This window comes from Filicampus tigris, chromosome 8 (genome assembly GCF_054856515.1).
Source record: "Filicampus tigris isolate MCC_2025a chromosome 8, RoL_Ftig_1.0, whole genome shotgun sequence".
In the NCBI taxonomy this organism is placed as follows: domain Eukaryota; kingdom Metazoa; phylum Chordata; class Actinopteri; order Syngnathiformes; family Syngnathidae; genus Filicampus; species Filicampus tigris.
The window spans coordinates 7,147,426-7,602,419 of record NC_141224.1 but is presented as its reverse complement, the minus strand read 5'-3'; the positions used below and the strand labels follow the sequence as shown (position 1 = coordinate 7,602,419).

General features: G+C 42.8%; 9 protein-coding genes and 1 long non-coding RNA gene across 26 annotated transcripts; 5 read left to right on the top strand and 5 right to left on the bottom strand.

Moving 5' to 3' along the window:
* The first annotated feature begins 3,852 nt into the window (after positions 1-3,852).
* On the top strand, positions 3,853-34,879 carry LOC147143296 (cell adhesion molecule CEACAM6-like). Its single transcript, XM_086038458.1, has 6 exons — positions 3,853-3,939; positions 5,189-5,512; positions 7,661-7,936; positions 32,908-33,150; positions 33,241-33,333; positions 34,628-34,879. Exons 1-5 carry the CDS (start codon positions 3,891-3,893, stop codon positions 33,312-33,314), a joined length of 966 nt encoding a protein of 321 aa, XP_085894584.1. The 5' UTR covers positions 3,853-3,890; the 3' UTR covers positions 33,315-33,333; positions 34,628-34,879.
* A 2,428-nt stretch (positions 34,880-37,307) lies between these two features.
* On the top strand, positions 37,308-42,232 carry LOC147143295 (uncharacterized). The gene is made up of 4 exons (XM_086039367.1): positions 37,308-37,398; positions 39,913-40,251; positions 40,837-40,942; positions 41,034-42,232. Exons 1-4 carry the CDS (start codon positions 37,308-37,310, stop codon positions 41,113-41,115), a joined length of 618 nt encoding a protein of 205 aa, XP_085895493.1. The 3' UTR covers positions 41,116-42,232.
* Positions 41,504-176,244, bottom strand: grik5 (glutamate receptor, ionotropic, kainate 5). Of its 3 annotated transcripts, XM_086039363.1 has the most exons (22): positions 175,859-176,244; positions 175,624-175,695; positions 167,484-168,742; positions 96,024-96,188; positions 92,562-92,726; positions 86,864-86,961; positions 85,254-85,419; positions 80,697-80,875; positions 79,234-79,287; positions 75,936-76,094; positions 75,049-75,201; positions 71,795-71,899; positions 69,278-69,385; positions 63,599-63,802; positions 62,039-62,152; positions 60,657-60,766; positions 60,374-60,547; positions 58,218-58,383; positions 55,198-55,423; positions 53,686-53,814; positions 52,870-53,036; positions 41,504-48,691 (listed from the first exon to the last, which is right to left on the bottom strand). In XM_086039363.1, the coding sequence occupies exons 4-22, from the start codon at positions 96,136-96,138 to the stop codon at positions 48,068-48,070; spliced, it is 3,216 nt and encodes a 1,071-aa protein (XP_085895489.1). In that variant the 5' UTR covers positions 96,139-96,188; positions 167,484-168,742; positions 175,624-175,695; positions 175,859-176,244; the 3' UTR covers positions 41,504-48,067. The 3 variants fall into 3 exon arrangements, with proteins under 3 accessions (XP_085895489.1, XP_085895488.1, XP_085895487.1); XM_086039362.1 differs by having other exon boundaries at positions 175,624-176,244; XM_086039361.1 differs by lacking the exon at positions 175,624-175,695.
* Positions 176,245-189,998: 13,754 nt separating this feature from the next.
* On the bottom strand, positions 189,999-208,755 carry znf574 (zinc finger protein 574). Of its 3 annotated transcripts, none has more exons than XM_086039365.1 (10): positions 208,596-208,755; positions 205,733-205,894; positions 200,229-201,354; positions 199,609-199,823; positions 199,344-199,523; positions 198,379-198,473; positions 196,930-197,024; positions 194,170-194,318; positions 192,664-192,951; positions 189,999-191,753 (listed from the first exon to the last, which is right to left on the bottom strand). In XM_086039365.1, the coding sequence occupies exons 2-10, from the start codon at positions 205,886-205,888 to the stop codon at positions 191,133-191,135; spliced, it is 2,925 nt and encodes a 974-aa protein (XP_085895491.1). In that variant the 5' UTR covers positions 205,889-205,894; positions 208,596-208,755; the 3' UTR covers positions 189,999-191,132. The 3 variants fall into 3 exon arrangements, with proteins under 3 accessions (XP_085895491.1, XP_085895492.1, XP_085895490.1); XM_086039366.1 differs by lacking the exon at positions 208,596-208,755 and adding an exon at positions 205,987-208,432; XM_086039364.1 differs by lacking the exon at positions 208,596-208,755 and having other exon boundaries at positions 205,733-208,432.
* Positions 208,756-217,279: 8,524 nt separating this feature from the next.
* On the bottom strand, positions 217,280-229,575 carry gsk3ab (glycogen synthase kinase 3 alpha b). Of its 2 annotated transcripts, none has more exons than XM_086039350.1 (12): positions 229,468-229,575; positions 228,033-228,178; positions 227,732-227,917; positions 224,197-224,384; positions 224,004-224,087; positions 223,050-223,160; positions 221,633-221,763; positions 219,531-219,735; positions 219,327-219,422; positions 218,831-219,017; positions 218,674-218,751; positions 217,280-217,481 (listed from the first exon to the last, which is right to left on the bottom strand). In XM_086039350.1, exons 3-12 carry the CDS (start codon positions 227,904-227,906, stop codon positions 217,414-217,416), a joined length of 1,323 nt encoding a protein of 440 aa, XP_085895476.1. In that variant the 5' UTR covers positions 227,907-227,917; positions 228,033-228,178; positions 229,468-229,575; the 3' UTR covers positions 217,280-217,413. The 2 variants fall into 2 exon arrangements, with proteins under 2 accessions (XP_085895476.1, XP_085895477.1); XM_086039351.1 differs by lacking the exon at positions 229,468-229,575 and adding an exon at positions 228,201-228,449 and having other exon boundaries at positions 228,033-228,112.
* On the top strand, positions 228,744-235,686 carry znf526 (zinc finger protein 526). The gene is made up of 8 exons (XM_086039349.1): positions 228,744-229,031; positions 230,860-231,193; positions 231,832-231,995; positions 232,084-232,179; positions 232,359-233,041; positions 233,111-233,258; positions 233,371-234,795; positions 235,151-235,686. The coding sequence occupies exons 2-8, from the start codon at positions 230,914-230,916 to the stop codon at positions 235,295-235,297; spliced, it is 2,943 nt and encodes a 980-aa protein (XP_085895475.1). The 5' UTR covers positions 228,744-229,031; positions 230,860-230,913; the 3' UTR covers positions 235,298-235,686.
* Positions 235,687-235,691: 5 nt separating this feature from the next.
* cicb (capicua transcriptional repressor b) lies at positions 235,692-283,488 on the bottom strand. 5 transcript variants are annotated; one of them, XM_086039343.1, is made up of 21 exons: positions 283,250-283,488; positions 269,364-273,155; positions 250,475-250,624; positions 249,470-249,638; positions 248,917-249,028; positions 247,549-247,731; positions 246,380-246,512; positions 246,131-246,300; positions 245,617-245,755; positions 244,773-244,870; positions 243,226-244,102; positions 242,491-242,630; positions 242,251-242,414; positions 241,316-241,521; positions 240,235-240,726; positions 239,399-239,703; positions 239,154-239,311; positions 238,914-239,074; positions 238,171-238,305; positions 237,296-237,430; positions 235,692-237,077 (listed from the first exon to the last, which is right to left on the bottom strand). In XM_086039343.1, the coding sequence occupies exons 2-21, from the start codon at positions 273,064-273,066 to the stop codon at positions 236,818-236,820; spliced, it is 7,890 nt and encodes a 2,629-aa protein (XP_085895469.1). In that variant the 5' UTR covers positions 273,067-273,155; positions 283,250-283,488; the 3' UTR covers positions 235,692-236,817. The 5 variants fall into 5 exon arrangements, with proteins under 5 accessions (XP_085895469.1, XP_085895471.1, XP_085895472.1 ...); XM_086039345.1 differs by having other exon boundaries at positions 238,914-239,065; XM_086039346.1 differs by having other exon boundaries at positions 240,235-240,690.
* Positions 283,489-283,993: 505 nt separating this feature from the next.
* LOC147143289 (uncharacterized) lies at positions 283,994-292,933 on the top strand. The gene is made up of 4 exons (XR_015087983.1): positions 283,994-284,125; positions 284,268-284,363; positions 291,836-291,957; positions 292,301-292,933. It is a non-coding gene; the product is annotated as an uncharacterized LOC147143289 (long non-coding RNA).
* Positions 292,934-303,943: 11,010 nt separating this feature from the next.
* On the top strand, positions 303,944-361,516 carry erfl3 (Ets2 repressor factor like 3). Of its 2 annotated transcripts, none has more exons than XM_086038868.1 (5): positions 303,944-304,604; positions 343,540-343,774; positions 354,990-355,105; positions 355,244-356,358; positions 357,418-361,516. In XM_086038868.1, exons 1-5 carry the CDS (start codon positions 304,583-304,585, stop codon positions 358,063-358,065), a joined length of 2,136 nt encoding a protein of 711 aa, XP_085894994.1. In that variant the 5' UTR covers positions 303,944-304,582; the 3' UTR covers positions 358,066-361,516. The 2 variants fall into 2 exon arrangements, with proteins under 2 accessions (XP_085894994.1, XP_085894995.1); XM_086038869.1 differs by lacking the exon at positions 303,944-304,604 and adding an exon at positions 342,943-343,251.
* A 1,102-nt stretch (positions 361,517-362,618) lies between these two features.
* On the bottom strand, positions 362,619-454,386 carry pou2f2b (POU class 2 homeobox 2b). Of its 7 annotated transcripts, none has more exons than XR_015087896.1 (17): positions 425,929-426,968; positions 380,543-380,605; positions 380,076-380,110; positions 378,731-378,787; positions 377,947-378,066; positions 377,275-377,625; positions 376,483-376,588; positions 376,325-376,416; positions 374,911-375,063; positions 374,697-374,838; positions 374,448-374,596; positions 373,693-373,890; positions 372,622-372,848; positions 371,775-371,843; positions 371,076-371,149; positions 366,468-368,787; positions 362,619-363,016 (listed from the first exon to the last, which is right to left on the bottom strand). XR_015087896.1 is itself a non-coding variant. In XM_086038594.1 (17 exons), the coding sequence occupies exons 2-17, from the start codon at positions 426,026-426,028 to the stop codon at positions 368,465-368,467; spliced, it is 2,259 nt and encodes a 752-aa protein (XP_085894720.1). In that variant the 5' UTR covers positions 426,029-426,228; positions 426,785-426,968; the 3' UTR covers positions 363,027-368,464. The 7 variants fall into 7 exon arrangements, 5 of the variants coding, with proteins under 5 accessions (XP_085894720.1, XP_085894721.1, XP_085894722.1 ...); XR_015087897.1 differs by lacking the exon at positions 362,619-363,016 and adding an exon at positions 363,027-366,230; XM_086038594.1 differs by lacking the exon at positions 362,619-363,016 and having other exon boundaries at positions 363,027-368,787; positions 425,929-426,228; positions 426,785-426,968.
* Positions 454,387-454,994: the final 608 nt, after the last annotated feature.

Genomic DNA, 454,994 nt, shown 5'->3' with positions numbered 1-454,994 from the left:
AATGTTCTCTGTTGTGTACATATTGTATTTGTGAATATATTAAATGTTTATTACCTAAATGTTATTGTACTTTGCTCATCTACGTCCAGTTGGCAGTAAAATGATAATAAATGCAATGTGTCTTCATATTTGAACGTGTGTGTGTGTGTGTGTGTGTTGCGTGTTTGTGTCTGCTGCAACGTGTATCACAGTTGGGCAGGTCGCTGCTTCCACTTTATCTTCATCACTATTGTCCGACCCGCTTCAAGGTAATCACAGTATGCGAGTTGTGTTTTAATCATACAATAAAAAAACAAGTGGACAGTAAAACCTTTATTAGGCTTCATGTTGAATCTGTTCTTATCTTTAAAGTGCATAAATCAGGTGAGAAGAGTGAGGTATAAAAAGAGATGAGCTCCATTAACTGTGGTGCATATCGTTATTTTCCTAGTTATTAGGTTGGATTGCAGGTTTGCTGCTATTTAGACTTAAAAAGGAAGTGGAACATTTATTTTGATTTTCCAAATACAATGTTTTTTCCCCCTGATGAATAGTATGCAGAGCGGTGTCACTGAGGTCAGAATGGTGACTATTTTTATGAGGCTTGTTGTGTCGAACTAAACGGACTTTGCCTGTGATTGATAAGACGGCCGCCCTGCAGCTCTTCTTGTCTCGCTCGCCGCCGCATCAGCATCACTTGAACGATATTAACAAGCGGATACTCTGACCCGTCGTCACTTGAGAGACCTTATCTGCTATTATATTAATGTTAAACTGATATTTCAACACAAATCAATAATTAAACTTCAGGGTTCAAGCAGATGATGCCAATGACAAAATAAATGGATATTTCCATCATGGAAGGGAATGAAATCCCTCCAAAAACACATTGAATGTGAATGTTTGTCATAAAATTAAAACATATTTCTATTAACAATAATTAAAAAAAAAAAAAAAAACAATGTACACATGATACCAATCAAAAAAGCTACATTTAGTCCAATAATTACAGTATTATTTACAGTAGTCTAAATAAAGATTTTTTTCTTCAAATGGTATGATGCAAAACCAATATTCACTTTATATGTGTATATTTTCACATTTTATTGTAATATTCACTTTTTTCCAAAAAGTGAGGGTAGATTTGTTTGTTTGTATATTTGTCTTTTTTACTAATTTTTGTTTTTGTTTTCTCTGCTTTGCTTTTGAATGTCATTAACTGTTGTAGGTGTTGTGTCTTTGTGTGAAGCACATTGATTTGCCTTGTGGGTGAAATGTACTACATATAGAAGTAAAACAGCCTTGCCTTGCCTTTTACATAAAGAAGCTTGTGATCGCAGCCTGGCTACTGTCCTGTTGATTTCAAGATGTAATGTGGTGTCAAGAAAAAGGAATTTTATCCAACGACTCTCAAAATTGTGTCACCCAATAAAAATAAAAGCCTCATTCATACTGATGCCTCATATTTTACATAAAGAAAACATAATGTATTGCCTCAGTTCATAGATGCTATTCACACATTGATGTGTGATAGTGGCTGAGCTCATTGCTAACCAAAACAGCAGCACCTGTTAAGGCATCAAATTCTTATGTGAAGTCTGCATTGATTTATAGCAGTCTGCTTTGTTTTTTGTTGTTGTTTTTTTTAACTTCACTTGACATTATGGCAAATTTTATAGTTAATACTTATTTAAATGTGTTCCTGGGACTTTAGTGAATCTTAAAACTTGGGCGGGTAATACTACACAGTATTTCTGAGAAGAACAGCAGTAACTGTAAAGGTGTGAAAATCATAAACAATAATTTCAAAGATGAATGAAAAACAGTTGCAAACAGTTCTAAATCATTTAATGCAAATTATTGTACTTAAAAGTTAAATACAACTGATCTGTATTTAACAAATGTATTGTACTATATACATATATTTGTTAAAGTTTACGCCACTCTCACATTGTGCAGTCTGAGCATTTAATTAACTGATTCTTTTCTGTACCACTAGAGGGAGCTTCTGTACCACACTTTGAAAATCACTGCCCCGGGAGTCAGCTAAGCACAACTGCTGGAATTTTCCTAAAATGGCTGTTTTAAACCAAAATGGCTGACTTCCAATTCAGTGCAGGGCATGGATCCCTGATGAAATTTGTAAATTTTTAGTCAAAGAGACCCCAAAAAGATTTTGTTGGAAGAGTAACAATAAGCGCAACAACGACTAAATGGCCTAATACAAATTTTTAAAAAGTAAATATGACAATTATAGACAAAATCCCTTCAAGCAGGTGTGGCCCTGAAACTGTTGAGTCACTTTGTATTTGCATTTGAGTGTCTCTGACAGAGACACATTGTTACTTACCCGGTGTCCACATGTTGTAAAAAAGCCATTGTGTCATCTCGGACCGCAGTTTCACCTCCCTTGCTGTGTTCATGTGGCTCCATTTACGATTCATTGAAATTCCTATCGGAATGACTTGTGCTCATAAAGGATGCCTGTGCGTCTTCCTCGAGTCTTTGATCATCCTACCGTCAAGGAGCGAAACGGCTGACTGCTGCTGCTCAAACACGACCCCTCCCGAAAGCACTCACTAAAAAGTTTGAAAACAGCGATGCGCAAAGACTCGCAAAAGTGCCCCAAACGTGACGCCGTCTTCGGCATTTCCTATTCATTGTGTAAAATGGCAAAAAAAATTGACATTTGCTGTGAGGCACGGTTATTATTTTTGATTTTTTTTTTTTTTTTTTTTTTTTTTTACATTATTGTTCCTTTTTATTTCGTTTTGACTTTTTTTGTTGTTCAAATTCTTTCTGTTTTAATTACTTTTCGGAACAGGTAAATTCATTTTTATTTTTTCAAAAATGCTTCATTTTAGTTTTTGTTAGCTTTAGTATTGGTTTCAGTTTTTATTTAATACATGGAGTATTAGTCAAACGCAAGATGAAATGAAAAAAGGTCACTGATAAAGAAAAGTAAACTACAATTCTCAAATGACTACAGCAATACCAAAATAAATACATTTAAAGTCAACCCTGACAGCTGAAAGCACATTTTCGCTCTGAATATAGTTTGTTAGTTAGCTTTATAAACGTAAGATATAGTTTTTGTTTTTTAATATTTAATTAGACATTTTATTTCATTACTGAAAAATGTCAATTTTGTTCATTTTCATTACCTATAAGAATCCGATTTGGTGAGAGGAATGAGATGCTGTGTTCACTAGGGTTGCCCAAGTCCGGTCCTCGAGGGCCCCTATCCTGCATGCTTTTGTTTGTTTCCCTCCTCCAACACACCTGATTCAAATGATCCGCTCATCAGCAAGCTCTGTAGAAGCCTGATATCAATCTTGATCATTTGAATCGCAGGTGTGTTGGAGGAGGGAGGCATCGAAAACACGCCCTCCAGTACCGGTCTCGGGCAACCCTGGTGTACACCTTGGCTTCGTCGACAGTCGATCAGGTCACATCTCGGCAAACGTTACGTCCACACAGTCTGACATTTTTTTGGAATGTGAGAGGAAGTCCAGAGAAAATGTGCAAACTCCACACTGGAAGGCCGAGATTTGAACCGTGAACCCGAAAACTGCGAGGCAGACGTGCGGACCACTGTGCATCCCGTAACATACGTGCAAACGTTTTATTTGAATTTCATGTGAGTTTTTAAATCCAATTTTCAGGATGATCTGTTCGAACCGTTTTCCTCAAGTTGTACTGGTGAAGGCACACCATGCACCGTGTGTGTGCTTGCCGTCACTGTGTGTGGGGGTGTGTGTGTTGTTTGACATGGAGTATATTTACACTCCCCTCTAAATTGTGTTGCCTTTGCAGCGTTTTTTTTTGTGAGAAGGGGGGAGCTTGTTGAGCATAAAAGAGAAGGAAGCGAGCGGCCTCTTCTTGTTTGTGGCTTGACTTAACGAGCGGCCATGGACAGCAGGCTGCTGTGGAGCGCCTCCGTCGTCTTGCTTCTAGCAGGTACACTTCACTTCAGGTGCTCTCTTTACACCTTCCTCCTTTTTCTGCAGTTCTGGGAAGTAATAAGGTATACATCTTTTAATACTGTGCTGAAGTAGGTTTTTCAGGTATCTGTATTTTAATCTGTACATTTGAGAACAAATACCAGTGCTTACTTTTGTCAAAATAGACTCGTCACTTTTTCAAAATCCGTGGATGACGATACAACGTAAAAATGACGTAAAAAAAAAAGAGAGAGAGAGGTTAAGTTAATTATAGTTGAGATCTTGATTTGAGTGATTGATTAACTGATTGATTGAGGTGTTGTGGACTTGTAAGTCAGACAAAACAACAACTCTACGAACATGAACCGACCGAGATGCAATAATACATCCAGAGATTTAAGATATTCCTCATCCGTGGCTTTATTTAAGAGGATTGTTGGTGAATGTGTTAAACTCAAACCAGCTTCTACCATTCAGAAATTATGATAATAATAATAATAAATCTTTATTTGACAGGGACAATGTAGTCAAATATTGACACAAACTTGCAGCTGATGTGATGCATGTAGAGGTTATAGCTAATGTTAGTTCTCAACTCCAGTCCCCAGTTGGGCTCTTCCACAACATTGCAGTACAGTTTAGGACATCAATGATACATTAATTAGCAAAACAGACAACTCAATAACCAACAATCAAATATCGAGATTACAGTATATAACATAAAACCTTCACATAAAATAAATAGGAGCAAAAACGAAGCGGGGGGTCTATTCCAAAAGAGAGAAGAAATATTTGGCTAAACAGAAAAATACCTACATTCAAATAAACAGAAAGAAAATAATATGAAAAACAGAACCAAAAAAATACACTGATAAACAGAGTACACCACAGAGAATAGTGTCGTTATAAAATTTGAATAATGAAAAAACTCCCCCTCTATATGCACGCACTCTCGGCTAACAACGAGGCACTCTGAAGCAGCCATTTCGGCGGACTATCCGAAGGGAAGATGTATTTTCAGGGTGAAGCTATCGATGTTATAATAGTTTTCGATTTTCTCTTATAGTTAGTTGTTATTTTGTTTTCTCTTTTTTTTTATTTTTTTAATTCAGGTAGTTTTAATTAGTTTTTAGCGCTCGTTTGTTAGTTTTGACTGTTTCGAAAATGCTTCATTTTAGTTTCGTTTTTATTTACATTCGTAGTAGTTTGAGTTTCTTGGTGAAGTATCTGTACTTGTAAGTCAAGTGCTTTCATGGTTGTGTCAGGCCCGTGCAGGGCGCAGAACGTACTCCCACCGGGCCCGTTGAGCGGCGCCGTGTCCGGCAGCGTCACTTTCAGCACCACCCTGCAACCTCCGGAGCGGCCCTTCCTCTCCGTCAGCTGGACCTTCAAAGGCGCCAACGTGATCACCTCCACCGCCAATGAAGACCTGCCCGGGCAGGGTTACGGCGAACGGATCAGCCTGGACCGGACCACCGGAAGCCTGCAGCTCAGGAGGCTGACGGCGACCGACAGCGGCGAGTACGTGGTCACCGTCATCCCGCAGGGGGAGAGTCAGAAACAGGGGAAGATCCTACTCGATGTTTATGGTGGGTACTCGGACGTCGGGCGAAGAAACTTTACGCTAACTTGAATGTGCTGTACTCGGGTTTAGCTTCAACGTTAGCGGAAGGCTACAGAAAACCATCGCGTGTGTCTGAAATGTTCCGGGATTGGATGACTTTTTTTCTCATGACATTACACTTTTATTTCTTCCAAAAAATATGACTGGTACCGTCATACTATAACATTTTTAAAGGCAACTTTTTAATTCCTTTTTTATTCCTACTTAAGACTTTAAGACTTTATCTTGGAAAAAATACAACTTCTTACGGCACACTCTTGAGATTTTATCTTGAAAGATGCTACTATATTCTTGTAGGATTCTGACATTTATCTTGACAAAATCTTTGTTCGCAACTTTTTTCTTCAAAAATAGGATTGATATCGTTACATTAGGACATTTCTTTAACACTAAAAATAGGAAAGTTACATTTTTAAGGAATAATACTGTATTATGACTTCATCTTGAAAAAAATCTGACTTTATTGTGTAATATTATGACTTTTTATCCCAACAAAATATATTTCATCTCTTTCAACTTTTTCTTAAAACAAGACTGATATCATACTACGATGATTTTTTTAAAACTTAAAATTAGCCGACTTTAATTCTTATGGAATATTATTTTGACTTCATCTTGGGGAAAAATCAGCTATGGCTATCTTTCCTCTTGTAGTGATTGTGACTTTTTTCCTTAAAATAATATCATTGATATCATATTATTCAGACTTTTTAATTCTTATGGCATAAAATTATGATTTTATCTTGGAAGAATGTGGTTTGATTTTTGTAGGATTATGACTTTATTTTCCATCAAAATAAATATTTTCTATTGTAACTATTATGCCTTTTTTTTCTAAAAAAAAATGGTAACGGCTAAAATACAATTCGGACTTTTTCCCCCTAAAAAAATTGGCAGCTTTTAAATTCTTATGTCATAATATTCTGACTTTACACTGGAAACATATGAATTTATTCTTTTAGGATTATAACTTTTTAATCTCAGAAAATTTGTCTTTGCTGTTGTAATGTGATGTGATGTGTGGCTTTTTTCCCCCTTCAAAACAATGTCAGTTTGTTACGGAAACATTGTTACTTGTTTTTTCTAAAAACAAAACAAAAAAAGAAAATAGACACTTGAATGCCTGTGGCATCAAGGTAAGGCTGCTCGATTACGCGATTTTGAACCGTAACCGAATTTTCTGGCTAGAACGATGTTAAAAACAATCAGATCGGCATGTTCGATTTGATTGTTTTTGGTGTATCTAATCCACTGTAGTTTTTTCTGCATTTCCGCGTCCTCCCACGAGCGCGCAGTCCGAAAACAACAACAACAATAGCATCCATGGCTACCTACCGGCTCAGGAAAGTGAGTGTTTGGTTAATAAATCGGTCAAAAATAGATCTGTAGTGTAGTGTGTGCCCCGCATGTACAATACAACCCATGAGCAAGTAACTCAATGCCTGAAAGTCGTCCCTTTATTTTCTCCTCTACAACGGACCTCTGGTCCAGCCGGACTTAAGCTTGACAGTTCATTGTATTATTGAGTGAAAGTTTTGCACTAATCATTGATTTATGTTTAAGTACGACCAGGGAGAAAGGTGAAAGGCTAGTCACTAGCTGGTTGGCAAAAGGACTTGCTGACAGACTGTTTGGTTTACAGACTTGACTGTCTACCTTCTCTCATGTTGATGATTTTGTTTCAGATGGTATATGCACTTTCTTATTTCATTATTGGTTTAATTAAGAACAGATCTGAAACCTATTGTGTAAGTAAAATGCTGTTAATCACAATGGATTGTTCTGTGTGTATTAAGTGAAATTGACTGGCATTTTGAGTTCAAAGAAAGAAAAATTAAGTTTAAATAAAAGCCATTCGAAATACTTCATTTTTCATTATTTTTTAGTTTACAAAGAAATCCTAATCGTAAAATCGGGTTCAAGAGAAAATAATTGTGATTTTCTTATTAGGCGAAATCGAACAGCCCTACATGAAGGTGTACGTAATATTTGACTGGTGTTCGGATTTTGCAAGGTGCTCCTGTATAAAGGGTCCTTGGACTCAATAAGATGGCGAAGGCCCAAATCTACCCCCATCCCGCCTTTAAAAGCATCACTTGCTGTGTTCTGCCAGTGCCGGTCTCAGGCGTGACCGTGCGAGGTCCGGCGACCACCCTGATTGAAGACCAGCACTCGGCGAGCCTCACGTGCGAGGCGTCGGGCTCGGTCAGCGGCCGAGCGTGGACCAAGGACGGGCGCCCGGTCCATGCCGGGCCCACCGTCAGCTTGTCGCCGGACAACGTGACCGTCTCCATTCAACCTGTCCGCAGCCACGACGGCGGTGATTACCGCTGTCGGGTCAGCAACCCCATCAGCGCCGTTACGGCCGCCTTCAACCTCACCGTCAACTGTGAGTACATCCCACCGCCTCGGAAGGGACCATTTTGATGCCCCTTGGGAAATAATTTCTCCACAGAACTGTGACTCACTTGATGCCCATCTATCACAGCAGGATGGTCTTCTAAACCCTAACACTAGTTTGAAACACTACTACTGAAACCTAACCCTAGTTTGAAGCCCGACTTCCAAACCCTAAACCTAATTTGAAACCATACTTCTAAACCCTAATCCTAGTTTTGAAAACTATAACCCCAGTTTGAAACCATACTTCTAAACCCACAAACTAGTTTGAAACCGTACTTCTAAACCCTAACACTAGTTTGAAACCCTACTGCTAAACCCTAACCCTAATTTTGAAACCCTAATCCCGGTTTAAAACCATATTTCTAAACCCTAGATCTGGTTTGAAACCCTACTTCTAAACCCTAAATCTAGTTTGAAACCCTAACTCTGGTTTAAAAGCCTACTTCTAAAACCTAACCCTAGTTTTGAAACCCTACTTCTAAACCCTAACACTAGTTTGAAACCCTACTTCTAAAACCCTAACCCTAGTTTTAAAACACTAACCCCAGTTTGAAACCATACTTCTCAACCCTAACACTAGTTTGAAACCCTACTTCTAAACCCTAACACTAGTTTGAAACCCTACTTCTAAAACCCTAACCCTAGTTTTAAAACACTAACCCCAGTTTGAAACCATACATCTCAACCCTAACACTAGTTTGAAATCCTACTTCTAAAACCTAACCCTAGTTTGAAACCCTACTTCTAAACCCTAACACTAGTTTGAAACCCTACTTCTAAACCCTAACCCTAGTTTTAAAACACTAACCCCAGTTTGAAACCATACTTCTAAACGCTAACTCTGGCGTGAAACCCTACTTCTAAACCCGAATTCTAGTTTGAAACCCTAGCTGGAAACCCTAACCCTAGTTTGAAACCCTAGTTGCAAACATTAACCCTAACCTAAACCCTAGTTTGAAACCCTAACCCTAGTTTGAAACCCTAACCCTAGTTTGAAACCCTAGTTGCAAACCCTAACCCTAGTTTGAAACCCTAACCCAAGTCTGAAAACCTAACCCTAAATTTGAAACCCTAGCTGTAAACCCTAACCCTAATTTGAAACCCTAACCCTAGTTTGAAACCCTAGTTTGAAACCCTAACCCTAGTTTGAAACACTAACCCTAGTTTTGAAACCCTAGTTTGAAAACCTAACCCTAGTTTGGAACCCTAACCCTAGTTTGAAACCCTAATTTGAAACCCTATCTGAAAACCCTAACCCTAGTTTGAAACCCTAACCCTAGTTAGAAACCCTAGTTGCAAACCCTAACCCTAGTTTGAAACCCGAGTTTGAAACCCTAAACCTAGTTTGAAACCCTAAATCTTGTTTGAAACCCTAGCTGGAAACCCTAACCCTAGTTTGAAACCCTAACCCTAGTTTGAAACCCTAACCCAAGTAGCTAACCCTAGTTTGAAACCCTAGCTGGAAACCCTAACCCTAATTTGAAAACCATACCCTAGTTTGAATCCCTAGTTTGAAACCCTAACCCTATTTTGTAACCCGAACCCTAGTTTGAAACTCTAGTTTGAAACCCTAACCCTAGTTTGAAACCCCAGTTTGAAACCCAAACCCTAGTTTGAAAACCTAGCTGGAAACCCTAACCCTAGTTTGAAACCCACACCCTTTCAAATTAGGGTTAGGGTTTCAAACTAGGGTAAGGGCTTTGAACTAGCGTTTCAAACTAGGGTTAGGGTTTCAAACTAGGGTTAGGGTTTGCAACTAGGGTTTCAAACTAGGGTTAGGGTTTCCAGCTAGGGTTTCAAACTAGGGTTAGGGTTTCAAACTAGGGTTTCAAACTAGGGTTAGGGTTTCAAACTAGGGTTTCAAACTAGGGTTAGGGTTTCTAACTAGGGTTTCAAACTAGGGTTAGGGTTTCAAACTAGGGTTTCGAACTAGGGTTAGGGTTTCCAGCTAGGGTTTCAAACTAGGGTTAGGGTTTCAAACTAGGGTTAGGGTTTGCAACTAGGGTTTTAAACTAGGGTTAGGGTTTGCAACTAGGGTTAGGGTTTGCAACTAGGGTTAGGGTTTCCAGCTAGGGTTTCAAACTAGGGTTAGGGTTTCAAACTAGGGTTTCAAACCAGGGTTAGGGTTTAAAACTAGGGTTAGGGTTTGCAACTAGGGTTTCAAATTAGAGTTAGGGTTTCAAATTAGGGTTAGGGTTTCAAACTAGGGTTTCAAACTAGGGTTAGGGTTTCAAACTAGGGTTAGGGTTTGCAACTAGGGTTTCAAAATAGGGCTAGGGTTTGCAACCAGGGTTAGGGTTTGCAACTATGGTTAGGGTTTCCAGCTAGGGTTTCAAACTAGGGTTAGGGTTTCAAACTAGGATTAGGGTTTCAAACTAGGGTTAGGGTTTCCAGCTAGGGTTTCAAACTAGGGTTAGGGTTTGCAACTAGGGTTTCAAACTAGGGTTAGGGTTTCCAGCTAGGGTTTCAAACTAGGGTTAGGGTTACAAACTGGGGTAGGGGTTTGCAACTAGGGTTTCAAACTAGGGTTAGGGTTTCCAGCTAGGGTTTCAAACTAGGGTTAGGGTTTCAAACTAGGGTTAGGGTTTCAAACTAGGGTTAGGGTTTCCAGCTAGGGTTTAAAACTAGGGTTAGGGTTTCAAACTAGGGTTAGGGTTTGCAACTAGGGTTTCAAACTAGGGTTAGGGTTTGCAACTAGGGTTTCAAACTAGGGTTAGGGTTTCGAACTAGGGTTTCAAACTAGGGTTAGGGTTTCGAACTAGGGTTAGGGTTTCAAACTAGGGTTAGGGTTTCAAACTAAGGTTTGAAACTAGGGTTAGGTTTTCTAACTAGGGTTTCAAACTAAAGTTAGGGTTTCAAACTAGGGTTAGGGTGTCAAACTAGGGTTTGCAGCAAGGGTTAGGGTTTCAAACTAGGGTTAGGGTTTGCAACTAGGGTTTCAAACTAGGGTTAGGGTTTGCAACTAGGGTTAGGGTTTCAAACTAGGGTTAGGGTTTCCAGCTAGGGTTTCAAACTAGGGTTAGGGTTTCCAGCTAGGGTTTCAAACTAGGGTTAGGGTTTCAAACTAAGATTTCAAACTAGGATTAGGTTTTCTAACTAGGGTTTCACACTAGAGTTAGGGTTTAAAACTAGGGTTAGGGTGTCAAACTAGGGTTTGCAACTAGGGTTAGGGTTTCAAACTAGGGTTAGGGTTTTGAACTAGGGTTTCAAACTAGGGTTAGGTTTTCAAACTAGGGTTAGGGTTTGCAACTAGGGTTTCAAACTAGGGTTAGGGTTTGCAACTAGGGTTTCAAACTAGGGTTAGGAATTCGAACTAGGGTTTCAAACTAGGGTTAGGGTTTCCAGCTAGGGTTTCAAACTAGGGTTAGGGTTTCAAACTAGGGTTAGGGTTTGCAACTAGGGTTTCAAACTAGGGTTAGGGTTTGCAACTAGGGTTAGGGTTTCAAACTAGGGTTAGGGTTTCCAGCTAGGGTTTCAAACTAGGGTTAGGGTTTTAAACTAGGGTTAGGGTTTCAAACTAGGGTTTGGGTTTCCAGGGTTTGCAACTAGGGTTAGGGTTTGCAACTAGGATTTCAAACTAGGGTTAGGGTTTCCAGCTAGGGTTTCAAACTAGGGTTAGGGTTTCAAACTAGGGTTAGGTTTTCTAACTAGGGTTTCAAACTAGAGTTAGGGTTTCAAACTAGGGTTAGGGTGTCAAACTAGGGTTTGCAACTAGGGTTAGGGTTTCAAACTAGAGTTAGGGTTTGCAACTACGGTTTCAAACTAGGGTTAGGGTTTCCAGCTAGGGTTTCAAACTAGGGTTAGGGTTTCCAGCTAGGGTTTCAAACTAGGGTTAGGGTTTCAAACTAAGGTTTCAAACTAGGATTAGGTTTTCTAACTAGGGTTTCAAACTAGAGTTAGGGTTTGCAACTACGGTTTCAAACTAGGGTTAGGGTTTTGAACTAGGGTTTCAAAATAGGGTTAGGTTTTCAAACTAGGGTTAGGGTTTCAAACTAGGGTTAGGGTTTCCAGCTAGGGTTTCAAAATAGGGTTAGGGTTTCAAACTACGGTTAGGGTTTGCAACTAGGGTTTCAAACTAGGGTTAGGGTTTCCAGCTAGGGTTTCAAACTAGGGTTAGGGTTTCAAACTAGGGTTAGGGTTTCCAGCAAGTGTTTCAAACTAGGGTTAGGGTTTGCAACTAGGGTTAGGGTTTCCAGCTAGGGTTTCAAACTAGGGTTAGGGTTTGCAACTAGGGTTTCAAACTAGGGTTAGATTTTCCAGCTAGGGTTTCAAACTAGGGTTAGGGTTTCGAACTAGGGTTTCAAACTAGGGTTAGGTTTTCTAACTAGGGTTTCAAACAAGAGTTAGGGTTTCAAACTAGGGTTAGCGTGTCAAACTAGGGTTTGCAACTAGGGTTAGGGTTTCAAACTAGGGTTTGCAACTAGGGTTAGGGTTTAAAACTAGGGTTAGGGTTTGCAACTAGGATTTCAAACTAGGGTTAGGGTTTGCAACTAGGGTTAGGGTTTTGAACTAGGGTTAGGGTTTCCAGCTAGGGTTTCAAACTAGGGTTAGGGTTTCGAACTAGGGTTTCAAACTAGGGTTGGGGTTTCAAAGTAGGGTTAAGGTTTGCAACTAGGGTTTCAAACTACGGTTAGGGTTTCGAACTAGGGTTTCAAACTAGGGTTAGGTTTTCCAGCTAGGGTTTCAAACTAGGGTTAGGGTTTCAAACTAGGGTTTGCAGCAAGGGTTAGGGTTTCAAACTAGGGTTAGGGTTTGCAACCAGGGTTTCAAACTATGTTTAGGGTTTCGACCTAGGGTTAGGGTTTGCAACTAGGGTTTCAAACTAGGGTTAGGGTTTCGAACTAGGGTTTCAAACTAGGGTTAGGGTTTCCAGCTAGGGTTTCAAACTAGGGTTAGGGTTTTGAACTACGGTTTCAAACTAGGGATAGGGTTTCAAACTAGGGTTAGGATTTCCAGCTAGGGTTTCAAACTAGGGTTAGGGTTTCAAACTAAGGTTTCAAACTAGGGTTAGGGTTTCCAGCTAGGGTTTCAAACTAGGGTAAGGGTTTTGAACTACGGTTTCAAACTAGGGATAGGGTTTTAAACTAGGGTTAGGATTTCCAGCTAGGGTTTCAAACTAGGGTTAGGGTGTCAAACTAGGGTTTGCAACTAGGGTTAGGGTTTCAAACTAGAGTTAGGGTTTGCAACTACGGTTTCAAACTAGGGTTAGGGTTTGCAACTAGGGTTTCAAACTAGGGTTAGAATTTCAAATTAGTGTTAGGGTTTGCAACTAAGGTTTCATACTAGAGTTAGGGTTTCAAACTAGGATTCAGGTTTACAGCTAGGGTTTCAAACTAGGGTTAGGGTTTCAAACTAGGGTTTCAAACTAGGGTTAGGGTTTCAAACTAGGGTTTCAAACTAGGGTTAGGGTTTCCAGCTAGGGTTTCAAACTAGGGTTAGGGTTTCGAACTAGGGTTTCAAACTAGGGTTAGGGTTTCGAACTAGGGTTAGGGTTTCAAACTAGGGTTAGGGTTTCAAACTAAGGTTTGAAACTAGGGTTAGATTTTCTAACTAGATTTTCAAACTAAAGTTAGGGTTTCAAACTAGGGTTAGGGTGTCAAAGTAGGGTTTGCAGCAAGGGTTAGGGTTTCAAACTAGGGTTAGGGTTTGCAACTAGGGTTTGAAACTAGGGTTAGGGTTTGCAACTAGGGTTAGGGTTTCCAGCTAGGGTTTCAAACTATGTTTAGGGTTTCGAACTAGGGTTAGGGTTTGCAACTAGGGTTTCAAACTAGGGTTAGGGTTTGCAACTAGGGTTAGGGTTTCCAGCTAGGGTTTCAAACTAGGGTTAGGGTTTCAAACTAGGGTTAGGGTTTCAAACTAGGGTTTGGGTTTCCAGGGTTTGCAATTAGGGTTAGGGTTTCAACTAGGGTTAGGGTTTGCAACTAGGATTTCAAACTAGGGTTAGGGTTTCCAGCTAGGGTTTCAAACTAGGGTTAGGGTTTCAAACTAGGGTTAGGGTTTGCAACTAGGGTTTCAAACTAGGGTTAGGGTTTCCAGCTAGGGTTTCAAACTAGGGTTAGGCTTTCCAGCTAGGGTTTCAAACTAGGGTTAGGGTTTCCAGCTAGGGTTTCAAACTAGGGTTAGGGTTTCCAGCTAGGCTTTCAAACTAGGGTTAGGGTTTCAAACTAAGGTTTCAAACAAGGGTTAGGTTTTCTAACTAGGGTTTCAAACTAGAGTTAGGGTTTCAAACTAGGGTTAGGGTGTCAAACTAGGGTTTGCAACTAGGGTTAGGGTTTCAAACTAGGGTTAGGGTTTTGAACTAGGGTTTCAAACTAAGGTTAGGGTTTCAAACTAGGGTTAGGGTTTCAAACTAGGGTTAGGGTTTCCAGCTAGGGTTTCAAACTAGGGTTAGGGTTTCAAACTAGGGTTAGGGTTTGCAACTAGGGTTTCAAACTAGGGTTAGGGTTTCCAGCTAGGGTTTCAAACTAGGGTTAGGGTTTCCAGCTAGGCTTTCAAACTAGGGTTAGGGTTTCAAACTAAGGTTTCAAACAAGGGTTAGGTTTTCTAACTAGGGTTTCAAACTAGAGTTAGGGTTTCAAATTAGGGTTAGGGTGTCAAACTAGGGTTTGCAACTAGGGTTAGGGTTTCAAACTAGGGTTAGGGTTTTGAACTAGGGTTTCAAACTAAGGTTAGGGTTTCAAACTAGGGTTAGGGTTTCAAACTAGGGTAAGGGTTTACAGCTAGGGTTTCAAACTAGGGTTAGGGTTTCCAGCTAGGGTTTGCAACTAGGGTTAGGGTTTCCAGCTAGGGTTTCAAACGAGGGGTTAGGGTTTCAAACTAGGGTTAGGGTTTCCAGCTAGGGTTTCAAACTAGGGTTTCAAACTAGGGTTAGGGTTTCAAACTAGAGTTAGGGTGTCAAACTAGGGTTTGCAACTAGGGTTAGGGTTTCTAAATAGGGTTTCAAACTAGGGTTAGGGTATCAAACTAGGGTTAGGGTTTCCAGCTAGGGTTTCAAACTAGGGTTAGTGTTTCAAACTAGGGTTTCAAACTAGGGTTAGGGTTTCTAACTAGGGTTTCAAACTAGGGTTAGGGTTTCAAACTAGAGTTAGGGTGTCAAACTAGGGTTTGCAACTAGGGTTAGGGTTTCTAACTAGGGTTTCAAACTAGGGTTAGGGTTTCAAACTAGAGTTAGGGTGTCAAACTAGGGTTTGCAACTAGGGTTAGGGTTTCTAACTAGGGTTTCAAACTAGGGTTAGGGTTTCAAACTAGGGTTAGGGTTTCAAACTAGGGTTAGGGTTTGCAACTAGGGTTTCAAACTAGGGTTAGGGTTTGCAACTAGGGTTAGGGTTTCAAACTAGGGTTAGGGTTTCCAGCTAGGGTTTCAAACTAGGGTTAGGGTTTCAAACTAGGGTTAGGGTTTGCAACTAGGGTTTCAAACTAGGGTTAGGGTTTGCAACTAGGGTTAGGGTTTCAAACTAGGGTTAGGGTTTCCAGCTAGGGTTTTAAACTAGGGTTAGGGTTTCAAACAAGGGTTAGGGTTTCCAGCTAGGGTTTCAAACTAGGGTTAGGGTTTCCAGCTAGGGTTTCAAACTAGGGTTAGGGTTTCCAGCTAGGGTTTCAAACTAGGGTTAGGGTTTCAAACTAGGGTTAAGGTTTCCAGCTAGGGTTTCAAACTAGGGTTAGGGTTTCAAACTAGGGTTTCAAACTAGGGTTAGGGTTTCCAGCTAGGGTATCAAACTAGGGTTAGGGTTTCGAACTAGGGTTTCAACCTAGGGTTAGGGTTTCGAACTAGGGTTAGGGTTTCAAACTAGGGTTAGGGTTTCAAACTAAGGTTTGAAACAAGGGGTTAGGTTTTCTAACTAGGGTTTCAAACTAGGGTTAGGGTGTCAAACTAGGGTTTGCAGCAAGGGTTAGGGTTTCAAACTAGGGTTAGGGTTTGCAACTAGGGTTTCAAACTAGGGTTAGGGTTTGCAATTAGGGTTAGGGTTTCAAACTAGGGTTAGGGTTTCCAGCTAGGGTTTCAAACTAGGGTTAGGGTTACGAACTATGGTTTCAAACTAGGGTTAGGGTTTCAAACTAGGGTTAGGGTTACGAACTAGGGTTTCAAACTAGGGTTAGGGTTTCAAACTAGGGTTAGGGTTTCCAGCTAGGGTTTCAAACTATGTTTAGGGTTTCGAACTAGGGTTAGGGTTTGCAACTAGGGTTTCAAACTAGGGTTAGGGTTTGCAACTAGGGTTAGGGTTTCCAGCTAGGGTTTCAAACTAGGGTTAGGGTTTCCAGCTAGGGTTTCAAACTAGGGTTAGGGTTTGCAACTAGGGTTAGGGTTTCCAGCTAGGGTTTCAAACTAGGGTTAGGGTTTGCAACTAGGGTTAGGGTTTCAAACTAGGGTTAGGGTTTCCAGCTAGGGTTTCAAACTAGGGTTAGGGTTTCAAACTAGGGTTAGGGTTTCCGGGTAGGGTTTCAAACTAGGGTTAGGGTTTCAAACAAGGGTTAGGGTTTCAATCTACGGTTAGGTTTTCCAGCTAGGGTTTCAAACTAGGGTTAGGGTTTCAAACTAGGGTTAGGGTTTGCAACTAGGGTTTCAAACTAGGGTTAGGGTTTCAAACTAGGGTTAGGGTTTGCAACTAGGGTTTAAAAACTAGGGTTAGGGTTTCAAACTAGGGTTAAGGTTTCCAGCTAGGGTTTCAAACTAGGGTTAGGGTTTCAAACTGGGGCTAAGGTTTCAAACTAGGGTTTCAAACTAGGGTTAGGGTTTCAAACTAGGGTTAGGGTTTCCAGCTAGGGTTTCAAACTAGGGTTAGCGTTTCAAACTAGGGTTAGGGTTTGCAACTAGGGTTTCAAATTAGGGTTAGGGTTTCCAGCTAGGGTTTCCAACTAGGGTTAGGGTTTCAAACTAGGGTTATGGTTTCAAACTAGGGTTAGGGTTTCCAGCAAGGGTTTCAAACTAGGGTTAGGGTATCCAGCTAGGGTTTCAAACTAGGGGTAGGGTTTCAAACTAGGGTTAGGGTTTGCAACTAGGGTTTCAAACTAGGGTTAGGGTATCCAGCTAGGGTTTCAAACTGGGGTTAGGGTTTCAAACTAGGGTTTCAAACTTGGGTTAGGGTTTCAGACCAGGGTTTCAAACTAGGGTTAGGTTTTCTAACTAGGGTTAGGGTTTGCAACTAGGGTTTCAAACTAGGGTTAGGGTTTCAAACTAGGGTTTCAAACTAGGGTTGAGGTTTCAAACTAGGGATAGGGTTTCAAACTAGGGTTATGGTTTCAAACTAGGGTTAGGGTTTCCAGCTAGGGTTTCAAACTAGGGTTAGGGTTTCAAACTAGGGTTAGGGTTTGCAACTAGGGTTTCAAACTAGGGTTAGGGTTTCAAATTAGGGTTGGGGTTTCAAACTAGGGTTAGGGTTTGCAACTAGGGTTTCAAAATAGGGTTAAGGTTTCAAACTAGGGTTTCAAATTAGGGTTAGGGTTTCAAACTAGGGTTTGCAACTAGGGTTAGGGTTTCAAACTAGGGTTAGGGTTTCCAGCTAGGGTTTCAAACGAGGGGTTAGGGTTTCAAACTAGGGTTAGGGTTTCCAGCTAGGGTTTCAAACTAGGGTTTCAAACTAGGGTTAGGGTTTCAAACTAGAGTTAGGGTGTCAAACTAGGGTTTGCAACTAGGGTTAGGGTTTCTAAATAGGGTTTCAAACTAGGGTTAGGGTATCAAACTAGGGTTAGGGTTTCCAGCTAGGGTTTCAAACTAGGGTTAGGGTTTCAAACTAGGGTTTCAAACTAGGGTTAGGGTTTCTAACTAGGGTTTCAAACTAGGGTTAGGGTTTCAAACTAGAGTAAGGGTGTCAAACTAGGGTTTGCAACTAGGGTTAGGGTTTCTAACTAGGGTTTCAAACTAGGGTTAGGGTTTCAAACTAGAGTTAGGGTGTCAAACTAGGGTTTGCAACTAGGGTTAGGTTTTCAAACTAGGGTTAGGGTTTCAAACTAGGGTTTCAAACTAGGGTTAGGGTTTGCAACTAGTGTTAGGGTTTCAAACTAGGGTTAGGGTTTGCAACTAGTGTTAGGGTTTCAAACTAGGGTTAGGGTTTGCAACTAGTGTTAGGGTTTCAAACTAGGGTTAGGGTTTCCAGCTAGGGTTTCAAACTAGGGTTAGGGTTTCAAACTAGGGTTAGGGTTTCCAGCTAGGGTTTCAAACTAGGGTTAGGGTTTCCAGCTAGGGTTTCAAACTAGGGTTAGGGTTTCAAACTAGGGTTAGGGTTTGCAACTAGGGTTTCAAACTAGGGTTAGGTTTTGCAACTAGGGTTAGGGTTTCCAGCTAGGGTTTCAAACTAGGGTTAGGGTTTCAAACTAGGGTTAGGGTTTGCAACTAGGGTTTCAAACTAGGGTTAGGTTTTGCAACTAGGGTTAGGGTTTCGAACTAGGGTTAGGGTTTCCAGCTAGGGTTTCAAACTAGGGTTAGGGTTTCAAACTAGGGTTAAGGTTTCCAGCTAGGGTTTCAAACTAGGGTTAGGGTTTCAAACTAGGGTTAGGGTTTCCAGCTAGGGTTTCAAACTAGGGTTAGGGTTTCAAACTAGGGTTATGGTTTGCAACTAGGGTTTCAAACTAGGGTTAGGGTTTCCAGCTAGGGTTTCAAACTAGGGTTAGGGTTTCAAACTAGGGTTTCAAACTAGGGTTAGGGTTTCAAACTAGGGTTTAAAATTAGAGTTAGGGTTTCAAACTAGGGTTTCAAACTAGGGTTAGGGTTTCAAACTAGGGTTAGGGTTTGCAACTAGGGTTTCAAACTAGGGTTAGGGTTTGCAACTAGGGTTAGGGTTTCAAACTAGGGTTAGGGTTTCCAGCTAGGGTTTCAAACTAGGGTTAGGGTTTCAAACTAGGGTTAGGGTTTGCAACTAGGGTTTCAAACTAGGGTTAGGGTTTGCAACTAGGGTTAGGGTTTCAAACTAGGGTTAGGGTTTCCAGCTAGGGTTTTAAACTAGGGTTAGGGTTTCAAACAAGGGTTAGGGTTTCCAGCTAGGGTTTCAAACTAGGGTTAGGGTTTCCAGCTAGGGTTTCAAACTAGGGTTAGGGTTCCCAGCTAGGGTTTCAAACTAGGGTTAGGGTTTCAGACTAGGGTTAAAGTTTCCAGCTAGGGTTTCAAACTAGGGTTAGGGTTTCAAACTAGGGTTTCAAACTAGGGTTAGGGTTTCCAGCTAGGGTATCAAACTAGGGTTAGGGTTTCGAACTAGGGTTTCGAACTAGGGTTAGGGTTTCGAACTAGGGTTAGGGTTTCAAACTAGGGTTAGGGTTTCAAACTAAGGTTTGAAACAAGGGGTTAGGTTTTCTAACTAGGGTTTCAAACTAGGGTTAGGGTGTCAAACTAGGGTTTGCAGCAAGGGTTAGGGTTTCAAACTAGGGTTAGGGTTTGCAACTAGGGTTTCAAACTAGGGTTAGGGTTTGCAACTAGGGTTAGGGTTTCAAACTAGGGTTAGGGTTTCCAGCTAGGGTTTCAAACTAGGGTTAGGGTTACGAACTAGGGTTTCAAACTAGGGTTAGGGTTTCAAACTAGGGTTAGGGTTACGAACTAGGGTTTCAAACTAGGGTTAGGGTTTCAAACTAGGGTTAGGGTTTCCAGCTAGGGTTTCAAACTATGTTTAGGGTTTCGAACTAGGGTTAGGGTTTGCAACTAGGGTTTCAAACTAGGGTTAGGGTTTGCAACTAGGGTTAGGGTTTCCAGCTAGGGTTTCAAACTAGGGTTAGGGTTTCCAGCTAGGGTTTCAAACTAGGGTTAGGGTTTGCAACTAGGGTTAGGGTTTCCAGCTAGGGTTTCAAACTAGGGTTAGGGTTTGCAACTAGGGTTAGGGTTTCAAACTAGGGTTAGGGTTTCCAGCTAGGGTTTCAAACTAGGGTTAGGGTTTCAAACTAGGGTTAGGGTTTCCGGGTAGGGTTTCAAACTAGGGTTAGGGTTTCAAACAAGGGTTAGGGTTTCAATCTACGGTTAGGTTTTCCAGCTAGGGTTTCAAACTAGGGTTAGGGTTTCAAACTAGGGTTAGGGTTTGCAACTAGGGTTTCAAACTAGTGTTAGGGTTTCAAACTAGGGTTAGGGTTTGCAACTAGGGTTTAAAAACTAGGGTTAGGGTTTCAAACTAGGGTTAAGGTTTCCAGCTAGGGTTTCAAACTAGGGTTAGGGTTTCAAACTGGGGCTAAGGTTTCAAACTAGGGTTTCAAACTAGGGTTAGGGTTTCAAACTAGGGTTAGGGTTTCCAGCTAGGGTTTCAAACTAGGGTTAGGGTTTCAAACTAGGGTTAGGGTTTGCAACTAGGGTTTCAAATTAGGGTTAGGGTTTCCAGCTAGGGTTTCAAACTAGGGTTAGGGTTTCAAACTAGGGTTATGGTTTCAAACTAGGGTTAGGGTTTCCAGCAAGGGTTTCAAACTAGGGTTAGGGTATCCAGCTAGGGTTTCAAACTAGGGGTAGGGTTTCAAACTAGGGTTAGGGTTTGCAACTAGGGTTTCAAACTAGGGTTAGGGTTTCCAGCTAGGGTTTCAAACTAGGGTTAGGGTTTCAAACTAGGGTTAGGGTTTCCAGCTAGGGTTTCAAACTAGGGTTAGGGTTTCCAGCAAGGGTTTCAAACTAGGGTTAGGGTATCCAGCTAGGGTTTCAAACTAGGGGTAGGGTTTCAAACTAGGGTTAGGGTTTGCAACTAGGGTTTCAAACTAGGGTTAGGGTTTCCAGCTAGGGTTTCAAACTAGGGTTAGGGTTTCAAACTAGGGTTAGGGTTTCCAGCTAGGGTTTCAAACTAGGGTTAGGGTTTGCAACTAGGGTTTCAAACTAGGGTTAGGGTTTCAGACCAGGGTTTCAAACTAGGGTTAGGTTTTCTAACTAGGGTTAGGGTTTGCAACTAGGGTTTCAAACTAGGGTTAGGGTTTCAAACTAGGGTTTCAAACTAGGGTTGGGGTTTCAAACTAGGGTTAGGTTTTGCAATTAGGGTTTCAAAATAGGGTTAAGGTTTCAAACTAGGGTTTCAAATTAGGGTTAGGGTTTCAAACTAGGGTTTCAAACTAGGGTTAGGGTTTCAAACTAGGGATAGGGTTTCAAACTAGGGTTATGGTTTCAAACTAGGGTTAGGGTTTCCAGCTAGGGTTTCAAACTAGGGTTAGGGTTTCAAACTAGGGTTAGGGTTTGCAACTAGGGTTTCAAACTAGGGTTAGGGTTTCAAATTAGGGTTGGGGTTTCAAACTAGGGTTAGGGTTTGCAACTAGGGTTTCAAAATAGGGTTAAGGTTTCAAACTAGGGTTTCAAATTAGGGTTAGGGTTTCAAACTAGGGTTTGCAACTAGGGTTAGGGTTTCAAACTAGGGTTAGGTTTTGCAACTAGGGTTTCAAAATAGGGTTAAGGTTTCAAACTAGGGTTTCAAATTAGGGTTAGGGTTTCAAACTAGGGTTTCAAACTAGGGTTAGGGTTTCAAACTAGGGATAGGGTTTCAAACTAGGGTTATGGTTTCAAACTAGGGTTAGGGTTTCCAGCTAGGGTTTCAAACTAGGGTTAGGGTTTCAAACTAGGGTTAGGGTTTGCAACTAGGGTTTCAAACTAGGGTTAGGGTTTCAAATTAGGGTTGGGGTTTCAAACTAGGGTTAGGGTTTGCAACTAGGGTTTCAAAATAGGGTTAAGGTTTCAAACTAGGGTTTCAAATTAGGGTTAGGGTTTCAAACTAGGGTTTGCAACTAGGGTAAGGGTTTCAAACTAGGGTTAGGGTTTGCAACTAGGTTTTCAAACTAGGGTTAGGATTTGCAACTAGGGTTACGGTTTGCAACAAGGGTTAGGGTTTCCAGCTAGGGTTTCGAACTAGGGTTAGGGTTTCAAAATAGGGTTAGGGTTTCAAACTAGGGTTAGGGTTTGCAACTAGGGTTTCAAACTAGGGTTAGGGTTTGCAACTAGGGTTAGGGTTTGCAACTAGGGTCTCAAACTAGGGTTAGGGTTTCAAACTAGGGTTAGGGTTTCCAGCTAGGGTTTCAAACTAGGGTTAGGGTTTCCAGCTAGGGTTTCAAACTAGGGTTAGGTTTTTTAACTAGGGTTTCAAACTAGAGTTAGGGTTTCAAACTAGGGTTAGGGTGTCAAACTAGGGTTTGCAACTAGGGTTAGGGTTTCAAACTAGGGTTAGGGTTTGCAACTACGGTTTCAAACTAGGGTTAGGGTTTGCAACTAGGGTTAGGGTTTCAAACTAGGGTTAGGGTTTCCAGCTAGGGTTTCAAACCAGAGTTAGGGTTTAGAAGTAAGGTTTCAAACTAGGGTTTCAAATTGAATTAGGGTTTCATTTTAGGGTTTCAAACTAGGTTTAGGGTTTCAGACTTGGGTTAGGGTTTCAAATTGGTGGTAGGGTTTGCAACTAGGGTTTCATACTAGAGTAAGGGTTTCAAATTAGGCTTTGGGTTTCCAGCTAGGGTTTCAAACTAGGGCTTGGGTTTCAAACTAGGCTTAGGGTTTCAAACTAGGGGTTCAAACTTGGGTTAGGGTTTCATATTGGAGTTAGGGTTTAAAACTAGGGTTGCAAACTAGGGTTGAGGTTTCAAATTAAGGTTCGGGTTACGAGCAATTGTTTCAAACGAGGGTTAGGGTTTGCAACTAGGGGTTCTAACTAGGGTTTGGGTTTCAAACTAGTTTGAAACCCTAGTTGAAAACCGTAAGCCTAATTTGAAGCCCTAACTCTAGTTTGAAACCCTAGTTATAAACCCTAACCCTAGTTTGAAAACCTAACCCTAGTTTGAAATCCTCGCTGGAAACCTTAACTCTAGTTTGATATCCTAGTTGCAAACCCTAACCCTAGTTTGAAACAATAGTTTGAAATCCTAACACTTTTTTCAAACCCTAATTTGAAACCCTAACCCTAGTTTGAAATCCTAGTTTAAAACACTAGCCCTAGTTTGAAACGCTAACCCTAGTTTGAAACCCTAACCCTAGTTTGAAACCCTAGCTGGAAACCCTTACCCTAGTTTGAAACCCTAATCCTAGTTTGAAACCCTAGCTGGAAACCCTAACCCTAGTTTGAAACCCTAGTTGCAAACCCTAACCCTAGTTTGAAACCCTAGTTCAAAACCCTAACCCTAGTTTGAAACCCTAGCTGGAAACCCTAACCCTAGTTTGAAACCCTAACCCTAGCTGGAAACCCTAACCCTAGTTTGAAACCCTAGCTGGAAACCCTTACCCTAGTTTGAAACCCTAATCCTAGTTTGAAACCCTAGCTGGAAACCCTAACCCTAGTTTGAAACCCTAGTTGCAAACCCTAACCCTAGTTTGAAACCCTAGTTCAAAACCCTAACCCTAGTTTGAAACCCTAGCTGGAAACCCTAACCCTAGTTTGAAACCCTAACCCTAGCTGGAAACCCTAACCCTAGTTTGAAACCCTAGCTGTAAACCCTAACCCTAGTTTGAAACCCTAACCCTAGTTGCAAACCCTAACCCTAGTTTGAAACCCTAGTTGCAAACCCTAACCCTAGTTTGAAACCCTAACCCTAGTTGCAAACCCTAGTTTGACACCCTAACCCTAGTTTGAAACCCTAACCCTAGTTGCAAACCCTAATTAGAAAACCTAACCCTAGTTTGAAACCTTAGTTTGAAACCCTAACCCTAGTTTGAAACCCTAGTTGAAAACCCTAACCCTAGTTTGAAACCCTAGTTGCAAACCCTAACCCTAGTTTGAAACCCTAACCCTAGTTGCAAACCCTAGTTTGACACCCTAACCCTAGTTTGAAACCCTAACTCTAGTTTGAAACCCTAGTTAGAAAACCTAACCCTAGTTTGAAACCCTAGCTAGAAACCCTAACCCTAATTTGAAACCCTAGCTGGAAACCCTAACCCTAGTTTGAAACCCTAACCCTAGTTTGAAACCCTAGTTCGAAACCCTAACCCTAGTTTGAAACCCTAGTTGCAAACCCTAACCCTAGTTTGAAACCCTAACCCTAGTTTGAAACCCTAGCTGGAAACCCTAACCCTAGTTTGAAACCCTAACCCTAGTTGCAAACCCTAACCCTAGTTTGAAACCCTAGTTGCAAACCCTAACCCTAGTTTGAAACCCTAACCCTAGTTGCAAACCCTAGTTTGACACCCTAACCCTAGTTTGAAACCCTAACTCTAGTTTGAAACCCTAGTTAGAAAACCTAACCCTAGTTTGAAACCCTAGCTGGAAACCCTAACCCTAGTTTGAAACCCTAGCTGGAAACCCTAACCCTAGTTAGAAACCTTAGCTGGAAACCCTAACCCTAGTTTGAAACCCTAGTTGCAAACCCTAACCCTAGTTGCAAACCCTAACCCTAGTTGCAAACCCTAACCCTAGTTTGAAACCCTATTTCGAAACCCTAACCCTAGTTTGAAACCCTAGCTGGAAACCCTAACCCTAGTTTGAAACCCTATTTGCAAACCCTAACCCTAGTTTGAAACCCTAACCCTAGTTTGAAACCCTAGCTGGAAACCCTAACCCTAGTTGCAAACCCTAACCCTAGTTTGAAACCCTAGTTGCAAACCCTAACCCTAGTTTGAAACCCTAGTTTGAAACCCTAACCCTAATTTGAAACCCTAGTTTGAAACCCTAACCCTAATTTGAAACCCTAGTTGCAAACCCTATCCCTTGTTTGAAACCCTAACCCTAGTTTGAAACCCTAGCTGGAAACCCTAACCCTAGTTTGAAACCCTAGTTTGAAACCCTAGCCCTAGTTTGAAACCCTAGCTGGAAACCCTAACCCTAGTTGCAAACCCTAACCCTAGTTTGAAACCCTAGTTGCAAACCCTAACCCTAGTTTGAAACCCTAGCTGGAAACCCTAACCCTAGTTTGAAACCCTAGTTGCAAACCCTAACCCTAGTTTGAAACCCTAACCCTAGTTTGAAACCCTAGTTCAAAACCCTAACCCTAGTTTCAAACCCTAGCTGGAAACCCTAACCCTAGTTTGAAACCCTAACCCTAGTTGCAAACCCTAACCCTAGTTTGAAACCGTAGTTGCAAACCCTAACCCTAGTTTGAAACCCTAACCCTAGTTGCAAACCCTAGTTAGAAACCCTAACCCTAGTTTGAAACCCTAGCTGGATACCCTAACCCTAGTTCGAAACCCTAACCCTAGTTTGAAACCGTAGTTGCAAACCCTAACCCTAGTTTGAAACCCTAACCCTAGTTGCAAACCCTAGTTCGAAACCCTAACCCTAGTTTGAAACCCTAACCCTAGTTGCAAATCCTAGTTCGAAACCCTAACCCTTGTTTGAAACCCTAGCTGGAAACCCTAACCCTAGTTCGAAACCCTAACCCTAGTTTGAAACCCTAGCTGGAAACCCTAACCCTAGTTTGAAACCCTAGCTGGAAACCCTAACCCTAGTTTGAAACCCTAACCCTAGTTGTAAACCCTAACCCTAGTTTGAAACCCTAGTTGCAAACCCTAACCCTAGTTTGAAACCCTAACCCTAGTTGCAAACCCTAGTTTGACACCCTAACCCTAGTTAGAAACCCTAACCCTAGTTTGAAACCCTAGTTGCAAACCCTAACCCTAGTTTGAAACCCTAGTTCAAAACCCTAACCCTAGTTTGAAACCCTAGCTGGAAACCCTAACCCTAGTTTGAAACCCTAACCCTAGTTGCAAACCCTAACCCTAGTTTGAAACCGTAGTTGCAAACCCTAACCCTAGTTTGAAACCCTAACCCTAGTTGCAAACCCTAGTTCGAAACCCTAACCCTAGTTTGAAACCCTAGCTGGATACCCGAACCCTAGTTTGAAACCCTAGTTGCAAACCCTAACCCTAATTTGAAACCCTAACCCTAGTTTGAAACCCTAGCTGGAAACCCTTACCCTAGTTTGAAACCCTAATCCTAGTTTGAAACCCTGGTTTGAAACCCTAACCCTAGTTTGAAACCCTAGTTTGAAACCCTAACCCTAGTTTGAAACCCTAGCTGGAAACCCTAACCCTAGTTTGAAACCCTAGTTGCAAACCCTAACCCTAGTTTGAAACCCTACCCCTAGTTTGAAACCCTAGCTGGAAACCCTAACCCTAGTTTGAAACCCTAACCCTAGTTGCAAACCCTAACCCTAGTTTGAAACCCTAACCCTAGTTGCAAACCCTAGTTTGACACCCTAACCCTAGTTTGAAACCCTAACCCTAGTTTGAAACCCTAATTAGAAAATCTAACCCTAGTTTGAAACCTTAGTTTGAAACTCTAACCCTAGTTTGAAACCCTAGCTGGAAACCCTAACCCTAGTTGTAAACCCTAATTGCAAACCCTAACCCTAGTTTGAAACCCTAGTTCGAAACCCTAACCCTAGTTTGAAACCCTAGTTGCAAACCCTAACCCTAGTTTGAAACCCTAACCCTAGTTTGAAACCCTAGCTGGAAACCCTAACCCTAGTTTGAAACCCTAACCCTAGTTGCAAACCCTAACCCTAGTTTGAAACCCTAGTTGCAAACCCTAACCCTAGTTTGAAACCCTAACCCTAGTTGCAAACCCTAGTTTGACACCCTAACCCTAGTTTGAAACCCTAACTCTAGTTTGAAACCCTAGTTAGAAAACCTAACCCTAGTTCGAAACCCTAGCTGGAAACCCTAACCCTAGTTTGAAACCCTAGCTGGAAACCCTAACCCTAGTTAGAAACCTTAGCTGGAAACCCTAACCCTAGTTTGAAACCCTAGTTGCAAACCCTAACCCTAGTTGCAAACCCTAACCCTAGTTGCAAACCCTAACCCTAGTTTGAAACCCTATTTCGAAACCCTAACCCTAGTTTGAAACCCTAGCTGGAAACCCTAACCCTAGTTTGAAACCCTATTTGCAAACCCTAACCCTAGTTTGAAACCCTAACCCTAGTTTGAAACCCTAGCTGGAAACCCTAACCCTAGTTGCAAACCCTAACCCTAGTTTGAAACCCTAGTTGCAAACCCTAACCCTAGTTTGAAACCCTAGTTTGAAACCCTAACCCTAATTTGAAACCCTAGTTTGAAACCCTAACCCTAATTTGAAACCCTAGTTGCAAACCCTATCCCTTGTTTGAAACCCTAACCCTAGTTTGAAACCCTAGCTGGAAACCCTAACCCTAGTTTGAAACCCTAGTTTGAAACCCTAGCCCTAGTTTGAAACCCTAGCTGGAAACCCTAACCCTAGTTTGAAACCCTAACCCTAGTTTGAAACCCTAGTTTGAAACCCTAGCCCTAGTTTGAAACCCTAGTTTGAAACCCTAACCCTAGTTTGAAACCCTAGCTGGAAAACCTAACCGTAGTTTGAAACCCTAACCCTTGTTTGAAACCCTAACCCTAGTTTGAAACCCTAGTTGCAAACCCTAACCCTAGTTTGAAACCCTAACCCTAGTTTGAAACCCTAGCTGGAAACCCTAACCCTAGTTTGAAACCCTAACTCTAGTTTGAAACCTTAGCTGGAAACCCTAACCCTAGTTTAAAACCCTAACCCTAGTTGCAAACCCTAACCCTAGTTTGAAACCCTAACCCTAGTTTGAAACCCTAATCAGAAAACCTAACCCTAGTTTGAAACCTTAGTTTGAAACCCTAACCCTAGTTTGAAACCCTAGCTGGAAACCCTAACCCTAGTTTGAAACCCTAGTTGCAAACCCTAACGCTAGTTTGAAACCGTAACCCTAGTTTGAAACCCTAGTTCGAAACCCTAACCCTAGTTTGAAACCCTAGCTGGAAACCCTAACCCTAGTTTGAAACCCTAACCCTAGTTGCAAACCCTAACCCTAGTTTGAAACCGTAGTTGCAAACCCTAACCCTAGTTTGAAACCCTAACCCTAGTTGCAAACCCTAGTTCGAAACCCTAACCCTAGTTTGAAACCCTAGCTGGATACCCGAACCCTAGTTTGAAACCCTAGTTGCAAACCCTAACCCTAATTTGAAACCCTAACCCTAGTTTGAAACCCTAGCTGGAAACCCTTACCCTAGTTTGAAACCCTAATCCTAGTTTGAAACCCTGGTTTGAAACCCTAACCCTAGTTTGAAACCCTAGTTTGAAACCCTAACCCTAGTTTGAAACCCTAGCTGGAAACCCTAACCCTAGTTTGAAACCCTAGTTGCAAACCCTAACCCTAGTTTGAAACCCTAACCCTAGTTTGAAACCCTAGCTGGAAACCCTAACCCTAGTTTGAAACCCTAGTTGCAAACCCTAACCCTAGTTTGAAACCCTACCCCTAGTTTGAAACCCTAGCTGGAAACCCTAACCCTAGTTTGACACCCTAACCCTAGTTTGAAACCCTAACCCTAGTTTGAAACCCTAATTAGAAAATCTAACCCTAGTTTGAAACCTTAGTTTGAAACTCTAACCCTAGTTTGAAACCCTAGCTGGAAACCCTAACCCTAGTTTGAAACCCTAATTGCAAACCCTAACCCTAGTTTGAAACCCTAGTTCGAAACCCTAACCCTAGTTTGAAACCCTAGTTGCAAACCCTAACCCTAGTTTGAAACCCTAACCCTAGTTTTAAACCCTAGCTGGAAACCCTAACCCTAGTTTGAAACCCTAACCCTAGTTGCAAACCCTAACCCTAGTTTGAAACCCTAGTTGCAAACCCTAACCCTAGTTTGAAACCCTAACCCTAGTTGCAAACCCTAGTTTGACACCCTAACCCTAGTTTGAAACCCTAACTCTAGTTTGAAACCCTAGTTAGAAAACCTAACCCTAGTTTGAAACCCTAGCTGGAAACCCTAACCCTAGTTTGAAACCCTAGCTGGAAACCCTAACCCTAGTTAGAAACCTTAGCTGGAAACCCTAACCCTAGTTTGAAACCCTAGTTGCAAACCCTAACCCTAGTTGCAAACCCTAACCCTAGTTGCAAACCCTAACCCTAGTTTGAAACCCTATTTCGAAACCTTAACCCTAGTTTGAAACCCTAGCTGGAAACCCTAACCCTAGTTTGAAACCCTATTTGCAAACCCTAACCCTAGTTTGAAACCCTAACCCTAGTTTGAAACCCTAGCTGGAAACCCTAACCCTAGTTGCAAACCCTAACCCTAGTTTGAAACCCTAGTTGCAAACCCTAACCCTAGTTTGAAACCCTAGTTTGAAACCCTAACCCTAATTTGAAACCCTAGTTTGAAACCCTAACCCTAATTTGAAACCCTAGTTGCAAACCCTATCCCTTGTTTGAAACCCTAACCCTAGTTTGAAACCCTAGCTGGAAACCCTAACCCTAGTTTGAAACCCTAGTTTGAAACCCTAGCCCTAGTTTGAAACCCTAGCTGGAAACCCTAACCCTAGTTGCAAACCCTAACCCTAGTTTGAAACCCTAGTTGCAAACCCTAACCCTAGTTTGAAACCCTAGCTGGAAACCCTAACCCTAGTTTGAAACCCTAGTTGCAAACCCTAACCCTAGTTTGAAACCCTAACCCTAGTTTGAAACCCTAGTTCAAAACCCTAACCCTAGTTTCAAACCCTAGCTGGAAACCCTAACCCTAGTTTGAAACCCTAACCCTAGTTGCAAACCCTAACCCTAGTTTGAAACCGTAGTTGCAAACCCTAACCCTAGTTTGAAACCCTAACCCTAGTTGCAAACCCTAGTTAGAAACCCTAACCCTAGTTTGAAACCCTAGCTGGATACCCTAACCCTAGTTCGAAACCCTAACCCTAGTTTGAAACCGTAGTTGCAAACCCTAACCCTAGTTTGAAACCCTAACCCTAGTTGCAAACCCTAGTTCGAAACCCTAACCCTAGTTTGAAACCCTAACCCTAGTTGCAAATCCTAGTTCGAAACCCTAACCCTTGTTTGAAACCCTAGCTGGAAACCCTAACCCTAGTTCGAAACCCTAACCCTAGTTTGAAACCCTAGCTGGAAACCCTAACCCTAGTTTGAAACCCTAGCTGGAAACCCTAACCCTAGTTTGAAACCCTAACCCTAGTTGTAAACCCTAACCCTAGTTTGAAACCCTAGTTGCAAACCCTAACCCTAGTTTGAAACCCTAACCCTAGTTGCAAACCCTAGTTTGACACCCTAACCCTAGTTTGAAACCCTAACTATAGTTTGAAACCCTAGTTAGAAACCCTAACCCTAGTTTGAAACCCTAGTTGCAAACCCTAACCCTAGTTTGAAACCCTAGTTCAAAACCCTAACCCTAGTTTGAAACCCTAGCTGGAAACCCTAACCCTAGTTTGAAACCCTAACCCTAGTTGCAAACCCTAACCCTAGTTTGAAACCGTAGTTGCAAACCCTAACCCTAGTTTGAAACCCTAACCCTAGTTGCAAACCCTAGTTCGAAACCCTAACCCTAGTTTGAAACCCTAGCTGGATACCCGAACCCTAGTTTGAAACCCTAGTTGCAAACCCTAACCCTAATTTGAAACCCTAACCCTAGTTTGAAACCCTAGCTGGAAACCCTTACCCTAGTTTGAAACCCTAATCCTAGTTTGAAACCCTGGTTTGAAACCCTAACCCTAGTTTGAAACCCTAGTTTGAAACCCTAACCCTAGTTTGAAACCCTAGCTGGAAACCCTAACCCTAGTTTGAAACCCTAGTTGCAAACCCTAACCCTAGTTTGAAACCCTACCCCTAGTTTGAAACCCTAGCTGGAAACCCTAACCCTAGTTTGAAACCCTAACCCTAGTTGCAAACCCTAACCCTAGTTTGAAACCCTAACCCTAGTTGCAAACCCTAGTTTGACACCCTAACCCTAGTTTGAAACCCTAACCCTAGTTTGAAACCCTAATTAGAAAATCTAACCCTAGTTTGAAACCTTAGTTTGAAACTCTAACCCTAGTTTGAAACCCTAGCTGGAAACCCTAACCCTAGTTTGAAACCCTAATTGCAAACCCTAACCCTAGTTTGAAACCCTAGTTCGAAACCCTAACCCTAGTTTGAAACCCTAGTTGCAAACCCTAACCCTAGTTTGAAACCCTAACCCTAGTTTGAAACCCTAGCTGGAAACCCTAACCCTAGTTTGAAACCCTAACCCTAGTTGCAAACCCTAACCCTAGTTTGAAACCCTAGTTGCAAACCCTAACCCTAGTTTGAAACCCTAACCCTAGTTGCAAACCCTAGTTTGACACCCTAACCCTAGTTTGAAACCCTAACTCTAGTTTGAAACCCTAGTTAGAAAACCTAACCCTAGTTCGAAACCCTAGCTGGAAACCCTAACCCTAGTTTGAAACCCTAGCTGGAAACCCTAACCCTAGTTAGAAACCTTAGCTGGAAACCCTAACCCTAGTTTGAAACCCTAGTTGCAAACCCTAACCCTAGTTGCAAACCCTAACCCTAGTTGCAAACCCTAACCCTAGTTTGAAACCCTATTTCGAAACCCTAACCCTAGTTTGAAACCCTAGCTGGAAACCCTAACCCTAGTTTGAAACCCTATTTGCAAACCCTAACCCTAGTTTGAAACCCTAACCCTAGTTTGAAACCCTAGCTGGAAACCCTAACCCTAGTTGCAAACCCTAACCCTAGTTTGAAACCCTAGTTGCAAACCCTAACCCTAGTTTGAAACCCTAGTTTGAAACCCTAACCCTAATTTGAAACCCTAGTTTGAAACCCTAACCCTAATTTGAAACCCTAGTTGCAAACCCTATCCCTTGTTTGAAACCCTAACCCTAGTTTGAAACCCTAGCTGGAAACCCTAACCCTAGTTTGAAACCCTAGTTTGAAACCCTAGCCCTAGTTTGAAACCCTAGCTGGAAACCCTAACCCTAGTTTGAAACCCTAACCCTAGTTTGAAACCCTAGTTTGAAACCCTAGCCCTAGTTTGAAACCCTAGTTTGAAACCCTAACCCTAGTTTGAAACCCTAGCTGGAAAACCTAACCGTAGTTTGAAACCCTAACCCTTGTTTGAAACCCTAACCCTAGTTTGAAACCCTAGTTGCAAACCCTAACCCTAGTTTGAAACCCTAACCCTAGTTTGAAACCCTAGCTGGAAACCCTAACCCTAGTTTGAAACCCTAACTCTAGTTTGAAACCTTAGCTGGAAACCCTAACCCTAGTTTAAAACCCTAACCCTAGTTGCAAACCCTAACCCTAGTTTGAAACCCTAACCCTAGTTTGAAACCCTAATCAGAAAACCTAACCCTAGTTTGAAACCTTAGTTTGAAACCCTAACCCTAGTTTGAAACCCTAGCTGGAAACCCTAACCCTAGTTTGAAACCCTAGTTGCAAACCCTAACGCTAGTTTGAAACCGTAACCCTAGTTTGAAACCCTAGTTCGAAACCCTAACCCTAGTTTGAAACCCTAGCTGGAAACCCTAACCCTAGTTTGAAACCCTAGTTGCAAACCCTAACCCTAGTTTGAAACCCTAACCCTAGTTTGAAACCCTAGCTGGAAACCCTTACCCTAGTTTGAAACCCTAACCCTAGTTTGAAACCCTAGTTTGAAACCCTAACCCTAGTTTGAAACCCTAACCCTAGTTTGAAACCCTAGCTGGAAACCCTAACTCTAGTTTGAAACCCTAGTTGCAAACCCTAACCCTAGTTTGAAACCCTAACCCTAGTTTGAAACCCTAGTTTGAAACCCTAGCTGGAAACCCGAACCCCAGTTTGAAACCCTTACTCTAGAATGAAACCCTAGTTGCAAACCCTAACACTAATTTGAAACCCTAACCCTAGTTTGAAACCTTAACCCCAGTTTGAAACCCTAATTTGAAACCTTAGCTGGAAACCCTAACCCTAGTTTGATACCCTAACCCCAGTTGAAAACCCTAACCCTAGTTTGAAACCCTAGTTGGAAATCCTAACCTTAGTTGGAAACCCTAACCCTAATTTAAAAGCCGCCTTTCAAACGTTAGTTTTAAACGCTAGTTTCTAACCCTAACCCTAGTTTTAAACCCTTGTTGGACACCCTAACCCTAAATAAAAACCGTAACCCTAGTTTAAAAGCCTACTTTGAAATCCTAAACTCAGATTAAAACACTAATTTGAAATCGTTACGCTAAATATATATTGAAATTGAATATAATTCGACTGTCGTAGATTTGTGTAGTCAGAGAGCCGTTTTCGCGTCTGTACCGTGGGACCGCCACCCCATTCTCACACAGGATTAGCGCTATCGAAAATGATTCTCTTCTTCTGACTGCGCAGTTGGACCACATAACGTATCGATCACGGGACCCTCGGCAGCTCCGCTGGGGCGCATGGTGACGCTGCGGTGCTCGGCGCACTCTTTGCCACCGGCCGACTTCGGCTGGGAGTTCAATGGCACCAGCGTCAACGGCTCCTCGTTCGTAGTCCAACGCCTGGATGAGCAAAGCGAGGGCAACTACACGTGCACGGCCAGAAATGCGGTGACCCGGCGTGAAGAGTCGACCGTTCTTTACCTGAGAGGTACCAGTCAACTTGCAGCGGCGCTTGTGAAAATATGAAATTCTCTTTCCTGATGTTTCCCATTGTTGCTCTTTTGCTGATGTCATGAAGCGTCCTGCGTCGCCCCCTGCTGGTCGTTTTCAGCGCTAGTGATGAGTGCAACCAGCCTCAGGTGGTTTTCGTAGCGTAAAAGAAGTTGACGAGGTGAGTTAGAACTACGGCCCCACCGATTAATTGGCCAGCCAATTTAATTGACTCATATTAGCCCTTGGAAAATTCTGCCGTCTTCCACCTATTTTTTTTTCTGCCCAAAAAACTTTTTTTCTCTCTGTTGTAGCGTTTAAAAAATATGACAGGACAAAGTACTGTCATGTAAAAGGGTCAAATCGTCTGCCTGTAATTCGTATCGTTATTGTTGTAAGCGTTAATAGACCAAAGATTTAAAATTATTTTCTGCATTTGATATTTTCTCAATTAATCGGTTATTGGAATTTTCTGCTGCCAAATAGCGAACTTGGCCTAAAATAAATCCATATCAGTCAGACCCTAGTTAGAACACTGGATTCTGTCAATAATAACAATATTCATACTCATATAACGATGATGATTATGCAGGGGTGCAACTTGTATCTCATATCATCTTTCGCTATTGAAATAAACAGAAATTCCACTCATGGGTTCCGGGCCCTCATAAAACACCAATTAAAAAAATATATATGTTTTTCATTCAAAAATGACAATCCACAATCAACTACGGTATTGTACTTAATACAAGACATCTGTCATAACATAATTACATAGAATGTAAAGAATGAAACAATTTGGTATGAATTCTTTGTGGCCCCTTCTTGTGTGCACACCCTGTTCGCCAGGGGGCAGTATAACACAGACACACATCATGCAAAGAAGCATACAAGTGCTGCAGTAATATTACAGTAGTCATTTCTCACAGAGAAAGATAACTGTTGCTTAATTGGTTGTAACACGACAACAGCTATGCTATTCGCTAGCCCGTCAATGGCGTTTTGCATTGTGTGTTAGCATTAAGCTTGCAGACTCTCCTGGGGGAAAGCTGTGTGTGTGTTTTGTGCGTGTATGTTTAAACAATTTATTTTTGTTGAATAAGATTTACTTGTTTTTCTGGCGGAAAACACCCCGATCTGTATACAAGTAATTAAAAAAATACAATTTATATTTGTCTCATTTAAATACACCACACATAGACACAAACAAACAAGACAACATTGCTGTCTTTTAGGAATTGGACCTAACACATGTGCAAAATACAATCACATTAAATCAGCTGATAGCAAGTCAATGTTCCATTTTTGGTGTGATGATCAGGTTGATTGATTCATGTAAAACCTGCAAGCTATGAAAACTATGGACACATTCATATCTGAAAAGATCTTCAAATAAGCTCGAGGCCAGACTGCCTCAAAATCACAGTCAAAAAAAACAATTCTTCAATAAGATTGTCTGTTTTTTTCTCTCCTAGAACCAGACAGGTGGTTTGTCAAGGTTCCCATTCTCTTCCTAATGCGGCGGCTTAGGACGGAGGAGCCTTATTAAAAAGACTTTGCACAAGTGTCGCCATGGAGACGCAATTAAAGCATTTAAACAATCAAAAGTCCTGCAAACGTTGACTCAAGGATTCATATGCACCATCGTGAATATCAGTTGCCTCTAACGCTGTGTTTATTAATCCTGCCTCAACACTCACTGAAATAAATGTGCTGATTATGCACGCAAGAAATATGTTTCTGTGATTCTTCTGGAAATGAATCCCCCCCGCGTTGGGCTGTTACTACACACCTCTTACCCTCAATGTCCAAAACATTAGGTACACCTGTACTGTCATGAGCTCCAACACAACAGGTTCATATTGATGCATTTTCTGTCAAAACTCAGAGCTACAATCAATCACCTTTTGTTGGACTTTGGCAGAATTTCATTTAAAATGTGGTCATTATATAGTGTTAGAATAATAGTAGTTAGTCATAGTAGTAGTTAGTCATAGGCCCCTCATTTTTTGTCCCTCTAGGAAAAAAAAAACCCTCTTTGATTACTATTAGTTGAAGTTCAATTTTGCACCTCACCCCAAATGAACCGTTTTTCAATTCACTTGGATAAATGGACACCTCACCTCAAATAGATGCCTTATTTTCACCTCAGAAAGACTTTTACATGGACCTTTAAGGAAACAAATGCTTGTATTACTATTAGTCGTTTATTATACAAATATGCTTCCAATATCTTACGACGACAAATTGATCTTTGTGTGTCATTCACAAGAATAAGTCAATGCCACACCTCTAATAGATGCCTCATTTTCGAAAACCCACTTTCGTCCTTGCTTAGTCTGGCCTTTTTGGAAAAAAAAAAAAAAAAAAAAAAACCTTCTCGTCCTCCATCCTCAAAAGGGACGGACGGACGGAGCGTTCCGTCCCTGGGACGGAATGCCCATCTCTGCTAATAGCTACATTATTTTTTTCTTACCTTCAAGTCAAACAATGCTTTAAAAAAAATCACTATTAGTTGTTTAATAAATAAATGTGTTTGTAACACCTTACCCCATATCAATCTCTGTATGTCATTCATTTGAATAAATCAATGCCACACCTAAAATAGATACCTAATTTCCCCCCTCAGAAAAAGACTTATACCCACCAGTTGATTGATACATGAATGCATTTTTAACACCTTACCCTGAATGAATTGTTGTGTGGGTCGTTCATTTTAATGAATAGCTGGCACACCTCAAAAAGATGCTTCATTTTTTCCGCCACTAAGGAAATTTTTTCTTTTATTACAATTACTTGATATCATGAGAATACATTTGTAAATTAATTTCCTCATGTGTCGTTCACTTGAATAAATAAACGCCGCAACCCAAATATATGCATTATTCTTTTTGGCTCGGGGGAAAAATAATTTTATGATCATTATATAAATGTAATTGTTACACCTTATTTCTGTAATTCGTTCGCTTGGATAAATTAACGCCACACTTCAAATAGACTGAGCATACAGTATCTGATAGTGATTAGGAATAACGTTACAGAAATACATTTGCATTAAAGTCACCCCCTGACTGTGCCAAATGCCACACGAGTTGTTATTCCCGTCAAGCCTTTTTACACCAGCGATTTACACGCGGGGCAACAAGCTGATTGGAAGCAAATGAAAGGCTTTGCATCACTGACCTGATTAGCTGGGTCGACACCTGCGGCTCTTTTAGCCAGGCAGATAATTATTTAGCGGCGCGTTTCCCTCAGGGGGGAGGAAGCTTAACGGCGGCCCACTGGTGAGAAGAGGCTTTAAATAAATGCGCCGTATTGCTCCTTTTGCGGTTGTCTTCACACAACTCCAGTAGTTACGTCAAAGTGTGGGAGTCATTCAACTGGATGCTTAGTGTCATGATATGGAGACCACTACAGGACTTTTCCATCTTCTTACTGCGCAATGAGCGCAGGTGTACAGAGAAGCGGCTAGCAAAACAATCGGCGTGAGGAAAATGGTCCCAGGGGAAGAGAGCAGAGCAGATCGAAGGAGAGAGGATTATTATTATTATTTTTTTTTTTAAATCAAATCTGTTATTAAATTTTGATTCATGTTATGTGGAAAGAAGAATAACACTATTGTATAAAACATAAAAAGAGAATGTAAAGAAGTAGACTGTTTTTCACTATACTGTAGCATTCTTGTGTTGGATGTGAATTAAAGGGGCGTGTCCTAGAGAGTGACATTATTAACTGGAGTCAAGTGGACCGTAGTGTCTGTCGGTCTGTCTGTGTAAGGGTATACCCAAAGCCTTCCTAACGGCCCCTCATACTCGACCATCAACCTCTCCACTTGACCGCACAGTGTCGCTGTTGCACAAGTAGAAATGACTAGAACGCGCGCACGCACACACGTCACTCAACACGTGTTTGACTTCCTGTTTTTTTTGCCGTGTCTTTCACCAGTTTCAATGAAGTGATTAAAATAAGATTAACATTTTTTATTTTGTTTAATTTTGCTCCACCTCCACCAAAACAACTCACTAAAAAAAGTAAAAAATAAATAAATACAATAAAAAAAAAAAAAAAATTAAAAAAGTAATTCTCCCTCCAATATATGATTACTATTTTATACTGTTTGTATTACTTCCTGTTTATGGTCTTACTGGAAACGTGATGCCGCTTGCGTCTTTTAGTTCTCCTTCTATAACAATGACGGGCAAGTTAAACCCTGCTCTGCTGTGGCTCCTTTGCATCTCAACCTGGGGTGAGTATTTGTTTGTTTGTTTGTTTGTTTTTTTGTTTGTTTGTTTGTTTGTTTCACAAATTATTTAAGTTGTGTCATTCCCCTAAATTACTGTCAAAAATGCTGTGGGACACAGAGGTTTGTCTTTCTAGCAGGAAATCGGAGAAATTGTATAGAGCAGGGGTGCAAGGTGCCGCCTTGTGATGACAATTGTTGTCTGACTTGGAACATGTTGATTTGGGTGGTTTTTTTTGTGGGTTTTTTTTAACTTCTGCTTCAGCCATGTAACGATATTTCGTTCTATATACTCAGGATATTTGAATGACAATAAAGGAAGTCTAGGTCTAAGTCTAATTAGGGTAATGAGTCGCATGCTGCTTCACCGGGATATTTGAATGATAGTTAAAGGACATCTAAGTCTAATTTGGGTAATGAGTCACATGCTGCTTCACTAAGACATGAGCTAATGTAGAAGCTCTGGTAAACTTAGTTTTTTTCCCCCAGCAAAAAATAGAATAGAAAGAAATTCATCCCATTTTTAACTTGATAAGTTTCACCTTTCACCTTGATAACTTCTCTTCTCGTGTTAAAACGTGAAACTTCTCACTTTATAACATATGTTTGACTTCCACATTATGTAAAACAAAATGAAGCAATTTCTTCCCGGTCAGGCCACTGGCGGAGTCCCTTTTGTGTCTTGTCTAGCTATAAAACAGCTGCTCTTCTATGATAGTGTTATTAAAAAAAAAAAAAGGCAAATTGTTTACAAAGATTAAGATTTATGTAAGAGACACATACCTACAAAGGGTTCCACCAGCGAACTCAACAGGAAGGAACGGCTTCGCTTTGTTTTGCCGAATGCTGCAGTCAAATTTATCGCAATTTTAATGTGAATCATATCACATTACATCATGTAACTCAACACCTTAAAATGTGAAATTTTTCACCTTAAAATGAGATGAAATTGATCGCATTCAAACGTAAAATTGATCAGGTTGAAATGTGAAATTTATGATGTTATAGTGAGAAAGATATCACATTAAAATGTGAACTTTATCACATTAGAACATGAAAATTGTTATAGTGCGAAATGTATTACTTTAAAATGTGAAATTTATCATGTTATAATGTGAAATTAATCCCATTCAAAAGTAAAATTTATCACATTATAAAAAGAAATTCATAATTTTAATGTCAAATTTATTATCTTATAATGTAAAAGATATCACATTAGAATGTGAAATCTATTATGTTCAAACATGAAACTTATCAAGTTATAACGTAAAATTTGACATGTTAAAATGTGAAGCGTATCACGTTCATGTGATATTGAAGTTTGTTTTTCTGGTGCGGCAGCAATACACTTTTGCAGTTCCAGCCACAAACAGTGTGATAAAGATAAAAGACGATCAAAGTAAAATAAGGGAATCACTGTTGATCATTTGAATAGAGTCACGTCACTTCCTGTCAAAGTACTTTATAATTAGTTAGCTAAGTGTTAAATGTGCTGACAGCTTTCAAATTTAGCCTCGCAATTGGCGCCTCCAAGGCAATATGCGAGAATTCATTCTCACTCTGTCATGTGCTCCGTAAAATAAAAGTCCCGGTTGGTTCAGCTGGCGTTTGAGGGACATGACCTGAAAATGCGCAAGCGAGTAGAAGGACACCGCCATCCGGCACATCTAGAAAAATGCACACTTGCTGCTTCAACTCTTCTAAAGCTAGGCCATGTGTTTAATTCACCCATTCCCGTAGTGGAATGATTGTTCTAGAACGCTCATGCGCTTGTTTTTTAAGGCTGAGCACGCAATTTTTAGCACACTAACCCAATGCTCCCCTATCGGAAGTGCTCTGGAGCCAACACTGCCAATTTCATCTCAAAGACAAGAATTTTCTATTTGACTTTTTGTAAAAGGAGTTAGCCCAATTTAGCTCTGAGTGGTTCCATTTAGTGTTGTACACTTGAGACCCATCTTGGTCTTGAGATAACATTTTGAAGGTCTAGGTCTGGTCTTGGACTCAGCTCCCAAAAGCCTTTGTCTTGTCTCGCTCTCGGACTGGCCGGACTCAAAATTTTTGGTTAAGACCAGCACTGATCTGCAATTCTTCAACCACATGAATGTGATAAATAAGCTGCGCTCAAATCGGTGGTGGCCCCAATTGGGAGTCGAGTGGGCGTGGAAAAGAGATCAGCGAATTATCATATTGGAATGACAACTGATGATCCGAATGAATCGTAGAAAATATACTACTTCATGATAAGAGTTGCAACTGCTTCGACGCCACATTTGCTTAAAAAATACAAAATATGTCACGGTTTTTAGCCTGTGTTTATGATTGACACCATTTTGACTTACTGCGCATAGCTTCTGCGCATGTGTACTGTTTAGTTCTGCTCTAAAAACGAATTAAAACTAACATGATTTTTAAAAAAAAAAGTCAAAACAAAATTAAAACAAAGTATAATGAAAAATCCAAAACGATTCCAACCCTGGTGTACACATGAGAGCATTTCTTCTTATCTTTTGCCCCCAGGTTGTTGTGAGTTGATTGAACATCGGAACGTGAGGGTGCCCGTGGGTCAAGACGTGACACTGGTGTGTCGGCAGCCAGACCATTTTAAGAAATGTTACCCGATAGACACCCTTTGGATCATCAAGGGAGCAGCCGCAGCGGCAAATTCGAAGACCTTGTTGAGCGTTGGCATGTTGGAGGTTAGGAGCAATATTCCTTTGAGCGGCCGCTTGGAGGTGACAGAAAAACGATTGGTCGTCATGGACATGAAGATGTCCGATTCGGGGATTTACAACTGCAATTTAAAACAGTTGAAATTTGGAAGCTCTTTCATTACCATCACAAAGCTTGATGTCTATGGTGAGTGTTGTTAAAGGGGCAAAACGGGACTGACGGACCGTTCTGTCACTGGGGCAGAATGCTCATCTCTGCAAGAGACCACTTTGCGCAGGAAAACAGTATTTTGGTTATCTCGTTTGCTTCAAACCTGTTTTTTTGTTGTTGCATTATTTTTGTCATACATGGTTAGGACGTGCGTGGTCCTATGTGGGCCCTCAGTAGCACTGAGGAAAAATTGTGCCCCTCTCTAATTGTCAATTGTCCATCCCTGACCTACTGTATCCATTTTCTATAGCAGTTCTTTCTGGTCACAGCTGAGCTGAAGTCTAATTCTTGCTGAGTTGGGGCGAGATGCAGCTCAGAGGACAAGCGTTATAGAACATGGATGACTGGATGGAAAATTTCACTGTGCTCCAATGCTATGAACTCATTCACTGCCATTGACGAATGTATTTGTCTTTTCACAGTTCAGCCATTCAGTCCCAGGAACTTATATTTTTTCAAATTCTTTCAAACGTTAGGGTAAAAGAGGGTCTGAAAATGTCTGGCAGTGAATGAGTTAAGAACTCACTTTAACTGTAAAGTGCTAGCGTGTCTCCTTTCCAGATCCCACATACGTGGACATAATGCCACAGATGATCGCTCTGGGCCTCTTCCTGCTCATCATGGCAGTCATGGCGGTCACCACCTACCTCAGTATTCTACGAATAAGGTCGCACCTTTCAAAATCACGCTTCCGCCAAGCGGAGGGTTCACAATAAAGCAGAAGTGACAATTCTGTTTTGTTTCCCCTTTTTTCTCAGGTGTGAGGCGTTCAAAGTCAAGTACAGCGTTACCACAAGTGAGAAAGAGACACATGTGCCGGCGGTTGATTTGACAAGCTAAGAAAATAGTTGATCATCATTATTATCATCATCATTATCATCATTATTAGTAGTCGTTTTAGTAACAACCACCGCAATAATAATAATTCATCATAATTTAATGTATGAAGTGACAAATCAATTTAACTTGATTTGAACCCTTCCTGTGGATGCCCGGGTTGGCCAAATCTTGGCCTGCCTAATGATAAGGTTTTTCACTGGGAGAATATGATAAAACATGAATCAAAGATTCGTTTTTATGTGAAAGATTAGACCGTATCAATGTTGCCTTTCACAAACTAAGCGTTTGTTAAAAACAACAATTTCGAGCTATTTGCCCTTCATTCTCAATCTTCACAGTCCTTACAAACATCAAGTGTGCATGTTTCAAGCGACAAGACGTGTGGTGCTGGCGTCTGTTTCAATGTTTTTATTCCAAAACAAGTTTGATCTGTCTAGGAGTTTTGCACAACAGGGTGACCGGACTCCCTCTTCCCTGCCGCCATCACCCACACGCACAGTAAATTTCCTCTTGTTCAGCAACAGGAATAATAGCAACAATGTAATCAGAATATTTATGACGGTGTTTCAATAATCCATTTAGCACTAGTTTAGAAATATGAAAATAGTCCACCCAAAAGAAAGGAACAAAAAAAAAAGCACCCCAAACCCCCCGCACATACACACACACACACACACACACTTTTTGCGTGAGTGACCACTCGAGATTGGGTTTTGTGACCCTCCCTTCCCATTGATTTTCACACCGAGAACTTAGTTCACAGACAGTGTATGTTTCATCTTCTTGATAGCCTCATAATTAGGGATGTGTATTGATAAGATTTGATTGATTCTATTACTCTTAATGATACTGCTTATCAATCCGGTGCCTTAACGATATTCTTGTCTGCAACCTTTTTTATTATTTAGAAAAACACCAAAACAAAAATATTGGCACTCACACTGCTTTTTTTTTTTTAATACACGTACTTGTCTTGCAACTACAATGACTTTAATGTGAAATAAATAAATAAAAAGAAATGGTTTGAACAAATCACTATTCTACTGTTAAACGTTATATAAACAATTATTTTGTGTGAAATTAAAGTTGTGTAGAGCAGCAAGGCTGGAAAATGCTGTTCGGCTGCAAAAAGCACTTCTGTGAGGTGAGATGCACATTTTCCTATATGTTTGTTAAGAGTGCTCGTGTTTCCTCCTGACATTTTAATAATTGATTGCACATGTGACAATTTGGATTGCGCAGCGATGTTGCGATGTCATCGCTCCGCCCCTCTCCAGTCACATGAGGCACAACCAATTAAACTAAGAATAACCAAACTTTTATGTTAGTGTAACGGTTGCATTGAGTGAAAATCGATTAGTCATGCCTAGAGTGAAACACTCAACTGCTACGTTCCTAGTAGCAGAGCCAACCCAATGTAAATGTCGCCAGCTTGCGCTGCCTAAGTGTATGTTATTAAAACCTCATTCCTCGGAAAGCCGCTGACATAAAGCGGAAGTCAACCCAAACATATATATATTTTTTTTAGGAATATGTTTCTTTGCAGGCTCACTAATTGAAACACAGCATTCTGATTAATATTGTGTTTGTGGAATATAAATTAAGCAACTAAATCCACACGTTTTTAGCCATCTCTGGAGGTGGCTATTTTGTCACTTGTGTTGCCTGAAAATGACATCTCACACCCTCAGATAATGACCAATCATAGCTCAGCTTCAGAAAACAGTCGTCATTTTGTCATTTTCAGTCGACAGAAGTGACAACATGGCCACCCGCTGAGATGGCTAAAAACAGGTGAATTTTGCTGCTCAACTCATATTTCACATTAATCAGAAGGTCTTGATTCAAATAGTGGGCCTGCATAGAATATATTCTTGAAAAAATATGTTTGGGTTGACTTCCCTTGTAAAAGCCCTTATCCCACTGAGTGGTGAACATTTGCGAGTGTTGGCGAAGGGAGCAAAAAGTGCCTTCACGTCAGGGTTCATTAGGGTTCGTTCAACGCAAAACGTATGCCTACAGTTTAGTGGTTTTTCTTAGGAATGTTCAAAATTCCCTTGCGAAATACAGGCAAACGTCTGGCGACCGTTTGTGAACATTTGCGACCTTGAACGAACCCTGACGAGAACGCAACATATCGTTTTACTGCCATTAAGCAACTTTGAGGAGGATGGGAGCAACCCTGACACACAAAAAAATACAAATATCCTGAATTGCTTTACGGCATACTCACTTCCTCCTTTCGCTATAAAGTCGATTCGAACGTCTACGCGCTGTTACTAGTGTCATGGCAGAAGCCCCAAAACAAAAAACAAAAGTATTGTTTAAACAAAATTAGATTCAGTACCTCATCGCTATTCATCTTTCACACAGCCACTGGAAATAGAAATGTAATTCAGTCCAACTTGCGGGCCAGCCAGAGCTCAGGATTTCACAACACTATGTTCTGCCGCGCTTGGGAAATGTGGTTGACTTTTGTCAAAACATTACCACTTTTGTCCACATGGCGCCGACATAATTAACAAAAACTGACATATGACAGTGTTGCTTTAAAAACTAAGACCTGGGGCGAGTTTAGTATTGGTGCTCGGGACCCATCCCTACTCATATTGGTGTTGGTCTGAAATGGAAATGGCATAGAAATGGAAAGAAGAAAAAAAAAGTCAACAAACCTACACAAAGAACACTGTGTACAAAATGCTCTTGGACAAAACACGTTTGATCGCAGACTGCTGAGAGTTCGGATAATGGTTTGTTTTGCCTTTTTTTTTTTTTCCAATCACCTGCTGAACTTGACGCTCGGATTATGCCTGCCGTTAAAGCGGGGTACACAGAATCTGACTTTTAACACCTGACATCACTGACTGACACAATGAGAAAAAAAAATGTCATGTGCTTAGAACACTGTTAGCATATAGTGTACTCAAGAGGAGCAACACAGCAGACCACATGCAGAATGATGGTTGTAGTACCAAGACCAACCTGTGAAAGGCAGCACAGTGCCACAGGGCATCCAAATTGCCAGAAAATAAAAAGAAGAGTAATAGTATTATCAGCAGCAGGAGTAGAGGAAAGGTAAAAAGGCTAACTGTTAGCATATGTCAATTACGGTGTCCGTGGCTCGGCCCAACTCGGCGTGAATCGCATGCATAAGGCTTTTAGATCGTAAATACCAAACTTGTTTAAGATTTACGATTATTGGATGTGTCCTTTCTCCGAACAGAACTGGCAGGATTAGCCACTTTTAACACAGAGCACATTCTGGATTGGGATAATCTTTCAGAGACATCCAACAATTGGGCCTTTGCTGATTTTGCTGAAGGCAAAACATTGAAATTATAATCAATTTTTAAGTATGTGTTTGCTCCGCTTTAGCCATCTAGATTAGGGAGGAATAATCACTAACACCCACACCCACACACCACACCACACCACACCACAGGATAAATCACTCAGAACAATCTTTCAGAGACATCTGGGATTCTGGCCTTTGATCTCAAAGGTGGGAAAAGGCTGAAATTTGGTCCGGTTGTCAGTATGTGTGCACCCCGCTTTAACAAAATCTCTTTCTTGTATCATTGGAAAGTGCTTAGCCATCAGCAGAGCAAAAAAAAAGGAAACTGGTGGCTGTCGCAGTGTTACATTCATAAGCAATAGCGTCAACAACTTCAAAGACAAGACACAAACGAACATGAATGCCGAACAAGTGAGCCGGGAATTTTACAACATCCAACAATTGCCTTCATTTAGTTTCCTCTCGGCAATCCGCTGGGAATATCTCAGGAGCTAATTAGGGACTGAAATGAAGGGCGAACCAGACATCGATGTTGTTTCCACTGACCTCAACATGGCCGGACTTAAATGTTCCGTCCATATTCTTGACTGCTACAAGATTCCAAGTAGAGGGGCGCACCTCCCGTAAGACGGCTAAATTAAGATAGAAGCTTGTTGTCACAGTCAATCAAGGGTTAAGGCTTGGAGTTGAATTGAGGAGGCTTCAAAAAAGGTTTTAGGGGGTTAGCGGTGGTCAGGTTGTTAAAGTGGCACTAAATTTTAGTGCTTAGGGCCGATCTCACTGGCCTGGAGATTAATTGGTGACCTGACGGCAACTCGAGTCAGCGTTAGTTGCAGAGACATCTCCACGATGTCTCCTGAAGACTAGCCGGTTCAACAGGGAGTCATGGTAAATATAAACATGTTCGATTTTTTTCTGAGACCTTGTGGACAGTCTTCTCAAGTGCCCAGAAGATCTCGGAGACGTCGCGGGGACTAATTCTGTCCGCAACTGGGGAGACGTCTCTGCGAGGTCCCCGAGACCCGCTGGCGACCAAGGAAACATCGATTAGGTGTCTTTGCCACTTCATGACGATGACTACGCGACAATGTTTGACCCGCTCAACCACATGACTGAGCCGGGCGCTGGCCTGCTATAATAATCGAGAATAATCAAACCTTCACTCGGGTGCAGGATCTCTACACGATGTTGCCTTAACGATTCAGTGATGTTGGTCTCTGCGAGATGTCGCCCTGGTGAGAGCGCAAGCGATATTTTGGTCTCCTGAGTCGCCGGGACGTATTTGACACGGTGACATCGTCGCCAGTGAGCGAGGCTTTTTAGGGTTCATGTTATGGATTCAGGATTTTGGCAGTGAAGGTTCATGATCAAAGGATTCATTGATAAAGTGTTTAGGCCAAGTGGTTTAAGAGTACTTGTGGTCAAGGTTTAGGCAATCTGGGGATTAAGGGGGTAGCGGTTACAAGGATTGGTGACAAGGATTAAAATGTAATAGATATGGATTAACGTTAATAACGTGGAAGTGAATGGGGTTAAGGTTGAAGGGTGTTGGTGCTGGTTATGATGGTGCTTAGGGGTTTAGGTTTCCTGTACAGGTCAAGGAGTTGAGTGCTTTAGGATTTAAGACTGTTTGTGATCAAGGTTCAGATGTTTGAGGGTCAACAAAGGGGTGTTTATTCATCGCAATCAAGTGACCGACACTGTGCTAAAGCTAAAGCAAACAATATTGCCGTCTTGCTAAGTTCAACAGGTGTAAAAAACAAAAGAAAGATTGTAAAAACGTCGCAGGTCTCCCAAGCTCCTCGCCGGCGGTTATCCAAGCCTGGGCTCTTTTTTTCTTGTCCCGGTAGCTGGCTGTGTCATATAGCTTGGGAATGTCCACAAACCGCAACGATAATCTTTTCCTCCATTTTGCAGTCTCCACACAAACCCCGCCGAGTGTACAGGACGCCTTGTGTGACGTAGTACTCGCTGAAGCTGATTGGCTGCCGTGAGGCGAAGAGGGGAAAAAAGTTCATCTGTTTTAACCGCGACGAATGGACGGATTTTCAGTGCTTCGCTCCGCGTCCCACCGCTCCGAACGCATCATCAGCGCCGCCCCGCACGCGCAATCTACATTGACTTCAATTGAATCTCGCCCCCAGAAACGCCCTCAACGGATTTGGTGTGAATGCAGTTTAAGACTATTTGGGGTTACAGTGTTTTGTCAGTGCACAGTTTTAAACCATTTCTAGTTATGTTTTGTAGATGACCGGTTAACCCCAACGTTTAAACCAGCAGGGACATCAGCGACCATGGCAACTGCACATCCATTTAGCAAATTAAAAAAAAAAAAACACAATTTGAAAAGTGGACATTGACAGATGTTAAAAATGTCACCGCTACTGAAAGTCAAGCTGAGCAGATTGATTTTCATGGGCTGAATTGGGGACAAGGCCGTTATGCTTTGAACCATCGACCGGGCGTTCACGTCAGTCACAAACTTTCAAGCGCATCGACCGCTTGAGTGTTTTGCTCGAAACGACGGGGGCCCCTAACATTAACGACTTGCAATTAAAACATGAGATAGTCGTTTTGCCCGAGCGAAAAACATGTATTTCCTCTCAGTCCAGTCATTGGTATGCCATCAACGTGCTCAGTTCCAAAGCGCTTCACCCTCGGCCAGGAGAAGGGAGTAATTAGGCAATCAAAAGCTTGAGACAGTATTGACGAGGCTGTGTTGAGTCTATCATTCTGGCGGAAGGCCTTCGTGCCGGACAGCCAAGTCTGTAGCTGCAGTCACAACTTGCTGGCGCATCAACAAACCCCTTTAAAAAGATGCCCAGAATTAAAGGATCGGGACCCATCTAATCACAGAGGATAAAGTCCTCACTGCTTTTTTTTTTTTTTTAGTTTCTTTCTGCCATATCTTCTATCTCCCGGGGAAGGGAGCCGGATAACGAGGGACATTCATTCCTGCCTCCCGCTAGACTGTAATAGAAGGGTGCTGTGCTGCCCGCCACGGGTTCTGCTCACTTGGAATCCTCGCACTTTTTAAATACACACGCACATACACACATATTGGTAAGAATGAACTACAGACCAGACTCTTGCAACTGTTTGCACAATGTTGACTTGCATCCTTTCAATAGCCACAAAGGGAGGGACACAAAACTCTTAAACACAATTAGCCGCGGTCAGGTTTTCTCGTTGTCGTAATCCACCACAATTGTCACAGAAGGCTTTTGATTGAACTCCCACAATGGTAACAAATGGTAACAAAACAAGACAAAAAAATGAATAAAACATGTAATAATCCTCGGGAAGTCTTTCGGTTCGATTTAAAACAGCATACAGGTACAACATGTCCTCCAGCTAGCGGGATTGCGAGCTTCCAGGAAGTGTCTGCTGAAGAAATAAGATGAAAAAAAAAAAGCCTCACTCACATAGAGAAGGGAAAGAATCAAAAGCACGGTCTGGCCATGAGCACTTCCATCAGTTTTTGTCCAATCGGGAGTGTTCAAAAGCGCATGCGAGGAAGGCTTCAAAGTCACCCGAACGATGGGTTCAAGTTTCCGTGTTTTTGTATCCGCTTGTTTGTTTTTTTTTAAATTCCTTTATCTACCCGTCCTTTTTTCCCCCCCTGTTTCAGGATCAAGTAGTACCTTGGCTCCACTCTTAGGCCTGGTCCCCCAGTAAGTCCGCTTTGTTCAGGTTCTGTTGAAGAGGAATGGGCCGGGTGGTGTGGTGCGGGGGACTGTGCAGCCGCCTGGGGCTGGGACCCCCTCCGCCCTCGCTGTCCGTGTTGGACGAGGACGGCGGAGGAGGCGGGGGCAGCCGTGGCAGGGGCGCCGACGACGGCGGTATCCTCGTGATGGTCGAACCCAAACTGCTGTCCGATCTCAGGCTCTGGATGCGGCGGCACTCCTGGCAGATCCTCACGTGGGTGCAACTGCGGCTGGGCAGCATCACCGGGGTGGGCGCTGGCGGAGGTGGGGTGGCGTTAGCTCCAAGGGGATCTTCGAGGAGCCGCTGGGGACCCGGGCCCAGATCGGGCGGCCCCGCGCCTCCTCCACCTCCGGCCCCGCCGGTGAGAGGGCCGGCTCCACTGTAGAGTTTGCCATTGCTCAGGCGCATCTCTCGGACCAGGCGCAAGGGCCGCGGGGCGCCCAGGGCGATGCGGTTGGGGTGGCGCAGTGCCGCTGAGGAGCTGCTGAGCGGGCGGCGGCGGCGCAGGCGGGCGCTCTTCTTACAGGAGACGGCGTTTCGGAATTCGGTGATCATCTCCTGACAGACAGACACCTAAAAGGACACCCAGGAAGGAGGGCGAGGAGTAGGAAGGGAGGGCGGGGAAGTAAAGACGAGAGGGAGGGAAAAGAAAGACAAAGAGTAGGCAAGCGGCGGAACGAGACACCACATGGATGGGAAAAGCAACAAAAAAACGGTGGAAGCGAGGCCCAAAGGAATGGACACAATGCAAAAAAAAGGGTAGCGGCGGAGGTGGAAAGACAGGAATGAGGGGGAAATGGATTTCGGGATGGGAAGAGTTTCCAAAAAGCAGAGAGAGTTATTACAATCCAGAGACACGGCAACACCCAATGTCGTTAAGTTCAGCGGTCCCCAACCTTTTTTGCACCACAAACCGGTTTCATAAAAGCAGTATTTTGACAGGCCATCACAGAAACGAGTCAAACTAGAGGGAAACCACTTTGATTGCGGGGCATACGTTCCAGGTGAAAAGCCACGATCGAGAGATTGTATTTAAAAAACAAACAAACATTTTTGTAGTTTTACAAACATAGTAAAACACTTCATAAACACATTGTGAATGTATTTGAACACACAAAAAAACTCGAAGCATAAAATGTATAGAACATACTGTCCGTATGGTTGTGTCTGGTTACATGCACGTGACTTTAAGAGGCGGGCCCTGGTGGAGTGCCATGTGACGTTGGCGAGTCTGCGTGTGGGTGTCTGGGAGAGAGCTGTGGCTGACAGCAGCTCCTATGTGAGAGGGCTTATTGTGCTTTACTGTTGTACCGGTGTTCAATCAACAGCTGAAAAGTGCATCACCGACTCTGGTTGGATTTCAGTTAACGAATATAAACTTACAACGATGAAGGTTTCCCCTTTTCTCCTTGAAAATAACTGAATAATCTATGTGAGTTTACCACATTTTCATCATGTGCAACCAACGTACATTTTGGACGATTTGTGGTGTACAAGATGATGACATTTCATGGTTTATTATGTAGCTTTTGGGTCGTTCCATGGGAAATGACCCAGTGGGTTTAAAGAAGCAGATTTTAATTTCAATGATTTGTTGAGTTCCCTTTCCAACAATACATGTTTTGTAAGGATCAACCCAGTAGTTCCTGAGATACAAGTGTTCAAAGGAAGGTGGCCACACCCCTTTTTGCAGAAAATATTAAAATTCGGCGGGTTGAAGCTCCCAAACCCCTGCGCCGATTGACCGAAAATTTGAGATTTTGTGTTGTGCCATCACTATCAACAAGTACACCAAGTTTCATTAGAGCCAAAATCTGCTTGGTTAAAATATGCAACTTTGTTTAGGTGATTTGGCAAGGAATGGCCGTTTTGTTCTTGTCATGAAATCAAATACATATCTTGTCGTTGATGAATATTTACCAACTGTGGTGGTTTTCTTAGTAAAGAAAGCAGACAGGAATTGGTTGATTGGTTGAGAGTCAAAAGACCTGGTGGTGGCAAGCTGGTCCCATTTTAAGGTAATGGGCGATAGGACTCTAATCTTGTTTTGGTCACTGTCATCCCGCGTCACAAAGATCGGAACTGGAAGCAAGGCATACACTTTTTTTAAACACATTCACTGGCAGATATTTCAGACACTCTTTTACTGAAAAAAATTGAAAAAAAAAAATCAAAATAAATTCCGCGATTGAAGGTCTGAACTGTGAAAAGACAAATAAATACGTCAACGGCAGTGAATGAGTTAAGGCTGTTTTGAAGGCTTCATTGCTGATTTGCATGCCTGGCGCCGCATATTATGCAAAACAGGCTTGGTGCGTTGGAATCGTCTAAGTGACGGTTTGAGACTGAAAACTTGGACCGTTTTCATATCGTATCACTAGATCGAGTATGACGTGTGTACACAGGCTCAGGTCGAGGAGCCTGATTTTCAAAAATAAAACTTCTTTCAGGGTCTGCCGATTAAAAAATGTCTTTTGGTTCAGTCTCTTTGCGCGACCCGGTACCAAATGGCCCCCCACAGAATGGTACCGGTCCATGGTTGAGTGGTTGGGGACCGCTGGTTTAGTTTATGGACACTTCATCATGGCAACATGGACGTTCAGGCAGGCCAGCAACACACACGCTTCTCATCCAAACGACTAGACTACAAACAGCATTCAAAAGAAAAGGTCATGGCTCACATAAACAGAAACAGTACTCTTTGTCAGAGAACGCAGACTGATGGACAGATGATGGACAGAGAAAGAGAGAGAGAGAGAGAGAGAGAGTGAGTGAGGGAAGGACAGCAACAGTGAGATGGGGGAGAAGAAGAAGAAGAGGAAGAAGTAATCCAAAAGATGGAAGACGAAGAATACCAGCGTAACATGAGGCGGGGCTCCTCAAACTTTTGGGGTGCGGGGACACCTTACAGAGGACACATTTTTCCAAGGACTACCTCATAATCCTAACAGCATTTGAACAACAATCATGCACTCCCCTTAATAATCAAATTAATTCAAAAGTTGCCAATTTTTGAGAAAAAAAAAAAAGTTTTAGTGTCACAATGGAAAAAAAAAAAAAGTCATATTTTGTTGATATGTCACAATCATATCAGAGATTTTAATAGGCCCAAAGATGAGGTCTTATTGGTTTAGAACGTTTGTTTTATGAGCGTGCTGGTCCGCGCGTGCACCGAAGGTGCACACTTTTTTAAAACGATATGACATAACATTTGATGTCAAATCATTTTGCAAACCCTAGAGCATCGGCTCACGAAACCCTGGGGGTCCACGGACGCCAGTTTTGGAACCCTCTACGCGAAGCGTGTAAAAGGAGATACATTGTGACATTAAATGTCAGATCACAACGCTGCATTATGCAAGCAAATATTGACATTTCACAATATTGCTTCTCCATACCGGTGCATTTAGTACACAAACTCTACATCACTGACATTTACGCTCAACACTCAGAGGTGCACACTGACCTTATAAGCAGGCAAGACATGCAAAATGGATGTAAAGTGTCATTGGTAGTGGAGGAGCTGCTGCTGTTAGCAGTTTACCGACTCATCAAAAATCAAACCCGACTACACTGAAAGAAATAAAAGCTGACAACAGGGCATGATAGGAAGATTCTGATCAATTTAGCCTTTATGTTGCTATTTGGTATATATCTTGTCAATTGGTAGCACGTTAGCAGTGGATCAAGTCTCATTAGCCTTTTGAAATAGCACTCTGCTTCAGGGGGATGGTGTCCAGTCAAATTAGCATTTTGGAATAGTGCCTTACTGGTATTACTCGGCATGAAAAAAACAATCTTACCAATCTGCCCAACTAATGATGTGTTAAAGTTGCTATCTGGATATATGTTAGCGTTTTGTCCAGTTTAGCTTTCTGAAAAACAGGTAGTACACATGGCAACCGGGCATGACGGTCAGTTTGTAAGGTTGCATCTTGCTATACATGAGCATTCCAACTCATTATCACATTATTAATATTTTAATGTAAGCATTAGTAATATCTGAAATAAAACCAGACTGCAGTACATGATGTAAAATTCGTATCAATGCGCCTTAGTGTTTTGTGTACTCAAGTTGCTAAATGATAAGGCCTTTTCACACTGCACTTAGCAACGCGCATGGTCCGCCGCCCATTTATTATCTATGTGCTGCCAGGGTGTGAGCACGGAACTCCAAGGATGGGCGCATTTCCTGATACACAACGTGCCCAGGAGTTGAAAAATGTTCAATCCGACAGCGGCGTCGCGGTGATGTCAGAAGGTGCATCCAATAGGAGAGAGGGATTTCAGTGTGCTAACAGCAAGACCAACCGGTGAGAAAAGCCTCCCTTTTACTTCCTGTTTGGTTGCTATGTTAGCACTTCCAAATGTGGGCAAGGTTGCACCAGGGCGCAGTTGTCCTTGCGCGCTGCCCCGCGGCGAACCCCAAGTGCATTGTGACAATGCCTTCGCTCATCTGCCTCAGCATTTTCTATACTCAGGCTGCTTATCTTGTCCTATGCTAGCATACCAGCTGGTAGGATGTTAGCCTTCTATCTCGGCAGGTTTTAGTACCTTATCCTTATATACCTCTGGGTTGTGCGACTTGAATATCTTCTCGGAACGTAACAGACATGAAACCCAAATAAAGTGGTACAGCACGCACAAATGGAGACAAAACCAGAAGACAATCGAACCAATCTCACCTACAAGCACACGCACACACAAGAAAAAAACGGAAAAAGGGTTGGCGGGGCGCCATGGGAACCTACTGGGGTGTGTCTGTGGGTTCGGCGAGGGCAGGTATGGGGGCATACCTCATCTGTCTCTGCCGAGCGGCGCGTCGACCATACAAACTCCATAATGGCCACAAACACAGCAATGATCAGGCCACAGATGAGCACCACAAAGATGCCCCCGATGTTCTCCATACCCAGACCTGACACACACACACAGAGGAGCCACAATTCAAGGATTCAATAAAAGAACAAAGATGTAATTTTATAAGAATTAACTTGACTATGACATTCATTATTCAACATATCGCTGTCGTGGCGGCTGATTGAACACTAGATTCTTTTTTTCTCAACCTTTATTGAGCCAAGGCACATATTTCACATCGGAAAAATCTCCCGGCACACCGCCTGGCAAATCGATTCACAAAAAGTGGATACACAGGTTGATTATGTCCCTTCTGTCATCTACACTAGATTGTGGTGGAAGAGCATGTGTTTGTTCTACCTGTTGCTATACGTGGTCGGCATAGATAAATAAACAAAAAAAAGAATAATTTCCTGCTGCATAACAGATGATCTCTCACGGCACACTGGTTGAAATTCACTCCTCTAGTTTGTCCCAAAGTGTGATTGTTGAATGGTTATTATGGCCATTTTCAACACTTTAGATTGTTCAATAACTTGTTAAAATAACACCCAGACATGGATTGACCAATATAATAGTATAGATTGTGAAAAAAAAATATGAAATTGATCTAATTGTTTTTGGTTTTTGCCCGATATCGGCGTTATATGGCATATGATTATAATGACTCCAGCCGAAGTGCACAGGGTGATCAAGAGTGGACTGACCTTTAGCCCGGTGGTCCTCCTCTTTCGGACACTGTCCTCCCTCCCACCACCTTCTTTTCAGGATCTCCAGCCGGTTGTTCTCCTGGAGCTGGAGGATGGCCAGTGTGATCTCATCTCGAAATGGTGAACCTGGAGGAGGACGAGGAGCCAAGTGATGAGTGAAGAGAAGAGGAAGGATGCGTGTTTGTCGTTGTCATACGATGAAAATAAAAGGAGGATTGATGGCAGATTAAGAGGATGATTACAGACGAACTAAAGCAGCTGACACAGAAGCTGGGCTTACAACTGAATTGCATATCAAAAGGCTGGGGGCGTTTACGATACGAATCTTGGGGGAGGTGTCTATTAGAGGGAGCTGTTCATATACATATACATATATACATATACACACATACATATACACACATATATATATATATATATATATATATATATATATATATATATATATATATATATATATATATATATATATACATATATATATACACATATACATATACACATATACATATACACATATACATATACACATACACATATACACATATACATATACACATACACATATATATATATATATATATATATATATATATATACAAGATCACTTTTCTCTTCTGCGATACCACAGCGCCGCCTAACTGACTGGGCAACACTCAAGAGCAGGCCTTAAACACAAGATCAATAGAGGCTGGACCGAAGAGCAGACAGGACCCCCAGGTGCAGGCTGTGCAAAGAAGCCTCAGAGACGGTGCAGCATATCTCAGCAGTGTGTAAGATGCTGGCGGGCAAGGTATATATACATGGAGCGGCATAAACCAGGTAGCAGGACTAGTGAACCGGAACATGAAAATCTGTCCCAAATATGGACTACAGGTGCCAGAATCAAGATGGCAGACACGTCCAAAGGTGGTTGATCACAACCAGGTCAAGATCTTGTGTGTGAGCTATATGTTTATATGTTGGGTTGGGTCAGTCAATCAGTCATCACTGACCAACCGGGATCCAAACTGTGGACTAGATGATGGCAGTACCTCAGTTCTGGATAAGTGAGTGCAAGCAATATGAATATCCAGTATATCAATCAAAATGAAAATATTTGGCAAAATGACCACATCTGCAGGACCCACAATGTCAGTATAAACAAGGATCCAGAGGATGTAATCACTCCTATACAAATCACCAAAATATCAATCCCCAGATTTTATCTCAGCCATAAAACTTTAAATTACTCTCCTGTAAAAAGACAAAAATGGAGTTAACCCACTCCAGTTCTTCGTGACTCAATTATGTTCAAACACTAGATGGAAAAATAAATTGGCGGCGCGGTGTTAATTAAAAACGCGAGCGCCTATTCGGTATATTGGAACACTTGAAGATTCTTTTTGTTGATTAAGATTCGTGCGTGCAGATAAATGGATCTGGAGCGCACAGGCGATAAGCTGACCTACTTTGCTCACTACGCTGTAACAAGTGCAGCACGAATGAGGAAGCCGGTGTAGCACGTACCCAGCGGCATGCCGATGCCGTATCCCTTGGTATCCAGCAGGCCTCCGATCTGCGTCAGGTTGCAGTTGAGGCCGCGGTGGTACTCGTTCATGGTGCTCTCCATCAGGAAGGCGTACTTGGAATTGACCACGCGGGCGATGCCCTCCTCAGTGCTCTTGACGAACACGCTGGGCTGCTTGGAGTTCATGTAGTTCCACATGCGCTGGTACGTCTGGTAGCGAGAGTTCTGCGGGGGGAACCGGGGTGGGTTGGAAAGGGTGGGGACACACCGGGGGTGGGGTGGTTGATAGGAGCAAATGGGATCATGGGCACCCAAGGGGGGTAGAGAGAGGAGACAGTGGATACAGAAAGTGAACAAGGTCCCTCTTGGAATTGTAGCTTTTATGATGTATAAATAAATAATTGAATAAATGAATGAATGGACAAATAAATAAATAAATAAAATACTTTTAAAAGTGTTCTTAAAAGAATGAAAGAAAGAAATGAAAATAAATAAATATATACCAATGGTGGAAAAAAGTTCTAAAACAATTTTTTCTTGGTTTCATTTTTCCTTTAATATCACCCCAAATTTAAGCCGATCCCTGCTACACCCTGAACTGGTTGCCAGCCAATCGCAGGAGACAAACAAACATACACACCCACAATCACACCTAGGAGCAATTTAGAGTGATCAATCAGCATACCATGCATGTTTTTTGGAATGTGGGAGGAAACCCGAGTACCCGTAGAAAACCCACGCAGGGGAGAACATGCAAACTCCACGCAGGAGGACCGGGGCCGGAATTAAACCCACGACCTATGAACTGTGAGGCGGACATGCTAACCAGTCCACCACATATGTATGCAGAAAATAAATTGATGCTTTACTTCCATATATAGGCAGTGTCCTTTTAATGTGTGTTTGCTTTCTGATTATTTGCCGAATTCCTGAACATTTGCGCAGTTTCTGCGACAGATTAAGGCATTATCGGTTCACGTCGTTGAAATATAACTGTGACAACAAAAGCATTGTGAATCTTGAAAAGGACTAAAAGACACGCGGGCTAAGATAGGGAAAGACATCAAGCGATAAGAAAAGAGGGAAAAAGATGCACAGTGGATAAACGGGGAGGATAGAATGCAAGCCTGTGTGTGCAGATGAAAATCCAGTGTGAATAATGACACGGTGACATCAGTGCCAACTAGACGGGAGGAGCAAGAAAAAGCGAGGTGACTCGAGGGAACACATTATGCGGCGGTGGCGTCGAGCCGATGCATCATCAGTCGCGCTACGGGTGGGCGGGGCTCGAGGAGAGCGCACGCGAGCGGTGGCTCAGCATTTAGGAAAAACACGGCAAGAGGATTAAGTGTCTGGAATGCGCCATTACATATTTTATCAGGGTGCATTGTGGGCTGTGAGGAAGAGCAAATGCTGTGTATTATGTAGCAGCGGCAAACACCATTAGTTATACGCTTGTGTTTGCAATAATAGGCTGGCGTGTCGTAAAAAAAAAAAAAAGAAAGAGAGTAAAGCTCAAAATGCTGAGAATGGCTTAGATTTCCATCGGCGCAAACGCATTGGGAACACCGCATGTTCTTTCCTGAATCACAACCTGAAGGATAAATTGAGCAAATGTTTTAATGCTGCGATGTTATTGGACTCCATGCAACACAGATGTCAAGCAGCTTTATATTTTCCAAACCAATAGGTGGACAAGAACTGATCAAATGTGTTATATGTTAATGTGTCTTGCGAAGTTACTGGTCTCCATTTTGGCAACTCCAAATCAAAACATGCAAGAAAAACTTGCTTATCCTGTGAAGCCGTTGCACACTATGGAACACAGACGTGAAGCAAGTCTTCATTCCAAAATAAAACAAAAATTGCTCTGCTGTGATTCCTGTCTGTCAGTGGACTCCATGTAACACAGATGTGAAGCAGTTGCTTTTACCAAATCAAAACAAAATTGATGGAGTCCATGCAACAGAGATATGAAGCAGTCGACGATTCCAAATCGAAACACACGGGTCATTTGACCGGTTATGTTATACCTCTGAAGATGATGTAATACAGGTGAAAAACAGTTCAGTGTGTTACAGCTTTTACGATGGATGACTTCATGCAAAAAAGAATAGAGAACTGTTTCATATCTGCATTACATGGAATGCGCCAAGTTCACAGGATTAACTCATTTGATATTTTTTTCTTTCACGGTTTGTAATTTGGAATAGGATGAATGATTAATCAGTGTTTTTTAAATATTTGTTTTTATAAATAGAGAACTGCATCTGCATTGCATGGTGTGCACTAAGGTCACAATAATAACATAATAAAAGATCTTTATTTGCTTTCATGTTTTGATTTTGAATAAAGAACCGCTTCACCTCTGTGTTGTTTTGAGCCGACCAATTCCAAAGCAATAACACATTGGAACAACCACTTCAAATATGTGTTGCAGGATGTCAACCAACTTCACAGAAACAACACATTTGATTAAAAAAAAAAATCTTTCATGTTTTCTTTTGGAATAGAATGAGCAGAGTTCCCATTGTAATGGTGTGTATGTAACTTCTTCACATCCGTGTTGCATGTCATCCCAAAAAACTACTGTAATGATTCTGACCCCCCCTTTTTTTTTTTTTTAAACACTCTCTATTATTCTCAATGCAACTATGATCAATAATACCATGGGAATACAAACGCTCACAAACGTGACCATACCCTCGCAAATAAACAAATACGCTCACCTACTCACATTCCCATACGTAAACACACCTACACGGAAAAACACAACATGCGCACACACGCGCACACTCGAGTTGCGCAAACACAGATGCCAACACAGATGCCCCGAGGCGCTCTTGTAAGCAAACAAAGGCAGTCATCCCGCCACCTAAATGCATGCCACAGCAATGGAGATAAAGTGGCAGATGTGAGGATAAACATTAAGACAAATGTATCACGGTGCATTACACCAAGCGTCAAGAGAGTACAAACAAAACAAAACAAAACAAAAAAAAAAAAACAACACACATACCATGAAGAAAGTCATTGTGCTGCCCCCGTGGATGGTCCCATATTCGATGTTGGTCTGGTCGGCCAAGTCGTCGGGGGACTCGATGGGGACTTCCATCCTCTGCACGGTCAGGAAGGCGGCCAGGTTGGCCGTGTAGGACGAGATGATGATGAGGGTGAACGCCCACCTGGACCACGGCGGGAGGAACGGCTATCAGGTTGTACAAAATGGCTGATTTGTGCCCTTTGAAGCCTCTTGGGACACAATTGTGCATCTGTCACTACGGTGGGCAGCTATTAGAAAGCCGTTTGTTTTTCAAAATGCATGAGTCTTTATTTTCAGTTTGGGCATCAATCATTAGAGTGGACAGCTATTCACTATACGCTTAGTTTCCTGTCAAAGTTGCAATTAGAATTTTTTGGGGAACTGTAATGAAATGTTTTTTCATCTTGGTACTTTTCGACAATGATTGGCTACCTTGTTGTGAGTTGTATGGCATCAATTCCCAGTGAAGTTACCGAACAGTGTTCCTCCAATCTTTGTCTAAAATATCAGTTTCAGCTCCTAGCAATGATTAGCTCAGCACATAACTCCCAGTCCTTCTACAGCCTCAGGAATGCCCTCGGATGAGGTTTCCTGTGAGCGTGCATCTAACTGTTAGACTTGAATCTTGCGGCAAGGGAAGAGGAGTGAGCCACACGTCAGCTGAAAGACTAAATCTATACGATCTGCTCTCACAATCTAATCCCGGTCCTCGAATTTGTTTGGAGGATTTGTGGATTAATAATTCATGTTACGGGAAGAGGAACAATCTTTTAATATCCCACAAAGGGGAAATTAGATTTTACACTCCGTTTGTAATTTACATGTAATCAAAATGCACACGTTTAATCTTAGAGCTAATGATATGCACCCTAGTCTATGCCAGAATGTGCAGCCTTGTCTGCGTGAGTTTGGTAGTTTTGGTCTGTCTTGAATTTCCTTGTCCCTATCAAAAGCACCCACGACTACTAACCTGTTTTAGAGCTATCTAGTTAGTTATTTAGTTATTCAAATCAGATATCTAGTTACTCGTCAGTCAGTCAGTTAGTTAATGTCTACCTTGGAACTTACTTGAAACCTACAAAAAGCATCCACAACCCCGAGCTAGCTAGCTAACTAACCACTTATGGCACCAGGATTAACAAGTATTGTTTCTATCTATTCAGTCAGTCAGTCACTTAGCTTCGCTTCATCTTGAACTTCCTTCCCGCCAAACAAACACATCTATGACACCTAACTAGCAAACTAACTCTAGTTATTAACTTAAAAGCCAGTAAATCTCTCAGATACCAGTAAAGGTACTTAAAGGCAAAGCTAATATTGCTATTACTAACTAACCAACTTGCTCGCGAGCCAGTTGGTTAAAACTCATTTTATCATGCTTTTTGCTCAACTGGCTTGTGAGCAAGTTAGTTAGTTAGCTGGCTACATTGAGACTGCAGGCAAATGTGACTCAAATCAGATTTTTTTTGCCAAAATGTTAACTGTCTCTGATTTTATTATGGAAGTCTGAACAGCTCAATTCAGATTTTTCCAAATCCATCCTGGGCCATATGTATCTAAATCGGATACATATCCGATTCTTTGCAACGCAACCTCAGTCTGAACGGCAAGGTGGCACTTGGGAGGGAGACAGGCAATTTTCCATGAATCTGCAAAGTTGTTTTGAGTAACAGTTTTGACTTTATAATTGACTTTAATTTAATCACACAAGCATAAAGTGGACATTTGTGATGATGGTAATAATTCAGCCATGCAGTTCGTTTATTACGCGCGTCAATTATGTGACGTCATTTTTATCTTTCTTAGCTTACATTTTCGCGCAGATCCGGATAAATGCTGCCAGTGAATATTGTCTTTCAATTCAATTCAATTTTAGTTTTATAAATGTCTCAAAGGGCTTCACAGGAACTAATACCAAAAGCCTCAAAACACCATAACAACAAAGCAGCAAACTCATAATCTATGTATAGCAGATAACAAAACCCTAATGAAACATGCATAGAACATTAATATTAAATTAGGCTACACAAGCTGACAGAAACTGCATGAAGTTCGTTTCATTTGACAACATCCTATGGTCTAAACCCTCGCTGTTAGCTTCTGTTTGCATGGTGCCAAGCGGGGCCACTCACCACACTCCACTGACGCATCTGGTGGACAAGGCCCTCGGCATTATTTCGGATCCCTGCTGCATGAAGCCGCCGACGGGGAACCACAAGCTGTTGCCCAATGTGTACTGGTTCTCAAGCATGTCCCGGCGCTCTCGCAGACACGGGTGAGGGTTGTACCACTCGTAAGGGCTCAGCCTGGTAGCGAGAACACAAATCACTACAGGGGTCCGGCGTTTGATCGATCGATGCAACGAGGCCAAATGCGCCAGCAAGTGACCCATGCTAATGTAATGCAGTGAGCGACCTTGCAGCCAGGAAGAGCACACAGCTCACAGCCAGGTAGGCGAGCAGCATGAAGAGCCAGACGGCCGGCGAGAAAGGGTCCAGGAAGGAGAAGTAACCCGGCTTGCGACCCTGAAGAGGAAATTGATCAGCGTGGTACAGACAGACGGGGAGGTACAAAAAGAGGTCACGTCTCAGCAGTTTGAGAGAAAACTCGCAGCATGCAACACAGCGGGAGCGCTACCCTGTTCTACGCCTCCATCCATACTTGTTCCGTTTCGCAATGTTTACCGCTCATAAGCTCATTAGCAATGTAAAGATGGTAAGTTAGAGCGGTACACAGCATGTGACTGTTTAAGACTAATTACACTAGCAATAGCGCAAGACTCAAATTAGGTTTTTCATTTGATATGATAAATTATATGAAATGATAAAAAAAAAAAAAGATCATATGTACTGGCACACTGAAAAGACAAAAACAAAACCCTAAAAGAATAAAGTCAGAGAAAGACAAAAAAAATCCCCCCCAAAGAGTATTAATTATGAGAAAAAAGTCCAAATATTACCAAACTCACAAAATTGCAGGCATTAGTGACAGGTACAAGTCCTGCGTGGCGTAACTGCACGGAGGCGGGTTTGACTCCATGTAGGTAATTTAACATACAAGGGAGGGCTGCGCCACTGTGGCAGTGGTCACAACCAACTTCAATTATGTTAATCAAAACGGCTGCTTTAATTCCCTTTCAATGCACCACATTAGAGTTTTTGACATAGCAGAAGCCAATCTACCCCGTGAAGGCACTGGAACACTGCCTCTCCAACCCTGAATGTGTGCTACCCCAATAGATGTGCCGCCCAGAGGGATGATTTGAAAAATACATTAATTCAATTCTAAAATCGGCAAACGCGCAGCGAGCCTTGCACTGATATGAAAACCAGGATCTGCTAGCATTTGCGCCACAAAAATAGAGCCTGGAATGTTACAAGAGAAATCGAATACATCATTTACAAGACAAAAGTGTACTTTTACTAGAATAGAAAATAGAATCGAAAAAAATGCAATTTACAATTCATATCCTCGTAACATTGTGACTTTTTTCCCATGTCTTTACATTCTATTGTGACACTACTACTCTTTTGTTATTGCCAAAACTTCAGCATAATCATTTAAATTCACGAGGAACACAAGCATATGTTGGAAATTTCACAACTTCAAATTGCCTGAAGAGACACCTGTTTGGGATCCGTATAAAACTGTGAGCTGTGTTCTGATTTCTCCGTTCTCAGCAATGATGTCTTTTATTCTCTCACGGCCTGTAATCTTTCAAAAGGCTTAAAAGCATGGCGCACACACACAAAAAAAAAAAAATCCAAGATGAGATGTGCCCCGAAAAACATCCTTACTAGATGAACCCTGTACAGGATGCTGATCCCCAAGGTCATGAAAGGCTTGGAGAAGTCGATCACTTTCTCTCGCTCCGACGTGATGGTGAAACCCGCCACGGCCAGGTCGGCTTTCTGCGGGGACGGATGAAAATAGATCAAATATGGAGGATGGAGAGCGGCATACGGAGGAGAAGAAAAGAGGAAAAAAAAAAAAAATCAAAGCAACACAAGTGTTCAGGTGGATGCGAAAAATAGAACCGCACGCACTCGATGGCAACGGCATAGCGGCCACAAGTGGTCCAATGCACTTGAAGAGACATTTGGAGAAAAGTAAAAAAAAAAAAGATACAAATGTGCTTCCCTTTCCCGCATTCTATCCATCAATTAAATGAGGCTAATTGCGAGGAAGCACAGGCTTGGCAGGGCTTTCCACCTGTGTACCCCCCACCCCCCCGACGCAGGCCTGCTCCCCCTGCATCCTCCATTAGAAGCTAATTGATGAACATGGGCTGCTAATTACAGCCGACTGATCAGGCAATAGTGGTGCCGGTTGGTGATAGAGAGTGGAGAGCCAGCGGGGGCACCAGCGTGGCAGACCCCACAAGGGGACAGCAGTTTGGTAATTGAAGTGTACCGTACTGTAATTAAGCTGACCGAGGTTGGCTGTCATATGCTTCCAAGGCGTGAACGGGGGGTTTCGGGGGTGGGCAGAGGGTGGTTATATATTTTTAAAAAGACAACATGGACAATTTTGGCCAATGTAAGCATTGACTTTGATGGAACTATTAAGTCAGCGTGTGTCCCAGATAAGCCCCCCCCCCATCTCAGGAAATGAGAAGAAACGGCAGAGTTGGGCCACAGCTTGCACGTGTGGATGTGTGTGTTCAACTCCTTATGCATACAGTGAAATGAAGAAGCTATGCTGTGAAACACACACGTGGCACTGGGCCATTTTGGTTTAAAGATCTGTTGCAAATTGAATTCAGAGGTTTGCGTCAATGCATTTGACACGTTTGAAGGTAATTGCTGAAAAAGTGTAGAGACAAACAATCATGCAGTACTCAGTTGTGGAGATATAAGGTTTAACTGTTTTTCAAAATTTCAGCTTTCCCGAAAGTAATGCCCAGTGGCGCTGAACAAAATCCTCCTAGGGACTTTCAACCAATCGCTACCAGATTAGAAACGGGTGAACTAGACAGATTGGGGATGCGAAATGCACAGTTGCAATCGTAGGGTGTGGACCGAGCTTGGAAGCTCCGATGTTGACCAAAAGTGCTAAGGAAGAAGAAAGTCCCACTATATGAGGAGATTCATCCATCAGGTTCCATAACCTGCCACTGCGCAATCTAGTTATTATATTACACTTACTCCAAAATATTGGTCGACATCCCAGCAACAGACAGCCACATTTGTTTGTTAGGCAGTTTGCTGCAATTCTCCACTCACTGCACTGCATAACAACGAAGCTGTTCTGAAAATTTATAGCTAGTTCCATGGCTTTATTTATAGCTCCACTGTGGCCGGGCATTGTAAAAAATGTTTCCAAATCCAAACAGAGGGTGCTATACAAGGACTCACCCTGTTTATAAGCTCTCCAACCATGCCCGTCCAGGAGCCGTTGGGCTCGGGGGCGCCGTACAGCCCGTCGTCCACCAGCTTGATCTTGAAGGAGAACTTCAGGATGTCCGCCAGCTCCCTCAACATGTCCACGCAGAAGCCCTCGTACTGGTCGTTGCCCTGGAAGTCCTGGTAGTTGTCCTTGCGCATCACATACGGGTTTTCCTGAACGGAAGAGACAAATAGACAATGTGAGGGGGGTTGCATCCAACTATTTAGAATTTACACACGAGAACGTAAAGAATGAAACAGTACGCACATCATGATTCAATGCTGCAGTCCAATTCATTGTGCTGCTCCTTGTGGTGTGTCTGAATTGGCCATTGGGAGGCAGTGTAATACAATCATGCAGACAAACAAGAATAATACGACTTCTACTCCTACACTAAGTGAGTCTGTAAACTGCTATAACAGAATTTTTTTCACAGTGGATAAAGAATTATATGCCTGTGAGTATTGCTAGAGTAGCTGTCTAAACGTGTTGCTCCAATATTTCAAATAAGTTCAAATATGCGTTGCTTCAGTGCATCCGTTAGCATGTCAGTGGCGTTTTGCATTATTTGTTAGCATTAAAGACGGTAGTCAACCCAAACATTTTTTTTTTTCAAGAATATTTGCTATGCAGGCCCACTAGTTGAAACCAGGCATTCTGATGAATATTGCGGTTGTGGAATATCAGTTAAGCAGCAAATCCACCCGTTTTTAGCCATCTCAGGGGGCGACCATTTTGTCACTGTCGACTGAGCATCACAGTTGCTCAGGGATCAGATAACGATGGCTCAGCTTCAGAAAACAGGTCAGCCGTGATTGGTCCTTACCTGAGCCCTCAGCATTTGTAACCTAAATTTTCAGTAGACAGAAGTGACAAAATGGCCGCCCCGTGAGATGGCTAATAACGGGTGAATTTTGCTATATTCCATAAACGCAATATTAATCAGAATCGACTAGTGGGCCTGCATAGAACATGTTGTTGACTAAAATGTTTGGATTGACTTCCACTTTAAGATAAGCGGGCTTTCCTTAGGCTGTGTGGTTGTTTTAAATATACCATGTGTATTTTATGTATGTGTTCTGTTGAGGATTTAGGGGTTCTCTTAAACACGATCAATAGCAAAAACGTACAAAAAAAATAGCCCTCAACATTAGTATCACTGATAAGAATAAGACCTGGTGGACATATTTCAACTCAATTCAACTCAAATGTATCATTAGAGGACACATGAGAAAGTATCATGATCCCATTCCCAGAATTCAAATGGAAGTCAGCCATTTTGATCTGAAGCTGCCATTTAGGCCGAATTTCAAGGCTTTGACAACCACCCCCAAGGGAGTCTGGCCAAATGAGATCATAAGCAGGCATCCGAAACAGATGAACGACGATAAATTGCCAAGCTTTTTGTCCAAGCCTGATCATTTGAATGGAGTATGGAGTCAAAGTTTGAAGAATATCTATTTTCAAAGATCTGCCGTGAAAACGGGACGCCTGCTTGACTTCAGCTGTCCCATTAGAATATGCAAGCGTACCCAATGTGACCCGTTATAGCTCCTGTAATCGCGTAACATCTTAAACGCCCTCACAAGTGTACTTCCAGTAAACGTTAACACTTGTGCTGTGTCTGACAGGCCTCCTACACTTATGCAACTTGTCAGCGTGGATGTAGAAGAAAGTCAAATCAATGTTAGTTTGTGTATATTTGACACCATGACTAAAATAAGATGGAGTTTATCTAAAGGGGAAATACGCAACTTCCGCATAGTTGGCACACAAATGCTCTTTGTTGTGTGGCGTCTGCGTCTCATCACGTCAAGCTCCTCTGGGCTTGTTTTTTCTTTCCCTTCTTGTTTTGAATGACTGCAGGTTCCTTGGCAGCTTCTTTCCCTGTTCGACTTCCACTTGGGAACGGTTTTGTGTAATCCTCCAGAGAGACAGAAACAAGAGCTTGTGGAAGCTCCCACATCGCATTACGGTCTCTTCCAAAGACAAAAATCACAAGTTTTTTGTATATTTGACCCAAATAAAAGTTACTTTCTAGGTTTGGGATGCTGCAATCTACTATTAGACTAGGCGGAATGATCAAGTCACACACAACCACAGTTCACAGTATACTGAAATGCCAATCGCTGCTAAAGGTTGTTTTTCCCTCCTAATGTCATGAATTCATTCTCTTATTTACTCAGCACACTATTCTTCTACTTTTTATGAGGTCATTGTTTAATTTATTCTTGGAAAAAAAAAATTATTAAGTGGCACATCCTTTACTAAACATCGAGACCTTTACACATGTTCAAAAAAAAACAATTCCAGGAAGCAACAATTCTTGGAAGCCTGAAGACGATCAAAACAATGAGGGAAGTTATTCTCCTAAAAGGAAATTCACTGTGTAAAATGCGTTAGTATAACTGGGCCTAAGTGATGTTAACCTCTGCTGGGGGTTCACCTCAGTTCCTACTAACATAGTGTCTCAAATTATCTTTCCCCATTGAAATGAACGGAATTGCCATTAATCCGTACCAGCCTCCAGAAAAACAAAAACATTTGTATGGCTTTTTAAAATATATTTTTTTTAAATCCACCCACACCCTCTCAAAACTATGACGATTAACACTGCAACTTAATCCTTGTTATGTTACGTTAGCTTTTTTTGTAACAAATTACGACTCTCGACATCTTGACTTTTTGTGTTTGTGTGCGTGAGACCTTTTCTTGGAATATTTTCCGAACCCAGAACCTCCTGTGAGGCAGACGTACTAACCACCACCAATTCACTGTGCTGCCATATTGTTCTGTCTGATTCCAAAAATGCATTTGTAAGGCTTAGAAACAGCTGTTCCTATGATGCAGTAGTCAGCACGGCAAACTACAAGCACACTAATAGAAATGACCAAATTAATACTACTTGCAATTATTCCATTTGTGAAGGCAGCAGTTTTGACACTGCTCATATTGTCCTCCAGTGACCCCGACAAATATTTTTAAGCTATAGGGCCAATGAATCTGATGATGTGGTGGTGAGTATTTGCAAGATACATCTGGTGCTTGTTGGGCCGCCGCATAACACATTTGCATCTCTCTCCCAAGAGATCCTCCCAGCCTGACTCGACTCCAATAGCCAATTAGCCTTTTGTTTTGTTTTGGTGTTTTTTTTTTTTTTTTTAAAGGAAAGAAAATGGCAAGGCTGATGCATTCTGGCTGCAGTTGCAAGCTAGAACATAAAATCATTTGCATTCCAAACAGGTAGAAGTAGTAAAAAAGCTTTTCCACAGTGGGAGGACAAGCTGCATGAGTACACAAACAGCAAACCAAGGACAAACAGCTAGCATCAACAGTCTACTTAAATGATTTTAAGTGTGTGTGTGTGTGTGCTTTTTTAAAGTGTAGTATTTTCAACACGCAGTCTACTTGGCACTCAGAATCGGGGGCAAGAGGTACCCCTGGGAACGCAAGGAATTCATCTGAACGAGCGCTGCCGGAGTAACTTTAGCGCAGACCGTAAAGGACGCACACTGCAGTGGCAAACGTCACTGAGGTAGCTGTACGCTGTCAAAATCGCGACTCCCCGGCGAGAGCTGTTAAAAGTGCGGTTACAGTGATCACAGTGCTTTGTAAGCACCTTACAAAACACCCTATCAAAGCACTCTGCCACGCATCACAAGTGCAAGTCAAAGCTTTCCAGGGAGCATTTGATTTAATGCCGCAACAGCAAGACATTTTTTTTTTTAAAGTTTTAATCCACGTCCACTTCAAACTATGGTAGACTATTTGTCTTTTAGACAACATGTTATTCCTAAGTAACATACTGTACAATGGCACAACTGAGCATATGCCCGTATAAAATGTTCCAAATCTCCATGGCTCGTTTGTTGGAACTACTTTGATCGACTTGCGACCACTCCAGGAGTTAAATGCCATCCCACAGCTCGGTTTGGCTAGGCTGGTGTATGGCCAGTGTGTTACGACCGTGTAGGGTTCTTACCCCAACATTTTCAGACCCTCTTTTACCCTAACGTTTGAAAGAATTCGAAAAAAGTTGAATTGGGATTGAACGGCTGAACTGTGAAAAGACAAGTAAATTCGTCAATGGCAGTGAATGAGTTCATGTTTGTTTTTTTATTGAAACACTGGACAATAAAATTGACAATATGTTCTTTCTTCCATGTCAGTGATAAGATTGTATTCATCCAGTCCTCTAAGATGACAAGACTCAACCCCGACAGAGTTGTGTCAGAGACTTCCTCCATATTTTTGGTAGTAGTCCAAATGATGCCCTGACTTCAACTCAAATGAACATTTATGGGACTGGCTTTTGTGTGTGGTAGGTGGTAAAGTGAGCAATCCAAACACGTTGGTCAACTTGCAACGACTGCTGGAGTGGAACGTCATCCCACAGCACTGTGTGACCAAGCTATTGTGGCTGCGGATGCTTCTTTCACACGCTACTGAGGCTCCTGACTGTTAATTGCAAAACGGTTTCTTTCAGCCAAGAACAGCAAACAAAAGTCGATAGCTACTGCAGAATAAGTTGGCAAAGGCAGTGAAGATTTGGCACGTTTGCAATTGTGCTGCTCATCGCACAAAAAATACTTTGCTTACGAATTTGGCCATCATTTCGGAAGCAAATAACTGGCTTTCCAATAGTATGGAATATACTGGCAAGAAAAGCTGTTACAACAGACAGTAAAGCTACCGAAAACACATTTCCACAATTTTACATGGGGACACCTGCTTGTACAAGGAGAGCTAGTAAGATACATCTAGTTTATGAAAGCACACATGTGGTTGTGTGTGTGCATATGTGTGTGTGCTGTTAACTTCATATCCGTTCTACTTGACACTAGGTGGGTGTCTTGCTAGGTGGGCGCACTAAGGTGTTGAATGTACCGTCACTATTCTATTCCTGTAAACATTTCTCAGTATTTTAAACTGTCAGAACTGGCATTTATTAGGCTTTTGTTCCAGACAAAGTGAATGGGGAGGTGAGTTCTGGTAGCAAATGGACATACACTACTTCTAACACACATGATAATCAACAATAAGAGCACATATGCGATTTTAAATGAACTGTGACAAATTACAACCAGAATTGATTAGATAGATTGGATTAGATATATTACAGTAAATTGACTCGTAAATAAAACAAAGTAGTTGGATCTCTGGAGTGTTTGCTCAAACATCAATGATATTAAACAACAAAGTCAATCTTTTGTTAGCCACTTAGTTACGTAAATGTGTCTGTGAGCGAGCCCAACCAAATTTTGCGGGATTCTGCCTCCCTGAGTAAAAACACAATCAATGTTTTTACTTGCACCCCAAGTTGTAATGGTAACGAAAGCTGCACTCGGCATTAGCCCTGCTGCAACGTGCGGGGCAGGGTGAGCAGTGGCTCACTTGCATGAGATGGGACCAGCCCCTCAAAACAGGCTGATTTTAGCGAGGCTAGTATTCTAGTTTGTTCCACGCATCCACAAAATAATCACAACAATGGAAATAATGTATTATTGCTATGTCAATACTGTCACTCCTAAAACACCAGCTCAAGCGATAAGTGAAAAGCAGGATCCAAGGACGCAAAAGATATACACCCAGACTCACACACAAACGCACACTGTGTTGCTGCCCCCTGAAGGAAAGTGTGACCTTACCAGAATGGTGGTGACAATGAGGGTCTTGTTGGCGAGCGTCTCCGACACGTTAATATCCAGGCTGGTGGAGTTCATCGCCAGGGTGTTGTTGGAGTACCAGATCCCAATCTAATCAGAAGAGACGAGAGAGAGAAAATGTCCTTCGTGCTTCATGAGCAAAACAATGCTCGCCCTGGAGAAATATGATTCAATTGTAGAAGGTTACATCCACCATTTCAATGTGACACAAGAAAATCATAGAAAATAAAGGGAGAGAGGACAATGAGATTCAAGGTGCAGCATTGTTCCTGTAAAGCTGGCTGGCATTTGAATCACATGGACATTTTGGATATAAAAATTGCTGAGGTCAGAAGTAAGCAAGCAAGTACAAATACTTGGTTACTGTACATGCGTTGATTTCTTTTTAGGAATTTGCATTTTGCTGGAGTATTTATTTTTCTGACCACTTTTTATTTTTACTTCCACATTTTAAAAAACGACTGTACTTCCAACTCCTTTGTCAAAAATTTCCAATCTCTTGCCAGCTTATAACGCAGAAAAGAAAACAGACAGCAATTATTTTAAGGAACACGAACCAGGGATTATGAACAAGAATGTCAACATATTTGGAGAATTCCAGCAATCCCATCAGTGGGCTAATTTAATTGCTTGACAAGAATGATTTGAGGCGAATGTATTGTCTTGTGCTCTTAAAAACCACCAGCTTTTGACATTCACATTTGTTTCTATTACTATGTTGATTTAGCTTTTTTTTTTTCCCGAGCCTACGGTCAAGTTGGACTTTAAAAAAAAATAAAATGTAAAAACAAAAGTAAATCCTCATTACTCGCTCCTCCATCTTTTTCTGCATGTCAAGAACTTACTTACAGACAACACCCAGGATCTCCAAAGCAGCCACGCCAGTGGACCATACGAACATACCAAAAGGTTGAATTGTGGTGTGAATCTAGTAGGAAACATCAATAGTAGCCTACACTGACTCTATTGGGCTATTAAACAGAGAACCTTTGCAATGCTAACCACTTATAAACAGTACGTACCTTAATTGAACCCAACGGGGGCCTCCGCCAAACATGCAGCTACACGGCATTGTTTCATTATAAACAAATCAATTCATGGGCAGAAATGTATTTTTCTTCATGAGCATCTTTCTGTGTATTTCACTTTTATGTGACACTGAAGTCACTTAAGTACATAAGTGTGCCATTACATACTAACTGGCTCTACCGGTGTGCAATGGCGGCAAACAAAAGCTATTGTTTTTGCGATATATCAACCGGTCGCACAACGACTCCTTGCAAAAAAAAAAAAAAAAAAAAAAAAAAAAAAAATTGACTTTTTCTCTGTTCATCCCACTCTGCCATTTTATCCAGCCGCGGAGCTGGAAAGTTAATTATAACAAGTGAGACGCCAAATTAAAGAACAGCGCCGTTTTATCAGCTGGCATTTGGCGCTAAACGCGGGGGCGCCTCGTAAATGAGCGGCCCCATCGAGGGGGAGAGAGAGCAAGCGGCCTCATCCAGTCAATGAAGCGCGCATCCATGTGTGCGCTCGGGCTTCATTTAATCCCGCCTTTGAAAGGACATGGATGGTCAGTTTCGCGGCACAGTGGCTTGACAAATATATTTTGGGCTCCCGACCAGTTGATCAAACATTCATAAAAACAAGCTCTTTTATTGAAGGTCATGGGGATTATCCATTAAAAAAAACATACACAAACAAAATACATAAACATTCACACAAGTAGGGGAGTGGATGATAATGATTATTCTGATTTATGAGCCAGCCCTGAATGCAGCTCCAGCTCATCCTCAGCTCCCTAAAGTCATTAGTGAAATGAAGAAACTGCAGGGAATTGTTACAAAAGAGTTGCATGATAAAAATCCCCTCAATGTAATGAAATAGCTTTCGCAATGGCCTTTTGTCCAGAAAGAAGTGAGACAGTTCAAAGGCAAACCTAAAATTGCTTCCTTTCTTCACCGTTATTATTCTTAAGCCAAATATATCGCCAAAATTTAAAGGGACAATCATCTCGGTGAAGATCAATGTCAGGTAGGAGCTGTAGAGCGCTCCTTGGAATTTTCTGAAAATCCAGCCCGTGGAGCCAGTTTCACTTAGCGACAAGAAATTTAATAGACATGTCCATCGTGAGTAGACTCACAAAACAGTCTCAGGAAAGTAAATAAATAAATACACATTTTAGAAATGTAGCATTAAACAGTTTTTAAAAGATATATGCATTGTTATTCTAACTTTAGATGTCAAAAAAGATTTGTGGCACCCCATGTTTTTGTTTTTTTTGTTCGGTGGTAGAAATGGCTCCTTGAGTATTTAAGGTTGCCGACCCCTGCACGTTTACATGCTGGATGCATTTTTCTATAAAGTCTACATAAAGTAACTCCTGTAGCATTTTGGAAAGTACACAGGTGACCTGCAAATCCCCGCCAAAGAGCCGGCGGGGCACAGTGACCTGACGGCGGCGTGACAAAAAAAAATAAAAAGCAGCAGACTGCTGACCTCCTTGTGGCCTCCTCGGTGTTTCTCCAGGATCCGCAGGGTGTAGTTGGTCCTCTGACCTTTGCTGTTGAACTCCACGTGCCCCGTCAGGCCGTCGTACTCCACCTGGCAGAGACAAGACCATGGCAGAGGAAAAGAAACGAAAACCAAGAAAATGTTCTTTCAGCCAGTGGTGATTCCGCATTAAGGGAAAACGGTGCTGTTTTTGCTTGTTTTTTAAATGTTATATTTAATACAGAGCAGTGATTTAATTGCAAAATAAATGGAAAACAAACATGGGAGGGCGCAACATTTTACCCCTTGATTTTTTTCATTGATGTATAAATGCTTGCACTGCCTGAATTCTGCCCAGCAAAAAGGGGCAAACTGTTTTTTTGGGCAATTTTAGAAGGATGTCCCTTACGTTTGCAAATTAAAAAAAAAAACTTACATTTACTATATCCATCCATCCATTATCCAAACCGCTTTTCCTCACAAGGGTCACGGGCGTGCTGGAGCCTATCCCAGCTGTCTTCGGGCAGTAGGCGGGGGACACCCTGAATTGGTTGCCAGCCAATCGCAGAGCACACAGAGACAAACATCCATACTCACAATCACACCGATGGGCAATAAAGAGTGGCCAATTAACCTACCATGCATATTTTTGGAATGTGAGAGGAAACTGGAGTACCCGGAGAAAACCGACGCAGGCACGGGGAGAACATGCAAACTCCACACAGGAAGGCGAGGGCCAGATTCAAACCCACGACCTCTGCACTGTGAGGTGGATGTGCTAACCAGTGGACCACCATGCCGCTGGTAACGCAACCAGGAAAACATATTTTGCGGCATTTAAAAAAAAAAAATTTAAAAATGGAATTAAATTGTAGCAAAGTAGAAATATAAATTAACATGGTTTATGGCATTTTTTTCCCCCAAACCTCACTTGTTTTCATTGCTTCACAAATGAAAGTTGCTGTACAAATTCTGGCCAGCAACAGGAGGCCTTATGTGACTCGACCGTGAATTTTATTTTTAGAAGAAATATTTTCCTCTACAATATCTTGCTGTGTTCACTAGACAGATCAAATTGTACTTCAATTGTTATACTGTACTGCAAATAAAAAACTCAAATAGTTGTTTCACTGGTATGTGGCCTTACTTTCTCCATACAAAAACACCTCAAATGGCTGCAAATGCAGACATCGCCGTGACTATCAGGGTTTGAATTCACTCGTGTAAACAAGGCAATGTGTTTATAATAGCATCTTAATACAAGCATCAATATTTGGCTCCAGTACATCAATAGCTTATCAAGGGAAGAATTATCATGATGGAGTATCGATATTTTGTCCCGTCCTTTGAGAGTGAAAAAGCAAAGAGTGAACAGACAGCGATGGATCTGGGACATGGATGGGCAGCTTCACAGCAACGAGGAGAAACTGCCAGATTAGATAGAGCGGCGCACCTCCCGCGTATGAACGTCAATGCCCGGGAATTGTATGAGGAACGTTGAGGATGGAGCTCACCGTGATGTTGACTAACATGGACAGATGTCTGGCCGGTGGGGAGGAGGCAATGAGGGATGGCGCCCCAGCCGCTTTGACAACACGCCGTCGATCTCTCATACACACACACACACACACACACAGACACACACACACACACACACGAGGCCGAGGCCACATGCAACATGAGATGAGGATGATAACGAAGCTGCCATTCATTCTCATTAATCAGCCAGCAAGAGACAAGTGGTCAGAAATCATCATCATCATGACAGCATGCAACATGTTAATGGGAAATGTACAAAAAAAAAAAATGGATACAGTTTTACTGTTTTCCATCTGGAACACTCCCGGCAATCATGGCAGACCATTATTTTTTGCCCTCGCCCAAAAAAAAACAACATGCATCTTTTAAATGGACACACTCAATATTGTGGAACAACCACGAGTCAGTCTACAGGAATGCAACTCATCGAAGACATGGTGAGATTCCACACTGTAAGTCATATGAGGGACTCTTCACGTGCTGCTTTTTGGTTAGCCACAGTGTTAAAAGTTAATGCTGCGATGTCCGCGTGTGAACGGAGGTAATCGGGGGTGTGAGACCTTGGACTTGGCAGTCAAGTATGATTTTTATTCACTTTATACATACATCTGCATCTTTGAATGAAGCTTTGTAGGAAGTGTGCGGTAAGGTTGGAAACCACTGACATAGGCAGAGGCAGTCTTTCAGGAAAGATTGGCAACCGGTGAAATAAACAGTACAGGTCATTTTGGGGAAGGGTTGAAAACAACGGAATAGACAGACGGACAGTCATTTTGGGATAGGCTGGGACATAGTGAAAGGGAAGGATTGGGTCATTGTAGAAAAGTATGGGAACCACTGAAAGAGAGAGACAAGGTGATTTGGGGAAAGGTTGGGAACCGAACCTCTGCAATAAATGGACTGGGTCGTTTTGGGAAAGGTTGGGAACCACTAATGTAGACCGATGGGGTCATTTTAAGAAGCTTAGCAACCAATGAAATAAACAGACTGGGTCATTTTGGATAATTTGGGGAATTAGTGAACTAGAATGGGAAGGTTTTTTTAGGAAAGGTTGGGTAAAATGGACAGATTGGCTAATTTTGGGTACGGGAACTCTCGAAATAGACTGACTGGGTTATTTTGGGAAGGGTTGGAAGCAAGTGAAATAGACAAAGGGGCTCTTTAGGAGAGGGCTTGAAAAGAAATTAAGCAGACAGATGAGGTGATTTGGCGAAAGGTTGGGATGTGGTGAAATAGACAGACTGGGTCATTCTGGCGAAGGTTGGGAACTACTGATATTGACCAATGGGTTAATTTGAAGAAGGTTAGCAACCAATGAAATAGACTGGGTCATACTGGAGAATTTTGGGAATCAGTGAACTGGAATGGGCCATTTTAGGAAAGGTTGGGCAAAATTGAAAAAAGTGAAATTGTCCGATTGGGTCACGTTGGGAAAGGTGTGGAAGCAATGCAATAGACGGGGGTCCTTTTCTGCGGTGGACTGTTCCATTCACTCTACTGTGACTAAAACTGTCAAGTACAAATAATCGGTTTAGTCGTATACGTGTTTTGCTGCTACCTCAAAGATTTTTCAAGTTCTATGATGTGCAGTGCATTGATTTTCACATCAAATCCTACTAAATCCCCAGGAACATTTTCTCTTTGGCGCCATCCACATGAAGCAACTCCCACACGTGCATAATATGAGAATGCATGTTCACACAGCGCACCCGTGTGCGTACCATGCGCAGGTAGTTCATAAGACTGGTCCCGTGTTGCCAGATCTGAGGCGAGGTACAGCTGAGCGGCTTCACTCCTATTTCCTGGCTGCGGTTGAGTTCCCTCACCGCCCCCACCACCACGTGCACCGCATCAAACATCAGCGCTGACGACAGCTGCAGAAGCAAGAGTGGGAGTACGGGAAAACGGGAAAGCGGGAAGGGGGGGGGGTCGTAGGTTGGAGAGCGGGGGGGGGGGGATTGGAGTGAAGTCGTCAGGGGAGAAAACGGATGGATGAGAGGAATACAGATTGTTAGATCAATAGGCATTACACACAAGTCAAAGATGTTACGTGGCATGTTTGCATCATCATGAAACACAATGTCTTTATCGGCTGTTAATTAGCTTGGGTTAGACTGTTTTTCCAGGTGTGTGCAGCGGGAGAGGCGGTGCGCCAACTCTGTCAGAATGTTGAAGATGATGCATGGGTGTGCAAAAACTTAGAATAATACGAAACTAGTATGAATTGAATATGAATGCTTAGTGCTGAAGGGAGCTTAAAGGGGAAGTCAACCCAAACATATTTTTTTCAAGAGTATGTTCTATGCAGGCCGACTAGTTGAAACAAGGCGATATGATTAAAAGGAAATAAGCATTAAGCAGCAAAATCCACCCGTTTTTAGCCATCCCATTTTGTCACTTCTGTCGACTGAAAATGACATCGCAGACTCTCGGGGCTCAGATAACGACCAATCACGGCTCACCTGTTTTCCGAAGCTGAGCTATGATTGGTCGTTATCTAAACCCTGAGGGTGTGTGACGGCGCTAATGTAGATCTGACAGGGTGCAAAGACCTGGAGTTGAGAAAAAAAAAAAAAAAAAAAATCAATTTTTGTACAAATTCACTGACCGCTGGGCCGGGGTAGGACAGGTGGCAGCCCTCGTTCCACGACAGGTTGAGGCTGCGGATGAACTCCAGGTAGAAGGGATGAGTAGTGTTGAACATGGAGAAGCCCACCACGTTGGACTGCTCGTCCACGATGTCGTCCAGCCTCATGAGAGGGAAGTCCTATGAGAAGCCAGTGACAGTTTCAAGTGACGGTGGTGACTGCGCACCATGTGGCGGTGGAGGAGTAAAATATAGTGTAGAGTCAAGTGTGATGAGGAAGGGAGCGAGTGACAGCATCTAATCTTAGAAGAAGCTTGACAACAAGGAGAGGAGCAGAGTAGCAACTGAATGAGACAACAACTCCAGTTGCTTACTCATACCGTGTTATTATATTCTCAAACAGACACTATCTTTGTTATTTGAACAGGCTTTTTGACAGTAGCCGTTCTGATATTAGCTGGGCCAGCGGTAGGGAACTCCGGTCCTCGAGGGCCAGTCTCCTGCCTGTTTTAGATGTGTCCCTCCTACAACACACTTGATTCAAACGATCAGCTCAACAGCAAGCTCCGCAGGAGCCTGATAACGATCCTGATGATTTGAGTCAAGTGTGTTGGAGGACAGAAACATCTAAAACATGTAGGATAGCGGCCCTCAAGGACCGGAGTTTTAGCGGTAAGGAATTACACTTTGTCACTAGGTTAATTTTAATACTTAAGTACAGCAGAGGTCAGATACTTTTGAAGCGGAAATCAACCCAAACACTTTTTTTTTCCCAAGAATATGTCCCCAGCAGGCCCACTAGTTGAAACACGGCATTCTGATTGATATTGTGTTTGTGGAATAAGAGTTAATTCACCCGTTTTTAGCCATTCCGGGGGCGGCCATTTTGTCACTTCTGTCAACTGAAAATGACATCACAGTCGCTCATGGCTCAGGTAACGACCAATCCCGGCTCACCTGTTTTCTGGAGCTGAGCCGTGATTGGTCGTTACCTGAGCCCTGAGCAGTTGTGATGTCATTTTCAGTCGACAGAAGTGACAAAATGGTCCACGATGTCATCCAGCCTCATGAGAGGGAAGTCCTACGGGAAGCCAGTGACAGTTTCAAGTGACGGTGGTGACAGCGCACCATGTGGCGGTGGAGGAGTAAAATATAGTGCAGAGTCAAGTGTAATGAGTGAGATGGCTGGATTTTGCTGCTCAACTCATACTCCACAAACACAATATCAATCAGAATGCCGTGTTTCAACTAGTGGGCCTGCTGGGAACATATTCTTGAAAAAAAAAAGTGTTTGGGTTGATTTCCGCTCTAAGACTTTTACTCAATTAATCGTAAGCATGGTGACTTTAACTTTTACCAAAGTTATTTTCTGTGATGACACTTGCACTTTTATCCAAGTATCGCTTTCAGGTGCTTTATGCAAGACTGGTTAGATGCCATCAAGTGCACATCCTGAAATTCATGTTCATTGTTTGAGTTACTGTGATATTCACGGAACAGTCCGCCCCCCCAGAATCACCACCTAACTGTTAAAATATAACTTTAAAAAATTGCCTGTACATGAGCGGTTTAGAGGGTTTAGCGACCCTGGAACCCAATTGAAACATCAACAAAAATGGAGGTTGACCAGCATCTGTAACAGATCTGCCTTTTGAAGTTTTCGTTATAGACTTCACGGTGTACGATTGTCATAGCTCTGCATCGTCATAGCTTTGCATCTTAATAGTGACTTTTGCACAGCGCCGCATGTAAACATCTAAATAGCATGTGAGGCACGTACGGAGGGCGGACGGGGTAGGGAATGAAAAGAGGCGGCGAAGTGAAGGCTGCATGAAGCGACACATTAATCGAAATGCTGAAAAGGGGGGGAGGCGTCAGCGCGGCTTTGCTCGTCCTCTGCACACTTTTCCCCAAAGCGTGCTTCGCACCGCTTTATCTTTTTTTTGTGCATTCGTAAAGGGTCTGAGAAGAAGAATAGCATTTATTGTCCTTGCAGTGCACAACAAAATTGGAATGGAAACATAAGCAAGGATGAGGTGCAAAAGAAAATAAGGTGTGTTTTGTACAATTGTTTCAAAAATGTAAACAATAAATATTGAATGAACTGAAATTATATGGTACGGTCCAGAGCAATCAGTAGTGCTCTTGTAATCTTATACTCTCGCGAGCAATGCTAATATATTTGCGCCATTATGGTAATATTGCAGTTGTGTAATTGTACATGTCAAAATTGCACTTGGGGTATTGCACTCGTAATATGATTAGAGGTAATATGAATTACATGAATAATGCGCTAGGGAGTTATTGCACTTGACTTTAAAGTCTCTGTAAAGTGAAAATAAGTCTTCTAATTTTGACACACCACAGAGAAAAGTTAACATTTCAGCTACATTTGAAAGATGTAAAAAAAAAAAAAAAAAAAAAAAAAGCCAAGTATATTAAATGAAGCTTCAGAATAGACTAAATCCAGCCGTTCACTATGCGCTGAGGGCACTTAAACCACGGCCCGCTCACCAGGCAACTGCCAATCAAACAACTCTACCACGACCTGGAAAAATTATGGTTCGTAGTCTAGCATTTTTCTTATGCCTGTACATAACTGCATGATTGATCTGCGAAAGTATTCAGTTGAAAGCTTCCGGTGGCTGGACTGTATTCCACCGATTCATCGCAGGGGGTTTCCACGCGGCTACAACCAGTCGCTCTAAAGCAGTCAGACCAGCGCAAAGTCTCAGTCTACAAAATGTCTGTCCAGCTATACTTTTTAAAATAAACTGTTCGCCGATGCCTTACTATTCTTCTTTCTTTGTGTAACATGCGCACACTTGCGTGGCGCTCTAAAGCTGCGCAACATCCTGGTCTACTTGCTACCTGTCAAGTCAGATATTTATTTCTTTTTCCCCAATCCTCCATCTTTCTCTGCATGGCATGCAGACAACGTCATTGTCATTGTAGAGAACGGGACACCTTAAAGCAGACAAGACAGGCGTATTTTTTGAGTGCAAGGATAACTTTATTAGCTAACTGCGCTTCACAGTTGGGCCGGATAACTGCTGATGCAAATAAAGGTGCTCTAGTCCTTCTCGTTGGGGGAGAGGGCGACCCATGCCGGACTACAAAATAGTCATGGGCCCTGTTTTAGCAAATCAAAAAAACTGAAACACATCTCTAAATTCACTTTACAGCGTCTTTAATTCTTAGTTTTTTTTTGTCAGGAGTTATTTTTAGGCTGTGACAGGCTTCAGCTCACCCAGTAGCGAGCCGAATGAGGACAAGCGCTATGGAAAATAGACATAAAAAGAAGAGTCTCTACTCTTACCATGGTGGTGAGGATGTACTTGTAGAACGGTGATGTCATCCCCAGCTCAGACGCCTGCGGCACAAAAGGAGAAAAAAAGACAATGACAAAGTGACAGGTGGGTGCAAAGAGGGGACTTCGGGGCAAGAGGAAGTGATGTTGGCGGACAAGGCAGGAGAGGATGTGGAGTAGGGAGTGTACGTTAATCATTATTTTGCATCACGGGAAAAATACGGCCCCGCCCGAGGGCGCAATGGCTCTCCTGTGTACCCCGAGTGAGTCCTCATGGAGCTCCGGAACAATTCCCGCTCGGATTATTCTCGGAGTATTGTGTGTCCACGCGAGGATGCCCCGTTGTCGCTATTGTCCCTCACGTGTGCCCCGCAGGGGGGCCTGCCAAGGTAAAAATAGACCTCCGTCGGCTTACTGGGGCAAGCATGTAGCCCGTGGAAGTTTGCAAGGAATTAAAAAGTTTGACCATTCTGTGGATAAAAAACTCACTTGAGGATGTGGCATTCCCACTGAGGAGACAAACACATACCCACACACGTACACGCACACACAAAAGAGGAAATAAAACCACTCCCGCAGTATTGTTGTGTAAGACAGATAAGCTTTAAACACTGTACAGATACTTACAGAACCTTTTATGACATCCCATTCAAAATGTGTTGAAAACTGTCAATAAAATGTTCTGAATAAACACAAAAGACTTCAATAAGATCAAGTGCTTACACAACATACAAAAGTATTGGGACACCTACAGGGAGCTGAAATCGAATGAAAGCTGCAAGTGGGTGATGGGGCACTTTTCAACTGTCCAAAACAGGTGTCAGGAAGCACACTCACACAGAAGCTGCTGTGAGACACAGCCTACACACAGACACTCACACCAAGATTCTCTGATGTCACAGTACCCCCCCCCCCCCCACACACACACACCTCTTAAAGGCACACCTATGTACAGAACAAGGGCACTATAATATAGCTTCAGTATTTTCTACACATTTTAGGGTCGTCATTTTTTTTCACATGTTCAGATATGTTTACAATGACTTTAAAAAGTGTTTTGAAATGAGTTTAAAAGAGTGGTGCACCTATTCAGTGTGTGTTAAAATGTTTATACAATCTCTGTGCAGCACACTTTTTTTTTTTATTTATGGAGGCAAAGCACTACATTAGCTCAGAGCTCCTCAACTAACATCAATATAGTCCCTTGGTACCAAGATGCCACAAGATGGTGGCAAATCATTACATGAAGCTCCTCAACTCATTTCAATATAGTTCCTTGGAATCAAGATCCCACAAGATGGCACCAAATCAATACTTTTATCGCTTTGTCCTGAGCGCAATACGTTTTTAGTGTGTCCTCCCCCCTCCCCGAGTTTTTATTTACAAGTGTAAAACCAAGCCTGTCCAAAAGTCTGCAATGAAAAGCGTCAATAATGTACAGTCTGCGCGCGAGCGTGTGCGTACTCTCTGACCTTCTTGAGGATGAGGTAGGAGAGGGAGGCGTTGGCGTCGATGATGATGGTGGCGACTTTGTCGTCACGGATCTCCTTCAGCAGCGGGGTCGGGTCCAGGTTGTCATCCAGCATCCTGACTGACAGCGTCTCGCGGGAGATGAGGAAGCGCCGCACCAGTTCCTCCAATCTCAGCAGGCCTGAGGCAGAGCGACACGGCGTGTCAGGCTGCATATCAATGTCTCTATCAGCGCACGCCAGGCAGACTGGTGGCTGCCTCGCAGGGACCGTTCAAATGGTGAAATATCACTGGGCTAAGGGCTTATGTGTGTTCAAACCTCCGCTCAGTAAAAATAATTGTTTGTTGGTGTCAGCACCGGAAACAGATTTGTGAGCTACTGAGAAAAGTACCGGTAGTCAATATTTTATTCCTCTTGAAGGATTTATTTGAGACGAGGATTTAGTTTTCATTGTTTTATTTTGGTTGTTTCTTGTTGCCAAGTGTAACCGTAGGGATCTGGAGTCGCCATGGCAACGGCAGAGATGCCAGGAATTATAAAGTGGAAGGGAAAAAAAAAAGGCTAGTTTAATGCGACACATTACTGAACTATTGACTTTAATATGTGTTTAAAAAAAACAACAGTTTTGTAACCACAGGACTCTTAATTAAAAATAAAATTAAAAGTCGGGTCGCTTGTATCTCAAGGCACCACTGTATTAGAATATGCGTCCTACACACCGGGAAGTACGCGCAGAGAATCAAACCCAGATCTCCCGACTGCAAGGCAGAAGCGCAAACCACAACGGCTGCGCGCGGCTTAGTTTCATGTACAACATTCTTATGAGAGAGTGTAATGCATCAGTACAAGTCCTTTTGACTCAAGCCAGCGCAAATGAGCCTTTCACTTTAACATTCTCTTTACAGAGAACATGGTATATGATGGCAACAGTTTCCAGTTCCATTATTTCCAATGGGAGAAAAAAAAATACTGCAGTTAATCTTGAAGGAGGCCTTTAGGCCTAGTGCAATTCACTGTTTGTGTCACAGCGCAATTACAGTCTCCGTTCCTCTGAGCACCGCTATGATTATTATTTTTGAAAGGCAAATGTGCAAATGAAAGGCGAGTATAAGAAAGGAGGAGAAAGACGGAAATTCATGCACTTGAGCTGATTCTCCCTCTTCACGCAAACTTCTTGGTTTGGGTAATGAGCATAACCATTGGCAGTCGAGGCTCACTTGACACTGCGCGTGGAGTGAGCCTTGACTGGAACGTCGACTGCCGCCGCCTAATTGTAACGCTATAGTAAAGCACCCCCCCCAGCTATGTAAATAAGCGGCAGTGGGGATGGCGGGGGCGTCATCATGCATCTGGATGGAGAGGTAGCGGATAGGCCCTTCAGCGGGAGAAAGCCTCTGTAAGGTAGAGGGGTAATCACTGAAGCAGGCCAAAACTTTAATTAGTTTGAGCATGGAGGGGAGAAAAATCAATGCACTTTACAGCTTCCTCTCTTCCTTCACTCTGCTTGTGTCACATATTTTTCTCAGCTGTCTTTCAGCCTCTTTTCTCCCTTCTGTTCTTTCTTTTTTTTTTTTTTTGCATTCAACACCTCACTCTCTCGCCGTCCTCCACCTCATCCATCCGCTGACGACTTCTTAATGGAATTAGTCTCACGGTGGCGCGTCGTTAGCCGGCCACGGAGAGAGAAAAGATGCGTCGGAAATGACCCGAAAATTGTCAACGGCTCTCGCTCGCGTTTGACGAAGCAAGCGGGGATTAATTTATGTTGGTGGTAAAAAGGAGCACAATGGCTCAAATGACTGTAATGGTTACTGGGATGGCTAAGAAGGATGATGAAATGATAACCATAACAATAGAACAAAAAATGGGCATCAGTGTTGGCCAAGAGGAAAATGTCAAATTCAGAGACCAGGTCATGAAAACCACCAACAGCAAATGGGAAAATGTAATCATAACCATAGAACAGGAAATGCGTAAAGGAAAATGAGATTATTACCATAGGACAGGCGATTGGTAAAGGAAATTATGATGGCGACCGTAAAATAGGAAATGGGAACAGGAAATGTGACAACCATGGAACAGGAAATGGCAAAAAAAAAATGTGATAACCATAAAAATGGTGAAAGGTAAAAATGTGATGCTACCATAGAAGAGGAAATGGTGATGAAAAAAGTGAAATGTGATAACCACAGATCATGAAATGGTGCAGGAAATGTGATGGAAAACATAGAAGACAAAATGGTGAGGACAAAAATATGATGATTCCCCATGGGGAAATTTGATGATAACCATGGAACAGGAATGTCAAAAAAACAAAAATGTGACAATAACCATAGATCAAGGAATGCAACCAAGTAACAGCAAAGAGGGGAAATGTGATGCTAACCAGACAACAGGAATTGGGAAAATGGTAACAATATGATGATAACCATGAAACAAGAAATGGCAAAAAAAAAAAAAAGAAAGCAAAATGTGATGGTAACCATAGAACATGAAACCTTAAAATGACACAACAAGTCATCAGCGCAATGTCAACGTCGCTCTTGTTCTCATTTGAAGACGCTCACTCTTGTTTGTCAGAGCGAGGACGATTAATGGTCCTCGTCAGCGTTAATAACCGCCTCCTGCCAAAAAAGGGGCCCCGCCCCTCCTAGCTCAAATAACTCACATGTCAGCCTAACAAACGGCCAAAGACACTCTCATTCAAAGTGCCACCCCGCAGTAGACCTAAACAACACATGCACACACACACGGAAAACAAAATGGATGATAGCCATGTCGCCATAAAGGGAAACTTGGGCATCCCTCGCCAGCCAATCACAGGGCAGACGTGCACAAGCAACCAATTACACTCACAATCGAACCCAGAACGTGACTGCAAGGCAGGTGTGTTAACCACTAGGCCACCCTATGTCTCGTGTCCATTTTCTACGATCCACGTCCTCATTAGGGCAACCTAGATTCTGACCACAACAGGATGAAAACAAGTGGTTGTCTGGATTGCGCCTGCGCACAGTTGCACACACGTGTGTGCGTGTATGTGTGAGTCCTAACACAGAGCAAAGAGAGCAAGGAACCAAACAAACAAACAAATAGTGCAGCACGCAACAGGACAATGAAAGCGCACGCACGCCCACGCGGCATTTGCACTAGTGTGGAGCAAGCTGGCTAACACCACCCTTCGCGTTCATGTTTTTGGAATGTGAGAGGAAGGCGGGATACTCAGCAAAAACTCACATAGGCACAGGGAGGACATTCAAACAGAGACTCAAACCCTGAACCTTAGAACTGAGAGGCCGACGTGTTAACTGCTACACGTCCGTGCTGCCCTCGTTCTATTTCATGTGACTTATAACAAGTGGTTCAACCTGTGTTTACGCTACCATTCGGCAGGGCTGTAGTCAAGTCCACCTTTATCGAGTCCAAGTCAAGTCTGAGTCACAAAGGTCCGAGTCCAAGTCAAATCAGAGTCCAAAAGGTCCGAGCCCAAGTCCAGATGAGACCAAGAGTAAACCTTAAGAGAGCGAAATATTATTTTCATGACCAGAAAATTTGAGAAATATCATTATGAGCAACACTCCTTCCTTTGTTAACCATGTGTGCAGATAAACAACAAAAACGCTAACCTGTTTTTGTGGTGCCTCTCTAAGTGTTAAACAAAGTTCGACGTGGTGCCGTATGTGTGACCAATCACATGGCTATTTTGATAATCTGAAAAAAATCATTTCAAGTTTCTTTGGAAGGAGGACGTTAATTGTCAGGAGTAAAAAGATAGTTGGACTCGGGTGAGTTGAAAAGAATATTTTGCCAGTCCAATGGCTGAGTTTGAGAGAAGTCCGAGTCAAATGCCAAGGAGTCTGAGTCAAGACTGTGACAACCGAAAAAAAAAAAAACTTTCGGAAGTCAATGAAGCGACGAATCCGATAAGGAACCCGAAAAAGTCACGGGGTGGCCCCGTGGCTCGCTCAATCCCGAGGATAATGATCGGCTCTGTGTGACGCTTTTGTTTGCACTTGCACGAGACCTCCAAAGACTTCTGTGGGCGCCCCCGCACCACAGCATGTGACATCCATCCTTGAATTCCTCTGCCTCCCAATAAGCCACTGCATAATCAATCAATAATGTGCTCTTTCAAAAAGGAAAATAAGGGGGCATAATGAATTCCCTGATGTTGTCTGAGAGCCTCGACATTTTTTCCTTCCAAAAAACTGCAAAGCATTCCAATATCATTGTTATTATTAGATGAGTGCAGCCTGACAAGCCTCCCATGAGGATGTGCGCGCGAATATAATAAATAAAAGAGGGGGGAAAAAAAAGCCTGCAGCGTGAGCGTAACTTTATGATCGCTGTCCAAACCGTAAAAAGCAGTCGAAAACACACGCGTTTTAAAAATCAATCACACGCTGCATTGACAACACAACTGTACGACAGTACGGCAGCCAAAGTGTAACCTGCTAGTCCTTTAAAGACGAAACAAAACACGAATCTGAGTCCCGCTCTGCCCCTCTATTGTATGGTGTTCCACAGGGTTCTATTTTGGGGCCATTGCTGTACTCACATTCGGCCTTGGCACAGACCAGGCTGGCCGAGGGGTAGCTGAACGAGCGTAGGATGGCCCCGATGGCCAGGCTCAGGTCCTCGTTGCTGGGGTACAAGGTGACAGAGGCAAAGCGGAGGTACGGCAGGCGGGGTGTCTCTTCCGGACCGATTTTCACATGCGGGATCTGCAAGGAGGAAGAGGAGGAGGAGCTTAGAGGAGCTTAGAGTAATGAAGACCAATTCAAGAGCCCGTGCAATGAAAAGAAAGACAGACTTTCTGGTCAAGTTTCAGGTTGAACGTAAAATGAACAAAAACCTTAACAGGCTAACTTAACTTTTTAATGCATGTGTCCAACTGTTCAGTGTTTCGGTTCATTTTGCAACAACTTTCTCTTTTCTAACAAGTAGCTAAATGGCAACGCTCACAACAGGTCTTTCAACCATGTATCAAGCAATGGTGCAATCCAGGTTCATGAATTTACACCGTCATCATGACATCAAGATGACACAGTCACCGGTACCTTGAAAAAGGATGTTGTTAGAGAGAGAGAGAGACTGGCAGTTAAAACTGGCCTGCTTTACATGGAGTTTTGTATTCTGATTTGAATTGGATTAGAAGTCCAAACTCAATGAAAATGTTCCATATTAACACCTTAATCAAAATTAAACAGGCCAAAACTGGAATGGAATGGAATTTCATTTGGTTTCACAGAGGTGAATTATTATTCTTGTTGCCAAAGCAATCAGAAGCAATTTGTTGACATGTGAATGGTGAATCACAATGTTGTCAGGCTGCGCTCTATCTACGCCTGCTGTCTTGACCTGAATGTGCGCAGTGGCATTGTCTTTTTTGTAGCATTTACAGCATTTAAATTCATATTGAGTTCTTAAAATCATGTAAGCACATTTAGAAACATAATACATTAAAAGAGAGCGAGAGCAATGGATATACCAAAAGTGTACTGATCCCTCTGTGTTTACATTAAACAAATCCAGTGTTTGCCAAACTAACAAAGGTAACATCTCACAAAAGGCATCAACAATCTTGCCCCAAGATGTACATTATAAAATGAACCGACAGCAGTCACTTTGTCGGTGAAAAAAAGCAGGATTGAAGTGGATTTGACATTTAATCTAAAGAATAAATAGAGTAAACCATTTTTAATCTTTAGTCAAATTTAGTGTCAAACTAAATGATGTGTCACCGTCTAGTGGTCGACAGTGGAATTACACTGAAAAATAAATGGGAGGTAGAACAGAATAGTTATGAACTGTGCAAAACGAAATCTGCGAAATAGCGGAACTGCAGACCTGCAATGGTGGCGGGTTTATTGTAGTGACACATAGGAATAGATCACGTCACATGTAAACAGCTCAATGGAAGAGTCACAAAAAGGCATAGAGGTGGACCTCCCTGGAAATTTTCATGGACCAAAACACCTATTGTGAATTTCCGCTCCTTGTTAAAGAACAGAAAGTTGTGCAGCCCATGAAACAATAGGGCATTCAAAAGTTTAGACAAGTTCACCTGTAAATGTGCATTTTACGCTCATTCCAAAATGTCACCCCAAAGACCAATATTCCGAAGTTTTTCAGAGTACTGTAGAATGTGGTGACAAACTCACTCACCTCCTTCTCACCGCATATGTGACTAACAGTGGACCCGGAGGCAGGGCTGGATGCAGGGCCTATCACCGAAACAACACCTTTGGGTAGAATCTGACACACTGAGAGGGAAAAAATAAAGGGGGGGGGGGGGGGGGGAGGCATAAGATACATACACAGATGCAGCATTCAGGCGGAGTTTGAGTTTTTTAGATCATCCGCTTGATCCCATTGTAGCAGTTAAATCCGACTGGCTCTAATCTGATTTATTTCAGAGGAGGATCGCCCCCGAGGACAACAGTAGCCAGCCAAAGTGTTGCCTGCTGTTGCTGATGCTTGAAATGATTTGCACATTTGTAACTCGAACAACACAACAACAACAACAACAAAAAAAACACTGACTGAGCAAACCACTAATCAGATCCAACACAAGAGCTACATCAAAAAGCCTCTTTTACAGAGAGGTATCTAATTAACAATGTAACTATTAGTGTTTTCATTCATTTGGAAACATGCGAGGAGCAACATTAGAGAAACCTCTCAGTAGGAAGGAGCCAAAGTGAAACAATCAATTTCTCATTTCTTCAAATAGTGCCCCTGCCTTTAATATTGTATATGCTTTGGTCCAACGAATAATCCTTTGTAATATAGTGATTTTGTAAAATGCATTTAGAAAATGTATTATGTTATCATAAAAATGTATTTCTCTAAATAAATGCCTTCCTAAAGCCCCTTCCCGTCATTTAGCTACTGTATTGTTAGAAGGGATCAAAATTTGTCAAATTTCCTCGAATAATGGTTTCAATCAACATCTTGCCTCAGGTAATATTTTTTCATAATATGTTTGAAAGTGTCATTCAGTCATGGAAAACAATATTTAAATATGCAATACTATTACACAAATTGATTTGTACAAAGTAAATGCCTTCCACTTAATATTTGCCATTTACCTTATTTAGCTCTGTGATAGGGGTAAAATATTAACACCTGCCAGAATAATAACTCTGGAGGATTAGGCCTCTTTGGGGGGCGTGAAATTTCTCAAAAAAACATTTTAATAGACATCTTGCCTCCATACTGTATATAGTTTGTAAGTATCATTTACTCATGGAAAAGTATTTTTTATCATAGCGCCCATTAAAAAAAGATTTGTAGTAAACAAATGCCTCCCTTTTAATAAATACCTTTACCCATTATAGCTTCAGTATGATGACGCTCAAGTTAAAGCATTATGTCAGATATCAGATGTTAAGTCAAAATAAATGTATTTCCTCAAATAACTGCCTCCACCCTAATAGATACCATGATTCAATTATTCGTTTTTTTCTTCTCAAGTGGATGATGCACCAAAATACATTTTTTATTAGGAAAATACTTTTGTACAAATAAACATCTTACCACTAATGGACAAATAGTACTCTCTCTGAGTGAGTAAACAAACGCCCTTGGTTACTCATAGGAAAAGGAAAGACAATATTTGAGTGAGGTACAACACTGTGCCCCTAACACACCTCTGTAGTTGGGTAAACAAGCTCCCTTGGCCAGTCATGGGAAAAGGGAGGTATTCTATTTGTCCTAAGTGGATGATAAAATAAAATACAATAAAATAAAATAAAATAAGACCTTATCCTTCAGAAATGCCCGGTACTCTGCTGAAAAAAATCATTGGAAAAATTAAGTCTCTATTAGAAGCAGGCATTGACTTGTCTTGTGATGACCCACTACAATTTCTTAAGTTTTAATACATTTGCATATTGAAATATTTCCCTCCTAAAAGAGCTCTGGTACTTTTAGCAGTTGAATAAAATCAACTCCTTTGGATACAAAATAAGGACCTGACATGTCTGGCGTTAAATGAAGTCTTTAACGTCTCCTTCCACGTCCGCGGTCTGCCGGCTTCCTGGCATGACAAGTGGAAGAATTGGCAATGAAAAAAGTATATTGACCAGCATGCGCAATGCCCATTAATCAATAGCAGTAACACACTCGCTCAAACGTCCACCCGACGAACACAATTAAAAGAAACGCCGACATGCGGAAAAAGACCAACAAGTGCTGTTGGCTGCTGGCCTTAAAAAAAGCAGATGGTGGGTACAAAACGCAATTCAGCATCCGCTACAGTTAAAAACACCCTTCCTATCCAAAACAGATTATCTTCTTATTTGGAGATCACTTTCTGACCAGCGTCGTCTAACCTCGGGCGGGTAGAGGGAGTAAAGAGAGAGAGAGAGAAAGAAAAAAAAAAAATCAATCCCAGACAAATTGTTCAGTCCGGCTTCTTGAGAATAAGAGTCAGGGAGGGTGAAAAAACAACAATAAGATCCCAGTGCACACGTTTGAATTTGATCACTGAGACCAACCTCTGGGTCAACAAGTGCTCTTACCTCATAAAATGAGACAAAGAACGCTGTGAGGGCAGTCAAACCAATGGGAGGGGTGTAAACATGACACGCCACAGAAAAGAGTGCTAGCAATCCTGCCAAATTTGAATAATTAAAAAATGAAAAATAAAGTAAATAAAATGAGGCTTTAAAGTGCTTCATTGCTTGTCATAAAATGTGATTGTCTCAGTCACAATGATAAGCAAACACAGTAAACTAATACCACAAAAACAATTACATTTTTTCCCCTGTTGCACTAACATGTACAGTGCAAGGTGAAAAAAGTATGTGAACCCTGCGCTAATGACTTCTTCAAGAGCTTATCAGACTCAGGAGTCAGCCAGCCAAGAGTGCAATCAATGTGATGAGTTTGGAGGTGTAGGTTAAAGGACGGTGCTGGTTGCTAAACGAGCGGCTTGGGCTTTTTCCTCAGTGGTTAGTGCACTTGATTCTCAACTCGGGGAATGGTGGTCATTTGGGTTTTAGCCTCAGGTGGGACCACACTGGGCAGTTTATAGGGCAGTTTTAACCAACACCTCCAATCTCAAGGCATTGCTCTAGGTTGGCTGACTCCTGACTCCTGTTAGCTCTTGAAGAATTCATTAGCCGAGGGGTTCACATACTTTTACCGCCCTGCACTATGACTATTTCCATATTTTGTTCTGTAAAAACATGAAAACAATTGCTTTTGTGGCATTAGTTTCCGAAAATGGTTTGTTTTGACTTATGAAGATCAAATTACATTTGGACCAATTTCTGTACAAATCCAGGTAAAGATTAAGATTCTCCTACATCTATATGCATGCGTATTTATCATGTGGCGATGCAATCAATGCATTTTTTATGCATGTTTTTGAGAGTGTGTGTCTGTATTAAAGGGCTATTTTAAGCTTTCCAAAATCAACTAGAGGTAGGTTTGATTATATATTACCTTTGGCACAAATCTAATTTGTTAGAAAGTTCAGTGGCGATTTTTTTAAGCGGAAGAAGCAAGTTCGCTAAAACCCAGCCAGACGGGAAGAGGCGACCGCAGCCTTTTCATGACGTCTTGAAGCTGCGCACACCACTCACGAAACAGTAAATAGTAATAAAGATATATTGTGTAGAGCCTTACGTCCTCGATCCAGAGTCAAGTGGCACTCTTCGTACAGCATTGATGTACTATTCATCCATGCACATGGATATGTCTGTAAGAAGTGCGTTTATTTTTCATACAACAAAATACGTCTGACATATCGTGATTGACAACTAAGCTAACAGTGCATTAATGCTAATATGTCATCATTTAGCTAGCGGTTTGATTTACTTAGAGCTCTGGCCTCTCCAACAAGTTTTGTTATGGTAATTGTGCCCGTTTTAAGGTTTAATATCCACTTTTGCACTGGCCAAGGTTCACCAGGCAAAGAAATGCCGATCAGACAAACAGCTGCTGAATGGCCTGTCGCCGGGGAATCCAAGGTGGCTGCTCACAGTGCCACTTTGCCGTAGACATTTATCAGGTGTCCCGCTCCGCTGTCTGCTCAGAGAAAGTGGCCGTGTGTTTACTTAGCATAAAATTCGAAAGAGCAAAGCTGGAGGCCGCTCACAATGGTCTGTCATCGGACACACGTGTGCGAGCGAGCGCACGGAGGTGGAAACATTTCAGAACAGCGGAGGTCCACTCATAGTGCGTCTCTTGGATATCCGCGTCGGGCATCCTGCTGGCTGTTCGAGAAAGTGGCAGTGTGTTTGTGTGTTTAGTCTGCAGGGGCAGCACGCACCTGAAAGCACCACTTTGGGGGTGTTTGTGCTGAGGAATTAGCATTTTAACATGGGAAGAAGCTAAAAAAAACAAAACAATTTTGATTCAGCATGATATGGCCCTTTAAGTAGTGTCGCAAGTGAACGCACTCGTCGGCGGGTTTTACTGTGCTCAGAAAAGGGCCGATCGGAAGGTCGTGGAAACATACTCTACTGTATGTGTGTGTGCGTGTTCTGTGAGTGCGCCATGTGTGCACTTCAGACAGCTGTAGCTGTAAGATGACAAGCTCTCTGATCCAAAGACCCCACCAAAAAATGGCTTTGAGCAAACAAGATTGTCAGAGTCTCCTGCCCATCGGTCAAGGACACACACACACACAAAATCGCATATCGTACACAAGCCTTCTCATGCTCGACTCGACATTTTGCCGGTGGCTGTTAACAGGGTCAGAGACCTCCAGTCCCAGAATCGGAACAAGGGAGTCTCAGGCCTGCACTGATTCCTTGGTTTTCATCCGCTGTATGAAGACATTTTTATTGGGCGCATTGGTGGACACAAGCAGCTGTTCCTGGAGGCCACTGGTCCACTGCTCTTAATGAGACCGGCTTGGCGGGTCATTGGCGCTCTCCACTGAACATGTAAACTCATTAGCATAAGCTCATAAAAGAAAACTAGGGCGCTTTTAACGCTCCCAGTGTCATTTTCAGCCTTTTTTTGTTAAAGAAAAAGAGGCTGCAGTAAAAAAAAAAAAAAAAAAAAAAAAAAAAAAGCTAGTATAATAAGGACGATGCTTTTTGGACCATTTTGCAAAGCCATTGCTGCCTTATCGGCTTCAGGTCACAATGATGCAGAATGACTGAGCTAGCCGGGTTCATAGGTCAAATCATGATACACTCCTTCACGGCGTTCGTTCCGGTCTAAAAAAATGTATTGTTGTTTCTCAAAGCAAGAAATGTACTGATTTAAAATAATGGCTATATAGTGTAGATGTGATTGGAGGTGAAATCGCTGTGTCCCATTGTGGCGCTTGAGCAGCCAAAAATCATATTCTCAATTTTTCCAATCTCTTTATGGATCACTGTTTTAGCTCAAGGTAATTGCAGTGATTATTGTTCTGTAGCAAAGCAGAAATGTTGCAGATTTCACATACAGACACAAGATGATGTCAAGTGGAACGTGCTCTTTTGCAGCGCTCCAGCAGCCACACATTTGATTCTCAGCGCTCGGCCAGGGCCCAACTTTCTAAAATTCATTATTCTCCTTTACCAAAGCAGGAAATGTACTGATTTTAAAAAATGGCACAAGATGATGTAGATTAACTCAAATGTCAAACTCTGCCCCTTTACGGTGCTCGAGCACCCACAAATTCTATTCTAGGCGCTTTGCCAGGGCCCAACTTTCATCCATCCATTTTCTGAACCTTTCAAAATTAATGTAAACATAACTGATTTGAAATAAGATGATGCTGGTATGGTCAAATGTCAAACTAGTCCATGGCTCTATGGAACTCGAGCCTCACAAAAATAATCCTTTTAAGGATGTTACCAGCCCATTTTGTCCATTTTTAGTGTTTCTTTATGTGAATGAGAGCTTCACTCACTCGTGTCAGTGGTGTCATACTGGGAGTCTTTCTGGAGCTCGTAGATGTCCACCTCCACTCGAGCTCGGGCCGGGACCTCCATCAGGCTGTTGATGTTTTCCCTGGCCAGCGACAGTGCCAGACGCTCGCCGCGCCCACACACAGACTGGTCATCCAAAATGGCCGCTAAAGCCAGGAAGAGAGGGAGGGAGGGAGGGAGAGAGAGATTGAGAGAGAGATTGAGAGACTTGTTTCACAGTCCTGTCTGTCTAGATCACTCTGAGTGGCCCCTTGAATATTTTTTTTTAACAATCCCCCCCAAAAAAGAGCTAATAAATATTCAACATATGTTTTCCATGAATAACGGGGGGATATAATCCCGTAAAAACTGGCAAAATGCAAAAATATGATCAAATATTGAAGAAATTAAAAAAAAGATAATGCAGGGGTTGACTGTCATTTTAAGTTGTAATATCACAAATTACCACTAGATGGCAGAGATTTGTTAGTTGTGCTTACTCTGGCCTAATATTTTTTTTGCAGATGGAATGATATGTAGAACAAACATAGTACCTCATTAATATTAAAATTTTGAGTGAGTTGATTTTTGTTTACAAAATGAGTTCTTGCACTTAATGTTGGTTTCTTGTTCAGCAGTTTTGTGCTGTCCTTGAATGGTCATTTTAACAATGGTCATTTTAACAAGACTGAAAAACATTTGTTGTTGGTTTAGGATCGTGGATCTTTTATAGATGCATTGAAAAATGTATTGTGTAATGTAATCAATTCAGAGCACTTATTTTGTTCGTATTTAAAAATACATTTGTTTGCCTTACAACTGGTGGTCCTATGTAGCCCCTAGTAGCACTGATGAAAAACTGTGACCCCACTCCAGCATTTAAGTTGTCCATCCCCGATCGAGACTCGATTTGTATTTTGGACTGTTTCCAGTATTGCCTCCTGCTTGAGCTTTGTTTTTTGTTTTTTTAGTCGCCTCTTTTCTTTTGCGTTGCCTCAGGCACTGATCCGTTCCCCCGACCCGATTGAAGAATGATACTGATCGCCTGAAATAGCACCGAGGACCTGAAGTAACTCTCCTCTCTGCTTCTGTTTGCGCTGACATTTTGCAAGGCTGCTTACAAAAGAGCAGTTGAAACACAGGCAGGTATGTTATTAACGCTGATTCCGATATCGAACCTGTCACGTTATCTCTCACCAATCCCTCGATACCATCGCAAAAGTGACTGTGACTCTTGTTGGAGGAACCTGGTTAAACCTTATTTAAGGGGGAAGTCAACCCAAACATATTTTTTTCAAGAATATGTTCTATGCATGCTGTTGCTAGTTAGGGAGGACCCCTAAAGATGCTGAGTGGACCAGTTTGCTCGTCAAATCAATTGTTTTTTTTATTTTACGGCGCTCGAGTAGCCACAAATTTCATTTTCAGAACTTTGCCACGGCCCAATTTTTAACTTTCCAACTGTCTTTATTGTTATCCAAACAGGAAGCTAAGTGCTTTTAAATGAAGACACAAGATGATGTATTGGAGAGCAAGTTGAAAGTGAAATCATTACTCTGTCTTTTATGGTGCTCGAGCAGCCGCAAATTTCATTCTCAGCGCTCTGGCAGGGCCCAATTTTCAACTCTCCAAATGTCTATATTTCTATCAAAACACAAACCGTATTGGTTTTAAATAAAGACAAGATGATGTATAAGAGATCAAGTCAAAAGTGAGATAACTGCATAACCTTTTACGATACGTGAGCAGCCACAAATTTCATTCTCAGCAGCCTGGCAGGACCCAGTTTTCAATGTTACAAATTCTATTGCTGCGTTTTATCAAAGCGTGAAGCTGACCGATTTTACATAACGACAAGACGATTTGGTCTATGTTGAAATCCCGACATGGCTCTGTTAACAGCGCTGAAGCAGCCATTTTTTTCTCAAAACATTTATGGATTACTTTATCGCGAGGTACAGTAAATCGAGCAATTGTTGTCTTTGCAGGAGCCCTACTGATTTTAAATAATGACAAAAGATGATGTATCGTAGACTCTAGAGTCAAAGGTGAAATAATTACAAGCTCCTTGTCAATGCGAGCAGCAGCATATTTTATTCTAATTGCTCTGCCGGGGCCCAATTTTCAACGTGCTGAAATCCAATAAACCTGTTAATCAAAACAAGAATTTTACTGATTAAAAAAAAAACAAAAAAAACAAAGAAAGATAATGCTACATGGGGGAAGGTTAGGGCTTGAAAGATTTTCAAGTCAAATCATATTCAATTAATCAATGACATCATTGATATGTTTCCGGGCTAGTAGAGTGGTCTTTAACAAATTTTGCGCCATTAAGACATTTTGAAAGGACTGGTGTAAAAACAAATGATTAAAAAAACACTCATCCTTAGACTGGATATTGTTACCAGGCTCCAGAAAAAGATTTTCACTGTTTCACAAGTTTTGTTTTTTCTTACAGTTGTTGCCTGCTTATTATTGGACATAACATTTTGGCGATGAAGATAGAGCTTCAGTACGTGCCGCTGCCCTTGTTTCTCGCCGCAACGTCTGTGGTTTCGCTGCTATGAATTATGAATCTTTTGAAGGGGGAGTCAAGTAAAAATGTTCTATGTGCCCCCGACTGAAATTGACTTCAAAGTGCCCTCGGTCTTGCGTTAGAAAACGTCACCAGACCCACAAAACGGGTGAACCGTGACCTTCACAATGCGAGCCTGAAGATACTTTGACGTCAATTACAATTCAACAGCAGAGCACAGTATGAATGTCAAAATGGCAGCACCGTGAGATGGATGACAACTGGGGGCATTCATCTGCTTCATTCTTATTCCACCAACTCAATATTAATCAGAATACCATGTTTAGGGTAAAGGGGATGCATAACACCTATTATTGCAAAGGACATTTTTCACTTCAGTTCCCTTTCTAGTGCTGATCGGAGTAGTCGAAGTTAGCAAAGCTAACCGTGAATCTCATTCGTCACCAGCCTCCTTTGGTACTCTCAGAGCTGAAGACTGTGTGGCCAGGACATTTTGCTGGTCTACAGAGTGTTATAGGCAGTTTGTGGACTTCCAGGTGTAAAAATCAATTCCCGGTAGTTGAAGCCCCTGTACATGTTGAATCCTCTGATGTTCAACAGGTTGGTTGTCGGCCATTATTTTTCAGAAAAACGCGTTATGAGTCAGACAAAATATCCAGAGCTTTGCTTTTTCTTGGGCTTTTCACTGACTCTCTGATACTCAGTAATGTCAAAGAGACTGACTATTGAACCGACTGTGCCATATACACACATCTGTCCTAGCGGCTCAGTACAAGAAGGCTAAGTCAACAATAATTACAGAGAACTGAATAGGTGTTCTCTGACTTGGAAAAATGGATTCACCCCAACTTCCCTGAGAGGTTGACACGCAGCAATGGAGACACCCATCATGAGGACATCAACTGAAAGATTATTGGTGGAAACTCACCCATGCGAACGGCGGAGAGTACGGGGGTCTGACAGAGCGAGCGTGGCGGCATGTTGGCTAGCAGCAGGAAGGACAAGAAGTGTATTGACAGCAGCAGTGCTGGCAGAGCCGGCATCTTCTACTTCTCCTCATGGAGAATGGTCTGCTGGCTGCCTGTACCACCACCTGCAGGAACGGAGGATAAATTGCATGTTCATGGACGGATAGCCCCATAGTTTGATGTTTGCAGTTTTCAATTGAGGAAATCAAGGAAAATCTGGATTAAATTAGGAAAACAACATCAACCTGTATTATACATCAAATGTTCATCATGTCTGGGGGGAGTTCAAACCTGTATTATTGAATCAGTCCGAACATCTAAAAGTCCTATGAAGTCGAACGAACATAAAAAGACACATTTGCCACCACCTATCATATACACACCGAATATCCAACATCAATACGACACTCTAATCATTTCAGAGGCAAATGGAGAAAACATTAAAAAGGCATACAATTTTGCTTTGCATACTTTGAATTGGAGTTGGGGTGCATCGAAAAGTGAAAGACAGTACAGTCAACCGCTAGTAATTGTGATACGGTCCAGACACCCGCAATAGCTTAAAATCCATAACATCCATATATCCATGTAAAAGGGTTTTTTTTTTTTATACAGTGCTCCCCCTCCAAAACACAAACACATTTAAAAGTTATTCAAATACACTTATTAAACACATTACAAATGCATTTAAATGCAAAAAACAAATTGCAATCAGAAAATGCATAGAAGTTACTGCATGCAATTGTAGTATCTGTGCATGTGTCTTTAAGGGGCGGGGCTCTTTGCAAGTGCGTTTCCTTTCCTTTGTCATTACAGCAAATATATTGTAAAAACGCATTAAAAGCAGTTACTTAAACAAAAAAAATGAATAAAAAGCTAAATCTAATTTGAAACAATCTAAAACAAATCTAAAACAATTGCATTAGTTCTAGTTCAGTTTTTAATAAAAATGGGTTAAAAAATGGCATTTTCAATGTTTTCCAATGGGACAATGTGTATGTGGATTAAATTAAGGAACAATCCCAAAACATTCATCAAATTTAACCTATATTCCATCAAACTGCCAAAACTACCCCCGCAAACAAAATGAATACCGCAAAATGTCTCTAGGTCTTCTGACTTAAAGGGTTAAATATTCAGGGTTTTTTTTGTACAGCTCATACCACTAGTTTGTAGTCAACCACTAGATGGCAGCACACTATTTTGTTTGACAATGTACATTTGAAAAAAGAAGAATGAAAACAGAAAGTATTTCTGCTCAGCCTAGTTTTTATTGAAGATTATTGAATGTGAAATCCTCTTCAATCCTGTTTTTTTACGCCTACAGAAAGTGACGGATTTTATTTTTATTATTTTTAATATTTTACATTTTTTAATGTGATTATTGCTGTATAGTGTGTGATGATGAGCTTGTTGGGTTGGGGGGAAAAATATGTGATTTGTTTGTGCCTCGCTCTCACTATACTTCACTTTCATTGTAGCGCTCTGATGGCGTGATTTACTGTGGTGCCTGCCTGGCAGTGAAATATGCTACGCGCGTTCCCTCGCCAGGTCTCCTGCCGAGAGTCGCTCTTTTGGAAGTGACAGACCTCAGCCTTGAAGAGATCTCCAGAGGCAGTTCAAAGACAACACTGCAAACAAGTGCACACCAACGCAAGAAGCTCTTTGAGACAGCTTCCTCACTCTTCCTATGTACCAACAAGCGTTTTCAGCAGCCCTACCGGAACTTCCTAAGTTCATCTGTAAAACAATTAATTACAACACAAGCGCTGCTAAGCAGGCAGGCCTGGCCCCGACTGACGACATGGTGAGAAAGGATACCGGGATGCAGACGGAGGAGCAGGTGGAGGTGGAAGTGCAGACGGACAAGCTGAAAGAGTTGCATCACCACCACCATTTAAACCCAGCAGAGCGGCACGGGGGCAGTGCAGGACCCTACTGAATGCATGTGGGGAAGGGAGGGGGTGAATGAAAGAACCTCACCAGTGCCTGTAGTTTGGGGGTGTCCCTTTTTGTTTGCCGCATGTTCTAAAAAATGAAATTGAACACTGCATCGGAATATTCTCATATTATTATATGGGTGAAGCATGCGTGAGCAAACATAGCGCTAATACTAATAGCTGTGCACCATACTGTGCAGATGGCCGCGGTGGCCTCATTACGCTTTGCCCTGCTCAAAGTGAATGGAAGACGGGCCCGAGCGTGTCCGCCATCTGTACACGCACGACACGTTGTCGAAAAATGGCCACGCCGTGGGAGTCATTGTTTTGAGTCAATGCAGTGTGTGTGTGTGTGTGTGTGTGTGTGTGTGTAAACATACACGCGTAATGATTGTGAAGCAAAGTGGAATGTTGTCACATATGTGGGGCGAAACAACAGGAGTTACACAACTGATGATTAGTTTGACCACACAGTGAGATTGTTGTTTGTGTCTGTGTGTGTGTGTGTGTGCGTGCGGGTGTGCGTGTGTGTGCGTGTGGGGTGTGTGTGCGTGCGTGCATGGACGGACCAGTAATTCCCATCAGTTAACAATGCTAAATAAAGTAGATAAACTTTCATATTAATTCATGGTTTATTTGCCTTTTTTTTATAGCATAGTTGTTAGTTAAGATTGTATAGCATAATAAATATTAATTTATTGCTATGTTTAAAAAAAAATACATGGGAAAATGACCTTGAAAAAAATATCGTCACATGTTAAATTGCAATCGCAATAAACACTATTATTATGATATATTATACTTTAAAGCAACACTGTGCCGTGTCAGTTTTTGTTGATTATGGCGGTGCCATGTGGACAAAAGCAGTAGAGTTTTGACAAAAGTCAACCACCTTTCCCATTTCACGCATGTTGTGCCGTGAAATCCTGAGCTCTCGCTGGCCTGCAAGTTGTACTGAATTATATTTCTATTTCCGGTGGCTGTGTGAAAGATGAATAGCGATGAGCTATTGAATCTAATTTTGTTCAAACAATACTTTTGTATTTTGGTTTGTTTTGGGGCTTCTGCCATGACACCAGTAATAGTGCGTAGACGTTCGAATCGACCTCCGTCCTTATAGCGAAAGGAGGAAGTGAGTATGCCATAAAGCAATTCAGGACATTTTTTTTTTTTTTTGTGCCAGGGTTGCTCCCGTCCTCCTCAAAGTTGCTTAGTGCCAGTAAAAACGGTACAGAACAAAGTTCGATTCAACTACTTGTAAGTCAATGTTTCATCAAAAGAGTTGTGAAAAAAAACTTATTAAGGTTGAATTCTTGCCCAGTGCTGCTTTAAAATCGTTCTCCCTTAGTGGTCCCCGAGAAATGAAGAGGGAATAAACCTCTGTGCCTCCTGTGAAGAGAAGATTTAGTTTGTTTATTTATGATCGTGATATTATTATTACATAATTTATGTTTTGTGTACGGCACTTTGGTCCACCTGTGGTGAAAAAGCTAAATAAATTTGAGTTGACGATGTAAAACCTGTGCTTTAACTTCAAAAATGTTATGAAACAGTTAATTGCACCAGCAGGCCACACCATGTTCACTGCATGCACTTGCTGCATGTCAGCGTGATGACAAATCGATCGTGGGCTCATGGGCGCCCAAGTGGCGCACCCTCAGGTGCACTCAATCAAAACGTTGCGGGGAACCTATCATGAAGTGGAGCTTGCATTTGAACCAGGCCTTCTGATTGGCTATTACTGAGAGGCAGATCTGAGTGAGGTAGGTCTCTACGCCTTTATCAATAAACAGGGATGGAAGCGTGGCCCTGTTATTGAGAGCTATTGACGGCATTAGACGGGGAAAATAACAGCATCTGTACTCCCAGGAGGAGGCGGGAGTGAGGGAGGGGGGCATAGAATTGAGGAGGATGAGTGAGGAAAGTGAAGCCAGGGGAATTGACTGAGGATGGCGAGGGAATAGAAGAAGCAAAATTGAATGCGCCGGGTGAGGAGATTGGAAAGTGTTAGTGTGGAATGAGAGAGAGGATTCAGTTGGAGAAAACGCACATTTACAGACAGTGGGTGCCGCCATGTTTATATAATTTCCACTTACGCCGCTGCCCAGAGATGTGATCAAGCGAGACGGCAGGATGCATTGTTGTAATTTAAGCTCCTGGCAAGCGGCAGCTCCTCCTCAACCTACAGCTACAAGTTGCCGTATTGATTCATCCAAACGCTCCTCCTCTGGTATTCATCGCCAAAGATCTGCAACACGTCCGCATCGCTTCCTTTTCAGGAGCCTCACAAGCCAATAACAAGGTAACCTAACATTCAATCACATGGGTGGAAGTACAATATGTTCTGACACTGATATCCATCTATTTTCTAAAGGGCTACAGTGGTTTTGATCCTACATGTCAGGCCAGACTTTTTTTTGTTAGTCTTGGTTGCCCTGAGTCCCATTCTGCCACACTGTTGTATGGTGTTCCACAGAGTTCAACTTTGGGGCCTCTGTTGTTTTTGTATTGAACTTACTGCCCATGCATTCCATCTTAAGAAAACATGAAACCGTATTTCCTTCCACTGCTACGCTGATGACAGTCAGAGCTTTAAGGCAACTTTTGTCCTGTCTGGAGGAAATCAAACCTGGATGGCACTTCTTCAATTTCAATGAAAAGAAAACACAAGTTATGGTGTTTGGTTGTAGTGGTCTTTTGAACATCCCACCCTGTTTTTCTTTTTCTTTTTTTTTTTGTTTAGGCAGCTTGTTAACCCATTAAGGACGGGAGAGCATAACCGCGTTTCTACCACTAGAGGCGGGAGCGCTGTTGCGTCTTTCTACCCTTAGATCCAGGAGAGCGTATACGTCATTTTCTATTTATTATTTAATTTTCGGTCTCTTAACCAACGAAATGCATCAGAATAGACATGTGACGGTGTCGTGAGTCGTCGGAGGATATCCGGACTTTTTTCGAGCAGTACTGGCGGACGCCGTCAATTGCGGGAGCTCTGAAATGAATAACGGCAGTGATAGACAAGGCGATTGTGGACTTTGAACCAGTAGAACCAGTCGAACGTGATATATGGTTAAGATATATGTTTGTAGATAATGACAATATCGACATCTTTGTAAGAGAAAAGAGGATGGACCACTCGATTTTTTACGATTTAAAACTAGTGCTTCTCTTGCACTGACACTTTATTTTTACCTCTTCAATTGAAACCGTAAAGATGAATAAACTCGAGTCTGTGTGAAATGTCCAAGCTCTCAAATTCTTTTGGAATTATGTTTCTGTCTGCTACAGGGGCTGAGATATTAATTATTTTGTAGGTGTTGAATTTCTGGGAAAACTTCAGGTTTTCAAGGATAATTCCAAACACAACCTTAGGTTTTGGGGAGCTGTTGAGCCAGGCGCTTTAGGCCTGAATGGGTTAAAGCAAAGCCTTTTCTTTCACAACAGGAGACAACCATTAGTTAAATGATTTTTCTGGAGTATGTGGTCCAACCCTAACCCTAAGATGCTAGTAAGATCCGAGGTAGCCTCAATTCAATTACAAAATCCACCTTTAAAGTAGTCTAAAATGATGACACAAAAGCTACACAGGAACAAAATTGTCCCATTAAAAACATTGAAAATGCATTTGAAAAACTACAGCTACAACACATGTCTTCATCAGGGTCAAATGTGAGATGGAACCTATCCCAGCTGACTTCGGGCGATGCCTGTGTGTCAATATTAGTTGAATTTGCGATACAAAATGTTAGGTCTGAGCTGAGATTTGAACCCACAACCTTAGAGGAAGACATGCTAACAACAACAACAGCCTGACTCCCATAATCAGCCGTAATCGAGGCAAATATAAAACTACTGTATGCATCTGTGTGTGTCCACACACCCACGTCATCACTTCCACTTGGAAACATGGCACTTCTTTTATCTTGTTCTTATTCTAATGTATTCAAGACATCCACATTAGACTTGAGGTGATTTTGGTGAGTTGGTGCAGATAAAAGTAGATTAGTAATGAGTCTATATCTCATATATTACATCTTGTGTCAAGCCTCTCAGCCAAAGAGGAAATTATATTGTGGCAGACTGCGACACTGACAAATACTCTTTTATTGTACTTTTCATGAATGCAGGAGGGAGGGGGAAATTGGATGGATGCATGCAAGATAGATGGATGCATGGGTTGATGGATGCATGTATGTCTGGGCAAACAGACAGATGGGTGAACGATTGAATGGAAGGGTGAATGGATGACAGAATAAAAGTATGTTTCGAAGACTGTCTGATGATGACTGATGGATGGATGAGTACAAGGATAGAAGAAAGAATGGAGAAATGGCTGGGTGAAAAGGTTGCCGATCAAGGGGGAATAAATGGATGGGCGGATGAGTAGACATGAAAAGAAAGAATGGACAAGTGGGCGAACAATTGCTTAAAAAACTACGGTGACCCATGACAATATGGCGAAACACTACGGCCAGCTAATGTATGGATGAAGGAAACACTGATTGATGGATGAATCAATCAATCAAATGGATGGATGATCGAATTGATTTGGAAATATATGGAGGAAATTGATTAACAGATTAAATGTGATGTTATGGTCTAAAGAGCGCTCATGTTAAAGTCAAAGTCAAGTTTTTCGTAATGAGTGATCCTCAGACACGTTGCCCACTTTTCTTGAGCAAAGTGGGAAAGAAATGGAGCAATTAAGGCACTGTGATGCCCTCCTGTGTGAGCAAGGAGAGCCACAGTCTTTGATGCAGTTACCACAGTTTATTGAAGTGGACAAACAGTCAAACACAAAAACTAAATGGAAATGCTTACTAGGAGCTACAAGAAGCCAAAACTCACTCGCGGACAAACCGGCCAAGGTTTTTCATCCCTCACAAGGCCACACCCCTTAAAGACACACATACGTCACTACACTTGCTGTAACTCAGCTTGTCCTACTGTACAGTCATCAGTTGCCTCAGCCAGCTGGGGGCATGATAATGCAGACATACGGGTAAATATTGAGACAGTCACTATTCAGAACGTTGTAGTAATATTAGTCATTCTTTACAGAGGATAAAGAATATATACCTGTGATTATTGTTATATTTTTATGTGCTGCTTTACTGTTTGTGGGAGGCCAAAGAATAGCTCATAGTTAAAAAAAAATGTGTAAAATGTAAATGTAAAGAATGTGTGTGTGTGTGTGTGTGTGTGTGTGTGTGTGTGTGTGGGTGTGGGTGTGTGTGTGTGCGTGTGTGTCAGCTGTCAGTCAGCAGGGAGTTGCAAGCCCCCAGAGTGCAACCAGCACCTCCCACCACCCTGCATCCCCTTGTTCTACAGAGGAGCACGCGCAGGCTTTTCATGGCGCAAGTCACCCTGCACTCTGCCGAAAAACACACAAAAGGCAAAAGCACACAAATATTCCCACTTCCTGCTTGTCTGTGAATGCAGCGGAGAATAAAAGAGAAATCAGGCGGGCATTCATCTTGCTGCGTGTGCGTGTGTGTGTGTGTGTGTGTGTGTGGACTTGGCCGCCTGCATATTGCGTCTGCGGTGTCTCTTATGAAAGAGAGAAGCATAAAATCAGAGATCCTAATTATTTAGGGAGAGAAAGACGAAGGAGAAGAGGTGGGAGTGTGGTGGGCGAAGGACGGTGGAGGAAAGAGGAGGGTGAGGAGGATGGAGGACAAGTTGGTGAGTGAGAGGGGGCCAGCGTTTGGAGGAAATCAGAAAGGCTATCTGGCCTTGTACCCGCAGGAGATGAGCAGAGGATGAATGAAGACTAAGGCGGAGACGGACTGGACGAGGGAAGCGGGGACGGGGGAGCGAAAAGACAAAAACAAGTCGGATGGAAGAGGGCAGCTTGAGGCGAGGAGGAGGAGGAAGGGTGTCGGGGAGGAATCCTGGCGAATCATTTGTTTTCCCGTTTCTCCCTTATTGTGTGACACAACAAAAAGTGACAGTCGTCATAATGGCGGGATGAATCATTCCCGTAATTGAATCTGGGAGTGGAACGGCTTCAGCGGCAGGCTGCGGGATTTCAAGAGAAGCCGGAGCGCCGCTCATTATGTGAGGACGGCGTGTGTGGCGCACAGCTAGTAGACATTGCTGACTGCATTTGGGTGGCTTGATGACAACATGGCTGACTTTGGCTGGTTTTTGTGCGTATGTTTGTGATTGATTACAAAGAACCTTCAAAGTCCACCACACGGTATTCCGTGACATTGGTCATCACATTTTTTTCCATTTAGGATCAATTGATAGATGTCATTGAATGTGTGGTGGTTGGAATTAGGGTTAGGGTTTCTTTCCATCGACTCGGGGTGTAGTCTGGTGGAATAGATTCCAGCTCACCGGTCACCCTGAATAGGATAAGCAGTTTGATGAATGATGGAAGGATTGGAGGAATAGTTAAATGGTGGAATGAATGATGGAAGACTACAGGTATGGATAGTAGGTGTGAGACAAAAAAAATGAAATCAAAAAATTAAAATCGGTTTTGATTTTAAAATATGCAAGTGTAATCGAATCAAACTATTCCACTTTAAAACACTGCGATACGAATCGAATCGTCTTTTATTGGAGGGCTTTCATTAAAGAAAAATGCCATATTTTCAGAAACGTAATCAGTTAATTCACATTGTAAAAAGACAAGAAGAAACTCATTGAATCATGTCCTCTCAAACTCAGCCGCATCTCGTAGTCATAATCCCACTGAATTGAACCAAGCTGTTCCACTTCAAAATAAACTGTCCTTGAATCATATCGCACCCCATGCATCGAGGTACGTATCGAATCGTCTTGCATTTGAGAGATGCACACTCCTAATGGATAGACGTGGATGAATGGATGGATGAACACAGATGATGGAAGGAGCAATCGATAGCTATAATCAATGGGTGGATGAGTGGAGGGATGGCAGACGGAGAAGTGGATGAAAGGATGCATGAGTGGATGAATAGATAGATAAATCGTGGACTGTATTTAAGAGTTGATGGTGGAATACAATTGGATCGAGAATGGTGGAATGCAAGGTTGGGTGGAGAGATGGTGGATGGATGGATGATGGAAGGACAGATGTACAGATAGGCAGGTGGATGGTCATCGGATGAAAATATCGGTAGAAAGGACGTATGGATTGACTGGTGGGTGGACAAACGAGTGGCAGATGGAAGGGTTGTGAGGATGAAGGGGTCAATGATGGCTGTTGGAAGGATGGATATGCCGTATAGGTAGATGAAGAGAAGTGGATGGATAATGGAGGGATGGCTGGTGAAGAATTGATGAGAGCTCAATAGACGAATGGAAGGACTGCCAATGAGAATAGAGAACGGTTGGAGAGAAGATGGATGGATGGATAAAAAAATTGCCCAGCTACACCTCCGATATAGGGATCAAATGTAATAGAATGAATCAGTTTGGAGTCCACTGTCTACAACAGCCAAAGAGCGTTGAGCAGCCTGGACGTACAGTGGACATGTATATTGCTTTCCTGTTCTCCAACTATCATCAAATTTTCCAGTTCTGTCATGTTGTTGCCGTGAATTTCCATGCCCTAATCCTCCATCTCCCCTTTTGACACTCACTTTTCTAATCTCGCCATCACTGCATGTCTCTTGGCTCTGACATTTCCCGACTCTTTGTTCCTTTTTATCCCTTTTTGTCTAACTCTGCGGCAGATTTGTATCCCCAATCTCCGCCCCCGACGGTCATGCCCGGCGTTTGGAAGCCTTTTTGTCCCAGACTTGAAGGGGAGCGAGAACATTTGGAGCAGACGTTGATTTATTCATTTGATGTGGATCTCTACCTGGAAGCTGGTCTGCGCAACATGACTTGAATTACATTTCGTTGAAGCGATGTTTACTTGAGCGCGGTGGAGGTAAAATGCCATCTTAGCCAGGGCGCATAGAATAAATCACCATAACGTAAAAATGCAAAAACAGATTCAAATGGAGGGCGGACGCGGTAATAGCATGAACGCCGATGTTGATTATACCGTCCCATGCAAATCGGATGAAATCTGGGCAGGGACGACGTCTGCCAACGTAGCTCTCGTCTGATATTTTATCATCCGACGCAGCAGCTGGGGGGCGGGGGGTGTATTTGAAATGATAACATGTTGAATGGAAAAAGCTCTTACATCACAAGACAGCCGAACAGAAACTCTCGACTGCATTAAAAAGAGACATGGTTAACATTTCCTGCCACCATCTTTTCATCTTGACTCATGTGTGCTTCCGGAGACTCCAAGGCAAAACAATGCTAACTGTTGGATGGGAAAAGTACATGAAGGTCTTTTAAGATAACTTCAGTAAGCATACAAAATGAAAGGAGGGCACATTCTTGTCCTTCACTACAAGAAGGCAACATACTGAACGGAGAATGCTTTCATTTCCTTCGCTAAATGAAGGGAAAACAATAAAAATGACAAGCCTTAATTTTCTTTTGCTATATGAAGGCAACACAATGAACAGAGATCACAATTTATATATTCGCGCTATGTGAAGACAACTCAATGCTAACAACATGGATCACAGGGTGAATGCTTTCTTTGCCTTGGCAGCATAAAAGGTAACATTGACACAAATGAGTACTCATTAGTTAGATTTAACAGTGTAGAGAAAAGTGATCTTAAATCCCTTACCTTGAAGGAAATAAGCACTGCAAGAATTTTTTTTTTAATTATTTTTCTTCTGCATTTCCATGTGACAACATTTCAGTTGCCAAGAATTTATGTTCAATATACATATATTTTATGTTAACTAGAGTGTCCTCTTGTCTTCCTTGCTTCTGTCCCTCCCTTCAGTATTAAAATTATTGGCTCCCGTGAACCGAACCTAGTATCGCTTTCACTGGCCCAAGGGAAGAACTGTTAGTGCATATAAGGGTGCCTTATAGGCATTAATGACTCCGCTTCCCTGTTACACTAATCCTAAATTTTCCTTTGCTACAAGAAGGCAACACAATGAAACATGACGAAAACGATGAAAGTTCTTCTCCTATATGAAAGGAACACAATGCTAACAACATTCCTCTCCCTTAGCTATATGAAGGCAACACATTGAAGGAAGAACTTTGATTTTCTTTTGCTATATGAAGGAAACACACTGCTAGCCATTTACAACATCGGGAGATTCCTCTCCCTTAGCTATATGAAGGCAACACATTGAAGGAAGAACTTTGATTTTCTTTTGCTATATGAAGGCAACACAATGAAAGGAGATCACTATTTTTATATTCGCGCGTGACGGCAACACAATGCTAACAACATGGATCACAGGGCGAATGCTTTCTTTCCCTTGGCAGCATAAGGACAATGACAGCAAGCATTTGTTTTTCCACTTCTGCTGTCTAGAGGCAACACAATGCTAACAACGTGGATCACATGGAGAACACTTTACCTCCACTGCATGATGGCAGCGCAATAAAAAGATAATTCTTCATTTTCCTTTGCTATGAGAAGGCAACACAATTAAACATGACAATAACAGTGAAAGTTCTTCTACTATATGAAAGCAACATAATGCTAACCATTTACAACATCGGGAGATTCTCTCCCTTAACTATATGAAGGCAACACATTGCTATGTGAAGGCAACACATTGAAGGAAGAACTTCAATTTCCTTCACAAGATGAACGCAGCATGATGAAAGGAGAATGCCTTCGTTTCCAATGCTACGTGAAGGCAACACCTTCGTAATCACGTGAAATATGAGGTATATCCAGTCTATTCCTTTGTTTCATGAAGGCAACACAATGACGCAAGAACTCCAAAGTATCCAACGTGAAGGCAACACATTGAAAGACGACACCATTTCTTCCGCTACATAAAGGCTGTACAATAACAGAAGAAAGACTCTTCATCGTTCGTGACATGAAGACAAACACATGAAAGGAGAATATCATTTCCCACCATTACGTGAAGGCAACATCACTTCTTCCATGGCCACGAGAAATTACATACCTAGCGGGTACGTCCCCCTGCATTTTAAAGGGTATTTTAAGTAAAATAATCACCTATTTTCACAATAGACTACTAGTAATCGGTAGGGGTGGGTGACATGGGCAAAAAAAAAATCTCGATATTTAAAAAAAAAACTCGATAACGATAATTTGACGATATTCTACAAAAAATATTTTAAATCCGCACTTGCCTTACAGACCAATTGTGGATAGACAGCGTTTGTGAACAACATCTCTTTTAAATTTCTAAATACAGCTTCTGCAAAACATAATGATATTTCACGACAATATTTAACAATAAAAAACAAAAAAATATGTGTAGACTTACATTGATTTTGGGGAATATTTATGTCATTTAAATGTCTGCGCTGTTATTCCATAATGATGTGACATTTTGAGCTGCAGTAAGTACTGGTGTATCACTGCCAACTACGAGAGCAATCAGAATGAGAAAAAGGTGTTAACTACAGCAATCAGAATGAGAAAAAAATGTATTTGATATGTGACGTGTGACGAAATGTCACCCAGCGAGATAAAAAAAAAAAAGATGTCGTCATGACAACAGCCATTTCTCATACATTGGCCAAGAAAGTTGAATAACAAAACTGCAATTTACAGAAAAGTGCATTTTCCCACTCATTCATCGCTGTGATATGTAGACTTGTGACTTATTCATGTTTGGGTCTATGCTGGCGTCACACTAATAAACCGTCGTAGTTTGTCCAATATGTCTGGCGAATACAGGCTAGTTAATAATGATGCGGACTAAAAGCTTGTAAATGTTAACCGATCATCCGGGATGTCACGGTTGCCTTGCTCGCTTAAGTACTGAGTGTGTGTGTGCGTTTATATTTGTTGGTTCAACTCGGCGACTGTTTTCTGTGTGTACGTGTTTAACCTTTTGTTTAGCGTACTTGCGCGGTCGCCAAGTTTTCCTCGTAATCCATATGGCTCGTGGTGCAACAGAATTGCTCTTCACGGTGACCCTTTTGTCTGTTATTCCCACCGACGTCAGTCTTGTCAACTCCAAACCATTTACAGACTACGGACAACGTGGACTCGCGCCTCGCTATAAATCCCGCTAGACACTCCTCCATGAAATGAGGAGGAAACAGCTCCGCTGTAGTGCGGACAGAGTCACGTGACCGGGCCCTGCCCGCTGATTCGGCGAATGATTATCACTTCCTCCTCCTCTGCTGTCAATGCACTCTGATTTTTCAGCATTTCCTCAAACTTTGCTGATGTCGGCTGACTCACTTCAAGGCAGTATTAATACTCGTAAAATTACACATGGTGTAGGCAAGATAACGATACATATCGCCCACCTCTAGTAATCAGTAATAATTACATGCCAAGAGTGATTATGTATGATATAAACTTGAATTATTATACGTTCTAACACCACCCAAAGAAGCTTTGACAAGAAAGGCGAGAAGCAGAGGTGGGTAGCAGTGGTAACATGCTACATTTGCTCCATTACATTTACTTAAAGGTAGTTGAGCCCCGGGTAGTTGTGATGTCATTTTCAGCCGACAGAAGTGACAAAATGGCCGCCCCCAGAGATGACTAAAAACAAGTGGATTAACTCTTATTCCACAAATGCAATATTTATCAGAATGCCTTGTTTCAACTAGTGGGCTTGTATAGAACATATTCTTGAAAAAAAAATGTTTGGGTTGACTTGGAGGACTTGGACTTGGAATTGGACTTGTCAGAGTAGTTTTAATGTAATAAACATTTTACTTTTGCTTGAGTATTTTTGTTCAGAAGTACATTTAGCTATATTCCGCTCAGTACTTTTATTTTTCTTTCACACTATCTATTGCTTCCTCGATCATTATTTTGGTTTGTCGGGGCTAGATTTCACATGACTGTTTCACCAATCCTTTGGACCAATCAAAAGGAGTGGTTGGTTCACATGATGGCACACAAAGACTCTGCAGCCTCACACAGAAGCAACGTTTTTTTCATGAAACAATTTCTTGTGGCAGAATTTGCCCCCATTTATTATTTTATAAAATGTTTATTGTTTCAACTTAAAAGAGGGGTGCGGATGTGGGCGTCTGGTTGGCACTTTGCTTTGCTTGAGAAAAAAATTAATCGGAAGTGACTCACATTTACTCAGTACTTGAAGCAGGCAAGGAACCAACTTAGTTGAGCCAAAATGGATGCCCCACACACAAAGCAAATCAGCGTGTCTTGGCATCCCAATACTTTAGCCCATGTTGTGTACCCCCAAGATAAATGATCACTATAGTATCACCCCAAATGATGCTATTACTACCTTGGCAGGTGCTATAAAATGGGCCTTGGGAAAATACTGTGTAACTGTCACAAAACAGTGGGACAAAAGTGGAAGACACTTTGGAATTTAACTTTTCAAAGAAGGAAGGAAGGAAGAAAGGAAAGGTTGACAAAGAAAGAAGGGGTAATTGAAACTGTTGTGAAACCTTAACCCTTGTTTTGAAAACTAACTCTGGCTCGAAACTATGATTTGAAACCTTAACTACAAACCCGAACCCAGACTAGAAGCCCTAACTTCAAACTTGAATGCTGTCTAGAAATCCCCATTTGAAACCTGACTTTGAAAACCGAATCCTTTCTTGAAACCTAACTCCCCAACCCTAAACCTTCTATGCACCCTTAGCCCTTGCCTTCAAACCTGATTTTGGAACTTGACTTTGAAACCTTAAACCTGTCGTAGAATCGTACTTTGAGACCCTAATCCTTCCATGAAAGGCCTGGTACTTGTCTTGAGCCCCCATTTTGAAACCCTAACTGTGACTTGAAACCCTAAACCAGTGTTGAAACCTTGCTTTAAAACCCTACTCCTTCCATGAATCCTTAACACTGACCTTGAAACCCAAGTTTAAAACCTTGAACCCTCTTTATTAAAAATCCTAAATCTTGCTTGAAACCTTAACTGCAAACCCTAACAGTCAAGAAACCCAAACCCTGACTAGAAACCCTAACGCAGGCTATAATCCCCATCTTGAAACCTGAACCTTGCCCTACTTGAAACTACTTTGAAACCCGAATTCTGTCTTAAAATCCAATTTTGCAATTCTAATCCTATCTTGAAACCTTACTTTGAAACTCTACTTTGGAACCCTAACCTAAAACTTCAAAGAGTTGATTTGGGAAACTTTTATGGAAATGAATGCAGATGAGAATGTTTGTCACAGTGTTGCACGTTTTTGAGCATTTACACGATTGATGAACGTAATTGAATGAAATACATGCAAATGTGATCAAACGAAAAATAATTTCAACTGCATGCATACTTTTGTTCCACCACGTATAGGAATCAAACACCAGTCGAGCAGATGTTAACACTATTCGAGCCTTCCTCCCACCCACTTCCTCTTTTCATCTTACCCACGTCTGACCCTCTGACTCTCATCCTTCCTCTATTCCGCTTTGCCTCCTCTTCATCAACCCCCCCCCCCTTCCCCTCCGTCCACCACATCTCCTTGGCGACCCCCTGGGCGCCATTTTGCCTCTCACAGGTGACATGTTCGACAAAGAGAGGCCCCGAGCCGGTCCGTTTCGGGCGCGGTGGCAGCACTGTGACACTGTCGCATCCTACTTTGTCACGTACGAGGACAACAGGAGACATCAAGCGCATGCACGCACGCACGCACGCACGCACACACACAGGAATCTTTAGAAAGCAACGTGTGTCTACCGTTGGACTTTCGTGTGTTTTTTGTCGGTGTAAATTCTAGAAGTAACAATACTGACTTGTTGTAGTCATAACATTTCACAGTATCCAAGACTGGAAACCACAAATGCCGGTGGATCCTGATTTCCATATCAGTGCAAGACTCCAATTTCTGCCGAGCTCGGCGGGTCTTGGAGATGCCTGGCAGAGTGACAACATGTCAGTCTAAACCTTACACCAGCTCAGACCACATCTGGCATCCATGTATTAATTAATTCATTATTCTTGTTTTGTCTTTCTAAACTTGTGTTATTATTTCCTTAGTTATTGAAAAATGTTTACTTCACTATGTGTTGTGGTTGCGTCGCAACGTGTCGACCAGGATTAAGAAAGCCTGTGATAAAGGCCCTGAAGTCATTTGTTGTTGGGGAAAATGTGTTCATGTCTTACTTTTATGTTGATTTTACGTATGGTTTTGGGGCGGTCCAGTTCACATGGCTTGTACATGGAACAGTAGCGTCACTAGTTGGAAGCGGTAAGTGAAACTAAATCAGTGTGTACCGGATTAGTAAAATTACCGATATTTTTGTTGTTGTGTAAAATTACAGACAATTTTGCAATTATTTTAATTTGTCGAATAAGGTCACATTTTTGTTGTTCGTTTGAAAAAAAAAAACTTTTTAGTTTGAATATGACAGTATTATTGAATGCGGCCAGGCCGACTTTGATAAATGGACCATTGAGTCATTGAAAAATAAAATGTGCATTTGTATTTGAATACCCCTGTTCTCATGCTCTTCGACGGTAGTCGACTGGTTAGCACGTCCGCCTCACAGTTCAGAGGTCATGGGTTCGATCCCGGCTCCGGCCTACCTACGTGGAGTTTGCATGTTCTCCCCGTGCCTGCGTGGGTTTTCTCCGGGTACTCCGGTTTTCTCCCACATTCCAAAAACATGCATGGTAGGCTGATTGGACACTCTAAATTGCCCCTAGGTGTGATTGTGAGTGCGGATGTTTGTTTGTCTCTGTGTGCCCTGCGATTGGCTGGCAAACAAATCAGTCTCCCGCCTACTGCCCGAAGACAGCTGGGATAGGCTCCAGCACGCCAGCGACCCTTGTGAGGATAAGCGGTAAAGATAATGGATGGAGGGGTGTGGTGGTGTTCTCATGCTTTGCGTACAAAATAGCTTTTTAGATGTGGTGTATTTTGCCCTTGAAGTCAATGCAGGATTGAGTAAAACCAATCAAAATGCCGATGATGCATTACAGGAAGCGGTTGTTGTTTTTTTTTCCCCCCTCTACGTGGAAGCAGCAGTGGGAGGGGCTCAAGTGGTTTAATCACAATTAGGATGCTCTCCTCGAAGCCAGCACTCGCCCCTTGGCTTCTTTGCAGAGTTGAAACATTTGAATACTGTTTCGAATAAAAAGGTGGCATACATTAAATGTTATGATTACATTGTGTTAGCAAAGAACAGCGAGTGCGGCAAGAAAAGAAAAAAAAGGAAAAAAGAAAGAAATGGTGGCGGGAGGGATGAGAGCCCTGTCGCAGCGGATGTAGAGTATTTTCTCTGGGGGAGGGTGCAAGCCTTGTTACAGGATATTACACGACAGTATTACTTTCTGCTTTCTTTGCACTTGTCTCAACCCCCACCCCCTGGCCCCTCTACCCGCTCATGCCAACCATCCCCCCCCCACCCTGCAAATGTGTCTCCTGCCGCAAAAGTCGGCCATGCGAGAAGAAGATTTTTTTTTTCCTTCTTCTTCTTTTGAACTAGCTCTCCTGAGGTTTCTTCCACTTTCTGTTTTTTTCCGGAGAAAGGGGCTGGCGAGGGTCTTCTTCGAAAGCCTCGTGCCTGTGTTGTGAGACTGCGAAGCCTATTAGGAGCTTCTGTATATGATATAAGCCCACTTTCATGCGCCGGGCTTAGTTTCAGCATTCATATAGCAAGCAGGTGGGTGTTTATTTACTTGACTGCAGATGGGGGCAGCAGCTTTCAAAGGGGAGGCCTCTATTATTGAATGTTACTATAATATTAACAAAGACTGCATATAGAGGGGTTTTTTTGACAAATAAATAACTATTTTGGATAAATGCAGAGAAATGCCAAAAACAGACTGGTTTGAACAAGTACCTTGGGGGTAAGGCCTTTATTTTGGCATTTTAGCATAACATTAAAGCTGCTAAATGTAGAATTCTGTATACTGTATGTATGAATTACATAAGGAATACTAAGGAGAAATGGCATGAATTGGGAGAGACTGGATGAATCAAATGTTTGTTTAATTTTTTGCTTTTTAATGCAGTGTCAAAGACGACTCAATGTAGTTATATTCACGTATGAATAAAAATAACATCAGCAGATCAGCAGAGAAGTGGCAAGAAAGGATGTAGACTGGTGAGAATAAGTATATCTTGGGCTGAGGCCTTTATTTCTTTAATCTTAGTCCAAATGTCGACTAAATGTAGAGTTCTTTTTTTCAACGTATAAATAAAATAAGGTCTATTATGGAGAAATGGCTTGAATGAATGCAGATTGGTCGGATCGAGTACGTTCGGGGTGGGGCCTTTATTCTTGTATTTTAGGATAATCTTACAGAAAGCTTTTCTTTTATGACAAATAAAACTTCACATTAATCAGTACCCAAGAAATATATACAGTAGCTTTCAAACTCTTGGTGACCCCTGTAATAAAGGTTGCCGATTGGGCCAGTCAAGCCTGCCGATATAGTATGTACTGTCGCTGTCCATCGCATATAATGCTCATCCACCCAGGAAAGGAAAATAAACCGCTGGAGTAAACGGCAGGTGTCAGGGAAACTGTCCAAACCGACAATCAATGAGCATCCTTTCACTGCTGGCTCACTTCTATTCCGGCCGGTAATTGCTTTGGATGGGAACAAGATTCCAGTCATGACAAGCAGTCACCATACACAGCAAGATCTACAGTAGACGCAACGTCTCTAACGGATACAATGGCTGCCGAGCTTGGTAACGCGTTTTACTAGGAGGCCGGGTCCGCATCAACAAGTGTGCGGTACCCTGCTGGTTTATAGGGTTCGCCGTGGCCTTCAAAGACAAGTGAGACCTACAGCAGGAGGAGTTTGGGCTTCTCGCAGCCATGGACTGACGCCTACACAAACACAGATTGTGCATCCAATGACTCACACGACATTTGGTCCATCTCTCGTTGTCATGTTTTGGCTGCCATGGCAACAGAGTCGAGGGTGACGGATAGAGGTTGTGGCTGCGGCGCTGCAGGGGAGGCTGTCGGCACAGGTAAACGAGTAATTATATCACAAAAGTGCGGTTTGTGTCCTCAACAGAATCACTCGGTCATCATGAAAACGTAGCAGAACGAAACCCTCAGGTCCTATTACGCAACATTTTCGCACATACAAGCACAATCATAAGGCCCCGAAAATGAGTTTCCTTCATGTTATACTATTTGTTTTAGTTGTACGTACATCCAACACACTTCCCTGCTGATTATCATACTATTATTATGATTTTATTTATTTTTTATTTTTTAAGGGTTTTATTGTCCACGACAAGTTAATTGAGAACATGAGTCCTTTGGATCATGCATCATTCTATTGTCACAATTATATTTAACATTGTGCATGTGTCCCTGAAATTGATGTCCAACCTGTCATTAACTGAGGTGAACTGAGCATGGGGAGTAAATTAAGCTACCCCTTGTTGCTAAGAAATCAGTTTTTAAAATGTGCATGTGACTAAATGTTTTCGGGGAAGCCTTCATTTCATGGAATCTGTGAAGGTGGCCAAAGTGGCATGGCGGTGAGGCCTTCAGAGTAAACCCCCCTCCATCACTGTTACATACCAGACCACCCCTAGCATAAACGAAAGCCGTTATTAGAAATAACTCATTTAAGTACAGTACTTATTAGTCATGTTTTAAGACCATTTACGGCACTTATTTTACGACACATTTTCAAAATAAGATGAAAGAAAAAAAGATAACAGTATATTGAGAGATAGCAAGTCGTTTTTTTCCCAAACTAACACACTTATCTCACAATATACATCAATAACCATGCCCAAAGATTTTAAAATGAACCTTCCGCCATTGCTTGCTGTAGGCATGTACGCTATAATTCCTGTGAGGCCTAAAATTGAGTAAGAAACTGTAACCCCAAAAATGTGTGAAATAAATAAAAGTAATGAATAAAGTAAAACGTCATCTGAAAAGTAAAACCCCAAGTACAGACACCTGAAAAATCTACTGAAGTAACGTAACAAAGTATTTGCACTTTCTTCCTGGCCACCACGGATGCGTACGGCAGCATTTTCAGTCTCATTTCTGTAAACAAAACTTCCAGAGAAGCCAACGGATAAACTTCGCCATCATGACGAGATTGTGTTTGTATTAGTGCTGACTGAGAGCGAGGCTCTCTGCGCTGCGTTCTCATCTCCTCTAATTTGCCCGCGCGGAAAGCAGCATGCTCATTTCGGGTTTGTTTTCAGCTCGCCGCGAGCGAGAGACAAATCCATCCCGACTGCGCCCGCGAAAGACAAATCCATCCCGACTGCGGCGCGAAGTCGGCACAATAAGTAGGACGAGACATTCTCTTGTCGTCAAGCGGAGGCAGTGACGGCGCTGCCTGCTGGTAATTAGCCGAGTATTAATGTCGAGCGCGAGAACGGCCCTTTTAACATCAACTCTTACATGGTGTTGATTGGAAGAGGAAGCTGGTGGCTGATGTTGTCTCACGGTGACGGGGGGGGGAATTCAGGGGTGGCGGGTGGGATTCGCACATGAATGAACGCGCAACAAATAAAGCATTTAAGCCTTTACCGTGTTGGATTAAGTCGACTTTGCCGGATGGAATACTATGGAATTCTTTGACGCATTCTGTCGAGTAGCTTTTTTACACTACAGTAGCACAACTTCAATTACTTTAATTGAAGCGATCAAATGTTAGATTTGCATATAAGCATGTTTTTTTTCTTCTTGCGCTAAGTGCTTGTCCCTTTCCAACTCCTCAGCCGATGCGACAACTTTTTTTTGCTTTTGGAGAATGGCTTCATTTGGCTGCTAAAACCGCTATAAAGCATAAGAAAAAAAAAAACAATTTAGAGAAATCAAGGCAAACGTTGTAATTATCTCGTTTAATTCATTTTTGAATGTTCCCAGCATTATTGGAGGATTGCGCCTCAGGGCGAAAGCGGAATTTTACTTTTGATGCTGATGCAAATATAGCCGAGAACTTCCAAGTAAAATTAGAGATCACTGTGGCTGTGTTGGGAATCACTCCAGAGACACTATGCCGGGGGTTCCAAGTCTGGTCCTCGAGAGCCCCCTAACCAGCCTGTTTTGGATGACTCACTCCTCGAACACAACTGATTTCGTACGCTTCGGCAAAGCTTGCTGATGAGCTGGATAGGGGCAAAACTCCGGTCCTCGAGGGCCACTATCCTGCATGTTTTAGATGTTTCCCTCTTTCAACATTATCATATTTCAAATGATCAGCTCATCAGCAAGAGCCTGATCCTGATCCTTTAATTTCGGTGTGTTGGAGGTGGGAAACATTTAAAACATGCAGGATAGCAGCCTTCGAGTACTCTACTTTTGTTGATAAAACGTGAACTTTCTACCAAGTACTGTCTGGTTTTAACACTTATCTAGTTGATTAAAAAAGGAAATCTAAAACTACATCTTAAAAACCCAACCCCCAAAAATTATGTGCAATAATTTGTTAAATATAGGTACAAGTATACAATATATACATACAAATGATAAAAACATGTGCACTCTTTGGACACAACATTAGGTACACCTGCTACTGCAAGTGTTCAAATAAAGTTGAAGACATTCACTGCTCATTGAAATAATCAAACATATTGACGAGCAGGGAACCTATTGGTGCCTGTCTTGGACCTGAAGGATAATTGATTGGTATTCTATTGCTCTCGGGCGTTCGAACAAACGTGCAGTTCATGACCTTGGTACGCCGCTGTCTTTTCTCCAGCACACTTTATTTTTAGACATGTAGTTTGTCACACTGCTGGAGGACGCCGCGCACTGGGAAATGACTTTTCTGTTTCTGCTAAGGCGAAATGATTTCATCAGTTTTAACTGTGCTTTTCCAATTTAACTGCCTACTCGCCATAACTCTATTACACTATAGCGAACGTTAAATGAAGAAAAAAAAAAGTGCTTCTATAAGACTGTATTTTATTATGCTAATCCCGAGGTGCTGTATATCTCCCACCCGGGCTGCTTTATGGCCCTTGTAGATTGTAATTGTGTATAATGGATTAAAAGTTGAATTCACAGCTATTTATGGGAATTCAATTCACTGGCAATAGTTTGTCCAATGCTGACTGTAGTAATTCAAGTAGCAACGCATTAAACGAGAGCAAATTAGTCTCATAATTACATTTTTTTTTTTCCAAGAGAGAAGGGTGGTAATGATCGATTTCGTCCAAATTTCATCCCCGTCGTTTAGCTGGTGTGAAAATACTGTGAGACGCTGCTAAAATTGGTCGTGTGGAGACGCGGGCTAATGAAGCTGAGAGAAGCTGACTGCAGAGGGCACCAGGAGGGCAGCAAAATGCAGAAATGTGTGTTAGTCAACACTTTGGCATTTACCACAGGATTATTTTTCTTCCTTTGAACACTTTGTGACAAACAAGTCACACTGATTACAAGTTGGGTTTATGAGTACAACATTGGTTGCAATTTCTCAAGATGATTTTTTTTTTGGGGGGGGGGGGGGGGGGGGGTTTAAACAATGTTATTTCTACATAGAGGTGGATAATAGCACTACATTTAACTCTGGTAGATTTGCTTAAGTAACTTTTTGGATAAATTGAACTTGTCATCTCAGTATAAACGCAAAATACGTTTTACTTTTACTGGAGTATTTGTATGGGAAAAATGTGACTCTGCTTTTAATCCTGACTTATATTTTTTATTATTTACAGCAATCCCCCCTCCACCACGGAGGTTACATTCCAGACTCGCCCCGCAACAAAAGAAATTGGTATTTTTTAATCGAGTCATATTATTCAAAAGTAACAAGCCACCTGGTGGAGTAAAGACTTGCTAGAAACCCCATCTAGATAATTACCCAAATTTGGGTTTTCCTACAATTTTATTTTGAAATGAAGACAAACTCTAATTACTATTTAGTTGACAAGATTTATTGGATGATCTCTTTCATTGTAGCTGCAAGTATCCATATCGTTTTTTTAAGTGTTTCAAACGCCATCATCAGTAACCATTTCTACAATTACTGTAAAGGGGTGTGGAGATAAAGTTGTAATCGTACACATTAATGGCAATGAAGAAAACACCTGACGGGACGCATTGTGATGATAATAAATAAGACGTGTCAATACATAGGCGGTTTTATGCTTGAGCGCCCATTGATTTTTGACACCGTCATCCATCATTTATGATGAGATGTTCATCCGTGATGAGACTCGACCCAAGGTCAGCAAGCAGTGGGCGTTGCTTGGCAGCGGCCGTCTCAACGATATCATCAAAAGTGTCGCATGCCACAAACGACAAATCATTTTTGTGCCACTTGGGGCCGGATTTTATCCCCGGGTCAATATTTAATGTCCGATGGGCCGTCATATGCCCTCGTCTGACTGTGTTCATGTTTCATCTGGACAGCGGATCAGCTATTAAAATATCCATCCATCGTTTTTTTGCTCATTTGGGTCACCGTTGGGTTATTTGGAGCTGATCCCGGCTGACTTCAAGGCAAGAGGCGGGTTATACATATGCAGTACATATACTGTATTTCATCTTTGCATTATTGGTCAACTACGACCCAATTCCAGTTCACACATTTGTTAGATCTCAGCTTGACTATTGTAATGTGTTCCTTTCTGTTCTGCATTTGTGACAAAATGCTACCGACTAGGATTAGAAAGTTTGATCATCCGAGCCCTCCCCTGGCCAAGTCACACTAATTCCCAGTCCACCTGAGATGAGTTGAAGGTTTTGCTACTTCCGTGCCTTTGCACCTTCCTATCGTGCTGACTTGGTGGTCTTATGATCGATCCCGAACCTTACGCTCACAGCATGCTGGTCTTCAAAAGAAGTCAGCAGGTTCAACCATATTCTTTAGTCTAGATCTGGAGAGTCCTACCCGTGGGAGAGTCTACACTCTAAAAAGAATTAGGTTAAAAATAACACAATTTTGGGTCGAAAAAGGACAGATCGACTAAATGGATCAATTTGACCCCACATTCTTATGTTGTTGTTTTTTTTCTTTCTGCAAAAACAACCCAGAATGTTGGGTTAATTTGCCCCAAGTAGTGGATCGGTCCATTTTTAACCCCAATTTTTTATTTTGAACCCAACTGTTTTTCAAGTGTACCATTGTAGAAATGGTTTAATAGTGACACGATTCAAGATTCATTTCTACATTCTCGCATTTGGTTGAACTACACCTAGTATGCAACTCATCTCTTGCCCTGCCGTACACCCAGACGTCTGGATTTTGGAGTTTTACTGCCGCTTCACTCACACAGAGATATTCCAATAGGGATTTGAACCCAGAACCCCAGACAGCGAAGCTGATCTTTTTTTTTTTTTTTAATCGTGATGCCTAAAATTCCACATTTTCAGATATTTCAATGAGGACCTACAAGAAATTATAATCGGCCGAAAATTGTGATTTGAGAGGATTATTTTTTTAATTTTGTGGCTGGTTTACTGTATGACAAATGTATATTTATCTATATACGCAGGTGCACCTTTGAAGCTCTGTGTGCACATCTACATAAATGGTGCGTGGCAGTGAGTGGGTCAATTGGGCTTCACTTCCATCTTTTTCTATGCCCGCTCTAGGCTAATAGACACTAGCATATGCTAACAGAAATCATTTGCCGGAACATTTATGCGGCCGCGGTCGTATTTTAATGCAAAATTAGCATTTGTTTTGCTCCATTGTTGGGTAAACGAGTCACCCTGGCTGAACAAACGCATGCATAATGGTCCCGGTTAAGCGCGCGTCACATTAGACCTAGCACGACTTAATCCAGAAAATTAGGAAAACGGGCACATCTTGTATTAGTATCGCTTGTTCACCTTCGCCACCGCATGGGTCAGGTTTACTTTAATTGCTATTTGTAGGGCACAGTCACCTTTTTACAGCCTGCAGACCGGCACATGCGAAACAGAACATACAATGTGATTACATGCAAATTACCATGAAATTATGGATCATATAAGCAAACGAATGCCTGCGAGCAGACTAGGATGTGACACGATGGCATATACAATATGCGCCATTAATAAAACACATTGTGCACATACTGTATGAAATAATTAAATTGTTGCCACACCTCCAGTGAACTCAGTGTGCGTTTTAAACAGCATTACTAATACAAGAAGACCATATGCTGATTACTGTATATTCTAAAATGATTAACTGATGTATTAAATTGGTTATTACCAGAGCTGGGCACTTGACCCTTTTTTGCCCATCCGGCCGCGATCCTCCACCCTTGACCTGGGTACCCTTCCGGCCACGACCCCCCGGCCGTATTCATAAACATTGTCGGCCCCTGCCCCGTTCCGCCAAAAAAAAAAAAAAAAAACGCCTTTATTGTTGTTTGTCTTTATTTAAAGACAATTAGCTGGCTAACTTATTTAAACCCGCTGTGGACACGCTTCAAACGCGTCACTAACGCACGTACCTATCCAGCTGCGTGTACTTACCTCCATTGCGAGCCCTGGGGTTGGTTTTGTCGTATTGTATAATTATTTGGGTCCAGCAAACGACAAGTCTGCAAGCATTCAACAAGTTACTTATTTTCCACACTTCCCCTCCTTCACACTTCCCGGCCTTCAAAATAAAAGCATGCCAGCAAACCACAGCAGTTTTGCTACGGCGTATTTCCGGAAGTAGGAAAGTGCATGATGTGCCATACTTGAGTGCTGCGCGCAGCTAAAATACACTCCCAGACACAAGTTGTTTTGAAAGAAGCCTAAAAAGAAGCCTTTCATCGAGTAGGCTGAGATTAAATTTGGCCGCTTCGCGAGCACGTCACACGCATGAGGGCCGGACTAAAATCCGCTTCCGGCCATGCTTAGTCCAGCCATTTTTAAAAATGTGTCATCCCCCACCCCTCCGCCCCAAAAATGGGCATCCAACCGGTCCGGCCCAGGGACGGACTGCCCAGCTCTGGTTATTACATGAATCTTCATCAAAAAATATCAATTTGTTTACTGAACTGGAGACAGTGGATGTCTGTCTTGAACAATTCACATTTTTGGCGGGACGAACCTATCCACCGTTTTATCGAATTTTTGCCATAGTTAAAAAAAAATTCAATCTAATTTGATCATAATGGTAAATCAAGTGTACTTATAGCGCTTTATCTACACCTATGTTTGTCAAAGTGTTTTACCAAGCCTCACTTTTTTTAAAACATATGTGTACACCGACACACAGATACATCAACCTACAGAAGGGTTTTCTTTTTTAGTTTAAAATAACTTACTTGACCATCCAGGATCCCTCTCCATACACTGGCCAGTGGCAAAACCCAGGAGTCTTTTAGACCAATTTTAAATGCATCCACTTGCATCATACCAGCTGCTAGCTAGCGCTAAGCTAACCTGGGTATTTTCATATTTCATTTCCCTTTAACAGCCAATTCGCTTCTCTATTCACGTCACCAACATTTCGTGCACAGCCCTAGTAAAAAGTCCCGGACATTATTTGAGGAAAGAAGCTTTTTGTAGGTCTCAAAAGTGGTGGTAAATAGCAACCATCTGGATATGTTAATCTAATAGTATGAATGTCAGGCAGTGCAGCCTCCAAGGATTTTCTATGGTTGCAATCATCATAACAATGTCCTCAAACTGCCCAAGAGAGAAAGAAACCAACTTTTCCATAATAATCCATGAGGAAGAAAAAAAAGCAGGCACTGAATGTCACTGGTGATAGAAAAGCGATTGGTTTAATTGAATTAGCATTTTAACTGCTGTGCGTCGCCACTCGTGGCCGGTTATTGAGGAGCTCACTATTTGGCAAGAACAAATGCCAACCACATCAGTCAGTTGCCATCTCAGGAGTTTACTCATTTGTTTTATCGCCTGGCGGGCGGGCGGTGGGACGTGGGACGTGGGATGTGTGTGTGTCCGTGTGTGATTGGGGGGGTTGGGATTCTTTCTTTCCGCGGCTGGTCGACTTCCCCGAGGTGCCAGGGGGCAGTGATTTGAAAGTTGCCCTACATTTGGCTCACTGGCTTTAAAATGCAGCCTGTCAAGCTTCGCTATCTCTCACTCTGCCTGCCCCTCTCACTCTGGCCCTGCCCGGCGGGCCTACGCTTGGTCAGGTGAGTTATTGGCATCTCCTCTCACACACACGCAAACGCACACCCACACACACACATGTGTGTGTGTGTGGGGGTGCGTGTGTGTGTGTGTGTGTGTATATATATATATATATATATATATATATATATATATATATATCAATACGGTGCACACGCATGTGATGGAAGGCAAAAAGGGTTGAAAGGGACAGCAAAAGATGCAATGTTACGGCGGGTAGGGGTCCAGTAAAACACTTGTGGGGTGTAAGTCTTGGCGACGGAGGGACGAAAGGAGACGAGAGATGACAAGCGAAATGTCAAGAGAGCAGAGACAAATAACAGGGAGCGGTAATATATACAGTCGAAGTAAGCGGGCCGATGGAGTGAGTGTGGGAGTGCGGGAGCTGGAGGACTGGATGAGGGGAGGCAGAAAATAGAGTAAGTGCGCCAGGAAGAAGAGAACGAGAGAGAGAAAGAGAGAGAACGGCGAGTGGGTGGCAGAGTGGATAATGCTATATATAATGGCAGAGGTTCGGGAATAGATCAGTGATTTGTTATTACCTAATGGCTCACGTCTGCAAGCGTTACAGCAGCCACCTGCTGACTGAAAGCACACAGACACATATGGCAAAACATATTGGCATGGAGAAGGGGGGGAAAGAGGGAAAAAAAAGAAACACACACAAGGGCCGCCAATCTTCATGCTAAACGCGGCTAACGCGCCACTAAAGGGCTTCGTCGGTCTGGGCCTTGGTGATAACGGCGAGCAAACAACACGCACGCACGCGCGCGCGCGCGCAAGAACAACAACAACAAAAGCCAAACACTTTAAAATGTCTGGCATACATAAAAAGATGGGCAATAATCAAGTCAAAACACATGCACACGTGGACAAGCCGTGTTGGATGCCAGCTTCCCCATAGTTGGGTCCTTGGGTGTTTTTGTCCACTTGTTGACGCGTATTTTAATTCAACAGATGAAGAAGACGTCACTCTGCATGTGTTATTTGGTACGGATCCGATACCAAGTAAATACAGCGCCACGAGTACTGCCACTGTTGATACCAATATATTTGCCGATACCTTTTGATAATCACCCTGTGTCAGTTGTTATGTGACAGTTATTGGTTACACTTTGCCTTAATTAAAGGGCCATTCTGAAATAAAACTATTTATTGACTAATTCAGCAACGTTGGTTTCGATGTTAATCGATCCACGCAGCAGTCAAGCGTTTAAGTGACCTTGAAATCTGATGCTGGAGTGAGTGTTTGACAAGCTACTTCCAAATGTATGATAATTATATTACAACACAGTTTATTATGAGCTACTGTCATTTTATAGTAGTAAGTTGTATTAGAGTATTACAGTTTCTGAATTGGAATGCTTTGCACTGCTGCTGTATTATTTATGGGTATGAATCTCTTGAGCATGTGCCCTTAATCACAGACAAGATGTTTGGTCAAGCTCTGACCATGTGGAGTGGACTTATTTGTGTTTTATGGCTGGTCATTAAGCTTTGCTGTCATGTTCAGCACAAACACAGTGGATTGCATTGAACATGTTAAGTACACATGGTGCATATTTGACAGTAACTGGACAAAAATCTCGTTTGGGGCAGAAAACTGAATGGATGGACCAAAAGTGATGCAGACTTTGGGAACGGAGAGGTTAATAAATTTACCGGAACGGAGAGTGCGGGCGGTGGTATGCATGGTGAGTAGTAAGCAATAACAATAATGAAATGAAAGATCAAGAGTAACCCAATTCTATTATTGTCATGTAATTAAGTGTAGTAGTTTGGCGGGTTTAAATGGCAAAATGTGGTGCTGAAAAGTGAATATCGCCTTGTAATATGGAGGAGGAAAAAAAGATGGAAATTCTACAGGCCAGCCCCAGTCTGCCACGAGACCATCTGCTGTCTGGACCAACTGGTCCCCAACCAGCCACCTTCCATCAGGATTCATATGGACACTATATGCATCGACCGTGTGCATGTCTGTGAGACGCCTGTTGAAATACACACCCAGATCCCAAACAGCCTGGACAAATATTTGCTCTTCACCACAGTTTGCATGCTGCGTGTTCTCCACGGACAAATGTTCCAGCGCCTTTAAATATCGACACATATTTCAAACGTCCCTTGACAAGATTGTTCAACGTGTGCGCAAATATGTCGTTAGCCGAGCCGTCATTGCTCCTCGCTAGACCTCGCTTTTTCCCCGTTTGCTTTTTTCAGGTAAGAATTGAAGACAATTCGTAACCCCAAGTTACCGTGAAATAAGCGTTGAGTCTGTCATTTAGCTTTGCTGCCATGCTCTGCTCACGAGCAATGACGAGATGTCATATTCTTCGTCCATACTTGCACCCGCCATGTCTAGTCTTGAAATTTGGTAGCAATCGGACAAAATCTCAAGTTAGCTTGTCAAATTATTGAAGCAGTATGTGCAAATTAAGTATTGGATTCATTTCACAAACCAATGTGATTTAACTCAGTTTGAGTTTAATCAAACAAAGCGTTGCTTTTTTTACACGATCGCCGGCTTCTCCAAAATTATCGGAGCGATGCATTTCTTTTCTGTAACCCGGTGATGTTTTTTGCCTTTTCCACCAACACATCCAATTCCATCTATTCAAGCTTTGTGTTGCCAAAAACCCTCTTAAATACAAATGTCTCCACCACTTTTACACCTGTTGCCGACAGCTTGCGCAAATTAGTTAGGAGCAATTTATTTGCCACTATTTGGGATCTTAGTAAATCAGACCGTACGTGTTATCATGTCAACCTAATCTGTCAGGGCGCTCAGAATTAGAAGAACTGGCCAAAGTAACTTGTTTTTCTCATGTCACCAAATCAATAATGATTTTTAAATGCTCCAGATGCCTGTAGCACAGTTGTGTGCTGTTATATAGTGTTCGTGTTGTAATGATGGTTTATAGAACTATGGAAGGCAGATTTAATTATAACTGTAGATTAGATTTCATACACAAGTTAAGTCAAATGTGCTTTACACAATTAAAAGCATTTAGAAGCAAAACCGTTAGAGACATTTAAAAGCAAAGTAAAGAAAAAGTAGCCTACTAAGATCGGAGGTGGACCACCTCTTCGGAGGTGCTGCTATGGATATTTTCGCATTGACCAACCAGGCCGGTTTAATTAACCCTATCCTTATAAATCCAAGCCAACTGGGGCCTTCCTGCAGCGCTTCATCTTATTAAATGGACTCGCACACTATTTTAACTAGCATTGAAGAGCATCTTATGTGTTACATGTTGCCCACTTGGCATCCCCTGCAGACTGGTCATTCTGGAAGGGGGAGTCCCTCCATCTGTGGCCCCTTTTCAAGGTTTCTTATTTTTCCCCAAATGTTTGTAAAAAATTTCCTTGCGCTCCTGTGGAGTTACGATCAGGGGATGTCGGGAATATTTGTCAACGATGGGCATGTGAAGCCCTTCGAGGCTCTTTTGTGATCAAGGGTTATATAAATGAATTTTGCTTGACTAGAATTACTAAAATAATGTCCAGTAACAACATTTAAAATAATTTACAAAAAAGGCAATGTAAAGAAATAAAAAGTAGCTTTCTAAAATAAAAAAAAATAAAAAATGTTCAGTAAAATTGTTTTTTAAAATGCATTGAAAGACCCTAATCATAGGTATGGGGGTGGGGAGAAAAGCATAGTTTTTCACCTGTATTTACACAGACTTCACTGTTGGCAGCTTATTCCATTTCCGTGCAGCCTAAGAGCTAAATGCTGCTTCACCATGTTTACTTTGAGCTCTGGGCTCCAATAATTGACCCAAATCTGCAGAGCTCAGACCCATTCTGGGTTTATATATTCAATTAGCATTCCTTTAATGTATTCAGGACTTCAACCATTCAGTGATTTATGGACCAGGAGCAGAATTTTAAAATCTATTCACCAGCTAACTGGTAGCAAGTGGAAAGCAGTGTAAACTACAGCGGTAGTATTAAAAGGTGCATTAAGTTGCATAAATTACTAAAGACCTAGGCAGCAAACACCCGGTTCGCCACTGCTTTTCATCACTCAGTTTTACATCTGTAACAAAATTATGAAGCCATAGTATGCAACAACATCAAAAACTAGAATGAAAATAAAATTCTCTAATGAGCTAAACATGGTCAGATAATTAAGATAAGATACATTCCAAGGGAAGTAATTATTAAAATTTGTGGAACGCAAGCACCTCAGGAAGAGACGCTCCCAGAGAGCTCGGTCCCAACTTTCCTTTGATTCCCAGCAACGGGAAAATCGTAGCCAGAATGTGCCGCATTCTTGTGACCTTGCGCCGTTTCCTCACAGTCTGAGGAAGACGGCGGAGGCCGGCTCGCTGGGAATGTTACAGCCCGGGCAGGAGCTGGAGCTTCTCTCCTCTTCCAAACCGCTGAAGAACGGGGCAATTATATTCCTTCAGCACCCCTTTACTTGAATTGGAGTCGAGCTCTCGACTGGGAGAGCGGCAGGCACGTGGCCCAGGTGATCCCTGCCAGCCATTTTGCCCCCTGCATTTAAGTATTCATCCAACCTGCTGCCAGGAAGCGGAACGAGTGCACGCCAGTGCTAACAGGATCCAGCAAATTATGCTAATGTGTGTATGCGTGTGCGTCGGTGAACAAAACGCATCCGATCAGGCACACAATAAATAGGTGGTGGCGCACGTTTATGGAAGCGTGTGCACCCGTTCATGAATTAGCAAGCACGTCATGGGGCTGTACTGATTAGGGAACACAACTAGGCGATTAAACATTAGAGTGAAATCGTGAAGCAGCATGTGGCTCATTAACGAGGTTATTTGGAAAGCTCCGTTTCCAGCAACTGTCAACAATTGCAGTGTAAGTAAGGGTTTAAAGATGGTGTTAGGGTTGCAAAATATGGCTTCAAGACATGATTTGGCGTTTACAACAAAGGTTGAAAAAAGTTTCAAGGTAAGGGTAGGTTTGAAGCCTGTGTTAGGGATTCAATGTATGGTTTTAATCCACAGAGATTCAAACAAGAGTTAGGATTTCAAAGTACCATTTTAAAAACTGTGTTAGGGTTTAAAAGCAGAATTAGGATGATTCATGAGTGGATTTGGGTTACAAAACAGGGTTAGTATTTCAAACAAGGGGTTCTAGTAAGGCTTCAGTGCAGGTTTCAAATTAGGTTTTCAGTCCAGGGTTAGCATTTCAAACAAGGGTTAGAGATTCAAATGAATATTTGATTTTTAAAGTAGGGCTTCAAGGCAGTGTTAGAGTATCAATCTAGGGTTAGGGACTTAAGCAAAATTTCTGTTAGTGTTTAAAGCCAGGCGTGAGAGTTTCAAAGTAGGGTTTCAAACAGTGAATATGCTTACAAGGTCGAGTTAGGCTACAAACAAGTGTTAGGAGACAGGGTTTTGGTTTCAAATTAGGATTTCAAGATAGGTTTGAGTTTCACAGGGATTCAAACAAGGGTTAGCGTTTCAAGTGTTTATTTGTCTTTTGTTAGTTAGCTAGCAGCTAGCAGCTATTTAGCTGGCAAACTACCTTCTTGTTCAAGGGGATGACCGAAGACATTAGCAATAGACTGGACTCAACCATTTCCATTCTGAGGCAAGGTGGAAATGGTTCGTAAACTCTGCAAATTAACATAAAAAAGATTGTTCCTCCAAAAGCTGCCATGTTGAAGGACGTGAAATGTTAGCATAGTCTATCTGGATTGTACCAATTTGTATTCTAGGGGGCGATTGGTTCTGCCTCCACATTGAACGGGTTCAACAACAATTCAAGAACGTTCAAAATAACACTTGTCATCTTTGTGCTTGGTGGAGGTATCACTAAAGAGATGAAGGGGGAAGAAGATGGAAGTGAGACAGGATTGCGAAGCAACAGGGATGGAATATGATGACGCGAGAGGCCGAGGGAGCAAGTCAGAGCATCAGTGGCCTGGCAGGCAAGATGGCTGCAGGGGAGACCGACCAAATATGGTCATCAGCTCTGTCCTACTTTCTCTAATGGGCTGAAGCGCAGTGCCGATGGTACAGGAAGAGCCATATATGGTCAAAAGGGGGGAAAGTGCATCTCTTTAGCGCTTTTTTTTCTGAAACGAATGAGGTAAGGGAGGCTACACTTTTGTTCTCAGGGTGACACTGAATTACGACTTGCAACAGGTTTAGCTCGAGGTTTTCCGTAGGTGTGAAAGAGCAAAACATAAGTAAACCATGTGGTCGGGTCAACGACCTCGAGTCACAACATCTGAATGCACGGACAGCGAGCAGGCCATGCGAAAGCCTTGTGGCTCTTCAGTGTACAGCCATCCCTCACTGTAACACGGTTCCTTTTTTTCAGATTGTTTTATCCTACTTATATAATGGACGTTACCACAAAATGTTTCGTTGATTATTTATCCACATGGACTGTTACTGCAGACTGATGTAGCAATAAGTGCAAGCCAGAAGGAAAGAGTGTGTAAAAGAGAATTTTCAAAGTTGGCGATCATCGCACGCTTAAAATAAAGTGCAATGTGACTATTGCAAAGTACAACTGGCTTAGGTTACACTACAGTTATGTAAACATCGTCAGGTAATTTAATACACCTTATCACCGTTAATTACAAAGCACTGTAATCCCTCGATGGATGGACACAGCCACTGACACTGTCACTTAAAAAAAAAAAAAAACTCAACAGGCCAGGCCCATCTTGTAATGCATCTTCCCTGGATACCACAATTTACCATTATTTGAATGACCAAATCTTACTTTTTTTCTGTCATTCAGACTACGGTAACATAAAGCCTGATGGATATATAACTAGCAGTATGTGCTCAAATGTCTGCCATGTAGTGTGAGCCACCGGTTGAATGACATGGTTTATAAACGGTTTACTTTCCCTCAAGTGTCTCTCATGTAGACCGACACACAAACAGCATCAAGCGAGGAGGTGACGCGGCAGATGAGCCTGCCTACAGTCCGTAATATCCACAAGCCTGTTAGCTCACGAGCTAGCTTCCAGCTAGCGCCTCTCATCAGAAAAAGCCCCACGGTAACTTGAGGGAATCTACTTCAGCGGCCAGAGACTTTAACCAAAAATATTTTATATGATATGTAGGCATAAGCAAGATGCTGGACGTCATTTTATTTGATTGACATGTAAGATGGCCTGGTTTACGCACATTCAGAGGACAACAGCTTGATTTTTCATGATTTTGAAGCCACGTTCTGGCAATCTCTTTTTTAATCATTCCAACTTGGCAGGGTGGTTAACAATATTCTTCTCTGTGATGTGTCAAATTCACAAAACATTTTTACAGAAATTTTAAATGAGTTGTCTTTCTTTTGAGCACAATAGGCTTACCAGGCAGCCGATGTATAGCTAGAAAAACAGGAACAAGGCAGCTCAGCACATGACAGTTGCTCTTTTATCATAGTGTGTAAGGTAAACATAGATTGAATGTGAGGCCATGGCTGTTGTGCCTCTTCTGACTGCAATTCAACAAGGCTGTTTACTGTGTTACCTCCGCTTCTACATCCCGTAAATGTGTCACTTTAAAAACTTTGCTTCTGTGTGGGGGGCCAGTGAGCACTCGTGTAACTTCCTGGTTCTGTTTGTTTGGTGAAATGGAGTCAATCGTCGATAGTGGTTATGTTGGATTTATGGAACACACATAGTCACGTGAGAGCACCCGAGGCAGGAGTTTGACGAACCAATTTTCATGTAAAATGGGTCTGTTGGATCAATAAAGGTTAGCAAATTCTTTGCTGTTTGAATGTATAACTAAGGGCCTGACATAAAGAGTCAGAAAATGACGCACATTCATTTTGGGAGAACAAACACGACGTTGTCATCCGGGCAAGACTGCAGCACGAAGCAGCGCTGCCACCGATCTAACTCATTTATTCCAGATGTCCTTCACAGGTCCCTGTTGCTATGCAGGTTGCCATGACTGACCATTGGCTCCAACGCACACGCACACACGCGCAACAGATTCCATTCCCGCCTGAATTATGCCATTAAATGAGACGCGGTGCTTCAGAACAAGGGAGCCTCTCTCACTGTTGCTCCTGTGACATGAGCAGCATAACAAGCACGTTCCTGCAGCCGCTCTCCACCACTGTACTGTATTCGTCTACAGCTTGAAACACACAGCGATCAGCGAGATGGATCTAAATGTGACAAAATGCTAGGCCGCCTTTGTACCGGCACACGTATATTGACACATGAAAGAAGGTGTCAAGCTTGTCAGGGGAGGGAAGAGAGTCTTAAAAAGCAGAAGCGCCGTGAGATATACAGGAGACGGTTAGAACGTGTGAGTACGTACAGAGGATATAAAATGCCTACACATGCTGTTCATATGTCAGGATTTTACAAAATAAAAAAAGAGAGACCAAAATGAAACTTTTGAAAACACTTTTAATGTGACCCATAACCTGTACAACTCAATTGGAAATAGCAGAAGTGTACACATAATAAAAGCAAGCATTAACCCATTAAGGACGGGAGCGCATAACCACGTTTCTACCACTAAAGCCGGAGAGTATACCTCATTTTCTTTTTAAATCCAATTCTCGGTCTCTTAGCCAATGACATGCATCAAAATATACATGTGACGGTGCCGTGAGTTGTCGGAGGATATCCGGAATGTTTTCGAGGAGTAATGGAGGCACAGTCGAAACGTTGATATGGACGACAGGCTCGCGGACTTTAAAGCCGTGAAACCATCCAAACGTGATGTATGGTTAAGATATATGTTCACAGACAATGACGATTTCAACGCCTTTGTAAGAGAATACAGCATGGTAATTAACACTCGATTTATTTTAAATAAAAAATAGTGCTTTACTTGTATCTTCGATTGAAACAGTGAAGATTAATAAACTCTGGCCTGTATGAAAGCCACATGTCTAAACTCTCAAATTCTTTTGGAATTATGTGTCTATCTGCTACAGGGGCTGAAATATTAATTATTTTGTAGGTGATAAAAATGTCAGGTTTTTAAGGGTGACTCCAAAGACGACCGTAGGTTTTAAGGCCTAGATAGACCAAAAAGACGTTGGCCAACAGTGACAGACGCTTACCCCCTGTGGCATCCGGCCGGCTGTCGGCACGTCACGCTGGAGGAATACACCGCAACGACAGACAGCGACGCTGCCCATTAAAGTACCTTTTGCGCATGCATAAGATGTAATACCCGTCCATACCATCGGCGGCGGTAGTCACCATTTCTCATGGTTAGAAAAATTCAACTGGAAAGCTGTTGGCCGGCGGCGGATTATAGCAACGTAAACAATGCATTCGGCATTATTCTTCGCTCACGATGAACTCCCACGCGAAGTAAACCATCACGTTCTTGACACGGTATTGTGAAATACTTACATTGTCAACCCTCGCTCTTGTACTTGTAAGAAGATTAAGGCAGCGGAGGCGTGCTCACTGTTTTTCCGCATTTGTCACTTCCCGTTGGTGCTCCGAGCGCTGATTTGCTAGCTAACAGCCAATCAGACAATCAGTACGCCGATTCAACATACGTAAACGACTCCAAGGCGCTTACGGGTTACGACACTACGACGGTGGCCACTACACCAGACAGACGGCGCATTCAGATGCCGCGACGCTTCACGACCTTCGACGTCGGTTTGATCTATCAGGGTCTTTAGAGAGATGTCTCATGAGGGGCTTCAGGCTTTACTGGGTTAAAGGCAAACGGACCGGCGAACGTTCCCTCAGAATTTTTCAGTGGCAAGACGGAAGCCTTATCTTCTCAAAAAAAAAAAAAAAAAAAACCACTCGAAATCTCCCAAATGTGTTATGGTCTGATGAGACCAAGATTTAACTTTGTGGCCACCATTCCAAAATATATGTTTGGTATAAACGCAACTCTGCTTATCACCTCCAATCCCTACAGTTAAGCTTAGCGGTGGCAGTATCATGCTTTGGGGCTGTTTTTCTTCAAATGGAACTGGGGCCTTAGTCAAGGTGGAGGGAATTATGAACAATCTGAAACAGCGGTCAGAGTTAGCATTAAACCTTTAAGCAGAGGTGGACATTCCGTCTGACCGACCGAACCAAAAGCTGTAGCCACTAAAGACAGAAGAAGAAAAAAAAAGTAGAAAAACACGATATAGAAGTGGAAGAAAATGTCCCCTTTAGAAAATATTTACTTTTTGTTGTTGAGTTGTATATGTTAATAGGTCATATTAATGGCGAAATAAGTTCAAAAATGCACCGTGGTCTAATTTCTTGATATCACAAAATCTGGCATTTGAACCGGGCAGTGTAGAAATTTTATATCCACTGAATTCAAAGCCCATGCCATAACCGCCCGCAGACTATAAACGCTGCCGTGCCAGAGGAGCCCTTGTTTTATGGAACATAAATGGAGACATTAGCATCAAAGGAGAATCTTCTAAAACAGGAAAGAGTATAGCATAGCGGGGGAACTGTTATAGAGTCCAGTTTTGACAATTGAACCTGGTATCCTTTGAGAAGCTAAGGGCGATTTTCATCTCTCTCACTGACACAGAGCAACAGAGATATAAAAAAAAAAAAAAAAAAAAAGCTCTGAGCCGGGATTTGGGTTTCCAATTAGCGTTACAAGCCAGTGATAGGGCTTCAAAGTATGATTTGGATGTTGCATTAGCAGCCATTTTATGGCGACAGACAACCCAATGGCTTCAAGAAATGACAATATAGCTTCAAACACAACAAGCCGCAATGTTGGACTGAGTTCCGTTGGCTGCTGCCTCCACTTATCACTGCTGGTTAATATTCAGCTACAATGCAGCCAGACAATTCCACAGTGGCAGCTAAGCTGTGTATTAAAGCGTAGATTGTGCGCCAATGTACTTCACAGCACGTTACCTGTCTAAGCGGGCGCGCTTTCACTTCGAATCCCATAGCGGCGCGAAAATGGAAGTCTTCCTGGAGAAGACGTGTCATGGTGATCAATTCCATTCCGAGGTGGCGCAGGTTTGATATGTTATACCCTGAAGTGTTAAATAATTTGGTGTTGCATAAAAATGAGTAGAATATCAAATAAAAGAAAAGGCGAAGCATTATGTTACAGTCTATTCTGCCAAAACACACTACATCAGGGGTCATCAACACTGGGTACTGATTAATGTGAAGGGCTGCCAGTTTGATACACATTTCTGAATATAAATTTGTTTCAATTACCTTCAAAGCGGAAGACAACCCAAACATATTTTTTTAAAGAATATGTTCTATGCAGGCCCACTAGTTGAAACACAGCATTCTGATTAATATTGTGTTTGTGGAATATGACTTAAGCAATAAAATCCACCCGTTTTTATCCATTTCTGGGGGCAGCCATTTTTTCACTTCTGTCAACTGAAAATGACATCACACACCCTCAGGGCAGAAGTCACAATAATTTAATACCAAAAGTGGCGATCATTTAATACATGAAATAACACTCCTGTAGTTAAATTATACCCTGATTTTACAAAACGTATTTGATTTTTACATAAATGACACACAGTTTTAAAAAGTGAGGGAACATTATATACTGAAACCCCAATTTTAGATTTTGACACCAAAACGAGAGTCTGGAACCGAAAAGCTGTATTTTTCTGAAAGGCAAATGCTATACAGTATTTTGACAAATGCTATATAGTCTGACACAAAAATGCTATATGTGACAGCCACTATAAAGAAACACTTTTTTGGAGTACGCCGAAAAACACCTTCGTTTTGTACTTTTTCCCATCAGATTTCCTAATAAATCTAACTAGACTCTTGTCTGAAAATCCTCAAAAGTATGCGAGTGTTGATACGCTCGAGAAGACAAAAGTGACATTTCAGTCAGAATGCGATAGGGCGGGGAGTGCGCACGTGTGCACGAGCAATGTTAATAAAGGTGTGCAAATGTGTGTTGCTGACGCTTGATGCATGACACCTCGTGGTGACAGTGAGCTCCCAGCGAGGACGCTAGTCATAACAGCAGGAAGGTGGGAGGACATTACCTCCCAGCACGTACACAAACACACACACACACACACACACACACACACACAGACGCGCATAGAGACGTAGACACAATATGACACAGTGTTAAAGTCATATCAAGGTCCTTATTTAGATTGGCTATCATCTCTGACCTCCCTCTCCATCCTCATTAGTGGGACTAGACAGCCTCCGCGGGGCCAGGAGCTGCCTCAGGCCCACACACAAGATGTCACATTGCTTCAGCGCCGGCACGCTAAGCCCGCCACTATGTAGCCCGAAGCACTCGCTCCGTCGGGCTCATGCGGAATTGCCGCTGTCGCTGCCATAATTGACTGATTGATTGACATCCAGACCGGACGGCGTGATCGTCTTTTTGCTAATATGGCTGCAAATAAACTCATCCGTGCTGACCTCTAAGAATCAATACGGCAATGCGCCGGGAGGTGTCAGGGCTGTGATGGAGATGTTGCTTTTAACTGAGCGGTGCGGTACAGTTCAGCAATACAACACAAGCAAGGTTAAATCTTGTTCCATAGGCTAAGGTCGGCTACACACAAAGGCTATGTTCACACTGCGGCTCAGTTAGGATTTTTTTTCTTCCAGACCAATCAAGGTTCCTCTAGTTAACGAAACCTAACGAAATAAAACTAAAATTGAAAAAAACGGTTCCATTAAAGAAATAAAATAAAAATGCTCAAATGTCCTTTGTTTGTATTTTTGTCAATTAATATCATAATGAGCTTTTAGAGTTAATGTAAAATGCATCTAATTTTGTATTGCTGAAAGTTCAAACAGTCATAGTTCACCTAAATTATAAAATACGTGCAACCTTTTTTTAGCCTTGCTCGCTAAATACTCCAAATTAAAAAAAATAAATAAATCAAATACTAAAACTAATTGAAACTCAACTGAAGCGAAGCATTTGGGAAAAAAAAAAAGAATAAAAACTAACAAACACGCTCCAAAAAATAAAACTGAAATTAAACAACAAGTCAAGACAAAATAAACAGTAACTATAATGAAAAATCCAAAACTATTAACCCTGTGGCCAAGGACGTCAAACGCCATTCTATCTAATGCTTTGTAAGAGAACCCTAGAACAAGGTTGCCCAAGTCCGGTCCTCGAGAGCCCTTCTCCAGACTGTTTTAGAAGTCTCCCTCCTCTTACACACCTGACTCAAATGATCAGCTCATTAGCAGGCTGATAACGATCTTGACTGTACATTAATTGTAAATTATACTGTGAGATTCGAGACAGCTAGTGGCGGATGTAGCGAAGCAGCCCCAGAACATAAATGACATCAATCTTTCTGACATTGGACAGCACATTCGGCTGCGCGGATTCAAGATCACTTTGAACTCTGAAATGCAGAGCTTTACATAAGAAAATGCAAAAATGAACAAAATGAAATTAACTTCCCTTTGCTGAAATGATTTGATGGTGGAACAGGTTCAAACCAGGGCTACTCTGTCAGTTCATTAACATTCCTCACAGTGGGGCTTCAAGTCAACTAGAATCGAAAAAAAACAAAACAATAAAAAGAACTCATAAAAATGCCCAAGTGAGGTTGCTGGCATGCTCCTTTTTTTAAATGTCAGATGTCAAAAGGCGACCGCTGAAGGTTGAAGCCGCTGTAATCCGAGGACAATCGTCCGTCGTCACGAGGCCAACCAATCGGCGCTGCGTAGCTTTTAACCTCAATGACAGAAAAGAAATTCAGGGGCTCATTCGTCACTAGATCTTGGTTTGGAGGGCAAAAGCTTCCATTATTCTTCTCTCCGCCGTTCTCCCTTTGTTCGTAACTCTGTATCGCATTCTCCCGGTGGTCTCCTCCCCCTTTTTCTTCAGTCCATTGGGTTGGGTTCAAAGGCTTTCTTATTTGTGTGACCACCACAGGAACCTCTCTACATGCTTATTAGGTGAAGGATGTGTGTGTGTGATATCGCAAACGAACAATTCCATTTCATTATACCATGCGGCGATAGATGACACCCAGTGCCGGGAGCAGCGAAGCAGCCCCAGAAAATAACAGACACCGATTGTTCTGATATTGGACAGCACATTCCTTGATGGTCTTGACATTTCATTGTACCCTGCGCAGATTGGAGACACCCTGTGCCGGATGTTGAAAAGCACCCGCAGAACACAGCAGTACAATGAAATGTCAAGAGTATCAATGAGTTCTTCAGCCAAATGTGCTGGCCAGTGTAAGGAAAGCTTCGGCTCAGCTTACCTCTTTTATAGTAATTCCTTGTATAATAGATGGGGAGCCCCTGTTAATCACCGGCTGTGTTATCCACTTAAGGAAAAAAAAATACTTTTCATCCATCCTTAATCCTTTTTTCCGTCATTTCCTTCCATCCATTCTTCCTATCACCTTTCTGTCTTTCATTTCTTACATCCGTGTTTCCGACCTTCCACCATGCCAACCTCCCAGCCATCCTTCTTCCCTGTGGACCCCGTGCCCTGCCTTCCTTTCCCGTTTCCTTCTTTTCTTCTCCCCACCATTCCTCCATACTATTTTTCCTTCCTGTCCTCCACCCTTCATTCCACCCACCCTTATTTTCTTCCTTCTTTCCTCCAGCCTACCATTGATCCTCCCTTCCTCTGTAGCATCTTTATTTCCCTCCCCTTTCCTGACATCTGTCTTCATTCCTCCCTTCTTTCTGTCTTTCATTGCTTCCTTGCATGCATCCTTGTTTCTGCCCTTCATCCATCCTTCCATCAAACCTACCATCCTCAATCCATTTCTTCCATCCTTTATCCTTAATTTTCTTCCTCCATTCATTCATTTCCCTCCTTTCTAGCTTTTTGTCCTTTATTCTTTCTTTGCATTCATTGTTTCCTTCCTTCCATTGCTCTGTCCGGCATTCCATGCTTCATCCGTTTCCTTTCTTCCTTCACGCTTCATTCATTGCCATCTTCCACACAATCCTTGTTTACTTCCTTTTACCCATCATTTCTTCATCATTCCTTCCTTTCAATCCTTCCACCCTTCCTACCTCCATTTATCCTCTCGCTTCCTTCCATCCCTTCTCCCTTCCATCGATTCCTCCTCATTACCTTCATTCCTTCCATTCTCTCTTCCTCCCTCCTTCTTTCCTTCCTGAGTTAAGGGAATAACGTGAATTTCAAAATAAAACAATTACTTTAGGCCAATACTGTATTTTGTAATATATCTCATTCTAACCTAGGATCATTAATTGGTAAAAATATATTCAAATCTTTACATAATGGTGTTTTATACGGTACATGACCGTCCTTAGATTTGCACGTTAACCACAACTAACATGCAAGTAATAAATGGCCAACGACTGATAGATAGACAACCACCCACCACAGCCCTCCGCCCGCCCCATCTGCACTTGAGTAAATAAACACCCCCGGATGCTACATTCAGAAATGTGTTGTGCGTATTTAAATGAGTAGAGCAGGAAGGAGAGTTCACACATGCCTACAAGCTTTGACTGGCACTTGCATTGTGTGCTCTTTTCAGCAGGACGCATTAGCAGCCTGCCAAGGAGCTCGTGCTGGAAAGACAGCGGGATAGCGGCCACGCCGTGATAGCCGGCACGCTCATTGACTGGAAAATGGAAGGATTAGCATGTGTGACATCACCGAGGCGACAAAAAATAAAAAATAAAATAAAGGTGTCCGATAAGAGCTTTTAAACCCTGAAGTCGGATTAATTGGGTTTTTCACTCTCAGGCACTCGGAGCCAGGACTTTCACGCGCATCAACTCGCCGCTACGTTTTTAAGGGGGAAATTGACAATAATCACAAGTGAGCGCCTCAGCCTTTGCAACACATCTTAATTTAAATCTTCATTTGCCTTTAATTGAACAACAGTTCACTGGTAGCTAGTTGGTCGGCCTTTTATTCCCAGAAAATGACAAATGGTTGCGGCAGTTGTTTTCTGCCAGTGCCCCGAATGACCTTTGTCGAAGCTGTTATGCGCCTTGCTCGACTGTTTCGTACGATTGTGCTGCAAAGAAATATGCAGAACTGTTTTGGGTGGCAAAACGCTTGGAAAATATATGCAAATTGGCAAATCAAATCATTACACACTGCGGAGAAATACCATACACTTGATTAGATACCACATTTAGTTGCCATTCCTCACTTAGTCTGACAAACAAAAGAAACGAATTGTAATGTGTTTCAATTCAAATAAAACACACACACACACACACACTATAATTGTATACTGTATAAAAGCATACAGTGATGACATAATTAGAATTTAAAGTAGATATGGTCGAGTACCGACACCAAGTCTCGGTTTCAGGTCAATATGACCTTATTTTAAGGTATCGAGTCCTCACGGAGGCTGCGATACAGCCACTGATATTTAAGGCAAAAAAAAAAAACAACAACTGACATCAAGGAGGTCCTCCTCGCCAGTAGTTGACGCCGTACTGCGGCACTTTGACAATGGCGAATATCCATCTGCGTCAGAAAGTAAGGTCTTTGGTAACAATTTTTGTCATTGTTTTAAATAAAATACTCTTACTGGTATGTCTGAAAAGAGTGGTATTGAACATCCCTAATTCAAAGAATTAAACAGTTTTTACCAAATGTTTTGCTTCAATTCATTGGACATGCTGCTGCTTTTTTTTGTTTGTTTTGGTGCGTTCGCCTCAGCCACCCGCAGGGACACAGAAGAGATTCACAGCTAACTCAATAAGGTGATTAGACATTTTACGCAAAGTATAAAGAGTATATTCCAGTGGAAATTGTTAACTATTGTTGCCCCATCATTCCGTTAGTGTTCAAATGCCCATTGATTCGAAAACCGCAACTATCAGTGCTAACCGTTAGCATGCCAATGGTGTTTTCCAGTGTATGTTAGCATTAACCAAAACGTACTACGAGAGCAAAAACATTTTGTTTGTCTGTTTGAACTACACAAGGTGAAATTCTCTTTGTTTTATGATTAGTTTTAGAGTGAACGTCAACTGGCAATAAACAGTTTGAGGCCTTTTTTTTAAAGCATTGTTCCCTATCTGAACATAATAACTCAGTTGCTAACCATAACAGCAGCACCAAAGAACGTGCACAGTCTCTCATCTCACATGAAATGTAATGTGGAATCTTAAAACGCCGTCGTTTTTAAGACAATTTTATGTTCTGTGGATGCGGTCATACCGTATATGGTAATATTTTACATGATCTAATAAAAAATACAAATAAAAAAGCAAAAGGATTAACTCTGTTTTGCTTTTCCTTTAGTTTTTTTGGGCTTATTCTATCAGGATCATTAGCTAAAGAAAACTCTGCTTTTTAAGTGTATACATCCATTTCTTTCTCTCTGTCTTAAAAAAAAAACAACAACTCACAGAGGAAATTGAGGCATTGCTCATACGTTGCATCATATCCTGGTATAACAAAATAATAAAAAATAATTATACTTGATGTTTGCTTCCAGTGGAAACACCGCCTATTTCGACAATAATGATGTCACGTATTCATGCTTCATTCCCGCAGTTGATGATTCCGTGAAAACAGAAATGATGTTCATTCAGAACTCTCGACCCTTTCAAGAAGTGCTCAGAGAAGCAATTTTCTAATCTGACTTGAGCTTTGTCACAATTTTCTCTTGTTTAGGTCAGCATTGTTTTGAGTAAACGCACATTTGCAAACACAGCTAGTTACAGTAATCACGACAATGGCAAGTCAAAAAAGAAAACGCATTCAAAACACTTGAAGGTGCTTTTCACGCTGAACTTCAGTTTGCGCGGCGCATATCAGAGAGGGGTAGGGCGCAGTACGGCGCAGGCGCGACAGCGGTACGTCACAAGCGTGCCTGTCTTTGTCACTGGTTGCAAGGCAACCAAACAGGAAGTGTCTTCTATCCTGGTGTCTTTTCCCAATGGTTTGCACAGAAACGATCCGGCAGGTCGGCAATATGTACAGTATTTGTCACCGTGTCAACTGAAGGCAGGGTTTTCATTTTTTAAAAATAGTGTTAGTTTTGATTTTGTTTTGACTGTTGTTGTTTTCAATGGAGTAAGTTTCAATTTGTTTTTAGAGCAGGTTTGTTCGTTTTTATTCAGCAATAATCCTTCATTTTAGTTTAGATTATACATGGAGTAGTTGTCAAGTGCAAGATAAGAAAAAAAAACTCCATCTTGTGTCTCCACGCCTCAGACACTATATCAAAAAATGTGTTTCCTCCATTCTCTCTTCCAATTTGCATTGCTTTAACTTTTCCAGGATGTGTGAGGGTGAGCAACTCAACATTTTAAAAGGGTATCTTAAAAAGTTGCTATGACTTTGCTTGACCTACAATTATGTAAAATCCCGGAATACGAGGGACATTTTGTAGCTCTCCCATCTAAAGACCCAGGTGCGCAGCTTGATTGGTTTCCTAACAGGAGGGAGCGGGTGTAAAACACATGGATGATAAGGGGGTGCAGAACGGGGAGGGGGGTTAGCATCCAGGCAGGTGCAGGTGCAAATGCGCTTCACGTCAAGTTTGACGGGCGAGCGGCGCCTCTGCCTGAGGTGGCGCTCATTAGGCCATTAAATGGGCGACATTGGCTCGTTAGCCGGTGAAGTGGTGTTTGGTGAATACAAAGTCGGGCGGGATGGCAACAAAGGGGTTGAACGTGCGTGGGGGTGCCCTGTCAGCGCTGGGATCAGAGGAGCTCAAGTCGGATAAATTGAAGTGAGCAGCAGCTGAATCTTAAAGGTGCCCCCGAGGTGGTTCCTTGTAAACAAACCAAAGTTTTGTTTCCTTTGTTTAATCAGCCAAGTCACTGTTTTGACAGCCACCAAATGTGTGTGTGTGGGGGTGTGTGTGAACGTTCGTACGAAAACATGTTGTCTTGTTGAAATCTGCCTCATTGACATTTCCATCTCCCATTCAAAGTCACATTTGGTCCAATGAGCCTATTCGATGCTGCATTCTGTGCCACTTGAGCGCGTTAAAAACTTAATGGTTGTCATCAGAGTTGCCACGGCCAACTGTTAGCATCCCCTTTATTCACATTTCCAAACTATTTTCTGAATAGCAAATAAGGGGAATAGAAATAAATCATCTCTTCTTGTTACGATTTTGCGCAGATTGCTTAAATTAGCTAGTGGTGACTCTCAATGACGAGTGCCACCCTCAAATTATCCTGGGCCTTGAATATGCTTCTTTTCCTCACGGGGCGGACGCTAATTACGGCGCGGTGGCGCTAAATACTGATGATGAGAGATGACAATGCCGATGCCCCGCGTCCTTGTCGCCGTGCCCCCGTGTCACCTTTCACCTGTCACTCAATGTTATAATCATGTCACACACTCACACACACACACACACATCTTGCAGAGTGATTAGCTTGACATCACAAGGAACAATCGCGTGAGGGAGCGAGTGTGGGACCAGGCAGGTACGTGTGCAGAACAAAGCCAATAAGATCTAAGTCACAGTTGGTCGCACAACAATCAGGTTAATGAGTGCGAGGTGTTCAGAGTCATATTTTCAAAGCATTCAAAAGAAGAACAATAGAGTGAAGGTGCCTGTGGGAGAGCACTATTTGTACTCCACCGGGCCATTATCTACATCTCTTGCTCTCTCTCAATCTACAGACTTAAATTAGACATCAGGAGGTTATTAGGAGTGAGGCTTTAATATCTTACAACTGTGTTTTTATATTATGAAAGACTACATAGTGCATTTGCTCATGCAGTAACGTTTATTTTCCCAACTTCCACAAACATCAAGTGTTCATTAGTCTTAAGACATTTGTTAAGGAGGAGGCCTTTATTTTCTAACAAATGCATTTTATAACGTGAAATTATTAACAGAGTATTAAAAGATAAAACATCTTTCCTCATATACAGGAGTGGGTGCGCGGCATTTATTTACTCAACTCCAGAGAGCATTCATTTCTTTTTTTTTTTTTAATAATACATAGAACAAAATATCATGTTTCCTCCTGATGTGCGTGTGGGCATTTACTAGCCAGAGAAATGTATTTATTAATTCATATAAAGTGATTATTGCGAGGAAGGCCTATACTTATTTTAATGCACAGACCATTCAAAAAAGAGCAAGAGATAAAAGGTGCCTGCGGGACATCACTATATTTGTAGTCCACTGTTTTATTATTTATTTATCTCCTTCCTCGCCCCCCTTTTGACATTTTCCATTAACATGCCTTTCTTTTCATGCCTCTCCTCGATTAAACGGCCGCAGATTGGGGAGGCATGGCGCCGCGGGGGCTCCGAGCCGAGATCTCCCTTCCTCACTAGATGGAGGACAAACCCTTCCGCTTGCCTCTTTTTTGTTTTTTCCTCCTCTCATCCATCCGTCTTCCCGAGCGCCTCCCTCACGTGTCTCCATTCCATCACGGACATCCAACTCCCCCCCTTCTCGCCTCCCTCTCCGCCATCTGCCTTGCTTTCCCATCGTTCCCTCATCTCCAATCCCCTCATCTTCCTCCCATCAACCACCATCTTCCTTTTCACACACGAGGATCTCCGCTCCCCCGAACGCCCACCCCCACGCTTCCTCCATCCCTTTACCTGTTTATCCACAGAGAAAAAAGGCTGAGGTCAATAACGCAATCTCGATCATGCTCGCAGGCTGTCTGTGCTATTTACAATGCTGCAGCATGCACACACAAGCCCATCTCGGAAATAATGGTGGCAGAGGCCGTTGAATAGTCGTAAGGCATTTATTGGAGGAGGAGGTCTTTATTTTTTATGAATGCATTTTTATGATATTGACTCAAATGTCATATATTCCTACCATAGTTGCTGAGGGATCCTCAACAAAGGTTAATCAACTGCCAGGAGCACCATAGCATATTAGTCACAAGGCGATTATTTGGGGTGTGGCCTTTTATATGTAGAATTGCCTTTTGATATGATGACCAGGGTGAGTTAATTTATTCAGTAGTCGTAAGACATTTATTAGGGGGAAGGCCTTAGAGTACCAAAAGTCTATTAGTCGTCATTTGTTTAGAATTTGAGAGGCCTTCGTTGGTACAAATGCATTTTTATGAATCGATGAAACAAAATGTTATTCCTCATACAGTGAGTGGAGGGCATTTTGTTGCGCCAAGAGCACCAGGCCCTTATTAATCATGAACGATTTGTTAGGGTAAGGACTTTAAGTCTTACAAATGCATTTTATAACAACAATGAATAATATATACCCCATTTCCTCAAAGTGGCCAGGGTCACTTATTTATTCACCTGCAGGGATTACCAGACACCGATTAGTTTATCAGCACAGAGGCCTTCGTTGCAAGTATTTTCAAAATCATTTTAAATGCTGTAGGGCCACTGATCCCCAAGCAGGGTGTCCGTAAGAAATCATCAGAGCTGCCGCCGAAATTATCCAATTTCATTTCATTTGTCCGAAATGCATCATTTATTCATTACAAATATACATTTGCCCGTCTATGCCATTGACGTAGAGTAACAGGTAGAATAATTAAAACATCTCCCATTAGATGACAGAATGTACAATAGACAAGTGAATCCACCTGTTGCCATCCTGACATAAATCATATTTTCTCATATCCAGGGGGGTTTATTTATTCAAACGGCAGACAATACAAAACGTCTGCTTGCCACATAGTGTTTATTGGGGGAGGCCTTTATTTACGGAATTTATTTTTACAAATGCATTTTTATCATGTATCAAGCAAAATATTGTCATTCTTCAAACAGTGGAAGTTTATTTACCAACCTCCAAAAAGCACCACTTGTCTAAGGAATTTATTCAGAGGAAGGCCTTTGTTTTTTACAAATGTGTTTTGATAAATAAATGATCATCTGTCCTCACAAAGTGGGTGGGGAGAGTTTTTAATTACTTTTAATTTTTACAATCATCAAATAAACAGTATTTCCTTATAGTGGCATTTTATTTATTCACCTAGTCAGGGGGCTCTTAGGAGGTGGCATTTATTTTATAGACAAACTATTTCCTCATTAAGTTGCCATGTTAGGCATTTATTTTGCTCTTTATTTATAAATTATTTGTATTAATCATATTGAATACAGACTATATCCTCATATAGTGGACATGAAACTAATGAGGTGTTTACTTCTTACAATTTATTTCATATTAAACTATATACTTCCTCAAAGTGGCAGGTGGAGGGATGGGGTTACCTATGATTATGTTGGTGACGATTGGGGGCAGGTCTTTATTTTTTATTGATTTATTTTATAATATATTAGATAATTTACACAGTGTTTCTGCTAGTGGCTAGAGACATGTAGGTATTCACCTAATGGGGTGTTTATTAGAAGACCGGCCATTAGTATTATTATTTTTTTTTTTTACAATATATCAAATAATACATATCATATTTGCTCATATAATTCCTGGAAGGTGGGGCGTAGAAATTCTTTACTCTAGTGCCGAGAGCAGGTGTTTATTAGTCATGTGTGTGTTTATTGGTGGGTGGACTTTGTACAGGACTATTTTAATATTTTTTTAATAATACAGTACATTGAATAATACACACTATTTACTCGACTGCAGACTGCGTGATGCATCTATTTGGGGGGGGGGACTTTATTTTTGTATATGTGGTTTAAGAATCATAAGCACAGATTTTTAACCAGGTAACAATGATGTTTGGTTAAAACAATTTACCATTTATGTCAAATGAAATTGGAGCTTAACACAAAATAAAAAAGGACCACTATGGAAAAATGGTTCACATTTGAGTTACCATCCTGTCAGATCTCTTTGTTCAAAACAAGTTCATTAACATGCCTGTGCATGTGTACCGCCACATGTTGTAATTAAATGACGCGTCCGTCTGTGCGCTGGGAAGAAGCAGGCCTGGCAGCCAGAGCGGCGTATTAACATGACAGCCGTCAGCACCTCTGGCGGCGTGCCCTTTTTGCGCCGTGACTAGTCGTGCGTCTGTCACGATGTGTCACGACACGCGGTGCCGTGCGTGCCGCACAAGCACTAGTATGGCGCTAAGACTCGGACGTTAGATGCCGGGCTGATATTGAGCTGAAGCAGCATTTCAGCATTATAGTGTGCTCAACCTTTTTGGGTCCATATGCCACTTCCAAAGTATTTTTCTTTTCTGAGGACCCCCCCTCATACTCCAAACAAAAATGAAACATTCTATAATCTACTCTACTTAAGTCACAAGGACCTTATTTGTTGTTTTTATCATAAACACAACACTGCTTCCCATCTCCGGTGTTTCATCTCTGGTGTTTAGCTAGCCATCGCCATGGCAACCAAAACCCAGACAGAACCTCTGCCTGGCACTGGTCTTTATTGGTGCAATCAAGCCACAGAACAGTGCAATTGCATTGACTGACTGGATCCATGCCCGCATGGACATTTGTGGATCTACACATTGCGATGACAATAGAATATGATATGTACATCGCTGTCATATCACATTTAGCGCACTGCTTCTCTCACCAGCAATTCTGCCGCTCTCTCCCCCCCCCCCCCCCCCCCCCCCCACCCCCGCCTATCTCTCCCGATCTGCTACTGTCTCACCAGCATTTCCCTTTTCCCTCGCTTAAGCCTGGGAGACATGCGTGCATAGTGCATACGCAAACGCGTCCTGGTTGTGCTGACAAGGAGATTCCTCCCCGCCGTGATACGCCACAAATGCAGGGCTGTGCAAATTACGGCACGTGGGCCATACAGTGTATGCTGATTAGGCATGCCATCAAAAAAACTTTTTTAAAAAATGGTTTTGCATTGCAACATCCCAGAAGAGTTTGCGCAAAAACATTAAAAAAAAAAAAAAGTCAAAACCGGTCAAAATAGTTTTGTGGTTCCTGTGTTTTCTTTTCCGTATAAAACTGGTTCAAATGTCTCTGAGTTGCCGGTCCCTGCCCTAAGGCCAATAATTAACATTGTAATGTCCCTCCTTGATTGCCGTACTATGAGTGTGCCTACAAGAGGTGGGCATTTTACTAAAGTTTGCCGTTCCATCATCCGTCATCCGGCCCCCTATAGCCTACCCATAGCATTGGGGTTGCTTGGAATGCATCGCTGTCGGCCAAACATATATAAAAAGACATTTTATGGAGGAAATGTTGCTATTTTAACTTTATTGTGGGCAACAACAACAAACATTTCACTTCAGGGCTAAAACTACATAAATGTGTAATTACTACACTAGCCCATCATTACACTTAAGCTCACACACCCACTGAAGGCTGTTCATGGTTCCCCTTCTTCAGGTATTAAAGCTAAAAAAAAAATCAAAAACAAAAAAAAAAAATATCAAACCCACAAATTGTTATATCATTGTTGCATCTGATTTTGTTCACATGTTATGGACCTCGACGTACTATAATATAAACATAAATGGTGATGCGTCAGCATGGTGTACTATCCAAGAGACACCTGAAAGTTGGAATGGCATTTCCAGGAAAACATGAAATGTACGGCCACACAGGAAACATCACATGCGCATTTAGTTTTATCATCTTTCAACTTCTCTGGATGGCATGGGCCCCCACCCCTCCAAAAAAAAAAAACACTCTCGTGGTCGCCTTCCCTCCCTCGCTCCCTCTTGGTACGAAGGTGAAGGGCGCCGAAACGTGGGAGGGGAAAAAAGGGAAGGGAGCCGCTAATGGTCATGTTTTTCAATTGGCTTGATTTATGGTGCGTGGTTGCCATTATTTCACCATTTACTGCAGGCAGGCGGACTGAGGGAAGCAGGCTGGGCCGCTCCTGCCTGGAGGATGTTTTAGGGGGGGGATTGAAAATGTGAAAGGGTGAGGAAGAGGGTAGCATGCTCGTAATGCTGAATTTCAAGACTGCTGGGAACTATTCTAGTTGGCCTTTCCCAGCCGACATTAGGTGAGAGGCGAGCAAGTCGCAGGGCCCACAATGACGAGCATTCGCACCAACATTGAGACTTATGAACAGCATAGAGTCGAAAATGAACCTGACATGCATGTTTATGGAATGCGGGAGGGAGCCAGAGTACCCCGAGAACACAATCATGGGGAGAATTTCCAAAGCGCACACATGAAAACCTGTGAGGCAGATGTGTGAAACACTGGACCACTGCGGCGGCCCCAGTGGGGAAAAAAAACTCCAAAGGTCCTATTTTGGTAGACTAGCGCCTGTGCGTTCGGCATGAAAACGGGTGCGACTTCATTTTTGTACCAACAAGTCTAGTCTAGCGTGTTTGGACCAGTATAGGGCACGACTCATCCGACAATTTGGAAACAAAAAGTAGACTGTGCTCGGGTCAGCATAGAGTATTTAAAATATCAAATTAAAAAAAATAAAAATAAAAGATATTTTGAATATCTTCAAAATATTTTCATAACACCCCTGTTACCTGCACTATGAAGTTGTTCGTGTGCCCCCCTATAGCTGTGCTGTCCAGTAGGATGATTTAAAAATAATATAACAGAATACTTCAGAGGGTTTAATGCCCGCTGCCGGCCACTTAGACGTGGTCTGATCTTGACATTGAATAATCTGTAATATAAGGACGATGAGAAATAATCTGTCAAACTGCAAAAAGTGAACCACGATACGACGGGGTGGGAGGACTGCAGCTACATTTTATATTGGATGAACAGATGACATCACTGTAACCCAAGAACAGCGACTTTCTAGTCGGAGGGTCAAACATCTGACATACTAGTTTTCTCGAGCGCAGCATTAGAAGTGAGACAGGAAGCGGGAGAAAGATAAGGCAGCGGGGGCGACGGCCTTAATGACGCTAGCGGCTATAACAATGAGGCGCGCTGAGTTGTCCATTAACTCAACACTCTCTCATGCGTGTGTCGCCGCACCCCAACGGTCCAATTTAGCCCGCTACGCTCGGATGCTTCCCGCTCCGGAGACACAAGCGGGTGTGACCGAAGGGTGGCGGCAGAATTGCGAAAGGGGCAGGTAGCAAAATAACGGGTGGGAGAGATGGAGGAGGAGAGAAAGCCATGGAGGGCAACGGGGCAGGACTGGTTAATTCATCTTTCGGAGAAATTCTGCAAAGGGAAGTCGGATAGCATCAGTTGTTGAGATACAGCAGGAGATAGCCACTGAAGAGGGGCGGGATGGATTATAAAACAGACCCGAAAGGAAGCGCCAGCACTGCATTATCACACTGCAAAACACTTATTACTTTGGACAGCCCCTGAGAGAGACAGAAGGTGGAGGGGCAAAGAGAGACTTTCGGGGACTGTAATGCTCCGTAAATGACAACAATCGGGTGGCGGAAAGTGCTTCAGCTGAATGGGAGATTGGTCCGTTTTAATTGGCCTGTGCAATCGGAGTGTGCAATGAGGAGGATAATGACGATGAAGCGGGACAAAACGACTACACACACCCCATTTGTGCCCACCCTCGCCCCCCCCCCATCTCGCTCAAACCTTCCACTACCTTTTATGCGGCCTAACGGGCTACAATGAGTCGTTAACGCCATTCAACAACGGTGATCAAATGTCAGGTCATTAACGGGCCCCATTTGTCACTTTTACTGGGGCCATTGGGAGTGTAGTGGTTCACATAGGAGATCAATCCCAAATCCATGCCCTTTTACACTTTCAGCTAAAACCAGGATTTTTTTTAAGATGGATTGAATTGAATAAGACTTCATATCCATCTATCAATTTCGACACCTCTTTTGCAAGAAACTATCCCAGCAGACTTAAAGCCAAACGTAGACTACACCCCAGACTGCTCGCCACTCAGTCACAGGACATATTGGGGAAAAATACGCATTTACGCTCACATTCATATTCCACAAAGCATCCATTTTTAACCTGGATTTAAAAGTGTTTCCACTTGAGGCAAACTTCAGTTCTGTGGGCAACTTCTTCCATATGTGCGCAGCATAACAGCTAAGTGCTGATGCACCATCTTTACTATGGACTCTGGGCTCAACTAATTGACCTGAGTCTGCTGACCTCAGAACACTACTGTGTTTATTTTCACGACCTAAGCCATTCAGACGGATGGATGAATGACGACTGGATACCAGGATGGATGAATGGACGATAAATGGATACATGGATGATTGACAGATAAATGGATGGATGCAAGTGGATAGGTGGATGGATATATGCCTAGATGATTGATGAACAATAAATGATACATGGATGACGGGCAGACGGGGGGATGGATGGGTGCGTTGATGGCTGGATCGAAGCACGCGTGGATGGATAGATGGATGGAAACGTGGAGGAGTGATGATGTATGCATACACGAGTAAAGGTATACATGGATGAACAGATACTGTATGTGAATATTTACATGGCTACATAGATGTTTGGGCTTGTGGATGAATAGACACAGTAGACGGATAAATCCACGAATGCGCGGTCGGGTGGAAGGTCGGTCGGCCGGATGGACAGGCGGGCGTCCACTGCAGTCCGGCGTTCAGTGCGACAAGCGGTCAGGCCTTTCAGGCGGCATTTCAAGGCAGCCAAACGGCAAACGTGAAGGGACATCTGTCATTATCACTTAAAACGACTTCACTTGGTGGATGAGCAACAGCGGCACAAAGTCTTCTTTTGGCGCGTTGGCCCGCGAGCGCAACTTTGACTAATAACTCCTGGCCGGGGCGCGCGCTGGTGACGGATGCGCTGGGATGATTTATTTGGCGCTGCGTTTCTTTTTTGGCTGGCTCCGGCGTCACGTGACGAGCCGTTTCAATTCATTATCACCAGTTGAGAAACGTGCATTCATCAGCTGTGCGAAGATGATGAGTGTTTATGAATGTGTGCCCTTGAAGTGCATGAATGCTTTTCAATGCGCGCCAATGTGTGCGCGCGTGCTGCCAGTGTGTTTGTGTGGAAGGAAGACTGTATAAAAAGGATTAGTCCGCTATTATGGAGGAGGTGTCTGATGCCTGTAAAGGCCCCAAAAACATTTGCGCCCCTCCCTACCATCTCCCTTTAAGCCACGTCGCTTAATCTCCGCCCCGATCCGCCTCGGAAAGACTTAAAGGCTGTTAGTGATTCGTATAATGCTTTCAGACCGACACGCAGCTCCGGTATGTATTCAGTTTGGAGGCAGAAGGGCCCAAAGCAGGGATGTGCATTCAGGGGAGGCACATCTTGAAGACGAACAAGAAATAAATATATTGGACCCCCGCTATTCGCAGGGGATTTAATTGCTTTAATCGATTAAGAGGTGGAGATAGGAGCAAGGTTATTATAGTTTACGAAAACTAACAAAAGAGCTGAAACTAAAATTCAAAAAACATTTTTAGTAATGAAAAAAATGAGTGTTTAAAAAGATGACTAATTGAAACTGAAACTAAAATTTCGGTATTGTTCTATAGCCGTACAGAAGAAGGAAGGTTGTTTATTTTACATTAGGGATGTTCGATAACCTTTTTTGTTTTTTCAGATCGATATCAATACGAGTATTCACCGATACCTCCAGTTGGCTACTGTTGACGTATAATATTTAATTTAACACAGTGACAAAAAATTGTGAATAAAGACTTTTCGTTGCAGATGATGATTTGCCGATGTGTCAAATAAACTACTGCCAAGGAGGACTTTATGTCAGATTTGTCGTGCCTTAGGGGAAGTCAATGAAAACATTTTTTTTTTTCAAGAATATGTTCTATGCAAGCCCACTAGTTGAAACAGGGCATTCTGATATTGCGTTTGTGGAATAAGTGTTAATCCACTTGTTTTTAGCCATCTCCAGGGGCGGCCATTTTGTCTTCTGTCGACTGAAAATGACATCACAACTGCTCACAACGACCAATCATGTCTCATATTCAGAAAACAGGTCAGCCGTGATGGGTCGTTGTGAGCAGTTGTGGTGTCATTTTCAGTCGACAGAAGACAAAATAGCCGCCCCCAGAAAAGGCTAAAAACGAGTGCATTTTGCTGCTTAATCTATATTCCACATACGCAAAATTAATCAGAATGCCGTGTTTCAACTAGTGGGCCTGCTGGGAACATATTCTTGAAAAAAATATGTTTGGGTTGACTTCCGTTTTAAGTATCGCTGCCTGGGATCAGCAGCCTCCACATGTACCGATACCTTTAAATAAGGTCAGTATCAGCCCAATGCTTGCCCATCCCGACTTTATACAATACTTTGTGACTTTCTCTACCTCCGCCAGCTAGCACTCCTCAAATACACGATATATATATTTTTTTTAAATTCCAAAACTAATCAACTAAATTGAAGCATTAAAAAAACTAATAAAAACTAACAAACCCGCTGTAGAAACGAATTAAAACTAATTGAATTTTAAAAAGTCATCATGAAATAAAAAACAACTATAATGAAAAACCTAAAACTATTATAAGCCTAGTTAGGAGGAAGGATCTCCCGCACTCCAACAACAAGCACGTTAGGTTCACTGAGGACTAAAAAGGCATGATCAGACCAGGGCGTACCACCTGTGTCACACTTTATCCAAACTGGGAGAGGACATCAAATGATTAGAGTTCATCCACACCCATAACGACATATTACACCATCAGATCAAATCCATAGGCACTTAAAACATTAACCCTTTGCTCCCCCCCCCCCCGACAAAGCCACACAATGTAAAGCTCCAGCTCGTAAGCCCCGTTCAGCCCGGTGCTGCAGCGTGCTGTGTGATTAGAAGCCCCTCATGCTGAAAGCGCTGGCTGGCCTCCAAGTGTGGCAGGCGGCTGCTTATGAATAACCCTTCTGCATAAAGCAGCCTCCCCCACACATCCGCCGGCATTCGATACCTTGCCGTCGGTGTTTTAAAGCAGCGCACTGGGAGCCAGTGATGTCATCAGCTGAAGAGCGGCGTACATTGTTTTTCATTAGGGTACTTACGAGTGTAGTCGGTTTGAAACGAGGGGGTTATTTTCTGACCTGTTGATTAAAGCGGCGCTTTAAAGACCCAGCATTGGTTTTTATTCATTACATTTCGTGTTGATTTGTAGTCCGGTTTTGACATACTTTTATAGGTTCTCTTTACAATGGTGTCTAAATATTTGTTCCATGACCATGATCAAAGCATGAAAATGCCCTTCATCTGCTCCTGCCCCACCCAAAAAAACAGGTGTTTTTTTTTTTTAAATAAGAAAAAAACATTGTTTCTTTTTAAATAGTAAAAACAAATACTATTTTTATAGTAAAAACATTCAAATGTTTTTGTATCATGAATAATTCATAGTGACCGTGTCACCTGCTGTAAATTCTGTAAACTGCAGGAAGATTAGCCGTGGATAACAAAACCATACCCGTGAGAATCATATTGTCTGTCTACATGTGTTGTGCCAGTGTTTGTTTTCAAATATTCATTGTTTAAGGGTTATAACACCATGCCACTCATGCTATTTACTAGCTGTCTATGGTGTTTTGCATTGATTGTTAGCATTACGGCAACAAAGTTTTGTGGTTGTTTACAATAACATTTCATTTCTGTTTTGTTTTGTTTGACAGTAAATCTCAACTGGACATGGCAATCTGTCTGAACCTTCTATTTTGAAGAGGTTTACACTATGTGCCAAATTGCTGCTGCGTTGATTTCACTGCCACCATTCAGAGCTTGTATCTTTCGCCAATTTTTCAAAATTGTCCGAACGACAACTTGCATCTTGAAAAACATGTAAGTTAGGTCACTTGCATCTCAAGGCACCACTGTAGCATTCGCCATATTTGATTTCATCCAGAGTAAAACCTTTAGAATGAACTTCAGCTGTGCACTTGATTGGGAAATACAGCTAGCAATGTCTCAACATGAACCTGTTTGCTCTCGTACACTCGCTTCAGGGAGGCAGAGTTCTAAAAAGTGTCTGCCGCACTTCACACTTTATCACCAAAATGTGGGAGGAGTAAAACTTAAAAAACAGGAAATAAAAAAAATTCCGCTCTCAAAATTTTTTCAGTGATTGCGGGTCTGGAAGCATCCCCAGGCCTGCGATAAAGTATTCATGAATAGTGAACCACAAATAGGCCGGGTTTGCTGTAACTTTAAGCCAAGAACCACATGCTGCTTCACCATTATTATCCAATCACATGTAGCAGGCTAATAAGTTTAAGTTCTATTAGTGACCGTGCGCTACAGGAGACGCCATCAGACATTTCTCTGGCACAGTCTTCATCAACCTCGCCTCTTTGCCGCTAACGAGCCTCACGCTGTGCTCAGCTCAAAAAGCAAACGTCTATCATGTTTATTCATCATATGCCAAAGAGGGTGCCACTTCAAACGAGGGTCCAAGTGTTGCTCTCTCTCTCTCTCCCTTCGAGTTACAGTAATGGTACTTTGGCTCTGTCGACTACGACCTGTCTCGCCGCCAGAACTCCAGTTTTTATTTACCGCAAAAGCTCTCACGCAGATCAGCAGCTGCCGGCATGCGCACGCACCTCCGCCGATTTTGGCTCGAGATCAGAGCGAGACCAAACGCGTAGATTTAAAAAAAAAAAAAAAAAAAAAGTATCCTCCATCCCAACTGCGCTTGTCACATCTCAGGCCCTGTGTGTGTGTGTGTGTGTATGCCGAAGGAGGTCAAAGGTGTTCTGTGCTTCCTATCTCTCACCGGCTAATCAATGTGTTGATGGTCCCCCACAGAAGAAGACCACAGAGGCCCCGAGTCGACTTTGCCATTCTAGTTCCTCCGCCGCTGGGAAAGAGAGCACCGGTTGCACCTAAGCCTGCTAGATTAGCCAACAGCCGGAGGAGTTTACACCTTTTTCTGCTGAGCTATCGCTTCTTATCGCTTCTCCCGCACACCGCTACCTCGCCCCCTCCGCATCCACTCTGCTTTTACATCCACTCGCGGGGAAAGCCTCGGAGGACGCGCACATCCGCTCATTAGCATCTTTCTGACTTTGGTTGATTATCGTACAGTGGCGTTTTAATATTAAAGCCATTGTGGGAAGGTAAATCAGTGTGAATTTGTAATGGTGTGGCCTGGTTTGAAAAGGAAAACATTGCATAATTGTACCTTTTGAGACTGGATGGTTAATCATCACCGGTTGTGACTTAGAATGGTTACCCTGTGAACGGGAACCCCCGATACCGCGGGGCGTGGTGACGGAATCGGGGATAGTTGAATCAACGGTGTAAACTGCGCCACCTCTACCCAGTGTAACCCACCAACAAATTCAACAGAAGACCCATTCGTGCAGCCTGTAAAAGCGGGCATTTTGCATGTCATTTCATAAGGGTTCCCAAAATACCCGTTTTGGTGCCGTTCACAGACGTACCCTTTTGTATGCTAGTGGAGGGTTTACCTGAAAAACTCCGCTGTCAGTTGATTGGCAGAGAGAGAAATGTTGAAACGGTGCGGTAAGACGACATCACACTGGTCAGGGTTCACCGATCCGAACTGTACCGCTTTGCGGAAACACGACAGATATGCACGCTCTCTACTATGCAACGACGGTCACGGCAAGAACGGGTTTGTAAAAGAAAACTGAAAGCCAAGATAGCATTTAGATAAATGGTCCAAATATACACACGCGCAGTTGGCCAATCAAATACATTACAATCTGCCAAGCGGTGCGTCGATTGCCCGGCAGGCCAGCAGGTCCAAATGAAAACACAAGCAGCATGTACACAGCTGACATACACCATCAGTCATAGACCGCCGACGGCCACCATGATTACCTGCTGTATGTAAATCCATTGAGCAATAAGGCAGGTTATCCCTTTACGACAAGCTGCGGTTATTGTCGTCGACGGGATATCTCCCCGTGGTGCCCGGCGGCCAACTGCAAACGAATCATTATGTTGCGCCGAGGCGAGCGGGTGGAATTGGAAAAAGGAGATGATGTGCTCTTCAAGGCGCACGGAAGACAGCTGTGTGTTTTGTCCTCGTTTGTAGACGCCACAGAAAGGTTGAATCTGAATCTTCGGCGCCTTTGTGAAATTATTTATTTAATTTTTTCTCTTCACCCCAACAGACAATAATAAAAAGATGTAACAGTCAGCTAAACTGCTCAAACGTAGCAGTCAAAATAGTTAACCTCGCGAGGCATCGAAAGCCGTTGTGAGTGATCACAAATCCACCTCGTCAAGCCCCAAAGTGTTGGAAAAATAATTACGTGGGGAAAGAACCTCAACAATCTGCATCCTTTTGAGTATGTCGAGGTGGAAGCATGACTTGAACGCAAAACTACAAACAAAAGAATGAACATTGATGTTGCCATAGCAGCTGTTTTATCCGGACTGGACTAGGTACGTATCGGTAGGTAGGTCGGGCTGGCGGTCAGGTAAAAAGAAAATGTGAGTGGCGCCGTTTCCGTTCAGTAGCTAGACGGTCGGTTGCCAATCGTGAGGTAGGTTGGCCAGTCGGGCATTTGGGCAGATGAGTGGTAGGAGGAAGAGTAGGTAGGCAGGCATGCAAAGTCAAACAGTCGGTCGGTTGCTCGAGTGACAGGTAGCTCATTGTGCGTCAGTCATAGGCGGTAGGTAGGTAGGTAGGTAGATCCAGAGTATAAAACCCATTCAAATGTGTGTTTACACCATAAAACCTAAAACCTAGATCTTGATGGACGTGTTCGGTGCTACATCTGTCTAACTTGCCGTTTGTGTTGTGCTTTCATGAAATACGTTGCTGTAAAACCCTTTTTATAGCTCCTAAAAAAAAAAACCCCACAAAAAGACGCGTAGTTTCATTGGATGGTGACGTTAGATTCTCAATACTTTTTATTTCCATAAAAATGCTTTATAAAGCAAAGCACCATTAAATATCGACTGTATAGCAGAGGCTGCGCGCAGGCAGGCATTTAGTAATCTGCACGCAGAACGAAAGCAGAGCTAGAGTGAAAAAAGGAGCTTACTCAACGGCAGAGGTTTTAAAAAAAAAAAAAAAAAAAAAAGAATTACCCCAAATTAATTCCGACGTTCCCTTGGGTGTTAAAGTATGCAAGTGTTTGCCTGTTACCTTTATGAGGTCATAATTACTGCTTGTTTGCACTGGATGTAAGAGGTGTGAATCAGTTATTTGGGGCTTTAAGTATAATGAAGCGAAGTGCTGCAACACCTGCTACATAATACCAACAATCGACACCAAATACCCAATTTGCTGGCAAATACCCGATGCTTAGCAGCTCTCTCGATAACACAGAATGTTCCGACTTCTTTGGGGGTGGGGGGGCCTGTGGGGCGGGGGGCGCGCAAACTGCAGAAGCTAATCAGCCCGATTCTGCCTGCCTGGCTCAGCAGAGGGTAGGCGGTCCCGGTCTGAATAGAAAAAATAAAATAAGTCTGCAATCATTCTCACCTCTCAGCGGGACAACATCATTTGTGGCAGCTACCACACACAGCTGACAAGCACACACAAAAGACCTCTGACGGGTTTTCTTCACACGTGTAATTCAGTGGCAGTATAAAACTGCCTTGGCCGCTCACACGTCTTGACACACGCATCGGGGCGGAGAAACGTTAAGAATATATGTAAAAACAGCATGCAACAAAGCCCTCGGTTGGTGTGCAAACAAGGCACTCGCGCCTGTGCAAACTCTTGAAGTAATCAAGTGAAGAAAATACATTTGCTAAATCTCGGAGAAAAGCCACATGTGAAATAATGGGATTGGTTTTCTTCTTGTACTGTTATAAAATCGATATTTAAGCAGAAGCAGTTTCTTCATTGCGAGCACATACAAGAGCACAAGCAATAGTCTTCATTGCAGCACAATAATATTTCACATAGATATTTATTGTAATCCAGTGATACTATTGCTCCAATTTGAACTTTATATATATATACATCACTAAATCATTCAACTCTATATGTTTATTCAATCTTAGCAACTAGGCAAATGTGTGATAACGATTTAATAATTATTCCTACACATAGTTGGATAGGCAAGGTGGTTCAGCAAGTTGGTTATCTGTTACATTGGTTGCAGGTTGGTAGGTAGGAAAGTTGGTCCTTAAAGTGGAAGTCAACCCAAACATATTTTTTCAAGAATATGTTCTTTGCAAGCCCACTAACATATAAATATAAATATTGCTTTTGTGGAATAAGAGTTAATCCACCCGTTTTTAGCCATCTCCGGGGGCGGCCATTTTGTCACTTCTGTCAACTGAAAATGACATCACAGACCCTGGGGGCTCAGATAACGACCAATCACGGCTCACCTGTTTTCGGAAGCTCAGCTATGATTGGTTGTTATCTGAGCAACGTCACATAAAAGCTTTTTATTTTTGATTTCTCACATCTTGTCAACATTTGGACACACATTGCAAAGCTAAATGCTTCATTTTAAGGATGAACAAATAGTTCACCCAAACCACTTCCACAGTACAACTTGCATCCATTGCCTAGTTTTTCAATCTTCCAAACTCAACTCGACGGCACTGTCAGAAAATCCCTGAGACATTCAGGGTTTGAACATTAATATTCTACACTAGGCGATCTGGAAAGTCAAGATTGTCGGATTGCGGTTTGATCTCTGTTTAAAATGGACACACAAAAAAAAAATAAATAAAAAAAAAAGGCTGGTATTGCAATGCCGCATGGCCATTTGGACGGAGGCGGCCGAGATGGATGTGACTCACTCGCTAATATCAGTGATTGACGGAGCCCGTTGCAGCATCTTGACTCACACTCCAAAAATACCAAAAACATTGAGCAATGCCGGGCAAAAACACAGAGAGAGTGATGCAATTTGGCAGCAAAAATACATATCACACACAAATACTGAGTGAAGAATGAAATGAAAGGGTGGAGAAAAGAAAGGCTATCAAGCTACGTAATAGCTGGTTTAATGAGGGATGCTGCCTGAGCCAGACTGACTTATCTTAAATTGACTTAATACCGTCTTATTTATTCAAGTATGGCACAATAATTCTCAGGTGGCTGCTTTCATTACCAGCCTGAGAGGACATAAAGGTTTATGCCGGCGCGCTTTTATTGTCAATATCACAGCTGCAATGAAATTCCGACGCAGTGTGCTAGGAGGTGTACGAATACAGTATCAAGAACGTGCTGTTTATTTAAACGGGGCCAAAACTGCGACTTATGTCTCAGGCATAAACTAACAGCATATGTAACAACTACGAGAAATCGACTTTCATCATAAAGCTCTAGTCACAACTGCTCAATATAATGAGATCCAATGCAAGCGTTTATAAAAATTGTTATAAATTAGGTAGGTCAGTAGGAGGGTAGATTGGTCATCGGCTGATCGATCAGCAACTATAGTCAGGAAAGTTACCTAGATAAGGCCCTTCGGTCAGTAGGCAGGGTGGTTCGCTAAGGTAAAGAGGTTGGTTGTTAGGTTGATATCTCAGTAAGGTGGGACAGTCTGTAGGCAGGTAAGTAGGTAAGCTCGGTCAATAAGTAAGATGGCAAGGTAAAAGTTAGGCTGGTGGCCACTAGGGTGGCAGGCAGGAAGGAAGGACGGTTAGTAGATAAGGTGGGTCGGCCTGTAGGTTAAAAAGTACCGCAAGTAAGTAGTTTGGTCACTCAGGAACTAGGTCATGACTGATAAATTGGCTTAATAGTGTTACCCTCAATTTAATAAAAAAATAAAAAAATAATCCCCTTCACATGCCCACAGAGCACATGCCTGTAAACTGACACAGGAAGTCCGCCTTTCCACTTTAATAGTGCTTCTTTTGCGTTCATCCTTCTTTGATGACCCTGATGATCAGTCAAATTAGCCCCAGCATTATGAAACAGTGGGGCGAAAATGCAGAATGGCTCCCTCAGACACATTTTCAGAACTAGGCAGATAACTAAAGATTTATTCGGTTGTTTAATTTCACACTTGACGGCTAGGCGAGCACTCTAGAAAGCCATCATTTTGTGTACAAGCAATTCAAAAGTCAATTTCCCATGATATGTCCAATTTAAATGTGCTTTTTTTTTTTTTTTTTTTTTTAAAGGGGGCATTTCCATTTTATTTGGACTAGCATTGAATTCTGAAATCTCAATTACGCCGATTCATCATCAAAGCGGGCAATAAAAATCTGTTAATATGATTTAATATTACAAAGGTGCCTTTAGTCATATGAACAAAATACAATTTATCCTGCTCTATTTTTTACATTCAACACGTTATTTTTATCAGTGCCACAATTGTAGAATCAATCTGTCATTTTTATGATTTTTTTTCTGTATTGTTAAATACATCAGTATGTAGAAGCACTTTAACACAAAATCACATTTTTCATGCCAAGATATTATCGAAGCTAATTCACTGCCGGCTGTTTTCAAAGCAAAGTTGCCCATAACGGCAGCCATTTGAGACCATTTGGACTGATCTTTTAAGACCCACAGAATATTGTGCTCTGTGACAATAGAACCATATAAGCTCTGCTTTCACCAGGAAAAAAAAAAAAAAAAAAGTTTGTTTCAAGCTTCTCGCCCCTACATTCTTTAGTCATCAGCAGTAGAATATGGTTTAGCTTCACCAAAGATAAGGTAACATTTCAAATGATCCCCAAAAGCTCATGTATAACCTTAATTGACAAAGACAAAAGGGAAGGACATTTTGACTGTAATTTTAGTTGGTTTTATAAACATGTCATTTCAGATTTTATAAGCATGTCTGTTTTTCGACCCATAAAACAAAAGAGTATTAAAACGAAACCCACAACTGTTCAAGTTAACCATTTAATTTCCTCTCACAAAAGTCAGCTAGCTCAATACTAGCATATAATGTGAAACATCACAAACGGGCCAACGGTAAATAGCATAGAAGTTACGTCATTATAAACCTTCAAACAACTACTGCATATACTACTGCATGTGTGGTATTCGATTCCGAATCAATTACATCGTCCCAGGAGTGCAAGGAGTGTGGTCGTATCTGATCAAAGTGTGAGGCTGCTGTTGAGCTTCTCCTCCGTCTGTAGCACCCCCTGCGGGGGAGTGAGGTTTGATCACTGATTGCATTATTGCGGACCCCTGCTGAGACGCCATTTTACGGTGACATGCTTTGCTTTGCATATAATGCTGATTGGATTAAAAGGAGCACTCTTTCACCTTGGGAGCTGTTCTTGCCCCCCCCCCCCTCCTTTCCTGGTGCACGGCCTAGATGGATAGCTGCTTAAAAAAGCGGCATGTATTTGAAATTTGAATCGAGAACTCTGCAAAAGGGTCAAAATTCGAGAAAATGCCAACTAAATTCTTTGTTTTGTAATTATTACGACTACCAAATGTGAAATAGCAAGACCAAGAAATGTGTGTGTGTGCGCATGCGTGCGTCTGGGCGGTTGATTGAGATCTGCACACTCGGGTCAATTAGTGGAGCTTATAGTTCAAAGCAAATATGGCGAGGCAGATTTTAGCTGTTACGCTGTACACAAACAAAATAAGGTGCCAACAGATTTGAAGTCAGCTCCGAGGGTAAATGCTTTAAATCCAGGTTAAAGACTTTTTTCCCCCCCTCATAGCTACGATTAAGGTCTTTTAAAGCGTTTTTAAAATAAACTTCACTGTACGTTCTTTTAGTAAATTTAGCTACTTTATTTCTTTACTTTTCTTTTAAATGTCTTTAACACTTTTCTTCATGCATCATTTTAAATGTTGTCATTTTACATTAATTTAGTAACTTTAGTAAGCTACTTTTTATTTCTTTACTTTGCTTTTGAATGTCTTGAACTGATTTGTTCGTAAATGCTTTTAAATGCTGTACTTTGAGTTACCTTGTGTATGAAAGGTGCAATATAAAGAAAGCTACCTTGCCTTGCCCTTTATAGGTAAGTCATTGATTTCAAGCTACAATTGTCATTTCACTGTGGTAAAGTCGATACCTTCACTAGTCAACTAGTCAACAAGTAGACTAGTCGATGCAACACCTGGCGTGTTGTTTTCCAATAAAGTCGAATATCTTGATTCTGCCGTCACCGTGGGATCAAACACAAACGTGGCTTTCACTGACATTTTGGGGGTCATGATTTTTTTGTTTAACCTTGGTGAAGGTCTGCCCTCCGCGGTGTGCTATTCTTGTTCCCCATTGCATTTTCATGCAAATGACCATCCCCCGGTGGTCCGACATAGCAGCTGTGACCGCCGACGACACAGGAAAACAAGCCTCTAGACAGCATGAAGAAATCCACACAGACTTGAGCGGCGGTGAAGCAACATACAGAGGCTACCCAGAATGCCTTTTGCCTGCCTCGCCACGCTCTCCGGCGTCCCCTGAGTGACCTCCAATGACACAGTGGTGACGAAGCCGGGTCAGGATGCCTCGGACCCGTCTAGGATTGCAATGACGCAAAACAGGGCGCTGTCAAGTGTTGTCGTTGGTGTCGCTGACACGGCGTTAAACGCGGCCGCGCGACACGACGGACGTGACAATGCGTCCGTCCGCAAAAACCATCACGCACGGCACACGCTACACGTGTTGCTTTTATCTTCTTACCATTCAATCTTAATGAGTCCATTAACAGAGAGGCCATTAGTGGCCTTCTCTTTATGACCGACCAAACAGCTCACCCGGGAGAATGTTTTTAAAAAAAAAAAAAAGTGTCCATTCAAGTCTGTTTTTTTTCCCCCCCATCGCCGTGGTCACTAACACACATACGCTCACTCCATCTCACCTCCCCACCCCCACCGACCCCGAGGGCCCGAAAGCAAGCAGGAGTGGACAAACAGCTAAGCAAATAGGGCTATATTTTTTGCTCCATTAGGCAATGATGAGCCAAGCTTTAGTGCAAGATGGTCAAGCACCTGAGGATTGAAGGCGGTACGTGAGGAAGCGCTCAAACACGCCGCTCGCTCGCCTCAGCTTGACGACGGCTCCCGAAAGCTGCCCGGGTGCGCTTTACGGGCCGGACAAAATGCATCATGGGACGCGGACTACAAAGTGGACGGATGCTGAGAGAAGCTGTCACTGAGCTAAAAATGCTAAAAATATAGTCCACAGTAATGGCCCCGCACCCTCAAATGGCCCCAACCTCAATTTTCATGCCTCAAAAGTAAAACAAAACCCTTAAGTGCAACTTCAGAATATTTTGCTTTTTACCACATTTTTTTTTCTAATGCCACCACCAAGCAGAGAACAGAAAATTGAATGCAGCCAAATTAATTTTACAGGGCAGATAAGGTAAAAACAATGGTGCTGTGGGGTTAAGTCATTGGTGACCACGCTCATTAACTTAAAATAATTGTCTCTCAAATCTTCCCCCATTGAAAGGAACGCAAATACCATTAGTCCATTCCAGCCTCCCCCAAAAAAACACAACAGAAGAAAATGTAAAGTGTTATGACAAAAATAGTCCTCCTTAATATAAAAATACAGCAAAAACATACTTTAATCGAATGTAAAGAATTGAATAGATTTTGCCTCGATTTTGCTTACGCTCAATGGACATTGTGCTGCGCACAAGAGGTTTATTTTTTGTTTTGCTTTTTACAAAGGACTATATATATATATATATATATATATATATATATATATATATATATATATATATATATATATATATATATGTTGTTATATTGCCTGTCCACTTGTGTTGCTGTAGTGTTTGTGTTGTAATATTCATGGCTTAAAGGGTTAACACCGCCACAATTGCTGTTTGGCCAATCATAGCTTTTCACATTGCTATAGCATTTAGTTATAGTTAGCATTTAGCTAAGTTATGTTTGCTGTCTTATACTGCCTCCTGGTGGCCAAGCCCACGGCGGCAGAATAGAGAATTAAATTGATGCATAATGTCACAAAAATAGTTTCACTCTTTAATTGAATGCAATTTTGTCATTACTTTATATTTTTTTTAAATAAGTACAGCATACTATTTTTAGAGAAAAAGTTTTTAAAAGGCTTTGTTATTTTTTGCCGATGCTGGAACGGATTAATGGCATTTCTATTCATTTCAATGGCGACAGGTGATTTGAGATCCAAGTGATTTGAGTTACGAGTGTGCTCAGTGAACAATTTAAACTCGTCTATCAAGGCGCACCATATTGTGATTTGAACAGACGACAGCAGTCTTGCGAATGCTCGTCTCCCGGCATCGCAATAATGATGTGAGGCCCAGCTGCTCATTAATGGAACAAACAATGCAAAGCTGCATCGAAAGAATGCTGTTTTCGCAAGTGACAAGAAGAGAAGATGTCGAAGAGACCTTCCAATATTTTACTTGTGGGAATTATAGGGATAACAGGACGCCGTAAAATCATCATAAAAAGCCTACGAATGAAGACACAAATCAGAAAATGACATTGACACGTCTCACTTTATGACTTGATCTTTGCGCGGGTTGCCTAAGTTGAGTCATGGTGGAGTCAATAGACATGGTGGAGTGTGGGCAAAAGAGGGGGGGGTGGTTGGTTCTTTAATTTCACATTTGATGGGTGGGCGGACACTCCAGAAAGCCAAAAACTATTTGTATACAGTAGACTCCCGCTATTTGCAGGGGATAGGGACTGTGCTGGTCTGTGAATATCAAAAATACCCATTTTATTGATGCCCATTGAAAATTATCCTTAAAAAAATGCTGATAAACATTCAACATATGCTTTACATTAAAAACTACAAAAAAAAATTGATATAAATAAATCTGTGGATATGCTAATCAACAGTTGCCGAACCGTGAGTATGCGGGCATCTACTTGGCAACAATTAAAATTCAATTTTCCATAATATTTCTCCTATAAATTGAGGCCATGCCCTCCATTCTTGTTGTTACGTACACATCTCGTGTGTATTTTCTCTTGGATTTTACCAAACTAATCTTCAACTCAGCAGGCAGGCGTTTCCGCCTGCTGAGAGGCGAGCACAAGAGCCTTCACGGGGCTCGCGGTGGGGAACAAGCCTCGATATTAGCTCCAGCAGGTTCCGCGTACTTTCGTTCGCAGCACCCAAGGCGGATCTTTCTGCTCGCCTTTGCTGCTCCCGATGTGCCGGAGAAGCATTCATCAAATACTGTGCGATTCCACTTTTTACTAGACAGCAAGGTCAAAGCGTTTGGGAGGCATACTCGACTGCAAGATGGATGCGGTGCCATTTTCATACAGCAAAGGGAAGAAAAAAAAAAAAAAAAAAGAGGTCGAGCTCCAACCATTTAGGTAACACTATACACCGGGACAACACTTTTTCAAATCCAATTTCTCTCCCAAGAGCAATGTCATAAATTGCACCAAGAAATGTGCAAATCAATCACTATTCATCGTAAAACTCTGTACCTGAAGGATGATAACTAGCTCGCTTGCGCTGCCGCCGCGTAAATCAGCAGAATAGTTCCGATTGTCTTTTGAAGGGTCAGTGTCAGGCGTTTTCTGCTATGTTGGACTTTGAGGGAGCACAACTGACGAAAATGTTTAAATGCCATATACCAGCCACAAAGTTAGGCCGCATAAACATCGATTTCCATTATCAATCACAGCGCTGGGTTAAATATAAAATAGTCATTGCTTTGACCTCACAAATGCTCATGGATAGACAGAAAGACTGATAAAGTTTATAGGGTTCAATCAGGAAACCAGAGAGATGCCCAAACATCATTTTTACGATTGCATTGCTGCGCTGTTATTAAATATATTGGCCAATTGTTGCTACCCAGACCTTATAGTGCAAAATCCTCACTGCCTTTTTGCTACAAAAACAAGTCCATTCACAATAATCCCTATACTAAGTATAAAACAGAAATAGGATTTGCAGAATAACCGTGTGAGCGCTTCTACTTTTCTTAACACTAGCTCTTTCTCCTTGATGATTTGTTTTAGTCTTTAAGCACACCCGTAAAATAAAATAAACACATGATATATATCGAGAGAGAACAAGAGCAACGGATAAAAATATTGTTCAGTGTACCAATCCCTCGATGTGTTTACGGTAAACAAAGCACGTTTTTTTCAAATCTAATAAACGTAGCTTGTCATCTCGCAATGTACGTCAACAATCTTTTCCAAAGATGTAAATTGTAAAATGAACCTAGCCGTCACTTTCTGTAGGCCTAAAAAGCAGGATTTCACATTCAATAAACTTCAGCAAAAACTAAGCTGAAATAGACCTACTTCCTGTTTTCACTCTTTTTTTTTCAATTTACAGTGTGAATGTGTGCCGCCATCAAGTGGTCAACAGTGGAATTACAACCAATATAAACGGGAGGCAGACTAAAATAGAGCCACAACAACACAAAAAAAACCATTGCTCAACATGCAGGGCATGTTGTGACGCCCTCCCCACCCCCTTTTTATCCGCAGAAAAACAGACGCTGTTGGGCTAGCAGTGTGTTATCAATGTGCAGCTGCAGTAATCGTATTATTTAGTAATCTCAGTTGTGAAGGGCTGACCAACAGTGCGAACAAAGCGAGGCCTCGCTCAAGCCATCACACTGATCCCATGGATGGAAGGTCTTTTGCTGCTCTAGGGCCCCTCTAATACAGTACACAACACACACACTCACACACGCACACGCACACGCACCGCATCTTTTTCCGTCTCCCTCCCAACCTTTCCGTCGCTGTGACGCTCCAAGCTGGAAGCTGGCGTAATGGCGTTATTCGCAGATCATTGGTCGGTTTGACGGGACTATCTTGATTGAGCGTCTCCCGGGTACAGTGGTTGGGAGGAGGAGGGAGTGGGTGCCGGCGGCTATGCGACTGTGACAGTGTATAAAGATGCGCATGTGTCCTATGGGGTCGACGTGATGTTACGTGTGTATGTGTGTGTGTGTGGGTGGGGGGGCGTTCGCTTCAGATGCAACGGGAGACGAAAGGAGGCGGAAGCAATGCGCAACGCTCTTGGGCGTGAAATGGAGGCTGCAAAGTACGAGTCAGGGAATCGGGAGTCGTTCTCATTAGCTGGTTCATCCTCTATCCTCCGTGACAGAAAAGTTAAAAAAAATAAATAAAAAAAAAGGAAATGCTCAGAGAAGCGGGGGGAAAAAATGCCACTAATTAGTCCATATTAACCTCAGGACCAATATGAAGGCTAAAGGCTAATTCAAGAGCCCAATAAGCTGAAATAAAACAGATGGTCTAAACATTGCTGCCATTATTCTCAGCTCGCAATAATAATTTGACTAAGAAATGCTTTTTAAGCCAAATACAATACACTTAATATTGCGCATTTCACGACAGCTGCAGCTGTAACAAAGCACTTACGTGCAGTATCAGGTAATAAGGTACATGTAGGCCCCACCAAAAATGACATACACACTTTAAACACGTTTGAAAAATAATTAATAAATGTCTGAGAAGCACACCAGCAACTACCACTGCTCTTTGCTGATTGGTTGGTCAGAGCACAACTTGTTCCAGCCAAAACACATTTTCCACTTAACTGTTTCACAGATAAATATCGATTGTGAATAGCTCAGGATGATGTATGGCGCAAAGTCGTGTGCCGCTATACTGCATTTTTCGATTGCCTTGTTGGGTTCTACAGTTGCAACGTGATAGTGGTGGCATTAAGAAATGGATGAAGTTGGATAAGTCACAACCGAACAGGCTACTAGAGGCGGGGGGCTCCACCGATAGTGGGGGCTGAGAAAAGAAATGTATTTTAGAATATCCAAAAATGCTGGTAGGTCTTAAAGGGGGCTACACATTTTTTTGAGGGGGGGCCGGAGTAGCACCATCCCTGGTACTGAAGGCCCGGTATCAAATGCACACTCATATAGTAAACACAAATACACAAACACCGCCTGGAGTGAAAGAAGAGCAGGGAAGCAAACCCCTGCTGTCCAAAAACAACAACAACAACAACAACAACAACAACAACAACAACACACATGAACGGAAAAGAAGACCAAAAGAGGGAATATGAAGGCTGTTACTTACAGAAGGAATGAAGACGGTAATCAGAAGCGCTGCAGCAGGAGAAAAAGGGGGGAGAACTGGCACCGAGATCTGAGACCTGCAGGCTTTGGAGCGCTTCAGCCAAGGGGGTCGGCCTTGGGGGAGCCACAGGGCTGCATGGTGTGTCACTTATTAGCTGGTCGGGCGGAGGCGCGCTGCGTGGGACACACCGAAGGAATCCGTAGGATTTTGGTGTTTATTGTGCGATGGAAACAAAAATAATCCCTTCGGGTCGGATCGATTTTTTTTTTCTCCGGTTGAGTCGTGACACCAGAGAGAGGGAGGGGGGGGGAAAGGGGCAACGGCCTCTCCAGCTGACGGAAGGTGGTGGTGGTGGGGGGGGGGGGGGGGGGGACATAAAAGAGTAAACGGGGAGCAGACGAAGAGGAGGGTTCACCACACCTGCTCTCTATCCTGCCTTGCACCTGTTCTATTAACGCGGGCAGGCCTGCCGCAAAAACAACAGGGGCCGCCGTCGTCGCCTCGCCCCTCCGCGCTGTTCAATTTTTTTTCCCTCCCGCTCTCACACGACGCTCGGAATGACAATGAGTCGCACGCCTCGCTCGTCTGTCCGTCTTGCCGTCTGCCTAGCGAGGCATCTTTCCAGCGGCGGGTTTCTAAAGCCTCCCGTTCTCCGGCCGCTCCACGCCACTCGGAAACAAGAGGCTTTTAACAACCCTGGTTAATTTGTTTCGCTCTCTTTTCCACCTGCTCGTTATCTACTGTCGACAGTCTACTCAATCAGGATGAAAAAGAATTGCTCTTTGCTTTATCTCGCTCAAAAGAAAACTACAGGCTAAGAGAAAAAAAAAAAAAAAAAAAGGGGAGGGGGGGGGAAAACGGGATAAAATTGTTCCTTATAAAAATGAGCTCTCCTCCTGCCCTGACAAGCGAATGGGGACACAAAGTCTTCTCGGGAGGACGAGGAGGAGGAGGAGGCGTGGATTTTCAATTACTGGTTGTGGACGAGAGGGTCCGCGGCCAAATGTTGAAATCTCAACAGGATATCCGGGGGATGATTCCGGACATGTCCGAGGGCTGCGCCGCTTGGCTGGGGCATCACTGCGGCCTATTTGCTCTGTGATGATCCCCGACAAGCCGTATTATCTGCTCAACGGGTCGATGGCTCCGGCCGGATGACGGACTCCTCCAAGGGGCCTTCCCGACTGTGCTGGTACCAGTTTAGCCAGCCGTCGCCCGGGGGTGCGCGCTGCCGCTGCACGCCTTGTCCGCCTTCACATCTAGAAGAGACGGACAGATGGGGAAAAGGTTAGAGCGCTCACTCGGCTCCTGGGCACCACAGTCCCGCCTGTCTGTCGACCAAATTGCAGTGTTGCGCGCACCGCCGGAGGTGCTTTCATTGACTTCAAGGGGGTACGTGAGAACTTAACCCTTTCACAATAGCACTTGGAAAAAGAAATGCAGGCCTTTGTTACATCTCAGCTGGATTAGTGTAATGCACTTTATTTTGGAGTCTCCAGTTGGTCCAAAATGCTGCTGCTCGCCTCCTAACTGGAGCTTGTAAGAGGGAGCACAATATGGCCTCCCATCACTGGCATTTCAGAGTTCATTTTAAGATTCTTTTGTCTGCTTCATTTCATTACCGCGCATATACACATCTATGGCTTGAAGTCAACTAATCGCTAATCACAGGTGTGCGCTATGGGTCGAAACAATTTTCAAGCGGCACATTTACATTTGATGGATATGGATTTTTTTTTACCCCTCAAAATATGAGGAAAATCAACCCAAACATTTTTTTTTCAAGAATATGTTCCCAGCAGGCCCACTAATTGAAACACAGCATTCTGATTAATATTGTGGAATATAAATTAAGCAGCAAAATCCACCCGTTTTTAGCCATCTCAGGGGGCGGCCATTTGCCTTTAAAGTTTGAGAAAGACTCATCCAAGATTGGGATTACTCAACTGTGGTGTGTGTGTGTGTGTGTGTGTGAACTCTATCGTAAGATTAAACATGTGATGGCGGTCCAGTATCATGGTGAATTTACATTTTTGCCTCTCTATTGCGTTTCTTTTTACAACTGCTTTTATCGGCTGTAAACCTTTTACGTTGTTTGGGCGCGTGGGTCGAAAGTGGTCACCAGCGGGTGCGCCAGTGCTGCCCTGCGTGTTCGCGTCCACCTTGGATGGATGGATGGAGAAGTGTATGAAAGGTTAGCAGTCTGACATTTTGCGTCACTCTGCTTTATCATGAGTGTCAGTCAACCTGTCTGCTCTGCCCTTGTCACCCCAACATGTTTCCTCCTCCTCACGTCTCCACTTGCTTAAATCGTCTCACTTCTGAAACACTCCATCCTGCCACTTCCTCCTTTTAATGCCTCAGACTGGATTTGATACATTCACACCTTATTATTACACTTTTTGTTTTTCATTCGCAGCCAGTCAGTTGCCTGGCATCCTTCATGGCAGAAAGAAATATGACAAATGTTTTGAGTGTTTTTCTGTTTTGTTTTTTTTTTTTAAAGGAAAAATAAAAAGCGTTTCCTCTGTCACGAAATGCCAGTTTTGCGTGGTAGAGTGTGAAAATTATTTATTGTCAAAAGAAGAAAAAAGGCACAAAAGGTGAATCGAATTAAAAAGTCCTTTGAAATAAAAAAAAAAAAAAAGCAAGCATCTAAGTAACAGACAACTGACTCACCACGACTGGAAAGACTTCGAGAAGCATGACTGACAAAACACGACGCTAGCAGTAACAAAGCAAACAAAAGAATGCAGGGAACTCAATACAAGCAAACGGCCAAGGCAACGAGGCACACTTTCTGCCTTTATGGTCTATAAACAGGGGTGCGCAAATTCTGTGTAATGTGGAAGTGTATTGTACATAACACAACTGTCCTCTCATTGCTGACTAAAATCGAGCTATTTACCCTTTTGAAGAAAAAAAAACACCCTTCAGCTGTCCATATAATTATCATTTCAAATTTCAAGGCATGACATTGTGACTTTAATGTACGTAATGTTTGAAAAGTGCCACGCGGGAGTAGATATACAGTATTTGACAAGAGCTATTTTGTACACAGATATGAACACCCTCTAAGTGCCGTGATTAATTCCATTTCCTTGATGGTTATTTTATTATTCTGTCCCGCTAATTTGTGTTGTCACAAATCAGGTGGCCCTTTTATAAGGTGCCAAGTCACATTGTCACAGAGGGAGGTTGACAGGTATGAAAGTCGATCACAGATGGTGAGCTTAGAGAGACTTGGCTGACGATGCGACAATTTTTTTTTTTTTTTTTTTTTTCCCTACCCCTCGGTTTATTCGCACGAGCTTTTAAAGCGAAAGTCAGCCGGCGGATGTCAAATCGTAGCTGTATCCCAACAGGTTGCCTCCTCTCTTGTTACTATGCAACAGTTTGCACTTGTTGAATGTCTACGAGCAATCCTGAGGCACCGACAAGCGCTCTAAGCCCACAAGAAATCCACATAGTACAGACTCAATCATCTCCTCCAGGCTGGCGGTTAGTGTCCAGTAAAGCGGATGGCCCATTTGGGATAAGAACAGTGGAGTCCATTCCACATGCACAGCGATCAATACTGCAATGTGGACATACGTGACCCTGCACAGATGCCCATATTCTCAGAGGACCATTTAAAATGGAATGACCAGTATGGGTGAGTGTGTGTGTGTTAGCTGGCTTAAAAGCAGAGCTACTGTACAGTATATAGTCAAGGTCAGTGGTCCCCAACCACCGGGCCGCGGACCGGTACCAGGCCATGGGCTACTTTGGACAGGCCCGCACAGATAAAATAATTAAAAAAAAAAATTAAAAGTACTTCCGCTTTATTTATAATCCAAGGCTGAAAAAATATTTTATTTTGAAAAGTGACCGGATTCTCTCCGTTACATCCGTCTATGATGGATTCTTGACGCATGTCAAGATGTTGCGAGAGCCGTCTCGGCCGCGAAACACTAATATGAAACCCACAAGATAGCAAAATGTGTTAAAAAAAAAAAAACACCATGACAAAGCCTGCTCTGCACAATATGCGGAAAGTGGCTGCTAATTTAGTGTCATGGTGAGTTATACATTTTCATGAACTTTAGATTTGTTCTGTGGTGCCTTATGTTGGCGCAAGATAGACATTGCTCCCAAATTTCATGAAAGGAAACTGGTTTCAGAGGCTGAATTTTCGAAAAAGATTACACAGAACACAACCACACATTTCTTTCTTGTTTCATTACCATGCTCTGACTAAATACAATGGCAAAAACTCAAATTCCTCACAATCAAGCATCGCCCATCTGTCTTGGTCAACATTTGGTAGTAATTGGAAAAAGTCTCAAGGATCATTTTGTTTTTGAAGGACACTTGGAAAGGGCCAAAATGGCAAACTTTAAATGCCCGCTTCCAAAATGGCAGACTGTCCTTGTAGTTTTGGGCGTAGCTTTCAGAGCCTACTCAGGATAGACATGGCTACCGAATTTCATGGCCCTAAGGGAAATTGGCTTTGAGCGCTGAATATTCTATCAAGAAAAAAAGTGGGAAGGGTGCAAATGAGTCCACCTAGCATACGTAAGGGCTGCATGCTTTGCTGCCATGCTCATGACAAGACCTCAAATTTCGACCCAGTTTAGCATTGCCCATGATCCGTTGAATATACGACGGTCCACATTTGGTAGCAATTGGACAAACTCTCAAAGAGAAGTTCACTTTTGAAGGACGCCTGGAAAATGGCAGCCTTCGAATGGAAGCTTCAAACCAAAATGGCAGACTTCCCGTGTGTTATTGGCCATGACTTTGTGAAACTATTTTGTGGGCCTACCCATGACAGACTTTCCTACCAAATTTCACATGCCTAATGAAAATGGCCATCTGGGGCTGAATTTTTAAAAGCATTCGATGCGGGGTACAAATGAGCCAGCCGACCACACATATGGGCTGTGAGTTTCGTACAATGACAAAAACTAAAATTCCTCGCAATTTAGCGTCATCCATATGTCGAGCATACCTTGTCTAAATCTTTAATTTCATTTGGATAAAATGTCTAGGACGCCTTGAAACAGCCAAAATGGGATACTTCAAACGGCCGCTTCCAAAATGGCAGACTTCTCGTGTTTTGGCCATGGCTTCTTGAGAATTTTTGGAGAGTTTACTCATGATGGACATGCTTACCAAATCTTATGTTCATCAGGGAAAGTGGCTTCACGGACTTAATTTTTAATACTCTGTAGGAATGGGTAATCGGATTTTGCATTAATAATATATTATTTTTGATGCACAACAAACTAAAAGTTATAATTACGACTTGAAAAAAGTTTCCGCCAAAATACATGGCAATTATTTACTTTGTCAGTGGCATTCGAACAGCGGATTTAAGGATCAAGTGTCATCATTAACGATAATTAACGCGTTTGTGCTTGGGAAAAATCACAGAAGAAACCCACACACATCGTAAAAGTGTTCAGTCCACGCATGTATGTGCATGCGCAGCCTTTATCGCCACTATTAACATGTAATCGCATTGTGGGTGTGAAAACACGGAGGTGGGCGGGAATTTGCATGCGGAAAACTAAGCGCTACGAAAAGCCAGACGTGTGTGTGTATGTTTCTATGTGTGCGTGTCGCAGCTGTCATGCCTGAGGCGATTAGACGTGTTGATCTTACGATCCTGCATGCTGGGGTTGAAAACAGACCTCTGCCCTCTTTGCATTGTCTCGCACAGACACAAGAAAGACAATCCAAATGATTGACACACTCAGAAATAGCAGTACTTTGACACAAACACACACACACACACACACACACACACACACAGGCACGCGGGGACAGTCATCTATTCATTCACTGGCGACATCAACGTCTCTGGCGCGTCTGTATTCTGTTTGAATGCAAATCCACAGAAAGAAAATAGCGCGAGTGACACTCGGAGAGGTGGAGGGTGTGAATGAGGCAAGGAGGTGTGGAAGAGGAGGAGGAGGAGAAAGGCTGATGGAACCAAAGCAACAAATGGAAGAAGGGGGGGGGGGGGTTAGGGTTGGAAAGGGGGGTGAGCGCACAACAATTGAACTACGACATTTCCAGGAGATCCATCAAAGCGGTCAGATATACCAAGCTCCCATATTTGGCAATTGGGATGCTGGATGAAGGAGGACAGGACAGGAGGAGTGAGGAGGCATAAGGAGGGATGGCAACTATGGCATGGAAAGGACTAGAGAGATATGAATGCTGGATGGAGGAGACGGCATAATGTTTGAACGGGGGACATGAGGAGGGATGGCCACTGGTTGCATAGACATATGGGTCGAGAGTAAATGAGGGGGAATGCTTAAGAACAGGACAGACGGAGGAATGGATGCCAGATGAGGAGAAGATATGAGGATTGGACCGCAGACGGGAGGACGGACAGGGAATATGGATGGATGCAGATGGAAAGATCATGAGAATGGATGAATAAGGAGAGGGCATTAGGATGGCTACATTAGCAGAGGGCATGAGAATGGATGCAGCAGAATGCACAAGGATAAAAGTTTAGATTTATTAGAGGAGGACATGATATTGGATAAATCAGGAGAGGACGTGGCCATCAGCAGTGGGAATGAAAATGAATATATCAGGAGAGAACATGAGAATAAATACATCAGGACAAGTCACGAGGAGGGACGGCTGCTAGATGGAGGACAGGACATGAACAGTTGCATTAGCAGGAGTTCACACAACATGGGGATGGATGTATCAGAAGAGGACACAGGGTGGATGCACCAGGAAAGTTATGGAGAAGAGAATTAATGCTGGGTATAAGAGGGTAGATGAGGATTGAACAGAGGACGCTTGAGATACGGAAAGGACATGATTATATGAGAGCACATGAGAATGGAATAGGACATGAGGAGGAAAGGACAGAACATACGTATGGATGCATCAGGAGAAGGCATAATGAGGGATAAATGCTGGATGGAGAAGTTTACATTGAACAGAGGATGCAAGGAGAAGTGAGGGGACATATGGATGGGTGCATCAGGAGTGAATATGAGGGTGGATATATCAGGACAGGATATGAGGATAGCTAAATCAGAAGAGCACGTGAGGGTGGACGTATCAAAAGAAGCCATGAGGATGGCTACATCATGAGTGGACATGAGGGTGGATACATCAGGAAAAGACATGAGGATGGATATATCAGGAGAGGACATGACAATGGATATATGCTGAAAAGACATTAAGATGGCTTCATCAGGAGAGGGCTTGGGGGTGGATGCATCAGAACATGCTGTGAGGGTGGCTACATCATGAGTGGACATGAAGGTGGATAAATCAAGAAAAGACATGAGGATCAAACGAGGATGGGTACTTCAGGAGAGGACCTGGGGGTGGACACATCAAGAGAAGACATGAGGATGGCTACATCCTGAGTGAACATGCATGAGGGTGGATACGTCGGGACAGGACAGGACGGTGGATACATCCGGAAAAGACATCAGGACGACTATATCATGAGTAGACATGAGGGTGGATACATCAGGAAAACACTTGAGGATGGATACATCAAGAGTGGACTGGGGTAGATATATCAGGAAAAGACACGATGATGGATACACCAGGAGAGGACATGAGGTTGCATGCAGCTGGAAAAGAGATGAGGGTGGCCATGTCATCAGAAGACAGATACATCACGAAAGGCAAGGAAGACATGGTGAGATGTATGCTGGATGGTGGAGACATACAGACGACAAGACCAGACTGACCGGAGGACATAAGGATGAATGGACGGGACATTCGTGTGGATGCACGCACCAGAAGAGAAAATGAGTATGGCTGCATCAGGAAAGGACATGAGGACATAAGGACGGATACATCAGGAGAGGATATGGGGGTGGGTGCAAGAACTGAACAGAGGACATCATGGACATTCGTTAAGGACGGAAGTATCCAGACACAACACAGGGAAAGGGCGCGGGGATGGATGCTGGCTGAGAAGACGAGTAGGAATAAGGATGGGGTGGAGGCAAACAGGTGTGGGGGGGCAGAAGCAGAAACACCGGTTGGCGCTTGGAGAGAAAGAAAAAAAAAAATCACCGGACAGGAGAGAGCAGCAGACTGAAGAGGAGGATGAGGAAGAAGGAGAAGGAGAAGGAGGAGGAGGAGGACAGACACTCACCCATTTGGGGGTTGGGGGGGGGGGCTTGGGGGCTCTCAGTCCCGCGCACAATCCCCGCTCTGTGATCCCATCCTGGGGAAAGGCGCAGTGAGATCGCGGAGCGTCCGTCTGCTGAATACCAATGTAGCCAAAACGCGTACACGCGCACGCGCACGCTTCAAGTCCGGGGGGCTATGCGAACCACTACACATGACACCACAACACACGTAAAAGACATCCACGGTTCCACACTCACAAGGCTGCGCTCGCTCACTCCGCCGGCTGACGATCGTGCGCGAGTTGCCCGCCTCACTGCGGCGCTCGCTCGCTCACTCTCACGAGGGGATGCAGATGCTCGCTCGCTCGCTCGCTCGCTCGCTCTGCCGATGTTCAGCGTACATCCATGTGTTGCTCCCTCCGTCCGTCCGTCCCTCCGTCCCTCCGTACATCCATCCCCAGTAGTACATCCACCTGGGCTTGCGCGCGTGCACTTTCCGCCCTCTGGTACGGCCGCATCCACTTCGCCTCCTCCACTCGCTCTTTCTCCTCCTCCACTTGCTCAATAGTGCGCCCCTCTCTCTCTCTTGCTCTCCATTCTAATCATCTCTCTCGCTTTCCGCACTACGACCCCCCCCACCCACCCCCCCGCCCGCACCCACTCCCTACTTCGCACTCTTTTTCCCTCCAAGGTGTTTTTCCTCAAAGATGAACATCAACTGTACCCCCTACCTTCTCTTCGTCTCTGTCAGTCGGCGCGATCAGCCTTTGAAATGAGAGGAAAGGCAAAACACACCACGAAAAAAAAAAAAAATTCACAAAAGGTGAAAAATACACACACATAAACACACACTGGCAGCGGATGTGTTATTAGACACACACACACACACACCCAGCCGGGGTAAACTACCCTGACAGAGTTTGACACCACTTGATGCTCAAGCGTGATAAACGCTATCACACCAGCATGCCTCGCACCCTGACACACACTAACACACACACACGCGCACACACACACACACGGACATGTTTTACCATGGAAAACACACGCACATGCAAATGGATGCTGCCCTGTTCTCGCCAGAATAAATAGTCAGATTTTACACAGAAAAAGTACTCCGATTTGTCAGAATCTCATCAGAAGAAAAACATAATTTTAGGGGCAGAAATTTAAAAAGAAAAAAAAAGTAAGTCAGGTAAAGCTTATGAAATGAATGGAGCACTCCAATAATAGGGGAGACCGGGGCTTGATGTCACACTTTTTACACTCTTACATTTTTGGGAATCACTACATATACTGAAAGAAATGTGGTGCTGAATTTTATTTAGTCAAAGACTACATATATCTACTTAAAAATGTATCCAGATGATTTGATTTTGTGCAATCATCTGACAAAATAAAATAACATTTTTTTTCAGTGTATATATATATATGGATAAAATGTTTACCAAATGAAAGACCGAAGTCTCACAGGTATATTTTGTACTCATCTCATTTTCATATTTTGTGTCAAAGCCGACTGCCAAGTAATAAGCGATCAAATAGAGAATGTAAACATGTGACATGTTGCCCGCATGATCGGGTAAATCGTCTGTCTATATCGGGTAAAAGTCACAGTGGTCTTTGCAACTAATAAAACAATAATAAATGTAGTGTCAGGCACACAAAATGTCTCTCATTGAGCTTTAAAAAAATGTTTAACATATCCATTGAGCAATGTTAACATAAAATATTAGGCAACAAGCACTGGATTAAAGTCTTTAGGGACTGCTGGCATGACCATGGCTCTCGGCCTCAAATGGCCGTTTTACCTTTCTTAAATTGAAAATTCAAGTAACAGACATTTTCAGACCCTCTTTTACCCTAACGTTAGAACAAAAATTGAAAAAAATATATCAATAAATTCCTGGGATTGAATGTCTGGACTGTGAAATCAGCTGAGCTCACGTCAGAAAAAGCAGCAGTTTGGCAAACATTTAGCAATTCTACATAAAAAGGTGCTTCAAGCCGTTTATTGCTACTTGCACTTAATGTTTACGGTCAAACATAAAGAGAATTACACCTTCTAGGACACTAGCTTAATGCTAACACATAATGGGGAATGTCATACACAGGTTAACGAATAGCACCTATTTGGCGAGGTTGTAACACTTTGTAGACAGACAAAATAAAAATACTCACAGGCATGTATTCTTTGTCCTCTGTGAAAAAAAAGACTATTACTGCGGCCCACTAAGTGACTTACAGTATTTGTGAAACTCTTCTTCGTTTATGACTGCATGACTGTTATAATGTGTGCAATTCCAGAAGGTGCCGCACTGAATTAATCACGATACGCAAACCGTCTCATTTTGTACACTCCATTTACATATGTTAATAGTGTACGTTTTTATAAAGTACAATGTTATAAAGTGCTGTTTTCCTTGTAACATGTCAGGGTCACATATCGGGCAAAGCACCGTATTGGTACCCACCTGCCTGACATTATGAAACGGGGGAAAAAGACAGTTTTTCCAGAAGCATACACACATTGAAAGTTATAAATCGCCGCTGTCCTGTGAAAAACACTTATCTCCATTTTTTTTTTTTTCAATGTTTGTATTTTTACATGAATGGTGTTTTCGGGTTACAGACACCGCATTAATGTGAACATTAAAAACGTTTCCAAAATTGGACATACGTGTTTTTCACAGGAGAGCGGCGATATAATGAAATGCAATGATAGTTCATCATTACAATTAAATATTGCGATAAAAAATGAGTCTTGTAGCAGAAAGCTCCACTTAACTCTATGAAAGGAAATTAAGGAGCGAGGTACTGAGTAATGTACACCATTAATTCTCTTTTAATTAAGTACTGCATTTATTCGGCATCCTTTGAGGAAGTTCATCGCCGTCGGGGGTTGTTCACATTTCTACTTCTGCAATATTTGAGAGTACATGCCCTTAATAGTGAAAAACGGGTTTGTTTGATGTTCGATTCTGAGCCTGTAGGAGGCAGTAAAGAGCATGTAAACAAGTGTGTTTTCACTAGAGCTCCATCTACTGGATCTGTTGAGTCAATGCCCCAATTTGCAAGCGGACTGTAACGGCAATACTGTACATCAGCGCTGTCCTGTGAAAAACACTTATGTCCAGTTATGGAAAAAAATGTAAATTTTCCCGTTAATGCGATGTCTGTAATGGGAAGACACCTTTCACATAAAAGTAAGACCATTGACAAAAAATGCACATAAGTGTTTTTCACAGGACAGCGACGATATGCAACATTTTATTCAACCAACCACCAAAACAAAATATGGATTTCACATGTTGCAATAACTGTATTATAATCACGTACTAAATGTGTCGTAATCATGTTTAAAGCGGAAGTCAACCCAAACATATTTTTTTCAAGAATATGTTCCCAGCAGGCCCACTAGTTGAAACACGGCATTCTGATTAATTTTGCATTTGTGGAATATAAGTTAAGTAGCAAAATGCATTCGTTTTTAGCCATCTCTAGGGGCGGCCATTTTGTCTTCTGACGACTGAAAATGACATCGCAACTGCTCACAACAACCAATCACGGCTGACCTGTTTTCTTTAAGTAAGCAAATGTAGATCCAGCCAGCTATGTGTATGCTAATCAAATTGAACATGTAACATATCAGAAGTAATCAACCAAATGTGGTTCCATGTAGCTAATATGTGTGTCCTAATCACATTTAACATGTGACATTTCCTACTTAAGTGAAACCGCACTAAGTGACCAAATATGGTTCCAGTTGGCTATATTTGTGTCCTAATCACATTTAACGTGCAGCGGATGTAGAAATGAACACCCACTAGTGGCAAACACGCATGACGACATCCAGGCTGTACACACACTTGACTAAAAGTCATCTCATCTCCCGCGAGCAGGCGGACATGTCGCGTGGGACTTCCTTGAAAGAAGGCGACGTCGTCCTCACTATTTATAACGCTCACTCACACAAAGCGCGACGGCGTTAGGCGTGCGACGGCGAGTAGACAGCGGTCTCCAGAGAGGCCGCTTTCTGACTCGCCAAGCGGCCGGGCCAAACCTCTATCACGCTAACGCTGTCGCATCGCTTCTAACAAGACGAGGACGCCGAGCCGGGCCGGGCCGGGCCGAGCGCCGGATAGCCTTTCAATATAGATCTTTCTCTTAACCCCCTCCACCCCATCATCCCACCCCCTGAGGTGCGCCGTACGTCCTCCCAGGTTATTACTCAGCACACCGTGTTGCATCATTGATTTTGTCACTCGGCTCACGGGGTGGCTCTTTAATTGCTAGTGACAACATGGTGTTACCTTGCAGTAGTATTTCAGTCGAGCGCTTAGGCGACAGGCTGCCTTTTGAAGATGAGAATGATGAGCAAAAAAAGGCAACTCCTGGCACATAAATCCACCTGAAATGGCCACTTTCTTTAACAACAGATCCGACTGAAGGAACTGGAACAAATACGGTGACACGCAGTTGTGTCATAATCGCATTTGATCCGAAACATTTCCTACTTAAGTAACCAAATGCGCCTGCTCGCCAGTTTAAGTTGATTGATTATGTCAAAATTACATTTATACATGTAACGTTTCCTATCCAAGTAAACAAATATGGTTCTACCCCATCTGCTAAATTTGAAATAATCAAGTTTAACATGTAAACTTTCCTACTTGAGGAACCATATATGGTCCCACACTTGCTAATGTTGTTTAATAGTATAATAACAATTATGTCCCCCAAAAATGTGACGCAATATTTCCTATTTAAGAAACCAAATGAGTTCCGCCCCTAGCAAAACTGTAATAGTTACATTTAATGTGTATCATTTTCTATTTAAGTAGCCAAATATTGGTCCCTGTCAGCTAAAGTTGTAATAATCATATTAAACGTGTAAAATTTCTGACGAAAAACCCACTCCGAAAAACAACCATGGATGCCAAATACGCATTGGCTCCACACCAGCTATAATTGTATTATTATATCAAAGTCACATTTATACAGGTAAAATTTCCTATTAAAGGAACCAAATATGGTTCACTGCCATATTAAGTTGAATCATTAAATCATTTACATTTTCTACACATGTAACCAAATATATAAATCATTTAATGTACTTTCCTACATAAGGAACCAAATATGGTTCCACACAAGCCAAACTTGTATTATTATATCAAAATCTAATGTAGACAGGTAATATTCAATTCCTATTTAAGTAATCAAATGTGTTCCCCACCTGCCAAAATTGTAATCGTTACATTGAACATCCGACATTTCCTATTTAAGTAGCCAAATATGGGTCCCCATCGGCTAAAGTGGTAATAATCAGATTGAACATGAAAAAGGCGATTTCAAAGTGCCTATAGAAAGAAGGCACCATAGCTAATCATGTCAGCACATCGTTGGCTTTGCATGTCACGCAATAAAGTCCATCTGAAGATGTCCGCATCCGGTGGGCGGACAGAGCCTGGGCCACCTCTGCTGTGACTAACTCACACTCGAGCCGAACAGACCGTGGCCTTGACACGTATTCACACTGCCTTAGGCAAAGTCTTATTGTGTGCACGTGCGTCTGTGTGTGTGAATGCGACATTAGCGTTGTATTATAAAGGGCTTTTTGTTGCATATCTGGAAATGCGGGTGCGAGCGGAACATGCATACAAACGGCATTTTTCAGGAAGGCAGGTGCAGACTCCATGTGCTGTCACTCACCCACTGCTTCCCCCCCCCACCCCACACACACACACACATTCCAGTCCTGCCAATACGTCTAATTGACCCTTAGCTTGGTATGCAGATCCAGCGGCTCAAACAGTGGCGGGACACGAATAATCTCAGCGGTAAAGCAATAAGGCAGTGGTTCTTAAAGGTTTTTACACAAGTGTCACCACAAAAAAAAATCGTGGCTCTCCAAGTACCACCATCATGACCAAAGTAGGCCGAAGTGTTAATCAAAAACAACGCGGAGTAATATTTGAACATTAAAGAAAAATGTGCTTAATTAAAACATATTGCTCCTGAGTTAACGGCATGTATCACGCCTCTCTCTCTGAACTCGGTTTATAATTAAGTCCAGCCCTCAGTTTGAAATTTGGTAGGCTTTCTACAACAAAAAAAAAAAAAAGTCTCAAAAAGTCATACCTGGAAAGACACAAGCAATCAGTCAAAATATTTACCGCCAGGATGTGATTTAGCAGTGTCACTTAGCAACGTAAAGATTTGTGAGCGTGTGGCCAAAAATACACTGGAAGTCTGCCGTTTTGACCTGAAGTGGCCATTTTAGGGTAATTTCGGCAATTTTTTGTGTTTCTATCGATCTTGTCCCAAAAATTTTTGTCCGATTGCTACCAAATTTGTACCACGTACCAGGGACCACCCACCCAGATTGACAGACTGCCCACCCAGTGAGATTCATGAAAACAATACATACTTTTAAATGTTGTGTAATTTACGATTTATTACGAATTATTTTTGAATTTGTGTTTCGTTGTGATTTTTTTATTTTATTGAATATTTATAATGGCATAATCGCGGTTGTCTAAGGAAGATCCGAACTTCATATTATTCAGTTTATCATTTTATTTGAATATACGATGTGTCGGTACAGGAGAATTGTGCTCAGTGAGAGAAATATTCAGGCCCGCCCTGATTTTTCCAGGCCCACCCATTAGCCACGTTCTGGCTCCGCCCCTGCCACGTACACTAGATGAGTAGGCAACACTTAACTGCAAAAAATGGCGGCTATTGTCTCCGCATGTGGGCGAGCGTGGCAGCTAAGCACACAACCCTTATGTATGGAAGGATACTTAAAGCCCCCTGGATTTGGGGGAAACGGGGGAAAATGTACACGCCTATCATGAGCAGAACCACAAAAAAGTTTCAAGAAGACACAAAGTCATTTTGATTTCATGCTACTTTAGTTTCATTTTACTCATTTCAATAAAAATCCTCTACAGATTTTCTCCGATGCTACCGAATTTCAGCCATGTATACCAGACAAACAGACAAGACTAAACTGCAAAAAACTTGAGTCACGTTTTGGACGGTGAAGTTTGGCGACTCGCCGCGGAAAACAAAGATTGAAAGACTCGAACTCCACAAAGTCAGAGCGGGACCAAATGTCAGACTTTACGGCGACAGCAACTCTACGCCGCAATTCCGGGACGCTAATACTGTAATATATTACTGGCATTCCATGTAGCCCTAAGGCCCGCTGTCTGCTGGAGTCTCCCCCATCCCTACCATGTCAAAATATGTATTCCGCGCAAGCAGTCTATCGCTCATCTCCATCCCAACACCTCTTTGCTCTTGACAAATTGATACGGAGCTCTTGCTACATATCACACACGCGCAAACACATGAATGACAAGCCTAGCATAAACTTTACCCGAGCGTTACACGGGTGCTCCGCCAACCTGTGTCGCACTATTTTTAATTTTTTTTCCCCCTCATCTCAGACCCCACGTTGACAGTTGCGAAGAAGATGGAGGGATGGTGTAAGAGGATGCGGAGGGATGTAGGGAAGGAAGGAGAGAAGGGAGGTAGAGAAGAGAGGGAGGACGGGGGATTGACATTCAGGCCGAGCTGCGCACTCTGTTGCCGGAATAATGATTAGCTCCTTGGCATTCTGCTCACATCTGCTTCACTATCAATGAGAGGAGGAGGGCGGAGGGGGGAAGGGGGGTGGGGGGGCGGAGGGGTGGAGGAAACAAGGTGAACGACAGAGCAAGGGATGAAAGGAGGGATGTAATGGAGGACAAAACAGAGGAGTGTGTGAAGAAAGCAGCAGATGTGCATGCGGTCCGTGCGTGGTGCAGTGCGTGCGCGCACGCACGCACGCATGCACGCGCACCTTATAGGCTCCCTTATACACACATTAAACAAAGCTAACAGTCCTCCGGTGTTGCACGCATTATGTGGACCAGTGGTTCCCAAATGTTCTAAGGGAGTACCACCTAAAAAAAAAAAAAAAAAAAAAAAAAAAAAGTTTGTTCTCCAAGTAACACGATAATGGCAAACAATATACAGTGATGTAAGTGTTCAGCTAAAACAAGAAAGGGTTTTTAATTCCTATTGTTGTGAACATTAGCACTGTGCTTGAATGGATAGGAATATTTCAAAAAATTAAATGCTCATTGTGACATAAAAATTGGACTGCAATAACCTTTTAAAACATCTTGTACTGTACTTGAAATTTAAATGCAACTGAACAGTACTTGTACAAAAAATGTACTGACCTTGAAAAGGAAAAACTGCTCTGTATTTAAACAGGCTGTGTGCATGTACGCCTTCATTCCAATATGATTTATTGAATTTCATTTTTCAATGACATCAATTTTATTTGTATTTAATAAGTGATTATTTAAAAAAAAAAAAAAAAAAAAACGCTAACTGAAATGGTTTTCCATTCTTTACGGATTTATTAACTGTTGGCATTTGGATGGGCCTTCTTGTGCAGCTGTCTGCTGTAGAAACAATCTAAAATAATAAATAAATTAAAAATTAAAAAATGAGGTGGGACCGGGGTCTCACACAGGGTACCCTTTGAATTAGGACCGCCAATGGATCCAAAGCCAAGTTGGCGAGGGGTAGTTGGTTTATGACGGTTTTTTTTTATTGGGCCCATAAATACAGTAGGTATGCACTTTTTTAGAATGATACATCATTGCAAATTTTTGCGGGCCCCCGAGCTACAGCTCGCGGACCCCGGTTTGATAAGCACTGCTTTACTTGTATTGGCTCCCTAATGCAAACATTAAACAAAGCTAACAGCCCCTCGGTGTGACCAACTACAAGAACAAGGTGCTACAAGCAGTACACGTACACATGTACACACACACACGCACACACACACAGCAGAGGGGTATGCGGGCAGATTCTACTTTGTCAAAGTCAGAGCGGGTACAGTAGCGCCGCCTCAGCAGAGAGAAGGCACGAAGGATGCTTCTAAAATGGTGAGCGAGAGCAGCCCAACGAGCAAGGTGGAGAGTAGACCAAGCTGCAAGCGCGGGGAGCCATAAATTACAATAATGCGGCCACAAAGCGCGGGGAGTGATTCATGTGCCAGATTACGCCAACGGCTCCGCCCGCCGTTAATAACTACAATATGTTAATACAGTCGATACAGTAGAAGACGGCTGAAGGAATTGCATTAAAATGTCACACCGTAGCTCCGCTTCATGACGATTTGACTTCACGGAGCGCCATTTCCTCGAATAGCGCCCGTCCTTTTACTTGACGCCGTGCCCCGATGAACTCGTTCAACGCCATTGACGAATTTACTTGTCTTTTCACAGTCCAGCCATTCAGTCCCAGGGATTAATTTTTTTTTTTTTCAAATTTTTTCAAACGTTAGGGTAAAAGAGGGTCTGAAAATGGCAGCGAATGGGTTAACTGCTGAGTTTGTCATCTATTTACAAGGAGACAGATTATGCTTTTTTCCCCCCATTGTAAAAGATTCTCAGGTGTCAAAATGTCAAAGTGGTGAAATCAACCTGTTCTGAAGGTGTGGTCCTGTTTCATGAAAATCAGACACTTCTCACTCTGCCCCCTCTATTGCAGGACCAATGATCAGTGTGGCTTTTGTTACCATGACAACTGGGGAGAAATTAGGGGGATGCAATGAGACAGCAGCTACTACTTGCCCTGACTGAAGAAAACAAGCAAGCATCCATAAAGGCAGAAAGGCAGAGATTGTCTTTTCCGACATGGCTTCCTCAGACTTTTGTGCGTCTACTCATGATACTCATTTTGATTCAAATTCTTTCTGATTGCAAATTCTTCGTTGCTCAATGTTTAAAGTAATATTTATGAATTAAGGTTTGGTTTCAGCAACAGGTGGAATGTTTTTTCTGAAACGTCATAGCTATAAATTACAACGCATGGTAAAAATCGGTATTATACAACTTTTTAAAGGACCTTAAAACTTAAAAACAAAAAAATCAAATATCTCAAAAGCCTGATGTGCTTTAAATATTATTTTTTTAAATCAGCTTCAAAAATATGTTAAGGGACACAAACGAGACCAGGTACCGGTGTGTGGCTGATATCATTCAATGTATCGGGTACTCGTGAAGGCTGCCAATACTAGCAACCGATATTTAAGGAGCACACTTGCGGCTGTTCAATTGTCAGGAAGTAAATGACCTGCATGGCTGACAGGACGTTTCCTTGTCCATCCTCACAACTTCTCATTTAGACGCAATGTCTGCAAGTATACGAATACATGTGAAGGATGCATCCTGAAATTCTATGTTTTGAAATGAATATTAATCCAACCATCTGAAATGCAGAAGAAATGTGAACGACTTAATAAAAGGAGCTTTTGCTCATAACAAGCCGTCTCATTTGTTCACACCGGCACACATTGTTCAGTGTAGCGCACACGCCACATCCACAGAAAGATGATTTATTGTATTGTGCCTCCCTGGTGCCGGCTTGCGTTGTTTACATTGTTAAATCCATCGCACGTTTTACAGCGGGGCGATAATGGCGCGGCTAATCATATGATGCTTTCCTCAGGAGCAGCTGGGGGGAATCGAAGCAGCGGTCTTCCAATAAGCGTCAAGGCCATGCTACCTCCCCACCGGCCCGCCTCCAGGAGCGCCGCAGACATGAATTTTGTATTTAGCACTTGGACCATTGATTTGCAAGTCCACGGATTTCATTCAAGAAGCCTTTTCGACGGTCTAACAATTTAACTGCAATCATTGCCGGGATTTAATGGTGGAATTTTGATGTATTTTTGTATTTCTGGTTATCGAAGGAGAAACAGTTCCCGTCAACAGGCTGCCTTCCTCCTGGAGGGCAAAAAAAAAAAAAACAGCCGCAAGGCATTGGAGAACATCAAAGAGCAGCTAGACAACTTTGAGATTGCGCACAAGTGACAAGGCCTTGGAAGAAATTCAAAAAAAAAAGAATCAAATAAAAGAAGTGATTTTAATTGAGTATGAGGTACACTTTTGGGGGGAGAAAACTAAAAACGCAAACAAATATTATAACTAAGGATTACAATTTTGGGAGTAATTTTGCAACCAGCTTGTTTTGGAGTACTGACTGATTTTTAATTTGAAAGTTTTTTGTTTCTGTAAATTGTTTAATTTTTGTTAAAACTTAACTCAGTAAATTAATTTTTACTTTTGAAAAAAAAAAAAAACTACTCTTTGCATAATTCTCCAAAAGTTAAAAAATGTAAAACATAATCCTCCAAAAGTTAAAAAAATGTAAAACATTTGTAATGTAATTTCTAAAACATTTTTTAACTTTTGAGGCGAAAGATGCATGCTTTGAATTCAAAATGTAAAAAAAATGTAAAACATTTGTAATGTAATTTCTAAAACATTTTTTAACTTTTGGAGAATTATGCAGCACTAGTTTTTACTTTTGTGAAATTGTTTTTTATACATTTACTTTCACCTTTAAAGGTATACGGTATTCTTGAATTTGCTATTATTGTTGGAAATGCATGTTTACTTTTTGTTTTTTCTTTTTTTGTTTTTACTTTTTGATAAATTTCCTGTACTTTGTATTATTCTTTTTTAATTTTGTTTACTTTTGTAAATTTGTTTACTTTTTAACACGTTCACTTTTTTAAACTTTTGTATATGTCCCAACACTTAACACTCAATGATAAACTGGTGGTTCCTGTAACAAAATAGCATTTTAATATAGCACACCTGCCACATTGGTTGTTTTTTTTTGTTTTTGTTTTGTTTTTTAGTCCAGACTTGGAAGACTTCCAGAACCTCACATGCAGTTATCTAGAACGTAATATCCCAAAAATATTTCATATGTTGACCCACAATGTCTTGCTGAAGTGGCTGGTATACAGTATCTCCTCCAACTCCAAGGTGGTACAACCTGGACAAAGCGGCACTTGCTTGTTGTCCTTCACCTGCACGGGACATTGTGATGTCAGCTTGTTTACTGCTGAGAGAGCTGAACATCACACGTTCTCTCCCGAGGGTCACTTTGGATATTTTTAGTGTGCATGATATCAAGAGAATATAAGTATGGGGATGCAAGGAGACAGGGAGGGGTGGGGGGGGGGGGGCGGCCAGCTCATTCATCTGGATAACTTTATCACTTCGCATTGGCTCTATTTGAAGATAACAACCGGCGCAAACTGTTTTGCCTGTAGCTACAGTGTGACGTTGTCCATCCTGCATAACAGGTGGCCTAGCATTTTTTCAGTGGGTAACAAGTGAGTGTAGCTCGCAACCAACAAAGTGGTAATAAAACCCGTCAGATGTCTTTAATGGCTGCAAGGGTTGTTTCAAGGCGGGTTTTAAAAGCTGCTCATCAAAACTTTGTAGAATCCAAGTCAAGCTTGTTAACAAAAGTACGAATAAAACACTACATTGCAGGTAAATGCAATTTGAGGGACGTTTTTCTGACTTTTTTATTTTGCTTTTACGCTGCACATTTGAAAACAAATACTTTCAACTCCTTCTCCTAACCAGGGGCGTAGCCAGAACCTTTAAGTGGGGTGGCCAATGTGACGCATTCACTGACGGATGGCCACCCGTACGTGCACATCGTCCGCATTCTTGTGATCCCCCTCTGTAACCGGGAAGTCGTTGTTTATCATACCATCCGCAGTCTGGCTTTAGGGAAATAAAATGCTCACATATACAAAATCCTACCCAACACACTCATAACACAAGCAGGAAGTCTTAAGTAAAAGCTACATTTTGCTCAGCTTGATTTATTAGATAATGCCATTTTCTTTGGCGGTGCCTTGCTTTTGTGTGCTATCACATAGTCTACTTCTAGCTTATGTACTGATTTGCTAGCTAATAGCCAATTAGAGTAATCAATTACCATAGACGACAGACTATGATCGATGGCTAGTTCATTCAAATCATATCTAAAAAAGACCAATGTCACAAAAAATCTCTTAATTCTTAATTTCAAAGCATGATCGTGAAATTTCAGTTTCATGTACTTACAGAGTTGTGAGCTGATCTGGATCCAAGTTGTAGACCGATTTTACTCTCGGCTGAGCTTCCTCTGATGCCCGCTCTATGTTTACACCTCAGCGTTGCAGTAAGCAGGATCCATAGATGAGATCCATCACTCTCAACGATCTGTCAGCTGTCACAGTTCACCTGGCTGCTATATTAGCAGGCAACCTGCAACTGTCGTTGTGACGTCACTTCCCATCTGCAGCTGAAGCGATTTTGCCTATTCGGGTAGATTTTTATTCCACAAACGCAGTGTTGAATAGTGTAGCGTGTTTTGATGAATGCTGAAACACACAATGTATTCTTGTCTTTACATCTGGGGTCTTTTTTACCCCAGTATGAGTACTATGCACGTTAATGAGAGGCAAGCTACTTATAGTTTTTTTATTTGTATATCAACAGTTAAAAACTTACTTTTGTAAAGTGTGCACGTGCATACGTTTGCCACATCGACTGACCACACAAAATAGCGCCATGGCTTTCTCTGGGAAATATTTGGCTATTCGCCGGTCGCATGTCGAGCATCAAAAGAAAGCAATAAAAGGCGGACAAATTGCCGTCGCCGGGTGCCTTTCGCACCTCAGGAGGCCCATACATTGCCACCATTTCACTTCGCCTCACTATCATCAGTATTTCTGCTTTCTATGACACCGATACAAATCAAGACAGAGTAGCCCTGTTTGCACCATTACATGTGTGCTGAAACGACCTCTTTCTAGTCAGCAACCATAGGTGACATCCATAAACTCTTGCTCACAAACAGGATCATTATTTTTAATTTTCAACGCTGACAAGCGCAGGATTAATTGTATGAAACCTAGACGGCGATGACTTACGTGGCACAAAAATCATAAGCAAGTGTGGCACGCTGTTATTTTAATAACAATAGAACTCATTCAATTAGAGGACAAAAACAGTCAATTGTGCGCCAAATGAATGCTTATCTAAATAAAGACACGCAAATCGACTCAACAAGCAACTTGCCTAGCTGGTGACAGTAAAGGTGGGGAAGATGATGGAAGATGCACTCTGACTTCTGCTGCTGCTGCTGAGCTGGCCGCTATTTCACTCCCACACTTGTTAGCCAGAAGAGGCGGGTGACAGCGGGGGCCGCCAAAGGCTTCTCCCGTCGATGATCTGCAGCTGAGGTGGTTTATAGGAGACATTTTTGTGAACGGGTCTTCCCTTAACAAACAAGAATGTACAATGTGATTTCATTTAACCTTTAAGCTATCCCAGGGACATTGTGTGCCTTTCCGTTGTTTTTCACACGTTTCAAGGCATTTTGGCTGTGTTGAATGACTATCGGTTGCAACTGCCAGGGGAGATACATTTTTAATGGTCATCAGCTTGTTAAAGGAGCCCAAAAGGGAAAAGCTACAAATAAATAGGTTTAAAAGAAAGGGAGAAAAAAAAACCATACCATTAAAAAATCGTTTTGATCCCAAATCACGCTAAAGCAGTCCTTTATTTTAAGATTGAGTACGATTTGGACTGGTACCTTTCGCTTTTAATTCTTACATTTGTCCACCAGGTGGCAGTACATTTTGAATTCAAAGCATGCAGTAACAAAGCACAAATTTTACGTTTTTCTTCAAGTGTGCCTAACAACTGAAACAGTAAGTGCACATTGCTACTGATGATGGATAGACGATCAGCAGTCTTTCCTCTTAGGATACCACGTTCTGTTTTATAGACTAAATAAACGTTAAAAAATAAACACTCCCAAATTTAGACTGAAGAATATCTTAAAGTAATGCTAATCCTTCTACAACAGTTTAGGGAAGCGGACAAACTTTCGGAAAAATTGACGGTAGACACTTAAAGGATCTTTAAAGGGTTACATGTATTTTAAGGCATGGTGAGTAAAGCTGCAAATCTAACTGGCTTTAAAAAAAAAAAAAAAAAGATATGATACACAACACACGAAAACGATTGAGAATTTGGGTGAAATTTAAGGATGATCCTAAAATGCATAATAACCTTTAAAAGTGGCCTCAATTTGACCTTCATGAACTTTTGGTCATTGTTTCACAGGTTGTTGAAGAATGAACATTTCCAAGGAAGTCCATTTCTATGCCTGTCTGTGACTTTTCCAGTCTCTCTGAACCGCCGTTGCAACCTGCTGACGACACTCAACTCTGAACTCAGCGGCCACTGCACTCTGAGAAAATCCCATTTTGTTAATCAATTGTTCCACGTGGTCTTGGTGTCATCATGTTCAAAAATATGAACAGCGTGGTGAAGATACATTTTAAATACCGATTCTAAACGAGCTGGTTCATGGATCAAACTACTGTTGTGAATTTTGCCATTCAGCTCCTTGTTAGAGAACAGCAAGTTGTGCAAAAAGCACTGAAACATTGAACAGTTGGACGTCTAATGAAATGTTTAGAGAAGGTCAAATCAATAGCACCTGTAATGGTTATAAAGCATTTCAGGTTGAATCTGAATTTTCGCCCACAAGTTGAATATCAGTTATTTTCTCCGGGGAATGCATTTGTGCGGAGGAAAAAAAACATCTAACGGTGAAACTTGGCCCCGGGAACAAGAGTCGTGCTTCATGCTCATATGGTCTCCTCCACGATGAACTCGATGGAGTGCTGCGGGGACTGCGAGCCGTCCATCATGGTGATCTCGTTGCCATCCATGGTGATGGTGGGAATGGTGATGCCCTGCGCTCCCAGCATGGACGAGGGCAGGATGACCACTTGCGAGGTTCCGTCCATGCCGCTCAGCTCCTCGGCGGGGATCATGACCGCCTCGCCGCTGCCCTCGCCCGCCTGCAGCACGTAGATGGTCTGCATGCCGCTGCAGTCGTCGTCCACCTCCACCTGGGTGACATCGGAAGCGTCGGCTAGCGAGGACAGCACTTTGGCGCCTTCCAGCACCTTCTGGACCTGGGCCGCCTCGGTGGCGCTGGCCACCTCCTCGGCGGCCTGAGCGGCCTGGTCGCCGTGCTGCCGGATGTGCTTGTCCAGGTTGGAGCGTGAGCGGAAAGCGGTGGGGCAGTGGGGGCACGGGTAGGGCTTCTCGCCGCTGTGGGTGCGGGCGTGCTCGGTGAGGCGGGCCGCCACGCTGAAGCTCTTGCCGCAGATCCAGCAGCAGAAGGGCCGCACGCCGCTGTGGATGCGCTCGTGGTCCTGCAGGTGGGGCAGCTGGCGGAAGCATTTGCCGCAAGTGGTGCACTGGTGGGTGAGGGTGGTAGAGGAAAATGCAACATTTGTGATGAGAGTGTAAAAGGAAACCAAACCAAAAAAAATCAACTGCTCCCATTTCGGATCTAGCTGACTTTTGGTGAGAGGAACAGGATACTGCGGTTACCAAATATTTTAAAATCGAGTATTCTCCCGATGATCCCGTCAGTTAATCAGCTAAAAAATGTATTTTGCGTTATTAAACAGAATAATATTCGTGTGAGGTACAGGTAGTAACTATTACTTTTAGGTGTATGGCTTTAAAAGGCGGGGCCTGGGTGGAATGACTACACAAAACCTCAAGTGTTCATTTTGTGGCTTCTGTATTTCTTCTTTAAGTTTGCCGGTGAAATGCGCGTTTGCTCTCAGTCAGCCCCAAGTATGCCTAACTTCAAATAATATTCAGCCACACGGTGGCCTGTATGTTGCTTCTCCCATCTAACATCCATCTTTGAGCACGGCCAGAGAGATGCTGCGTGGCTGCCAACATGAAATCAATTTCCAGAGCCGCACGCAGGGTGGACTTGATGTCACCGGCACGGCAAAGATGGAGGGTCGGCAGTGGGGTTGGGGGCGGCCAACATGGGCGGGGGGAGCGGGGGGGGGGGGGGGGGGAGCTTCCCAGAATAGTAACAGGCAGAGAGGGGAGCTGACGGGCCCTAATTCAGCCCGGCCATTAATCACAAGTACAGCGAGGGAGGAAACACCCGCAGGACACACACACACACACGCGCGCACACATACGCGGTGCAAATGGCCCCGGTCCAGAAGTGGTGAGATGGTCACAGCAGGGAGTAGCGTGTGACCGTGAATGCTAGATTTCAGTTTGTGATGTAGGTAATGAAAAAGCGGTGCTTCTCAAAGACTAAGGAAAGAGGATTTTTTTGGATGATTTTCTCACCTCGAAGGGCCTCTCGTTGGTGTGAGTCCTCATATGAACTTGGAAGGTGGAGTTGTAGGCGAAGCCTTTGTAGCAGATCTCACACTCGAAGCGGACTCGGCCCTTGGACTTGCCCATTTTGCCTTGGCAGTGGGCCAGCACGTGCTCCTCCAGGGCCCTGTTGGAGATGAAACGGCGGCGGCAGGGCCGCACCGGGCACTTGAGCGGCGTCTGGCCGGTGTGGGACAGGCGGTGGAGGTCCAGGCCCTCCTGGGTCATGCAGCGGTGGCCGCACAGGTCGCACTCAATCTGGGGAGGGAAGTAGTTCGGTCTTTCAGGACGATCTGGCGTTTTACGAGACGTTTTGCTGTTCCAATGACATTTTTGATGACATATATTGTATATTACACTAATATACAGAATAACTTATGTTTACACTTCCATGACAAATCTATGCCTTGATCACATCGGCTGAATTAGTGCACAAGGGCATATCATCAAGCCTTATTTACACATTGGTTAACTTCATCCCTTGTACAACAGTTAAAAATGCTAAATGTTTGGGAGGGGTTTTTTTTGTTAACAGAAAATCAGCTGTGATGAAGAAATAGTCGTTTTTCTCATAAAGATGAACTTTTTTTCCTCTTTTTTTTCTTTTTTTTTTTTAAATCACGCAGTTACAAATGTTTTTTTTTTTTATTTTGATGACACCACAGACATATACCAGTGATGGCAAAGACGGCAAAAAGTGTGAAGATGACCATGAAATGCGACGTAGCGGTAGCACACATCTGTGTCCTGGTTGCTCAGTTGGCAGAAATAAAAAAATAAAAAAATAGTAAATGTTCAGATAAGATACAAAATCAACTATGTTCTGTCTTAATGTAAAAAGACCTCCCAGGCACAAGTAGTTATCTTTTCTCTATATGTTGTCTATCATGTTAGCATACCATGAACATTTTTTTTAACTTGTAAACAGGTAAGAATGTTATGCTTGAGGGGTTGTTTTTGATGCCGTCACATAAGTGTACACTAACGGCAGTATTATGACGACAATAGAACAGAAGTGCCGTGACGACTTTGGGAAATAACTTATTGCAATCCTCTGTTGACGCTTCTCGGCTGTTTAGTATAGTACAGCAACAATTGTGAATGACATGAGGGGGCAAGCTAAAAATAAATCCGGTGCAATACTGAAGAGGCTGTTCTTTTTCTATCTGTATGAAAGTTCGGAATGTCAAGCGTGACACAGGAACTAAACAAGCGCTCAACTTTCCTACAAGCTTTTTCTGCATAGGAGAAAAAGGGGTTTTTTTACAGTGCGGTTAACTTCTTTTTACACTAGTGCCACAGATAATGTTACAAAGCGCACATGCAGGAAGTTCACTCGCCCTCAGCAAGCTTCTCTCTCCACTTCCATTTCCAATTTTACGCGTGGCACGTGCCTAACGTCGGTTTACACTTGAACGATTGTTACGAAAAAAGTTGCCTTCTAAAGGGGAAAGAAACATGATCTGTAACGCTCACCTGTCCAGTGGAGCGCCCTCGGCCTTGTCCTCGCCCACGTCCGGTGTTCCTCTCCTCCTCAGAGCCGGTGCAGCGCTGCTGGTGGATTTCCAGCACAGACTCGTTGATGAACTGGGAGGAGCAGTGGGGACAGACGACGGGCTCCTTGTCTGAAATGGAGGAAAAAATTGGCCTATGAAGTGAAAGGCGGAGAGACACATGGGTGGCACCTTTAACAAGTGGTTCGGACATCTGCCTGGCAGTCTAGTGGTGCTTGGCTCAAAGTCGGCTCAGGCCCTCCTGTGCGGAGTTTGCATGTTCTCCCTGTGCTTGCGTGCGTTTTCAGAAGGTAATTCAGCCTCCTCCCACGTTGCAAAAACATGCATTTCAGGTTGATTAAAGACTCTAAATAGCTCACAGGTCTGAATGTGACCCTGAATGATTGTTTCCTATATGGGCCCTGAGCAAACAACCAGTGCAGGATGGTCCTCGCTTCTCATCCAAAGTCAGCAACTCTAATGAGGACAAGTGCTAAAGAAAATCAATGGAGGGGAGGTGGCACACGCAAGTACAAGCGCTGTTCGTTAGCGTTCATTTGTAAAACACTAACTGGGCCACATGTGAGCGACGCCAGTGAAGTCCTGCTTCGACTCACCGAGAGAGAGATTTGACGCCATCTTAACAGCGCAGCTGTAATGATCTCGTGTTTGAATTTCAGGAAGCGTAAAGATTTCAATTTAGGAGTATTAATAAGCGACGACAGTATCATCGCATTCTCCGGGGAGAAAAGGTCACATTGGCTCATCGACACTTTTCCACTTCATTCGCTCCTAAATGAAGGGAGTTCTTCTGACTCCAGGCCAAAAAACAAAAACAAAAAAAAAAAACGGAACCGGCCAGAATAATAATTAGCGGGAGGCATTTTTCCCCAACTGAACATTAAAACACATTTTTCAGTTTTACAGTACGAGAATACAATACAATTCTTACAGCGGCTGAGTTACCAGAATATATGCAAGTCGGAACGCGGTTATATTCTAGCACTAACCTACGCTAATGCAGAAGTAAATTGTCATAATTACAGTAAATATTTGTATGAAAAACACGTATAGGTTACATTTGAAACCAATGAAAAAAATCAGTCCGGCGGTAATTGATTGTGCCTTCTGATACCGTGCGACAACGTAATCCTAAAAACTGCGCAAAATAGTTTACTGCGCGCCGTTCATAACCTTCAAACAGTCGTGAACTGGGGACCTCCTACCTTAATTTAAAGCTATCACATTCAAGCATGCTGTAAATATGAACATTTTGTTTTACCATAAGCAGACACCCGTGTGAGGGCATTACAATAACTTAATTGCTCCATTTTTTTTTCACTCAAGTGACAACTTGTAACTCGTAAAACTGAAAATTTGGACATTTGTAAGACAATGTACCATGGTACTTCCATGAAATGTTTTTACTTTAGTCAGGATTATGCAAAATTATATTTTCCCCAAATATATTTATGTTCTCTGTTAGGTGCAAACCTTCCATTTTATAAAATCCCATTTATTCCCATAAATTCCATTGAGAGTGTCTAACTTTAAAAATGTCCGTAATTTTTGCTACCTTAAACACGGGTCCACGGTGCTGCTTTGGCAAGATTACACCTGCCTTTAACAATGCCAGGTCCCCAGAACATAAAGTCAAGCACAAACGGGACAAAACGAAACGATGGAAGGGATCAGTTTAAGCTTCTCTCAACACGGTAAGTAAATCGATCATCTTGAATGGTCACATGATCCCAAACACATTATCAATGCAACTTTAAGCAGCTATGCCAACGGCACCAAGCGTGCGGAAAACATCCGCGCTCGGACCAGGCTGCAATGCTCAGAGTCTCTACTGATCAGCTTGTCAATTAATCAGTTGCTGTCCTGGGTGTATTTGGGCAAAGCCAACTGGACCCCCTGCTGGGGTGAAAATGTGTCTGGGGAAGAAGGGGGTGAGTAAAAAAAAACAAAAACAAAAAAAACACTGACGCTGATGGTTCATCACCACATCAAGGGGTCATCACACCAGCAGCTCGCAATCTGCTAACCATCTGTACTTTTCTACCGCAGTAGGGACATGCAGCCCACCCAGCCCCCCTTTTCCTCGGGAACCAACCAATTAAACCTTTATTAAGGACAATCTCACCCTATGTCTCTGCGCTGATCAAGGGATCAATGTCCTCAATCATCTGTCGCCGAGGACTCTGACCCCTCCCTCGTGCAAGACTCGTGAAGCTTAACTAATGAGCCTTCAACGCAACCCCCCTCCCCCCCGCCAATTAAGATGAAGTGTCGGCATGCTGACCCATTTCATTTACCTCCAAGCTTTCCCGTTCCATTCCACTTGAGTAGCGGATCAATGCAAAGTTGTTGACCTCATGCATGGGCGCAACGATGGCCGTGTAACGCGGATGGATGCATGTTTGGGAATAAACAAGATAGGCCAGCTTGGTGGGCGGGCATTTATTGTCGAGTCGATAGTAATTCACCGGGAGCTGTACTAATAAGAAAGTCATAATTGATTGGCTTCCATTATGGTGTGACTGATTTTTCGTTGCGCGCTTATCCCTCATCTTTTAGTCCCGAATGGAAACACAAAACGTCGTACGGGCGAAGACGACGCAAGCAAGAGGCGCACATAGGAGCTCTCACGGGCGAAGCAAAGCTTTTCCCGCTCGAGTGCTTTGTTCCCGCTGACAATACAAATTGCGTGGGTGAACGGTTGCGGCGTGGGGGCGCTGACCTTGATGGGTGAGTGAGTGCAGGTCAAGGTCCTTCCTGCGACTGAACGCCTCCCCGCAATCCGGGCAGGGGAACGGGTTGCTGGTGTGGAGAAGTCTGATGATAAAACAAAGAGAATGACAGTCACTCTTTTTTTGATGTTGTTTTTTTTCTTTTCGGATGCATGAAAAATTAGCCAACAGACTAGCAGAAAGTTTCTACCCCCTGTTAAATGAGGGACATTAGGAAGAGTTTCTGAATGGCAGGAGATGAAGGAACAACCGTAAACTGAAATTATTGTGTTTATCCAATTGGGGGAGAGGAGTGCTTGAACTAGCTCCTCAGCCCTTCACTGACACTGGAGTAACGTGGATCTCCACAGATTCGCAGTTGAACCAATCCTCCATTATTCGCTATTTTGGTGCTCAGGCCACAGCCGTGTCTAAAATAATATCGCTTTGGCACCATTTGTGGCATCGGGGTGGTAATGTGCTCTTATCTAATTCATTGTAATTCGCCTGGATAAAGTCCAACTCTCGGGTGGGTAGGTATAACTACAAAACACAGTTGATGGTGATATATATCTTTTATTATTTTTGAAGAAAAAACATAAAAAGATTTCCAACCACTTTTTGCAATTTTCTGCAGTTATAATTTTGGTTTCCGACTTATTAGGTGTTTATTGTACTCTATAAAGAGGTTTTAAATATGCTCCAAATATGACAGTACAAGCAATGGGAGTGGAGTCACTTCAGGCCAATCTACAAAGTATATAAATGTTTAATAAAATTCATATTCATGACCATACTTACATCATCCATCTGACTAATGTTTCTGACTGCACTAACATGTTGTTTAACTGCTGATTTAATGTGTATGTATTATGTATGTACATTAAATTCACGGCCCATGCAATTGGATATGGGTCTCCTAAATGGTAAATGTCAGCACTAAACCTCAACTGCACCCTTGACATGCAGTCTTAAATCGAGCCCTAAATATATTCTAAGTACAAGTAGTCTAATCAAGGTAAATGAGGACTGCTACAATGCTCACATAACGTAAAAGCGCTGGAGGTGACTCGATCAGCCATTTCACCTCATATTCACAAGAACAAAAGACACAGACGGACACGGTGTACATACTTCCTCCGTCCTGTCCTGTGTCCTCTTAATTTGCTTGGCTTGTCTGTCAATCATACGTGGCTGAAACTCAAGGACGTAGAAGATACCCGCCGCGCGCCGTGTTCAGAAAGCTTAAAGGTCCAGCAAAGCGACTCGAATGCTACACAACCCGCGAAGAGAGGGGCGTCCATCTAAATCTCATCCCGTGTTGATCAGATGAATTTAATTTGGTCGCCAATGTTTTGTCTCAAGCTAGCTGGCGAGTTTCACGTACCAATAATTCAAATGATTTATTTTTGGCGGGGAAAAAAAAAATCTACTTAAACAAAACAGACAAAAGAAGTTACTTGTGATGGTTGAGCTGTTCCTCTGTGTTAAAGTGTGAAGGACAGAGGGGGCACGAGAAGAGACCATCGCCGCCGTCACCGTCTGCGGCACACATCTGTAGTCAAGGATACAGTGAAGGACAATGTAAGAAAGAACAGAAGAAAAAGATTAGTAAGCAATGTCGTAAACCCTTGTGCAGTACTCTTTATTCAGCCTTCAACGCAATAGTCATTTCACCATTGAAGTGCGACAAGTACCTACAGAATATCTCTCAGTGGCTAAAGAAAAATGATGCATTACAAAAGAGGAAGAGCAGACCTGGGCCACATTTCGCCAGGCCACAGTCTTCCGCCAGAAGTCTTTATCAAGTTAAAATAAAATGTCAAATGCACAGTAGGGCTGCCACTGTAGAATATTTTGAATCGATCATTCGATCAATGACTCCATGGATTAATCGGCTTAAAAATATATTTGATATTGCGTAATGATTAAACAAAGCCAAATAAACAATCAAGCAGTATTACAGAAGAGGGAGTGGTGCTGTATTCACAAGCTTTTTCAAACTGAGTGCAACTTCACAAGCTTTTTCAAACTGAGTGCAACTTCTTAGGTACTGATTAATGGAAAAGAATACTAGTTTGATACACACTTCTGAGGCTGATTCAGGTTCAAGTTCATGTCAATTGCAGGTTAGTCATAATACAGCTGCAAATAATGATTATTTTTGCAACTGTTCAATTTTCTGACATGGCCCCTTTGGAAAATGAATTGCCCACCCCTGAGCGAGAGGAAGCTTTTTAAGTCCCCACTGTGCACAACACAAAGCCAAAAAAAAAAAAACAAAATAAAAATCAAGGTACAACTGCACTAGAATCGATCGAAACCGTTTTCGTTATAGACAACCAACGCTAGAAACGGTACAGATTTGCATTCGGTTAAAAGAGGCTAACGTCTGCCTTTTATTTAAACGGCAAAAAAGGGGTACCGGTTTGCGTCCGCGCTTGCGGCGAGGCTGGTCCGAGGTGTGAATGAGCTGGTGCCTCTTCAGAGTGGCGGCCTGCGTGAAGTCTTTGCCGCACACGTCGCAGCAGAAGGGCCTGTTTCCGCTGTGAGTCATGGTGTGACGCAGCAGGCTCTGTGAGTTGGTGAAGGACTTCGAACACATCTGCACAACAACAACAACAACAAGGCACGATGTCAGCGTTATGTTAGCACACTACCCTAGCGCAGTAACCGATTTGGATGGACACCTTGCAGGTGAAGAGCTTTTCTCCGGTGTGGCTATAGACATGCGTTCGCAGGAAGACACGCCTAGTGAAGGTTTTGCCGCAGTAGGGGCACACGTGGGGCAGAGCGGTGCGGGACCAGTCCTGCAGCAGCTTGGCAGGTGGCGGGAGGTTTGCGGTGTCCACGGTCACTGCAACTACGCCCTCCGCTTCTTCTTTAGTGCTTGAATCCTTGTTTCCTGTACAGAGAAATAATGTTGCTTTTAACCTCAAGGCGAGACCTGTGGATTTTAGCAGGGCACAGAACGCATGCACAGGCTACCGCACCAAATTTAACCACATTTTCCATCAGCGATTATCGAATGTCTGAAAATTATCTTGAACAATTATCCCGTGGTGTCAAGTAATGTTTGAAAACTATTTTTAATTTGACTGTAGAGTGAGCCACAGTAAAGAGTTCACTATAATAAAAATCTCTATATAGCGATGGAAAAAATGAATAAATCGGAACACAGCCTAAATGTAACTGTTGGGTCGAAAGAAGACCCTGCAAGGAGCGTAGCACTCTTGAAGCGGCAATTATCGTCTATTTGTGGTTTCAAATACCAGTTAAAAATCGGTATATGTGTATATGTCTACTTTACCTTTGCTAATGATCCTGTAAACGGGCCTGCTCCTCTTTGGGGCGGGCGCATCCGACTCGTTGGCAGCGGTGAGCAATGAAGCCGGACGCTTTGAGCTCTGCGCCTCCTCCACAGAGGGAGCCATCTCGTCGCCCGTCTCCGCTTCATCTATGGGCCCGCACTCCAGAACGCGGTGCTGCCTGCGATGGTACAAGTACTGGGTGGTGTTCATGAAGGTCTCGGTGCAGTAGGCGCACGAGTGGAGCGGCGTGTGCAGGTCGTGCATCCCCTTGCGATGCGCGGCCAGCACGGCGGCGGTGTTGAAGCTGCCGCCGCACTGGAGGCACAGGAAGAGCTCGGCGGGCTGCGCCGAAGAGGAGGACGGAGCGCCGTCTGTCTCCTGCCCGTCTGCCGCGCTGCTCTGCGGGTAGGTTTTCTCCGACAGGCTGCTCGCCACCGTGGTGCTTCCCTCGCCTTTTTGCCGGTGTTGCTTGCGGTGGTAGAGGAAGAGGGTGGTGTTAAGGAAGCTCTCGCCGCACACGGTGCAGTGGTGCAGGGCCTCCTCGAAGCCGTGCGTCTTGCGGTGGGCCACCAGCTCGGAGACGAGGCCGAAACAGGAGCCGCAGTCCACGCACAACAGCACGGGATCGGGCTTGGGCTTCTTCACCGCTCCTCTCCTCCTGGGAGACGACTCTTCCAGCGCGGACGACAGCGTGATCACCTCAGGAGCCGCCTGTCCGGAACCGTCGCCCGCCGGAGCCTCGGCGACTTGCTGCTGTTCCTTATTGCCTCCCGAACCCTCCGCTTGGTCGGACTTGGTGTCACTGGCGTCACCCTCGGCGACGGGCTGAGGATCCTCGGGCTGACAACTGGACTGCGGCTCGGCGTCCGACCCGCCCACGACGACGGCCCTCAGGCAGGCACCTTCTTTGCGGTGATGCTGCCATTGATCCAGGCTCTTGAAGAGCTCCTCGCAGTCCCCGCACTGGTAGAGGATTCGGGGCTGGTCCAGCAGCTGATCTTCGTTGAGCTCGGCCTCTTGGGCCGCAGTGTCAGGCTCCTGCGCTGCATTATCGACAGGCTGTGCGGACAGCGACTCCAGTTGCAATTGGATTTGCGGCACGATGGCCTCCTCTGTTAGCGACGGCTGCAGACACACGTGGATGAGGGAGAAAGGAAAAGACAACAGATGATAGCTAAATGATACTTTTGGTTGCAGAATAAAAAGAGCATACAACTTTCGTGTCACTGTTACAGGTAAAATGAAGATCATTGCGAATTATTACGACAAAAGGCGTCTTCATCTACAAGGATTGTACCTTTGGTTACAATGCGATGAGGGATTCTAGTTAAAGGAAGCCATTTTAAACTAAAAAGAAAAACTTTTAACGTAGATATTCAGCGGAACGCAGCCTATAATCAGTAGCTGGTGCTTCAACTGTTTATTTTTCTTGTACTGCCTGACACACTGGGCTGCGGTACTCTGTTTTTAGGGCACCGAACGGCACATTAGAAAAACGTTCTGAGTTTCCAAACAGTCTTGAGTGAAGCAGTGCGCTTGGAGAGCGTATTTCCGAACGTTTTGGGGGGGGCTTTAATATTCATTGTCTTGGTTTTTGAAACACAAATTTCCCCACGAAGGGGGAAAAAAATAAAATAAAATGTTTGAATGCAATGAAAATAGCAAGACAAAACACAAACTAGTGAAATACACCCGCAAAAGATGAACTTATGGTCACAAATAAAAAACCTGCGAAAGAGTGAAGCCGCAATAACGGAACCATGAAGTAGCGAGGGGACACTAATTATTTGAACACATTTAAACCTATTACAACACTTTTAAACTGGGTTGTTGAGCTTCTACTCCGCAAAATACATAAATGGTATCATAAATCATAAAAGTTGTTCTGCACTTTGCCAGGGCACTACAATTACAGCTGCCTCGGTCGGATCTAAATTACACGCACTGAACATCAACGTAAACGCTCTCTTTATCCAATGAAAACATTAACAGCTGTTGTTATTCGGCAACGTCATTTAATAAAACACACAAATTAGTGCTAATGGAGTGGGACCGCTGTGTTATGTCAAAGCTTACGGGGCTTAGCGGCTCCATGTAGCAGGGTACGTGCGGCTGGCAAATTACCCCAGGACAAGACAACAGCAATACAGTTGCCACAACTCCATACGCCTTTCAGTCATCAATTAACACGGCTGTCTCCGTGATACAAAAACGGAAAAAAGTGGAGGATGAAGATGGATGATCTAGAGCAGGAGAGTTCATTACTGGAGTGATTCAGACGGCCTGGGCAGATAGCGCGTGTGCGAAGGGAGCATCTCGGGCGTCAGTCTGCTCGGTGACCTCATTACCGGCCGTGGCCGCCTGTTCCGAAGCCCCGCCACATCGATTGCCATCTCGCCGATATGGAACCTTTTTCCAGACACGAGATCAAGTGCCACTTGCAAGGTCATAGTTTGAAAAACTGAACTTAGGACTTCAACTTTTTCTAAATGGTTCGGTTTTGTCTCCATGACGGCAATTTCAGACCAATCGGTTATCATTTATATGCTTATATAATGTGACGGAGGTTTTAATCATCACAGTGTTTTAAAGGGGACATACAGTGAAAGCCTGTTTTTTGATATATAGAAACTCTAAACATTTTCACCCCTGCATATGTTTTGTTTAAACACATTTAATAAACGTTTTCAATACATGCAAGCTTTAAAAAGGCGGGGCCTGGTGGGGTGGGGTGTCTCACTAGCGAGTCTGTGTTCGTGCAAGTACTCTTCTCCCGATATTCAATAAAGGCAGAAAAGTGCATCAGTCAACCTACGCATTTTCATGGTTCAGCATTTGCAAATTCATGTGTCTTTTTGGGAGTCTGCCCTCCATAAGCTGCTGGATATCTTGGATTTGTAGTTTTTGTGCTCGGGCTAAAGTAATTGACTGTAACACCATGTGGTGGAGTCTTATTATTGTTTGGTTCAATTCATTTTAGCTTATGTTCATGTCTATGAGATGTCCCGTTTTGTTGGCAGTCCTTGAATGCACCTGGTGTAAAAGCGAATACTTTATGTTTCTCTTGCCATGCAACAACTACTAATAGCCCATGGAACCTACTTTGTCGTTATAGTTTGCCTTTTGTTGCCTAACATTTATCAGTGAGTTTAATGACTTAATAGTGTTTATGTTAAAGTGCTAGTTTGCATATTAGTTTGCCCATGTATGATGTCAAGTCAGTTTGTGCTAGTGTGTTATTTTGACTAGTAGATTATGTATAGTGGGCTAATTTCTCTCCCTTATAAGTGCTTTGCAGCCATCTTGCGGCATCTCTTCACAAGCACAAAACACTTTTGGAGGGGCGTCATTTATTTGAAGATGTTCGCTGTTCGTAGCTCGGCCCCTTATCCTCCGCAAATAATGGGGGTTCACTATACACCGCAGCCCCTAAAAAGGATTGTTTGGGAAAATGTGACGCAACGGGGTCAAACTCATCTCAAAACATCAGCAACAGCAAATCAGTGAGTATCGATGTCTGTACCCCCCCCACCCCGTCCACCCACCATAAAAAGGTTGAGCTATTTCACTTTATTTTAATTGTATTTAGTGTTATTATATTGGGATTAATCTTTCTTTATAGTTTATAGTTAAATGTATCATTAAACACTGCCATTACTGGGTGGTTTTATTATGATGTAACACATAATTTAAATTTATTATTTGCTATGAGAAAAATATCATTAAACAAAATATGTTGGACTCTAATATACAACAAATGATCTGCTAGAGGTCCATAATTGACTTTTCTGTAAAACTCCACGTTTCTAACATCGACAGAGATACAATCTGTGCTCGGAGAGAATATTGTTCAGCCTTACCGGTCCTGCTGAGCTAATCAATTTTGAGCACAAAATGAACCCGTCGCGTGGCCTACAAATTGTGGCAAACATGCTCTGCGTTTAGTGCTCAGCTGCAGGTAAATGATACCATTAAGGGATTTTTTTTTTAAATGATTAATCAGCAGACCGACTGGGACCCTTGCGTCGATTTTCTTCTCACCTTTTCTATGGCATTTTCATAGCACTTTTTGTGATGTCACCAAAGAAGACACTTCCAAAAACGTAGGAATCTTCCATCGGCAGTTAATGTTCATTATGTGTCAAAAGAGCCAAATGAGAAAGTATTTTGCAGAGGTCACGTTTCTTCACCTGTACAACTCGACATTGGATAACACCCTGAGGGAGCCCTTATGTTTAAATGATCTGTAATAGAAAAAAAAATGCAATCTTTAAAGTACAACTGTAACCACAGCCACATGTTGTTATGAATGAGGCCAATCTAACAAGCTAAACAAGCTCAATTTTAACATTACTTCCATGAAATTGTATTAATTTACTCCTATCAGTTGATGGGCTCTTTGCATGTGATGCCGTGGCATGATATTCGGAATGGATAGTGCGGTTTACCCTTTACTGTTTAGGTTTAAGTATGACATCCGTGTATTCATTAGCTACGCGTGAAACGGGCGAGAATGAGCCCTGTGCTCCGGTGTGCACGTCGTAATTGAAATCCAACGGTGTTTTAAGCGGCGGCTAGTGAGTATTCATCATGAGAAGTTCGTTGCATCAACACAGAGCAAAGTCTGCAGTCTGCACTTGAGCCCGCAGCAGATTATGCAGCCCAATACGCTTGAGGGGGGGAGAAAAAAAAAAAAAAAAAAAAAAAAGAAGACTAGAGAGGTTCTGTCCCGGTATTGCTCCAGTGAAATGACTACTCCGTTCGAGCGCCAAAATTGTGCGTTTGAGACAGAGTAGCCAGACCTGCCGCAGCTGATGATAATTAGCTCTTTAGATAATTGACTGCACTGAGATGAGAAGATGATGTTCAAGAAATGTAAGGTAGAGATGCTATCATTTCTTCTTCACGATTTACATGCCACAGTATCTTTTTTTCAATGAGACGAGTACAGCATCGTGTGTGAGAAATTTTATTTATTTATTACATGGAAAAAAAACACAAACTCAACTAAGAAATGTTCATCTGATTTATTCATTATTTTACTAAAATATGCATATACATGTTATTAGTAGCTTTAGAGTTAATTTTTAAAATTATTTTTTTTCCTTTCGATGTAGTGTTTTCATGCACTACGGTGTCAAGGAAAGCATTATTTGGGGGCAGAGGAAGACACGAAAACATCAATAAATTTAAGGTTGCGAGGAAATCTGTGGTGGCTTAAAGGGTAAATCACGGCAAAAGTCAGAGCTCAACTTGTTTCAGCCAACTTCAACTAGCAAAACCCACCTGTAGCAATCTGTGCATATTAATACATTTAATATTCAACAGCTCTGGTGAGTACGCTGAATTTTAGTTGAAATATTTGCATCATATTTTCAAATATTGATCTTGTACCTCTCCAGATGATGTATGTGGCACAGTGGCATGCATTAATCCCGGGGGGGAACCCAGGTACCAAACGCATGGATGGCCTGTCACTACAAAACCAGCTAGCATTTATTACCTGTGTTTGGAGCACCGGCACGACAACGGGCGTGATGCGGGACGAGTCAGCCTGGTCCTCCTCGGCCGTGCATGTCATCTGGTGCTTGAGCACCTCTTCCAGTGTGTTGAACTCCTTGTAGCAGGGGAAGCACATGTACACCGATTGAGTCTCCATGGCTCCCTGCAGTAGACAAGACCACATCAGTAATGCAACCAATAAAGATGGATGTGCTGCAACGAAAAAAGATTAGCTTTCAACGTAAAAGCTATTACATGGTTTCCTGTGTGTGTTGTGAATGTGCTTCTGGTGCAAACATTGTCCTGTCCTGATGGCCGACCGAAGTGCCAGGAAGTTGTATGATGTCACCGTATACTGCATTCAAGGTCACTTCCTTAAAGCAACACCAATTCTCCCTGCCCCCAGTTATATTTTTGCGGTGACATTTTTTTGTTGTTCCAGAGCTTTTTGGCTTGGACTCAGTGCTTCCGTCATCGTAACAGACAATAGGCTCGCTACGATGGCTTTTCTGGCTTGGCTTTTGCGGGATTTGCATTCCTCTTTGCAGGATTCCATGAGTGCTTTGTGTCGGTTATAACAACATTGTCCTGCTAAACCTGCGAGGCCTGTAAGCGCCTCACCTAAATGGCTGTTAACAACCTGCTTTAGTAACTAAAGACAGTCCTGAAGTCTAATGGGTACATTTGTGAAAGCGGGAAGGGTTTTGGGGGAGACACTCATTTCAGGCCACAACTGATGATAAAAACAAGGCTAAAAGGACTTAATAGAGAAAGTCAAGGATTCTAACAGTAATTTAAGTGACTACATTATTGTGTTGCAATTTGCTTTTAATAACCACAAAAAAAATGGTTCACATGCTGGGGTTGTGTGAGGTAAAACAGGGATTAAGATTTGACCTTGGTTTTTTAAATACAGTTTATGTTCAAACAGTAATTTGAGACTGTCTATTGTGTTATGTGCCTTTAATTACACTTTTTGAAAAAAATACAAATTTAAACAAGAACAAAAGCACTTCATCAATCCATTCATTTTCTATACCCCTTATCCTCATTAGGATCATGGTGCACTGGAGTCTGTTCCAGCTAACTGCGTTGTCAGTCCATCTATTGGCATTTAAGACAAAATCATTCACACTTGCATCCACACATTTGGACAATTTAGTTTTCAATGAACTGAACGTGTGTTTTGAACGTCGGCGTGGACTTAAACTGGCCTCACTAGTCACTCTCACAGTTTTAAACTAAAGGTTGCTGGGTTTCTTGATACAAGTTGCTCCTGCTCTGCCATATAATACTTTTCTTTGCAGATTGACTTTAATTTATTACTAAACTCAATTTTATTTATAGAGCACTTTAAAAACAACCAACGCTGCATACGAAGTGATGTGCATAGAATTACACAAAAAAAAACAGTTAAAGCAATTAATAACATAAAAACAGTAACATCATACAACACTCAAAAAATACTGGTTCAAAAGCCATATAATAAAAATGTGTTTTAAGGGAGTCATTCAATAAAGCGGAGGTCATTCCAAAGAGAGGGACTGGCATTATGTGCTAGACTGCTGCTGTTTCATTGTGCTTGCATTTTGTACGTTAGACAGGTATTTACTACTGTCCATTCTGGATGTATGGTAGTCTATCAACAGTAGATTTCTGTTTGACGGCGTACTATTTGTTTGTGTATACTGTGTGATGATAAGCGATTCAGAAAATGAATTGATGGATGTATGTTCTTTTATGTATACATATTGTTATGACATGACTGTGCTCCACCTTCTTGGCCAGAGCACCCATGAGAAATAGAACTTTGTCTCAATGGGTTGTTCTCTGGTTAAATAATGGTTTTGACAGTTTGAGAGACTATTACCAACCCAAGCATACGGGAGAACATGCAAACTCCACAAAGACTGCAGATTTGAATTCGTCTTTTCAATAACCCGACTTTGAGAAATTCGGGGGCAAAAAAAATCGAGTATGTGCAAAAAGAAAACAGGTAGTATAAGGTAAAATTGTCCCCCTCTGTTTAGGAACCAGTTATTCAAATAATTTGGTATATGTTGGCTTCAAACAAATGACATGCTTCCTCATATAACGCACAACAGCTGCCCATATTCGTCGATCAAGCTATTCCCAAATCTAAATGAACGCTGTCGTTTGTTCAACGTAATTTGTAGTTAAAAGCCGATCGATTATAACAAAGCCATCGGCCTAACTTTCTGTGTGCGTGGGCCTTTACGTAACGGCCACACACCATTTCAAAGGCTCGACACTTCCCTCTTCTAGCCTACTAAACGTCCAAAACTCCGCACTCTATTAAAAGGCGAATATCGAATATTAGTAGGGAGGGGTTCAATTTGTTCATAGAAAGGTAATACGTTCGACACCGGCTAGCAGCTAGGCGGCTAACTTAGCAGTAGTCGCCATGTACGCCCTGTGGACACGGGACAGTTGAGCTAAATGGCCGCCCGGCCTGTAACAAGAGCTAACGGCGTGGCAGCTAGATAGCTCCAAAAGCTAACGAAACGGCCTCGTCTTCGGACATGTTGAATCATCCCAACCGGTTAACATCACTCATTCCCTAAACCACCTAGACCACTTTTGCTTCCTCGTCGACGTTCTACTATCAAGGCGAAGGAGAAGAAGAAAACGGAGAAGAAGAAGCAAACGAAGGAGAAGAAGAAGAAGAGAACACTTAAGACGGAGGGCGGGATACCCTTCTTCGGTGGTATAATGGCGGCGATAGTCTGAAAGCTAAGTATCGCCGTCGCCACCCCGGTGATATGTATATTTATTAACACACAGGGTATGGAGCGTAGACCTAAAAGTGTCGAATACAATTGAATAAAAGTCGACTAACTCACCGCGGCTTGTCGTTACGTTTTGACGTCGAGGCTAGAATGGGAAATAGGACAACAAGTTCAGTCAGATCTTCGTTGGAAGAAGCGCGGCGCTGATTTGCTCGGGAGGAGCCAGCCAGTCCGCCAATGGCGTTTGCCGACACTGACATTTGGTGGAGAAGACCGCGCGAAAGCATGGCGGAAACGTTGTCCGCTTATTGTACAAGTTACATTTTGTTCAAGGTGGCAGAAGTGCTCACACTGTGTACTGAAATGCAAGAACACATCCCTCCATCCTTTCTCTGTACTAGGGTCGCACGGAGAAGTACAGATCCTTGTGAAAATATATATATACTTAGCTGGAAAATAACTTGTACTTATGGGTTAATGATATATAAATTTTAAAAATAATAATAAATTATGGATAGGTACATACTGGTAATTTAATAGTGTATATTGTAACAAGATGTAAACAGGCATATTCTGTATAGTATTTTTATGTATAGTGTAGGTATGAATAATACTACATACTGGAAAATAACAGTGAAATCAATATACGGGTAGCGTCGGAATAAATAAATGTATACATTCTCCTACTCCTTTTTGAACATGTGTAAGCAGGCAAGTTATGACCAACTGTATGTTGTATTGATTATTTCTAACCGTTTTGCTGTTTTTCTTCTGTATTGATGTTCTTAAGGTTGCTGTTGTTCCCTCATAAGATGCTGTATTATTATGTACTCATTTCTATGCATGTTCGGAATAAATTGTTCGGGGAAAAATCCTGTACTTTATGGAGGACCAAAATTAAATAAATACATACCAAATTCACAAAATGGGTCATGACATGAAGTATTTATTATTTCAATATTCATTTACTTATTTAAATACTGTATTTATGTCACTATTTTTAACTGCCAATATGTATTTATTTCAATCGTTATTTCAATACAGTATACTGTATTTTTATTTTTAGTTACTGATTTAAATATTTATGCCAGTATTTATTTCAATATGTTATTTATTTGAAGATATACTTTATTATTTATATATATACTTAATTATCTATTTCATTTTGGCACTCTTGTTCCGCTGTGCATCATGAAATTAATTGCACAATCTGTCATTCTGTCCCATCAAATTCAGTGGGCGGGACTAGCGCTGATCCAGCACCAATCTAATTGCTTTTTCCTGCATGAGCGCTTCCGTCAGTTAATCACACATTTACCCTGGATATATCAGTGAGTTGTTTTAACAACTATCAAATTTCATATTGCTCAGTAAAACTGGCTTCGGGAGCTGAATTTTTTTTTTTTTTAAACAGTGACGTGCTACTGTGCCTAAATTTGATGCTACTAGGGTTATGCTTTAACATAGAAGTTGTGCTCTTTACTTTCTCCAACAAGAAAAATAAATGCTGCTGAATACAAAGTAGACCTTTAAGGTTTTTTTTAAAAACATTTTTAAAGAGACTTCTAATGGGGCTGCAAATCAGGAGAGCTTTTACAATATTTCTGACCTTCACTGGTCTTTAACCTTTCTATGGGGAATTTTTAACAAAGCTCAGCGCACATTCACACATCTAGAGTGCATGGATATTTAAGCACTAACAATTTCTTTCTCGCACACACTCAGACTACCTCGAGGCCGTAATTTGAAATTCAGACAAGACTCCGCTGTAAAAGCACAGTAGGTTTTAATGAAGTCTGGTGTGCGCGGAACTTTTTCATTCTTTTGTACAAAGAACATACAGTATTTATGTGCTCGCTAGCACACTCTTTGCTGACTCTTGTTTTTTTCTAAATGCACATGCTAAATTAAACGTTTGTCCTCGTGCCGCCCGACCCATTCATGAATTAGCCTCTCTAATCCTCCACAAATACTGTGTGTTCTTTACAGTGTTCTGTATATATCAAAATCCTACTGCCCAATTAGCTAACTTTTATAACCAATTTTAATATAAACTGGGACAAAAAAGGGGATAGAAAACATCTTGTTAGTGCTGTAATATCTGGAATAAAATCCCCCGTGCAATAAGAGAATTCCCCACATATACTTTCAAAAATCATCTGAAAAATGTCTTTAATCCAGTCAACCCTGTACTCATTAGAGTTCTATATATGTTTGCATGCATTTTATGTGATTGTCCCTTTCAAATAAACAATAACAATGAAAATGAAATGAAAAATCTCAGCCACAAATGTGCAACACTGAACCAGAGATTCTCCCTTTACAAACTCAAATTCAAGAATCTGGGTTCGAATCACAACTCAGACGTGGGGTTTGCGTGTATATTACCCGTTTCATTGAAGACCAAGACTAAATTGTCTATAGGTGTGAAAAAATATGAATACTGGTTTGGCTATATGTGACCTGCGAACCAAGCTCTTACCCACTTCTTGCCAAAAGTCAGCTAGGTCACCTTTGACTCTAGTGAGGACAGGCAGAACGGAAAATGAATATGGATTAAAGAGGGTGGAACTGTGGTGCATAAAGTGTGCAACATCCACAAAGTAAAATGTTCTGCGTTCAAATCTCGGCTGGGTGGGGTTTGTGTAAGTTTCCTCTAAGTACTCCGACTTTCTCCCGCATTCCAAAAAAAGCAAACATGTTAAGTTTAGTGAGGACTCTAATGTTCATAGGTATGAATGTGAGTGTGAATAGTTACAGTTAATTGAGTGTTGAGTCAACACAAACCTTGTTTTCTCTCCAGGGTCAGTCAGGTGTCTTCAAAATATGTATTTTCGAATACACCTTAATGCACACGGCTGATCATCAGCAGGAAGCCAAACATGGTTCCACATCATTACAAGACCTCCAATGGTAGTCGGGAGCTTTCTGGACATTGAATTCACACACTACATTACTAATACACAACGTTGAGAAAAGAGCACAGCAGGTAGAAAAGAGGAAGTAGGGGCAAGACATACAGTATTGAGACGGACCCTCCTGGAGCTTCATCACGCTAATGTTTTTCCTTCAAGGTTATTCCACTATGTGTGGTGGCGGATGCTGAGAGTGGCAGTGGCCCATCTGGCCACAAGCCAGATCTTTAATACCAATTTGTCGTCTGGTTCAGCAGTCTGGTAGGAGTTGCTCATCCTCCGGTCTGTTGGCAGGGCGTCCGAGGGCACGCTTCGATTGACTCGCCACTCTGTAAATATAATAGTTAATGCGGCACAATGGAAGCTGGCTGCGCTCGCTCCACCACCAATTTGCTAAGTGTCGGCCTGGTTGATAAACAATAGTGAGAGATTGAATAAAACCACTGTGCCTGTATAAAGTGTCAGTAAAGTCACAAGGGACAGTCAATATTGTCCTGATGGGTGGGAAAGGAAAAATCACGTCAGCAACTTGGAAGTGATACAAATAAGTGTGGAGCCAGCACCTTTTCAAGATTTTTTGCTGATCAGCAAACCAAATGTTTCTGTGTACCTTAACAAAGGCAATGGTTTGCCTTTTTGTGCAGTCACCAGCCAAACGTTTTCATCACACAATCATTACTGTTGAAATGGATCCATAAATCCACATTTTAGCACTTCACCTGTCCAGGGTTGCGGAGAAGATGAAGTACATCCCAGCTGACTGTGGGCGAATGGCAGTCTACCCTGGATTGGTTGTCATTCAATGAGAGCGCAGACTGACAATCATTCAACCTACTGTCACTGGAACAAGAATCAAGTTCACACTGTCTGAAGAAACTGGAGGGACATTTTCTAGTGACGTGAGCTTTGTAGAAATACAAAATAAAATGCAGGGTCCATAGTCACGCAAGTTCCCAGGAGGATTCCTACAGAAGGCTGTCTTCAGGTGCAGATCTCAGAAAGGATAACTACACTGCCTTGCTAAGGTGCAGTCTCTTGGAGAATCACTTCCCTTCTGCTGAAGTGCTCAGGAAGGAAACCCAGACAGCTCACCTCCGGTGCAGACTCTGGAAGGATTTAACCACCCACTGGAAGGATTTAACCACCCAGATGCAATCTCGAGGAGGGTTTCTATCAATCAAGGCTATCCTCTGGTGCAGATCTCAGGATGGATGCCTAGACAGCCCTCCTCAGGGGCATCTCTCTGTGATTCAGTCCGAGTCCTCTCAGGTGCAATTTTCCAGGAGGGATTCTCTCAATTCACCGACAGGTTTCAAGAAGGATAGCCTTAGACTGCCTTCCTCAAGTGAAGTCTCGAAGTATTTGATCATTCCTCCTATGCCTCCAGTGTAGTCACTCATGAAGGGATTCCATCAGACTACCGCCATTAGTTGCAGTTTTGGGAGAGTCTGTTTGCTTTCCTTTCAGACGCAGGTCTCGGGATGGATGGAAAAACTGTCCTGCTAAGACGGTATTTAGGAGGATTCATTGACTACACCTACCCCCAGGTGCAGCCTCCAGGTGGGAGACCATCAGGTGTACTCTACTGGTGGGATTCATTGGATTGCCCCAAAGGTACATAATCCTGTTGGGATTCAACAGACGATTGCCTCTCAGATGTAGTCTCCATAGGAATCCGTCCACTTCACCAAAGGTGCTATCGTACAGGTGGGTTAATATCAATCTGCCTCCTTCAACTGAGGTGCAATCTCTTGGGAGGATTTCAGTAGTCTTTCCACCTCGAATGCAGTCCTCAGGAGGGATACCGTCATTCGACCTGTCCTTTGACACCTCTTGGGGAATTCCATCACTTAGGTTATGGTGGCGGTTTCCGCTAGGAAGGGTGCCGTGTCAAGGACACCAGCAGATTTGCTCACCTAGGGTAAAATCTCTTGTGAATTTCATCAGTCTACCAACTCCTTGAGAGGTTCCATCTCTCATGCAGTATTTGAGGGGTCTACATGCCTAGTGCAGTCTCCAGGAGGAATTACGTAAGTGTGCCCATCCCCTGGTGCAGTCTTGGGCGTCATTTCATTAATCCCCAACAGGAGGGATTTCATTTTCCCACATGATCCCTTAGGTGAAATTGCTAAACTAACTCCATCAGTCCAAATCCCATGCAGATTCTGTCGGACTACCCCATAGGTGCAATCTCCAGGAAAACTAGTTTACCCAACTCAAATAGTCAGACTCTCAGAGGATTCCATCAGTGTTTCTCGCTCCGGAAGCAATCTCAATCCGCCTGCCCCCGCGTGAAATCTTGCGATGGACTCATCCACTCTCAGGGACTATCAGCTACCCCCCTCCCCCTTAGGTGCAGTCACCAAGTGTATTCCATCAGTCTTCCTGCCTCAAGTGCCGTCACTTTTGAGTTTCAAGAACCAGGAGGATTCCATCAGCAACTCTCCTTAGGTACAATCTGTCCAGGATTAAATCTGTCTTCAAACTCGATGGGAGGTTTGTTTTAGGTCATGGATTCTATTATTTCAGCTCTTTCCGGGTTTCCCGGTTGTTCACTTAACTCATAAAATGACTCAATGCGAGACTGTAGCTGCGCATGCATCTTTTAATTCAAAACAAACTCCAAGCACACCCATACCCAAGCTTTTCATCTGCTTGATTTAAATTGAAGTTGAAGAATAGCCGAACAACCCGCCAGGGCTTAAAAGAACAAATTATGGCAAGCACTGAAAAGTCGCTATAAAAAAAAAAAAAAAAAATGCAAGCACACTGCCAATGCCTATAAATATTCTACAAAGGATGGAGAATGATCCTGCAAACCCTGAGACTTCATTAAAACCTACTATTCCTTTACAGAAAAGTCTTCTGTGAATGAAAAATGATAGCCTTGGGACAGTGTGTGAGAGTTAGGTCTTAGTTAAATATCCATGCATTTCCTATGTAGGCTGAAGCCTCACTGTCTGTGGCCCATTTCTTTAAGTGCACTTGCGCTGAATGTATCTAAAATTTGAATAATGCTTCGGTTTGATTGGCAGGGAAGTACACAGACATCAGTGCAGAATTGTGGCGGTTGTGTGCTCTCTTGTGCAGCTAGTAATGATGTGCCACACAAACTACAACCTCAAAAGTCAAACACTCCAAATTTCCATTTTAGTATGTTCTGCATTTTCTTAGGCTTTTTTTGTTGTTGTTGGGTGATGAAAACAGAGAAGGATACCAGTTTCCAGTGCCTTTCAAGGTTATCAAGGTCACTTCAACATGGGGGGAATTGTTAAAGGATAGAGAGGGTGCACTCCAACGAATTAGAATATCAAGGAAAAGTATTTCATTTGTGATATTCAAAAAAGTGAAACTCATTCGACAGATAAGATATTTCTCTCACATTTCTTTCTCTCTCTCCCAACAAATGTGAATGTGGCATAATAGCCAATTAAAACGGTTTTAACTACAATGAAATTAGGTGCATGGGAATTGGCCTTCTGAAAAATTGTTTCCTTTCACGAAGTAGTATTTGCGTTTCACCCAATTAGAACTTTTGTACGATATCATTTGACATGCAGCTGTATATAAATTACGCAAAGTTGTATGCTTTGATGTTTTGTCATCAATTACGAACATTAACTTTCCCAAATCATACGACACCCAGCCAGCAATACCTATAAAAGGCCACTGGGCGACAGTATTGCTCTGCAAACATCTTTCAGTTACCTCTCCATTAATATCTGTGTAAAGGGCACGTAACTTTACTTCTATTATAGAATGACTAACTTGGAAAGGTGAGTAGTGTTGCTCCAATTAGTGGTGAATTCCCAAATGTTGGGTTGTTTTAGTTTCTCTGTACACTGGTTAACTTTCAAAGGGTGAGTAATTTGACTTATAGTTTCTTTATACTGTGGTTAATTTCTCAGTTGTACGACAACCAAGGATGTTAAACATGTCTCAATAGTAGTTTGAATCGAATTCACTTAATCCCATCCATCCACTTTCATTAGGGATTTAGGATTAGGGTTGCATCTGAGTTGGAGCCTATCCCAGTTAAATTTTCTCTTTATGCCTGCACAAAAGTTGGGCCTTGAACAAATTGACATGACATTTTCCTCACATTCCCTTTTGTCCCCATCAACGTGAGATGATTAACACACAGGCACCAATCATGTCAGTGTTCCCACGGTGATAGTGCGAACGCAGTGACATGATCGGCACCTTGATCACCGGCTCGCAATTAAAACACGAACGTGCGGAGACGCCGACCGTTTCATCACTTTATTAATGAGTTTATTTATTTATATCAACAAACAAACAACAAAAAAAAAAAAAACAGTCTCTCTCTCCCCCCATCCCTCTTTTCCATCTCCTGTAGCCGACCGTTTCGCTGATCTTTCTACAAACCACGAGGGCTGCAATAAGAGCGTGCGCGGGTGGTTTTGGAGGGGAAAAAAAAAAAAAGACAAAATTAACAAAACAGCACATCGTTCAACAATGGAGTAGAACAGGAGACGGTCGGACACAGGAGAATGTCAATGGAAGATTGTTTTCACCTTTACGACAGTCTCACACACAACATGTTGTACTCCCTCCCCACACACATACATACGCGCGCGCACACACACACACACAAGCAAGCAACAAATCCTTGTAACATTCTGTTCACATTGAAGCTCAATGGAAACAATATGCGTTCCACCAGACGGCTCGCGGTCCGAGTCGAGGTACAGTATCTTGGATGTGACAGTTTTCTGCCTCACTACTACATCATTTTGGAAATAATATACACAAAAAACACCCCCCCAAAAAAACAAACACACAGTACAATAAATAAAACAGTTAAAACAACAACTACGGGTGGGGGAAGTCATGTCAGGAGAAATGGAAGGAGAGAGAATTAAGATGTGAGACTTTTTTGTTCTGTTTTTTTTTTTTTTTTTTTTGCCCTCCAGAACCAGGGACCGAAAAAAGAAGGGGGAAAAAAAAAAGTAATACCGTATTTACAGATTGTGACGGCAGATAAAACAGTCTGGTCGCTTGAACGCGCCATCTACTGGAGGGATAAAAATAACATTACAAGAACATCAATAGAATAATAACAAAAAAAGATCAAATAAAAGGTAGTTGATATTTACAGGTTAGCTGTGTTGTAGAGGAGGAGGAGAGAGAACCAGGTGGGAAGGAGATGAAAGTTCAAGGTCCGAGACGGGAAGTTGAGAACTCGCTCGGGAGGAAGTAGCTCTCGGTCAAAATGATGTTAATGATGATGATGAGGTTGGACCCGTTCATTTAGCCTCCTGAAACACGTTCCATCTTACATTATTGATACATGAGCTTATAAAATTTATACGGAGGCCCCTAACTCCCATATTAAAAACAAAAAGCAAGCTAAAGGAGGAAAAAGAAAGGCTGCTACAGTGTGCTTCCTTTGTCATATTTTTTTTTTTTTTTTAATCACCTCATCTAAAAACACCATCAGCTGGGAAAAAAAAAAAAAAAAAGGGACTTGGTTGTTTTAGGGTACGAAGTGACACCCTGGAAAACCAGAGAGCATTTTGTACTATGTTTTGGTGACGGGGACATGATTGTCATTCTCCAAAAGCCAAATGAGCACTCCACATAAAAAGAGCTAAATAAAACTAAAGCTAAAAAAAAAGTTTAAAAAAAAAACGGCTAAAAAGTCCATAACACAGACAATGCAGGTACGACCCCAAACATCCCACAGAACCTTATAAAGTCAGCTTATATATATATATATATATATATATATATATATATATATATATATATATATATATATATATATATATATATATATATATATATATATATATATATATATATATATATATATATATATATATATATATTTGAAGCCTATCGGGGGGGGGGGGGGGGGGGGGGGGGGGGGGTACAGCAACGCATGACCTGTGTGTGTGCGTGTGTATATAGTCTCTTTCTAAGTGTTGAAAGGAAGAAGAGCAGAGTGGGAAGAGAAAATGAAAAAAGCATGGCAGGGTGATGTTGGCTGTTCAGGTACTGTTGTTGATGGAGCCAGGCACTGAGCCGGGCTGGGCGGTACTGTCTGATGCACTGCCATCTGCAGAGCGACAAAGGCAATACACATTAGGCAGCAGAAAATGGTTTGTTTTGTATGTGCACACAATCAAGACTTATGTACATCACACCACTGCATGACAAAAAAAAAAAAAAAATACAGGTCACATACAGTATCTCCAAAACGAGTGTATGTGAAAACCCTGAAAATTATATTGGGACAGCAACTGTGTGTTTTTTCTGTATCAAACCAACTATTCAATGTTTTTTGCATCAAAATATTATAATACATAATATAATATAAAATATTGTCATGTGTTATAGTACACATTTCAAAATTAAAATGACATTGACGATGAGTGTTATTTTAATTGAAATGAAAAATTGAGGGAAAAAAATAATTTGGCTGCCTGAAATTCATTTTGAGGAGAAAAAAAGGTTTAAAAAAAAAAATTAAAAAAAAAAAAAATCGGGATTTATGAAAAATATTTTTTAAATGAAAAAAGATGATAAATTAATTCTTTTTTAAGAGTTCAATTTAGTTTGAATGAAAACGAAAACATAAAAAATAAATAATTTATGGTTATTTTCAGAAAATATTTAAATTAATCAAATAGAACTGGAGAAACAATTAAGGCTTTTTAATCAATTTTGAACGAAAAAAACCATTTTGAATTCAGGAAATTATTTTCAAAATTTTAAAAGAATAAATATAACATGAGAAAATATTTATTTAAATTTTGTTTACATAAAAAGTTTGACAAAACTTCAATAAAAAAATCCAGGGATTAAATTTAAATACATCTCAATCGTAAAGAGATAAAAAAAAAAAATTCAGGCTTTGTAAAAAAAAAAAAAAAAAATTAAATCATAATAGTAATAGATTTAGATTAGTTTTTAGGTAAATATAATTTTAACAGTAATATTTAAAAAAAAAAACAATACAAAAAAATTGCGTTTGAAAAAAAAAAAAATCACCTGAAAATAAAATGATTCAATGAATGAACAAAATGAATTATTTAAGATGTTCCCAGTGAAATATTAACAGATTACAATCTAAGAAAATTTCATTCAAATTTATTAAATAACTTACATTTCCTTGTTAAAATAAAAAAAGAGATATTTTCAAATAAAAATTGTTTATATTACTGGGGCTAAGTGTAAAAAGAAAAAGGACCCAATAGCAAAATGTTTGCAATGTTATGCGTAGGGTGTGTGCATGTTCTTCTACATACCATGTGAGGCAGGAGTTGTCTGTGCACGAGCGTGAGGAGGAATGAGTGTTGAATTCAACTGGGGCTGGATGGACAGCTCTGAAGAGGCACGGCACAAAGGCGCATGAAAAACATACCATCGAGTTTCACTTGCCGTCGCGCGCGTTCGGGAACTGACCAACGGGACTGAAGTTGAAGAGGAGCGGCAGTTCCCGCCCACTGGGCAGGCGGGTGTTGGGCTGGCGCAGCTCATCGAAGAAGGCGTGCGCGCAAGCCTCCAGCGGAGACAGACGGGTGACCGGCGTGTATTCCAGCAGTCGTGAGCAGAGGGCGATGGCTTCCGGCGGCGTGCGGGGCTTGAATACCTGATCAGAACGGCACATGCACGCACGCTCATTTAAAATATGAGGCTTTTAAAATCATTTTTCAAATCAAAACGAAAAATGAATTCACAAACATTTACAGATTTTAATCTCAGGCTATAACGTTTTTAATAATTCAATATTCAAATTCCTATGTTATAATTATTGTTTTTAATACATAAAGTATTTTTCTTTTTTAATTCATACATAAAGTATGGTATTTCCTTCAACAGAGGGCAGGTGTGCAATCTTTGAGAGAGTTTGAACGGTGATAGTGATTTGCCTCCTGAGTCATTCAGCAGCACTAATTACCTTTGTCCAGGGGTGAGCTTTAATCTGTGGGAATTTGAACTCTGTATAATTGGGGTTCATTTCTCGGATCTGCTCCCTTGTCGGAGTTCCAAGAACCTGATACGAAAAGAGTTTGGTTACAATTATGAATGATCATCTTTCGATCCATCCCTTGTATTAAATTTCCTCTGACTAAGCAAGAGCTCAACTCCTCGATATACGTACCTTGATGATCTCTACTAGCTGGTCCACGCCGCTGTCTCCCGGGAAAATGGGCTGGCCCAGTAGCAGCTCGGCCAGCACACAGCCAGCCGACCAGATGTCGATGTTGGACGTGTAGTCAGTGGCGCCGAAGATGAGCTCCGGGGCGCGGTAGTACCGCGAGCAGATATACGACACATTGGGCTCGCCTCGGACCAACTGCTTGGCGCTGCGGGGACGACAGTAGACAGACAACATGAGGGGAGGACGAATGACTTTTCCCCCCCACCCCCACTTTCCATTCACACAGTAAAAAGGTTGAAGACTGACAGTGTGATTTTGCAAAATGAGCAAAGAACGACAGTAGACCAAAACCTTCGCTGAGGCTCTGAAACACAGACCAAGCGGCCTGACGTCACTACCTAAGCCACATACAAAAATTTGTTTGCGACTCAGCTTGTCACAATGAAGAGCGATTAATTACACTTCAGTAAAATCTGTCTATCTCTTTAAATTCTCTTTTATTTCATTCCAGTTTTTATACAATACATATACAACACTGTGTAACCTTAAGTTTTCATTGATTATGGCGGCACCATGTGGACAAAAGCGGTAGTGTTTTGAATGAAGTCGAACCACATTTCCCATGAGCGCCAGCGGCACAGAACACAGTGTACTGTCGTGAAATCCTGAGCTCTTGCTCACCTGCAATTGGACTGAACTGCATTTCTGTTTCCAGTGGCTGTGTTTAGGCTGAATGGCAATGATGTAGCGAATCTAATTGTGTCTAAACAATATAACAATGTTTTGTCTTTGTAATGAATGGTAACATATGCCGTAAAGCAGTCAGCACATTTGTAGGTTTTTTTTGTGTGGCAGGGTTTGTGGTTTCCTCCTCAAAGTTGCCTAGTCTCAGTAAAAGCGATACAGACACCCTCAGGCCATGAAAAAGGTAGCATTCAACCAATTGTAAGTCAAAGTTTCATCAGAAGAGTTATGATGATTATTAAGGTCGAATACTTGAGCAGTGTAAAACAATTTCCTTGTTTTACACCACATTCTATGTTCACTGCGCTTGGCGCAGGCAAGCGGCGGAAGCTTGTCGGTTCTAAAGCGCTACAGGAGGTGAGCGGGTTGGTCAGAGTTCAGCCGAGCATTCACGTCACGATCTCGCCGTTGCTATGGCGAAGATGTTTATGGCTGCCAGCCCAAATGACTTCAAACACTTCAACATGCCCGACCAGCAAATTATAAAAATATAAACTGTTGCACATATTACATATTTTATTTCTGCAGTGTGAAGTCTCTCTCACGCGCACACACGCGCGCATGCGCACTGCTTACATTGATATCATTTATTCATTGCTTAGATTCTAATTTACTAGGTAAATGAAATAAGCATAGTGGTTGGAGCAGAGTTGTTCGACAGTCTCTCTTCCCTTCTTCCCTTCCCTTGCTAAATAAAAGCATTTATTTGTCCACATCTACAAGATGCATGATCTGTACGTATAATAGTATTACTGACAACTTCATAGTGTAGCAGGAAATATTCCGGCCTCCATGTTGTATACTACTAATGTTACTAAGGTGTTACAATGTACTAAGGTTGGCCTACCACTGAAAATATGATCCTGGCTGATCACTGCCACCTGCTGTCCGTTTGTTTTTATGTTTTACATGGCAAACACGCCTCATTCTCAGTGAGAAGCTGATTAAGACTCTACTGCAAACTATGACGCGAAAAAAACCCCAACAAAAAACGTAAGACTTATAAATACGTTTTGGGTAAGCGGGGACTACGATTCTTAAAACGTATATATACGTTTTTTGGATTAAAAGAGTTAAGTGCTATACTTTTGAATAAATCTCGAACAGTTGTATTACAACAGTTTGAACACAAGTGCCGACCGACTCCCGATTTGGCAAGTTCAAGCTACTGCCACTCTTTTATTCAATTAATCCATTCAGTGAAACATCGGATCCTGCCAGGCTTTATTTCCCACAAAGGACCAAAAAAAAAAAGTGGGCGAGCAAAACGAGACTTGCACGCGCTTGATCAAGACAGCTGACGCACACGGCAATGGAAAGAATGTTGAAGACAAACGAGTGTAGCGTGTGCAACTAACCTGCCGAAGTCACAGAGCTTGAGGATTGCGGTCTCTGGGTCCACCAAGAGGTTTTGGGGCTTGATGTCTCTATGACACACGCCCTGGGAATGGATATAAGCCAGGCTCCTGAACAGCTGGTACATGTACACCTGGTGAGAAGGACACAATGGTTAAAAACGCATATAAAGTCCACCGTGCTGATTTGTATTCGTCAACTTTTGGTTTTAGTACACTTGTACCTGCAGTCTTGACTTGCGCATGACCTACACTACGCTTGAGTCAACCAAGGCTGTGGCTTCCCAATGTGGGTGGTGGTGGTGGTGGGATTAATAGTGACTCACACTCTCCTATAGTTGTGCAATGACTTTTCGACAGAATCATTAAATGTTAATCACAGCCGTTTATCCCCAAAGACAGCAATAACATGCGTGGGAATTTCTTCCAAGAGAGTGCAGTAATGCTGGGTGGTGTCAGATGCAGACCGCAGCACAATAAAATCATATGAACAGAGACGATGTGTGTGTGTGTGTGTGTGTTTGTGTGTAACATTTAAAAAAATAAAAATAAATAGAAGTCAAGTAAAATTTAAATAAATGTTTAACAATGGTAAAGGAATCATAATGCGGGAAAACAAAAATTACATTTTGGACAAAAATGGTGTTAATGGGCAAAAAAAAAAAAAGTAAATATTTAACTGTAAATCATTACATTCATTACAGTATATAGGTGGTACGTGCTTTTCATTTGGGGGGAAATCCCCAAGATATGGAGGCAGATGCTTTTCATTGTTGGGGAGAACAGAAGAAAAAAAGTTGTCTGCTTTTCAGGGGAACATTTACAAAACACGGAGATACTGGTTTGTGGCATCTCAGCATGGCAAATCGCGGCATTATCAGAATCTGATTTATTGGCCAAGTATGTAAAACACACAAGGAATTTGTCTTCCCAGTTATTATCATCATCATGACAAGCGTCACTCAATGCGTCACAAGGTGATTGTAGACAAGATGACTAAAAATGTGCAATCTCGCTAAAGCAAGGAAAGAAAGTGAGCGATGAGCTGACGACATGCTGTGACAGAAATGCAGCTCTGTAGGCAAAGAAATGAGTAAGACGTGTGTGTCTTAACGCCTTGGGGGAACCTCAGTGAAGTGGGCCATGAGACAGTCGGAATGTTCTCTCTGCTGCGACACACAATAAATGCACATAATCGCCCTTTAAAAACCAACAACCTTGCAGACAGGGAGCCAAGTGGTTTGCCCTCCTGCACTGCTTCTGTAATCCTTAAAGAGCCAAACAGGAAAACATTTGCTGATTCAGTCACCTCAAGCAAACAAACTTGACTAGTCCAGATTGAATTTTTTTTTTTTTTTTTGGGGGTGCAGGATTTCTGTGCGACATAGCAGCAGGGAGACAATGAAAATGTGGTGTTTACCTTAACATAAATGATAGGTATGGTAGTCTTGGCCTTGTTGAAGTGCCGGGCCACCCTGTACACCGTCTCGGGGACAAAGTCCAGCACCAGATTCAGGTAGACTTCATCTTTCTGCACAGGCCACAGACAGGGAAACATGGGAGTCTTATCCAACTCGCACCACACAGTCATGTTCAGGTGCAACCTCACAGATGTAACAGCCAACCAAAAATGTTGAATCACGTGAGCTTTACAACAAAAATGTATGCTTGTTGTTTCAAAACGACATCTAGCTAATGGGCTGTCGCCAAATTGTCCCAATAGAGTATATACAGTAGACATATATCCCGCTTTTCAATAATACTTAACTACAGCGTACTCATGAGTTCATATGTACCCGTGGCTAAAAGGCGACGTGTGGAAAAGTCTCTGTCACGAAAATGTTTGCGTGCCGATGATGAATTGTACCCAGCTGCCTCTCAAAATCTCAGTCTCGCTTTTATTTCTGGCCCATTCAAGATGATTTGAATTAACAAATTATAGTTAGAGCGGCAAAGGCTTCTTCTTCCGGGATAATTGTGCCCTGTTTGTGTATCAATGATAAAATAGTACAGGTTATTAAAACAGACACATTTTCCCCAATGTATTTATACTGGGTATCAATTATACGCAGATTTTTGCTATTTGTGGGCCGGCCCGATCTCTTTTCAAACACTGCGCATCCACTGTAAGTTTATACTACAATTTTTTTTATGGAAACGTGACATACAATAAGCTAAAAGCAAAATCCAAATGTTTAGTGGTTCACTTATTTATTTGCACAAATGAGACAATTACATTACACCATTGACATCAAAGTAAAGACGGTGTTTCACTGCTTTAATATTGAGAGCAATTAACTTGTATGGCAACCATGCTAAAATGTTACTTCAAACACTACCTTGGGAACAAATTCAAACAACAGCAAATACACACCTTTTCACCACTGGAGTAGAAGAAGTAACGTAGCCGCACAATGTTGCAGTGGTCCAACTTGCGCATAATTTGCAGCTCTCTATTCTACAAACCAAAAATGGAGGACAAAACGGTCACCAGGCAGAATCTCAATCAACCGCTCTCTTCAAAGTGAACGTTTTCATTTAGACTGACACAAAATGTGTATGCTCACCTTAAAGCGTTTGTCTTGGAGCACTTTCTTGATGGCCACCATCTCTTGGCTGTCGATGAGGCGCGCCTGGTAGACCACGCCAAAGGACCCATTTCCTATGACCTTGATGTCCGTGTAGGACACTTCCTGCGGGCGGTCGGGGCCTTGGCCCGGCGTGGCCACTACGGTGGTCAATTTGCCACTGTCGCCTATAAAAGAAGAACACATGAACAAAACATACAAATGCCTTGTTTGCATACATTAACATGGATACCATCCAAACCAGTCTTAAAGCAGACTATCATCTTCCTTCAAAAGTTTTTTTTACTTATTTCACCTACACAATCTTCAACGGCCACGAAATGCATTTACAGTTGGGCCTGACCATATGGATTTTTTTATTTTGGTCGCTGCTGATTATGATATTTGGCAGAATAACATTTTGATAACCAATAAATTAATAAAAAATAATGAATAAAAATAACTTATTGTTTGGTGCCTTAATGTTTGCAACAATTAAGACTAGACTGTTTTACATGACTTTGTCCTTTAGTATTTGTTGAACTTTACAACAGGGAGAAAAATCTTTGTTTTATTTTATAGGGTGTTTGAATAAAAAAAAACGACATTTAAAAAAAATAAATAAATAAAAAATAATCTGTTGATTTTTGTGGAGTGTGTTGGATCATATTTCCACAATAAACGAGGGTTTACAGTATGTCTATAATCAAGTCCATCACAGTTTCGGCTCAGAAACCATTCAAACCACTTCAACGTGTTCCTGTTCCACTTAGCACCAGGCACGCTACGTGTGGTCCACAGGTTGATTTGGCGTAATCCAGGATCAGATTATGTGCAGGGAGGTGATGTGCTCTCTTGGAAAAGTACAAGGTGTGCGTTTTTAAACTGGTCAAACATTGTCATCGCTGGGCAGATGTTTGACCAAAAAAGAAACCCCTCCCCCCCCCAAAAAATGGAAAAAATGGCGATTGAGATCAAACAGTAACTGACAGAGCCGGTTAAAGAGGAGTGGGGGGGGGGGGTCCGGTAATGGCGCGGCGGCTCGGGTCGAGAGCGATTTGATGAATCAACACCACGAGCGGTGACATTGGGGAAGGAGAGTGCGAGTGAGCGAGACAGAGCCCCGCCTCCAAAGCGCTTTTGTCAGATCGCTGTGGTTAAAACAGTGTGGACAGCAGCACACCCACAAGTGCTACTCCATTTTCCCAGGGCTTGTTCGCTTTGCACGTCTCAACAGGACCCCTCCGGATCACCGCCATGCCTCAAAATGGAGTAAGACGGCGCATCATTCCGCACCAGACAGACAAATCTTGCAAAGACAGCACTGCGTCAACATCACACAAGAAATACGGACGTGATTGTGTGGAATGCTGCATAATTGGTCCAATATCTCTCCGTGTCTCACATCAGATCTCTACTTACTGACATTTTCACAGTTGCATTGCATCTCAATTAGTGATGCACTGATACCACTTTTTTTCAGACTGGGTTGAGAGTACAAGTACTTATACATTTGAGTACTCGACACCAGCACTTGATCATGCCAGTGCATCTTGAAAAGTTCTTGTAACACCAGATATTTTGAATGGTGTTTTTCCACTGGATATTTGACTTATACTATATTTTTTATTTATCTTATGTTTATTTCTTTTTTTTTTTTTTTAATATAAAATTTGTGTTAGAAAAGAGAAAATTGCCATTAGTTTCACGTAATTTTACGGACGAAGTACTATACGACCACATTTTTTTTCCCACCGAGATCGAGTCCAAGCCACTTGATTTTGAGTATCCTCTGATACCGAGGTCCGATCCAATACCTCTGCAATGCAATGAAGAACAAAAGGAAGACCACATCCAAATTGTCTCAATTATCTTGTCCTTATATAAACCACAGCAATCAACAATCTCTTGCCAACAAAGGGCTGAGTCAACTATCTTTATTTATTCATAGCACACTGGAGGAAGGTTTGATTTAAAGTACATATCATTTTAACTGGTTTTGCACAAGTTCAGTTTTGGCCTCACATGTCACACTCCTGGACCATTCTTTCGGAGAACCAACCATAACATGATATATGCTGTCATCTGGATATAAAATTACATATATTGGAAAATAAAATGTTGTCTATATTGCACAGCAGTCGTAACCATAGAGCAGGGAGTGGAACTTCTTGCAGCGAGGGAAAGTAGTTCATACATCTGTTGTGGCTGTTCAGAGCAATATGGCTTCAATACCGTCCCTCTGCACGTTCAAGAAAGTTTAGGGTAATCAAACACGCCATTTCTTTTCAACTTAGTTTTATTTTACCTCAATTAAACTATGTTCAGACTTACTAGACACTCAGTCAAGTAACCTTCTGAAATGGTAGTGAAATCTATGGTCTCTACTTAAATCACGCAATGCGGAATTTTCTCCAATGGATTTACACTACATGCTTCAAGTGGCACAATTGGGATGTGTGTAGTAGTGGCGGCATAAAGCGACACACGGAATCAGATATTCAAATCAGAATCAGAAACCACGATATGGGGGGAACGCTGTATATGTAATTAAAATATGAGGGTATCAGTGCATCACTGAGTCAAAAACAAAATAAATTGGCAAATCTATCTTCTCACGAAAAACGTTCGATTTGCACTATTGAAGTCAAGCTTTTAGGGCAAGTGACGCCATCTGAAACGTTTCGACTCGGAATTTTGAACCATTCAACCTCACTGCTGAATATTTTCCATTGAAACCTGTAAGCCAATGGGAGAGTTCCCCATATATCAGACAAAAATACCGTTTTAGGAGATATATCCAGAAATTATGAAGTTATACTGTTACTGTTACACTAATTTGAAAGTGTTTTTGGACCAGATTCTCAAAAGGGCACAGGTGTCAAACTCAAGGCCAGGGGGCCAGATCTGGGCCTCCACATCTTTGGGTTTGATAAATATATATGGAGTTATTGAAACTGGGTCACTTTGTACATAGTGGTAACTTAACATACAGTATGTAGTTAGTCTGAAATATAGGCCAGTTCCACTTAGAAGTAGGCGTAGGTGTTGATGCTACTACCTGAGATCTCAATCAATTGGTCGACACAAATATTACCAAAAAATATTTTTAAAGAGTTTCAGCTCCGTAACGATAAAGAGGCGCTATCTTCCACATATGATTAGCACGGACGCTAATGCTAACTCTAAACCTGGGTGACGTGAAGGAGAGTCAACGAATTTGAAAATGTCAATAATAACAACTTGATAAAATCGCCTTTTACCGAAAAAATAATCAGTCAGTATTGGGGTTGAGTTGACGTGAACAGTTTCTCATTGAAAAGGTTTAATAATGGAAGAAAAACACGGCTAATGGTAGCTGGCTAGCCAGCCCAAGTTAGCCAAGAGCCTGCTAGCTGAGATTAGCTCGGCGACTGTGATGGACCTTATTTAAACATAATGTCGACAGCGAGATGTAAAATAAACAACAGGAGGGACATCATTTGTAACAAAGTATCTGACGCGGCGAGTGGTCATTTAGAAAAAGGGCACTTACGGGGTAGTTTGACGTTCCCAAAGCTCGTCGAGCTACCTCCGCTGGTTTGCGAAGCCCCCGACTTTCCTGTCGAGCTTCCGCCGGCGACTGCTGATCCGACACCGGCTGCAGCGGCTCCGGGAGCTCCGGGAGGCTCGGCGAATGAGCTGGTCCTGGGCCGCCCGCTGCCGCTCATATTTGTGTGAACTACAGCCAGGGTTAACGGCGAACGTTACTGACAGTCAGCCAAGTCACACAGGTCAACCGTACGGAGAGGGTGGGGGGCGGGGAAATTCCATGGGAAAAAAAGAACTACACTTACAGCGTTCTTAGACAGCTTTCTGTCCCGTCTCCCCCTTTCTTCCTCTGTAGTCTGTACTGTAGAACGACGATGGTGGGGAGCTGGGGAGTTGACGCACGATGACGTCACACTCGCAAAGGAGAATGGGAAATTGAGTTTCAAAGTACCTGGAATTGAGTTTCAAAGTACCTGTACTTCAGTAGCGGTGGGTTTTGTTTGTTTGTTTCTTTGTTTGTTTTATAAACTTTCCAGGGGTGGAGGTTAATGTGACCGATCGTGAAATGATAACGTTCAGTTACTCGAATCATATCAAATCGTAGCTATAATTGCCCAAAATAAACAAATAAAAAAATTAATAGGCTTAAGGTTGACAGTGCAATCCAATAATAAACAAGCAAGTTACCAAAGTACGTGTTGAATTCCGCAAACGCATGTTTTGTTTTCCAATACTTAACTAAACAAAAGTCAGTATCAGTGGGCAAAACTATATTAGTCACCACACAAAGCGCCCCATGTGATTGATAAGCAAACGGTCCAATCTCAGGCTCAAGATTGGTGCCCTATTGCAATATTGTACGGGGCTTACTTTCACAGACAAATAGGAGAAATTAAAAATGACGGTAAAATAACCCTTATCAAACGTAAGTTGACTAAAGTACATGAAGAATTCCGCAAAATCATCTTTTAAAACAAATGAATCGGCGCAAATCTGTATCGGTGGGCTAAAACTACAACACCCAACTGGCATGTGACTGACAACTAACCGTCCAATCGCGGCCTCAAGACTTTGAGCTTTACCGCATATTGGGCGGGATCTAGCTTCATAAAAATGGAGGCAAACGGCTGCTTAACGTTTCCCTACACGCCGTAAAACACAATAGTGGGCGAACAGCCATCACAATCTGTGCTTCCCGTGACCAAAACGGCGTCGGAGGAGCCTCGGCGGAGCGGGGCGTGTGGGACGTGTGAGTGACGTGCAGTGATGTCTACGAACGGCGCCGTCCGACGACAGTAATTGAGGTAAAGTGAGTGGGGGAAAAAAAAGAAGGGCCCCTGCCGCCTTTCGCCTGCAGAGCTCCGGCAAAAAGTGGCTAGCGCCGCCTGACGGGCCGCCCGGCAAACCGGGCAACCGCCGTCAGGAAATAGCGGTGCCGAAAATTGGTCTTCACTGGCCGAGGGAGCGCCTCCAACAGCTCTCCACACGCAATCACACACATAAACACAAGATACTATGTTAATAAACGTTATTGTGGTTAAAGAGTTCCATTGCAGCCAGTAGCAGGGACCAAGCTAACAGCAAAGGCCGTCTTGCTTGCTAATTGCTAAGTCGAAACATGTTGTCTTTTATTGTGACTTTTGATCGGTATAATTCTGTTAACGTATTCAATTTGTGCCAAGTAATGAACACTTAAATCATGGTCCTCTCCACATAAAGGATAATGTAGGAAATATTTACCTTTTGTGAATTAGACTCGCTCAAACCAACCATTGCAAGTCAAGAGCAGTTTAAACGTGGGTCAAAAGTGTGTACACCTTTTAAATTCAGTGTAATAATTTGAGGTGGAAGGAAAGCAGGTGCAAGCGATGGAGAAATGATGCATGAGTTTAATAAAATCAGGAGTGATAGAAGACGGGCAGAAATGTAGGTTTGATTGAAACGCAAGAAAGCATGCTCTCGGGGAAGGGAAGAGGTCAGGAAAGAAACGCTGCATATTTATTAAAAAATTACAACAACAAAAAACAGTTTACACCTACTGTTGTTTCACCCTCATTTTATTTGAGAATATACCATGGGCTAATTAAAGAAATATGGAAATGCCACCTAGGTCAGACTTTGGACATCCCTAAAATGGCTAATGTGCCTTTTTATAAACAGCATTTCAAATCATCTTTCCCTATTGAAATGGATGCAAATGCCATTAATTCGTTCAAGCCTCAGAGAAACACCCAACGAAAAATGTTTTATTAATTAAAGTAGTGCTCTATAGTATTGACTTGACATACGGTATTGACATGAATAGAAAGTTTAAGAAATAAACAGTTTTTGCCACTTTTTTTTTCTTTTTTTGCTGCTGTGTGCGCCTTGTTCACCTGGGGACAGCATTATACAGACATACAGATATGAAGCCAGTGAAACCTCCTCAGTAATATTAGAATTAGGGCTGCACAATATATTGGAAAAAATATTGATATTGCGATAATGGCCTATGCAGTAAGCATATCGCAAAGACATGCAATAATGTTCCTATGGAAGTCTATGCTTTTATCTGAATATGACCAGCCAGATGCAGACTTAAATATGCGTCGCCACCCAATATTTGCTATCGTTATGTAGGGGTATTACAATTAATTAGCTAAGAACACATTGAACTTCCTTATCTTGCCGCATGAAAAAAAATACTTCTTTCATTAGATAATAAAAATATCATTTATTTAGGTACATGTTAAATATTGCAATATCGATACCTTTATAGTCAACAATCCATATCGCATGTTTTTCTAATATCTTGCAGCCCTAATTGGAATATGAGTTCTTTACAAAGGATACATATTATAGGCCTGTATGGTTTTTTTCCTAACAGTACAACTGTCACATGATCTGACTGTATTGCATATCTTTATTGTTGTGTTTAAGTTGTTTTATTTTTAATCTATATTTTTTTAAGTGATCAGACAATCGGTGATCCGAGTGTTTTAGAAGATTTAGGTTGTTTAATTTCACACTTGCTGGGTGGACAGAAACTCAAGACACCCATCTTTTTTTTTTTTTATACAAGACCTCTAAAAGTCAATGTAATGCTTTTTTCCAATTGTCTTTAAATGACCTCTCTTTACATGTTGTTTACAGGTGTCATTTTATGCTGCCCCCGATCCATTCAACATAAGCAGCACAACTGACATCATGGAAACGCAGACTGTCGTCATTGAGATGGAGCAGCCCGAGGACGTCTGCGTGGACCATCAGTACATGTGTAGCGAGTGCTGCCAGCTTTTCAGCACCCTGGAGGACGTGCTGATCCACCAGGAGATTCACACGGGCCAAGAAGGCGAGGCAGGCCAGGCGGTCCGCTGCGAGCAGTATCAGTGCCTGGAGTGCGGCGCGGTCCTCGTGGATTCGGAGGAGCTCCTACTGCACCAGGAGATGCACATGCGGGTGGCCGGGATGGAGGCCGAGCAACAAGGTTAGTCGGACATTTTGTCGCGTGATGTCTTTGTCGAATCATTTACTCATTCCCACGTACTACTTTTCATATAGTGGACTATATAGGTCACTAAAAAGTCTACTGCAATAATGATGAACCATGAATGACAAGGTCAGTTAACGGGCTAATAGAAAATATGCATTGAGATCCCGGAGTGATTTTCCTTCAAACGTTGTAACACGACAATAGCCATTAGCCACAAGCATGTATTCTTTCTAGTCTGTAAAAAAAACGGGTTGTATTAATAAAGTTAAAGCGCGACTTTATTCTTTTACTCTTTTTTTTTTCTTTTCTTTAATTTTTTAAATCAATGTATAATGGATGGGTGGATAAATGTGCATCCATGCATGTACAGCACCACACTGCCCCTTAAATTAAGGCGCACACAGCAGGAACAGCAGGTATAATTTTTTATTAGTAATTATTTTACTTGTCACCAATTTGTTTGGTTGTTCTTTGAAGGTTTTTTAAAGCTGAGTATTGGTAGTTGAATTAAATACTAAGTTTTTGAAATCACTGAATAATGGCGTTTATTAAGCATGATTTCAATATCTATTCCGCCGAACAGTCATATTTTCAAATGTGTAATTCTTAACATTTGTGCGATCCCATCTCAGCGTTGTGTGAGGCTGCGGTGCCCGAAGATTCTGGTTCCCAGGCAACCCAAGCAGTCCAGTACCAGTGTCTCGACTGTCTGGCTCTGTTTGACTCACCCGACACATGGCTACAACACCGCAAAAGTCACAAAAGCAACACCACAAGCACCCATGCAGACATGACGGTAAGACGGAGGCCGGAAAAGAAGCGTTCGTTTAACGGTCCGTTGAAAAAGTCAATTTTACCAACAAGCGTGTGATTTCCTCCCACAGGAGTACTTGGTCCAAGCCGATGGCACGCTTGCCCCTGTCACCAACATGCAGAACTTTGTGCTGAGTGAGCGGCAGGCCGGGGAGATTTTGGCACAGGTAGTTGAATTCAAACCCCTTTGACTGAGACCGATTATGCTTGGTTTTTCACCACAGTATGTTTTTTTTTTTTTTTTTTTTTTTTTTTTTGACAACTTCAAAACTACATTTTCCATATAGTCTCCCCTTTACTGACAGATGAAGGTTTGCAACAGCTTTGCTTTGTGTGTCTGTTGCAGGTGTTTGCACAGCAGCAGCAAAAAAAGAAAGCCCAGCCCATCTCCAAATCAGCCGCCCGCCCCTCCCTGCTGCCCCCGGTGACGCCCGCCCCCGGCTCGGCCACCATGCACCTTCAGATCCTGACGGCCCAAGCTCTGGCCGACATCTCCGGCAAGACGGAGTCCGCGGCGCTACAGCGGAAACGAAGCGCCGCTGATCGGCGGGCTTTGACCGAGACGGTGGTCATCCAACCTTACGAATGCTCCGAATGCTCCCTTCTCTTCCAGACACCGGAGGACTTCCTCCAACACCAGGGGGAGCACTTCATGGCTCAGGAGAAAGAGAGTTCAGACGCGGGGCTCATGAGCGGCTTTGAGGAAGCCCCTGGGCGTGAGGAAACGGGGGATAAGGCGTACAACTCCATAAGGGACTCGAAGCAATTCATAACGATGGAGAGGAAACCCGCGGCGGCCGCGCCTCAGCAGTGCTCGCTGTGCGGCCGCACGTTCGTCTCCGCCAATCGCCTCAAATCCCACCAGCGCGTCCACGAGCAGGGCAAGCACGAATGCACCGAGTGCGGCAGGGTCTTCAAGAAAGAGAGCTCGATGCAGGCCCACCTGCGCACCCACCAGGGTGTGAACAGGTACCTGTGCGTGGACTGTGGCCAAGGCTTCACCACCGAGATGACCCTCCTCGTGCACAGGTACAGCCCCGCCATGGCGGCGTCCTGTTTGCCTCGTTCTTTCCTCATCTTTGCACGCGCTTCTTGCAGGAAGTCGCACACGGCGAACCCCTTTCACAAGTGCCAGTTCTGCAACAGAACCTTCACCAACATGACGAAGTACCTTTACCACCGACGGACGCACCTCAGCGTCAGTGCCTGCGGCACACCTGCTCCGCCCAGCACCGCCCCCACCACGGTAAGTCCTAACCTTCTGCAACGTTCATTTCAAAACATAGAAAAGATAGAATAAAAAATCCGGCTGAATTCCGCATGAATTTGAAATAAACGCAAACTCAATCGCTCTCCAGGTTAACGCTGCCCCACGACGAGCCTCTCTCTCCACTATGGCCATCCTGCAGCGAGCCAGGGAGAAGAACTCTCAGATGATGGCCCCCCTCACCGAGGAGGAGATGGAACACATTGATCAGGATCAAGCAGATGTGAGCACGGTGCAAAGTAGTGAGGTTCAAGAAAAGGTGGGCGAAGAGGATTGCGGCAACAAACCTGCCAAGGAAGTCGCGTCCAGCTCGGCACCAAGCGGCGCGTCCGCGCGGTTGGACAAAGACACGTTGGCTTGTCGCTCCTGTCCAAAGACGTTCCCCTCGCAGCTGCAGCTTGTCCAGCACCGGCGTGTGGCGCACGGGCCCAAGCGCAGCTTCCTCTGCGGCGTCTGCGGCAAGACATTCACCAAGCAAATCCACGTGCGCAACCACATCCGCACGCACACGGGCGAGCGGCCCTTCCAGTGCGCCGACTGCGGCAAGACCTTTTCGTCGCTCGCCAACCTCACCCGCCACACAATGATCCACACGGGCGTGCGGCCGTACCGCTGCGACGTGTGCCAGCGCGCCTTCTCACAGGCGTCCAACCTGCGCCAGCACAGCCTGCTGCACGCGGCGGGTGGCAGCGGCGGCGTGACGTGCCCCGACTGCTCCGCCACCTTCCGCTGGCCCACCAAGCTGGCCGCACACCGCTTTGCGCACCACCCGGGATCCCCCGCCCCCTTCCCGTGTCTCCACTGCAAGGCCGGCTTCCTCACCAGGAGGCAACTAGAGGCCCACTGTACAGAGCAACACCCTGTCGCGCACCCAGAATCCCAGGGCACCCCCGCCGGCCATTTGGAGCCCTCCACCGCAGAAGAGTCTGACGCTCCGGTCCGGTGCTTGGACTGTGACGTTTGCGGTAAGAAGCTCAACTCTCCCGCCAATCTGCGGCTCCACAAGCTGAGCCACCCCGGTCCCGGGCGGGCGCGCGGCGCTCACGGCAAGCGCGCTAAATCGCACCAGTGCCCTTTGTGCGGCAAGCTGTTTGTGTCCAGCTCGGGTGTGGCGCTGCACCAGCGGGTGCACACGGGCGAGCGGCCATTCCCTTGCCAGATATGCGGCAAGCGCTTCCGCCAGAGCACGCACCTGCGCGAGCACTTGCGCACGCACTCGGGCGTGCGGCCCTTCTGCTGCGAGGTGTGCGGGAAGGGCTTCGTCCAGAGCATGCACCTGGTCGAGCACCGCCGCACGCACACGGGCGAGCGGCCACACGTCTGCCCACACTGCGGAAAGGCCTTCAAGACCTTCTCCAACCTGAGGAACCACAAGAAGACGCACAGTCGCCAGCAGAAGCTGGATCGGGACCGGGACCCCGGTGCCAAAACTGACTCGGCGGTGGAGGTTTCCGCTGTGGAACTCCCCAAGGGGCAGCCGCACCTCATCCAGATCCAATCCTCGGACATTCAACAGGTTCGTATCCATCTAGAACGGGTGGGCAAACTTTGGACTCGTTTGAGAATATCTGGGCCAGGTCATTTATAAGTGATGTGAAAGTTTCATTGTGGGTATATAAAATCATTAAAAAAAAAAAAAAAATCATTTATCCTCTTGACTGGGATAGACTGTAGGTCAGCCGTGACCCTACTGAGGATTGAGACGGTATAGAAAATGCATGAATGCATTCTCCTTTAAAAAAAAAAAAAATTCTCCCCACATACTTGCTATTTGTCCACCTGTGGAGTGTGCCATACGTGACCACTCTTGATCAAACACTCATCATCCAAAGCATACCACATCTCACCAAATGTCTGTCCCGCCATCACAGGGCACCAACACCATCATGTGTAACGAGTTCGGGGAGACCATTGCCATCATCGAGAGCAGTGAAGGCGGGGCGCTGCCGCTGGAGCAAGCCCTGGAGATCTTTCACACGGCAATGGAGAATGGCCTGGATGGACTACACATGCTCTGAGCGACAAGAAATACTTTCATTAAAACACAGGTGGTATGAAAACTACTCAGATATACATACCTACCGTTTAACTGTTGGGAGTCGTGAAGAAATGTTATTTTTGAAAGATGTTTTTTTTTTTTTTACAATTAAGATAGTGATCATAAATTCAGATTATACTGAGTTGATGTCAACGGGGTGTGTTTTTTTCCATGGAAAACATGAAATTGAACTGTAGTCAGGAAAATGTACTTAAATGTTCGAGTGTCTTTATAAACAATACCTTATGTGACTTTTTTTGAAGGGTTTTTACTATGATTTGTATGAATTTGATGTGGCAGCTGGCGGTCTTGTCAATATTAATGTTAATAAATCAATAAACTCAGTTTGCTTACTGTGGAATTCATTCACCACATTTTCACTTTTTTAATTTTTTTATTTAACTGACCACCTAACTTTATTGGCATACTGATAGTTACAGATACAAACTTAAATTATTCATATAAATTTGTCTCTTGGATACTGGAACAGCCAAACAAACACAAAAACATTAAAAGCCATATAATTTTTGTATTTTTTCCCCCCCTCCTCTGCGTCTTCAGAGTCCAGTTTTTGTTCCGTGATATAAGGTCCATATATGTAGACTCTTACAGTATTTACCCAACAGGTTTTGCACTCAGAGCAAGTGTTCTGTTCCAACAGTTCTATTTTGATTGTGACTGTTTGGAGGGAGGAAAGGCATAAAGTGACAAAAGGAGGAAGAAGGAAAGCGGAAGTAAAGAGTGCCGAGGTGGGTCTATAAACGTGTAAAAAAAAAAAAAAACTAGTTTGTTAAAGAAGTCAAAGCATAGGGTAAGTGTACAGTACATGCCTCCAAAAATTCAAAAGGGCCAGGAAAAATGTATGGAATAATACTTAAGTCACAATTTCAATTTAACAATGATGTTAAAATTCAAATTATTTAAAAAAAAAAACCCATAAAAATGGCCACCATTGCCCAACCTCCTTGATGCGTAACCAATGAGAGGCACAGGAATGTTTGCTTCCTTCAGACTGACGCAGGGTACAGCAGGAATGATGGCACAGCCAGGAGTCCACTTTCTGTTAACTCTGCAGTCAATTTATTGAAGAGCTCTCCGGAAGTGGCTTGTCTGTCAGCTGGAAAAGCGACTGATCACGCCGGTGGTTCCGGGTTCAGGGATGGAAAAAGTCTTGAGGGTCCCAGCCCCCCAGAATGTCAGCAGAAACTTACTGAAAGCGACTCTACATCCAGGGGAAAAAAAAAAATAAAAATCTGATGACTTTCCCTCTTAACATCATTCAAAACAAAATCCTCTTTTTTTTTTTTTAACGCCACAGAACACATTTGGTCTTTCTGAACATCCATAGGAGAGTTCCAGGGAATCCAACGTTCTGGAATCTCAATACAGTTACCATGGTTTGTCCAACATTTTTTTTTTTTTTTTTTGGTACTCTTGCTCTAAACATCTCACTGGGCTTACAGAGATGGGAATACAAGTCCACATTGTGTCAAAAAGTCCTCATCTGGATGAGTCCTGCGAGTCGCCGGGATCCTCCTCGGCCCCGGGTTCCACATCCTCATCCTCTCTCCCGGGACCGTCCCCCGACTGGATGCCGGAGGGTCCGGGCAATGAGTCGGCGGGGACAGCAAGACAGGCGGCGTCAGCCGGGTTGGCCGTCTGCATGATCTTCTGCCGGACCTCTCTGATCTTCAGCTGCAAACACACCTTGGTGGGGAAGATATCCGAGTACCTGGTCTGGAAGGCAGCCGTGGCCTGAGCTGCAAGCGAATTACAACGTCAAAATTGCCGCGGCTTACCAGTTTACCAGCCAAACTTCTGTCTCTTTTTTTTATTTTTTATTTGAGTGTGGAATTATTATTTTTATTAGTATTACTATCATGTTACAAGCTCTGTCAACTTTGACCCAAATATTGTAATCTATTTTGGAGACCGTACTGCAATGGTAGCAGCGTGTTGTAGCGTTTGTTTTGTCAACCTGATGGAAAGAAGCCCTGCTGCTCCTGGAACAGCTGCATGACCAGTGCCCTCCTCTGATCCAGCGTCCGTCGCAGGGACGAGTACGGCACTTTGTCAAACTCCAATTCAGCCAAGATGTCCTCGCCGTCGGTGCCTACAGAAAACAGAAAATAGAAAAATAAATAAACACAGAAGGCATAACATCTCTCCATAAGAAAATGTCTTTGTGTATTCAAGGAACATCTATGCTTATGTCTGTGAGTAAAAAGCAAAAAGATTGCTCACTTGTGCGCATAATTTCTGTTAAATGTTTGATATTTTTCACCTTGCATGGTAAAATGTTCACTGTGGTCTTTTCAAACTGACCACGTGCTGAGGGCAGAAATTCCTCAGTTCACATTTCAACATGACGATCCCCAGCGAAGAAACAACTTCACTGGGGGCCGCAATCTTGAAATCTTGTAAATGGAGGATGCGTTTTGGCCACCTGAGTTTCAACCTTAGCATGTAGCTCAAATGGTACACACACAATGAGTCACATGTTAATTCATTTCAGCATAAGACAAAATTTATAAGACCAACGCATTTATGTATAATAAATCTGATATTCATTGTAACACAGATTAATTTATTTGTCATTTGTTTATTAAAACATGTTTGTTAAAAAATACATGGTAACAGGACCATGAAAAATAATCTAATCTTAAATAGCAATTGCAATCCCCCAAAAATTGTAATTAAAATAGATAAATGAATAAATCGAAAATTTGATTATTTTTCAAAATTGTTCAGTCGAATTTAGGTTCCACAGAAAAAAATGTGAATTTATAGGCAGGGATTTACTGAACTGTGCAGGCTGGTGTGTGTGTGTGTGTGCGCGCGTATACGTGTTACCTGGCCGGTCGAAGGTGAAGATGTCACCCTCGCACTTGGCGGCGCTTTTGGGTGTGTTGGGCTCCGAGCTGCAGCTGGAACGCCGCCGACTCTTCCTCTTTGGAGACACTTGATCGTCAGTGGCCGAGTCCAAGTCTGAACCAGAAAATAAGCAACATGATTACTGGGGTCTGTATTACCAGTATACAGGTTACCTTGATTTACTACCATTAGAATGGTAACGGTTAGCATCAATAGTCATGGTAATTACAGCGCCGGGCCGCGAACGGTATAGTCTTGTATGAGCTGGTCCGTGGCAGAAGAAAGGTTGGGGACCACTGACTTTCAGAATTAATAGAACAAGTAGTATTCGTCTTTGTTTGGGTCTGCTTGACTGTATTATATTGCCTCCTGGTGGCCAAGATGGGCACACCAGATGGAGCAGCACAATGACTTTGACTGCAGCATTAAATCAAGATAGGTTCTATACATTCTATTTATGTTAATTTATGACAATTTTTTATATGAAGTGCAATATTATAGAGTGCTGTTTTTTAAGCAACAACAAATACAAAACACAAAACTATGCTTTTTTTTGTGGGGGAGGTGGAATGGATTAATGGAATCTCCACTCATTTCAATGGGGAAAAACAATTTGAGATTTGAGATTATTACTTAAAATCGTCTTCATCACCAGAATAATTTAAACTTCCATCTCAAGGCGCCAATAATGATAATAACAATAATAACTGACAAATGGAGACCTGTTGAGTTCTTCCTCTTGCGTCGATAGCTTCCCAGGATGGCGCGGGGCGATGTGGCAAGGCTCTGCAGGGTGGGCGACGGCAGCACCTCCTCGGGCCGAAACTCGGGCAGCTCGGCGAAGCGCTCCTCAAAGTAGACCTCCGACAGCACCCTTCCCGACCAGCAGACACAAAAAACATGCACACGGCATATAGCATGCAGTCCCGCTGGTGATATGGTGTCGTGTTGCAAGTACTCACTTGTCCACGGAGTCAAACGTCTTCTTTAGTGGCGGGGGGCGGGCTTTGATCTTCTTTGGTGCCGGTCCTTCTTTGTCCGTGTGCGGAGGCGGCAGGGTGGGCTCGGTAGCTAACGGGGGAGGTAGAGGAGAGGAAGGGAGGGAGTCCTTCCATCCAGTCTAAACAAAAAAATAACATACAAGTGTTATAACCCTCAGGATCATTTTGCTTTACATACGGTACACGCCGAGTTGTAAGCCAATTACCTCTCTTGTGGTTTCTGCTGTGCTGTCACAGGACGGAGGCTCCTCGGCCGAGTGCGACGCGGGAGATGCAGTCGTCGGTCCCGCTGGTTCCGGGTCAAAGGAGAAGTGACTGTTGGACGAGGCGGCCACGGCGGCTGCGGCAGCTGCGGCCTCTCTGTCCCTTTCCTTCTCCCGCTCTTTTTCACGCTCCTTGCCACGACCCCCTCCCTCGTAGCTGCCCACTGGAATGCTGGCCAGTGTGGCCTTCACTTTCTGGGGGGGCCTGTTTGGGAGCTGGCTGAGCTTGAGTGTGCCGGGTGTGCTGACTGCGAGAGAGAATTTACAAGTGATAATTAAATGCATGATTTAAAAAAAAAAAAAAAAAAAAAATACAGTAAAAAAAAAAAATAGGAAGAATAGAATATCAACTACAAAACAAATGGCATCTATTCCACAGATACAAATAACAAAATACAATAATACCATAGTATTTAGACAAAATCTAGAATTGAATAAAATATCAAATGAAGCGTAAACCCTGTGCCAAAGCGAGCTAATAGTTTTTAAAAAATGCATTTTCTTTCATTGTGCTGTTATCAAAACGGTTACAATAAATAAACAATACAAATTCTAAATTCATTTTCACATCCATAGTACAATTCAGTTTGTACTTTTTTACTTTTAAGTAAAGGAGTTCAATCAGTACTTCTATTTTTAACCAGTCTTTTTTTCCCCACAAATATCTGTACTTCCACTTTAGTACAGTATGCGAGTACTTCCACCACCTGCGTCATAACGTGAACAGGCATACCAGGTGTTTGGATTGAGGCATACCAGGTGTTTGGATTGAGGCATACCAGGTGTTTGGATTTGAAGCGGTGGACTGCAGGGCCTTGCAGGAACAGTGGGCCCACCAGGAGGCACTGCTGAGCTGCTACTTATGGCGCTCTGCACCTGGCGTTCAGGCTGCATGAGCGCCTCAGTCTGCCTCTCAGCCTGCCTGTCGCCAGCTCGGTCGGCAGTCTGGTGGCGCTCTGGATGCGGCTGCTGCGAGACCGCGATGGAGGATGGCGGAGTATGTTTGGCCATGATGTGGCCGGCAACGCTGGAGGGGCTGGAGGCAGAGTAGACGGCCGCGCTAGGGGGTACGGCCGCGCTGGTTTGTACGGCCGCCATGGAGACTACCCCGGTCGCCATGGTGACGCTCTGCGAAGGAGGGTAGATGGCGGTGACGATCTGGCCTCCCGAACCACAGACGGGGGCCGAGCTGGGGGGCTGTGGAGACGGCGCTGTGGCCAAGAGAGGCGGTTGACCTGGATGCGGGTGGATATGAGTGTTGAAGTAGGAGTCTGACAGACAAACAAGTATAAAATGAAGTTAACCAACAAAAACAAAACAACACTAGTTTAGTGATTCGGGTACAGGTACCACTAGTGGTATGCGGGCTCCCATTAGTGGTACACAAAATAATCTGTACAGGTCAGCTGCATTTAACTTTTAAGTAGAATACATTTGCAATTATTGTAATGTTTCAGAGCTGTTCATTTATTTAGGTAGAGTGGATCCCCCGCATACTTGCGGTTTGGCACCCACAGCTTTGCGTATTCTCAGACTAAAAAACATTTTTTCTATATTTTTTACATTTCTCTTAGAGATGGGTTAGGTTTTTTTCCCCTCACTTGCCGTGGAGAACATATATGGAATATTTATCAGCGTTTTATAAAAAAAATTTTTTTAAGAATTTGGGGAGTTTCCTCCAATGTGTCAATTATACACACATTTTTGCTATTTGGTTGGTGGACCGGTCCCTATCACCAGTGAAGAGCAGGTGTGGACTGTACATCGTTTATGTTACTTGAATGTGCAATACAGTTTTATTGAAAAACTGTTTAAAAAACTGTATTTTTAAAGTAATAAATGAAACTCTGCTGCACTGACCAGCGATCATTGGCTGAACCAGTGTCTGGCCAGGCGGGGGGATGGTGGTGAAGCCAAGAGTGGCCATGGAAGGTGGCCCGTATGCGGATCCGGGCAGAGGCAGCGCTTGTTGGGAGGCGCAGGAAGGTGAGGACGAGGAGGCTGCTGTAGTGGACACCAGTGGCAGAGAGGATGGCACCCCCGGAGTGGACTGCACATAGGTGATCCTGCAAAGTTGAAAGGACAGTTTTAGTGGATAATGTTGAAGGGGTGACTGGGTTGAACAATGTGACAGATACAGGAAGGAAGCTTGGTCAGAGAACAAAAGGAGAAGTTTTGCAGAGGATGCGTAGTGTTGTACGTGTGGGTGTGTAGCTGAGAGGTAGCGTGTGGGGGAGGACGGCCGAGGCAGCGCAGGGGCCACCAGTAGCATGACTAACGCATCCAGAATAGAGCAGCTCCGCCACAGCAGCACCCCTGCTGTACTTCTCCTTTTTTTGCCCCCACACATGCAGAGATTCCGAACAAGGCTGCTTCCTGCTCTGTACCGTTATTTGGGTAGTCTATCACAGTTAAGACACTCCATCATTAAAGCACTACAACAAGGAGTCCCTTGTTTGGCGCAACATGAGAGAACTATCATTTTATACCATAAAATGTATACCAGTGAACCATTTTCAAAACCATTTTATTTTGTTTGGTTGAACAATTTGCTTGCCCACTGTGTCGACACGCCACGATGTTGAGTGCCTGCTATTGTTCTTAATTGTTGCTGTAAATGTGCACATAATGTCTTTTGTCATCTTTTCAACACAGGGTCCCTAAAGTCACACAAGCAAAAATGCAGCACGGGCAGGAGTGTGCTCGAAGTGTGATTCATTGTTCTTCCAGTGTTCGATAAATGAAAATAAGGCAACATTTGGAAATGTGTCCAATGTTTATTGTCAAGTTCATACCTGGTGGTTGGAGGCGGCAGCAGAACAGCCTGCGAGGGGGTCGCGGGCCCTGGAGCGACAATGGCAGCAGTGGCCATCGTCACGGGGAAGGGGCTGGCGGGGTGGACCGCCCCTCCTTGAGGCAGCTGAGACTGGACCATAGGCATGGGTGCGATCTGGATGATCTGGAGATGTAGAGAATAAATCAATAAACATAATGAGTGATATAAGATTTATAGATGATCGCGCAAGGCTACAAACCTTGCTTCCTGCCTGAGCGCCATTCTGGACAGGAAGAGGCGGAGCCACTATAGGAAACTGCTGGGCGGGAGCCGGCGCAGTGCGTACCGCCGCCATGGGGACGACCATTTTACCCTGGAGCACCGGGGACTGTGTTTGCACTAAGAAGATTAAGAATAAATATTTGTTGAATCGTTGGCTGACAATTGTATAGAACAGTCAGGACGTGCAGAGCACCTTTCACTGCTAAAGATTTCCTAAATGTGAGGGACCCCACAAAGAAGAAGACAATGATGTTTCCTAAATGGCAATCATTCTGTCACAATTACAGAGTCTGGGGTGTACTCGTAACGCTGCACACTTCTATAATAATAATAATCACTCAGAATAATCTTAAAGGGAGATCCTGGGCCTTTGCCAAATTTAATCGCAAGGGAGGGAAAATGCTTCAAATGCGGCAACAATGCACGTACTCCACATGACGATTTCGAGCAGATCGGGGAGGAAAAAAATATTTTAACAAAAATAAACCACTGGATAATTGAGGATAATCTTTAGGGGACATCCAATAATCGGTCCTTTGCTGACCTTGAACAGAAAAGGAAGGAAAATGCTCAAATTTGACTCAATTGTCAAAATTCACGTAGTCCGCCTAATCTAACCACGCCTTCTATTCCTTAACTTCCATTTATATTAAAGCCATCACAAAGCTCAAGAAAAAAAAAAATCCACTGATGCATGATTCTTAGCACTCACCTCTTGTTCCTGGGCTGGACGAATAACACACGAGCGAACTATGAACCTGCTGCTTCCCATTGGCCAAGGGCGCGTGCGTGGGCGGCACTGCGGGAAGGTTGAAGATACTGGTCGGCTGGCAGAGCTGCTGCGGCGGGCTCTTGGGATTGGCGGGGAGGGTGGGTAGTATGTACTGCACCTGCGTTATGGCCTTACCCCCCGGGGGCGCTAGGGAGGGGGTGGGGAGAAACTGGGGCTGGAGCAGGGGCAGAGGCAGGGGTCCGTTGGAGTGGCTGTTGGAGGATGGGGGCTGAGGCTGTGGAGACGGGCTGATGAGCTGCACGGCGGGCTGCCCCGACAGAGCGCCCCCGAGCACTAAATTAGTCACAACCCCGGCACCGACGGGGCCAGGCGACGGGGAGGAGGAGTAGCCGCTCGGCACGGCCGCCACGCCGCTTCCCGGGGCCGAGCCAATCAGGAGTTGCGGCTGCTGGAGAGTCAGGGGCTTCCTCTCGGGCGGGTGCGGGCTGGATGACGAGCCGTCGTCTCTGGGTTTGCTGACGATGGGGAGCGGCGTGCTGATGACGGGGCGCATCACGTTGGTCAACACGGTGGATGCCACTCGCACAGCGCCAATGCCGAGGTGCGAAGGCGACGCGGAGATAACTGATTGGCCTGAGGAGAGCGAGAGGGAGAGAGGGGAGGCGTGCACCGCTCCCACCTCACCCCCGAAAGCGTCCTTAACGTCTCCTTCTCCCCTCTTGCGGGGGTCGGAAAACACCCCTGACCTCCCCTCGTCGTAGCGCTTGCCAGCCGGATAGAAAGACAGGGAAACGCTTCGGCCGTGATGTGAGGAAGATGAAGCCGCCGTGGAGCAGATGACGGGGGCGAAAACTCGCTGGGAAGGAAAGCGGACCGAGACTTATCGCATCTGTCATGTGTGATGTCAAGTTCAAACTTCATTCTTCTGAGACAGAAACATCTGCCAATGGAAGCAAAGCTTCCCATTGAAATGAATGGAAATAGAATCAATCCGTTCCAGCCCCAGGATAAAGCAACGTTTACCTTGTTTTTAATCTGTGGGGAATAGGGCTGGATTTGGAAAAATAATTTAATTGCGATTTAATATGTAATTATTTTTTCATGGTCCTTATGCCATGTATGGATAACTTAATCTGTATTAAAAATAAACAATCAGATGTATTATACCGAAATATTTTCGTGTTATAGGTTAGGCTTATGCTAAAATAAAGACAAATGAACCATGAATTAATATGGAAGACAGCGTATTTATCTACTTCAGTTAGAGGTGTTAATTTACTAAAGACACTTAGGGTCTTTTTAAGCGACCACAACTTCACAAAAATTCTACCAAACAAGTGTGGCCTAAACATAAATCAGTAAATTACAACTTCACTTCAACTTTTCATGTTTCATGAAACACTGTTATATAAACATAAAACAACTGAGCCTTCTGCATCAGTGCCGTGACTGCAAATTGCCGTAGAGCATTCATGAAGCGAGGTTTCACGGAATTAAGAATCAACCGCAGAGAGATGGCCGCTTACCTTCTGAGCGCTCTCGTCACCAGAACCTCTCTCGCTGTCGCTGTCAGTCACCCGCTCCTTGCATTTGAGGTCAATGGAGCTGCTGGGATAAGGGTCCTCTGGAGAAGAACATGCACTACAGCTACACTTGACATTCAATTCCACAATGTCAGAACACATTTAGTACCAAATAGGAACGGGCAATTCATCAATTTTAGTGGTCAATGGCTCAGAAAAAAAGAGGAGCTGGTTTACAAAGGAACGCCAAATTAGCAGCGATTATACCAAAAAGTGACTAGCAACCTTAATAATTACTGCTAAAAAACAAACACGTTAACATATTAGAAGAAAGGGGCCCGGTTGAGGGCAATTAGGGAGAGCGACATGGTGATCATTTACAAAGCAAAAGCAGAGATTTAGCGACATGCTGAAAACTTTTGACCCAACGTATGTGCTTCCAGCTGCAAAAAAAAAAAAAAAACACGGAGGAAAAAAACAAAAAAACTTAGCGTCAGGAAAAATAAAGAAATCCGTGTAGGGAAAAAATGTTTAAAAAAAAAAACAAAAAAACTTGTACTGAATGAAATCTGATATTTTGAAAAGGAAAAAAAAGCAAAGGTTGTGGGGAAAAATATACTGTTTGTATATATTTTAAGGCCATGTCCCCCAGCCCACATGAAATGGAATAGGAATTTGACTACAATTGACAGGTACAGGAGTTCCTTGGTTTGCAACGGAGTAACCCAAATTTATGTCATAACACGACATAGTCACTAAACTCACATTTTTTGGCCTTATTCTACATTAGCTGCAGGATGCACTGTGCGACGGGCTAAAAAGTTCAACTTTGGTTGTTGTTTCTTACCGATGACGTCATCGTCGCCCTCCTCCTCACAGATGACCATGCGCTCCTCATCGCTGGTCATATCCTCGCTGACGCCCCGCTGGGAGTGCGACAGGGGTGGTGCGTGACTGGAAAACTGGCCGCCGCCATCCCCACACATCTTTACAAAAAAGGTTAAAAGTCACAAATTATACCTGCTTTTCCATAATGCCTGAAATATCATAGCTAAAAATTACAACGCATGGTAAAATCCATATTGCACAAGTCAAACTTTAAAATATGAAAATCTCAATAACCTGATGTGCTAGAAAAAATAGTGACTTTTTTTTAATTAGTGTCAAAAATATATTTAGGGAAAGACAAAGCCATCATCATCTTCCGCTTATCCCAGGTCAGGTCACGTGGGCAGCAGTTTAAGCAGGGAAGCCCACGCTTCTCTCTCCCTTGCAGTCACTCACTCATTTGAACTGCATTTTCCAAAGACCAAATGTGACTAAGCGCTAAAATGGGAATTTGTGTGCAACATAATCTTTACCTGTGCCAGTTCTGCCAGGGCTTGTGTATTGCCCCTGTCGCCCCTCTCCATGCTGTGCACGGCACTTTGCGAGAAGGCTCTGGGACGTGTCAGCTGGCTCATATGACTCTCCGCCGTCTGACTCCTCTCCGACATGCCCACCACCCCCTTCATCTCCACAGAATGCGGCTCTACCGGCCGGAAAATCAAAAGGGAATGTTACGGACAAACTCCAAGAGTCATGCCTTTCGAGAGTGTTGCGAGACCAACCCGTGGACTCGGACATGCTCCTCTCACGGATGTCTTTTCCCCCGGGGACACCGCGACCTTCGGAGCTGGACTTCTTCCTGTCTTTGTTGCACCACTTCCAGTCTGGGTGAGCCTTAAAGTGGGCCTCTTTTACCTGGGGAAAAAAACACTTTCGGAATAAATATATGGCCATAGAAGAAAAATGTACTTTTTAATGTCTTGTATACAAATACAGTGAGACACCATTTGCAAATTTCAAAAAAATACAAACTGTCGTTCTGGCTTTTTTTTTTTTTTGCTTTGACTTGACTTGACAACCCATCTCACTACACAATAAGTAGCACTTTGGCAATTAGTAAACAATTCTTCAAAAAAGAGGCTTTAAGATGTTTATTGCTACTCCCAGTTGTAGCTTACTGTCAAACTAAACCTAAAACAATAAAATGACACCTTGTGTATTAAAAAAAAAAAAAACTTTGCCTTTCAGTTCACTAGTTTAGTGCTAACGCAAAATTCAACATGTTAATTTTAAATAAATACCTATTAACCCATTAAGGTCGTCAGCGCATATCCGCGTTTCTACCACTAAAGTCGGGAGCGCTATTGCGTAGTTCTACCTTTAAAGCCGGGAGAGCGTCATTTTCATTTTCTTTTTTTAATCCAATTCTCGGTCTCCTAGCCAATAAAATGCATCGGAATATACACGTGACCGTGTCGTGACTCCTCTGAGGATGTCGGTAATGTCCGCCAGTAATGGAAGAAAAAGACGACGCGCATGTGGACTTTGAACCAGTGGAACCAGTCGAATGTGATATATGGTTAAAATACAGTATGTTTGTAGACAATGACGATATCGGTGTCTTTGTAGCAGAAGAGAGGATGGTATTTACAACGTGATTTTTAAAAATCAAAAATAGTGCTTCTCTTGCACTGATAAAAAGAAATAAGTTATTTTTACATCTTGGATTGAAACAGTAATGATTAATAAACTTGAGCCAGTTTGAAAGACACGTGTAATCTTTCAATTTCTTTTCGAATTATGTTTCTACCTGTTACAGGGGCTGAGATATTGATTAATTTCCGGGAAAACTTCAGGTTTTTGGAGGGTGATTCCAAAGACGACCTTAGGTTTTAGAGAGATGTTTAGCCTGGCGCTTTAGGCCTTAATGGGAAAAATTGCATCAGTGTACCTGGAAGGCCAAGTCGTGGTACTTCTGCTTCTCTTTAGGTCCAAGGGCATACCACCACTCGCCCAGGATCTTGCTGACAGTCCTGTTATCCTGGTTGGGGTGGCGCTGATGCACCAACGCTCGATGGCGCTTGCTGAAAATCATAAAGGCGTTCATCGGTCGCCGGATGTGGTCCTTCTCCCGCTAAAAATGACAGACGGAAACAATGTTTAACTTTGGAAGACTCCAATACTAGACATTGGAACCTTGAATGTTGAGGGTTAAGTCATACAATTTAGAATTTGACCCAAAAATACACTTCTAAAAGACTGTCATGAATGAAGTTAGCGAAGCGTGTCACTTTTTCTTGGCTTTATTTTTTTTAACAATACGTCACATGAAAGAAGGGTACCAGTGATGCCAACGAGGAAAATCCCTTCATCCTCAGAACAGGGAATTGAATTTATTGCAGCACAGCAGCAAACATTTGTTTCACGGGAACATAATCTTTTGGGGTAAATTTGATCATTTCTTCAAACATTCAAAAAGTGAGATAATCCCAACAAATGTTCTTCATATCTCATTTATTAAGCACCATTCCTCACTGTTCCATTGCAGATATATCAAATGAATTACTTGGAACAGTTTTTTTTCTCTAGTCTTGCTATTTACAATGGAATAATTCGACCGGCAATATAACAGGAGGGTTCGTAATGAATATGGCAAGCTTTACACACAGTGATAATTTTATACTTGTATGGCCATTGTGAAAATATACAGTCACTTTAAAACCAATGCCTTTACTGTGAATAAACATTTAATGATGACAATGTCATTTTGCACAAATTTCCATATGGAAATTTTACTCAAATAAAATCAGATGTACGATGATCACATTTTTTTTAACCCACCTTTAAGAAAAAGCAAATGACGACGTTTTGCTTTTCGGATTTTTTGATCCCTAGTTATCGTCAACTAAACACAGGCTTTTGAACTGTTTTTTGCCCAAGCATAAACTGCATCAACATTCACAGTAAAAATGTATATTTTTTCTTTCCAGACAATGCAAAAATAAGAGTTGAAATGCCGCTTGAAACAACAATCACTATACATTTTAATATTTCCGACAACAAAATTGTTACTGAAAATAACATGATTAAAGAGTGGCGCCTTTTCCATACAAACTTAACATTTGTCCCTCCAAATGTAAATAAGATCCTGCATACAGCATTATTACAGTAGTATATTAATCCAGTATTCTAGGTTAATGCCAGGAATGTGCCTAATTTTAAACAAGATAAATAAGCACATTCATTAAACAATGCCTGCCCCGCCACTGAAAACTTCATCCTTGGTTGTCCAATGCATAAGAAGAGAGAAAACGATTACCTTGCCCGGGCTGCTCTTGTCCCCATCTTTGGGCAGCGCACTTAGGGACTGGGTACGTCGCTTAACAGGAGACGTAGAGAGGGGCTGCTCAGGCACAACACCAGGGAGGAAGCTACAGGAGACAAAAACTCAAGTTACTTCAAGTGGAGAGTAAAATAGAGACATGCACTGGCCTTCTATTAGAACCCATTTACCGGTAATATCTTTAAAGATGAAAGGTGCATTTCATATTAACCACAGTCCACTTCACAAGCTCATCTCCAATGATGTGATTATAGCGCACAGCAAAAGAAGAACAGCTTTTGTTCCCTCTGCTTTGTTCTGGCATCGAGCATTTCCGATGCCCAAATAAGTGCAAAAATGACACTCACTCACTGCATGTGTGGGTACGCAACCCACCACAGCAAGAACATCCGCAATGGCTAAAGGGGTACGCAACCAAATTTAAGCGTTTTTGTGGGATCGCTCACATTTTAAAATCAGTAAGACGTTGAAAAACATTGTGTGTTTACTTGGACGAATGCAAACGCGACATGCACAAAAGACGACGTACGGATCATCCACGTCGCTCTCCGTCTCACTGTCGGGCCTTTCTCTTTCCGTGTCCACTTTCTCCTTCTCCGACTCCTCGGGTGCAGCGGCGTGCCGAGTCGGGGGACCCCTCTCCACAGTCTGAGGGGCCTCGGCGGGCTCAGGAGGTGGCCCCGTCCCTGCCAGACAGTCTGAGGAAAATGACGTAGGAGACACATTTAGGGCAGATTTGCAAAATCGCTCTGGAATAAAAAAGTATCACCAGTCAAAAAAAAATGCATCATGAACAAGAAAGAAAACCATGTTTAATTTGCACTGGACGACAAATCGAATTTTTTTGCCATATTTATTTTACAAAAAACGAGACCAAAAGCAGTAGAGCTCGGTCTTGCACCCAAAATCTCTGTTCCCTGATTGTGTTGACAGCAGTGAATGAATTCCGGTTGGATCCGAAGCATCCGCTTATAGCTATGAAAAAGATTTTTAGTTCAAAATGGCTTACTTTAACTCGAATCCTGAGTCGCATTGTGGGCAAATAAAGAATTCTGGTCTGTTATTGCATCTTTTGGTGCTATAAATAGTAAATCCTTGTTGTGGTGAATGCCGCATGTTAAAGAAGGTGATGGTGATGCACCAAAAGTATTTGCTAACCAACAAAAGAAAATGGAAGAACAAATAGAAGAAGAAGGTGAAGAAATGGAAGAAGTAGTAGTCGCAATTACAACTAGCTCGCTAGGTTAGCATGCGGCATCCAGGATTCTACCTTTGGCCACAATGTGATGCGGGATTCTAGACAAGGTAAGCCATTTTAAACTAAAAAGAAAAACGTTTGTATAGTGAGAAGCGCAAGTTTCAAATACAAGCGCAACTCGTTTGATGCTGTCAATACAATTAGTGAACAGGTATTTCAGGTGCCTGTCTGATACCTAATTTTAAGATAGTGTATGCAAGTCGAACCTGAGAGTGAGTCGCAGGACCAGCCAAACGACATAGGGTAGGGAACAAAAAAGTCACAATATGGTCAAACCTGTCTTTGGCGTGGTTGCGTGGGGGTGGTTGACAGGGTGCTGGCCCTCCCCCGGCTGAGAGGCGGCATCTGACTGGGTGGGTGCGAGGAAGGGCACTAAAGAATGCCAGGGGAAAACCGGAACAGACCGGGGCTCGACATTGGTCCACACTGTGAGAGAAGACACACGGTTTGTGCAAAGTGAGGGTCGGGGGCCCACAAATGGATGCTGGGAGAGTTTTTATTGGGTCATCTATCGACTGTCTCAGGCACATAATTTTGCTTTTTTGAGCTGTTGGTTGTAATAATTTGATTGATTGAACTTTTTATTTTAAAGATGCATTACAAAAAAAAAACAAGAATTGAAAAAAAAAAAATGCAATATTAATATACCATACAGAATTTAAGGTTACTAGTTTATGCACAGCATTAAGTGGTACCTCGACTTACAAGCAACAACTTACAAGTTTTTTGAGATACTAGCCATCTCTTGATAATTTTTTTGTCTTTCCTAACGAGGAAAAAAATAATTTATACAACACTAGATGGCGGTAGTGAACTTCAGTGGACAGATGAACAATTCTTTAAAAAAATATCATCGATCACAATGTTTATTTCCCGTCCCAGTTGAAGTTTACTGTAAAAACAAAAACAAAGAATTCCATACTGTGTATTTAACCTTAAACAGTCTGCTAGCTGGATGGTAATACACAATGCAAAATACCATCACAAGATTAGCATCAAAGTTACGGTAATTATAACACTTTAAGTGACAAATACTTTAACAAAAACGGTGCAACAATCCATGTAGACATAATACTCACAGGTATATATTACGTATCCTCAGCAAAAAAATACTAATGCTACGGCATCTTATTGATCTTAGAAGTGATTGTCTTCTTCATGTATATGTTTTGTATTATAGTACCCCCTGGGGGCCAAGACATGCACACCAGAAGATGAAGCAGAATGTCAATGGGCATTGAAGCCTCAAGTCATGATGCACAAACTGTTTAATTCTTTACATTAGTTCATTATTTCAGGGCTGCAGCTCACTATTATGTCAATAAATCAATTAATCTGTAGATTTTTTTTGTCTTTTGGGGCTCAAACTAATGAATTGCATTTCAATGAATTTCTATGGGGAAGATGCTTTAGACATGTTTTGAGTTATCTGCATGGTCATTGGAAAAAAAATACTAAGTCAAGGCACCACTGTCTACAATCTTAAGAGTTTCGGGGAGGAACCATATTTGGAATTTGGGTCTTGATATGAGAAAGTACAAGCTGTCTGAAATCCGGTTCAAAAGCGGTAGGACTTTGTAAAAATTCGATTACCGACATTTTATTTCCTTTTTTGGAATAAGAGACAACGTCTAATAATGGAAACAATCCCTTTTTTTGAGTAATGAAGTCACAAATATAAACACTTACAGCTCTCGGGACGATTTCACAAATTCGGTCCCTACCCCAGGACATAAACTTAAGATAAATACACCATATCGCCAAGACAGAAATTATTTTTGTCGGTTATTATGACAAAACATGGAAGGAAAAAAAGATCTTTTTTAAGAAACTGCATCTGCTTGGGGTCGTGGGACTGAAGCAAATTTCTCATTTGTAGGAAAAAAGTGGGGCAATTCTAGATTGATACAGCTGACACACTCTATCACACTTCAATCGATAAGTAGCAATCAAGCAATGAAGAATTGAACAGGGACTAACCAAACATGCTTAATCCTTGGCGAAGATACTGACGATTCTCTGATGAGAACATGGTGGAGTTAAAACAGTCACCGGGCTGTTCTTCAAAAATAAAAATAAAAATGTGATGATTTGCTCTTTTTATTCAGTGTTGTCTCTTCTACAAGAGATGGTGAGTTGGTCCAAAATGTTGATCTATTAACAGGAGGATTCTGTTTGTATCCGTGTCATCCTTCACAGTAGGATGAGGAAAATGTAGAGCTATTGTTTGGATTCCAAGGTGGACAAAACGCAGTAGAAACTTTCCAATGTGACAAAAACAAAGTTGATTGTGGTCCAAAGACTGGGTTCCCTCGTTGGCTTTGGTCCAATTACCCCTGATGCCCTCCCGTGGTTGTTTGTTTACATTAGAGCTGCGGTGTGGCACTGAAGGGGTTAACGAGGCCCCGAACGAATCCACGGTCTGGATTACAACATCAACCCGGCCACTACGCAGTCTCTGTGGGCCATTCGCGGCCCTCCCTGCGCAAAACCTGAGCCCCTTGGACACAGCGAAGCTGCTTAAGGTTGATTAGAACCAAACATATGGACACCAGTTGTGCGTCCAATGAGGTTTGCCTTTTTTTTTTTTTTTGGTTACGCATATATGCCCCGGGCGAACACCAGCGCCCGAACCGCCGCGGCGCCCAATTCGAGAGCGAGTCCTCGGGCACGCCCCTGGTCGCGCACACGCCGCACAGACAGACGCCAAAACGACGCGGGTGTTCTCATGTCTCAATTACAAAGACATACTGGAACCACGCACGGCCCCAATTCCACTGTCTGTTTGCGAACGACTATCCGCTGGGCTCGTTGCAGCCCATCGAGGCGACGGAATGGAATGCTCTATTCCATCGAATTACAGCGAAGAACGAGCCAGCCCAATACGGTCTTGTCGTGGTGTGTCTACCTGTTTGCTAGGTACGGGCAGATGTCGCTGACTGGCGCATTCATCCATCACAACCTGACCAATGTAGACAGCACCACTACCGCCCCCGATACAAGACGACAACCGACGATTCCGGTGAGCGGACACACAAAAAAACGCCACCGACCGACCGCCCGTTCCTCTCTCCTTCGTCCTTCTCCTTCTTCTCGGATTTAAAGCGTTTCAACCGCGGAAGCCGAGAAGGGAGTAGTGCAGAGCGCCGCCGTCCACACGCAGGTTTAGCTAGCCGCTTCTCGCGGACCACACCACAGGCACACGTCGTCCACTTCGGGGCGGTTTTTACAATCCACAAAAGTGCACCCTCGGTCGAGGTAACTCTTTTTTTTTTTTTTTGTGCCGGCCCCCCGTTCGTTCTATTCTCTTTTTTTCCCTCCCTCTTCTTCCTCTTGTTGTAAACGAGGTTGCTTTGCTTGCATTGCCCCCCTCCCTTTCGTGCTCCTGTCAACCTCGCCCAGCCTTTGTCCCGCCTACCTCCTCCAATCGCGGTTGGCCATTGGCTGGGGCGGCCCCCTGTCATGTGCCCGCCGTCCTTTCTGATTGGTCCGAACGTGCACTGGAATGCCAGTCATATGCAAATATTATCTGGTTCCAGTCATTGGCGCATTGCCGCTGACCTAATCTAAAAACTGTTTCTGAAAACCAACACAGCTTGGACAAAACAACATGTATACTTTGATTTTATTACAGTAACACTGATTGATGTTCGAATGAAGCTCTCTCGAGAGTGTAGTACAGTTTCTTTCGTTTACACCCCCCCACCGGCACGCACCATTGGTGCAAGCTGTCGTAGTAAGTGTAGACAGACGTGGAAGGCGACCAATTGAACATCTAGACTCGGATGTAGGCCAACCAATGGACTTGTAGGTACGTTTATAAGCTCCCGCCCCATTTTACAAACACTCCAATTTGTGTTCCAGATGGGAGGCGCTAGTGAGCTCTCGCCTGTAAGATTTTAAAATATGATTTATGTTAATGAGGCCTTTGCAGTACATTTTATTTTTAAGATAATTTCTGAGAGTTGTAGATCACAAATCACACAAAAAATCAAAACAGAAAGCAGCAGCTTTGCTATGAGAAACACAATCAAGGTAAGAGGTGATTAACTCATTCACTGCCATTGACAAATGTATGTCTTTTCACAGTCCAGCCATTCAATCCCAGGAATTTATTTATTTTTAATTTTTTCAATTTTTTTTCAAACAGGGTAAAAGAGGGTCTAAAAATGTCTGGCAGTGAATGAGTTAATGTCAATGTACAAAACGAATACTTTATGGATGGATGGATGTCCACAAATGGACATTTCCAAAACAGAGTGAGAACCGTTCTGATGCAACACGCTTGCACAAGGGGTGGGAGAGGGGAAAGAAGAGGCCGCTTGAAAGAGAAGGAAACGGCTGAAACGGTCTATGAGTGGTGGGTAAAAATAGACAAGAGTAATTTTCACCAGGGGAAGCATGGACGGGGGAGGAGGAGAGAAAAGAACTTGTGAAAAACACAAGTTCTATCAAACAGAGGAAGGCTAGGGCCGCAGACAAAGGGAACAACACTAAAAAGTGTTGTGAGAACAGAACCTCGACATTGCGAATGATCGCTCCGTGTGTTTCTCAAGCAAAGATGCATGAGTCATGCTGAGCTAGCAGATCCAGACAAATACAATACTGGGAGGGGTCTCCATTATGGTCAACCCATCAAGAGCTTGAGATGTGACCTATACTGGGAGAGACTCTGGCAGGCTGCCCTCACTCATAAAAACGCTTAACCCTCTCAGCACCAAAGTGTGCACCTGCATTTTGTCATTAAGATTCATGCATCATTAACTAAGAATTGAAGTATGTTGTTTCAAAAGCATTGTCTCGCAATGTTGACAAACAAATGGTTACGTGGGATTTTCCTTGATCCGTTTCTCCACCCCAACTGTTTTTTGGAAATCAGTTAAAGTGGGGTACACACATAAAACCTGGCAAAAGTAGAGCATTTTACCTCTCTTGCGATCAAAGTCAGCAAGGCCGAATTATCAGATAGTATCTGAAAGATTATTCTGAGAGTGATTATCCTGTAGTGTGGTGCATATTACATTATTATAATATACTTTTTTTTTTTAATTTATGAATTTATATCCTTTTTAAACAAGCTAAAAATGTGTATAACATCAATGTAATATTTTAACAACAATACAGCAAAAAGGTTTGTTCCACACAATTCCTCCCACCTCTACTTGAATGAGCTGAGTGTGCCATATATACCGGTGTGTGTATGTATGTATGTATGTATATGTATATATATATATACATACATACATACATATACACATTTACACACACACACACCCCCCCCCCCACACACACACACACACACACAGAATCGCCCCTGCACCACACACTATAAGAACAGTAAACACACTTGACGATTTATTCCTTCCTCATCGTGTGGGATCAGTGGACATCATTTTTGTGTAATGATGCTAACTAAACACATGGTAATGAAAACACAACATTTGTACTTGGCAGAGGAAATAACTTTCCTTTTGCAATGACAGCACACTGACAACTTTATTATGAAGGCTACAGTTGTTTAAACCTTGCGATCAGGTTGGGAAATGAAAAGTTGTAGCACTTTGTCGCAGCCAACAGCAGTGGTCCTTCAACATTTTACACCGAGTACTGTACCACCTAAAACATACTTCTGCTCACTGTGTATCACCTTTATGAACAACATTAAATTTCAGTAGCATAGGAGGCCCAAGTGTTCATCAAAAAACAAATAACAGGTTTTATTACTAACAAGGCTATTATATTACACAACAGTTAGTTTTGAACTAGCAATTTAATTGAACAAGAGTCATGACATGAGTGAGGACATACAATACAATAGCACTGGGACTTTTAACATTCACTACCAGCCATTTTAGAGCATTTTGGCTTTCGCAAGAGCCAAAGGATATTGTGTGTATGAACATACACATACATACGGGTGGTACGGAAAGTATTCAGATCCCTTTAAGTTTTTCACTTTCAGTGTCATTGCAGCCATTTGCCAAAACGACTTAGCACCACATCTTGACAGAAAAATACCAGAATGTAGACATTTTTGCAAATTTATGAAAAAAGAAAAACTGAAATATCATACGGTCATAAGTATTCACTTTCATATTTAACTCGCATGCTGAGCATTTCTTCTGATCCTTCTTGAGATGGTTCTGCTCCTTTATTGGAGTCCAGCTTTGTTGAACTAAACTGATTGGACTTGATTAGGAAAGGTGACCTTACAGCTCATAGTGCATGTCAGAGAAAATGAGAATCATTAGGTCAAAGGAGCTGCCCAAGGTGATCAGAGACAGAATTGTGTCAAGGCACAGATCTGGCCAAGGTTACAAAAGAATGTCTGCAGCACTCAAGGTTCCTAAAAGCACAGTGGCCTCCATAATCCTCAAATGGAAGGAGTTTGGGACGACCCTTCCTAGAACTGGCCGTCCAGCCAAACTGAGCAATTGTGGGAGAAGAGCCTTGGTGAGAGAGTTAAAGAAGAACCCAAAGATCACTGTAGCTGAGCTCCAGAGATGCAGTTAGGGAGATGGGACAAAGTTACACGAAGTCAACTATCACTGCAGCCCTCCACCAGTGAGGGTAGCAGATGTGATCGGGTCCTTCGCGCCTGCCAATGACATCACGCTTCAAAATATATTGTACCGTCTTCCAAGAACACATACGTAGTTTAATTATCACATTTTTATTAGTCCAACCGGCTACTGTGCAGCCGACGCCAACACAGTACGACAACCGTTCAGTCAAAAAAGTGCAACGCCTCTCCTACTCCGCTCCTCTCCCATCCAGCGAGCCGCGCGATGCATTCAATAACCTCGGAAACAACACAACTTGGCAAGACACAAATTCGACCACAACACATAACCCAATTCATTAAACTATTTCTGTAATATATTTCTTTGCATCTATGTTTGCCACCCCCTGGCTGTTGTTATAACGAACATGACCGCTACTTTTGCGAGGATCGTCCTTCAGTCGTCTGCGTGCTGACCTGAAGACTTCAAGTCACTTTTCGTGGCTTTCAGAATCTGATTGTGGTGAAAAGTTATTCGGAGTAAAACGCGCTTTATTAAGAAATACTTGTTAGAAATCTCACGTTGTTTTATTAGTAATTGTTGGCATTTGATAAAGTCATTGCGTTTCGATGTAGTGCAGAGATGTCCCACACTGTGAGCAGTCATTGAACGCTCCTCGAGCGCTAAGTGTTGATAGCGAGAGACGTGGTTTCTTTTCTTTTTCCTCCTTCGACACAGCTAGCTAGTAGTTTGTTCGTGCCAGAAAACTCAGTAGTTGCAGATTGCCCGTGTTTTACCACGTTTGTTGTTGTGTGAAAATGTTAAAAGGTGAGTTTAATCATTCAGGTTCGTGTCAGGTAACTAGCTGTACATAATAGCATAGATGTTTTCTCGTGAGTGATGTCACATTGATGAACACTAGTTAGTTATTTTTGCTAGTATGCTAACTATTCTAGTGATGAAACGTGTGAATGTGTATTGTTGGCTGTGGGCTGTTTAATTGCTTAATACAGTGAATTGTAATGTTTAGACATATTGTTAATTAACGGATGTGCATTGGATGATGTTGCTAGGTTATTCTTTGTCTGTGTTGTTGCAGACCACAATAAATAGACGTGTCAAGTGGAATACGGGCCTGTGTTCTCTGACAGGAGCACCCACATCGATACCTTGCCACTCTAAAATAGACTCAGCTGGAGACATTATACCAATCATATGATCCTCTCCGTTTTACTTTACATTATGCACAGTTCATACAATCTTGCAACCCGAGTCAACCACAAAATTATTTCCAGTTTGGCAGGAGAAACGCAAACGTTCTGCTGATCTTGTTTCACAAGACGGGCAGCGGCTTCTTGGGTCATAAGCGGAAGTGACGTACGAGCTACCTAGCAAAAGTAACAGTAATGTACTTTATTGTATTTTTTATTTAGTAACTCCGAACATAAAAACACAACAGCCAGGGGGGTGACAAACATAGAGGCAAATAAATATATTGCACAAATATAAAGCGTGACATCATCAGCAGGAGCGAAGGACCCGAGCCAATCTGGACATTTAAAACAATTTCAATGAACTCAGTCCGGCCCTCAGCTTGTCGCAAAATTTTTTATTTGGTCCTCCGTCCATTTGACTTTGACACCCCTGTTCTAAGTGGTAAGTTGGAGAAAAACAGGCAATACAATCCCTACAGTGAAACATGGTGGTGGGAGCATCATGTTGGTGTGTTTTGATTTTGGCAAATGGCTACAATGACACAGAAAGGGAAAAATTTCAAGGGGTCTGAATACTTTCTGTACCCACTGTACATATACATACATACATACATACATACACACACACAGAGCTGGGCATCGCCTAACCGCCACGGAGTTCCCGTCTGCATATGTAAACAACCCACGTGGTTCCAATTGGTCTGAGTCAGTCAAATGGAGTGGAGAACGGACTTAACCTGTACCACGTCACATGCAGGCGCCGGACTCCTGACACACGGCGCAGTAAGGAAAAATAAAAAATAAAACAAGTGTTGTGTACTTTGCACAGACGCAATGATATGTGCCCCATATTGTTTTTATTTCACCGATCACCACGCCTGGTGCGTGTGTGTGTTGTTTTTGTTTGATATTCTTTTCTTCGTTTGGCGGCGTCTGTTCATGTGGCGCCTTAACAAACAGACAAAAAAACAAACAGTTCTTTAAAATTGAACTTAAAAGTTAAAAACAACTGAACTGTACTTGGGCAGTGATTGTTCGGCATGCCACTAGAGGTAGCCCACGTACCCCTAGTGGTACTCATACTGCACTTTGAGAATGACCGGCTTAAAGTGAAAAAATAGAACCCTCACCCTCTTTCCCCGAAGCCTTACTAACCCTCGCTGCGGCTGTGCTTGTAACGTGTGTAGGTGTTCTACCATTGCTCATCTCGTCTTCTAACAGACATCACAAGCCCAGTGTGTGCGTGTGCCACGTGAGCAAGAAACTTTTACTCCCACTCATTACCGCTGCTGGCCACGGCGCAGGAGAGGTGCTACCTTCCATCGTCCTCCCGTCCAATCTCAGTCTCACCTCAATTCGTCTTCCACCCTCCCCGGTGCCCGCCGTTTACTCGCTCCAATTATAACTCGCATGCGGCAGTCCTTCGCAGTTACCGTGGCAACAGTGATCCACCGCGTCACCTGAGGTCTCATCACCGGGGCTTTCGCCTCCTATCGCATCGAATTGGACCTTGCTAGTCCTCACCTGACTTAGGGCTACACAGCACGATTTGTGGGACCCCCGCATCCCCAAAAGAGAAAATATGACTTCCTGTCAGGATAATTTGAAGGAGGCTTCCTGTTGACAGGGAGTGTGATGTAGTGTACAAATGACAGATATCAGACACACGGATTGGTGGTGGGCGTGTGTGTGTGGGGGGGGGTGCGTGTGTGTGTGTGTGTGTGTGGGAGGAGATAGGCTGTCCTGAGACACCCCCCAAAGAAACATCATCTGCGCTGCACATGCAATGCTCCAGTTTCACCATATGGTGGCACTATTTGCCAGCAAATGTATAGTCAATGGGATGTGAGCGCCAGAAACGTTGGACAGATTATACAGAGGGGAGCAAAAAAATAAAAGATCCAAGGATAAAGAGATGAAGAATTTCCAATTTTTGGGATGTGTGCAAATTGATTTTTGAAAACTTTGCAAAGTCTTCCCACTGAGTATTCCTGACAGTTAGGGATTAATCTTCCAAATGACTTTTTTGCGGGAAAAGTCCTTTTGGGGGTGGCGGGAAGCAGTGGCACGAAATCCAGATGTGCTTGTTGCCATGGTCGGTGAGGATATGCAAGGGCTTTAAGCGTTACGTAAAGAGTGCAGGCCATGGGCGGGGAGGGAGGGAGAGAGCTGGGATGTTATTCCCGGGTATCCGTATCCGGGTAGACCAGGAGAGGAGAGGAAGGGGGGAGGCGACGCCACTGCAATGCGATGGAGTGAAGGGTTAAAAAAGAAAACGCCAAATTTTATTTTTCCAAAGATGCTGGTGAAAAGTGCGACATGTCGCGCGTGTGTGAGTGACACGGAAAAGAGAATGTTACAATTTTGGAAAACCGACAGTGTATTAGTTGTGAAGAGGCCATTTTGAACATTGCCCCGAGGATAAAAGGTGACATTTAAGACAAAATGTCCCTCCAAATAGTATTATTAAGGGTATAATTAATGGTAAAAGTATTAATAGTGAGCGGAAATTATGCAGCACAGTGTCGTTAGGCAGAATTTTTTTTTTTAACATCAAAGCCCTAGTTTATACACACACACACACCATTTTGAGAGCTTAACTGATCTTTAAATATAAAAAAAAACAGGCAAGTGTGTTGTATACTCAAGATGACCAACACGGCACAACAATCAAGACTCTCCTCTCTGAAACCAGATGTCTGTTGTAGTACCACGGCTGACCTGCGAGGGGCAGCGTGGTGCCACAGGGCAGAAAGAGAAGTAGCAACAGCAGTAATAGTTGTAGTAGTAGTAGAAGAAACTTGTCTGGCAACTACATTGTTACGTTAGTGGCTTTGCCTAAGTCTGTGTTGACCATACACAAAACAATTTGCAATCTTAAATATTCTGACCGTTTTCCTAGCAAATCAGGGAGGAAATATGACTTTTGACATAACCCATACCAAACAATAAGCGCTCAGGATAATCTTTGAAAGACATCCAACAATTGGACCTTTGGCCCGATTATTTGTATGTGCCTAGCTCCGCCTTTTACAATTGTGAGCCCGACTGTTGTCGGAGCAGATTGGCAAAGAAAAGTCATTCTCACCACACGCCAAACCACAGTACAAACACTTAATAATCTTAATAATCTTTCAGTGAGTGAAAATTTAGTCTGAGTTGCCGACGGACGGCCGTTTAAAATTAGAGGCGGACCGGCCTATAGACGGGTACTATTTTTTTCCCCCGGAAAAAAAATGCGAATGACGGATGACGGAAGGGTACCCGCACTGCAGACGGATAACGAATAACGGACGCTCAATTATTTGTAAAATGCCCAGCTCTGCTTTTAACACAGACAAGATAATCACTTTGGATAATCTTTCACAGACATCCGATAATCAGGCCTTTGCTGACTTTGACGTAAGGGGCGGAAAATGCTCAAACGTGTGTTCCCCGCTTAAGTTTGGCAAACACACTCTCCTCACTTGCTACACGATTGGACATGTATTAATAATAAAAATGTCATCTTAAAAATTCAGTGAACATTAATGACTGTGGGAGGAAAAAAACATTTACACCAGTGGTAGGGAACCTCTCACATCAGGGGCCATTTTAATTTCTATTATGTTCTGCGAGGGTCAGCTCATCCATCCATCCATCCATTATCTGTACCGCTTCTCCTCACAAGGGTCGCGGGGCGTGCTGGAGCCTATCCCAGCTGTCTTTGGGCAGTAGGCGGGGGACACCCTGAACTGGTTGCCAGCCAATCGCAGGGCACACAGAGACAAACATCCGCACTCACAATCACACCTAGGGGCAATTTAGAGTATCCAATCAACTTACCATGCATGTTTTTGGAATGTGGGAGGAAACCGGAGTGCCCGGAGAAAACCCACGCAGGCACGGGGAGAACATGCAAACTCCACACAGGGAGGCCGGAGCCGGGATCGAACCCACGACCTCTGAACTGTGAGGCGGACGTGCTAACCAGTCGACCACCGTGCCGCCGGGTCAGCTCATATTTAAGAAAAAAATATCATAGACGGGGGTGGGTAGGTGGAGAACCCCCCTTTTTTAACGTGTTGTTGTGTGTATGTTGCAGTGACACACATGTGAGCCCGTGTCATCAGATTACCCACAAATTCGTATAATTGTATTTACTGCCTCCGTGTTTTGCCACTGTTTCATTAGCTCCGCTGAAATGTTTGCTTTGTTGCCATGGCAACAGACGTTTTGGCGCTCAGGCGCACATCATAGCCGGCACTCCGTGATTGACGCCCGGTTACTCACACATATGCATGCACACCCACACGCACGCACACACCAAAATAGGGTCTCATCCCTCACCTTGCTACTAATTGTATTTCTGCCTGCTTCTGTGCATTTTTTATGGCAAGTTGGACGAAGACATTTACTGACTCATTAGTGTAGTCTTTTATGGGCCAGCACATGCACATATGACAGATGCTGCGTAAATTATGCGACAGTGCAATGGCTTATTTGACACACAGTATTAAAGGAGTGGAATGAGTTGTATTATTTTATAAGGTCCGGACCCAGAAGCGTTTCTATATGGACCAGGAGCTGGTATTAGATGATTTTGACATATGCCAATAATTTAACCAGGATTTCAAATAGTTATGCACTGACAAATCACGTGTACTGTACCTACTCCAGCATGACACGACTCTCTAAAAATCGTTTGTTGGGAGAAGCTTTGCGAGTGCAACGAGAGGGTGTTTGCGAGGCAAGCAGGCCATGAGGAAGGAAGATCCCAAGGACGCAAGTTTCAGTATCAACAGATCATGTTGTGTTTTAAAACAAGAACACATTGAAAAGCAGAGAGTTCAAGTTCAAGTAGTACAGTAGTTCTGATTTTGTTATGCATTCAAAATATTATTGCTTTTTTTTTGGGGGGGGGGGGTAATTCCTCTAATATTTACACAGTTTATTTTTCTATTTCTTTCAAAGCAACTTTATTCAGTTCAGTGAAGCGGGTACGATGGCCGCGTTGAAAGCAAATTGCGGAAATTGTAACGCCTCCTATGTGACACGACTCAGCCAATCGTTGCTTCCGAGAAGCTTTGTGAGTGGAGCAAGTGGGTGTGTGCAAGGAAAACATCAAAAGGTGATGCTGTTTAGTTGTTCAGATGATAGGTTCAGATTGTTTAGCTGGGACATATTAATGAATACTGTGTTTTGAGGAAAATACTTTGCATAAGCCTTCTTAAAGTGCCTACATATAGAATGAATAAATAAATACTAGGCACTCTACACAGTGAGGTGGACTGGTTAGCACGTCCACATCACTGTGTAGAGGTCATGGGTTTGAATCCGGCCGCGGCCTTCCTGCGTGGAGTTTGCATGTTCTCCCCGTGCCTGCGTGGGTTTTCTCCAGATACTCCGGTTTCCTCCCACATTCCAAGATCAAGCATGTTAGGTTAATTGAACACTCTGAGTTGTCCATAGGTATGATGAGTAAATATTTTTGGGAATACTATAAAATTGTTGAAGATGTTATTTTATTTAAAAGTGACAACAAAATATTTGGGTTTGAGTAATGCATGCTATTTTGCTGTTAGGCTTTAATTGAGGACCGATGCAAGTTAGTGTTAGTTGGTTGGCACATTGTACTGTATATGACGCACACCTAAACACCACACACTCTCACCAGTACTGCTTCTTTCCCTCGGCTTTCCATACGTACGCAGAGGCTTCACGCTGAGTTTATAGTCTATACTGAAAAAAAAAAAAAAAAAAACTCCCACGTACGTGACGCCCGCTCAAAGCCCGTCAAAATAAACGCACATGCACACGGGCAAGCATGCATGATCCGGCACAAAGAGACACTATTCAGCCATTCGGCATCCTTTCGGCCGCATAAAAGGGGCTGTGAGGCGGGAGCATACACTCAAAATGACAGCGCTCCCCTTGCCGTCCACTTCTCTGTCACAGTCGCGAGCCTCTATACGGCCAGACGTGCGTTCACACGGCACGGCCAAAAGGCCCGCTTTAAGTCAATTGTAGAGGCGGATGCCATCCACATAATCACATTTAGGAGAATTTCTTTACTAAAAGTCACACATGAAAGTCGTAGAAAATAAGACTCTGTATGCTGTATTTTGCCATATAGTAACCCCCTTCAAATAAATGTCATGCCTCAATTAATCTGCATTATAAACACCACTCCTTAAAGAAAAGGTTTCTTTGTGCTCTTTATCTGATTTTGTATGAAAAGTAACGCACTGTAATCAGTAGAAAATTACTATTACTAAGCTATTCGGGTGTCATGTTTCCTCAAATAGTGACCTCCGTTCAACTATGTGCCATAACCAAATTAATCAACATCATATACAGTATTATGAAAAAATAAATACCCTACCTCAAAGAGACTCCGCCTTTTTCCTTTTTTTTCAGGTGGCAGAATGATTGAGATCACACCGTGTAACGGTGGACGGCATTACCACAACGCACACAAAGCAGACATGGCATCTGTAAAGCTGACTTTTATGCTGGAGTTAAACAACAAAGGTACTGTATGAATCATGGAATGTTCCAAAAAAATGGAAGGTGTCTCTTGCACTAAAAGTGATGCACTGTAATTAGTAGAAAACGGACAGATTGAGGAGCTGTCATATTTCATCAAATCATGACCCCCGCTTGAATAGACTCAATGCCTCTGTTAAACATACTTTATATCATAAAAAAACAAACACCACACTTCAAAGATACAAATAATTTCCCCTATCATGAAGTCATGTTTAATGAGAATTTAGTGAGATTGTATATGGAAAGCAATGCACTGTAATCTGGAGAAAACAAAGACTGAAGTGTTGAATCAACGCCATGCCCCAATTAATCAGCATTGTATGCATTAGAAAATAAACATCACACCTCAAAGATATGCCTGATTTTTTTCCACTCAACTAGCAGTAATTATTGTTACTATGATTGACACCCCTAATGTAATCGTAGATGTCATTACAATGACACGGCATCTGTAAAGCTGAAGTTTACGCTGGAGTAGGGGTGGGCGATATGGGTTAAAAAACTAACAATAATTTGATGATATTCTACAAAAAATATTTTAAATCTGCACTTGCTTCACAGACCAATTGTGGATAGACAGCGTTTGTGAACAACATCTCTTTTAAATTGCTAAATACAGCTTCTGCAACACATAATGATATTCTACGACAATATTTAACAATAAAAAAAAAAAATATGTGTAGACTTACATTGATTTTTGGGAATATGTATGTCATTTAAATGTCTGTGCTGTTATTCCATAATGATGTGACATTTTGAGCTGCAGTAGGTACTGGTGTTCCACTGCCAAATATTAGAGGAATCAGAATGAGAAAAACGTGTTAACTACAGCAATCAGAATGAGAAAAACATGTATTTGATATGTGACGTGTGACGAGGTGTCACCCAGCAAGAGAAAAAAAAGACGTCGTCAAGACAACACCCATCTCTCATACATTGGCCAACGTATTCAGAATAAAGTTGAATAACAAAACTGCAATTTACAGACTAGTGCATTTTCCCACTCATTCATCGTTGCGACATGTAAACGTGTGACTTTATTCATGTTAGGGTGTATGCTGGCGTCACACTAATAAACCGTCGTAGTTTGTGCAATATGTCTGGGGAATACAGGCTAGTTAATAATGATGCGGACTAAAAGCTTGTCAACTGAATGTTAACCGATCATCCAGGATGTCACGTTTGCCTTGCTCGATTAAGTACTGAGTGTGTGCGTGCGTTTATATTTGTTGGTTCAACTCGGCGACTGTTTTCTGTGTGTGCGTGCGTGTGAGTGTGTTCAACCTTTTGTTTAGCGTGCTTGCGCGGTCGCCAAGTTTTCCTCATAATCCATATGGCTTGTGGTGCAACAGAATTGTTCTTCACGGTGACCGTTTTGGCACATCTAACAATGTTATTCCCACCGACGTCATTCTTATCAACTCCAAACCATTTACAGACTACGGACAACGTGGACTCGCGCCTCGCTATAAACCCCGCTAGACACTCCTCCATGAAATGAGGAGGAAAAAGCTCCGCAGAGTCACGTGACTGGGGCCTGCCCGCTGATTCGGCGAATGATTATCACTTCCTCCTCCTCTGCCATCAACGCACACAGATTTTTCAGCATTTCCTCCAACTTTGCGGCCGTCGGCTGACTCGCTTCGAGGCAGTATTAATACTCGATAATGTAAAATTACACATCGTGTAGGCAAGATTGACGATGATATCGATAACGATAACTGCTCTAGAGTTTACAGACAAAGTGCTGCTGAATGAACTTTGGAATCTCCAAGAGAAAATGGAGGACGTCTCAAGAGAATTCAGTGTTACTCTTGTACAGAAAATATCTAATGCACTTTAATTAGTGCTCGAATAAACAACAGGCTTCAATCAAGCCATGGCATCTGTAGAGCTGAGATTTACGCCCAAGAAAGTGAAAGACATCAGGAAAATGTAGTCTGATTTTGTGCGAAAAGTTATTTTCAATTAAGACTGCTAAGTTAAGTGCTTCCTCAACCTGTAGCCTCCGCTCTCATAGACACCACAACCCAATAAACTGCCATCTGTGTCAATTGAACAATTGCCACACCTCAAATGGGCACCGCCATTACTCCCCCTCACTCCGTGGCAGTAATTAACTTGGTCATGACTGATACCATTCGGAATGATCAACGATTTAGCACAACACACCGCCGGCAGTGCAGGCATGTCATCTGTAAAGCTGACGTTCACGGTCGAATTTAAAGACAGAAGTGCTGCTTAAACATTGCCGCGGGAAAGTTAGAGGTGTTGCAAGTCACTTTTTTAGTGGATTTATTCCACGATGGACAAACATGATTGGGAAGCCTTTGCCAGGGCCCCAGGAATGTCGGGACAATATTTTACAATTGTTTTTGATCGGGAAATGATACGTCATCCTGTAAAGATGGAAAATGCAAGCACAAAACATGACTATACCTAATGTATTGTCTTTTATTGTTGTTCTTCTGAGAGATTTATTGACGGTTGGCAAACTATCTTAATGGTTCATTAGCACCACCAACTGATATTGTCGTTCTGCTACAAGTAATTGATGGTGGCCAGAAGTTTGCTTCCGCTATCTAGCTGTGGGGGTCTGACACACTTTTATTTTCAATTTAAAACGACTAAAAAAAACTGACAACATAAAACGGTCAATCGACACTGCTTGTATCTCGAATGACTCGTCAAGACACAATTGACTCTCAAAAGTTGCATTTTTTGGGGGTGAAAAACAAAAAAAAATAATCATTTTTGAGTATTTTCAGATTTTTTTTTTTTTAAAACACACACATAACCTCGAGTATCAAATCTTGTCATTGGTCAATGACAAAATATTTTTTGTATATTAAGTGTTTGTATTTAATAACTAAAGTAACTAACAAAATATCAGTATTTATTATTGGTAGTTTGTTTTATAACAAGCAATATTATTTTATATTGTGATAAAACATACATTAGCATAAATAAAAGCCTCCCTGCTAGTAAACAACTTGCCCCTAATTGACCTCTGCTTCTCTCTGCACATGAGTAAACAAACACCCACTGCTACTATTTAAGGGAATTCAGTCGTTTGGAAAAAAATATATAATAATAATAAATGACATGCCCTAACTCATGAATTTGTGTCCATTATGTTTGAGGTGCGTGTTGCTGCAGGGACCAATATTTCTTTTTGGGAGCACACCACTGTGAGGGGTCTAAAAAATTGAAACTCAAAATAGTTCTGTAGATTACGAAGAGAACACGGACATAATAAACACGCATATTTAGATATCAAGCCGCCTCGGTATGTACTGTACCTGCCCACACATTGTTTCACTACGTCTTGGCCTGAGTCACTCATAAAACAAACACACACACGTTGCAGATGTCAGAGGACCTGCACGCTAAATAAAGCTGTCGCTCATGTTCAAGCAAAATATTGACACGTGTGTCGTTTTTATTCCTCCGAGCTGGCGCCTTCTCCCTATCTTTCTTTTTTTCTCTCATTAATTTAAAGCCCATTTTGTCTGTCTCAGCCATCAAAACAGCAAATCACCACCAACAAGCTGCTCCTTAACTGGCCTACATTCATCACCTTGCATAGCCACACGTGCTGTCGTCATCAAATGTTCATTTCTACTCCAGCGCTCACTTTTGTTTTGGATTCCAGAGTCTCTAACCGTGATTTTTAACTTTGTATTTTTCGACCTGATCATTACCATCTGTCTATAATGACTCTATAATGATATGTAACGTCGTCAAAGCTAATCCCTGGAACACGTCTAATCCCCACAAACACACCAACGTCTATTCTCTTTCCTCCTTCTCAGTTCCAAATGTGCGGATAAATGCAAGACTCTTTTACTAAATCACTATTGATGCTTTAAGGCACATGTCAAACTCTAAGTCTGGGGGCCAGATCTGGACAGCCATATCTTTTTTTGTGACCGACTAAAGCAAATCAAGAGTGTCTACTTCATGGTTCCTGCTCAATCGGTTTGTACTTTTCATTTTGTCTGAAAATCGGGACTAAAATTGCAATTTTACATCTAATACCATTTTTTTCCTTTCACCAATTCCCTTCTTAACATAAATCGAACAATAGTGTTTATATTTGGTTTCTCCTAATTCCCTTGACTTATGATTTCAAGTTCTGGTTATCATTAAAAAATATGTAATAATGAAAAGTAGGGGTACTTGTGTATACGTTGATGAGGTGATAATACATTTTTCTGATTTTGATTTTCCTCTAATAGAAACCATAACTTACTTTGTACAATGTGGCCTGAGATGCAAAAGAGGTTGACGCCGCTGCTTTAAAGGGGAAAAAAAGAAGAGCACTCTGTCATAAATTAGTGCCATTTTAGCGAGCGTGCTGAATTTTGGGACATCAGCTGTGCAATATTAGGTCTGCGCGACAAATCGCAGGTGCTTGTACGGGTCACATAACCAGCGGCTTCGGCGTGACACACAAGAAGGACGAGCATATGGGACGACAGCATGTCGACTAAATGGACATTCTTTTGCTGGGCTTCACTCCCGACACATGTGGATCATGCCACCTTCGTGCTTCTATACTGTCGTTTCAACAAAAGAAGGTAAAGTTGTAATGTTACATGATAATGTTTTAACATTACGTCATAATATTATGAGACTAAATCCAATTTTAATAAAAAACATTTTGATAAGAATTAAGACATAATGTTACAAAAATAAAGTTGTAATAATAAGAGAAAAAAAAACATCTTCTTGTCACCGTCATCCTTTTTACCTTTGTTTTCATAACATCCATTTTCCATCACTATTTTTGTATTATATCCTAGTGCACATAACCCATTACAGAAAATGTGCGCATTGCTATTGCATGGTGACAAAATCGCCCTTTGATGTCCCTCCCCTCATGTGAACCAACACAAATGCAAGCGTTCTCACCTGTGCCGGGTCGTCCCATGATAATGTCCTTTCGCGGCGCAGGGTGAAGGCTCTCCACGGGCAGGATCAGGGGCAACAGTGCCGTGGGGGAGGGGTGGCAGGGGACAGGCTGCTGCACCTCGCCCTCAAAGCCTCGGGTCTCCCCTCGTTCCCCGGAGCTGTCCGCGCCGCACGGACCGGCGCCGGCGACCGTTGTGCTGACGGTGACCGAGAGGGCCTGCAGCGGGGCGGCGGTAGGCATGTCCGATGTGGGCAGAGAGGACGGGGACACTAGCAGCAAAGTTTGGGCGGGACTTCGCAAAAGGACGGTACCATTGGGGACCGGGGCTGCTGCAGCGTTGATAGGTACGGGAACCTGAAGGCCAGAAATCGGTTGCGGCGCGAAGGTGGTTATGCCGTTGTCTTTGGGTAAAGGAGGTTCGACCCCTATGTCATTTTCACCTCTTTTTCCTAAGGGGCACTCTATGAATTTTGTCAGCGGAACGTCAGGATTCCTCACAATGACAGGGGAGTCACGCAAGTTCTGCTGGGACACAGGGACCACGCGACGATGCCCTCCGTCAGGGGTCAGAGGGGACGGAGGCACCGGGGACACGAGTAGAGGGGGAGGGGAGGCAGCAGTGGAGGACGGGGGCCTGCTGGAAGAGGGGGTGGTGGCACCCCTTGGCCTCGAAAAGGTGGGTGTGTGGGAATGTGATGCCGGTGTCTGTGGGGACAGCACTCTGAAAGAGTTGTTGAGGTCGCCCTGCTCCAGCTCGGTCTTGGGTGTGTAATTGTGGTGGTGCAGGGGCAGGGGCGGCGGAGGGGGTGCGTCTGGCTTTCGTTTACTGGGGCTCATCGGAACCGTAAACGTCAGGTTGCTGTGAAACGACGGCTGGATGCCTGAAGCGTGTCTCTCCCGTTCTCCTCCCCCTGCTGGGGTGGTCGCCTTGCCGCCCCCTCCCCCTCCTCCTCCCGTGCCGCTTGGCTGCCTGTGCCGCCGGTGTTGAAGAACCGGCGAGGCGGTGATCGGTGAGAAGTTGGCCGGCCTGAAGCCAAACAGCGGGGAGGGTGAGGGAGAGGGGGCAGGGGAGAAGGGGGACTGGTTGGAGATGGGCGAAAAGGACGGGGTGCCAGAGCGGGAGCTTCCTAGCGACACCAGCATGGTGGCTGCCTCGCACTCGTCAAAGTCGAAGCGTGCCGACAGGTCGTGGGGGAGGACGCAGGGAAGGAGCAAGCGAGGTCTGGAGTCTCCCCTGCTACTCGTCTCGCTGCTCTCCCTTGACGTGTCATCCCATTCGAACTCACTGCTGGCTCTGCCCCGCAGGTCAGACGGCGTCACGGTCCCTGAGCTGCTGCCCCCTCCGACCCTCTCCGCTCCTCCGGCGGCCTCAATCTCCTTGGTCCTCATCGACAGGTGTCTGGAGCAATAGCCGCGACGCTGGGACTCCTTCATGCAGCCCTCCCTAGAGCACAGCCTCCTCCACTGCTTGCCGTTGAACTTTTTACGAATGCCATTCTGGGTGCACACAACGTCGCCCTTCTTGTATTTCTGAGCCAACGAGAGGGGCGTCCTGGAGCGAGAAGAGGTAGAGGAAGTCCCCCCTGCGGACAAGGGTGTCGGGGTCTGACTGGGAGTGATCTTGGCTGGAGGTAGATTTGGCGCAGTGTTGTTCATTTCGGAACTGAGTAAGGCAGGTGAAGGAGGAGGCTGCGGGCTTGCTAGGGTGGAGAAATTCGGGGGGCCCAAACCCCTCACCATGGAGAGGTGGGGTGAGGACGGGTGGTAGCTACTGGACTTGGAAATGATATTTCTGTGCTGTGACATGGGAGAGTTCGCCTTGGGTACAGCGGACATGTTGAGACGAGATACCTCAACGTCTTCCTCTGGGATGTTGACTTGTTTCGGTCTTTCTCTGTCTGAGTAGACTGTGCTGCCCCCCCTACTTGGAGTAACGGTGGAGGGATGAGGAGGCGGATGTACGTTTCCATAGGGATGCCCCGCGGCAACCCCTTGATGAGACAAGCCATGGCTCAGCCTTGCTCCCCCTCCCAGTACACCCATTCCACTACTCAACTGGCAAACCTCTCTCTCGACCTCCATCTCCTCCCTCCACTCTCGTTCTTCTCTTTCCCTCTCCCGCTCTCTCTCCCGCACCCCCCCACCCTCTAAGTGCGGGACATCCCAGGGAGGGGTGAGCAGTCTCAGACTCTGTCTGGAAACCCACACGGTCTGAGCTTTACTTTTATCTCCTTCCTGACGGCCAGTGCCGCCACCCAGGGTCTCTCCGTCTTCACTCAGAACCACCTGGTAGGGGAACGAGACACCAGGATGAGGGTCTACCTGAGTGACGACCCCCTCTCTGTACAGCAAAGGCCCCCCCTCCTCTCCACCAAAGGGCACGCAAACTTTGGTACTAACCGCTACAGGCGACATGCCAGGTGGGGGCGCATCCAAAACTAATTCTACCACGCTCCCGGATCCTGATGCTGTCATCATGGTTCCGCCATCAAAAGGATATTTAACAATAGTGTCCTTTCCTTGGAGTTGGACTTCAACACTACCCCCACTTACCTCCCTTACCACACCAGGTCTGAACACCGGGGAAAGGGGGCATGAGTCTCTCTCCTTGAACCCCCCCTGCCCTGGAATGCCGACACCGCTCTCCGTGGAGCTTCTTTTCTGGCGAGCCAATACTCTCTGGTTTTTCAAACCTTTAGCAAGTGCTTCAGCAAGTCCGCCACTATCGCTGAGCCTTTTGGGCAGCGAGTTCAGAAAGGGGCCAGGGGTCTTTCGGTTGCTTTGTCCGTTTGCCTCCGTCACATCGAGATCAGGGGAGTACTCACTGGCTGTGTCGGTGGAGGAAGAGCGCACTGAGTTGGGGGCCCCCTCTGATTCGTTCTCCCCCACCTGGGACTCTAGGGGGGCTACTGTCCTGAGAGCCCCACTATCCTCTGTGGCTTTACTGCTCACTTGTTGAACTGATGACTGATTACCTGAGCACGCATTACTTCTGCTATTTACACTGCTATTGGCCATGCTAGTATTATTTTTTGTAGCGTTTATACTAGCATCTGTTTTTTTGTTAATTATATGACTAATATTGTTGCAGTTCTTCAGATTATTGATAGTAAAATTCACACTGTCACCGATTTTGCTGTTGCTATTGCATGAAGTGTTGCCTGTGGGTGCAGGGCTGGAGGTAGGAAGGGTGGTGGGAGGAGTGGCATTGTTGGCAAAGTGCTCATAAGTGTATTTCTTCTTGGGAACGCGAGCCTTAAATGTGGCTGTTTTCCTGCTCGACACTGAAGCCGGGCTGGGGTTGTGGTTGGCGGCCAGGGGTGGCGTGACCGCGCTTTGCGGCGCGGCGAGAGAGGTAGGGGATGCTACGGAGTCGGTAGACGCGCTTTGGCATGCCGTCGCATCTTTCGCTGTCTTTGCCGCGTCCTTATCGGCTGACTCGGCCGGTTTCCTTGGCCAGGTCAACTCTCCTCTCCTGGGGGTATCGTTGTCTGCGGTCACCTCCTTGTGAAGGTCGCCCGTCGCGGGTGGGCTCTGTTTGGAGAAAGTGCTGGGTGTGCTCTGTGGGGTTTTGCTGGGTGACTCCCGTTTGATTCTTTTGGGGTCTTTCTCTTGAGGAGGCTTAGCGCCCGCTCTTCTTCGCCCCCCTCGGCCTCGGGATGACGAAGGAGATCGCCCCCGTTGTTTCTTGAACGGACTCATTTCTATTTCGATACAGATTTGTGCGGCGTTCCTCTGCGCTCTCACTCTCTCCTTTAAGGCACTTCTGTCTTGGCGTCTGTATTGCAGAGCTAGAAGGAAAAGAAAGACACACACGGTCATTTACTATCTCAATTCACACATCCATTTTTCTACTGCATACCCTGTTCAGGGTAGTGGGGAAGGTGGAGATATTCCCAGCAAACCATGGGCGAGAGTGGGCAAAGTAAATCCTGGATTGGTCACTAGTTAATCACAGAGTAAATATAAACAAACACACTTACAATCACACTCAGACAATTTACTGTAGTCTTCAATAAGCCATATACAGTATGCATGTTTTTCGGAGGAAAACGGAATATACGTAGATAACCAACGCAAACTCCATGTAGCCGAGATTTGAACTCAGAACCTTTAACTTTGAGGCAAACCACATGCCCCACCATGCCGCTCTCACTTCAATCCAAAATGTAATAATTGGCATGGTTGAACATTTGACATTTACTGCGTTGCAGTGTGTCGCCTTGTGTTGAGGATTTATAAACTTGACTCATGAAAGCTTTCCTGCGCCATATGCACCCGTTTGGCAAAAAGAAAGAAAGAAAGAAAGAGGACACCCAAGGTCGCTCTGCTGCCTTTACTTAAGTATCCCAGTGGCTGCCTTTACCAGGGGTGTCAAAATCATTGTCATTTTTTGCCAGAGCCCACATTGTAGTCCTGGTTTCCCTCAATTATCCGTTACGATTCTGAAGCCAAATAAATATATAGTATAATCACCACATCATTACATTTCATATATGCATCAAATTGGTTGATAACTACCTTTTAAATCAGAAGTCAAGCAAAATGGTTCATTCAACGATTGTTCAATGTTAAAAAAGCAACTGGATAAGTTACAGTGCTTTCAATATCGCAAAATGATCAACTCATTGCGGCCAGACATTTTGAAAGCATTTTGGCTGCTCTTTTAAGAACCACACATACAAACCTAACAAAAGAAAGAGTGGATTCTCTTTCACCAGAAAAAAAAAACATTGTTTACACCTTTTTCACAAATGTTTCTGGTCAAAAAGCAGAGAAAAGATGCGTTTTGTGAAAAGAAACATGTCAAGCAAAACAGTGACTTTGTCGCGAATATGTTTTGCTTTTGTGACAAACTATAAACAACGAAAACATGACTGAGAATGGCCTTTTCATGGCAAATGTTGTCATGACCGCGACTTGCTTGCTCTGTTTATACCATACATATGCAAACACTGATCAAGTGTGAGGCCTACACCTGTGCGACTTCCAACATGTTGGCATTTCTCTCCCTCACAATCGACATGATGGGTCGTGATTCGCCCCCAATGTTTATTTTCTACTCAGACTAATGCTCTGTCCTGATCTCAAATCCAAAGCAATGCAACGCTGCCATCTATAGGGATCTGTTAGTGATTATAGTGGTTTAGAAACATGAATTTCACAGTCCCTGCTATGCTTAACTCTTCAAAAATGAACTTGACAAATACATATACAGTACTGTTCATTACATCCGTGGCAGTAAACTGTTGGATTCAAGTTGGATATAAATGTCCACGGCAGTGAATGGGTTAAAAGAGAAGACAGCAATTTTGGTACAGAGTCGCAAGAAAACATGAAGTAGACTCACAAACACATACAGTCTCTGTCTCTCTCAAACGCGCACACACACATACAGTACAAGTGTAAAGTCTCATACGATAGGTCGCCGGATCTCCCTCGAGCTACTTTCACATGCGACGGAGGGGCTTTTTTCTCACGCTAGGCTCCACGCTGCGTCTTCAAACTTAGCATTGCAACAACAAACCGTTTATTTTGCCTTCCATCAGGGAGGGAAAGCGGCTGGCGGCGGTCCTGGGTGAGGTCACCCAACAACACAAGTGTGAGAGGGGGAGGTAGAGGTGGTGGCGTGCGGATGATTGTTAAGAGCGTTCTGGAGTAGTCACTGGGAATTTCCACAGCCTCTCTCTCTCGCTCTCTGACACACACTTTTGAGCATTCCCCGGTAGTCTTCCGACTAAAATTCGGCAGAAAGGAAGCCAAGCTGGAATAATGCGGGCAAAAGTGGGAGAAGTGTTGTTTTTTTTTTTTTTATCTGGCAGGATACTAGATGACAAATACAGACTGCGTAAACACACAAGCATGTGTTGTCCTTCAGTGAAATCGTGTACAAACATGTAGAAATGCACGCCTCCTTATAATTACAACACGCAACAAACTATACACTGAGTGCATACGCACATTTGCATGAGGTGACCTTGTTGTCAAAGACGACGTAAAGCAACATAGCGAGAACTAATCCTGTTTATCCTAAAAGACTAGCAAAATGACTTGTCTCTTTGACCCGCTTAATCAGAAACGAAGATTGTAATTTGCACTTTTTTCAGCTATTGTAATGACAATGTTATCCTTTACGAATTTCCATATCACGATAGTGAAGTATAAACATACTCTGAAGACATCATTCCTGGGAAAAAAAAATATTGAACCATTCAAGTGGATGTAGAAAATGAACCCATATTAAAATAGCATTTGTTTTGCTAAATTATTATAAAACGCTTTTTTTAAAATTACGTAATAACTGATAAAGAAAATATTCTGCTAAGGGTATTTTTTTAATGTACGACAAGCTTGTTGCATAAGCATGGAGGAGTCTTAGGGCTACAAATGTTTTCGAGTGAGGAGAATAATGTCACAGTCACACAATAATAAAATTGACGAGTGACGAGAATAAAATCATAAGGTTACAAGAAAAAAGTTTGCAGTCATACTTTCAAGAAAAATAGGTAGCTACTAGCTAATGTTACACAAAAAAAATTTGAAGTGACAATAATGAAGTTAGAGTATTACGAGAAAAAAAGTCATAGAGTGATGATGATTAGTAAAGTCTGCATATTACCAGAAATACATTGTGATTTTACAAGAAAAGTAATAGAGTGACGACAATAGAGTTTTGATATTATTCGAAAAATGCCACAGCATGACATGAATAATGTCATAATATTGCAAGCAAAACGTCATAATGTTGCAAGATAAAAGTTGCAGTGATGAGAGAAAAGTTGTACAATTATGAGAATAACATCAAATTATCACAAGAAAATTTTACAAGAAAAAGTTTGTGATAAATAAAAGGTTGTTCCATTATAATAATATTTATGTTTTTAATTCGTTTTCATTATGTTTAATATTTATTAAGTATTAAGTCGAATATTAAGAGAAAAATGTTCAACTATTAACAGAAAAATGCAATGTCACAGGAAAAAAACAGTTGTGCGGTTACAACTCATAAGATTAGTTTGCAATGTTACATGAAAAAAGTCAGAGTGGCCAGAATTAAATGGAAATGTTACGTATGTGAGAAAAGCCAGAAAGTTAAAAATAAATAGTCAAAGCATGATCAAAATTAATTCATGATATTATGAGGAAAAAAGTCATAGAGTGATAGAGTGGCAGAATAAAGTCATAATATAACTAGAGTGAGAGCACAAATCTAATATCACGAACAAATAGTTATAGCGTGACAAGAATTAAGTTACAATAAAATTTCACCAAAAAGTGGGTAAAGCAATGAGAATAAGCACAATTAGTATCATGAAAGAAAAGTCGTAGAGTGATAACAATCAAGCTGTAAGATAACCAGACAAAAGTATGACACCAAAAATGAGAACGCTCACAAGAACTGCTGTGGGCCACATCTCACGCTCACACACCAACTAACAAGCCAACCCGGCTCCAGATCCTGATGTCACTCGCTAGGCCATGCCCCATAAAGGCAGACATCTAACACAAATACTACAGTACGAAACAGTGATTCCATTTTACAGAACCTGTTTGTCTTTAAATTGTTGGCCTAATAGCATAATTGCCTCAGTCATTTTTAACTGCAGCAGTATCCCCCCAAAATATGGATAAATGTGCTTTTTTTATATGGATGCTTTTTTTCTATTTACACTTGTGCTTCTGATTTGACATTTTTTTGCTCACTTTTGTATATTTCCCTCCTATTTGTTGTTTTTTGTTGTTGTTTTTTTAAAGTACACTGATATTATTTTTTTACATGAGAACGACTCGCTTTATGCTGAAGGTGAAAACATTCACATTATCATCCTCCCTTCATTTGTAGACGCCGATATGACTTGAGGCAAATATGTGATCATGAAAACAAAGAGAAAAGCAGGAAGGAGAAGGCAGCTCTCGGCTGACCGACCGCTCCACCGAATCGCTGGTTGATCTCCGCTCGGAAAAAATGTGTTCGGTCATGCTCGTGTTGCCGTGTGTGAGTGTGTGTGTGTGTGTTCTCATTCTGTTGTAACACAGAGGAGTTAGAGGCCATCCTGGCATCTTGACCCTTCACTTAATTTTCAGTGCGAAGTATTTGGTTAGTAGCTTTGCCGTAGCAGTCCATCGAGTGATAAGCACGACGCCTTCTTTTTTCATCTCTGCTCCAAAAAAACAGAGAGCATCATTCTTGTTCACTCGAGCGAGAGATGTGAAATTCCCGGTGTAAATAGCGAGGCTGCCAAACTCACTCGAGGAAGAAATATACGATAATTAATGCATAAAAGGCTTGTTTTTACATGTCAATATATGGTTAACTGCAGGTGATGCAAACCCCAAGTCAGCTCAGTGAGCATTAAAAAAGAATTTACTCCACGGCTGTGTTTTGCCTTCTCTTTGGCTTTTTTTTTTTTTCACATCACCACAGAAGGGTACGAGTGATGGCCACAGAGCAGGTAATGGAACTTGTGACACAGACTGCTCAGTACAATTCATTCCACATCAATTACAAATACACAGTTTCAGTTGGCAGTTTTGCAGAAAATGACAAGAATTTGTCAAAACAGAGTCCGGTCTTGGGAGATCTCAAGTTAGTTATAAACACACAATGCGTTCATGTTCCAAAGAAATCCAAAATGACTTCTCTTCAAACCGATTCTACAGAAAAAAAGGATCGTAAGGTTCATATTATTCAATTATTGTCATCAATCACAAATCGCATCGTGCAAATTTAAAGAGCACAAATATTTCATTATCAGCTAATTCAAAAGTCATAATTTCTGTGATTAAATGATTGAGTTATTCACAGTGAACACGCATTAAGTGTGGAAAAAAAAGTTGTACGGTGTCAAAAATAAAAAGTCATGTGGTTATAAACGAAAAAGTTGCAATATTACCAGAAAAAAGTGAAGTTAAAATATTCCCAGAGAAAAAGACTATTTTTTCCAAAAAAGAATATCATACCATTGCAAGAAAAAAAGTTGTACAGTGGCAGGAAAAAAAAGTGAAAGTCGGCCGAAGTTTCCAGTCGGAATCGTACAGATTCGCGATGTATGGCGTACATGTTTGAAAAAGTGTCTCCACCTGTAAAAATTACTCCAAAAGCGTACAACTTGACAGGTATGGTATTTACGAGAAAAAACTTAAGAGTTAGGAGAATGAAGTCACAGTGTAACTAGGCAAAAGTCATAAAGCTATGAAAATCGTAAAAAAAGTAAGACGATTCAAGTTTGAATATTGCGTGAAATTATAGTGATGAGAAATGCGATAGTAATCACAGAGAACGAAATGTGCAACACAAGGTGCTCAGAATGAATAATGACACACACATGGGCAGTTAAGAGTTGCAGTTTGCCATTTGGCAGAAAATGTCATGAATTTGTCCAAATTGAAGTGGATTTTGCACTCAGGTTGAGAAATCACGTTAGTATTTAATGATACAAAAACTCTTCATGAGTATAAATCCAGGTATTCATTTCAATTTCATGTGTCATCTTCAAAACCGCTTACCCTGTACAGGGTTGCGGGAGGGTGCTGGAGCCTATCCCATCTGAATTCAGGGGAAAGTCGGACTACACCCTGAACTGGTCGCCAGCCAGTCGCAGGGCACACACAGACACCGTCATTGAGTGGGAATCGATCCCGCGCTGCCCGCACACAACTCAGGCGTGTGCACCACAACACCATCAGTAACCATTTCAATTTCAAATTTCAAAATTTCAAAATTGTAACAGCGTTACGTTCCTCTGGCAGTGACTTAACCCGATTTTGTATGCAAGTCAAAATGTAATCTCGCTTATCTATGCTAACACGCTAGCAAAGTCCCACAATTACTTGTTCTCGTGTTTAACTTCTTTTTAAACTTGTATGACTGTGAGGAATGTTAAAATGGTTTGACTTTGTTGTCATGACATTTATTTCTTTCTTTTTCTTGCAAATTTCGAATTGAATCTCATAACATTAGATAAAATAAAAAAATATTGAAGGCTTTTTATAAGCTTTTCTCGTAACTGTAAGACTTTACAATACAATACAACTTTATTCATATAGCGCAAACGTACTCGTACTACTTTGTTTTAGGCTTGAATGTTAAAACATTAATTAAACTGTGTGTGTATAGTTTATAAAGGTTATTATGGTGTCAGAATGAGCTTGGAACAGATGAATTCAAGGGTAAAAAGATTGTATTAAAGAAAACACACACACACAAACACACACACATTTTTATCACAAATGCTAAGGTCAGCTCTCCTTCAGTTCTTTTTCGTTGATTTAATAAATGTCATTTTTCTCCAATGCTTATACTCCCATTTGCACGTAATCTAAGCGCGGGGTGATCAAGGTGTTAGCTGGAGAGCGGGAACGTTACGGTGATGAGACAGACAAACGGCGGGCTTGTCGTTTCCATGGCGTTCAACCGGACAAACAGCGTCGAGATAAACAATGCAATCTCGGTGTCCTCTCACTACGTCAAACTTTACACACACATTGAAAACGCTTTCTCTCTCTGCCTCTCTCTTTGCCAAATTTACTGTGCGGTCATGCACACATTGTTAAAATCTCCCTTGTCTCTGACACACACACTCACACACTCAGGCTTTTTGAGGCGCATCAAAAAGGACATTTTCGGTTTAATCCATTCACGAAAAGGTAATTTCTAAATATAAAAGAGTGCAAATGTAGATTTTAGTGTGATTTGTTTTTTTCATCAACACAACAGGAGGCGGTGTGTGTGTGTGTGTGGGTGTGTGTGTGTGTGTACAATATTTATAACTCCCCTACTGCGACGCCCTAAAAATCCAAAAGGTCATAGGTCGCAACCTATGGGACCTGGGCCATTGCATTTAATCCAGCCTGCCATGCAACTATAAAAACAAAATAAATCTCTAAAGGAACTGCAAAAAAAATCCACAAATGCTCATAATATATACCAATAAACCGTCTAAAATGTCAGCCCCAACAGATTTTTCATAGGATTTAGGTCCGGGCTTGGGCTCTGAAGCTATTCTTTTGCTGATTGGAATGCTGAAAGGTGACATCCATGTTGTGCTTCCTAGTGGGCATTTTACACCCACGTTGCTTATCATACTTTTTTTTTTAATCTCCCCCTACATGTTTGTTTCAAACCTAATGCTCATAATTTGCAACAATAAACATCATCAATTTAGTGTGGCCCTCAGATGACTGAAATGGCCCCTGATAGAAAATGATTGTCTTATAGATTTTAGAGGTCAGGAATGTGACCCTCCCAAATGCCACGCAAAAGATTTGTCTTCAGTCACCAGTTTTCCTGATCATAACAGGTCACACACACAAAAATCACAAGGACCCATGCCTCAAATTAAACAGGAAGTCAGCCATTTTTGGTCGAAGCAGACATTGGGCAAATGCCATTCTGAATTCGCCCAAATGAGCCCCATTTGGAAGCAGGTATCCTGGACTGAAGGACGAAGCCTAATTGCGAGGACTTTTTTGTCGATGCCATCTAATGTAGGCGGCTCATGGTATTAATGTTTTCCCCTAACTTTGCCATTAAAAAAAATTAGGGTAGGGTTTGAGGGCCAGTCCATCCATCAATCGCTTTTCATGATTTCCAACAAATTCCAACAAGAATTTGTGCTAACACAGCTACCATAAAAGGACGCACAAAAACATCTCAAGGACCCAGGCTCGGAAAAGAAACAAGAAGTCAGCCATTTTGATTTGAAGTGGCCATTTTGGGCTGATTCCAGGGTACGGGAATTCACCAAAAATGAACCCCAAGTTATCCTAGAGCACTGTGCCACAAGAAATCATAAATTACATGCTACAAAGATGATTATTTATTGACCACAAATGACATGTCTTTGTTCATCTACCTGTATCTATGCCAGTGATGTATAGTGACAGTAGGGACGATTAAAGGCGCTAAGACCAAACAGCTGAAAATTCAGTTAACATATTTATCCACCTGTTGCCATTGAAGTCAACAGGCCCTGATTCCACACTGTAAGTAAATTTGACAAGATTTTAATAATTTCTGCATATTTTCTTTTCTTTTTGTCACATTTTTGTTTGCTAGTGTGCCGTAAAATTTATTTTTGGGGAAAAATATGTGACTTGGCTCAATAAAGGTTGGGAAACAGCTTTTTGGGGGCGGGGACATTTTTTTGTATCATCTCATGTCATCTCATGTGGTGTCAAAGTTTGATGATCATTTTGACCAGTGATTCTCAAGTGTGGTCCATGGGCTCCCTCTCCTCGTATGTGAAAGAATCACTGAATTGAATGTTCACACTGTGCATAATGTTAATGGATTTTTTTTAATCCAGTACAGCACATTTTTTTAAGTACAGTTCAGTTGTATTTAACTTTTATGTGAAAAACACTTGCATTTAATCTTTTAAAACTGTTTTTATTAAATCATGTTTTTAAGTACAATTTCTATTCAACTTTTAGGTGTAATACATTTTAATAGAATCATTATTTAAGGAATGTTTTTTTGTTTTCCTGTATAAGTGCCTACTGCTAGTTTATGAAATATACTTTAGGAATAAAACCTACCCCGTTTTCGATGAACAATTGGACCTACTATGCTACTATAGTTTAATGTTTGTCATTATGCTGGTGCTTGGAGATGATTTGACTTGAAAAATGAAAAGGGGATGCCATGTCGCTTCTTGCGGCTTTTTAGAATTTCGCTCATTGTGGATGTGGGGGACAGCTTTTGCCTTTAAGTGGGTCACACAAGCAAGAAGCAAGATGCGCTATAATGGCGTGATGAAATGTGACACGGCGAATGTTCATTTTGATGCATTACGGGCATTTCGGGGCTTGACAGGCTGCATTTAAATGCTCTTTTGGATCCGTATGAGACCCACGGGCCGTAGGTTGCTCTCTGGGATGTGTGTATTCTGGTTCCTATTGATCCCAGGTCCTCGATTGGGGATGGTCCAACTTGTCATCGTGGACATCAAGGTCCCTTCAAGAATCTATTTTTAAAAAACAAGCCAAAAAAAGCTGCATAATTGAACCGAAACTACCACTAAAATGTTAGCTGTGATGGTGGTGATGCAGTGCAGGAAAAGCCCATAGCTTTAGTACAACTATCATGTCTGTGACTCAAAGGCCAGCTCGTAGACAACACCTAAAAAAAAAAACTAAAAAAAAAAAATCAAGTAAAGTGACGTTTTTTGGGGTGATGGCAACGCGACAGGCCGGATTCCTACCTCTTAAACAGAAGAAAGTCACTTGCTCTCCTGTTATTAAATCAATTGCACTCTGACAAAAAAATGTCAGCTAGCAAAAGGAAAGCTGCTCGTTTGTAAAGCCTTCGTAGTACGCACGACTTACTACTACTACACGACAACAACGACGACGACGGCCACGCTAAAACTGGCCGAATTAGCATTTAATTCAACACATTACAGCTCCCGTTCGCCGTTGATAAACTACAAATAAATGTTAAGAAAGAGGTCGACAAAATGTCCCGTCGTGGCGGTTTTTAATTCGGACCGCAGTGCCGCGAAAAGAGCTCGACGTGTTTTTCGACTCGACGCCAACACGGAAAAGGTGGCGGAAAAAGTAGCGAAAATCCACCACAATGTTGTAATAAAGGCGTAGTAGTGTTATAGTTTGTGCCGGTTGTCATGCTTTTTTGTTCTGTGACATTTTGAGAAAGTTTTAACGCTTGTTGTTTAGCGTGTGTGTGTGCGTGTATTTGTATATATGTGTGTGTACAACAGCCTTTCGCCTCCTCCCCTTGTCCTGCCCGCTGAGCTGTTCGTTTCTCCGGGCAGAACCAGAACAACAACCCGGTAGTGTGGCATCTTCCCCCACTCCCGTAAAAGAAGCCTTTAAATCGACTGCGCTTCGCAGTCTCCCCTCCGCTAACTTAGTTTGAACTCACCCGAGCGGAGCTTTTTCCTCTTCAGTAGGGAAGGAGAAAAAAAGATTTATGGTCTTATTTTGCGGATGAGGCAGCCCGCACGGTACCCGCAAACATCCCCTTGCTGTCGGCTCAGAGGACTCTCAAGTCCCGGGGACGAGTTACTTTTCCCTCCCGTCAAACACCGCCAAGGTCCCCGGACTGAAACTCCAACGAGGGATACGCAAAAGTATCGCTCGTCTCTTTTCCACTACAGTCACAAAATGGTGAATGAACCACTAACAGCTGGGCGCAGCGGCCAATCGGAGTTCGCTGACAGGTACAGTAGCCAATAGGCGGCGGTGTCTCGAGAGGAGGAGGCGTGGTGATCTGTCAAGGTCCACTTGACGGACGGAGGGAGCCAGCCAATAGCGGCGGCAATGCTCAGGCAAACCGGCGTCCTGTCCCAAACTTTACAGTAGCCAATGAGAGCTCTGGGAACCATAGGAACAGCACGGAGGAGGGCTGAAGGGCGGGACTACGCAGACGAGAGCCAATAAGAAGGCACAAATGCTCCCTCCTCTTTATGAGACCCAATGTTTACCATAATTGACAGCGGCATACGAGGACATGGCGGTAATCCATTATATCAAGTGTGTAATACTTACGGGTATTCTACATAGTATTGAAACTTTTCCCTATTGAATATACTATAAGTTAGAGCTAAACGTGGCATTGTTGTTTAATGACGTGACTTCCTACCCTTCCCTCTCTTTTCACTCTCTCTCAGCAACAGAGCCCCGCTTTCACTGCCGCTCCAGCCAATCATAACGCGGCACAGGCTCGCGGTTCTGCCGCTCGCCCCGCCCACTCCGCTCAAAGTGAACGCGGCCGGAGCCAGGCGACGTCACCGCAGCGGTAGGCAATTGGTCAGCTGCACGACGTTCTGTTGGCCAATGGCGGCATGCGAGAGTGACGTCACCAAGAGTGTTGCCACCAGCTGGTCGGAGAGGGCGTGTCCTAGCGTAAACTCGGTTAACCTCTTGTTTGTAAATTGCAGGAAGATGATTGACACAAATGGATACGACGCCTCTTTATAGATTTTTTTTTTATTATTAAAAAAGAAAAGACAAGAACACGACACGACACGAGAAGGGTGAGTGGCATAAAAGCAGACGTTACATAATCGCCTTTTGTGTGTAGTAAAGATACCTGGACTGGGTTAGACGGTAGCGCCCCCCTTCGATCGCCAAAATTGAAAATGACAAAGCATAGTCATAAGATAGCAAATCAAAAGTGTATGAAAATAGTCCAAATTTCGACAGAGACTCGACTTTGGGAGTTGCTAAGCTAAAATATATGAATGACTCAACTTAAATTTAACTTGAACTTCATGATATGAAAACTCTTCCCTGTTTCACATTATCATGGTAGTGTGCTGTGCACATCTGTATGCTATGATGTGCAGTGCAGAGGCCAAGTATGATGGAGGGCACTCTGAAAATTATTACATTGGATTGGATTCAAGGTGTTGATTAAAAAAAAAAAGCTAACCCTATTCGGGTCAAACATTAAGCTTCATGTCAGTTATGCTTTCAATCTGGAAGTCATAGGAATAGACCAGGGGTCACCAAGTCCTGTCCTCAAGGGCACCTATCCTGCATGTTTTCCATCCCTCCCTGCTGCAACACACCTGATTGAAATGATCAGCTCATCAGCAAGCTTTTCAGAAGCCTGATAACAATACAGATCATTTGAAACAGGTGTGTTGCAGCAGGGAGAGATGGAAAACATGCAGGATAGGTGCCCTTGAGGGCCGGACTTGGTGACCCCTGGAATAGACAATGGTTTGGTACCATTAGAAAACTGTGAATGAATGTTTTAGTACTGTACAGTTAACTAAGCAGGTAGGCTATAGATAGTGCAAGGTGGCTAATGTGCAAATATGTTGCACCTGTGCAAGATTGTACAACTCGGCTTGACTCGCTTAACCTAAGTAACAACAACTCTCTCAGCATTTACGATACAGTATTGGGCCACACATGGAAACTCTCATAGACACTAGAATGACATGTCACATGTCGGTATTTGGAAATCTCCCAGATGGGGCCCCCTAATAGCAGACTTGTTTGTTTTAAGTAATTTGTGTACACCACTTACTGGCCTTTTTAATCAAATAAATGTGCTAGTATCCTTGGTTCTGGGTTTTGTTTTTCAAGGGACCACCACGGCCCTTCTTGTCTGGCTAACCTAGGCAGTCTGGCCCTTGCTTGGAATTTGCCTGAACTGAAACTTTAAGTGGTAAGACTTGTAACATAAGTAACACTTCTGCTATACGTGCCAGTTTGTAACTCGGGGCAAGGCTTCCTGCATTTAAATGTTGATGTAGGGCGACATCTAACGGCAATCTATCAAAACTGCACATAGTGCAAGTCGCTTGCCTTACCATGTATTCTAATCACAGAGCTAAAGTTGGACCTGTAGAATCAATTTACAGTGGGGGAATAATGATTCGAGCCAGAATTTACAAACTTGCTCACTTACAAAGAAATTAACGGTTTTTAATTGTGGGAAATGTGAGGGTAAGCGGTCCAGAAAATTAATGGATGGATGGACGCAACTACTTTAGGAAATATTTTAAATCATGAAACATATTTAATAGAGATAATTGAATAATACAGTTAAAAATTAAATAAATACATATATTCTAAGGAATAAATAGATATGAGGTGGATCGAACATCTGGTTCGTCCCAAATTGCATTCGGATTATCACTTGTCCAGATTTCACAATTGTTCTGAGTACATACCTTTGTGTGTAAAGTGAGACGATTTCTGTTCATTTGTGACATCTTTGGTTGGTTATGTGCCGTGAGTATTGGTCATTGTTTGATTGTGTGCAGCTTCCCACCCACATGTTAGTCGTAGGGGATCAATTTACTAAATAAACTGTAATGCACATTTGCTCGTTGTACAATTATTGTAAGATTTTATGTTCTAAATGCTAGCCCTTATTGGAATATATGTCATGCAGCCCATTTTCAAAAATGAGTTCTGCCTAATAATATCTTCCCCATATTGCGTGTCCATCTTTGTCTAACCTTCTTGACTTTGTCTTCAAAACGTATGTCAGACCCCCACGACTATTCCATCTTGTTAGCAAGCCCCCAACCCCACCTACTTCTGAACTCAGACCTTCACCCCTCACCCCCGGGACCCATCTTTCGTGGTTGTCAATCAAACACCAAAGGCGCCTCGTCCCCATTTTCCCTTTTTATATTTGGGGGAAATGTGCCTCAAAAGCAGTGCGTGCGTGCGTGTGTGTGATGCCACCTGCACAGAAGGATACCAGATGACACTTATCTCCAGCACGGTTTAATCAGAGTTTTAATTAAAAAATGTCTTAATCTTTTTTCTAGCACATCAGGTTTTTCCAGATATTTTCATTTTTTATTTTTTAAATTTAACCTAAAAGCTTGTGTTATACGTATTTATCATGCGTTGGAATTAAATTTATAGATACAACGTTTCAGAGAGAAAAAAAATGCACCTGTTGCTAAACCATTACCTTAATTCATAAATATTACTAACTACTGCATATTACTGTATTACATATTCAATTATTATCATTATCATTATCATTATTATTATTATTATTATTATTATTATTATTATTATTATTATTATTATTATTATTATTATAACCTGATGTGCTACGGAAAAAAAGAGGTCAGATTTGGAATCACTGCAAAAAAATCAGCCAGAAAAGTTGACAGAACTTGCATTTCTGATGTTAAAAATGTAGTAAAAATGTGTTGACCAGTATAGATAAATAGGTTTTTAAAATTCAAACTATACCTATGAAACGCCACTAGGTGACATTATCGCTCTGCAAAAACCTTAATTTCCCCTCTCCATTAACAATTTTACTTGTACTTGCAGCAACTGTTATACATCACAGTGGTTCAATTCTCCGTATACTTCCAGCAGTATCTATTAAAGGCCAGTAGGTGACAGTATTGCTCGAATAAAAATACTGCTTTTTTGAGGGGGGGGTTGTTTTGTTTTTCAGATCATAAGCACCTTTTAAAAACATTACCTGTACACTTCATACAAGTTTTCACAGTTTGAGCCTGGACTGAATCAATTCACTTCCAATGATTTCTTATTTAAAAAAACATGTTGGTTAGTAGAGCTGGGCATTTTACTACAAATTGAGGGTCCGTTATTTGTCATCCGTAAGTCCGGGGGGGGATAGTACCCATCTCTAATTTTAAACGGCCCTCCGTCAGCGAGTCCGACTAAACTTTCACCAGTACCCCATTCTACTAGCTTAATATCTAGTAGTTCACTATTAGTACTAGTACGTGGATGACAACTTGGCATTTTGAAAAACTTAAAAGCTCAAGAGAAAAAGAGATGATGCCAGAGTTTAATTAAAGCATAATAAAGTGGGTGCAGAAAAGCCACTGCAAACCACACCGAGCGGAACAGTTGCTCCTTGTGAGCTCGCCGCATTCTTGTAACGTTACACCGCTCAGCTGTTCCCTACACCAGCTCCACCTTCACGTCCATGACAGGACTCTCACTTCACTGCCTTCTCACACGCCTCCTCTGTACCAGCAACGTCCACATGAAATATAATCTATAATACACTTGACTTCACGACAGTAATTGTGCACACATGGCTGAGTTCAAGTGTTGAGGAAGCGTTAAATCAGGGATGTCCGAATCCAGTCCTCGAGGGCCGCAATGCTGCATGTTTTAGATGTTTCCCTCTTCCAACACACCTTATTCAAATAATCAGGATCGTTATTAGGCTTCTGCAGAGCTTTCTTAAGAGCTGATCATTTAAATCAGGTGTGTTGGAGAACGGAAACATCTAAAGCATATAGGACAGCAGCCCCCAAGGATAAGATTTGAACACCCCTGCGCAAAATTACTATGAAATACATATAAATAAATAAAACATGACAGTATTTTTGTGTGTTATGCGTGTGCATGTATGTATAGTATGTATGTATGTGTGTGTGTGTATATATATATATATATATATATATATATATATATATATATATATATATATATATATATATATATATATATAAAATATAATGATTGAATTGGAAAATTGGTTTTGATTCGGCCTAAAAAAATCCATATCGATCGGGGCCCTAAGGTATATACACCGCTGTTGTATGATTGCATGCATTGCAAAACTGAAAATAAAAGAGATGAATAAAAAAATGAAGCAGTTTGCTGCTTGGTGAGGTCAACACAGAAGAAAACGGAAAATCGAGTACCAGATTGTCAAAGAAAACCACAACGTCGTGGTGGCACTAAAGCCTGTGGCATGGTTGCAAATGTGCACAGATGTTGCTTTTCTGCGTAGGCCGCAGGAAGTGGTGGCGAACTACAAGTAAGTTTGTGCACTGTATAGTATCAGAATTTGTACACACACCCTTTCAATAAATGTTATCTGCTTGCAGTGTGTGTATAGTACTTCATATTTAGTAGAGGTGCCACAAGTGTTTACACTCCGTAACTCAAGCCAAGAATTAAAAAAATATTTTTCTATGTAGCCACAATAGTCCAAACACGGCATTCTGATTAATATTGTGTTTATGGAATATGAGTTAAGCACTAAAATCAACATCATACATCATTTTTGTCCATCTCAGGGGGCAGCCATTTTGCCACATTCTTTTGACTGAAAATGACATCACAGTTGCTCAGGGCTCAGGTAACAACCAATCGTGGCTCAGCTACAGAGAACAGGTGAGCCGTAATTGGAGCCTGAGCCAGAACCTGAGCCCTGAACAATTGTGATGTCATTTTCAGTCGACAGGAAGTGACAAAATGTCCGCCCCCTGAGACGGATACGTTTAGACTAGTGGAGGCACATAGAACATATTATTGTCAAGAATATTTTTTGGGTTGACTCCCCACTTTAAGTAGAAGTAACAAAGTTTTTGTACTTCATTTCTTTCTACCACCAAAAGCTGGTGATAACAAGTGCAGTGAGAAGTGAGGTGTTTCTAATCATTTGCACCTCATGCAGGAATCCGAGACAGCAACAGGTAAAAATCTGTGGTGTAGGTACATTTCAACTTATTAAAAGACTTTTTTTTTTTAACACATGTGCCTTTAAGAGGTGGGGCCTGGCAGATTGGCGCGTGACATCAGCAAGTCTACGTGTAAATGTCTGGGAATAAGATGTGGCCGACAGCCGCTACTTTGTGAGTGAGGTCTCTGTATTAATATGTTTCACTGTTTTACCAGCATTCAATAAACAGCTGAAAATGTGGCTCTCCTTTCCCATATGTCAGGGCATTACAGTCAGTATACTGTCAAAAGAAACAGAAGCACATTCTCACACGTCAAGTGACGCCGTCACTCAACACACAGAGTCAACAGTCATGTCTTCACTCATTTGCTGACCCCGATGCACCACAACAGGCCAGGCCCCGCCTTTAAAAGCCACACGCATTTGGTCAGGGCTAGTCACAGATATTACAGTGAAGTAGAACGTGAGGATGTCAACCCCAAAAATCACACTTGGACCTTGCATTCATATATTTTGGTAAGCATGAAGCTTTGAAATAAATAATTTTAAAAAATCAATACATTTGTATATTTGGTCCAACACAGGAGTGGTCCATAATGTAATTAGTACTGTATCACGTAAAGTACTGTTGTAGATCATACTAGCATAGTTTATGCCCCATTTATAAATGAGGGTTATAAATCGTACAACGACATATTATACTGCAAACTAGAGCTATTGACCAAACTGGTATAGTACGATACATGCAGTCACGCTAACCAGAGGCATGACTGTTTGTTACCTCCTTGCTTCTTTTCATCCTTCCCCAACTCATCCCTTTCTTGTTAAATATCTTTCCTCCTCTTCTTCCACCTCTTCCATCTCTTACTCCTCCTCTTTCCCTCCACGCGTGTCACAGTAGGTGGATGATTAGGTAGGATGATGCCGGAGCGTGTGTGTGTGTGTGCGTGTTTTGTGTGTGTTCTAGTGTGACAGCATGCACACAGCCACCTCCACGTTGAGTCACGCACCAACCGCGGACATCATGTGATCTTATCACCACGGTGACTTGGGTAGATCTGGCTTTGTCTTCTCCAAAATCAAACCATACTAAATTTTTTTACGTGATAACATTGTTTTGACTCGTAACAGTTGTCAAAATGTATTTGTAGGCATGAGGAGCAGAATTTTGAATCCTACTTAGCAACAAGTTTCTCTATGTATTTTTTCCCCAGAGAAACTATCATGAAAATAATCGTGGCTTTGCGAGAACGGTCATCATTTTACGAGAACAAAAATGCTTTTGTGATCTTTTTCAACATTCTGTTGATCTACATAAAATTTACTTGAGAGACAAGGTGGCACGTGACTCAACTCGCTTCACAACAAGCGGCAATTTGATTATCTGTCAAACTTCCGCTTGTTTACGAATAGAGTAGAATTGGTCAATATTCTTCAAATCACAGGCTTCAATCCATTTATTGCCCTTCTCAGCTGAAGTTTACTGTCAAACTAAACATAAAACAAAGACAATTACATGTGTGTTTGAAACAACCACATAACCACCCTTACCTGAATGCTAACATACCAAATTAAATAGAAATTAAAGAGAATATTGCTCACATGAACAAAACCAATAAAAGGTCCAATATTTTTCAACATCTCCATCAGCTGAACGCAGCATTGTGAACTACATAGACCATGATACTTTGATGATACTTTTTACTTTTACACTGCTGAGCCAATAGGAGCGCATGACTGGCCAAGCCTATTTCTTTGTGAATTGTGTTATATACAAAATCTGAATATTGTGATGTTTTTTTTTTTTTAATATGATCTTTTTTTTTTTTTTGCAATATCGTAAGCTTTTATACAGTACCATGACTTTTTTATATATCACCAACCTGCCCACAATATGGTGATAATTATCGTATCGTGAGGTTCATATAGTGATATTATCGTATCGTGACATTTGGATATCGGGACATCCCTAGTACAAAGCCAAGAGTGAAGTTGAGCCTCCAGTTCAGTACAGTTACAAAACAATATATCCTTATAGTTGTATTAAGTTCATTTTGTCTTCCTTGTTATCTATATTTTGGTTTATTCATATATAACAGACAATCGTGATTTAGGTCATTTAATTACCTGACGTGTGTCGGCGTGTACTTCCGCCTTCATCAGGGTTGGACACTCTGTGGTACAAGTACAAGTACACATATTTTGGCATGTACTTCCGCCTTCATCAGAGTGTCCAACTCTGATGAAGGCGCTGATGAAGGCGGAAATACACGCCGAAACACGTCAGGTAATTAAATGACCTAAATCACGATTGTCTGTTATATATGAATCAACCAAAATATAAATATATCCATGTGTCTGTCTTATACTGCCCCCAGGTGGCCAAGGTATGCACAACAGAATGAGCAGCACGGATTCAAAGAAGTGTGACAACAAATGTTTAATCATTTGTAATGCTATTTAGTTAGGTTATTCCTGTATGTTTTCATGCAGTATAATATTTCTTAAAATGTGTATGTTTGTCATTTAAAAAACACACTACAAATCATTTTCTATATCAAGGTACCACTATATTTGAACGTCTCCGGTGGTCACACACATTCAACATGAGGGTTGCGGCTTGATTCAAATCCACAAACACGTCTTCTATGCACCACTTTGTGAGGAAGGCAACAGGTCAAAGGGTGAGTCAGCGGCAAACACACAAACGCAACTTTGAAACACACACACACACACACACACACACACACACATGCACTAGTATTCAGGGGGAGGAAAACCAGATATGTCCAGTGGCACTTCATCACTGTCTCTCATTGGCACCAATATAACACGCACACACACACCCGCACACACCCACACACACACCCACAAACACACACACACACACACACACACTGGCAGCCATCCTGGTTAAAGCGACAGCTGGCACACTGACGTCTGCTACCACTGACACAGTGAGGCCTTATTCCCTTCAATTTGCACCTTTACTTGGCTCCTTCAAGTAAATCCATCCATTTTCTACAGCCCTTGTCCTCATTAGGTTCACGAGTGAGTTGGAGCACATCCCAGCTGACTTTGGGTGAAAGGCAGGTTACACCCTGGACTGGTGGCCATTGTGCTGCTCCTTCTGACGTGCTCGTCTTTGCCACAAGGAGGTAGTATAATACAGTCATGCAGATGAAAATGAAGACGAATAGTACTTCTACTACTGTAAATGACTCGGTAAGATGCTATAGAATTAGCCATTTTTGTAGAGGATAAACAATATATGTCAGTGATTATTATTATATCATCTGTCTACATGTGTTGAGCCACCACTTGTGTTCGAATCTGTTCCTTAAATGGGTCTTAAACCACGTCTATCGATGCTAACAGTTAGCATGTCAATGGGTTTTTGCATTGTTTGTTAGCATTGAGATAAGCGGACTTTCTTCAGGAAACATTGTTTGGTTGACTGAAATACACAAGATGTAATTCATTCTTATTTCATATTTAGTTTGACGGTAAATTTCAACTGGGTGTTGCATTAAATAGCTTGAAACCTCTTTTTTGATCAACTGTTCACTATTTGCCAAACTTCTGCTTTCTGTTTTACCCTGTCCCGTGATAATGGGACTTGCTCACTTGGTCATCTTCTGATCTAATCAAAGAGGAACTATCCCCAAACCAAAGGTGGGCATTGTCAGTTGTTCATTTGAATATGTTGTCATGACAAAATTCAATTGGTAATTTTGTGAGAACGTTTATTCTATCAAATAATGCATCCTTTTTCTGATCATACTTGACTTTGTCATAACATTTCATCTCCCAAACATTCAGTGATTAGCTGGCATGTTGGATAGCATGATGCCTAAGGGTGGCACCCACACTGCGGACGAGCTCCTCCACTGCACTGGGGTGACGGCGTACGTGCTGGAACAAAGCCAGAGAGGATGATGATTATGACACATAACTATGCCACCCACAGCGCCTGCGCCCGTGCCTGTGTGCGAGGGCAGCGCACATCAGACGCGGTGGTGTAACACATGCTCTGTGTCCGGCCGGCCCGGCCTCCGCTATGCTGGCATGTGAAGCGTGACACATAGCTGAGACACCTACAGGTCGGCTGTCTATGAGGGTGACTATGATGATTAGGATGATGATGGAGAAGAGGAGCTTGCAGGCAAAGGACAAAGTTGGATTATTAAGACATTCAAGTAAGAATTTGACCTAAAAGTCCTATTTTTGCATGAAAAATTATTAGGACTGTGTTAGGATTCGGAATTCCAGTCAGAGGGTTAGGGTTGTGATTTGTGATTGGGTTTAAGATTAGGAGTTAGAGTTTAGAGTTTTTCAGCATGCCAAATCTTGAACCCCAAAATGAACTACAATGGTAGAACAATTACAGAGTTTACGATTACGGAGTTTAACTGAATAGAAAGAACACATAAATGTGATGGACATACACAAACTACAAATGGAAAACAACAACATGCTGTTGAACAGAGAAATGACGTAATCAGTAAAAAAAAGTTTAAAAAAAACAAAACAAAAAAAAAACCTAACTGAGATTAGAAACAAACAAACTGGCAGAGTGGAGAAAGAAGCCTCAAAATACCTAAGAACCAACATCTTAACCTCGTGTGGTTAAGATTTTAAGAAAACCAAAATTACTACCGCAGAAGGATCTGAATCTTAACTACACAACTATAACAACATCAACGATACAAAGAACCAAAAACCATGGTAAACTATTCCTATCGACAGGAATAAACACAAAAAATAAGGAGCCAGAACACTCCGGATGCTCTTCATAAGCCTGATAACTATATATCATCAGGATTGGAGTTGCCGGCTCCTGGGGTTTGATCGTTAAAGTTATGGCGTTAGGGGTTATGATTTTCTGTCGCCCAATCAACTGAAATCTGTAACTTTCTGTGCCGGGGGTTCAGGATGTGAGGGAGGTGTACCATGAACTGTACCAGACCACTTAGTGCAAGCATGGCTGCACACTTGCAGTTCAACGAGTGCACATCTGCTGTGTCCCCGTCATGCATGTGACTTCATGTTTGACGCTGGTGTCATGTGGCAGCACGGACATGTGTCACACACTCCACGGCTGTTCACCTTCTCATACACGCTGTCGCAGCTTTGACATGGCTCGGATGTAACTCAGTCATTTTTTGACAGGGAGGCCGTTACTTGATAGGAGGAGGATATCTTCCGACATACAGCGGGTAAGGGTGTATATGGGAGTCGAAGATAGGATTGGCTGTGACACACTGACACACATGGGCAAGAAAATGCTGTACATGCCATCCTGCAATAAAAAGCAAGATGTATGACACGAAGCACAGATGTTTCCGTTTATTAATATCACCTTCTAATTTGTGGAGCAGTTCTGCCTGTTACCAAGGAATTAGGATGATACAGTGAACACATTTATTGCGGAGGATACATTCCAGACCCATCCTCAATAGGTGAAAGTCTGCAAAATAGGGAAATCAATCATAATATAACGTTTTACCCTAACTCTCAGTGGTTCGGGTTAAAATTACCTGTAAAGTGAGTCTTCCAGTCTTCCAAACATGACACACCACATAGAAACAACCATTCCTAATTTGAATGTTCAAATACACGGCAAGTATAAAAAAAATGAGGTTTCAAAATTGAGAGGAATCACACCGTGCCCGCGGAATGTGCTGGAACCACTCCCCGCTCAACTGTCAATCAAATACCACACATCTTTCTTACATGTTTGATCTATGAAAATAAAATATACCGTATCTGCGTAATTAAAGCCACTGGTGGCTGGAATATACAATATATCCCACCAGGTCATCGCGGGGCTTTCCACTCAATGGCGAGAAGTGTGGCTCATCCGTGGGGTCACCTCCTTGATCGGTGTTGTGATGGTGTGGGTCCGTCTAACAAAGACACTTCAGCTAACGTCAAGAGTTTAGGGTTAGGGTATGATGTAAATGCATTCCTGATCATGCATTATGTGGTTTATAAACTCCACAATGTTCCATATGAGAATACACATCGTATAACTTTTTGGGACCAATTATCCTTAAAGCGGAAGTCAACCCAAACATTTTTTTCAAAGAATATGTTCTATGCAAGCCCACTAGTTGAAACAGGGCATTCATTTTTAGTCATCTCTAGGAGCGGCCATTTTGTCTTCTGTCGCCTGAAAATGACATCACAACTGCTCACAACGACCAATCGCGGCTCAGATTCAGAAAACAGGTCAGCCGCGACTGGTCGTTGTGAGCAGTTGTGATGTCATTTTCAGTCGACAGAAGACAAAATGGCCGCCCCCAGAGATGGCTAAAAACGAGTGCATTTTGCTGCTTAACTTGTATTCCACAAACGCAAAAATTAATCAGAATGCCGTGTTTCAACTAGTGGGCCTGCTGGGAAAATATGAAAAAAATATGTTTGGGTTGACTTTCGCTTTAAGGGGTGCATTAGCGTAGCCAGAAATGGACTATCCCCTACTCCTATTTCTGTTCAGTTCTCGGTATCATAGGCGGGATGTATCGGAATGAGGGCTCGGAGACGAGTGGAAGAGGAAGCTGTGCTTGGTGCCAGCAGGCGAGGAAGACTTTGTTCCTGGGTGCGATGCGGCAGATAGTGTCAACACTCACGCTGAGCTCAATATAGCAACTGTCACCCGGCCAGGCATTCCGCTCTTCCCCTTTTCCATGCCGACACTTCCTCGCTCACCTTCCCCAACACATTTCCCCCGGCCAAGCCTCTCCGCCATGGCCCCGTCCATCAATGTCACGTCCCCCGGGGGTTTGAAGAACTGACCCCCCCCCTCCCCGTTTGCCTCATCACGCCCCTTGTCAGCGTTCCAAGACGTTTAATATAACGTGTCCGCCCGCTCTCACATTACCCACCACTTACTTTAGCCGCTGTTCAAAGCAGCTTTTTTTTTTTCTTGTCCGTGTGTGTTCTTGAATAGCTCCTTCATCGCCATGGTGATTCGACAGAAAGAGAGTGCGGTTTGTCTGTCTGTCTGGAAATAGTAAGTCACGATGGGTTTTCTTTGAGTGGCCCTGAATCCGACAAAAGCAACCACTGTTAATTTGCACTTGTCGTCCGAGAAGCCACCAAGTTTACCACGCTCTCTGCACCAACGTCTGTCCTCTACTAGGACACCACCTCCACCCTCATGTTATGGAGGCAGGTTTAAGGTTAGGGTTCGGATGTTAGTGTTAGGTGTTACGATTAGGGTGTTTGAGTTGGGAGTTGGGGTGTTTGGATGTACAGTGCTAGGGTTAGATGGTCCTAAAGTTAGTGCTATTGGGTTATGCTGTTTGTGAGTTATATATAGTATGGCTTCGAGATTTAAGAGTTTGATCAAAAAAAAAAATTCTCAGAAAGAGAATACATTCAGACACCACAGGTTTTGAATCAGACCAAATCAACCGCCACTAATTTGCACTTGTCGTGTAAGAAGCCACAACGTTTACAACCCTTTCCCCGGCGCCGCCTGCCCTCTACCAGGTGGACCTCCTCCTTCCGCCAACCTCACTTGTCCTCCAGTGTCACCCCCTCCACCACCAACCCCTCCACCTCCACCACTGCCACACGGCTCCCTCTGTGGTAATCCCATTACTCATGTGTGAATACCAGCTGGGGAAGAGCAGGAGGCGGGTTAAGGAAGGGGAGAGGGCAGCAGGGAGAATGTGGACAGAGGACGACTGTGTGGAGGCCTCCAGGTCTTGGACACTGAATTCCAAACAAGAAGAACAGCAATGGGAATTACCTCCGCCAGGGAGATTCATTTGTTTACTCGGTAGCACGCAAATAACTGAAACTGATTTTGGCAAGGGTGCAGATTTTTGTGACGTTTCCGGGTTTGCGGTCCTGCTATTTTGCTGATTTGTTTTGTGCAGTGTTACTCTCGTTTGTTCTTCCTACCGTTTATTTTGGGTGTAATTCCACTGACGTCCACAAGATTTGACACTATTTTGTCTAAATTTTGAAGATTGCTGAAGATTATTGAATATCAAATCCTCTTCGCGCCTGCTTTTTACGACTACAGGGAGCGGCGGCTGTAGGTTCAGAATGTACATCTTTGGGAATGATTATTGATGTTAATTGTGGCATAAGTTTGTTAGTTTAAATGTGCTTGCATTATTTTGAGTGTTCTTAAATTAATTAATTCTTATTCCACAAACGCAATATTTATCCGAATGCCTTGTTTCAACTAGTGGGCTTGCATAGAACATATTCTTGAAAAAATATGTTTGGGTTGATTTCCTCTTTAAAGAACTTTAAAAAGTATTGAGTGCCATAATTCTATTAAAAAAACGTGCCTGGAGCGTATTCAAAGAGGGTACTGTATTTCTATATCGCAGACTTCACTTATTGGAACGTAACCCTCGTGATGGAGGGGGGATTACTGCATTGTGTTTTATAAATGGTACAGGTTGGATACACTAGCTAATTGTACCTTCTGCCATCTTGCGGAAGAGCATTTCATTGTTCTGTCTGTCACTATGCCACTGGCATAGAGGGATGAACAAAGATACATTATTTGTAGCGAATAATCATCATTTTTAGATCAATGAAGTGGTTGGGAATCACTGCTCGTGTTTTATTAGCTGTCATATACTTTGAATTTGTTCATCCTTGAAGGTTTGTGCCTTTCATGTTCAATCTATTGAAACTCAAGAAGAGTTTGAAAGAGAAAGAAAGGGAGGGCGAGGATGGCATGAGGCCTTGTCTGTCTTCTGGCGGTTGGACGTGAGCGAGCTTGAAAATAAACAAGTTCTCCGATGACAAAGCCGCCATTGACTCGCTCCTGCTCCATCTTCTGCACAGCTTTGCTCCCCCCCCCCTCGGTCGTGGTCTCACCAAGGCTGAGGCTGAAGGGTGAGAGCGGGGGGAGGCATTAACCGCCACCCCGCCACACTTGCTGTCCCCTCAGCTGCTAATCCCCCCCCCCACAGCCCTCCCTCCCTCTTAATGCTTTCTTTTCAGTCCCAAACATCTTGTCTGAACACTCGAAATTGCCCCTAGGTATGATTGTGAGTGTGAATGTTTGTTTGTCTGTGTGTGCCCTGGATTGGGTGGCAACCAATTCAGGGTGTACCCTGCCTGCTGCCCAAAGACTACAGGGATAGGCTCTAGCATGCCCGCGACCCTCGTGAGGATAAGCGGATTGGATGATGGATGGATGGATGAACATCTTGTTCAGTACACTACTGACAAAAAAAAAAAAACATTATATTCGGCTTAATTTTCCAAATTGCTGCCTTTACAATTTGAAAATTGCATTCTACTACATGTCGATTTCAATTGGATTAATTATTCGGCCCGTGTCCAACTGTTCAATGTTTTAAAGGTCCTATGCCTTCAAAATCCATTCCCCGCCCCCTACTGTTTTATGTATAATGTTCAAAAAGAGTCTGTGACATGGTTTAAGTTTTTACATCCATGCAGTTTGTCATTTGAAAGGTAAAGGCATTCAAAAAGTGTGCATTTGAATTCGGTGTCGATGTGACATAGTTTTGAAAATCAGTACTGAAGTGCCCACCCACCCAATTAAAATTCAAATGACGCTGCGTCACGACAACCAATCAGTGTGTCACAACGTCCGACAATAATGGCAGAAAAATGATTGTCGCTGGTTGGGAACTTTTTGATAACACCTGCTACCAATCTCTGGAACGAGAAAATAGACGTATCGGGTAAATAACACAGTAGAACCTTGAATGTAATTAGTTCTGTGAACCGGATCTCAAGTTGAAACGTCCGTAAATCAAGGTAATGTTTATATAAATAATAATCAAGCTAGTTCTCATTTTTTCAGTGTTTTTTGGGGAGGCTGGTACCGCTGAATGGCATTTCCATGGAAAGTATCTCAAGGCACAACAGTAGTTAAAATGGAGCTGATTAATATTATGGCCGTTTGCAGTGGAAATGCTTGCAAGAATAAGAAGTCAGCATCAGTGCACTTTACACCTCTGCTGTTTCCTGCCTGGCCTTTGCTGATACACACACATTGTGAGTGTGTGCGCGTGTATGTTGCCTGTGGTGCGCCTGTGTAATGGACTCCACCACACCCAGTGTCCATGCTAATTGCACCCACTCCGAGCCATCTGTGTCGTAAAGATGGTTCTTGACCTTCCGCACGGTTCTCTCTTCGGCTAGGACGTCCTGGAGTTGGAGAGGATGTGCGATCCAAGGCAGAACAAAGTTTGCGTGTGTCATGGGATGTCGGGACAGGGTTGTGATGTTTTGTGTAAAAGGCAAATGTAATGTGGAAGTTAGTGAAAAATCCACGATTCTCATAAACTGAGGTGATGACGTGTCAAGCAAATAGTTGATAGTGAACTATTATGCAAATATGCATTTTTAAATCTTTATTAAAAGGAAGAAACTATTACATAAATGTGGAAAATGTGTTTACAATTTTAAACTATTATGCAAATTTGAAAATGAAGACTACATTAAAGCAAATCTGGAATTGGACTAATTTGACTAATGTGAAACTGCGGTTAACATAAAATTGAAGTGATTAAAAATGGTAAAAAAAAGCATGATGAAAACGAAGAACTTGTTATAAAAAGAGGTCAAATGGTTAAAAAAAATCTGAAATGTAACAATTACGAAATGTGAAAAATATGTTTACAATTTTTAACTACTATGCACATTTGAAAGTTGTTTCCAACGAAAATTGAAAACTTCTAAAAAAATCTAAAATTTTACTAATTTAGGCAAAAGCAAAAAAGCATTAGCATTAGCATTAGCGGTAAACAAAAGAACATCAGAAAGAACATCTGAAATTGAACTGACACAAATAAATAAAAATGTAAAAATTGTTTAAAAAAAAAAAACACAAATTGAACCATTACACACAAGTGAACATTTTGATTAAAAAAAGAAAAGAAAAAAGAACTTAAGGAATTTAAACTGTTATGCAAATTTGAAGGTTGGTCAAAAAACAACTTAAAAGTTGCTTGAAAAAAAGCTAATGTGAAAATGTGTTTAAAATGTATAAAAACAAACAAACAGAACGTCTGAATTTAACTATCACACAAATACAAAATTTTCTGTTAAAATTATATTTCAAAAAATTGCAAATTTGGACATTATCTTAAAAATAAGTTTAAAAAAAGTTTAAAAAAAAGTGATGGAACTATTATGCAAATGGTAGCGATTAAAACAAATTAAAACGTTTAAAAATATCTCAAAGTGCTGATTGTGGAAAGTGTGTTTAGTGATGGACGATAACCCCATTCCATTTGCACATTGCATTTGAACTGATGTCGGTTTTTTGGGGGGCAGGGGGGGAGGTTGTTGGGGGGACGGTCACATGAGTGGGACCATTAAATCGCTCCGGCTCCGACTTGCTGAGTGAACTGGATGACGCGCTTGGCAGGCAGATTGTATCACAAGGAGCGCCCTTGTCCCGCCTGTGTCATCCCGTCCTGCTCTTTTCATCCGGTCTCTGTCCGTCCCTAATCGAGATGACAGGCAGACGCTGGCCGCAGAAAGACGCAGCCAATGAAAGGGAGCCTTAAAGACTTTGTCAGATACTCACACTTGAGGCGGGTGCTGATCATCGCTGAATATCTTGGTTTTCGACACCGCTGTTACACAAACGAGCGTTAAAAAAACGTCCCCCCAAGGAAATGACTCTAAAATGATCATACAGTAAACCCCCATTTATTGAAGGGGAGACAATTTTATTTGCACATTGTGCATTTAAAATAACCACACAGCCTCCGCTGTCTTAACATTAACAATGGGAAATACCATAGACACATGGGTTATCAATTAGCATCTATGTTTCATAGATTTAATACAGGCATATATTCTTTATCCTCTGTGAAGAACGATTAGTATTCCTGCTGTCCTGAGATTCCGAAAGAGGAGCTGAGCCTCTAGTTCAGTACATCCCTAGTCTGTATTAAACTGTCCCCAGGTGGCCAGGGCACGTACCCTTGTGAGCAGCACAATATGCATTGAATTGAATGACAAAGTGTGACAAAAACTGTTCACTTCTTTTTAATTCTACTTATTTGTCAGTACAGGATGTTTTTATAAAGATCATACTATTATAGAGTGTTATTTTTTTCATTAAAAACACAATTTATGGGGGAAGGCTAGATCGAATTAATGTAAATCTATAAAATATATTTTTACCTTTCCCACATTCTTTAAACACATTGAAACTCCTTAAAACACACTTTTTAAACACACTGCAAATGTATTACAACACAAACAAATCATGAACAAAGCATGAAATGTATACAAAATAGTATATGCAATGTATCGTGTGAGGTAGTGTTTGACATACGGGAGACGCCGTGTGAGTGCTTGTTTGTGAGCTGTGGTCGACGGTAGCTTGGACTGTTTTACCGTGATGTCACCAATTAATCGACTTATACTTGACTTCCATCACATTAGCGACGACTACAAAAAAAATACATCGTTCAACCCATTGTATCAAAAGCAGTTGTCGCTGTCAAGCTGGAGCCGAATTATCTCAATGGGGTAACCCGCATCGGCTGTGCAAGCGAGTTGAAAGAGAATGTGAGTAGGTAAAGAAGGCTGCGGGGGAGGAGGATGTGGAAAAGGAGTGAAGCAGCTTGTTTATCAGCGTTCAGAATGTTCTGTGCTGTAAATTTACCTGGAAATGTCATCGACTTCTGCGCGCACACACACATGCATGCACACACGGATGCACTCACAAACACACACACACACACACATAAGTATGCACTTAATAGTCCATCACCGTGATTTGACTTCCCTCCTCCTCAGTTCTTGCAGCATATCCTCTTGTTCTTTCTTTTATTTCCTCTCCTGCAGAGAATAATGTCTTCTGAATTTGAGAGTACACAGTGTGGACAAAATTTTTGGTAACCAGTAGCAGGCTATGCATTTGGTGCCCAGGCCATCAGTGGGAACAATTATTAATTAACAATTATCATGTTGCAATTATGGATACGATCAATACTATATAAAAACTCAGTACTGTAAAGCCCTCTCCATCGCAGGTTCACGGTGCCGCTATTTCGCTGCACTTTTTTTGGTTGAGTTTATAATTAAATTTTGTTCTGCCTCCTGCTTGTTTTGGGTGTAATTCCACTGCCGACCACTAGATGGCAGTAGACTATTTCGATGGACACTGTACATTTGAAAGAAGAAGTATGAAAACAGGAAGTATTTCAGCTTAGCCTACTCTTATCGTGTGTCACAATTAGAGGACATAGTTTCAATTTACAGGGACTTTAAGGAAACGGTGTCATTGATTTTGATTAGAATTTTTTCATTTTTTTACATTGCTGATTTGGTTTAGGTTAGTACACCAGCAAAGCCAATTCTAAAGGCCATGGGCGGGGATTACAGTGACATGGCAACGCATAATGGCTGAAATCTTATTGGACAAAAAAAAAAAAACTGACCCGAGCCTCTGTTCGTCCGCCTGGACGTGGCTCTGTATCCTTGGCACAGAAATGCTTATCCTTCATTCTTTCCCCCTGCATTCTATATAAATAAAAATGTATTGTATTGTATTGTATAGGTGCACCACACAGGATGACAACATAGCCCCTTTTGCTTTTTTATTTTGGATCCTGTTTCTTATCAGGTGGTGCAGAGCTTGTTTCCTGCACCCGTCAGAGAATAGCCAGTGAGCGGGGAAGAAAAAAATCCTGTTTGTAAATCACACCACAGGGACGCTTGTTGTTTCTAGCGGGGCTTTGTTGATTTTACTACTACCACTGTTTCATGGTGTTAACAAGGGCCGCGGGGCAACTGCTGCACTGTAAAAATAAAATAAAATTGAGTGAATTTAACTTAGATATAAGTAAAAACTACTTGCTTGTTTGTTGCCATAAATGTCAATACTTGACATATTAAAGTTGTTCCAACTTAAGCAGCTGTTTTAGCCCCAAAAAATACAAGTTATGTTTTTTACAGTGTGCACTTCCCTGAGCCGCCATCCAAACCCAGTTATGGTTACTTAGTTACAGTTAATTAACTTATGTAGTTACGCTTATATTCAATCTCAGGATGTGGCTGTGTTCAGAATTAACCAATCACATTCAAACTCATGTTAAATAGGAGTCAGCAACACACACCTACAACCACTTAAAGTCCCTCAAACTATTTTGTAAATTACTTTTTAATATTATTAAATATTCTAACCTCATACTTAAAAATTCTAATTGTTCAGTTACATTTATTGAATTAATTAAATATAATGAATATATTTCACTTTTTTTTCCATTCCACATCAAAACAACTGATTACTACTTACCTGGGTAAACACGTTATTTTCTTAATTTTTCTTAGAATTCAGTCTTGAAATCAATAATGAATATCAATCTGTCAAAACAATGTACAATATATTTACATATATTTGAGTTGATATGTGTTAAAGTGATAGCTATAATCATATTTATAACCAATAATTGAATGCGACAATCAAGGCACGTTGGAGTCCTCTTGAGCTGTCACAAACCTGAGGCATGGTTGACGTCAATGCGAGCCCCTACGTCGGATATGACGTTACCACGTCGGTGCGCTTGGTCCTGTGTCCATGGCAACGGCGTGCCATGAAGAGAGAGAGAGAGAGAGAGAGATAAAGAGAGAGAGAGAGAGAGATAAAGAGAGAGAGAGAGAGAGAGAGAGAACGACTGATTATCCACGTTACGCATCCCTTCGCCAGGTTACGTACCCCTCCGCCCTCGACCCCCCCTCCCTCCCCGACTCCAGTCAGTGTGGGCGGGCTTCGCGCGGAAGCGAGGGAGGCGAAACACGACACCCAGAGGACAGAGCGAGGCGAGCGGGTAGAAGAAGAAGAAGAAGAAAAGGGGAGAGGGCGGGACGGAGGAGTAGGAAGAAGAAGAAGAGTGGCCGCGAGTGCCGTGAGCTTCGGAGAAGCGGGCGGGCAAGAGAGGGGGTAAAAAAAAAAAAGTCCGACAAGCGCGACGTTCTAGCGCGGAGAAGTTCCGTTCAAGCTCAGAGACACGTCGAACGACGACGAAGATGCGGCCGAGGCGGAGTAAGCACTCGCCGGAGAGTTCGCGAAACAAGTTCCTGGAAGAGTGAAAGCGCATTTCAGTTCGCCCTGACCGCTATTTTGGGGGGCGGGGGGGAGATTGTTGTCTTGAGAAGAACTTTGAGAAGAACCGCCGAACACTACCGGACCAGCCGCTTCGCTCACCGGAGAGCGAGCTCCCTCGGTCGGGCTCGGAGAGAGGCGAAGTTCTCCTCCGCCAAACGGGGTGAGAAAGTGGCCGAGAGAGTCGCACTCCAGTCGGCGGAGTTTGGTCAACTTTTACGGACGAAATGAAGACACCCGGAGACAACGGTATGTGCACTTTTTCCACTCGTATCGTTTGTTCATTTAAGTGGACTTCCCCGCCATGTTATATTGTGACCCATACAAATCTGAAATACTTGTTTTCAAAAATGATAAAAAATTCCTATGTAAGACTTTAAATGATCGTACCTCTGCTATTTTTCCTTTTCCCTTCTACATTTTTTATGTATGTATTTTTTATTTTGATCTTTAAACATGCTGCATAACAAACACAAACCTGTTGATGTCAACCACCCAACATCTTATTTCTTGTCTGGGACGTTACTACTCAGTTGATAATTATTATTATTGTGCTATTTGGACAAGGAACTGTATAGTGTTGTTGTCTCCCGCTGTTGATTGAATTGCTCCGGTATATAGGCGATATTAACCTAGCGGGGGCAATGGGGTTTTTCAATAGTCAGCTGAGCATTACAGTATGTTAGCTGTGTGTGTGTGTGTGTGCGTGCGCGCGTGTGTGCGCGTGTATGTGTGTCTTAATTCCTGAAATGCTTGCATAAGTTTCTTCTTTCCAAAACAAATCCTAACCCCTTCAGTAAGTAAAAGAGGAAGTGTAAGCATTTGGGCCAGCAGTGCAAGTTTATTGTGTGTGAGTTCCACTAATAAACTTGTCCCCATCCCACTAAATTGACTCTGCTTCTATGAAAGTCCTTACAGGTGTTGCGATAGGACATATTACATGCATTTTCTGTGCGGCACCGCATACATATTTTAACACATTTTTTCTCTGGAGTAGTGGGACCACTTTCTGCTCCCTTCCCCCCACCACTATGTCCCCTCATGACTCCCGCGGCACCCAGGGTTCGACGCCCCCCCCCCCCCAAACATCCACCCACCCGGCCCTCCACATTCCTACGCACGCACACACACGCACACACACACTGCAGCAAGACAAGGCTACCAGGCCATCCCCATCGTGAACTTGTAGACCTTTTATTACAAGGAACTCTGTTAGTGTGGCCTTCTTGGAAGCTACTAAATATTGATTGTGTTTATGGGTCTGATGTATACAGCGTGTGTGTCTGTGTGTGTAGGCATGTGTGTGTCATCCGATCTCTGAATGTCAAAAGTGTCCTTTTCCTCTTTTGTGTTTTAGTACCATTTTATGTTTGTGATAGTGCAATTACTAGTCTTCAACTAATACTGTCATCATTCATTTTCAGTTGACTTTCAGTTTCAAATAAAAAAAAAAACTTTGGTTAATGCAGTGGAAAGTCGCCAAAGTCAAACAATTTGCTATTTGAGTAAACTTGCAGGACAAGCATGGCTCTATAAAGTTGCAAAAATCAGCATCTGAGCTACCACGAAGTCCCAGAAGCCTTGAAAAATTAACTCTGGATCTTTTGTTTCTTTAGCAACGTGACTAGATTTCCGAAAACATGACAGCGTGTCAAAATGCTGAGTCTGGTTGGAATGGCCACTCCAATCAGAGTATAAGGTAGCAGTAATTTTGAAAATAGGCGATGGGTTCCGGAGAAATGAATTTTTTTGTGCCTTTTTTGGGAAATATTTTTGTCTCATATCGCCTATAGGAAATCTGGCAAAAAAAAACAGCTTCAAATTACAGCAAAACCATATAAATTGATTATTTGTCAATTTGTTTGTCTTTCTTTGCTGGGAAGCCCCAATTTCAGTTAAAAACATCCAACAATGAGCTTGTTGGGCCGAAATTCCGAGGGGTTCGCCAAGTCAATGGGTCCAAATTACAGTGACTTTTCAAATGACATCCCTTGCCCTAAAAAAATGACTTGTGAATGAATGAACATTATTCATGAGAAGAGCAGTGTGGGCAGTATTGTTTTTTGTTAATTTCTTATGGGGGATTTTAGAGGCATTAAAACTACGAACTGCTAATTACATGTGTTTTTTAGAACACTCCAGAAACCCTCACAAGCCTTGAGTTTGGCCTTAACTTTGCTTTTTCTTTGGCTTTTTTTAAACAAAACTTATTCTAAATGGACACATTCCACATTTTTTATCCAAACTTCATATTCCGAACCACTTTCATTGACTCTGTCATGTAAAACGTCAACTTGTATTTCCAAAACCTCACAAATGTGGGCGAGAATCGAGGATAAAACTGCATCTGTTTTGCTTTTTCTTTGGCTCTTTTGTGGCACTTATTCCAAAAGGGAGCAGAAGCCTAAAAAATGAGGTGTTAGCTGAAACTGCCAGGTAAGACAACTTCTCTTACCTCTTTCATTTTTCTTTAACTTCTCTCTCAATTTACACGAAAATGTGTCTGAACACAAATGTAAAACTTTATTCAAAATTGAATTCAATTTCCAGTAAAAAAAAAAAGTCTCTGTACAGATAGTAAATATTTTACAATTGCAACCGTTTAACATTGGAACATATTATTCCCTATCATTCCTAAACAAATTGTTTCCACTGTGGTACCTAATCTCATGTCATCACATGTCAATGTTACGTATCTTTAGGTCGCTTAATTGATTAATCCCATGTGGATGTGTCTCGGAGGCATTGCCTAACAACAAATCTGACCTTTTGTAGTGCTGTTTATTGAACTATTTAATCTGGCCCTACCCTGATCCCACTGATCTCCTGCTGTTCCCCGCATTTGCAATCAGAACGCAAGTTTTAACCTTTAACCCATGTCTTTATTCGGTCCAATGAGTGAACTCGTTGAAAATGATCATGCCGCTAGTTGCGTGAACTGTTGCTTTATTTCGGAGCCACCGACGCTTATTTTAACCATAAAAACTTGAATGATGGCGTTGCACTAAATTTAGTGGTCTTTTGATGCAGTTTGAGAGATTAAGCAATTCACAAGTTACACCAGCCTGTAATTCCAAGTGCCGATTTCCAATTGATTGCTTGTATTTGCTTTTTGGACGTCTGTGTATTCCGTGTATATCTCACATTTGAAGCAGCTGACTTGTGCAGATGCCTAAAATGCACATATCGTTAACTCCACAAGTATCAACACCAGGCAGTGGAATAAATAAATCATAAATCATACAAATAGTAAAGGTTACATCGCATTTAGTTGGCCTTGGCTGACTGTTCCCTTATTGACGTAATGAGGTTAACCCGCACTTTACACCACTGGCTGCTGTCAACACTTATTTCGCTTATTGAATGATAAAAATACTCTTGATGTAGTATATTTAGACATTATTTAATGTTTTTGAATGTTTTTTGTTCAGACACTGTTGCATATGCATCATTGTCAGTTTATCTTAAAGATGGCAAGCATGCATTGATCACAGTCTATCCAAACTACGCATTTACACTGGGTTGACAGATATTTGATAAATCTGATTTTTATTTACTTACGGAAGAGGCTTGGTTCCGATCTGAAGATATCCGATGTCATGCATAAATACAGCCTAAGGCCCGGCACACGCCAAGTGACATGGCCTCAACCACCTGATCTATTTTGCAGTGTGCTGGGTTCAGCAAGTAGTTTTCATGAGTGAAGTACCGTGTTCAAAGTTTGAATCTCTGGCGAACGTTGCCGGAGAGGGAAAATGAAGATGAACTTTGCAAAAATAAAAAAGTTTCACTCAAGCAATCCCATTATTCCTAGACAGTCATGCCATATTTTTGTGGTTCCCCACCCCCCAGAAAATACAGTCAAGTATACCGTATGCAGAGTCTAAAAACCCAATACAGGGTCGCCATTTTTCTGTTGCAGTATGTCGCATGATATGTGGTGCTCAATCACTTGGTGTGCAGCAAATAGTTGCCAACTGTAATGTTCTGCAATGGTCCACTTCAGTCGGTTTCGCCTGCATTGCTCGTTGTCAAGTCACATGTTTATTGAGTTAGAAGGCTTCGGATGGCTAATTTATTTTACTTTATTATTTTGCGTTACGAGGCAAAATGCAAAGAACGAGCAAGCTGTGAATATGCAACCAGCTGAGTGAAGAGACAAAAAAATAAAAATAAAATGGAGCGATTATAGTAATGCAATGCCCTCGCATAGAGCTGCTGTTTACTACAACTCGCACCCAGACGCTCACTCTGAACTACAATTGGCCAACTGGACTGCAGCTCGTGAAGTACACAACAAGCGCTTGGTTACTGCTGCATTGTGAGTATTGTACAGTTTTGTTGGCCTTGAAGAGTTTTTTTTTTTCTTTTTCCGTACATTAACTGTAGTTATGAGTTTACCACTACTATAACTTAGGTTACTGATTTGACTTGTGTACAAATTCGGGTTGCTTTGCCAACATAGGAACAGTACTTCACGATGGCCGGACAGTACTTGAAAAAAAACTGAAATGGCCCATGGTAGGAAAGGGGTTTCCCACCCCTGTGTATAGGCGCACATGTAATTAAAACTAGCCTACTGTCATCATCGGGCTTTATCCCAACTACACACACCCACACTCCATCCCCATTTTCTTCCTCCTTCATTTGTTTCTCCCTCTGATGGGATAAGGACCGGTGTGCGTCTTTGTGCGATGGAATTGCATAGTAGCTGGACCTCTGGCTCTGGAGTGGCCATTGTGTGTGTGTGTGTGCGTGTGGGGAGCGTGGGACAATAGCGGGAGAGGGGGGCAGGCCTCCGAGGCTGATTGCGCGAGGGCTCGTGGGGGCCAGGCACATCTCATTGTCCTCGTAATGGTGCAGAGTGGCGCGTAGTGTGCCGCCCGCGTGGTGACGAGTGGACATCCCCTACTAATTCCCATCATTCAACAGTTACGCGTGACCTTTCGGGTCTTTGCTGCGACGCAAAACACAAGCCCGCCTCGGGTTGTAGCATTTAGGGAAGGCTTGTTGACTGCAGTGATGATGTGTACAATCTCGCTCACATTGCTGACCACAGCAAAAAAAAAAAAAAAAAAAAAAACACTATCACCCATTATCCAGATACAGTTTTATTGCCTGATTTACGGGACAGGAAGCCCTACTGCGATCGGGCTCGGCCAACACGGCTAAAATAGATGGCGCCTTTTAAGAAAAACACTTATCTTCTGTTTGATCAGCAGCAAGGAACACGCAAAAAGCCCCAAGGGGTGACATCTTGTGTTTTTATCTCATTCTATTGTACATAAAAGCATGTGTTTTATGGAATTGCAATACAAATGCCCGAGAGCGCTTGTTTCAATAACGGTTTTTCATAGAAGTTTTGTTACGGTAGCAGTGACACTAGCATAGCTACACTGCTGTTTTTCAAAACTAAGATATGATCTCCACCACTCTTGGGTAAGAGAAAGAAAGAAAAATCATTCCTGGATCAAACTGTTGGCTTCATAATACACTTGGCAATTAAAGTAAAGGTGACATGAACTCAACTATGAAGTGTTAAAATACTCTTAATTAACCTGAACAGGAAACGTTATTTTGTTGACAATTCGACAATAATTGAGGTTGCAAATGCGTTTCATGCAGTTTTTAAATGGACTTAATGATGAAAAAAGCAAGTCCAAATAAAAGTAAAGCAATGTAAAATATATTTTAAAAAAACAACAGTCCAGCAGTCTGCTTGTTTCACATAATATAATGTGACATTATTCTTGTTGAGGTAGCTCCTTCTTACGGAGTTAGTGTCCAAATAAATAAAGCCAAATAAAAGCAAAACACATGAGGAGTTCCTTTTTTGATGTTCCTACCATTTGTGCGACTTCAGAGACTTATTTTATTCATAACGTTTTGAATAAAGACATTATTATGCCTGAAGACATCTAAAAATGTTGTAAAAGTGGTCATTTGAAAATGCAAACACTGACAGAGATGTATGGAAATAAAGTTTTATGTATTGATAGTTATTTATTACCTAATTTAGTGAGAAATCATAGGTGAGCTTGTGAGTGCCTATTCCCACAGAAGCAAACAATTTGTCAGACAGGTGATGGATGTTAATGATGTATGTAAACAAATACGCATGCAAATGTCCATTTATCAAGTCCCAAAAACTATCCTGTCCATTTTTTCTCATCGAACGATAAGTTGATCTAGTGGACCACGGACCAAACAAAAAAAAAAATATATTAAAAATACCACTCACTATAGCTGCACTTGGAGCAGTCTCCGTTTTTAGTACGGTAGGACACAGTGCAGTGTCATCCATCCATCCATTTTTTTGAACCACTTTACTTCACTGTTAGCATTTAGCTGAGCCACAGCTCGACTCGCTTTTCTTTACGTTGCCTCTGCCGCCTATCAGACCCAACAACAAGGCAAAGAGGTCCCGCTTGTTGGCTAGCTTGTCCGGCTGCCCCGCTTTTGTTTACGTTGCCTCCGCCACGTATTGTGCCTGCCAGACCAGACGACAATTCACGAAGGTCCCGCTTGTTGGCTATCTCGTGCTGGATGCGGCGCTCATATTATTAATTCAAATAATACTGTACAGAATATATGCAGCATCAAAACATTGCTTCCTGTCAAAAACACCACGGGTCACGGTTTTTCCTATTGCGGCAACTTAGTATATGTGCAAGAGTTGATTGCCAGGTATGCTGGTGTGAGTCACTGACACAGTATTTTTTTCCCCCCCGATCGTCCAGTTCATTCATGTTCGGCCGCGTTGCTTGATGTGCGGTTGGCCTTACACCTGGAAAATGATGCCCATTGTGAAAAGCGAAATGGACTGTTTCAAGATACGATTTTCATAAAATGTTTTCCTTGGGTTTAAACGCACTTAACATGTATTGTAGACCAAAGTAAAAATAAGTTAGAAACAAACTCTATGTGTTATAGTAAGTTGACAAATGACTTGTGGAAGAGAGAATGGGGGGGGGGGGGGATAGTTGTAAAAATGTCTGTATTTAGTCAGGAATGTGACCAAAGGGTACAATGTGCTCGGCCAGTCGACACTAATGGACCTCCCTGCTATTAGTCGCCCTTGACCATCAGGACCACTGGGGGTGAGTGAGGGGGTGGTGGGGGCTGCGTGGGGGGGCTGGACCCAATGACCAACAAGGTGGTGTTACCCTTGACAGAAACCACATTAACCTCCCATCTGGCTATTGAAGTCTTATGGATTATCTTGTCCTACTGGACCAAATGGCTCCAAAGTGAAGATGTCCATTTAAAAGTTTGCCGTGCAGCAGAGCTGAACGTGTCCGCAGGCCAGATGTGTTGATCACACCATTGATTACAAACATAGCGCGACCCCATATTGACTGTATTAGTTACTGGCTGCTAATCGGCTGCCTGTGCATGTCTGTGCGGGACGGTGCTGTTGACTGATAACTTTTGGCAAACACATACACGTGAGTAATAGCACACTCACACATACACACGCAGTGCTGTGTGTTTTTTTTATTTATTTTTTTTATTGGAATTCTTGGACCTCCCACATTCCTGCTTAGAAGGTTAATAGTTGCCGGCTGTGTTGCATTACGCATGAGGGGAAACACAACAGTCGGTATCTCCGCGAGCCGTTCCAGAACCCACTCACAGTTGATTCGCAGGAGGCATGAGTTTGCACACAGATGTATTTCTGATGCCTCCTGGAAACAATAGGAATACAGAGTGCTGTATTCTCTGAAATTGTGGATGTCCCTCTGATTAATAAGTCATTGGGTTAGTTGAAGACAAAATCAAATCAGTCCGTGCACTTTCTCAACCGGCAAAATGAACGAGTCTCAGCTGTAACCACCGTGATTGTCCACACACACGCAGTTAAGAATTCAATCCTCAACTCATTTTAATTCCTTTGCTAACCAAAACAGCGGCATCTACAGAAGTACATACACAGTCTCTAAGATGTTGACAATTTTTAATCTTTCCATAAATTCCCACAGTATTAAAGTTGATATGACATATGGGGAGATGACATAATTTATGGCGATTAGCGGTCAGTAGACTGTGAGCATCTAGTCTCTGGTAAGACGCCGCCATTTTAAACTGCGTATGACAACAATGTCGCTACGCATTTACGTCAAGACAGAGCATGCGCAGACCGGACGTAACCTGGCTATTCCGATTGAACGCTCGTTCGGATTGGCAAAGGAATATGCCAATATTCCTTTGGCCTGTGATTCCGAATTAAATTACATTCGGATTCGGCCTTTTTATTCCGATAGGAGTGTTTATATGAAACATTTTCATTCCGATTGGTCATTCGGATCCTTTCTAATCGGAATACATAGCTCCATGTAAACCTGGCTAATGTTGTGTGCGTCCAGTCTCTCTGTTGACTAGTCTGGTCTCATCTCAAGTTGCCAGCACAATATTAAAGATCATTTTACGATCTGGGGAAATATTTTCTGGCTATTAGTGTTCTAGTATAGCCCCATGTGGTCGCTCCACAATGTTAAGCGTTATCTTGTCACTCTGATGAGGAAAATTGTCTTATCGCAGGTGCATTACCGTTATTGCTGTGATGAGATGTCATTGTCTGCAGTATCAACTTTCCACCAATAGAGGGTAGCAATAGACTTTGAAAAGGTCATGAAAAGTTTAGATACAGTACAATGTGTTGATAATTTTGCGTCAAAATATTTTTGTGATCGACTTTTTTTCCAAGCACTAGTGGAGACGACACGTTTTCCGGCACTTGGTGTTCCGGTAAACTTCCATGTGCATCGCTCCACAATGTTGTGTGCGTCCAGTGACTGCGATGACAAGAATCGCGAGTCTTACCGAGACTTCCCAGCACAGTATTAACGATGATTTTACATTATATAGAGTCGACATATTTTCTGGTGAGTATCGTTAGAGTAGACCCGCGGTCGCTCCACAATGTTGCGTGTATCCCTAATTCGTTTTCCAGGACCTGCGCGACTTTTTCCTACTCTCCTGTCGACTTTGTCTTGATCTTTTACTGCAATTACGTCTGTTAAATATTATTTCGAAAATAATATTTTGTACAAATATAACCACCAGTTGAGTGTCAGTCAGTTCGATCTGACATTTCTGAGGAGCATGCAGTACGATTAACCTCCAGCTGCCCATGTGTGTGTGTTTGTGCGTGACTGCGCGCGTGTTTGTGTATGCACGTAACGTAACACGGGGGTTTTACGTGGTGGCATTGTCGCGCAGGTGACTCTGTGAGGTGCGCAGCGGCGTGTTTTTGTAAAAGTATATGGAGTGTGTACACAAAGGAGGCGATGCTTTTCTGGCTGAGCATCTGTGACATACACGAGGCAGTGCGTGAGAAAGGTATTACTTGTGAACAAAGTGTGCGCGGGTGTGTGTGTGTATCACAGGTGACCACGGCGCCACTGAAACTGATCTGAGCATTAACACACACACACACACACACAGATCAGATAACTGTATTCCTGCGATCCTTCCAGATGAGAGCTTTTATTGTGTGTGGAAACAACAATCACCTAGCCTGGAGACTTGCTGCTTGTTCACAATCAAAAGTGTCAAGATGGTTGAATCACTTAGTGTTTGTGACACCATGCTTAATGACATCACAGCCCCCGGGTTCCCATAATCCTGCCTCCACCCCACCGACAGTAGCAAGGGCCACCACAGCACTGTTGTAATGTATACTCCTAATCTTCTTGGATTAGCCCCAATAATGCCGGTCATGCTGAGGGTATCGTTATACGGTAAAGGCTCAGCGAGCAGTGAACCTGATCACGTGCATTCCAGGCGGCAACTGAGCAATCAAACAGTCTGGTATCCTTGAGAACATAAAATGTGGCGAAAGAGAGCCTGAGTACTGGCAAATAAAATTTAAATGCCACTAAAATTGTACAGATTGGAAACTGGCCCAAAATTTAAGGAAAGTAGAACAAAAATTTGGACATCCAACAGCATATTTACTAGCATATTTACAACAAGTCGAGGTAACCAAAAATTTCCGGAAGACAGTCAAACAAAAATTCTGACAGGTTTATGTTGCAACGATTAACTCCACAAGTGTTTTGCATTTTCTTTGGCTCTTAGTTTGTGGGTGTGTGTTTTTTTCCCCACCCGTACCAGTGAATAAGTTGATAAACCGTCTGTTCTTCCTGGCATGGTTCCACTCACTAGTGACACTTTTCTACTGGCAAAACTGTGAACAATTACTTTGACCTGATATGCCAAGCTGATTCAAAATTGTAATCCACCGCATGAGGTCCTTGGTTTACAACCGATTTCCCTTCCAAGGGTGGTGACGTAATCACATTTTGACACGAGTTAAGGATGTCCTGGACCGGGAGTGCCTAACGATTTCAGGAAAAGATGGAATTGTGATCTTTCTGACAAATATTGTGATTTGATCCGATTCCCTTTTGTTTATTTTTTCAAATCAACTTTCAAGGAAAATATTCGCTCTGAAAGTGACATTTACAGTTACATCATACCATATGTGGGGTACCGGCGCAAACCGATCGAGCCCTTATACCTGCCTCAATTCCTCTGTCCCGCAAATCTATGAACACCTTAGGCAAGTCCTCAACGGCTTTGGGGAGCTATGGCTTGTTAATCACTGCTTGTGGAATTTTGTCTCGTGGTTAACCAGTAATTGCATGGCTAATAAAAATGTTACTTAAGTCGCTGCCTGTACGGTTAGTAAACATCTTACTGAATTTGCTTTGAATACAGGGATCGACAGGCAAAAGACACTCTTATTTAGTATTATTCCTGCTGACCCGTGACAACATATAGCAGATGATTAGCATAATCTGTAGCGCTTGTCAATTGCATGTCGAGTAATGCCTGCACTGCAGTCACAGCCTCCCTGGATATACACGGTGTGTTTGTGTGCGCGCGGGTGAGTGTGTGTGTTTATGTGCACGCGCGTGTGACAATGATCAGACTGACCCACTGTCCCCGGGCTGTCAAGGCGGCAAGTGGTGCTCCTAACCCCTCTGTAACCCCTCAAGTCCACTCCCTACAGAAAGGCAGCGGCGTTGGAATAGTTCCCCCGGCTATTTTTATCTGGGAATCTGCCTCTGTGCTGGCCCAGGGAAGAAAAGGGGGAAGAGGAGTGACTGCGTGTAGGACAAATATCTAATCTAATTTCGGCTGATGGGAAGTGACCAAAAGAACCTCTGCGTCGCTCGCAGAGTGGCAACACGTGTGTGTGTGTGTATATGTGCGTTTGGCTGTCGGGGTAATGAAATGCCGTCTGGCGCCAAGTTAAACTTTCTCTCTTGTCGCTCCCCACTCCTCTTTTTATATCCCCCCCCCCCTCTCTCCCCCTCCGCAGCCTCACTTTTCCTTGTCTCCCTCCTCATACCGCCGCCCCATGCAAGGAATGCGAGCTCACGTTTGGACTTTTCTCAGCCTTTCGTCTTAACCTCCGTGTTCAGACTTGTCCCCTCAGTTTGAACTTTGAGCCAACAGCTCACGGCGCAACGTGCCGCGCGTTCTAAAAGGCGCGGCTTTCGGCGCCACTGCTGTGTCAAAGATGAAACGTGACTTGTTGTTGATGAAAAGATTAAAAAGTGTGAACGTGCGGCTTTTGGAAATCGAAGCCGCCTTTCTCTTTGTGGAGCTCAACAACAGCTGGGCTGTTTTTGAAAGTTCAGGTGCAGATGCTCTGCATAACCGCATGCCAAAACAATGCCGCCTCTCCGGTTTGGTAATAAAAGTGTATTTATAGCGCCATTTCCATCAAGCTAGGGGGTCCAATTCATTTAGCTGTGGTATGATTTGGAACGATAAACCCTGATCTTGCTTGATGAACCTGATCTGAGTTTCTACTGTGGGATAGGTGTGATAGCCACAACTACGTCATTGGGTCTAACCGAAACCAGACTTTTGGCATCATACTGGATGTAGGGATACACTTACTAATTGATTTTTGTTTGTAGATTAATCTCAACATCAACAAGTTTGCTGTCTCGGAGAAGAACATGTCAATCATGGCAAGCATAGCCCCATGATAATGATTACGTTCTAGTAGCCTACTCAACAAAATAATGGCACGGAAATTGGAATTCAGAAGATTTACTTCTTTCCCGGCAAATTGTTGCCGGTAAAGCCGAGATTTATTCACATGTCCCGTTCACTTCAGAGGGAACAAGTCCAAGCAGGATATTTACTGTGTTCGAAGTGCACCTTAAAACCGTCATTGAAGTTTGTGCATTCAGATAATTTGATGACTGGTGTTGTCAGTTGCATAGGCAGCGAGTTTAGCGTGTTAAACTACACGCTGGCGACGTTCTGGTTCTGGAAGCCTTTGATACTACCTCTGAAGTTGGGAAATCCTTACACACAGGACGTTGAGTTGGGAAAACGTTGGCCGAAGTTTTGTGTGTCAAATTGGCCACAACCAGTAGACAAGGAAAAGCCTGTCGCTGTACAACACACACTGAATGTATATTGAGCATCTGCATGAAACTTTAAAGAGCTGCCAAAATCACAATTTGCCATGGCAGCACTTTTCCGTCAGCTAACTTGTTTAATGTATTTTTCAAAGTCTGTACCGGGGAAAAAAATATTCTAAGAGGCTAACAATACAAGTTACAAGGGGAAATACCAAAATTTTTGGTAATAAATGTCCACATACTTATTTTACTGTCCTGTGTCAAAGAGTAACAAAATGGGGGTTGAAGTTGACCCGCAAATTTTCCAGCTTCTGACTTCATAAAAGGGGCGAAATGACGGTCGCCCTTTTGTGTCAAAAGCAATTGTTGCTGTCCCAAACGTCGCCTCTACAGGTGTCAAAATTCATCAATGAATGGACAACTAATCAATTATCAAATGAATCAACAACTTTTTAATAATCCTGTAACCGTTTAGAGCCATTGTTAACTTAAAATTGTCCAAATTTCAGCCTCTCAGCAGGAAATACTCTCTGATTTCTGTAGTCTTTCACAAAAGCAGACTAATTATCTTTTGTTTCGTCAAAATAATACATTTGCAAACAATTACCGAACCAGTAAAATGAAGGCTTTGTAATATAGTTTACTATTTATTTGATTAATCGATTAAATAATCGAACTCGATTCTAAATCGACGTCGGCTTGACTGCTACGGCTATGATGCACCGATTTGACGTTTATGCTGCTGCTGTCACAAATGTAATTTGCCCGACTGATTTAATCTCTGATTTAGTCTCGATTGAGGTATTGTGGTAACATACTTAAACAGCCGACTGTTGACTTCAGTGCGTCTCGATCCAGACGGTGACACAGTACGGTACCCTTAAAACATTTGACATTGGAAGCGCAAACGTTTGTTTACAATACTGAAATATGTTTTTGGAGTCCACTCTCCCCCACTTGCTTGAATGTCAAAGCAAACCATCATCGGTCTTACATCCTGCTTGCTCGAGATGTACTCGATGTAACGTGTTAAATGATCCCAAATGATGGTTACCATCTGCTTATCCGTTGCAGATGGAGCCACTCGACCGCTTGAGATGTTGTTTCGGAAGCAACTCTGGTGTGTTTGTGCACTCACACACGCCCACGCGCCCATCTCTGTAGGGGAGTGAAACCTTTTTAAGCATCGATTGACCTTCCCGTCCCACCATCCTCTGATGCCTCTCGCTATCACTTCTGTGTCACCAATCCGTGCTGGAATACCCCAGTGGCGGCTCCTCTTGCATTAACCTCCTCCTCTTTCCAGCGCTCCCCCACGTTCTGGCTTCATGTTGTTGACTCCTACTTTTTGCTTGTCTTGTCTTGTACGGCGCTGATCTACGCGCTCACTCGACTCATAGATACAGCGATGATGTCTGTCAACAGGCTTGGCCAGTCATTTTGTCATGTGTTCCTATCGGCCCAGTGGCGCAAAGTTTTATGGTCTGTGGAGCTTCCGATGCAGTGTTTGGCCAAAGTAATGTTTTAACGCACGGAGATGTGCTGCTTATAATATCGTAACACGACGTTGACGATATTGTGGGAATTTTATTAGCGCGATATTGCAGTTATCGTTACGTCCCTAGCCGATACCACTTATTTTTTTATTTTTATTTTATTTTTTTTAATTTTTTTTTTAAGACTGGCAAGTACCTTCAGTTGAGTACTTAAACAAGAGTAGTACTCGCCTATACTATGGACTGATACTTGATAGTACCATTACGTATTGCAATTGCGATCATTTTTTTTCTTTATTCTAACAAATTATCGTTCAAAAACACAATTTTTTTCAACATGGCATGTTTCCCTAAAGTATAAAAAGTAACAACTTGTCATGACTGACAGTTTAACATGCATCTGCGTGTTTGTTTTTTTTCTAATAGTCTTGCGACGCCGTTCACTAATACGTAGGCTATAACACAAGGCATCTCAGTTGTAAAGTAAAACTGTGGTGGGTCTACTGAAGTGATGTTATCACACCATCACTTGGGCTGTAGTATGGAAATATGTAGTATTTTTACGAATATGATTACAGATGTACAGTACTGGTAACGATACTGGTATCGCTGCATCACTAGCTGTAACAACAGATAGACATTTATACGCATTTGCCTGGTCCCTTACTCACTGGCAGCTAACAATAGATCCACATTTTATCGTCACGTGCATTTTATACAGAATTCAGTGAAGTGGGAAATTGCCGCTTTTGAAAAGCGTCACAACATCCTGCAGTCAGGTAATTTAAGGACCTCAGCCACACCGTTTCTTGTGACGCACTCATAACTATAAATTCGTCATTTAAATGCTCAGCTTTGATATTTGGATGACATCAGTGCCAGCGTATTGTGACTTGTAAAATATTTGTTCATTCACTGTGACAAAAGGAAAACGTGCGTGGCAAGTGTTACTCAACACCCTTGTCCCAGTGTTGCGGAATTCTTTTTCACACAGGTGGTGTCTCACCTCACTTCGGCTCTGCTATTGTCGAGGAAGGCGGAAAAATGCCAGGTTGACTTTGTCCTTCGTATTTCTTGTCAATGGTGTTTATACAGAACAGAGTTGTGTGGAAATATAAGGGGGGGGGGGGTGCAGTTTTTATAGGCAGTGTGAAAGGGGACAATCTTTGAATCCTCCCAAACCTCAAAAGTAAAGCCTGAGGCCGCTCAGACTGTGGACCTCCAGCTGGTATCAGGTTCGCATGCCCCCCTTAAATCTTTTTACCCGCCAGCCATCCCCCTCTTAAAAATGCTGTTTTCTTTTTGTTCTTTTGCTTTCCAGGTGTCTTAGTGTGTTGGTATGTGTGTGCGCGCTCGCTGGCCTAAGAGAAACTGAATAATGCATCAGATCATTGGAAAGGTATTTATAGGAAAGCAGAGGGATTAAAGTTTAATGAGCATGCCGGCCATCAGTGCCAAGCATCATTTAGCCGAGCCTTACGGAACACACACATCAACAGGCACGCAAATGGACGCACACCTGGTAACTGGCTGGTCTTGTAAAACCTCTCTGGGAGTTTGCACACAACAGCTCAGTCACTTTGTGCGTTCCATCGTGGAGCGCTGCTGTGGAATGGGATTAAAGTGCAACGTCAACACGTGTGCTGATAGTGGTGAAACAAGTACACAGCGAAATGTTTATTTCAACGCATGATTTTACTATACCAACAGCCTCCTTCCTGAGTTTACATTGACATGCTACCTTTAGGAAATAATAAGGGCAATGTGTTGCCATTATAAAAACTATTAACCATACAGAATGTATTTCTCAATTACTTTTTTTTCGGTTTTTTTTTGCATTCCTAAAGTGTCAAAAGAAGTTGTGTATATATATATATATAAAAAAAAAAAAAAAACAACGCATAGGACAGGGGCGTACAAAGAGTGGTGCCGACTGAGTGGGGGTCCCGAGAATCCACCTTCGGTGCTGAAGTCGCTCACATTCGTAATTGTGTGCATTTCCACTTGAGAGCTTCCACTACATATGACCTAGTGATCCATTAGCGAGAAAAATACTTGGTATTAGTGCTCTAAAACATTGGTTTAGCAGCAATTATGTGCACTTGTGTGTTTGCTTGCCCCGGTGCCTCCTTACAGTAGCCCTGCCCATTACAATAGTTTTATCCATGTCCATTTTTAGCATCAGATATGGCCTTGTGAATTACGTAAGTACGCGGCAGTTGCATACGGGTGGATACACACGCGCACACACTGTACGGGCTAAGTTGTTGTACACACAGCGATTTTGATGGGAGTTCATCATTTAATGAAGAGAACAGATAATTTTATGCTCTGACCAGTTACAGGGTGTGAGAGAAGCAAATTACAAGCGGCGGATCAAGGGAGGAAGCAGGAGTGCTGGAAAAAGACACATTTTCACACACTGATCCCGAAAAATCAGGTGTGTCAAATTTAGGCTTTACACGACCGGGATTTATGGGGGCCAATCGGCAAGTTTGAAAATATTGATCACCAATCATTAATCCAATCACTGTATGATATTATATTTATGGTAACTGAACTCATTTCAGCAGTTTGCGAGAATATTTTAAAGAGTTGGATGATTCGCTACAGTCCATCGCAAGTAGTGGTGAATTGCACAACGCTGTTCATATATTCAATAATGATGCGTTTGTGTACACGTTACCGTGGAAACATGTCCTAAGTGCAGCGTTTTGGGCCCTTTCAGAGATGGACTAAAGAAGAATGAGCGCAAAAGAGCCCTAGTGTACATTTTATTGAGTCACGCCAGGGTCTTGCAGGCTTTTATTGATTTATCAGCAGATCCCCTGCCGCAACGCTCGCCGCGCACGTGTAGGTGTTGTTTTTGTCTGGCCCAAAGATTCGCCAGGTTCTTAGTAACCATTCTGCCTCAGGTTAGTTGGCTGAGGAGGAGGAGGAGGCATGAAGAGGTGTGTGTGGGATCTGTGAATTTCACTATATTAGGAGCACTGTGGAGCAAGTTTTCATGGCGTAAGCATGTCGTTTCTATTGTGTTTTTGTCATTAATTGATATCGGCAAGATTCAGTAAAGGGCTAGCGGCGAGCACGTCTGCCTCACAGTTCTGAGGTTTAGGTTTCCCCTGTGTGGCGTTTGCATGTTCTCCCCGTGTTTGCGTGGGTTTTTACCGGGCACTCTGGCTTCATTGCACGTTCCCAAAGTATGCATGTCAGGTTATCTAGAGACTGAAAATTGTCCATAGCTTTAAAGCATTCACCGTACAATATTTCGTGCCCTGTGATTGGCTGGCGACCAGCCCTGGGTGGACTCTTCCTCTTACCCAGTCAGTTGGGATCAAAGTTATTATAGTTGGCGAAAACGAACAAGTTGGCTACAATTATAATTGAAATATCTTTTTCGTTGGTTAAATTAAATAAAAATTTTAATGCTTTTAAAAAATGAAAACGAACTGGAACGGCACCTTATGTTAATAAAACTACAATAATTACTGTATAGTGCAAATGTCCTTCGTTTACATCGTTGTCAATGAATACATTCATGAGCTTTCGGGGTACATTTTAAAAAACGATTTATTTGGTATTGTGCGTCGTTGAGAATTGCAGTTTACTTTATTGCGCAATACTTGGTGACTTTTTTAAAAAATAAATCTTGCGCTTGACAAATACTCAAAAAATTAAAAACAAATAAAATCAAAACTAATACAAACTAACTGACCTGTTCTAAAAACGAATTAAAACTAATTGAATTAAAAAAAAAAAAAACACGCCAAAACAAAATCTATCATAAACTCCAGCTCAACTGAAATCCGTATGAGTACAAGCAATAAAAAATGGATGGAATTGAGAAGTATAGTACAGTATGCACAATATCATCTTATTGCAAGAGTTGTACTGAGCCGACTCATCATTTATTTGGACGAAGTTACGCCACGCTCTCGATCTGCCTGAGGACGCCACACGCATGGTGCGCACTTTAGCTGCTACTTCTTTGTGTTTGGAGACGGCTGCGTGTTGTCTACAACACTGTCTAGGTTTGCGTTCTGATTTTTTTTTCCCGATCAAACATTTTATCGAAGGCGTTTGCTATCGATATCGATCACGTGTCTACCCTGGTACATCATTATTTAATTGAATTATCGCCCAGCCCTATCTGTAAATAAACTTTGAATTCCAAAAAAAGGTCTCGTATACTGCTTTTGTCCCTACAAATTATGCTAGTAGAAGAAGCATGCTGCATATATGTGGCGTTTTAAAAGCTTCACACTTCGGGACAATCAGTTAAATTGTAGAAGATAATTTATACACCTTAACGTGGTTTGCCGTAACCGCATTATGACGGATTGGATGCCATTCATTTACCATGGCTTGAAAGCCATTGACTCAGCTTAACCTGTTTGGTGTGCACACCGCAGTAACACCGAGTGCTTGAAGATTAAAATCGATCTCACTTGAGCCTGCGTCATAATTTGATGAGCTCCATTCAGACGACCCGTTTAATCCAATAAAATCTGACACGGCGACCATTGGAGCAATGTGTGTGTCACAATACCCTTTTACACAACAGCTTTGACAGCTACTACGATGTATGCGTACACATCAAACACAAAAAAGAGAGGTACTGCCACATGTTCATTGTTATTCCATGCGGAGGTTATTGTAAATGTGTGCGTGTGCGTGCGTGTGTCTCTGTGTGTGTGTGTGTGTACGCTGGACTCTTACATAACAGCATGCAGCCACTGACAGAGGGTAGAAAGTTCATTTCTCGCTATCTCCTCTCCCTCATTCTCTCTCTTTGCCAGTCAATCTTTTATCTCCTTCAACTTCCTTCCTCTCGTTCACTTCCTGCTTTACCTCTTATCAGCTCACACCTGCTGCTTTGTTGTTATTTTGTTTGTTTTTTTTTTTACTCAGAATGCAAACTATCACCATTTTGCAGTATTCCCCTGCTGTATGACGGTTGGCACCGCAGCCTTATTTCAAATTTTCAAGGGATTGATCATTGTGGCTTTATTATTGTAGTCGTCCATTGTTCTATCATGGTTCGCTGCATCCCATATTATTTTAGCGTTTCATTACGTTTATATATTCAGTATTTAGGTATATAAGGTTATGGTAAAGATAGTAAAAACCAGTGTCACTTGTGTGGAACTGCTGTAAATGGTTAGAGTTAGAGCTGTAATTAATAATTCAATATTAATATGTATTGCGATAGAAGAAAAGAAAACGCTTTCCATAAAATGTACGATAGAAAAAAATCAGGAAGCATACCTTGGCATTGTACGTGTGGTATGCGGCAACTCCAAACACGTAGAAGTAGCGAAACCACGAAAAGGAAGGAATTAAATTCCTCTGGTTTATACATTTGATTTATCTAATGCAAAATAATACATTTACGTTGTTATTTATAGGCATGTGCAGGCTAAAATGAAGTACCCACGCAGCTCCTTATGTTGTACATGCGTGACTTCTCTTATCTAGAAACAACACGATTGATTTATGACATGGTTAATGCTCCCAGTGGAGAACAAGCTTGCCCGTCACCAAATAATTGACACTCGTGTCGCTTGGACATACACGTCACAATTGCTAACCTGTCCATCGCGCTTCTCAAGCTCTCTCAAATTTTGCGCAATGCCGTTTAGCGAGGAAGGCTTATTTAAGGAGTACATCTTTCGGCTTGCCTGTCCCTCCAAACCAGCTATGAAGACAAACACACCGCTCCCGGGTAAAGAAATAGTAGCCCTCTATAGGCCAGCCCAGCTCAGCTCATTCGATCCCGACGAAAAAAAAAAAACAACTAACATTGTTTAATATAGAACTAAGCTACCGTTGTTCCATTTGGCAAGATATTTGCACATTCGACTCTAGCTGTGTGAATTTTAAATGTTCAGAAAATTGTAAAACCGATCTTTTTCACCTGATAACCGGAGCGGCTGAAAATCACGTGATCGGCCCCGATTTCCGATCGGGACACCCCTAATTCAAATATATTGCGATCCACATGTTGCCATTGTTCATCTTATCTCTCGGGTTCATCAGAGCGTCCTGATGAGTTACTGTACTGCTTCTCTCATCCCGTTGATGCCCACTTCCCTCCATTTGCTGTATTTTGCTCTACGATTACATCATAGTCAGCCTTTCTCTCATTTTCTTTCTTTCTCTCTCTCCCTCCACCACACTCTTGCATAACGTCCAGCTTTATTTTCCTCCATTCGATATATTCTAATCTTCCCCATGAGTCAGAGCAGAGGAGACCTGCAGCTGTTTATTGAATTAAGGATGGGGCAATCGCTTAATAACGATAGTAGGGGTAATTAATTGTTAAAAACCAAAATGTTCATGTTTAAATGTTGCAACAATTAGATTAGATTAGTCTTGAAATGAAAATATATACATGGGGGAAACACACTTTCTCTGTATTTTGGACTAAATTGATATTTTATGATTTAAAAAATATACTGTATACACAAAATTATGACTGAAATAAGGATGTAATGTAATATATAATGGTATGGTATTTTTAAAATGTTTTCCATATAGGAAATAGAGTCAAACCCGTTATCGATACATGTCTTGTCTTCTGTGATTATGGTATCGGTACACTGATAGTATTATTTATTGATCTGTTTTGATGGGGGCAGGGGGTGCTAGTGGCAGTTGACGATTCCGCCTATAACATAAACGGACCGTGAAATTTTAGTAAAATGCCCAGCTCTGTCAGTTACGTTGAGTGTGCCTTCTGTCATGTAAGGAAAGACTGTTTAATTGTTCTTCCTGTCACTGACAAACAGTTATAGTTTGTCGCAAATAAATAATAATTTTCCGACCAATTAAATGTAATTGGGTAATTGTTTGCGGCCGGCACAGCTGATGATATGTCACGACACAATTTTGTGCTGCAGTACAGCGGTTGGAAATTGTTGGTCTTGAACAGTATTTCCTGTTTTACACGAGAAAAACATTAGGGCACACCACCAAGCAAAAATAAATGAATATTGATAATCTCGTTTCATTGCACTCACAAATTGACATAGTGTCAAATCTGAGTATGTTTCGAAAGCTGATATGCTTGCCAAGACAAAAACAGGTGATTTATTGCACCTTCTGCCATCTAATAGAGAAGCGATTAATTGTTCTGCCTTCTACTACATCTCTGACATAGCTATTTGTAATTGCTATAGCTGATCTCTATATAGAAGTGATCCCTCATACAATACAATACAATACAAAATTGTAGGCATTTTTTCCACAAGTCTCATTAAGTTGTTTTTTTTTCACATTCTGTCACAGCTGGCTTAGCGCTGGGCCATGAAAGCTCTTAGCCAATGTGGCTGAACAGAATAAAAATTTCATAGCCACACTTAAGTGTAGTTCGCCGTGACATCATGTTTGTGTTTTGCTGCTGTCTTGTTACGTCCGCCGTGGACATGTGCACACGGCGGAGACATTGTAGCCCAAATAACACACGACCCATTAAAACTGTAGGGAAGATGTTTTTTTTTTCCGGGTTGTATTTATAGCTAACCGCACGTCACTTTTGTTGCGTTTCACGACAGCTGACTAGGTTTCTGATCCACACTGTCGCTGCCGTGGCAATTCTTTGACAATTTAAAAATCTGTCCAGGCATCCATGGCAATTACGATCCTTTTTGTCCTTGGTGACTTGAAATGTGATTCCTGTGGCCGCTGGGAACGTCACGTAAACCTATCATCAAATGGCAAACTAGTCGAATGAATCAACAGCCAGGTAGTGCACAACACGCTTACGCACTCCTATGTCGGCTGTGACCATGACTAGTCCAAACGCACCCGCTTGGTTTTCCAGTAACCGCGTTCACAAGCTTCGGTGTGTGCTACAAACACTGACGCGTTCATTCATGCCTCCGATCTTCTCTCAAAGGTTTCTAACACACGCATACACACATAGAAGCACAGGAGAGTGTTGTGGCTGGCACGCTGGATGGCTGGCAGCGATGTCTGTGCGAGGTGAGCGTTGCGTAAGGCTGATCAACACTACTTAAGCGCGTCCTCTAAAGCTGATTAACAAGCCGGCCGGGCAGCGCGGACGAGGAGGCAGCAAGGCCCCCACGTGGGGGGGGGGCCGGGTGGAGGGGGCGAGGGGGGTGACTTTGCTGGCACAAGAAGGGAACATGGTGACAGGCGGTGACATCGAGTGTTTACGACAGGATCAACACAAGCACATAAACACACCGCGCACTGCCCTTTGTGGCGCACTGTCCGCCCGCCGTGGCGCACTGTGCACTTGTAAGCCCTTGTGTACTTGTATACGCATCGGCTTGAGTATTCTGTTGTACGCCCGTGAGAGATAAGTATGCCGGAGATACCACAATAGTCAAGACAATATAGTGTTCCACTACCACACCGCCGATTTTTTTTTTCAAGCCATCATTTTTATGACATTTTACAGTGCAGTGGTGCCTTGAGACGTGATTTTAACTGACCACGCTCAAAACACTTTTCTCTCAAATCATCTGTTAATCCATTCCAGCCTCCAACCAACAAACCCAAAATTTTTTTTTTGTATAAGGCTATAGCATCGTACTTTATAAAATCACAGAGTAATAACACGATGACATGCTGCACTCCAATTCATTGTGTTGCTACTTCTGGTGTGACCGGCTTTGCCACCGGGAGGTAGTATAATGCAATCATGGACAGAAATGCAGAATAGTACTACTGTAAGTGGCTCAGTAAGACGCTGTAATATTAGTAATTGTTCATAGATGATGAAGAATAGATGCTTGTGTGTCTTGTTTTCCGTCTACATGTGTTGCTCTGCCTTTTGTGTTCACATATCCGTTGTTTAAAGGGTTCTAAAGGGTTTTGCATTTTTGAATGAAGTTAGTTTGACAGTAGGCCTAATGATGCCAATTTTTAGTGCATCAATAGCATTTTGCATTATGTATGAGTGTTAAGCTATCTGGGACGTGGAAGTCAAGTCAAAAATGTTCTTTCCCTACTCTTAACTTGGTATTCTGATTGATATTGGTTTGGTGGAATAAGAATTAAGCAGATACATCCACCCACTTTCAGCCATCCAAGGAGTCTGACATTTTATGCTGCACCGTCCCCTGTTGTTGACTGAAATTGATGTCAAAGTGCCCTTGAGCTCACATTGTGTATGGTACTGCTCACCTGTTTTCTGGTTTTGGTCACGTCATCTTTGCAATGTGAGCACAAGGGCGTTTTGATGTTAATCTCAGCTCTTAAGGCTTCTTTATACTCCCGCGGGAGATGTCCGCGCGCACGTCACTGCGGCAATGCCGCGCACAGTTTGCTGTTAAACTCAACAACCCACACGCGTTGTTTTGAAAATGTGTTGCAGTTTCACTCCAAGTCGGAGGGTGTCGCTACAGCTGATATTAGCTAGGACACCATAGGGTGGAATTTCCTCTTCCTTTTCTGGCCAATTCCGGTCGGCGTTTTTACTGCCAAGCAACAATCAAAGCGACAGCGACAACAATGGATATTGTGCCTGCTAGAACAAAGGGATCTAGATGACTAGACGATGCATTTAATTGTATTGCATTGCGAAATCGATTAGGAAAATGGCGGCAAAGGTGGTAGTGCTTGTATAGGCTAGTTTGCTTCGCAGCAGCAACAGGCTGCGTGGTGCGGATCCTCTCCTCCGCGGTGACAAATAAATGACCCTTTAAGAACCGAGCCGGGGAAAACTGTACGTCATCGCAGCATGTGACATAACGGAGCAATCACGAGAGAATGCGCGCGGCGTCGTACGCGTAGCAACAATTTCAGAGGTGTGCGCAGCACGTGTTGCAGACATGTCGCAGACCTGCCGCACAGCACAACGCGTCGGTCACGTAATGTAATGTGGTAGTTGTCGCCCGCGCGTACGCGGGAGTATAAAGAAGCCTTTATACAACATTTGTGGTGTCCTCAAAATGAAGGTAACATTACTGTCAGATTCATGCGTGTTGCATAACAGTCATGTCAACTTGGAAGACACATATTAATTACCAATGGATTATTTGTCCATAAACTTCTTCTTTACACAAGCCAAAATACTGCTAATTTTCTCTCTCTGTCCAGGTGACCCTTTCCCCCTTGTCTCCTTTCAATTCCCGCCCTGCAGTACATGCTCACGTAAAACACACACACCTTTTCTAACAGATGTGGCCAGAGCTTTCTCACTCCTCTAAAATTAGCTGCAATAAAAGAATGGCAGGAAAGTGCACAAGGGAAGGGAGCACAAACAGAACTGATGGACAGCGGCACTAGAAACGAAGGAAGGAACAGGTTGATGGGACTCGTTGAAATAGCCTGCATGTATTTTTGGCGCTGTTGACACATGCTGCTGACGCACAGGAAGCGCTGAGGGCACAGACGCTACTGGGCATTTATTGCGTATTGTTTGTCAGGCTGTGTAAAAAACGTCTTTAATTTGAAATTGTCTCTTAGTCAGTGTGCCATGATGCCTTTTAACAGCCTCATATTTTATCTGTAATTATTTAAGCTAACGTATAAATCAAAACGATTTAGAATCTCTAAACCTTTTTGTGAGTAGTGCATACACTATACAAAAGATGCTTGGGGTGCATGTGCGTCAAGTTTCTTGACAAAGTGGCCTATCAGTTGTTATAGCATGTTTAAAAACTTGTTGGTCGCTCTCACATTTCGATGGTAAGCAGCCATGTGGCCTGTTTTATTTCACTGTGGTCTTGACGTAACGCCGCCGAGAGAAAGTCATTTTTCTAATTGTGCTTCCATTAGCACCTTTAATGCTGCAGGCCGGCTAACGCCTCCTCTTCCCCCAAGCAGTGGGAAGGTGCTAAGGAGAACAGCGCTCGTTGGCAAGCCGTCTGTGTCCCCTGTTCTCTCAGCACCCAAGGGCCTGTGTAGAGTGCAAACACTTCAAGCCCCTAGTTTAACTTTGCTACATCTCTCCTCTGATGACGGACAGATGCATGACAACAACAAGAGTCACTTCCACCTTGTTTTCCTCATTGTGTAGAGTAGTTGTTTTGTCACGTGCGTGTTTTTTTTTTTTTTTTTTTTAGAAAGCACTCCGGCCGACTGTTTGCGTTGCTCGCTTTTTTTTCAACCCTGAATACCTTGCGAGTGTGAGAGCCATCGCCGGGAACAGCGCAGTGGGGAGAAAAACACCGTTCCCCAGGGTCAGCCAACTATTCTGCTCACAACAGCACAACGCTCATAACAAGAAGTACACACAAAACCCAAGCGTATAATGTGTCCTACAGCTGACAGGGACGTCTTCATCGGATATTTGCGACATGAAACAAAACTGATAAAATTGGTGATTATGTGGCCGCAGGAAATGAATTTTATTATGTTTGTGTAAGACCAACTCACCTGCTACCCAAATCAGATTTTTTTTGCCCATATGTGACATGACTGTTTTTTTTTTTTTTTTTAAATGACAGTCTCAATGGCTTGATTCCAATTTAAAAAAAATATCTGACCTGAATAACTTTCATAAGTTCAAAGTTGTTTTGAGTAACAGTATTGACTTTATATTAATTTATATTTCGTTATATTTGACTTTAATCTAACGACCAATCACGGCTCACCGATTTTCTGAAGCTGAGCTATGATTGGTCGTCATCTGAGCTGGCGTGTGATGTCATTTTTTGTCGACAGAAGTGCCAAAATGGCCGCCCCCGGAGATGGGTAAAAGCGGGTGGATTTTGTTGCTTAACTCATATTTCACAAACACAATATTAATCCAAATGCTGAGTTTCAACTAGTGGGCCTGCATAGAACATATTCTCAAAAAAATATGTTTGGGTTGACTTCCGCTTTAAGTCTTTTGGGATCATTGTTTGTAGAATATTTAGGGTTTAAATTAAATAATATAGACAGTCATTTAAAAAAAAAATCAGGGGTTTGATCATGACTTGTGACTATTCACTGTTCACGGTTAGGGTTCGCTATAAAGTGGACCTCTGCTGTTGCGAACCCGACCCCCATAGCGAAAATTTGAAAGTAATAGATGCTCCCTTATAATTGTAATGGAATAAAAAAAACGATCCAAAGGAAGGTGAAAAAAACGCAACCAAGTCCTGCTTTGTTTCTGCGTTCCAAGTCAAAAAATACAACAAAAAACCCCCACAAAACAAATAACCGGGGATATCCAGTGGCTCAGTTCCCCAAATTAATACGCAAATTTGTGAATGCCAATCCGTAAATATGTGAGAGTCCACTGTATTCCAAGTACCGATGTGGTAAATGGGAAATTTGACTTCGTAAGGCACACATCGTCACAGAAGTGTTTCACGGTGAGTCCCATACACCTGCTGACCCAGGCAGTGTTCTTTTGGTGTGACAGCAGTAACAAATATGAGTGACAGTGAGCTCAGATAGAATGAAAAGAACGCGAACAAGAAAAACAAGTCAGCGGCTAGCAACGCTTACACTCAAATCCTTTCAAATATCTACATACAATTTGGACGTCGTCTGCGTGCGTCAGTGCTGACTCAGTGTGCGAATGCGTTTGAAATTTCTTGACGACGCAAACTCCACCCCCACCCACCCCTCGTTCTCTTGTCTCTGCTTCGCACTCTCGACTGGCAGAGTCTGGTCTCGTAGCAACCACACACTTAAGTCCTAAAAATAAACCCCTCCCTTGCCAAAGAAATGCATTGAACAACAATAACAAAATAAACGATAAAGACCATTAGTCGTCGTGGGTGTTTGAAGAGAGCGGGATTTCACAAAGTGAGGCGAGCCAGGCAGGAGCGAATGGGAACGGCAACAGGTAGTTGTCAGGAGACAGAGTTCTGGGCTACATACATGCCCTGTGTGTTCACCCTCCTCGATGCTGGCGCTGCTCAAGGCAAACAAGTCTGAAGCGAGCGAGCAACAGGCTGGCAACAAGGCCGCCGTTTAGCAGTCCGAATGGAGGCACGCTCTTGCCGTCAAAAGACTCTAAGGCCCTCTCTTTCTCTCCTTTCTCTTTCAGCACGTTATATTATTTTCTCCCCCCCCCCCAAATTCTACATTATGATTAAACAAGACAACTGAGTTATGAATGCACACTGCTGTCTCGCGCCTGAAGATGACAGACATTGCACGATGGCAGGCGAGAGGCAGTGAGACTTTTGATGGATATTATGTAATAAAATTTTTTTAAAAAAGAGCAAGATTGGAACGAGTAAAGTGTAGGGCCCAACCGACATGGATTTTTTTTTTTTTTTTTACAATTACAATATCTGGAAGAATAATTAAAATACCCTCTCCATAAAATTGTACTTAATGTAAATGTAATTACAAATAATTCTACTAAATTTTAAAAATTGAGTTGTGTCGAGAGAAGAAAGTAAATTAAAAATTGGACATGAGGAGCACCATGGCGAGGTGTTAGTGCTTTTCAAGCAATCAACTTCTGTTGTCTGGACTTCGTGATTGCACAGTCTTCACACTGATTCGTTTGAATGTGACAACACTCATCGGCGGGCAGGAAACAGATCTGTCGTTGTAATGCAAAAACAGTGGCTCGCTTCCCGTCCATCTGGAGTGGCAGATTCCAGGAAGCTTTACAGCCTTCCCGAAAGTGACACCCCTTGTTTTAGACTGCACGTTAACCTAAATAAGGCTCGTCTAAGTCACCTCCGATTCCACCGTCACACTGATAGAAGGAAATCACGAAAATTATACAAATGATATCTTCACCGTTATAGCTGTACTGGCAATTTTTCTGGTAAAATTGCAACATTTTACTGTTATGAATGCAAAGATTTGTGTTCCACGATTAACTGTAAGAAATAACTACAGTGACTAATCAGCACTGGTTTGTGTGATCTTATTAAGAAACATAACATCTAAAAAGTATTTCCATTTAAAATATAAATGCAGTGATTAACCCGACCCCCCACCGCCCCAAATGTGGGCAGAATACTGAAATAATTGTTCACAATTCCAATTTAATAGCTGCTGCTATTCATCAGTTTTCTCAACGCCTCGCGTGATGAGTCCAAATGGACCAAAGCCTCAAATGATGGCAGTGTGGGGTGCTCAGCAGCGTCCTTACAAGCTCCTCCGCACAGAAATGAGTACTCAGTCAAATGTGAGCACAGCAGCGACGGCGAGTGTAGGCAGCGTGTTGTTGAACCAGAGGTGAAGTGTCAACTGGCAGCTCTCAAGCTGCTGGCTGGAGAAGTGCATTAAACACCCGCCCGCCAGCCCGGTAGAGCGACTGAAGGGGGGAGAATAGAGAATACAGGCGCCTGTGGCTTGTAACGTGCTCCTGTTAGGCCTTAACAGCTTTCAGGCCAAGTTATTTGGAAGCATATTAAGCCCCTGTCATAGAGTCATAGAGAAAGCACTTTTTTTTTTTTTTAGTTTGGGGTAAGGATCTTTTGAATTTGCTTGAATTGTTTGGTGTGATTTTTGAGGAATTTTGTATACTTAATCCCACCAAATTTTACAAGTGTGTTTATCGTGGACAAAAATTGTCTTGATAGTGTTTCCCGGAATGTTGGAAATTCAGCCTCGAAAGACTGTTCCAAGGTGCACAAAATTTGAAAGGTATTACACATTCCTACTATAAAGACATGGTTGTAGATAACTGCATGGTATCCCACTGGGCATCCACCATTTTTTTTCATGAAACTGTATGCGCTATAAAAGTTGTTCAACAAAATAATCAGATTCCAATAATAAGTTAATATCAATTGAACTGTCTTTCAAATGAACATTGAATCTATGAGGAAAAGATACATTGTGTTTCTAATGTTACATGTCAGAAAAACTGGACCAGAATGTGCCACTGGTGCCCAGAGAGAGCAAGAAAAAGCTCTTCTACCAATGACACAATATTGTTCTGTTCTTCTTAACGCACTTGGGGGACCACATTGGCACACACTCCCACCAGGCTTGTTTATGAGTGTGATTATGCACCTAAAAAAAGTAGTAGTCCGACACACCTGAGTGCCGCCTCAGGTGCAACGCCGCGGGGCCTTGGCGTGTGTTTGCTCGCATGTTTTTTTTCTTCTGTCCGCTTGTGCTCTTTTTAGCTGTGTAGTTCCCGTGTGAAAACGCTGGCCTGTGTGTGTTCTGTATGTGTGCGTGTGTGCATGTGTGTGTGTTTTCTTAGCGCTCTCAAGGGACAGACTGCCAGTTGTGCGTGTGGGTGTACATGTTGTTAGTTGCGTGGTGTGTGTTTAGTCTTCCCAGGAGGCCCCAGACCACTGCGTCGTCACCCATTATGCTCTTACCAGTGAGATCATGCAGCAAAACAGGTGTTTAAATATTCATTGATTTTCACTTCACCCATTGGTTCTGTCACTTATTAAGCTCATACTTATGTCCTATTTATATATAAAGTGGTGCCCGCACATATAGATTTTTTTTTTTTTTTAATCAAGATGACCAACACGGCACAACACAGTCGCGAGTCGCCACCTGATTTCAGAGCAGGTTGCGGAGGAAAAATCACTTTTAACACACCTCATACCAAAAGACAGATACTCATGCAGGATAATCTTTTAGGGGCACCCAATAATTGGGAGTTTGCTGACTTTGGTCACAAAAGATAAAATGATAAGAAAAAATGCTCAAAAAAATTTCAAAAATTTTTTTTTTTCACGGGGGGTGAATGTTTGAATGTCATTATCTTTGCCTTTTGTAATAGTGCATAAAAAATCTGCAAAATGTATCTTCAGATTTTTGCCGATTTTAAAAAGGTTTTAATATTGCCCGAATACGTAAATCGGCAGGCCATTTAATCGGTCAGGGCCTATTGTGTACCCCACTTTAATATTGTCAGCCTCAACTGCTCTCTGAGCAGTTTGCGGAGTAAAAACACACTCTCAACACCCTACACCACAGGATAATCGCCCAGGATACATTTTCAGTGACATCCGAGAATCGAGCTTTAACTGACTTTGATCACAAGGGAGGAAAAGTGGACCAATTGTCAGTATGTGTGCGCCATGCTTTAGTTTTCCACTTTCAAAGTGAACTTGGCACACTTTTAAACAAACGTCTCAACTAATGGCTGCTTGAACTGCCGTTCCGAATCGGACACAAGGGCTGTACAGTATGTTCGGGAAGAGACGATCCTTTTTCGGCTTCTTTTTCTCTGCCCTTTAATTCCCGTTGGCTGGAAGTGTCACTGTCCAGCGAGCGACCACATCTTACATCATGCCCTCCTAAATCTTCCCTCCTTCTCCTCCCTTCTGTCCATCCTTTCTGTGTACTCTCTTTTGCTCATCCTCCTTTGAACAATAATACCACTGTGTGTGTGTGCGTGCGTGCGTGCCTGCGTGCGTGTGTGCGCATGAAGCTATTTTTGGCCGTACCAATGCCACAAAGACCTCTCTTCTCTCTGGGCCGCTTTCTCTTCTGCGGCTATATGGCAGCCAGTAAAAGCCTATAGATGACCTCTAGGAATGGCTGAGCAGCCTTCTCAGCTTCCATGTTTTTACCGCGCGATGTGTGTTTAACCGTACCCACTCTCTTGTTTCTGAATTATTAAAAAAAAAAGACATCCTATACTGCATATCATTCCTAGACAACAAGTTTCCCAGAATTCCAAAGAGCCCTATAGAACCGAGAATCGAACTAAGTCCATCCATCCATCCATTATCGATACCGCTTCTCCTCACAAGGGTGGCGGGGCCTGCTGGAGCCTATCCCAGCTGTCTTCGGGCAGTAGGCGGGGGACACCCTGAATTGGTTGCCAGCCAATCGCAGGGCACACAAAGACAAACATCCGCACTCAGAATCACACCTAGGGGCAATTTAGAGAGTCCAATCAACTTACCATGGATGTTTTTGGAATGTGGGAGGAAACCGGAGTACCCGGAGAAAACCCACGCAAGCACGGGGAGAACATGCAAACTCCACACAGGGAGGCCGGAGCCGGGATCGAACCCACGACCTCTGAACTGTGAGGCGGACGTGCTAACCAGTCGATCACCGTGCCGCCCTTGAACTAAGTCAAGTGAAGAAAAAAAAATCCTATTGATTTACTTTTATCGTCCAAAAATATGCGCCTCTAAAGTTGCATGACAGTCCTGAGTTCAGACTTCAGCATAACTCAGAGATTACTGGGTGGTACCTGAGTTGTTAAAATTACAAATTTGTTGTACATGTAGGAAAAGTTACCCTCTAAAGTCGTAAGAAACTGCATTTCAAACCACCGTCCTGCAATTACATCTCGCGAGACCTCAGCAGATCTCACGAGAGCAGGTTAAGCCAATGGTTAGTTACATAGTTTGCTTTTTCTTTGGCTTTTTTAATGCAATTGTTTTTGTGACACTCATTCCAAAAGGATGTTGGGAGAAGAGCATGAAAAGATGATCTACATTGTAAATTATGTGAAGGAATTGTTAAAGAAAATATTTTTTACAGCATTGAATAATTAGAAAGTAACAAATTTGGAAGCTTATGTAGCGTAAGGAAAACAGCACAACAGCACAAAACGTTTGTCCGTCATATTTGATGTCTTGCGATATTAATATTTTTGGAGGTGGTAATTGGAGTAAAACGTTTTTAGTGCAGCTGACGTGGCAGTTATGCTATCCGGCTAATATCTCACAACAGCTCTGTTTAGGGAGAATTAACATGGTTTGCTTTTTCTCTGACTTTTTTGTTCCAACATTGTGTAAAAATGTTTAAAAAGTGATTCCCTTTACTTCCATTACTTGTTATGACAAAAACTGATTTAGAATTCTCAACACAATAGATCCATTGTAGAGTTCTTTTCCCGTTGACTTTCCAAATTGACAATATTAACAGAACATTCATCCCCTTACTACGTTGCCAGGTCCAAATCGCCGCTTAGTGTCCTCCTCTCTTTCTGTCTCCTGCCCTTGACTTCTACATTTATCGCCCTGATGTGTTTTTAATCAGAGGTGGGTAGAGTAGCCGAAACTTGTTCTCTGGAGTACTTTTACTTGAGAATAATAGGATTTAACTAAACTGTAATGAAAATAATACGTTTTAGGTTTTTTTTAATAGATCTCTATAATAGTCTTATTCTATTATAATCATTCTTAACATATACAGTATACTCAAGTAAAAGTAAAATGTATGCTGTGTCAAAACTACTGGCAAGTAGAATTGATCAATTTAATTAATTAATAAGTTACTTGAGTAAATGTAACGGGGTAAAAGTAGCGCGCGCCTCTGTTTTTAATGCCCTTAGTGGGAAGAGTTCGGCCACTCTGGGATTCATGCGGAAGGTCTCTGATTACCTCAACACGGCGAGTGCAGCCTGTCTTGGCTTGTTGCGTCTGGCGGTGCCTTTTTATTGTGCCGTCATCTCTTCCCTCTCCAGTTTCCTCCCTGGGCACTTCGAGTGCTTTTTCTGCTCATCCGAGAATGTATTGACTTGTTTGAATGAAAATTAACGCTATAGGCTACTACTGTCTGGCTGGCGCCTTTGAATGCTTTTTAGCGAGTCCCTGAACCCACAGTGACCTTATGCTCCTTCATGCGCCATAGTTAACCATCCGTTGTGCAACACTGCCGTTATTTTGTCACAGACCCGTCAGTTGATTTGCCCCTGAGATTCTCACGTCCTTTCTCACTTGGACTGTCTGACTGCCTCTCTCTGCCCTTTTTCCCGACAGCATTTTGGCCCACGTGCACTTGGTACTGCACTTCTGAATCTGTGTTCCGGGCATTCCTCCCCACCCCTTTTTCTTTGAGTTACCTGCCAGTAGTCTTTATGTATATCGCACCAGTCCGACACAAGGCTTTTCAAAGTGCTTATAAAACACACCAAGTAGCAACTAACAAGCGAGTATTTTTACCTGCGATCAAATGGCTGCTTAAAACGTGTAGGTCTCCAAACACTATTGTATTTTCGCTTCACTGTTGTAACTGATAAAGAGTTTAGATTTTTAGATGTTCATGTTTTATTTCCCGCATGCGCCGCCCCCACACAATCATAAAAAACAACAATTTTCACAATTTAGCACAATCATAAAAAACAACAATTTTCACAATTTAGCATCACCCATGTGACCAGTATACATGCTTCACGTTAAGCAGCAATCCAACTCAAGCTTTTTTTTTTTTTGAATGATACCTGGAAATGGCCAAATGACTATAAATGGCCTTTTCAAAGCAAAATGGCAGACTTCCTGTCTTATGAAGTATGGTTTCTTGGGATGTACTCATGATGGATATGCCTATTAAATTTCAAGTTCACTGATGGTGTAGTGGTACACTCGCCTGACTTTGGTCGCAGTGTGGTTTCAGTTCCTGTTCAGTATACTCTATGTTCCCACTATATAGTCACTAAGATTAACTGGTGACCAGTATAAGGCGAAGTCTGCCTCTCGCCCGAAGTCAACCGGGGTAGCTCCATCTTGCCCGTGACCCGGAGCAGCATAAGCTGTATAGAAAATTGATGGAGGAATGCAAGTGGAACTGGCTTCGGGGCTGCATTTTCAGAAAATTCTGGGGGACTTGTGGTCAAGCTCTGACCTTGCAGAGTTGAGCTATTATAGAGATTTGTATTTTATGGAGAGTCAAGTTTCCCTGATATGCTCCGCCGTGATCCGCCCACACATCTTCAAAACTACATATTTTTAAAATTCGGGTTTGGTAGCATTCAGTCGAAATCTGTCGAAATATTTTGTATTTAAAGAATGCCTGCAAATTGACAAAATAACTATAAAATGGCTGTTTCAAACCAAAATGGCAGATGTACTGTCTCTTTTTGGTCATGGCTTTTTGAGACTTTTTATTGGTTTACACAATCAGGCAGACCTATCAAATTTCATATTGCTGAGTGAAACAAGCTTCAGTGACTACATTTCTGTATAATCTTGGGGAGCATTACAGGGCCAATTTATTCACCACCAGGTAGACTCTCTTTCAAATCAGTATGACTCCAGCGTCCACATACCCGTCGTCACTTGTCATCAAAGTTTGGGTCGAGTGTTTTGTTGTCTTGGTTCGCATCTTTTTACATGAGTCGTCAAGTCACGTCACGCCAAGTAAAAAGTGAGAGGACGGGAGAGGATGGGGTTGGTCCGCAATGCGACTCATCCTTCAGTACACCTTTGTCAATTAACTTAAGACTGTATTCTAATCAGCTATTTTTTACACATGTACAACGGCAACTAAGTCATAGTAAGTAAAGATTTTATAATGGGGACGAATTGTGCTGGAAAAAACATAACAGCGGCAAGCAAGTGCAGCCAAATGAGCGCATGTAATGCGAGCCATTGAGCGTTTAGTGATCTCTTTGACTTTGGAGTGGACACCGCAGTGGTCACCATGGAGGAGGATCGTGTTTGAACTTGCTCTTTTCGTCCTTCTTGTCACTGGATCGGTTTGAGCACACTTTTCGACACATTTCCTCATTTGTCATTTCTTTTAACAAATCTGTCCATATGGGTGAAAAGCAGAGGACGATGAGGCGAGAGATAGTGACCTAACCCCCACCATCTTCTCTTTGACCTCTACTCTCCCTTTTTCAGGCTCCTTTCCTCCCGCATCAGTCCCAGGGGGAGATACCAGATAGCCATTACGGCATACGCACACACAATCTGCATCAATAATGTAGAAGCTTGTGCGGAGCCCTGACGAAAGGGGTGCGACTAATCTCTGCCCTGGGACACTAGAGAGAGTGCAACAGCATCGTGGGGCAGGTGGTAGAAAATGATGCAAAAAGGGGGTGAGGAGCAGCGAGGGGTTGGGGGGTGGTTGGAGGGTGGCGACCAGTGAAAGGGAAGATGAGATGGGGCGAGCGGCATGACATGCGGAGAATAGAGAAAAGAAAAGTAGCGGGACAGGCAAAGGGGGGGACATTAGGGAAAAGGAGTGGGAAGAGAGCGGGACAATGGCCAGAGTGGGAGAGGAGCGAGGGGGAGGATGGAGGAGAGAGTGAGTGGGATTAAGGGAGCGATGAGATCATAGCTCGTCTGCTAGTCTGTTGTCATCCAGGTCAGATTGCCTCACCCCTTCACGACCACCAATACACCCCATTAACCCAACCCACACCCCGCCCACCACCCAAGTCCTCCTCCTCTCCTGGAGTGCAAATGCCTCGTTTCCTCAGTGTTAGCCTCTCTTCCACACTGGGGGGTGGAGCAAAAAAAAAGACAAAGTAGGAAAAAGCAGATGAGGAGGTACTTGGGAATTCAAATTTTACGGGAATCTAGACCCCAGTTGTGTAGCTCCTGTCTTTGTGCAATTGGAGAAAAAAAAAATCATCAACCTCTGGCACATACCTTTGGAGCAGAATGCAACTTTCACACACACCATATCCCAAAATGTCTTATTTTTTGCGGTTGAGTGTTGCAGGTATAAAACCTTTATTAACTGGACAGCAGTGCCCCAAGTCAGCATTTATGAGCATTGCTCATTTATCCCTCTCAGCCTGATTGGAAATTGGACCGGTGAGCTCTTGACTTGAGTGTCTGGCAACGTCAGATGAGAGACGCTATAGCTCATAGCTTTTAGGCAGTCTGATTGTGGTAAGAAAGGGGAGAATGTACACTAGCAACACAAATAAAATGATGGCTAGTGTGTTTTGGTTTAAGTGGAACACACATGAAACACTCAACCTTTTTGCTAGTGACAGTCAGCAGGACTGTAGCTTGTGGTGAACGTGGCAGTATACATTTTCATGCCCTCCTCCTTCTTGTCAGGCAGCGCAAAACCTTACGACTCAAATGCATGAAACCAGACGATTCAAATCACAAATGTCGTTCAATACCAGCTCCGTTTCGGAGCGCTATCAAGTCAAGAGGAGTGGGAACCAAAACATATTCAATGTTACCGACTACTGTTGACTAATATCTTTGACGCGTGCTACTGAAACTCTCATTCTTCACTTGACATGTTGTTCTACTCATCACTTTCAGAGTTTGGTGAGGTGCGCACGCACGACATTTAAAATGTATTTTAACTGAAGATTTTGGTTTGAACGCCCAAATTTATGAGCTTTGAATGTGTTTGAAATTCGAGGTTCCACTTTAATCGCTGTAATCCAAATCCGTGCTTAAATCTGAGTGTGCCATAGTCCATTACTAACCTACGCTAACACAGCTGTCTGTTCCTAATTAAAGTAACTTTATAGGTCCAATTCGGTATCATAAATCGAAAACAAAAGAAAAATGCAGCGGTAAGTGAGCTTGTCTTATATGTGCTGCGTGACCATGTATTCTCACACAAACAAGCTTATTGCAGCCAATTTGTAACCTCCAATCGTCAAGAGCGTCGTAAACCAAGGACCCGCTGTATTTGTTTTCCATCGCTCGTGTGTTACCGCATCACGACCTACAAGCTTGGCCGTTGACCGCATCGTTGTCCTCCCACAAGCCGCGCATTCTCCAGCGCTATTAAAATCCCGTCTGGAATTTTGGAGATGGAAAACGTGTAGGCATCGTGCACATTTCTCAAGTGTTATTTTGATGGTCCGAATCGTGCCATAGAATCCTGAGTAGGTGGTAACAGCGAGTGAGTCACGGTCCGCGTTTCACAATCACTCCACCCCCCCCGTGCAGCCTGTTGTCAATAACATAAGCAAAGGAGAGCTTGAAAGTGCACGCTTCTGTTCGCATTACATAAGAGCACAAAAAGAAAAATGAGTGTGCAGATTCATAACAGTGTGGCAGATGTGCCACCAACATGATTGTGTTACGCAACCCACCAAATGGTTCTGGGCAGGTTAGCACTGCGCAGATTATCAGAGTGATCTATCTCGCCTCAGGCTGTCATCCAGTAAATCCATTGACATCCATAATCTGGTGATTTGGACCTGTTTGTCTCACAGTTTCCAACCTCATTTCCTGGGTCGCTCATACTTGTGTGTGGTAAGGAAAACAGCTGTGCCATATGTACTGTGTTTCCACACCCACAATCTCACTGTTTATGTCTTGTTTCTTCGGAGCAGCAGGTGTATTGAGATGAGAGATGACTGTTTGTTTTTCCTCTGACCGTAGGAAAGAGTGAGTGCGCTGGCAGGAAAGAGGTGGAGGAGGCCAAGTGTCCCGCACTGGCCACTAACACAACTTTGAGCACAGTAGTTTCAGTGTGTTTCCTGTGAGGAGCCACTGTGGTGAGGCGGTGGCTTCGTGTTAACACAGGAATGTGGTTTGTACAAAGACCAAAGTCGGTCATCCTAAAACGACGTCTGTAGGTGAAGCGATCATGCTGCTACCCTTGCTTGCATTTTTTTTGTTTTCTTATTTTCCGATTTAATTTTTAATGTTGAATTTTTTTCTGCTAAAAGGTGGCAAGGAAATTTCCACCAGGCAGTTTACATCAGGGATGTTAAATTGCTTTTTTTTTTTATTGCGGACCACACCGGAGTTATGGTTAGCTGTTCTAATTGTGAAACCCTGTTAAGAATAAAGTTAGTCGTTTGAAAATCAGAAGTCAAGGGAAAATTGTGGCAAGTAAATGGGCAGCATGGCTCAGCCGGTGGAGTGGTTGTCTCCTAACTTGAAGGTTGTGGATTAAATCCTGAGCCCTTGTGACTATGTTGAAGTGTCCTTGAGCAAGATACTGAACCGCCAATTGCTCCTGATGCTTCTTCATCAGTAGATGAATGAAGAGATGGTGATAAAGCGCTTTGAGAACTTTGAAGGTAGAAAAGTGCTATATAAGTGGAGGCCTTATACAGTACATCTACCGTATCGTCGCTGTCCTGTGAAAAACACTTATGTCCAATTTTTAAAGATTTTTTACATTTTCACGTTAATGCGATGTCTGTAACGCGGAAACACCATTCACGTAAAAATAAGAAAATTGAAAAAAAATGGACATAAGTGTTTTTCACATGACAGCGACGATATTCAAGTCCGGTGGCGGTAGTTTAAATTACAAATGCTCCAAATTTGAAGTCCGACCAACATTTTGTTCTCAAATGACTGTTAATGTTATGTAAATAAAAAAAAGTTTAATAAACAGATTCAGCCTGCGGGCTTTGAGTTACACATATGTAATTTTCATAGCTTGAATAGCACGACGTCTGTTGAGTGAGACACAATGATCCAAGAGCATCTAGAAAATGCGGTACAACATCTTTGCAAAGGTGGAGTGACTGTGGTCTGCGTTTCAGCAAAAAGATTTATTCCAATGTATAGTTTAGACAATGGAAAATCTTCATGTGGTCCATGGAGGAACACACCACCATGCTTCGTGATGTCACAGTTGGCTTGATGTCGCGGGTATACGTACTTGACTGTAGCCTGAGGAAGTTTGCAGGAGGTGAATAGCCGTAAAGGTCAAAGAAAATTGATCCTGTAATCTTCGTATTTATATACATCCCCACACCAAAATGCCAACATAGTGAATTCTTCCTAGCTATAAGCAGCAACGTGAAGTCATTGCTGATATTGTGTGCGGCATAGTTGTGGTAGGCTGTGAATGGGAGCCTTTGTATTATGTGGCAGGGGTTTTAGTTTCAAAAATCTGGGGAAATCTGGGGCGTTTTCTCGCAGTTCTTTTTGACTAACTAAACTAACGTGCAAATCAACTAACCAACTGGGTTAAAAAAAAAACTTAAGTTAAATAAAATGTGAGTTAAGCTGCAAAATCCACCCGTTTTTAGCCATCTCAGGGGGCAGCCATTTTGTCATTTCTGTCGACTGAAAATGACATCACAACTACCCAGGGCTCAGGGAACGACCAATCACCTGTTTTCTGAAGCTGAGCTATGATTGGTCGTTATCGGAGCCCTGGGGCTGTGCGATGTCATTTTCAGTTGACACAAGTGACAAAAGGGCTGCCCCCAGAGATGGCTAAAAACGGGTGGATTTTGTTGCTTGACTCATATTTCATACCAATCAAAACGCCTCTTTTCAACCAGTGGGCCTGCATAGAGCATATTCTTAAAAAAATATGTTTGGGTTGACTTCCGATTTATAGATGCAACTGTTTTTTGTGAACCAATCGATGGACTACAGATCAACCATTGCTGAACTAAACGGATCAAAGCCGTTCTTTTGGAGACATGGCCGAGCTTTCCCAAAATCAAAGCCAAAAAGACCTTTCTCGAGAGCAAGCAGACAGTGTGGGGGAGCACATGGGAAGGTTAGTGAGCAGACATTCATGGTGGACGTGAAATATGAATGAGGACACTCCACTGCAAGCTTGACTAAGCTGCACTCTTATGTGTGATCTATACTTGGCTAGACACTCATAATCCTCTTTCCTCTTGTAGACTCCACTCACCTGAAACAGCTACAAACTGCTGACTCTTATCAGGAGTAAACTTCAAACAAATCTGGACTCCTCGACCCCCAGTGTACCCCCTATTTGTTGTTCAACATCAGCACACTATTTTGTTATTCACAGGCCGCCTACTTTTACCCATGACAGGTTTTGCCTTTCCTGACTGGGCCTACAAGCCGGAGTCGAGCCCGGGATCCAGGCAGATCCAGCTATGGCACTTCATCCTGGAGCTGCTGAGGAAAGAGGAGTACCACGACGTCATTGCCTGGCAGGGAGACTACGGCGAGTTTGTCATCAAGGACCCGGATGAGGTGGCCCGGCTCTGGGGGGCCAGAAAGTGTAAACCCCAAATGAACTACGACAAACTCAGCAGGGCACTGAGGTAAAACGGCTTATATTTGTTTTTTTGTAAATTTGACACATTTAAACACCTAACCTCCAAAATGAAGTCTAATGAGTGTGGATTATTTTGTAATAAGCAAATTTGTGCCCCACTTGTTGCGTTTGACAAGGCAATTAATCAATAGTATTGCTTATAGATTAGCGTAGTCGCGCACTCGGCCACCAACTACACAGCCGCTTTGACTTACTATCTATTTACTTCAGCCATATGCTTTTCAATAACAACGTACAAAAGAAACGATGAAGTCCTTGTCCTGAAATGTGTTGCCCATGTACGTGGCAAAAATCATCTTCCTCCCCAGCGATGTTTTGCCACACTTTTTCTTGCCGTCATTCTTTTTGTCTTCAGTGAGTCAAATGCATGCTTTGAGATCAGGCCGCAAGCCAATATACGGACAAATTAATTCCCCCTTTTCCACAAGTGCTTGGTTACCCACCAGATCATGATTTTCAACCCAAGATAAAAAGTCTCTTCGGCATGTGTTGCACAAGCGACTCCACAAGATGTTTTGCAGTGTACGGAGTAGGGCCTCGCCTGGCCGTTGCAGGTGGAGTAGCCGATAATATCAAGCCATAAAAGAATTCACCGCAGACTTGGATGACTTTTCCATCTCATCAGACTAGGTTGACTGGAAGCATTTCATTCAGACCCCACGCAGGCACAGCCCTTTACACTTTGGCACTCTTTCAGCCAGACATTCCATTAGTCATGTCTGTTTAAATCCAAATAGCAGTGACCCAACCCTGGCCACGTGCCCTCACACACACTATTGACCTGTACCAGTTGAGCGTCCCTTGTGCCAAGTAAAACACTAAACTGTTTGCCCAGTCACACCTCAGTGCCTTTTGCTAGTACTTTTAATTTCCAACAGTAGACACTAAGCCAAGACAGTGATTTGGCTTTGTCGCTTCAAAATCGCCTTTTGAATGACAAGTTTCCAGATGCAAACTACAGCTAGTTGAGCAGATTTATTGTTGTAACATTTGATGATACATAACACAGACAAAAAAAACCCATCCAAACCCTGTTGTATGCTTTTGTTCTGCATTATACGCCAAAATTGCCAATTTGCTGCAGCAGCTTTTAATCTCTTTTTGAATAAAATGAGACTTAACTTTTCAAGAAGGTAAACCAAAAAACCTTGCTCTTCTCCATTGCTTCTTGTCAATGTGTGCAAAAATGACATTAGGGCCGCATCATTGTGGTGCTTGCTTTAGTATCTCTTGAAAATGGACTTTTAATGCTTTGGGGACTTGGGCTGCAGCTATCGCATATTAAATTCTATCGAATAATCGAGTACTGTATTCGGATAATATATATTTTTGTTTGGTAAAAGAACAATTATGAATAGATAAGAGTAATAATTAAGACATTTGACTTAATAAGAAACAACCAACTAGTCTTGTTTTTTAGATAATCAGCAGTTTGGCCTGCTAAAATAGCACATTTGAGTAAGCCTGGTTTGTTTAAAATGTGTCAGGCTGTCAGCAACAAAGGTAGATTCCGCCTTTGAAAAGTAGTCCGGCAGCACTTGTTGCTAGACGCTAGCCGCTGACGCAGTCGCGGAGACAAGTCTAGTCGACCGCAACAATGATCAAAGGAGCACGCCGACACGTGCTGACAAAGGCCAACTTCAAAATTAAAGCCTACTTTGTTTGATGTCCTTGTATGATTTGGAGGGCTTTTATTTTGAAGTTTGCCTTGGCATTGCGTTGGCGGCGTGTTGCCATATGAACACGTGTTTTTGCGACTGGCTTGACTTGTCTTTCCGAGACAAACCAAATAAACAGTTACCCGAGGCGGAAAAAAAATCCTCTAGCATTTTTTTTTAACCGAGATACCCAAATTACCGGAGGACTTGTTTCACTCCTATTGGGGGACTTTTTAAACCTTGAAGAAATGGCCTGAAGTTGCCTTATTGTCCCAGAATTCCCTTTCGAGTTCATTAGTGATAGAAAATCTCTTAAGTAGTAGCGCTGATGACGACCGTGTGTCTCTGGTTTGTTTTCCTTTGACACAATTCCTGTGAACCATAACACCTCAATTACCTCGACTCGAATCAACTTGCTGTTCGTATCCAAACTTAAGATAAAAGACCTTTAAAGAGAGCTCCATGTGTTCTAACAGGAATAGAGGTTCAAGGATTTACCTTGTTTTAAATAGAAGTCTTTTTTTTTTTTCTGGCCCGCTCACTTACCTTTGAGATTAAGATCCATGCAAAGTCAAGAGTCTGCATTTAGAATTCCTCCGCTAGACAGACAAAGAATGTGAGCTGGGACACTTGCGGTCATGCTGATTATTTATAGCATGTCCATCCTCTCTAGCTGTGACAGATTTGAAGCTTAAGCGCGGGTAGAGTAAGTGCTTAAATATAGCGGGTCTTAGCATATATCTTTGCATCCTCCTCCATTCTGGTTCGGTGTGGATAAATGGAGCAAAGTCACCTTTAAGGGACAAGGGCGGGCGACCAAAACTTCCACGTAGCCACCTGACGTGAGACCGGATCTGTCCTCAGAGCCACGCTGCGGTGATGCACATCAATAGTAATGCGGCAGCAAGATTAGCGGCATTTAAGATTAATGAAGTATAGAAAAAGCGGCACACACATGTGTGCTTGTTAACAGGGCGGCACGCTGTCGGAGGCCGGGCCAGCTTGGGCCAGCTCTTCATATGGAGGAAACCTGGAGTCAGCTAATCGCATGTGGCAATTAGCAGCCCCACACATGGGCACCTTCAAAAGTGTTTTGAAGTGTTCCTTTTCATTATCCCCGTTAGTACTTGCACCTTTGTTATTATTGCCTGCCTGCCGAACACATGGTGAAATGTCTTTATTCCCCCCAACCACCCCAGTCTGTCTTTTAATTGGGATTGATTGCTGTGTGGGCTGGTGATGAAAGTGGTTAGCACGATTGCTTCACAGTTGTAAGGTTTAGGGTTAGTCGTAACTCCGCGGCCCTTCGGTGTGAAGTTTACATGTTCCCCCTGTGATTAAGTGTTTCTTTTACTCTTGTCTTACTCACACATTCCAAAAACATGCACCTTATGTTTCTTGAAGATGGGTGTGAACGTGAGTGCGAATGGTTGTTTGTCGATCCCTGGACTGGTTCCCAGCGTACTCCACCTGTAGCCCAAAGTCAGCCGGGTTTGCCTCCAGGTCGTATGTGACCCTAGTGAGGACAACAAGCGCTATAGAGATCGGATGGCTGATTGTTGCGTCGTGACTTTCCGTCAAGAGGACACGGGCCCGGCCTGTGCGTTATTGTGATCTCCCGTTCCCACAGCCGCTGTGACACTTCCACTCCTGTTGAGAGGATTAGAATCACACGGTGTGTTGTTTGGAATGCTTACATGGTTAGACTGTCATTTCATAGTCGTGCATTTCAACCAAGGACGGGCTCACCAGTCATGATTTATTGAATGATTAAGAATGTTGTCACTTGTGTATTTTGGATGGCAGGATTCGGCTGTAACCAGTTTCACTGGAGTACCGTTCTTTTGGCAGCAACGTAAACAACTTTTTATGCAAGTCAGAACGTGCCTTGTCTATCACTAACCTACTCTAATGCACTAGTAAAATTATAAGAAACTTCCTAATAAAGCCCAGTCTAATTTAATGTGATTTCAAAAGATAATTATAGGAACTAATCTAGGAACTAAACATGTTACTTTGATTTTCCATTCATAAAATTGCTGCCGTATACAATATACTATACACCATCAGCCAGGAGGAAGTTTCTCTGCATCCTGAGAAAGCATACATGTTGATTTTGTTTATAACTGTTATCAAAGAAAATTGCTTGGAGTGGAAAAATCCCAAAGCTGAAAAATAACACTCCAGATTTGTTCAGTAAAGTTGAAGTAATTTCCATTTTTCAGAATTGCTATTGGATAATTGGTATTTATAAAGGTATTTTTTCGGAACCTAAATGTATCAGTTATTAGTTTTAGCATCACATATTATTGATTGATACCCAGCCTTATATAGTTGGTCGACTACTGTTTACAACAGTGCTCCTTAACAGCGACGTAACCCGAATTGATACTCAAATTGTAATGCGCCGTAGTCCATCACTGCTAATGCAGTTGTCAAAATTACTGTATTTTCGTTTTTGTTGTTGTTTTTTTCATTCTTTTTTTTAAATAGAGTAGGTGTGGCTTATATAAAGGGGCGGTTTATAGTCCAGAAAATACCGTAGTTAATATTTGTGTGAAAAACCACTTCGGTGTTACAGATGAAAAAAAACAACCCCCCCAAAAAAAACCATGAAAATCGGCAACTGACCATCCCTTCTTATAACACGTGACAACGTATTCGTACGCTAATCGATGCGCAAACCCCAGTAGTCGTTTCCATATGTAATCTTGAATCGTATGTTGGGAGAGTCAAAAAGTGAGGACCCCCTGCATTATTGGGTCAGATGTTTCAGGACTTTTGCTAAATGTTCCCATGATGTTTTATTTTTTAGAATGGCATGAAGGTCCGTCAAATGCTCTTGCCCTAAATGGTCCACAGGTAAACCATCTGAACCTCCTTTTTCATCTTATAGTACAGACAGCGACTTAATGAGCTCCCAGCCCCCCTCTCTCAGAGGCACATCAGCCGCCGGTCAGCAATCGCACATGGGTTCCCTACACGGTGGTCAAAGGTCAGAGGGGGCTGCCGCACACAGCTGGAAAAGATTAACAAGCCAACACGTGTGCACATACACAAGCAAACCATTGTACCAGGACCGTCTGGTTTACATGCACGTTTGGTGTGTTAGCTTAATTTCTGAATGTAATTGAGCAGCGGTGGACCACCACTACTGGCAATTGGCTGCCTTTATAAAAGGAGCAACTATGCAAAAAATGCTAAAACTGAATGAATTGTGAGAAGTACATTTTAACAGTGAGTGCAACCTCCAAAGTTGATTACAATATAAGTTTTCCTACCGGAAATTATGTAAAGTAGCTTTTAAAAAAAATAAAGACATATCTTCTTAAATTGTCCATATTATCAGGACAAGTTAACCACTAAACGCCGCTGGCAGAGCGAGTTTTTATGTATTGCAACAAGTATGAAAATAATAATAAATAAACCACTGTGCAGGTGGTCCTTGGTTCACAGCATCCCAACATACGTCTTGAAGCTACGAAAGGCACGCAAGGAACTAGTTTGCGCAGTGGCACAAGAAAGTAGAGTTGCCTCATATGGCCTCAAAATTAAATCTCCAAATCTGATTTCTGCTTTTAATCGATTCGTTACTATTTTATGGTTTTATTTCTCCTGATACCAAACAAGCTTTGAAACATGTTTTTTTCCAAAATAAACAAGCATCAAGTTCCACAAAAATATAATGTACTGTCAATATGTAATAAATATTTCGTCTTTACAGAGAGAAAATTGAAGAAAATTGCCTTAAGTCAAAACGAGTATATAAACACAATCCTTCATGATTGAACATTTTAAATCTTAAAAAAAAAAAAAATAAGATAGCGAGTCTTTGATTTAATTTTCTTTTTTTTTTTTTTTAATTGTCTGTGGTGGGATCGGAAAAGTCCCAAACTATATCAACCCAATCTTTTAAGTTGGCAATAATCACTCTGCTTTTGCAACTTAACTTCTCTCTGCTTGCAGCCATGTTGTTAGTTTGAGAAGTGGACGTCAGCGGGGACACACTTTGAACTATGGAAACTGAAAACAAAATTTTTTTTAATAGTTAATCCTTCAGGCATGCGCATGTTTTGTTTTCCCAAGTTTGACTTTTGACTGGGCATATTCTTGTAAAAAAAAAAAAAAAAAACGATGATTTGAACTTGGAATTGTATCACTTTTGGAGGGTTCACCACAGCAGGCTGCAACGGATGCACACGTCCACGTCACCTCAGTGACCACATCCACACAACAGGCTGCAGGAAACGCACTCACTGTTACTCATCCAGCCAGCTTGTAGGTCAGAAGGCCTCCGTGGCAAGAAAGTTCACGCCTGCGCTGTATCGCTCTGTATTCAACGTGCATGTGTGAGCTTCCCATTGTGCGTCCCTGCTGTGTGTTTGTGTATACATGATGTGTGTGTGTGTGTGTGTGTGTTCTGCATTGTCCTGACTGAATAAGACTTTTATATGCTCCACACTTACACACACGCCAGAGTGCATGTTGGCCTTCGCAGGGCATGTGATCACCATAATCGGACCCTCACCAAGACCACCACGCCATACCCTCCTACTCACACACACATGCACACAAACACGCAGAACATGTGACACCTTGACTAATCACACACCCCACACCAACCCACATCACACGTTCTTTAGTGAGATGGTAAACACTCATCATTGATGACTCACAGGCAAAAAGCTCACGTGTTCATCTTGCACACTCACACCCACGCACACCTGAGTTTTGTGACCGTGTGTGTGCGTGGTGACGAAAGGAGCAGAAAATAAACGGAGCTCATAGGGAGTATTGTAATCCCAACTTCCTGTCACAGTCAGCGCCTATTTACAGCACAACAATGGGCAAAGGCACAGCCTGCACACACACTCGCCACTGGGTCGCTTCCACAATGCTTTTTGTGTGTCTGTCTGTAGGACGACACGACACTATTGTGAGCTCATGCGTGTGTCGTGTGTTCGGGGGGGGGGGGGGGGGGGGGGGGACGTGTTGCTCTAAAAGAGAACCTTCTGGAATAGGTGTGGCAGGTTTAGGCTGCATCTGCATGTTTACAAAAAAAAATCAATACAGTAGGGCTGTGCAATTCATCGAAATTCAATTACAATGACGATTATTACACTCCACGATTACAAAATTGGCGTAAAAAACTATTATTGATATGAATTTACATCAACGCACTATGTTTGTTTACACACAAGGAAATCATACTTGGAATTTATACTTTTTTTTAGAGATATTTTGCACCTTTTTTTATGTTATAATAACTAATTTTGTTTGGAACTTACATAATTATAGTGCTTCAAGGAAATGTATTTATCTTTATATTTTTTACGTTCAAACATCTTGTTGTGTACCAAAAAATAAATGATCGCTTGAATAGTCGTGATTTCAATTATTACCAAAATAATCCTGATTAATATTTTTTTTCATAATTGAGCAGCCCTACAATACAGAGTGATCAGCCCTAATCACGAGACAAACCAATTTTAGGAAATGAACCGTTGTGAATCAATGAGTTATTACAGAATATCACATTTGAATACATTAATCGCTTTAGGTTGAACACCCTGCCCTGGATGCGGATCAGCCTCTGATTTATTTGGATTTCCAAACAAAATTTCAACTCGTAAGTAATAGAAGTTGATCATTTGTTCCATGGTCATCGTCATTTAAACTTGTGCGAGCAGTACTGGAATTTTAACATTAACTGTGATTTGATTAGGTGTAAAATTTAGTTCAGGGAAGTTGGAGCGTATCCCAGCTGACTTTGGGTGAAATGCTGGTTACACCCGGTACTGGTCGTTTGTGAATCTCAGGGCACATATAGACAAAAAATATTCACACCTATGATGAATTCAGTCTTCAATGACCCTAACTTGCATGTTTTTTGGGATGTGGGAGGAAGCCATAGTAACCACAAAAAAAATAAAAGAAAAACAAAATAGTTGTTTAAAAAAAAAAATCGCATAAAATATTGGGCGATCGCTTTTATATTTGCACAGGTTGAAGTGGACATCAGTAAGGAAATGCATATGAATTTGTCACCAAAAATCAATTGGTTTCGATTTTCGGACAGACGATCTTAATGCTGACATCATTTTTACATACAGACAGACCAACAGTATTACAATGTATCAGACCAATCAACTGTGTGTGTAAACTGTTTACTTTGGGGGTAAAGCTGAATGTCGGGGCACCTGTGGATCCATCACGATGGAATCAGGCGCGTAAGAGAGTGGCGGGCAGCTAAACGCAGGCACTCCAAGAATCTCTTTCTTCTCTTTTGAAGTGAGTTCAAATGCTCTTCAAAGAGCGCCTGTCCGCATGATGGCGCAGGAGGAGGAGGAGGAGGGGTGCACAGGAAGAGAGTGTTTGACCATGTGCTCTCTACGCAGCCGCGGGCGCCGCAGATTGAATTAAGTTGTTGTCTTGCTCAGACGCAAACCAAGATTGGGAAGACAGAGCTACCAAACATTGCATTGTTCAAGTTGATATTATACCTTATGTCGTTTACATACAGTATCACTTCGCACACACCGAAATCATCACAAAACCACGTGAAATCACTTATTTATGCAGTAAACAAAAATGATACTTTATTACGCTTTCATTGATTAAAATGGGAGAATACGTCACCGACGCCAGCCATCCACATCAAAGTCGACAGTCACGCTGTTCACCCGACCACACAAAAAGCCTTTAATACTGGACAAAAGCAAACAACTGTGGTTCTATCGCCTTTCCAAACTCTTTTTCAAAAGTTTGAGAGCCATTTAGTGATGCAATAAATAAAACAATAAGCCGACTAAGCACTGTAATAGGCGGAAATGAATATGTACGCACTTTCATTCATGGCTGACACACTTGTGCGCCGAAACAACGCACTCATCTATTTTCAACAAAACAGGCTTCCTCCAAAGTACCCGATTTAACGATTTTCACTCGTGATTGTCGAAGAAGCATCCAAACTTTAAACCTTTAGGCAACATAATGCCTCGCTCTGCTTGCACAAACTGAGGGAAGAGGCGGAGTTTTACAACACTTCTCAGACACTTCACGTGTTCAGGAGAGTTCATGGATATCTTCTCAAGCTATTTTCAACATTGTGAATTGGTTAATAATAATTAAAAATATCAGATGACGTGGAGACAGATCAACAGTATCAATTTAGGCATGATGAAGTATGAAAATCGACCATATTTGGAAATACAGCGTTGCCCCCTAACACTAATGACATGTCACTTTAACACTTTCGAAATCACTGACTGGCTTGCAATAATGAGAAAAGCTTCTGTTGTTGCCGTGGCCACCTAACTGTCAGCCTACCGAAAATAATGCTGGAGATTGCACTTTGCCGTAATATGCAGCGCTAATGCAGACTTTGATCAGACAATGTTCATTTTGAGACTTAAAGTCACCTTTTAGTACCTCCAAATTTGATTATACATTCAAGCACTTGTGCATTCATTGGGTTGACTTCTTGAGCTTCTGATCACCGGTTGCTTTAAAAGTATAGCCATTTGCTTCCTTGAATTCACCATCGTGGCCTTAAAAGTAAATTACTCATTCAAACTCACATATATAAGTGATGTTAGACGGGGTTTTTTTTTTTATCCCCCGAAGTGGACATTTTTACATCATTAAAAGCTAAAAACTCCACGGCATGTCTATCATGAGTAGAAAAAAAACTTGCGACCAATTTTGCACCACAGACAGATGGGCAATGCTAAATTGCAGAAGTGTTTATCTTTTGTCTTTGAATATGGACAGAGCGTGGCGGCAAAATTTGACATTGTCTTTTGTGAAGGTCCTTTGTTAACCAAACCCCGTGCCCTCTGTGTATACAAAAGCCTAATACGAGGAGGCAAAGTGCGACGTTGCCCTGCTCAACCGTCATAATGATAGACAACGGCCTCCGATTAGCTCACCTGCATATCCCGCAGGCAGCCTGGTCGCTCGCATGCTGGACTTAACTGCTGCCAGCTGAGCGACACACGGCGATCTAGCAAAGCACACTCGACTCACGTTGCGCAGACGTGCGGGGCGCAGCGCCACATCGAGGCGGCGAGCGGTACTTTTCATCAGACCCATCTCCCGCTTCCTCTTTCGACTCGGCTCGAGAGGTTACGTAAAGCCGATGCGTATCCCAGGAAGAAAGTAAGAGTGGTGTTACATAAAGAGATGTACTGTAGCCGGACAAAAAGGTTAATAAAAATGCAGCCCTGCACTGTTGGCAGTAGCCACGGGAGAGGAAAGGCTCGTGGAGTGAGAGCACGGGAGGGGAAAAAAAAACAACAGAGAATGGAGGTTACATAAACAAATAAAGATGGGCCAGATTCTTAGTGGCTTTGCTTCGGCATTACATAAAGAGATGATTCCGTGGCTCGACATGAAAAGCGGAATGTTTGCTGGTGTGAGACATCGCACAACCTCGCCTTCCAACGCAGGAACACACACCGTCTCCAAGCTCAGGCCTTCCGCTGCTTCTCATCAACCTGTTGTCTTTTTCATCATGCCGTCAAAGCTAACCCCCCCCCTTGTGTGGGTCCGCTCCGTCACGTAACACTCGGTAATATGTGTCTTTAGCAGAGGAGGTACAGTGGGCGCGCTTATTAAAGCGTGCGTTTGATTGTGTGCTGTGCAACTGTCAGCAACCTCAGTCACTTGAAAGATAAAGGTTGTCTTTTAATAGCTTCACCAGCCGGTGGGCGGAGATGAAACGGAATGAATATGTATTATCGCAGTGTTGCTCAAAGAATCGTAAACAAAAGTCACTGCTACATGCTCAAAAGCATTCTTTCATTTCCATGTTTTGATTTTGAATACAAAAATTCAAAATGTCACCTTACCAAGACTCCAGGAAAAGTTACCAAAAAAATCACCAAGACAAAAGTGATATCCCTTTACAGTGGTGCTTTGAGATAACAACACCTTCTGGTGTGCGCACCTTGGCCACCTGGCGAGAGTATAATACAAAAATATACTTTGCAGACGATAAAGAATATATGCCCATACATACAATAAAAGCATTCATATACTCCTCTGTGTGTGTGTGACTCATTGGCACAGACCCACACAGAATACCACTTACCCCCAAACCGCCAACTTTACGTATAGAAGCCATTAGAACGTACATTTTCCATATGCCATCTTGTTAGCAATTGAAAGAGAATCGGGTGCTCTACTTGGCCGTCGATTCACTCTAATTTGCTCTCTAAAGCAAACCAGCGTCACTTAATTTTTTAAAGAATTAAGTATGAGAATCTGCAAACTCCACACCGGAGCGATGATTCAAACCCAGAACCCCAAAAACGCGTGGCTGACGTGGTAAACACATCAGCCCTCATCAAAACAAATATTTAGGACAAAAATATTGCTTTCATTCTCCATCCAGAAAATGCTTTCAAATTAGGTTTAGCTTTTCATTCTTTAATCATATCAACATATATTGGTTTTCTTGCAATAGATTGATGTTGCAGTACGGTGATACTATGGTGTGATATCTTTACTAATCCTCCGTGTGTTGCCGTTCGTCATCAGATACTACTACAACAAGAGAATCCTCCACAAGACCAAAGGCAAGCGGTTCACCTACAAATTCAACTTCAACAAACTGGTGTTGGTCAACTACCCGTTCATCGACATGGGCTCCACCGGTAAGCCCGGAGAGCGGAGCGCTGCATGTGCGCACTTGTTTATGTGCCTCCTAATCCCACAATATGATGCCGTGATTATGACGGATTAGATGAGAAAGCTCTGTTGTTTCTCAGTATCTTCATCTCTGCCGTTCCCAGGAAACGGCGTCCCTCAGAGCGCCCCACCCGTCCCCTCCGGTGCAGGGACCCACTTCCGGTTCCCTCCCTCCACGCCCTCGGAAGTCCTCTCACCGAATGAGGACCTGCGCAGCCCCGGAAGCCTGTACGGCACCGTGGCCCGCCGGGTGGCCCGCGGCTCCGTGAGCGACTGCAGCGACGGCACCTCTGTCAATTCGGAGATAGAGGATGCCGGTACGGGCGGCGGGGAGGACAGGGCGGAGAGGAGTATGGGTGGCGGAGGAGGTCCCGGAGGGGGAGGGGGCGGCTACAGGAGCATCATCCACCCCCGCTTGACTCACGAGTTTCTGTTCCGCAACGCCGGCGCTCACCCGGGCTCCCGCGGCCCCGCCGGGCACCGCATCCACCCGGAGCCTTTGTCCCCCTTCCCCGTGTCGCCCCTGCCTGGGCCGGGAGTAGCGGGTCTCCTGGCCCCGCCTCTGTCCCCAGCTCTCAGCATGACTCCAGCGTCCCACCTCCCTTACACTCCCTCGCCCACTCTCTCGCCCATGCTGGGGTCCCACTTCTCCTTCAACCCCGAGGACATGAAGCGCTACCTGCAGGCCCACACCCAGTCGGTGTACAACTACGGGCTCAGCCCCCGGGCTTTCCTGCAGTATCCCAACATCGTCATCCCGCAGCCTCACCGGCCCGCCGCCGACAAGGTGGGCCCGGGCGGCGACCGGGGGGCGGCCGAGCGAGTGGAGAGAGAACGGGGGAGTGAGCGACACCATCACGCCCCGCTGTCCCACTCCGCCCACCACCACCACCACCACCCGCCTCACTCTGTCCACCCTCACCCCCATTCCCACCCGATGCACCACACGCTCCACCTGGGCGAGGAGCCCCCGCACATGTCCAAGTTTAAGCTGCAGCCGCCGCCGCTGGGCCGTAAGCAGAGGGACGGGCAGGGACAGAACAAAGCCCGGCAGAGCTCGCTGTCCTCCGGCTCGGCGTCCGGCTCCATGTCGTCCACGTCCGGCCTGGGATCCTCGCTGTCGTTTGGCAGCGACCTGAGCTCGGCCAGCGGCTCGGGCCTCATCTCTGCCTCCTCCTCAATGCAGTCCCTCAACAGTGCAGGCCTTCCCAAAATAAAGGTAAGAGGCCTTTTTTTTTTGTTTTTTGTCTTTTCAAATTGTTTAATACATACCGCAAGTGATATATGTGGGGGACAGGGATTGAGTCTTGTGGTAAATAGCGCGTGCCTGCATACTGTCTTGTCCCCTTTTTGACCTGTAAAAATAGCAGTCAAGCAATACTGTTTTTTTTTTTTTTGTTAGCTTTACAGTAGCCACTCAGCAGAGCGGAAACAAAAAATATCGCTGTCTAACGTCTTCACTTAACAACCCGGGCTAAACTCAGTCTCTCCCAGACATACCCGCAGAAAGATTTTCGACACTATTTTCCGTCAGCCACGGCAGCCCCGTATCAGGCCACTGTGGAGTCGGGACAAAGCGGGATGGTCGGGAGAAAATGCGAGGGGATGGGCTGAGCAAATGTGAGAGGCTGTGATTGCCTTGGATGCGCAGTGAGATGTTTAAATTGCCAGTGGCCACCATCTTTGCGGAACTTTCTAAAAAATAAATAAATAACATGGAATACCATTTTACTCTAATTTAAAGGTGTTTGCTGTCCCAACTTTCTATAGGCGATATCACACAAAAACATTCCCCACAAAGGCTAGCACAAAAAACTCAATTTCTCCGGAATCCATCGTCAGATTTTGGAGATTCTTGATGCATCGCACTCAGGTCGACGTGGCCATTCCAACCAGACTGTCATTTTTTGTACATGAATTGTGCGGATCAAACCTTGGAAGCGGTCTGTAGTGCGATGGGAAGAGTATTTTTTTCCTCTTCTAAAGCGGAGCCATGTGTTTACTTAACCTGCAATGCCTGCTGTGGCATACCTCTTTATAAAGCTAACTGTTGAGTGAGTGAATGAGCGAGTGATGGCCTCTCTTGCTGCCTGAAAGTACAAGTGCAGTGTGCAGCGCGTATGTGAGTAACAGGCTTTCTAATTTGTGAACTAGTCGTTTTCAGAGAATACAATCAATAATATGATCAAACATTTATTGAGCGGCGGTATATGTGTGTGATGTGGCTAAGAACCTTGAGCGTTTTGTTTCCTGTTTCTCAAAAGTAATGTGATTCCAGGTGGAGCCCATCTCAGACATCGAGTCAGAGGAAGAGGTGGAGGTGACCGACATTAGTGACGAAGACCCCGACGAGCGCGATGAAGACTTTGAGCTCTTTGCCCATCGCCTTTCCGGGGCGCCGAACCGCCACCGCAATCACCTCATCTCCAACGGCTCGGCCGCCCACCCGTCCCTCCCCGACGAGGACCTGGACGAGGATGTGTTCAAAGCCCCCGCTCCTCCTCCGCCCGGCCTCATGCCCTTCTTGGCCTCGCAGCACGGCTACTTCAACTCGCAGCGCGGGCCGCCCGCGCTCAAGACCGAGCCCGCCGAGCCGGCGGACGCCAGCCCTCCCCCGCATCCGCCGCCCCAGACCAAGTGCATCCCCCTCAAGCTGCGCTTCAAGAGGCGCTGGAGCGAAGACCAGCGCATGGAGGCCTCGCAGGAGGAGTCCGACGACAAGAAAGTCCGGCCTCAGGAGGAGAGGGACCTCCGTCGGGGCAACGGCCGGATGGAGACGGAAGAGGATGGCGCCAGGGAAGTGGACAGCCCCCTTCTCTCAGCTTACCAGAGCTCCATAGCCCCGCCCCTGCCCGCACATGGGCGGGCGAGCGCCGAGCTGCATCGTGCCACGGCGCAGCTGTCCCTGGAGAACAAAGACTGCTGATGGGATTGGATGCCAGAGGTGTGTAAATGGTTCCTCTGTAAGCCCCAAAGCCCCTCCGCCCGGCCCGCGTCGACCGTCACCTCAAACACCGCCTTACTCTGACAGATCCCCCTCTGACAAGTTTTCAAGCAGGATTCTTCTGGGACGCATTATTTGGGACGAGGTACTTTGTTTCACCTAGCGCAGGAACACTGACTGTTAAGCCACGTTTCCACCCGGCAGTGCGGTTCCGTTTGCATGCCATGCTACGAGAAATCAACCCTGATGGCAATACCTACATGAATATCATACAGGAAAAGCCTTTTTGGACCTCTGTGTTAAGGGATGGGTACATCTCACATTTGAAGCGGGTCGGTCACCATTTCCGGTGCCTCGGAATCGACCCCAGTACTCAACGGTACCAATTTTCGGTACTTGAGTGTGTGCGTCTATAGAAATAAATATTGATTTATTTAATAAAATAACATTTTTTTGAAAAAGTTTTAATTTCACATTGACTGTTAAAAATATAAACATCATGAATTTAAAAACCAATGAGGCCAAAAAAGATGGGGTGAGAATAAATAGATTTACATTTTTATAAGTAATAACGTGTAAATGATAACAAATTACAAAATACAAATCGCGAACCGAAATTGGAACCGAAACATGGCAGTGTTTGGAGTCACGTAAATCAGTGCTAGTACTGACTCAAATTGGTCCATGCCAAAAAAAAAGTACTGGCTTTGGTACCCATCCCTACTCTACGTTTTGTACCCCAGTGGTTGACTGCTCTAAAGTTAGCTCTGTTAGTTTCTTGGAATAAGGATAAGTCACACGATGGACTAGAGGTTAGCACGTCCGTCTCCATGTGCCCTGTGATTGGCCGGTGACCATTCCGGGGTGTATCCCTCCTCTCATCCAACGTCATCAGGGAAAAGCTTCGGCTAACCCGCCGTTCAAATGAGGACGTGCGCTGTAGAAAATGGACGAAGAAAACACGTACGGTACCGAGATGAACGGAACGGTACTGCTGGGTGGAAACGGGTCATGAGTGGACTGCGATCAGACAGACTCGTGGATGGTTAACCTCTCCCAAGGCCAGTCACGCTCCAAAGCGCCGCTCCCGTCTCTTGTCGCATTTTCCTCAGGGGTTTACCCTTTGCCACTCCCCCCCGCCCCCCAACTCGCTCTCTCGACCACATTGTACATAGGCGACCATGACAAGTGCCTGCTTTTACTAGCCTCGCTTTGCAGGATGACGAGGAAAAGGCGGGCACAGGGGCTCTTTGAGGACCGGAGGGTGTCGGGCGCTGACGCGTGACTCTTCAACCTGGCCCACTCCACTCAGGGAAGCCAGTTGCCGTTTGGAAAGAAAAAACAGAATGCACGTCCTCTCAGAGCCCCCTTGTGTCCTGCCTGATCTTCTGTCTTCTGCCGATAGTCCGCTCTCGGAGAAAAGCTTAACACCCCCCCCCCACACACACACACGTTGACGACCAAGAACTACTTTCCTTGACACACTTCACCAGCCTGAGCTCCTCTAACAATCAAAACACACAGAAGCGTGAGTGGTCAACTCAACCAGCAAACACAAACACACACTTTGACATGCTCTCACAGACTTTACACTTTCAAATTTATTTCATAATTATCATTGTAAGAATGTCACACGTAGATCATCCCTGGACAGATCCACTGAATTAACTCAGAGATAGTGACTGTGATCACTCTTAGGCACCCTGTGAGTGAGTGAGTGAGAATGTGTGTGAGTGAGGTGTGAGAAAAAGTGAGTTTGTGTGTGTGAGTGAGATAAAGTGATATATATGTGTATGATAGCATGTGAGTGTATGAGAGAATACGTGGAAAGAGAAAAAAGTGTGGGAGTGAAAATGAATGAGAGCTTATTAGAGAAAGTGAGTGTTTATGAGAGAGTGCGTATGTGGGGCAAAAAGTGAGTGTGTGACTGAATGTTGAGAGAAAGTGGGTATGGGGGAAAATGTGTGAGAAAGTGAATGTATGCGAATGTGAGTGAGTGTGTTCAAGAAAGTGTGTGAGAGAAAGTAAATGTATGAAAGAAAGTGAGTGTGAGAGAAGGTATGTGGAAGAAAGTTTGTGACAGGGCAAATTGGGTTATTCGTGAAACTATTTATCTTGTTTTTCTGTTTTCAGTTTTTTCCCCAAAGTGTGCCTTAAACTTTTATGGCTACTTTTCCATGTGTTTCTATGTGTGAGAGCAAGATAATTTGGCGTTGGATCAGGATTAGTTGGTGCAACCATTTTCCATTTTTGTAACCAGTAGTGTCATTTTAACATCGTACACTTTTTCTATTCACAGCCCTGCCGTGTCACTTCCTCCTGTCCTGTGTGAGGGTGTGTGTGTGTGTGTGTGTGTCTGTGTGTGAGAGAGACTAAACCTGTTTCACGTAGGATAGATTACAAGTGGTCTCCTAATCTTGTTTGTACTTTTACCGGTCATTTTTGCAGCCACAACTGAACACAATGGTTCTGCATCACCAATCCAGGCCTGCGTGTGAGATGCAGCTCAGGGCGAAAGGGTAGCGAGCGAGGTTTTGAGGTTAATTATTACTGTATGGAAGCGTCTGACGCACGTCCTGAAATGCCCTCTCTTCTCATTACATGTGCACTCACACACACAATCACACACGCACTATCGCCGATTATTGGTGTCGCAGGACCAGCCGGATCCATAAGTCCTCCAGGCAGCTCTATGATTGAATTCCCCTCACTCTTTTGTCTAGATGAGAGCATGTCACTCACGCATAGAGTACATGCATACACACACGCGTGCGCGCGCGCGCACACACACACACACACACAGGTGCGCGTGTACTTGTAACTAACCGCTGCCTTACTGCTGACTTTTCCTAACCCAAAGCATCTTTTCCTCGCTTACAAAACAAAAAATAACGCAGCACAAAGATTCTCAATCAAAAGGACAAAGGTTTATTTTTGTGATGTTAATATTGTTCTTAAAATCCCCTCCACTTGGCATTATTATTACTATTGTTGTTATTATTCCATAGCTTTTTCTGTCGTGTACATCCGATCCCCTCCAAGCCTCTTTTACTGTTTTGAGATTTAACCTGGTGTATTAGAACTCAAATGAGTCCAATCTTACCCATTTTATCTCGCCGTGCAAGCCCCCCTCCCCAATCATCCTTTAAAGTCTTTTTTTTTTTTTTTTAAATCGTGTAGTTACATTGGGGGAGGTTGTATCATTTGAGGACCCTCCGCCCCCCCCGATTGTGTGGACTATTGTTTATGTAAATGTTAAGAGCTTGTTACGTAACACTCTTGACACGGAGATGAGATCAATTAATCCCGTGACGTAACATCATCATCCTCACCTTTCCCCCATCCTTTTTTTTTTTTACCCCTCTTCCCCTCCCTCCCCCAAAGTTGTAATTATGCTGTAATCAGGGTTAATTAAAACCAGTGAAAAGCCAAAACAAAAGCTCCCGTGTGTGTTTGTTTGTCTGCTTGTCTCACTTGTATGCAAATGTATGCTTTATTGATATTAAGTAGCCAGAGAAGCAGACTGAGAGTTTTAATTACCTGCTTGTTTGTCAACAAAGAGATCCACTTTTGAGGTTTGAGTCTCACACACTTTTAGATTTGATAAGACTTGTTCAGGAAAGCTCAGTGCAATCACATTATCTACTTGACTCTACTTCCTCGAGAACAGGCACGCAAATATTTCACTTCGAGTATTTACATAAGAATCCTAGAACATTAATTAATTCATTCTTTGGTGCTTATTCGAGGTTGGGTTACGGAGGCGGTAGATTAAGCAGGGGAGCCTAGACCTCTCCCTAGCCACTTGTCCAGCGACTCTTGGGATCCCGAGGTGTTCCCAAGCCAGCCGGGAGACAGTCTCGCAAGTGTGTCCTGGGTTGTCCCCAGGGCCTCCTCCCAGTGGGACGTGCCTGAAACACCTCACCAGTAAGGCATCCAGGGGGCATCCAAACCACATGCCCGAGCCACCTCATCTGGCCGCTCTCAATGCGGAGGAGCGGCGGCTCAACTTTAACCCCTCTCAGGTGATTGAGCTCTTCACCTTATCTCTAAAGGCCTAGATAGACCAATCTGACGTTGGCCAAGGGGGAACGGGACATTTCAGGCCAATCCCGGCTGGCCCCCGCCCCGGCCACCAGACGCTCACCTTAACCGGTAATCTACATCTGGGCAAGGGAAAACTGAATCCATTATTTTTATTCATCATAGGGGGGTCTCTGAGAAGTCTTTGGACTAGTCACTAGTCCCTCACTTCGGACCTGTGTTCTGTCCCTACCAGAGTCATAAATCCCCAGACAATTTAGCCCCTATAGGATCATTGGGACACAAAAACCCCTTCACAGACGAGAATGGTGGGTTCCGACATTTGTGTAATTAATGTAGCAATTAAAAAAAAAAAAATCTCATTAATTGGCTAGCTGAGGTGTCTTAAATATAATTAAAACAAAATTGTAAAATAAAGGTTGATTTTTTTTTTCACATGGCCTTAGTTTACCATTTTATTAAAGATCTCTTTATGCTTGATCATAAATGCATATATTTCATTTTTTGTTCATCTTTTTCATCATTAAAATAGTCAATATCTTTAAACTTAAAGAAATGAAACATCTATTTTTTACCATTTTAAATGATAAACAAAACAGTATTCCATGTAACTTTTATTTTGCACATTTTTATTTAAAAAATGGCGTCATATCTTTGAATATTTTAACTTCTTGTAAACTGGGAAAGCATGTGGAGCCCATTAAATTTCGGCTGTATTCTATGCTAGTCCATTTTCTTTGTTTAATGTTGTATTCCTGCAGTTATAAAATCTTCGAGCGCCCTCTGGTGGTACACTTTTGTCCCTACAGCTTTTGGTGCTGTCTGAAGAAGCAGGAGGAAAGAGTCAGCGGGCTGCAGTGGGGAGGGTCATCTGTACAGTTTTTGTCTCCTGTTTTTATTTGGATGAATGAAACACGTTCAGTTACAAAAATGACTTTAAAATGAACAACACTGTACAATGAACAAGCAGAGTTAATTTTCTTTTTTTTTTTTTCATTTTTGTTTTTGAGATAAACACTAAAATTATCTACTACGAGGGATTTGGGGTGGGGGGCGTGGGGGGCTCACATAATGGAAGACACAATAGGAAGTCGGGGGCGGGGGGGGCGGTCCTCCATCCATCCATTCAAACACACATGAACTGACAGGGGCAATTAAAGCTACAGGTACATGAATGAGGAAGTTGGCAAATGACCACTCCCAGAGAAACCCCTCACTCACTCGCGCACACACACACGCACACACTTGGGGGAAAACATCAGGGTCAAAGGGGGCAGAGGAGGGTTGGGGGATACTTTGGCAGAAAAAGGACAAGAAATCAAGAAGGATCAGAACAGCTACAAAGATACCAAGAGAAACTTCATTATCATCGTCGTCAAGATCATCATAATTCAGATTATTTTTCCCCAATAACAAATACTCAAAAATATACATTTCATCATCATTAGCATCATTATTATTTCCCTTTGGATAGCTGAGGTTGTAAAAGGGCGGCAGGTCGCTAGGTGACACGTTTTGAGAGATATATCAAAGTCAGAGCTCTTTGGTTTGATTCTTTGAAGCGTGGGATTTGTTGGGGGGACGCGTGGCTGTGAAAAAAGCTTTGGACAAAAAGTTGCATTGAGAGAAGACAGAAGGAGAGAGAAGAAAAGTGATGACAGAGGTCGGAGGCAACGTAGCAGAATGCTAGCTAATCTGGCCTTCTCCCAGCAGTTTCATTCCTTTCCTTTTACTTAAACACTTTGAATCATGTCAAAAGCACCTAACTTTAGCCTTTTAAGGACAAGTCCGGGATTTTTTGGGGGTCAAAATTGAAAGAAACCGTTACCTTAACATAAGACTCAAGAGCAGTAGCGAAAGGCTAAAGCTAACCTCAAAGTAAAAATAATCAGCAACATTTAAAGTGTGAAAAAATACAAATCTGGTTTGTGCTTTGCTATGCTAATGGTGCAAAATAGTCCAAGGCAGTAAACATTTAATAATTCAGGAATGAAACTGCCAGGACCCCGCGGAGGTGAAGTGGCATGGAGCGGACGTCAGGAAGCGGGATTACCACATTCTCCGGGGCGGGGCGTAGACTTTGGTATCATTCACTAAGGGGGGGGGGGCATCCCCGCCCCGGAGGCCCGAGGTCCACCTTCACGCCGCGGTGCCTCCACCTGGAGAGAGATGATGGCCTCCGACGGGGATTCACCGGACGACGTGTCACCTGGCGACCGCCGTTGGGCCGCCCATGCCCGGTTCGCTTCCCGATTCTGCACAGCTGCTTTTGGTAGCCTTGAGAAGCTCTTCAAGTTGTGAACGGATCTCTTTTGGGCCAGATTAGCAAGCAGACAGTAAGGAAGCGTCCCGGGCAAGAGGAGAGGGCGGCGTTCATAGCTCAACGCGGACAGCAAGGGCGTGAGGGGGGGGGGGGGGAATTTTCCAAGGGGGGGTGGTAACCAAGGTTGCACGGGTTGGTGTGCTGACGACAGCGCGGATCAGTCAAGCCCCTTTCACTCCAAGCGTATTAGCGTTAACGGAAACTAACGAAATGAACTAAACTTGAAAAAAAAACATTTTTGTGAACATATTAAAATAAGAAAATGCTTGAAAAAATAAATAAACTGAAACTACCTCAAATCCTTATAAAACGAACTATAGGCTAATTCTGGCTAAATTGTCCGGTGTTTTCATGTTTGTTAATATCCTACATGAGCTTTCGGGGTTCATTTTAGATGTATTTGTTTCGGTATTGCTGTATTTCAGTACAGAAGAGGGAAGGTCTCTCAGCATGTGTCGAAAGCAATTGTCTTTTATAATCTGATTGTGAGATGTTTGAAAGCGCACACCACAGTGGTAATATCCCGTCTTTGCTGGCTTCTGTGTACAACGCAATTTGCAATACTGCCACCTCCAGGACTGGAGTACAAACTTCACTTATTTCAGCAAGTTGGCATCTTTCACTAACAACCGAAACAATTTGAATACGGGGGAATGCCCTAAAACCGACCTCACCTTGCGCTCAAAGCAATTTACCACCATCCGATTTTTTGCGCGCTGTGAGAAAAAGCCCACACAATAGCTTCACACCAGATGATGGTGATGACATCATCTAATCTTTTGGCGGGAAGTTGCGTCTCGTCTGAAAGCGCAAAATCCAGATGAATACCGGTGCCTCTGCTATGGTTCTGATGCGTCCATTTTTCGGGATCTCGGTGTGAAAGAGGCACATAAACATGTTGGACCCCCAAACTTGCATCAGCACAACATCCCGGTAACCCAGAATGACCACCCCCCCGTACCTTAATCCCCCCCGCATTTTTTGTTTAAAGCATTCATCTATTTGGTTTATCATCAGAGAATATGAGGTATATGATGAACTCTCTCTCTTTTACATCCAACACTGGATGAAGGTGGGGGAAAAAAGCTCAGGAAAAAAAAAAAAGGGAAGGTTTAAGGGACGAAACTGATTCACTAATGTTTTTTAAAAAGCATCCTTTCTTGTGTTTTGCTTCTTTTTGGTCTCACAGCAGTAAAGCTTTCATAGTTTCTCTCCGTGGAGAAAAATGTTTAAACAAGTCAAAGTCAACTTTTTGCTCTGCTTACAAACACGTTACTGTACAAAAAAAAAAAAAAAAAAAAAAAATCTACAGAGGGTCCTCGGTTTACGACGGAGTAACCGAAAAATTGTACCCCGTAGTCAATCACCAATTTACACAAACGCAGTAGTCATAATTACAGTGAATATTTATATGAAAAAACACTTCTAGGGCATCCATATGAAACAAATGAAAAATGGTAAGCACGGTGGCGACGGAGGGCTAATTCTTGTGCCGCGTGACCACGTATCCTTACGCAGACTAGTTGAGAGCGCCCGGTTCGCTACGTGGAAAGCTCGCGCGCCGGGACCGTCGTAAACCGAGTGCCACCTGCATTTTCAAAGTCACGGGGAAGATAGCGTCTCCTCGTTGCGTTGGTGGTATTATTTGGTTTGAAGAAGAAAGTCGGGGGCGGAACAACATCGTCACATCCATCCCAGAATATTCAAACAAAATAAGTTAACAAATAAATAGCAAGGGAACAACTCAATCCTACCCTGAATAAATAGTACAATCAAAAGTCTAAATTTAAAAAAAAAAAAGAGAGAGAGAGAGAGAGATAGTTAAAATTTTTGGTCTAAAATCAAGTCAATGTTTTTAGGATCTTTTTTTTCTGTCTTTTTTTTTTTTCTCAATACATTGGCAATAAGTAAGCAGTAGTAGAACATAGATTTTTTTTTTTTTTTGTACTACAAAAATCTATAGAAGCACTAACAGATACATTCCGTCTAAAGAGTCCACGTGGACAAAAGGCTTTACCTTTGAGGAGCCAACCTCCACGTCAATGCAGAGTCATCTTTGGGTAAACGCCTGCCTGCCTGCCTGCGACTGTGGGGGGCGCCAGCGAGCCTGCAAAGTCATGGCGACAATGTCTCATATTTTAGTTCCCACTAACAGCCCAAACACACAAAGCTGCTCCATTTTTCCAGGCCGTCACTTCCTGTGTATTTGGTTTGTTGTTGTTTTTTTTTGGCGTTTTGGAAAAATCTGGAAGCAAAATTTTCTTTTTTCTTTTTTTTTTCTTTAACCCAACCACCCGATAAAAATTTCTAGCACAACTACAAAATAAATAAAAAATAAGGAGCTTTGTGTAGTAAGCCAGTGGGTTCTTCCAAACGAGCGGTCATAGTACGCACTAAAAGGTACAGTACAATAAAACGGCATCACAGCAACCTGACAGAAACGAAGGATTTCTTTGGAAAGAAACTCAGTTCAGTGAGGTCATTTGCGTTTGCTTCCATCCGCTGGGCTGGAGAGGGAGGCTGGAAGGGGGTGGGGGGGGCCCCCTGCCTGGCGGATTTTTGGCACTCCACCTTTGCTACACACTTTGAGGGCGGCGCCCCAAAGTCCTCCCCTCCTCCCTCCAGACACATTTTGGTTGGTGATTTTTGGTTTGCTTCGCTCAGTCCTCGGGTTGTTCGTCTCTTTTTGGTTTGGGTTTATTTTTGGTATCCTTTTAGAAAAGGTGTGACGTCACAGCCGTGTGTCCCACCATTTGCCCGGCGAGCAGTCCAGTGGGCTAGACAGACATTTTCAAGGGGTTCAAGCAACTTACCCCACAATTCGCTCAACAAACTTGCAACACAGGTGGTTCAACTGACTTATCCCATTTGTTATTCAACGGGAAAACTTTCCACGTGAGGATTCAAAGTTGCCGCCACGGGTGTGACGGTTTGTGGCAGGTGTGGGGGGTACTGAGTCCCGGTTTGAACCCCCATCCCACCACCGACCCATCAGGGGTGTCAAGTGTCTCGGACGAGGCTCTTGAAGACCTCGAGGCCTTGGAAAAAAAAAAAATGCTTTGGTTTCCGTTTTGAGCGTTTAATGGCAGTCGGACGTGGACGGATGGCGGCGATGGACGACGACACGGACAAACGCGCGCAAAGTTGATTGACGAAAGGGCAGCGGTGACCGATTGCAGCTTCCAATCCAAGAGGTGCTTTGGTCTGACGTTTGGAGCACGCTACCGGTGGTGAGATGATGCGGATGATGGTGGTGACGATGATGATGATGATGATGATGATGATGATGATGATGAGCTACATCTAAATGCGCAACAAGGCGATGCTAAGCTAATTGTAGGATCTTTATGAAATGGATGACAAACAATGCGTGTGTAGCAGTGGAGTCCTGGTCCTGGATAGCTTGACTATTTATTTACATGTCCTTGGAATAAAGCTTTTCTCTCCGTATTTTTTGGTATTTGGGATTTTGGTATGGTTGTCATTTTTTTTTTTTTGTCATTGTGTGTTCCTCCTCCACCTCCTCCTTAGGTATATTTTTGGTTTCAAACGTCTCCTCCTCCTCCTCCTCCGCTTTCCTCATCAGACCCGCAAAATAAATACACTTGAAAAATCCTCCTTTCTTTGTCCTCCTTGGTCTTCTTTTGTCATTTTTGGTTTAGGCACCGGATGGCAGGCCTCTCCGCTCATCTTCTCTTGGTCAGAGAGTCTTGAGGTGCCACGCTGATGCTGACGAAAAGAACAAAAAAAATAATATTTTTGGTTTCGGTCTTCCCCTTCCCGCTCCCTTCTCCCCTCCTCTTTCCCTCCCTCCTTCCCTCCTCTTCCATTCTGTGGGGTTTTTGGCATCGGAAAGCGCGGGAGGGAAGGACGGAGAGGGCCGGGAGAAGAAGAAGAGCGCAAGAGAGAGAGGAAGAGCTAGCTTTGGTGTGAAAGGCCAGAGATGCCCGCTTGCTTGCTTCCTTCCTTCCTTCCTTCCTTCCTCCCTCCACTCTGATTGGCCGCCCGGCGCCGTCACTCTATCTTGGGGCTGTGTGCCATTTCGCTGGACGAGCAGGAGGAGGCAGGGCTGGAGCAGGGGGAGGGGGAGCAGAGGGTGGGGCTGATGCTGCTGGCCGAGGGGGCGAAGGGAGAAGGGCGCGAGGCCTTGGCCACGGCCGCGCTGAGCAGGCCGGCGCCCGGGCCCTGGCCCATGTGGAGGAGGGCCGGGTGGTTGAGGAAGAGCGAGGACGCCAGGCCGCCTCCCTGGCCGCCCGACGCCCCCAGCATCATCTTGCCGCCGCCGCCGCCGCCCTCAAGACTGGAAAGGGGCAGCTGGCCACCACTGGCTGCCAGGGCTGAAGGAAACACACACAGCAAAAGTGTGAGATGTGAGATGCCGTTGCACTTGGAAGAAAATGGATTCTATGTTAATCATAACTGCTTATAATCTTTTTGGCGCAAAGATGTTCCTCTCGCTATAATATTGTATTATCACTTTGGTGTGATGCAAATGATCAGCTCATCAGCAAGCTCTTGAGAAGGCTGATAACGATCCTGATCATTTTAACAGGTGTGTTACAGCAGGGAGAAATGGAAAACCTGCAGGACAGGGGCCCTCGAGGACCGGAGTTGGTGACCCCTGTTCGAAACCAATCAGCCGCCGGTGCTTGAACTGTTTCCCTCTGTATTGAATGCCGCTCAGAGTGCTTCATGTCCCCTGTTGGAATGCTTCGAGCGTGCGCCGGTAGGCCTACTCCTTTTTTGGGGCACTATGAATAACCAAACGTTTCCCAACGGTCAGAATGAAGGCGAGCGCGCTCTGAGCGTATTTCCGAACGCACCCAAAGCAAGATGTTTGTGTTTGAGCTTGGCAGATGTGATCAAGTGTGCATAGAAAACCCCCCTTCATCCCTGCGATGAAGGGGGGTTTACTAGGTTCACAGATTTTTTTTTTTTTTGTACAGTTTAGTCTATTTTGGTGTAATTCTTGTCTAGTTTGAGTGTAATTCCACTTTCAACCACTAGATGGTGACTATTTACTTTGAGAATTTGAAAGAAGAAGGGTGAAAACAGGAAGTAAATCAGATCCCTCTATTTTTATTTATTTTTTTGTTTTAGAGTATTCAATGTCAAATCCTTTTCAATTCTGATTTTTACGCCCACAGAAAGCGCCCACTGAAGGTTCATTTTAGATTGTACATCTTTGGGCTGGATTATTGAAGCATATTTGGAGAAGTTAAACTGGCGAGTTTGGGGGGAAAAAAATGGATTTGTGATGCCCGTGATGGAGCCGGCATTACTGTGTTATACGACCTCGCCGAAGGAAAAAAATAGGCAGACTTCTTTCATTATCGAGGCGTATCGTCACCTTGATGGACGGAGGGCACAAAGTGGTCGGCGCTCAGGTTTCCCTACCATTCACAGCGCGGCAACGCTGCGTCTATGCCGATCACATCAACAGCCCTTCATGCTGCAAGCGGCCCGTGTCTTTTGTACTATTCGCACGGGGCATCACGGACAAGAACCAAGACCCAACACAGTTAACGTGTTACCTTGGTGAGTTGCACGTGCGTACGGTATAGAAGTGATAGATACTGTGTGGTAGCGATAGTCATTTGTGATTATGACGATGCAGGGAGGAAAGGAATCACATGAGAGATGATTCACAAGAAGATGAACACACACACACATTCACGTGACAACAACGGTGCTCACACACAATGGATTTTGATGGTGTGGTTTGATTCTAAATGCTACAAAGGAGTATTAAGGCCACACTGAAAAGAAAATAATGACACTGGTTGCAGGGGGGAGTTAGCATCTTACAAGACAAGAAGTTTCATACAGGATTTCCTGGTTTTTTTTTGGTCACATGTTTAAGAAAAGTATTATTTTGGAGGCAGAAAAAGTCATTTGAGGAATGTTGGGGGGAAAAAAGTATTTTTTACATATATTACAGCTGGGATAGGCTCCAATACACGCGCGACCCTCGTGAGGATAAGCGGCTTGGATAATTGATGAATGGATGGATGGATTTGGAAGTTGCTTATTTTTTTAGACTCTTTAAATGGTACAAAGGGTAGGCTGCAATGAAAAAAAAACTCTGAGCAAAAAGTTGTAATCTTACTAGACAAACGGATGATTATTTTTTATATTTGTAAGAAACATTTATATTTCCAGAAAAAATATGTACATTTGAGAAAAAAATGCATAACTTCAAGGATTTAAAAAAAAAATTTTGAGAAAAGAATTGAATATCGTTAGCCTATAGCATAATTGCCAAAGTCATTACTGTCACAAGAAGTGGGGTGATTACTCGAGTAATCGATGGAATAATCGAAAAGATAATCGATTCTAAAAAGATTCATTTGTGACAGCCCTAATATTTTTGATTATAGAAGTTGCCTATTTTCTAGAAAGTGTTTTTATATTCCAGGGGAAAAAAAGATTCAACCTTCGCTATGTACAATATCCATGCTTGAACATGCGCTGAATTGCATTGTCTTAGCCCCTCCAAAAGCTGGGGTGTATATATTTTTGAGACACAATTATGTCTTTTGGTGCACCTAATACTCCCCAATAAAACGGAGCAAATCTCATGATGTTTGAAATGAACTTGAGTTCTAGTCTGGCAAACACACACCTTGAATAGTGGCCAGGGGATTGTTACCGAGGAGGGCTTGGTTCATCCCCGTGTTAACCCCCATCACAGTGTTCCTGTTGTGTCACACGCACACACGCAGCAGCAGCAGCAACACACACGTCAAGCAGACAGAAGAGAAAAGATTAAGAAGCAGGGTTAGCAGCTCACAGAAGAAAAGCAGGATGTACAGTGGAACCTCCCAAAAAAAGATTGGCCTTTTCTTTGGCTTTTTTGGGGTATACGCTCTGCATCCATCACTCATGATTAAGTTAAGTGGCGAGACCATCATTTATTGTTTGAAAGTTATATTATACAGAATAACTCCCAAACAGATCCTTGACAGAATTATGAACAATTTGAGGAGCGCCCTGGAATAAACAGCGTCTGACTTGGGAAGGTTCCACTGTACATGCAAACAAACAGGTGCAAAAAGACATTTGGCCATGTGTAAAAATGAAACCAAAAGGAGCAAAGAGCCATTTCTGAATCAAAGCTGCGCGGTTCAGCGAGTTCACATGAGAATTTCAAGGGGAAAATGCAGAAGAAGTTAGACAACCGCAACACACTCCAGCCACAGTGCAGTACGTTTTTATGGTGAATTTGTGAAGGATCCTTCTAAATTCTCACGATAACAGCCTCCTCGCTTTTGAGGCTTGCGTGCGGCCCGTGACGCATGTGTGACGTGCGCGTCGTCCTCACCTCAAGTTTGCAGCAAAGTCGCTGATGTAGCTCGACACCTCGCCGTTCTTTTTACCCACACGCCACAAGCTGTGAACACACAGGCACAAACAAGGTTAGAATGCATTGATTGTACTGTCCAGTGCTGCCTTGATTTATGAAGTTTAATTTATTCCGGGCAGGGGCGGCTAACGTGGCTAATGGGTGGGCCTGGAAAAATCTGGGTGGGCCTGAATATTTCTTTCACTGGGCACAATCTCCCTGCCCCAACACATCGTTTATTCAAATAAAATGACAAACGGAATAATTCAGATCTTTGTTAGACAACGCCATTCTTAATATTCAATCAAATAAAAATATACAACGAAACAAAAATTGAAAAATAATTGAAGAATAATTTACAAAAAATGTAATAGTATATATTTTTGGGATGAATCTCACTTGAGTGGGCAGTCTGTCATTCTGGGTGGGCCTGTGCATACCCAGGCCCACCAATGGCTCCGCCCCTGGTTCCGGGACCAAGCTCTTACCTCAATTTACTCAGAGTCCTACCGCAAATACCGAAAATCTGCAAATAACTGACGCCCTTCCCCAAAAGGAGTTTGAAATTGTGTGTAGATGCCACATGATGGCCCCAATGAGCATTTTCCACCAAAAACGAAGGTTGCCTCTTCCAACAAAAACGGAAATTGTATTTATTTATTAATCTGGGATTAATTTACTGTATATTCTTAGGTAGGAAAATTTATTTGGTGCGCATAACGGTGTGACTGTTGATATCTGAAGGCTTCAAACGACCCAGCGGAGACTGCAGGCTTTTTCGAGTGCCTGCATTGCAGTCTGCGTGCTCTTGGCAAGCATTTTTTACCCGGTGTTGAGATTGAGTGCGCTGTGGCCGGGGGTGGCCGGACTGGCCGTGTTGCGTGGAGGAGCGGCTGGAGCAGCGGGAGGAGCCGGAGGAGGTGTCACCGGGGAGGGGGCGGAGCTTGAGGTGAGGCTGGAGGCTAGGCTGGAGGTCAGGGGGCAGATGGGGGACATGGTGGTCGCCGTTGTGCTACTGAGACTGGTCACGGCCTGGGACAGCTGGTTGCTCATCTGACATTAGGGCCAAGAAAGCGAGAGATGAAAATACATACTTTCAACACATATGGATTGCTGGGATTTAAAGAGAACATATGAAAGAAAAAAGTAAACACGCCTTAAACACACATTTTAAACACATTAAATTCGTATCTGAACAAAAAAGAAAAAAACAAAATGCAAGCATACTGCTCATATGACATCTGCAGGTCCTAAAATGTGCTGTGTGCTAGCAACGCCTCAAGAGGGCAGTAATGCCTATAGTGTAACGTTCCACAAAAAAGGGGAAAAAAAGAAATACTAATAATAATATTTCTATTGCCTAAGATTTATTTGAAAAATGATCTACATTTTTCAAATCTGAAAATTTTCAATAAACACATGCTTAAAGTCATTTGAACAAAGTTAAGAGTTAACTTTTTTCTTTTTTAATTGGCCCTATTACTGAAAATTTGTATCTGCTTCAAACGGTCATCGGCTTCCTTGACTACTAATAATCGGTATTGTATCGGCCCTGAAAAAAAAAAAGAACATCGGCTTATCTTTACTTCTTGAAATTCACTAGTCATGACTTTATTGCCTTGTTAAACTTTGACATTAATATAATGACTTAATATTAAAAAAATTCCACAATTACCCCGACAAAAGGAATATTTCCTGTAATGTTTAGAACACTTTTTCTTGAATTCTCATATCATTACAACTTCTTTTCTGGAAAAAAAAAAAATATGGATTTGTTTTTGTATCATTACAAGATTTTTTTATTTATGTATTTATTTTTGAATAGGCAAATTTGATATCGCAGGGGATAAGGCTGCAGATTTAGCGGGTCAAACGACAACGTTGTGGGCTGACGCACCATGTGAGGGCTGTAGCAGGTGGGCTTGTGCGCGGTCGGGGCACTGGCGGGCTGGCTGGGCAGGGGAGGGGTGGAGCTGCTGGGGTTGATGCGCTTCTCCTTCTGCCGGCGGTTGCAGAACCACACGCGGATCACCTCCTTCTCCATGTTGAGCTGCTCGGCAATCAGCAGTATCTCCTCTGAGGTAGGCTTCTGGTTCTGCAACAGCAGCTCGGCTCACTCAGCAAACACGGACCGCCACGACATTTACGATGCAATGCTTGACTTTGTCACGTAAGAAGAAATTGCAGTCGAAATTCAATGCCAAGAGATGCCGATGCTGAAAAAGCTCAGGGTTAATACGCCACAGCAGTTGAGAGCACCTCCCAACATGTCAAGCCAGTAGGCCCCGTTGGAGTTGTGAACTGCAAAACAGATGACGTCTGTGCATTCTCATTGGTCGCTGAGTATAGTAAAAGTGCTTTAATATTTGGGACTTCATTTTTTTTTTAAAAGAAAATATTTAGTGTGAATATTGGACTGCGATTGGAATGCTTAAGTAGCATATTTTAATTAGCGATAGGTGGTCACTAAAATGTATTTTTTGCATCATAGAGGAAGAAAAAGACGAAAGTCAATTACGCATGTCGGATTCTTTTTTCGCTCTCCAGGTAGCAGTGAAACTCTTCAGTCTGGATCTTTATAGGATGGAAGGAATTGAAATGGAAGATTCCAAAAGTGCAGACTTGAGGCACAAAAGGTGTCCCGCGTCTTACCGTCAAGAACGCGCGCTCCAGGGCAACGCGTACATTGGTCTCGATGCTGGTTCTCTTCTTCCTGCGGCGGCCGGGCATGCCGTCGAAGCCCAACGAGGACGAGGACAGCGAGCTGGGGCTGGGAAGGGTGCTGTCGATGGACATGGTCTCTGGAAGGGGAGGCGGTCACCAACATACACACACACACACACACACAGTCACAATCCATCCACTTATCATCATCATCATGAAGGAGGACGAAGGTCTAACCTGCGTCGTTGAGCCACTTCTCCAACAGCGGCTTCAGCTTGCACATGTTCTTAAAGCTCAGGTTGAGGGCCTCGAAGCGGGAGATGGTGGTCTGGCTGAAGTCGTTGCCGTACAGCTTCCCCATGGCCAAGCCGACGTCGCCCTGCGCGGATGGCCGCCGCGTTGACTGGCCGCAAGAAACCACCCGACAGAAGACGACGTTGAGCAACCTTACCTGCGTGAAGCCCAGTTTGATGCGTCTCTGTTTGAAAGTGCGGGCAAACTGCTCCAGCTCCTCCAGGTCGCTGGGCTCCTCGGGGTGAGAGGGCACCGGGGGCACCGAGGTCAGGCCTCCGCCGCCTGCGCTCACCTCCAGGCTCTTGTCTCGCTGAAACGGGACATCGTCATAAACACGGCGGCAGCAAACAATGTTTTCTTTTTCATCCTCCCATTTTCTTTCGAATATATATATCTATATATCTATATATATACACACACATATACACATACGGTGCAATAGGTAAATCATTATTTCTTCAATTAGTAGTATACCATAAAATAATACAAAAGTAGAATTTCAAACTAAAAATTTGATTAAACACCTGCATAACAGGCAGACAGGGTAATGATTTGTCATTTACAATCTAAAATTGCATTACGTAATAAACATTTGTTAAATGGATTTCATTACACAAAAAAGAAAAAGCAGACGTTTACATCAAAACAAATTTGGATGCCAAGGAGAATAAAGCATTTTTTTTTTAATATATAGAGTAAATGTTTACATTTGACATTTAAATGACCCCTTTTAGCATCGCTCAAGGCATTTAAAATAATCTTTAAACGATACATAAATAAAGATGAGTTGAGTTGAACAAATACTCATACGTATTTCATTAATGTAAGGCTTTCATTAATGTAAGGCTTTTAGTAATTTTAGTAAACCTTCCATTTCTTTGCTTTCAAATGTCTTCAATTCTTTCGTTTTTGTAAATGTCTTGAATTATTCTGCTTTTAAATGAAGGTTGCGTTTAAATGTTTTGTTACTATGTGAAGTACATTACTTAGCTTGCGTATTAAATGAGCTATATAAATAAAGCTGTCTAGCCTAATGCTATGATTTAATTAAATACGTTTTAATGACATCATTATACTATAATCTATTTAATGCAGTATATATTGCAGGTAATTTCATTTTAAAAAGTTGCATTACGTGAAAGGATGGTCTTTACTCATTTCATAAACTGAACATAAGAATTAACTGATTTGTAAATGTATTACATTTTACTTAAATTAATATGTATGTAAAAAATTAGTGCAACAAAATAAAATGCTGTAATCCCAATAAATAACCTGTACTACATATATGGAGTCTCATTTGACTCAATTATTAATCAGTAGCCCATTTATTTATTTTATTTTTTTTAATGGGATTGAAGGTCTCTAAATGTTCTGAACTCTTATTAAACTGGCTTCATGGTGTTCTTCCAACAGCGCCTCTTCTGGTGGTAGCCAAGTACCGCACTACATTTTGCCTTAATTTGCATTTCCCAAACCCTAATGACCTTGCCCCGCATAGTCATAGAAAGTATCCAAGTATGGCTCCTTGTCTAAGAAAGGGCTCCCAAAGCATGAATGCTCTCTCCTACCTGTGCTTGCAGTCCCATTCTACTCTGAGCAGACAGCAGGCTCCCTTGGTTTGGTTGAGGTAGCGGAATAAGATTTGGTGTCGATAGGAGTCCTGAAATCAAAATTAGGTCAGGTAGACATTTATGGAATCCTTCAGAATATAACATTTTCACACTACCTTGCTGTCCCTGCTGCGCTTGCGGGAGGAGGAACTGCGCAGTCGACGGTAGCGAGTGGCCGGGCACCAACACCAACTGCTGGAGCTGCAGCAACTGCTGGATGTCCTGAGGAAGATCAGACCACAACACACCGAGACCACGTCACGCAATAAGACAGCGGTAGAGGTGCGCGTGGAAGCAGAAGTGAGGAAAAGGGCATGCCAGGTGAAAAAAATGAATGATGAAGCAGGGGTTCTCAAACTTTTTTTCAGGGAAACACCTAACTTCAATTAAACAGAACTACATTGCTTACGTCTAAGTTGGATATTTTTTTTTTCAATATTTCATCCGAAATACAGTCTACCACTGCCTGTTTGCAGTCTGCTATTCACAAAATCACCTCTTCATCTTTTTTCTGCGAAATAAACCTTGGCTGAAAATATCACCTATATCAGCTCTCACTGTATTTTTGTGCTCTTTCTGTAATATCCAAGATACCACAAGATGGCGCCAAAGCACTGGCTAATAGTAAAGTACAGTGGCCCCGCTAATCGTGGGTGTGAGGGACCCGGACAGCTGCGAAGAGCAAAAATCGGAGTATAATTGACACGCGTTGAAATGCATTGCAAGGGAAGAAAAAAAACCAAAATGTTTTTTTTTCTTTTTCTTAATCCCCAAACAATATATAACATGACAATTTATTGGAAATAATCTCGACTCCATAAATTACGGCTAGCGGACCCCAGTTTGAGAACCACTTTTGAGAAGGCTCGCTCGGGAGGCCCTTGATGGCTCCGGTTGGCTGCCAGTACCTGGGCAGTGAGCTGGATTGGCTGAGAGAGGGCAAGCTGGGGAGGTGGGGCAGGGACGCTTTGGGCAGTGTGTTCCTGTGTGCTCTGTCCCTGACCCTGCTGGCCTGTTTGTCCCGCCTGCTGCTGTTGCGCCTGCTGCTGCTGCTGCTGCTGCGCCTGCTGCTGCCGCTTGTGGGCCTGCTGATTGGCTGCTGCGGCGGCCGCTGCCTGAGCTTGCTGTGTGGCCTGGGCGGCGGCGTGAGCGGCGTGAGCGGCGTGCGCGGCGCTGGACTGCTGCACGGCGGCGGCCAGCAGCTGAGCCTGGGCCTGCTGCAACAGGAGCTGCTGCTGCGCCGGCAACAGAGCCGTGAGCTGCAAGTGGCGCCAAGGCGGGAAAGCAAGATGTTAAGAAGTCGCAAGCCAAAGCAAAAGCAAAGAGGGAGAGCAATAGAGAGGGCGTGAGTGGATGGCTGTGTGACTCACTCCCTCGCCACTGTGTGGCGAGTTCACCATTTTTAAGTGCTGTTCAAATACGTAGTGAGTAAATCTTAATATTTTGTTTCCTTTTCTGTACTGTTCTGTGCACTTTGAATTGTCTTGTACGTGAAATGTGCAATAGAAATAAACTTGCCTTGCCAAAGTGCATGATTCTGAACAGAGCCTGCTTGTGTGTGTGTGTGTGTTTGGTCTCACCCCTGCCAGCTGGGAGCCGGTCAGCATTAGTTGCGTGTGTTGCAGTGCCGTCGGGGAGGGGGTGGGCCCGTGAGAGGGAGCCAGTGCCGGGGACGTCTCGCCACACTCTTCCATTTTATTCTAAAAGGAACAAGGGGAAGACATGAACGGGAAATGTTAACAGGCAACCTGCTGCCTTGCTCGTGGGAAAAACGTGCAATCATGAAGTCAGATGGGAGCGCTCGGCACGCTGGCATCACAGGTGGTGTCGAGTGCCATGCTAACAACAATTTTTTGGGCATTTCATTGGTTAGGAAGGGGGATACGTTGATTTTGACAATTTGCGGGCTGACCCAGGGGAAAATTTTGAAAAAATTCTCAAACCTGTTTTTATAGTTGTTCTACATCAAGCCAGCATGAACCAAGTGATAAAGGTGTACAACTGACTCGACTGGTAAGATTTTTTGGGGGGAGGTGGGCGGGTTCTTTTCACTTGCACAAAGCGATGAAGACTAGAAAAGACTGGACTCTTCCCGCTTACTCGTTTGCATGTCTTTCACAACATATGCAAATATTTCCATATATCTAGGCATTCTGGAAAATGGAGGGTGAGGGGGCGGGTGGTAGCGCCATACTGGCTTGCTTGTTTACTTAGGGCATGGACACAAAAGGTGCAAGTCAGAGCTCTTCCCGCTTGCTGTCAAGCAATTTTCTGCGCAACGTTAAGACACAAAAGATGAGCAAACATGAAGACGCGCACTTGCATGTGCGCGCGCTCGTCCGCAGAGTCACAAAAGCCACTTACCTTGCTGCTGCTCAGGCTCGGTGAAAGGGAAAAGGGATTGACCTTCATTGACTGAGCCTTGATGAGGAGAAAAAGGACAGAATTGAAGGATTGATTGAAGAAGTGATTTTTCATTTCCAAGGAGAGCAAACACAAAATGAAATGCGACAATCATTTTGTTTTGACAGCGATGTAAGGATTTAACCCATTTTGGGACCTCACGTTTACTACAGCGGGGATTCAAATCTATATTCCACCGCCGCAATCGTCCGTCAGTTTTCTACAGCACTTGTCCTCATTTGCAACACCTGTGCGCGGGAGCTGTTCCAGCTGACTTTAGGTACGCCCTGGAATGGTTGCCAGTAAATCCAAGGGTACATATGGATAGCCATTCACTTTCACATCCAATAGTGGCTCGGTGCTCCACTTGGTCGGTCGGACCACTACCTGCCGTCAGAGGCTGCCGGCCCAAAAGTGCATTTTCGGATTTGGACAGAAAGAGTTATCGCCGAAGCAACACGGCTCACACAGGACGTTGTGATGATGCAAGCAACAAATGCAAACGGCGCACATAAAGGAATCAAGGTTAGCCACATGACGCTAGCTTAGGCTAGCCTGATCGCTACAAGCCTCAATAGTGTCACACCAGCGGCGAGGAACAAGGGCAATGATACAGCGATCGATCGGCCAGGAAGGGAATCGGTGATCGGCCGATCCCTCAAGATAAAATTGATCTTGTCCACCAATCTCATCTCCTTCTGCAGATATTTGAAAAAGTCAGCCACTGTTCTCTTCTACTCTGAGATGACTTGGAGCGTCCTTTATCCGTCATCCGTCTGCAGCGTGGGTAGTACCCTTCCGTCGTCTGTCATTCTCGTTTTTTTTCGGGCGGGAAAAAAAATAGTACCCGCCTCTAGGCTGGTCCGCCTCTGATTTTAAACGGGCTTCAGCGACTGCAAACTTTAATAGAAATAAATCATTTGAAAACTTTTTCCATCATGAATGTGACCAATAAAATACAACTCAATTGGAAAAACCTTTTTCTATCTTTTAAGGGAAAAAATAAAACTGGCAATAACCCAGTTACAGAAATATGCACACCCACAAACTGATATTTTGCTGTAGCACCTCTGGCTTACACACAGCATTCAGTCTTAATCTTTTTTTCCAGGGACTTTTCCGTAGGTATGAATGTGAGCACAAATGCTTGTCTATCTGTGCCCTGCGATTGATTGGCAACCATTCCAGTGTGTACCCGCCCTCTCGCCCAAAAGTCAGCGGGATTGGCTCCGGCTTACTTGATCGCGACACTGATTCGGACAAGCGCTCTTGGAACCGGGACGGAGCAGTGATGAGTTAGACGTACCTGGTGATTAGAGTCGGATCCATTGCGCTCGGATTCTGCATGGAAAGACAAAGAAAGCAGTAAGAACAAAGATAGTTACAGTTTTCTCAACGGTGTTGGGATAAAAAGTGCACTTTATAGACAATGATGCACTGACAAGTATACAGGCAAAATTGTAAAGAATGAAAACATGGTTGAAAATGTGCCCATCCAATACAGCCATCTAATACCAATCACGGCTGACCTGTTTTCTGAATCTGAGCCGCGATTGGTCGTTGTGAGCAGTTGTGATGTAATTTTCAGTCGACAGAAGACAAAATGGCCGCCCCCAGAGATGGCTAAAAACGAGTGGATTAACACTTAATATTTATCAGAATGCCCTGTTTCAGCTAGTGGGCTTGCATAGAACATATTCTTGAAAAAAAAATGTGTTTGCGTTGACTTCCACTTTAAGTTGAGAGTGTGAGCAGAGTTGTTGTTGTTGTCACCTGTGCTGTCCAGTGGCGAGTCAGCAAGTTTCTCAAGCTCAGCCGGCCTTGGCATCCTGACATCTGCAACACACAAACGCACGGCTTCAAATCTGGGCCACGCACAGTGTTTGTTGATGACAAAAGGAAAGAGAGGAGCCTTGAAGTGCAAGGTGGGAGTGCTGTCAGACCACAGTGATCCCCCCCCCTCCCCCTCCCCCCTCTCCGACACACACACACACACACACACACACTCACTGTACATGGAGCGTGGGTGAATCTCTCACATGTCAAGTGTGCCAGGGCCCACTTCTTTCATTCATTCATACTTTCCAATTAAAGAGAGTGGGCCGGGCTCGGTCTAAATTTAACTCAAGGCGTTTTGTGTGGGAGCACTTTTTGGACACTCTAAAGGTCTCCTGCGTGTCATTCGTCGGCAGTCCTTGTAGATTCGTGGTTGAAACTGTTCACATTTTTTGTACTATTTAAGGCTTTTTCTACTCATTTTTTCCTCGCCAATGAACCGCGAGATGAACTCACGTTGCAGTTATTTGAGAGCCCTTCTTGCACGGGCAAACACACACGCGCATGCGTGCGCACACACAGCCACTTCCCTTTTGTGAAAACATGCAAATCTGCCCAACGACCAACTAATTATATCATACCACCTGCATAATAAACTCACGGAACCCCCCACTTTGCTCTTTCCACCTTATTTTTTTTGAAGCAACAGTGAGGCAGATGGTAATTTTTGACATGAAGCCATTTGCTTGTTATTAGCTTTAAAACAATGTAGACTGACAGATGTATCAGTCCATCGATTGTTCCAACGATAGAAAGGATGATAGCATGAACGACAACGATAAAGTGAACAATAGAAAGAAAGAACGATAGGACGATAGAGTGAACAACAGAGTGATAGAGAGAATGTGAATTAACTCCATTTCATTCATTTCAATGGGAAAGACGATTTGAAATACAAGTGTTTTGAGAGACGATCAAGGCACCATTGAGATGTCTCAGGTCCTCTCAGCTTACCGCTATGGCCCTAATTTTAGTCATTCTTCGCAGAGGATAAAGAATATACGACTATTTTTATAGTCGTTCTCTATTTGCTGCACCGTTTTTCTCCAATTCATTGCTTTACGGGTTGTAGCACTGCAACATAAGATGCTATTTAGTGTTAGCATTAAGCTAGCGGACTGAAAGGCGAAGCTATGTGGTTGTTTAAATACACAATGTGTAATTCACCTTGTTTTGCGCTGAGCTTGACAGTAGGGGCGGGCGATATACATCGGCAACGATATCAAGCGTAGCTTCAACGATGAGCAATTTGACATGATGATGAAGCATTAATACTGGCTCAAAAAGAAGCCAACCGAACGTGTGCGTTGTCGTCCTCATTCCCCGAATCAGCGGAGAGCATTCAGACGTGACTTGGCGGCACGCGCCAAGCAGAAGCTAATGATTTCATAGCGAGACATGGGTCCAAGTCCCCGGCCCGGAAATGGATCAGGTCTGACATCAGTCAAAATTTGCTTGTGTGTAAAGATGCGCTGAAAACTGGTCGCCGTAAAGAGAAGTTCACCGACAAATCTGTTCCACCACCACTTGCCAAGGAACCATACAAAGGCGTATGAGGAATGCGTAAAAGTTTGTGATTCGACAAGCATGACTATTGTTGAAGAAAAGAGAATCAAACACAACACACTCAGAAACCCCTGACAGAGTTATTTAGTTGCAACATGACGTAGCAAGTAAACATTGGCAAGACATCAACATCACCTAATCTTTCTGCAGGATCAAGACGTGATCTTATATGTTTACTTTTTTTTTTTTTTTAAGACAAAGGCTTAACTAAGATAGTACTGACTGAGCAAACCTGGTTTGGCATATTCTGTGATTTTTACACAGCCTGGACGAGGGCTGATCGACTTTGAAAAAATTTGAATCTAATTGTGTTTTTTTATCCCCACGATATTGTGATTGCGATAGAATGTGATTATGTTTCAATGCCCTCTTCCCATGTACAATTTTTAACAAACAAACAATATCGACATGATCTATATTACAAACAAAAAAAAGTTTTTGTCTTTTTTAGGCTTAAGGCAAAATGAAGGCAAATGAATCAAGAATATGATAGTTCACTTATCTACTGTACTTCAGTTAGAGTTGTTAACTTACTAAACACTTTGACTTGCAGTATTTTAAGTGTTCACAACTTGACAAAATTCTACCAAACAAGTGTAGTGTAAACAAGTTAGTAAGTCAAAAATCACATTACTACCACAATGCAAACAAATTGTGGACTGCACTTAAGCACTCAACTTACCTACACTATATAAATTAATAATAATAATAATAATGAAATAAGTAAAATAGACATATACATCTAAAAAATAAAGCCTACCGACTGAAATGAAGCAGAGGGCGTTTTGGTTTTTTTTTGTTTTATTTTTCCAAATTGCAGTGTTTGCATTTGAATTTGATTAATTGGTCAGCCCTAGACTGGAGAAAACTTGAAGTTGTTCATTGTTCAGTATTTCCATATTGTTTTGCGGGAAGATGTATGAAGCACTAAAACATAAACAAGAGCTGTTGCTCACAAACTTGAATGTCCATAAATGTCCTTGGAAGTAAGTAGAGATGATTAAATTATCGTTATGGAAAAATTGACCTGTCTCGCAACATTTTTGGGGGGGGGTATTTAAATCACTGGTAGGTATCGGGAGGCACCGCTGTAGTTTTTCTTTTTTTTTTGTTTTAGTAGCGTGGCTAAACCCTTCTTTAAACTTGTATTTGGCCTAGAAAGTTACTTAAAACATGGACTGCACTGTTATTAAAGTGACTTGTCATTGTGTCGGAATTCCTTTTTTGTACAACACAGCTCCCGTTTTGGTTGCAGGAACAGAGATTTAAAGTTTAAAAAAAACAACAAAAAAACCCAAAAAACTTGCAAGCACAATTGGCACGAGTTGACTCATGGTAAAAGAGGGCGTTTTGGGGTGGTTGTTCTCCTTTCTGGGTAATAAAACAGCCACGATGTGACTTCGCTGACAAGTTTACACCGTGGACAGAAGGCCCGGCCGATATCGATTCCCAGATGACATGAAGACATTGGCGGCTAATGTAGTGGCTGAATGGTGCGCGGGGGACAGTACATTAAGATTCTTTGGTGTTCTCTCACTTCCCCACGTTACTTCCCTATTATAAATTTAGTAGTGTGTGTTACTTACTGGTAACATTAGCATGTTCAAACATTCCACAAGCACAAAGAGATAATAGTGCCGCCTTTTTACGTCATTTTCAAGGAAACACTTTGAAACGAGTGCTTATTTGGCCCGTGATGACCAAATGCAGCATATCTGCTACTATCTATTGCATCTCAGCTGCTGTGTGCAACATTTTGTGCTGTATAATCCAGTGTCATGTTTATCTGATGCAATGCAGACACTACAAGTTAAAAATAATTTCCTTCGGCCGTAGCTCTTCAAGAAACTTGGGACCACAGTAAGGAGAAATTCAATAATGACATCAAATCGATATGCTATAGAGGGTTATTTTACCAATGCTCCTCTGTCGGTAGACAAAATGCTATGAATTGATTTCATTTTAGTTTGATTTATTTCTCCTATGCAGTCTACAGTTTACAAAATCTTTTTTGTGTAATTGGTGGCGAGCAAAAAAAACATATGCAAAATGGAGTTCATGAGAGCAAAACCTTTCATTCAATGAAAAATGTTGCACTGTGGTGCCCTTGAGTTAAGAGTTTAATTCTTTCTGTAACAACAATTGTAACTCATCATTCCAATTTCAAATCATATTTCATCATTGAAATGAATGGACATGCAATTAATCCACTCCATCCTCCCGGCAAAAAAAACAACACAGGTTTTGTGATGTGTGCCAACTGTACAGTGTAGACATCTCAGCTTCTCACAAAGGACAACGGAAATATGACTGAGCACTGTTATGCTGAATGTCCCGTTTGTGTTCAAATATCAGTGGCTTAAGAGGGTTTTATACAAGTTTCCCATTATGTGTTAGCATTAGCATTAAGCTAGCAGAATAAAGGCTAAGCTTTGTGTTTCGTTTGACAGCAAACTTCAACTGGGCGTGGACATAAAAGGTTTGAAGTCTCTTTTTTGGAACAATTTTTCACTATTTGCCATGAAACGAGTTGCGTTCACTGCCACAATAACTCATAACTCAAAAACTTAAGAGGGGTTACTAGCATTTCAAGACACTACTGTGTATTTCATACAAAAAAAGGTTCAAATAAATTAGGTCCAATTTTTCTCGCTTTTCGTTTAACCATCCCGCTGTGTTTTTTTTTTTTGCAAACAATCTTCATGGGTCAATATGACCAGCTCTGCATTTAATCATCAAAAATAAAATAATGCAAATTAGATTTTTTTTTTCTCAAGCAAAGGAAAATAAAGTTGGCAGAATATGTACATTTAATCTCATTTTCCTTCTCGATTTTCAAAGAGGTCGTTACTAAAGTACAAATGGACACCTCACTACTAAAGCAGCAGAACCATGCGATTCCTCCTCAGTCAAGTAGCAGAAGTAATAGTCGGGACAACGTTATAATGAAATACTACATAACATGTTAAATACATAAATGCACCTGAACAAGGAAACAAAATGAAACTGTACTGGCCTTTAATTGGACAAAAAAAAAAAGCCTACATTTAAAATGGAGCAATTTTGTAATCTCAATCATTTTAAGTCTGGTGAATTTGTAGTTTGTTGTGACACTTCTATTTGCAGCAACATTTGATCGCTGTCGGGGGGCAATTTAGCCAGCTCACACGGAGAATTATTAATAACATGAAAAGACATCTTGGAAACGCCACCGAGGGGGGAAGAAAGGAGACATTTAAGAGGTAATTGACTGGGCGGACTAACAAGCGCTCTTGACCTACGGCTGACCATCACAACAAGATAAAGTGTTACATGTTACACAGGAATTATCTGACAAAATTTAACCGTCACATCAGGGGGTGCTGCGAATAAGTCAAATTATTGGCCAACTTTAACACGCTTAGCTGATCATAAAAAACAAATGAGACTGCATATGACTAAAAAAATGCAAGGTGTTGTCCGTTCGCAACATAAACACTGACCTTTCCTTTACACCTTAACTCCCCGCCCACAGGCCACCCGTTGCCCTCCAATTAGACACATGCACGCACGCAGACAGACACACGCACACACCTTGCCCTCCGGCTCGTGCACACGCGTAATTGGTTGCCAAATGAAGTCCTGCACACTCACCTGGCAACCACATAGTTGAGAAGAACAAGTCCTTGCTTTATGCAATTGCTGCCACCTCAGTCAAAAAGTCAGTGTAACAATGTGTGTGCACGTGTAAAGAACAACTCACAGTAACACACACAAAGGACAGTCCCTCTCTCTCTTTCACTCACTCACTAAGCCCCGCCCTCCCCCACCACCACATCCTGCACCACGACAGGAAGTGAGGGTCAAAAGGGTGGAAGTGGGCCCAAAGGTAAGAGAGGAAGAAGGCAGGATGGCAGTGAAAGAAGAGAAAGAAAGAAAAAGAGGGAGGGAGGATGAGTATGTGACAGTGTGACACAGTGGGAGGGACAGAAGACGTAAAGTGGATGACTGAATGGGGTGGAAAGTGACAGCGCAGCTGGAAAGTGCCACTCGTGCGCTGCACTAGAGCAAAAACACTGGAAGGAAAGAGTCACATGACACTGTGCTCATATGCACGTACTGTATGCATTGGATGCAGGGCTGACCAACCCACACGTGTGGCCGTACAATAACCCTCCAAAGGTGGTGGAAATTTGATGAGGCGCTATTGGGGGGGGGGTGCTGTCGGGTGCTGGGTGGAGGAAATCGACGACACCCACTGCTGCTAAAAACAGATTGAGGCGGAGGAGAATTTTCCCCAAAGCAGAAATATTAATAAAAACATTAACACACTTGGGTTTCTCGGTGGAAAAATGAACCCGTTTATTGCAGTGGAGATGTTCCAAAGTCAGCTGGAGCAGGTGAAATCTGATAGAGGATATGAAATCACAGATTTATATTTTTTTAAGGGATGTTTGATACCACTTTTTCACTCAATTTCCGATACCAAGTAACCGATAGCACTAGTACTTTTGATATAAACATTTTCAATGAAACCAATTACAGATAATTTTAAAGAAACACCTCTTGTTCATTTCACTCTGCGGTACAGAATTTAAGTTCAAAATAAAATAACAATTTAGGGTTAATTTGTAAAAAAATTAACAAAAGTGCAAGATAAAACCGACAACTCCCCCGAGTTTGATAAATATTGCGTTTGTGGAATAAGTGTCAATCCACTCGTTTTTAGCCATCTCTGGGGGCGGCCGTTTTGTCTACTGTCGACTGACAATCACATCACAACTGCTCACAACGACCAATCACGGCTGACCTGTTTTCTGAATCCGAGCCGTGATTGGTCGTTGTGAGCAGTTGTGATGTCATTGTCAGGCGACAGAAGACAAAATGGCCGCCCCCAGAGATGGCTAAAAACGAGTGGATTGACACTTATTCCACAAACGCAATATTTATCAGAATGCCATGTTTCAACTAGTGGGCCTGCTGGGAACATATTCTTGAGAAAAATATGTTTGGGTTGACTTTTACTTTAATGCACTTAATAAGTCCAACATTCTATTTTTCTCAGTGGATGAAAGCAGGTAAATGTACATGCATGGAATCCCGAAATGGGAAAAGTCACCATACCAACCAAACAGAGTTAGCAAATCAATGCATAAATGTTGCTAGCAACACACAACTAAGCTTAAATATCATTATAAACCTTATAAAGCAAGTGGCAAAATGGCCGCAACTGAGATGGATGAGAACGGGTGGATTTTGCTGCTTAATTCATATTCCACAAAGGCAATATTCATCAGAATTTCATGTTTAGACTAGTGGAGGCTTATATTATCGTAAAGAACATTTTTGACTAGACTTCCCTGATAAGTGTGAAATGATGAAAAAACATTGTCGAAACGTCACTTCAGCCTTTTATGCACTCCTTCCTCCTGGATCGCGCTTATTGCTCTGCGGAAACAGTCTGTGTGGAAAAATGATCACCACATAAAGTAAATGCCGATCTAGCAAGAAACGTGAGGCTGTTTCACCCCTCCCACACACTTGATATGAATTTAAACTTAGTTAGCGCAAGTAGAACACTGAAGTTGCTAGCAGGTCTGCCCCAATTTTACCGTTTCTGGGTTCCAATTTCGGCTCAGGTTCTCCTGTGTGGAGTTGGCATGCTCTCCTACTCGCTAAAATGTGTTAACGCAGTCAAGTAGAGTAAACACTTGGATGATATACACTTGTAGGCCAAATGAAATTCAGTAAGTATGGTGGTAACTGTGTGTATTCTTGTCCTAAAGCGAGGACCTCTTGTGTCACTGTCACTTAAGCTAAATATAGGAGTGGCGATAATCAAAATGTGAAACTGTAAGGCCAACTGATGTTTCATTTGTCCTTTCTATGTTAAGTTCATTGGACTCAATTGTACATATAGGTTTTTTGTCTGAACGTGTCCTGCAATTGGCTGGCTTGGCAGTCAAGGTCAGCTCACTCACGACCCAAATGGGGGCAAGCGCTATAGAAAAATGGATGGCTGGACAGTAGATGCTCCACTGTGACAGTAGGTTCAAGTGGCCACAAGGTAGCACTGTTGAGCCGCAAAATCAACGAGGAAGGAAGGCACTGGCCAATGACCTCTCATGGTCACTCCACAGCAACAAAATTCTCACAATTCCCAGTGTACAAAATATGAATAATGTAGGATTGACAACGGTCACAGTTTAATCCATATTCTCTTAGGAAGCTGCATTTTCTCATATAGTTTATTTACTCCATTTTTAGAATTTAAATATTAAAAATCTGCATCAAGATATTGGGTATATATATGATTTTTGCACTAACACATAATCCAACAAAAGAGGGCAGACATTTCAACAAAAGGGAATTTGACTCATTATCTTCCACACAGTAAACAAAAATGTCAAATATTAAAATTTACCATCATCTAAATTATAACTTACTTTAAAGTGGAGGTTAAAAGACTTGCACCAAAACGTCAAGAAGCAAGTCCGACTGGATGCGCGCAACACTGGTGCGACCACAATCAGTAGGTGCTGCTGGTTTGGTAAGCAATGGCGTCTATTACAAAACGACACCATTAATTTAGGAAGTAGGAGGAATATTTACAGTATTTTTTTTAAAGACACTTTTATATAAAGATCAGGGGAGATGATTTACACAACTGCAAGTGAGAGGGGGTATCAATTTCTGCAAAAATGCTTAGACTAATATATTATAATAATTTTTTTTTAATGATATGTGAGCGTTTTTCCACTAATACAAAATTCAACTACAGTCAAGGGCAGTGTTTGGAGGTCTTTCTTGTTGCATTTTTTTAAATATTAAAATGTATTGTAGTTTACATTAAAGTTTGTCCAGTGAAAGTGGAGTGTAAACGTAAATAATAAAAATGTGCAGGGATGTCAAAACTTGAGTCAGCTATAAACACACAACTCTGTCGAGAGACTGGAACACTAATTGCCTCCACATAATTTAAGACTACCAGTGGTCTTCGATCATCGATTTCCATCGGTTTTGTCAACATGCTAAAGATTGATGTTAAATGTGATTTCCATGCTAACGCCTCCACCGACTGGGCAGCAGATGCGTTAGTGTGATTGTACGTGACCTGTGGTGGGTGACTGTGTGTTTGTTGGTGTGTGATGTGTGGGGACATTGACAGACTGGTGTGGGGGAGCATCTGGGGGTCAGAGGTTGTCTGGACAGCACTGCCTTTGGCCGTGACCTTTGTCCAGAGTCCAATTTATCCTCATAACAACCAAAGAGTGTATGTGTGTGCGTGCGTGCGTGCGTGCGTATGTGTCTACGTTTGTGTGCATATTGGCACCGGTATCTCTCCAGTTAAAAAAAAAAAAAAAAAAAAAAAAAAAGCACTACCGAATGGACGTCTGCACTGCCTTGTGTGTACAGTTCACGGCTACGCAGGGTCTTCCTGCCTCCCGGGGGGAGGTCTCAGCCTTGGTTACCATGGAGACCAGACCTCGCAACACCACGGCCAGGCCACTTAGATGATACTGGTCTCAATTGAAGCATGGTCAAACGGGGCTCTGGGAGCAGGAAGACAATAAGCTACAGCTCAGCATGCAAGATGGATACATTGAGTCAGTCCCCCTTTTACAAGACTCAGGATATAAAATCACTAGAAACTGCAATTTGTGTCAATAAATATTTTGTGTGAGTGGTGAAGATCCTAGTGCTGCAGAATTAATTAGAAGTGTGGGGAATGTAGAATGCGAGACTTGAACATAAAATTAAAAAAAAAATGGGAAGGTAGGATTGTTATCAAGCTTCAGAGCTTGCTAATGAGCTGATCATTTGAATCAACTGTGTTGCAGCAGGGAGAGATAGAAAACAGGCAGGACAGCGGCTCTTGAGAAATGGAGCTGGGCATGCCTGATTTAGATGGTTTGTGTTAGTTATCACTGAAGGAATGATTTGTTTGAACGGGGTTTTGAAAAACTGTTCCCAAGATGTCCTAAATAAAGTGAACAATTTGACGCTGAAGTGGTTTGAATCGGTTCAGATACTGTATGTGGAAGAAATAGGGATTTAAAAAAAAATCTAAATTAATTTGGGGAATTTACTGGGGGGAATGTGAAATTTTGCACAAAGGGGGAAATATGGGATCGTGGAAAATAGTTCCCAAGATGTCCTGGATGAGGTGAACACTTTGACGCTGTGTTTTAAATTGGTTGGGAAACTGTGTTCAAAGTCCAAATGCATTTGGCGATTTTATTCATTCTGCGGAAAGTGGGAGTTCTGGGAATAGTTCCAGGGATGTCCTGAATGAGCAGCGCATTTGGGTGCCGGAATGGTTTTAATTGGCTGAGAAACGCGGAGGTTGATATGCAGGAAAAAAGAAAACGGGTGGGATGATAAAAAATATTAAAATACCAGATGATGCTACAGTATTTCTCAAGAAATTGTGTGTGAATGCTGTGGAATTAATTAATTAATTATTAATTAATTGGAAAGACTTGGATATTGATTAGTATGGAATGTTACTGAATAATATGGAATGAATGAATACAAATTTGAAGGCAATTATGTAAAATATACCTTAAGTGGAAATTTTTCTTTGAAAATGTGGAATTTTTAGAATGTGGAAAATATTTTGTAGTTGAAATGGTTATACGTTGAAGAAGAAAGGAATAACGTACAATATGTCTGAGTGTAGGAATTGTAATGTGGAAAAAGGAGGAATTTTTATAGTGTGGGAATTCTTTGAACATTGAAAATAGCTCCCAAGGTTATTTAAATGTGTTGCACATTTTGAATTTGGAATGGCAACGATGCTTTCCTTCCAGCATTCACATAACAAAAAAATAACAATATACAACTTGATGACATTTCTTCCGTAATTTAGAACGGCCCTTGCAGGACAACCCGATTGATTGATTTGGATCACCCCGATTGTGAATGTCTGTTTTTATTATTTATTTATTTTTTACACTACTAACAAGTGTTCTACTGATTACTGAAAGTTGCATTGATATGACATTGTGCGCGCGCGCACACACACACACACACACACACACACACACACATACGGTCGCACAATGCAATAGTGCGACCCCAGGGAGGAGGATGGGGGAGGCTGAGGCCTCTAGAGCACCATCAATCACGACACTGTCACAGAGAGGACCGGCGGATACGAGTAGGGGGTTACAAAGAGCGACAGAATAGTAAAAAGAAAGAGGGGAGGTGAACGAGTGATGGAAGCCAAGGTGACGATGGGCAGAGGAAGAAAAGGAAGGTGGAGGATGTGTTCCTAATGGCTCATTGTCGGGCCTATTGCGAGCTCTTTAGAGGAGTCCGGCGGCCCTCGCTCGCTCTGGTTTAGCCTTCCTAGTTCCACACACAACACACACACGGCCTCTAATTCGTCTAATCCATCACATTGCCGCTCTAACGGCGGCCCGCTGATGGAGCCGCCAAGTCCTCTACATCGTCCGAGTCGCAAAGACTGCAAGGTGAGAGATTAAAAATCCAGTCCAGTGTTTTTGCGGCGGGTGGGTGAGGGTGTCGCAGAAGGATTAGAAACAAGTAGAGTGGAGAGGAGTTGAGGTTGTCGTACGGGAAACGCAAACATCTCACCTACGCCTACGCGTTTGACACACCTCTCCTGGATGATGTGGCCAGCCCGTGGGGAGGCGGGCCACACCGACCCCGCGCTGTCTCCCCACGGCGCTATATGCCAAGGTTGAGACTGAGATTGTTTCTAGGGGTAAAAGGGGGGGCGAGGTAAAAAAAGAGCAACTGCCAGGGACAAGCGGCCTTGAGGTTCACTTACACTTTTAGCCATTAGCTTTCATCGACAATGGTGGGCCGGCCAAAAACAGCCAGAGAGAGTTTAAAGCACCCTCGCACGCCCTTTTTCATGACAAATCCTCAAAATGATGGTCACACTTTGACAGCATACTCCACATGAGACGGCGTCTGCTGTCTAGGTTACCTGCTTCTGAATGGGGTGTTCAACCAGGACTAACCAATATCGAAGGCTGGCTCCTAACAGGGAACTGAAACGGTACATTTTAGCATAATCTTGACTGGGCAAGTAAAGCTATTTATATTGCACGGATATCTTCTTATCTCAACTCGCGTCCACTTTACTTATATACTGTAGCACTTTTACAACAACCACAGCTTTAACAAAGTGCTGTGCACAAAACATAAAGGGCAAAAATGAAAACAATACAATCATAAACATCTAAATGAAATCTATTCTAATTGAAATGTACCATAACACCCTTGACAGAATTGTATTGTATTCTGATGAGAGAGAAGCAAAAGATTGAAGTCTCCATTGACCAGTAAGATGGCGCCGGAATCATAGATGTCGCCATCACACCGGGCATGACGTCACTGACAGTTGCTACGAGTTCAAGACATACCAAAATGTATATTCATGCTCGAATGTGGGACCTTTCCAGTTCAAGTCAATACCGTCAATTCTTGTAGAATTTCCCTCCCAAAAAAATCCTTGGAAATTTACCAGAAAATGTTCTGAAAAATGTTCACCTCTCAGGTGAATCGGTTAAACTGAAAACAATGACATTGAAAAATTAAAAGTAAAAAGAGATGGACTTGAAGGAGAACTACGAAAAGTGTGATTAATAATACAGCGGCTTAGGACAGCCCCGGCGTTTTTATGGTTTCGAATTTGACATTTTAAACTTACTATCACGATATCAATAAAAAAATATATATATATACCAAAGTGCTGGCTAAAAGTGTGTTTCTTCATGTCAGTGTAGATTCTCAGTCATCCAGGTTATGGTAATCGACAAAGATAGAATCGAGGTAACTGGACTTTTCTTGTTGAATTTGTTGCTTTGTTTCTTGTTTGTCAAAAACATTAAAAAATGGCAATCGTGCAATTAGGCTAACGATATGCACGCTCAGTTCGCGCCCTACCTACTGTTCTTCATTGTGTATGTTTCATATTTATGGATTTGAAGGGTTTTTTTTGACTGTACTACTGCATTATCTAGGTTTGTGACAGACTACGTTGCGTTCGCGCTTGTGTACAAATTCGGGTTATGTCCAAGTTTGTAGGAATGAAACGTTAAAAAAATTTGAGCTCGCCAATTTGTAGCACTGCTCAAATGTGTAGTGAGTATAGGCAGTGCCTGACTTGGCATTAGGCAACAAGTTTTTTTTCTCATTTAAAGCGATTGTCTTAATTCACCTTTAATCAAAATATGCTGATCCTTTCAAGTATTCCCTCCTATTGCATCTTCCTACTCTTCATGTGCAGACTTGATTTAGGAAGAGGGTAGTAATTTTTTTTTTTATTAAATATCACAGAAAAGCCACCAGCTGATACTGATCCAGTACATAGTGTTTGAAAACTTTTTTTTGTTGTTATTTGACTGATGAGCGAACAATATATAGTCCACTCCCTGTATAAAAATCCAACATAGTGATTAGAGAGAAGGCAACGAGCGAATGATTCCCTTGCCTTCGGAATGATTCACTCAATTCCTTCTTTCTAATCACTATAAATGGACCTGTAGTGCACGTTTTACTATAAACAGTATATGAAAATTCTTATATAGTGAGTATATGATTCCAAACACAGGCCATGTATGTGTGTGTATGACCTAGAATGGCATTTGATAGGAAGATGTAAAAAGTCTGAAAATTGGGCTTCTGGGAGTTGCTGTTTTTTGGCCAGCCATCCCATCTTTCACCTTGCCTGCCGACATGATCATCATCATCATCATCATCATCATACTTTTTTTGTGCAGGGGTGTGTGTGTGTGAGCGACCTTGCCCTTTTCTTCCTCTCATTCAAACTTTCTCTTCTTCTCCTCGCTCTGTCTTCCTCTCTCGGTTGTGTTGGTCAGCAGCAGCTGTGACATCAGCGGCCACTCTTCTCGCCTCCGATTGGACATTCGGCCACGTTGCCAGGCAACAGCAGTGAAAGGTCTCAGTGTGAGCGTGCACGGCTCTGCTGTGCGTGTGTATGTGTCTGTTTATAGCGAGTGAAAGGTGCGCGAGCCATTTTCCACGCCTTGCCCTTTATCTGTGCATGAGGAATGATCGGAGCGCATCCCGAGCTTTATCTCCAATCAAAGCATGCAGATGATTGGCCGCCTGAGCCACGGAGGAAGAGGGATGAGAGCGTGTCTTGTTAATGAAAAAAAAAGAAAAAAGAAAGAATCAAACGAATGTCTGTCTGCAACGTCTCCACAAATAAACGTGTTCTCATTGTGTGTGTGTAAGCCCCCGGGAGTGGGTGGTTATTGTATCTGACACAGCGGCGCTTTCTCGCGCCTCATATTTCTGGGCCGATCGATTCCTCTGACTCCCGACAAGACAATAATCGCACCTCCCTCTCTCACTCCATCACTACCATTATTACTGACCTCCCCGGGGAGCCGGCAGGGTGGAGGCTAGGTGGGGGTGAGGGGAGGCAGGGAGGAAGGGTGAGGGATGAGAGGGAGACACGGAGTTGACAAAATGAGCCTATGATGATGAAAAAGCAAGAGGGGACAATGTTGAAAGTGAGACGGGACGAGTCGGCCCTGAAAAAAGGGGACGCGGGAGACGAATGGCATGAGGAGGGGCGAGGAAAGGGTGGGAAGGACGCAAAGGAAGGTGGGAATGATGCACTTTTTAACTGTATAACAAGGAACTATATGGGAAAATTGGCCCAAAAAACCCCCCAAAAAAAATCAAATACGGTAACCCACAGACGACGTTTGGAGGATGCAAATGTGCAATGAAGTAAAGGCTGTGTCAAAAAGAGTCCAGGACCGGGGTCACAAAAGTGCATTTCAAATCTAAAGTCAAGTTTTCCACTTCCATTATGAGTGCATTCCCCTTCTCTGCCACGCCTTCGCACACTCCTGTAAAGGATTCTTCTTTACAGCACCGTCGTCATGGCCATCTTGATGTCATCTACGTCTTCAAAACGGGTCCCCATGATGATCCCCCCTCTCCCCCACTGAGCTTGGGAAACAGGAGGGAAAAATAAAAATTGAAAAAACAACAACTAAATCACACAGAGCCCGGTCAGGTGCGATTGCTCCAGCACGGCGTTCTTCTCTGCCAGCAAGCGTCAGATGCTCAGGGTAACGTGAGCACGCGCGTTGTCACGGTAAAGCAGCATCCAGTTGTCGTGCCACAACTCTCTGTAGACGTGCTTGATCGTCTGGCACACAGTGAAGAAAATTTGTGGTTTGCCGTTTGGGTTTGAAATATAACCTTAGTGACAGAAATCCTGGAACCTTTCTGACACAACTCACAGCTTGCTGGGCAGCATGAGAATATGACATCATGCAACACAAAAATTCAAAATCAGTTACTGTTGTAGGTACAGTTTTTCAATGAATTGTTCTATATTCATGGCCTGCAAGTGCCTTGGGCAGTTATAGACGCCGATATGTTCCGATTCATGTTGTAAACCGAGGACGCCCTTTTATTGTGAATCATGTTGGATTCAATAAGAAAATATCAATTAAAAAAAATGTAAGAAAAAAACTAAGTTAGTCTAGTTTTAAAATGAAGTTTATTATTATGGGCGGGCAACACGGTGGGATAACTGGTTAGCACGTCCGCCTCACAACGCAAACGTCGATTCCTGGCTCTGGCTTTCCTGTGTGCATTTTGCATGTTCTCCCCGTGCCTGCGCGGGTTTTCTGCCCAATTGTCCCTAGGTGTGATTGTGAGTGTGAGTGTGAATGGTTGGTTTGTCTATATGTGCCCTGCCATTGGCCGGCAACCAGACCGGGGTGTACCCCTGCCTAGTGCCCGACGACGACTGGGATAGGCTCCAGCACACCCGTGACCCTCGTGAGGGTAAGGGACTCAGATAATGGATGGATAAAACATTTAGAAAGCCCTATAGAAAAGCAAGATTTCTCAAAGTAACGGTTAAGGGTCGCAATTGCATGGCATTTGGTTATATTGGTCATCAATAAGGCACACAATTTCTTGTCTTTTGTCATTAGTGATTTTATCAGTTTATGTACAGTGATTACAACAAGTTCTGTTCCAGCGACGTAACTCGCATTTTCATGCTTTCCGCATTCACTTGGGTGCGGGTAATTGTTGAAATGATTCAACAAGTTTGTTGGGTTGCCCATTTTTGAAGGCACCGACTGCCAACATACCTTACACATCGACTTCATTTGCTCCATGTTGCTCTGGTGATAGCGCCACCCAACCGACAGTGAGTAAATTCTTTTGTCTAAATAGCCTCATCTACCGAGATCATGGCTGACATCATTTCAATGGCGTCAGCTGGACGTTTAGCTGCACATTCGGTCATTGTTTACTTCTTACAATGACTTTGGGTTGACTTCATCAGCTTGCAAACGAAAAGTAGCGCAGAAAAATGTCAATTGATTGGCTGCTGTCACGTACATTCCCACCGCGTCTGATCGAGGAAATATGCTCACAGTTGATCACCGTAATCGACCTGAAATGATCACGATTCACGATTGATGAGTTTAACTGACTGAGCTTCTTCACTTCGTGGCATCTCAAATTGTGAGCGACGTGGGATGCTGGGAGAATGTACTTACTGCTGCCACCATCTAGCAACAGCGTACCGGAAAATCACAAAACAAAATAGGTGTCACGTACAAGTCAAGGTACCACTGCACTCTATGAGGTGCATACTGCATATTAATGTCATATTAGGGACACTAACACATTTTATGTATCAAATGTATTTCCAAACTGAGCGATATTTTATTAGCTCTGTGTGAAGAGACAGTACAGGTGTAATTAATGCCCAAAACACAATGCCTAATGTCTGCTGAATGCGCCACACAAGCTATAAGCAAAATGACGAGCGGAGGTGATGGATTTAATGTCTTCTAATAAAGGAGCGAATGAAAAGACTAGGACGGTAGGGCGGTTTAGAGGTGAGAGATGGAAAGTCTGAGAAATATATAGGAAGGAACACACACACACACACACACACACACACACACATAGATATATATGAAGAGATGACTGAAGTGCGGTGGGAGCTCAGCAACATTATTAAATTGACAAGAGCACAATAGTTGATTGGCAGTTGGACTCCTGCGCTGCCATTCAAGCGCGGAAGAATGAAACGCGCAAATTCACGGATGGCGCAATCAACGCAGCATGTCGGGCGATGCGCGCACGCACACAAGGCACGCACAGGCCTTTTGTGCGCGGGCCGTCACCGCCGCTTCGTCGCTTTGAACCCAGATTACAATTACAGTCATTGGCTCTCAATTCCTGCGATTTCTGTTTGACCCGCTCACCTCGTCCGTGCTGCGGCTTCATCAATATTCCGGCACCTGTATCGCCACATGTATCTTACTCCTGGTGCATTGCCCCCACTACTACACTTCCTTTTCATACCTCCCTATCACATGCTACTTCCTCTCACATAGTTGGGGCACCAGGGAATGTATACTTTATTCATGCTGCATTTATTATGGAGAGATAGAAGTCATGCAGCTATACAGTGCAGGGTTTTTTTTGGGGGGGGGAGAGGTGCAAGAAGGAGGTGAGGAACGGGGTGATGGAGGTGCTGCTGGTGATTGTGGTGGAGGAAGAGGAGGAGGAGGAGGGTTAGGAAATTGGTCTGGCTAGCGGAACAGCTCTTCACCTCTCTCTCTTTCTCTCCCTCCTTCTCTCTCCCCCTCTATTCTGCTTTGTATTCTGCAGAGATGACAGGGGGAAAGCTTTATTGCTCCGAGTTTGTATCGATCGGGGCCCCTCGGAGGGGGGAGGCTGTAGGACGCGCTGAACGGGCCCTTTCTCAACGACCGCAAGCCTCGCAACAAAAGCCAACCCACCCCCTCCGCGCGCACACGCGCACACTCCTCCCTCCGATCCCTCCTCTGACTCGCAAGCTCGCTCAGAAATTCGAATTCATTGCTCTTATTCTCAAAGGTTAGCAGAGAGAAAGAAAGGGAGAGAGAGAGAGAGAGAAAGAGAGACAGACAGAGAGAGAGAGAGAGAGAGAGAGGAGGATGTCTGGATTCTCACTCCAAGTGAGGAGCTGGGATCTGATAAGCCACAACACACAAACAAGGAACGAGAGGAATAAAGGGGGGAAAGATGCCTTTTAAGCGCCTCCCAGTTGAACCTGGAGGGGTGAATAAACTCCTCTTCCACACTCAAGGTTACAAATTTCCGCAGCAATGAAAACACAATCTCAGCAATTTAACGTCACTTGTGCCGGGCAAAGCCGTTTTAACATTGGTGGCCATTCTAGTAGCCCCAAGGAGGAGTTCTGGGGAAAATAATGGTACCTTCAAACCAAAATGGTGGACAACCTGACCTTTGTTCTTTCTGATTTTCGTACGTCCTGTCATGATAGCCAGATATCGCCTTACTAAATTATCCATAGGTGCGAATGCGAATGCCCGGTTGTCTATATGTGCCCTGCAATTGGCTGGTCACACGTCTAGAATGTTCTCCCCCGTCACCCACATTCAATGTCAGCTGGGCTGGACTCCATCTCACCTAATGAGGACAAGCATAATAGAAAATTGTTCTGACAGTATTTTTCACATACTGTGTGTCAAACACCCCCACAACTTATTCACTGGCAAATTTGTGGAAGCATCTAAAACTGCAATCACAAACAGGAAAATGCACAAAATGGTCTGACTAAATGACTAAAATGGTCAAAGCAAAAGCACAAAAACAACAGCCAGCACAGTGCACATCGGTGGAAGCTAACAAAACAAAAAAATAGAGTGATGGGCACCTGCCTTATTTTAAGGTATCGGGTACTCGTGGAGGCATCGGGTAAGTCCTTCTCAGCAGTAGTTTGCACTATACTGCGGTAGACTGACACATTGGCGAATCATCGTCCGCCCAATATTGGCTTTCTTTAGCCACCAATATCACTATCGGCCCCATAAAGCCCATAGCGGTTGAGCTCTAATTTCAAGGTACACAAAGCTGATATGACTGTGTTTACACTAATTCAACAAGCAAAACAACCAAATAGACAAATAGTGCCTAATCCTAAATGCGCCACCCCCCAAAGAAACAAATCTGGACTATGTCACTTGCATGCACTGTAAATCCAGCCTTTGTAAATTCAGCAATTTCAAGAGCTTTGATTTGCGTTTGATGAGCGTTTTATGAACAGAGGGCGGGGCCATGACCCCACGCCAAAGCCAACTGACCAAACACTTGACTCATGCATGGACACACACACACACACACTAACGCACGCACACACACTGGGGCCGTTTATCCGTTAATGGCATGCACAGCGCTGCAGCCAGGGAGGAGAGCAGATTGTCCATCAGGAGGAGAGAGGGTGGGGGCGATGACAGGGTTCAAGTCCATGACCAGAGGGCTAGAGGAAGGTTAGGGGTTGACGGTTCAACTCCCAAGAGGGATTGAGGGGGGAAGAGGATCCCTGCTGTCTCCCGTCTGACCCTTCCCAAACCTCCCGGCGGAGGAGAATGACAATAATACACACACACACACACACACCCTCACCCCCACCCATCGCCCACCACTGTCCATCCTACTGCTGGCCCCGTTAAGTCCATGTGTAAACCTTAGTTTCTTAAACAAACACACACATGCAATGCAGGCAATCACACAGATAACACACTATCGCCGACAAACACAAGACAGCCTTGGACAAGACAGTATTTTCCACCTTACTTCCGACTGGCAATTTCTTCCGAATGGCAGTTTTCTTCTTCCCTCAGAAGTAGTATCGAAGTAACAGAGGTGGGTGTGAAAGGGTCACTGGTGGGCGGTCAGACATTCTCTGCCGGGCTACACACTATCGGAAGCACTGACCTATGTTTCCAGCCTAAATTGTATTTATGTTTGCAATGAAATTGTATGAATTTATTCCTACAGTCATTTCTATTCATTCCCTAGCATTTGCTTTGGCTGCACTGCTTCCATTGCTAAGATTTTTTTTTTTTTTTTTGTCCAATCAGATTGCAGCGTCTGTGCGTTGCCATGTCAATCTAATCTGCCAATGACCTCCAATCATTAGTCCTGACCAATGTAACTTTAGTTATATTAGCAATGGGACCGTTTCTTTTAACCAATCCCATTTCGAATTTGGCTTCACAGGGCCAGCCGATGATGACATCAGCATTTTTCTGTCCTCTGGTTGGTCAGAGCAAAGCACGTCTGTAGTGATCCACACACACACATGCATTTAAGCATCTCTGGTGAGTGTGATGTTATTAGTTTAATAGTGATCCTGATATGACAGAGTTGTGTGGCTGTTATATTGTATTTTCATATAGAATTATATTGAGGAACTCTATAATTGTGGCATGGTAGTAATTGTATTAAAAGGTGGATTAAGAAAGGTTAGTCCCTACTGAAGGCCAAGCTACCAAATGCCACTAGTAACGTGGACACGGGCATGGACGTGAAGTTTAACACATGAAACTTGCTACTCTATTTCATGTCACACCAGACGCTGGAAATGGCATCTAATTATCACACAAGGTTGAGGCAATATCCTGAGTCACTGGTAGGCCAATTAGGCCTGCGACAGAAACTCACATCTCCAAAAATGGGCATAAGAGAAGACCTGGCATTTATCCACGTTTGTCAAATTGATATGCCCTCTGTTACGACTTTGATATTAGCTCGAAAGGCGGAAAATAACTGTGTGGACTTGGCCCCGGTTTTCTGCGCTTTTGCCTTTTTGTGTAAGTGGCCCAGAGAAGGAACACAGCGGAGAAATGTTGGCTTTGGCTGGGTAAAAGTGGATAATGTTTATCTGTGGTCTCTTTACGTCTCCTCCTTTGCTGGATCAAAGGCAAAGGCGCATGAATGCAGTATCATACGTTAGAGCAATTTTGCAGGATTTCTGTTGGAAAAAGTCACCAGATAACAAAACACTGTCACCAACATACCAGAAGCCACTTTTATATTGCCTGTGAAAGCCATAATTTCTTCCACCGCGAAGTATATACGCAGTAGACGTTATAATTTTGGCCTATGGTATAGATTTGGACTCTACCATCCAACCCAATCCCAATAACACATGTTGATGACATCATTGCATCTCTTTCAGTGTGAAAATGGCTTCATGCAGGTCTGACAAGGGAACTGACAGCACCATTCTTTAACCAGGTCCGAGGTTGTTACAAAAAAAAAAAAAATGTTACGTCCATGTAGAACAGGCACCCATCCTCTCTGCTTTCCACGCTGCTGGGAAAATACTGGCAGAATGAGTAGTTGCATGCAACACATCAAGCAAGAAAGGATGACAGGAGGAACAGAAGAAGCCATGCTAACTGCTAAGCTAACGAGAAATGTAGAGTAGCCAAACACCAGCAAAAATGCTTACGTGGCAAATTACACTTAACAGAGTCTGTCTCAAAGCACATAAAAGGACAGACATCAAATATGAACTGTAAATTAGCAGGTAGATTATTAAGTGTCTAGAAATAATATTATAAAAGAGCTCCACAACAAGCACAGGTCTGAAAACTCCAAAAGAATCAGAACGTTGCCACGTATGTCAGCCAAGAGGATTCTATAAGGTCAAAAGTACCGTATTGGCCCGAATATAAGACGGCCCCGATTATAAGACGACCCCCTCTTTTTCAAGACTCAAGTTTGAAAAAACTTTTTGTGAACACCAAATTAATTTGTATACAGAAAATAATTACAGTACATCTGGTTGTCAAACTTTCATCTTTTTGTTTTTTGTTGTATTTTTACTATACTGTATAGCCCAATAGTTCCATTACTTTTTACACGATGCATGTTACCGTGAAGGGATTACATTTTGATTGTGATACAAACATTAGGCCATATCGCCCAGCTCGAGCAGAGCTGTAACAGAAGATGTGGCATCTATCCACCGGTGTCTTAAATAGATACAGATATAGATTCACAGTATTATGCCCCCAGTTACGGCTCTGATATCACCTCAGAAGGGAGAGAATTGCCAGGTCAACATAACCCACTTTGTCTCTTTCCCTGTTCTGTATAACGGTAAACTGCACCAATAAGCGGAAAAAAATAAAAATAAAATGGGAAAATGTTGTCTTTACAGGCCACCCAAAAGTGTTTATCTGTGGCTCCTTTATGTGATGATTGCGAGATGCAGAGTCTTTCTATGAAAAGGGTCGTGGTAAAAAAGGCACAGACATAAATGTTGTATCTTTTGTTCTGGCAATTTGGCAGATTATCTGTGTGGAAGAGGCTATAGATGACACACTTGCACCTTTTTTTCCCCACCCATGCTGTTCTGCGCAAACAGCACCAACAAGGAATGCGGGGGACAAAGTCAACCAGGCAATTTTCCACCTTCTGCGAGCCGTATGAATCTGTAACTATGAAAAAGGCACAAGTGGATAACGCCAGGTCTTCTATTACCAATTGCCAATTTTGCGAGGTCTCGGTATGAAAGAGGCTACCGTGACAAAAAAAAAAAAAAACTCAGTCTACCTTTGAGTTCAAACACAAATGATTGGCAGTTGCCCTCCCTCCCGTTTTCTCATACAAGAGCAAATCATTCCATTGTGAGCGACATTGTGGCTGATAAGTGCGTCGCTGTTTCCATCTCACTTACACCCCTTGTGGAGAAGACCAAACACAGAAGCCCATCACTTGCAGCAGATGTGAATGGATATGAGATATTTGTGTAAACACTGGACACATACACATACGCGCGTATAGGCCCTTTTTTCTTTGTATACATCAGCATTGATATTGCTTGTGAGGTTTAACTTGCAGTTCCAGATTGGCTTTAGCGATAGAGAATACATCAGAGACTAACAAACACATTCATGCACGCACACACCCACACACCCACACAATACCTGCAGGCCCTTGTGGGGTGGATGCATTATTAAACACCCAGGATTACACATGTACAGACACAATATGACTTCACAGTGCAACCGGGTGCTGTGTTTACTTGAGTCTCCACTTGAAACCCTTTCATTTACCTCTACTTAACTGCAGTTCTCAGATTTACGTTTCAAAGGCATTAGCATTAGGTACACGGTCAAATTTGTGATTTCCTCCAGTAGAGCGCCGTGGTGTCTTTGTTTACTCGACCAGAGGTTTTAAAGGCGCCAAAGGGGAAGTCAAGCCAAACATTTGCTTGACAATAATGTGTTCTATGTCCTGAGAATGAAATGACCTGGATGAATGAGAATATTCATTATTTGTCTTAAGTGGATGACGATGGCTGCGATGTGGGCGGCAGGGGCGGGTGGGGGCACTTGGAGGGAATTGGCAGTGGCCAAACCGCAACTAAACCACAACACGAGCGGTGAGTGTGTTTACATCTGTAGGGCGGTCGGGCCGGTCCCAGACTCTCACGGTAATCGATGAACGAGGGAGGAAAGGGAGGACGGGTGGGGGGGAGAAAATCGGTAAAGAAAGCAGGTTATCTCCCGTCATTAGGGGAGGGGGAATTCCCGTCCACAAGGGCGGGGCGGTGGAGGAAAGTACTGGGGTTTCATTGATAAAAACGGAGAGCGAGGGGAGAAGGGGAGACTATGTTTGGCATGGGGAGAGAGCAGACAATTATCTGTATTGATTAGAGCGGCCCTGCGCTGTGAAGACTGAGAAAACTATGACTGGATCAATAGCGGGGGAGAGGAGGGGAGAGGGGAGGGGTTACAGGATAGACAGACCAATAGGGAGAAAGCGGTGACAGAGATAAAAGATGCGTATTACTGCAAACAAAGAAACGAAAATTGTTTATGGTGCTAAAGCAAACTTGGAGATGGTGCAATAAAATCAAAGCGAAAGCACGAACAGAGAGAGCATACGAGGAGGCGCATTAGCTTTGAAATAGCGTCACTCTTTACTATTGATTAATGATTTGTCTACAAGAGCGCACAGTCATTCAAAAAGCCCACCAATTTACCCCACCCCCACCCCCCAACATTCCCACCTCACCTCAACTATAACCACAGCTGAGAGTGACATTGACAGCATTCGCAAACAAGGCAACATGCACAAAACTATGCTTTGCAACATCTATTTGGAACCATCTTTAATAATGTACATTACACTGTCACTCATACAGTGAGAAGGCCATTTATTTACTCAACTGTAGAAAGTGGCCAGCGTTCATGTGGGGTAAGTGTTGATTAGAGGGGAGGTGTTGATATGTATAAATGGAGCTAAATAATACTACTTACATCAATTCTCAACATCAGCTTTACAGATGCCATGAAAGCATTGCCGGCGGTGCCTACCACGACCCGATGGTATCAAATGTTTCGGTTAAATGTAATAACAGCCATCTAAGTAGGTATCTATTACAGGGGCTGCATTTCTTTATCCTGCCAATTAATTGGGGGGTGCAGTGTCTAGTCTACAGCGCGATGAAAATGCAACGACTAAATGTCAGTTCTTTTCTTACAGCAAAATTGCGGGGGATCTCTTATCAATCTTTACCAAAAAGCCAATATACAACAGCGACACGGGGAAAAAAAAAAGGCAGAAAACATGGCTGGCAAGGCGTACTTAAAACGTAAATAGAACGTAAAGAATTCAACCGTTTTTTTCACCAATATACTGCCCACCCGGGGGGTAATAGAATACAGTTCTGAAGACAAACGAAGAAGAATTTCACAACTTCTGTAAGTGACTCAGTAAGCTGCAGGGAATAGTGTTTTTTTTTTTTTTATTTTTTTTTTAGAGAATACAGAATATGCCTACGAGTATTGTTACACTGTCAAACTTATCACACATTTTTACTCACAAGCAAATAATAGACTACATACACACACACACTGGACTATAACAGTATCGTGTATATGCCGTAATTTCACTGTATGCTAGCAATTGATCCATCCTATTCTATCCTCAATTGAGTACATCAACTTTACAGATGTAGTCAGAATCCTGAAGGCCACTATTTGAGAAAATTAATCCATAGGAAAACTCAACTCAATCAGCTGGATCGGCATCGAATCGTAACCAGGTAAAAAATGACTCGATTGGTATGGGATTGTTTTTATTAGAACCAATCGGATCCAATCCATAAACCCAAACTATAGTATATATCCTCAACTTCACTTTGCGCAACATGCCATAGCAGAGACGAGCTGTCGTCATGGTTGCCATGAGCCTGTGTTTTCATTGCGTGAGCAGGAGTCTACAGAGTTGCAGTCATAGGGTTTTCCTTCTTTCCAAGGGGACCAGAATCGTTGTTGGGCAGTGAACGTGCTGGTCCTAGATGTCAGTATTGAGCAAATTACATCCATGTGTTATGAACAACTTTTAGAGTGGCAAAAAGAATTGGATTGTACCGGCCAATCCTCGAGGCTGCAGTTTTGGAATTGTTATTGAATATGAAAAAGTGGCATCAAGCCATCCCGAGGTGTAAGTAGAAGAGAAAATCTCGAAGGACTCTGAATGGACTATTCTTTTTTCTTTTTTTTTTAAAGTGTTTTTCATCCATACAGAATCCACTATCTTGATTTTTCTCCACTTACCTACACACAGAAATTGCACAAAAACATGCATTATTACCAAAGTCAAACTTCATTGTGTGTGCGTGCGTGTGTGTGCGACGAATCTCCGAGTTACAACTGACATTTCTCAAAATCCTTGACTCCACCACCCAGCCAACCTAAACACACGCACACAAAGGCACACTGGGAAGCACATCTGTCATATAGTAGTGTATTGGACATTACACAATGATAGAATTCAGCCTCCTACATTTCTCCTGATATGTTGTGACACTGAAGCGAGATGTATTGTCACGAAGGGTTTATACAGCCAAACAAACAGACGAGAAACATAAATTCTGATTTAGGGGAGATGGGGTGCAGTAGACGGGATATTGAGGAAACCTTTGGTAAGGGCAGAAAATGTCAGATTTGACAAATGACCTTTTAAACATGGAGCAGATGTAGAGCGTCATGTACACTGTGGACACAGGGAGGTTCCACTGCCAGGGAGAAGATAAGAGTCACTGCTCTGCGATGAGGGGGGACGGAAAAAAAAAAAATCCAAAACAAACTCAATTTCGATGAGAGTAGAGAGGTTGGAGGAAATTGACGCGTCAGGAGCCCACGCGCAATAACGAAAACCACAGATCCTCACAATTTCTCTTTAGTCTAGTTTCTGCGGTTCAAACTTGGTAATAATGGACCTTAATCTGTAGGACAACTTGGTCTTTGAAGAACATCTGGAAATGGCCAACATGACCCTAAAATGGTCTCGTCAAACCAAAATGGAAGACCTCCTGTTTTTTTTCGGGATGTTTTCTTGAGATGTTTTTGTATAGACATGCCTACCAAATAGTCTTTTGGAAAAAAATAGCATCAAGGGGTTGAATTTTCTGAAAATTCCAGAAAATGTTGGTAAAGCTCTGATCTTGTGAAGTTGAGTTATTAAAAGTGAAGCATTTTTTCTGCGAGTCAACAAACATCACTAACAATTTCCGGCCACAAATAACCGGAAAAACTCAAAGACCTCACAACTTCGATACGCCGTCTCTCTAGTAGTATAGAACACGTGGTATAAATTTGGTAGCAATCGGACAAAATCTCTCAAACAAATTCCTCGAGAATCGAAAATGGCCAACATATCCCAAAAAGACTAAACAAAATGGACAACTTCTTGTGTGCTTTTATGCATGGGTTCTTCTCACAATAGATACGACTACCAAATTTCATGTTGTTAATCAAAACGGACACTCAGGGATGAATTGTCAGAAAATTCCAGGAGGGCTTTTGGTCAAGTTCTGACCTTGTGGAACTGATCTTAAGATAGTTTTATTTCACGACATCATCAATCTTTGCTCCCATGCTCCAGCCAAGCGTAACAAGTACAATTCTTCATAAGTGTCAACCCTTGTCTGGTCCACGTAGTACAACTGTACATTTTGTAGCAAATGGACAACATTTCTCAGGTAAATTTGCTTTTGAATGACCTGGCGCCTGGAAGCGACCACTTGCAACCAAAATGGATGACGACTTAATGTGTCTTTTCGGGTATGACTATGTCTATACTCATGATTGACACGCCAACCAAATGTAAAGTTACAAAGTACTTTAAAGCCTGCATTTTCAAAAAAGAGACTTTTGGTCAAGCTTTGACCTTGTGGAGCTAAGTTACAGTATTAAGATTTGTGTGTTAAATTAATTGAATTAAAAATTTGCCCCTATGCTCTGAATACGTTATAAAAACTAAAATTCCTCACAGTTCACTGACACCTTTATCTGGTCTGGATAGCTCAATAGTTTGGTATCAATCTGACAAAATATCTCAGGCAAGTTTGCTTTTGTAGGACCTGCCAGGAAATGGACAAAATTACCCTAAAATGGCCACTTTCAACCAAAATTGACAACTTCCTGTGTCTTTTCAGGAATGGCTTCTTGATACATTTTGGGGGTCTACTCGTGATTGACACGCCTACCAAATTTCATGTGGCGAAGTGAAACAGGTTTTGGCGGCTCAATTTTCAAAAAGTGCTTGGTTTTTTGGGGGGGACACAGGAGGGGGAGAGACGAATTACAGGTGTGGAGTTATGCATGCGTGACATCACTGGACCCTTGCGGCCTTGGGAATAGGCACCTTGGAAACGGTCGCTAAGGGAACAGCTCCAGAGGGAGATGGCTGGACAAGACGGTTGAATTGGAGCAACAACAAAAAAAAAATCTGATGGTTAAGACGGTTAATGAAGGGCTGATCAAAACCTAAATAGGAAGGACAAGTCATTTACCTTCCTCGTGTCCCACTGGGGAAACATGGGTTGCGAAATCACGCTTCGTCACGGCCACATTGCCGTCCTCCCCCCACATGTATACTGTGACCTCTCAAGGACTCCAGAAGATTTAGCACAGTGGCTATGGTTAACAACAACAACAACAAAATGAGTGATAAGCGGAGTTGGCCTCGGCTCTGAGTTAACACAGAGAAATATTGACGGGGGGGAAACATGTTGATGGACAAAGAAAAGCTCTTAAAGTGATGTATCGGCGCTAAACGGGCGTAGGCGGAGGTCGTCTATGGACAAGACAATCGGAGAGTGGATTTGGGGGGGGATTGGCAATCGCGGCTTGACCTCGACAATGATGTCAAAGCATCTGGACAGAAAAATGTGAGTATCTGTACAATGGAATCGTTTTTTTAAATATACATCAATTTAAATATAAAATGTGTGTAAAACTCCAACTGGGGTGTCAAACTGCTTTAAAAGGGGAAGTCACCCTAAAAATGTTCTTCACAATAATATGTTCAATGCACTAGACTAAACCCGGCATTCTGATTGATATTGTGTTTATGGAATGTGAGTTAAGTTGTAAAATCCACCCGTTTTGGCCATTTCAGTGGGTGACCATTTTGTCACTTGCTGCCGCCTGAGATGGCCAAAAACAGGTGGATTTTGCTGCTTAACTCATATCCCACAAATGTCGTATTAATCAGAATGGCATGTTTAGACTAGTGGAGGCGCATAGAACATATTATTGAAAAGAAAATGTTGGTGTTGACTTCCGCTTTAAACATGCTCAGGGAGGCCAGAAGAATGTGCAATACTTCACACGCTTGCTGCAAGCAACACGGTGCATTTAGGGTGCTTTCAAAATGCAGGAACTTGCATTTTTCTTCGATTATCACAATTCAATTTCGTTGAATTTCCCAGGCCCAGTTGAAATGTTACCGCTGGGGATTATAGCGCCACTGGTTGCTTCTACAATTGACAGCCTGTGAATGTGAAGATGAAATTCATTTTTTTTTTTCGCTTCAGTACATGTGGAAATATTTTGCATCAAGACACTTCATAAACCAGCTCGGCCGTGGTTATGCAAGCGAGCGGCGACATTACCATATCAAAGGTCCGGCTCGGGGTATGCACTATGGATTTGTGTGTATGCATAACGTGATCAATATCGGTCGCTGAATAAAACATGGTGTCGGCTTTTGACAGGCCGATTTGAAATGGAGATGCTATGCTAATAACAAAAGGGCTGCGGCCGAGATTGGCCCTGAACCTTCGGCACGTAGCGGCCGCTCGCTCTCGCTCACCTGCACTCTCCATAATGCATGAGATGCCTGAATACATACCGCACCGCCGCCCCAACACCCCGCTCGGCTCGCCATGCGCAAGGACAAGGGCCACGTATGAGCGTTACATACATTACGCTCAACGCTGAGAGTGTGACGGCAAAACAAAAACAAGTAGAGAGACAAAAAGTACTTGCTGACACTTATGTGAGGAAACAATACAACTGCTCCACTATGGCGAGCAGATGTGTGTATGTGTGTGTGTGTGTGTGTGTGTGTGTGTATTTTTTAATGTCCACAACTTTCGATAGTTTTTCAAATATCTGGAAGTTTATATTTCGTGTGCAGCCTTCCAAGGTTCAAATTAGTGTCCAGTGGTACCTTGACTTCCGGGTTTAATTCTTTCCTTACTGTTCTGAATGAATGAATCAGCGGAAATTTTACAACCCAATCGCTGCACTAATATATCGGGTCAGAGCAGCTTAAAAGGAGACGCAGATTCAACATGCAACCAAGTGTACAAAAAATGTAAATTGTGAGCAAGCATGATGTTTGTCTGTTATGGTTATTTCAAAAAAAGCCGCACGAATCTCGTGAAGGGCAGCCGAGGCGCATGCGGAAAACTTGGGCTATTAACGGCGCGGGTAATTACAAGGCGGGTTTGGACTGTGATTCATATGCCGTGATTATGATAGCCCGCTGGCGTGATATGCATTTACAGGGGTACTATGTCTGTTTTACAAGACAGCTGAATTTACTTAGTGCGTCTCTTGTTCTGTCTCACTGCCCCAGCTGGTCTTTAACCTTGGCCTCTGGTGCTTCTGCCCGTTGCAATAAAGTCACCCATCCTCCTCCTCTTCTTCCGTCTGTCTCTCTGTCCCCCTGGCACCACTGTTGTCCACTCTTGCACTCATTCATAGTAAACACTATTGATTTTCAGCAAGGGAAAAATAGTCAGGGAGGGAGGGGAGGGGCGGGGGCATGAATTTTAATGCGACTATCTGTCCTCTTCTTCGTCTCTTCCTATCCCACTGCCATCCCTTCTTTCCTGAGGGGAGGATAAAGAGATGGGAATCTGATGTGTGTGTGCGCGTAAGGTGCAGGGATGGATAGAAGGATGGATGGCAGGGGGGGGAAGGTTTGTATTTCTCATTTCCCAGCTGTGCTTCTCTCACACAACCCCCCTACCTCTACTACTTCCCCGTGTCCCCCCTTCTGCCGCCAGTCATCTTCACACCACTTCGCACTCCCAGGTTCGCCGCTAAAACCAGTGTTTCGCCATTATTGAGCAGAGACATTTTTAAAAAACTTGTAAAGTGAAGAGATTTGTTTAGTACCGGTAAAAACATTGTTTTACGCAACCGTTGAAATATAGCATTCAATTGTTATTCACCATTTCAGTTTTCCTGATTTTTTGGGGTAACCGGTGACATACTTTGGCCCAGGCGCGAGTCGCCTCTTCCTCCACCAATAACTTGAGCGCCTTCATTGGCATCAGAGGTAATCCTTCGCTATTGCGAAAATCAAACTCCAAAAATAAACTCGTGTGACGCTTTAGATTGCATCGTTGTCGGCCATGAGCAGGGTTGGGTATTGACTCAGATTTCCAAAATCAATTCAATTCACAAGGGCCCGATTCGATTTACAATTCACTTAGTTTGATTTTCGATTCAGTTCAGGATTTCACGCAGTACCAATTTTACTTTCATATGGAAGGCATTCTCAGAAGTAGCGATGCTGGGGGGTTAGCGTGGAAAAGACCCGCAACGGTATATTTTGGTAGCTCATAGTTATGTGTAGTAGGCATATGAAAGATTCTACACAATGTTGCATCCATTTTTCCAGCTCATACTAGAGGTAGGGCAGCGCATTCAGTAGAAACACCCATAGCATCTGAGAACAAAGACAACGGCTTGATTGTTAACCGATTTGAGGCTTCGTTTTCATTTCCCGTTATCAACATCGTTGGCAACACTCTTTTCTGTAGTGTGTCAAATTTAGACTACGGCCCAACCAATATGGATTTTTTCAAGCCGTTGCTAATTCTGATATACGGCAGAGTAAAGTTTTCAATTAATTGGCCGATTAATTGGGAAAAAGAAATGAAAAATAGTAAAATGTTCTATGCAGCCTCACTAGTCTAAACTTGATATTCTGATTAATAAGCAACAAAGTTGACCTCAGCGGGCGGCCATTTTGTCAGAAAACAGGCGAGCCGTGATTGGTTGTTACCTGAGCCCTGAACAACTGTGATGTCATTTTCAGTCGACAGCAATGACACGATGGCTACCTTCAGCGTGGCGCGTCACAAAAAGTGAAATACATAGTTAAATTGCCAACTAGTGGAAGAGTAATTATTGTGCAGGTCACTAAATGTCATTGGCATTGCTAAATGATCAATTATTTGTACTAAATATATCATTTTTGTAATAATTATGTGATTTCTCACTGCAAAACAACACTGCTTCGGCATCACTGTCTTAAACAATCACGCACACGCACACACACAAGCAATCTGAGCTCCCCTCGGCCAGAGCGAGCATACATATAAATGTGTCGAGTTACGCCAAAGCCGCAACACTCAAGCAGCAGCAGGGGGTCAAGTGTTCAAATTCCCATCCGGGTCACTCCCGCTCCAACTTCCTATTCTTCCAGCTTTATCACACACGCCTCTTGCTGGCTGGCTCGCTGTTCGACTTGTGCGTATTGATTTTGCTATAAGCGCTGTCCCGGTTGCGACAGGTTAGTGCAGACGGACAATGGCGGACTTCATCAAGCGGCGTTAAACACGGGAGCCGCGTCCTCAATAATCACTCCATCACACAAAAGGACAGCGACAGAGAGAGACAGAGAGAGACAGAGAGAGAGAGAGAGAGAGAGAGAGAGAGAGAGAGAGAGAGAGAGAGAGAGAGAGAGAGAGAGAGAGAGAGAGAGAGAGAGAGAGAGAGAGAGAGAGAGAGAGAGAGAGAGAGAGAGAGAGAGAGAGAGAGAGAGAGAGAGAGAGAGAGAGAGAGAGAAAGACGCACAATAAGCAGGGGTTATGTCACGAAAGAAGTGGAAAACCATTGCAGGGTAAACAAAAATAAGCTTTTACAAAATAAAATACAATGAAACCTCCTTCAGCGTGGGGGCTACATTCCATCCCCAAGCAAATTTGGCAAAAATACTCAATAGAGAAATCATATAAAAAAATAAAAATAAAGATTTTACTCATCCCACGCTTTAACCATTTCAACTCATTAAAATTTTTTGTTTTAGACATTCTAAATGTAATTTGTACACACGCACACACACACAAAAACAGACTGCAAGCACAAAATGTATAGAATATACGACACACTGTACCATCCATGTTTACAAATGTGCGTCAAAGGGGTGTGGCCTGGTGGGGGGGCATGTGATGTCTGCGCGTGAGTGTTATGGCATGAGCTGTGGCCGACAGCAGCTCCCACACGCTCATGGTGCTTGTGTTTTACTGTTCTTGAAAGAAGACTTAAATCACTACTTTTCTGAGGAGAAACTTCGTGCTCCATGCAACACACGCTAATTAGTTGATTTCTTTTTTAAAGCTGTAGTTAAAGGGGGAGTTTTCGTCGACAAACTATATTATAGTAGTGAGAGCATTGTGGACTTTACCCAATTTAGTAGTGTGTGTGCGTGTGCGTTCTCCTCTCCTCTTAATCTCCCGCTCCTGATTCAGAGTGTACACTGAGCCGCCTAATAGGATGTGACTGGGGCTGCGGCTAGCTCGCCGCTAATGAGCGCGCCGCCACAGCCAGGCAATCAAAGCGCTTCATCAGCACTCCTAATTACTGTAAACCTCGTTAGCGCGCCGGCGAGCTATGCCGTCTGCACTCAGTAACAAAGTGTGTCCAAACAGAAATGTAACAGCAGTTTATTGCAGAGAAGCTATTTTTGGTATGTAGATATTTGGGGAAATAATTTACCAACGATAACAGGAACAAAAAACACCAAGTGCTTATTAAAACAAAGTATCACTTGGTGTCCATTGTTTGTAAAAAAAAAAAAAAAATTAAAAGAAGGGAGCGGTGGAGTAGCATAGCAGAAATCATGAAAAATGCAATTTAGGGTAATTTCTGGAAATTAACACGCTTTTTTATTCTTTGCTAAAATGTATCCAAACTTGACGGCCGTATTATACATGGGTTTATGGGACATGAACATTTGTCAAAATGTATAGACATTTACCAGCACCTGGGGAGGGAAACGTGTGTTATCGACCCCCACATACATGCGATTCGGCTCCTGCGTATTCACGTATTCGTTGATTTTTTTATTCCATTTTTTTTTGTGGGGGAGGGGGGGGGGAGGTGGGCATTTTTTCCCCCAAATCCCTTCCCCACACCCCTGTTTTTCCGTGGCATGTACATTTAATGTTTATCAGCATCTTTGAGGATTTTTTGTGTTTGTAAAACTGTTAGGTTGGGGCATTCATTGAGTTCCCGTTCCTACCGTGCCAAGATAAGCAAAGCCTGTACTAAGCTAGACTAATGCAGTAATAAAGTCATAGTTACGTAGTTACAGCAACTTTTTGTGTGGAAAATACTAATAGACTATAAATAAACAATCCAATGAAAACCAGTACGTACAGTGGTAACCTCAAAACCTGGTATGCCAGTACTGCCGTTAACATAGGACCACACATACAAAGCTGTGTTAATTTGTTAAATATGTAAATATGTAAATGCAGTGACAACTATGACTACTTCATGGGAGAAAAAATAATAATCAACGAAGCTACTCGATATTTGTGTTTACATTTCATGCTACGATACTGAGAGTAGATCCAGTTTAAATTGAATTGACAAAATTCACAAAGGAGGAGAATAACAGCTAAAGTATTTGAAATTAGTGAAACGGAGAGGAGTGTTGCAGCAGGAGAGGAAAACGAGCAGGTGTCGCAGAATGATAGACAGGGGAGGCGAACAAAGGCAGTGAGGACATTTTAGAAACGGGCTATGTTTGGCTGTTTTGTTAGGATGTGATTTTCATGATTGTTGCTGCTACACTACTGTCCGCTCCTTTCCTTCTGCTTTGACAAAGAATGGAGCTCCAAGTCGTTAGTTTGTTTTAATGAAGGGTTAATAAACACCCATCGCATGGACAAGCTGCACATTTTTCAATTTTAGGGCTGCTCACTAACAATTATTTTAATAATTGATTTATCTGTCAATAGTTTTTTAGATTCATTGATTAAGGAGATCAGATTTAAAAAAAAAAAAAAAAAAAAATCCAAATTACCATCCCTTAATTTTACAAAAAACAAAACAGGACACTATTTCAAAGTTACAGTGCAGAAAACGCACAAACATACTGGCATGCTACAGTTACTGCTTTGGTCGGTTAATGTGCAGTCAGTATTAAGGAAAGGGTGAGGGGACGCTACACTGAACACAGGCCGCTCTCTAGTTGGCTGCAGGTGATCCGAGATAAAAGGCACTGATAGACATATGACGATCACGTACTTTTCCGCGGGAATCGGATGATCACAATTGGTGGCCGATTGATTGGCACACCACTCAAAATTTCACATTTTAAAATTTGATTGTGCCTAGTCAACCTCAAAAACTACTCTGCGTTCGGAGTCACAACACTGTCAAAAACGTAATGTACTAGGATTTCGTGTGAAAGAACTATCGTGAGGCATCTCCTCCCCTATCGATTGTTGCTTCACTGTATCGTGATAACGGTGTTATTGTTCTCAAACATCCCAATAACATAAGGCGAGTTACGACTCACATCCCTCAAATGACATGTCAAAAGGTGCAACTCTATTGCGCCACATTATATTTTGCTCCCATGCTTGTGCTCGTAGTGAGAAAGCTCCAAGTCCAAGTTCAATGCCATTTACATGAGAAAGGCAATCAATACACTTTGTGCTATTAGCAGTGAACGCGGCTGGTCGGTGACGTGCTGCTAATGTTGCTGCTCTGTGAAGCAGCAGGTGTGTGGACAGCAGGTTTCCATGTAGCTCCGTCTGTTTGGACTCCCAGCCCTCCATCTTTATGTTTGATCAAAGCACTTCCTTTCACCCCCCCACCACCCCCCCCCCCTCCCCAACACCACCTTCTGCTGTTCCCCCTTTTTCCTCCCCCCTTTATAATTTGACTGATGATTACACTTGTCACTCAAGGCAGCATGTGGCCAATTAGGCAGAGGGGTGACAGCGACGGGAGGGCGGTGGACGCTAGAGGAAATTTGGGTTTGCAACTTTGTGTCGCCACGCCTGCACTCAGGTAGGCTTTTTAGCTCTTAGGGAGAGACAAACAAATATTAGTTTCTCTTCCATTGTCTTTTAAGAGACTGGCGCAAGAAGCTGCCGTGGCCTTGTCTCACACTCTCCTGGCCACTTCGTTGTCTCTCGCCCATGTTCCGGGGTAATCACCGGCTCATTTAAAGTCACTTTTGTACACTACCTCTGACTGGTGCCACCACAAACTAGGCTTTTATGGGCCTTAATGCGTCTTACAGACACTTTGGCAAGCAGACGGCTACTGTGGAGGACGCAAGGCTACAGAGGAGGGAGGGAGAGGACAGGGCATGAGAGGCCAACAGCCATGGCGACTTAACCAGGCTGGAAAAAGGGGGAACGAAATAGGATGAAAGAGGGAGGAAGAGGAGGAGGAAGGGGAGGGGCCACGGTTGAAATGGACAGAACATGAACGCGTCAAAAGAGGGGAGAGAGAGGTCACTTAGTCATTCCTTGGATGCCCCCCCCCAACTGTGCCTCCTTCTCTTGTCCCTCTTTACAAGCACACAAAGGGACAGAGGGGTGCAGCCCTTGTACGTGAAGCGTGAGGGTTGTACACTCCCGCCCCCCCGCCTATTTTTTTATACATACATCTAACCCTATAGAGTGTCAATATGGTTTTGTTGGGTGGAGGCGGGTGAAAGAAAGAGAAAAAAAACAATATTACTACGCAACAATGCAGTAAAGTTCAATTTCTACGGTAGCTACGGCGTTAACTCAAATTTGCACGCTTGTCGGAACGCAGTGTAGACCACCAACGGACACTTACGCAGTAGTAAAGGCATAAAGTACGATACATATTTGTATGGAAAACACTTGAAGCACTCAAAATGAACACCCAGGACAGAATTTTTTTTTTGCCGACATATTTTCACATTATGGACACCGTGGAATTCCATTAAACGGTACCGTGTTGTAATTTTATTCTGCCAGTTCATTGGTCACAATATGTTTTTGAAACTGATGGATTTTACGATTTTGCTGGGTATAAAGGCATCCTGTTTAAATGCGGGTGTTGGCATTTCATGAAATTCAAGTACTCGTGGCGGCTACTTTTCACTGCTCAAAAAAAAAAACGACGGCAAATCAAGCATTCTAGATTTTAGGAATGAAACTCTCAGTATAAAAACTACGAAGTGTGCTGTCATCTCCAAGTACACCACAGACTACAAGGACAATGAGAACACAAATTTGATTATCATATGCGGACTCTGGTGAGATCTTCAAAATGTTTCGTGTGTACCCTGCTTAAGTTGTGTTTTTTCTAAGCGAGGGCAGCAACAGCCAACAAAAGGACGCCTGGACGTGAGAGGGACTGAACAAGAGAATTAGTGGGCGAGAAGGTGGTCGAGTACAGCAGATTAATTTCAGAACAGAGGCCTCCTGCCGAAAGGAAGGATGGAGAGCAGGAAGGATAGAGGGGATAAAGAAACAGGAGAATGACGAGTGGGGGGAGATTAAACATGTATTCAACCCTCTCAAAAGGCCTGAGCTGCTTTTGGCGGTTATTTGTGTGTGTGTGTGTGTGTGTGTGTGTGTGTGCGCGCACATTGTGCGTCTCAAGAGAGGACATGTTAGCTACCTTCGCTACGATCACCAAGCATGACTCTCATTCACCCTCACCGTGAAGGACAGCAGTGGAAACCCAGAGGTTAATAGGACGCCTTCATTACCATAAATCTTATCAGCTAAATGAAATAGGGTGGGGGGGCTGGATGGGGGGGGGGGGTGCCGTAGAAGGACCCTTGATTTAGCCGTCCGCTCTGCCGGGCTAAGGGGAGACACCCAATCAAACCTCTGGGTTTTATTGGTCTTTTTTATTAGCTAAATGTACTTGCACATGAGCGGGGTGCCAGAGGTGACAGCCTGCTGCAATCAACAACCCCCCCCCCCCAAAAAAAAAAAAAAAAAAAAAAAAAAAAAAGACATGAGGCTTGTAAAACTGATTGTTGGCACGTTTATGAGCGTGCTGTCGGCAATCCGACCGTCCGGGACCTTCAGCTTTTGTTATGAAGAAACGAATGAAGTCCCTCCGACAGGGAGAATGTGGATTCTCTGAAGTGGCTTCGAGTATATCTGACAAGTTCAAGCTAAAACTTGAACCTGAACACTCACCAAAAACGGTAGACGTATGTATCCCAATGAACATTGTTCCCAAATGTGGAAAGTGAAACTTCAATCGAAATGCGACAAGGAAGGTCAGCAAAAAAAAAAAAAATAAAAAATAAAAAAACACACCAAGTCCTTGGCCTTTGTCCATCATAGTAGCATCAAAATTCGTTGCAGCGTAATCATGCTAGCCAACAAAAAGCGTTCCAGCGGTGGCAGCAATAAGCACCAAAATCAACTAAGCGAGTGGTCAATAACCAGCAGGAACTCACAACCTGTTTTTCCAGCCTGTGATTGGTAGCATGTTGCGAAGCCCATTCAAGGTCCTGATCAGGCCGGGTCACCGCCGACCAGGACTCCACTCGCACACACCACACACAATATAACAGGATGTGCCCCTGTAGAGGTCAAGTACGCTCCAGTTCTCCGTACGTATACGTCATCTGGATGTGAGTGAAGGCGAGAGACGACGACAGAAAGAAAAGCTATAAATCAATACCCGGAATGGAGCCGGCCGCTATGAATGTGTTGATTCCCGCTGATGTGTTGATTAACTGCCTGCAACCACACACGCGCACACGCACGCACGCGTACACACACACACACGCACGGTCCATTTACGGCCCTTGTGCGTGTGCTCTTCAGGTGATAGGTCTGATTAAGTGGCCTGCTCACCCGGCCTGTGATTAGGACTAATGCTGGGCTGTATTTCACTGGATGTGGCCAACCAAAATTATCGCTTGCACGCGTACTAATGCAACCGCAGGAGAGAAAATGCTGTGAGTTTGCACAATTCAGACGTTGTGGGTCCCTCTTTGCGAGTGAAGTGTTTGCGCTAAAGGTCACAGCTTGGTAATGGTTATTAATATGCTAGTGGTTGATGCGTGCGCGCGTGTGGTCTGGAGAAACTCAATAACGCTCGCTGCTTCTAATGAGCTGTGGGACCTCATCAGCATTAATACTACATTAGCCACACATCGCGGCGCAAACATTGCCTTCCAGATATGTTCGCCTCGCTATTGGGCACCTGTGCACGACACGGGTAAATGTAGACAGCGTTAAAAGGGGTTTTAAAAGCCTGTTGAATGGTACCATAGACACAAACGGGAGTGTGAACAGCAGCAGGAATAGTCAGCAGCATTGTATCAATAAACAGTCTTAGTCGACATGGCGGCAGTTAAGAAAAAGTTGAAAACAGGCCACCCATTATGTATTAATAGGCAGGAGGTATATTGTGCATGCATATGAGGACTAAAGCAGCAAGCATAGCCGTAGAGCCCGACAGATTCATCGGCCAGCCAATTTAGCTCTGAAAAATTTGCAATGGTCACACTATTTTTGCCAATTGAATGTTTTTTTACACATTAAAACATTACAACGTAAGACACAGAATGATATTCAAAGGATTCTCAATCTCCCGACCCCCCAAAAAAGGTTGACGTCGTTGAATTGTCTATGTTGTAACGTTAAACAATTAATTAACAACAAAAAAGTGTAAAATAGTCAAATGTTCTGCAATGTTATTTGATTCATCTATTTTTTGTAATTAATCGTCTGATGAATCGGTTATCAGCATTTATTCTGCCAAATATCAGAATCTGTATTGGTCTCAAAGAGAATAAAATCAATACGGCCAGGCCCTAGTCAGCAGCATAGTATGTAGGGAAAAACTATAAAAGCATCAAGAAATAAAAAAAATCAACATATAAGCAGCTAAGAATAAAATAAACACCATCCACCAATAACATCTAAACATAATAAATCAGCCACATTATATCTGCAGATGTCAACGCGAACAGTGGCAAGAATTTACATAATCGCACACACACCAAGTCGCTCCGCCAACGACTGGGCGAAAATCCAGACCCACTTTCAGCATTGGTTGGATTTCAGAAGCCACAATACATGATTGATTTAACAAAAGTTAACGTTATCAACAACGACAACAAAAAAAGTTAAACTCTAAACTAATGAGAAAAATGCATGGTACAGTATATCTTCTTTTAAATGGAAGATGGATGCCGAGATAAGCTGAACTCTACATCAGCGGGTCCGGCCTCAAGCAGTGCGGAGAGTGCATCTATATACCATCCTAATGTACGCAAAGAGCAGAACCAAAAGCTCATTAGCCAGCGTAGCATTCCGCCATCAGTCTGCTCCCGTAGTCATATTCTGCAATCTAATTCTAGCAGGGAAAGAATCGTATTGTGACAGCGAGCGAGACGGGGAGTGAGCGGGGGGGTGGCTACGGAGAAGGAGAGAGGTAGCTTAATGCAATAAAGCATGTAGTATTGACATCTTTCTCGCGTCTATTGATTCCCCATTATGTCGCTAACAAACCCAGGTTGACATTTTGTCATTTGCAATCATGTTAACACTGCGACTCGCACACTCCTCCCCCCGCCCCACACTTCCAACGGACCGATCCGTGCCTGAGCGCACGCTCGGTCGTTTGCCACGTGGGCCATCGCTCGTACACAAATACACACAGAGTGGGCACAAGTACATGCAATGCATCACTGAGAAATGGATGTGTACATGGGAATGGAATTGATCCTCTGTCTAAAACTGGGGAAGAGAAGCTTTTTCCAAAGCCCTCTGAGGGCCGTATTAAATTTAAGAACAAAAACGGGGCGAAAATACAACAAATGTTGAATACTGTATATTATGAGCATTTGTGGGTGAAATATTTTTAGACTTCTTAAAGAAGTTTCTCCTCAGGTGAAATAAGTCACATCTTTGAGGGGCTTTCCCCAAAAACACACAACATTTTGCCCCATTTGAGCAAATTTGAATGTAAAAGTCAGACCCCAGTGCCAGTTTCATTTGGCAACATAAATTTGATAGGTAATGGTATGTTTATCATGTGTAGACCCCCCCCCCCCCCCCCCCCCCCCAAAATGTAAAACCCATGACCAAAAAGACACAGGGAGCGGTTTGAAGTTTGTTTGAATGGGATTTGTTTGGCCAAGGGTCCATCAAAGGCCAACTTTTCAATTTTGTCCGACTGATACAAAATTTTAACGGTATATCGCCACTGACGGAACGAACCAAAGCAACACCAAAAACATTGCTTTTAAGGAACTAAAAAAAAAAAAGTATATTATTTAAGCTATTAAAAACACAGTATTGTTACAGCTCAAGATATTTTCAACACTGTAGATCGGTTAACAATCTGTAAACATAACAGATCCTCATGTGGACCGACAAATCGTATTGTCTTGAGGAAAAAAAAAAAGTAAAATTGACCAATTATTGACAGCGACAATATAATGTTATTCAGATGGATGATGGATGATTAAAAATACGTTTTTATGTATTATTGTGTGCAGGCGGAGCATGGAAGTGAAGTTAGATGACTCACCATAAAACACAAAACTCTAATAAGATACAAGATTTACAGATAGACATGAAATATCAGATGCAGCTATCCTAGACAGATGGGCGACACAAGATTTATAGATAGTTTTTTTGCGCATATAAACTAGTATGGACTCTCCAAATCACTCAGTAGCGCTTTCTGAAAGGTTAGAAAAACAAAAATCAGCCCCAAATAACAGTTTCGCCAATTGACAAGAAAAAGTCCCAGGTCGACTAAACCATTAAGTCGGCCATTTTAGGTGAATGCCGAGGCTTGTGCTCCAAACAAGCTCCAATCGGAAGCAGGAATCTGAAACAAGACGGGTGACACAAAATTGCAAAGCTTTTTAGCCTAAGGCGGCTGTCTAATGTAGCCGGAGCATGGTATCAAAGTTTGATCATTTCGAGGGTGAAAAAGGGGTTTCTGGGGCCTGTTCGTACATTTACAATAGCGTGGCGGGCTGTTGCGAGCTGTGAATGACCCACAAATGTTTGCATGCATGTACAGTATGGGGGCATTGAAAAGTGGACGCTAGAAGATGGCGCTTAATGGCGTGTGACAGAAGGTGCATAGCTGAAATGAACTGACCTAAGGTCCGTGACGTCCCATCGTATCATCTCGAGTCCCGCACCGTGTGAGAAACCCGCTGTTTCTCCAGCGTGTCCCCATTAAACTTTCATACAGCGCTTAATGCTGATGGCTCCACAAAGCACTCGACTACACGTGCAGACACGGAGACACAATGCCATTAAAAATGGAACAAAAGGCTGGATCAGTTGAAGCTGCCCAGGTGGAAAAGAGTCCAACATGCGTGTTTTGATGTTATGCGACGGTCCAGCTCTTTCATGAGACCCCCGCCATGCTCGAGGCTCGTTCTGACATGAAAGAGGGCGAAAACAAGTGGGGTGTAGTCAAGCGCTCTCTGGCGCGACCCCTGAACCTGCAGAGTGCAGAGTCAAAGGAGTCAAGGAGTTACTACCAGGCAAAGAAATCAGTAAAGTGGGCGCTCCAGTCAAGAGCCCCGGCCAGGGACGGGCCAAACAACATGCCGTTTGCACCGAAAAATGGCATCGAAAGAAAAACAATGGCTGTTGTCACGTTTGCGTTGCTCAAAAACCATGGCTTTGAGTAACACATTACTTATGGATATAAGCTACAGCGCAGGGAAGTGTACGATTACAGTTCCTCAAACCCTCCTTGCAAGTAAAAAGACAATATTGTTGTAGAGCGTCTTCTCTCCTCATTGTGTACATTGTTTGCTAATGTCTCACTTGGTGCGAACCTGACACATCGCTCGAAGAAGAAAAACACGAATCTGTGCATTTGGCAAGCGTTTCTACAGGAAACACAAAAAATGTTTTGCAACTAAAAACAAGAACAATTTGGATATACATTTTCATTGCACAACAACGATAATGCCTGCGGACAATCCAGAGCCTTAAAATAATATCTAACGCACGTTTTGGGAATGTGCAAGCAAATCGCCGCCGTCCTGTGGAATACACTTGTGACCAATTTTGGAAAAAACTAAATAATTTTCACGTTCATTTCACGCAAACACCACTCATGTAAAAATAAGAAAATTGAAAAATATGGACAGAAGTGTTTTTCACAGGACAGCGACGAAATAGCAAAACGGGAAAAGCACATAGCTACATATTTCACAAGTATTTATTTTTCATCTAAAAAAAAACAACGTAACTTTACTGTTGCTTTACGGTACAAGGAAAAAAACTCAAATTCAGACATAGAGGGTATTTATTAGACAGACGATATGGTCAATTCGAAACCTAACGACAGCCTGACGAAAGATAGCAACGCTGTCCGATGAAAAACCAAATTGAGTTTGTGTGCTTTACTTCAAAACGAAGATTTTTTTTCCTTAGCATTTCGGGTAAATAAGGACGAAAAACACTGCAGATTCATGCTTTTTGTATCACTGCACCAATATTCAAAATTTTTGATAAGACCAAGTTGCTTTTTTGGACATCGCCAACTAGTGGCCTTGCATTGTTTTAACAGATCTAGTGAATGGGTTTTGACAATGTTTATATGAGGGGTCATTTTTCCATTTAATTGACTTTTTTCATATCATTTTAGATGGTAGAAAGATAAACACACAGCAGAATAATGCCGTTTTGGTTGTAGCGCAACTTTCCATTGCCGACCACACAGGGATCAACAAAAACTGTAAATATTGAACTGTTTAAACGCCTGATAATTACATACTTAGCCTAGCAGACATCGATCAGAAGGGAGGAATCTAGCTCATTTAAAATATAAATATATATATTATGCCATCTTCCTGAGTATCGGACTGAGTATAGTCCACGTTTAGGGAAGATAATGGGATGTGAATTACAAATGCATGAGAAGCTTCCAGAACAGTTCTTGGAACGACCACTGTGCAAGCTACTTGTGTGGTTGTTATTTTCTTTCAAAAATAGGAAATCATCTTGAAACCTATCCACTTCTCCTAGATGTTATTCAAGTAATTTTATCCCTCAACAGTATGTGACGGACCGTTTTTAACTTTAAACTCAGTTTTTCTACTGATTTTCAGTGACAAAGACCAGCCACTTGTTGCCTGCAACAGAATCAGCATAGCATAGTGAATCACTGTTATCCCGTCATCTACATCGTATCACTTTGCCTGCTTATTCCAATGCCGGGCCAGACGCGGGCTGCAGCGGCAACGTTATGGCTCGCTCACCCAGCGCTTTCCTCTCACCTCTCCAGCTCAAACTGGGTTTTCCATCCCATCCTCGTTTTTCACCTTGTCATCTGCTCTTACTTTCACCCGCTCCTCTCTCTCTCTCTCTCTGCCCGCATTTTTTTTTTTTTTTTTTTTTATCGCCTTCTGACATTCGCAATTTTTCAGCGCCAAAACTCCTCCTCCTTCCCTGGTTCTTGCTCCTTTCGCCTCATTCAGGCTCCATCCCCCCAGTCCTCTCCTCTTAGAGATATGACCCCCACCATCATCCCACCCCCACCTATCTCATCACTGTCACACGCTGTGCACTGCTGACTGAGTGTGTGCAGGAACGTTGGTGATGCCCGGTGCGCTCCGAATCAAATATGCTTGAAGTGATTTGGAAATGAGAGGTGAGCCGTCGCAGCGTTTGGGTAGGGTAGGGTAGGGTAGGGTAGGGGTGTGCCTGGCCCTTTAAGAGCCCAGCCTCTCTGGATAGAATTTATTCACCAACACTGACACTGTGCTACTGTAAAAGGGTATGTTACATCTGTACAAGGGGGTCAGTGGGCATGTCAAAGTCAAAATATAGTAAAAACATTCTAGACTATAAAAAGATAATAATCCAAGGAAAAAAAGTATGTTCAGCGTTCTTCGTGAGCCTTTAATAACCTTGAAATGTCATAATTACGCAAAATTTCTGTATGAAAATATAACCCCTGGGCCATAAATATAAAACAACAAATGAAAAACAGCAAGTAGTGCCACATCACGTAATATGCTTACACTGCTGCGGTAACTAGATCATGTCGCAATGTTTATAACCTCGAAGCGTCATAAAGTAACTAATGTATGAAAAACTGTTTCAGGCCATTAATATAAACTAATCCAATGGAAAAACAGTAAGTTCATTGGTAACTGAGTGTGTTTTCTTGTGCCGTGTGACCGTGTATTTTTACAGTGTTGCACAAATTATCTCATTGTGATCCGGTTGTAACCTCAAAATGTTATAATCACAGTAAATTTGTACGAACACTTTTGGGATATGAATGTAAAACAATCAAACCAACAAAAAAAAAAACAGTAAGTTCTGCGGTAGCGGAGCTTGTCTTCTCGGGCCACATCACAAAGTATTCCTACGCCGTTGAGCAAAAAACTTCATTGCACACTGTTCATAACTTCAAATTGTCATAACTACTGAAAATATTTGTATGAAATATACTTCTGGGATGAACTGTAAAAAAACAAGGAGGTAACTGAGCATCACGTGACCATGTACTTTTAAGCCATGTCACCTCAAAATGTCAATTAGAGCAAATATTTCTGAGAAAAACACTTAATATATCACAAATAAAACACATTCAACTGGAAAGCAGCAAGTATGGCAGTAACCAAGCATGGCTTCTTGTGCCGCATGATGACATTTTCTAACATCCTTTGTAACCTGGAAATGTTTTATGTCATAAACCGAGAAGCCCCTGCAATGCTCACACTGTTTTAAAGGCATTACACAGATATTGGAGCATTGGATCCGGGTCGCCATCAATTCTTTGAAAACAACAACAACATCCTCCTCCATCCATTTTCTAACATGCTCATGCAGTGTCACAGGTGAACTGGATGTAACAGGTGACTTTTAGGCGGGAGGTGGGGTGCACCCTGGACTAGTCACCAGCCAATTGCAGGGCACATATTGTATAATTTAGAGACTACTGTTGACCTAGTCAAAAATGCTCATAATATATCATTTAAAAAAAAAATCATACATTTAATATGAAGAAATGCATTAAAGCTTCCACAGTTGAAGGGGACAAAGAGGGATACACTCGGTGACCTTTCCCCCCACGCGTGCCTTCCATGGAGCTCCAGCCTACTTCCATCACCACCTGCCACCTAACTCTCATCGCTCCAGTGCTCTCATCCCCGGCGTAGGATCCGAGCAGCACCACCGGGGAGGCAGAGAACGAGAATGCCATCACCCATGAATCCAAACGTCGACTACAGCTTGCACATAACGCGTACAAAATCACCAGTGAAGAGCTATATTAAGCACAATATAAAATAAAAGAGGAAATGTGCTACTCTCCCTTGCTCCTCCGAGCTCCCTTCTATACTATCTCCCCCTCGCGCTTGCTTCCAGCGGCCCGAGGAATCGATCTCCGTGAGGATCGATAAGTTGGCATGAATATTCCCTGCCTGCCGAGAGTCTAGTCGGGGAGAGACACGGAGGCTGAGGCAGTGGAGGAGAGGGAAAGGAAGGGCACGCTTCTCCGGGAGAGGCGAATGGAAGGATGGAAAGAAGGAAGCAAGCGACCGAGCCACCGAGGCGGGGCAGAGGTGTCACAACCGCGGGGAGGGTTGGGTCGATGGGGGGGGAAGAAGTAAAGACGTCTTACCGGAGTTGGAGCGGAGAGCCAGGGGGGACTTGAGACGCCAGGCGCTGAGGTCCGGGGCAGCTCTCTGAAAGACGAACGGCACCGGCAGGGGGACAAACATGATCTTCCTCCGGCTTCGGCTTCTTTCTTTGGGTTCGGGTGCGAATGAGAGGAGGAGCCGGGGCGAGCTCGGTCCGCGCCGGAGTCTCGGCGCTTCTTCGGGAGGCGGTTCGGCGTGGACAGCTCGCCGCTTGGTGCGTACACATGAAGCCCTCCCTCGGCACTTTTATTGACTTAAGCCGGCGTGAATGTGCATAGAACCTGTTAGGACGCCACACAGACGGATAGACGAGAGAAAAAGTTGGGTCGAGGCGACGAGGACTGCTCTTTTTTGGGGGACTAAATAAGCCAGCATGGAGGCCCCTGGAGGTGAATACCGTGACGCTAATATTACAAAAAGGCGTGAAAAGAGTCGCTAGCGTGCTAAAGGGGTTAGCTTTGGTTATTAGCTTGAATAAAGACAAAAGACGACACGAAAACAGCATTCGAGAGGGTAATAGTTACGCTTGGGGATGGAAAAAGTCTTATTGTGTGGTTCTATTTGGTTTGGAGCTATTCATTTGGCGTAAATTTGCTTCGAAATACATTCGGTTTTAGCTAGCTTGTTAATTTAAAAAAAAATTAATACGTATAGAAACGCACCGTTCGTTAATTAAAAGGCGCGCACTCACTCGAGAGCGCGCACGTACCCGCACACACCGCCGCGCGCTTCTACCCGAATCTCCGCCCCTCTTCCCCTGTAATTAAAACGCAATCAATCGATAGATAAACAAACAACAAACAACGGGGAGATAGACCCGAGGCAAGAACAACTTACACTTCGTCCATCCGCCTGTGTGTATGTCTCTTTAGGGTCTTATTTGTTTTGTTTTGTTTTTTCTTTCTTTTTTTCTTTTTTTGGGAAGCCCCCCCGGTATGCAGCAGCCAGCTCACTCGACCCGCCTCCCTTGCACGATTGTAGCGATCTGCCACACCAGGCTGCCTGCAACATCGAGGCAGCTCAGGAGCCGCTACTACTCACACAACACCACCCACCACCGCCCCCCCTTTACCCTCCTCCATACCCCCCACCCCCGCCACCCAGCATCCCCATCCTCTCCCCTCCATCTCCCTCGTTTTCACTAGCGCTGCAAAAGGTATCCTGTATCGATTTTTGCCGCCCCCCACCCCCACCACTCTTAATAATACAGCCTATAATGATGCCTGCCGTGATCAGTGCATTTGAAGGTGCGGCGGGGGGTGGTGGGGGGGGGGGGGGGGGGGCGGAGGGGTAGAGCACTGATAAGGGACTCCATGGTGATGCTTAACGGCTAAAACCCCACCATGCAACGAAATTAACTTATCTCATAGCTGCCGCTGTTAATAAGCCACCACAGAGGCAGGCTTGGAGACATTGTGTCAGTCAGTGGATGCAACATTTATGTTTATTATGATGATGTGTTTGGAACATTTGTGAGTTAAGATTTGATGTTTCTGCGCACGAATGGAAAATGAAATGGACCACAAGCCTTAGGTTTGCCAACCCTTTGTGAGATCATATGCATTCACTCTAAGAGTGCATTAAACAGCTTTTTTATTTATTTATTTTTTTAAGTAAAATGCATCATGTGATAAGGTTTGGAACAGAATTGTGACCACCAATATACCAATATTTTTTTGTAAAGAAATGCATCATTATTTGTTCAAATTACATACAAATTTGAATCACCAAAAGAATGTTACATAATGAATACATTATATATATATGTGTGTGTGTGGATATGTATTTTTTAAAATGATTTAATATATACACAAAATTGGGTTTTAGTTTTAGACTTTTTTATTTTTATCGTGGGGTAGCATGCTGATTGACTAGTAGCCTCACATTGCAGAGGTCGTGGGTTCGATTCTAGGCTCTGGCCTTCCTGTGTGGAGTTTGCATGCTCTCCCCGTGCCTGCGTGGGTTTTCTCCGGGTGTTCGGTTTCCTCCCACATTCCAAAAACATGCATGCAGGTTGATTGAACACCCTCAAATTGCCCCTACGTGTGATTGTGGTGTGAATGGTTGTTGTTCGTCTATATGTGCCCTGCGATTGGCTGGCAACCAGTTCAGGGCGAACCCCCCCCTACAGCCCAAAGACAGCTGGTTTAGACCCCATCACAACCGCGACCCTCATGATAAGCAGTTCAGATGATGGATGGACGAATGAATCGTATATACATATGTGATCACTGTAACGTCTTTATTTGTACAGTAAATGTTTTTGCCCTTCACGTATAAAAGAGAAGTTTCTTACTGCAGAAGAAAACTAAATACAACTATTGTAAGTAAAACTACATAAGACGCGCTATGGCGAAGGAACGGTCAGGTGTTTGCAGATCGACTACTGTCATCCAGTGGCATTTTACAGGTATTGCCTGGACAGCCAAATTGTTTACCCACGCTGCAGTAAGTTGTTTCCCGTTCGATGGAAATCATGACACATTCACTTGCTGCCATCAGTGATTAAAAACACTTGCAGATGTCATATTTTTCATACTCACTGTTTTTAATAAAGAAAAACTAGCACTGTTTTGTATCAAAAATAATAAAAGAGAACGCTAAGAAAGAAAATGTACTTACTGTACACACTGTAGTATTCGTGTGTTGGATGTGTGCCTTAAAGGGGTGGGGCTTGGTGAGTAACACCAGGAGCTGGTTGGCCGGTTAGCATCTGGGTGTGAGTTATGACCGACAACAGCTTCATGCAAGTGTTCTCATTTTAAATTTGTGTATTTGACTGTTTGTCCCATTCAACAAATGGATGAAAGCGACTGCGGCTCCCCTTTCCCACATGGCAGGAGGCATAAAATAATGAATAAGGGTCGGATTATTTTAATTTTATTTTTTCACACTAACACGTTATAACATAAAACAAGATAATGACGTTCAAACTCCCCAAAAATCGTCGAACTTTTCTATCTGTTAGAAAGTTAAATACGAAAGGAAAAAGTCAAATGTTCTGCCTGTAATTCATTATTGTAAGCATTAACGGAACAAATAATAAGGTATTTTATTCATTGTATATTTTTTCATAAATCGGCCGATTCATCGGTTATGGGAATATTGTCCTGTCAAACCTCAGCATCCGCCTCAAAAAAATCCTTATCAGTGTGACCCTTGGAAAAAAAAAAAAAAAAAAAAAAAACGTCGGGGGGGGCTCTTCCCTGATGGAGGTCACCACCCAAATCGTCTTCCCTTGCATCGGCAGCCTCCTCGTTCACTCGCCTGCCACCTTACACGCCGTCAATTACTGGCCGGCATCAGTCAACGCCAGGCGCTTACACGCCAGATTATTGTCCATATAGATTTTTAAATAGAAAAATCTATACTTTAAACATGGCAGTCAATACGGAGGGGGGGGGGGGAGGGAGAATCAATAGGAATGAGCCAGCGTGTGCTGCCGCCTGCCTGCCTGTGAGTGCCCGTCCAGCCCGATCCCGTCCTTCCTGCAGGCCTTCGGTTTCTACCTTAAACGCCGCGGGGCGATTATCGGACGCTTTTCACTGAATTATCACTGAGGAGGACGGACGGTATAAAAAGGAGAGCGAGGGCTCGCCGGATTTGCTCATCAGGGCCGCTGCGGATGTGCTGCGAGCTAAAGCGGCCTTAATGAAGAAAAATGTCCCGCAGTGGACTAGCGGGCTTGATGGCGGCTCTCCCCGAGCGTCATGTATGACAGATGACATCCAATGAGAAAGAAGAGGAAGGGGTGGCGGGTGGGGGGTGGAAGAGGAAAGCAGAAGTGACTCGTTGTCCTTCAAAGACCCCCTTTTTCCCTCCACTGGGGGAGTGCGCGCTCCCCCTTCCCCTCCCTCCCTTCCTCGTGCACTCCTTCCAGACAAAAGCAATTATTTCTTGGAGAATGTAGTGCGCTTGTGCGTGTGTGTGAGGCAGCGACGGAGGGAGGGATGGAGGGTGCGCCAGATTTTTGGGGGGTGGGGGGTGGGCAAGAGTGGGGGGGGCAAGACGGCATGGAAGCGGAGGTGGTCTACACCTTTACAGCATCCACCCGCACCTTCGGATTTGGAGAGGAACATCTTTGCTACATTTGACTTTCTGAGAATGTAAATAAATGGTGGGGGGGGGGGGGGGGGGTTGGGGGTTTGACAGGTGTATGATGCTTTGTAGTGGGACACTGCGAGGCTCCCCTCAGGTTCAAATAAAAAGGCCCTATTCGTCTATAAAGCATTCTTCCATTTTCTATATCCTGTTCGGGGTAGTTGGAGCTACCTATAATAGTGGATTGAGGATAGGGACCGGGTTGGTATTATTGATGCCTATTACAAATGTATGGGGACGGGGGAAGGCTATTCATTTATTTTTTTCCAACAAAAAAAATTAGGGATGTTTAATACCATTTTTTTTCACTCTTGAGTACGCACCGAGTACCCGATACCTTAAAATAAGCCTGCTATTGGCCCGATATCGATACCCAGAGCCGGGCATCGGCAACCGTCACCAAATTCCCATCTGCATATTTAAACGATCCACGTAGTCCCAGTTCGTCCTTCGTCGGCGACAGCCAATTGGTGTTGAGTAAAGATTACGTTAGTCTAACTAAGACTACATTGGACCTTTATGTGACTCAGCAACACATACACATTTGTAATACAGAAACCGACCAATGGTAAATAAAGCGTGTATTGTACTGTAGTTGGGGGCCTGCACGATTGGAGGAAATACTCCATGTGCTTTGATGTTGTCCAGCGAAATTGGTCAGATTGGTTCTAGCTGCCAATAGGGCCCCCGCAGCTTTTCTTGCCCCAACAGAGGTTTCTGCTCCCCGGGGAACCTGGAAGACCCAAGGGCCCGAAGACAGAGAGACAGACCAATAACACCTGCTGGGCCGGTGTCATTGGGGAACAACCACCCCCCCAAGCATCCATCTTAACACCATAAAAGCCCTCCTCCAAATGCTGTTGCAAATATGCCAGAATATCTTTCATATGCAGTAATGGATGTAATGATGTCATTCAGCGATTATGGATGATTACTGTATGAGGTGGAAGCATACGTACACTATCCCTAATCACTGGCATTAGGCTTTGAAAGCACTGGCCCATCTCTATACATTTGTGTTACGGCTCAACTTCACACAAAATAAAAGATTTTAGCACTAAACAGAAAGGATTGTGTTGTTTGTTCACTCAATACGTTCAGCACGTCTAACTCTGCATAAATGATTTATTTGTATTTGAGTCAAGATCACCATAAGGTGCTTTTGAGACGTGCCCCTTTAACCCCAAGAAGTTGAAATTCATTATGTTAAGTAAATGTTATGCTGTTAGAAATTCAGATCTGTCAAGCTCCTACACTTTTTTAAAATTTTAGATAAATTAACTTCAGACAGACAATGTGCTTGCAAACAATAAAATATGTCAGCTTGTTGACAGGGTAGACAACGACAGGGTGGACATTTTTGGCTAATGTTAACAATTCATGAGCAAATGTTGGACCTTCACTTCGCAATGTGATTCAGTTAGCAAGTGGACTGTGTACTTTTTAAGAAATAGATTGAATTTCTGAAAGGTTTTTATGTCAATCGATATTTCACTATGACAGGGTGGATATGAACAAAATGCAAAAAAAATGTGTTTTCATAATTTCTCATATTACTTATCCATACACTTCATAAAACATGAGGTTTTTTTAAATTGCAATGTGTGATACTACATTGATAAATATAATTCCAAAAAAACCGTAATGTTTTACATTACGATCTTTTTTTAAGCTAAGAATTTTTTCTCCACATTTTTCAATGCAAACAATCACAAGTGCATAAAAATATTGCATAAAAATATATAGGCTATTATCTTTTGTTATTAGAAATTATTGTGTGCATTTTAAATATATTTAACATTTAGATATTTTTTAAATATCTAAATATTTTTAAATATATATATATACACACATATATACTGTCAACAATTATAATTTTATTGTATACAATTTATAATGATGAAAATGATTAGAATGCAATTATATTATTTTTCAAATATACTAAGAGTAATAAAACTAAGATTTTATTATATTATACTGTATATACAAATATATACATATGTACATACACATGCATATAAACATATACATGTATGTCTATATACAGTATATGTATATATGACATCTACTTCTGAGAGCTACTGTACATTTTTTTCTAGTCATGGTATGGAAGCTAATGCAAAAGTTCAATTATGTTATGCAGTAGTTCTCCGCGTCGAGTTGTCCTCCTCCAGTAAACAATGGCTTATTAAGTGCTTTTCTTGTGTTATACGACCACAAGAAAACAAATACATTCATGGAGGGCAATTTGCTGAACGTCTCGCCTGGCGTTTGCGCTGTATGTGCTGCGGGTCAGAGGGTGGCATGAAATATTTATCCAATCAGAAGGAGGCTGAAGTGTCCTCAGGCTATACATTAGTCATAAACAGGGCCTTGCATTAAAGTCACATGGCGGGGCGCACTCCGGTCCTGCTTACATCTGACTGCACATGAAAGCTGTGTAATGCTCAAATCAGCATCAGCATCATCATCATCATCATCATCATCGTCGGCGCCGTCACGTGTCAACGGCGCGCTCACCCTGCCTCGCTCACGTCACGGCGTTAAACGGTCCTGCCACGGTGACAAACGAGGCAGCCGAATTAAATTCTCACTCATCAATAACGCCGCTGCTCGTCAATCGATAGCGGGGGAGGCCGGCGGCGGCGTTGCCGGGTGTGTCGGCGGCCTAACGAGGGCCCCCATTACAACGGACAACACCCCCATGTTGTGCTGCCCACGCAACCCCACTCACACCCCCCCCCGCCCAACGCTCTGCGTGTCCTGCCCACAACAGTCATACGTGTATGCACGACAACAACACAGCACGATGCAATATGTTGTGACATGATGTATACATTTGTCATGATGATATGGATATGATACATGACCTTTCATTAACTTTATGTGCTTATGATTGACACATTCTTCTGTATACAGTGGACTTCCGCATATTTAGCTTTTTTGAAGAATTTGGCGGGGCGGGGGAGGGGTTGGGCGCAGCAGCCAATCATATTGCAGCAAGGCATTTTCTGTCTAGGACTCTCATGGGATTCATATAGTCTCTCATATGAGTACTGTTACGGCAGCCGTTTTTCAATTTGCGTTTTTCGGATGTTCGGAAAACGTCATCAGTCGTGGCTCAAGCACTGTTCCAGTTTAAAGTACGCATAAACCAAGAACGCAGGCAATGTCCGGATGATGTTCTCTTCTGGTATCTTAACCCAAGGATGCCTTGGTTGGATGCTTGTGGAGATTTGGCTGGGAAAATATCCCAAGATGCATTTCAGACTGCCATCACGGGAAATACGTCAGAGTCATGGGGGAAGTTCAATTAGATTAGTTCAATTCAATTCGTTCAATTACAAGGCCATTCCAATTTACACAGAGAGTGGCCTTCTTAGTTCTTAGTAGGTACCTTCTCGAGTACGTGCTTAGGAAGACCGACGTGGTCAGTTCACAAGACCGTACTCTGCGTTCTTGATCTTGAGAAACGGCCAGTGTCTGTCTAAACATTTTGTTCAAATATCCGTATAGATGCTAATCATTATGTTAGCATTAGCCTCAAGCTAGTGGCCTGAAGGCTAAACTATCTGGTTGTTTAAAATACACGTGGAATTGTCTTTGGTTTCTGTTTAGGTTGACTGTAAACTTCAACTGAGTGTGGCAATAAACAGCTTGAAGCCTCTTTTTTTGAACAATATTTACTAATTCTGCCTGATCCTGCCGCCACATAGCAATTATATCGAGTTAGCAATTGCAAGATGATGCAAAAAAAAATAAAATAATACGGCTGACAGCTTGTATCCTGAATATTAGAAAACGGCGTCTTGTTTACACAAACGTTGCTATCTGTACATGAAACAAAATCATTTTTTCCCTTGATCATAGCCCTTAATGTATCGAACGGTTGGCTGCGTAATAAGATTGCATTGAGCTGCTTGCCGGAGACTCGCATCCCAAACAAATAATGCTGATACATCATACATACGCCCTCTCGCCCCTTTACAAGCATTTGATCTCGCTAAAGCCCGTGTTCTTTCTGTACTCCTTGTCTGTTTTTTTTGTTTGTTTTTTTTAAAATTTTATTTTATTAGTTTTTATTAACTTTGCCTCTCTTCTGTCAGCACTCTCAATAATCAATGCTGATATATTGCCAATATCCACCTAAGTCCCCCGTGCCATCTTTCACAGCGGCTGCCTTATTGGGGGGGGGGGACGGGAGACGAGGGGGTATAGTTTGTCCCAATAATAATGATATTTATTATAGATATTTATTATCTGGCTTTGTGTCAGATGCACATAAACACACACACACGTCCTCACACACACTCTCACTGGGGCGCTTTAATTTACGCTGGTAATATCAAGCCATTATTCGCCCGTACAGATAGTGTAAGGTTATCAGCACACGGTGGCCATAAGCGGCCATGGATTCACTCCATTTGTGCGTGTTAAAATGTGTTTATATGTGTGTGTGTGTGTGTGTAAGATCGAGGAAGGGGCGTGGGATGGGGGGTCAAGATTCAAGTCAGGGGTGCATGTGGAGAGGTGGGGGGACAGGAGTGGACAATGCGCTTGCCCTCCACATACACACACACTCATGCAAGGCAACCCCCCAGGCCTCATCTACAGCCCCTCTATCTCCCACCAGACGGTAATCCACCCCAGTGCTCCTCATCCTTTCACGTATTGATTTCCTCTCCTGCGCCGCGGTTACATGTCGCACCCACGTCTGCTAGCGACCCCTCCCTCCGTGCCTCACCCTTTACCCCCTCCTGCCCCCGCCCACCCTCCCTCCAACAAGCAAGCATTCTACACAACTAAAAAAAAAAAAAAAAAAAAAAACGGGGGTGGGGGGGGTTGCTTATCCAGGAAAAGGGCTAAAAAAAAAAAAGTGGGCTGATAAAGCACTGCAGTATTTCAGCAAAGCAAGCAGCATTTTACAAGGATGGAAACAAACAGGATGGAGAGAGGAATAAGAGACAGAGATGTGGAGCAAAGGGGGCGGTGGAAAAAGGAAATAAAAAAATAATAATAATAAATAAATAAATAAATAAAAAAATCTGCCCCCGGGGGGTTGCAGAGGATATTGTGGAAATTATCAGAGTGCGACACGCGCTAGAAGTCCGAGGCAAAAGATTTATTTCGAATTTGTCTCTGACAGAGAAATTCATCACACGGCTGCAGCCGAGCTGTTGTCCACTCTAATTCGCTACACTTTGCGCCTGCTCAAAAACGTATGCTTTAATTGGGGCGGGCGTTCGTCAGTGTTCTTAATTGAGCGCGCTCAATGACTGGATGAAGCATGCATGAGGCTGAGAGAATGTGAGTGGGTCAAGGTTAGACTCCGACTATGCCTCAGATACCAAGGACATTGTATGTATGTATGTAGTGTAAGTGTGTGTGTGCGCGTGTATAAGTTAATGGGGGAAGTGTTTGTGTGGACTGAGTTCCTTTCAAATCCATTCAAGCGGAGTACACACATACCAATAATCGCATAGAATTTGAGCAGTTTTGAACTCTTCTGATCAAAACCGGCAAAAGTCCGATTGCCGGATTTCTCTTATTCATCTTTCTTATTATTCATCAAAGGCTCGATCATCAAATATCTCTCAATGGAATCTGCCCCAAGCCTTCAGAATCAGTAGTGCTTGAACTTGCAATGTTGCAATGTTTCTTTAAAGCGGAAGTCAACCCAAACGTATTTTTTTCCAGAATATGTTCTATGAATGCCCACTATAATATTGCATTTGTGGAATATAAGTTAAGCAGCCAAAATGCACCCACTTTTAGCCATGTCAGGGGTCGGCCATTTTGTCACCTCTGTTGACTGAAGATGACATCACAACTGCTCAGAGCTCAGCTAACGACCAATCATGGCTCAGCTTCAGAAAACAGGTCAGCCGTGATTGGTCGAATGGCCATCCCCTAAGATAGCAAAAGCGTGGATTTCTCATATTCCACAAACGCAATATTAATCAGAATGCTGTGTTTAGAACATATTCTTTGAAAAAAAATATGTTTGGGTTGACTTCCCCCTTTAACTAGTCACATTTCGAATTCATCCTCACGGGGCCAAAGCACTGGCCCCTTGACTTCAGTATTTTTCCATCCTCTGAGTCATGAAGAGACAAACGAAGAACGCTTTCAAAACAACTATAAGTGACTCTGTAAACTGCAGTAATATTAGTCGTTCTTCGCAGAGGATAAAGGAAATACGCCTGGGCGTGGAGTTGTATTGTCCGCCTAAATGTGCTGTGTTCAAATATCCGTTGCTTGAAGGGTTATGACACAGTGACTATCGATGCTATTCGTTAGCCTGTCTATGGTGATTTGCGTTGTGTTCACATCAAGCAAGCGGAAGGCAAAGCTGTGTAGCTGTTTTCAATACACCAAGTCAAGGTCACTTGTTAGTTGAGTTGAGTCAGATTTGTACCAGTAAAGTTTAACTGGGAGTGGCATCATTCGTCTTTAAAGTCTCTTTTGAAGAAATGTTGACAATCTGCCCAACTGCTGCTTGTTGTGAAGAATGGGCTCGCGTCCGAGTCGCTTCGCTCGCGTCTCAAGGCACTGCTGTATCTAATATAGGCAATTGTACTCACATTCAGAGGAGCGTCAAATTATTTATTCAAATTGAGTATTTGCGCTTGGGCTCAGTCCACCGTATCCGGTATCACCCTTCATGTTGCGGTGAGCGCGGACCAGAGCTAAGATCAACTCGTGCACCTCGGCAACTGTTTGAGAGAGGAGAAGGAAAAAAAGGAGGCATTGAAAGGCTAACGAGTTTGTTGTTTGTCCTCTTTTCTTCTTCTTCTTCTCATCTGCGGGGCCATTTAAAAGCACTCATCTTAAGTGGCTGTTCACAGAAAAGTATATATTGTAATGGCAGCGTACGGACACTCGACGCACGGTCCATTTGTGGCGGCGGGGGGGGGGGGGGGGGGGGGGGGGGGGCGACCGCTCGACTGCACAATGGCCACACAATGGCGGGCGGCAAACGACTTGGGGAAAAGGTTAGCACAATTTGGCCGGTGCAGGAAAAATAATCACATGGGATGAAAATACGGGTCTTGACACTTAAGGAAAGGTCACGCCAACACATAAGCACGCGTTTATGACGCTTGCGTCACATCTAGGGACATCGTTATCCAGACATTGTTGGACAAATTATTAGGGACACTTGCGCAATCCACCGACAGTCGATGGAAGAATTGTATCGTACAGAAGATGGTTGATGTGCCTTCAAGAGGCGGGCCTGGCAACGTTGGCGAATCTGAATGTGAGCGTCCGGGCGTGAGCGATGGTCTATAGCAGCTTCTGCGTGAGTGTGAACCAGGGTTCTGATAGTATTGGAATTTTTATTATAGTTATGTTTTATTTCGTTTGGAGTTTTGTTTTTTTGAATTTAGTTTTTCAGAGTACGGTTGTTAGTTTCATTTGTTTGTTTTTGCGGAAATGCTTCGTTTTAGGTAGGTTTTTATTCGTTTTAGTGTTCTTTTTTTTTAATTTTATTTTGTGTATTTCTTGTGTGTATTGTGTAGTAAAAATTGAACACAAATATTTTAAAAACAAGTATCCACAAATCAAATATAGGTACTGTAAGGCAGTCCAATTTGAAGTACATTAAGTATGATGCGGGCGGCACGGTGGGCGACTGGTTAGCACGTCCGCCTCACAGTTCAGAGGTCGTGGGTTCAATCCCAGCTCCGAGTTTGCATGTTCTCCCCCGTGCCTGCGTGGGTTTTCTCCGGGTACTCCGGTTTCCTCCCACATTCCAAAACTGTTAAATTCTTTTCATTTTTCTTAACTCATTCACTGCCATTGACAAATATATTTGTCTTTTCACAGTCCAGCCATTCAATCCGAGGAACATGTTTATATTCTTTTTTTTCAAATTTTTTCAAACGTTGGGGTAAAAGCGGGTCTGAAAATGTCTGGCAGTGAATTATGTTATACCTTTGTTTTTATAATATACAATATTACAGAGTGCTATTTTTCCTTATTAATTTTATTTTTTTTGGTCTTTTTGGGGGTGAGGCTGGAACTAATGGCATTTCCATTCTTTTCAATGGGGAACGATGATTGGATTGGATTATAAATAGGATTATTTGCCGCAGCACACCTGACTGTCTCTTGGAAGAGCGGTCGAGTAATGAACACATACGGTATACTCGCTATATGAGACAAAAGTTGAGAGTTCATGCACACGTTTTGCTCACCCAGCAACACACAGTTCGTACAGCAACACTATTATGGTGCTCATGCATGCATGAAAACACACACGCATACACCCGGACACACAGACACAGACACACACACACACAGGAGGATACAGCCAATTAGGCCCACAACCTTCAGAGAAAACACCAGTGGGCATGTAAGATTTGGAGTCCAGCGGGTCTCCAATACCTAACACAGTCATAAGGCAGAAATAACACACATGCACGCACGCACGCACACACGTGCACGCACACACGCGCAGCATGTGAAATAACAAGGCAAAGACAAAACACCGCATTCCATCTCTGACATTTCCAATATCTGTCCATCCCTCATAAAGCCGACTTCAGCCATAAAGTGACTCATTGCAGGGCCGCACACATCAACACACACTCCATCAACATGGCCGCGTCCCCCGCTGTACGCCACAACCCCCCCCTCCCACCGAGCCAACCCCACCGAGCCAACAAGCTGCCCCCCTCCAATCCCGCTCATAATTACTCAATTATTGATCCACCCCCGCAATCCTCCCAAATCTGCAGTTTTTTTCCGGTAGACATGTTGAAAATGTGCCCTGACTGATTTTTGGAAGTAACTCCAGTACATTATCGGACATACGGTACAATATGTTACAATACATGTTTCGTATGTAATACCGGAGTAGTGTTTCAAGTGTGAAAATGAATGTGTAAAAAAGTGTCTCACTGAATACATAGAATATGTTTTTGTATTTTTTTTTTTCCAGTGTGTTTAAGCCATGTCCAGCAGAAGGTGCTTCTTTTTTTTTTTTCATGCCAACACATGTTTTAGATTTACAGAGTAGTGATTCTACTGAATGTGAAAGTGTAAGTAAAGGTGTCTAATCGACTACACAGTGATTGGTTTTAGCTTTTTTTTTTGTTGCATTAGGGGAGTAGCTTTTCAACTCCGCACTGAAAACGCTTAACAAAAATGTGAGAGGAGAAAATCTGACACCCCAAATTTTGTAATGGTAACAACAACTCGGAGTTTGCTGAGGCAAAGTTGTGTGGTTGTTTTATGTACACGACATGTTAATCTCTTAGTGTGTGTTGAATTTGATGGTCAACTTCAACTGCGTTAAAGCATGAAGGCTTTTTTTTTTTTGTAATAATTATTCTCTATTTTCCAAACTGGTGCTCGTTGTTGAGTCAACAAGTCATTATATGTATATGTAAAAAAAACACCAAGTCAGATCACTTGTATGTTGAGCTACCACTGTACTTCTCCTTTTATTTGAGTGTTTTTTTTCTGTGTCAGTACTTTCAGTTAAGTAGAGAGTGTGAGTACCTTTGCCACCTCTTGAAACAGTTACTACTTAAACCACTTGTACGACAGTCAGGCATGTTAAAGTGAGACTTAAAGCAACTCCCTACGCAGTTAATAAAGACTTTTGGATGGCCACGGTTTTGATTCCCGTGCCGCCATCCTTCCCTCGGTCTTCCCCATTCGCTGTGGTCTTCCCTCGGTCCTTTTCCCCTCCGTGTATGTGTGCGCGCGCCACGGCAAGACAGCCAGACTGTGAGTGAGAGTGCAGGTGATTTAGAGTGGGGGGGGATCAATAAGAAATTTAAAAATCAATGCACTTAGCGCCAGGAAATCAATGGGCCTAATCGGGATGCCAATCGGACCAGTCAAAACAATTAAGAGGCAAGAAAAATGTTTAACAACCTCGCAGGCACACCAAAGAGAGCAAAGAGGAGGGGGAGAGAGGCTGAGCCTGAAGGAGGAATACGGGAGGCGGGAGAGGGATGAGATGGAGTGATGTATGAGAAGGAAAGGGCTCAGCAGGGGAAAGCTCCCTGGCTTAGACGGAGCCAAGGAGGAATTGGAGGGAGGGAGAGGATGGAGATGAAGGAGAAATGGCGGGACGGTCACGGGGAAAGGATGCTATCCTGGGATAATGTGATCAGCAAAAAAAAAAAAAACATTTCAGAAGAGGCCGCCCTCATTAAGGCTTTAGAAATACACTGGAAATGTATTTTATATAAAAAAAAAAAAAAAAATCAAGCAAAATTTTATGTTTAAAATTTCTACTCATAACAAAAGCATCTAACAAAATTTAACAAAGATGTTTAACAGTCCAAAATGAAAAACAACATAATTTGAAAAGAAATAAGAAAAGATAAAATATGCTTGAAAGTCCAAAATGAAATAAAAAAAATGAATAATCAAAATTATATTTAAAAAAAAATAAATGAAAAAAATCTGAAACATTTCTTGTAACTGACCAAAATGTATGTTAAGAGATGTTGGGGACCATTCCAAAGTATTTTGTTCAAGTAAACTAGAAAAAACTTTTTTTTAAATTAAGTCAAAATTTGGCTTGTCTCAACTGTACATGACAGTAGCTTGCACTTGCCATATAGTGAGCCAACACCACTGTTGTAGTCATAAAAATTTGGAGGGTAATTACATACTTTTCACAAATGTACCACGGCACCAGGAAGATTTTACAAAATCCGAAATGGCCCCTCATTCCACTCATTTCAAAGCAATCCAGACATTCCATCAAATCAACACATTTTCTCCTCCCGATCATACGCGATGTTCGTCAGCAGCCAATGAGGACTCTCCGGCTGAGGGCTGGAAGGAAACGACATCATTGATTGGCTGCCCGGTGGGTGGTATTGAGAATTTGTGTGTGTGTGTGTGTGTGTGTCGAGGTGGGGGGGCGGGCGGGTGTGGGGGGCTAATTTGGGGTCAATCAATAGATCTCCCCTCTCTCTATCTTCTTCCTGCTCACAACGCTAAAAATCAATGACAAAGCCAATAGTTCCCCGCCCCAGTGTGGATTAGTGAACACACAACTAATCAGCCAGTCACTGAAACTGACATCTGGGCTATTAACCTATTGATACGGAGGACACGTGTTGAACGCCCGCACACACATTCCGATACAAACATCTGGCTTGCCGGAATACCGAGGGATGCTCCTGACAGCTGGAAAACACAGCAAAAAAACGAGGAAGCATTAGGCTGTGGGAGTTTAACGCACTGCAAACATGGTGGATGCGGAATTACAGCATGAACTGTAGTATTCGCGTGTGCCTTTAAAGAGCGTGGTGGCCTAGTGAGCTGGTTTTGGTGATAGGTTGGACTCTTTGTCCTATTCAATAAAAGAATGCATCGTACCACTGCAACTTACAAAGTGGCGCGGATACCACAGCATCAGGACTTGACGACATTAGCAACCTAACCCACCAAATGCGTGTAAATTTCCGCTGTGACGGGTCGTACAGCCACTCCCAATTATTTCTCCGCAGAGCGTTTTAGTCCTGTGACAGCGGGTGAGTCGAAAGTCCTACAGTACTGATACAAAACTGATCTTTAACAATCGTCTTAATGTGAGAGGAGGGGGGAAAAAAAAAATCAGCAAGTGTATCTCACCGTGTGTGGTGGACTCCAAATGAGCAACGCAGGACTCCACCCACGTAATGATAGCTCACTGACGGCGGTTTATCAGATCACAGCCGGAGTCCGCGGCTCGGCCGGTTTCGGTGTTGACCGCACACATGAGGAATTGCAATCGTAAATATTGATTAGGGTTAACATTTACGATTGTTTGCCCATGACAGATCAGGGAGGGGAAAAAAAAATCATTCTTAACACGCCACACCGAAAGATAATCACTCAGGATAATCTTTTAGAGACATCTGATAATCAGGCCTTTGCTGATTTATTGCAAGGGCTTGGAAATTATTCACGCTTTTCACGATTAACAGTACGTGTGTATCCTAATTTTACAATTGTCGGCCCCCGACCATTTTCCGAGCAGATCGTTTAAGGAGAATCACTCAACACACAACAGGATAATCCCTTGAGATCATTTTTCAGAGACATCTGACAATCGGGCCTTTGCTAAATTTGGCCCGATTATATGTGTACCCCCGTTTAGTCATTTTTGAGATCGGGGAGGAAAAAAAAAAAACCCTCTTAACACACGCCGCAACCAAGGATAATCGCTCAGGATAATCTTTCAGAGACAACTGAGAATCTGCTTACTTTGATCACGATGGAGGGAAAATGGTCAAGTTTGGCCCGTAAGTGCAGAGCTGCGCATTTTACTAAAAATTGAGCGTCCGTTATTCGTCATCCATCTGCAGCGTGGGTACCCTTCCGCCGTCCATCCGCCTGGTCCCTCACTCAAATCTGTCCCCCGAGCAGTAACAACTCACTATTGTTCCTCACCATCGAAACCTCGCCGCGAAAAATAGACTAAAGACGGACTATGGACGAAAGACGGATTAAATACATGGGCTTCAGACTATTCTGAGTCCGTCCGTCTATTTTCAAATTTGACCTGTCATCCGTTAACCGTCAGCCGGTCCGTAGACGTAGACGGAATGCCCAGCTCTGGGTATGTGTGTACCCCACTTTTTCAAAAACCCCTCCGAAGTCTTAAAACACCACGGGAAAATTGCTCAATCATCTCGAGATATCTGATCATTTGTTGACTTTGATTGCAAACCAAATATGATTTGAACACACAACTTAAATTTCCACAATAGGAAAATCAGTGCTCTTGACTGATTCAATTCAAGTATCCATTTTCTCAGTGTCGACAAAAAGAGAATTAAAAAGTGTCAAAAGACGTCTTAGTGCCTCCTCGGGAAGATAAAATAATTTGTAGCTGCTTCCTGGGAGGAGGTGCACGACACAAGGTTGATTCCTCAGAAATAACAGCCCGACTGTAGCTTTCATCCCGCACTTTTGAAAGCCGTCTTGTTTTCTTTACTTCCTCTGTTTCCCCCCCCGTCCCCTCCCTCCCTTCTCTCTCCCGCTCTCTCATGTTTGACTTTTCACACGTTGGGTTTGTTCCTCCTCATTTCCTCCCCTTGTGTAACGGAAAAAAACAAAAAAAAAAAACAAAAGGCCTGGAAATGGGAGTCTTTTTGTCTTGTCTGACAGTTACACCGTGCAGTGGTGCAGCCACAAAGCCGTCCATGTCCCGCAACCAACTGCGTAAAGCTGCATACACAAACAACTTTTAAATCCCCTTGGCGCGCATAAGAAGCCCAAAGCTTCTTCTTACAATCAAAGACAAACGACGAATGTGCACAATGGCCGCGGTGGCCGCCGTACCTTGCCGCAATACATTGATTTCTCCACGGCGTTTTCAGGTGATTTCTGCCTCTGTGACGAAAGTGAAGAATGTGATTTCAAATTTTCCCTGATGAGGTATATCTCGGAGTGCTACTCAAAGGATCATCTGCATCAGGTTGCCAGAATCATGAACAATGAAATGAAAGCAAAGCCCATCGAGACAAATGTCGCTGTGAAATGTGGACCTGACCTCCGTCAATCACAATTCACGATACTGAGAGAATCTACTGGTCGATGCAAACAGTGAAGTTTGGTCTTTGAGAGGCTCTCATGACTCCATGCAGAGATCTCAGCGTAAAACACGCACTGATAACTGTTTTCAGCCCAAGAAAAAAAAAAAACAATAAAAAAACAGAAGTTGTCACTAACTGTCGGAAAGTAAGATGGCTGCCCTGCGCCTATTTATAGTCCATAGTCAGTTGTTTGAATACACTCCATAACGATGGCGGCCAACCCTCCGAAAAGATGCTCGAGCAGCTATCAAAACGCTGAAAGAACCAGTCAGTTAATAAAGTTTCATAGACGACAGCCTTTAAATCCCATTGGCACGCAGCAAAGGCGCACAATGTCCCGTGCATGTGTTTTGTTTACATGCGCATTGTAGCGTGTCCGGTCCACAAAATGGAAGTGGAAAAAAAAATAAAAGGGAAGCAGAGTGGATTTATGGCTGTCTTTTCTACGCTGGGCTACACGCACTTCATTTCCACGGTGGACCCCCGCGATGAGTCACGCTTCAACTCTACATGTGGGCCCATAATCTGCACCTCACGCCTCCTGATGGAGATGACGGAAAAGTTGTGCCATGGACTTTGCGGCCTAGCCGGGACGCATCGGTTCCGTATAACCTTCCCAATGGACGGACGCGTCCCGATTTCTCGCCCCTTCCAAAGCCAATATCTGCTCAAAATGGGGAGGACACGGCGGCAATGCGATACAGGCCGGGAATACGGCTCTTTTCCCTCTTATCCCGCTCAGCCATATTGATGCAGCAAACCCACCCCCCCACTCCCCAACCTCCTCCTTCTTTTTTTGAGCCTTTCACGGCTCAGCCGAAATGAAGTCTTTCAAGGCCGCACGACTATTGGCAGATTAGGAAAACATATCCTATTTTGCAGCTCTCTTGATATGAGTAATAATGGGAGCCGCTGAGGAGGCGAGGAGACGCCGTTTGTCACCAGCCGCGCCTGAAATTAGAGCCCTGATCTGACACAACCAAGAAAGTTTCCCCACCACCGCCACCGTAATGAACAAGAGAATTGATTCCGAAAAAAAAAAAAAAAAAAAAGATGGGAGGAAAAGTCTAAATCATATTCCTTCTTAAGCCACACAGAAGAGAGAAGGGGGGGAAAAAATAAACGAGGAGCAATGTGGCATCAGTGGCAGCTCACAATGACGGGCGGAAAATCACAGAAAATTGATCGCATCCCACAAAATGGCTGCAGTGACCAAAAAAAAAAAACATGGGAGCTTGCTTTGGACGAAAAAGGGGGAAAAAAAATAAGCAGCAGGTGCAAAGGGGATGGATGGAAACGCTGCACTTGTGACAAATGACGAGGCACCAAGCACTTAGCAACAATGGAAAATGCATTTTGATTGTCATCATCCTCTTATTTACATTGTCTAATTTATTGCTTTTTAAAAATATATATAAAAATATATTTTTGTATGTATTATTCAAGTTATCCTCAGGCCCTATAAATTAGCATGTACATTTTTTTTAATAATGAAATATGATGATCAATGTATATGCAGTAGATAATATTTTAAAAACTCATGTGTTGAATAAATATGGATATATATTTTAAACGTTTGCATTTTTTTTTCTTTGCTGTTATCTGCCTTAGTGGGGAGTTGCACAGATGTATGTATAAGATGTGATGGGAAAAAAAAGAAAGAAAAAATATTAAATGATACCAATTATAATCAATAAATGCAACTATGGGAAAATTATAATTGTATTAGAAAAAAAATCAGTACAAGAAAAAACGTATTTGCGTTTGAGTAGGTATTTGTACTGATCTTTGCATAGCATCTGCATAGGATTTAAAAACAACAAGAGTCAATTATGACAAAAATCACAAATAAATAAATGCATTCATAAAAAAATGAATAATTGGAATAAAGTAAAATATTTTTTGACCAACCTAAAATAAAAACAAGATAATTACCTTATGAAATGATTATATACAATATTTGCATTTAATTATTTTAATCTGATCATAAAATAATTGCCCTACCGCAAAGCTCTACCTATAAAACATTATTAAAAAAATGATAAATTAACCAATAAATGGATAGGATAGCAAAGCAAAGAGGAATCATTTTATAATCATAGTTTGCTTTTTTAAAATCTGCTTTTTTAATCTGTACAGTTATGAATTATCATTTACTTGGCCCAATTTTAGATTGGTTGTTGATGACAAAGCAACTGCCCATTAGAATATGTATTAGTGCTTTATGCAGGATCATTTCATTGCTGTCCTGTGAAAAACATGCCCAATTTTGTCCTTTTCCCCCCACTATTTTCACATTAATGAGATGTCAGTAACGCAGAAACCCCATTAACGTAAAACATTTTTAAAAATGAGAAAAATTGAGATAAGTGTTTTCCACAGGACAGTGACAATTGAATTAAATTAAATTAAATCAAATTAAATACAAAACGTTTTGGGGTATATTCTTTGTTTTTTTGGGTTAGAAAGCATACTATGTTTTATCTTATTATTGTTTTGTTTTATTTTTTGTCGTAGTAACAACATTGCTGTCGTGCTGTGTTTTAAATGAAACAAGATGAGCACTGGAGAGAGCCATCAAAAAAAGAGATGGTGGCGTAGAAAATGAGGTGTAAAGAGGTTACACTGAGAGGTGGCGTGTTCAGAAGCGATATCGAAAGAAGTAGTCGGAGGGAAAGGAACAAGAGCAAAAAAAAAAGGAAGGAGGAAGAGATTTGGGATTAAGCAGTGAGTGTGGGCTAAAAAGGACGAGGATTAGAGGTGCTGCCGCTGCTGCGGCGGCGGCGGCAGCAGGGCCACAAAGTGGGAGATGGGAAGCGTCCGAGACGCCAAACTCAACAAGTCAACTGAAGACGAGAAGAAAGGATGTCGTTTGCCACCCAAAAACCCCAACCCTCCGCCCCCATTTTCTCTCAATGTGACACAACTGGAAGACAAGACATAATGTCCCCTCATGGACAGCATGAGCATCCTACTGCTCTCTGCTGCCCCCCGCAGGTGGACAGCCCGTCACTGCACGCAGGCCAACACATCCATTCCAGGTGGGGTCGGGGGTGATATTTTGCTGGTGATGGCGTTGGCTGGCTAAAATGGTCCTGCAATTGTCTTGTTCGGAGCACTAGAACAGCAGCCAGAATTAAGAGTTGACGCGCTGCCGGGCATCGAGAAGAAAATAACACTCTGTTAAAAAAAAATAAAATAAAAGCTTATAGGAGAGAAGCAGGTTGACTTGATCAATAACTTTGAGGGGCGCCATGTTGCTGAGTCACTCCCATAAGCCATAACGGGCTACTGGTAGTTGGAGGAGGAAAGGCACACTCCAGTATTTATCCTATTCAATGACATTATTAAAAAACAGAGGTGGCATTCATAAATTCATATTTAAGAGGAATTGTTGATGTAGTGTTTATTCAAAGAGACTGGAGGGTGGGGGCTAAATAATTATTATGCATGGGATTTTTTTTGTAAGTATTGAAATTGTAGTTAACTTTCCTTATAAATAACTTTTAATTGCTATTACTATTATTATTGTCATCATAATCATCAGTAATAGTATGTATTGATAATCATATCGTTACAATTGTTTATTAAAAATACGATAACATTAAAATGTTATTAAAATGCAACCTATCCCATAGCACGTGTAAAGCAGTTGAGTGGTTTCTCAAGTGGAATCGTTTTTATTTGAAATCTATTTTATTTGACTTAACCTAACAAAAATAGTAAACAATATTTTATTTGTTGGTGCATGCATATTAATATAATACTACTATAATACTATGATAATGTTAATAATAACACAATTATTCATCAAGAAGGTCGCAAGGCCGCTCAATATATACATAAGATACATAAATAATAAATACAGATACAGCACCTAATAACAAATAATAAATATAGACACAGCACATATACTGTTTGTGTGTGTGTGTACATATGTACATATATCCATAGAAACACATATACACATACATGTAAGTGTATACATCTATACAGCACATACATACACATACATGCATAGGCATATATGTATCTATCCATAGAATATAAATTTATGAAAATGCACTAAGCAAAATATAATTTTGCAAGACCTATACACTATAAATGTAAGATTTTTAAAAAAGACAAGCAACCTCTCCCTTTTTGGGGGGCGGGGACAATAATGGTCAGTTTTAATGACCACATTTGTGCAATTAGATTTCGGTTATCAGAAACAGCACAGCCTATGGCAAAATATATACTTTTCACATTGATGAACGGTTATTTATTGATGCCCGGCACTGCATTCGATTATGCTGTGACCACTTGCACATGTGTTGTTAGTCATCGTGTTAAATGTTTCTCACGCACACGCACGCACACGCAGACTCCCCCTCGAGATGGACAGGTCATGTGAAAGGTTGCGTGTGTGTGTGTGTGTGTGGATAGCATGTTTGCCAATCTGGATAGTGGAGGTGTAGGATTGGGTCAGTGCTATGAAGAAGGTGAGCGGGAGAGACGTAGTAGCTGTAGTCGTACATTGTAGTACAGTGGTGCCTTGAGATACGAGAGACCAGAGTCTTTTGCGATACAATCCATTCTTCCGCTGATTTTTTTTTCTTGGATTTTTTTCTGGCGAGCATAAATTTGTTGATTTGCATGTGAGTGAACTCGACTCACTTCACAATAAGCAGCACTTTGCAAGATACTGAACAGTTCGTCTTTTTCAAAAAAAAAAAAAAAGAGAGAACTTCAAGCCGTTTCATGTCACTTGCAGTTGAAGTTCGCTCCAAAAGTAAACACAAAACAAAGAAAAATGATAAATTTTGAATTTAAAACAATCAAACAATGTTGCCTCCGGAAATGCCACTTAGCTCAGCGCTAGCAAACAATGCAAAACGCTATTGACATGCTGACGGTTAGTATCGATAGTCGTATCAAACGGGTTGAGCAGCACATGGGGGGAGGGTGTAAAAATGTCATGACAGTAAGAAATGTACTGGAGCGGTAGTAGTGGTAGTGATAGTAGTCATTGTAGTATTATTAGCAATAATCGTAGCAGGAGTAGACGTTCCACATTCATTCGCATACATTGCAAGTGTAAAAGCAAGACACCTGATCTCACACTGATACAAAACAAGAATGCAAACAATCTGATTGTTTGCGGTGACTCAGATCAGCAAGTAAAAAAACAAGCCACCAACCACATGCTGCTTCACCGAGTTTAAACACATCATAAAGACATCATTATATGATCACATGTGGCAGCCTACCTCACAATTGCTGTATTGATGTGTGTACCCCACTTTACAATAGTCAACTTTTTTTTCCAAGCAAATCAGGGAGGATTCTTTTAGCCCAACACCACAGGATAATCGTTCAGGATAGTTCCTCAAAATAATCTTAGAGGGACATTTGACATTCGGGCCTTTGCAGACAGGCAGGAGGGAAAAAAATCACTCTTACCACACCCCACACCAGAAGATAAGCACTCGGGATCATCTTTTCCGACAATTGGGCCTTTGATGACTTCGTTCGCAAGGGAGAAAAAAAATTGAATGCTGAAATTAGGCCCGATTATCATATGCGATTACTCGGCGGGGGGGATGTAACACGTCCCACTTTACAGGATAACCACTCAGAATAATGCTTCTCAGACATCTGATAATCTCAATCAGGGTTATGTGTGTGCCCTCCTTTTGCCATTCTGAACATTGGGGGAGGAATGAAAATCAAATCATCTTTAAGAGACACCCGACAATCGGAAGGGAGAGGAAATACTCAAACGTGTCCGTACCCACGTTGACTCGGAGCTCCCCACTGCACATCTTGTATTCCTTTCCAATTGAACTTCCATCATCTCCCTCTTCTCTCCTACTCCCTCGCTCCCTCCCTCCCTCGATGCTTGTGGACCCCAAAAAGGTCGTCCCGTCTGCGGGGTCATCAGTCTGGGATGAAGCCCGACCTCTGACCCCCCCGGGCCTTGATGTATTCCAAACACAAAGGCAGCAGACACTCTCCCATAATGGCCGTGCGCCGTGGACCTTTTTGATCAATTTATCACCTCGCTGGCGTGGCTTCATGAAAGCGCTGACCGCCACCGCAGGCTTGACCGCCGCCGCCATTTTGCCTCACAGTCGCACTCGGCCATCTTCGCCAGGCATCGATCTGAGGCCATTTATCAGTTAATCGATACGGCCATGATCGGGAATTGACTGTTGACTCTATTCAATAGCCACTACATCTCTCACGCGTGCGTGCACACCCGCGCGCGCGCGCACACACACACACACACACACACACACACACACACACGGGCATGCAGGCACACAAAGATAGATACATACACTATATTTCCTCATATTGTAGCTGCAGAGGAGTCTATTAGGTAGGTGTTTAATAGGGGCGGGGCCTTTAATTTGTGGGTTTTTAAAGAACATTTCAAGCGTTTTCTCATATAAAAGGCATTTATTAGGAATCTACAGAAGGCTACTAAGCATCAATAAGTCATGAACTGTGTTTACTAGGGGCGAGGCTTTTGAATTTTGCTAATCATTTTTTTACCATAATATTGAATAATATGTATTTCATATTTCCTTATGCAGTGGCCAGAGAGTGTTTTCAGCAGAGAGTACTCGGAATGTAGTGGCAATATACTATTAGTATTAGGTAGGTTTGTGTTCATTTTGATACAAATAATAAATAGCATCTAACATGTTTTCTCATTTCGAAGAAATAAGGCATTTATTAAGAAACTACAGAAGGTTACCAAGCATTTATTAGTCATAAACTTTTTTCTAAACTCTTTTTGATTAGGGGTGAGGCTTTTACATTTTTCAAATGATTTTTTTTTTTTTTTACAATATTCCTGAATAATATATATTTATTTATATAGAAGCCAGAAGTTGTTTATTTACTTGACAGCAGAGAGTACCAGGTGTCTAGTAGTAATATGGTGCTTAGGCGTGGGGGTGAGGGTGAGGGTGAGGGTGGGGGGCTTCAAGTTGAGTACATGCTTTTTTTTTTTTTTAATCATAAAATGAATACATAACCAGTTTTCAAACACATACACGCGCAATCACACACACCTTACTTCTGCATATAGTGGTCAGTGAATGCTAATTTACTCAATTGCATACGGTACCGGGGGTCTATGAGTGTCATAAGATGTTTATTAGTGGGGAGGTCTTTAAGATGTGTGAATGTTTTTTCTTTACAGTAATATCAAATAATATATTGTTTTCGTACAGTGTAGCCTGGAGGCTTTTATTTACTCAACCACAGCTAGTACCAGGCATCTTGTCGTTAAAAGGAAGGGGGAGGCCTCTAAATCGTGCAAATGCATTTTGGCGTTTATTTCCTCCACTTCAGAATGCAGCAGGCATCCATTAGTTAGAAGGTGTTTATTAATGGGAAGGCCTTTAGTGCATCAACATTAAGCAATATTATACTGTATATGGATTTCTATCTTTTTGTCCCACAATAAGCAAATATGCTAGATTGGCCTATTTTTACTCAACTGCAGGAGGGGCAGGTTTCTATCCAGGGGGAGGCATTTATTTATTATTTTTTCAGATTCACACACACACACACACAACCACAAACACCCACGTACGCACAAACGCCACTTTTTAGCTACACTTGCCTTCTATGATCAAACGACAACCACCAAAAGAAATAACAACATAAATACCAGAACATCAACATTGAATCAGTGAATTATAGGGATTTCATGTTTTATGACGTCATACAAAACTGAAATACGATGCAATAATCCAAATAAGTGCGCGCGTGTGTTTTACGAGCCCATCATGCAGGTGTAGCCAATATTGTGACTGGTGTGCTTTTGAAATACAGAACACTAATATATTCTGGCGGTCACTGCTGGCCCACCTCTTGAAAAACACACACACACACACACACACACACACACACACACACACACACACACAGGCACACGTGCGAAAGGAGACAACGCGCAATGGCAATCTCTCGCATTAATTGAGAAACTGGCCGAGCGACCTTTGAACCCTGCAGGTCATTACCGCATTGTGCAGCGGGCCAGAGAGAGCGAGGGGACATTTGGCAGGTGGGGGTCGTCGCGCACAGAAAATGGATTCATTTTGTTGCTTGATGTTGTGTTTGCAAAATAAAAGTGCGCGAAAGGACTCACAGAGTGTTTTCTATTTTCTTATATGAATGGCACGTGTTCGTCCAACATCTGCGGAGCATTATTTACGTATTTTTTGTGCAACGATTTTACATAGCGTGTCGTTTCTAAAGGTGGTGCGCAAATATCACCTCACTGAGTCCACCTTGAAAGCATTTTGTATAAAAATCAAATCAAATCATTCAACGTGCGTAGCTGCGTGTCAAATTGTGGTTTTGTTGACTTTCCCCTGGAGAAAAAGACGATAAATAAGACGATCGATATTTAACTGCGTCTTAAATGAATAAATGCGAAAGTATTTGTACTGTCATTAGTTTGGCACAATGTGTGCATTTCCAATTATTTTAAGGTTAATAGCGCAGCTTTCAATTCGTTGCAGTGAAAGTGAATTTTTAAAAAACAAAATGCTACGTGCATTTTCATAGATTTGCATTTGCCATATTTTTTTGCAATACATTTTTAATTTTAGCACACAGTAGTGCACCAAAATTGCGAAACATTTTCTAATAAACGTAGCCCGAATAAAGCGAAATGTTTATGCGAATAGAAGTTTATATATTTAATAGTTACAAAATACATACACGTGAAATGTTTAAATTATGTTTGCTTGTGGTCCCAATTCAGCAATCGTAGTACGAGCGTAATCGTGCAATTGGTTTCTGCCCATTTAAATCTTTTATGCAAATTTACAAACGAGTGCGGAATCTTGTTGAACACTCCAAAAAAAAAAGTTACACTGAATAATTATACATACATCCGACATTATTATACATTTACATTTGATTAGAATGGCTAAATATCTACACGCATTCATTGGCCCTCCATTTTGGGGTGCATTTAAAAAAATCTGTGGATTGGATTTTAAACTATGTGTTTAAAATAAAACAACTACATTGTCATAATATTTTTACTTTTAATAATACGATTTTTTTAGGTAGGCCTATTTGAAGATCGAGGGAGCAAATTACGCTCACCAGCCACTTCATTAGGTACACCTGCAAACTGTCTAATCCGAGCCACTATCAAAGCAAAGCCTTAACAAAGACAATGAAGTTCAATTTAGTGTCACTAAATTACCCTTTATTATGCACTCCATAAAAAAACATAAGGCAGGATTGTTGATAAAGATCTCGTTGTTTGAATCTGCAGGTGTGCCTATGAAGTGTCCAATGAGTGGAGTCATTTTTTGTTTTTTTTTTCGCCTCTTTCTTTGCAGTTAATGAACAAATATGTCGTCGTTAATATCTTACATAAAAATGCTAGTGGAAACAAATGCTCACGCATACATGAATACACGCACAATTACTCTCCAAGGTTACTGATGAAAGATGCAAATGATACGCCACTAAGTGCCCCATTCACACCTTTAGTGAGACAAAACCACAATAAAAAGCTTTCTTTTCAATTAACACAACTAAAATGAACATTTTTTACGCTGAACAAGGCAGAATTGTTGAATCAGCTCTTGTACTGAACGGCGCAGGTGTACCTAATGACGTGTCCAATGAGTGGATTTTCTCCTTGTCTTTCTGTGCAGTTATTTAACCTGCATGTCGTAATTAATGATCTTGTACAATTATGCCCTCTTTGTTTGATATATTTGTGAATGGCTGCCTACTGTTTATTTTTGTGTCTTATAAGCCCATATGGACTGGGCACCTTCAATTGTGCATGACACTAAATAAGAAACAAACAAACAAACAATCGAACAAACGTGCCCCCCTCCCCTAAACACGCACAAGCACACACAGAGTTAGACTAACTAACTAGGTTGAGCAAAAATATGCAAATGACACTCCACTGAGTCCCACTCACATTTCTGTGCATTGTTACTCAAAATGTACCACAATTAAAAAAAAAAAATGTTAACACTTAACAAATAAAGGATGGTATGTAATAAGACACGAAGTTTTGCATTGTGCCGGCTAGCGAGCCTCCATGCTCGGAGCTCGAGCGGAGCACCGGGGGCTCGGAGGTCTCCGCCACCCTAGCCGCTCTCCTCCTCCCCTTTGCCGCCGAGAGAGAGCCGCCGGGCCGGCCTCTTTATATACGACGCCCCGGCGGATCTGCCTCCTCCTTTTAATTGATTTTCCCATAATTAACTCAGTGTGTCCATCGATTTCCCCTCCACGGCATCCCCTCAACGTGGACGCTGTGTTATTGTGGACACCAGCACTACTACGACGACTAGGAGGCAATATCGACCACGCATGCTGCACTCATCACGCGAGAAGAGGATGCGTGGCGTGCAAAATCGCGCACCTGCACTATCACGTGTCAGGTAAGAAGAGAGGCTTGGGTTGTGGTGACGTGGGTGGGGGTGGGGGGGGGGGGGTCGTACAGGTGCCCGCGTGACACCGTTCCATGCATGCATATTCCAAGTGGGGTTTTCCAACTGAATCAATATAACATACAAAAACGTGCATGCGCTCCACATGGGTCCCGAGTAGAAGTGGCCCACAGGAAATGTGGTACAAATATGAAAGCAGACATCCCACGCCCACACGCGCCTTTTTTTTTTTGTTGTTGCACTTTTTAAATACTAATAATAAAGAACGTTACCAGTGCTTCCATCGGCGAACGTCTCCATCCACGCCACGAGAGCCAGCTTGTCTGGACAACAGTGGGGATGGAGAGGATGATGGGGTACATGGGGACGCAGCAGAGGTGGGGGGTGAGGGGTCTTGATGCGGCTGGGATAGGGGGCTCAGCAATAAAGCGGGGGGGAGGGGGGGGGGCAAGTGGTAACTCCCCATCCTTTTATAACCCCCACCCCTCCCTCGTCTTCTTCCATTCTTTCCCCATCCCTCAGCCTCAACGTGGATCTCGCTCAGCGGTTGCCATGGCGACCCGGTGGCTGTGATGCTGGAGAGAAGGAGGAAAGAAGAGGAAGAGGGAAGGTGGCATGGATTGCCGGGGTTGGGGGTACACATGAGAAAAGTTGTTTAACTTTGCCCTTTCGGGTGTTTGTGACGTCACGCACCCAGCGTGGATCTTGCTTCCTGCCACGTGAGCTCCTGTTTTGAATAGCACGCCTTCTTTTGCAGCCAATGGGGGCAGTCACCTCTTTGACGTCCCCTGCAGCAGGCAGGTGGAATTACACACAATAAAGAGAAGAGGAAAGAGACAAATAAACGAGAGGCAGAGGTGTAGAGTATAGATGAATTGGACTCAAAATCACAAAAATAGTTTATTTTATTTGTGTGGCTGCGGTAACAGTTCCTCTGGGACAAGATAG

Coding starts and splice junctions, on each gene's coding strand:
- LOC147143296 (XM_086038458.1), top strand. CDS start 3,891: ATGGACAGCAGGCTGCTGTGGAGCGCCTCCGTCGTCTTGCTTCTAGCA. Junction 3,940..5,188: donor CGTCGTCTTGCTTCTAGCAG/GTACACTTCACT, acceptor TGGTTGTGTCAG/GCCCGTGCAGGGCGCAGAAC. Junction 7,937..32,907: donor CTTCAACCTCACCGTCAACT/GTGAGTACATCC, acceptor CTGACTGCGCAG/TTGGACCACATAACGTATCG.
- LOC147143295 (XM_086039367.1), top strand. CDS start 37,308: ATGCCGCTTGCGTCTTTTAGTTCTCCTTCTATAACAATGACGGGCAAG. Junction 40,252..40,836: donor CACAAAGCTTGATGTCTATG/GTGAGTGTTGTT, acceptor TCTCCTTTCCAG/ATCCCACATACGTGGACATA. Junction 40,943..41,033: donor CTCAGTATTCTACGAATAAG/GTCGCACCTTTC, acceptor CTTTTTTCTCAG/GTGTGAGGCGTTCAAAGTCA.
- grik5 (XM_086039362.1), bottom strand. CDS start 96,138: ATGCCGGCTCTGCCAGCACTGCTGCTGTCAATACACTTCTTGTCCTTC. Junction 85,420..86,863: donor ACATATGCGGTGAGAAGGAG/GTGAGTGAGTTT, acceptor TCCTCCTTGCAG/ATCCCGCATGTGAAAATCGG. Junction 76,095..79,233: donor AGTACATCCTCACCACCATG/GTAAGAGTAGAG, acceptor GGCTTCTCATAG/GACTTCCCTCTCATGAGGCT.
- znf574 (XM_086039364.1), bottom strand. CDS start 205,915: ATGTGGTCTTGTCTACTGCAGGGAGCCATGGAGACTCAATCGGTGTAC. Junction 199,824..200,228: donor TTACAGGATCATTAGCAAAG/GTAAAGTAGACA, acceptor TTCTCTGTACAG/GAAACAAGGATTCAAGCACT. Junction 191,754..192,663: donor CCAACGAGAGGCCCTTCGAG/GTGAGAAAATCA, acceptor CTCACCCACCAG/TGCACCACTTGCGGCAAATG.
- gsk3ab (XM_086039350.1), bottom strand. CDS start 227,906: ATGAGCGGCAGCGGGCGGCCCAGGACCAGCTCATTCGCCGAGCCTCCC. Junction 224,088..224,196: donor TCCAAGACAAACGCTTTAAG/GTGAGCATACAC, acceptor TTTGGTTTGTAG/AATAGAGAGCTGCAAATTAT. Junction 218,752..218,830: donor CTTCAACTTCAGTCCCGTTG/GTCAGTTCCCGA, acceptor GTGCCTCTTCAG/AGCTGTCCATCCAGCCCCAG.
- znf526 (XM_086039349.1), top strand. CDS start 230,914: ATGGAAACGCAGACTGTCGTCATTGAGATGGAGCAGCCCGAGGACGTC. Junction 231,996..232,083: donor GCACCCATGCAGACATGACG/GTAAGACGGAGG, acceptor TTCCTCCCACAG/GAGTACTTGGTCCAAGCCGA. Junction 232,180..232,358: donor CCGGGGAGATTTTGGCACAG/GTAGTTGAATTC, acceptor TGTCTGTTGCAG/GTGTTTGCACAGCAGCAGCA.
- cicb (XM_086039343.1), bottom strand. CDS start 273,066: ATGAGTCCGTTCAAGAAACAACGGGGGCGATCTCCTTCGTCATCCCGA. Junction 247,732..248,916: donor ACAAGAGCAGCCCGGGCAAG/GTAATCGTTTTC, acceptor TGTCATTTTTAG/CGGGAGAAGGACCACATCCG. Junction 246,513..247,548: donor ACCACGACTTGGCCTTCCAG/GTACACTGATGC, acceptor TTTTTTCCCCAG/GTAAAAGAGGCCCACTTTAA.
- erfl3 (XM_086038868.1), top strand. CDS start 304,583: ATGAAGACACCCGGAGACAACG. Junction 355,106..355,243: donor CATCGACATGGGCTCCACCG/GTAAGCCCGGAG, acceptor TGCCGTTCCCAG/GAAACGGCGTCCCTCAGAGC. Junction 356,359..357,417: donor CAGGCCTTCCCAAAATAAAG/GTAAGAGGCCTT, acceptor ATGTGATTCCAG/GTGGAGCCCATCTCAGACAT.
- pou2f2b (XM_086038594.1), bottom strand. CDS start 426,028: ATGTTTGTCCCCCTGCCGGTGCCGTTCGTCTTTCAGAGAGCTGCCCCG. Junction 376,417..376,482: donor AGCGCAGCAGGGACAGCAAG/GTAGTGTGAAAA, acceptor TTTTGATTTCAG/GACTCCTATCGACACCAAAT. Junction 375,064..376,324: donor GAATGGGACTGCAAGCACAG/GTAGGAGAGAGC, acceptor GTCCCGTTTCAG/CGAGACAAGAGCCTGGAGGT.